Genomic DNA, 576,716 nt, shown 5'->3' on the forward strand with positions numbered 1-576,716 from the left:
GCGCGAGCGGCCGAGTGCCGCGCAGTCACTCTCGCTCTGTCTCTTTCTATTCCCCCTCCCCAGGAGCGTTCAACGTTTAACGCTACCTTTTTCGAAGTCGCATTAGAAGTTCAAGTTCGAAAGTAATAGAAATCTAAGTGAAGCAGATGGTACATAATATAATGGTATAGACGTGTGTGTGTCGCGAGCAGGGCGCGCTGCGGCAGGCCGGCTACAGCGAGGCTGGGGTGAGCGAGATCGGCGCGGCGCTGGGGCTGCTGGTGAAGCACGGCGTGCTGGGGCTGGGCGTGGGGGGCCCGCTGCCCGCGCCGCCCGCGCTCTCCGCCGCCTACTTCCCGCTGCCCGCGCAGGACCCGCCCGCCGTCTTCGGACCCCTCGCGCAGGTCTCGCTAGGTCAGTGACCCTGCCGCACCACGCACACACACACCACACTACACACACACACACACACACACTACACAAATAAATAAGACTTAGTTTGAGTCGCAGCGTCGCATGCGCGGTCGCAAAGTAGTAACAATGATCTCAAACTATAAAATTATATTCAATATTGTCCTTAGCTTAAGGTTGGATCTACTTTTCACGAATAAAAACATCAGTACCCTTCAGAAGTATCCTAGCTCGTTTTGTGGCAAACAAAATCGTATAGTTTTATATATTCGTCTCATATAAGTATATACTACCTTATGCCTGGAATGTTGAAAAATGTTTCAATAAATAAGTATTTAAATGACACAACAATTTCAACACAAAACTAATTTGATAACTTTTTTTATTTATTTATCTTTTTCATTCTCTGTTTGTACCAAATTTATTATTTCTTATTTATCGAAAACATTACAATCTTTATATAGATTAAAAAAGCTTAAGTTTATTTGCAATCAATAATATTAGGAAAACACAAGAACACATAAAATCATTTTAAAATGTCTCTGCTGTATTAAAATTACTTGGAATTTTCGTTGCACAAATTAAAAAATACGTTTCTGTTTTGTTGAGACATTTTGAAGTGAAACTCTCTCGCTTGAGACACGAGTCCCTATACCCATGGCGCCGTGACGTCACTAGGGCCGCCACTAATCGGATTGAATATTGATCCACCCCGTCCACGCGACGACCGCAACACCTTCATGCCTGCTCTCGCCGTATTACCCTTAGCTTACTCTGGAACCTCACGCCTCGATTTTAGAATATTGAGTCATAAATTAATTAGAAATAGGTTCTATATTTGTTTGATTCTAGTACACTAGGGTTGTGCACTAGTGCATTATGATAGTATCGTGGAACGCAGCCGATGAAGTTTTTGCTTATCAAAATTCTAAATTTTCCTTCCATCCGCTTCTCACACTGATCTCGTCTTAATTACACAGTAAAAATAGTTTTATTGATGTTAATTCATAAAAATTGATGTATTATTTCTGTGTATGTTTGTGAAAAAAAGTAAATATAAATATACTTCAAGTTAATATACTTCTTTTATATAAAAATCTTAAAAATCTTTTATATCAATAAATTTCAAATATCGTAAGAGAATTCTAATATAATAATGTATTTGCAAAAATGGATTCTCTATACTTACTTGTCTATGGTCGTTAAATAAAGAGCGTCGATTGTTTGTGACTGTCTTCTATCTTCTGAAGAAATTTATCTCCGAATCGAATTTCGTTACCTATCTATAGAACTTTAATGTTTAAAAAAAAGTGGAAACAAACATCAGAAATGATACACAATTCAAGAAAATATTTTAACAGAACAATTTATAAATTACGCATGCTCGTTTCTTATGTAATGGTTAATTGTGTCTTTCCGATAACGTATTGCTGATTTGTTTAACAATAATTGGCTTTAAAACAACTGAGTACAGTACATACAAAATTACAGTCAATTGTGTTTATTTTTTCTAAATTCTTACGCATCGCTTTGATCACGTACATTGTGTCGGCAATACATTACCCTGCGTGATGTGGACTTTGCAGCCCACCGAGTTTCTCGCCGGATCTTCTCGGTGGGTCGCGACTCCGATCCGGTAGTAGATTCTACAAAGCCCTGCTCTTGCTTATAACACCAGTGTTAGCAAATTCTCTCAGATTGTGCCCATGAGCTCACCTACTCGTTCGCGCGAAGCTAGAATAACCCCTTAGACTACCAGCCAATAGGCAAGGGAAAAAAGTGGACTTTACTCACGATTCAGATTGTATTTGGAAACGAGATATCGCGAAAACTATCGATGTCGATAAATAATAATGTGTATTCCCACACTATTTGACATCGTGTCGCGCATTAAAAACTTTGAAATTTACATAGTGTAAACTTAACTATAGTGTAGTTAATAATGAATTTTCCTACTTTTCAATACACGATATAGGTAGTTTCTTTTAACATTCAGAATACCTACACATATGTATGGGATATTGACAAATAAATTGATGCTTAACAATGACGACGGCTTCTGTCCGGGTTTGTACTTTCAGTTTCAAAGTCCACAGCACAACGTCTCTGTCTAATAAATAGTAAGGAACGACATGTTTTTTAAAGTCCAGTTTCGCTTTTTCAATTTGCACACGACAATCTGATGCGATGCCGTGACGAACAGTAAGCGTCGACTAATCGACGATTGATAAACATACCGCGAATGGTTGAAGTCGTCAGTCGGCCGCTGTCGTGTGCGAATTGAAACGGTTCAAAGTCTAGATTGCGTCAGGTCTTTTAGCGAAATGAAAACTGGTCGTTCCTCCTTCATCTCATCTTTTCTATCCGCATCACAGCGCTGCCGCATCCGAGAACGCTCATGTAGGCCAGCCGCTGCCTCCGCACCGCGGTAGATAAAATCGATACGAATTCAACGCATGTAGCTTACACACTTAGTGATCAATTCAACTAGTGAATTAATTACCTATCGATACAATTAGTTTAACTATTATAATAATAATTTGGAGGGGGTTTTGTTACGTAGACTATAAAGTTATCAGATGATCGCGCTACCGGACTCCAGTTGTGTCGACCGCGGCCAGTGTGCGATATAGACTCCGGCGGTAGGAGTAGGGAGCGGGTAGAGGGGAGTGCGCCAGTGCTGTGTAGGGCGGGGCAGGGCGGGGTAGGGCGGCATAGGGCGGCGCGGTGCGAGTGATGAGTCCCCCCGCAGGCGGCGCGCGCGGCGGCTCGCTCGACCGTTTCGCGGAGGTTGCATTCGAGGCGCTTCGCCCCCCAGCCGTGGCGCCCATCTCGCTGCAAGGCGGCGTGCCGTTCCCGTCGGCCTCGCTGCTGCCGCTGTCCAAGAGCCCCACGCCGGCCGACGCGCAGCCCAAGGACTCTAAGAACGTCGAGATAGCGGAGGTCATCGTCGGCGCCATCCTCGGTCAGTACTACACATCTCGATCCGCGTCATATTGCAATCAATTCTGTTATCCCTAAGTTTTATGTTTATAAGTTCATCTTAGAGTTAGTACAGTAAGGTAAAGTACCGAACTAATCGCACAACCGAGCCCCCCGTGTACCATTATGTCGATCGACAAACCGCTCACGTGCATCTCGCCTCATACCCATCTTCAACTAACTGCGTCCCAGGGCCGGGAGGGCGCAGCCTGGTGGAGATACAGCAGATGTCCGGGGCCAACATCCAGATCTCGAAGAAGGGTACGTTCGCTCCCGGCACTCGGAACCGCATCGTCACCATCTCCGGCTCGCAGACGGCCATCAGCAACGCTCACTACCTCATCGAGCAGAAGATCCAGGAGGAGGAGCTGAAGCGGACCAGGCACAACGCCATCTCGACCCTCATGCAGTAACTACGCTCCCTCGCCCTCGCCCCTCGGCACCGCGCCACGCGCAAGTAGCGCCGCGGGGGGGGGCGCCCGCTTGTCCGGCTGCTCACTCTCAAATGAATATTAACATCCACTTACACCCTAACAACATGACGCATCTAATTCGTAAATCGCAACGCTAAGTAAAAATAGCAGTCAAAAAACGTTTTGTATAAACTTGAACGTGGACTCTGGGATTGCGACGTGATGATTTTCCCAGTGTGCGTTACTGTCGTACTCCATATCGACGGAAGAAAGCGAAAATGTCGTATCTTGAAAAACCCAACTGTATATATATATATATATATACCAAAGCCATAAATTGATGTATTTAAATTAACATAATCAGATACCACTATACACAGACAGGCTTTAGATACCACACCATACTAATTTTCAACTTTCTATCTCTACAGATATAATATGAGTTATGAATTTTTGGAAGAGTTGTATAAATGGCTCTGGTGTAAAGTTGGCTTTTTCAGTTACAACAATTTCGCTTTCTTCAGTCGTTATATAGTTCGCGTCACTCGAATATTCATTTCAAAGTGAGTATTGCACACGTCAGCCGCCTTAGCGTAGTTCTAGTCAATGCAGTCTGGTACCAGACTAGCCGCAGGGCGTCTCAAGCCTAAATAGTAAATAAAATGATTTATTTAAAGTAAACAATAATATGGCGCGTGTTACCTGAACATTTATGATGTGTTACTTTAAAAATAACGAAACGATTAGTTCCGCAGTTCTCGTTATGGGTCGCACGCTGTTTTGCTTAGTAAAAAATAGCACGCGATTTTCGTTAACGTTATTTAAAATGCAATAAAAATATGTAATTTCTCTTAATAGGATATTGATTCAAAGGGGACATTTGATTTTAGAAATGACAATATATAACTCGATAACGTTGACGATGACGCGTGCTATTCAATCGTTTAGCAGTTAATCGACGAAAGTGAACGTTAAAAGCTGGAACTGAATGAAACTGACAGCTTCTGTCGCGCCTAGACAACTCCGTCTAGCAGCGACGAAGGCGGTGGGCCACGCCTGGAGTTCAGCGCGTGTGGTCTGGTTCCGGCCGGTCGGGGACAGTGCAATCTGCATCACAGCCGGCGACCCATAGCGACACATAGTTCTCTATTTACAATAATAAAATGATAATATAAATAATTTTATGTATATTCATTTAAAAACGTGTTTAAAACTTTATAAAAGGGAGGAATAGCGTCGATAATAATGGTTTAACTCGGTCGACGGTCGCTGTCCGCTTAGCGGGCTCGTTGTTACGCGGCCGCGGTGTGCGCGCTACGTTTTGTTGTGCGACATTCTGGCGAGCGATTAGCGTTTCATCTCTATCGTTTTGTTAAAAATAGTTCGTTGACTTAGCGTAGAGAGCGGCGCCACACTAGAGCTCACCTCGGCCGTGACGTCAGCTCTGTGTTCTTAGTGCGAGTTTTTTTAACGTTCTCTGCGCCCCTAGCGGCAAACGTACCAACTCCATGCAAAGTTGAGTTAACTTTTACGCTATCGAGAACGTTGAAAAACTCTCACTAAGCACACTGGTTGTTTTACGAGGTGAAGCCGTTGGATGTTAATGTTGTCGACGAGACGTTCACTGTACAGCTGTTAGAGTTACCGTGTCCTACCTCATTAGTCGGATGTAAGTGTTTGTTGCTTGTTCTCGTTATAAAGAATGTCGCATAAGAAAATGTAACGTTACAATAATAATAAAAACGATCGCGGTCGTATGTTATGTTTTAAGTTTCTACATTATTATTATTATTATTATTATAATTATATTTTTTTTGTAAACGAAACTTATGTGATAATCGTCCTATCACGGAAATTCCTATTCCACACATTTTTGTTGTTCACGACATTATTAATTATTTACAATTTCATTTGTAAATGTTACCATTGAATCTAAGTTATTGTTAGTTTAATTGTTCATTCGTTAGGATTTAAAAAATTTAATACGAAATCGATTTTGTCGGAGAATCGATTCTTGAATCGAGATATCGCACGGCGGAAAGCGCTCAGGGCATCTCAGGAGCCAAATAATGATCCTAACCAAAGTAGATGTTTAATTATATTTTTTATTGCTTAAAAAGTACATATTTTATTTTTAAATTTTGTTTGAAAATTATTTTTTATCCCTTGACCCTATACGTATTTGTGTCTGGTTAGCAGAATGCAGTCATTCCTGATTTCTCTCGGTGAAGATCTTTTATTTTTTATACAATTTTTTTATTAATGTTTGTGATTATAAAAAGTTTGAAAACTATTATTATTATTATTATTTTCTCTTTAATACGATTGCAAAATATATTTTTATTGAATGGTTGAGTTTTGATTGTCGTCGGTCTAAATTTATAATTACGATGTAAGTACAAGTTTATTGTTATATGTCCAGATGTTGAATTTTGAATAGGAAAGTTTGACACTGTCACTGCGTTTGACAGTTTGAAAGTTTGACATCTTGTGACGTGTCCGTACGCAGACCGTCTCTTAATTGTCTCGTCTTGTCTTCAGCACCGGGTGGCCCCGGCAGGGCATCACACACGTACGCGCATACTATCTACTGTGTAGACAACGATAAAAGTAAAATTAGTCGCGTTCAATAATTTCGATGGGCTGATACTTATTTAGAAACTGTATTTAATGTTGGAACTTGGAGTTGGACTGTACGTACAGTTGGAGGCCTGCCCGGGACGCGCGGCGCGGTCCGCCATTACTGTTTGTTGTTTGAAAACGTTTCAACTGCGAATCGATTTTTGTATCGATATCTGTTGTACGTTTTTAAGCGTTTGCGTTCGATAATTGAAAAGGTTTCAACTGCGAATCGATTTTTGTATCGATATTGCTAAATCGATATCTGTTGTACGTTTTTAAGCGTTTGCGTTCGATAATTGAAAATGTTTCAGCTGTGAATCGATGTTTGTATCGATATTGTTAAATCGATTTCTGTTTTACGTTTTTAGCCGTTTGATATAGCTTCAGTGGTAGTTTTAAAAAAAAATATGAATAAAAAACAAAAATACTGTGATTGTTCATTCGATTCTGTCGAGGTACTCCGCGCCGGTCGCGACAATGTTGTAGACGGCGCTGTCGTGCCAGACACATCATTAAAACCAATTCTCACCATCTGCTGGGAATGATGCCCAAGGGCAACATACATTAACGAGCACAAATTCCCAAAAAAACACTGGTTTGTGGACGGCCACGATGCTGTCTACGATATTCCAAAAGATAGATCATCGTCGATGGTTTTTATTTCTAAATTTGTTTAATAATGTATCTTAATGTAAGTATTGCTGATTACCTCGACGAGTGCCATCGCGTGGGCAGAGCGTGGACCGCAAAGGGCAAATTAAACGCCTTCAGATAATCCGCGACGGGAAATGAGTTTTGATAGGTCGCCTTGGTGTGATTTTGTTGGTGTGAATATTAATGATGTCTATAATAATATACCGATTACGTGACGCCGAAGAAAATTAAATTAAATTTAGTTCACTTCAGTACACACGGTCCATTGAAAGTGCATAATAATTCATAATAAATTATTAATTAAATTTCACATAATCTACTTAAACCTTAAGTATATTCAAGCACTTATTATGTCAGATATCATCCAATTGTGTTAATTAGAAAAACGAAATTCATTTCTCGTTCTTATCACAACGTGTCATATGCTCTTTATAGTAAGTAAAACATACGACTTTGTTATAAAAAAAAAGAAAATAATATTTTCAACGTTACTAAAGCCAGACACCATTCGAACTGCGATTTTATTTGAATGTTACATTTGATTTTGTTGTTTAATATAAAACTAGTTAGTGACAAGTCTTTTTCGTAAATGTAGTAATTTAGGGTTAACGTGTGTCCGTATGTCGACGTTACGCGGCGACCGTAGTCGTGGCGACGATACGGTGACGATACGGTCACGACACGGCGACGACGCGGTGACGACACGGCGGTCCGTAATGGAGGCGGACTAAAGAAGTACAAAAAGAAAAACGTCTAACCGATACAAAGAATAAATTTGTATTCGGTTTTATGAAGTGCATGTTTGTCTCCAACGCAAGCTACGTACCGTCCGCCGCGTCGTCAGCCGCAGCTCGCCCGAGCAAGGTCGTCTGTAAAGTGTTTCCTGTCCAACGACACTTGATGCTACGTTGTTTTATTGTTAATTATCTTAATGTAATAATATTATACGAGTGTTATGTAGTTAACGCCGTGTAGAGAAGCATTCTAGTTGATAGTTTAAATGTTTCAATTCTATCTTTAAATAATAAGTAAAAGTTCTTCGTAAAAAATATTCGGGTGTTTTTTCGAAATACCTTCATGTTGTTTAATAAAAATAAAATAAAAACGTTTTTCGGTGGTTTCTTAGGTACATTGTAGTCTACGTCAATTAAATAATTAAGGAGACCAACGCGATCGCGAATTTGAACGCAATGTATCACAAAATCCAAGTCTCAAAACGCAATAATTATCTTAACGTTACATTCGTCTAGCAACACCGCACGCCCGACGTGCTAGCAACACAGGATCGCGGTCGCGCTGTCTCCGCAGGCCGTGTGGCGTGCCAGGATTTTACAAGCTCAATTTTAACGAAAAAATTAAATAAAAATCGAATAGAATACGTTTAAGTGAAAAGTCAATTAATGTCACATGTCAGATAACCGTGCGAAGCGGCTTGGTCCCGCGCCCCCCACCGTGGTCCACTATACTGTCCAAACTACGTCCCTTGCTTTATGTGCCTAGTGACTGGTATCCTATGGATACATTAAAATTTAATAACTGTCCCTCTTAGATGAACGTCGAAGTCGAATTTTGCCGAGGTTAAAGAAAAAGAGTGGAAAATGCCTTTTATTAAATCTTTAGATCTTTTATTGTACCAGTAACCGATTTGTGGCGGAGTAATGGTGTCGTCTTCTTGTAGTATCCACTCTGTTCCGAGATACCTTAACACATTATTCGCGGTCTAACGTTCACGTTTGGGCTGTATCACGGTTTATGTGAACCTGATCAATTCGTTGAATGATTAGAAACTTCAGTCACTGGACCCCGACAGAAGTGACATACCAATTTAAGTATCCTATACTAAGGCAATTGCAAAAGTCCGCGTTACTTAAGGACCTGTGATTTAGGGGGGCGCGGTAGGATAGTTTCCAGTTCTTAGATTACATTTCTCGCTCTTCTCTTCTAAGTCGACTTGCCTCTTATTGTTAAATGCTGGGGAAGTTTGAAGTGTATAATGATGATGAATGAAACAGCCTGTTGAGCACGATCAGAGGGGAGTCGATCGACAGCCACTCCGGCTTAGGTCCCTACCGAGACGCCACCAGTAGTGCCTGGGTCCCCCTCGACTTGTTACGCGCCAGACTGACTATTCATCTGTCATTAGACTTCACACCTTCCTGCACGTCGCGTTGTGTGCGGCGAGCCGCCCACATTCCAGCTAGGTTTTAAGTATCGCTCTGTCTATTCATTTATTTAAAGACGATTTTCAGTTGTTAAGTCACCGCTATCTCTCGTCCTCCTCTAAACCACTGGCTGTCTCGCTCTAACTGACGCGCCGCACAGAACGCAACGCAGGCTAATAGTTATCGAAGGAATTCTAGTTAGTTTAAATTAAATAATTCATAATAAACCAATATAATGGGTACTTATAGTGATAAGTTTTAAAGAAAATAATTACTGGAAATAATATGTTAAACGTTGTTATACTGAAGTTGTTACAATATTTGAGAGTATATTATCGTGGATTTATAATTTAGCCGGGTTACGATTAACGTGGAATGATAATAAATAGTGAAACGTCCCGAGATCCCGACCCCTAGGTGCTTTGGGCCGACGACCGCCGGTACTGACACGCACGACTGGTATTCATTGGAAATTTGCGATCAAAAGAAGAATTTGGCAAGCATCGTATGAAAGAAATCACTAAATTGTATCAAAATATGTTCTGCACGTTTAAATAGCCATTTTTCCGAAAAGGCATGAAGAGTTTAACATTGAACATAGCATACCTTTGATTAATGATTTTGAAATATTAAATTCAACGACCGGACTTGCTATTGCATACATCAAAAGATACCGCCCTGCGTGTTTCTGCAGTGAGGCACCCGGGCGTTCCGGTCCTTGGTTAGCACAGGGGGACAGCGCTGCACAGAGTACCGGTCACGTCCGCGGAGGTCGGTCCCGGCACGCCGTTGTTCTCTCCCGTAGTCGCACTCCGAAGCGCCACTCCACTCCGCTCCACAACTTGTATTTCGTAGTTTAAGGTAGCTAGTTCTCTTCTCCGAACGGGCCCGGGTCCCTGACGAGACTCGGACCTCGATAATATTAGTAGCTAAATGTTGTTGAATTTGTTGATAGAGTGGTTTATCGTATAGCGTTAGTCGGTATAGACGCGAAGGTGGCAGCCGCCGGGTGCGCTAGGTTAGTCTAAGGTTCGATACTGTGTTTAGGACAAATGGCTGTGCGTTCAAGTCGAACGAACATTAAGACATCCCCGCGCCGCTAGGTCGGGCGCGCATCGCACGCGACCGCCGGACGTGCTCACGTTACACATAACATTGTTTCATTTACGTTCTGTAACTTGCTCATTGTCATCAATTTATTAAGACTGAGGAATCAACTCGCGCATCGACATGGTCACGACACGCGCCCCGGGCTGTGGGGATCTTGTAATGTAATTGTTTTATCATAGGATTGTTGGAGGTCGTTAGGACGGTGCCGGCGGCGTGGTGCGAGCGCCTCGCCTCGTCTGATCTTTACACATGTTGAGATTGTATGTTATACTAATTCTATTGAATTGTAACTTGTTGCGTATTGTAAGTGGCTGCGGCCGCGGCTCTACCACTTCAATGATGAAATTATTATTTTACGTGTAATGTTGTAATTGATTTTTTTTTTGTTTTGTTACTTTGTTAACTTTAGACGGGTTCGCAATGTTGGTAGGCGTGAATGTAACAAAAAATTATGTACCTATTTTCATTAAGTTTGATTTTCTAAAAATTTTAATTGATTATTTTCTTTTTAATTTCTGTACATGTTGAAAATGTTGGTCAAAAGTTTATTGTTCGCGCAGTATGTAACACTTTGAAAAAATTAACGTTTTATTTTTCAATGTTGTAAAGTTAAGAGGTAAAATGGAAAGGTTACAATGTCTTAGTGTTAAATGCTCGAAAACCATTTAAAAGGTACCTTGAACATTGTCTATATTATATTAACATTAATAAATGCAAAAACTTTAAAAATAAGTTGTTTAAATAGTTCCTCTTCCAAACTTCCTATTAATCTACGTCCTCTATGGTGATCCCCCATAACAGAGGGTCTTATTCTGCTGAACATGATCTAGAATTTGATATTTTGTTTCATTGCCCAGAACCATAATTTACAAACGTTTTTTTGAAGGCTAGTGTTAGGAGACTCCTCAATTCCACGAAAACCCTGTTTAACCCTGTTTAAGGTATAAAGTGGTTTAGCCGAAACAGGATTCAAGTAAATTAAAATTAATCTACCTATAATTTTAATGTCTAGTATACCTAATTGAATTCAAATGACTGAATCTATGAGATTGCACCTGCCAGGTCTGTCGCGACCAGGATTTGTCTTAAACACCGGTAATCAACTATTTCTTAGTAAGAAGCTTCTCTTCATAAGTATTTGGCCGTCTGCGCAAAAGTGGCCTAATCCACAATTTTTCATATTCGTGCTTAAATATTGCTATTTATTTTAAAAAAATAATGCTTTACCGGTCTATCCCATAGATAAAGGATGGCTGCGTAAACATAATTTTTGCCTATGAAACAGTGTAAAAGTTAAATTCAAACCGCATTATATCCATACTAACCATGGTAAGCTTAGGCGTTCATACCCGGTGGACCGAATGGTAAACAGTCGACGTCACCCTAAACACGTCATTGCGAACCCTGCCGATCCATTAACGGTGATTTTAGGTACCTCAAGCACCGGTCTAGTCCTCGGCGAACCCGTCGCTTGCGACGAAGGGCTCGACGAGTAAATTAACCCTCAGACACAGCCCACTGAGTCTCTCGCCGGATCTTCTCAGTGGGTCACGTTTCTTAGATTCTCCGAAGCACTGCTCTTGCTAGGGCCTGTGTTACCAACACTCCCGGTTTGAGCCCCGTGAGCTCACCTACTAGTTCGGTGAATCTAGCATAACCCCTCGATGTTACTAGAATAGGAAGGAAAAAAAAATTAGGCCGCTTTTGCGCTGACGGCCTCATATATGTGCGGTAGGTATTGAAATTTCTTACAACTCTATCAATTAGATGTAATTTAGGTATATTAAGAAAGGATTACGATTGCAAGTTTTGCCGCAAAACAAACGTTGGAAATCAGAATGTTGAATAAAACTTCAGTTTAGTATGTATTGCATCTATTTATTTTTAAAATACAACACAAAGATTTGAAGAAGATTCATATAAAAATATAAAATGGACGGATACTTTTAAATAAAAAATAAATATAAATAAAAATGATTTAGGTACACTGAGAGATAAATGTAATGATCATTCCGATTTCATACCATTCTAATAAAGATTCCTTGAAACTTGAACCCTTAATTTATTGGCAACGTTTTTATTAAGTATCACAGAATGAACTGGTTATTATATACTCGTAGTAAAACATTAAAATAATACTAAAAATTAACTGCTTTATACAGTTTTTGAAGTCAGAAAATTATATCTACATTATTAATACGAATGGATAGTTACATCTAGATAAGAGCCTAGTAGTGAGTAAATTATAGTCTACTATTACAAAATCAATGTTTAGAAAAGAAAAAAAATTACATAACGAATTTTAATATATATAAGCTTCGATTAACAATAGTAACCATATCAGTCCATTGTTATTTTAGATACACAAAGTATAATACCTAAAAATATATGTTTTCACAAAAAATGTGGTACTTAAATATTGTATTTTATAAGAAATTATATCCTTTCATCAACCATTATTTATGAAGTATTGCTACAAAGCTTAATTTCATATTTAATTTTATTGTTACATGCATGTAGCTCAAAACAGATATTAGCAATAGTCAACGTCTTTTGGAGGCTCTAGAGGGCTATTAATTTATTTTAAACATTTTCTGAAAACGAATCCAATTCAAATATACCTATGTAGTTTAATATAATCTTCTTTGCCTCCACTCTTCGTATTATATAACCTAAAGTTAATTAAAAAAATACATTTATCTTGTACATTTCACACTTTAATGTCTACATAATTAATACTTTTGTATGTTTACGTAATAATCATACCAGAATAGTGAGATAAATGTCTTTTGTCTATTTAAATGCAAAGTGCAAGTCTTTTTCTTATCTATTATATTAAAGCAAACTATATAGAGTTAACACATACTTGCCCTTTCGCTTTATTCTCTCCATCTAAAATCTCAAATATATACAAAAAAAAAAGAATTATGATAACTTGGAATCTATAAATTTTGAGTCATATGAATCACCTAAGTTATAAATGTGAATTGCATAATTAATACAAATGTTTCTTATAAAAAATTGAATGCAAAGCACCTATTGAAATCTTGTAATTCAAAATTAATTTTAATCTGTAAATTATTTTGAAACACATTTTAATGAAATGCAATTTTCTGAGATTCTAACATTAAGACTCTTTGGATAAATATATGACTAATTATTATACTTACAATTCTAATTAATATTTTGGTTAAGAAATAACTTCATACTGGGGAATATGTGGTTCAAACTCAAAACCATTATAATGAGTAAAGCTTAAATTCCTAGTCCCTGGAGCTTCAGAAACAGGTGTCAGTTCAATAACTAGAGATGAGAAGGTGGGTCTCTCATCGGGATCAACCTGCCAGCACTGAAGACACACTTGGAACAACTCATCACCAACATAAGAAGGCTGTGAGGGCCTCATTCCTCTTAATATCCTACTGCCTACATCTTTATTCCCTGAATGAGAATATGGAGTTGCTCCCAGGGTAAGGACTTCCCACATCAAAACTCCAAAAGACCAAACATCTGCCTTTGGATTATATCTAGTTTGTCTTAACATTTCATGAGAAGTCCATCGTGTATAATCAGGATTCTCATGTAAAGATCTTAAGTGTGACAAGCCAAAACCGGCTATTTTGACAGCTCCATTTTCACTTATGATCATGTTTCTACAACAAAGTTTCTTATGGACTATTTTCCTTGTGTGAAGATACTCCATTCCTCGGGCAACTTGCACACAAATCTGTAATACCTTATTCTCTGTTATCGAGCAAAATTTATTATTCTGAATGTCCCTTTGTCTACTTAACAGCAACATCTCTTTCAAAGTTTTCTTAATGTCTTCCAAAACTACAAGCAAAGTGGTGTTAGTCTCACAGATGCCTATTAATGAGATAACATTTTCGTGTTCACTGGTTTTTATCAACAGATCTAATTCTTGTAGCATCTGCTTCTTCTCTGTTTTTTCAAGTTCTCTATCAGCTATGACCTGAACCAAGCCAACAGTCTGCACTCCACCTTGTTGCACTTTTCCTTTAGTGAATTTACCATATGTCCCAACACCAACAACACATGATATGTCTGTTTCAATTAAATTCCGTGGAATATTCCAAAGTTTACGTTTTAAATTTCCGTAGTAGTCTACTCTTTCTTCATCCTCAAGAATAAATCCGGAGTTTTCTATTTCAACACAAGGTTCACTTAAATTTAACGGCATTGATTGAGATTCCCTTTGCATTCGTACAAACTGTATTCTGCGACGTAAAATTATAATAAGTCCTATGCCAATCAGCAGTAGTACTACTCCAATGGCAATACCAGCTCCCAGTGCTACTACCATTGGAGATACTTCCTCAGGTTCATTAATGTTCAAAATAATCTTTTTGGTTGACTCAGCATATCTAACTTTTCTGACATGGTTCTTTTCACTCACTACTCCTAAAGACACATCAATATCATTTGTTAATGGCAATGGAGCATTGTAGAAACCATTGTATGTACTCCTGTCTCCAATGATGAAATCAGTCTTTATATCATCAGGATCCAATTCAGCAGTGATGTAGTAAGGTAGACCTTGTTCAGTTGCATATGTATGGTTACTGAGAGTATCCACTATGAAGCCTTGTTGATACAACTCTATAGAAATGACTATTCTGTACATAGAAACTGGCCCATTCACATTCTTAGCTTTGGGAATATGTACAACCATTCTGTCACCTCGTCTTTGAATTATCTGTACGTCAGGTGGACTAGGGTCTGGTGTTCCAATTACTGTCTCAGTAACCATGGTAATATTTGGACCTTCTTCATCATAATTCAAGGCTGCAACACTGATGTTGTACTTGGACCCAGGATGCAGGTTTAAGAGTTCCATATTTAAAGTTTCATTGGATACTCTCCATTCCAATGGTTTCAGATTGTAATCAGAATAAGTTTCAATAACAGCTGCTCGAATAACATATGAAGTTATGAAGGAGTATGCATCAGGGGCAGACCAACGCAGTCTCACTGTTGTCTCTGTGGCGTTAAATAGGACCAGATTGCTTGGCTGACCTGGAGCGACCACATCCGTATCATATACACTAGTAGCATTGTTACCGCCGCATTTTTGAGTTTCGTTCTTAGGGCATACCGTGTGACAGGAGTCTAAGGGCAGTTTGAACTTTCCCGGTGAATTTCCGCAGAAACAAGTAGATTCATTGCCTATTAAAGCATATTTGTAATGTACCTGTTCACAAGCATTGAGACATGCGTCCACGGATTGACCCGTGTGCGTATTTAATACTTCTTCGGCTTTTAGCACATAGCAGCCAATGTAATCTCCACGTTCACACAAACATGCAGCAAAACACAACAATATGATCACAATTGTTCTCTGAAACCACTTCTCCATTGTTTCCAGGCCACAATTTCTAATCATAACCATTAATCTATTGTAATGTCAAGCCATGGCAGATAGAGCCGTTTTATATTTATTAATATATTTGCAATTAGGAATACGATGACGCACAAAGTGAATACCTACACAACGGTTTTGATCACAGAACACTATTACTTCTAGCGGTTTTGATTTAACTTCAATGTTCTTTGCTTTTTTTAAGAGATTTTATGACCTGGTAACTAAGACCTTTAAGTCATGTCTTATTTTACTTTATATCGACGCTTGAAAGGCAAACGTGACTAAGCGACAATAACTGCTTTATACATAAATGATAGGCAATAACCATATTCGATGCGCAAAAAATATATATTTCTAGGTCTAGTAAAATCATTTCAATCCTACAGCTAGATTCGTTAAAAGAGAATTGTTTTCAGGTATTTCAACTTTAAATTAGTCTACTGTAAAGTTCACGCATTGTCGCTTAGTCACGTTTGCCTTTCAAGCGTCGATATTATTCTTAATTTTATGAAAAATGATATTAGGGAGTGAAATGAAATGAAGATGATTAATTTGAGACATTAATCAACTGGGATGAAATTTAATGAAATGAGATGATATGGGATGAAATATAATCGCAGTAAAATGGTGGTCATTTACTGAGATTTTTTCAGTGGACTTTTTGGAGGAACCCGGGAAGTTACGTCCAGCAGCTTTGTTTCATTTTCCCACATTTGTGCACTTTCACAGATATTAAACAGTTAATAAACCACCATTATTACACATTTAAACCCGAAGAAACACTAAATAGACAAAATAAAACAAATCACACAACTGCATTCCTCGCGTTCCCGCCAAAAAAGGCAATGTTCTTTGCTGTCGGTCGGTGTCACAGATTAATTTTTTTTGAAGGGATTTTATGACCTGGTAACTAAGACCTTTAAGTCATGTCTTATTTTAATTTAATAGTCTTATTTTTATGAAAAATGATAACATGGTGTGAAATGAAATGAAGGTGATTAATTTGAGACATTAATCAACTGGGATGAAATGAATTGAGATGAGATGAAATATAATCTCAGTAAAATAGTGGCCATTTACTAAGATTTTTTCAGTGGACTTTTTGGAGGATCCCGAGAAGCTACGTTCAGCGGCTTTGTTTCACTTTCCCACATTTGTGCACTTTCACAGATATTAAACAGTTAATAAACCACCGTTATTACACAATTAAACCTGAAGAAACATTAAATAGACAAAATAAAAGATATCACAAACTTCACTCCTCGCGTTCCCGCCAAAAAGCCCCACAGATTAATAAATTAGTTATGGTCATAGATTATACACTTAATGTTATAGTCGATGTCGAATTCTAGCCTATAAGAACTCGCAGACACAGCCCACTGAGCTTCTCGCCGGATCTTCTCAGTGGGTCGCGTTTCCGATCCGGTGGTAGATTCTGCGAAGCACGACTCTTGCTAGGGTTCGTGTTAGCAACGTCATCAGGTTTGAGCCCCGTGAGCTCACCTACAAAAGTTAGGGTTACGCTGACATAGCCTCTCAAGGCTCTCAGCTTAGGTAGGAAAAAAAAAAAAAAAAAAAAAAGAGCCTATAAGGTAGGTACCCACATAAACTTCAATACCTATTACCGTAGAATGGGGTAAATAGGGACAAAATCGACCTTCAGATTGAATTTTAAAATAGTTCCAATTAAATAGTCATTGCTCAACCAAAGAAATAAGTTGAGTCTTGAACGTACCTAGGTGATAAAAACCGTTACATTATTTTAATTATTCATTTTAAAGAAATAATCGGTAAAATAATGGCCGTCCCAATTTACCCAGCGTCCGGGGTAAATTGACACGGTTGAGGGTTAAATTGGGATATTTGTAAGGGTTGTCAACTCGCAGTACTGCGATATATAGGTAGGTGCCATATAATAATTTATATGGACCGAAATGATGAATACAATCCATAATTTAAGCACAATACACAACATAGTGTAAATTAAGCTGGTTTCTATTCCGAAGCGATGTGACGTGAATGATAATCAACAATACAATGATCAAAAAAAGTATGTGCATGTTATATTTTAGAAAATTATTATTTAATTTCCTTAAAAATCACAACTCTGAAACAAAATCATAAAATAGAATAAAAAATAGAAAACAAAAGGACTGGAAATGCAATAATACAATTTTATTTAATCAACATTTTCAAAATAATCTTTGAGCAAGAGTAAGATATCAGGTGAATAAGATAAAAAAACAGCTTTATCTGATTACTGCCAATAATAACAAAAATAAAAGAAATTCTTTCTAAGCGAAATAACTAAACTCAATTAATTCACTCACTCATAATTGGATATCTCGGATTTTTAATTAATGTTACATTTAAAATCTGAGGCCTGTTTTTATTTGTGTGTGTTCGTTGTGAATGTTAACAAAATCATGATTCGATGCGTGAATAGATTCTGAAATAATAAAAGTTTTGATTCGTTTGAGTTCTTTTAACTTTTAATTTTTTTTATTGCTATAAAGAACATACGACCGGGCAAATATTACAAGGTAAATGTCGCGAAAAAAAAGTAATTATATATATACTTTTCTTTTACCTTTAATACTTACATAAACTAACTGATAAACACATTAACCTTCTTTACATCACGCAATTAAGTGATAGTATAGGCTAAAAAATCTATTATAAGATATCAGTGACAACCCTAACAAGCCATCCCTATTTTGTCTTTTGGCGTTCCAATTTTGTGTTTTCTCGTCCCTAATTTTTCCAGTCTCGTTCCAAATTACCCTACATACGTCCCAATTTTCCCCAAAAAGAAAGGAAAAAATATAAATTTTTTATTTTGTCGAAATATTGTATTTAAAATAAGAATATTGCAACTTACCGTTTGTTGTGGTATTTCCAGGTGTATTAAAAACTTATATAAACTGTGATCTTATTGAAAAAACAACGATAATATCACTTTTTTTAAAAGTTCTTTAAGCTGTTTTAAAACGCACTTTTCAACCTCTATTTTAAATTTAATTTGACTAATTTTTGGGACCAACTTAACTCATGTTTAGTACTTCCATAGTTAACTTGGTTTTTCTTCCATACATTGATAAATATTACCTTAAAGAAAATTAGGTAGATTCCGTGCTACAAGTACTTTGAGAATCTTCCGCAGGTTTGTCCCAATTTACCCCAGGATCCCAATTTACCCCATGTCATGGTACCTAAATGTGTCATACTCGGCATGTGCCAATAATGCGTAGGCATTAGGTTTCATACTTCAGTGGTAAGCATCTATTATATCTCTAATAAATTAGTGTATATTAGATAAGCATATTTTAGTAGTCTTTTAGTAGGTAGTGAGACACTTAAAGTGAGAGAAGTATCATGTTCTGTAGTGTTTAATGTAATATTTTATTGATATTTAAAAATCAATATTTTTTAAATGTTCTGTGGCCTGGTAACGATGCCCATAAACCAGTCATTTCTTTTTTTTAATTCAATTTTGATATGAAAAATTAGATGAAGTTGATTAATTTGAGACTTTAATCAATTGGGACGAAATAAAATTAAGCGAGATGAGATGGGATGAAATAAAGTCTCAGTAAAATAATGGTTTTCACTTTTCACTGAACATTTTAAAAGAACCCGATATACTATGTCCAGCGGTTTTATTTCAGTGTCGCAGATTTGTGCAGTTTCACAAATTCTAAACAGGTAATCTGGTTAACTATCTATCTTTCAACCCCCAGACGTCCATTGCTTCCGAGCCACGCCACATATACCGATTATGCGCTGCCTGCATTCAATGGATCGTCGTGAACCTTAGTAGGACGTCAATAAACCACCGTTATTTAACACTGAATTCTGAAGAAATATTAAATGTAACAAAATTATACAATTCACACATTTTTGCAAAGGTTGAAATCATGTTTGTTGTACGAAAAATGAAATATTTTAAGGAAGGTAGTGAAATTGATGTGAATATGAATTGAAATTTAATAAAAAAGATATTTAACTATTTAATGTAAGATGAGACAATACTGAAAATACATGTCTACGTAAAAGGAAATTACCTATCAGGCAAGTTGTGGAAATTTAATAAAAGTTTAATGGTCTTTTTGGAAAAATACAACATATTTTGTTTCATTTTACCTGTACAATTTTCTAAACATACTATAGTCAATATTAAAAAACTACAGCGAACCGAAATTCTTAACACTTTTATCAGATTAAAGCAAATGGTTAAAGTAGACATGAGATAGGCCATTAAAAATCGAAATTTATTCTATTATTATTAGTGAACGTTGTATTAAGAAGATTGAAGATTGAATTAGGTTGCGAATTGTACCAAAACGACTCTGCCACGTATTATGTATTAGGCGTGATACGAAGTTTAATTTATGACTTTACAACTTTATTTTATCATTAGTACGGCTTCATTTCCAAAGTAATTACAGACACCACTTTCAAGTTTCAAACAAACTGCTGGTGATAGGGCGGATTCTATGTCACAACCGTTTATTCCTACCACGAAACTTCATGCGTTCTAGTTTGAGGGGTGAGACTGTCGTTAAATAGCTTTCCTTTTAATTATCTTAGGATTTTTGTGTATGCTATCCACAAGGACTAAGGCCAATAATTGTTGCAAAAACTATACTTACTATTAACGTGTTCCATACCATAAAAAAATTATGAGGATAATACGAGCATCAACTACTTCATTGTTTCTTTCACTCACGTGACATTTGTTTTGAATGGTCTGTCAACTAAGTTTGACAGCCGCAACTGAATTAAAACGAATTTGAAATTTAAAATTTCATAATACGTTACATGCATTCAGTGGTTTGAATTATCTAAACAAATGTAAACAATTATAGTGAACGAAGAAAATTGCTCAAAATAAACACTCAACTATTAAACATGGCTACCAGATCTGGAAAGCGTAAGTAATTTACAAATTTATTCTAATAACGTTCGTAATACGTGAACATATTAGTAAAAATTGGTTCTTCTTACTGTTTCCAGGCATACGAAGTATGTCCAACGACTCTACAGTGAAAGATGATTTTGATATTACCGTAAGAAGCGAAAGAAAAGTACGGAATAAACTTTTAAATGGAAACGCGGATGGTTCGTGCATTAATGTAATAAAATGTAAAAAACGTAGTAATTACGTACGTTATCCGACTGACGATGAACAACATTCAGCTGACAACGATCTTGATGGTATTGAAACTAAACAGTCTCGTTCCACTCGTAAAAACACCCTAAAAGACCGCAACACCATCTCAGTAAGCAATGAAAATACAGAGAGTTTTGATGCAAAAAAACTTGTTAGAACTACTCGCAGAACTAAAAAGGCCTCTGAGAGTTCCATAGAAAATGTTCCAGTAACAGAAAACATGTACAAGCGAGAAGAACACAAAACTAAAAACAAGAAATGTAACAAGAAACACAGTTTGAACTATGATAAAACTGTTGATGTGGTTCCTAAAAAAACTAAGTCTCGTAAAAAGAAAGGAAAGAAATCTACTTCTATTGTGGAGTCTGTCGAGAATGAGAATTTTAATAAAGGAAACTTATCAACTGATTCATTCCATAGTGCTTCAGAAAGCCCCACAAAAACATTAACATTAAATACTAACAAAAGTATTAAAGAAGCTATTAATTTGGAAACTAATTTTAAATCACAAAATGAACCCAAAAGTGAAACAATATTAAAAGATAATGAATCTAAGCCAATTGTCAATGAAAATATTAAAAAAAATACACACAAAAAAAAATCTAGCATAAAAGAGAAAATAACCGACACAACTTTTGACTATTGTGAAATTAAATTGTCTCCTTTAAAACAAAACACATCCATTCAAAGCACTACAGAGTCTTCTATATTTGAAAAACACAGGAACCAGTCAATAATTAATACTACATATGATAAAAATGACAGCACGGATAATGTTAATGTTACTTACGAAAAAGCTAATACCTCTATTAAAGACAGTAGGCCAATAATGACCCTGTCAGACGAGATTCAAAACTTGCAAAAATCCAATAACAGTCAAATACTCAATACAAGAGCAACAAATAGAAAATCAGAATTTTTAAATAATACATTTGACGAAGAAAGTTCGATTGACATTGCAAAAAGGAAGTCATCATTAAAAAATTCGACATTTGATAAAAGTTGTATGGGACATGAGACTTCAGATATAACTTTTGAAGTTCTTGATCACAACCTTTGTGAGTCTTCGAAAAGAAAATCTTCTGTGATAAAGAAATATAACAAACTAAGTGAAATTCACACCACAGCAAAAATTAATAATGAATTGACAAATGAAAACTTAGCCCAGCCTAACATTAAACCTGATGAGAAACTCAACACAACCTTTGATAAAACTACAAAAACATCGTTATTAAGTACTGACTCCGAGAATGATGTATCTCGCATCAGCATTACTAGTGATGATTCCAGCATTACTCCACTTCATGAATCCAATATTATTAAGGATTCTACCTTAGTTCTAATAGAAAGTAGTATGGATGAGAGCCTTAATATAGCTAAAGATACTTTGGTCTCACAGGAATCTGTAACTCCTCTGAAACGTGAAGGAACTTTTACTAAAGATGGGCCAGAATTAGATTCTGAAAGCAAGAAGGCAGCATCGGTGACACCTAAACATACTCCCGTCAAACGCATGTCTCTTCCATCACCTGGATCAACACCATTTCCAAATAAGAGCTCACAAAAAGACAGATTATTAAATATCACTCGATCTATTGAGAAGAGTAGGCGGTCTTCTTTAGTTGAAGTTGTCCCGAGAACGACGAAAGTAATGTTTTGTAGTCCAGTTGATAACCCAACTATTTTCAGTCAGCAGAGAAAAAAGGTTATTAAGTCAAACTTGAAGGGATCAAACAAGAGTTTTGTTGTTGAAGAGAACGGTGAGTGAAAATGTTTGCACAATATATTACTTCGCTGATTTCTGTATACGTCATCTCGAATCATAAATACGTCACAACGCCATAAATGCAAAATTATTTTATTTCCCAGAGCTGAAATCACGATCTACCGCCCGCAAGCGTTCGTACACTCAGAGCGACGCTGAAGATGCGAGAGCCAAACGCAAACGCGTCACGGAAACAGCGGCGGAGCCAGCTCGAAAGAGGACCTTCAGTGCTTCTGGTGAGCCCGACCTTTGTTCTGGTATTTAAATACGGAACTTCTTACTCTTGAAAATTGGCGCGTAAATTGCAAATTTGGCCGAATGTTTCATTACGTGCGACGTCATTCGGGATATTGTAATTATTTTTTTCATTGCCCTTGTAGGCAGACGAGTTTACGGCCCACCTGATGGTGAGTGATTACCGTCGCCCATGGACTCCAGCAATGCCAGGGGCAGAGCCAAGCCGCTCTGCCTACCGAAAATATTTAATTATATTTATGTTAAATTATACATGTTATCATTGTGATGATGATACATTTCACATCGACTTCGGCAGATTTGGCTGAGATGGACGGGCCTTTTTACCTTTGGGCCGTGGCTCCTAAATACCAGCTACTTTCATTTGACTCCATACAGAAGAAGAACATTTGATAATTCCATTCTCACAGATCGTTCCATTAAGTGGGTCGTATGCTTGTCTATCTATAAGGACAATAAAAAACAGAAAGAAATGTTTAACATATTCCAGTCTGTTCCGAGATTTCGTGTTCTTGAACGATATCTATATGTGCCTTGCTCGAGCGGTCATTGCTTAACTTCTGTACTCTCGGTGTTTTGTGACCTAAAGCCGTACCGTGTAAAGGACTAAACCCGAACGAAAGCAAACGAATTCCCATTAAAGACACGAGAAATTTCGTAAATATTTTTTTATTTTATTTTTATTGCTTAGATGGGTTGACGAGCTCACAGCCCACCTGGTGTGAAGCGGCTACTGGAGCCATAGACATCCACAACGCAAATGCGCCACCCACCTTGAGATATAAGTTCTAAGGTCTCACGTATAGTTACAACAGCTGCCCCACCCTTCAAACCGAAACGCATTACTGCTTCACGGCAGAAATAGGCAGGGCGGTGGTACCCACCCGCGCGGACTCACAAGAGGTCCTACCACCAGTAGTAGTATAGTAAATCTAGTAGAGGTCATACTCATCACATTGTTGTTGTTTTTTTTTCTAGCTAAACTATCAGAATTGTTCACACCCCAGAGAATGGTTACACCCTCGAAACCCAAGCCAAATTCTCAGTTCAACCGCACGAAACTGCCCAATTTTGCCGCTCTGCATCAGAAGCAGTTCGACAAGATGGAGTCGCTAGACGAGTGCCAGGAGAGGAAGGCGAAGCGAGCGAAACAGCTGCTAACCCCAACAGGGAGTGTAGGAGTTTCGGAAAAAATCAGTCCTAAAGGTAAGCGCCGAGATTTCAATAATATAAACAAGTTAATTGCTATGAAGGCACAGATACCACGTGAACATGCTGCCCAAATCAGAAACAAGCTTAGATTTTGTTGCAATCACCCAACCTAAATAAGTACAAACGAGAAAAGTTGAAATTACTAAAAAAGTATACTTTTTTTTATTTTTTTTATTGACCTTGTAGATACCTTAGAACTTATATCTCAAGATGAGTGGCGCATTTACGTTGTAGATGTCTATGGGCTCCAGTAACCACTTAACACCAGGTGGGCTGTGAGCTCGTCTACACATCTAAGCAATAAAAAAAAAAAAAAAAACATACCCATAATAGACTTACCTATATACTTTACAGCTTCCACCACAGAACAACAGAAAGAACAGCAAAAACAAAAAGTTTCCAGCAAAAAGAATCCGTATGATTTTCAAGTGAATCCAGAATCAAAACCGGGATACACTAGGTTCGGCTTCAAACTGAACATGGACGTTAATCCGTTCTGTGTACCGACCAAAAACATTAACCACACCAAGGCATCAAAGCTATCAAAGCCTAATGGATTAATCAGGCAGGCAACATTACCGTCCCTGACTGGAACCACTTCAACGAGGAAGGAAACAGCTAAACAGTTGGTCATGAGAGAGAAATCCTTCACCGATAAAAGAACAGGAAAGATTCAAGAGACTAGGACAGTTATTAAAGGAGTCAGGACAAATAGACGTTTCGATTTGCAAATGAAATTGAGGAATTTAAATTGAATTCTGTTTTGCTTATCTTAAATTGGTATTGTGTAAATAGTTTGAACTTACTCAATTATTAAACCCACCTAAGGCAGACTTTGTATTAAACTAACCAAGATACAACCACAGGTGACAATAGATTAGTTGTAGTAGGTAGTTTGAGGAATTTGAAGTCATTCATTATCCACTGATACATTACTGGTGGTAGGACCTCTTGTGAGTCCGCGCGGGTAGGTACCACCGCCCTGCTTATTTCTGCCGTGAAGCAGTAATGCGTTTCGGTTAGAAGGGTGGAGCAGCCGTTGTAACTATATTCGAGACCTTAGAACTTATGTCTCAAGGTGGGTTTCGCATTTACGTTATGGATGTCTATGGGCTCCAGTAACCACTTAACACCAGGTGGGCTGTGAGCTCGTCCACCCATCTAAGTAATAAAAAAAAAGAAAACCAGCCAGTTTGGTATGTAGGATCCTGATCAATGTGCTGTGTATTCTATCCCTGTGTAAACGCATAAGTACTTTTAACGAATCACCGTTTTTTTTTAATTTAAATTCGTTATCTACTGAAGGTCTGACGGATGTCAAATTGTACGAAGTGCAGGAAACTCGTCTGTTGATATGCTTTTTTTTAATTTCTATTACACTAACAATTTAGTTTACAAGCTGTCACAAAACGACACAAGCCGGTGTCATATTGTCTTAATTTGATTACTTTATTTATATAATATTAATGCTTAATATATGTAAAATATGGAGGGTAGAGGTAAGGAGAATCGACTGTGTTTATGAAGAGTGTCCGTCGAATTGTTTTAAATTAGTCATGCTATATCAGCATCACGTTAAATTTGAAAGGAAGCGCCAAATACTATTAGAGTAGGTTTGATAGATACGTTTTTATAAAAAGAAATATTAATAAATAAATAATAGTACCATTCACAGTTTACGAAATAAAATCACTCTAGGTGCACGTTTTCTTGTAATAATTCTATAAGGTTATATTTACTGCATTATTTTGTACAACGTAAGTTGATAAAAACTTCAATAATTAACTACTTTAATCAAAATGATATTTATTTTTTTAACTTGGCATACTTCAGTTCATCAACAATTGCTGCATTTATACCATACCTTTTGTCTACACCAGCCTTTCCCAAAGTGGGCGATAACGCCTCCTTGTGGGCGTTGCAGGCTTGGGGGGGGGAGGGGGGGGGGGCTAATAGACCCAGAAAATAATGGGGGCGTTGTGTAGGGGCTTGGAAGGCGATTTGTAATTTCATCTAGGAGGACTCTTAGACACCGACTGAGCTCTCGCTATAGTGGTTTTTGAGCAGGTAGAAAAAATGGGGGCGCTAAAAAAGAATTTATTCTCAAAGTGGGCAGTAGACAAAATAAGTTTGGGAACCACTGGTCTATACCAACGCGATTGTGAGGATTTTGAACTGTTATTCAGTTATAGTGTAGCTGGACACTTTCAACTTTCTACCATATAAGATGATTCTCCTCAATATGGTAGAGGTAATACGCACAATCTTGTATATGGGGCAAGTTAAAATAGTATCCACCTATAAACAGCAAGTTATTGTTGGAAGACTCACCGAAATAGCGCTAGTGTAGGAAGTGGAAATGATATGAATATAGCAGTTTTAAACAGAGTGTAGTGTGCTGGATTGAAGTGAAGTGTGCCAGTTCATGGCCCTGTTTTTAAAATCTTTCCACTTGCTACTATGGCGCCACCTTAATCTGCTGCCTTTCAGCCGATACTTTTTAATACACTGAGATGGTGATCCTTACTTCTTTTACCCTCCATAATCTCAAGTCAAAAAAAACAACACCGACATTGTTGACAAACATTTCGTCTTCTCGCATTAAAACTGTCTATTCTCAAAACTTACTAATTTCACAGGAGAGTGTTTTATATGTTTAACATGTGATATTTTTAATATTAATCATCTTTGCAACATTTATTTTTCATTTTTTACCAGTTACATTAACTGTCTTTTAAAGTAAGATAAAATTATGTAGATATTTTGTTAATAGTAGTCAAAACATAGGTAAACTAAAAAAAACTAAAACTAGATAATCCTCTTTGGACAGTATTTATGAGAAAAATACTGGTGATACCGAATGATTCCGCATATTAACTCAATTTCGAATATTTTTGGAAATTGTACACTTAATGCGAAAAGACGATTTATGAGTGCTGCCATATGAAAGATATATTTATTTGTCATTTGTCATTTATCAATGTCACTTGGCCGAGTAAAGATATCGAGTTGGGAGTAATTCGAATAATAATAATATTTTACACATTCCACCCCTTTTTTTGCCAGATAAATAACAAAACAAACACCAACAATTTTCAGTTTCCGTTCTATATTTCATAGTAATAAGGTTTAAAATTTAATGCATATATATGGCCGAGTGAAATTATGACAAAAAGTATTAATTAATCGTGACAGTTTGTTATACGAGTATTGAATAATTTTGATATTAGATTTACCTACTGAATAATTTTATTCTAGCACTCGATGGCTCGTGCCATCTCGTATCATTATCATGACAATGTACTGTTTTCTATTAATAAAAATAATAATATATCATACTGATTAGTTTTGTTTGTTTTGTGTTCTACTTCGACACGGGGATTGGTATTAAGGAGGTGGGGAAAAGCGTCCATCTATCAAAAAGATTGAGGAAGTCCGTAAATCACATATTTTCCAAATACATCTTCAAATCGCTTCGTGACGCTACGGTTTATTTAACATTCATTGCGTTGTAGATTGAGATGAGATGACACCTGGTGTTAAGTGGTTACTGGAGCCCATAGACATCTACGACGTAAATGCGCCACCCACCTGAGATATAAGTTCTAAGGTTTCAAGTATAGTTTCCTCATGGACTACCTCCGTCTGGGGAAAGGCGGAGGGGCGTGCAGGACTCCTACCGGCTAAAACCACCCCGGTGTCCACCCACACGTGCGCGCAGGGTCGCGGGAATCCAAATTCTTCCGCAGCCCCACACCAGTGCTGGCCTGGTCCAGGCCTCGTCTCCTGCACAGGGTGGTGAGGCGTTCACCTACTCCGTGCATCGCCTCAGAGGCACGCGCCGACACCCGCACGCGCCTCCGTCTCAAGTCCACCGAATAGGGGGCGAAGGCTTTCCCAAGTCCCTCGCCCCTGGACCCATTCATGGGGGGCGGAAAAGGGTGTTGTCCGCCCTTCTCCTGCGCCCGGTGCGCCTTCTGCGGCCGGGGAAGGGAGTCGAGATCTCCCTATCCCGTTCCGCAGTTTCCTTCTGCGACATCACGTCCTCGCAGAAGGACACCACGGCGTCCCACGACTCTGCGCTGCCGACCATCCTCCGCACTACGGCCGGCAGCGACAGATCGTTTCCTACTTTCACAAGAGGTCCTACCACAAGTAATTACGCAATTTACAATTTTTGCGGGTTTGATTTTTATTACACGATGTTATATTCCTTCACCGTGGTAAGTCAATCGTGAACATTTGTTAAGTACCTACGTATTTCATTAGAAAAATTGGTACCCATCTGCGGGATTCGAACACCGTTGCATCGCTAAATACGAATGCACCGGACTTCTTATCCTTTAAGCCACGACGACTTCAAAGGTTAGTTTTGTGGTAGGCAGGTGAATATCTAATAACTTTATCACGAGTGCTTTTAATTTGAATTTAGCTGCAAATATGGGTGAACGGGCTTACGACCGCGACCGGAGCTCATAAACTGATGTCTATGGGCTCAACGTACTACATAATACACTTACTGCATAAAATTATTTATCGAAACAATACAATTGAGACTTCGACCTCATGTCTCAAGCTGAGCGTCGGTATTCACGTTGTGTTCAGTTCACCAAGTTTACCGAGAGGGTTTCATAATTTATCCATAAATAAAATTAAGAAAACGAAAATCGGTGGAAACACAGACGCAGTGCCTTTGTTTATGTAGGTATATTAGTTTCTGATAATAAATACATAAAATGCCACTTATCAATGTTAGTAACAATCGTCGGCTACCAGCTCACAATCGCGCAGTGAGAACGCTCACCGCGTAAATTCATGACTTACACTAATAAGTATTATCTAGTACTGATAGAAAAACAATAAACACGGCTTTCCATTTAACAATGAATTGGGCGCGAATGTTAACTTTGTGAATCAGTGGACATTAGTTTCGTAGGTAACATTTAGGTAATCTTAAAAGTTTGTGAGATAAGCCGTCGATAGTAGTCGTCGTGGCCTAACGGATAAGACGTCCGGTGCATTCGTGTTGAAGCGATGCACCGGTGTTCGAATCCCGCAGGAGGGTACCAATTTTTCTAATGAAATACGTACTCAACGAATGTTCACGATTGACTTCCACGGTGAAGGAATAACATCGTATAATAAAAAGGAAACCCGCAAAATTATCATTTGCGTAATTACTGGTGGTAGGACCTCTTGTGAGTCCGCGCGGGTGGGTACCACCGCCCTGCCTATTTCTGCCGTGAAACAGTAATGCGTTTCGGTTTGAAGGGCGGGGCAGCCGTTGTAGCTATACTTGAGACCTTAGAACTTGTATCTCAAGGTGGGTGGCGCATTTACGTTGTGGATGTCTATGGGCTCCAGTAACCACTTAACACGAGGTGGGCTGTGAGCTCGTCCACCCATCTAAGCAATAAAAAAAAAAGGTAAAGCGAGAATTTATGTTTCAGTCTCGAATTTTTTAAAATTTAATGTTTGATATTTTAATTAATGTTGTGCAACTATTAATTGTGGGTGACGGCATTAATTTTTCGACTTCTCTGTACTCTGGTATCCTCTTATAATCAAGTGATCTGTGAATTCATCTGCCAAAATAGGAAAGTAACGCGCGCACACTTCGTTGTTAAACCTTTTTGTCTTTTCTTACAAACCGTACTTGAAACTTTTATCATTCATAAAACATTGAATTGCGTTGTGCTACATATTTGCAAAAATAAAAAGTGTATAAGGAAATATCAGACTAGATAGTAAAACAAATTTACCTCTTTAGTATAATACTTTATTTTCAATTTTTTTAAATATGCCATCATTAAGCAAATATTTGGTCAACAAATATTCGAGAACTACTTCGCATTTTGTAATTGGACACGAATCATAAAATGTTATACGGCTTCTACTTTTAACAAAAAATGAAGAGACACAATAATAGTTACTTTTTTTTTCCACAGGAGAAAATCGCCGGATCCCCACCCGCACGGCAGGTGGGGTATGTGGGAGTCGAACCTCACTAAAAACTCCTGCCGCTCACAGCCGGCGCCCTACCCCGGACCGGGTGGGAACCCAGTCGGAGCTATTGAGACGGCGGGACAGGGTTTACGCAGTGCACATTACATCCATCCCGCCGTCCCCCAGACGCCGGACCGGCGGCCGCCAGCAACACGACCGCCGGTTCCCTTGGTTGACGGGCCAAGAGCCCGATTGATAGCGCCGCGCTACACCTTCCCCCGGAGCGGTCGGGGGAACGCTACCTACCACGCCGCCCCACGCCTAGGTTGCTCCCCGCACAAAGCGGGTGGAGTCCGAAGCCCTTAGGGGGCCGGGTTACGGACGGGACCCCGGTCCCGACCCCCTGCTCGGCGGCGGCGGGTTTCTGCATAGTGAGGAGAGCTTTGCCTCACTCGCCCCGCCGCCTCCTTCTGCGAGATGGTGCACTAGCAGAAGTCGAGCATCGCCTTCCAAGACTCGTCGCCGCCAAGCATCGACGCCACGACGCCAGGCAGCGACAAGTCTGGTCCTATCTTTGCGACAAGGACGGCGCTGCACCTCCCATGCGGGGCAGACAGCGAGCGTATGCTCCGCCGTGTCCAGGTCGTGTCCACAATGGTGGCACCTCGTCGTCGGCTCAGCTCTTATCCGGTGCAGGTACTTTCCGAAGCATCCGTGCCCAGTCAGCACCTGCACCAGACGGAAGGTGAGGCGTCCTCGGCCACGATTCACCCAGTCATAAAAGACTGGGTAAACCGCCTCGACGGTCCGTAGACCCCACGTGGGGTTGGCCAACCGCCTCGACCACGATTCGAGCACGGACCGCCGAGAATGGGCCAATAATACTTACTTAATAATACTTAGGTACTTACTGGCGGTAGGACTTCTTGTGAGTCCCCGCGGGTAGGTACCACCACCCTACCTATTTCTGCCGTGAAGCAGCAATGCGTTTCGGTTGGAAGGGTAGAGCAGCCGCTGTAACTGTTCTTGACCTTAGAAATTATATCTCAAGGTGGGTGGCGCATTTTCGTCGTAGATGTCTATGGGCACCGGTAACCACTTAACACCAGGTGGGCTGTGAGCTCGTCCACCCATCTAAGCAATAAAAAAAATTAAAAAAAGAAAAGAAAAATTTTTGTGAAAATTGGCGCCATTTTGTACAGAATTTGCAGTAAACATCTCATTCTGAATTTCCAAACGGTATATATTCTAGTTCACAAACACAACTTCATAATAATTTGTAATTAATTCGCTGAATTTCATGTCAATGTTATTATCTATTCTTTCGCGTCTTATATTTTTACACAAAAACAAGATAATAGATAAGCAGGTTAGGCTTTATTTGATTGCGATTGTAAAAAAACGTATTACATTTAGAGAGACGCTATGAATTTTGTAAACGTTAGCTATGAATGCTGCACTATTTCGTTTACATTCTTTCTTTCTACTGATGAATAATTAAAAAAAAGCCTATACTAATAGTATTAATTATAATTATAATAATTATATTATTACAAAACTGTATCATCAAAGGAAGAATAGGTCAGCACTGACACCGTCTTCAAAAAAAACCTGTTTCACTAAAATTAAAACAAATCCGTATACATACAACTTGTTTACCCTAACGTGCCATTCTCGATGTTGCTTCACTATAAATAGATCGATAACACTAGCTGGAGTTTTGAAACTTTTTATTTAGTTATGTATATCTTTACCGATCCTTAGATCCACACATTCAGTCATTTCCGCAAATCACTTACTTTCATACATATTTAATTATACAATTATACAATGAAAACTGGTGCTACGTAAATATTTATTGTATACAAGACAGGTTTTTTTTTGCCCTACCTATTCTAGTAATCTCGAGAGGTTATTCTGATTCACCGAGCTAGTAGGTGAGCTTACGGGGCTCAAACCGGGAGTGTTGCTAACACTGGCCCTAGCAAAAGCAGTGCTTCGCAGAATCTACCACAGGATCGAAAACGCGACCCACTGAGAAGATCCGCCGAGAAACTCAGTAGGCTGTGTCTATGGGTTAATTCGCTCGTGGAGCCCTTCGTCGCAAGCGACGGGCTCGGCGAGAACAGTGACCGGTGCTTGAGGTACCTAAAAACACCGTTAATGGATCGGGAGGATCCGCAATGACGTGCTTAGGGCGACGTCGACTGTTTACCATTCGGTCCACCGTATCGGGGTATGAATAGACAGGACGAGCAACCGCTCTATTTATAGGAACACGACACTACTTGTTTTCAACTCTTAATAAAATCAGTAAAAATAAATAGTGAAATTTCCCGACACAATTAAAAAAATACTATAAGTTTTATCGATATCGATCTCTTTAAAATGTTATGAAATCGGTTATAACAAAATCGGAACTCCTGTCTTTACAGATAAATCTTGAAATAGCCGATTAACATGTAGACTTATTTATATCGATTTATTAAAAGCCACGTCCATAGTATACCTTTTAGTTATGATACACAATGCTAAGCTATTACTTGAGCCCGTAATTACCGTCTTGGAAGTCGTCATGGCTTAAAGTGTACGACGGCCGGTGTATTTGTATGGAGCGACCCGAAAAAAAATCGTGCGATGCGACTGTGCCCGTGTTCAAATCTTTCAAGCATATTTCAACCAATTATTCTAAAGAAATACATACGTGCAGAACACGTGTTCATGAACGTCTTCCGCGATGTAGTAAAAAGCTTAATGTAACGCAATTTACTTTACATTTAATAAAAATAAAACGAAATATTTGTAGGATTTGTAATGGCCGCCATAAGTAGGCAGTATAAATTGGCTAAATAAATAATTATGATACTTTCTCTGCATTGCCTTTCAAGGAATTAAGTTCGGCAATGTAGACAACTTCATAAAGGGAATAAATATTTAAATAAATAATATATAAAGTTGATGATACATAAAGTTGATGAAATTAGGAATAGGCGGGGTGGTGGTACCTATCCGTGCGGACTCACAAGAGGTCCTACCACCAGTAAAATTGATTACCAAAACCAATTGATTACCAAATCCTCTGCTAAATAGCCTAAATCGGTGACACGCGGTAGAATTTGGTAATAAGCTAGTAATACATAATAATTAGTGTCTTTTTGTAGATAATAAAACACTATTTAATCTTTATTATATAAGAGTATTCGTAATATGTAACTCACCGAGACACTATTTTTAGCTTTAAACGTTTTCAATTATTGTCTGTGAACAAATAGTTACGCGCTGACCGATAACGTGGGCTGGCGTTGACAAGCGGACTCCGTGAAATATCTTGTAATTCAATCTGTTTCAGTAATATGTATAGTTTATATCTCATCTATGTTAGCGAAGTTCCACAACCGGTCAGGCCAAATATGAAGACCTTCCAATGTTTTTTTTTATATCCTTCTTTATTCTTTGTCATGTATCTACCAGCTGGATATGGAATGACGGTGACCATTCGTTATCAAGTGGTAAGTAAACTGGTCTCGCTTTCGACGGTAACCGAAATACAGTATTGTAATATAATCTTTAAATTAATGCGTACGGATCAAAAGTGTTATTAGATAGCTCTTTAAGTAAGCAATCTATCATAGCACAGAAGAAAATCGGCGATTCAAACTAATTTAACGAATGAAATTAATCTAATTTTGAGTACAAGCGATGTTTGTGATAATGTGCTATGCACCCACACGGGTAAGTATCACCATCTTGTTTATTTCTGCTTAACTCTCATCCGTTCCGATTTAAGGACTAGGGCAACCAACAATACAATTAAGACGTAGGTAGGCTTACGTTGTAGATGTCTATGGGCTCCGGTAACCACTTCACATCAAGTGGGCCGTAAGCTCTTCCACCCACCTAAGCAATAAATAAATAAAGTCGACCTAGTGTCTCAAGGTTGGTGTCGATATTCACGCCATGTTAGCTTCGATAACAATTTGAACACGTTTTGTATTAGGAGTTCGATCTCCCATCTAGATATACTTTTTTCTGCATTGATGCGTGCACAACCTGAAGGCCCACCTGACATTAAGTGGTTACCGGAGCCCATAGACATCAACGTAAATGCCGCCAACCACCTTGAGATATGAGCTCTATGAGTCTCTAGTCGTTAATAATGTAAAAGAAAATTTGTTGGCTATGAATACGACCCTCCCCTACGCACGTCACTAATTTGTGAATAAATGCTTTCTGAATTCGCAAAAACTACACTTAGGTTTAAAGTATTTAATGTCGTTTGCTTTATCTGAAATATGAACGAAACTCGACGCGATAAAAATATATGACGGCGCCAGAGATGGCTGAGCGACAGTTCCGTTATCATTCGTATTCGGTTGAACTCAGTTTATTGCAGTAAAAGTAAATTAAACCTTTTGAATAATAATTATTGAAACTCTCAACAAATAATTTTCACAATGACGGGGTAAACCGCCAGTTTCGTTTCAACTGACCGACTGACGGATTGACTGACTGAGACTGGTCGACTCTTTTTTCCTACCTATGCTGATATCCTTGAGAGGCTACTTCAGCTTCGCCCTAACATGTAGGTGAGCTCACGGGGCTCAAACCTGACGACGTTGCTAACACGAACCCTAGCAAGAGCCGTGCTTCGCAGAATCTACCACCGGATCAGAAACGCGACCCGCTGAGAAGATCCGGCAAGAAGCTCAGTGGGCTGTGTCTGTGAATTAATTTACTCGTCGAGCCCTTCGTCGCAAGCGACGGGTTTGACGAGAACTATGACCGGTGCTTGAGGTACCTAAAAGCACCGTTAGGGGATCGGGAGGATCCGAAATGACGTGTTTTGGGCGACGTCGACTGCTTTCCCTTCTGTCCACAGGATCGGGTATTACTGGTCAGTTTAAGTCAGTTAAAATATTATATGTAATTCGAGCCCTGGGAAATAATTTACTTTATACCTCAAGCTAGTTATTTTTAACTTTTACTGGTGGTCGGACCTCTTGTATGTCCGCATGGGCCCGCTCAGCAGCTGTAGGTACTTAAGTGTTTTGCAGTAACATCTACAACAATACGTCGTGGATAACGACTTCAGTAATATTAAGACATTGTTTTGATTATTATTTTAAATGATAAAATTTTGTTTTGATAAATATCACAAAAAATGTAGGGTAGATGCCGTAACGCCAGAGTTTATACTCTTTTATAATGGGGCGGTACGGGGACAGAGTCGACCTCATTTCGAGAAAGCGGCACGACACGAGAACCCTCTCTCTCATCGTGGCCGCCGGTAACTACATTCCAGATTCGCCGCTGCCAAAAGCGGTTACCAGAGCCCATAGACATCTACAACGTAAATGTGCCACCCACCTTGAGATATACCTAAGTTCTAAGGTCTCAAGTATAGTTACAACGGCTGCCCCACCCTTCAAGTCGAAACGCATTACTGCTTCACCGCAGAAATAGGCAGGGTAATGGTACCTACCTGTGCAGACTCATAAGAGTCAATCAAGACTCACAATCTTCTGATAAGAAACTAATGATTTCATGAATGAGATTTTACTAAATATTACTTTATGTGCTTTAACTGGGAAGATAGCTCCAGCATTTCCAGCTCTCCGAGACTCCGCCCTGGCATACCGCTGCCCCAAGCGTTCAATTTATGGAAAAAGTCACAAACGAGACTATTCTTTAGGCAGCGGCTTGGCTCTGCCCCTGGCATTTCTGAAGCCCATGGGCGACAGTAACCACTCACAATCAGGTGGCTCGTGTGCCTACAAGTGCAATAAAAAAAATTAAATAATTCTACATAATGTAAATTAATACAATATTATACTTTGTTATTTAGTGTAGAATTGATATCAATTTATGAATGTCAAAAAGTTCAAATTCTCCATTCAAGGCCGTGATTCATTTACAGCATGTAGGTAGGTACATACGTAACAGATTACTGATATTGCAAAGAATAAATTATTTTGTTGAAACTTATTGTTTTGGCTTATATATTATATTGTAATACAGCAAACACCGGAGACTTTGTTCAAACAGCAAATTCGTTTGTAGTTATTTTTCAGTGTCTTCATTTGTGTGAGAATATTTTTGCCTAAATACTTACCTTTTCCATTACGAACATTAAGAAAATTTGTTAAAACTTAACCGAGTCGAATGGAATTTAATTTTACTTAATTAAGTATTTCTTTTTCTGGCCATATTTTTTAAAGAAACCGTAAAGAGTATCATGGCATTTCCTGGTGGTAGGTTCAATGTGAGTCCGCACGGGTAGGCACCCCCATCGCGCGTATACAAACCAGTCATACATTCAGTGTGCTTAGTGCGAGTTTTTTAACGTTCTCGATAGCGTAAAAGTTAATTGTATGCTGTTGGAACGGCGCCCCTAACGGCAAACGATCCCATTCCATACAAATATGAGCTAACTTTTACGCTATCGAGAACGTTAAAAAACTCGCACTAAGCACACACACAGGTTTGATCTTATAGATGCAATTGGTAACGGGAATGCCATTTTCATATTTCGGTAACCGCTCAAGACCAGATGGGCCGTGAGATTGTTCACCAATCAAACTGCATCAAAGAAAAGAAACTGTTCTGAAAAATATTCAGCTTCAAAGCTAAGTTTACGGAGAATTAGAAAAAAGGCCACTCGAGTTGATACAGCTCATTTATAATTCAAACTAAAACATTTCAGAAATTAATTTTGCAAATAATTTAATTAATCGGAAACAAGGTCAAACATAATTATCATTGGTACGTATTTATATTTTAGGCCTGACCGATCGTAGTAACCATAAAGCACTTATGTTCATATAATTTTTTTAATATAATGCATAATATTATGATTCGGTATTCGTTCGCCGACGTTGCAAACGAGTTGTTCAAACGTTTCGTCTATATTTAAAACAAGTATGTACTTTCATTTATGTTGAATATTTTTTTTTTTTATTTGATTTGATTTGGTTATTGGAGTTTTAGTAAGGATCCCTAATTTAAAAAAAAACAATATAGCCTATGTCACTCGGAAATACTGTAGCTCCTAAACAGTGAAAGAATTTTTCAAATCGGTTCTGTAGTTTGGAAGCCTATTCGGAACAAACAAACAAACAAATCTTTCCTCTTTATAATATTAGTATAGAAAATACAATACAAGGTCTCGGAAGACACAGGTAATATCCCAGGCTGGAGGTCAATATAAGATAATACGTACATATATGTAATATATCTACTATATATGATATAATATAAAATAATATAAAAATGAGAGATTACACAATAAAAGTAGTTTTAATTAAGCCACTTAGCAACAGGTGAGTTGTGCGACCATCATACTAATGGAATTAAAATTACAATAGTTGAGATGGCTCCGTGAACTGAGTAATTAATAACAAAATAAATAAACAAAGGTGCACGTTTATTGTATCTTTATCAGTTATCACTCGTCGCGATATTGCAACATTAACTGCCTTATTTTGTATTTAGATAAAATCGTAGATAATAAACATATAAACGATATAATGTAAAAGTAGCTTAAAAGATATTATATCATAATACGGACTTGCGAAATACCAAGTACATGATAGTATGAACTTAGATAACTTTGGCTATTATTTTTTCATTAAAATAAATCGACCATTTGGATTGAAAAATAATTCGTTAAGCGTTGCCTGGAAGCCTCCAGGGAGCCGGCTATACTGCCGAACAGTCTGTGCTTAGTGCGAGTTCTTTAACGTTCTCGATAGCGTAAAAGTTAGCTCATATTTGTATGGAATGGCATCGTTTACCTACGTTTGCCGCTAGGGGCGCTGTTCCAACTGCATACAAAATTGGGCTAATTTTTACGCTATCGAGAACGGTAAAAAACTCGCACTAAGCACACTGTAGTGCGAGGTTTTTTTTCTACTTATGCTGATAACTTGGAGAGTTATGCTAACGTCAGCGGTGCTTGAGGTACCTAAAAGCGCCATTAGTGGATTGGGGAGGACCCAAAATGACCTGTTTATGACGTGGCGACGCCGACTATTTATCATGCAGTTTCCGGCGGCCACGACAAGAGGGTTTTCATGTCGTGCCGCTTTTTCGAAATGGCGCACTGATGCCGACTGAAAATCCTTACTAATATAGTCCATCATCGTGAAGATCCACGTTCCTCACGAACCACGGTGCTCCGACGGCTATTCTGCAAAAAACGGAATGATTTGAAGGGATTCAAATTAGTGCAGGCTACGTGAGCGAACTCTACACTTGCATAGGCCATGACCGGGCGTAAGTATGTAAGTTTTGTACCTTATTACGAAGGGACCGCTTGCAAATCATCGGACAGAGTGAAAGAAGAAAGATGAGCTTGACACCTGGTCGTAATTGTTCAGAGACGTTTTTATTTATTGCTTAGTTGTGTGGACGAGCTCTTTTTTTTTCTTTTTTTTATTGCTTTGATGTGTGGACGAGCTCACAGCCCACCTGGTGTTAAGTGGTTACTGGAGCCCATAGACATCTACGATGTAAATGCGCCACCCACCTTGAGATATAAGTTCTAAGGTCTCAAGTATAGTTACAACGGCTGCCTCACCCTTCAAACCGAAACGCATTACTGCTTCACGGCAGAAATAGGCGGGGTGGTGGTACCTACCCGTGCGGACTCACAAAGGGTCCTACCACCAGTAATTACGCAAATTATAATTTTTGCGAGTTTGATTTTTATTCCATATTCACCTTCATCGTGGAAGTCAATCGAACATTTGTCGAGTACAGTCAACTGCCTTCGTTCACTCTTCAAATTTATAGGTACCAACTTTAATGTAGTTTATTGGCGTAATTAAACACATAAGATCATAAAACGTGATATAGTTGTTATCGATACCTATATGCGATGTTGTGATAACATGGGGATTATCAGGATTATCAGGATTATCACACCCAAATGTCTATTTTTTCGGCGTAGTCGGGACCTGGCCGTTGAGTCTATGGATGTAATTGCCTGTTGGCAGCATAGACACTGCTATGACGGAACGCTACCCACAACGACATGAGAATGAAACCTCAATTTCATTACTTACCCACTAGATACATTATTACTATCTGGAGATTTGAAACGGTTCCCGTCATTTGTTCGGAAGGGTGACGGGACCCATCACGATCCACGCGGATCAAAAAAATTAAAATGAAATAAATATAAAAATGAATATCCTTTTCATAAATTTTCGGATATTTTAAATTGTTATTTGAGACTGTGGGCCTAGTTAAGTACGGTAACGGTAAGTGAACATAAATGGCGAGGGCACAACGAATTTACTTTGAGGACTCTATTCTAATCTCATTTCTATAATTCGAGACTTGACATAAACTATTAATGAACGCAGCGAATAAGGAAATAAGACACTTCGAAGTCCTCCCACCCCCATGGAACAAGACTCTCAGTACACCCAGAGCCTTCAAACTATCAATAAGATTCGGATTATGTACTCGTAAATTCTTTATTTCAACTGCTTCTTCTTCATGCCCTTATTCCACGATGCGGGTTCGGCGCACCATGTTCTCTTTTTCCATTCGTGCCTATCATCAGACGTAGTCACAGAATTCAGCCGCATATCCTCTTTCACACATTCCGTCCAAGTATTTTTAAGGGTTCCCCTCCTCACGTTACTGCCTACATTCATACCCGATTTCATTATTTGAACAACTGTTCGTAATTAAAACAAAATTTAGTGTGACAAAAATTAACGTATAAATTTGTTTTGTTCGAAAATTCTTTATCGAACGAGGACATAACACAAAATCACAACTGGAATTGTTTGAGATGATCCCATCGTCCCGTTTTTACCATCGCACCGTCCGCCATCTGAGTAGAGTTCATCCATACTATCTGGAGCCACTGCGTGCATCCACAGTGCATTTCCAGGGATCTTTTTGACCACGTACCTACCATCCAGCTTTGGAATGAGCTCCTGAAGCTTCAGGAGCTTCAGAAGTTCCTCCCTCATGAAGGAATCACGTTGTATTAATATAATAAAAATCAAACTTGCAAAATTTATAGTTTGCGTAATTATTATAATTCAATTGAGACATAGACCACAAGTCTCAAGGTCGGTGACCGCATTCACATTATGTCTATAAGTCCCTGTGACAACTTAAAGCCAGATGGACGTTAAGCTCGTTCGTCCATCTTAAGAAAAAAATTAAGCATTAATAAAAGCAGTTGTAAGCAAGAAACTTTTAATAGAATTTAAAATTATCCGAAATAAAGACTTATAATAGAATTTTGTTTCTTGTATTATTAAAGGTGTATGAATCTTTTGTTGACTTAATTATATACCTATAATTTAATTGGTTGAATGGTGGAAGAATTTATGAAAATATTATGTAAATTATACCATATTATCTAAGAATATAACATCATTAGACATATCTCTACTAATATATAAATCTACAGTGGTTTTTACGGATGTTCCGTTATAACTAGGTACCTACTGAACCATGCATCCGATTGACTTGAAACTTGGTATCCATGTAGAAAATACATTTACTTAATGGATAGGCTAACATTTATATGAGTGTTAGACTCCCTAATAATAATGACAATAAATAATAATGTTAATTTTAAATGCGCAGCGAAGCGGCTACTACGGCTAGTTAATATATAAAGATACATAGTCAAATTAAAATGCTCAATACAAAAAATTAAGAAAAATAACATATATTAAATTCTCTGACTCTAATGAATGCGTAGGGACTATTTTGGTAAACTGTTTTTGTTCATTAATAGGAATATTTTGCTTTTTCATATTTTCTCCCTACCTATCCGCTCATTGCCTAAGGGGCTATTCCAGCTTCTAGCAGACGGCTAGATGTATAAGAAGTCTATTAAGACAATTGATTTTTGTGTGAACTCAAGGAATCACAATAATAATTGATTAAAACATTTTCACGTCATAACCTAGAGAAGTGATTCACGCACGAGTTGCAATGACGTCACACAGTATGACACAGCGCGACAATGGACGCCACTTAAGCAAATAATTCCGACTTGTACTCTGTGAATCTGTCACTTCACAAGCTCTAGATATTTGATAACGGGCTATCCCCTTCAAACTAAACGGGTACCTACCTAGCTGAGCTCAGGGTCTACGAGTTAATAATTGGTTATCAAAGTCAGCTCATAGACACAGCATCGCGCATTTGCCGCCACCTGATAAAGAGATTTTTTTTTTTTAAATGTATTGTCGTAAAGGACTTAAAACTGGATCTCGCTGTCATCGTGGCATATAAAGGGTAAGAATCGCGATGCGTTTAAAAAAGCCGCTTATATAGATTATGATTGATTCAAATTACAGGAATCGTATTATTAGTTTAGAAGCAACAAATTTAGATAAAGGCATTTTTAGGAAAAACAACCCTATAACATATCCCACGTAACACCTAAAATTATAAAAATGTAGATTCATTATGAATATAACTGAATAATATGTGACCTTTTTGCTAAAGATCTAGACAAGACGCCAGGGTCAACAATATTAATGGAGGTTATAGGGGACGTGAGAGCGTGACTGAAATTTGGATTTCTAAGTTATGTATCCGATGTGAAGATGAAACGTACCGCGCTGTTTGTAGGGATCCTCTTCATAGTATACTTATATGTAATCAGATGGAGGCTGCCTTCAGTGAAATCGCCCATGAGTAACGACAAAGCCGGATAAAATTTGGTGTCATGTTTAGCTTGATGACATGATGTTTCTTGATGCGGTTGGGATAGTTTGCACCGATTATAGTACCGGTTCACTTGTTTAATGAGTTATATTTATATTTCAGGAATACTAAAAACTTGATTAAGGAGAAAGGCGAAGTCGTTTTGGCCTAAAGGATAAGACGTCCAGTGCATCTTATCCATCCAGTGCATCCATTTGCATCTTACGATGCACCGGTGTTCGAGTTCGGATCCCGCCGGCAATTACCAATGTTTCTAATGAAATACCTACTTAGCAAATGTTCACGATTGACTTCCACGGTCAAGGAATATCATCGTGTAATAAAAATCAAACCCGCAAAATTATAATTTGCATAATTACTGATGCCAGGACGTCTTCTGAGTCCGCATGGGTAGGACCAACACCCTGCCTATTTCTGTCGTCTGGCGTTTCGTTTTGAAGGGTGTGGCAGCCGTTGTATTATTATACTGAGACCTTAGAACTCACATCTCAAGGTAGGTGACAGCATTTACGTGGTAGATGTCTATAGGGAAATCGCGCAACTCCGCGTGGAGTGCGTTCGGGCGAGGCGCCAGTGCGCGAGGCATCGCCGCCGTCGCCTGCCGCGGCGCAACGATCCGGTGGCGTTCGCGGTGGTAGAGGCCCAGCTGTACGGCGCATTTCGCGTCGCACAGAGGGCGTTGCAGCTGGCCATCAGAAGAGCCAAGGACCAACACATGGAGAGTCTCCTGGAGACGCTGGATGAGGATCCGTGGGGGCGACCTTATCACATGGTGCGCAATAAAATGTGCCCATGGGCCCCCCCCAATCACGGAGCGTCTCCAGCCTCAGCAGCTGCGGGACATCGTCTCGGCGCTGTTCCCGCAGGAGCAGGGGGGATTTGTCACTCCCGCTATGGGCACGCCGCCGGAGTACGACGGCGACGCCCCTGCTGAAGTGCCCCATATAACAGGGGCGGAGCTCCGTGTGGCAGTACGCAAAATGTGCGCAAAGGACACTGCATCTGGCCCGGACGGCATCCATGGCCGGGTTTGGGCCTTGGCTCTTGGTGCCCTAGGGGACCGACTCTTGAGGCTTTATAACTCCTGCCTCGAGTCGGGACGGTTTCCTTCATCGTGGAGGACGGGCAGACTTGTGCTGTTGAGAAAGGAGGGGCGCCCGGCGGATACTGCCGCCGGGTACCGTCCCATCGTGTTGTTGGATGAGGTGGGCAAACTGCTGGAACGCATTCTGGCAGCCCGCATCATCCAGCATCTGATCGGGGTGGGACCCGATCTGTCGGCGGAGCAGTATGGCTTCCGAGAGGGCCGCTCAACGGTGGACGCGATCCTTCGCGTGCGGGCCCTCTCGGAGGAGGCCGTCTGTGGGGGTGGGGTGGCCTTGGCGGTGTCGCTCGACATCGCCAATGCGTTTAACACCCTGCCCTGGTCCGTGATAGGGGGGGGCGCTGGAAAGACACGGAGTGCCCCTCTACCTTCGCCGGCTGGTCGGCTCCTACTTGGAGGACAGATCGGTCACGTGTACCGGACACGGTGGGGTCGTACATCGGTTCCCGGTCGTGCGCGGTGTTCCACAGGGGTCGGTACTCGGCCCTCTTTTGTGGAATATCGGGTATGACTGGGTGCTGAGGGGTGCTCCTCCCGGGCCTAAGCGTAATATGTTACGCAGACGACACGCTGGTCGTGGCCCGGGGAGGGAGCTTTGCTGAGTCTGCTCGTCTTGCCACCGCTGGGGTAGCGCATGTCGTCGGCAAAATCAGGAGATTGGGCCTCGACGTGGCGCTCAGTAAATCCGAGGCCATGTGGTTCCACAGGCCCCGGAGAGTGCCACCTGTCGATGCCCATATCGTGGTTGGAGGCGTCCGGATCGGGGTCGGGGTGCAGTTAAAGTACCTCGGCCTCATTCTGGACAGTCGTTGGACCTTCCGTGCTCACTTTCAGCACCTGGTCCCTCGTTTGTTGGGTGTGGCCGGCGCGTTAAGCCGGCTTCTTCCCAACATCGGGGGCCTGACCAGGTGACGCGCCGTCTCTATACGGGGTGGTGCGGTCAATGGCCTTATACGGGCACCCGTGTGGGGCCAGTCCCTGGCCGTGGGGGTAGCGAAGTTGCTGCAACGGCCGCAACGCACCATCGCGGTCAGGGTCATCCGTGGTTATCGCACCATCTCTTTTGAGGGGGCGTGTGTACTGGCTGGGACGTCGCCTTGGGTCCTGGAGGCGGAGGCGCTCGCCGCTGATAGTCAGCGGCGAGCGCCTCCGCTTGCTCTCATGCGAGGGTTGGACGTTGGTTGTTAAGCGACAGGAGGTTTTAGTCGGTTCGAGTCCGACATGCCCCACCCTCCACTGGGAATGGAGTCCGGCGATTTCCTCCTGACAAAAAAAAAAAAGATGTCTATGGGCTCCGGGCCGTGAGCTCGTCCACCAACATACGCAACAAAAAAAAGGATATCAATTTAGATTGTGTTTTATGTTTTTTACCTCATAACTCCGTCATTTGTAAAGAAATCGATATGAAAAATTCTTTGTAATTGACAGGATATACTTTTAGAATGATTCCGTAGAATTTTAGAAATAAAACCTCATACAAATTTGTAAATTAATTATTTTTTTTTGTGCTATATTTCCTACCTCCTTGTATATTTTTATTGAGAATATTTTTTAATATAGAGGATTATAATTTGTTTTTTTGTCGGCGTTAATGTGTTTCTCCTAACAATTTAAATGACAATCTATGTTAATACCGAAGTTGTTGAAGTCCATACAGTTGCAAGTCGTTTTTTTTATTATCAAACCAGAACCAGTTCACAGTCCGTCCAGTAGCCGTTAGCTTCGCTGAATCTATCATCAGATCGGAATCGCGACCCACTGAAAAGATCCGGCGGTTGCACGTTGAACTCTTCACCGCTGCTTGGAGTGCCGATAGGACGTGCTTAGCATTAGCATGGCGGTAGCTTTGTCTTGCCCCGTCGCCTGAGTCGGAAATGTAGTTCGAGTCGACCACAATAAAAGGGTTTATTGTTTGTATTGTTGGCTGTCTACAACCCTAAAACAATTTGTACAAAAACAAAACTAAGATTTTAATTAAACCACGCATAAATTTGGCGTTCAAATTAATTCGACATCAATTTTCATGCCTTTATCGCTATTAGATACAAAAATGCACGTAACGAAACACAATAACCAGGTTTCCGTCACAATTCTACTGATAATGGTTCGTTATCGTCCGCAGGTCGCACGGTCGCCTATGACTCAATCGATACGACAATGACTAAACACTTTCACTGGTTTTATTCGCGACAAATCGTGTTATAGTTCGTTTGTGGAGGATTTATGTTCATTAGAACGTAGTATAATGATTTTTTGTGATGCACGAGAAGACGAGCTCCCAGCCCATTTGGTATTAAGTGGTATTAAGTCATTTAATACTCAAAGCTAATAAACACGCTAGATGCCGATACATACACAATACAACATGCATGCGCGCACACGTCCACATATACACACACTCACACACACACACACAAATACACACACATTCACACACACACACACACACACGCACGCATAATGACCTTATATGATAACCTAATGACCTAATGATCTCTCAACACTAGTCCGCAGCATCTGTTCACGACTTAACCTAACCTAATCTATCTTAAGAAGGAGGGAGCCTGGAGATCAGTAATACAGGTCTTTGAACCTAGTACAGACTTCAGCTCTTTCAAAGGCTTACAAAATAAATTATAAGGTTAATTTCCGTTTGTATTTGTACTATACCTTTAAGAGAGAAATAAATAAATAATAATAATAATTATTATTATATAAAGATAGCTGCATTCACATTTCGACGCCCAGAGATGTCATAAACACTTAAGACCTGGTGGACTGTGAGATCGTCCGCCCATCTAGAGCAATACACAAATAAACCATAAATAAAGTCGTTCAATAAACGCCTTGAGGATCGCAAGCTTTGATTTATACCTATGTGTATATAATCAAAGATCGCAAGCTTCCAGCTCGCCCGTCCGCTATTAAAATCGAGTGAGCTATTCTTTTACTACGCCATTTTGTTCAGCATCGTAATCAGCCAACTGTCCACGTAAAAGTTATAAAATGACAAGGACTAACAAACATCTCGACTAATGTTTTGAAGCATCCAGCTGTGAATATACCTACGTGTAGCTAGCAAGGTTAAAATCGCAACAAGACCCGTCCCAATGTCAACGAATTGATAAACAAAAAACAACATCATTGTTACTATAACACGGAAAAATAGTGAATATTGTAACATTTAAGACTTATTTGAGAATAAAAAATGAGAATATTATTTAGAATACGTATCTATGCTAATTGAACTTTTCACTCGGTCGTGACTCTCTTTTTTTGTATTTAGGCGTTAAATTACCAAGTTTAATAACAAAAATTACTCTAGATACAAACCCACTAATAGATCGATCATACTTCAGAAAGACCGGAATTAAACGAGATTGGTATATTTTTTCCACAATATCGAAAAGTCAAATGGATATAGTATTTTACTTTTTGGCTCTCTTATGGATAATACATAACAGTGCTGCTATATTACGTATAATGTATAAATAACAGAATGTAGGTATGCGTGCGGGAGTGCGTTCACCTGTTCTATTCGGAATCCTAAACTGTCCTATTTTAACAATGTGTCATGTCGTCGTCAATTTTTGCTCGTAGATAAGTTTTTACTTACATTTTTTTTTTTTATACTGAGCGAAGACGAACGAGCAGCTTAAAAAGTAATAGCTCTCTTCAATCTTGCTTCGCTACGTGATCCGAACTGCTGAGATTCGATTTGTGTAGAACGATTAGCTTGACCTTGGCAACCCATTTCAGTTTTCATATACTTAGGTATTTAGAACATTGTCACATTCGTTTTTGAATATTTTTTGTAATCTATACATCCATTAGTAGGTACCTACTAGTGTTTTTTTTTTTTTTTTTTTTTTCCTACCTAAGCTGAGAGCCTTGAGAGGCTATATCAGCGTAACCCTACACAACAACAAACAGTTTTTTTTGCCCTTACCCCACTACCTATGTGGGGTCGGTCCCTAAATTCTCCGGGACCCTAAAGGTCCCGTAATTCTCACACTACGAACAGTAAAAACAAACAACCATCATAAAATATTGACAGCTATGTGCCAAAACTCGTGAACAGACTTAAGCTAACATATTAATATTACATGAGTAAACATTACAACAGATTTAAAGTAGTTTCATATAAACTGCACGTAAAATCGTCTTTATTGCTATACTAGTTACTGTGTGCTTGAAAGAAACACCCCCCTAAATTGGTTCCAATGATCTGTACTGCTATTTACTTAAACATAGGTACTTACTTTTATATGTACTTTACTTTACTTACATACTTTTTGCTGTATTTCCGGCTTCCGCCATCGCATCCTAACAAAACCCTATACCTACCCTGTACGTTTATCATGTCGAGGGGTGAAAGCGTATTTGGTTTAAGCGACGTTTTTGCAACTTTACAGGAGAGCCATCTTTTTTACTGGTGGTAGGACCTCTTGTGAATCCGCACGGGTAGGTACCACCACCCTGCCTATTTCTGCCGTGAAGCAGTAATGCGTTTCGGTATGAAGGGTAGGGCAGCCGTTGGAACTATACTGAGATCTTAGAACTTATATCTCAAGGTGGGTGGCGCATTTACGTTGTAGATGTCTATGGATTCCAGTAACCAGTTAACACCAGGTGGGCTGTGAGCTCGTCCACCCAACTAAGCAATAAAAAATAAATAAAAAATAAAGTTAATATTTGGAAAAAATATCAAAAAATCTTCTTCAGCTATTTTAACGGGGATAAACTTAATATTAAAAACTTAAGTTCAATTATAAACATCAAATTGTTGATACTAATACCAAATAAAACGGGCCCTTAATTACAAAGAGATGTGTCGCGTATTTACCGAAATGTCGCTTTCACCCCTCGATGTGTACTTCTAAACTCTGTGTGCTTAGTGCGAGTTTTTTAACGTTCTCGATAGCGTAAAAGTTAGCTCATATTTGTATGGAATGAGATCGTGTGCCGTTAGGAGCGCTGTTCCAACTGCGTACGAAATTGGGTTAACTTTTACGCTATCGAGAACGTTAAAAAACTCGCACTAAGTACACTGAAATAACAAGTTTCGTCAACATTGTTCGGGCGATGGTCAACCAAACGACCAACAAACAATTCAACAGACAACACAATGGCGCTTTTTAATCGTACACAAATAAACACTACACACGACTACAGCCATCTAAATACCCATTTTTTATAGTACATACTCTTAACAATATAAGTATCTATAGATGTAGATGTACAGTAGGTATCTACAAGTGGTAGGGCCTCTTGTGAGTCCGCACGGGTAGGTAATACCGTCCTGCTTATTTCTACCCTGAATAATGCATTTCGGTTTGAAGGGCGGGGCTGCCGTTGTAACTATACTGAGACGTTAGACCTTATCTCAAGGTGGGTGGCGCATTTACGTTGGAGATGTCTATGGGATCCAGTAACCACTTAACTTTAGGAGGGCGTGAGATCGTCCACCCATCTAAGCAATAAAAAATTTTCAAAAAATGGTTATATACCTACCCAACAAAAGCCACAGAGACAAATTTCTACATTAATTTTATAATAGCATTGATAGCACTCGCAATAATGTCAAATGAAAAATTCTTGTACCTACAATATCATAAACTTTAATGTTTGGAATCCCCAAGATCGACATCAAGAGTTTGTCATGAGTATCGCGCGACCCCGGTAACGTTTGACCTCGTAAATAACGTCACATTGTCATAGATATAGATATTATCTTTATGGAAGTGGAGTCAACGAGTGCCAGGTTAATATAAAAATCGTAGACAAACTCTAAGAGCCTTCGCTATAACTTTCCCTCCAAGGTATTAAGTTATTCGAGCGAAGTGACATAAAACGTCCTAAGTGCATCAACAACATTCGTAACTGCGAATGTACTTAACTTAATTTAAAGACCATAATTTAGGAATTGATGATCACCCTCGTTCACGGTTTACCTAATGTATATTGATCGCTTGAGCCCATAGACACAAACAACAGTGTAAGGTGCTGGCCGTTGAAAGCGTTGAGACAATCTACCAGTCTTGCCAGCCCTTCAGACCGGACCCACGATTGTTTCGTGATGGAAATATGCAGGAAGGTACAGCACAAAACTGGCGTAGGATCACAACATACCCTAAAATTTCCGACATCTGTTTGCTATTATTTTCCTTTTTTATGAATGAGAAATTGCTGGTGGTCAAAGCAAATCTCAGCCAGGAGGGGTGGGATTTGCTAACAGCTGCCCGTACACCTACAAAGGAGACCTAACAATTCAAGAGCAGCTGCTTCGCAAATATATATGCTACTGTATCGGATTCGCGACCCACTGAGAGCATCCGGCGAGAAACTCAACGGACTGATGCATGGGTTAGGTTGCACGAGTCCGGTTACCGGGGTCCCTAAGCCTGCGCCTAGAGTTAGAGCTGAAGGCGTCTAATGTAAGAGCTATTGGATCTGATGGATACGTAAGGACGTACCTAGGGCGTCGACGGTGACGTACGTGATTCGGATTCGAGGAATAGTCAGCGGCGACAACGATAAGGCGTCGTCGTTTAAAGTCGTCGTGGCCTAAAGGATAAGATGTCCGGTGCATTCGTATGGAGCGAAGCACCGGTGTTCGAATCCCGCAGGCGGGTACCAATTTTGCTAATGAAATACGTACTGAACAAATGTTCACGATTGACTTCCACAGTGAAGGAATAACATCGTGTAATAAAAATCAAACCCGCAAAATTATAATTTGGGTAATTACTGGTGGTAGGACCTCTTGTGAGTCCGCACGGGTAGGTACCACCGCCCCGCCTATTTCTGCCGTGAAGCAGTAATGCCTTTCGGTTTGAAGGGTGGGGCAGCCGTTGTGACTATACTGAGACCTAAGAACTATATCTCAAGGTGTGTGGCGCATTTGCGTTGTAGATGTCTATGGGCTCCAGTAACCACTTAACACCAGGTGGGCTGTGAGCTCGTCAACACATCTAAGCAATAAAAAAAGGCGATTATCATGACGCATAGCTTTATCAAAGTAACGTTCAGAGGCTGACTTCATGTATTTTCGGATCAATTGCAGGCCCAGGTCTCCAGACCAGACTCTGTTTTTTGGCTCTAATCAAAGGATTACTTGATGCGTATTCGTGAGTTGTGTTTGCATATTCACCATTATTCAGTTGACCCATGAACTTTGTCGCATGGAATTTATTATTTAGGACCGCTTGAACGAACGAATTCTACGAGAAGCTTAAATTGTTCAACACATTTTCGCAAAAAAAGTGAGAAAAAAATTCATATTGTAAACTTTATTCTTTTGAATAGTTACACATCGAACAGATAGAAAGCCGTAGCAGCGAGTCGCACGTTATCATTGTTTAATAGATCTAGGTTTACTTAATTTAGACGAATATACATATACATATAAATGGGTATTAATTAGGTCCTGTAGTCATATTTCACAAAATATGCGGCGAATTATTTACCGATAATATAAATGACGCATTAAAGTTTAAACAAAACTCGAGCCAAAAAAAAAGAGATAAAAAACAGACCTTTGATAAAGAATCAAAATACCTATCTACTGCAGTGGCCTGATAGCTACACCAGAACCTAATTAAATTAGTTGTAAGTATACTTACTGCACTAACTTTGAATTTGGCACAGAAATGCTCTTACGTAGCTGAGGTTTCTCAAGGTCTTCCACTTATTTAGTGTCTATAAATTTTAATAGAATTTATAAATTGAACAAATTATTTCCGTATAACATTTTCTAGATTCCTCGTGTTATTTGAAGTATGTTATTATGACGTGGATTTATATGTGTATATTTCAGATGCGGATTATCTGGTAGCCCATCTAATGTTATGTGATTATCGAACCTCGTAGACAATCCATTATGGATGACGACACCCAACTCGAGGTTGGAGTCTATGTTATAGCGATATAACGGCCGACCCATGTAAACAGTATGGTGGTGCTTATCCGTGGCTCTGTGACAATGATCAATGCAAATTATTTACTTTTTTCCAGTCGCGGGCCACTAATCACCAGATGTATCATAAGTTTTAGGGGGCTTATGATTATAACCCGCCATGCGAATCAAAACGGTTTATATCTCAGACTAATTACCATGGCACGGATTCGGACTTATGCAGAATCTTGATTCTGTCTCATATAATCTGGAAATATAGATCACATCAATTCTACAGTTGTTATTGGTGTTGGTACTGCAGTGAAATATTCCTTCACTCAAATGTCCAATTTTAAAAATGAAATCCAGAAATGTTTTTTTTTTCGTAATAATTTATTTCAACTTTACAGTATTTTTATTGTAATCTTAACATCAACATTTTTTATTACTTACTTTATGGATCTAAAATTTGTTAATGCCATGTTAATGTACCTTTGAGTCGATTAATTCCAATGGCAAGTAGGTGTTCAACATTGTATTGGTAGTACCCAAAATGGGATATTGGTATAAATAATTTAATAACCTTTGAAAGTAGTCGACTCGATAGCAGATGAAGGATTTTATCTTCATTTGACAACAAGCAACTATTTTATTACAAAACTGACAAATAACTAAATGAACTTAAGTTACATATCACATAAATAAATAAATAAACAAATAAAAAGTTCGAAATGCCATAATACCTTATGGTACCTACTCTATCAGGTAATTTCAAACTCGAAAGGAAAGTCAAAAGTCGAGCTCAGTGGTGCTTTGGAGAAGTCTGTAAATGATGATGATGAAAAATGGGAGAATTAAATTTAATTTTGTAGGTCACTACTTTATACAATGCGGTAACTCGAGAGGCGACTCGAATCACTGGTGCAAATTCTGTTGCATTCCATCACAGAGGCCTCGAATGGAAAGAGTTTCATAGTAATCCTAAGATGTAAAAAAGAGCTGCCCCCGTAGGCGGAATATTGATTTCGCTAAAAATACTTGGAAAAATATTAATTTGACAAAACACTATTGATATACTCTGTAAAGCTTTTCGTTTTTGTAATTTCATGTTTCAAAACAATATTCAACCATACTATAAATTAGTTAAAAGCAAACCGCGAGGTCACCGCTCTGAGTATATTCAGTTCGTTTAAAATTTTTTATTCTCAACAGGACGACTCTCATCCGCCATTTTCGTTAACAACTAACAGTTCCTATTCACCTTACCTTCGTACACCCATTCCACATTGCAGCCAGTTAAGTAGGCAAATCCAGCTTCCTCGATCTAATACTACTTCCTCGTCATACGTCAACAAGAGCAGTAGGTAGTGTTGCATAATTTCACTTTAATTTTGTCCTTTAATACTCTCACAAATTCTGATATCGATTGGCGCATCCAAAGCCATAATTCAAAACTACCACTCTGAGAGAGAACTGTAAGTAGGCTTCACTAAACCACAACATGGATGCATGTTGCGCTGACCCTGATGCCGAGAAAGTGAAAATAAACTTAAGTTTTGGAGTTAAATTATATTTTCCTGCTTCTGGGCGGAAATGATAATTTCGTAAACGCTATTGACGTTGTGACTATTTGCAACTGAATTTAGGGCCTTTCTTCTGACTCAGGTCTTTGGTATATTGTAATATCTATCCCAAAATATTAAAAGGCATTACCACATCATGTTCCAGAACATGAAGTCAACATTTGTCTCTACGTATTCTTTTAAACCTAAATGTGTATCACAGGTATAAAACGTAGGGTAGCGCAGTAATAAGGTTACGCACAAGAAATGTCCGGCCCGACTATTTCGACTAAGATTTCCAGGATTGTTGTTAGCAATAAAACCAGCGTAAGTTTTTTATACGAGACGAGCCACCAGAAACAGTACGATTTAAAATTTTAGGGCTTTTTGTGTTCACGTTGGATCGCGCATAGTTCTACCACCAAGAGACGTAAATATTATTGATGTTTAAACTATCATGCCTCGATATTTTTTATTGTCTCGCGTTTGAATGCTTAGTTTCAATTAACAGTTGAAATAACCGGATTAATAAGAATAACCTATTATTTAAATACAAACGCGGTATTCGTGTCTACGTATCGTCGTGCAAGCCATTCTAGGTAGTGCGTCTAAGTTCTAGGACTGTCATTATTAGGGGAGCTAGGAGTGACCGCTAATTGAATATAATAACGTAGACTCAACAGTATTGGTACTGCAAACCAGGTCGGTCGTGACCCTCGGATTTGATGAAGCTACATATTGTATTGGATACACAAGTGAATACAACTATATGCATAGTTGCAGTGATTCTAAATATAATTAACATTTTAGATACATAATATGCATAAATACAGAACAATTGCGAATCTTGTTTTCCGTGTTGGTTCATACAAATTATTTATTCGAATGTAAGCAAACATCCATTCTTAAAATTTATCTGATAATACCTAATTATGTGTATTATTTCCGAAGTGTTTTTGGCTTACATAAATACACGTACATGCTTACATTATGACATCATTAATTTGTAATTAATTGCAAACTGAAAATATTTGAACAATTTTTTATTTATTAAAAAGTTACTTTTTAGTTATTTCTAACTCAGATTACAAAACAAAACAGATGATGAAAGATGGAGAATTTGTAAGCATGCTGGTTTGGGCCTCCATTGATCAGAGCCTCAACGAGGGCCCATATCTGTAACCCAAAGGTCAAGACTACCTTAAGTCAGTACACCAAGGAAGTTAATATGTTTTTTGTTTTATCAGTCTTCTGTAACCACAAAACCATATTCGAAACGTCGAGAAAAATATTTTATTTTTTTCTTGTTTAAAAAAAAGTTAAGATACTCAATACTAATTTATATTATTTGTGTTTGAAAACTTAAATGTTAATACATTTAATGATGATGAGCCACTAAGGTTTTGAAAACAATTACATTTCAGAGGGTATGAAGTCAAACATATCTTTAACATTACAATAAATGCTGAATATCTTTTAGCCGTTAAAGATAGTGACTCCAGTGTGTTATGCGAGCCTATATATTGCAATCAGACACTAACATCTGATGGGGTGTGATGAAAGATATTTGGGTGATGACATTAACCAGACAATGGCTACTTATATACCATTGTTAGCTTTGAGAAATAATATATTTTTCATATACTACTGTCGTATTTCTGGTTTGCTATAGAAAAACTATTCTGTTCAATTTTGCACAGAGGACATGATATTTTTTTACAATCAATAATAGTTTTTAGAAGCTAATCTTATTTATTTTTTTACTCTCTTTTATTCTTTAAAAATTTTCATGGCCACAAAATAATATAGAAGCAAGGTTTAAAATTAATTATTTCTCATCCTATGAAAATGTAAGAGAACGTGCAATACCTACACAATTTTATTTTTAAAAGTATCACTCAAGCCTGCAATAATTTATTTTTGTAAATGTTAGTTATAATCACAACCAGAACCAAAAACATTTTTTACCGGTAACTTCAACACAAAAACAATAAAGACAACACAATAGTCACAAAATTTAACACAATCACATTTTAAAATATAGCTTTTTATTTATCAACTATTAATTACTTACTTTTACACATAATAAAATACTAAATTGGACAGGACATATCATACAGAAGATTGTGTTTTTCTTTACCTTACGATACTAAATTTATATGCTTTGCATATAATTTAAATTATCACACAGTGCACCATATACGACAATGGCATGACAATTTAAATAATGTTCAACCACTGTGGACATACAATACCTTAAATAATGTTTACCAGCTCTGAGCGTTACTCATTTTGACACAAATACTTAAAGTTAATAAATACTTCAGCTTCTAATCATGTGATGCTCAGCTCATAATCATAAATGCTCAAATTTTATGAGTGACTTAAACTATTCACATGTTTTTAAGTTCACTTTCATTTATGTTATTAACTCATATAAAGCTTAGGAAACACGCAACAGACTAAGCTGATCAACTCTCTACTGTAACGTAGGAGCCCTGCAATATGTCGAGGTTGGTAAAGAAACACTCACAGGAGTTCACTCACAGGAGCATCGGCGAGTTACACGCTGGCGGCGCGCCCCGCCTGGACCGCCGGCTAGAGTGCTGCTGATTCAGGCGCCATGAGCGGGGACAGAGGGCCAGCAACACGCCGCCCACGCTCCATCTCGAATCGGAGATCGGCTGGTGCACGTCTTCCATTTGAATCCTCCTCAGGTAAGAAAGCGGTCACCAGCAATGCACATATGACGAGTAATGCACCCAAAACGAATGGTGGCCCAGGAACCAGTAATGCATGCCTCTCTTCAGGAATCCTACCAGTTTTGTTATGACCTTCATTTAAATCTACATGGAAGAGATAGAAGATTACTCCAAACATGGCTGGACCCAGGCCATTACAAAGTCCACGGACTCCAGTCACCATGCCTTGTACAACTCCCTGTCGGTCTGCACGGCTGTTTACTGACACGTAAGCACTGATCGCTGGGTATGTGATGGAACCAAGTGCAGCTAACACACCAGCAGCCCACATCATCCACGTACGACTGCCAAATCCATACCACATCAATTGCAGCATCTCAAACAATAGTCCCACCATTATTGTATGTTTTGCTCCCAGAGACTTCATCAAAAATCCGAGAATAACTTGCACTCCGATGCTCAAAACACCAACAATAGCAATAAATATGGCCACTTGCACTACACCAAAACCCATCACTAGTTTCAAGTAAACAAATATGCATGAGTACTGTCCAGCTTCAGGCAGATAGGAGAGGAATACTGCCACACATAGCATGAGCACAGTGCGCTCAGCACCAACTTTCCTCAGTGCAGCAAAAGGATCTGCTTGTTCCCAGCTGATGACAGGGCCCCAGCCGGTTGGTCTCACTTTCTCTGGGAGGCTCTCAGGCACCGCGACCATGATAAAGAACACGTCCAGTACAGCAACAGCGGTAGCGGCAGCCACGACGAGGGACTCTCCATACAAATCCATAAGGTAGGCACCCAAAGCGGGTGATATGACTAGACTAGCCGCAAATGTAGCGGAGACGAGGCCGTACGCGCGAGACCGCTCCGCTTCTGTCGTCACGTCAGCCACGTACGCGAACACTATCGAAAACGTGACCGCGAACACTCCGCTGATGCTGATCATCGCGAAGAACCACCAGGTATTGATAGTCATGAGCGGGATCGGGGCACATGTGAAGAATACCGTCACCAACAGAAAGAACTTGCGGCCCCACACGTCCGACAGGGCTCCGATGAGTGGCGCGGAGAGGAAAGACAGTATGCCCTTGATTCCCATGATCAATCCGTTCATCAGGAACGTGTGGTCGGGAAAGGTCGCGTTCAGTACCGATATTATCGGCATAGTGAGCAAGCCCCACGCGAAAAACTCCAAAAAAATAACGACCAGAGCGTGAAAAACAGAAGGCTCGCCGATTCCAGACATTGTCATTATCCCGTCTTTCATAACTGTTTTTCTGTTCCGTATCACCATTTCTACTTCGGTTTTAGTGGTCTTCGTGGGCGTCATTTAAGATGTATTCCGTTTAAATAAATAGATGTTACTTAAATTACGGACATTTTGAGAAAACCTTAAGCTCTACATTGGTAAAACTAGATATGAACGAGCAAGTTGTAGCAACGTCAAAATTTTACTGGAAAATTGAAAAACAATTCGATAAATTTGTTGCTAGAGTAAAAAAATTTAAAGAACGGTCGAAAAAATACAATAATAGGCGTAGCCTGGACAGATTAGAGAAGATAAATGAAACATAATTTACTGGTGGTAGGGCGTCTTGTGAGCCCGCACTGACTATTTCTACCGTGAAGCAATAATGAATTTCGGCTTGAAGAGTGGGACAGCCGTTGTATTGTAAAAACTGTGATTTCAAACTCATGTCTTAAGGTGGGTGGCGGCATTTGAGTTGTTGAAGTTTACGGGCTCCGGTAACCGTTTAACACTAGGTGGGCTGTGAACGCAGCTATCCAACGAAGTAATTAAAAAAAAACGAAAAGTTGAAACTCCGAAATATTTCGTGGGTAATGCCTTAATTCATCTTCAAATGTTCTAGGAAAATAATACTTTATCCTCGAAGTAATTTGATCGATCTGAATATTGCATGCAATCCACATTTTAGCGCATGTCTAGTTATTTATGAGGCTTAACTCTATTTTTATACAGTTTATATATGTACAGATTTTTAGTAAATATTGCAATTGTGATTGACTGATATTTTTTTATTTAATACCAATACGTTTCAATTCCTCAAGAACGGGCTTCATTTACCGATTAGTTCATATCTATTAAAGTCTACAAAATAAAAAGTTTTTTTGCCACTAGTTCCAAAAGCTACCAGTAGAAATCGACACTTTTACGTTGGAGAAGTTACATAGACATATTTCTTCTCGTGATGTAATTTTCTTTGAATAAAAGTTTAAAAAACATTGCGCAAATATATCTAAATTAAAATGTAAATGCAACTACCAAATTTTTTACTTATTAGCTTATTCTTTGCTATCAATTGCTTACTGTGATTACGTACCAAGTAGTACTCAAGATAGTCCTCCATAATAGTCAATAAAATAAAAAGTTCGTACAGAACAAAGAGAATATCTCAAAGTAATAAAATACAACTAAATTCAAGATTATCAAGGTTTTCCCTTTCATTTAAATGTAGTAGGTATCTGGTTAGTCTACCTACGATTTCTTGACATTTTTCACACTGCTGCTAGTATGATTATAGATAATACACATAGTATTTGAGAAGTATGATGGTAGCATAGATAATACCGTGCAATGAATGGGAGAAGGTTGAATTTTGTAGCTGTCAAAGTTGAAATCACTGAATTTCAGATAAAGATTTCTGATTACTAGTTTTAAAAAAAGGAGGCGTCAACCCGTCTTTGAAAGTAAAATTTAAAAAAAAAGCCATAACTAAACGTGAAAATGGTATACTTATCTCATAAAAAAATATTATTTAGTTGATTACTTGCGTGTAATAATTAAAAATTATTCTAAATTCCCAGATAAGATTCATTTTGATCCAGAACCGAGCAGGCAAGACTCGACTTGCGAAATGGTATATGAATTTTGATGATGACGAAAAACAGAAGTTGATAGAAGAAGTGCATGCAGTCGTCACCGTCAGAGACGCGAAACACACGAACTTTGTCGAGGTAACTTTATAAAGCCTATTTTATCATCAATGACCGCCTAAAGCTTTCTGTCTGCTATAACTCCTTGAAGATATCCTTGGTCACTTGGTCACATACTAATCAATATAAGACTACATGAAAGAGTATAGTTAAAGTAATATTAAATGTATAATTGCATTGAGTGTGCACAGGAGTCACTAGGGTCAATTACGTTCCTTCCTGAGATGCTTAATAATTCAAAAACAGCTTTTTTACTGCTTGAAGTGGTTAGAACAGTTCCCTTGCATGCTACACATGCTAAAAAGTAGCTAGCTGAGAATCTTTGAGAACTGCTTTTTCATTTGTATTCTGTACAGTAATTGTTGTTTTGTTGAAAATATTTGGAAACTCTAGACTGTAAGTTTGCATCAAAATTGCTGGTATTCCTCAACATTGAGAAGCAATACTTCATGCCTGGATACATAATTTTTCTTTACAACACCTAAGTCTGGTCTGGTGTGGAGTATTGCTCCTATCTTTGAGCGGAGTCTCCCAAATATCAACTATGTCCTTTTGACTACATACAGAAGAAGGCTATTTGGATTGACGATAATCCCAGTCTGACCGCTTGGAAAACAGGCACTGTGGGGGAACTATAGTTGTCCTTGTTTTATACTGTGCATTCCATGGGAGTACAATGAGGACAATCGTTTGAATATTTTCCCAAATATCATCTAACTTTGGAATTAACTTCTCTTCTCAGTGTTGTTTGATTGCTGTAACATCTTTCTCAGTACTCAGCTATAGGCAGTGAATTGGTTGTGATCCTGGCATTGTATCCATGTCAATGAGTAACAGTAACCACTAACCATCAGGTGGGCTGTATCTTTATCAGCCTATAAATAAAAAATGAAAAAAGTACCTATAAGATGCTACAATGTTTGTTTAAAAATAATCTAATGTCTACCACTTACTCTTTCTATTTAATTTTCATATTGCTGTTAAATGTGTTGGTCAATTTATTATTTTCAATACAGCATTTTGAAGCTGCTGTTACACCTGCCAGATATCTATACAAGAGTGCTATTATGTCAGTAACATACAGGATTTAATTATTTCTATACTGTTTTGGGTATAACATAACACCCTTTAATCAACCGAAAACATTTTTTGTTGTTCTAGTGGGTTTATATTTTGTCAAAGATGTGTTACATATATTACATTGCAAAATATTAGTTATCCTGTGAGGAGTTCCTAATACTTCTGTCTGTCTTGGTTTTGAGAATTCTTATATATTTAATATCAATATAATACCTATAGCTTAATAATTTTATTGAATATTAAACTATTCATATGAAATTCATACAATACAACAATATCTCTTTTCTACAGTATAGATATACAAAGATATGTTATTCTGTTTACAGTTCAGAAATTTCAAGATAGTATACAGGAGGTATGCAGGTCTGTACTTCTGTATATGTGTCGATGTAAATGATAACAATTTGTGTTATCTCGAGGCCATACATAACTTTGTCGAGGTCCTAAATGAATATTTCCATAATGTTTGCGAGTTGGACTTGGTCTTCAATTTTTATAAAGTAAGTGGAAATACATAAACTGTTATATGAGTCGTCTATTATCAAAGGTGGCAATCTGTGCATTTGGACAAAAAAATTTTATTGTTATGTCAATACAGATTGATTTGAATATAATCGTCTCCTTCAAAGAATACGGTTCAAAACCTGCATTAAATAAAGGTTAATACTTAACCTGTTATTTATCTAAGATGTCGTTCAGAAGAGTTTTGTGACTGCCAATGGAATACAAAGTCAATAATTCGTTTTTCTGATTTACCAATAATTGTCTAAAAGTCACATTGCCGGCTTTGATAATAGTCGACTCATATTTAATGTGGACATTCTTAAAACTGCTGTCAATTATTTTGTGTTATATTTAATAGATAAAAGAAAGAAATTTAAAAAATCAAGATGAGTTGTTAATACATTTCAAGTGGCTTATGTTATAGGTACCTATTTTTGACAAGGTTGATTGGGGTAAAGTGGTCATCAAAGGGTACATTTTGCATGTATTGATATGTTTAAAGCTAAATTCGATTCTGTTCGTATTTTGTAGTTGTAAAGTTGATAAAAATTTCTTTGAGCAAATTGTAATTGATTAGATCATCCCGCGTGTTTGCCACACTCGCCCTCGGCTCGGGTGGCAACTTTACACGTGGGAGGAAATGTCCTACTTTTCTCCCTTGGTGCACAATGTAATATTTTTCCTACCAGGCCGAAAGTTCGACATTGTAAAAAACTTAGCACCCGTGGAGTACCGAACCGGGGTCCAGGGCCGAAGCCCTGGCGAGGGGTTGGGGGGCGCAGCCCCCTACTCATCAAAAAAACAATTCCTGTTTTTTATTTTTTAAATAAACTACTATTAATTGAATAAGAACTGTCTGATGAACTCATCTTTGCTTAATACTTCACTATTAAATTTTACTGCCTTTTGTTTATTTCACTTTTAAACTAAACACAATATTGCAAATTACCCGAGCACAACAATGGCGGAGAATTTTAGATGCGTGAGAGCAGACGTAGACACTAACGCACATGCGCACTTGTCAGTACCCAGGGATGAAAAGTTACACTTTCTTCCTTGTATAGCGGGAGGAAAACCGAACTTTCGGCATAGGTAGGAGAAAAAAATAGTATGTGCACTGCGCGAAAAAAGTAGGACATCTCATCTCGCGTGTTTGCCATTGCAATGGCATGCCAATTTTACACGCGGGAGGAAATGTCCAACTTTTCTCCCTTGGTGCACAATGTACTATTAAATTCACCAAAACATGGGAGTATGTGATGAGATGTTAACGTTGTCTTCTTTTCGTTTCACTGTAGAAATGGGTGCCATCCCATAGAGTTTTATATATCTCTCTCGTACCTTACTTTATTTCGAACTAGATGACCCGGTGAACTTTGTTTTTTTTTATTTTATTTTTTTTATTTTTTATTTTACTTTATTTCGAATAAAGTTTAACAATAAACTGTAAGTCTTCTTTCAGGTGTATACGGTTGTAGACGAAATGTTTTTGGCTGGTGAGATTAGGGAGACATCCCAAACTAAAGTGCTCAAACAACTCTTGATGCTGAACTCCTTAGAATAAGTATTTGTGTTATTCCTAGTATGTATGTTCTTGTAAGCTTATGTTATTTTGTTTTATAAATTTTAATCAGCCTTTATTTTACATAGGTACCGAATAACTTGTGAGTTAACGTAAAAGTAATGTACATTTTTTGTATCGATAACAAGTTTTATAAGTAAAAAACGATTGAAATCATTTTTCACATGCCTCTTGTGTGAACTTGTTTCAGCAAGTTCAGTGGTGACTACTGTATGTGTCTATACTATGTGAGGCGACATCTGGTCATTCGCCAACGTAGCAAAATTAACAGCACCTTTATTAAATCTGTTACATACAACAATAAACGGTATCCTTCGATTTGTAGATTGATTTGTTTTTAAAATTATTGGCTCTACCAGGATGTGTATAGTAGTCCAGCCTGGCTACGCTGCGAAGCAGTCCTGCATTCCAGTGTGAAAGCAATTGAAATGTCGACCATGTTTCAGAGGCTTGCTAGAGATCATGTGGTTAATATATAAAATCCCAGGTATATTTAATCCAAGATGTTTCAAAAAATGTGTATTCAAAATTAATAATTGTTAAAGAAATCTTTAAAATATACTGTTCATATTAAGATTTCAAATGTTTTAATGTTATTTTGTATATATGTGCGTAAATATCAAATAGCTTTCTGAATTTAAGATCTGATTATTTATCACGACTTTATGCTTAAAAAGCTTCAATGAAATTTTTATTAGAGCAATGTACATAATATAGCAACACTCGTTTTTAACATTATTTTATCAGTGTTGTCATTGTGAATATAATTTATACACTACCTACTTTACTTTGTCATTCCTTAAATTAAATAGAATGGTTTAAATTATTGTTTTATTGGTTTTGTTTTTTATTTTCCTCCGCTCGACAGGTCTCCGGCGTGAAGCCGTTTGGCCATAGGCCAGGAATGGGCTGGTTACGATAAAAATTAGTGGAAATATCAAGTTAGTAGATAATATGAGATATTTGAGTACCCTAACTTTAACGAAATTACAAGCTTGAAATTACTTGAAGTTGTTTTTTTTCCTACCCGTTTACTGGTAGCCTAAGGGGAGAGTCACACCGAAATGGCAGCGGCCAGCAGCGTCGCGGCGAGCACTTTCAGTGTGAAATAATTTTAAACTTTGTCTATATACTTAAAAGACCAGTATCGCTTGAAAAGCTCGCGACACAGCCGTCGCTCGCCCACGGTGAAGCGAACAGCCGCGCGCCACGTGCGTCTTGTCGACGGTTCTGCTCGCGACACCGCGGTCATATACACTGACCAATTCCATCATGTTCACTCCAAACACACGAGTATCATTGCCGAATGAAGAAACTAAACTAGTCAAGAGGAGAATAGGCGCGTGCAGTCTGGAGGACGCGCGAGGCCGCCAGCGGCGCCACCGGTGGCCGCTGACATCGCTGCCGGCCACTAACATTCCGGTGTGACTCGGCCCTAAGGGGCTATACCAGCTACGCCTGGACGGTTAGGTGAGCTCACGGGCTCATCCTGAGATGATTTGCTAACACTAGCCCTAGTAGGAGTTGTGTGCTTAGTGCGAGTTTCTTAACGTTCTCGATAGCGTAAAAGTTAACCCAATTTTGCATGCAGTTGGAACAGCGGCAAACGTAGGCAAACGATCCCATTCCATACAAATATGAGCTAACTTTTACTCTATTGAGAACGTTAAAAAGCTCGCACTAAGCACACAGTACTTCGCAGATTCTACCACCGGATCGGAATCGCGACCCATTGAGATGATTCGGCGAGAAACTCCGTGCGTTGTGTCTGTGGATAAAGTTCTGTGTCAAAATTATTACACAGATTATGAAAAACCGGTCGATGCTCGAGCAGGAATATTTTGTGTTATTGGAATCGCTTGCATCACTTCGAGATCTAATATACGATCATCACTGTCGGTGACCAAATAAAACAATACAGTCAAAATCTATGTTTATTAAATTAAAAAAAATACAAAACATTGATTATTCCTAACGATTTAATAAAATTATAATAGACATACAGTTCTAAAGTGTAATGTTACTGATTTTAAAAATATTAAACATTCATCTTATGCCATATAGATATAGAGTTTAATTTAGAGCGCGCTTTCAATGAAAACATGTACGTATATTCACAATACAAGCAGCTCGTTGCTGTTGACTGTGCGTGAGCCTATCCCCACTCCCAGCGGTGGAGCAGGGGCGAGAACATCCACACATCGGGGTGGCCCACGTGAGATATCTGCGGACCCATGTCGAACTTACTCCAACTGAAATCAACAATTTTGTTAATGATCGAATATGTGCCTCATATTCACAAATTACTTCAACGAAGAAGAAGAAATAAATAATAGTTTAAAAAAACTAACAAAATACGCTTTTATAGAAAATCCAACTAAATAATAGAATATAAATTTGAATAAATTTGAATTAAAAATAGTGTAAAATATGATTTTATTGAAAAAAAAAGGTGGGGTGCTTTTCAGGATATTATCAAAATAACCCTTGTACTCATATCTGTTCATAAAATATTTATAACTATTATTTTTAAATTACTTATTTCTCATTTTTTAGTTGAATTTCAATTTTTTTAATAATTTTTTTTCAATTTTTTTTAAATATTGAATTGTCATCGGTCCTTAATAAGTTTACAAAATTTCGTTTTGAAGGGGGTCAAAAGCATGTTCAAAGATTCCGTTATATACTAACATAATAACATACATACATACATTAAAAAACCCGCAGTTTTTATTTATTTTCGTAATAATTGGAGGTCCGCTATGTTCGAAGGGCGCGCTGGCCGATCTGTGTGCTTAGTGCAAGTTTTTTAACGTTCTCGATAGCGTAAAAGTTAACTTAAATTTGTATGCAATTAGACATGTGTAAGTAATGCGAGTGATATTACTCGGGTAATATTACTCTACGATGTAATGCAACATCACACATTACGCGAAGGAAACAAACATTACACTATCACCCACAGAACACTATTACTTCTAGCGAAGCTATCACCCAACATGTTTCTTTCTTTGTCGTGTAATGTTGCTTGATACACGAACGGAGCCGAGCGAGCGAGACAGACCGATCTACGCAAAATAAATGAGCAAGCGACACGGAATTATTCCTAGTGATTTTGAACCGTATGCCCTGGCCGCTAGGTACATTTTTATACCTATGGTACGTCTGAATTTTAATATAGGTATTTGTGTTTATATTTTTCATGCGGCCAGCCGGTAGTTCCCCGCAAGTAGTTACTTAATTTTTTATTCGCAACTTTTGTAAAATCGCTAATCGCTCGTAATTGTTTAGTAATATTTCATATTAATTTTTGTGTTTGAATTACTTAAGCACTTGTTTGAAGATAGTTTTATTATTTGTTTTAATGCGTGTTTAATAAGTGAAAGAAAGAATGGCGTCTAAATGAAAGTACAGTCCTCTTTGGATGCAATTTGAAGAGACCGCGCCGAAACAATGCGTCTAATGCTCTCGTATATTAACATTATCGTCGAGCTCAATTTGCAGTCTAAGTCGCCATATGAAATCCGTTCATCCCGCAATAAATTATATTAAGTAAAAAATAAAATTATTATATTATTACGTAAGTCAATCTCTGTCAAGTAATATAACAGTGTATTACAATACAAATATGAACACATCACTTAGGTAATGATTCGGGTGTATAGATACAATGTATTCGTCGTCACAGTATCTATTGAACGCACCGAGTAATGTTAAGAGTGATGTGTAATGTTTTCGAGTAATATCACCTGTCTGTAAAAGTGATGTCATATCACATTACATTGGGAAGTGATGTTTTGCGCAAGTCTATATGCAATTTAACCAGCGCCCCTAGCGACAAACATAGGCAAACTTTCCAACTCCAACAAACTTGAGTTAACTTTTACGCTATCGAGAACGTTAAAAAAACTCGCACTAAGCACACTTAACTGTCACACCCGTCTCAAGACGTGAGATCAATGTCAGTGTCTCAATTGCATTACTAAATGGTTGTGCCTTCTTTCAAACCGCAATGATTGATGGTTTCACGGGCCATAGCCGTGCGGGCTGGCAGTGTGTCCTCCCCCAGTAAGGGCAAGGGAAGGGCGGGGGTGAGAGCGTGGTATACTCACACGAAGGGCGGCACCCCCCTGGACAAGTTGTAGGTGGGGCTCGACACGGCTATGAACTGGTAAGTCTTCCTGAGCAGCGAGCTCGTGATCTTCGCGTCGGTGGCTCCGTGACTGCGATGTCCTAAGGCTCTGAACGGGTACGTACCTGGGGGAACATTAGGCACCAACATTACTTATTTCAATCCGTCAACATTTAAAAACCATACCTATCGTTTTTTTCTGTAAATGTTAGCTAGTTATTAAAATTATTATTAAATTTTTTATTGCTTAGATGTGTGGACGAGCTCACAGCCCACCTGGTGTTGAGTGGTTACTGACGCCCAAAGACATATACAACGTAAATGCGTCACCCATCTTGAGATATAAGATCTAAGGTCTCAGTATAGTTACAACGGTTATCCCACCCTTCAAACTCAAACGCATTACTGGCTCACGGCAGAAATAAGCAGGGTGGTGGTACCTACCCGCGCGGACTCAAGACGTCCTACCACCAGTAAAACGTAAAAATAACTAGCCTTAGCATCGCAGGTCTATGCTCTGTCTTGGGGTGAAAAGTACATTATTTCCCAGGTCTTGAATTATAATATTTTAGGTGATTTAAAAAAAGGGAGGAGTTTCTTAATTCCACTGTTTTGTAGGTGAACAGATTTTGATTTTTTTATTTGAAAGCTGGTGTTTCTCATGTGGTTCCATTAAATTTTTATTAAATTTGACTTCTCTTACTCTTATATACTTATCTACTTATATACTAATATTATGAAGCTGAAGAATTTGTTAGCTTGAACGCGCTAATCTCAGGAATTACTAGTCCGATTTGAAAAATTCTTTCAGTGTTAGATAGCCCATTTATCGAGGAAGACTATAGGCTATATAATATCACGCTAAGACCAATACAAGCGGAGCACCAATAAAGAATGTTTCAAAATCGGGGTTATTTTTACCTTTTGAGAACTTTCGCTGCGTGTGCTGAAGAAACGATTAAAGTTTCGCTAAAATAATGTATGACAGAATTGTTCCCCTTTAAAAGATCTAAAAAAGTCCGCAACAGCATATGTCTATATGTTAAGGTTGGCTCACTATAATGTTTTTTATTCTAACCAAATTTGTTGTAAAATAAAGCATTATTTGTGGACTACATATTCCACACGGACGAAGTCGCGGGCAAAAACTAGTTCATTATATAATCATTAGTAAACTGTTGGCGGTTTTTTTTATTCTTAAAATATTGTTTGTTCTTATCGTTTGGGATTTCGTCCGCATCGGTCCAGCGGTGTCGGTGTACGTCTCAAGCCTCAAGGCGTTACCGTTGGCGGGGTTGAGGTCGTTCCTGGCGGCGACTGCGTTGGCGGCGCTATAGGGGGGCGCGCAAGGGGCGCAGCGCGACAGCGGGTCGTGCCGGTAGTCGTTGTACCGCATCGTCCGGTACATGTCGCGCAGATTGTGGATCTCACTCTGAGACATTATTTTGTGTTGTTTAAACGGACTCATATATTTAAGTTGTACGTTAAGTGGTTACTGGAGCCCATAGACATCCACAACGTAAACGCGCCACCCACCTTGAGATATAAGTTCTAAGGTCTCGAGTATAGTCACAACGGCTGCCCCACCCTTCAAACCGAAACGCATTACTGCTTCACGGCAGAAATAGGCGGGGTGGTGGTACCTACCCGCGCGGACTCACAAGAGGACCTACCACCAGTAAAAATTCGATTTTCAATCGATAGGTACATCGCGTTAATTTGTCTCCTAATGTTGCCCCCCCTAAAGGTTTAAGATAATCTGGAAGAGATCGTTTTATGCGATAAGACCGCCCATTGTACTTTTTTGTATTGAATGTTTCGCATTATTTATTTATTTTGTTTACAATAGATAGTCTCTCTCTCTCTCTGTGTCTTTCAAGCAGTGCTGTGTCAAAGAGTTAATATGACCCCCACAGCAGCCCGAACGGGGGAAAAAATAATGTTTTAATCTTTTTTATTGCCCTTGTAGCCAGACTAGCATACCGCCCACCTGGTGGCGAGTGTTAACCGTCGCCCAGGGACTTCAGCAATGCCTATCGATTTCTGTTTTTCTATTAGATTTATTTCTGTTTCAGTTTCAGTAACGATTTTTCTATAAAATTGTCGGACTTCGAAGCGAATGCCGCGTCGCTCTACCGACATACCTGTTTCTGCTTGAATATCTTCGCCCTGGGATTGGTGTGGTAGCCGAACCAGTCGCCGTAAGTGTTCACTCGCTCGTTCCCGCCGCTCAAGTTGAAGACGCTCGGGAAGTACGCGATGTTATACGAAGGGAAATACGATGTTTGCTTGAGCTCTTCAGTTCTGAAAGAGAATATTAAGTGGGTAGTAGAGTCAGTGCGCGGGGTGGCCTGGGGCAGATACCACGGCTCCGTCTAGTTCTGCCGCTAAGCAATCGTGCGTTTCAATATGAACATTAGAACAAACGGATTCGGCATTAATTTTAATTATCAAGCAAGATTATGTTGTTTATGGATGGATAGAACATTAAGGCTGTATGGGCTTAGATCCCCTTGCCTCTACTAATAAGGAAAAATTGTACCAAAAAAAATGTCTATGGATGGTAACTCCAACTGTGCCATCAGCGCATCAGCCCATCTTCTACAGGAATATATTAATAGAAATGATGAGTTTACAAAAACAATAACTTCTTTGATCCTTAATATTGAAGAATGGACTCTTGCATCTTGGAATTCGTTTAGAGAAGAGGCAGCGACGCAGTTCTGTCCCTGGTATTGCTATTGTCTATGGGAGGCAGAGGACAGTGTCCATCGGCTGGCCGCGAACACTATGATTCTAGCTCTAACTAACTACACTGAGACCTTAGAACTCATATCTCAAGGTGGCGGCAATTACGTTGTAGATGTCTATGGGCTCCGGTAACCACTTAACACTAAAATGGGCTGGGAGTGCGTCCATCCATCTAAGCATTAATAAGAGAAAATCTAACAACGTTGGCAATAAAGGTAAATGTGTGTATACATATCGGCCGCTTCTGTGTATCCCGGTAGCTGTTCCACCACCCACAGCAGGCCCGGCCTCACAGACCCCTTCATCTTTCCAAGAGCCGGCGTGAACTTGTTGTAATCTACAACGTACCTTAAAAAAAATACAAAAAATTTACCGCGAGTAACATTACATTTTTTTGTCGTTGGCAACACCGGTGCAATGTTGATAAGTTCTTTGTTATTTTTAATCTTTTAGGCTCTCGTGATTCGAATTTTACATTTTGGGTCACCAGTGTGCTTAGTGAGAGTTTCTTAACGTTCTCGATAGCGTAAAAGTTAACTCAAATTTGTATGCAGCTGGAACTTCTGCCGTCGAGTCATATTGGTAGTCCCGAATGATATCACATGCACCGAAGTTCGCTCGTCCTAAGCGCTTGGAGAGAGCAGCGCTTGTCAGTTTAATAGCAGTCTTAGTCTGAATTCTAATCATTTCAAGATGCACACACACAATCACAAACTTCTCTATTTTGAAAAATTCTATTGTCAGTCTATTGTCAATCCACATTCGTTTGTGTGACATGATGTGGTTTTTCAAATCGAAAACGTTACTACAACATTGATATGATGAATTAATGTGTACAAAACAGGGAGTTTTCGTAAAAACAATTATTGTCTATGTAGGGATGCGAGCATATAGCCCACCTGATGGTAAGTAGTTACCGTCATTCATGAACGTCAGCATTGCCAGCGATACAGCCAAGTTACTGTCTACCATCGAGTACTCCCCGCAAGCCTCGTTTGAAGAAGGACACGTGAATTTAGATACACTTGCAGACGGCACAAAAGCTTCGCCGAAAGCTCGTCTTACCACTGGTTGTTGTAGGTGCCGCTATTGTGGTCCCTGAACAGGCGGACCCAGCTCGCGCCGTCCGTGGCCAGCCGGTTGGCGACCATGGCGCGCACGAACTCCAATATCTGAAACCGAGCGGAAAGGCGCCTTCCGGTCACCGTCCTCGCCGAATCTGTCGCTTGCGACGAAGGACTCGATGAGTAAATTAACCCTCAGACACAGCCCACTGAGTTTCTCGTCGGATCTTCTCAGTGGATCGCGTCTCCGATCCGGTGGTAGATTCTGCGAAGCACTGCTCTTGCTAGGGCTAGTGTTACCAACACTCTGGTTTGAGCCCTGTGAGCTCATCCACAGGTCATTGAAAAGCTCACTATCGGTCAATCGGTCACTTGGGTCGCACACCAGTGGTACGAACCCGGGCGGACTCACAAGAGTTCCTACCACTAGTAAATACAACGGCTGCTCCATCCTTCAAACAAGAAATAAGCGGGGTGATACCTACCCGTACGGACTCACAAGACGGCCTACCATCAGTAAATATGCTACAAGGGTCAATAAAAGTGGACGTCATTAAGTAATAAGGCCCCCAAGCGAGCCATGACGCTGACCTGTCCCTCCGGCCGCACGTGCTCGTACAGCGTCCGGTTGCTGTTGCCGATGGTGGTCTCGGCGGCCACCAGCCCCGACGACATCACGTAGAAGTCGTCCGTCGACTGGACAACCAGGTAGACTCATTACATTCGTCATGCAAAACCAGACTCTGTCATCTTTATAAATAATACCGACATTAGAAATTACCTAATGCTATAAATTATTTATAAGAATCTTTAGAATATGCATGTGACTAGGAGTTGTATGGAAATGGTATTGCAAGGTAGAGAGGGAAGAGGTCGACTGAAGAAGATATGGATGGAGTGTGTGAATGACGATATGAGAGAGAGAGGAGTGAGTGTTGAGGTGACGGCTGATAGAAGAAAATGAAATAGAAAAATTAGCTGTACCGACCCCATCTAGTAGGATAAGGTGAAGAAAAAGAAGATTTAGAAAATATATATCGCACATACGGTGCGATAACGTCACTTATGAAAATTAAGTAATATTTCAAAACATTCAACATCTTATTGTATAATTCTTATATAGTTCTGCTAGGCTATAGAAATAAAATGATCTACAAACTTCATCAGTAAAAGCAAACATCTCTCTCGTCTCACTGATAACTATTAAAAAATGTATTTTCTCACTGAGTGTTCGGTGTTAACAAAAATTGCATAAGTGACTTTATAGCATCGTATGTGCGATATTAGAATATATCTTAGTTATTTACTCCACAGCTCGTGGCCCACTAATTAATGGTAGGAACACGCGCAAGATTAAAAAATTAAAATATACCTAGTCAGGTCATAAATTCTGTCACATGTTTAATGTAAAATAATTGAAACAAGTTTATTCATTATGTAACCATTCATATACCAAAATGAACTTAACAAAACATAGATTCTTATGACACTAAAGTTTATTCAAAATGACCTCCGTGATTTTGAATACAGGCCTTCAATCTGCGCGATCAGTCGTCTATCGCAGCACGAACGAGGTCCATGTCAATATCGGCGGCTGCCTTAATCAAGGATGTCTTGAGTGACTCCAAATTGGGATGAGGCTTTGAGCACGCCTTTTCCTCCAAGTGTTGCCATATCTTGTAATCTAACGGATTCAAATCTGGACTGGAGGAGGGCCAGTCTTCGTGCCGGATGAAGTCGATTTCACGCGCCGCCAGCCAGTCTTATGTGCTCTTCGCTCTATGAGATGGCGCCGAGTCTTGTTGGAATACCCAGTGCCTGTTATTGAACATGGTATGAGAAACAGGTTCCACAAGGTTCGTCAGGACTGTATTTTGATACACAACTGCATTCGTTTTTACACCTTTCTCACAAAAATGTACCTCTGTTAAGCCCCAATAAGAAACTCCCAATCATACCATGAGCGAGGATGGAAAATGACCTCGTTGGACACGCGGAATACGGTTGCTCGCTTCTTCACTACTGTGTGCGTACATCTTATCATTTTGTTTGTTGTAGCTCTCTTCTACGGTAAAAAATTTTTCACCCGAAAAAAGAATTTCCCGATATTTTTTTCCCGCGTACCGCTTCAACAAAGCGCGGCATCTCTTCAATCTCAGGTCCATTACACTCAAACGATGTCCTGTTTTTCTTCGATATGCCCGAAGCCCTAAGTCTTCATTTAACACCCTTTTCACCGTGGTTCTGCTTAACCCCATCTGAAGGGCCAACAGTTTCTGCTTACGTTTGGGATTTCTTTGAATTCGCGCCTTCACAGCTTTTATCACTGCTGGAGTCCTAACAGACCGAGGGCGACCACTTCTTGACCTGTCATCTACACTAGAGGCTTCATTGTATCGTTTGATGGTACGATAAACGAATCTTTTGGTTATATTCAAATTTTTCAGTAAGTATGTTAAAAATTTGAATTGGCGCGTAACCGCAACGATGCAACGCAATAACTGCAACACGGTCTTCTTTAAGCGTCCACTCCATATTTAAAAATGAGTAAAATTCTAAAAGTATACATTTTTATTTTCATGAACAATTCGAAATTCGAATTCAATAAACTTTTTTGTGGCCAGCATTCTAAAAGAAAAGTTTTTACTGTGTGACAATACTTATGACCTGACTAGGTATTATAAGAAACAAACACTACTACGTATTACCTGTACGAAGGCCGGGTAGGAGGAGAGCGACATTTTCCTGCCCGGTATGAGGACCCCGCTGCCCGGTGACGTCATGTAGTTCATCACGTACATCTTCTGGATCCGCAGCATCGACTGGTAGCTGCGAACGAGCCAATACGAACCCTTGTCGCTCTATTCATCTTCAGTGGGTCGCAATTCCGACCCGGTGGTAGATTCTGCGAAGCACTGCTCTTGCTAGGGCTAGTGTTAGCATCACTCTGGTTTGAGCCTCGAGAGCTCACCTACTTGCTCGACGAATTTAGTATAACCCCTCGAGGTTATTAGAATAAGTAATGAAGTATAGATAATATGCAATGTTGCATATTGCAATATGACGTGTATGTACGTGCGATGTCGGGCGACGCTCCTGCGAGGGCAGTAGTTTGCCTACCGCCAGCTAAGCAAGGTGTGCAATAAATGCCTAATATATCATCAGTATTTTATTGAAGAACCCAACCAAATGTTACTAAAGTAGGAAAAAAAACAGAAATAAAAACGTAACGACCAGTTGATAAAATTCGATCACAAATTTCGGTTCATATTCATTTTTGTTTTGTGCATATCTATGTATTTATTTTTATTCGACGCATTTTTCTTGTAAGGGCACCCCTTTCGTATTGCTAACACTAAACCTTGTTTGTTTGGTTTTTTTTCCCCTACCTAATCGTTCTATTCCAACTTCACGCGGACCAGTTGATGAGCTCACGGGCTCAACCTGAGAGAATTACTAACATTAGCCCTAGCAAGAGCAGTGCTTCGCAGAATTTATCACCGGACCGGGATCGCGACTCACTGAGAAGATCCGGCGAGAAACTCAGAGGGTTACTCAAGCTTGTCATCTACTGTCTAAGCAAATAAATCGCTCAAGAAACACAAGAATTTATGGGCTTTTCAGTCTTTACCTGTTTGTAAGTAATGGACATGTAACAATATTTTGTATTATCAGTAACAGTTCAATTAATAATTGATATATAACTTTTTTAAAGTTTAAAACTTCTCATATTGAGCTGTGTTAAAAAAAATTGTTGTCTCTATCTATTTTTTTTATTGCCCTTGTAGGCAGACGAGCGCACGGCCCACCTGATGGTGAGTGGTTACCGTTGCCCATGGACTTCAGCAATGCCAGGGGCAGAGCCAAGCTGCTGCCTACCGTACTATTCTGTTCTATAAGCCTACAGACGTCCACTGCTAGACATGGGCCTTACCAAGTCTCGCTACAAGGATACAGCGCTGCTTGCATCTAGCGGATCACCGCGAACCTCAATAGATTGTCATTCTATCTTGTGGGAGGCCTACCCACGCTACGTCATCCGATACGCGGTCGCAACTCAAAAACTTTTGGGCCTCAACGACAATCCGTTCTACGAGCAATGTACCCCGCACACTGCCACTTCAGCTGTCATCTATTTAAATGTAGATTATAGATTAGCGAGCTTTGTCGGACCTGTTCCACGTGACCTGCGCCGTGTACAGGTCCGAGAGGTCCGGCAGCAGCTTCACCAGCCCCGAGCAGTGCTCTCCGAACATCAGGCCCTCGGGCGTCTCCCTCGGCATGGACAGCGCGAACGCCAGGTCGTCCAAGTCACCCAGCATGTTAATCCAGCTGAGAAACAAATAAAAGTATGTCTCAGCGTTTCAGAATACACCTTTATAAGCATATTACATATGTAAATATATTATGAGCCAGCCATTCGGTTAATCATAAATTTACCATAAGGAATAAATGAAAAGGCAACACTAAAAAGAGTCAAACATATACATAATACGATATACCCCGCGACAGATAACAAGTATTTGTTATTCTAGCAACAGAACGCAGCTGCTTAGCTTGAGACGTAAGGTCTCAGTTTTAGCTTAATAGTTGCTGTCCCACCCTTCACACCAGAACGCATAGCAACCAGACAAGGCGATGGTTCCAACAACATTGAAGACCGAGTGCTGTACTCATATTTTATGATAACCAGACGGATTTCTCATATAATATAAACTGGTCTTCTAACAGTGAATTTCCTATAATAAGCAGATAAACATAACTGCTTAAGTATTTTGTCTATTTAATGCAATTAAATGTATTTCATTCGACTTCTGACCTCTTTTCGTTTTTTAAAGCAAACTTACAGTATATCTCTGACAGTGAGCCATTCGTACATGCTCTTAGTGGCATCATTGTAGCCGGCTGCTAGGCCTTCCAGCTGGATGTAGTATAGCTTTATCTGAAAGCGTTTCAGGGAAATTAGCATCATACTGTATTCTAAAGTTTCCGTAAGTCGTAGACATAATTAAAACTACTTTACGACAGTCGAGTCGTCCATGACCACAAAAACTTTAAAAAGTATTAAAAATGTTGGAAATAATATGATGACAATAAAAAATGCAAGTCTAGGCAGTAAAAGTGATTCAAATTATTGATTAGTATTATATCCTTTGGTATTCGTATCCTGTAGATGGCTGAATGCCCACAGTCCTAGCTGGTCTTGCCGCAGAGCAATGCAATTGTAACTCCAACCTGATGTTTGTTTATTGTATATTAGGAAACAACTTGGTTAACACATGACTTCTAAAATAAAGGAATGACATTGTATAATAACAATCCAATCTGCAAAATTTGAATGATTAGTTTTTTTAGAGCATATGATGCATCCACACGGGCAGGTCTGACCATCTGATACCAGTCGTGAATCAGTCTTATGTTCCAGTTGAAAGAGCTGGAGAGTTGTACAATTGATACTTCCCTCATATCACAAAATACTCGTAGGTAGGGCATTCACATTGTGTTCCCTCCAGGTACCGCTTTCACTAGGTAATAATATTCGTTTGCATAATAGATAATAGTGAAATGAAAAAACTGTTTTCTTTATTTTTATTACCTGGTACCAATAAGGGTCCTCATAGTGTTCTTGCACCATAGATGCTATGTAATCTTCATTTTTATCTAAATAATCTTCAATTAGCGCGCATACATCAGTTTTGTTAAAGCAATATCTGAGAACAGTGACAGATATAATGTGAATTTCTATAATTAAATTGTTAACTCTGACTCTATCCTAGGTGACCATAGTTTGTGCCATCTATTGAAATGTCAGAAAAAATTATATGCTTAAATTATTGATTGGTGTGGATTCGATCAACTTTGTAAACACACTCTCAGATGTGTTTATATTTATAGCAGCGTTAACAATAGCCTGAAGCTATTAATGCTAAATTAATATCAACCTACACTAATATTTTCAAGATCCTAAAAATATAATTTTCAATCTCTAACAGTAATTTTAATTGTTCTTGGATTAAACTTAAAACCAAATCTTTGCTTAAAGCTTTCAAACAAAATATCTACAAAAGGCTGCTTTATTTAGTGAAATAATAAAATTGTTATACATTTATTAATATATAAAAATAATACCCTTTCAGAACATTTTGCCAATGCATCCATATCAGATCTCTTGTGAGGAATCCTTCCAGAAAACCAGCTGAATAAGCTTGTTTCTCGTCTGTTGAGTCTCTTGATGTGTGCAGCTCAAGAAATGCCCAACTGTTTAAATTAATTTTAATCACATTCACATTCAGCATCTATGAATATAGTATTTAAATAATCGGAGTAGGTGTTTAATTATTCTCCTCATATCCAAAATAATAAAGAAGGGAAGGCATTCACTATTGAGTTACAAACCAAGTTGATTGAGAGAATTATAAGTAACAAAGAAAGTTTTTAATAAGGAACAGTTATTGAACTTTAAATCAGAAGATTTAAATAGTGTATCAACTAACAAATTAAATAGAAAATAATTTTAAAATATTCAATTCAGTTCAAGTGGGTTGAATTGCATAAATTGAAAGATAAAAAACTCCATTCTTAAGTAAAAACAGAACATATAATTCACAACAAAAACCAGTTTAAACAATAGGAAAATAGTATTCAACAAACTTTAAGTTAAAGCCATTAAAACACGAAAGGAATCTCTTTGTTTAAAATATACAAACATACCCTGTATTATTTATTTCGTTGCTGTAAGTTGCTTTCGCTACGTATACATCGGGTATATCAGCGTAATAGTCAGTCACGGTTACAGTAGGTTTATTTTCAGACCACAAAACAAACCCATATTCACATTTACAAGCATAAAATAAACTAAAAAATATTAAACTAATCAACATGTTAACTATTTTAGTCATATTGCCGCACCATATTTAATTGCGTAGGTTTGATTAGTTGGAGTCACTATATATGTGATAATTAATCTTTATCGTACTTTATGAGGCCGATATACTAGTGTATAATTATAATATAAAAATGTATGTAGTTTAAAAGGTAAACAAATGCATCAAAACAACTTTTGATAATTGACAACTGATCGCCGATTTGATGTCTTTTTTTTTGTTTGATTTGTCAACTGAAGAGGCAACGGAAATATAGCTCATACTACAATTGACAAAATTATATCAATTGTTTGAAAAATGAAATGGAGCCGATTGTGGAATCGAAATTAGTAAAATAGGGAGAATATATAAATATTTTAAGGGAATTTTTGGATGACGCTATGTCAGTGTAAAGTACGTATGTAAGCTGATGTATGTAATTATAGTTGAGACCGATTTAATTTTTCTCTTAGCCCCTGTTCTATTCCATGAAATCTTAAACTCTTCAAGGTTGAATTTTTTTAAATATAAAAGGCACGAATTTAATTTATTCTTTATTGCGATCTGTTCAATTCATATTGAAAATAATATAATAGGTAAAAAACAAATATAATGACTAGTCATTAAAAACAGTAACGAAAATGATGTCATAAGTAAAAAATGTCAGCTGAAAGGGAGGCAATTCAGGTAGCGCCATAGTAACAGGTGGCGTTTTTAAAAACGGTGCCTTAAACTACCACACTTCACTTTCACTGTTTAAAACTGTTTTATTCATATCATTTCCACTTCCTACACTAGCGGTATTTCGGTGTCTTCCAGCAATTCCTTTCGATTTACCGTTGGACGCTTTTTCAAAATGTCCCCATTACAAGACGGTGCTCCTTACCTCTAACTTCCATAAATAAAAAACTATAAGTCCACGTATGTAGCCATTTAGCGTAAATTGAAATTAAAAATAATAATAATAAAAAAAAACGTAAACATATGTGCTAATGATCCTGAAGAGGGTTTTTTATAAAAAGGCTGTACTAATAATAAATACCAATTTAATTGTCAGTTCCAATTAAAGACATACAAAGAAACAGTTCTCTTTTTAAATCTATTCCACTGGCGAAAATTTTAACAAGAAACACAACAGAACGTGCACTCCACATTTTTCCTCAATCCAAAGTTAAACGAGATCACAGGTCAATGTCAAGTTTATTTTTCCGGCATCACGTAGCCGATAGTTTTATTCCTATTTCCCCGCATTTGTAGCCGATCTCCCTCATCAAGTACGGGGTTCGCTCGTGTCCCGGCGAGTTTAACCACTGCGATACATTAACGCCGACGGTTATGTAGCCTTGTTTCTCCAAAATATCTAAGATGAGTCTAAAGCTGCCTCGGAGACGATTGCTATTCATTGAGTAGCAGCCTTCTTTAAAATTTAGAATGCACACTCTGAAAGAAAAAAAAAATGGTTTTCTGTAAAGTCGGTTTACGGACGATAGGTTTACGTGATAAGGTCAGTAGCAGAACTATTCGATCTGCTAGCTTTGACGTCACACAAGAAGAGAGATAAAGGTGTCACAAGCTAATGTTTAGGCCGATTGTGCCTCTGTCGCTTGTTCCGTGCTCTCGCTTGCAGGCTCAGGCAGAACGTGACACTTTTTCGTGCGTGCAACCGGTGTTTACAAATTAATTGAAGTCGAAGATTATGTTTGTATGAAGTAAACATTTTGTATAGGTACTTACACAAGTGCATCTGACGGAATTTGTAACTGTTCGAAATGAACTTTCGTGTCGGTACAATTTCGGTTTATCGTAACGGGATATCCTCCCTTCAGGCATATTAACAGATCTGTAAACATTATTATCTTATTTAAAATCTTATAAATCTTGTTACCTATACAATAAAGGACAATGCCCATTTTCTATAGGCGTTTGGGCCCCTAAAAAAAGTTGTCCTGTCATGATGGTTTTAACTTAATTTGATAGACAAAGAAATATCGTTTCATATTCAGAAAACGATTTTTATATTCTCACCCAGGCTTAAGAGAAATCTGTTTTTTTCTGCAGCTAAAATTAAGTTGTTAATTGTTTTCTTCGAAATCAATAATCGCTCTCATAATTATTTACAGTATTAAATAAGTTAATTGTGGTTTATGTTGCTAGAAATAAGCCCTTACGTACATTTTATTATTATTATATCCTCATAATAATAATAAAATGAAATGAAAATCCGGAAGCCGGCAACGATATTGTTGTTGTTGTTTTTAAATTCACCAATAAGCAGGCAAAGAGCGTAGCCTATACAGCCTAGTCTGTCATCTCTTTTTATTGCTTTTTGGGAGTTTTGACGTCAACTCGACGAATACCACATTGACTGAGCATGAGCTTACGCAGACCTTTTATACACAACAAACTATTAAAAAAATATTAAAATAAAAATTTAAGTGACGCTTCACTCGGGTTGCTGCCAAAACTCTCTGATCATATTAATAAGAATAGAGTAATGGTAGGCCATTGATATTTTTACTAATGGAATAATTAATATCTAAAAATATTAAATAATTCATGGTTTTAAGTAATAATTATTATTACAATAAATATTGAATTGAACAAAAATAAACTAAGAAGCCTGTGAATTATAAGCATTAGCTATTTTTTTTTAATTTGTTGTTTAAGTCACAAACAACTCTTTCGTTTGACAGCATATAGGTTTGCTATAAGGCTGTATGGGCTAAGCCCTTTGCCTATTGGCGAATTTAAAAACTATGGCATGGATAGTTTTGGGATGTTATCAATTAAGTAATTTATTTTTTTGGAAAACAATGCCAGGTTGAAAGAAATGTTGATACATAAACTAAACAACGTGAAAAAATAAGGCATAGTTTTTCAAGTACAAATAGTTTTGACATAAAGTTGGCCCACTTTTGGGCATTGTCCTTTAACTTTTATTTATTTGATTGTTTTAGTTTTTAAATAGGTATTTAGATGGCTTTCGATAGTTGGACGCAGACATCACTATCTGACAGGAGGTCGAAGTCAATAATTGGTTTAGTAGCTTTACTAGGAGGCAGATACCAATTTTTTTAATGAAATACGCACTTAACACACGTTCAAAAATTACTTTCCTGAAGAACGAATAACATTGTGTTAAAAATCAAGCTTGTAAAATTATAATTTACGTCATTATTCATGTCTCAAAATGAGTGACGGCATTAACGTTTTCGATCTCTATGGGCTCCAGTAATCACTTAACACCACATGGGCCATGAGCTCGTTCACCCATAAGGAATAAAAATTACCACCAGTGATAACACAAAATGAATTTGCAAAATGATTTTTATTGCATGATATTACTAATTGCTTGGATAGATGAATATAGTAGAAGAATTAATGACCGGGTTTTAAGTGGTTCCGGAAACCCACTTTGTACAATCTATGGACTCCTATAACCATGTAACTATACTGAGACCTTACAACTTATATCTCAAGGTGGGTGGCGCATTTACGTTGTAGATGTGTATGGGCTCCAGTAACTTAAACTTAACATCAGGTGGGCTGTGAGCTCGTCCACCCACCTAAGCAATAAAAAAAAAAATAATTTAAAATGTCATCTGTGACATCATTGGCCAATTTACTAATGAATAATTACTCACCACTAATGATTCCACACGGCATTATAACATTTTTGGTGACATATTCAGGAGCCCCCAAACCTCTAGCCAGATATACCTCAACATCATCAGTGAGGGGCGACACGGGATACATGGCTATAGTTTCCTTCATTACATCAGTAGAGAGCTCATATTCCACACCGTGTAAAGTCTTTGTTGCTATATGGAGCATAAACAATTGCATGTAATCTAATATCTTATTGTGATCTCTACTGAAATAGTCATTTAAAAACTCCTCTGAGAACACATGTTTTATGACTTTGTCCTTGTAGATCCCTAGCGAAGCCAGTTCAAGGCACACCTTAGGCCAGGGTAATATGGAGTTGTTACCATCTAGAACAGCATTAGTGGTTATCTGTCTTTGGATTTCTTGCCACTGCAGGGGCGGTGGAATGTAGTTCATGTTGGATAGGCAGTTGATGAAGCCAAAGAGTATGTTGGTGCGAGCTTCTGATAAAGTTGTGGGGCTGGATGCTGCCAGTTCGCAGAGGTACTGGACGAGTCCTAAGTGGGTGTGTGCCTGGAAAGAATTATAACATCCTTTCTATTATAAAAAATAAAAGTGTTAATCACAGAGAAATGCGGATAGTCAAGAAATATTAACTGGTACTGAAAAAAAACTAGAGACTTCGATATATTGGCTTGATCAGTTGCTACAGCATCTACACAATGCAGATAATCAGGGCACATTGATGACAACTAAAAAACAAGCAGTTACCATTGCCCATGGATACTAGGAATGCCAAGGTACAGGCAGGTAGTTGCCTATTTATAGTTATAACAGGTGGAAAACAGCATTGTGACTTATCTCTCGATTCCATTATAAAATATACTTTTCTAGTTTAAAATATTAAAAGATACTTACTATCCTCGAAAATATCCTGGCAATCAGCAATGCCTTCTCAAAACCCACCTTGTGCTTAATTACATAATCACCCATAGCATCCAGCATTTGTTCATGATAAAATTCAGGGTGCTTATCCAATATACGACTCTTTACTCTACTAGCCACCTTCACAACTTCATTGTACTGTAAATCGTCCATATTTTCAGCCAGTACACTAAAGCAACCTTTGAGCAAATTAGCCCTGGTAGGGTAAACCTCTTCAGTACAATTCACATAACTTAAATACATGACAATGGACCTGGCACTCGCAGGATCTTGGTCATGGAGCAACAGGCCAGCTACAACATTATTGATACAACGATCTGGAAGATTGTGGTGGCAACAGTATGCTAACATATCTTTGAGTAACTGCATATCATCGTTATCAATTTCTAAGGGTAGATGTATTTGAAATGCTAATGGCAAAGCCATTTTGAGAGCTTCAACTAAATGATTTTTCTCTTTGAATCGATGCAAAATAAAATCTAAGAATATTATCTGTCGAATGCCAATAGAGTTTATCTCGCATCTTATGATTTGTAATAGGGTTTGGACTATTAGACTATTCACAGAGACTCCAAGGTATGATAGAACTTTCATTGCTTCAATTGTTTCGTTGACGTCAAGCTGTCGAGCATGCTTCTTGAAATGCTGACAGAGTAATCCGAATGCTGGATCCTTGATGACCGCTTCAGAGTTTTCAATATTGCTGAAAATTTTTAAATTCATCAGGTGTGTTTTACTGGTACTTTGTAATTTGATGATACCATTATCTTATGGTAGCCTACATGAGAACGATCCACTAACGAAAGGATAGTAATTAGTGCTCTAGTACAATAGAATTATGGTATTAATCTTCCATCAATATGCGCATTGTTTTAGTTAGCCAAAGGAAGTAACATACCTGTTCTTCTGTAATTGAAAGAGACTTCTTAATGCCTGCAGCATATGCTGATCAGTCATTTGTGGTAAATTTGACTGAACTAAGCCCATAACATCACCAGGAGTTACAGCATTCTTCAAACTCATCATTGTGGGATCTGGTGTCTTTGTATGTTTCACTTCAGTTACTTTAAATAAGTTTTTTGATTTATTAGAACATAGCGGAATACTCATTTGAAAAAAGATCCCATGGGTGATACAGCCATTACAGCATAATCGAACTCAAGGGCATAGCTACAGCTAGAAGTGAGCATAGTCAGTGGGAGACAACTATAGGTTTTTGACATCAGCTAGTTTTACATTACACTATTTTTTTATTATTATTTAGTAGCTTGCAGAAAATCTAGTGTTAAATAGTAGCCCAAACTCATATCACAAAATCAATGCAGCTAACAATCTCAAGTTTTTAACACAAAGTTGAAGTATTTGTATAGAGATTGGCCCACCCTTCAAACCGTTACGACTTTGCTATACCACTAATAATAGATTGTGTTTGAATTTTTATATGGTAGTTATGCATTTGGAAACATATTGCAGGATATACCTACAGGTTTTGAACACTAGCACATTCGCATCACTTTATATGACTCCACTACAGTTCTAATAATCATTGTCATTTAAGTCTCAGACCCTTAAACATTTACTCGTTCCGAAAAAAAGAAAAATAACAATTACAGCTCGATGTTAGACTTCTAGTGTGTCGTCTTGTTTGGCTAATTGGAGTGTTGCGTAGTGCGTTTCTCCAAACGCTCTTCAATAATAATGCCATTACAACTGAAAATATAAACATAACACTATCAAAATGTAAAATTGTGCATCTATTTTTGAAGATGTTAACACCACAATTTTAGTCAATTCTTCAGTCGGGTTGAAAGTCCACAGACCAGCTTGGCCTTGATAATGTCAATTCGCTTTTGAATCGTCTGGGTTCTAGCCATGACGGGCGCAGGGGATGTCCCTAATTGCTAGGAGGGTAGGAGGTCGCCTTGTCACGAAACGACCCAACGGTCTGTAGACTAGCCAACCTGACAATGTTGGGCTGGAAGGATACTCGTCTTGGTTACGCAAGTTATGTCGCCGTCTAAGAGCAGAAGTGAACAACAATGACCTTACGTTATCAAATCAATCCTTTTAGGTTATGTTATTATCAATTTATTACTAGTTTCACTTCATGCTATCGGTGATTACATAACAACAAAATGTAATGATTAGAAAAGTTAATTTATAAGTAACTATTTACTTTAAGTAATACCATAACCATTATTTACCATTAGGCGAAAAATTCTAAGACTATTAATTATTCTGTCTTTATTGTGTTTTTTTTTGTCTAAAGTTGTGGTCAAAGTTACCTTAAAATTTAATATAGGGATTGTTTAGTATTATATATGTACCAAGACTTTAATTTATTTTTATTATTTTTGTAATAAACAGAGATATATGAACAAACGTAATATTTAAAAAAAAACAGGCTCCCAATTACAAATGTCAAGTGTCAGTCACTTAAATTAAATTAAGTGTATAATCTATGGTCAGTCACTTTAATTTTTTTATCATGAGCAGAAGATTGCAATACCCAATTCCAGAGCGGCTTTTTAGCGGGAACGCGAGGAGCGAATTTTTATTTTGACGTTTTTTGTAATTATTTACCATGGAGTTAATAAGTACCTCCAACTTTAACATTAAAATACCACTAAAATACTAACTCTATGCTATTTACAGCTTATGAATAATAAAAAACGAAGGAGTGTCCATGTTGGCCATTATTGTTCCGGCACATTGCTAGCCGTCCCTCAGTGGAGAGGCGCGGGGAGGGAGGTTTCGGCTCGCGGCTGGGAGCGCGGCCGCCGGTCACTTCTCCAAGGACTAGCTAAGCGTACGCGCATAATTGAAAAAAAACAAACACAATTTTGGCCACGGCAATTTGTAATAATCATTATAGTAATTTCATTAAGAGAACCTACAAACAAAACATTGGTGACCCCGACGTGATTAACGATATCGAAACGCTAAGCAAAAGCGCACGGACCTCGGACCCGCTACGACCGTTGCGTGACCTTTACGCACGGAGCGTATGATCGCCGCTCGACGCAATAGAAGGTTCCAGACATCGCGCTATGCAATTTGGAGTGCAGAGGGAAGGATCTCAATAAGGACGGCATATTATCCAGCTTGAAGCCCGCCGGTCAGCGAAGTCTACGCGCCGCAGCCACAGCTTAGCCAGGAAGTGCCCAGTCCCTGCCTGTCTGTATGCTTTAAATCTATTTTAATTATCTTCACGGCTGTTTTATCATCTCGTTTGCCTGAATAGCATTGCCACTTTTATATCCCTGTCTATCGCAATTATTCAGCTATTGCCGTGCAGCCCACTGTGTTTTACCATTATATTTCATAATTAATATATCTCACATTATTAAACAATATATGTACTTTTTTTGAAATTAATTGCAACTTATTTACAATTAAGAATACTTAGCTTCTCTATTATTAAACTTTTTTAAATATATTTTTATTTTGTTTTGGTTCAGTTTTGTTATATAAGTAACTAAATATGTTTAGGGGCGGTGAATCTGATACTAAATACCCTTTAGGGAGTGCGCTTTCATTAAACGCACCACAAATCAGTATAAATAGCGATTTAAAAGATTTAAACAATAAACGTAGCTCAGTTAAGGGTCGTGTCACCAAATATAAGAATTTTTTGAATGCATTTACTGAAGAGACGTCAATCTCGCGAAGCGATTATTATTTAATCGAACAAAGGTTTGAACGCTTCCGAGATATGCTCACAATTTTCGATGACATTCAAGCGCAGATTGAGACCTTAAATTCAGAGGACCTAGATGGTGAATTAGATATTAGAGAAAATACTGAGTCTGACTTTTCTTTACTTATTGCAAAAACGAAGTGTATTTTAGAAAAGAATGCGCCATCTGGATCTCATCATTCTGAATGCAGTTCTCATTCCAATAATTGTAATAATAATCACAATTCCATGGTATTTAAACTACCCGTCATAAAGATTTCAAATTTCGACGGCAGCTACTTTAAATGGTTGGAACTTCGACTCATTTTGTTCTCTCATTGATCAAAACAATAAAATTGAACCAATACATAAGTTTTACTATTTAAATTCTTATCTTGAAGGGGAGGCCTCTCGCGTTATCAGCAACCTGGAAATTAGCTCGGCCAACTATAAGGTGGCATGGGAGCTTCTTTGCGAGAGGTATAATAACATCAAGCATCTCAAAAGCCACCATTTGCATGCGTTATGTAACATGCAACAGCAACGCGATTCAGCAAAGAGCTTAAGCCTCGTCTGCGTCTTCTTCTGTGGCGTGTGTTCTGTGCAACGGCAGCCATCGCCTGTACGACTGTGATTCGTTCCTGGGAAAGCCGGTTGACGAGCGTATCGCCGATGTGGTGCGGTTGAAGCTGTGCTTCAACTGTCTGCGCGAAGGTCACTCTTCTCGTCAATGCAGGTTACGCCCTTGTTCTTCTTGCAAACAGCGACATAATTCTCTGTTGCACAAGGGGGGTTCTCAGGCTGTAAGTACTTCCGACACACACGCGATCATAACTACAACAGAAAATGAGGTTGAGGGGGATCATGATGACAATGTCATGAGTATGTCAGTCTCAGTTAACAACCATGTATTGCTTTCAACAGCGTTAATAGAAGTTTATAATTCAAGCTCAAATAAGCGTCTAACAATTTGAGCGCTGCTAGACAGCGGGAGTCAAACGTCTTTAATAACCAGTAAGGTAAAAAATGAATTAAACTTGACTCCTCAGCCATCCAGGCTCGCTATTGTAGGTGTGGGTAATCAGCCTTTATCTAATACTATGCAACGTTGTTCTTTAAAGTTGAGGTCAAAGCAAACCGATTTTGAAGCAGATATTTCTTGTTTTGTGTTACCTCAAATTTCAAGTAATTTGCCTAACAATACATTCGATGCATCAATATGTAGCTTGCCTAGTAACATTAAGTTAGCCGATCCTAATTTTAATCACTCTGCACCAGTAGATATGCTCATAGGTGCTGACTTATTTTGCCATTTAATTGAATCTGATAGATTAGATTTTGGTCCAAATCAACCCACCGCACTAAAATCAAAATTTGTTGGATATTGTCCGGACCTTTTGTACCAAACAAAACTAGTAATATTAATAGCGTACAATGTAATCATGTGTCATTTAATTCAGACAAGGATACTGTGTCCAACGATTCACTGCACAATGATTTAAAAAAAAATTGGGAATTAGAGAAAATTCCTATAAAGAAAAATATATTAACTGCCGACGAAATTGAGTGTGAAAATCATTTTAAAAAACATACATACCGTGATGAGGATGGACGTTTCCATGTGAAGCTCCCTCTACTGGCAGAACCAGAATGCTTAGGGAATTCATATAATTTTGCTAAAAAACAATTTTTATCCTTAGAGAAAAGGTTAACACGAGATGCTAATCTAACACAAATGTACTCACATTTTATAAAAGAATATAAAGATTTGGGCCATTTATCAGAGTCTAGTAAATTAATTCCTGAGCAATCATTCTTTATTCCTCATCACCCAATTTTTCGCCCTACTAGTGAATCAACGAAATTACGCGTCGTTTTTAATGGAAGTTCTAAAACCACTTCTGGTTATTCGTTAAATGATTTACAAGTTGCAGGTCCACATATTCAAGATTCTTTATTTAATATCTTAATCAGGTTTCGTCAGTATACTTATGTACTGTCAGGCGACGTAGAAAAAATGTATAGAATGATTAAGGTGCAAGAGAGTGATCGGGACCTGCAAATGATTTTATGGCGCGATAACAATATAGAGCCAATAAAATCATTTAGACTTAACACCGTCACGTACGGCTTAACAAGTTCAAGCTTTTTAAGCACTCGTTGTTTGTGGCAGCTTGGCGAGGAATGCAGCGATAATAAGATTAAAAAAATTATTCAAAACGATTTTGTAGTCGATGACTTGCTGACCGGAAGTGATAGCAAACACGAGTTAATGTATATAAAAAAATCAGTTGAAAGTGCTCTCGCTGCCGGGTGTTTTAATTTAAGGAAATACCGTTCAAATTTATCGTCACTTTTGGAAAATAATGAAAATACTCAGAAAAAACTTATTATTAGCTCATCATCTCACACGCTGGGTGTAGGTTGGGATCCTAGAAGCGATATAATACATTTTCCTACAAATTATCGCAGCAATGCCAAAATTACTAAACGTTCTATATTATCTGAATCATGTAAAGTTTTTGATCCTCTTGGAATATTAAGTATTTTTACAATCAAACCTAAAATATTAATACAAAAATTATGGATTGAAAAAGTTGACTGGGACGAACCAGCACCCCAAGAAATCAGGCAGTCATGGCTATTGTTCATTGAAAACATGAAGCATCTTCATTTATTACGCATTCCTAGGCATGTTTTATGTAAGGAACCTAGTCATATTGAATTGCATTGTTTTTGTGATGCTTCACAGGCGGCTTATGCTGCTTGCATCTACTTAAAATCTACAAATGCACAAGGTGACGTCACTGTTAGGCTTTTAAGCGCTAAGGCCAGGGTAGCCAGTGTTAAACCCACGACAATCCCGCGTTTGGAACTGTGTGCTTGTCTGTTGGGCGCGCAGCTCGCAGACGCTGTGGTACACGCCCTGCGCTGTGTAATCGCTCGTAAGGTATACTGGACTGACTCATCTATAGCTTTAGCATGGTTAGGTGCAAGGTACGACAAATTAAAAACCTTTGTTGCTAATATAGTCGCAATGATTTTAGAGCTAACAAACGACTCGGAATGGCGTCATGTTCCCACTCACCTCAACCCTGCTGATCTAGCTTCACGCGGCGTAGATACAATCAAAAATGATACTTTAGATATATGGTGGACGGGCCCTACCTTTTTAAGTCAGAACGAATCTTTGTGGCCGTCCTACGAGTCGAGAAATGCTAACATGAATGAATTGCCAGAAATTAAAGTTCATGTTAGCACAACAAATAAAGGCGTCGATGAAAATAACAAACAACCACTACTTATCGATTTTAGCAAATATTCGAAATTGAAATTCTTGCAACGTACATTCGCCTACATGCAGCGATTTGTTTATAATTGCAGAAACTCACGCAATAAGAAAGTAGGTATTTTACAGCCTGAAGAACTAGCCCGTTCCTTTAGAAAACTCGTTTATTTGGCTCAAGCTGATAGTTTCTCAAAGGAAATAAACCTTCTACGCTCCAAAGGAGTTCTTAACTCAAAAAATTCTTTAATATCACTGAATCCATTTCTGGACAGTGAAGGCATTCTAAGAGTAGGTGGACGTTTAACTTTATCCTCTTATAATTTTGAAAAACGTCACCAAATGCTGCTTCACGCCAAACATTGGCTTACTAAATTACTGTTTCAACAAGAGCACTTGCGTCTTCTACATGCTGGGCCACAGCTATTGCTATATACCCTTAGAGAATCCATTTGGCCCATTGCTGGTCGAGATCTAGCTCGCACCACAACGAGACAATGTGTTAAATGTAGGAGAATTAGTGGTAAGACATTTAATCCTATCATGGGTTCATTACCAGAACAGCGAGTCAAGCCCGGTTTTCCCTTTGTTAGTGCAGCTGTCGATTTTGCTGGACCATATTTAATTACCGACAGAAAAGGAAGAGGATGTAAAATTACAAAATGTCATCTTTGCTTATTCGTATGCCTTAAGTATAAATGCTCACATTTGGAAGCTGTAAGCGAGCTGTCTAAGGACGCATTCATTTTAGCTTTACGCCGTTTTATCTCTCGCAGAGGAAAGCCCCATGAATTATTTTGCGACAAAGGTCGTAATTTTGTCGGAGCCGCAAGAGAGATAGGTGACTTTTTGAATACCGGTGCTGACGAAGTAGAGGCTTTTTCTTCCGGAGAAGGAATAAAATTTAACTTTCAGCCGGTTTACTCCCCACATTTCGGTGGTCTTGTTGAAGCATGCGTTAAATCGGCAAAATATCATCTCAAGCGCATGTTGGGACAGACTCATTTAACTTTCGAAGAGCTGGCTACGCTATTTAGTCAAATTGAGGCGATCTTAAACAGTCGGCCCCTCTGTCCTTTATCCTCAAGTCCAAATGACCTACAGCCTCTTACCCCTGGGCACTTTTTGATAGGCAGACCATTAAATTCATATCCTAATGAAAACTTTGCGGACAGAACCTACAGAACCAGGGACAGATTTCTACGCCTAGAGTTCCTGCGTCGACTGTTTTGGAAGCGGTGGATGCTGGAGTACATAACACAATTGCAAGCCCGACAAAAATGGCGAACTCCTGGCACATCGCTGCAATTAGGGGACTTGGTACTCCTAAAAGAAGAAAACGCTCCTCCCATGCACTGGAAGGTGGGACGAATCACTGCTCTGTTCCCGGGAGAGGACGGAGTTGCTCGGGCGGCGGACGTCCGGACTACTACGGGCACGTACCGGCGTGGCACTCGGTATTTATGTCCATTACTGGATCCAGCAGCGTCTTCATTGGAAGCGACAGCTTCCAACGCCCCGGAGGATGTTCCGGCACATTGCTAGCCGTCCCTCAGTGGAGAGGCGCGGGGAGGGAGGTTTCGGCTCGCGGCTGGGAGCGCGGCCGCCGGTCACTTCTCCAAGGACTAGCTAAGCGTACGCGCATAATTGACAAAACAAACACAATTTTGGCCACGGCAATTTGTAATAATCATTATAGTAATTTCATTAAGAGAACCTACAAACAAAACATTATTAACATCAGTGTTAGTATGAATTAAATTAGCAGCGTGGGGCAGTATAGATAAATTAAGTTGAGAAAGTAGTTTGATTAATGCAGTAGTAATTAACTCTGCAAATGATAATATGAAATGAAATGAAATTAAATTAAATTAAATGATATGTTATGAAATCAAATCTCAATAAAATGGTGGTTATTTACTGAGACTTTCTCAGTCGACTTTTTGGAGGATCATTACTTCATTACACAATTAAAACTGAAGAAACACTAAAAAGACAAAAAGAAACAAATCACTTAACTTCACTCCTCGCGTTCCCGCCAAAAAGTCCACGTACAAAATGTTTTTTTTTTAAAGGGATTTTATGACCTCGTAACTGTCTTATTTTAATTATTATTTTAATTTAAAATTTATTTTAATTTTAATGACAACTTTTTTTAAGTAAAATGATATTATGAAATGAAATGAAGTTGATTAATATGAAAATGACGTGAAATGAAATGAAAACGAAACGAAATGGAATGAGATGAGATGATATGGGATGATCCTCCAAAAAGTCCACTGAAAAAATCTCAGTAAATGACCACCATTTTAATGAGATTATATTTCATCCCATATCATCTCAATTCATTTAATTTCATCCCAGTTCATTAATGTCTCAAATTCTCACTTCATTTCACTCCCTATTCTCATTTTTCATAAAAATAAGAATAACAATTATTAAAAGAAGACATGACTTAAAGGTTTAAGTTACCAGGTCATAAAATCTCTTAAAAAAACTTTGAATGCACTACCGTACGCACTATTGGTACAATTTTGTAATTTGTAAAGTAATGTAAAGCAACGAAACAAATATTTGATACAATTGCACTCTAAACTGATTTGAAATGCTAGAAGAAGTTATAGTAAGTTCGCGTCCTGATCGGGTTATTAGCAAAAAACTAAAAAATCCAGGTGACTACACAATAGTTCCTTACGAGGATTCTCGTTGCAAGATTAAAATAACAAACTTAGCTTGCACCAACCATCTCGGGAAATGTGAAATTGAACCAGAAAGCAAAATTTTCAGCACCAATTTCGACGGTAACGTACTAGTTGGCGATTCAGATTTTTTTATTGACAAAGACTTTGAGTTAATTCTGCAGCAGATGTGCAGCGGAGAAACTTGTGAAGCGAACATGGTGTATAGGGATGGTAGTGGAGAGCTGGTGAAGGAGATCTCGTGTGACGTAGAGCTGAAGGAAGTGACTGAAGAGCAGCTCATTAGTGACTGGAGCTGGGAGAGATTGATGGAAGCTTCTATACACCACAAGGTGAGCTGTAAGTTGATTTTGTATCTTGTTATCTTGAAATTTTACTGGTGGTAGGACCTCTTGTGAGTCCGCACGGGTAGGTACCACCACCCCGCCTATTACTGCCATAAAGCAGTAATGCGATTCGCTTTGAAGTGAGCGGCAGCAGTTGTAACTATACTGAAAACTTAGAACTTATATCTCAAGGTGGGTGGCGCATTTACGTTGTAGATGTCTATGGGCTCCAGTAACCACTTAACATCAGGTGGACTGTGAGCCACTTGTCTACCCATCTAAGCAATAAAAAATTTTAAGCAATATGTACTAATTGATGTTACGATATTGGGACTGCACTGATTGGTATTGGTCTGCTGTTTCTTCAGAAGAGACAATGTCAGTAATGTTCTTATTTTGTTGAAGGGAGAAAATATGCTAGGGCGCTCTTGTGTGGACCCCAGGACCAGAGTGCCACCTGTGTCATTGCCCCTGTATGCACTGGTAATGGTGTGAGAGGTGGATATTGTTTTCTAGTGCTCATAAGACTTCTGTAGTATCAGAGAGTATTATGATTTTACAACATTTAAAAATTTTAACTTAAGTAAAAACACGTCCATAAATTCAAAATCATATTTAATTCCTATCAAAGATGTACTGCATGCTCATGTACAATGATTATTTTAACATCCCATATATCTGAAGTGGCATCTCTAATTGTCTTTTTTTAATATCCATATTTAACATAATTCTGTTGTGTCGTAATTAACAGAAGATGTTCACAGTCCAAATTGCAAATAGACTATAAATAAAAATCATTGTAACATCAAGATAGCACGACAAACTATGCCAGAAAATGATTTTGAATCTGTTTTTGCCATTTAAAGATCTTAGTAAGGACAGATTTTATACTTATAATTCACAGGAGAAAGGTGTAGAATTAGTGAAAGAGAAGCGAATATTAGATGCATTCAGGAGATTCAGTAAGGCTCTCAAGATGGTTGTAGCCATTGAACCTATAGATCCTGAAATCATTGATGAGGAAAAAGCAGTTGCAATTACAGATCTTAAGGTACTTTTAGTTAATTTTTTTATTTCTTTAACTACTATTATAAAATTACTAGTTGACCTGGCAAACATTGTGTTGTCTTGAATAAGAATTCTAGGGAAATTCTAGGGAAAAAAAAAAAACCTTATTCAACCTCATAATACCTCATAACCAAAAAAATATTATACAAAAAATCAAAATAAATAATAAATGTTTGGGGTGGACAACCCTTATCACTTAGGGGTATGAAAAATAGATAGTAGCCGATTCTCAGACCTACTGAACATACTATTAATACACAAATAAAACCAAAAAAACATGGAAAAATGTATAGTATTGTATAGCTCTCAAATATATTAAGTGTATAATCTATGATGTATAGTGAGTAAGTAAGACAGGAGACTGGCTTCGTCCTCATCCCTACTACGTGATATTTGCCGGATGAGTGGTGACGCCTGGCGGGGATAACTGATCGATTGATAGTTGATCAGTAGTTGACTGGGGAAGGCGGGAGATCAAATTGAATTTAAAAAAAATCCTAATTAAAGGAACTTGAAATTATAAACTCTGAATAAGAATTTATCGTACTACAATTATAATATTTGATTGCCATCTTGCAACCATTATAATATTTGATTGCCATTGCGGATCTGTGCATAGAATAAAAAAAAAAAACGGGATGGGAAAATAGGGGTTGATTGTATAAGAGTGAAAATTGAAAATAATATAATTTTTTTTAATATTAAGTCATGACAAAATAAACAAAAAACTTGCCAACAAAATTAAAGTTTATAATTAACAAATAAAAAATAGAGGTTGATCGTAGAGGGGTGAAAATTTCAGAGTAATATGAAATTTTTTATTCTAAGTCATGACAAAATAAAAACAAAATTCTTGCAAAAAAATTTAAAGATTTTAATTAGCAAATAAAAAATAAGGGTTGATCGTAGAGGGGTGAAAATTTAGGATTGTATGTATTTTTGTATGCTGTATCATAAAAAAATTAAAACAAAAAATTTTGTCTAAAAGATAAATAAAAAAATTTAAGACCACCCTTAACATTTAGGGGGATGAAAAATAGATGTTGTTTGTTCCTTAACCCTGACCGATATGCACGCTAAGATTCACGAAAATCGGTCGAGCCGTTTCGGAGGACTTTAATCACGCACCCCGTGACACGAGAATTTTATATATTAGATAATTATGCTGAACAATGAGCATGCACAGTGTGCTCTTTCTTGATAACTTTATCTGTTATTTAAGTTGAATGTTTTGCACCTTACATTCTATGTGACGTCTCAGGAATCATTTGAAATGACTCCTTCATCTTCTATGATATGATGCGATATGATGGCATAGAGTTAGCTTTACAATCTATATTTGTATTTGTATATGTGTGTATATATTTTATGTATGTCACATGCCATCCTTATCATTATTATTATTATATATGTTCTTTTTTTTAATTGCTTTTTTTGTGGCTTTTCTGCGCCCATTGCTTATGTCCTTAAACAACATAATCACATTCGGTTCTACAATCTATGTAACAAGAAAAAGTAATGCTCAAGATTGATAACCTCTCATTAATACTATTGAAAGGGATTAAAGACTGCAATTCTGATAGTCATTAAGTTTTTGTTGCAGGTCAAATTATACAATAATTTAGCGCATTGTCAACTTCAACACAATGAATACGAAGCAGCATTAGACCTGTGTAATAGAGCCATTAAATATGACCCAGAAAATGTGAAGGCTCTATATAGAAGATCGCTGGCGTACACCGGCCTGGAGATGTATGTGGAGGCCTGGGCAGACATACAGCGCGTATTACAGACCACGCCGGGCGAGAAAGCAGCTGTACAACAATCAAGGCATTTGAAACCGATAATTGATAGGATTAATGAAGATTACAGTAGTGTTGTTAAGAAAATGTTTTCATGAGAATAAATATTATTTATTGTTTTATGAAATTTTATTTGGTACATAACTGTGAATACAGCAATCCCACGGCTTACCACACTGGCTTGGATCCGCATTGTATGTATATTCCTGTAACAAAAAAAATATCTAATATTTAAAAAAAAAAGACATGCTTGCTGAGTTTCTTGCCAGTTCTTCTCAGGGCGGAGGCCAGTGTTTGTGAATTGGCGGTAGTTCTTTTTGACGTTCAACAAGTATGTACTTTCATTTATGTTGAATAATTTTTTTTTATTTCATTTGATTTGATTGAACAGGCGCCCGTATGACCCTTATAACGCATAATGAACAAAGCACGGACATTGTTTCGTTAAAGGAAATTTAAATGAAATATTAAGGAAAATTATATCATAGACGGAATGTATGTGTTATAATAAAATTAAATTAAGGATATTTTAAATATATACCACGCGTTAAGGATATCCATTAGTTAATCCGACTTCTGCGAGTCCAGCATTTCGCAGATGTAGGCGACGGAGCGGGGGAGCTCATCCCGCACCGAGCTGGGGGCCGAAGATAGGTTTTTGCTCTGTTCCGATCCCTTAGGAGTCCACCCCTCCCACCTGAACATATCGGGGTGACCTGATGGGGCCATCAGTACTAGCGCGCTTTTTACTTATTGATTAGTAGCTAATTAGTTTACCGATTAGTCAGGCTACCGACTCACCATTATGGTGTAAATAAGTTATTTTAAACAAAAACAAAAAAAACATCCTACCTATGCTGATAGCCTTGAGAGGCTATTTCAGCTTCACCCTAACGTGTAAGAGAGCTCACGGGGCTCAAACCGGAAGTGTTGCTAACAATGGCCCAAGCAAGAGCAGTGCTTCACAGAATCTACCACTGGATCGAAAACGCGACCCACTGAGAAAGTCCGGCGAGAAACTCAAGTGGGCTGTGTCTATTGGGTTTAAACAATGATTATTGTTTTTCTCGAAATTAAATTTCTCTGTATACTCTACTCCGATTCTTCCAGCTAGACCACCCTCTTTTCCTGAAGGAACCACGACTGTAAATACATACAATGACGCGTAAGTAACAATAAATCACTAATCAAACAGGTCATCACATGGCCTTGTGAAGGTTGCAGGCCGCTTCAAACTGGCCACTTAAAATTGAAACTCTCACTCTGTAAATAAAGCTTGTCTTTGTTAATAAAGGACTTGCATCTATTATGATAGAATATTATTTTCTCATTAGTTAAGTGTAGATGCGGTATTGGGTCACCGGGGCTCACTATGTTATACCTATACTATTATTACGGCTGCCTCATGGCGAAGGATGGATCGATATGCCATATTAAAGAAACCGGTCGGGTAAACTAAACTATGAAACTGAGTTTGTTCCTTCATTTTACGTAGTTAACGCTACTTCTAGAAACTACGAAGCGTCTTGCCTTTGAGTGATAAATGTAAAAATATAACATTAATGAATAAATGCCCAAAACGTTACTCATATTTTTCTAAGTTCACGTGTGATTCATAATTAAACAAGTCCGGCAAGATTCGAACAGCCTCCACGTACATTGGTGCCTAGATTATGACATCGTAAAATAAATGGAAGTAGTGTCTGACATCATTCATGACCTTAAACGCCACACGCCAGTGAGTACGCGAACCAAGCGCGCATATTTTTATAAATAATCGGTTTTTAAACTGTTTTCTTCATCGAAAACTTGTGTTATAAACAGCAAAAAATGTCTAGTGAGTTTTGTTTTGTGTGATTTAATTGAGCTATCATCAAAAATGCTTTGTTATGTAGATTAAAATGTGCATTCGGAGGTGAATAAAGCCAGCTGTGGATCAGATGTTAGCGAAACGCGAATAGTCGTTGATTAAAAACATCAACGCAACTATTATTAGATTTTGTTTTGTTATCAAATATGGCGGTTTCAATATTTTTATTTCAAAACTTGTTTCGTAATTTTGGCTTTGTACGTGCTCACGGTGTACTTGGTGTAAAGTAGTTATCGGAACTCACGGACACAATTGCGCTTATAGCTCAGCGGCATCATGTGTGCCCTTCGTACAAGAGGCCGTGAGTCACTGAAACTAAGCACTGGTCATGTTACCAGTTATTCTGACTGGTACACAGTGTATTGACAGCCTGTCAATAATATATTACATTGACTCTGTTAATACATTGGTTAACGTTGCGTGTAACTCGCTTCCTCGTTAATAAAAATTACCATATTACAGTATCTACGTTCTGTGAATATTTAATTGTTGTTTTGTGAGTAGCTACTACGGTACAAAACGTATGAAATTATCATAAATTATTTTCGAATTAGCTGCTAATGACCTTTAGATACGGAGAGCACATTCTTAGCGTAGGTACGAATAGTTCAGTGGTATCGAGACATGATTATGGGGTTCCAGGTTCAAGACGGGTCACATAAATCCAATTAGCGTAGTGAATTGATGAGTTTGCGACTCCCTTGGTTTTAAGTGATTAACAGTTCTCGTAGACAATGCGAAAACCGTTGCCACTGGAACAGTCATGGTACATAGAGGTCTCATTGTACAAAGGGTGACATGTGACTGCTCGGCTGTGGGATGCTCATACCCTTATGCGCCACAAGACGCTTATATAATTAGTTCGGTTTAATTGTTATTTCCACCCGATGTAATTCTTTCATCACGGAAGTTAGCCTGCGTCTTTATTCAGAAAAATTAGGACCTGCACTGGATCTGAATCTCCTGAATGCTCCAATCAAGCTATATGGGTACGCCGGCCGTTATAACTGTCAAACCCTAGTGGCTTTAAATCCTACAGACTGGTACCTAGCAACCCGGTAAAAAATTATACTTTACCACATAACACAAAATATCCGACGGTCAAAGTTCTAGACAACTGTGTGCCCAGGCCTTTAAGATAAGCGTAACAATACCTACAGTGTCTGCAAGATCAATTGTGTCGAAATGTGGTTTAATAAAGTGAAATACTCAGTAGACTCATGTTCGTGTAGGACTAGGTTGCGGTATGATTTTGAAGCAGATACCAAATAAATAAATAAAAAGCAAAGTTTCTTTTAAAACCGATCGTATTGTTGTTCTAGGTAAAACGGAAACATTGAAATCCGGATGGGGAATTCAAGTGGTGGTTCCAGGTCCAGAGCACACTTTTACCCTGGATGAGGAGGCTCTCACTGCACTCCTGCTCCGCGAGGATATAAAGGACCGAGCTGTGGTTATCATATCGGTTGCTGGAGCCTTTCGGAAAGGAAAGTCCTTTTTGTTGGACTTCTTTCTTAGATATTTACAGCACAAGGTTCGTATTAGTCATAAAAATGGCGTAATTACTTTAATCTTGTCTGTTGCATCGTGAACCATGTATTTGTGAGCGTTCGATCTCCACTCTCCCGTTTCTCTGGCACAAATGATCTCAAGTGTTAGTAGTTAGTAGTTGGTGATCAGTGCCTTAAAGAGCCAGTCCCTGCTATTTGTAAATTACACGTTACTCTTCGATTTAGAGGATTCTGTGTCAATCAGACGTTATCCAAATGGTTGAAACAAATTAGGTCTCTTCAACGCACAGTCAACTCTCTTATTTTCGAGAAGACCTAACCAGTTAGATCATGTAGCTTTTGCAATTTAGATTATGTTCCGCTTTTTCATCTGTACTTCTTTTGTCTCGAACTACAAATTGCGTAAATAAATGTGTAATGCCAAAACATGTAGATGATAGAAACTTTAAAGAAACTTTAAGGGGCATCAGGCCGTGTAGAATTAATTTGAATCGGCTTAATCTTGCGTTTTTATTCGCATTATATGTCCGAAATTTCGAATACTGTACAATTTTGTGTGGGTAAATTTTGTAAGTGCTTCACCTCTAACACCTAAGACTCAGTGGCCTGTATTGGGAACGAGCCATGTCCAGAAGCGGTCAAATAAGGGCTGACGATGGTGATGTCGATGATAATAGCTTTAACCATTTACCATTCAGACTGAAGGATATTGAAAATTGGAACTCCCAGTAGTTTTGCAGCTGCTCAGCTCAGCTGTCAAGATTTTGATACCAAGCTTGTGGGTCGATAACATCTTTCCCACCACATATACTGGATGTCTGTACTACACGATTCTTAAATATTTCAGTACGTCCTTGGTGAAAGCGGTGGAGAATGGATTGGTGTTGAAGATGAACCTTTAGAAGGTTTCAAATGGCGAGGAGGATCTGAGAGAGAAACCACAGGCTTGCTGCTATGGTCGCAGCCTTTTAAAGAAACTTTAGCGAATGGCGAAAAGGTGAAAATAAAAGTTATAAATAGATAAATACAGATTTCGGATTATAGAATGGGTTTTAGAAATCACTTTCTCAATCTCAGGTGGTGATATTTCTGATGGATACGCAAGGAACGTTCGACAGTCAGTCCACTGTGCGAGACAACGCCACAGTGTTCGCTCTCTCCACGCTCATATCTTCCGTTCAAATTTACAACTTGTCGCAGAACATTGAAGAAGACGACTTACAGCATTTGCAGGTTGGCTTGTAAAATTTTAGAATATATATAGGTAATCGGTAATAAACGATTTAACAGAATAAGAATAATTAACGATAGAAGAACGACGAAGAATAAGAAACGAATACATTTATGTTAATCAAAACATTGAATTACGTAATCGACTAAATTTATTTACTGGTGGTGGGGAGTCTCCTAGGTTCGCAACTTTACCGCAAAACAGCAATGCGTTGCGGTTCGAAGAGTGGGACAGCAGTGTCTATACAATCGAGACTTGGATCTTGTGTCTTAAGATGGAGGCGGCATAAATTTACTAATATCTGTCGGCTCCGTTAATCACTTAACATCAGAAGGGCTTTCTTTGAGCTCGTTCGTCAATCTACAAGAGAACCCAGAGGTTCTACGAGATCCATGACATCAGTATGACATCAGTAAAATGCCTATGTGGCCTCCTCGACTGTGGCCTGTCATGGAATCCCTTTTGAAAAGGCATTCATTTTTATTTCCAGTTATTCACGGACTACGGCCAGCTAGCACAAGAGAGCAGTTCCGGAAGGCCCTTCCAGAGACTGCAGTTTCTGGTTCGAGACTGGAGCTTCCCGTATGACCATCCGTATGGTGCTCTGGGCGGTCAACAGCTTCTGAAGAAACGACTCCAGGTAATTTGGGATTTTTTTGAAGTTGCCTTATATTTAGCCACATTGAATCGATAGTCCTGAACGCTGATAGAACGACATAATTTGATATTCTTTAAATCGTTTGTGTTAAGGCATACATATATTTACCTTCCGTAAAAAGAAGACCTATTGCCAAGCGGGTATTTTGATCGATTATCCGTTGGTATTCGCGATTTGTAAATCGCAAGATTTTTTAAAAATCTTCTTAACGCGATTCAGATTTCGCCGCCAATCACTTTGTGGTTTCCGGCCCAACACCTTAAATAATAAAAACTGTATAGATTCACGAAGGACAACATCCAGAGCTTCAGAACCTCAGAGAGTACGTAACAAGGATATTTGATGAGATCGCTTGCTTCCTGATGCCTCATCCGGGCCTCAAGGTCGCTACGAACCCTGACTTCAATGGGAAACTAGCTGGTGTGTATTTAATCATCTTATTCCTTTCATCCTATTTAAAAACATATACCTACTCTAATCCTTACATCAAATATCCGGCAGCCAGATGGATTTGTACATTGTTCTGATTAAGTCTTATGCTATTTCTCAAGCAAGTTGATATCCTTCTAGTTCTGCTTGTATCATTCACCTGGTAATGACTTATCGCTAGACGAACTTATATGCTTATTAACGCCCATTTGTGTCCGTGTTCTTGTACCGATTGTCACTGAAACTTCCATTTAACCATTTCTCGATTTTCAGATATTAGTCCAGAATTCAAAGATAGTTTGAAGCAGTTGTTACCGATGCTGCTCGCTCCTGAGAATCTAGTCCCGAAGCTGATCGAAGGCCAGAAGGTCAAAGCTAAGGATCTGCTGCTCTATTTCAAGACCTACATGAAGGTGTTCAATGGGACGGAACTGCCGGAGCCACGGACCATTCTAGCGGTTAGTTTTGGAACAAACATTCAAAGGATAAAGTTAATATTCTGTTATTTACGCGACCGAATCAGAAACACTTCTTCGAGTGGTTTGATGAAAAATATGCATTTACTGTCCTATTGTTCCTTAACGTAGAAAATTAAATTGAACCAAACAGCGATAGGAGTTAATTCAGAAAACGCAGCACGAAATTGAAATCACTTGTTCAATGCAACCGTATCGGAGTCAACAACAGAGAGATAAAATTTTGCAAACATAGACCCAAAAATATTTTTTATTTAAGTAGGCCTAGCAATCAATTCAAAATAAACTGCATTTAAAAAAGAATACACTACTGGGAGGAATCTGCTAGAAACACAGAGCATGTTCTCTTGCAAATATGTGTACAACATACATAAAACTTACAATACAATATATTAATACATATTTTTATAACAAAGATATTTTTTACTAGAAGAAACCGTTTTGTGTTAAAACTGAGACTATGTCCGGTATGAATGTGGTCGTGCAATTCGTTGTGACATCGTAATGATTAGCTGAGGGCGACCTATTTATTTATACACCTTTGAATGGAAATATACGTTGCTAAGTATTGGTGCTTTTACATTAAAATCTTATTAATTTTAATGAAATATTGGTTAGCGGTATCAAATAACTCAGTCAAAACTTTCGCCAGGCGACGTCAGAAGCCAACAATCTCTCAGCAGTGGCCGAAGCGCGCGAGGTGTACGAAACTCTGATGGAGGAGATCTGCGGAGGCACCAGACCTTACGTGCAGCCCAGACAACTAGAGGAGGAACATCACAGGGTCATGAACAAGGCAATACACGCGTTTGACAGCAAAAAGAAGATGGGCGGTAAGGAGCTGGCTGATGGATACAAGGCTGAGCTGGAGAAGGTATGAATCTTATTCGTTGTGTTCGCAACTAGTACCCGTACTAGTGATTTACACTTACGTACGACAGTAGATGCATCTGATGATTACTTATCATATAAAGTGGTCGCTCAAAAAAAGCAATACTCCGAACTAAACGCCCAGTTAACGATGAGCACTGAGAAGCTGCGTGGGAATAACGCTCTCATTGAACACATTGTGGATGAACGCAGCGGTCCCAGGTTGTAGGGTGGTGTAGCTATAGCAATGTTTAAGCAAGTCTGGCATGTCTATTAAGACATGGATGATAGGATCATTTCAGACATTCCCTCAGATGCCCGGGATATACTCGTGGTGCCGAGTGAAAGAAAGACGTTATCGAAGTCGTCGTGGCCTAAAGGATAAGACGTCCGGTGCATTCATATGTAACGATGCAACGGTGTTCGAATCCCGCAGGCGGGTACCAATTTCTCTAATGAAATACATACTTAACAAATGTTCACGATTGACTCCCACGGTGAAGGACTAACATCGTGTAATAAAAATCAAACCCGTAAAATTACAATTTGCGTGATTACTGGTAGTAGGTACCCTGCCTATTTCTGCCGTAAAGCAGTAATGCGTTTCGGTTTGAAGGGCGTGGCAGCCGTTGTACTATTAAAAGTGAGACCTTAGAACTCATATCTCAAGGTGGCATTTACGTTGTAAATGTCTATGGGCTCCGGTAACCACTTAACCGTGGACCGTGAGCTCGTCTATTCATCTAAGCAATAAAAAAAACAAGTCTCATTGGCATCTCGATGACAAAGACCAGCGCTGACGGCGGATACGTTTTCAGGAGTTAGAAGAGTTGTTCGATCAGCTGAGATCGCACAACGAAGCGAAGAACATTTACCGCATGATCGGGACGCCCGTCGTATTCGCGACGGTGGCCGTGCTCGCGTACATGCTGGTCGTGCTCGGCAACATGCTCGGCGTGCAGACGGTGGTGGCGGCGGGGCAGGCCGCCGTGGTAGGGGCACTCGTCATGATCGCCGTGTGGATCTATTCAAGGTACATCACATACACGCGTGTAGGATTGGTAAGAACGGAACGTATGAAAACAGCGTGGAACGGAGCGTTAAGATGTGATTGAGTGAAGTGAGAAAGGGAAAAGAGAATGACAGACAGAATGACAGAAAAGATAAAGATGGCGAAGCCGGTTGAACTAAGCATAAAAGGTGTCAGTTGATTTTTTATTATTATAATAAAGATTCTAGAAAAGAAGAATAAAACTGTAGTTAACAGTGGAATAATTTTCTTTTATGTGTCAAGATCCCAATTCTACACACACATATATAGTGTATAGGGTATGCTATAATAAATACCAAATCGGAACGAGGTTAAGCAATGTAGATCACGTTCAAAATATCGTAAAAAAACTTAGTCGAAATTCGTAAGTGGTGTTATAGAGATACCTACTAATTTATTGATTGTTTCAACTGTTGGCTGACAGCCCTGAAAATATACAACAAAAGTACCGCTAGGTCGTTCATTCCGTTATACGCGTTAGAACGAGATAGACTAGATGCAAGAGGGGACTAGTCATGTGCAAGAGGGGACTAGCCGCGTGCTTGAGCAGTACCCATCTGCGGAGGTGGTGGTTCTTGGAGATTTTAACGCTCACCACCAAGAGTGGTTGGGGTCCAGAACCACTGACCTCCCGGGTCGGGCTGCCTACGATTTCGCCCTGGCCTACGGCCTCTCCCAGCTGGTGACACAGCCCACCCGTGTCCCAGATATTGAGGGGCACGAGCCTTCTCTGTTGGACCTTCTGCTGACCACCGATCCAGCCGGATACAGTGTGGTGGTCGACGCTCCGCTTGGATCGTCTGATCACTGCCTTATCCGTGCTGCCACACCACTCTCTCGTCCTAGTCGTCGAACGACGACCAGGTATCGAAGAGTTTGGCAGTATTTGTCAGCAGATTGGGATGGATTGCGTGAATTTTACGCATCCTACCCATGGGGGCGGTTCTGCTTTTCCTCTGCTGATCCTGACGTCTGTGCGGACCGTCTTAAAGACGTGGTGCTCCAGGGGATGGAATTGTTTATTCCCTCCTCTGAAGTGCCCGTTGGGGGTCGCAGCAGACCCTGGTATAACAATGCCAGCAGGGATGCTGCACACCTCAAGCGGTCCGCATACGTGGCATGGGATAATGCCAGGAGACGTCAGGACCCTAACATCTCAGAGGAAAGGCGGAAATATAACGCCGCTTCCAGGTCCTACAAGAAGGTTATTGCCAAGGCGAAGTCGGAGCACGTTGCTAGAGTTGGCGAGCGACTAAAGAGCTATCCCTCTGGGAGCCGTGCTTTTTGGTCGCTCGCCAAAGCCGCAGAAGGAAACTTTTGCAGGTCTAGTCTCCCACCACTGCGAAAGTCCGACGACAGTCTGGCCCATAGTGCGAAAGAGAAGGCTGACCTTCTGGTCAAACTCTTCGCCTCGAACTCGACCGTGGACGACGGGGGTGCCACACCACCGAACATCCCCCGGTGTGATAGTTCCCTGCCGGAGATCTGCTTTACACAGTGTGCAGTCAGGCGGGAACTCCGACTCCTGGACGTCCATAAGTCGAGTGGGCCAGACGGCATCCCCGCAGTGGTTCTGAAAACGTGCGCCCCTGAGCTGACGCCTGCGCTAACGCGTCTGTATCGCCTCTCTTATTGCGCTTACAGGGTTCCGTCTTCATGGAAGACCGCCCACGTCCACCCTATCCCCAAGAAGGGTGACCGGTCGGACCCATCGAGCTATAGGCCTATCGCGATAACTTCCTTGCTTTCCAAGGTGATGGAGCGAATAATAAATATACAACTCCTGAAGTATCTTGAAGATCGCCAGCTGATCAGTGACCGACAGTACGGTTTCCGTCACGGTCGCTCAGCTGGCGATCTTCTCGTATACCTTACTCACAGGTGGGCTGAAGCCTTGGAGAGCAAGGGCGAGGCTCTTGCTGTGAGCCTTGATATCGCGAAGGCCTTCGACAGGGTCTGGCATAGGGCACTTCTGTCGAAGCTACCATCTTACGGAATCCCCGAGGGTCTCTGCAAGTGGATCGCTAGCTTTTTGGATGGGCGGAGCATCACGGTCGTTGTAGACGGTGACTGCTCTGATACCATGACCATTAACGCTGGCGTTCCACAAGGTTCGGTGCTCTCCCCCACGCTTTTCATCCTGTATATCAATGACATGCTGTCTATTGATGGCATGCATTGCTATGCGGATGACAGCACGGGGGATGCGCGATATATCGGCCATCAGAGTCTCTCTCGGAGCGCGGTGCAAGAGAGACGATCTAAACTTGTGTCTGAAGTGGAGAACTCTCTGGGGCGAGTCTCCGAATGGGGTGAATTGAACTTGGTTCAATTCAACCCGATAAAGACACAAGTTTGCGCGTTCACTGCGAAGAAGGACCCCTTTGTCATGGCGCCGCAATTCCAAGGAGTATCCCTGCAACCTTCCGAGAGTATTGGGATACTTGGGGTCGAGATTTCGAGCGATGTCCAGTTTCGGAGTCATCTGGAAGGCAAAGCCAAGTTGGCGTCCAAAATGCTGGGAGTCCTCAACAGAGCGAAGCGGTACTTCACGCCTGGACAAAGGCTTTTGCTTTATAAAGCACAAGTCCGGCCTCGCGTGGAGTACTGCTCCCATCTCTGGGCCGGGGCTCCCAAATACCAGCTTCTTCCATTTGACTCCATACAGAGGAGGGCCGTTCGGATTGTCGATAATCCCATTCTCACGGATCGTTTGGAGCCTCTGGGTCTGCGGAGGGACTTCGGTTCCCTCTGCATTTTGTACCGTATGTTCCATGGGGAGTGCTCTGAGGAATTGTTCGAGATGATACCGGCATCTCGTTTTTACCATCGCACCGCCCGCCACCGGAGTAGAGTTCATCCATACTACCTGGAGCCACTGCGGTCATCCACAGTGCGTTTCCAGAGGTCTTTTTTGCCACGTACCATCCGGCTATGGAATGAGCTCCCCTCCACGGTGTTTCCCGAGCGCTATGACATGTCCTTCTTCAAACGAGGCTTGTGGAGAGTATTAAACGGTAGGCAGCGGCTTGGCTCTGCCCCTCGCATTGCTGAAGTCCATGGGCGACGGTAACCACTCACCATCAGGTGGGCCGTATGCTCGTCTGCCTACATGGGCAATAAAAAAAAAAAAAAAAAAAAAAAAAAAAAGACTATGAGGAATTCATTCAACACATTTCAAACAACGAATGCTACCTTATACTTAATATAGCATACAACTAGGTATACACCTTGACTGCTCTACATTTCAAACCAAAATTACTTCACGCCAGAAATAGGTGGTAGATACCAAATCACCGGTACACCAGTATTTACGCAAATCATAATTTTTGCTGTTTCAATATTTATTACAAAATTTCTTCCTTCACTGCAGAAGTCATTCGTGAACATTTGTTAAAAATCGTTACGAAATACTGTAGACGAAAGATCGTTCTACACATAGCGTGCCAGAAAGTAATAGTTCTAGGTGGAATTCACAAACCAATTTAGAGTTCTATGGTACTAATTGTACGGTGTTATCTACAACACCTTATCTCGTTTCTGGGAAAGCTCCCAGGTAACAGCCGAAATTGTACCGTATACTCACCGATTGATTCAGTGACTTCTGTGTGCTTAGTGCGAGTTTTTTAACGTTCTCGATAGCGTAAAAGTTAGCTCATATTTGTATGGAATGGGATCGTTTGCCTACGTTTGCCGCTAGAAAACTCGCACTAAGCAAACAGTATTATTAAGAAATGTTTGCTAATTGAAAAAATATGTGTTTACAGAACTACCGGACAAATGAGGGACGTAGGAGCGCAATTAGACGAAATAGCTGATTCAATTCGTAGTTACGTAAGTAAACTATATTTAATGTTATTTAATAAATTGTATTCTAGTGAAGATCGCCTTTGACCAAGTCTAATTCAGTAGAAATTGTTAGTGGAGTCAATTTTCTTTAAATAAAAAAAGAAGTAGATGTCTTTTTTTGCGATGCAGAAAACCATTGCATTTAAATCAATAGACTTCTACCTCAAGTGCCAAGGTGGGTCGCGGCGTTCGAGTGTTGATCACTTAATACCAGGTGAGCCGTGAGCTCGTTAAACTACAGCAGTAAAGAAGCCCCAAATTAAAATTACCTTTTTTTATTGCCCTTGTAGGCAGATGAGCATACGGCCCACCTGATGGTGAGTGGTTACCGTCGCCCATGGACTTCAGCAATGCCAGGGGCAGAGCCAAGCCGCTGCGTACCTGTCTTATGCGTACTAGAGACTAGCATACATACTTATAGGCGTTTAAATATACCTATACATATTGTTGCTTAATACATATTGTTTCATAAAGTTGCATAAATGTAGCTTAAATCAAATAGCCTCTCGATATAGATAATAAACAACCCGTTTCATCACACGAATGTTTGCCTAAGGTGGGAATCGAAGGGCGTTAGCTACTGCACCACCAGGTCAGAAGTTACAAAGCATGATTCACCTTACAGATTCTCAACCAAGCGTTCGACTCGATGCGAAGTCGCGCGACTGCCGCGGCTGTCGGCTACGGCGCGGACAAAAAACGCACTTAGTGTCAACTGGAACAGACACTCGCCTTGCGTTTCACTCTGTGTAAAGGACCGATGTACATACATACATTTGAAGGGTGGGGCAGCCGTTGTAACTATACTGAGACCTTAAAACTTATATTTCAAGGTGGGGGCGCATTTACGTTGTAGATGTCTATAGGCCCCAGTAACCACTTTACACCAGATGGGCTGTGAGCTCGTCCACCCATCTAAGCAATAAAAAAAAATACATACGACTGTGTGATATTTTATAGTAGATTTTTGAAAACGCGTTCACAACTTGCGATGTAAATAAAGTAACTGTGATATTTTGAGAAATCAATGAAAAACGAAAAATAATGAATTAAATTAAGTATGTTTTAAGTGCTTATAAAATATTTTTTGTTTTGAGTCCAACAATGACTCCACGAAATAAAATTTATTTTGTATTTTTTTCATTACTTCGTATTCCAAAACTTTACGAAGCTTGTAACATTACTAGTAATTTATGGAAGAGCACAGATCACAGACTCTATAAAATTCTAAATAAATTAATTTCCTTTGTTTGCTTTCCATTTGATATTGAGATAAGTTTTTAATAATTGAGGTCCTAATGGTATTTGTTTACTTATCAATTAATATTTCGGATAGATCATGTCACAATTAATAGAATTATAGGAATTCTACCACCGACTGATTACTTACTGGTTAGTAGTTAGTAAGCTGTGCGGTAGTGTGATACTGTAAACTATCATTTTTTTAAATCATTCCTTCGGAATTTAAAACAGTTCACCACCTTTTTGGCCTTGTCTTGTTTTTGTACCATACATTTTGTTGTTTTCACCTACCAATATCCATATGTAATAAACATTAACGTGATATCTTTACAAATAATAAATATTATTTTTATATAAATGATTCATTTGGTTTTTTTGAACATATTTAAGTAAAGTAAGTCTGTTTACAATTTACTTGACAATGTACATACATACGTGTAGCATAAAATATCAGCCTCCATTCCTTCCCATGGGTATCGTAGAGGCGTTTTTCTTGCGTAGATAGTGATAAAGCTCACGTGTCACGTGGGGCTAAGCGGCTACTGAACTCCTTAGATATAATCGTGAAAGTTACTCCTGAACACGTGATAAATACATATTTCTTAAAGAATACGAGTAAGTTAGTTGTCGGAGTATGGACAGCAGCCGTTTCAGGTTTGTATGCCAAAACCCAAGATCACATCAGCAAAACAACTTTGTCGTACTTTTTTTAATAGCTTAGACGAGCCCGCCTCGAGTTAAGTGGTTACCGGAGCCCATTGACATCTACAACGTAAATTCCGCCACCCATCTTCAGAAACGATTTGTAAGGTTTCAGTTTTAAGAGTACACCGGCTACCCCGTTCTTCAAACCGAAACGCATTACTGCTTCACAGCAGAAAAAACCTACCGGTGCGGACTCACAAGAGGTCCTACCACCAGTAATTGCGCATATTATAATTTTAAGGTTTGATTTTTATTACACGATGTTATTCCTTAACCGTGGAAGTCTACCGTGAATATTTGTCAAGTACGTATTTCATTAGAAAAAATTGTCTCCGGGATTCGAGCACCGTTGCATCGCTCGACACGAATGCACCGGACGTCTTATCAGACCACGACGACTTAGGTACTTACCAACTGATAAAAATAATTGTTTACCGACTTTACGCTCTAATCTCAAGTCAACAAGGCCTTACGGTTACAGATGCGTAATGGATGTTAATAAAATAAAAGCCATACAATAAAACCAAATTTTTATTTCGCACATAATACACAACAAAATAAACTATGTATAAGTTTACAACAAATCGTCATTACGAATCTAAAATGTCTAGCTATTTAATAAAATGAGCGGTTTCGCAGAGCGCGTTCGTTTACCTTTCTTTTGCAGAGCTGTGCTTAGTGCGAGTTTTTTAACGTTCTCGATAGCGTAAAAGTTAACTCATATTTGTATGGAATAGGATCATTTGCCTACGTTTGTAGCTAGGGGCGCTGTTCCAACTGCATATAAAATTGGGTTAACTCTTACGATATCGAGAACGTTCAAAAACTCGCATTAAGTACACTGAGCGCGACCCCCAGCGGCTTCTTTACAGTCGGACGGGATGCCCGCCTACATATTTCAAATGAAGCTGGGTGCATAAAATATTTGAACATAACAGTTTTCACGAAGTCTCCCGTGAAATTATTAACTATACCCAGGATTTATCGCTCAAATACGCAACTAGAACTATCACAAACCCCACTTGTAGCCCGGGAGTGTCATTGTCAGGTTCATTGGAAACTTCCATTTGACACCAGTTTTAAAATAACGAGATGGTATAGCAACTTAATGACGTTCAGATAGATTAGGAAAAAAACAAAAAAATTGACGACGCGTACTTTGTTAAAGGCAGTGTGCTTAGTGCGAGCTTTTTAACGTTCTCGATAGCGTTAAAGTTAACTAAAATTTTCATCGAGTTGGAACGTTTACCTACGTTTGCCGCTAGGGGCGCTGTTCCAACTGCATACAAATTGGAGGTTACTTTTACGCTATCGAGAAAGTAAAAATACTCGGACTAAGCATACAGATTAAAAGTATTATTTCACTTTAAGCATTGGGAAAGGTCTCGCATTGTCCGTCCCTACAAAGGACGAGGACTGCTTCCCTCCTTAAAGTAGGCACTTGTATGCGGACGCCGGCTAAAACAAAAGTTATTTGACGACGTATTAAAAAGACCACCATCTATGTTACTCAGTTAATTCCAATATACAGGGTGTAGCCCCGTCTCATAAAGGTCACCCTATCGAATGAATATGATTCTACTGAATCCTTTTAATTAAAGGTTAAAAAATAATCTAACAGATGCATCAAACCGTAAAAACATACCCACACTTAGCTCTACTGAACACCGAAAGACCAAAGGGTAAAATATTAGAGAAGAAAATTGGCACATTCTTGAGAAAATATAGATATCTTTAATAACGATATGTTTTTTAAAATACACATTTTTTTTTAAATAATTTTATAGAAAGCTTTATTTTAATTACAGTGGAAATATTGCTTAAGTAGATATGATAGTGTAACATTTCCTTCATTTTTTTTTCATAAAACAGACAGTACGCGTAACTCATTAAAAATATTTATCAACCTCTTTCGGACGCGACAGTACATCTTTTATTTTTAAATTAAAACATAGATTACATAAAATGAAATGAAAGCAAGAGTATCATTAAGTAATAACATTACAATAAAATCTAAAACATTATTCATGACAATTAAATGTTTTACACAATTTTTTTACATTAATCAAGGGTGTTGTATGGATTATATTCTTCTAAAGTTTACTGTCACTTGAAGTGAACAGGCCGAAGGGGACTTATCGAAATTACTTGAAATTTTTCCGATGAAGACTTCGATCAATAATTGATCGAAGGATGAAGACAAAAAACTAAAATTTTGGACTAAATTAGTAAAACATGTGTATGGAAGGCCTTTGTTTGCCCTTTTTATTCTTTTTCTAGCCAATTATATTGATAGTGGCAGTAAATTTAAAACATATGTTATTTATTAATTTATTAATTTCTCCCAGAAAAATTAACACGAATTCCATAACGAGTCATTATCATTGAAAACGTGCCGTAATTGAAAAGAAAAACATAAAGATTGAGAAATTAACAACTTGTATATAATTAAGTACGGTCAGAAAGTGCAGTTCAACAAGTGTAAATTTAGAAAGAAAAAATATGTAAATAACTGCATTTGTTTTGTGCACACCCTACTTTTCATATTATCGTTGACTTAATTAAAATAGATAACAATATAGTTTTTTATTGCGCAAATGTACGATGTACGAGCTCACGGCACATCCGATATAAAGAGGTTGCCGAAGCATAGAGACATCACAACATGCACGCTGCCGCCACCATAAGACACACATATATATACACACTCTTTATCTATACTAGGTACATACTATCTATTCTTTCCTTTACCTATGTAGTACGGGTAATGTAAACAATTTCAGGGCTCGCACATTACCCTAACTCGTAAACGACGACTCATTATCGTTACCGGATTTTTTCAATTTGATACGTAAAACTTTAACGTTCGATTTTTATGTAAATTGACAGCTGTCAATTTTGACATATGTCACTATTAAATTCAGTCAACGATTAAAACGCTATACAGAATTTATCACTAAATTTATATACACTACACCAAAATTGTTGATACGAAATTATTTGAATTACTCTTAATAACAAAATATTTATGATATTTAAGTATTTGCTTAAATATTTGTATACTAAGCCTACTGATAACCAATTTTAGCTTCGCCACGGTCCGTGAATATGTCATAGCGAGACAAATTTGGGTATTGCCAATACAAGTTATATAAAATATAAAAATAAGATTTTTCGGCATCCCTCTTGGCATAGGTTTAAGAATATAACACAAGTCCCATAGAAATAGAATACATCTGATTAACCAAAAATATTTAAAATTTTAGTGGATTATATAGTTCTTTGAGCTTATTTTGTTGCTTTTTCATTTTCAAAAGCAGTCATCGCTAATTCGTATTGTACATCACGTAGAAAAGATTCCAAATGTTCCACAACCCAATTGGCGTTTCTTGGAAATCTTCGGACAAACAGAAACCAGCCAAACTATTATAATAATATGGTGAAGGGCACAGGAGATCTGGCGGAATCATTGACATTTTAAGATCTTAAGAACACATCAAAACATGTGTTGAGAAACTAAGCGACACATGAGTGACAACTTCAAGTAGTTTAGGGTGAGGTGATGAAGCAGAGCTCATGCTACCTCGTTGTAACGAGCACCCGGCCCCGGAGGGTCCACGCAGCAGGAGACGAGTCGACCGTAGACTGTCCTTCGTCATCAAGGTCGTTGGAGTTAATTGGAGGAATTCAAACACACAAACGTGTAACCGTCCTTCAAAAAATTTGTTGACACATGCGGTGGTTCATTTTAGTTTCAATTCCAATTTTGTAATCGAATGTCATTGTTTAGTTTTGGCTTGTTATTCCCCTGAGCCCTTCAGATACAATCGATATGTTATAAAAAATATTTATTTAAAGGATTTTATGACCTGGTAACTAAGACTATATGTCAATATGTTATAAAGCCGGATAAGTCCTCTGATAGGGTTGTTCCTTTTTTCAATGAAAGCGTCGCATTTCCCTCGAATCTTGTGGAGTCAGTTTGAGTGCAGCAATGCATAGCGATATGCAGCAATATATAGCTTCTTTTGAGAACTAATGAAACGTCAGGTTGACGTTTAAGCGCAGTTGTCAAAATGACAAATTTAAACATCATATCCTGGCTTCAATATTTTCGTTATTTAAGTTACAGTACATATAGTTGTTATAAAGGTAGACAACGCACAACTGGAGGCGAGAATTCTGGAACACTTTTGATATTACAAGCGTACAATCGTCAGTAAACAGAAATGAAAATCAAGAAAAGAATAATTATAATAATCATTCATACAAGTTTTAGTTATCTCTTAATGAAATTTACATTTTTATTACAGTTAGCTTCGATTCCTTTTACGAGATGAGCAAGCAAGTGAGCTTTCGTGAAAGCCGCGGTAGTCCAGTCCCAGGCAGCCGCTGGGTAATCGCTGTCACTGGAACTGTTTGCTTTAAATATGGTTTTTTTTTCACTTTCACACCCAAAGTCTATATTTATTTACACGAGTCCACACTAAGGTTCATATGAACGTACGTACCTTCGACACCTCAATAGAAGAACGTACCTTACTGACAACGTTTTAGAGTTTGATTTTGTAAATCACTGTCATTAAAAATTTCAGTGCAGTGCGCTACGACGCAGTAATATCGCCAGTACAAAACGGTGACTCGACACATTTTTTTTTTATTTCCATAGTTTTTTCTCAGACTTAATTATATGCGACAAGATCGAGAATATTTTCAAGCAATTATGATTTTTTTCAAATTACCTAAATGTTTAAATATAGTTTTGGCATTCTCAGTACGAGGAATAATGGTTTGAAATTTAAGTTTCCTAAAGATATAGGTACTCAGAGCTAATCGCGAAAACGGTGCGAGGCGGTCTTGCTATCGACTGCGACAAGTGACATGACAATATATTGAATTGAATTGACAATATATATAGAGATAACCACAAATATTCGTGTTTTGTTTAACAAATTTCAACAAGTTTAGCTTTATGTACTCACTTTAATAAGTCTTTGAAACTTCTAATCCATAACGGTACTGATGCTGTGTAGGTTGATTAACTAGCGTATCTGGCGCGGGAGTGTGATTGGCTCAAGGTCGCCCGCGCTGAACACTCATGTAGAGGTTTCAGGATCATTTTCGGTTATGAAGGTTCAGTATCGGACCTGCGACCGTTGTCTAATATGATTCTACTGAGCCAACAGTGCAACGGACTACATCGGATAGTGATCACTTAGCTGAAGACGAGAGACAGTGCCGGACCGCTGTCGCCTCAAAGAGCTCGCCTACCCGGCGGGGACAGTTTTAGAAACCGTTTTAATAAAACATTTATTTTCGTTAATAATTCGGTATTTAATCTACAACCATTTTTTCAATAAAAAAAACTTAACCATTAATTAAGTAAATCTTTGTATTCCATTGATTTAGCAAATTAAAAAAAAAAAAAGAAACTATCCGTACCTTTGAAAACTTTAAAACGATTTAATCGTAAAATTCTCATTGAACAGTAAACAATAACATTATCTAGAACTATTATTATCAATTAACAAACCGTTCTCGGATTATTAAACCTATTATCCTTTTGTATAAAAACACACCCTATATTTAACTAACGACTTAAGATGGCGTTCGATGACGTCACTTGACACATGGCGAGTACTGTCACTTGGCGCTACGTCACTTGGCGGGCACGCCTCCCACTGAGGTGTCGGAGCGAGCGTGCGCGGCTCACAGGGCGGCCAGGCGGAGCGCTGGCGGCGCGGGGCGTCATCACAAGTGCTTGTGCTTCCCGTTGTGCGCGAAGGCGGGGGGCGCGGCGCCGGGGGCGGGGGAGGGGGGCGCCACGGCCGCCGCCGCCGCGTGCTCCATGCCCTTCTCGAGGCACGTCTGGTACATCGGCTTCAGGACCTGTAACACGGTTTCGATACTTAGAAAGCCATTAAATATTGACGGTGGGTTTTATCTAATAAAAATGAATTGCTGTTCGTTAGTCTCGCTAAAACTCGAGAACGGCTGGACCGATTTAGTTAATTTTGGTCTTGAATTATTTGTGGAAGTCCAGAGAAGGTTTAAAATGTAGATAAATATGAAAATGCTAGAAATTAAAGAAAAGTAACAGTGTTTTGCCTTTTATGTGTACCCCGTCGGACGGATTCCTTTTGTTTGTTTTAAGTTTATTTTATACAAAAGTTTACACACTAGCAAGCACTACAAAGTCTGCCTGGTCAGCTAGTTTTTATTAATAAAAATGTAATCGTGTTTAATTTATTAGATTTAGTTACGGATATCCATTGAAGTATCTCTCGAGTTCGCATAAGATCTAAATTGTCAGTGCTGTTAGATCGTTAAAGCGGGACGTGACACTAGGCGTTGAACACTTGAGTCAATGATTGCAGGTTCACGAATGAAATAACAAGAAATGAATATTTTGACTTATCTTGTGTGCAAAGTGGCTCTCCCTCTACATTGTATCACCAGAGGCTTTAAATTTATCGCATAATAACAATAATACTCACATTATCCCACATGACCGTCGCAGTGTCGTCTATGGTTACGCCGAACTCTCTCATCTCGCCGCTGTACCTGAGAATGTTAAGAGTAAAGTAGATGAGTATCGGTGTTGGGCGTGTCGCGGGCCAGCCCGGGCGAGAGTCGCGGTTCTGACACTTCCTGCCGCGATACATTCTCGCATTCTACTTTCGCAAATATAAATCAGTTTTCTTGCGTTAAGACTGTGACCCTGAGTCTGCAGGTGGGTGGCAGAATTTAACTCGCGGTACTTTCGGGTCCCTCTACTAGCGAGCGGCCGGGAGCTCCGACAACATAACCAAAAAGCCACAAAGCTTAGTTATCGGCTCAACGATACTATTTACTTAACTAAAAATTGTCAAAGCTAACTGTTTCCTAAATCTCACGTAAAGAGGGTATTCAAGAGAACTCATGACTAAACTACCCCCACTTTCAAATATATATTTTTTATTGCTTAGATGTGAATGAACGAGCTCACAGCCCACCTGGTGTTAAGTGGTTACTGGAGCCAATATACATCCACAACGTAAATGCGCCACCCACCTTGAGATATAAGTTCTAAGGTCTCAAGTATAGTTACAATACAAGTGTGACTATTGTGTGTTAGCAACGTCATCAGGTTTGAGCCCCGTGAGCTCACCTACATGTTAGCGAGAAGCTGAAATAGCCCCTCTAGGCTATCAGCATGGGTAGAAAAAGAAAAAGAGGCGCTCAAAACAGTCCGGCTCGAGCTGCCGAACCGATCGGACTTCACTGATGGCACCGGCCCACTCCGTCATACTTGTGATAACCATTTAACGCACAAAACTAAATCATTTCCTCTGCGTATTTCATTATGGGGGGTCGACTCGGGCACGTTTGTCCTTGGGTAGCGTGCCGGGTTTGGTAGGTCATCTCAACTGCGACGAAGAGCTGGAGACTATTAGGTGTCAGGACCCCACCTATTGAACTACGAACGGTCCGCACTGCTTGTCGCATAATAGATATTGTTTAAAAACGTGTGCAACACTGCACCAGCTCCAAACGAACTAATAAAACACTGGTCTGAACTTACAATATGATGATACATCGGCAGTTTGTATACGACGTGAATCATAGATCATCACGATAGTGAAGTTTCAAAGCTGACATCGATATTATCGACTTTGTGAATACAATATATCGATGTATACATCATTTAAATAACTAGTTAACATCCACGAATATCAAAGACGCGTATATGGGATAGGTTTAAGACAGCCGATCGACCAGGTTCAGATGTTCATTTTAAAATATGATTGAACAGTTGGTACGTTCGTTTGTCGTCTATTTCGTGCATGTCTTTTAAGAAGGCTTTTTTTTAATCGCCCTTGTAGGCAGAGTATACGGCCCGGCCCACATGATGGTGAGTACTTAGCGTCGCCCATAGACTTTACTGGTGGTAAGACCTCTTGTGAGTCCGCGTGGGTAGGTACCACCACCCTGCCTATTTCTGCCGTGAAGCAGTAATGCGTTTCGGTTTGAAGGGTGGGGCAGCCGTTGTAACTATACTTGAGACTTTAGAATTTATATCACAAGTTGGGTGGCGCATTTACGTCGTAGATGTCTATGGGCTCCAGAAACTACTTAACACCAGGTGAGCTGTAAGCTCGTGTACCCATCTAAGCAATAAAAAAAAAACTTCAGTAATGCCAGGGATAGAGCCAAGCCACTGGCTACCGCTGGCATTGAAAAGAATGACCACTGCCAGGCACGTTCGTCCTTATTCCATTTCTTTTCGAATCACCTGTCAAGTCTCTGTGTTGTAGGACTGTAGGTCCAGTCGGAGAGGTTCAATATAGTTACCTGATGTATGCCCAGAGCACGAGCGTGAGGAGGGCCAGGCCCATGGCGAAGTTGGCGACGTTGGCGAGCGGGTAGAGGCCCAGCAGCCCGAACACTCCGCTGAGCACGTAGAAGAACAGCGCCACCGCGAAGAACACGGAGGGCGTCCGGGCCGCCTTGAAGATGTTCTTGCTCTCGTTGTGCGCCTTGAACTGCAGGAACTGCTCCTCCAAGTCCTGAGAATTACTATCGTTATCCTCTACTGACTACCGTGGCTGCAGAGTTAAAATCAAATCAAATGAAATAAAAAAAAAATATTCAACATAAATGAAAATACATACTTGTTGAACGTCAAAAATAACTACCGCCAATTCACAAAAACTAGCCTCCGTCCTGAGAAGAACTGGCAAGAAACTCAGCGGGCATGTCTTTTTTTTTTAAATATAATATATATATTTTTAAATATTATATTATTATTTTTTAAATATTCTTTTTACAACGAGTTGTTTCCTCAAAGTTCGAATCATGAAGACTTTGTATTTATACATGTACTGGAACGTACAGTTGGCGTGTGTTCTGCGCACGCACGACCCCCTCCCTCCCCCTTCGCCGAATAAAACATTAGACTTATCAAGCTCTGACCTCGTCTTTCAATATAATTTAGTTGATTACGCCGTGAAGGTTTTGAGAGCACAGTGAAGTGGTGGTTAAGTAAAAAATAATTGTATTTATGCGCCCCTCACCCACTTACGCGTGTGGCAAACACGGCCATCGACGCCATCTAGTTCATATTCATTAACTTGGGTTCGAGAGGTCACAGGAGTATAGCAGCTAAGGTTTTTAAATACAGTTCTTTTTATCTATTGCTTAGATGTGTGAACAAGCTCACAACCCACCTGGTGTTAAATAGTTACTGGAGCCCATAGACATCTACAACGAAAATGCGCCACCCACCTTGAGATATAAGTTCTAAGGTCTCAGTATAGTTACAACGGCTGCCCCACCCTTCAAACCGAAACGCATTACTGCTTCACGGCAGAAATAGGCAGGGCGATGGTACCTACCCGCGCGGACTCACAAGAGGTCCTACTACCAGTAAATACTGTTCTGTTACTGATTGTGCGCACGCTGTCGTTAGACGTGGGTCATTTGAACTAAATAAATGTCTAGACCTGCGCCAGTTGGTCGAAGTAGGCCTGGCTGAAGTCCCGGCCGCCCATCTTCCGCTTGGCGTTGAAGGCGTACATGGCCTTGTCCCGCACGCGCTGGTGCTCCGTCAGCAGCAGGTCGGCGTGCAAGTAGGGCCGCCCACCCCCGCACACCTCCTCCATGAGCCGCGTGTACACCTCCTTGGCCTCGGCCACAGCTGTCAAGTTGTTGGCTTCCGCTGTCGCCTGTGGAGAGATCACCATTAACTTATCACAAGGGACTTTTTGGCGGGAAAGCGAGGAGTGAAGTTGTGTCATTTGTTTTATTTTGTCTATTTAGTGTTTCTTCAGGTTTAAATGTGTAATAACTAACGGTGATTTATTAACTGTTTAATATCTGTGAAAGTGCACAAATGTGTGAAAATGAAACAAAGCTGCTCGACATAACTTCTCGGGATCCTCCAAAAAGTCCACTGAAAAAATCTCAGTAAATGACCACCATTTTACTGAGATTATATTTCATCCCATATCATCTCATGTCATTTAATTTTATCCTAGTTGATTACGGTCTCAAATTAATCATATTCATTTCATTTCACTCCATTTTATCATTTTTCATAAAATTAAGAATATAAATTATAATAAGACATGACTTAGTTACCAGGTCATAAAATCCCTTTAAAAAAACCTATCACAAGAATCCTGGTCTATTTTGTACGTCTAGATGTTAAAACGAGATAGTGACAGTATTTAGACAAAAGCACATCTGAGTAACTGACCACAAGCATGCTCTTGGGCTCGGGCAGCTCGTTGCCCTTGTAGATGTTCATGTACGACTTGAAGTACTGGACCAGGTCCTTGGCCTTGACCTTCTGACCGTTGATGAGCTTCGGCACCAGGTTCTCGGGAGCCAGCAGCATCGGCACGAACTGCTGGAGGGAGCGTTTGAACTCCGATTCGATATCTGTAATTATTAATATTATATATCATCATGTCAATGATGCGAATTTTGCGATGGATGTGTGGAGTAACAAGAATGGATAGAATACGGAATGAATATGTTAGAGGAAGTCTGAAAGTGGCACCTGTGACAGAGAGGCTGAGAAGTGCGTGTTTGAGATGGTATGGACATGTGATGAGACGAAATGACAATTGGGTTGTGTTGCGTTTATTTCTTATAGATATCTTAAAGTGGCCAGGAAGATGAATAAATGCGCTAACTATTTAATTATTTAATATAGAATTGACATGCGCGTCCATCTTTTTTCTTCGTGTAATATTTTTTTTTAATTTTGACAATTGGTGCCACCATTACGTTTCCTGATTTGTTATTGGTCCGTGCGATATGACGTCATCGTTGGCCAATCACAGCCATCAATATATGACGCGACGTTGTATCGTTAACAGGTTGATAAGAGAGTTTTAACTAGGAATATAGAAGGCTTTAGAGAAATACCTAAGAAACAATGGATGGATTGCGTGAAAGACGTTATGTATAAAAAGGGAGTGAGCGAAGAAACGGTATATGATAGAGGAGTATGGAAGAAGAAAACATGTTGCATTGACCCCCAGGTGACTGGGAGAAGGGCAGGGGAATGACGATGACTCTGTAGCTCACCTGCAAGTCTGCCGTCAAACTGTGGGTTGGTGGCCACCTTGAGTCCCGGGTGCGGCATGAGGAAGCAGGCCAGCTCCGAGAAGCACGCCGTTATGTGCTTGCGGAGGGACTGCAGCTCCGGATGCTGTTTGTCTGATACCTGGATACTCAAAGAGACACGTTGAGCCTTGGGTTACAATATTTAAGCACAAATATTTTTTAAGTATGAAACATAACACATAATAGTTGTGTTGTGTTGTATATTACAAGTTTAGATTTACAGTTGAAAAAAATAGTCTACCTGTAGACAGAAATAATTAGGTTTTTCTTAAAATCATATGATCAATTGTTCTTTACTAAGACAAAAATAATCGCCGAAAAAAATGGACATATTTTGAGAGGACTTTTATTGACCCATAATTTCTACAAGTATATTTTATGATATGATAAGTTTTTTTAATCGTAATAATTAGATTTCCTAAAAAAATATAGAAAAAATAAAATTCAGTAGCGGTTGTATTTTAGACACTAATTTTCACGGACGCCTCAATATTTATTTGATGTATCACATTTCCTCTTTTTTCTTATTGAGAAAATGGCACTAAACTGTTTTGTTTGACTATTCGTATGGTTCGATATGGTTTGAGTTAAATTTTTTGAATTTAAAACAAGTAGAATATTTTTGTTTTTAACTATACTCTCTATTTCTCTAATCATCTTCCGCAGTTAACGTCTAATTTTTCTATTGGTTAATTAAAATAGTGCTATATACGTGTGTTTAAGAAATACCTTTAATCTTCTTGACAGTATCTGCATGCCGCCGTCCGCTCCGTAGGGCGCTTCGTAGGGGAAGCTCCAGTCGCGCACGAGGAACTGCAGCCGCTGGAAGGGAGTCCGGCCCCCGTCCTCGAGCGCCAGCCGACCGTACTCTGTGAACAACTGTACAGGAATATCGTTCTTGTTACGTGTACACAAAGTTCATATTCTAATGGCCTAAGAGTCTAATGTTCATTTTAAGATGGATACATTCTGGATGATTGCCTACAGCGGCACCGAATTTTATTGCACTTGTAGGCAGACGAGCGTTCGGCCCACCTGATGGTGAGTGGTTACCGTCACCCGTGGATTTCAGCCATGCCAGGGAAGAGCCAAGCCGCTGCCTACCGTTAGTACTTTTTTTATTGTTTTTTATTGCTTATATGGGTGAACGAGCTCACAGCTCACCTGGTGTTAAGTGGTTACTGGAGCCCATAGACATCTACAACGTAAATTGCGCCACCCACCTTGAGATATAAGTTCTAAGGTCTCAGTATAGTTATAATTTACAACGGCTGCTCCGCCCTTCAAGCCGAAACGCATTACTGCTTCACGTCAGAAATAGGCAGGGTGGTGGTACCTACCCACCCGCGCGGACTCACAAGAAGTCCTACCATCAGTACTAGTAGGAAACCATCGAAAATTAATATTTGTTTGTTCTTTCACCTGAATAAGCTAGTACAGGTAGACTTTACATTCCTGGAATTATATCATCCCAGAGCAGTAGATGACGCGAAAATCGATTAAGATAGTATTCTGACTGTAAAATGAAGGGGATGAACATGCATGAGGAATGTGTTGCATACATCACGATACGTAAACTTGAAGACATTATGTTTCCTTACTAATTGGGTAAGTTCCGAGCATAAAGGATCCTATAACACAATTAAAACGCAAGCAGTGACGGGCATAGACAGGGGACGACGGGGCATAGACAAGGGATGACGTCACAAGATGGCGTCGCAACTACAGGTGACGCTACGTACTTGCAGGTGCTGGAGGTCGTCCTCCTGGATGTTTTGCGAGAGGTTGTATATCTGAACGGACGACAGCATCGTGGACAGAGCGAACACGGTCGCGCAGTCTCGCACCGTGGATTCACTGTCGAAGGCGCCTTGCGTGTCTAACAATATTATCGCTACCTGAAAATCAAATTATTTTTATTTATTTATAGTACAGAGTAATAGGAAAATTATGCACAAAGGCACTGCTTATTTCTTTAAGAAATCTCTTCCAGCAGACCTGCGAGAGGATTCTGAGAATAATAATTAAAAGTGATGAGTGTGTGTAGAACAGTTAAAATAACAAATACAACATGAGAATCATAGTAATAGCACATAGACATAGCAAATATTGTATTATTATTTTTCGGAATGTATGAATGAGGATATCAGAGGAAGTGTGAAAGAAGCCCCGGTAATTAACAAATTAAAGAGCGGACGGTTAGCGTGGTATGGACATGTGATGCGTAGAGAGAAGATGCATGTGACTAGGAGATGTATGGAAATGGTAGTGCAAGGTAGAGGGGGAAGAGGTCGACCGAAGAAGACATGGTGGAGTGTGTGAATGACTATATAGAGAGATACGAGAGAGACGAGTCAGTGTTGAGATGACTGCTGATAGAAGAGAATGGAATAGAAAAAATCGCTGTGCTGACCCCATTTAGTGTGATAAGGTGGAGAAAAACAACATTTTTCGTTAATGTATTGAATATCAGACTCGTGGTCTGTGCCTTCCTGACACGTATGTGCCTTTCACTCAATAGATCCTAATTATGAGACTAAGCGCGGGCCATACATAACATACAGTTGTTCTAAAAATATATAATATTATTATAATATCTAATATTAAATAAGCTTTTATTCCGCTAAAGGGGTATAGACATTTATATTGTTACGCCCGTAGAGTAACGCCATCTATCGCCGAATAGTCGAACGAATATCGAAGGAACTAGAAGCACCTAGTACGCTCGAGAAGCATAACGCCATCTATTGACAGATAGCGGAAACTACGACTAGAGAAGTGTGGAATATTCTCGATAATTCTAGGGATGAGGTATCGGCTATAAAAGCGTTGTAGGGATGGCACGCAGTCAATCAGTAATCGGAAGTACTCGATGCGAAACAGCGAACGGATCACCTGAAGCGAAGCGGAACAAGTGAATTGAGAGTTTTAAGTGTTTGTTGAGTGTTTTAAAGTGTTTGTGAAGTGTTTAAGCGTTCTAAGTGTTGAATACAGTTTTAAGTTTTACTTTGGTATAATTTTATTTATCCGCAACCCCAGCGCGTAACAATATTACTGACGGTGATCCTCGATAAGCATTATCCTAATTCTAAGATGTAATGTATAGTTACCTTTTCACCATCATCGAGCGTCGCTTTGAATATCTCGGACCACATGAGTATGCCGGTCGTGTCCCTCTCGGAGCCCCCTCGCCAGCTGAAGCCTTGGAGGGGGTCCTCTTCGCTACCGAGCCACTCGCTCCCGCCGCCGCCTGCGCCGTACTGAAGAAAGTAGTCTTTAATGACGGGGACACACTCGAAAAAACCTCAAACTGCCCCCTATCGAAATTAACGGACCCACGAAGATTTATTGATCGATCTTTTATTATTGGCCTATTACAAGCCCTGAAGCAAATCTAATATGGTCCGAAACGTTGAACTCATCAGTATTTTATCTTTTTGGTATACACAGAACGTATTAATTAATGACTTATGACGTCACGCTTTGACTTTTAATTAACGTGGAGGTTCCATAACCGCTGTTAAAAGGTAAAAACGTTTGATCACCTCATCTCGTGGTGTTCACTTGCAGAATTAAGGAGACTAATACTGGTGGTAGAACCTCTTGAGAGTCCGCACGGGTAGGTACCACCACCCTGCCTACTTCTGCCGTGAAGCAGTAATGCGTTTCGGTTTGAAGGGTGGGGCAGCCGTTGTAACTATACTGAGACCATAGAACTGATATCTCAAGGTGGGTGGCGCATTTACGTTGTGGATGTCTGTGGGCTACAGTAACCACTTAACACCAGGTGGGCTATGAGTTCGTCCATACATCTAAGCAATAAAAAAAAAAGACATATCTAGATATTACTGAGCGCAATACGTAGTATGTGAGACCACTTATTGTGTATCGTATCCCGCAAGGTAGGTCTTCCTAAGCTTCGACATCGATGGATTAAAGGTATACCTAATCTTTTTTTTTTATTGCTTAGATGGGTGAACGAGCTCACAGCTCACCTGGTTTTAAGTGTTTGTCCTTGTGTTTGTCAAGTCTCAAGTAGTTACAAGGGCTGCCCCACCCTTCAAACCGAAACGCATTACTGCTTCACGGCAGAAATAGGCAGGGCGGTGGTGCCTACCCGCGCGGACTCATAAGAGGTCCTATCACCAGTAAACCGCTCCTCTCTGCTGCATCATCATATTTAGATGATAAAAACAAACAAACCTTATAGTGCATATATCTCAGGAAGAAGTCCAATAAGAAGGACTTTCCTTTCCTGAAGGCTCCGGCAACTGATATAACGACCACGGCTCTGTCTCTGATATCTTCTTTCAGGAGCAGAGACTTGAGGGCCTCCTCGTCCAGGGTGAACGTATGGTCAGGGCCGGTGTCGACGACCTGGACACCGTGCGGCCCACGCGGTGCCGGCGCCGGCTTCTCTGTCACTGTTGGAGCGGAAACATCAAAGTGAGTTTAAAAATATGATCTCGAGTTACAACTTCAGCGTCTTGGGTCCAAATTTAAACAAGCCTTGAAGCCGAAGAGCAATTAGTTACTCTCTTAATTGAATACGCAATTTTGAAAAGGGCACATCTCTGAAAATATAAAATGTTCAGGATATGAAATAAACTGATTATTTTCTAAAAAATTGCTAATTAACACTAAAATTTAAATATTTTAAATTTTAGTGTTAATTAGCAATTGAAAATTACTGGAATTATTATAAAATGGGTGTAAGTAAGCGTCAAAACTACATGTGTATGAAAAAACATATTTGACAAAATATGCGACATGTGCCCTTTTCGAAATTGCATATTCAATGAATGCGGCTTTGTTTATTGCTTAGATGGGTAGACGAGCTCACGTAAATGCGCCACCCACCTTGAGATACAAGTTCTAAGGTCTCAGTATAGTTACAACGGCTGCCCCACCCTTCAAACCGACACCCATTACTGCTTCACGGCAGAAATAGACAGGGTGGTGGTACCTATCCGTGCGGACTCACAAGAGGTCCTACCACCAATAATTACTAAAATTATAATTTTGCGGGTTTGATTTTTATTACACGATGTCATTCCTTCACCGTGGAAGTCAATCGTGAACATTTGTTAAGTACGAAATTTGTTAAGTACATTACAAAAATTGGTACCCGCCTGCGGGATTCGAACACCGTTGCATCGCTTGATACGAATGCACCGGACGTCTTATCCTTTAGGCCAAGACGACTTTAAAATATTAATTTAATATTTATACGAAATGTTATATTAATATTAATTTGTAGTCAGCGGCTTAGATGTGCCCCTGGCATTATGAGACCATAAGCATTCACCACCAGGTGACCCGCATGCATATTTAAAAAAAGCAATTCCATTGAAAAAAATTTAATTTAGAAAGTTCATAATTTTTACGCATCACAAATACTTGTCAATTTACTTAGTTCGTATTTCGTGGATCCGCAAATATACCTCCGCGATTCTTGAGGTCACTGAACCCTTGCATAAACTAATTTTTAACCTGTTTACATGACCGGCGGTGAAAATTGCATGAAGGAAATAGAAATTGCGTCCGAACATAAGGACACTCAACTACCCTACTGTGTCTAAAATGGCATGCATTTAGAATTTTCAATTAAGGCACATCCGTTGTTGTTCTTTATTATCACTTGGGCAGATCACCAGATGGGGCCTTTTGGTTTTAAAACTTTACAAAAGTTCAGAGAGGGATCACCTTGATTACTTGTGGTCAATTCTAAAGTCCTATGAGACAAGGCAACTTTTCCGAACGGAACGCTGAGCTTTACGACTATTGTAGAGTTAAATTTACCATGTGCCATCATCTGATTAAGTCATCATATTTCGACAATTTCGTTGCGTATTTTTTAACTTATTCATTAATGTTTAAAATCGGGATTTCGATATCCCATTTTAAAATACGAGTGTCACTTCATTTTATTTTAATTGTCACAGATAATGTTTGAAGAGTAATTCAGTGGGTCGTGCTTTTTGAAACAATAGGAGGCTTTGTGTGCGCCTTCGCAGCAAGATCAAGGAAGATTTAAGGTACCATTACGGAATAAACCATAATGTTTCAGATAATGTTAATAATAACAGATTCGAGAATAAGGTGTTTGGTCCAAATCTGTTTCATTTAATTATTGCTACATATTTGTAAAACTATTTGCTATTTGTTTTTTTAATTTGCATTAAAAATATCACATAATAGGTAATAAATAACCACGACTAGGCTGTGAGGTTCGTATCCCCCGTCCTCTTTAGTAATGTGGCATTATTTGAAACTGGTGGTAGAAATAACACGTTCTGAGATACAACAAGGACTGTGTCTGACGATTAATCGATCCAGACACTGTAATGTAAACCTGAGCTTTTTATTACTTCTCCACTCTTATTTTCTTACTAAATTCAACTTCTACAACACTTCAACTTTCGAGTATTGGCGGTCAGGTGCTTAGAACCAATACGTCAGCACCTTGGCCACGTTTGCTGCAGAGTCCTATTCCAATCCGAAAACTAGGACCCTAGTTGTAGCATTCGTTAAAGCATTGATTGTCTTCAAACAATGTACTTTCGGTGGCAATACGAATTATAAACAATGAATGGTAACAATGTATAATAATTCATGAGATCAACGAACTGACCTCATCATTTGTGGACATCGACATATGGAACGTGTCGCGCGTTATCTGTTTGAAGAACGATAATATTGTTTAAAATAAGGGTCTCCTAGATTAATAGTTAAAATTTATTTGAACTCATATTCTAGTTTTTGTGTGCCATTTTTTTAATAAATTTGAATTTGAATCACAATGACACGTGCAAATAATCGACCGATAGGTTCAGAAGACAGAACGTAAGTAGATCAGCCTCAGCAGCACGTGTAGGCAAGTACATTATAATTAAAGTAGCTGTAAGGAACCTATTGCCGTGAACTGATGATAGGTGGTAAAATTAGCTATTGTAGAAGGCAAGTTAACTAAAAAAAATTGGCGGAAAAGTATGTTTATGTATATGCACTGCAATGTAATACAATATCGGGTACGCGGGGTCAATGATCTCCTTTGACGAGGGGCGTTCATCGGCTGACTTTGCTTTAGATTGCTGTTTATTGAAATAAAAACCCGCCGATGCAAAATGTTATGTAATGTTAATATTTTTAATACGCAAACGAGCATACGGCCCACCTGTTGGTGAGTGGTTACATCGCCCATGGACTTCAGCAATGCCAGAGGCAGAGTCAAGCCGCTGCCCATCATTAAGTACTCTCCACAAGTCTCAATATTGTGTTGTTATCGTTGAAGTATCATTTATTTTGCTAGCGTTTTGGCTTGGGTTATTTTTAGTGCGTTTCCCAAATAAATAAATACCGTAAGAGTGTTTTATTTTACTATTGTGAATTCTACAGCCATTGTTCGCGCATTTCACGTATGACCGTGGAGGGCAGTGAAAGCGTGGCGTGTGACACGGCCCGATCGGCCTTCACACGTCATCCGATAAACCGGCTTCAAACAATCGACAGTAAGATAAAAAAAAAATCAAGAATATCTGAAATAAGATAAAATAGATATTCGAAGTGTTCTTTTTTTAACCGACTTCAAAAACTGAGAATGTTCTCAATTCGACTATATGGTTTTTTTTTTATGTTTGTTACCTCATAACTGCATGAATCGATTTTGAGGATTCTTTTTTATTAGAAAGCTGACGCTTCCCGTGTGGCCCTATTTTAATTTAGTTCAGTTCTGATAATGGTATCCATTAGAACCATATAAGTCTTAAATTTGCATTAAGTACGTGCGCGACAAATAGATGAATAACTCAATAACTCAATATCAAGCCAACCGATTTCGATGATTATTGTTTTTAGTGTAGGTATATTAATTTGTTTTGGAATCTAACTGCCCGTGGTGCCGAAGCCGGAGCCCAAAGTAAAACCTGCCATCCGCTTCGGATAATAAGGTTTGGTTTCGTAGTCGATTTAAAATATTGTTTATTCTATCCATCACAATGAAACGCACGATTGCTAAGGTAATAAACTGTCTCACCCATGAAGCCGGAATGCATGACAGTATTTCCTGGATAGGTATGTGGGAAATACGCCTTATCTAGTAAGCAAGACTGCCAGAGACTGAAGCAGATGGAGAAAGATCGTGCGGGAGAAAGTGATACAGGAGACTGGTTATGACCCTCAACATTGAAGAATACGACGCAATGAGGAGTAACTAAGAAATCTCTTTGAAATAGATTAAATAATTATAAGTTTACTTAGATATTCTTTCAATTATTTCGATTTAAAAATCAAACTACGGAAATTTTAGAATTTATTGACAACATTTCAAAGTACATAATTTGTACATAATTTTCCTGTTACTCTGTACTGTCTTCTTTTCTGTGTGTACATAAATAAATAAATAAAAGTACATTTCTTTAAATAATAAAAACAATTTTCCAAATCAGTTTATAAATGACGGAAGTCTGAAGTATAATAAACATTAAAAAATAAAAAATCGATTAGAGAGCATTCTCCTTTTTTGAAGTCGGTTGAACTGCCAGACTTTTCGTAGTAGGAATAGCCTTGAAATGTTTTCAGACATGCGATACCAACAGTTGAATTATATCTTGACCCAGAAATGAAAAACAATTGAATTAAAATCAAACAATTCTTAATATTTATGATTGGTTATTTTTGGCTTGAATCGTCAGTAAAAAACCTTTTATCAAAGAGAAGCACTGAGTTCAATTAAATTTGTTTACCACTGGGTTTATTTATTATTTTAGTATTACATATTTCCATCGTAGGACTAATTCAAATTGCTTTTTATTCTTTAAGCTCGCGTTTATTATTTTCCTTGTATTATTTAGGATATTTGTATATTTTGTCAACTACTGTCTAATACATTTCATCATATAACAATTGGACACCGTAGTCGTCCGCAACTGTAAACTGTAAAATATTCGAATCTACTGGTGGTAGGTTGTCTTTAATCCGCATGGGTAAGTACCACCACCACGCTTATTTCTGTCGTGAAGCAGTAATGCATTTCGGTTTGAGGGGTAGGACAGCCGTTGTATTGTAAAAACGAAGACCTAAGACCTTATATCTCAACGTGGGTGGCGGTATTTACGTTGTAGATGTCTATGGGTTCCGGTAACCACTTAACACTGGTTGAGGCGTGAGCTTATCGTAAATAATAGAATGAAAATACAAACGCCATATTAGTCCGTAAGATTAGTTTTAATTATATTTATTGTCAATTGGCCCGTCTACTAGATAAACTGGCATTCCTTCAGCTAGCGTAATATTATATCGGTACCTGAGTGAAACAGCGCCCCTAGCGGCAAACGTAGGTAAACATGCCAACTCCATACAAATTTGCGTTAACTTTTACGCTATCGAGAACGTTAAAGAACTCGCACTAAGCACACTGGAATATATCCTCGATATACGAACGAGCAGTCTCCGACCAGCGAATACAATGCAAGGTCGAGCTCATCGTGTCCGTACACGGTTGCGTTTTAAACTTTTTACTTCGCCTTAAACGTGTTTTTGCAAAGGATTTTTTGTCCGTTTTGGATCTGTTGGAAATTCGAGGACCCGGTTCTGTTTTTTTTTAGGATGCCAGAGACACTAGAGGCTCTATCGAGGTTATGAATATTGTTTCGTTGTACGCATATATGTTCCATTTCTTTACTATTTGTTTCTTTAAACTATTATTTTTTATAGCATGGACGTGTGAAGGACCTCACGACCAAGTGATGATCGGAGCCTAAGAGACTATTCCAGCTACGCCCGGACGCATAGGTGAGCTCAGACTCATCCTGAGAGACATCCGCAGAATCTACAACCGGATCGGAATCGCGACCCACTGAAAAGATCCGACGAGAAACTCACTAGGCTGGGTTGTTTGGTCTCACAATACACCTTTTTTTTTAACGCTGGGGAATCCATTTACGGATACCCAGTTGAGGTAACAGACCGGGTTATGTCCGGCGCCTAAGATGAAGAAGGGGAGAAGAGAAGGACCGAGGTCCTCGACCTCTCCCAATTTCTCACAGGAGACTACGCCTTGAAAAATGCGCGCGAGGCACTTGCCCCGCAGAACCGACTACCGACTAAACCCCATCGAGCTTCACCACACCGACTACATGAAACTTACGGTACCGTAGTGCGCACCGAAACTCACAATACGCCCTAACATTAGTAAATAAACAAACTGTGTTTTCTTTTTTTTTAGCTTCGTTTTTTATTAAACCATAAATAAATATGTATTAGCAAAAAACAAACGTGTGGCACTCGGGAACTGCCGCGGTAAAGCTATTGCATAGCATTTTTTATCAACTTATGCAATTATAATTAGACAACAATAATTTAATATTAAAACAATAATAAAACAAGACCACGCTATATTAAACATTAATAAAAGCAAAACATTAACTGTCCCCTTCACACTCATAAGCTAGACCGCGCGAGAGAGAGATGGGCAGACTTTTCATGATACGCATGCAGTGTGACGTCACGCCACGCGCTTATTCACAAACACTACACAAGCGCAACGTGTGAATGTGTTGAACGCGAGCTACATGGCAGGCGGATTGAGGGGTGTTAGGTTTTTTTCGTTACAGAATTTCATGATTCGGTCGCCGCGCTCAAGGCCCTCGATAAAAGGTATGCAATAGCTTAAAAATTCATTAGGGAAATTCAAAGTGTTAAAACTAGATACGAAAACGACGAACTTACTGTCGTTACGATTCAGACGCAAGCATAGCTTTCCGACCACCTCGTGGCCTGCAAACACAAAAATTCAACATATTACTTTTTCAGCGGGCATTCCGAAACCAACGTTCACATCTCTGTGAAGTTTTATGAGACAACTTTCAATCGCGGAGGGCCGTCTTTAACACACGATCGACATCAGTGTGACGGAATCTTTCAGCATTACTTTCATCAAGACCTTTTCACGCAATGGGCAGACGAGCATACGGCCCACCTGTTAGCGAGTCACTGATGCTTGTGAACCTGGTCACCGATGCTCGTGGACCTCAGAAACGTGTGGAACACAGCTGAGCCGTTGCACACCGGTCAAAAGGCATATCCATGCAACTAGATATCAAATACCGATGTCAACATTGTATTTGTTTTTTTTTAAGGGATTTTATGACCTGGTAACTAAGACGTTTAAGTCATGTCTCATTTTAATTTATATTCTTATTGAAATGAAATGAGATGATATGGGATGTAATATAATCTCAGTAAAATGGTGGTTTTATTATTTACTAAGATTTTTTCAGTGGACTTTTTGGAGGATCCCGAGAAGTTACGTCCAGCGGCTTTGTTTCATTTTCCCACACTTGTGCACTTTCACAGATATTAAACAGTTAATAAACCACCATAACTACACATTTAAACCTGAAGAAACACTAAATAGACAAAATTAAAGAAATCATACAACTTCACTCCTCGCGTTCCCGCCAAAAAGTCCCATTGTATTTGTGAGAACTTAATATGTACATATGAGATCACTGACCACATGACATTAGACGACCCTTACAGTGCGCCTTAGCGTAATCTATATATTAATACGAGAAGCAAAAACTTTGTACCCCTTTTTACGAATATCGCGCGGACGGAGATTTCACAAACAAACCAAAATACACAAATTTCCTGTTTTCATATAGGTACAACATCTCCCAAATCAACTTTGAATTCGGAAGACTGCTTAATAATATTTCCATGAATTGTACAGACCGGTCTTTAAGTAGACATTAGAAAACGTATGTCAGTGACAAGATTTTACAAACAACAAAAAAACAGCTTTTCATTCGAATTACAGCCTCCCTCCAGGACGATACGTTCAGACTGATAGCAGAATTATACACAATTATTTTATTTACTGGTGTTAGGACCTCTTGTGAGTTCGCACGGGTAGGTACCACCACCTATTTAGCCGTGAAGCAGTAATGCGTTTCGGTTCGAAGGTTGGGGCAGCCGTTTAACTATACTGAGACTTTAGAACTTATCTCAAGGCGGGTGGCGCATTTACCATGTAGATGTCTATGAGCCCCAGTAACCACTTAACACCAGGTGGGCCGTGAGCTCGACCACCCATCTGAGCAAAAAAAAAAAGGTGCAATAATAAGAAGGCTTACTGGTGGTATGGCGTCTCGTGAGCCCGCAAGGGTAGGCACCACCACCTCGCTTATTTCTGCCGTGAAGCAGTAATCCGTTTCCTTTTGAAGTGTAGGGCAATCATTGTAATATAAAAACTGAGACTTAGAACTCATGTTTCAAGGTGAGTTGGCGATGTAAACGTTGTTAATGTCTATGGGCTCCGGTGACCACTTAACACTAGGTGGTTCTCGAGCTCGTCCAGCTATATTAGCAATTAAAAAAAAGACCAACAAAAAAATCCTTGTTAGTTTTACAGTTTCCTATCACCCTATTATGCCCTTAGTTTCCAAAGTGGTCCAGGTGAACTCGCAGGAGTCCGCGGGAGACACGAGCGGGTCTACGTTGGCGTGAAAGAAAAAAATGGAAGTTCACAATTCGTAAGCGGCCGTCCACGAAAGTCGATCCATCAAGTACATCCCTCCCATTAAAATTATCACTATTTTTATTAATAAATCAAATAGTTTCTTTTTTTCATTGGTATTAAAAATCTAAATAGAATTTCATTAGAAATATTATAGATCATTGAACTAGTCGAGGCCTAAAGGACATTCGTAAAATACTTTGATTTTTTTTCTTTGTGTTGAAATATTACACCTAAAATGTGGTACAATTTTTAGGCAATACGTCATCGCTGGTGTTTAAGCTAATTTAAAGTGGGACAATTCAAAGGGAACAAAGCTATACCGGCCTAGACTTTCTATGCTGTTATCACCATTCTATTTTTTGGACAGCAGCGTCCTCTAAGCGGATAGCGTGCTGCGATCGCCAATCTTCATCTACTACTGCAAGAGTGTACTGTAAGCCTGCACTGATAGGTATCACCATTCTGTCTATTTTTGCCAAAAAGCAATAGTGCGTTGCGGTATGATCGACGGGACAGTCGTGACGCAACAAAAGTGAAACTTGGACCTCATGTCTATGGACTCGGTGACCGTTTTACTCCAGCTGAACTCGATCAACTATCTTTTTTTTTTAGTTTATTGCCCTTGTAGGCAGACGAGCATATGGACCACCTGATGGTGAGTGGTTACTGTCGCCCATGGACAGGACGCAATGCCAGGGGCAGAGCCAAGCCGCTGCCTACCGCTTAATACTAATACTGTACTATCTACGTATTAAAAAAAAAGAGACAACACTAACACGAACTAAAGACAGTTAGAAGGGCGTCAGTGCCGCGTGCATTTTTAAATTGATATTCCAAACCATTTTTTTAGACGTTCCCAAATATAGCTGCTTAAAATAAATTTGAAAACAAAATATCTTTCAAACACTGTGTCTGTCTAAAACACAAATATGAACAAATATGATTCATTCGAGACTTGGTTCAAAACTGCTAGTTACGGCCATAGACAAAGATTCAATTACAAATGTGACTAATGAGTTTACTGATAACGGAAACTTGCACGTTCAATTTTTTAAGTTTAAAGTTCCGTCCATTAATTGTTTCTAAATCAATACACAAGAAACGGCAAAAGTAATGTGATAATTAACCTAATTCAATTACGTAAACCCGAATAAGTACGTGAAGAACTTTCACCGGTGGCAGAGTCGGCAGAATACATTAAAAACGAAGCGTATAGTACGGAATAATGTCACATACATTAAAAATTGTTTTGCCTTTATCCCATCAATTTCTAAATTTTTTGGTTTACGAAAAACTATTAGTAGTCAATGTCTTGGGGGCGTGCAATCTTACGAGTTACAATCAAGCAAAAGTCTACTTAAGAGTTCTTCGTTTACAGTAGCCCACGGTATAATGCTTCGACCCACTGAGTTTCTCATCGGATCTTCTCAGTAGGTCGCGATTTTGCATAGCCCTTGTTTTTTTAATTTTTTGTTTATTGCTTATATGGGCGGACGAGCTCACAGCCCACCTGGTGTTAAGCGGTTACTGGAGCCCACAGACATCTACAACGTAAAAGCGCCCACCGACCTTGAGATATAAGTTCTAAGATCTCAGTAATCAGTATAGTTACAACGGCTGTCCTACCCTTCAAACCGAAACGCATTACTGCTTCACGGCAGAAATAGGCGGGGTGGTGGTACCTAACCGAGCGGACTCACAAGAGGTCGTACCACCAGTAAAACAAGATTGTTAGGGATATTGTTAGCAAATTCTCTCAGGTTTAGTCCGTGAGCTCACCTACCCGGGCGTAGCTGGAATAGCTCTTTATCTCCCAGCGAATAGGTAGGTGTTGGAATTTATATCCAACGTGTTATGTATTAAAATTTAATAATTTTTAAGTTGGTAACACAATTGTTCCCCGTCCCTCTCTTCCCCCTGAACCGTCATAAAATATACACGCGTATCAGTGCTCCGAGGCTTCATTAAAATATGAGACCTAAATATAGTCCACCGTTCTTAATTTCCTTCAGTAGGAAAAATCGGATATCAGGTTGATGGGTCGTATTGTGTGCGTGTACGGGTAGATACAAGTATTCTACCTATATCTGCCGCATAGCAGTCGAAGTTTGAAGGATGGGACCGGCCATTTACTCAATTGGAACTCATATACTAACAAATGAAAAAAAAAAAAAAGAATTGATTCGACTATTAGCAGTATAAGGAGACGTAGAAATGAGCTCTGGAGCCACATGCCCGATTACTGGTGGTCCAATGGTAAAAGGTCACTCTACTATATTTAATAGGATCCCGGACAGATATAGTATGAATTTTTTCAGCGGATTACTTCGTATATTTTATATTCAAAGGTTCCAGATCGATTTTCTCCTAAAATATTAGTGTGGTTTCAGCGAACAGGACATCCACACAAGCTGATCGAAAATAAGCTCGGGTAGACATAAGTTAGACAAGTAAAACAAGAGTTAGTAAGACAGGAAAGGTAGGCAAACGTCCCAGAGGACGCAGTCCCACGAGGTGGTCGGACCAAGTACGATCTTCTCTAAACATCCACTTCCACAATGCCCTTCATCAAGCTAAGGATCGCAGCAGATGGAGGGAAATCGTACGGGAGAAACTAATGTAGCAGGGGAGTCACGACCCTCAATAATGAGGAAAACGACGCACGGAGGAGGAGACATAAGTTACAAATACAAAATCTTCAGTTGCCGACCGGTCGTGACGTCGTCAGATCCAACGTCAGCCGCCGTGCCTACGTAGGTACATACGTGTGCGATGCAAAAACACCTTTCTATAAACAAGTTTTATGTTTATTGATGGCACGATGTGTGGTTACATTAGCGCGTGTGGTCGGATTGAATTCTTGTTGAAACCACAAGTATTAATGGTCGTTATTATCGTTTGGCAATTCGAAAAGTAATCTGTTGGAATATACGGCTAGTCTTTGATTAAATTAATAGGCAGTTCAATGTAGACATTTTACTTATGGGTAATGTTTAGACCAGTCCTACTACTGTATGCTGGCAAATATTCACTGTAATTAATATATTAGGGGTTTAAGTATGAAATTGCCGATTTGTACTGAAAAGTTGCAATTCGTTTTTTTTTTCATTTAACATATTTATTTAATCAAAATATCTACCATTATTATCTATCATTATTATTATTATCTTTGCGATAGAACCCTGGTGATCTAGATTCTATAAACTGTGTGAAAGCATTTTGTACTGCCTCCTGGGAAGAAAACTTTATCACGTAGAAAATTCTTCAAATCAGGAAAAAAATGGTAGTCCGTTGGAGCAAGGTCTGGCGAATACGGAGGGTGGCGAATGGTTTCTAACTGTAGTTCCTGTAGAGTTAAAACGGTTTCTCGTGCTGTATGAGGTATCGTGTTATCATGGAGCAACAATGGTGAAGATCGATTCATGAGTCGGGTCTGTTTCGCTGCAAGTTTTGCTATTATTGTTCGGAGTTCGGCACAGTAAACATCTCTCGTTATTGCTTGATCATATCCGAGAAAGCTATAGTAAATAGCACCATGCTGAGACCAACAAACAGTTACCATTACCTTTTTATTGGTAAGATTTGCTTTAGGACATTGTTGTGGCGTTTGACCTGGAGTCAGCCATTGCAGTTTTCGCTTACGGTTACCGTAAAGAATCCCCTTTTCATCACATGTCACAATTCGATCCAATATTCCTTCATTTTTGTATCGATTCAACAAGGCAACACAAGTTTCAACACGCGTTTCTTTCTGCAGATCAGTCAAATCATGAGGCACCCATTTTCATTTTTTGTTTTATTTTATTGATTTGACGCAAATTAGTCTATATTGTTGGTAAGGTAACGTTAAACCATGCCGCTATGTCCTGGGTGGTTTGGCTCGGATCGGCTTTCACCATCTCTTTCAATTCATTGTTATTTACATTTGTGGGCAGTCTTCCACGTGGTTCGTTCGTTAAATCAAAATTTCCATCACGAAAGCGTTTAAACCAAAAACGCCCGGTGCGTTCATTAGAAGTCCCCTCTCCAAACGCAACATTGATATTGCGAGCTGTTTCTGCAGCTTTAGTTCCGCGTCGGAACCAGTATTTAAAAATTACTCGAATTTTCGAAGTACCCATCTTTCTTGTCTCAGCTGAATAAAAATAAAATAACAACTGAAAGTCGATAATCGAATGTTGCACATTTTTTAAGAGAAGAGCCACATAGGTACCACCATTTCAAAAAAGTTTCACTCAATAAATCTCAAGCCATGAAGGTTCTATGTCAATTCAAAGTACCTCTTACAATAAAACGGCAATTTCATACTTTAACCCCTATTATAATGTTTGCTGTTGCGTAAGCGACGTACGTACGTACTTAATTATTATAGAAATTGTAAATTATAAAAGTAGATGCACTTACATAAGTTAACATTATGAAATTACCCAAATTTAGTCTTGCGTTTTTTAAATACATACTATCGTGTATTCTAAGCACGAACTTTTAACAAAATAGACGATAGATTAAAACAATTTCTATATTGATATGATATCTATACTAATTTAAAAATCTACAGTGGTTTTTACGGACGTTCCATTATAACTACTGAACCATACATCTGATTGACTTGAAACTTGGTATTCATGTAGAAAATACATGTACTTAATGGATAGGCTAATATTTATATGAGTGTTGGACTCCCTACACCAGTTGCGGGGGCGTTAATGATGAGAATCTTTGTGGGGGTGAGAAATAATAATGTTAATTTTAAATGCCTAGCGAAGCGGACGGGTACAGCTAGTATCGAAATAAAAATGAATGTTTGTCCTTTGCACATTCGTACAAGGTGGTTTTTGGTGCTTCTTTTTGATTGTATGTATTGTTTTTCCTCAAACTAATCGCTGGTAGCCTAGGAGGCTATTGTAACTACGCCCGGACGGGTAAATAAGCTCACGGGCTCAACCTGAGAGAATTTGCTAACACTAGCCCTAGAAAGAAGTGCTTCGCAGAACCTATCACCGGATCGGAATCGCGACCCATTGCGAAGATCCGGCGAGAAAATCAGTGGGCTGTATTTATGGAATTGTTTTACACGAATGGCTGTGAGAATGTCACGAATTAACAAAGACATCATTAAACTCAATGAAGTGACGATTAACCGAACCAAGATGTCTACGAGGTTTTGTTGTCGTGTCAGCAGCGTCAAACTCACAAGGGCGCGATTACGAGATATTTCAACTCACAACAACGCAACGCATGTCTTGTTTTTTTTTTATTGCCCTTGTAGGCGGACGAGTCGAGTTACCGTCGTCCATGGACTTCAGCAATGCCAGAGGCAGAACCAAGCCGCTGCCTACCGATAAGTACTCTCCATAAGCCTCGCTTGAAGAAAGACATGTCATAGTGTTTGAGAAACACCGTGGAGGGGAACTCATTCTAAAGCCAGATGGTAGGTGGCAAAAAATATCTCTGGAAACGCACAGTGGATGAACGCAGTGGCTCCCGGTAATATGGACGATCTCTACTCCGGTGGCGGGCGGAGATTATGGAATCATCTCAAACAATTCCTCAGAGCACTCCCTACTGAACTGAACTACAACATCACTGTATTTATTCGAAAACGATAAGCTAATGGCATCTCTTTCAGTGCCTATCTAAGAATTTTTAGATTGGTTCAGTATACAGATATTATCGTTTGTATACCGACAACCCAACCTATATCGCAAAACCTAGATTATTCTGCAAATCCTGTATTTATGTTAGGCGCGATTCAGCTGTTTATTTTTGTGCCGAACATACAGATGTCTCTATGATCTTTAATACAGCTCGGACAATGGGCCGGCGCCGGTTTAGTCCGTTAACACTGATCTTTGACCCTTCGTTCTTAAGTGGGTTTAACAGTATAATCTACTTTAAGTGGTTTGGCTTTTAGACTGACCAAGAGGGAAGTAAAATTACGAGGACTAAATGGCCCACACTAAGACATTAGGTTTTTTTTTATTGCTTAGATAAGTGGACGAGCTCACAGCCTGCCTGGTGTTAAGTGGTTACTGGAGCCCATAGACATCTACAACGCAAATGCGCTACCCACCTTCAGATATAAGTTCTAAGTCTGAAGTATAGTTACAACGGCTGCCCCACCCATCAAACCGAAACACATTACTGCTTCACGGCAAAATAGGCGGGTGGTGGTACCTACCCGTGCGGATTCACAAGAGGTCCTACCACCAGTAAAGTTGGCATCTATTATTTTACATTTCTGTATAGTCTGACAGGATTTCATCGCATTATTGCCAGTTATATTAACAATATTATATTCCTAAGACCGTCAATATGGGCATTCGTAAGGATTTGCGAGTTACTTTGCGCGGAATCTTTGTCTGACCAGATTAGACGACGAAATAGTGTTAGATCCCAGGGCGACCTTACATGACGTTGACGGATTACTGTTGACTTTCTCACAATATTTCACTTAGACAAGCGATCGAGCGTTGCATATCCCACGGACCCTGGCCACCTCCCAAATATGAGCTGTTCATGTCAATAACCTGAATACTTGGAAGCTCACCAAATTTTCGTGCAATGTTCTAATAAATATTTCTCGTATTACCAATGTTTGATGACTAAATTCGTTGTGTATAAAACAAAACGATCGATTTTGCAAGTTCTAGTACACGATAGAAGATTGGTGTCTTATTATACTAGTTAAAATCAATATCTGTCTAAGATATAATTGAAAACGACTTCTTCTTCTGAGATAGGTAACCACTCTCAAGTTTTTTTTTTATTGCTTAGATGGGTGGACGAGCTCATAGCCCACCTGGTGTTAAGTGGTTACTGGAGCCCATGGTCATCTAAAACGTAAATGCGCCACCCACGTTGAGATATAAGTTCTAAGATCTCAGTATAGTTACAATGGCTGCCCTACCCTTCAGACCGAAACGCATTACTGCTTCACGGCAGAAATAGGCAGGGCGGTGGTACCCACCCGCGCGGACTCACTAAAGGTCCTGCCACCAGTAAGATAAGTGAATGCTTTTTCCCTATCAAATAAAACGATTGTTATAGAATTTGTATGGCGCACGTGAGCAGTGACGTCAATATTCACCATAGCGCGCTCTCTGTCTAACACGAAACAACTTCCTTATTTATTTATATTTAGTTTTCATTGATCTGTTCTACTAATGGAAATTTTTTTTCGACGTATCAATAAAGCATCAGTTTTTCGCAGCGCATTGTTTTCTGTTCACTATTTCATTGCTAAGACACACCTGACGCAATAATGGCATGTAGCTTCAAATATCTTTCGCAAGATTGACTTTATAGAAAAAGCGTTATTAATTAAATATTTACTTGGATACCACAACGTACAGGCGGCTACAAAAGTACATGGACACCTTACGTTCTATATTCGTTTGAACACGACGGCGACGGTGACGGTATTGTAAGATGTTCGCAAAAAAATGACCTAGATAGCGATATTAAGCAGTTTTACGAATTAATTATAAATTTATTGAAATACTATTTCTACAGTACTATTAATGACCTACTCACGTAAGACACGAGAGTTCGAAATTTTAGGTATCTTATAATAACCTATCTTGGTATCAGGTAGTAAACAGTCGGTTTTGCGGCAGAAACAGGCAATAGATTCTAGTACCGACTCATGCGATTTCGTAACACGCCCTGCTCAAATAGGAATCGAAGGTATCAGATCGAAACATAAGCGCTCAATGGGAAACGTGTCTGGGTTCAAATAACCATGTGAATGTGGGTGAAGCATGAGATCTGTGTGCTTAGGGCGAGTTTTTTAACGTTCTCGATCGCGTAAAAGTTAACAGAAATTTGTATGGAGTTGGAACGTTTGTCTATGTTTGCCGCTAGGGGCACTGTTCCAACTGCATAAAAATTTGAGTTAACGTTTACGCTATCGAGAACGTTAAAGTACTCGCACTAAAAACACTTGCAGCTTTAACACCGTGATCTCAAAGTACCAACGCATCTTTGACAATTGGATTGAAATTACGCAGTCTTTACGTATATTTTTTTTGTAACAAAACGTGCGTATCTATTTATTCTCAAAGCACGTACATTTCTAACTATTTTTACAGCACATCGAATAACATTTCACGTTACAGTACGTGATACATGTGGCATTTAACAAAAATGCCTAGTCTTGCTGTAAGCCCGCAAGAGTTGAAACAAAGAGAACGAGAAAGAAGAGAAGACCTAAAAGAAACAAATATAAATACGTCTATACGAATTAGCACGAGAGAGAATGAGATTTCTTAAAAAAAAACTTTCACATATTTTTATTTCAATAGAATTGAGATCAATCCCGATTCTGCAGGATAGCCGTCGGAGCACCATGGTTCCAGAGGAACGTGGACCTCCACGATGACCTGGAGCTCGACCCTGTCAGTAAGTATCTGCATTCGGCATCGCTGCGCCACTTCGAGAAGACGGCACGACATGAGAACCCTCTTGTCGTGGCCGCCGGAAACTACATATCCGATCCTGTAGACCGATTGGTAAACCGTCGACTTCGCCCAAAGCACGTCATCACGGATCCTCCTGATCCATTAACGGTGCTTTTAGGCAATACAAGCATCGATCACCGTCCTCGTCGAACCCGTCGCTTGCGACGAAGGGCTCGACGAGCAAATTAACCCACAGACACAGCCCACTGAGTTTCTCGCCGGATCTTCTCAGTGGGTCGCGCTTCCGATCCGGTGGTAGATTCTGCGAAGCACTGCTCTTGCTAGGGCGGTGTTAGCAATTCTCCGGTTTGAGCCCCGCGAGCTCACCTACACAAGCTAGGGTACGCTGAAATAGCCTCTCAAGGCTATCAGCATAGGTAGGAAAAAAAAAAAAAAAAAAAACAATTGAGATCCCGGCCTGGTATTCTTATTCTTAGCCAAGGAGCGAGAGTATCTTCCAGTTACAATCAAAGAAGACGTTTAATCGTCGAGTGACGAACCCCGACTTAATATCAAGAATCGAGAAAGATGATTATGAGAAATAAATTTGTAATATTTAATTTGATACCGAAAACATAAAATGCTTAGGTACAAATACGACAATTAAATTTATTAATATAATATACTTAGCTATATGATAAATTAGTTCAACGCGGGCAAATGCATCAATAAATTATTACCGATAATTATTTGTGCCCGATAAATAATAAAAGCTACAGAACACCTGCTTTGTTCTGGTTATTGAACGATAACGTAATGTACTGAAACAATATGAATGTAAATCAATCTAAACGGCAGAACGCGTGGCGTCTGTACCTAATGATATAAATATTAATTATTTTAGAAATATATTTAATACTAGCTGACCCGGCAGACTTCGTAGTGCCTCAATCGATAAATAAAAGACCTAAACTTTTGTATAAAATAAATTAAACACACAAAAGAATCCGTCCGACGGGGTACATACACATCAACGGAAAAACAAAATTGTTATTTTTATTTAATTCCGAGCATTTTCATATTTATTTACCTTTTAAACCTTCTCTGGACTTCCACAAATAATTCAAGACCAAAATTAACCAAATCGGTCCAGCCGTTCTTGAGTTTTAGCGAGACTAACGAACAGCAATTCATTTTTATCTATGTATATAGAAGAGAAGATAGAAGATATGGATATTAGAAATATATTTAACATTATAAATAAATAAAATATGGAAAATATCGACAGGCACGTACCTACTTGTTTCTTACAGAGCGACAGTTCATGGAAGAACAGTGCTGTTCGCTTTGTACAAATTGTATCGGTTTTTTAATGTCTTTTTTTTATTTATTTAGTACAAGTTACATCTTCAGTACTCTGAGATTATACAACAAACAAAAAAATGTTTACGTCTACGTCTACAACGCGTTACACATTTTTCTATATGTATATAAATGAGAGGCCGGGCCGCGCCGCTGTGGTTGGTGTCTTTGGACTAATTACCGTAGTAAATACATACATACTTTCCCCCTTTGCCTTTTTATGAGTTCTGTCTCATGCGAGGTTTGGATGCTGGTTGTTGAGCAACAGGGGGTTTTAGTCGGTTCAACTCAGAGACCAAAAAAAAAAAGTAAATACAAATATTAAAGCGCATAGGCTGTAAGCTTCTTCTACTCATTTATAGGAATAAAAATATATTTATTTATGATTTATTATTTCAAAATTAGAGATGAATTAGTTAAGCTATACCTACACAATATTTTAAAAATAGTTAAAGTACGTTCATTTTTCTAGTTTTAATATTCGGACATCACAATTCTTGTTACGCATCAACATTTCCGGGTATTAGCGGCATTACGAGAACAGTGGATCATAGTGGAATCAGTAGCATTTTCGTTAACAAAGGCGCACATTGTATAGCACCATCACAACCGCTCTATACCGATAAGTGTCTAAACAGAATTTTATTTTTTTTAGTTCCTAGTTGGGTGGACGATTCACAGCCCACCTGGTGTTGAGTGGTTACTGGAGCCCATAGACATTTACAACGTAAATGCGCCACCCACCTTGAGATGTAAGTTCTAAGGTCTCAGTATAGTTACAACGGCTGCCCCACCCTTCAAGCCGAAACGCATTTACTGCTTCACGGCAGAAATAGGCAGGGTGGTGGTACCTACCCGTGCGGACTCACAAGGGGTCCTACCACCAGTAAATAAAGAGCTAGCTTTTCTAGGGCTTTAAATATTTTGGCCCGTGTCAACTATTAAAACCTCAATCATCCGAATAAACAGAATTTGTTAACTGTCGGACCAAAACTCAATAACCGATGGATCATCGAACACAGAGTGATTCTAAAGCCGATACTGTATTTCTTTTCAATCGACTCGAGTTCGTAATTTTATGAGCAACGCCTACGCAGCCCAGTTGGCGTTGTGCCGAAATCTTGCTAATTTCAGAGTTTCGAATCGAAATATCTTACGCGTGCTTATTATTGCAGATTTCGCAACACTAACCCTTATTTAGATTCGGTTTATCTAGGATTCAAAGTGCTAATCAATTTTCACCAATGGTTTCCTGGTATTACTAATTTTTAACTATTATTGTCATACATAAATTAGAGGATAAAAATACTTAAACGAACAATCTCTAAAGCCTTGTTCGGACTAGGTGAGTATTTTAGTCGAGTACCGAGTAATTTAGTGGCTAAACTACTCGCTACTCGCCCGAAAAAATAGAACAAAATGGATTGACTTGACTAAATTATTTACTAACCTACTCGACTAAATTTTTGGTGCTCAGACACATTTAGCTACTAAATTACTCGGTACTCGACTAAAATACTCGCCTAGTCCGAACAAGGCTTAAGTAGCACTTTCGTTTTTTATTAACGTATATCGTATTTACATTCGACCTCACATTTAAAATTACTAAGAAACAATGAGGCGATACATGTACGTAACAACAAAATTGTTAGCTTGTAGGTTGTCATTATTGCGCGCGTAAAAAAACATAGGTACCTACATTAGAACCGCCATTCCAAAAAGCGCGGCAAACCAATTGCCATAACCTGACATACCACTTTCGAGCATCCGGTGTTGACGGAAATACCAAACACGTTGGACAGAGAGATTTTTAAAAGACTTGATCGCGTCATTTTATGTTCTATAGCAAAAATATAAAAATAATAATGGGCTCTAATGGATCTCATTTTGAACGTGTTTTCTATTAAAAAATTGTAACAGAAGTGTACATTGTAGACGTTTACAAAAACAGATTACAAGATGACATTTAGGTGGTGTCTATTGGGTCAATTATGCCATGGTAATGGTTTGCTGCACTGATATTGAAAAATGCAACAAGCTTGTTCCTATCTGACACACCAATAAGCAGCATTATTTCCTCATTTTCTAGTTGATTTTTTTCTTTGTGTTGCTACCTTACACAGTGGCAGTAGTTTTTTTTTAATAATACAGAATCAGAATTACAATTGCTAATTCTTACATACCTATATTATAATAATGAACATTGTAAGCTTCATTTACATTGGTTTAGTTTTTGTGAATATTAGTGTGCACTTAGATTACAGACTATAAGCAGCTATTGCATCAGCTTATATAGTCATAAGTTGATGCAACAGCCTGACAGTCTCTAGATTGAATCACAGTTACAATATTTGGTCTAGTTTTGGTATGGACGGTAGGCAATGGTTTGGCTCTGCCCCTGGCATTGCTGAAGTCAATGGGCGACGGTAACCACTTACCATCAGGTGGGCCGTATGCTCGTCTGCCTACAAGAGCAATAAAAAAAGTCATGTGGCAGTTCATTTGGACAATTGTTCAATCACCTTTTGTTTTCATTTTATTTCTAACTGTAAGTATGCACAGGACTTGGACTTTAACTTCATTATTTGTGATAGGCTGTGGAATTTAGCTGACATGGCTTTTAATATTGCATTTCTTAATATTGCTTTGTATCTGAAAAATGTCAATGTGGAATCAAGTGCAACCCCAAAGTTGAATATTGTAAACCCAGATTCGCATTATATTGTTTTATTAAACAGACACTTATTTACTGAGAATATTGATTTCTTGTCTAGAAAGCAGTCAAGATCTCAATCTCTAATTAAGTTCATCATTTTTGTTTTAATGTGCACAGAGATATAAAGTTGATCACAATTTTATTATACTAGATAGAAATGTAATAATGAATTTGTAAGAATTATAAAATATTAAAAATAGGGCAAGAAATATGAAAGATAAGTGAATAATAATGCAATAGCTGATAATTATGATAGACAACAGATTATCACTACCGCTTCTGAAACAGGTTTTAGAGTAAAAATGTATGGAAAAATCTGAAAACAAGGGACATAAAACAACTTATGATATCAGCATTTTAGATAAACCTAACAAGCATATGAGTGATTGCATTCTTGTAAAACATTTCCTCCTTATAATCAATAGGAATAATTCAGATGAAAGTTCATAAATTGGTAATAATGTAATGTTTTGTTAGTTTTAAGAATTCAAGCCTACCTGTTTTTTAAAATACAAGAAAGAATGATGACTAGATTATAGTATTGTTTGCCTAATTATTGGTTGTTATTTACTTAGTCAATCGATAATATGTATGTAAAAAACAGTCTAAAAAAACATTAAACTTTATATTAAGATCAAATAATAAACATATGTTTCAGCTTGCAATAATAAAACAATCAAGTTCCTTCCCACTTAATAACCTTGTGGTGTTTTATTTCTTTGTTTTACAAAACAAGATCTTATTACAATGCATTATCAGTTTATGCATGACATTCCAGCTAATGTATGTTTTACACATTATTTTTAAGGGAGCATTTAAGTTAATGTATATGATTGGTCTGGTAATGATACGAGTGACTCGTATTAAATAGTGACGAGTAATACCGAAAAAAGTGTTTGATGCAATACTCGACGAAAGACCAAAGTTCAAGTAATTATGAAAGGTTAAATCTAGTACATAACAACAGTCATGTATCACGCGGCTAAACGTTAAGTCCGGAGTAACGAAATAACTACATTAACAAACAAACAACACTCAAATACCTGAGTCGAACGTCTTCTCGGATCCCCCGGTCATTCTCACGAAGTTTGATGCCTAATGAACCAGTCAAAGCTCGAGGTTGACCGTGCGCTCCGTTCCTGGCAGCCCAGGACCACGATCCACGCAGCAATTATAAAAAGAACCCAATTTCAATGTCACAAATGCAACACGAGGGTACTGAAGACGTCTCAAGCTCGCGCGGACGTCGAACACACTAACCGCGGACTATACGCAGAAAAATCGTAACATAATTTACCTTCTCCCTCATGGTCATAGCGTTCCCGATGTTTATGTCCTTCGTTTTCAGCCATATTCAATTTATTTATTACGGACACTAACTTCACTGAACATAGCGACGTAAAATTTTTCCAACACGACGCAGGTTGGTTGACAATATTGACAAGTTGACATTTACGTAAATTGATAGACGTGTCATTTGTCAATTCTGGAGTAAAAACAAAAAACCGGTTAAAGCTATGGGTTAAAGCCGAGATTCCATTTGAAACTGTCATTTTTGTGATATTCTTTATGATTTTATGGCCTGGACCTTTAAATCAATCATCTTTAGGAAGTAATTATACATAGAGATAGAAATTGAGAGAGTATTAAATGATTACTTTTGTGGAGTCAAATAATTTATTTAGGTAATTTATACAAATTACTTAATCTTGCTAAACGATAAAAGTGTCAAATAAAACCGCTAAAATCAAAGCTTTGTTTATAGAGGGCGTAGCCAGCTTTTTCATTTAAACTTATGGTAGTGATTTTATTGGTCCTTTTTCAGAATCATATTCCTTGGACAGACGAGGTGATGAAATGATGGTTACTGAATCTCATAGACATTTCAGTTCTCTTAATATCTAAATGACAGCGATCTAGCCCTTGCATGCTAAGTTTTTCACATTATTTTCAAATGGTATTGGGACATTTGGCGTTAGTGGTAACTAGTAATTAAAAATGTGTTCAATGTTTGGCTTTTTTTGATCAGTTTGAAATCGTAGAGTATTTGTAGGCTAACCATTTATTCTTTGTGTGTATGTGGAAAAACGAAATTCACTGAAAATGGCTTCTAAAACTCTTTCTAAATTTTAATGACAGGTTCAGTAGGTACCTATTGTTCTACATATTTCACCACATATTTCATGACAAAGTTTCCTTTGCCTGTCTCAATGTTAAGTCTATGGAAAAAATATCTGGTGTCAAATTTCCTGAAGAGCTTGAGCAAGTTTATGTGTCTCAACTACTAGAATTTTAATTGTTAATTTAATAAAATGCAGGTATATTAAATGGAACTTATCAGTAAAATGATGTGCAGTACATTAAAGTGAAAAGTTTAATTTTATTTTGTTGTTTATTTTTAGAACCCCAATGAAGATACCGAATGGAACGATACCCTTCGAAAGATGGGTATTATACCGCAGAAAGAAGCGGAGTTTTCGGAGGCCGATATTGTGAACATGATAGAGGACACAATACAGCAAAAGGAAGCTGAAAGTAGGTCAACAAATACGAATTTTTGAGGTTAAGTTCTACGATGTAAATGTAATAAGTATTGGCTCATCAATAATCAACAGTGAATCATTACCCGGAAAGACTGAACGTAATGAACTTCGAAACTTTTTGGTTTAAGTACCCATAATTTCATTATTCATTATACTTTCCTTTAGACTAGTCTAGTTTGTAATTGATATACATCAGTACACTCAATTAATCCTGGAATTAAACAGTTACCAAATTAATAGTCTTCTTTCTGCAATTCATTCATTTTGTTAAGAAAATTCTTTGCATCCAACACCTTATGAAATGTTCAGCCAAGCGAGACTCATCACCTAAATTAGCTCTAGTAAGTACAGTTAGGTTGGACGCATTCATTTTTGTACTAGCATAGATACTGAATATTCACCAATTATAAATTTTTTGGTGATTATTTGTTACATCAAAATACATTTGCTTGAATTTATATATAAACTAAATTGAAAATATTCAGGAATAACAAGACATGTTGAGACACTACTAATGTTTAAAGAAATATTTTTCTTAAAGATCTGACAAAATGTTAGTCACACTCTGTATTATTATAATTATAAATGTTCAGCTATGAATTTACAATGAACTTTGTGTTTTGTTTTCCATTCTGACATACTGAACAATTAACCCTACAAATTTAAGAAGTGACTCCCTCAAAAATGTAGTTATCATCACCTATTGGGTGCAGAGGATTGATAGGATAGTTAATGAGTTCATTTCATTGGTAGAACCCCAGTTCAGTTGATAGGGACACTTTTTAACATCAGCCAAAAGACCATCATAGATAGTTGTATGCTGAGGACGAGAGTACAAGCCACCCTTGGCAAGTGTTTTGAACACTATAAACTACATCATTAACTGGACTGACTGTGACGGTCTCCAATAATAACAATTTTTACTTATTCACAGAACAAAAACAATTATCTGAGTTAGACCTTGATGGATTGGACGAACTTGAAGATTCAGAAGATGAGGCTGTTATAGAAGAGTACCGCAGGAAACGATTAGCAGAAATTAAGAAGCTGTCTGAGAAGCCTAGGTTCGGAGAAGTGCGAGAAGTCTCTGGTCAAGATTATGTGCAGGAGGTTAATAAGGCTGGTCAAGACATTTGGGTGGTCATTCATTTGTACAAACAGGGGTGAGTGGAATGATGAATAAGATATAAAAACGTTAGAACTAATATCAATGTATATAGTTTTTTTTCTTTAGATAACCTAGCAACGACTTTTTATATCATTGGGTCATTATGACCCTTTATCTGCAGACTACTCCAATTATTATTATCACTCACATAAATCAAAAATTTTCAGAATACAACAATGTGCACTAATAAATCAACATCTACGAGAATTAGCAGTCAAGTTTCCCTACACAAAATTCTTGAAAGCCATTGCTCAGACTTGCATCCCAAACTTCCCAGAGAGGAATCTGCCTAGTTTATTTGTTTACTTTGAGGGTGAAATGAAGCAGCAGTTTGTGGGGTCACATGAACTAAGGGGCACCAGTTTGACTTGTGATGGTAAGCAATGAGAATTGATTTTTATAGTTTTTTTTATTTAATTATTTTAATTGTATACCTTTTTAGTAAGGATTGCTATTAGTGATTGTTATCATATAACAATACACAAATAGCACCACAAGGCTTGCATCTCACCAATAGCAAATTTAATACAGTAGTAGTCATTTAGTATATAACATGTGAGTCTCCATTGAGAAGCATCCGTTTTGCCACCAAGAGTGAACTTCAATACAGTGTATTGTAGTTTACATTTCACTACACCAATTTGTATACCTGAATGATGGTAATTGATAGCTTGATACCGTATATAGCATGGCCAATAGTTCTATGTGAACTTTGTGAATCAATTCACTTTTGTAGTGGTCGTTATAGAGTTATGTATGAATTAAATTATATTGACATTGAAAAATAGATGACATTGAATGAAAATATAATGAATAAAATGAGTCTAAACCGCGAGATATTAGTGATTATAGTCAAATTGAGATGATCCAGTGGAAAGTAATAAAATAAATGTATTTGAATTTCCAGAACTCGAATACATACTCGGTAAGGTCGGAGCTGTCGAAACGAGCATAACAGAAGATCCCCGACCAAAGATCAAAGACAAGTTGTTTACTGACCTTGGAAGTAATGACTGGTGATTTTAGAATATTAATTTATGTTAAAGTTAATTTATATTTTATGTTACATCTAACAGTATGTTTTTTTTTAAACTGTATTCTGTCGCTTTACTTATTAAAAGCTTCTTATGTGAACTGTATTAAATTAATATATTAAGGTTTGTGCTAAATGAGCATCATTATCAAGTGAACTTGTGTTGTTATATAGGACCCCGTTGTAAACAATTTTCTATAGTAATGGCGTATATACAGAGACCGGTTAACCTATGTCCGATGGCAGTCTTTTTGTAGTAATTGATTCAAATAAATATTAAAATTCCTTTAGTCGCAAACAATTGATATAACTAGATTTAATTTTTTTTTTTTTTTTTTTTTTTTTTCCGGGCCGAGGGCCGAACCTCCTACGAGGTCCCCGCGCCTAGGGGGCGCGCGGGGTATGTGAGACTCTACGATCTGCAGGTGTTGAGAGCAGACCGCGGGCCCAAGGAATTTAGGGCCCACCCACTAAACGACTCCCCTGCACTCTTACACCCGGCGTCCGATCTCCGTCCGGGGTCAAAACCCGGTCAGAGTAGGGGGGTTCCCGCGGTCAACACTACAACCAGACACGCGGCGCCACCCCGAGGACGCCCGACCGACGGGTCGTCGAGGCGATAGTCGACGACCAACGACGTCAGTCTCCGCGGTACGGCGGCCCTTCAGGCCGCCCGGGCGATGCCGCTGGTGTTCCGGGATACCCCGCTGGGCCAGAACCAGCCTGCCGGGTCGGAACGCGATACACCGCCGACCGGGTTGCTCTTCCACAGTATGTTCGGCGACGACAGCGACGACGAAAATGCGGACCGCATCGCAGTCCGCAGCCGCCGACGCGTCGTCCCGTCCTCCTGGTGCCAGCGCGCTAGAGTGACGGTAGCGTGCGGCGCAGTCTCAGCCCCCTTAGGTCGCCCCGTGACCATCACCGGGAGGAGACTGCCTCCTCATAGGGGCCGGAGCTGGACAAACGCCCTCCTCCGACCCCCGGCTCGACGGCGGCGGCACGGCGCCGAGAGGGAGGAAGAGTTCTCCCTCTCCCGTTCCGCCGCCTCCTTCTGCGAGATGGTGGACTCGCAGAAGTCGAGCATCGCCTGCCAGGACTCATCGTTGCCGAGCATCGCAGCCACGACGGTCGGAAGCGACAAGTCCGGTCCTATTTTTGCAACGAGGACGCGGCGCTGCTCCGCGAAAGCGGGGCAGCACGCGAGCGTGTGCTCCGCCGTGTCCTCGTTGCAGCCACTGCAATGGTGGCACTTCGGCGTCGGCTCCCTCCGGGCGACGAGGTGCAGGTGGCGACCGAAACAGCCGTGTCCCGTGAGCACCTGCGTCGCTCGGAAGGTGAGACGTCCGCGGTCGCGATTCACCCAGTCCGAGAGGACCGGGCGGATCGCCTCGACGGTCCGTCGCCCGTAGGCGGGGTCCGCCAGGCGGCGAGACCACGCCTCGAGCACGGCACGCCGAGATTGAAGCTTCCGCGCTCGAACTTCCGCCGCGCCGGGACGCGGCTCCCCCCTGGAGCGGAGATCACATCGCCACGCGTAATCCGCAGCAAGCGCCTCCGCTTCCAGGTCCCAACTAGATTTAATTGTTACAACAAAACTTGCGAAAGTATGTGACTGTATGAAATTCAAGTCATATATTTTGATTTAAACGGTCATCAGTGTAACATTTGTTTATTTAATCCTTTGAAAAAAATTATTTGCTCACTGACCTCATATAAATGAGGACCAATAAGCCTCGCGTCGCAGCGCAGCTGGTCACTCACACAGGACTACAGGTTTTAGTTCAATAATATAGTAACAAATATATTTTTATACTAATGTATTGTAGATAGACTAAAAGAAATGAATTTGTAATTTTTTTCATTCAAACATACACTAGGGCCTATCCAAAACTTTATAACGAAGGCGGGAATCATCTCTGTCTTAATAGAAGTAAATTATTTATGAAAATATGAATATATTTTTGCCTTATTGTATTTATAAAAGTTATATTGAAAATTTTTGCCTTTTGGGATGTAGTATTACTAGTTTCTTATTTTTAATGCACAATGTTAATTTATTTGTTTATTTACTCGATTGTCTATAAATACAATTAGTAACCGGATGCTAATAACAAAATAGTCTGATTAGTATTTCATCAAGCACATAGAGTTTGTATCCCCATTTATGGGTCTTTTTGGGGTTTTAATGCTTCATTGTATTTCTAGCTTTCGTGGAGTAAATGCTTTTCTATAGGTATATGTACCTGTATATGTTTATGTATAGGTATATGTTTCTATAGGTGTATTCCCTGATAACTAAGACTTTGATCCAATTTGTGCACATCAAATCATAGTTTGAGTAGAATACTCCAGCACCTTATGCTTTACGTTGTCAATTACCGACTATACGACATTATATGTGGTTAATCATTGTGTATTGTTAACTGCTGTTAACAATTCACTAAGCAGACACCAATGGAGAAGGAGATCCTTACGCGGAAGTGGCATTGGATTGGTCAGACTTTGAGAAAGCCAGATACCCACCTATCAAAGAGAGCACCGATCTGGAAAGTGTCTGGTAAAACGAAGAGGGCCGCCCCACAACAACTTGGCGTCGCTCGGTGCAGCAGGAGCTAGGGGTCTTGGGCATGACGTGGGAGGAGCTAGAACAGACTGCCCAAGACCGATATAAATGGAAAAATTTGATTCGAGCCCTACACCCCAGCAGAGGGTAATAGGAAAGAATGATGATGATGAATCATTGTGTATTTATATACAATCAATGTCAGATCGTAGTATGTATAGATCTAAACCGATAAGTGTAACGAGGAACAGCACTCACACAAGAGCAGTTCGGTTACCTGTTGTAGCATAATTGTTTAAAACCTTTGTTTTAAGAAATTATGAAGAAATGAAAAAAATGTTTAAATTTTTTTGTTCCATGCAACTGTTTAATGTCAATTACATGTCATTTAATTTAAATACACATATACCAATATATAATTACTAAAATAAAACGAAGACTTAGTGTAAATATGATAAGAAACTACATTATGTATTCGATTATTTACAATTAAATATGTTTTGCTGTTCATTGTTTTTGTTTTCAATGGCATACACACACACAGTACTTACTACGCAACGCAATAGATTATAGCTGTATTTTATTCTTAAATTACTTTTTGACGAATTTACAGTACATATAATCTATGTAAAAATGACGTTTATTGGCTAGATTTATCTTGGCTATTTATGGCTTTAAATGTTTCCTAACGGTCTTAATGGGGTCTCCTATGGGGAAAATGGAAGATTTAATGTTGAGTAATTGAGTTGTATGTTGTTTTACGTGTGAGAGGGAACGTCATGTGCCGGATTGTGCAGGACTGAGCTTACAAGGGTTCGACTGGATCCCTGGATACTGGATTTACGGTTATTTTAACTGACTTACTTTATTACAATTTTAAATATTGAAACCATGAATATTCACCTTGTGCCTTTACTGTCTGTCTATATGTGAGCATATATGAACATAGCAGCCAAATAAAATTGTAGTCATGGCTATGATCTGCTGTAGAGAATTTCCTTTAATCAAGGTCACATTGTGTTTAAGTGTGTGAAGTACTTTTGTGAAAAAATCTTTCGAATGTTCTTGACACATAATTTCGGTTTTTGCTCCGTTCGAACTTCCTTGAATCCTGAGAACTATTCTGTCTTAAGGCCCGTAATATTAATCGTGGTTTAAACCAAAGATTAACAAAACTTAGGTCAAGTTTGATCCATAGATTCAACTTCTTTCGTAATATCAATACGAAAACAAACTTAATTTAGCTAAACTGAGATTATGTTTTGACGTATTGCAATATTTTGTGTTCAATTGATTCTTTTCAATCTTTTATCAGGTCTCAAGTTGAAAGTACTTTACTGTATTTGACGTTATTAAAAAAAAATGGCTGAAAAACCGATTTGATAGAAAATTTTGAAGCAATATGAGAAAATTTAATAAAAATTAACGTTGTGAATAATCACATGAAGGAGCTAACTTGGTCCAAACTAGCCAAATAATTCAACAGTTTGTTTGGTTGTGTTTACTTGAGCCTTATACGATCCAGTTTCGGACATAAGTTTATAGATATCATTATTTACTAAGTTCGACACAAAACAACAGCTCTGTTGATTTCAAGCGGCCATTTTGTAAAGAACACTTTAAACCCAACTCGAACTTCGAAATTGTTGAAACTCCGAAGGAGAGGTTAACTATGATTGAGATTAGTCGATCGTCATTGAGCGCTAAAACTTTCGATTTTTGTTTAAATTACGATTGATATTACGGGCCTTAATCTAAGCTATCCTGGTGGTTTTATTAAAACGTTTATAGAAAGTTTCTATGTTACAAGAATAAAGTTGAGATATACCTGGAATCTATGGAAGCGAGGAGTGTCTCATTGTCCCGAAATCTATGTATCTATAGAATCAAGTTTGCACGTAAGTAGCCCTTAATTTGTCTAGAACGATACTATAATTCTTATAAATATCTCCATGCTAAACGGGTCTTAATAAGGTAATAGGAACAACTAGTCACGCGTCAGGGAGTCAGTAATATCGACTCTTAATGAAGGCAATTGTTCTGGTGTCCAACCGCCATGCTAAGTCGCACAGAGCATCCAAATTGCTTTAATTCAGATTGAGAACTTCAGAATAAAACGTATTAGCATATAATATATTAGCAAGCACGGTGAAGGTTCAACGTCTGAATGGTCTTGGCGAGGTGCGTCTCCACGTTAAGTCGCCCGCGGACGCCCAGGTCGAAGACGGCAGCCAGCAGCGCGGCGGCGTACTCCTGCATGCCCACCACCAGCTCCGGGAGCTTCTCCAGGGCAGACTGCGCTATTTCCGCTTGGTCACATTCCAGACACTCCATTATTGCTTCGAAGGCTGGAATCAAAATGAACTTTTGATGTCAACTCTTTGGCGGACATGACACCTTTTCTGAAGCACAAGACAGTATCGTCTGGTACGGCGACGCTACGCACCCGGGGCGGGGTCGGGCGCGGCCGGCAGCAGCCTGGCGAGCAGCGACAGCGCGGCCAGCCGCAGCGGCGCGTGCGCGTGCGCGGCTAGCGGCGCCACGGCGCGCAGCACGCCCCCCGCGCTCTCCGCGCCGCCCCAGCCCCCGCCGCGCCGCGCGCCCCACGCCTCCACCTCCTGCACAACAACATTCTACAGACATTTGTTGCTTGCTTCTTGACATATCAATTTTGACTTCTCGAATTAGTTTATGAGTAAAGGTAGGCAGCGACTTGGCTGTACTCCTGGCATTGCTGATGTCCATGAGCGATGGTAACCATTTACCACCCGGTGGGCCGTTTGCTTACAAAGGCAATAAAAAGTATGATTAGATCTATTTTAGACTCAAATTAGTTGGGTAGTCTAGTTTGAAGCACCGCAATATTGGCAGTAGGGTGTGACCTGTGTAACATATAGTGCGACTGTTACCTGCACCAGCCAGTGCAGCGTGTCGGGCGGGTCGGAGCGGCGCTGCAGCGCGCGCACGGCGTGCGGGGGGGGGCTCCAGCTGCCGCTCCCTCCCTCGCCCTCCGACACGCCGCTCAGGGCGGGGGACGAGCTGTCACAACAAGTACGTTTCATTAATTGAAGTGAAACTTCTTTAGAACCGTTGTGATTTCAAACTCGATGAAACGAAAAAGTAAGTCCATAGAGACACAAACACATAAATGTATAGGATTCAGCCGGCGAGAGAATGAGACAGAACACACGTTCTCAGTGTAGTGTTTTTTAATACAGCGCCATCTATGAGGTTTATATATAGGTATATTTTTGAGGTTATACTTCTTTAGGCGCGTTATGAAAAATTTATGAGTGAAATTTACCGATGCGCGCGCACCGTGACACAAAATGAACAGAATGAAGTTGCTCACTAAATCGCTCATTACAATACGACCGACGTAACTTAGCGAGTTTGAATATAGCCGCAGGTGAACTTTCCGAACCGTACCGAGAATTACCGAATTTATACGATGTCAAGAAAAGGGATGTCCAATATGCGTGTTTGAGGATGTTGTTTAATCGATTTTTTTTCAAATTGATTAAAATTTAAATAAAAAAAAAATCATAAAAATAAAGTATAACTTCTTACGCGCGTAAGTACACGCACCCTTTTTTAATACTAACGTGTTTATGAAACCTCTTGTAGTGAATTTAAATTTAGGATTATACGTGAAGTTAAAATATCAATTCACAGAGGGCGCTACCTCATACTATATAACAGATAATTTACAATTATACCTCATACTATATAACAGATGATTTACAATTTAATAAACAATAACAAAATTTTACATATACTTAGACATTTAGGATAATTGTATTTTAATTTTTGAAGGTTTCACTTCTACCACGTGTGAATGGCACACATGTATTTTTGAATGGGCGGCTGTATGCGGTATGTAGGTGACGTGTGTGTGGGCGGCGACTCACGCGATGGCGTCGCGGTGCTGGTGCAGCAGCAGGGCGGCGCGCGGCGGGCGGCAGGCCAGGTAGCGGCGCAGCAGGGCGGCCACGCGGTGGCTCAGCGCGCTCGACCCGCCCTCCGTCTGACGGACCATCTGCACGAAGCACTCCAGGATGCTGTGGATCTCCTCGCTGTAAATTATACGTTACTGCAATCACACTGTTCAAAAAATATGTAGTATATAATTAATATGGGCCCTATATTAACACTGGAGTATCACACAACATGACCTAAGTAATAATAACGTACGAGAAATTGTGCCTTTATTTATTACCCACAATTAAAATAAATAAAACTATTTATCTGTTTCTTTTCCTAGCTGTTCCTTCCACAGAGAAGTAGGGGGTCAGGTTCCCTTATTTTTCTCCTTCACTGCGCTCTGTCTTCGGCAACATCGTCAGTATTTGCGGTATTGTATTTAAAAAAAAAAATATATATATTCCGTTTCACAGTATGATAAATGTGAAAGAAAAAGTTTACAAATAAATTCTGTTTGTCTTTGTTTGAAATTTAATTATAGCTTGGAGTAGAACATCAACTTTTTATTTTTAATTGACTTTATATCTAACAAGGCTGGTATTTAACTAGAGGGGTGTTTGTTAAATAAAAATATTTGTTTTAAAAATAGCAACCCTAATTACGCAGATCATATACCTCACAGCGGGTGCAAATATCTCCGAGTCTGGCAACACTTCGAGTGCGGAGAGTAGGTACTGATGTTGCTTTGCGTGCAGGGCGCCGGCCCCGCGCAGTAGGGCTCCGGCCAGGGGCAAAGCTCTAGCTCCCGCGCCCTCCACGCGCGCCCACATCGAGCGGATGTCGGCCTCCATGCGCCATAGCCTGGGAACCAACGCAAGCTAGTTTACTGGTGGTAGGACCTCTTGTGAGTCCGCGCGGGTGGGTACCACCACCCTGCCTATTTCTGCCGTGAAGCAGTAATGCGTTTCGGTTTGAAGGGTGGGGCAGCCGTCGTTACTATACTTGAGACCTTAGAACTTGTATCTCAAGGTGGGTGGCGCATTTACGTTGTGGATGTCTATGGGCTCCAGTAACCACTTAACATCAGGTGGGCTGTGAGCTCGTCCACCCATCTAAGCAATAAAAAAAAAAAAAAAAAAATTAACTTCTGTAAGTCCGCATGTCTCTCAGAGACACGAGATAACATCAGTAATACTTCTGCGTGTGTTCCTTGGTGTGCGCGTGGTGCGGCGCGGTGATGGCGGTGAGCAGCGTGTGCGTGGGCTGGTCCGTGGCGCTGGGCGTGCAGCGCGCCGCGCCCGCGCCCGCCCCGCCCCCCAACCCGCCGCCCGGCCCCCGCCCGCCGCGAGACTCCGCGCGACGCAGCAGTTCGGCTGTCTTCGGAACCTACACTCAATGATTATTAAACATTTCAATGACGTCATAAAAGCATGATTTTCTATCGACAAATACTTATTTGTAATGGTAAGCCAGTTATTTGATTTTATATTATGTTGTTGAAGGTTGAAACTTGTTTGTTCTTTGTTAAGCCTAACTTTATCATTTGTTTCCCAAATTAATTATAGAATAAATGAGTAACAGAAAATAATGGACGCACGACGAACCCGCCCTGCCTATTTCTGCCGCGAAGCGGTAATACGTTTCCTTCACCGTGGAAGTCAATCGTGAACATTTATTAAGTAAGTATTTGATTAGAAAAATTGGTACCCGCCTGAGATTCGAACACGTCTTATCCTTAAGGCCACGATGACTTCACGACTTTGAAAAAATCCGTTACATAGGTACAGGTTGAGCACCTTGAGATAGAGCATGAGCAGCAGCACTGGGTGGTGGTGCGCGGCGGCGCGGGCGGCGGCCAGCAGCGCGGGGGGCGTGGCGCAGCAGCGCAGCAGCAGCGGCAGGCGCGCCTCCACGCGCCGGCGCAGCGCCGCCTCCCCGCCGCCCCGCTCGGCGCGCACCCCCTCGCTGACGATGTAGCCCACCAGCACGCCGACCTGGCGGTGCGTGAGGCGCAGCGCGTCGGGCGGCTGGTGGTGCTTGGGCGCGGCCTTGTCCCGGCCCTGGCACAGCCGCGGCGAGCTGCACAGCGTCTCCAGCAGGTTCAGCACGGAGCCCGGCGCCCAGTCCCTGCACACACACAGTACCACAAACATATACATATCTGAACCTACTCACAACTAAACTATATACTGCACATGATTGTTAATATCGTCTTCTCGCATTAAAACTTGCTAAATTTTACAGGAGAGTATTTTATAGGTTTAACATATTATATTTTTAATATTAATCATCTTTGCAATTTTTAGTTTAGCATTTATTTTTTAGTTTTTACCAGTTACACTATCTGTCTTTTAAAGTAAGATAAAATTATGTATTAATTTTGTTAATAGTCAAAATATAGGTAAACTAAAAAAAATAAAACTAAAACTAAACTACGCTCTTTTGACAGTATTTATGAGAAAAATACTGGTGATACCAAATGATTCCGCATATTAACTCAATTTCGAATATTTTTGGAAATTGTACACTTTTAGATTTGACTTGTAGCTATTGTTGATATTTTATATACCGAACACCAGCATCTTTTTTGTCTGCAATTCTTCCTCTACATAAAGGGAAGAGTTTGCCTTAGCAATAAGGTCTTTAATTATTGTTTTGGTGTTTGAATAGTTAGCGAGGGTCGCAGCGAGTGCAGCCGCATACCCTGGGTGGTCGAGCAGCAAGGTGAGGCAGGTGTGCAGGGTGCGCCAGGAGGCCCGGTGCGCCAACAGCGTCACCAACAGGGGGCGCCAGCTGCCGCCGACACTGCCCCCCGCGGCCCCCCCTCCCGCGCGGAACATCAGCTGCATCTGAGTTAAACAATTTACATATATATTTACATAGAAGTCTTTTAATTTGAATTTATCACATGTATAATAATTTTCAATAATTTTATCCAAGCCTCATTGAATGGTTTAATGCCGACGGAGGACGCAGCGGCACGCACGTCAGCCGCTATACCAATATGTGTAGGTTTACCTGCTTATGTGGATCGGGCCCGAGGGTCTCTTGCTGAAGCTCCGAGAGCCAGTCCAGCAGCAGGCCGCAGCCTCGACCGGAGTTCGAGAACAACGGAGCATCACATTCTATACCGTCTTCGGGTTTCACCTGAAATTTAATTCTGTTATTAAAACTTTGAGGTTAAAATTGGAGTAAATATTTTTGTTTTTCAATAATTGATGAAGTCACAAAAAATAAAAAAAGAAGTTCAACTTCTGACACGTGTAGAGTTGAAAGAAGTTCAACTTCTGACATGTATACTAAGTTATACGAGGCTTTTTTGTTAAATTCTACCTTATTTTCGTAATAGCCTTCCTGGTTTCTCTCCAGTATGAGCGAGATGACGTCGACGACGACTGCGGTGTCCTGGCTCTCGATGATCTTGTTCCCGATCGCTTCCAGTGTACTCGGAGTAGCGGATTCCAATACTGAATCAAACATTCAATTTGTATATTCTCTAAGCATCGTCATTAATAATATCACGACAATAACTGGCGGTAGTTTCAATTATTACGCACTGTTCATTTCGGATTGTTTGAATTAAACAATTTACATTTGCGTTTAGTTCTTGATTAGAAGTGTATTTTAATTTGAAATTTTACTTAATTACTTAATTTAATTTTAATCAGTTTACTGGTGGTAGGACCTCTTGTAAGTCTGAACGGGTAGGTACCACCACCCTGTCTATTTCTACGGTGAAGCAGTAACGCGTTTCGGTTTGAAGGATGGTTAAAAAAAAAAACAAAAAAATAATTGTTTATATGTTTTCGTTGACGGGCGGGACAGCTGTTGTGCGATACAATTGAGACTTCGACCTCGCATCTCAAGAGTTTGGTTACGTTCATGTCGCCGTGTTCTGGTCTTCGGAAACCTTTGAACCAGTCGAACCGTGGGCTCGTTATATATCGAAGTGAAGAAGTACATTACGCGCAACAAGATGTTCCCTGTCTGCCCTGGGCGGCAGGTCGGGCAGCACGGCAGGGTCGGCGCGCACCAGTCCCCGCAGGATGGTCACCACGGGACCGGAGAGGCACTTGCAGTGCGACAGGAGGGACGACGCCAGCTGGAAGACGATCACAATTGTACTCTCCGCACCTTTACACATAGTTCACACCCCAGACTGTCCGTGGAATGACTAGCGCGACAAAAGCGCGGGCGGGGACCGTGACCAGTTCATTTTCAGCTTCTAGCCCCTCAATCAGTATGGTAACAGAATGGTCAGGCAGTATAATGATTTGGCTAAATGTCACGGTGACCTTGATGTCTTTGAACCTAGACTCAGGGGATTTGTCAGATGTGTGAAGGATATATCCTATTGAACAACGGTTAGTTATCAATATTTGTAATTTCAATTGTGTTTTCAATAGCCAATTAGTATGGATTTGCTGAGTGCACATACTATTTAGATTGCGATCCAGATTAGATCTAGGTACTACTTGTACGATTTAGCTAATATGTACTGTAATTATTGTAATTTTTTTTTGTGCATCAATAAGGTTCACTCACTAAGGTTTATGAATCCTATAGTCCAGTCGCGGACTAGGAAGAATTTCGTACAATGACCTCTTTACCTACTGACAGTGGTCACAAACAGTTTTGTATTAAGTGCGGTTTACATAAAATGTTTGAAATAAATATGTACTTTTATCGGATCTGGTATTTAAAGTACCTAATTAAACTTTGTCTTTTAAACTAACTACAACATTTGGATAAATGACTATAAACAATTGAGTGCGCGTTTTAATGAAATATGAAGAGAGATAATTCAATAAGATCAAATCAAATTGCGGTAGGCAGCGGGTTGGCTCTGCCCTTGGCATTGCTGAAGACCATGGGCGACGGTAACCACTCGTCATCGGGTGGGCCATATGGTCGTCTGCCTCCAAGCGCAAAAAAACAGTTTTACAGCGAAGTGAGGGCAGGTCGCTAGTCTATATTTATACTAATACTAGCGACCCGCCCTCGCTTCGCTTCGGAAACATTAAAACACACATGAAACCAAAAAAATTAAATTTGTTTTTTTTTAAAAGTAGCCTATGTTCATCAGGGACAATGTCGGCTTCTAATGGAAAAAGAATTTTTCAAATCGGTCCAGTAGTTTCGGAGCCTATTCGAAACAAACAAACAAACAAATCTTTCCTCTTTATAATATTAGTATAGATATAAATCTACAGTGGTATTTACGGATGTTCCGTTATAACTACTGAACCATGCATCCGATTGACTTGAAACTTGGTATCCGTGTAGAAAATACATGTACTTACTGGATAGGCTAATATTTATATGAGCGTTGGACTCCCTACACCAGTTGCGGGGGCGTTAATGATGAGTCTTTGTGGGGGTGAGAAATAATAATGTTAATTTTAGATGCCCAGCGAAGCGGACCGGTATTGCTAGTATATAATAATACTGTTTGGTCTATTTCTGTTGAGATAGGATTTTACGAATTCTAATATGGTTGATGTGTTCAGAAGGCTGACAGTGTGGTTGGGGGAGTATGGGCGGTACCGACGTGGGGTCCGGGGCGCAGCGCGCGCAGCAGCGGCGCGGCGAGGTCGGGGCGGCGCGCCAGCGACAGCACGCCCGTCGCCGAGCAGCACTGCAGCAGGAATGACGTCACGCACGACGAGTACAGCTTCGGCACGCGGCTGTACTTGCTGTTCGACGTCTCGTTCGTCACCTCCTGTTCAGATCGTGTTGCCTCGATGGAGTTATTTGTAGTGCCAGGGTCTGCGAGGGGACAGGCCAACCGGTCCCTCGCTGAGGGTAGCCGGAGTACTGCAGGTAATTGCACACTCAGGATACAATCAATACGTTATTTAGAAAAAAAATTACAACTGAGACTAAGAAATTATATTTCAAGACGGTTGGCATGAGCATACACTTTGTTGAAGTCTATGACCTTTCGTAACCACTTAACACCAGGTGGACCGTCAGTCCGGCCACCTATACTTATGGTAATATTAACACATTACTAGCGTCTCTACTGCATTGGAAATTTATTGTTTCAAAAATCATTTTTACATCTTATAAAGAGCGGACACATCGAACTACTCACGGCGATGAGCTTGGTGAATGAGGTGTCTACATCTCCCGGGAATACGACCGTCCCGGAGAACACGGCGGCCAGAAGTGTGGGCACCAGCTCCAGCTGTAGCCGGGGGGGCGGGGCGGCGCTGCCCCACTCCCCCTCCGCCTCCTCGGGCAGTGGCTCCGAGGCGAACAGATTGAAGTCTGAGTGAGGAATTGAATAGTTAGTAGGGCGGGTTCACAGGCGTGCCGACATGACGTGTAGGTGCGCACGTGCCTGGCGGGTAGTGCGGCGGCTGCAGACGGAGCGCGGCGGCGAAGGCGGCCCCCCCGCACGCCCCGCGCGCCCGCTGCACGCGCAGCAGCTGCGTCATGTAGGCGCGCTCCACGCCCAGCCGCACCACGGCGCCCGCGGGGCACGCGTCCAGCGCACCCAGCAGCGCGCTGCGCACACACCCGCCTTACAGTCTTACATTCATTCTAACTAAACGTACATACAGCAATTCATGGTTTTAATTTCAAGAACGAGATTGTCGTTTCTTCTTTGCAAAAGAAAGGTAATTATTATGTGGCTGTTTTTATGTTGGGATAAAGGGCAGTATACGGCCCACGAGAACAGTGACCGCCCACAGTCCAGTTGCCGTGGCCGCTGCCGATCGCTAAATAATTTAGTCGAATCTTAGTTGTTTAGCGGTTACCAAAGAGGTATTATACGTATAGATGATGTGTAATAATACACAAAGTGGGTAACCTCATGGCGGAGACTGGCATGCCGAAGGTCTGTATGAAGAGCGCGAGCTTGTGTGCGGGCAGCGAGCGCAGGCCGGCGTCCAGCAGCGCGGGGCGGGCGGAGCGCACCAGGTGCAGCCGCAGCCAGTCCGGCAGCAGCCCCCCCGCCGCGCCCGCGCCCCCCGCGCCCGCCACCGCCTCCAGCCACGCGCCCGCCAGCCCGCTGTACATGGCCTGCTCCGTGTCCACTGCCACCGAATCAAACACGCGCATTGTGCTGTCATGCCTTTATATATCTGATCAAATCAATCATAATCAATTTATGAATCATTGATGTAGCTCGCAGGTCTTTTCACACCGGGATAGTAGACCGTCCACCTAAGTTATATTTGAATAATATATGTACAATTTATAAAACCGCGAAATGTTTTCGAAGAAAAAAAATGATTACTTTTTAACACCATTGTAATTTGAAACTCTATGACCTGAAAAGCGACAAACGTACATCGTCAATGTACAACACGCGGTGTCAGGTGGAGATAATGCAAATATTTTGGTATATTTTTTTATGGCATGCAATATGCAACGCCTACGTGACTCGCTGATAACATTTGGTTCTTCAACATTTATATAAATTTTTATAACATAAATAACATTTCTAATTTCGATTTGATTAGTGGATAACATTAATGGTCACATGCATTTTATTGTCATCTATTTAATACACTAAATTAATGTTAATTTATACCTTGCCCGGCGCTATATTACAGTGTTGAAGGTACTGTTACCACCAAGACACTAGTTGCGCGCTAGGCGTCTCAACATATGAGTGGATTGTTTGTGCCCCTTTTTTTCCGGGCAGTTTTAGAGGACGCGCGTGGTATTTAGTAGGACTTGACGGTCCGCTTTGTACCCCTGGCATTGCTAACGACCATAAGCGACAGTAACCACTGATCATCAGGCGCGCCGGTTGCTCATCTGCCTACAGAGAGGAGTGACCGTGTCTTACATTATAAACCAAACGTGAGGGCACAGAGCTGGGGTGCAATAGTTGTTTACTAATGATAACTTCGGATTTTACTAAGGCACTTTAATACACACAATCACGTACAAATGTTCTATGATAAAAATGTTTTTGTTATATGTTATATATGAGGGTTCTAGTAGCTTTAATGGCGACCGACCTCCGACAGAAGACGGCACTTCAAGATAAAGGGTGTTTGTAATACTAATGTGATGCAGTTATAGCGCTCAACAATTTGTGAAACTTATTTTTGAGGAAGTTAAACTTCTTTAAGCGCGTTGAGAGTAAAATTTAACTCGCGACAGATTTGTTACGACTAGAGAGAAAAGATACAATTTTACGAAGAGCGAAAGTGAGAAAATTGCGTCTCGCGGACAACTCGACCGTGGACCGTGGAAAGCACAAAGCGAGTTGGGTCGTTTCTCTTATACACAGCATTTAATCTCAGAAATTTGATTTAAGAATGAAAAATGAAGAAAAACACAATACTGTATACCACGAAAGAAGTTTCACTTCTTTCACATACCGCAAAAGAAGTTTTACTTCTTTCACATATCGCAAAAGAAGTTTCATTTCTTTCACGTGCACCAAGTTCCACGCGTACCATTTTTTATTGTTATTAATGGCTTTGAAAAGAGATCAAAAACTAAACTATAATCGTGTTCTGACGTAGCAGATATTATCGAGATACCACAACATCACTCACTAGCAGAGGGTCCGTAGCACAAGAGCTTGAGGTGCGCATGCGCTATGACGAGCGGCAAGTCCGTGCGGCGCCCCGGGGAGAACTGCAGCGAGATCCTGTCGCCCCCCGGCCACCCGCCCTCGCCCTCCTCCTCCTCCTCGGGAAAGGTATTGTTGCGGACCTGAGTTAACAGATGATTGCCACGTAATTCAATACATATTTTCCTCCTTGCGTCGGTTTCCTCATGACTGAGGGTCGTGGTCATGGCCTTGAAACAGTTTGTTTTTTATAATGCACCGCCATCTGTTCCTATCTGCAGCTGAGTGCAGAGCATCGTGCACTGTGGTATCAAGTGCTGCACGAATCTGGTCCGTCCAACAGGTCGGGTTCCGGCCTTTTGGTCGCTTGCCCTCGACCTTTCCAGTGACCACCAATTTCTCCAAGTTCCAATCCAATACATATTTAATACATATAAAAAATGCATCTAAGTGAGTTTTGAAATGATTACTGCACATATAGATATGTAAAGAGAAAACAGTTAACTACCATTTTCTCCTCTGTTTGTCGAACGATTTCATTTGTGTATTTAATTTTGTTTTGTAATCTAAACCCTAAGGTTTCAGTAATTATGGTCGAACTTCGATCATTATAAGAATGCACAGATAATTGAAGTACAAGTGGATACGTTTAAGGTCAGCTTTACAATGAGCTTGTCACCTTTTGAAGATGATCGTAAAACAGCGAAGTGAGCGCCAGCAGCGTCCGATGCTGCTCCGGATGCGAGGGGCCCGACGCTCCGCCGAGGACGCTGTTCATCACTGTCGACCGCTCCATCAGCACTTGGCAGAGGTCCTGTAGGTGTGAGGACGTTTGTACTGGTGTAAACTTACAGACGACTCAATGGTCCAGCTGACGTAACAAGGGTCTATAGCAGTGGTCGGGGAACCGGGGTAAATTACACCAAATGGGGTAAAATGAAATATTAGGGTGTAAAAATGAAACTTTTATGAGTAAAAAGTATATATTGAAGTGAAACTTCTTTAGAATCGTTGTGATTTCAAACTCGATGAAACGAAATGAAAATAAACGGAAAAAAAAAATTTTTTTTTCAAAATTATCACGGAGGCTATAATATGAAAGATGCTAAAAAGAAGCGATTTCGTTTTTTTTTTATCTTCGCCATGTAATATCAACTTACACAAAAATATTTTGGGGTAATAATTAAAAAAGTTCCCCTACCGCTGGTTTATAGACATCACGGCGCGAATGCCGCCACCCACCTTGGGACACGAAGTCTCAACTGTATAGTAGGCTGTTCCACTCTATGAACTAAAATGCGTGATTGCAGCTTGTAGCGTGCCCTACACCAGTGAACACTATCATCGCGTCTGCAGCGACACGTACCAGCACGATCTCGGTGTGCAGCTTGTGGGGGGTCTTGGCTGCGTAGCTGGCCAGGAAGTCGATGTAGGCGGCCACGTGCCTCGGGATGCATTCCACCAGGCACGCCGCCCGAATCCTCGCTACCACCTCCTCGCGGACAGACTCCCAGTGCCGGAGCTCCCACAGCAGCTCCAGCCACTCTCTGTTCCGGACAGATCCACGGTACAGTTAGCTTCTTTTCTACTGACATTGTATTACAGAGGTGTAAGGAATAGATCAAACTCACTCGGGATTAACTTCGGCGCTAAAATCCATTTCGTTCGTGTCTTCTGAGGATTGACTCAGCACCAACTTCAGGCCCTAGTGCAAAATGAATGAATGAAGGAATGATTTATTTATTTTTTGAATGATATTGAACTTAATTGTTTGTGACATAGTTTTTATAAATGAAAATTAACAATATTTTATTTCCTTCAAAATTATGAAATAATATTTTATAATCATGATCTTCTCTCTTCCGATGGCATGCCCTTGTCTAACACACAACGGGAACTAAGGCAGTTGTTTCGGCCTCAATGTTAACGGAGCTTGCAGTTACCCGCGAGGCCCGCGCGCGCGTGTGCTTGTGCGCGTGCGCGAGGCGCTGCACGTAGTACAGCAGCACGGCGCGCGCCCCGGCGGGCGAGGCCGCCAGCGTGCGGCGCACGTGCGCGCACAGCTCGCCCGCCCGCCCCTCCGCGCCCCCCGCCTCGCCCGCCTCCCCCGCGCCGCCGCCCGACGACAGGAACTCGCACAGGCACTGCACCGGCAACACGCTGCAACACCGAGGTACGGTCATTGCCACCGGGGACTTGCAGGTACAATAACTTACAATTATAAATTTTTTTTTTTTGAACAAACTGTACAATACAAACATATAATATTTTAAAAAATATAGCTAAAACAATAACCAAATATGTTTCCACAATCAAAATCACATATAAGTAGAAAGTGAACAAAGAAGAGAAATTTAGAAATTTAAATTACAAATTTCTCTTCTCTTGTTTTTCAAAAGCAACACAATACGCACATATTATTTATATATTATATAACATAATAACTATGTATAGTACATTAACGAATTTTTACGACGATTTTTTGTTCATGAATTGTTCATTGAATGTTTTAATATTATTACAAGCGCCATGTTCACGGGTAGACCGTCCACCTAAGTTACATTTGAATAATGTAAGTACAAATTTTAAAATCACGAAATGTTTTCAAAGAAAAAAAAATCCTTTCTAACACCATTGTAATTTGAAACTCTATGGCCTGAAAAGCGACAAACGTACATCGTCTAGTAGATAAGTAGTTACGGCTCACCTCAGCTCGAGCTGGTCGTGCCTCAGCAGCTGCAGCAGCCAGGGCATGGCGCGCCGGGTGCCGTGCCGCTCCACCAGCTCCAGCAGCAGCGCGGGCTGGCGGCACAGCAGCTTGCCCAGGCGCAGCTGGGCGTTCAGCGCTTGCAGTGACTCGATGATGGCTTGGGGCGGCTTGCGAGGGGCACCCAGGGGCTCCAGGGTGGTCAGCTGACGGATACAAGTTTCACAATAATCGACGCAAACAAACACGTATTTGTGTTATGGAGTCTCAAGTTTTGTGCGATTTACATTACTGGCTGAGTAAATAAATAAAAACATGGATTTCTTTTTTAATACGCTTTTATTAGCTTCAGACGTATGTTGGTATGTACCGGAATCTTTAAACACGATTTTGACCCCCCTTCGAAACGTTGGATTAACTCGAAATTTGGTATATTTATTAAGGGCAGATGATAATTCAATATTTAAAAAAATTTGAAAAAAAAATTGAAAATTTGAATTTCAACTAAAAAATTAAAAATAAATAATAGTTTAAAAAAACTAAAAATGTACGGACTATTTTTAATTCAAAGGACAATGCCCAAATGTGGGCCAACTTTATGTCAAAACTATTTGTACTTGAAAAACTATGCCTTATTTTTTCACGTTGTTTAGTTTATGTATCAACATTTCTTTCACCCTGGCATTGTTTTACAAAAAAATAAATTATTTATTTGATAACATCCCAAAACTAAGTGCAGTAGTTTTTAAATTCGCCAATAGGCAAAGGGCTTAGCCCATACAGCCTTATAGTAAACCTATATACTGCCAAACGAAAGAGTTGTCTGAGACTTGAACAAAAAATAAAAAAAATAATAGCTAATGGTTATAATTCACAGACTTTTCAGTTTATTTTTGTTGAATTCAATATTTATATATTGTAATAATAATTATTACTTAAAACCATGAATTATTTAATATTTTTAGATATTAATGATTCCATTAGTAAAAATCTCAATGGCCTACCATTACTCTATTCTTATTATATAAGATCCATGGAGTTAATGAGTAATATGATCAGAGAGTTTTGGCCCGAGTGAAGCGTCACTCGAAGTTTTATTTTAATGTTTTTTTAATACTTTATTGTGATGTATAATACATAAATTGGGTGTTGTTTTGTGTATTAAACGCCAATAATCGTTGTTCACGATTATTGAGGCATTGTAATAAAACTGTGGCTAATATAGCAGTGACTGTTTTTTTTTCAAGATAGAAGGTCTGCGGAAATTCACGCTCACTCAATGTGCTATTCATCGAGTTGACGTCAAAACTCCCAAAAAGCAATAAAAAGAGATACACCGGCTTTTGACATAAAAAAAATATAACTACAACGGACTAGGCTGTATAGGCTTCGCTCTTTGCCTGCTTATTAGCGAATTTAAAAACAACAACAAGAATATCGTTGCCGGCTCCCGGATTTCATTTCATTTTATTATTATTATGAGGATATAATAATAATAAAATGTACGTAAGGGCTCATTTCTAGCAACATTAACCACAATTAACTTATTTAATACTGTAAATAATGATGAGAGCGATTATTGATTTTGAAGAAAACAATTAACAACTTAATTTTAGCTGCAGAAAAAAAGAAACCTGGGTGAGAATATAAAAATCGTTTTCTGAATATGAAACGATATTTCTTTGTCGATCAAATTACGTTAAAACCACCATCACACGACAACTTTTTGTAGGGGCTCAAACGCCCATACAAAATGGGTATTGTCCTTTATTAAAATTTATTTTCTATTTTTTAGTTGGATTTTCTATAAAAGCATATTTTTTTTGTTTTTTTTTTAAACTATTATTTATTTGTATACTGTATATTATCTGATATGCTCAACTTGGTAAATAAATACCAGTTCAGTTATATGTTAAAAAATTAAATACTTATTATCTATATATTAATACGTGAAGCAAAAACTTTGTATCCCTTTTTACGAAAATTGCGCGGACGGAGGAGTATGAAATTTTCCACACTTATAGAGAATATAGAGAAGAAGTGCACAATGCTAATTTTTTTTTAAATAATGCATAAAAGATACATTAAATCAATAAAGAGAACATTACACACACTACCATGTATTTGACGCACACACGCATGCATACTATTTATTGTCAAACTTTTGTTCTTGGCGTCTGTTGTCAAATTGAGAATAGATTAAATATTGTGTGTCTTTGTTAATCTTTTTTATAGTGTAGTCTTGGCGAAATTTGTGATTATAGAAGTATAAAATACAATCATAATAGTGTACAAACATACAATTCCAATTAATTATAGTCGAATTTCGACTACTGCGGGACCACTAGTTGCAGTTGATATCCGATTTCGATTGTTTATTTAAGACATTAAACGTGACATTTAAGACATACGTACGAGTCATCGTATGATTGAATTCTTATAGCCCAAGAGCCCGCGACAGCCAGACCTTCGTTATTTATTTATTACTTGGGCAGGTAACAGGCAGTAAAGGTATATAAAATAGTACCTTAAATTCGTTAAAGTATAAAGGTATTTTTTTTTAATATTTACTCCAGAATATCTTTAGAAATCATGATATCCGTTGCCGGACACTTTTTCCAGTTGCTACCCCCTGCCAGACACCCCTAAACTTTAATAAATTTTAATTATACTTTCGTTATACTATAAAAGCTAAATTTTATATATGTTACTTAGGGACTTATAAAAATATGTTACCCCAATAGCCGGACAGTTTTAATGGTTCTTACATCTTGCCAGACACATTGAGAGCCCGCTGTAGGTGCGAGCGCGAGGTAGCAACTGTTCAAGCGGGTGTGAGCGAGATAGAGTGCTTAGTCTATTGTGATCTTTTAAGATATCCAATAAAAAATTTATTTTATTACGTTCATAGCAATATTATAGAAAATAAAAAATGTTATTTTAATATTATAAAGTACAAACAAAATATTACATGTAAAAGAAAAATATTTAATCGTTCTTATAATTTTCCTCATTGTCGTCGATATTGAACTGATGAATAAGGCGATATCAATATCGCCTTATTCATCAGTTTCTGTAAAAAATTAAGAAAAATTATACAATTTGAATAATAAAAAAAATATGTACAATAATTTGTCATAATAATTACATACCTGATTGAGTTTTGAGCGAATCTCTAACATAACTCGGTAGTAGATCTTGGTGTTTGTCATCTTTCAATACCCTGTCATCATTATCCGGTTCCATATGAGGTTGGATTTTTTAGATGAGCATTATTCCAAATGGTATATACAGAATTTGATCGCAAAAATTGCTGCAATAGCTCGCTTTTACAAGGTGGTAGATTGCTAACGTCAAAATTTCGCAATTTCTTTCGGTCAAAAGCTTCGTTTACATTAGAGACTGTATAGGAGTCGATGAATAATTGAAGTCGAGCAGCATCAATATCAATTACATTACGGACATTGTAAGCATTGCATATAGACCTCTATTATAGATGTTTTGTTGTTGATCTAAATTTTCAATTGATTCGCTGTTACGGAAATTTTTGAAAGCTTCCTGGTACTCTGGATATTTTTTAAATGTTTTGTATGGTTTTAATTTTCCTTTCCTGAAGAACGCAGGATAAATCCTTTTTTTTTATGATTGAAAGATTACTGGTGGCCCGGAGGCCTTTCCAGCTTCACCAGGACAGTTGTTGAGTGAGTTCCACCTGATGTGTTTACAATTTAGGTCGCCCGCCAGAATGACAGAGCTTCCCATGCCGAGTAGCGCCTCGATATCACTGCTTAGAACGGATAAATCCTATAAACGACAGCTGATGTGCAGTAAAAGATCACAATAGACTAAGCACTCTATCTCGCTCACACCCGCTTGAACAGTTGCTACCTCGCGCTCGCACAGCGGGCTCTCAATGTGTCTGGCAAGCTGTAAGAACCATTAAAACTGTCCGGCTATTGGGGTAACATATTTTTATAAGTCCCTAAGTAACATATATAAAATTTAGCTTTTATAGTATAACGAAAGTATAATTAAAATTTATTAAAGTTTAGGGGTGTCTGGCAGGGGGTAGCAACTGGAAAAAGTGTCCGGCAACGGATATCGTGATTTCTAAAGATATTCTGGAGTAAATATTATAAAAAAAAACCTTTATACTTTAACGAATTTAAGGTACTATTTTATATACCTTTACTGCCTGTTACCTGCCCAAGTAACCACAGTCGAAACTCTATAATCGCGGGTCGTTCTTACCTGTGTTGGAGACATACACAGAGAAACTTTCAGCTTTTATAAAATAACGAAGGTCTGGCTGTCGCGGGCTCTTGCTCTATTATGAGAATGTGGCAGTACGTCGGGTGTGTCACCTGACTGAGCAGCCTGGAGTTGTGCTCGGTGACGGGCAGCTTGGCGTTGCTGGCGGCGGCCAGGTGCGTCTCCAGCTGCAGGATGGCCGCCCGCTCGGCCTCCGCGTCCACGCCCGTGCTGCTGCCCCACTCGATGCTCGGCTTGCTGCTCACGAGAAGGTCCCGGGGTTAGTCTGACGTTTGACCCGGCGGTTTAGTCAATTTTTTTTTATTGCGTAGATATATGGAAGAGCTCACAGCCCACCTGATGTTAAGTGGTTACTGGAGCCCATAGACATCTACAACGTAAATGTGCCACCCACCTTATAATATATAATATAACATATATAAGTTCAAGGTCTCAGTATAGTTACAACGGCTGCCCCACCCTTCAAACCGAAACGCATTACTGCTTCACGGCAGAAATAGGCAGGGTGGTGGTACCTACCCGTGCGGACTGACAAGAGGTCCTACCACCAGTAATACGCAAATTATAATTTTGCGGGTTTGATTTTTATTACACGATGTTATTCCTTCACCGTGGAAGTCAATCGTGAACATTTGTTGAGTACGTATTTCATTAGAAAAATTGGTACCCGCCTGCGGGATTCGAACACCGGTGCATCGCTCAACACGAATGCACCGGACGTCTTATCCTTTAGGCCACGACGACTTCATAACTCGACTTTTGTAGCCACTTAACACCAGGTCGCGAAATTGCTGATAAGAATACGAGTAAATAGATAAAATCCAAATGAAGCCTCACTTGGTGATGCACATCTCGATGAGCGCCCGCAGGGTGGGGTAGGTGGTGGCGGCGCGCTCCGCGAACTGCTGGGGGTTGTGCGCCGCGATCATGGTCAACAGTAACCATCCGCGCCAGTACAGCGACGTTATCGCGAGCGGAGGGGGGCTGTACCTGCCGACAAACAAACAAGGATCAAGTTAGTCATCGGTCTCCATTCTGCCGCATTGAACAGGTGACGGTCAAGGTTGTACTGCGATCTGATAGCAAGAGTGAGTTTCTCACCGGATCTTCTCAGTGGGTCGCGTTCCCGATCCGGTGGTAGATTCTGCGAAGCACTGCTCTTGCTAGGGCCAGTGTTAGCAACACTCCGGTTTGAGCCCCGTGAGCTCACCTACTAGTTAAGGTTACGCTGAAATAGCCTCTCAAGGCTCTCAGCTTAGGTAGGAAAAAAAAGGGTGCGTGTACTTATGTACGTGCGTAAGAAGTTATACTTTATTTTTATTAAATTTATTTCTTTTTGTAATATTAAATAATTAATAATAAATATTTAACGTTAAAAAATGAATGCTAATAACACTTTTTATTACGAGTGTACATGCGCGAAAGTTCACCTGCGGCTATATTCAGACTCGCCAAGTTACGTCGGTCGTATTGTAATGAGCGATTTAGTGGGCAACTTCATTCTGTTCATTTTGGTCACGCTGCGCGCGCATCGTAAAATTTCACTCTCATCAAGTTTTCATAACGCGCCTAAAGAAGTATAACTTCAAAAAATGAAAGTGTCTGGATCTATCTCACCCCTGCGGCAAAGTGATGTTGTCTGGAGGATTGAACTGGCACAGCTGGAAAATTAAGTCAGCTATCTCCAGCTTGTCGACTTGTAGAGGATTGTCTTCCGGAGGCAGGGCACAAGCTCTCCGTACCAACTGTTCCACCAGCTCGAACACTTCAGCTGGAGCCACCGGCACTTCCTGGAGGACGGTCATGGAGAATTAACTAATTTCATAAATTACAATTTCTATTATCTATACTACTAATATTATAAAGCTGAAGAGTTTGTTTGTTTGAATGCGCTAATCTTAGAAACTACTGGTCCGATTTGAAAAATTATCAGTGTTAGATAGCTCATTTATCGAGGAAGGCTATAGGCTATATAACATAACGGTAAGACCAATACAAGTGAAGCACCAATAAATAATGTTTCAAAATAAGGGTTTAAATAGCTCTTCATTCTACAATTCAAAAATATTTTCACTTTTTACGTAAATGAAGTGCGGAGTAAAATTTAGCGTTATGCCGAAGTAACAGCCTGGCCACGGGACATTCGCCGATACGAATATTCGCGCGGTGCGAACGGCGAAGCGTCTAGCGACTAAAATAAGCGCATAGAAATGTACCTAACAAGCCACGCGCACCGGCGACCGGCGAAGCGACCGGCGAAATGTACCGAGCGAATCGCGCGATGCGGCGGGCGAGCAAAACAAATGCATGAATAAGGACGGCGCGAGCCACGGAGTCGAGCGGTAGTCGCGGCGAATAGTGCAGTGATTAAATGAGTTTAGTTGTTTTCGCCGCGAAAAATTAACGCCGAAATTTTTATATTTTTTATTAATTTTTTATTTTATATTTTTAAGGTCGTCGTGGCCTAACGGATAAGACCTCCGGTACAATCGTGTTGAGCGATGCACCGGTGTTCGAATATCAGGCGGGTACCAATTTTTGTAATGAAATACGTACTCAACAAATGTTCACGATTGATTTCCACGGTGAAGGAATAACATCGTGTAATAAAAATGAAATTCTCAAAATTATAATTTACGTAATTATTGGTGGTAGGACCTCTTGTGAGTCCGCACGGGTGGGTACTACCACCCTGCCTATTTCTGCCGTGAAGTAGTAATGCGTTTCGGTTTGAAGGGTGAGGCAGCCATTATAACTATACTTGAGACCTTAGAACTTATATCTCAAGGTGGGTGGCGCATTTACGTTGTGGATGTCTATGGGCTCCAGTAACCACTTAACACAAGGTGGGCTGTGAGCTCGTCCACCCATCTAAGCATTAAAAAAAAATATAGCTGAAATACTAGCTAGACCAGCTATTTGGAAGTCTAGCCACCCAAAGTATTTCTCGTACTTCTTGTGGAATTCTCCATCTATAGGTATACTCCGATTCTTATTCAAATCATGTACTTCACAATATTTTCCAAATAATAGATCCTGAACCAAAAAACTATTAATTTGTAAGCAATATCGAGATAATTTCGATATAGACATTTCGCTGTCGGACTTCCTTGCTAGTCGCGGCGGCGAACGTAAGTACCCGTGGCCTGCAAACGGTGCTGCGCGAATGGTCGCCTCGTCCACCGCTTCGTCGTTCGCACCGCCGATCCCCGTGGCCAGGCCGTAACTATTCCACGCGGACGGAGTCGCGGGCAAAAGCTAGTTGTTATTATAAAATAATGGCTTTTGTGACGTATACATTGCGAACCCGTAAATAAATCAAGTTCCTAACAGTCTTGTTGAGGGTGAGCTATCAGGATTGTGCGGATACCTTGGCGAGGCCGATGAAGATGAGTCGGAGCAGCGTGGTCTGCGGCAGCGGCGCCTCGCAGCACAGGCGGTGCAGCGCGCCCCGCTCGGGCTCCGGCGGCCAGTTGTCCGCCTTGCTGTACGCGTCCGCGCTCTCCACGAACATTATCTGCACAGACACGTCCATACCCCTACAGTTCCACTCCCCTACTCCTCCCCTCATGAGGTGATGCCACAAACGCCAACAGTAACCAAGAAAGGCTTACATTAAATCTAACGCGAACTACACTTGAGACCTTAGAACTTGTATCTCAAGATGGGTGGCGCATTTACGTTGTGAATGTCTATGGGCTCCAGTAACCACTTAACACCAAGTGGGCTGTGAGCTCGTGCACCTATCTAAGCAAAAAAAAAGAAGAACATATAACAGACTCTAATTAAGGCATATAGTCAACCTGCACGGGCCTGCCATTTTTTGTCAGCGTAGCCACGTTCCACAAGACCTTTGAACAGTAGAACTGAAACTTCCACTTCATGTCTCCAGGTGGAAGTCCCCATCCAAGCCGAGACGACCATGGGCCCGGCCACCACTTCACATATAAGTCGTGCAAACATGCACCCAATGAAGAGAAAACACCAAAGTTCTTACTAATCATTCCAGGCACATGCATCACGAATGAACAATTTATTTCTGTGACTAAAATCAATGTTTAAGAAGTCACAGAGTGCAAATACGAATTCACGTTTTCTCAAAAGTAATAAGGTTATTACATATTGAACTGTTAACAAATAAATAATTAATTACTATTGTTAATAATTATAATATTATAGTCACCGCAACATTACCGACAAAAACGGAAACGGAAACATGGTAAGGATTCATAGAGAAATTAATCAACTACGTTTTTTTTTAACATTGCTTAGATAGGTGGACGCGCTCACAGCCCACCTGGAATCAAATGGTTACTGGAGCCTATAGACATGTACAACGTAAATGCGCCACCCACCTTCAGATATAAGTTCTAAGGTCCCAATATAATTACAACGGCTGCTCCACCCTTCGAACCAAAACGCATTATTGCTTTACTGCAGAAATAGGCGGGATGGTGGTATCTATCCGTGCGAACTCACAAGAGGTCCTACCACCAGTTAAAATAGTAATATTCTCGTCGGTTTACGGTCACGTTGGACAGCGTGGAATACAGAGTGGAGGACAGTTCGGCGGCGTACCTTGTTGAGCGCGAGCTGGCAGTCGTGCCTGGAGGGTCGGTACACGGGCACGGCGGTGTCCTGCAGCCAGCCCAGCGCCGCCGCCTGGATCCCGCACAGCTGCTGGCGGTACTCCGGCTGGTGCTTGCTGTGGGAAGCCGTCACCAGGCAACAGCAGCAGAACAGGTCCGCCAGGGAGGCGAACGCTCGTTCCCTAACCTGTATAGTTTTATTTTTATTTCGATGATATTACAGGACACGTGTGTATATCATAATTCGTATTTTATAGAGTTTGCATTTCTCCCGCATCATCAGTTTGTAGCAAGTCTCTCTAGCCTCTTTGTCGTTAGTATGTACAAATAGCAATGTGCAGGATTATGCCGCTCCAAATTCAAAACGAGTTAATGGTTACTCTTATCCTACTAGGGTTAGGCCTGGAGAGGACAGTGGCGGACCTCGGCGGGCGGGTCGTGCGGGGGCGGCGCGGCGAGCGCGCGCGCCAGCGGCAGCAGGGCGTGCGAGTCGGCCCGCGCCGCGCGCACGCACTCGCGGGTGAGCGCACGCAGCGGCCGCAGGTAGTCCTCCGAGCGGACCAGCAGCTCCTGATGATACAAACAAGAATACATTAGAATAAAATCCAATGTTAATACTTTACTCTAAATTGTACAAAAAAAAACTGTTTGTTCCAAAGCCTCATGAATATTTCGAATCTGTTGAAAGTATTTGGTCCTAATAACTGATACGTTCGAGTTATCTACACACTTTTAGATAATTTCATGTTTCTTAAAACTAGTGAAACTCCCGTGTCAAGCACACAGGGTATGTATATTTCAACATTATTTTATCCCTAGTTACATGTATGGAAAGATTTCTTTTTCACGGAATGCGGATATCAAATCACTGTTTTTATACAGAACTAATAATAATTGGTTGAATTGCTATGCCTAAAGAGGGCACCGGTAACTCATTAAGGTTCCAAGAGTAAGGATGACATGTGTGCGTGCGTGTGCGTGCGTGCGTGCGCACCTGGAAGGTGTCGGCGAGCGCTGCGGGCGCCAGCTGCGGCTGCGCGTGCACGAGCGCGGCGAGCACGGCGAGGTTGTTGGGCGAGCGCACGTTGGAGAGCTCGTTGTAGACGGTGTGCGTCACCACGCTCCGGAGCAGCGCCGGGCTCTCGGACACCATCTCCCTGGTGACGTCACGCGATGTAATGTAGCGGGATGGATCAGGAAGTACTTAATTAGTGACTCTGCGTATATTGTAGTTTATTTCATATTTTGGAATTGAACAGCGACCAAATGAAATACGCAAAAAAAAAAAACGTAAAGGATTTCTTCGAGAAAGGGGCGCGGCACGATAAGATCCTGTGACTGCTTCGAATTACTTTTCCGATCCAAGTAACTGGTAACGGCCAATCTCAGTTGCCCTAAGCATGTCATGTCGGACCCTCCCGTTCCACTTTCGGTGCTATTCGGCATACCAAGCACCAGTCACAGTTCTCAAAGAGGAGTTCAAGGTGCAGCCTATACATACAGCCCACCTAGTTCACCTTACTGGATCTCTTCAACGTCGCGATTTTGATTCAAGGATAGAGCCTTAGAAAGAGCAAGCACTACTCTTGCTAGGACTAGTGTTCTCCCAGATTGTGCAAGTAAGCTCGCCTACCAACCTAGATTCAGCTAAAATAGCCCCTCGAGACTATGTGCAAAGAGGTAGAAAAAAAATAAGAAGTGACCGGACATGTCACAATCGTCAAACTATCAAACATATAACCAGTTAGTGGTACCTGGCGTTGGGGTTGGTTGTTGATGGGCTCCTCTAGTCAACTGGACGATAAAGAGACCCTCACCTGAGACAAGCCTGATAAGCCAATTGGAGTTGCTTCGTCTTCAGCCGCATCCGCACCAGCTGGGCCAGCACCTCGTGGTCTCTTGGCGCAGTCGGCTCGCAGTTGCAGCACACGTAGGCCAGTAGCTCCTGAGCCACCTTCCACAGTTTGCCGGAGTGCAGCCAAGCTTCGAGACGCGACGCTGCCACCATGCGGATCTGATAACAAGCATTTAAAATATGATTCCGAGCTCGACGCTAAGAGTTTACAGCGTGAGCAGTCGCAGGGGCGGGTCGCCGAATTCTGAATGGTACTTTAACGTTAACCGACAAACAACGACTTGGCTATTCCTTGTTAAGTCAGTGACATTATTAATCCCTATCTTATCTTCTGTCTCTTTCAATGAAGTTTGAAGCTGGACGTGACTGAAAGAGACTTTACGCGGAACTGATCTCCACATCTATGATAAGTGCGCAAGGCCTATGGTTGGATCAACTTTCGTCGCTTTTACGAATGAGGCTAAAGATAATCTCACACTCTTTCTCGAATTATTCAATGAAATCACAGCCTAATAATGATAACTTTTTTTTTCCTACCTATGCTGATAGCCTTGGGAGGCTATATAAGCTTCTCCTTGACGTGTAGGTGAGCTCACGGGGCTCAAACTGGGTGTGTTGCTAACACTGGCCCTAGTAAGAGCAGTGCTACGCAGAATCTACCACCGGATCGGAAACGTGACCACTGAGAGGATCGGGTGAGAAAATCAGTGGGCGAAATGATATCAGTGACGACTTTAATATAGAAGACGAGTGATTACCACTCTGTAGTACACGAGCGCCTGCGGGTACTCAAGGATTATTTATTGACAAGCACTCACTTCGGGAAAGCCACAAGTAGCAGAGAGCAGTTTGAGGAATCCCTTCCCTATTGCGTCAGGAGCGGCCGAGCGTCGCTGTATCTGATCCTTGATTGCTTCCATGACCAGGCCCTCGACTGCTTCATAACTACTTGAATACCTGATGCAAAACAACTTTTATTATCATAAAATAGGGGTAACAGGGTCTTTGTATTGTGCTATTTGTTAAAATTTTACCTATAATCCATATTCTAAATATGAAATTGGGTGTTTTTGTCGTTATTTTATTTATTGCTTTGACGAGTGGACGACCCCACGGCCCACCTAATGTTAAATGGTTACCAGAGCCCATACACATTTTATAACTACTACAGCAAGTCCTATTACCAGTATGTTTACGTGTTACTTTATTTTTTTTTCTATCCAAACCGTTGCTACGAACTGATATGTTTTTTTTTAAAGTGACAAACGCTTTCATTTATCCTTGACCATGGGTAACAGCTAGTGATTCATAATTCTTTATTATGAATGATCAATCACTACATATACATAGATATATTTTTAATGCTTACATGAGAAAGTTCAAATATTCCTCACCTTGGGAATACTGTGTACTCCAATTCAGTGTTGTCTACATCATCTTCGGTACTGCCCATCAAAGGTGAACCGGATCCTGAGGGTGACATTGTACCTGTTTGATATTTTATTATTCATTACTAAATAGACTCTTACAATATACTAGGTGTTAGGAGACCGTTTCCGAAAACGCAAATTTTGTACCTACAAATTTGTAAATTGGGGAGCGCGGTATCAGCGCCGCGCCTGGGTGTTCGTTGATCCGAGCATCAGCTGTTTTTGACTTTGTGTTTCATTTCTGGGTTTTTTTTATAGTAAAGCAATGTATTATTATTTTTGAAATTATGGTTTCATTTAGCTGTACTAACATGATGGAGCGTAAATAATGCTAATATAACTCTGTTTTAAAAATATGTTTTTTTTTTTTTAAATCAGGCTCGATTTTTTTTCGTTCCTGTCCTGTCCTAATGTACTCCTGTCTAAAAAGCTCGTGAAGGTTACTAATTTGGCTATTTACGTGCTACTGAGTTTTTTTATTGCCCTTGTAGACGAGCATACGACCCGGCCCACCTGATGGTGAGTGGTTAGAGTCGTCCATGACCTTTGGCAATGCCAGGACCAGAGCCAACGAGCCAGAGATGCCAAGAGCTGCTACCGTTCGTATCTTTAAAAACAGACTGCAATATAATATTATTACGATGCGAAAATTGAAGATTGTTATTCAATTTACCTAAAGTACTTTCAGTAGGTTTCAGACTGGCAGGCGGATGTTTTGTCCCGAAAGCAGTCAAAATGTTCTCAACGAGGCACTTGCACCAAGAGCACTCCACCCACCAACGTTCATTTAGGGCATCTTCTATATAAACCTTTGAAAGAATTGTAGATAATTAAAGTTTTTATATGTACGTCTATCTACTATCTGTATGCAGGGTCTCCTCGAGTACTTCGGACACGTGGCCCAACGAAATCCTGACAACTTGGAAAAACTAATAGTTGTAGGTAACGTGGAAGGAAAGAGAAGTCGAGGAAGATTGCCAAGCAGATGGACGTACATTGTCAAGGAGGCCACAAACACCAGCGTCCCGGGCGCCATTAAGCACGCCGAATACAGGCAACATTGGAGGAAGCTAGTGCAAAAACTAGACCAAGGTGGTCACGACCCTCAGCAATAAGGAAGCGACGAAGAAGAAGAAGAATTAATATGGAGAATTTTAAATAAAACTAACCTTTATAAATATATCTGGCCAATTCGTACTATCTCTGTGACCAGCATACAACATATTACAAGCCAGTACAAACACAAGAGGGTTGCCTTTGTTCTTGAATGCAGCTCCTTGCTCCCTTTTCAGCAGTGTACAGAGGCTCTGAGTAACAGTGTCATGAGCAAACATATTGGGTCTTATTTTTGTCAGGTATAGGAGACTCATTGCCAGTATTGGATCTGGTTTTGAACGCTGAGATTTCAAAAGACGTATGGAGCCTGTTAATAAACCCAGCTGAAAAAAATTGTTTTTTTTACTAGAAACCTTTATCTAAAATTTAAAAGAGTACAGTTTTTTTAGTATTGTAGGCACATGAGCATACAATCAATTTTAACCAAAACGTAAATGTTCACTGGTGCTCATGGACATGAGCACTTACTATTGGTGTTCTTAGAAATTTAGTATTTCTGTCCCCAGAGTGTCAAGTGTTCTTAAGTGAGAGGGCACAGTTCTGACTGTTAAAACTTTTGATACTCAAAATCCAAAGTACTCGTGTTTAATAGAGTATAGGGCATGTCTTAACATGAATGACTTGCATACACCAATAAAATGTGTTGAATATATATTCTTTAATAGTGAAAGAAGTATTTTAATACAAAACATTATTGTGTGAATTAAACTGCTTCTTCTATAGTCTTGGTGGATTTTTAGTATTATAATATTAATTAAGTTATGGTAAATATTTATTAACTAGGAAATAGTCTATTGTCCAATTATTTAGGTACTCTTAGCAAGACTTTCACTTTGTGAAACTCTTTTTATTCTATACCAAACTATGATCACTAAATATTCTTAGTTAAATAAGCTTTAACATTAAATGCAGTGGAATAAATGTGATCTAAATTACCAGTTTATCAGAATTGTGAGTGTCCAGAGCTTGTAGCACGTTAGGTACAAGGTCAACAGGGTCTACTTCCAAAGACGTTCCCCCAGTAGTCTCAGCAGGAGATCCAATCCTTGAACGCTTACTTGGAGGTTGACTACCATAACTTGATGCATCTCTTTTACGATCTGCTGCTGTATATTTAAAATATTATTTAATAGATACATAAATTAATGTCATTTATTATTAAAGTAGAACTAGTAAATTTATCTGCACTCATTTAATGTTCTAATTATTCGAGTTAATTATTCGAGTTCGAGTCTAATTATTCGAGTTCGAGTCTAATTATTCGAGTATTCTAATATATTTATAAGAATTTAATGTGCTTACAAAATATTGACACATTTCCTAGGATTTTTTATTTGTATCTTACTAAGAAACAATACTAGGAAAAAACATAGGTTTTCTTTACATAAATAAAATAAGTTATCTCTTTTTTAATTAAGGACCTTTGTGTATTCCTTTATGAATTCTTAAGTAAGACACACAGTCCATTGTTACAAATATATAGGTTTTAGAAAATCATCGATATCGATATCTCTATGAATATCTAAAAATATTTGTGCGGTAAAAATATTATCTAGTTTTTTTAGATTACTTCAAAGCCTTACTAAGTCATAGGAATATTAAACAAGCGAAGCCTGCTGACTTTTGATTCACTGGTTCTTCTCAAAATTGTTTTTTTAACCATCAGTAGAAATAATATATTTCAATGATATTTAAGTTCATCTAAAGTTTGTAAGCAACCTGGTAAAATCTAATAAAAGACAAAAATGCCATAAAAGTAATTTTGATTTTGATCTTAAATTGAAATAAAAATAACAAACTAAATCTGATCTATCTTATCTTAAATTAGATTGAACAAAAATAACAAAATAAGAATTTAACATACAATACGAATATTCATACTAAACTTTAGCCTCATCCAAGTGTCCACCTTTTTCTTTTATTGTCTACTTGTTTTCTACGCATTCCAATTATAAATTTCTTTAAATATTGTTTATTCAACTTTTTCCAAGCTTTTAGACAGTACTGTGTGTGTAAAATAAAAAAGGCTGTGTAGTGTGGCCTAGAATATCACCGTCAATATTTTTCGATGGGTGTTGAAAATATGAGAAAAGACATTCAATGAAGTTGTAAGTCAGTGGCCTAAAGGATAAGACGTCCTGTGTAATCGTGTTGAGTGATGCACCGGTGTTCAAATTCCAGGTGGGTACCAATTTTTCTAATGAAACATGTATTTGCGTAATTAATGGCCGTAGGACCTCTTGTGAGTCCACACGGGTTGGTACCACCACCCTGCTTATTTCTGCTGTGAAGCAGCAATGCGTTTCAGTTTGAAGGGCGAGGCAGCTGTTGTAACTATACTGAGACCTTAGAGCTCATATCTCAAGGTGAGTGGCGGCATTTACGTTGTGGATGTCTATGGGCTCTGGTAACAACTTAAAACCGGGTGGGCTGTGAGCTCGTCCACTCATCTATGCAATTTAAATGTAGGTCTTTACTTGTAGCACAGTGGGCACTTGGATCTAATGTCTCACTTGGCTAAGAATACATGAAAATTCTCACACTTAAGAGCTTGGGTGAATTAAGCACTTTCAAATAAGGAGTATGAAGTATTAACTGATTTCTGAAAAAAAAAAGGATATATTAACCACTAGTGGAAGGCTTATGAATATTCCTCTTTTCGGCATCTCTAGAAACCACGACGGTGGACTTAGTTCCCAATGCAAAGATATCTTGAGGGTGCTGTGGAGCCTTGCTCTTTGCTCCGCGCCCTGTAGACGGCATTTTACCACGATCCATTGCTTTCTTTAAATAAAATTAAAACAAACGGAGGAAATATAAGTTTTATACTATTTAACATAACTTTTAAGCAACATTTACTGAATTCTGCGCGTTTATTTCAAATCTAAACAAAACTAAACATAACACCGCTTCGTCCTGTCTACTGTCAGACAGACACATGCATGACACATGTATTATCATTATCTATGGACAGATACATAGAATAAGCACTTTGAGAGACGCATCAGTAATTACTTAAGGTAGGTAATAAAAAGCGAAGGTTTCGTACCATACAGCCTAAACTTTTACCTATTTTGCTATCTGAAAAATAGTACAATGAAATGACATAAAGTTAACATATTTGAAACTGTAATCTGAAATTGGAATGAAATTAAATGAAACGAGATAAGATGAAATAAGATTGTGAACTTTCACGGATGTTAAGCCATTTAAACCTGCAGAAACACAAAATTAACAAAATAAAATAATTCAGACTACTTTGCTCCTCGAGTTCACATCAAAAAGTCCATATAACGTCTATTTATTTAAATGTTCAGCAAATACATGCAAATAGTAAAATTACTTAGTGATGTGCTATTGACAATGTTCGATGACTTGGAATTTAAATTTTTTTACTAAAGGGTCTTTATATTTTGACCTGAGAAAATATTTTAGTAACATTACAAGATTTACGTATCCGTACAAAACATAGATAATACATAAATTAGTTAATGTTTTACTAGCGCTGACGTGCGGCAAAATACAAACAACACAAAGAAACAGGGGCGGTTTCCTAGGGGCACCTTTCAAAATGTTACTCGAGTCGCCCTTGAGTGATCGAGTGTAATTAATTGAGATAAAATTCAGTAGCAGTAGCAGTAGTCAGTTAGCAGTAAATAGGCAAAAAGTTCGTAATTGCAATGTCCCCCAATTTCATTGTACAAATTAGCACGGAACGCGGAATTTTTAATTTGTTTTCATTGGCGAGCTTACAGCACGAGCACGTTGGTGTGAACGCTGATTTAAAAGGTTGTTTTTGTGGAATTCACTAATGTGATGCCGATAATTGAAAAGATTACATTGTGTTTAGAGAGTTCAGAATTAAAAAGCAACAAAATATCAGGAATCTTCCTCCTCGCGTCGTTTTCCTCATTACTGAAGGTCGTGACTCCCACACTACATCAGTTTCTCCGGCACGATTTCTCTTTATCTGCTGCGATCTTTAGCTTCATATCAGGAATAAGATTCTTCTGTGGGTTGTTATGGTTGAGCTGCTTATTTTAACGATCATTAGATCCATCGACTATACACTACAGATTAGTACAATAGTTCATTCGCTTGTCACAGCTCTAACTGTCAACTTTTTTGACTTTGTCCACTCTTTGTTGCTTGTCAATTTCACTGTCAAAACTGAAAATTCTTGGAGAAATTCCCTGATCGATAGGAATTAGAAATGTAAGTTAATCTTTTAAGTTTTAAGGTATTATTATCTAAAAACAACAATTTATTTTAAATATGCTTATTTTAACTATCCTATAAACGATACAACTATTAACAGAGTACTTTTACGCAGTTATGTAACTTGTATTTGAGGTTAGATCGATCATTTTCAGATGCTCGTATCAAAACTGGTTGGTTTGAGGGCAGCGACCACTTCCATGATGGTCACTAGAAATTTAGCGGCAGCTCAGAAAGCTACCGATCCCATCCAACAGCTGTTTTTAGATAAAATCAGGGAATACAAACAGAAGAGCGCGTAAGTTGAAAACTAAAATTTTAAACCCTAATTGCGGTATTCATTTCGTCTTTGTTATTCAAAGGAGTAACAAACGACCCACTCGATAAAAAATGTGCTAAATAAATTATTTTCTAAACTTCTTATTTAACCTGACATTCAATAATATCCTTTCAAATAGAATTATAAGACTACCGAAAAAAAATTGGTAGGTACTAAGTAATTCGTTGAATATTAAGTGAGAGTCCTGAAGACTGCATGCAGTCGGTACCTGTAATTGTGTTAGCATTTAGTGTGAAATCAATGTATATGATACGTGTAATATTCTGTGCTGATGTATAACATGTTGGAACCCAATAAATAAAATAAAAACCAAATAAAATAAGACTATATCATTATAGTATTTTCTTTGGGTTTCGTCGTAAACACAATCACATAGTCAAAGTTGTAGTCGTAAACACAACAATATGTACTACCTTTATTGTTTACCCTTGCCTTTTTTACAGTTATAATATTATTTTAGATGAAAATATTTGCACAATAAAAAACATAAAACTAAATTGTAAAAGTAGTTCTAATTATATGAAAAATACTGTATTCTGAATATTTTGTACAATATGGTGACTAGTTTAGTCGTGTAGTTTTAAGATTACCAGTTTAATAATACATAAGTACAATAATAGGGAGTGTTGTCACTCAGAGTGATTTCTTCAATCACTCAATGAACAAAAAAAATGTGTGTCAAAAGAATAGGCAGCATATGTTAAGTACGAAATATATTTATAAAAATAACAATTGCTTATTTAAAGATATCAAATAGATTTGCAAAATGAACATTTATCTATATCTAGTTAAATTGATATTATATAATAAATAATAATAAATATATAATAAATTTATACATCTGGAAAAATTGGCTAAAATAAATATTATTAAATTAAAATATATACCTACATACAACTGAGTTCAACCACTCCTTAATGTCTCTTCTTGATTATTTTGTATATCCATTTACACCAACAATTAATTCAATTCCAGAGGTGGCAAAGTCCCAGATGCCAGCCCTGCTGTTGAGAAAGAGCTGAAAACTGAATTAGAAAAGCTTGAGAAGCAGTATGGAGGGGGTCCCGGAATTGACATGACAGCATTCCCATCTCTGAAATTTGAAGAACCTAAGCTGGACCCCATTGATGAACAGGCCGCCCCCAAGAAGTGAATGTAGTGTCTAAACTGAAGGACGTTTAAAGTTATAAGCGGTTACAATAAATTATTGTATTAGTTTTATTTTAGTTTTAATCTGTTATTTTCCAAAAATAATAATTATTATTATACTAGCTTTCCACCTGCACCATTGCTTCCTAGGACTACACTTTGTATCATGTGAGCGAGGATCTATGCTGAGCAGTGGCATGAAATTGTTATCTTCCTCTATGTGTCTATTCAATACCAGGACTCAAGCTTTGAACAAATTTCGTCAGAATAAGACTATTGGCTTTACAAACTACAAGATGGTCTGTTTTTCAGGTTTGATACCTTCTACATTGGTTTACATATATGAATACACTTATGAAACCAAACCTTAACTAAATATAAAAATTGATCCAGATCATTGTGACCGTTTTATTATAGATGCCAGTTATATGTATGGAGGGTTGATCTAATCGGTGACCTGGAGGTCTTTCCAGGTTCACCAAAATGGGATGAGAACCAGCTTATCTAGGAGAGCAGGGACTGTGCCAGTTATTTTCAAAATATACAGATAGATTAGACTACTTTTTCATCCAAATTTTCATACATAAGACTATCTGATCCAATGATCCATGTAATTTAGTTTTAAATACCATATCTCTCATTCTCCTACTTATTTACTCTGATGTTTATTTCTAATATTTTGTAACTAAATAATAAAGTAGAAAATGGCTATACGAAATAACAACTTGGTACATTGAGCATCATAGCGGATTATGGAATACGCTTGGAAAGGGTTTTTTAAGTCCGGTTGTTTTAATAATAGGTAAGAAACAACCCTTTTTTTTTTTTTTTTTTTTCCGGGCCGAGGGCCGAACCTCCTACGAGGTCCCCGCGCCTAGGGGGCGCGCGGGGTATGTGAGACTCTACGATCTGCAGGTGTTGAGAGCAGACCGCGGGCCCAAGGAATTTAGGGCCCACCCACTAAACGACTCCCCTGCACTCTTACACCCGGCGTCCGATCTCCGTCCGGGGTCAAAACCCGGTCAGAGTAGGGGGGTTCCCGCGGTCAACACTACAACCAGACACGCGGCGCCACCCCGAGGACGCCCGACCGACGGGTCGTCGAGGCGATAGTCGACGACCAACGACGTCAGTCTCCGCGGTACGGCGGCCCTTCAGGCCGCCCGGGCGATGCCGCTGGTGTTCCGGGATACCCCGCTGGGCCAGAACCAGCCTGCCGGGTCGGAACGCGATACACCGCCGACCGGGTTGCTCTTCCACAGTATGTTCGGCGACGACAGCGACGACGAGAATGCGGACCGCATCGCAGTCCGCAGCCGCCGACGCGTCGTCCCGTCCTCCTGGTGCCAGCGCGCTAGAGTGACGGTAGCGTGCGGCGCAGTCTCAGCCCCCTTAGGTCGCCCCGTGACCATCACCGGGAGGAGACTGCCTCCTCATAGGGGCCGGAGCTGGACAAACGCCCTCCTCCGACCCCCGGCTCGACGGCGGCGGCACGGCGCCGAGAGGGAGGAAGAGTTCTCCCTCTCCCGTTCCGCCGCCTCCTTCTGCGAGATGGTGGACTCGCAGAAGTCGAGCATCGCCTGCCAGGACTCATCGTTGCCGAGCATCGCAGCCACGACGGTCGGAAGCGACAAGTCCGGTCCTATTTTTGCAACGAGGACGCGGCGCTGCTCCGCGAAAGCGGGGCAGCACGCGAGCGTGTGCTCCGCCGTGTCCTCATTGCAGCCACTGCAATGGTGGCACTTCGGCGTCGGCTCCCTCCGGGCGACGAGGTGCAGGTAGCGACCGAAACAGCCGTGTCCCGTGAGCACCTGCGTCGCTCGGAAGGTGAGACGTCCGCGGTCGCGATTCACCCAGTCCGAGAGGACCGGGCGGATCGCCTCGACGGTCCGTCGCCCGTAGGCGGGGTCCGCCAGGCGGCGAGACCACGCCTCGAGCACGGCACGCCGAGATTGAAGCTTCCGCGCTCGAACTTCCGCCGCGCCGGGACGCGGCTCCCCCCTGGAGCGGAGATCACATCGCCACGCGTAATCCGCAGCAAGCGCCTCCGCTTCCAGGTCCCAGGGAGGCGTCCCGGCGAGCACGCACGCCGCCTCGAACGAGACGGTGCGGTACCCACGAACCGCCCTGACCGCAATCGCGCGCTGCGGACGTCGCAACGCTGCGACGTTGTCACGGGTCAGGGCGTGGCACCATACGGGCGCCCCGTACAGTGCCATTGACCGCACCACCCCCGTGTAGAGGCGGCGCACCACCATGTCGGGACCCCCGACGTTCGGCAACAGCCGACTCAGCGAGCCGGCGGCTGCCATCAGTCGGGGACCCAATCTTTCGAAGTGAGCACGGAAGCTCCAACGACCGTCCAGTACGAGGCCGAGGTACCGCAACCCGGTCGCCTCGATCTCGACGCGAACGCCTCCGATCACGAGGTGGGCCCCCTGAGGCGGCGCTCTCCGGGCCCCGTGGAACAACAGGGCCTGGGATTTATCGAACGCCACCTCCAGACCCAGCCTTCGGATCCTGCCGACGACGAAGGCCACCCCCGCGCAGGAAAGACGGGCAGACTCGCGCAAGTCCCTACCCCGGGCCACGACCAAGGTGTCGTCCGCGTAACAAACTACACTTAGACCCGGGAGAGGAGCGCTAAGGGCACCCCGCAGGACCCAGTCGTAGCCGATGTTCCACAAGAGAGGGCCAAGGACCGACCCCTGTGGGACACCGCGCTCGACGGGGAAGCGGAGCACCGCCCCACCGTGCTCGGTGCACATGACCGACCTGTCCTCGAGGTAGGACCCGACCAGCCGACGGAGATACGCAGGGACGCCGTGATACTCCAGCGCCCCTGCGATCACCGACCAGGGCAGGGTGTTGAACGCATTGGCGATGTCCAGGGACACCGCCAGTGCAACCCCGCCCCGGCCGACAGCCTCATCAGAGAGGGCGCGCACGCGCATCACCGCGTCGATGGTCGAGCGGCCCTCTCTGAATCCGAACTGCTCCGTTGACAGATCGGGACCCACCCCCGTCAAGTGCTGGACGATGCGGGCGGCCACCACTCGCTCGAGCAGTTTTCCCGCCTCGTCCAGCAACACGATTGGACGGTACCCCGCAGGTGAGTCTGCAGGGCGTCCCTCCTTCCTCAGCAAAACAAGTCTGCCCGTCTTCCACTGTTTCGGAAACCGTCCCGACTCGAGGCAGGCTTCAAAGAGCCGCACGAGCCGGTCCCCAAGGGCACCGAAGGCCAAATCCCAGACCCGACCATGAACACCGTCAGGGCCGGGGGCCGCGTCCTTCCTCCGCATCCTCGACACGGCCGCACGAATCTCCTCCTCCGAGATGCTCGGAGGGACCACCTCAGCAGGGGCATCACCGCTCACATCACCCCGTGGCGGCGCGCCCATGGAGGGGGGCTCGAAGTCCCTCTCCATCCGCGGGAACAGCCCGGAGACAATCTCCCGCAGCTGCTGAGGCTGGAGACGCTCTGTCACCGGGAGCGCCCACGGCCGCAATTTCTTGCGGACCGTTTGGTACGGGCGCCCCCAGGGATCCTGGTCGAGCGTCTCTAGGAGCGTCTTCATGCTCTGAGACTTGGCCTCGCCGATGACCCGCCGCAGTGCCTCCTGCTTCTGACGGCAGTCGGCATGCAGGCGGGCCGCTACCTCCGCGAAGTCCGCATCGCGAAGGCGGCGACGGCGGTGGCGGGCGCTTCGGCGGCGAGCCCGCACGCACTCCTCTCGGAGGAGCGCGATCTCGGGCGTCCACCAATACGCACCACCACGTGGAGCGCGACCGCTGATCCGGGGCATCGAAGCATCGCAGACGCGACGCATTGTACCCCGGAACCAGTCGGCCTCCGACTCCACGTCCACTAGACGCGCGGGCATCGGCGCCCACGCGGCCACTGTGGCCGCCTCCACCGCGAGCACCTTGTTCAGGCGCTTCAGTGCCCATCGTGGGAATGATCGGGGAGCGCTACGCGGGAGCTCCTCCTCGCCGCGGGCGTCTTCAGCCGGCGCGTTCAACGAGCTGGAAGCAGAGAGCTCGAATCGGACAAACCGATGGTCCGAGAGCGTCTCCGCCCCCTCGAGGACACGCCAGCCAAGGACACGGCGCGCGGCGGATGAGGACGCAAACGAGACGTCCACGTGTGATTCCCCATTCCACCGCACGCAGGTCGCGACCGAACCTCTGTTCAAAAGACAGAGGCCGGTCGCGAAGGCCCACTCCGACAGGAACTCGCCGCGTGAGTCCGTGCGAGGGGAACCCCACGCCGTACATTTGGCGTTGAGGTCCCCCGCCAGTATCAACGGGCGAGACTCGAAGCGATGGATCAACGCCTCGAGCCCACCCAGAAACTGCTCGAACTCGGCGAGACTCCTGTTCGGAGAGAAGTACACCCCGATCACGACGGTTTCGTCGACCCTAACTACGACGTACCCGGGTCCCTTGGCCACCATTCCAAGGGGGGGTAACGCCGCCGACTGTCGCATCACGATCGCCACAGAGCCATCGGCATCTCCGGCCCAGGAATCCTCGGTCGGGAGGTACAAAGTATGGCTCCGCGACGATCGCGATGTCGATGAACCACTCCGCCATGGTGTGGACGAGGAGATCCTGCGCCCTGGCGGAGTGGTTCACATTCGCTTGGAGGAAGCGATGGACGTGACCCATTATTGAGGTGTCACATCCATCGCTCCCTCGTCTTCCGTCCCGCCTTGCGGCTCGACGGCCGCGGCGGGAACTGACGGGCCGGCTGCTTCACGTGCAGCCGGCTCTCTCTCTGCCTTTTTCTTCTCTTTTTTCCCGCCACGCCGCCTCTTTGTGGAAGAGGGGGCGGAACAGCAGGCCGGGCCTCCAGCTCGATGATCGGCCCGCCGCTTCGCCGCGTCGCACAACACGCAGTGTGGCGTGGCGGCGCTGCAAGAGGCTGCCTTGTGCCCAGCCTGACCGCAACGGAAGCAAAGTCCGCTGCGATCCACAGCCGATGAGCACTTGGCGAGGCCGTGACCGGTGCCAAAACACCGGAGGCATCGCCATGGACGTGCCTCCTGCAACTGCACGTGGGCTATCACCCAGCCCACGCGCAGCCTCCCCGGCGAGTCGGCGGGCCGACCTTGTGGAGGCGTGGCCAAAAGAGTGGCCACCTGCACAGGGCAACGCGCCCACACAGTGAAAGATCCAGAGTAACAACTCCGAGGCTCCCCCACCTTCACTTGTGCGAGGGCGCAGTTGCCCTGCGACGCAATAGCGGCGGCCACTTCCTCCTTAGTGGCACATTCATCCAGGCCCGTCACTTTGACTTCCGCCATCTTGACAGGCCTATCTATGCGCACCACTTCCGGGTCCGGCAGAATTTCGCGAAGCCGGGCTGCCAGTCTGTCTGCGGCCGCGCCGGAGTCAGCACTAGGACATACCAACAGCCGAGCCCCGCTGGCCGTCTGCCGGACTCGGAGTCCCCCTTCCACACCTATGGCGTCAACGTCGACGCTACCGCGCGCCCGAGCCATCACCTCCCCATAGGTGAGGCCCTTTTCCTTGCCAGCCGGCAGCAGTTCTAATACGACCGCTGCCGACCGTGGGGCGCGCGGTTTCTTCACCTTGCGCCCTTTTCTCCCTCCCCCAGTCGTCGCTCGACCCATTGCTTGAGGGGAGGCGACCGCAGGGGTGGTTCGGGTGCTTGGCGCTGCAGCCTTCCTTCGCCCCCGCCTCACCACCGTGTTCCAGGCTTCATCCATGTTGGACGGAGCAGGAGGTAATGGGCGGGGCTGGGGGATCGGCGCCGTCTCAACGGCATTCACGCCCCTCTCTCGCTTTTTGCGGCTTCTGCCAGGCCCCACCTTGGCAGGCTGGGGCGGGGCAGAAGCAGCGGCCTGGGGCGGGGCAGAAGCAGCGGCCTGGGGCGGGGCAGAAGCAGCGGCTTGGGGCCTCGTGGGCTGGGCGGGCGTTCGTCGTCCAGCGGGCTTGGCCGGTGCACGAGAGCTGCGCACCGTTCGTGTGGCGGGTGCCATACGCACCTTGGCTGCAGCCCCCGTGGGCGCTGGTACAACTGCGGTCGCTGTCGCATTTGTGGGCACAGGCCGCTCGTGCGCCAGTGGAGGCCTTGCGCGTTCCACCGTAGACGTGCGGGCCTCCATTATCGCGAGACACCTCTTTAGTTCCTCTATCTCGCGGTCTTTATCCGTTGCTTCCTGCTGTGAGGGCACGGGTGGCGGAGAGGCCGAGCTGCCTTGGCATCCCACGACATCGTCAAGGACCACACGCATCCTGGCCATCTCCTCCCGCACCCGAGCACTCTCCGCACGAAGCTCCGCGTTTTCTACTTGGACGGAAGTGTATAGTGCCTGCAGTTGCTCCATTTGCAACCGCAGGCTAATCACTTCGTCCGTGCTTGTCCGTTTTAGGAGATCGTCCAGTCGTGTCTCCACGGCGGTGGCCACGCGGTTCAGGGCTTGCACATATGTGCCCTTCAACGAGCCCGATTTGGTCGCCACCGCGGAGACAATCTCCTTCGAGACTACGAATGTCCCCCGTGGATCCGTAGCCTCCATTTCTTTGACAAGGGAGCGGGATAGTCGCTCAACCTCACCTTCCCTCACATGAGCTGCATCTCTACGGCGGGAGGCACTGGTCCGCACCGGGGTGGTGACAACCGGTTCGCCGTAGGTCACCGTCAAATTTCGTGCAGGTCCGCATCCTATGGGGGGTAACGCCGTAGCATTCACCAGCCCTTCCTCGACTGCCAGGAACTTGGCAGGTGCGGGTTCCACCTCCGAGGACTCGGAGGGAGCGGGAGCCGCCGGTCGTTTGACCGACTTCCGCTTCCTTCGAGCTCTCGGGTCAGCCTGGTTCCGACTGACGAAAAGTCCGGCGCTGTCGTGGACGAAAAGTGGCGACTCCCGACCGCTCGACACGCAGCCCCTTGCGGAGCTTTGGGTCGAGCGCAGTGAGAGCGCACTGTCACAGCGCTCGGGGTGCACGAGTGGGATCCTCTCCCTTTCGCGGCTCGTGCTGCCGCCGCCTTCCTCTTGGCAATTGTTGCCCCCCCCAGAATACGAGGGGCAGCGTGCCTCCGATTGCTCAGAGGCACGGAGGGATTCTCCTCCCGCTGAGCGAGAGGTACCCTCCTGGGGTAATATCTGTTTGCAATTGGCCATTTTCATTTTTTTTTTCCTTTGTTATTTAACCAGGGGTTTGGTCCCCTGGGATCGAGTGATGCCCTTGGGACTGAACTCCCTCCAGCCATTCATCCCTTCGCTAGGCATCGGAGCTTGGGATTGGGGTATTTTTTATAGAGGTTTACGTCCTCGCGACCCCGTGCCTTGCGGCAGCGGTCACCGCCCCCCACTCAGTGGGGATTACGGGTTGGCCGGTCGCCCACCGAATGCCCAGGGCAACTCGGTAGACCACCGCCCGACGCTCGAAACGAGCAACCACGGAGCCACGCCGGCGAACCGGTACCCCCCATATCTGAGGGGCGCTCCCCTGTAGCCGAAGCCGGGGACATGGCAACCAGCGGCCAGCAGTCACAGACATGCAACGCCGGCTCACTTCCACGACAACGGGGCACAGGGTGTCACCGCTCACGGCATGCCGGCAAACCGGTGCCATCGGAAGCTGCACTCTCCAGAAGGAGCACTCTTCACTTAGTGAAGAGTGTGGAGGGCGCCGACCTTCCGCTCCTCCTAGTGCTGATTTGGTCCGCGTCATCCGATCTCTTTCGTTGCAAAGCCTAGCTAAAATATCCTAATCCTAAACCTAAACCTTAACCTAATCCTAAACCTAGGACCTTAACCTATATCTAAACCTAATCCTAAACCTAGGACCTAAACCTAAGAATCCTTGCAACGAAAAAGATCGGACGATACCTCTGGGAATGTCGCCCAGAGGATCCCGTGATCCGCCACCTACGGACGCGCCCGGTGGAAGTCCAGCATCTCCCTCGCAGGCGAGACCCGCAGCACGCAATCATTGCGTGCTGCAGGTCCCGTCCAGATCCCGGGGTAAGAAACAACCCAAGACAACCTAAGTTTGAGGGAGTTCGGTCGAGCATAACCTTTTTTCTTTGCCTCCGAAAGTAAATGAGGTTGCGGACGCAGCTGATGGAAAGTTACTACCGCCCATAGACATCGACCATCCAGAAGAAGAATCGTCCCAAATAAACTGCTTAATCAGGTCCGTACCATAATCCTGACATTCTGCTGCAAAACAATCGTGCGTTTCGGTTTGAAGTGTAGGGCAGCCTGTATAAAAATTCTTATCAATTTTATGGTGCAAAGCGATTCACTGTCTATGGGCTCAATGACCTTAATGTGAGTTTTTTTTTTCTGCCTATGCTGATAGCCTTGAGAGGCTATTTCAGCTTCGCCCTAACATGTAGGTGAGCTCACAGGGCTCAAACCGGACTGTTGCTAACACTGGCCCTACTAACAGCAGTGCTTCGTAGAATCTACCACCGGATCGGCAACGCGACCCACTGAGAAGATCCGGCGAGAAACTCAGTGGACTGTGTCCATGGGTTAATTCGCTCGTCGAGCTCTTCGTACTTCGTCGCAAGCGACGGGTTCGACGAGGACGGTGACCGGAATATGAGGTGGCCCACCAGTCCGCTATTATAGTTACGTAAAAAGAACCCTTTAAAATGTTATTTATTTATTCAACTTTATGCACAAGCGTACAGTGGTGGCCTTAATGCCTAAGGCATTCGTTACGAGTCAATCAAGGGTGTTGTAGAGAGTGCTGTGGTATGTGTGAGTATTCCTTATTGAGAAATAAAAAAATTATAGAATACATAGTATCTATTTGTGTAACATAAAACGCATACTATTAAAGCATCAAAAATAATTTTATTCCTTAATTTATCTGCAGTGTTCCAGTAATCCTATGACCATAATTTCCTCAGCTGATCTTTATCTCTAGGAGATGTATGGAAATGGTAGTGCAAGGTAGAGGGGGAAGAGGTTGACCAAAGAAGACATGGATGTAGTGTGTGAATGAGAAAGAGGAGTGAGTTTTTAGGTGACGGCTGATAGAGGAGAATGTAATAGAAATATCCGCGGGATAAGGTCGAGGCAAAGAAGAAGAAGATCTTCATCTCTTAATGACGTTAGTATGGCATAAGTATAGTGAGGTTTCAAAGCTATAAATTCTATCCTAATCCTCAATTTTCGCAAGACTATCACTGGGTAAACTCCATCAATAAATTATTGTGTTTATCGGTGTTCATGGGATGGAAACTATTGCGTTTCATTCGTTTGTTCATATGACAGTGTAAGTACTGTGTAGGATTCCTACAATTTCTATAGAAGGGTCCTTGACCTATGTGTGTGATAAGACGCCCCGTGTGCTCGTATCGAGTAATATGACAATGCCAGGATTCATATTTTATATAGTTTTTTTTCCAATAAGAATAAAAATAAAATAAGAATTGAAACACGAACCTGTAGTATTTTTTTTATTGCTTATAAGTTCTAAGGTCTCAACTATAGTTACAACGGCTGCCCCACCTTTCAAACCGAAAAGTATTACTGCTTCACGGCAGAAATAGGCAAGGTGGTGGTACCTACCCGTGCGGACTCACAAGAGGTCCTACCACCAGTAAATGTAATGTAGGTATATGTCCCTTCATTGGAAGATTCACATTGGCACATTTCGACTTAGAAAATATTTTATGTAAAATGCTATTACCAGCCAGTGCATGAACACGTCTACTCATCTAGGGCAATAAAAAGTAAGTACCTACATAAAATATATTCAAGTGAGTAGTCCGAAAATGCAGAATAAATGAAACTTCAGTTGAACAAAAAAATCACTATTATTATGTATTGTTACAAGTTATCAAAACATTGATTTCTGATAATTAAATTATTGTACTAATATTGATTATCTAGTACTAATATTGATTTATTCGTTGTATTTAATTGAAGTGCCTATGGGGTGCTGACTGGCCAGTTTTCGTGTGGTGTTGTCGCGTATTAGAAATCTATTTTCCAGGAATGCGTAAAACTATACTCACTGATAAATTGATTTAACGTTAGACAGTCTAAAATAATAAGTATAAGAGGTGCTAATGATTAAGGTACTCCTATACTAATATTATAAAGAGGAAAGATTTGTTTGTTTGTTTGTTTCGAATAGGCTCCGAAACTACTGGACCGATTTGAAAAATTCTTTTTCCATTAGAAGCCGACATTGTCCCTGATGAACATAGGCTACTTTTTAAAAAAAAAAAAAATATTTTATTTTTTTGGTTTCATGTGTGTTTTAATGTTTCCGAAGCGAAGCGAGGGCGTGTCGCTAGTTGTTAAATAAAATAAAAAATATAAGTATTTTATTAGGTACAGATTCTGATTTATCAATAAAAAGTAAAAATTCAGAGGTAATGTGGCGTAGGCTTGTGTCTAGGTAGATCATAAGCGGGCCAAGAAGAATAATACGATCTAATAAAATACTTACTTTGAGCTAAATCTAGAAATATAGGCATCCGATCAGACGGACATAACTTAGAGCCACAATGTCTATTGGTTTACAGCTATGATTAAAATCTCTTCTTATCAATAACAGGATATTTTTTATTCGTTGAGCACACAATTCCGCGCCGCATTCATTTATTATCACGGAATTTATTTCGTAGCAACTCTCCAGTCCGCGTCCTTGCAGTTATTGTAGACAAAGCGCGTCGCGAGCACGTGTCTCGCGTTAGACACTGCTAAAAAACTCATGTAATCGCCATGGCCGCAGGATTCGTTGGTTCAACGAAGAATTTTCCATTCTCATTCGATGTTGATGTGGAAGATGAAGAGCCGGGCAGGACAACGCCACTATTGAATAAACGAGTCGGTGAGTACTCAGTTTGCGAGTAACACAGCGTGGTTTGTTAATTTGTTTGTCGTTTGTCAGTTTGTTGACAAAATATTATTAATTGTTAGATCAATGGTCCCATAAATGTGACGAATCAAAGATGAAATTTTAATGGAAAATAATTAAGTTTTTATAATTATATTTAAAAAAATTAAAAATATGATCAGATGAAGTAATAAAACGGAAAAACTAAAACGCGTATAATATGTGGCGTACCATATGACTAATTAAGAGTCATTTCGATAAATAAAAATCAGCTGTTTTAATTTTTTCCAGCTATTTCATTTCAGCTACATATAAAAATCCCAAGAGACTAACATGATTTTCATGCTTTGTTTTTAGTTATTTCATTAGAATTAATGCGTAAATTTATTCTTGTAATAAGCCATAAAAAGCTACCAGTGCGACTTGACACTGAAATGCTGTGACACTGGCTGCCATACGAAAATATACTTTCAGAACTTCGTATCTACGTTGAAATGCTAACTATTTTATTCCGCCGCATTGCCGGATCAATATCTATGCACAGCTGACCGGCTCATGTGTCTAAAATATGTATTTACAGCTCCTATTTTATAATAATCTAATTATAAGAAAATATCTGTGCGATATTCTACCGCGAACGTGACCTAATTTAGGCACATTACTATTTATTAGATATAATATTTAATTGATTGATTATAACTTACTCAAATTTATAAGACAGAGTTTTCTTGATCTTGGCGTTCTATTATACATAATATGAGTTTTTTTGTCATTAATTAGCTGAGATAGGCAAACGAGCTCATGCTTACGGCCCACGCGGTACCTTCCGTTGATCTCCGGAGCCAGTAGAAATAATGAATATCCAACCATTCCGGAAGGCGTTCCGAAATCCCAATACCAAGAGAATTGCGACCTACAAAATCTCCATAATTGGCATAAACAGGCCCGTGTTTAACATATGTTAGGCTCTGGATACTAGAAAAACAGGGCCACTGCGACTATAATCTGACTAGAGTAGTAAAAGAGCTACCCTATTAAAACCAGATCTATTTCCCATATAACAATCGAAAATAATTGGTTATTTGTTGATGACGTGTTAGGAGGTCCTGTGAGATCACAGGCCGTGAGTGAGGCTACAGTTGCACTAAATAACATAACGGTACTCCGGTTTAGATTCAATTACCTACATAAAAAATGACTCCTTTAAAATTCTTTATGTCAACAAATTACTAGACGTAATCAATTTTAATTTTATACTTTTGAGAAGTGGCTTGATTTGACCCCGACATTAACACGTGTATTTAGTGACGGTGACCGTTCACGATCAGATGAATTGTATGGTCATTTTACTATGAAGACAATAAACAAAACTCTTTAAAGTGAGTTAACGTCAAAACTGTGTTTCAGAACCTATTTAGTGCTGAAATCGAAGTTTATATTTATTTCGACTAATTTCTCAATCTCTGTCATCTGTATAAATACAAAAAGCTTATTTCTGGCCATTATAATCCAGAAAATACACCGAGATTCTTAATTTAGATCAATCGGTAGTTAGTATCAATAAATCTTTTCATAACGAATTTATACGCCCACTGAATTACGAGCAAAGAGAACATATTATGATTATTTAACCACTTCACACGTCTGAGTGTTGTCCTAGAGCTTTTGTTGGCTATGAATGAATTGAATAATGTGACTGTGATGTTGAATGATATGAATGACAATATAATGACCGTCTCCATGAGTATATCACTAAGGGGGCTTGAAGGATATAGATTAGGTAAGGGTTGTTATCAGGTGTTAGGCAAGTTACAAAGATGATATAACTACAATGGCACAGCAGCCCTGGTCAAGGTTTCTGAAATACAAATCGAAGATTGACCTTTACGTTGAATACTGTTCCTATCTGTTCTCTGATCCGCGGGCCCAAGTGTGGGACAATCACGCTTATTATTATTATACACTATAAATAAACACTCCCCCTTCCTCCCTTACATCGTGTTCCTCAGTGTTAAGGGTCGTGACCTTTACGGAGAACTTTTCTTAGGTCTATCTTCCATCATTCTTTCCTTTCCTCTGCGTAGTAGATAGTGACATTGATGCTGGAATCCAATGTCGTCTTAATTTGATTGTACTAGCGCATGGGACTACGCCTCCTAGCCCTCTTTCCTTCCACTTTGCCGATGTTGAGTAGTTACTAATATACACTTAAAGATTAAAAGTGATGATAGAGGATTACCTCGAAAAATACCCTACGCTTACTTCTATTTGACTCAATACAGAAAAGAACCGTTCAGCTCATTGGCAGTCTTGTTCCACGGATAGTTAGTTCTACATTCCTATCTACGGGCTGATTTGGTCATTCTGTATTTTGGTTTTCTATTTACCGTATGTTCCATGGGGAAACGCTTTGGGAATTTGTTCGAAATTATCTCTTATTGTTCTTTAGTCATTACACTAAATCCTAACTGAGCAAAGTTCATTGTATCTACTTAGAAATACTGTATTTTTTCATATTTTTCGAGAATTCATTTTTAGAGCGTCGTTACGTTTCTTGCTGCAAAGGAGGTTTGAAAAGAGTCTTGCGATTTTAGGTGTGTCCTTGGCATTTTCAATATTTGTAAGGAATGGTCACCACACGTAAAATACCAACTTAGAACCCCTTTAGCTATAATATCAATTGTTTATCTAAGACCTCATCAAGTATCACGTGCACTCAAAATTGGTTTCAAATGGAATGCTGCCTTTATCGAACAAATAAAATGGTATGCTTTCACACGCTTGTTTAAGACATGTGAATATAGTGTATAGTATGCATTGTTCGGTGTAATGAGCAGTAAACAAGCTACTGATAGTGAAATTAGGCCTCATTGCTTCATTGCTTACTTCATCAATAAAATAGAACGACCTTGTTTGTGGATACGCATTTTATGTTTCGCTTACTTATTTATAAGTATGTTATAGTGATCGAACCACTGAGTTTCTCCCCGGATCTTCTCACTGGGTCGCGATTCCGACCCGGTGGAAGATTCTGCGAAGCACTGCTCTTGCTAGGGCTGGTGTTAGCAACGTCCCCAGGTTAGAGCCCCGAGAGCTCACCTACTCGTTAGGTTACGCTGGCATAGCCTCTCAAGGTTAGCAGGTTAGGTTAGAAAAAAAAGAAGGAAAAAGTAATCGAAAAGCAATCAACTGTCAATATCGAAGGTATTGGCGGGTGCATAAAATTTAATTTACTCCCCTGAGCCACGAGGTCAAACCTACTTTTTTTTATTACCCATTGTAGGCAGACGAGCATACAGCTCACCTGATGGGGAGTGGTTACCGTCGCCCATGGACTTCAGAAATGCCAGGGGCAGAGCCAAGCCGCTGCCTACTGTTGAGTACTCTCCACGAGCCTCATTTGAAGAAAGACAAGTCGTAGCGCTCGGGAAACACCGTGGAGGGGAGCTCATTCCAAAGACGGATGGTACTTGGCAAAAAAGATCTCTGGAAACGCACTGTGGATGAACGCAGTGGCTCCAGGTAGTATAGATATACTTTACTCCGGTGGCGGGTGGTGCGATAGCAAAAACGAGATAATGGAATCATCTCAAATAATTCCTCGGAGCACTCTCCATGGAACATACGGTACATAGAGAAGCGAAGTCCCTCCGCAGACACAGATGTTCCAAACGATCTGTCCTACTGCTAGTGTACGACGTGCCTTAAATCCACTAAATGGGTGACATCCTGTTTGAATAGCAGTTCATAGGAGAGCACTTTCAAAGGTTCATTAACATGCTTCCTTTGCTAGACTGTCTGAACGAAATTACAAAGAGTAGGTTTGATGGCTTGTAGCTTACTTGTCAAGTTTTCATACTCTTCGAGTACGTGTTCTGCGTATGTTTGCTTTAGTTGAAAGCTGCTGTACTGACTGCTGTATCCAATATATATTTTTTATTTATTGCGTAGATGGATGTACAAGCTCACAGCCTACCTAGTGTTAAGTGGTTATCGGAGCCCATAGACATCTACAACGTAAATGCCGCCACCCACCTTGAGATATGAGTTCTAAGGTCTCAGTATAGTTACAACAGCTGCCTCACCCTTCAAACCGAAACGCATTACTGCTTCACGGCAGAAATAGGCAGGGTGATGGTGCCTAGCCGTGCGGACTTACAAGAGGTCCTACTGCCGTCATTATACATCATTATACACGCTAAGCAACAATCAGCCTCGCATAGATTAAAACTATTAAATTGATAAGTCTGACAAAAAGATTAAATGAGCCATCCTGTTATACGTGCTTTTTGACTTATCTGTACGTTGCTGAGAACAATTTTATTATCATTTAAATACATTATTTTTGATAAAGAAGTGTACCACGCTTGTGCCAGGGTGTGCGACAGAATCCCATCAACGCACCGTTGTTTAGGAATATAACCAATAGCCGAGTCTAATACAAGTTGTAATATAGTTATACAGTAGTCTGAACACCTATTGTCTGGTGATTTCAGTGTAGAGCTGTACCAATAACGCATATGTATTTTCAGGAACAATTTCCGAGATCTACTTCATTGACACTTGTACCATAAAAGTGCTTTTTTTTTCCTTTCTAAGCTGATAGCCTTGAGAGGCTATTTCAGCGGAACCTTAACTAGTAGGTGAGCTCACGGGGCTCAAACCTGACGACGTTGCTAACACGAACCCTAGCAAGAGCCGTGTTTCGCAATCGGAAACACGACCCACTGAGAAGATCCGGCGAGAAACTCAGTGGGCTATAAAAGTGCCCGAAATAAGTACTTCACTGGTTTTTTTTTTGGAAAAGTTAATGCAAAAAAGAGTAATGTAAAAAATCTATTCAACATCCTGGTCGAAAGATAATCATACAAACGATCTTCAAGCTTTTATGATATCCGCTACACTCAATGGGATAAGATACGAACTGTATGGGATGATAAGATAAAACATTTAACATGTTACTATGCCATTTTATTTTTTACTGGTGATAGAGTATATTTTGCGGTGTAGCACCTAGGAACTATAGCGTGTTGATTTGAATAGAATTGGACGACTAATGACACGTAATCGACCGGACACTTGAGCTTGAGGCCGTGCAGCAGGCTCGTGGCGACTCCTTGTCTGACAACTTGTAGGTGTCGCGGGTGCAGACGGGCGATTTTTTCCTATCTATTGCTGGTAACTTCGAGAGGCTATGCTATCTTCACCGGTCGGGTAGACGAGCTCACGGGGCTTAGCCTATGCGCTGTCTGTTGGTTTGGTACTTTTTCCCCCTACCTAAGGTCTTGAGAGACCGGCCTATCCGGCAAGTAGGTGAGCTCACAGGGCTCAAACCTGATGTTGTTGCTAACATGAACCCTAGCAAAAGCCGTGCTTCGCAGAATCTACCACCGGAGCGGAAACGCGACCCACTGAGAAGATCCGGCGAGAAACTCAGTGGGCTGCGTCTGTGGACTAATTAACTCGCCGAACCCTTCGTCGCAAGCGACGGGCTCGACGAGAACGATGACCGGTGTTTAGGGTACCTAGAAGCACCGTTATTGGATTGGGAAGATCCGAAATGACGTGTTTTGGGCGACATCGACTGTTTACCATTCGGTCCACAGAATCGGCAGTGTAGTTACCGGCGGCCACGATAAGAGGGTTCCCGTGTCGTGCCGCTTTCTCGAAATGGCGCACCGATACTGCCTGTAGATACTTACTGATGGACTCTAGGTCCAGGTCGTCGTGGGTGTCAATGTTCCTGACGAACCACGGGGCTCCTGAGCGAACACACTTGTATGACGGGGCCGTATGCAAGTTTTGTAAAGTATCACCTTATTTCTAAGGGACAATGTTTTGGCACCTCTATGGAACATTAAATGATTATGATCTTTTAAATACGGAACCTAATATAAACATTTTCACGTTTTAATTAAAATGCTTGATTAATTGATAAGCATTATTCAATATGAACACGCACTTATTCGAACATTATTAGGGAAACAAGAGAGAAGTCTAGTAAAGAGCGAGATAGCTATATTTGAGAACGACATAATTATGTCGTATGCGTTTAGAAATTAGTTTCATATCTCATGTACATAATAGTAATATCTAATGTCCTTCCGTGGGGGTCGTAAGCGACTAAGGTATTTCTTGAAGAATGAACAGCAAAGTTCTCAGAGTATTGTACCAGCGTACTGCTAATTGCTATCATTTACCGTCATTTACTGTTGGTGAAGCGTACGCCTACGTTGTGCCTATTTCTCCTGCGAATCAACATTGTGTTTTGGCGTCATAGGTGAGGGGCAGTATTTATTCAATATGATTGAGTTTGACCCCGTGTCTGATAATCGGGGTTAGCAATCGCGTTTTACAATTTCAATACGAACTTTACTTCAATTGACAACAACCTTAACCAGCATTCGTTAGTAATTTAATCATTATCTTATTTATGTAAATAAGTATATATAGATCTCCAAAGTTTTTAATGCAATGTGAATTAAGTGTGTACAATTGACGTATGCAGTGTGCTTAGTGCGAGTTTTTAACGTTCTCGATAGCGTAAAAGTTAACTTAAATTTGTATGGAATTGGAACGTTTACCTGCGTTTGCCGATAGGGGCGCTGTTCCAACTGCATACAAATTTGAGTTAACTTTTACGCTATCGAGAACGTTAAAAAACTCGCACTAAGCACATAGATATTAGCAGATGTATAGCCCCTAAGGCTACTAACGATTAAATTGGGGAGTTAAAAAAAGCCACTGTTAAAAACATTGTCAATTGACTTGTTCGTTTGCATGCGTACTTCATATAGCGTATATTCCCAAGCGATATCAGTGACATCATACATCTAAAATATATCTTTGAAACGAGTGGTAACCTAGCTATCTTATCTCTGAGATAATTATAGTACCTAGTATAATATCTAGGGTAACAAAAATATAATATTAACGTAAGTTTAAAACGATATTAATTTGTAAATCAGTACTTGCCGTTCTTTTTGTTGTCTTCAGAGGCAAAGTATATGACCCAAGGTTGGCCATCGATGCTCGTGATCATCACCGAAGAGCACAGTCGCTGTCCACAACATGATCACCGTATTCTTCATTTTAGTGTTTGCCGATTTTGTAAATCGTCACACGGGACGCCGACTGACACCTGATTTTGAATACAATGTAGTACATTGCGGATGGCATCGTGAACTGAAGCGTTGAGAGTACAGCGTATCTGGTCCGAACAACGCATTAGACTTCTGCCTCTGGGTCTTCTTACGCATACCCTTCTACCAGCAGCTTTTCTAAATAGTCACCGCTTTTTCATCCTCACATCCGAAATAGAGTTCATCCATACCACCTGGAGCCACTGCGGTCATCCACAGTGCGTTTCCAGAGATCTTTTTTGCCACGTACCATCCGTCTATGGAATGAGCTCCCCTCCACGGTGTTTCCGGAGCGCTATGACATGTCCTTCTTCAAACGAGGCTTGTGGAGAGTACTAAGCGGTAGTTAGCGGCTTGACTCTGCCCCTGGCATTGCTGAAGTCCATGGGCGACGGTAACCGCTCAGCATCAGGTGGGCCGTGTGCTCGTCTGCCTACAAGGGCAATAAAAAATAAAAAGAATAGGGCTGGCGCAGGATAATCCAGGAGAAAGCTATTAAGTTGCTTTCTGTGTCAGGTATGGTTGGACTGGATACTCTAAACCACAGGCGAACATTTACTCGTACATACAGTTCTTTATTACAGAATACAGTCAATAATCCCTTGGCACTACGGCAAATGACACTTCGCAACAGTATGCGCGGGCGGGAGTGCGCCGCCACCACCACTTATTCGCGGCGTTAACGGGGCTAAGGACCCGTAGAGCTAGGAACTGTCCAACGTCACGGCAATTGCGCCTTTAAACGAATTTCTGTCCGAAATCCAGGATGCTGAGGTGTTTGCCAATAGTTGGGAAATACTTTTGTCTAAAATAATTATTTTTAACATAATAATAATACTTAATAATGTGTAAATAATCTTTTTTGTGTTAACGAGTTAAGCGTTTTGGTGCAAACTGTAAGCCTGACTTTGTATTGAATTGAATAAATAAATATATAAATAAAGTAGGCCACGACTTTCAGCATTGAGGATTATCGAAGCCAGGAAAAGAAGTATTTTGCAGTCGCCCAGTCGCCAGTAAAATGGTCAAAATTCAATCGATACGATATTTACTCGTTGATTGAAGTAAATTAACTTAATAAAATATTAATTAATTTTTTACATTTTATAAATGCGGCTTTGGCCTTTGTTTTCAGTTTGCGATAATATTCTTATCATAGAGTTTTCCGAGATCTATTTTGGTGCGTTTGGCGGTCGATATGAACGTGGACCGTTAAAAACGCGGGTTCAACGACTGCGCCCTTGAATCATGACTTTGGGGATTAATATAAATATACAGAAGAAACGTTTTAAGTCATTCCTAGCCAACGTGCTGCTAACGATTTGAAAGAGCGCTTAGTCCAGCTACATTTATTTTTTTCCTAACTTTTTTTTAATTTATATAATATGTGTGGACGAGTTTACAGCCCACCTGGTGTTAAGTGGTTACCGTAGCCCATAGACATCTACAACGTAAATGCGCCACCCACCTTGAGATATGAGTTCTAAGGTCTCAGTATAGTTACACGGCTGCCCCACCCTTCAAACCGAAACGCATTTCTGCTTCACGGCAGAAATAGGCAGGGGCTATTCCAGCTTCTCGCGGACGGGTAGTTGAGCTCACCGGCTCAACCTGAGAGAGTTTGCTAACACTAGCCCTATAGAGAGCAGTGCTTCGCAGAATTTACCACCGGACCGAAATCGCGACCCACTGAGAAGAGCAGGCGAGAAACTCAGTGGGTTGTGTCTATGGATTGGTTCGCTCGTCGAACACGATCAATCGATAATAGACGCGTTCGACGAGGACGGTGACCGGTGCTTGAAGAGTCTAAATGCACCGAGAGTGGATCCCGGGATTCGACAAGACATGGGCGATGGCGGCTTTGCATAGCCCCTTCGCCTGTACCGGACATGGGTTCGCATTGAAAGGCATGCTCGCTCCAGATCTCAAAACTACAACTCTGTAAGGAAATATTATGATTTGATTATTTTTATCCCTAATTCGAAATCTGTTCGCAAGTCTTCAGGGCTGGCAACGTCTTATAATGATTAGGAAATTACGATATTAGCAATTACCTATGTTTTTTTTTTAATTATTTTTTTATTGCCTTTGTAGGCAGATGAGCATACGGCCCACCTGATGGTGAGTGGTTACCGTCGCCCATGGACTTCAGCAATGCCAGGGGCAGAGCCAAGCCGCTGCCTACCGCTTTTCGATTATGCAATTATGATATCATTAATCGCTTCTGCTTGTTCAAGTTACTAAAAAACGTGATTATTGTTTATCTACATGCTATTTAAGACAGGGACCCACGAAAAATTTATATATGTTAATGTAATTAAATGGGCAATTGAATTCAAAATATAATAGATTTTTGAACCAACCGAAGTCACTGAGGAAGCCTAAAGTATTGTATTTATTATTACTCGTATTTAGCTGTGGGGACGAACCCACGGTGCACCTTATTTAAATAGTTACCTGAGCCCATAGATATGGACAACGTAAAACCGCCCCCCATTTTGAGACACGAGTACCTACTCTAAGTTTGATAGTACAACAGCTATCCTAATCTTCGAACTCAAACGCTCTACTGCTTCACGGCAGTAATTAACAGGGTCATGATAACTACCCGTGAGGGCGCACAAGAGTCCCTCTCACCTGTAAGATACGAATTGGCAGTAGGCAATGCACTTTGCCGTGATTTTTTCAAACACGTGCTGTGGAAAGCATACCTAGTTAGAACGCCGCTTTTTTTCCTGTCAGAAAGGGAAAGAAGAGATCGCGAATGGAATTTTCAGCAGATACAAAAGAAAAGTTTCCTACATGACACAGGATTGAATCCGAACGGCATTCGATGTAAGATTAAAGTCTCAAATGCAATGTAATAGCTATCAATATTGAACTCTTGACCATGTATGCAAGTGAAGCCACGTTGCCACCTCGATAATATCAAAATACATTTAAAAGTACATTGACTTGACTAAATGTATCCGCAAATAGTTCGAGCGTGACGATTGACATGTTGACGTTGTGAAAAACGTGTCCAATGTAGACGACGAACAAAAGCGTTTCGTAACACCGTGCCAGCCAGTAGCCACCGAGCAGAGCAGTCCCTCTCTGATCATTCACACAATAACATATACTCTAACTGAACAATGTGAGAACAATATAAGTGCAGTGAATTCTAACTATAATATTTAAAATATTGTGAATTTACGCGCGAAATGCTAACGCGTGGTCGCCATTTTTAATTTTGCAACAGTAAAGAACAGGTTAATATTTCATTCATTAAGTTTATTGGACGGGATTAATGTTGTTGTATGTGCAGCGAGATTTGCAGGATATCATACAGTACTTGGAAAACGATTATTACATTATCAATGAGTTGATTTGTATGGAAATTGAAGTCACGGTTGATTAGTGTCCGATTAAGAATGAACGTGGAAAAAATAGGTACACATTATACCTACGTGTACGTAAGATATCTGTGCATTTAGATATACCTACTTAGGTACTGTTTAGCTCGCGTGCGTACATATTTACATCAGAAGCCATTACAGGTCACCTTTTACAGTAAACCACAAGCTGCCGCATTATTGTACCTAAAGATTACATAGTAAAATTGGACATTCGTATCGTTCGCGTTAGAAAACCGTAACAATTGTCATTTTCGTTTGACCTTCAATAATAATGATATTCATTCAAATATATATTTGTTATGATAGTATCAAGGCGAATTTCACGAAGTGCTTACAGGATAATTTTGACAAGTCTCTTTTTAATTTAAAATACTTTGCTTGTGGTATCGTTGCGATGAAAATCTAATAACAAATATGCATTTGTTGTCGAGTCACAGATAGACAGTTGGCGGATGCGTACGGTAGGTACAGAAATCTACTAAACACATGAATATCACTACAACAACTTCAATAAATCTGGCAACTTCTTGTTTAAAAGGCTCAAACAAAACTGAAAAATTTATTTTACACCGTAGTCACTCGCTTCATGGAAACATACAAAAGTTCACTACAACAAAGAACTAGACAAAGAAAGTACCTACGGCATTTGCAATACTGAACTTTCATTAACAAAATTTTGATGATGACACATAGTGACAACATTATTTTAGCTATACGAAATTTGAAACTGTTTTATTCTTCAAACAATCATGTCTCTAAAGACATTTTATATTAAATAAGTATTCCTGTTATACGTGTAATGTTTCAGGAGTTTAGGTACTGAATTCTGTAACGAATCAAGTAAGCTAAATCAATAAAGAATGTTCTAGACGCATGAAGGTCATTGAGCATTACCTGTGGATTAGTACCGTGTAGCTTTTAACTATACACACAATATACTTAAAATATTACCTAGTCTTAGTGATATTGCGTATACATACGTCTAAAACAGACAGACGATTTCGCTTGCAAAGCATTCTCGTTATACTTCCTGACCTTCCTTTTTCAACGTGATGGCGCTTAATACGCAAGTATTATGAAGCGGCAAATAATTTTTCGTCCAATTTGAATTTATTTGCCGATGCCGTATGCACTCATCATAAATTTGACGGTATTTATAACACAGCTTGTTTACTTTCTCCGAGTCATGTTCTTGAGAGTTAGTTCTTTGACTTTGATACTTACGACGCAAATAGCTTACACGAGCCGTACACGCGTTACTAATTCGTGTGAACTAAATATAAACTGTAACCTACATTCGAGATTTGTTATTTATCATAAAATTAATAAATTCGTAAATGACTATTCTTGTTACAAAGCGCAGCGTAAAAGCGTACTTATGTATTATGTCCTAACTTTTTACGTATTGTAGTAGATACATACGATTAACAAAACATATTTACGGTTTTTTTTTATTTGTATTTAGTTAGTTTATTTTATAAGAATCCCTTTTTTTGCTGTTTTTTTTTTATTGCTTAGATGGATGGACGAGCTCACAGCCCACCTGATGTTAAGTGGTTACTGGAGCCCATAGACATCTACAACGTAAATGCGCCACCCACCTTGAGATATAAGTTGTAAGGTCTCAGTATAGTTACAACGGCTGCCTCACCCTTCAAACTGAAACGCATTACTGCTTCACGGCAGAAATAGGCGGGGCGGTGGTACCTACCCGCGCGGACTCACAACAGGTCCTACCACCAGTAATTACGCAAATTATAATTTTGCGGGTTTCACTTTTATTACACGATGTTATTCCTTCACCGTGTAAGTCAATCGTGAACATTTGTTGAGTACGAATTTCATTAGAAAAATTGGTACCCGCCTGCGGGATTCGAACACCGGTGCATCGCTTCAACACGAATGCACCGAACGTCTTATCTTTTAGGCCACGACGACTTCATAAACGAAAAACGAAGCTGATCACGAAAACTTCGAAGTGTTTGAAATGTCTAAAAGAAAATCAAAACAATTAGATTGAGGTGCTCAGACGCATGTCGTAGTTTGTGTTAATATCCGGAGATTAAATGAAGCCCGTTGCCAGAAGCTATCGCATACAAGAACACGTGCCACTAGTCAGGGACAACTAAATCCTTAAACCATCAGATACTTGTGACGATTCGTAAATAAATCGATAATAACATACGTAAATTTTTTTTTTTTTTTTTTTTTTTTTTATTGCTTAGATGTGTGGACGAGCTCACAGCCCACCTGGTGTTAAGTGGTTACTGGAGCCCATAGACATCTACAACGTAAATGCGCCACACACCTTGAGATATAGTTCTATGGTCTCAGTATAGTCACAACGGCTGCCCCACCCTTCAAACCGAAACGCATTACTGCTTCACGGCAGAAATAGGCGGGGCGGTGGTACCTACCCGTGCGGACTCACAAGAGGTCCTACCACCAGTAATTACGCAAATTATAATTTTGCGGGTTTGATTTTTATTGCACGGTGTTATTCCTTCATCGTGGAAGTCAATCGTGAACATTTGTTGAGTACGTATTTCATTAGAAAAATTGGTACCCGCCTGCGGGATTCGAACACCGGTGCATCGCTACATACGAATGCACCGGACGTCTTATCCTTTAGGCCACGACGACTTCAAACACAATAAAACACATATTATACACGCGAACAACACATTCCAAAATGATAGTTATTGATCGATCGTAGTGATATCTGTGATATCTATTGCACAGACTAGCAGCCGGTTGCGGTCGTCGGTCATATAAATATACAAAAATTAATTACACTTGAATAATGTAATAGAAACGGGTCAGAAATTGAACTATAAAAATATTTATTCTGTTGATAATTTTTAACGAGCTTCTTGGACGGAGAAACAACAAATATTGCCTACGTTACTGGTAGTAGGACCTCTTGTGAGTCCGCACGGGTAGGTACCACCGCCCTGCCTATTTCTGCCGTGAAGCAGTAATGCGTTTCGGTTTGAAGGGTGGGGTAGCCGTTGTAACTATACTGAGACCTTAGAACTTATATCTCAGGGTGGATGGCGCATTTACGTTGTAGATGTCTATGGGCTTCAGTAACCACTTAACACCAGCTGAGCTGTGAGCTCGTCCACCAATATAAGCAATTAAAAAAATAAAACGTTAAAAACATCCTACGACCAAAGACTGCATTTTTATTTTTTGTAAATATCTTCAATGTTCAGACACGCTTCCGTCACTTTCATAATTATATAGATTGATATCGTTATAAAAGCTATCGGCTTACTGGCTGCAAATCTCGTCACATAACAACATGATTACTATCGCGGGTTAAGTGTTTGCATGAAGGTGGATATTTGACAACCACGAACGTGAATGGTGCAGTGAAAGGTGATTAAAAACTTTTTGGTGAAAGAATGTCCATCAGGGGTGTCCAGGACGGCTCCAGATCACCGTTGATCATCACCGATTCGTTCTTCGATGATGGCGGTAAGTCTATTGAAGACGAGTCTTCGGAAAAAAGAGTAATTTAACTTTAATTACATGCATTATGTTTACATGCAGTCTTCGTGTCGAGAGGTGAAAGTCTAAGAGCCTAAGGACTTTGGACATTACGGTAATTGTAATCAAAAGTCCGTTTTATTTGGTATTAGTATCAATAATCCCACAGACACAGCCCATTGAGTTTCTCGCCGGATCTTCTCAGTGGGTTGCGTTTCCGATCCGGTGGTAGATTCTGCGAAGTACTGCTCTTGCTAGGGCTAGTGTTAGCCACCACGCCAGGTTTGAGCCCCGTGAGCTCACCTACTTGTTAAGGTTACGCTGAAATGGTCTCTCAAGACCGTCAGTTTAAATAGGTTAAAAAAATATCAACAATTCGATGTTTTTAATTGAACTTCAATTATGTTTACCACATTTAAATGGCTGAAGAAGATTTTTTGTCATTATATGTTTTCCAAACTTTAAACTTCAGTTGGCTCTCCGGTAAAGTTGCAATTTTTTTTTTGCTTAGATGGGTGGACGAGCTCACAGCCCACCTAGTGTTAAGTGCTGTATACGAAAAGAAAAATTAAATATCTTAGACTGTGTTCCCGTTCTCCTTATGCACTTTTAAACATCATTCATGTAATTATTTGTTGGTATTACCTTGATCTGTTTATTTGTAGTTTCTTTCTTGCAATTTGTAAGTTGACGCACGTGACAACCTGATGATGAAGGGTCACCGCTGCTCATGGTCATCGGCGATGAGAACCGAGGTCTCTTTAAAACCTCGTTTAAAGAAAGGAAATGTCCTAGCGTCTACATCGTGAAGGGAAGTTCATTTAAGTTTTTCAAAGCACCCCCCATGGGAATACGTATTTACAACACAAATGTTGATGACCTGATGACGGTCACCGTCGCTCACGGTCATCGGCGATGAAAACCGAGCATTCTTTAAAACCTCGTTTGAAGAAAGGAAATGTCCTAGCGTCTACAGCGTGAAGGGAAGTTCATTCAAGTTTTTCACATGGGAATACGTAATTACAATACACAGAAAGAAGAACACTGAAGTATCTCTGTAATTCCTGAGGTTCCAAACGATACATGAAACTGTATGAGCGTATTTTAACTTTTCTGTTCACACCCATTTTCGGGATTCTAACTGATTGTTATCGTTGGGGACTAGGAACATCAGATAACAGAATAAATGCAAGCAGCTAAACGTACTGGATTTTTTTTTCTATCTCGAAGCAACGGTTTGAAGGGTGGGGCAGCCGTCGTAACTATACTTGAGACTTTAGAACTTACATCTCAAGGTGGTTAACGCATTTATATTGTAGATGTCTATGGGCTACAGCAACCACTTAACACCAGGTGGGCTGTGAGATCGTCCACCCGTCCAAGCAATAAGAAAAAAAAAGCTTCTACTTGTATTACAATATTTGCACAATATTACTATTTCTGTTACATTTCGTATTGCTGCCGCAGTCACATTTGTGGAAAATACAAAAACCATTAAAATTATCGAAGTCTATTGAAGAAAAAAATCCAAAAAGACTCCTTCGAGCCGGATTTGAACCAGCGACCTATGGATGTCAGCAATCTGGTTATACCTCTACAGTCCACCGCTCTACCAACTGAGCTATCGAAGGCACATATGAGATGGTGAAATTTAAGAGCACATTCGTTTTGAAGCGAAGAACAAATAATAATTAAGATTTATTGAATTTTCATAAATTTCACAATCACTACATATTTCGAGAGCGGTGGTAATCTTCAACACTATTTCTCTAATACCCACATTCGCACTGCGTATTATTAAGACGTTCTGGATTCAAACTTGAAACTGACGTGACGACCCAAGTACATGTCATCGTTGTCAAATAGCACTGAATATGATTCTAGAATAATCGTCCCGACACGTGGGGCTTTTGAACTTTGGTAGAGATAATAATATGTTTTTTTAAACTTAAAATACTTGTAAATATTAATACGTGAAGCAAAAAGTTTGTACCCCTTTTTACGAAAATTGCACGGGCGGAGAAGTGTGAAATTTCCCACACTTATAGAGAATACAGAGAAGGAGTGCAGAATGTTAATTTGTTTTTTAAATTATGCATAAATAATACACACACTACCATGTATTTGACACACACACGCATGCATACTATTTGTTTATTGTCAAACTTTTCTTATTGCTTATAATCTGTGGTCTAATTGAGAATAGATTGAATATTGTTTGTCTTTATTAATATTAACATTTTTCTAAAGTGTAGTCTTGGCGAAATCTGTTGTTGTAGAAGCATAATAGTCTTTGACAATAGAATAATAACAGTGTAAAAACTTTTAATTTCAATTAATTTTAGTCGAATTTCGACTACTGCGGGACCACTAGTACTTGTAAATACAATACAATAATAACGTATAAATGTGTACGAGTAAGTAGACATACTTACAAATTGCACACGGTATTGTTAATAAACAGTACTTACAGTACTGACCCTTTGAGCGCGAACCGTCGATATATCGACTCTCAATTAATGCGTGTAAAGTGCGGAGCGTCGGAATACCGACTATATCCGCAGTTTGATTATAGGTCTTACGTGGTTATAGGTTACGGGTCGACGTGTCTTAGCGCGCGCATGTACAACGTTTTTAATAAGTTATTAAAATTCATAAATAACCATCTAAAATTATTTTGATTTAGCATTACATTTTTTTTAAGTTACAGTGTTTTATACGGTAATTTTTTCAAAAATCTTTTGGCAATTTTTGCAAAATATGTGAAAATAAGCTCAGCACTAAAAGGGTTAAGATGTTAAAGGCTACCCACACACGTGCAGCAAGCCGTGTAGTGTACGGTCAGAATATTATGGATAAGCACGGCTTATAGTGCTTATTTACGGTAGGCAGCGGCTTGGCTCTGCCCCTGGTATTGCTGAAGTCCATGGACGACGGTAACCACTCACCATCAGGTGGGCCGTGTGCTCGTCTGCCTACAAGGGCAATATAAAAAAAGCGCGATATTTGTATCAAAATAAATACAAAAATAATAGGTATTGGTTAGACTTGTGAACGAGTTAAAGGTTCGCCTGGTGCTCCGTGGTCACCGGAGCCAATATACATCATTACGAGAATATCTCACATAACCTTGAGTCTCAACTGCATAGCTTAACGCGGCTTAACGAGTTCCATAGTTCGAAACATCATGCATTACTGCTTTGTGGCAGAATGGGGCTGGGTGCAACTTCCAGTGCGTGTCTCACAAGAAGACCTACAAACCCATTAGTAATTATTTACGTATGTTGTAAATATGTTGTATTTTGTCCTATTACTACGATTGTCATCAATAGTGCTTCTCTGCGGGCGGCCTTAGTTAATACAACCGTTCCATGACACGGATTAGGTAAATTGATAATAATAAATCAATACGCTAATTATTATTATGTTTCGACTTGAAACACGTTTATAGTCACATTGTTTACACTTGAGCTTCTAGCGATTCGATGCGGAGAACGAACGAGGGGCGCTGGAAAACACAAAAACAATATGGGGTCAGTCAGTGTACGGCCGTGAGTGCGACCGACGCCACGCGCATTTTTCGCATCGGCAGCCATCGGTACAAGTTCGCGACGCCATTAAAAAATGGCGTAATTAAATTACGAATTGGCATTACTTAAAATATTAGTTACGTGTACTTATGGATCGTTTGTAAGGATATATAAAATTACAGTGCATATTAAAATGACGGTTTGTCTAGATTCGTTTTTACATTCGAAGTGACGCGTTACTATTAAGTTTAACTGCACAGCTGTTTCGGAATGTTTTCATGGAAAGAATTAATTCGCATTCAGATTAATTTTTTGAATATGTTAAAAATCGTACTCCAATGAATTTTGTAACTAAATAGGATTTTCTTTTTAAGTTAGGTTTTAAATCTCTTTTGAAACGGTTTTCTGAAATAATTAGTTATTTGTGAAAGTGAGTACCTTGAGAACATTAAATTAACTGAAGGAACATAATAATATTATTATCTCGTATTAGTGTAAAGCTGGCTTCTAATTAATGTACACGTTATTTTATTTTTGATATTTTCCTCTAACCTAAATATTATACTGAGGTTAAAGTCAAGATTATTCTTAAACTTAGTATTCAAATGTAAAAAATGAGCAACAGAAAACTCTAGGCCCAAAATTAGAAATTTATTCCCATTTTAAAGCCTGCTGGCACCATGAGATCAAAATTCCTTCCAAGAGGATTATAATAATAATATGAATAATTGAATTGTTTTTTACCGGTCTTGTTTTGGAATCTCTGTTCAATACCTATAAACTTTTCTCACTATAGGTATCTTAACTCTCTGAGAGTTCCTCCTGCGAGAAAATTAAACTATCCCACTTGCAAAATGCACTGCGTGACATACGATAGGTACACTGTTAATGTCGACAACTTGATTTTACAGCAAAAACGATGATCTCCATAAAAAAAGTCGTCGAATCCGTTGTCTGTCCGAACCGAGTGAAACTGTTCCCCTACTCAAGGTAAAACCGGAAACTAATTATAGTCAAAACGTGGACCTCGAGATGGAAATGAGCTTAGACGAGTTTGTGTTGAACCAGAATTGATCCAGTTTTGCTCGTTCAAAATCAGCAATGAAAGCGTGACCACCGAAAACAAATAAACGAAAAATTATATGGGACGTCGCACAGTGGGTCGATACTGTGATTTTAGTGACTTAGGGACCAACTTTGTTTTTTTATAATTTTTTTAATGTAGATAGATAGAGCTCGTTAATCTCAATAATAATTGTTTTGGGCAAAAATTACAAAAACTTTATAGTTTGGTCAGAAAAATGTGTTTTGTGATTTTTTTGTATGGAGCGGGTCACATTAAATTAAATTCCTGCTAAGTACCGCGAGGTCCCGCTTTGAAACTTTATTTTCCTTATACCTTGTCTAGTCTACTATCATTTGATGCTATGAACATGTGCATAAAGTTGCAACTCTGCTAAATAAATGGATCGAAAAAAATTAATAAATACATAGAAAAAAACCTTTATATTTTTTTTCGTAAGTGCTTTTAAGTTAAATTTGATATGGATTAGTAAGTAAAAGCACGTAATGATACCCATAATTAAATAATACCTAACAACAATACATTTAGTAGGTCTCTAATTAAGCAATCTCTCTAATTATTAAGATAGTTAACATTATTTAATGAGGATAATTAGTTAAGTAGCCATTACTGGGTAGTAGAAAATATAGTAAACATTTGTTTGTCTCTGGAAGTATAAAGTGACCATGTTTATTATATACTAACTAGTGTTCGTTTATTCGTACTACTACTAACATCTCGTGATTGTCGTTGTGATCTTGCTGTTTCCGTTATAATTGGTAATTTTGTTAACAATTTAGGATTATTTATGATTTTAAAAGAGCAACTACAGTCGCTGTCTGATAATAAAAAACTCTTTCAATTCCTACAAAATCAAATAAACGTGACCGAAGAGAAAAATGTTGAGCTCCAAAAATTCTGTACGCAATTTTGTTCAAATATAAGTGCAATATGGAAACGAAGTAGTCGCATGTTAGCACAGTTTATAAGAAAAAAATGTGATTGGTTAGAATGTGCAATAAACTGGCCCGAAGGAATGATACCTGAAGCTATCAACACTGCACATGAAAGGCTCGAGATTTCTAATACTCAAGATTTTGAAAATGTACCACCCTCAAATGTACTACAGAAGCCTCGACATCTATTTTTGCACCTCGAAAACCTTTTTAAGAATTGGGATCCAGGCAAAAACGAAGACGCATTGAACAAATTTACCAATCGCTTTCGTTATCCCCGGATGAAATGAAAGCTACTACAATTGCTAGTTTGAGAAACACTAGAAATGAAGATGTAGGAGAAATAATGAACCACTTGTCAAAATCACCCCGAAGATCTAGAAAAAGTTAATAAGTATTTAATTACAAGTAAAGTGAAAAGTAGTACATATTCTCCCGATAAGGCAATATTAGTTTCACTTAAATTAAGTGGCAGTATATAAACCTAAGAGAAGCAGCAAGTGAAAATGGGTCTGATTTATACCCTTCTTAATATAAAATTAAGCAAGAAAAGACCAAATGTTATCCAGGGTAAGACGAGGCAATTATTACTGAAGAAGGAGCTGCTATTAAAATGCAAGCATTACTAAACTTGGCACTATATAGGCTTTTAGATGTGATTACTTCGGATTTGGACTCTGCAAGAGAGCTACTGCTTATAAGCAAATAGGCTTTGATAGAGCCCCAGGTCAAAGTCTAGTTCCTATAAGGCTTCAGAAATTTGATGGAACAATTGTTTGGGAAAACGACCTACCCTCATCAACTTTTTATTGCCGTCCAATAATGTTTAAATTTACAAAAGAAACGCAGCCAACAGTGACAATTATAAAAGCTAGCATAACAGAAGAAATAGAAAGACTTCAGCCATCAAAAATCAAACAAGTTGAAGTTAAGCATCAATTGCACATGATGATGATAGACGGCAAAATAACCTCATATTTTTCAGAAACATTTTCTGCTGTCTGTGATATTTGCAAAGCAAAACCGTCAGAGTTTTTTGGAGTGACTTGCTTATCAAAGAGAAAATAATGAAGAAATATTCCAGTATGGAATGCCATCTTTACATGCCTGGATAAAATGCATGGAGTGCTTACTTCATATCGGTAAATATAATTTTATTATTTCACAATTTTTTCATCGTATGTAGTTTCCTGTGAGATAATTTTTTAAATGACACTTTTTTTGTTTACGTCTTATCGTTTGGACTTCAAGAAATGGAGTTGCAAGGGGCGATGACAAAGAAAAAATAACAACCAGAAAAAGTGCTATACAGCAAGCGTTTAAAAAGGAATGCGGTTTACTTATAGATGTTGTCAAGCAAGGAGTAGGAACAACCAATGATGGCAATACTGCCAGAAGATTTTTCAGGGATGCAGAAGAAACAGCCCGCATAACAGGAATACGTAAAGGTTTCACGTGATTCTTCACTCTGTTCCATCTGGAGAGCGCGTTTCCAATTTTTCGGAATTTTTTAGATATACTGCAGAATTGTATGTTAATTTATATCCCTGGTATTATATATGCCTTCCAGTATCCATAAATTATTGGCACATGGCAGTGATATATAATAATGAAGAACTTTGGTGCCATTCGTATAGGTAAACTCTCGGAAGAAGCAGCGGAAGCTCGCAATAAAGATTTTCGGAAATATACAGAGAGATGTTATTCAAGAATGAGAAGTAGAACGTCGACTAATGAGGATATTTTACACAATCTTCTTTCGTCTTCTGACCCAAAGATCGAAAGGTGAAACAAAATATATAATATTTAGAGAGATTGCATAATTAGAGACCTACTAAATGTATTGTTGTTAGGTATTATTTAATTATGGGTATCATTACGTGCTTTTACTTACTAATCCATATCAAATTTAACTTAAAAGCACTTACGAAAAAAAAATATAAAGGTTTTTATTCTATGTATTTATTAAATTTTTTCGATCCATTTATTTGGCAGAGTTGCAACTTTATGCACATGTTCATAGCATCAAATGATAGTAGACTAGACAAGGTATAAGGAAAATAAAGTTTCAAAGCGGGACCTCGCGGTACTTAGCAGAAATTTAATTTAATGTGACCCGCTCCATACAAAAAAATCACAAAACACATTTTTCTGACCAAACTATAAAGTTTTTGTAATTTTTGCCCAAAACAATTATTATTGAGATTAACGAGCTCTATCTATCTACATAAAAAAAATTATAAAAAAACAAAGTTGGTCCCTAAGTCACTAAAATCATAGAATCGACCCACTGTGCGTCGTAATGTATCGATCAAAAAAATTTGAGAGCCTCTGGCGTAGCTCTCAGTTCTTGATAACGCTATTTGTTTTAGAGAATTCGATGTATCATCACATTGTATTGAAAATTCCTAAGCACTCGCCGCGCCGCCGCCGGTCAGCCGTATTGTGCGAATCTCCCGTACAAGTTTAGGCTTTAATCAGATCGTGTTTTTATCTATTTCTTAATTGACTAATTATTTTAAAAAAATGTAAATTCTACACGAACAAGTATACTGGAACTGATGCTGGACTTGACCAACGAGTAGTTTGCTATTGACATGAATGATGATTTTATTTCAATCAGTTAATATTTTTCTTGTCTGCACTAGATTCTTAATTTTTTTGCTAACAATCTATGAAGACAGAAGAGTCCCTGTCATCATATTATTATTAGCAACGTGAAAGCCCTGCAATTTTCAAACAACCTTTCGATATCAAATAATGCTGTAATATTATCTTACAAAATACTCTTCCATTATCAGAAACAATCAATTGAATTAAGTAAAATCAAAAATAAGGTTCACCAATCACATTAAAACTTTGAATAGTTTCTCTCTAAAGTGAAATTTGCGACATTCAACTAATCTTTGATTAACTAACAATAAAATACGATATACGTTTGGCTTTTCGGAAGGTTTAATTTACCACAAAACTCAAAACACAGTGCTCTATGACAAAACAATCTAAGCACCGTTTACATTAACCAAAATGACCAATCAAAAACATGCTTTATGTCATTGAAGCAAAAGACGAAATACCCTTACCATTTAAATGTCACATAAGTTTCATTAGATACGTTCAGCGCCAACGATGTCTAGACGTTATCGATCAGGTATCATTGGAATTCACCAAAGTTAGGTTAACGTTACATCGCACCATTTTCGCTAAATCATGCTAAATGCGCTGGTATGGACATGGCAACCGGGCCTCCATATCCCTTTACGCACAGATAACCCCCTGTGATCTGTGCCTTGACGTTACGTCAAAGGGTCATTTTGACAACTACCTTATTCTATAAAGAAATGCATAAGTGCCTCACAGAAGTGAACGCTAAATTTCGGTTACCAAAACACAAGCTACTAACATTCTAACCAAATATAAATTATACTATTTATTTTTGATAATTGACCCGGTTTTTTAATATGTATAACCGGCATCCGTTTTATAGCACATAAATACGGTCTGTATCTGATCTAGCTATCTCACATGCTGTGGATAGAATTAACTGAGTGTGCGAATAGTGTAGCTGTATGATTTTTAACTTCAAGTTACGAAACTATGCGATTGTCTGAAATACAGAAGACATAGATGTTCATGGGTCGATTTACAGGGGCTTTTGCGTTAGCTTTGTATATATAGCTAGTATATACAAATTTGAGTTAACTTTTACGCTATCGAGAACGTTAAAAAACTTGAAGCACACAGACCATTCAAACGAGATATACTTTCTCTCTTGGTTCTTACATATATTACATACTTCGTCCACACGAGAATGCTCCAGCAGTCGAATCTGTGACGTACACCGCACATACACCGGTAATCTAAATGGTATATGTGAGTCGACTATTATCAAAGGCGGCAATGTGACTTTTGGACAATTATTGGTAAATCAGAAAAACGAATTATTGACTTTGTATTCCATTGGCAGTCACAAAACTCTTCGGAACGACATCTTAGATAAATAACAGGTTAACTATTAACCTTTATTTAATGCAGGTTTTGAACCGTATTCTTTGAAGGAGACGATTATATTCAAATCGATCTGTATTGACATATCAATAACATTTTTTTGTCCAAATGCACAGATTGCCACCTTTGATAATAGACGACTCATGTATAAAAAAAATAACTAATTGGAAAATCACACACGGTCATCCGACCCCAAATTAGGATTCCCTGTATCACGAGTACCAGAGACTGATATACATACTTAAATACGTTTAAACATATATATAACTAGCTGTACCGGTCCGCTTCGCTGGGCATTTAAAATTAACATTATTATTTCTCACCCCCACAAGGATTCTCATCATTAACGCCCCCGCAACTGGTGTATTGAGTCCAACGCTCATATAAATATTAGCCTATCCATTAATTACATGTAGTTTCTACATGGATACCAAGTTTCAAGTCAATCGGATGCATGGTTCAGTAGTTATACCGGAACATCCGTAAAAACCGCTGTAGATTTATATATTAGTATAGAAGTATAGATAAATAATTTTTACTGGTGGTAGGACCTCTTGTGAGTTCGCACGGGTGGGTACCACCGCCCCGCCTGTTGCCGTGATGCAGTGATGCGTTTCGGTTTGAAGGGTGGGGCAGCCTTTGTGACTATACTGAGACCTTAGAACTATATATAGGCAGCGGCTTGGCTCTGCTTAGGCAGCGGCTTGGCTCTGCTCCTGGCATTGCTGAAGTCCATGGGCGACGGTAACCACTTACCATCAGGTGGGCCGTACGCTCGTCTGCCTACAAAGGCAATAAAAAAAAAAAATATCTCAAGGTGTGTGGCGCATTTACGTTTTAGATGTCTATGGGCTCCAGTAACCACTTAACACCAGGTGGGCTGTGAGCTCGTCAACACATCTAAGCAATAAATAAATAAACAGTCGGCAAAAAACAAACAAATTTTTTTACACGAATTTTTGTCCGATGTGGGAATCGAATACACGACTCTCGGCGCAACAGTCAGGGTCGCTGACTACCGCACAACCGAGTCAGTCGAGATCATATTCGTTGAAGACACATTCTTCGTCTGCCAACTCAAGGTTTGTTTGTTTGAAGACATTTCATTGGCACTAGCAGACTAGCTCACGGTGCGCTGTCGCTAACCCATTACCGGTGTCCTTAGACATAACCAGTCTGATAATTACGATGACGTCACTTGCTTAGTCGTTCCTTTGTGGCCATTGTTTGCCATCCAAATAAGCGGCTGTGAGGTCGAACGCTCACCATGTTTACTGTTGCTAACTACATAGTTTCTACTTCAAGCATCGTTAATTTTCTAACATACGATGCTCGCTTCAATCAATATCCTATATTGTTTTTTATTCGAATGGTTTTGTATTTGAGGTCAGCTTTCACAATTATGAGATTCCGTGTTTTGAGGTTCGCTTGTCACCGCCAATACCATGAGTAAATTTCAAGGTTTGATCTTCTGGTAATTAAATAACTAAAAATATAGTTTTACAGTTTAATTTTGCGTTATTTTTATTGTCATTTTGTTATTTAGGTTTCAAATCTTATCACGAAAACATTTTTTTTTTTTACCTATGCTGATAACCTCGAGTTATGCCACCTTCACCGAGCGTGTAGGTAGGCTCACGGGGCTCTAACCTGATGAAGCTGCTAACAAAAGCTCTAGCAAGAGCAGTGCTTCGCAGAATCTACCACCGGATCTGAAATGCGACCACTAATAAGATCCGGCGAGAAACTCAGTAGTCTGTGTCTGAGGTTTGACGAGAACTGTAAAGTATTTCAGGGGTAATGGCAATAAAAAACGCGAAATTAAATCGTAAAAGCGCTTTTAGTTATCTTTACGATTCGCGAATACCATAGAAAATACGATGATAACTTTCAAATTTGTTGTTTACAATGAAAATTAGATTACTTTATTTACTTACTTACTGCTTCGGTTGATATGATATGAAATAATAGAAATATAGCTAAAAAAAACGACAGAAAATTACGAAGTTGATGATATTTTAAGCCAATTCTATTACAATATAAGCTACAGTTCCCAACGCAACTAATGAATTATTACATCAGCAATATTCGCTCTATGATAACCCCCAGGAGAGACCGATACACTGTGCTCGATACAATCAAACAACAGTTTTGCTTGAAACAATAAACACGCGTGAATATATTTAAGTACCGTTGTCTCAGTGAAAGTGGCGAGAAGAATAATAAAATGTACAGTTTTGATAAAGATCTGTGGCACGTGAGGACCCCGGAGGCGCCGCAGGACAATACGGAAACGAGACGTAATTTGCTTGTGCTTTTTTTCTTATTATATTCTTTTGTTTTGGATATTTTATTGAGTTTTTAATCGTCAAATCTCAGTAATCAGTTTATAATCTTTATAAATTTCTGTAAATTTAGTGCATATAAAATATGATTTCATTGATAAAATCGTAAATTCTAATGTATCTCTGTTGTATTTCATCATATTATAAATATTTTTTATCTGACAATTGAAAAATAAGGTCTCACATAGTCAAATCTTTTCTTTAATAGCGATCGCTGGATTTGAAGGTCAACAAACACAAATTGATTAGCAATATCTGTACTATCTTACCACCATACAAGAAACGATTTCGAAGTCTGAATACTATGGTAATGCCCCACACTACTACTTCTGGTAGTAAGGCATCTTGTGAGCCCGCACGGGTCGGTACCACTGTCCTACTTCTACTGCGATGCAGCTATGGGTTTCGACTTGAAGAATCGGATAGGTCGTAATACTATGTAATTGAGACTTGAAATCCCGTGTCTCAAAATGGGTGGCGGTATTCAAGTTTTGATGGCTATGGGCTCCGCTAATCACCTGTCGTCAGATGGGTCGATTCTTCAACAGTCTAAGCCGTAAAAAAACGAAAGATAAATCGAATCCTAAATCCACATTACAATATGTACGTCATTTCGAACCTGCAAACGCACATCAATTTTCACTAGAGATCTCGCAGTAGTCGAAATTCGACTATAATTAATTGGAATTGTAAGTTTGTAAACTATTATGATTGTGTTTTATACTTTTATAATCACAAATTTCGCCAAAACTACACTATAAAAAATATTAACAAAGTCAAACAATATTGAATCTGTTCTCAATTTGACAACAAACGTCAAGAACAAAAGTTTGACAATAAATTATTGTATGCATGCGTGTGTGCGTCAAATACATGGTATGTAGTGTGTGTAATGTTTTCTTTATTGATTTAATGTATCTTTTATGTATTACTTTAAAAAAAATATTAGCATTGTGCACTTCTTCTCTATATTCTCTATAAGTGTGGAAAATTTCATACTCCTCCGTCCGCGCAATTTTCGTAAAAAGGGATACAAAGTTTTTGCTTCACGTATTAATATATAGATACTGATTTTGAAACAAAGAGTGGATATTTTACAAAAGATTAGGCGAATTATTACGACTTGGTATCAGTTTCGAATTGTTTATATGTAAGTGCTTGTGAATCATAACACGTCTCGTTTGAATCTAATCATTCGAATTGCGTTGCTCATGTTTAATTTTCTATACTAATATTATAAAGAGGAAAGATTTGTTTGTTTGTTTGTTTCGAATAGGCTCCGAAACTACTGGACCGATTTAAAAAATTCTTTTTCCATTAGAAGCCGACATTGTCCCTGATGAACATAGGCTACTTTTTTAATTTATTTTTTATTTATTTTTTTTGGTTTCATGTGTGTTTTAATGTTTCCGAAGCGAAGCGAGGGCGGGTCGCTAGTGTATTAATAAAGCCGTGTCCAGTTTCTGTTGTAACTACCTCTACACAACGTTGCAAATAGATTTGCTTTTCTATTATCTATACTAATATAATAAAGCTGAAGAGTTTGTTTATTTGAACGCGCTAATCTCAGGAACTACTGGTTCGTATTTTATTATTTCAGTGTTAGATAAGTCATTTATTGAGGAAGGCTATAGACTATATAACATCACGGTAAGGCAAATACAAATGGAGCACCAATAAATGTTTCAAAATAGGGGTTTTAATAGTTCCTTAACATTCTATAATTCAAAAATATTTTCACTTTCTACGTAAATGAAGAGGCGGGTAAAATTTTGCGTTATGCCAAAGTAACTTTTCCACGCGGACGGAGTCGCGGGCAAAAGCTAGTAGTAAATTATAAAAATGCAATCTCTACTTTACGAACGAGAATCAAAGAGTGAATTCTTTGACAGCCATGTAGGTCACCAGTACGTGACGCAATGATGTAATTAAGTAAGATTACTGTTACTAAGCGCATGGATTGCCTAACTTTGCCTTCTTTTGTTTTTAATGTATGTTTTAGTTTGGGATATATTAGTTTGGGATGGTTTGAACATGTGATGACACGAAATGACAATGAGGTTATTAAGAGAGTTTTAACTATTAATGTGGAAGGCTTTAGAGGAAGAGGTAAACCTAAGAAGAAATGGATGGTTTGCGTGAAAGACGATTTGTGTAAGAGGGGAGTGAGCGAAGAAATACTATATGATAGAGGAGTATGGAAGGAGAAAAAAAGTTGCGTCGACTCTAGGTGACTGGGAGAAGGGCAGGAGAATGATGATGATGATGTTTTAGTACTTCAGGTCTTTTGGAAATAGACTAATTCTCAGTATCTTCGGATCCGTCTTTCCCAGATTCTACTAGATATTCCGGCGCCTCAGTAACAGAAATGGGCATAATTGCTTTAATGCGCCACGTAGGGTCCGGACTCAGAAGTGTCTTACTGACAGTCGGTACTGTACCGTTACGCATTTTTTTTATTATTTTTTTTGCTTTGTTGGGTGGACTAGCTCACGGCCCACCTGGTGTTAAGTGGTTTTCTGAGCCCATAGACATCTACAACGTAAATGCCGCCAACAACCTTGAGCTATAAGTTCTAAGGTCTCAGTATAGTTACAACGGCTGTCCCAAATCGAAACGCGTTACTGCTTCACGACAGAAATAGGCAGGGTACCTACCCGTGCGTACTCACAACACGCCCTACCACCAGTAAAATAAATATAATAATGTATTCAATGGTAGTAAGCCATTAGTGGACTTACTCAATATGTTTCTTGCTAATTTATCTTCGTAGGAGCAGTCTTCACGGATGTTATCAACTAGAGAAGGTCAAGGGCAGGGGTTGACTCAATCGCTTTGTCTATTATAGTTCAGTTGGAAACAGAAAATTCGTGGTTGCTATGCAAAATAATTTAAATTCGTGTGTCGAATCGTAGCTGGCAACATCCGCGCCGTGAAACGCTTACAAATTTTGCTAGAGCTCATTTGTATAATCGATACCTTTTCCATCATTATAGTCGTTTACTCTTGGCAGAGCAGTCGTTGTCATGTGGAGCCCTTGTTTATTAAAGCTTTGACAGCTATTCTCCATAGTTTGCGAACTGAAGCTTGGCGCACACACTCGTTACCTTTACCAATACCTTTTTTATATGATGCCAAGTTTTTCTTATTTGTTCACCCGATTCTGATCTACATAGCTGCTCTCTAGACACAGATAGAGACACACATAGATCTCTAGGTTAACAATTAATATGTTTAAAATCTATTACCTATATTCACCAGAGCACTAGTGGTAGGACCTCTTGTGAGTCCACGCGGGTGGGTAACTATACTTGAGACCTTAGAACTTAAAACTCAAGGTGGGTGGCGCATTTACCTTGTGGATGTCTATGGGCTCCAGTAACCACTTAACACCAGGTGGGCTGTCAGCTCTGCAACCCATCTAAGCAATAAAAAAAAAGAGCATATACAAGACTAAGAATTGATGCAATCGTTGTATCGTGTTTTATTTATAAATATGTGTTTAATTGCAGGCAGTGAAAGTCCGACGAGCGCCGTGGGGGCGGAGGCGCCGCGGGAGCTCCCTAATGAACTCTCCGCGCCTTATGAAGTCCCGCAGTTTCCAATCGAACAAATCGAGAAGAAACTACTCATACAGAGGCAGCTGAATGTTAAGTGAGTTTTCTTTGTTGTTTTTAACTGATCAATCATGAAGGCATTATGAATATTATCGCCTTGTTGGCTTGGCCCTGTTTGTAACTTCGACTTCCAGTACCGGACTTATCTAGAGTGCAGTAAAAGGTTACCGTGAAAAATAGCGTCTTTTTACTTATAATAAATACACGTTAAGTACAGTTCCGAAGTATAAATATTCAATTGTAGTTGAAAATTATTTGTATTTTTGTCATTGAACATTTTTTGTAATGTGGAATCGAGCAAAAACTTTTTGAGTTAAGTATACTAACTATATGAGCGCTTAAAATAAACATAATTGTACAATATCTCTCCTTATTTAGTAATTATATTCAATGCGATCACAATTCGGAAAAGCTTTTAAGATACCTGAAATATCGAAATATCCTTAATGTAAATCCAACACCGTCCACCTGTTTTGGTGAAACTGAAAAGGCCTCCGGGCCACTAGTAATCCCTCATTCATAAAAAAAATATTCAACACTGGGGTCTTAGTCAAACACCGTGGTGAGTCAATTCTGTTACCGCATGGTATGTGCCAAAAAGTTCTCAGACAACTTCTTTTTTCCTACCTATAGTGATAGCCTTGAGAGGCTATTTCAGCTTCTCCTTGACCTAGGTGAGCTCACGGGGTTCAAACCGAAGTGGGCATAGCCCTAACAAGTAGGTGAGCTCACGGGGCTCAAACCTGACGTCGTTGCTAACACTAACCCTAGCAAGAGCAGTGCTTCGCAGAATCTACCACCGAATTGGAAACGCGACCCACTGAGAAGATCCGGCGAGAAACTCAGTGGGCTCTGTCTATGGGTTAATTTACTCGTCAAGCCCTTTGTCGCAAGCGACGGATTTGACGAGAACGATGGCCGGTGCTTGAGACCTAAAAGCACCGTTAGTGGACTGGGAGAATACGAAATGTCGTGCTCTGACAACATGAATGAGCGCACTGATTCTTGGTAGTAGGGATGAATTTCTACTCCGGCGTCATGTGGTGCGATTGGGAAAAGATGATGATTCATAGAATTAGATTAGTGAAATTTAAAAAAAAACGTAGTCAGTTTTATTTGGATTTACGGAACAGAATTATTGTTTGTACATAAATAAAATAAATACAATCGTTACACGCGCCATGTTACGACATAAACCACTAAACAGCTAACGTCCATCAATTGGATTAACCTTGGCGTGACGGTAACCCTTGACGCGGGGGATGCCTGACGTCGCGTCTCAGTAGTATGATTGCATTTCCCAGAGTATGGTTGTACCTACTGAGCGGAACCTTTTGCATTTGCTTTTTAATAATACTTTGAAACACTCGCTTTGGAATTCGAATTTGAGACTTTAGACGGGGTTATAAAATTGTTAGTTTAATATTTTATTTAAATACTGAAATAAATATAGTTTGCGATGATAAAATTTCATTACTTATTTATGATCTAAATAATCGGGAACTTCAAATGTAGAATTAAAGTAAGGGTGTGTTTAGTGTGCGAATTTAAAAAAAATAAACAGAATACTGCTTATGTTTATAGTGCCTTGTGTAAATATTGATTGTGAAGTTATTGTGTCAGCATAATTGCAAGTTTCATGGACCACGGTGTCTAGGCAGAACGGTTGAAACGTAACTATTTAACACGACCCGGGCAGTGACCGTATGCATGTCAATAGGCACTTAATTATGTCAAAATTACATTGAGATCTAAATGTTCGGGACTAAAGTTGAATTTAAGAGATGGACGCATTCACGGAATTTATGGTATGTTATTATAATCTTACTTACATCTCACATACGTTGTTCAAAAGTTAAATAAAAAAAATGTAATCGGTTTAAACATTTTTTTTGCGTTTTATCTATTTTATATTGGTGATCAAAACTCGATGCAATTACATATGAAGAAATAATTGGTAGGGTACATTCTGAGTGGCAGTAATGGTATTTATTGATTGTTATCTATGCATCTATACAAATAAATAAATTTGAAGTGTCTGTTTGTAAAATTAAAATAATCGATTTTTAATAGATGAATGTATATACGACACATATACCAAAATGACATTTTCTATAATTTTTGTCTGTCTGTCTGTCTGTTTGTTCCGGCTAATCTCTGGAACGGCTGGACCGATTTCGACGGAACTTTCACTGGCAGATAGCCGGTATAACAAGGAGTAACTTGGGCTATTTCTATTTTGTTAAATTCCACGTGGATGAAGTCGCGGGCACATCTAGTTAATTAATAAAATAAATACGACAGTGCGTTAGTTGGGTCATGATCGATTTGGTGTTTATGGACCAGAGAGTGACAAGTGATAAGCAACACTCTATCCCGGGAAAATGCTTTCTGGATCACAAATTTAACGTGGATCATACTGGGAGGCGCCTCTGCTGATAAATAAGATCTTACAATCTAATTCATTGGAGCGTTGACATTGTTTTATTAATTCATGAAAAAATTGCGGCAGAGATATCTTAAGTCATATTCATGAGGCGATGCAATTGTGCATTCCGGTTTTATGATTCCGACACATTTACATCTTAGGCCTCATGTCTCAAGACCGGTTTACTAGTGTGATGCGGAGATGAGCGCGAAATTTTATTACGCATAATGAAGAGGCATCGTTTTTGCGGACCACACGCTGATTCCTAATAAGATCTAAGTACAATAAACAGAGCATACTCCATGCGAGGAGACGCACTAAAAATGCTGAGCGTATTAAATGCGCATGAGTCAAATTACACTGAATCGAGCCCATTACATAGCGTTTTTAGCGCGGGATCATACGAGTTTTGAATGTGGGAGGTCCAGACTCGACTGTATTTATGAGAAGACGTCCTGTCTTAAAAGACAAGACGCCTGGTGAGTTCGTATTGAGTGTTGCGATGAAGGAATGCCATTATGTAAAAAAATCAAATCCGCAAAGAATATAGTTGTTTTTTTTATTGCTTAGATGGGTGGACGAGCTGACAGCCCACCTGGTGTTGAGTGGTTACTGGAGCCCATAGAGATCTACAACGTAAATGCGCCACCCACCTTGAGATATAAGTTCTGAGGTCTCAAGTATAGTTACCACGGCTGCCCCACCCTTCAAATCGAAACGCATTACTGCTTCACGGCAGAAATAGGCAGGGTGGTGGTACCTACCCGCGTGGACTCACAAGAGGTCCTACCACCAGTAATTACGCAAATTATAATTGTGCGGGTTTGATTTTTATTAAACGATGTTATTCCTTCACCATGGAAGTCAATCGTGAACATTTGTTGAGTACGTATTTCATTAGAAAAATTCTACTTAATCTCTACTTATTTGACATTTGAGAAAAACTCTACTTATTTGACATCTCTGTCACACCTTGTTCCTTATTGCGGTGTTGTCGTCATAGAAATTGCGATAATCATCCGATATATATCTGAATACATATACAAGTTCCGAATCTGTACATAAGTATATCAGAGCTGTATCGTCGGTTCGAACAAAGACACTCGTTCAATGGAAGAACAATAATTACAAAAGTAATTAATTTTACAAGCACACAACACTTATTGAATCAATTAGCCGAATTACGATTCTTAATCTGATGATCCTAATAACACGGAGTACCCGTTTGTTTATCATCAGTAATTAAATTGTAATTACTCATTGTAAGTCAAATATTGTGACAGTTTTGTAAACTCAAGGTCATTACGTTTATTGAGGGAGCATGCTCGATCGCTGTTTGTTGATATCAGGACTTTTATTAGCTTACGTTGCGCATTTATTGCGAAAAAGAACCTCTTGTCGCGCGTTCATTGCAAAGAATCACTCTTCTATCTTAACGCCGCAATTCCAAGTCGTATACCTGCAACCTTCCACGAGTAATGGGATACTTGGGGTCGACGGATATTGGAGTAATTTAAGGAGGAAAGCCAGTTTGGCGTCGAAAATGCTGGAAATCCTCAACAGAAGCGGTATTTCACGCCCGGAGAAAGACTTTTGCTTTACAAAGCACTAGTCAGGCCTCGCGTAGAGTACTGCTCCCACCTCTGGGCTCCGAAATTCCAGCTACTTGCATTTGACTCTATATAGAAGAGAATTGTTTGGATTGTCTATAACCCCATTCTCACGGATCGTTTGGAACCTATGGGTCTACGGAGGACATCGGTCCTCTTTGTGTTTTGTAAAGTATTTTTCATGAAGAGTGCTCTGAGGAATTCATTGAAATGATCTCATTATTTCGTTTTTACCATCGCACCGCCAGCCACCGGATCACTGCGTTCATCCGCAGTGCATTTCTTTGCATATTGTCTGATACGTACGGTCCGATTTTGGAAAGAAATCCAAGTTAACGGTGTTTCCCGAGCGCATGTCGTTTTTCAAAGGAACATTCCAACACTCCCAATATGCAATATACTCCCAATAATGCAATATGTCCCACCGCTTATCTTCGTTTCAAAAATGGTTAAATATATAATAAAGCAAAGTTGAATAAATGGCTTGTTCAGGAGTTACTAGAGCCGGCTTGACATCCTTCGTCGTTTACTGGTGGTAGGACCTCTTGTGAGTCCGCGCGGGTAGGTACCAGCGCTCTGCCTATTTCTGCCGTGAAGCAGTATTTCGTTTAGGTTTGAAAGGTATAGGGCAGCCGTTGTAACTACACTGAGATCTTAGAACTTATATCTCAGGGTGGGTGGCGCATTTACGTTGTAGATGTCTATGGGCTCCATGAACCAATTAACACCAAGTGGGCTGTGAGCTCGTCCACTCATCTTAGCAATAAAAAAAATACAGTACGTGCATGAGGTGGCTTGGTTCCAGAGAGCTCTTAATACCCAAATTTCTTTATTCACACTCTTCTTCTATATCGTTCCCTCACTACTGAGGATCGCTACCACATGCGACGTACTTCCAATGTGCTCGATCATGGGTGGCATGGACTGCATGGTACAGACTACCACCAAGTGCTTCTCTTGCTAGATCTGACCATCTGGCTGGTGTTCAGCATGTTATGTTCTGTGTTTATTCACACAGGGCGGCGGAATGCGCTCAGTCGGTGCGGTCATTCGCGGGCAGCGAAGCAGGCGCGGCAGCCGTGTTTGAAGAGGCGGCTCGGCTCAGGGTCCCCGATGATGACGATGACGAGATCATATTGCCGCACTTCCAGCGTGTCGCTATCAGCGGCGAGGATACTTCCGGGGTAAGTTGATAGCTCAGTGGCCGTGAGTGAAAATGTATGAAACGTTATCAATGCATTATCTTGCGATTAAGATTCATTTTGTTATGTTTGTTTACTTTCATTTCGGAAGTATGGAATATAAATGTCTTTATATTCCATACTTCCGAAATGTACACCTTAAGTGCTATCCAGGAAGGTATCAATATGAACACATGACTCCAAGTTAATAAAAATAGCCGAGAGAGTTCATGGCATGCGTAATATAGGTAACGACCCGACATAGGTTATCATCTAACTACGGTTTCTAGTAAAGGGTGATTAATAATAAATAATATAAAAACAACAGCTAATGTAATAAATGATATAGAACCACCCGGCTTTCAATTAAATTATAGTACCGCTAATTAGCAATAGCCTATTAATTTCCAACGGCCTTAATTAAAAGTTTGTGAAAAAATACTCTTCATACATTTTTGCATTGTACAAACACAATGATGCATAGCTAGATAATAAAAAAGCATGTACTGACCTTACTTAATAGTTTATCGAGTGTTAACCTATTAATCGGCTTTTAGTTATCGACACTTTTCGTTCAGTGGGATATACTTACATACTGTTTTGTTAGTAGCTGCATGCTAACCTCTTCATTCCGCGCGTCTAAGCCTATCTTGAAGAGTGGCAGCCACGACCGGTGGATAATATGTCCTCACAACGGGCATTCTGTTTCAATAGGACACCTCAGATAGATAAATCATTATTCATATCTTCGTAGAAACCTTAGGAGAGAAATTAAACCATGGAAGTATTGTTTGTAAATGTCTCGCCTCGAAAGCGATCAATATTCATATTCAATATTTATATTCAATATTCATATCCATATTCATATTCATATTCATATTCATATTCATATTCATATTCATATTCATATTCATATTCATATTCATATTCATATTCATATTCATATTCATATTCATATTCATATTCATATTCATATTCATATTCATATTCATATTCATATTCATATTCATATTCATATTCATATTCATATTCATATTCATATTCATATTCATATTCATATTCATATTCATATTCAATATTCAATATTCATATTCAATATTCATATTCATATTCAATGTTCATATTCAATATTCATATTCATATTCATATTCATATTCATATTCATATTCATATTCATATTCATATTCATATTCAATATTCAATATTCATATTCAATATTCATATTCAATATTCATATTCATATTCAATATACTTTTCAACTATACTGTTTACATAATCTTTCTCGTTCAGGTACCTCTGGAAGATCTTCAACAAGCGTCCTCGTACCTGGTGCAGGCTCTGGAAATGCGCAAGCGTTACATGGAGATGTCCCAACAGAGCTTCTCGCCCATTACGGCGCGCTTCATCAGGAGCATGGACGCGGACGCTGTAGCCAACCACGTACCCGCCATTAAAGTACCCAACAAACATATTGCGGGTGAGGAAACTTGTCTCAAAATTGTGTTAGAGCTTGACATAGGAAACGTTTATGTTGAAGATTTTCATGTTCATGCGAGAATTCCTGGTAAGCTCAGAAGATTATTTCTCTGTAAAGTAGAAGGAGTAATAATAATGGCCACGAGAACCCGAAAAAGGTGTACATAATATTATATGTAACTAACATTTGACATCAAGATACGTACCCCTATCAAACTACAAGTATATTATGTACATATGTGAAGATAGCTATTGTTACGGGCTGGGGTTCAGGATAAATAAAAATTCTACCGGAGTACAACATAAAAACTGTATTAGCACTTAGAACACTTAAAACACTTCACTAACACTTTAAAATTCTCCCTTCTTTCGCTTCGCTTCAGGTGATCCGTTCGCTGTTTCGCTCCGAGTAGTTCCGATTACTAATTGCGTGCCATGCCTGCTTTTATAGCCGATACCACATTTCTAGAATTATCGAGAATATTCCACACATTTCGAGTATTGTGTTTCCGCAATCTGACTATAGATGGCGTTGTACTTCTCAAGCGTTTTGGATGCTACTAGATCCTTCGATATTCGTTCGACTATTCAGCGATAGATAGCATTACTCTTACCGGTGTAACACTATTATAGAGTAGAAGATATTTGACAGATGCCTAAATCGCGCTAACGATATTTTCAAGATAAGCTTGCATACAAGTTTCGAGCGTTCGGAGCGTCGGTTTATAGAGCAATATCACTTGCTTGATGGAAAATCTTCCTTTTGTCGATACCTTCATTTTTACATATAAGAATTACTCATGAAGATGATCCTTTAATTTTCAGACCATATAGTCCACCCTCCATTCAGAGACAAGGATCCGTGGGAATGTCCTATGCCGGAGCCCAAGGGCTACAGCATACGACTAAACAGGGGCGTGTTCAACATGTACCGCCAAGGGGCGAACGGAGAGGAACGACTGCCCTACGAATACATCACACTGGCGCAATACATCCAGGACATGAATACAATGTGCAACATGATCGCCGATGGTCCTCTGTGAGTTGATTATCATCATCAACATCATCATTACCGCTGAAGATGTTAAACTTTTGCTCTTATTGCACTAGGTCCCCCCCCCCCAATTGTATTTGAAACCACATTGGTTTATGCTTAAGTCAACAGTCAGAGGCATAACGTTTTTTCGTTACGCGACGATTTCTGTAAATTCAATTCTATCGAAACCTGCAATAAGGTTTTTGTTAACGAATCAAGGTCACGTCATACATTGACGGCTGTGATTGGCCAACGATGACGTGATATCACACGAACCAATAACAAATCAGGGAACGCAATAGTGGCACCAATTGTCATAATAAAAAAATAAAAAACACGGAGAAAAAAGATGGACGCGCATGTAAAATAATTAAAACCAATATAATTAGTATTTGAAGAAGTAAACGCATTTATTCATTTTCCTGGCCACCTCAAGATACCAATAAGAAATAGACGCAAAAGTTTTAAATATATTAAAGGGAGAATAATGGAACTACTGGAACTACTAGGACTGTTTGTGGAAACGTGACCCACAAGTAGCCAAAGCAACTCCCTTCAGGGTCTTGTGTTTCTCTGAGAACAAATAGAAATAAGCCGTTTTGCCTTTATACAGAAAGTCGTTCTGCTACCGTCGCCTCAGCTACCTCTCGTCCAAGTTCCAGCTCCACGTTCTGCTGAACGAGCTCAGGGAACTAGCTTCCCAGAAGGCAGTTCCTCATAGAGACTTCTACAACATCAGGTTTGAGATCATACTTACCATTCTATTTACGTGACCAATCTATTTATTTATTTTTATTTATTTATTAGGCTCAAAATACACATCACAAGCTAAAAAGATACATAAAAAACGCAAGTAAAAAGAAACAAAATTTGGCTTGCAACATAAGTTATGTGCGCACGACAAAACAATACATATAGTGCTGAATTTGTATAACAACTTTCCTTACAATTATACGACATAACAACACGACTACGAAAACTAATCTAACTTATAATGTAAGGAAATAATTTCATTCACAATATACGTATAATGATATTGGGTACTCCAGAATAAATAAACAATAAAAGACTTAATTGCGTTTTCTGTTATGTGTATAATGAGAAAACAACATTTAAAGCCCTTAATTTAATAAAATTATTATTTTTGACAAACTGAACTTTATTTTTACTGAATGTCAAACTTCACTGAATGACATATAAGAAAAATCCTTTTTAAAAAATAACCTCTTTAAAAAAAGAGTTTTAGACTATGAAGGTTTTTCTTTACATACAATTAAACAATTACACTACTAACCTATTACTAACGTGGAATTTTTATAAACTTAACTAACCTACAAGTAAAAATATCCAACCACAGCTATATAGTACTTATATTAGTTATACTCAGTTATTATGTCTCTTGACAAGCATATTAAGTTAGTATTGATTTGTAATATCATCATCATCATAGTCGGTTACTCTTGGCAAAGCAGTCGTGGTCATGTGGAATCCTTAGTTATTAAAGCCTTGACAGATGTTCTCCATAGTTCGCAAACTAAGGCTTGGCGCACGCACTCCCTAAGTAGGGTTTTGGTAAGGTCTTTCACTTGATCAGCTCAGCGCATGAGGCTTTGTCCACGAGATCTTTTGCCATTGACCCTATCCTGAACAACAAGTTTCTCGATAGACCCTGCTGGCATTGTAGATTTGCAGATTTGTAGTAATGCCTATTTCTGCCGTGAAGCAGTAATGCGTTTCGGTTTAAAGGGTGGAGCAGCCGTTGTAACTATACATGAGACCTTAGAACTCATATCTCAAGGTGGGAGGCGCATTTACATCGTAGATGTCTATGGGCTCCAGTAACCACTTAACACCAGGTGGGCTGTGAGCTCGTCCAACCACCGAAGCAAAAAAAAAAAAGTTGTCTCTCGTAACAGGAAGGTGGATACGCACATCCACGCGGCGTCTTGCATGAACCAGAAACACTTACTGCGGTTCATTAAGAAGACATTGAAGACGCACGCGGACGAGGTAAATACATTAACACTAATCATACCAACACTTACTGGTTCTACCATACCGGGTTGATAACGGTATACGACAAGTATTACTCAAAATAAAAGAAAAACAAAAAAAAAATTAAAAAAAAAAAAAATTGAAATTCAGCTATAAATGAAAAATAAATAATAGTTTAAAAAAACAAACAAAATACGCTTTTATAGAAAATCCAACGAAAAAATAGAAAATAAATTTTAATAAATTTGAATTAAAAATAGTATAAGAAAAAATTATTTTATTGTAAAAAAAGTGAGGTCATCCTCTAGTATTATATTACATTGGAAGTTATTAAGCAGTATCTGTATAGTCCGTATACTCACCTACCAGTGGGAATTTAAAAAAAATCGGTTCTCAGGTGGTGACCCTCCACAAAGGCACACCTATGACCCTGAGGTCTGTGTTCCAATCCATGAACCTGAGCACCTACGACCTCACCGTGGATATGCTGGACGTGCACGCGGTGAGTTTGATTTACTGACCCATTTACGAGGGCTCACCCGCAATACTACAAGACTTCTTCGTCAAGTCGGACGAGTCAAGTCGACGAAGACGAAATCAAGAGTCAAGACGGATCTTCATCGTCACACTTACCATAGACAAGGGAATGACAAGAAGAACACAATCTAATAAGTACACTGATACATCTAGGCTTGCTGCCGCCCTAAGGCCTGTTGTAGATGTCTATGGGCTCCGATAACCGCTTAACACCAGGTGGGTCGCGCGTTCGTCGTTACGTATCGTCTTTTTGCATTAAAAGTGTACAATTTCTAAAAATATTCGAAATTGAGTTAATATGCGGAATCGTTTGGTATCACCAGTATTTTTTTCATAAATACTGTCAAAAGAGCGTAGTTTAGTTTTAGTTTTTTTTTTTTAGTTTACCTGTATTTTGACTACTATTAACAAAATTAATACATAATTTTATATTACTTTAAAAGACAGATAATGTAACTGGTAAAAAATAAAAAATGAATGTTGCAAAGATGATTAAAATTAAAAATATGTTAAACCTTTAAAACACTCGCCTGTAAAATTTAGTAAGTTTTGAGATTATACAGTTTTAATGCGAGAAGACGATATAAGCAATAAAAAAGGTCTTGTGTTCTTGTTCCTTGAATCACTGGGCTAATTAACAATCCTGTCTCCACATTGTGGCAATATCACTGGGTGCTGCCTATCGGTGGTTTCGTTAACACCGAGTGGAAGAAACCGAGTTTTAAGCGCGCAATGTACTTCATCAGGACCGGAACACGTTCCATCGCTTCGACAAGTTCAACGCGAAGTACAACCCAATCGGGGAGAGCAGACTCCGCGAGGTGTTCCTCAAGACCGACAACTACATGAACGGGAAGTACTTCGCCAGGATAATTAAGGTATGCGGCAGTCTGCGCTGTGAGGGACACGTACATCAGCTGCCTTGTCGATCACTTTAGACATGGGGATGTTGGAAAATGATGTACTGGTGGGGCAGCTCTGCTTAATTCTGCGCTGTTTGATCGCCATTGCGTGAGCGGATACTTCACTTTTAACCCCTTCATTGCGGAACAGGCCCATCTTGGCCTGCCGCGGTACTTTCTATTTCAGGTGTTTGTTAGAGTTCGACACCGACAACTATATACTACAAATTGTATACAGTATGCTTACACCTTCGATCAACAATAGTAACTAGATAAAGGGATACGTACAAAATTAAAGCAAAAACTGTCCGCGTGAATATACACCTATAGCTACATTCGTTTACTAACAAACGGAGAAAAAAGTTTTGAAACACTTTTACTTTCAAACTAATAACAACTATGGCACCTAGTAATAAAGTCACAAATCTCCAAAACATTATCTAATACTTACGATCATTCGTCACATAAAACGAGCAAAGCAATAAATTACTCCTGTCACTTACCAATAAAAAGACATATTTTAAACAACTTTTAATGTTAAATCAATCTTAAGGTGCAATAAATAAAGTAACTTTTCCCTTAATTGCTCTGAGAACTAACATCGTTTTGCTTTATTTATTTTTGCTTCTTGAAATGCCGATTTCTATTTACTACAGGAGGTAAGGGAGTCGCGCTTAACACTAAAATAATTTATTAATGAATTAAAGTAAAAGTTTAGTTGTTTACTTTTTGGTGACGCAGGTGAGCGTCACCTTAAACGTGAGCTGATGAGCTGAAAGGGAGCATATGAACTCTGCGGAGAATGAGCGGACACGAAAGGGGAGGTAGGAAAACGGGACTTACTTGGAGGCTGATGCTGGCACTATCACGGTCGTAGTGGTGGTCCTCTGCGATGGGTGGCACATACACCTTTTCACCGGTTCACACTCAACCTTTTACTTAGTATATAACGAAAGGCGCGCGCGCACAAATTTACTCAATATCGAACGAGCGTATCTCCGCGTGCCGTCATGTACCGCACTGTTATAAGAGGTGCGGGGTGCGTACGGGCGACGGCACCCGAGTTGAGCCGAACATTTACGAACGTCGCGCTGTCGCGCGAACACTTTTTATGTTTTGGAAATGTATGTTTGTTAGTATCTATACATTACTTATTATTTTATTAGCGTTACGTTTTTGTGTAATATATATTTTTAAGTTTTCGCGACCAGTGCACATAATAAAACAACGTTTAAACGGTTTCAAGCGTGGTATTTTTATTACAATGTTTCGGCCACATTTCAGTAGCCGTGAGCACGGAGCACGTCATCTCTTGTTTCTCTGGCGACAATCGAGATCCATTCTGCACACGTGATTGCTAGGAAAGCTAAAATAAAGATGGAAAGCTAAGTATCTAATGAGAGTCCAACAAACAGACACAAAAGCAGCATTAACCAATTTTAACCAACTAATTTTGAAGTGCTGCTAACAAATTTAAAAAAATTATTACAACACAAATCTACTCCATGCATTTACTGTTCTGTTAAGCAAAAGTTTGTCCATGTGTTGGCTGAGCCTTGGCCAACATTTGTAGCGGTGGTTAAAAATCGGTAATTTTGTTCAAAATTTAATATTATTTATAAGTTTAAAGCTTACAATATAGTTTATACTTCATGTACTTACCGAAAGTAAGATACTCCGGCCGTTAAATTGCTTTTTCGGGCCTTATTTTTGCAACTTTTGAATACACACTGCGGTATTGTGAGACGGGTTGACATTGGCTGTGTTTGAAGTGAACTAAACAAAATAAGAGCTCACATTTCAAGTGCGCTGTTATTTGACGAGACGGATTTTATGCACCGACCCGAAATCTAGTTACTATTGTTGATCGAAGGCTTACACAAAGCTATAGCATTTTAATCTACCCTAGTGCTGGTGGGTCGAGAAACACCTACCATTCACTGGTGGAAATATCGTTGGGGGCGCATCGACCCGCCACCCACTAGATGAAGCATTATGATTTTACTGACCGCAACCAACGTGTTAATCTCATGGGACTGCATGTTATGGTCTGTGAGCTCGTTTGCCAGTCTTTAATAAAAATACTGTTCGTCGTGGATATGTAACGTGGATATGTAACGTGAATGCCATTTGTGATAAGACGAGGGACACAGGAGGGGATTATGCTATATCTTAGATGAGAATAAGGTATCACAGACCGTCTACCGAAGCCTTTAGAAATTATAAAGCAGACGCCGCTGTTCATTTTAACAATAGATATTTCACTACTGTGCGCCTAATGTTAATTTTTTAACTACTCGATCGCGTAAACGTTAACTCAATTAGTATAGAGTTACTTATGCGTTTCGGTTTGAAGCGCGGGGCAGCCGTTGTACTGTTCAAAGTGAGACTTTACAACTAATTTCTCAAGGTGGGTGGCAGTATTTACGTTGTAGATGTCTATGGGCTCCTGTAACCACTTGTGGGCCGTGAGCTGGTCCACACATCTAAGCACTAAAAAAAATTTGGAACAGCGCCCCTAGCGGCAAACGTAGGGAAGCTGTTCTACGCACACCGATAACGTAATACTGCGTGTGATGCCAACGACACGGTAACACAGCCGCGTCAGATTATATCACGAGGTCGTCCCTGTCCAGGAGGTGGCATCGGACCTGGAGGAGAGCAAGTACCAGAACGCGGAGCTGCGGCTGTCGGTGTACGGCAAGAGCCCCGGCGAGTGGGCCAAGCTCGCCAAGTGGGCCATCCAGTACGACGTGCACTCCAACAACGTGCGCTGGCTCATACAGATACCCCGCCTCTAGTGAGTATGCGACGCGCTGCCCACTCATCCTTCACTAGCTGTTGGTAGCATATCGACGCTTGAAAGGCAAACGTGACTAAGCGACAATAACTGCTTGGTACATAAATGATAGGCAATAACCATATTCGATGCGCAAAAAATATATATTTCTAGGTCTATTAAAATCATTTCAATCCTACAGCTAGATTCGTTAAAATAGATTTTTTTTCAGGTATTTCAACTTTAAATTAGTCTACTGTAAAGTTCACGCATTGTCGCTTAGTCACGTTTGCCATTCAAGCGTCGATATTGTTACGCGCTAGGGTTCGGGATAAATAACATTTCACCAAACTACAACTTAAAACTGTATTAACACTTAGAACACTTAAACACTTCACAAACACTTTAAAACTCTCAATTCATTTCTTCCGCTTCGCTTCAGGTGATCAGTTCGCTGTTTCGCTTCGAGTAGTTCCGATTACTGACTGACTGCGTGCCATCCCTGCAACGCTTTTATAGTCGATACCTCGATACCTAACCGAAACGCATTACTGCTTCACTGCAGAAATAGGCGGGGTGGTGGTACCCACCCGCGCGGACTCACAAGAGGTCCTACCACCACTAGCTTATAAAACGCCTATAACTAAATAATAGGGGGCCTTAATTTTTTAGAGGTATGTCTAAGATAAAACAGGGTTCTGTTCTTCAAACCATAACACTTAACCGCATGCATAGTCACAGAAATAGACAGAACTCTAGCTCACAGTGCGTCTCATCATTACTGTTCTACAGTAAGCTATGGGCAGCAGCTTGCCTGTCTTCTAGCATTGCTGCGGTCCATGGGCGATCACTTCACAGGGAGCCGTCTACAGTTAGACAGTAAACACAGAGAAGCAAGTCCCGCAGCGCGCCTGATACCATTGCACATGTTTGTTTGTTACAGCGACATCTTCAAGTCCAACAAAATAATGAACGACTTCCACGAGTTTTTGAACAACATCTTCCAGCCTCTCTTCGAAGTCACAAACGACCCCAACAGCAACATCGAACTGCACAAGTTCCTCACAGTAAGTTTATTTTTTATTGCTTAGATTGGTGAACGAGCTCACAGCCCACCTAGTGGTTACTGGAGCCCATAGACATCTATAACGTAAATGCGCCACCCACCTTGAGATATAAGTTCTAAGGCCTCAAGTATAGTTTGAACATATATTCGATATTGGACACTCGTGGAAGCGATTGTGTGAGCGACAAAACGAATCCATTAACACCGCATTAATCGAAGTCGGCTGAGACTTTAAACCGTATGAAGCACAAGTAAATACCATAGACTTTAAAACAACGCTCTTATTTGGGCTCTTCTTATATATATTTTTGAATAAAAATGGCACTATGTATATCGAAGGGTGAAAGGCTATTTGGTTCGTTTTATTTGGTATCAGCATCAACAGTTCGATGTTTTTAATTGAACTTCAATTAAGTTTACCACATTCAAATAGCTGAACAAGTTTTTTTGTTATGAAATTTTAAACTTTAAATGGCTCTGCTGTTGAGAAGCAAGCATGTCGCTTATGGGTCCGTTCACACAGACCGGATCGTTTGGAATTGGCCGGACCAAGCCGCCAACTATTTCACATTGACTGGGTGGAAGAGATGTGCACGCAATCGGCTCCAGCCAGTCAGCTCCTCTTACTATTTCACACGCAGCGTGTTCAAGCATTCTTAATGACAAAAAAAGTGCACATTCAAAAATAAACTTTACTTCAATGTTTCAAACGTGATAAGAATCTGCTCTCCTCTCCGAGGCGATCTGTGTTAATGGACACTAAGCCATACAGTCATTCACCCCTCGGTACGTTAGTACAGTGAAAGTCCCACGTAAGAATCCTTGTGGCGGATAGATGGCGCTAGTTGAACATGTTTCCGTCTACCCGCGTTCCAGCACGTGATCGGGTTCGACAGCGTGGACGACGAGTCCAAGCCCGAGAACCCGATGCTGGACACCGAAGTCAAAAGCCCCGAAGAGTGGGACGACGAGGAGAATCCTCCGTACGCGTACTACCTCTACTACATGTACGCCAACATGACTGTACTGAACCATTTTCGCAAGTAAGTTCTTTTTAATACGCTTTTTTTATTAACTTCAGACCTGAACATGATTTTGACCCCCTTCATAACGTCGTATTAACTCGAAATTTGATATACTTATTAAGGACAAATGACAGTTGAATTTTTAAAAAATATATTGAAAAAATTGAAATTCAACTAAAAACTGAAAAATAAATAATAATGATTTTATTGTAAAAAAAGCGTGGGGTGCATGTTATCAGTAGTTTTAAATATTTTATGAACAGATATATAGAAGAGTTATTTTGATAATATCCTGAAAAGCACCCCACGCTTTTTTACAATAAAATCATTTTTTCTTACACTATTTTTAATTCAAATTTATTAAAGTTCATTTTCTATTTTTTAGTTGGATTTTCTATAAAAGCTTATTTTGTTAGTTGTTTTTAAACTATTATTTATTTTAAATACTATTTCATTGATTTTTAAAAGCTCTCATCCACTGCAGCCACGTATCACCGGCACTCTCGGGTCTGAGGTTTTGTTGCGTAAAACTCAGTGCGTTTTTAGAGAATCAAACTCATCAGATTCTAAAGTGAACATGTATCCCTTTAAGCTGTCTCTCCTACATCTGCCTTTATCTATCTTCTTGTTACGCCGGTAAGAGTAACGCCATCTAACGCCGAATAGTCGAACGAATATCGAAGGACCTAGTAGCACCTGGAACGCTCGAGAAGTACAACGCCATCTATTGTCAGATAGCGGAAACACAATACTAGATATGTGTGGAATATTCTCGATAATTCTAGGGATGTGGTATCGGCTATAAAAGCGTTGCAAAGGATGGCACGCAGTTAGTAATCCAAATTACTCGAAGCGAAACAGTGAACGGATCACCTGAAGCGAAGCGGAAAAAGCGAATCGAGAGTTTTAAAGTGTTTGTTGAGTGTTTTAAGTGTTGAATATAGTGTTAACTTGTGATTCGGTAGAATTTTTATTTATCCCGAATCCCAGTGCGTAACATTCTTATTACCTTTACTGAGTCTTTAGCGACAGGAATCTGTTTGACATAGCTAATGACAGTGACCACTTAAGTTAAGATTTTGACTGTCAGAGGCCCTAAATTGAAAATATTCTATGACACCCCTAGGGAGCAAGGTCTGAACACGTTCGTCCTGCGTCCTCACTGCGGAGAGGCGGGTCCTGTACAGCATCTCGTCTGCGGCCTCCTGCTCGCCGAGAACATCTCCCACGGCCTCCTACTCAGGAAGGTAACTAACAGCTGCGGAATAAAATAGAGGATAGTCTAATAATAAGAATAGTGTTGAGTGACTTCAGCCCCCCCACAAACTCTCGGAACTAGCTAACAGCTAAACGGGTTTTGAGTAATGGTGATAGTCTGTATTTAAAGTCATAGTAAAGGTAGGCGGTACATACTTCTCCAAGAATTTTTTTTGTATTACTTAAATGGGTGGACGAGCTCAGCCCACCTGGTGTTAAGTGGTTACTGGAGCCCATAGACAATTACAACGTAAATGCGCTACCCACCTTGAGATGTAAGTTCTAAGGTCTCAGGTATAGTTACAACTGCTGCCCCACCCTTCAAACCGAAACGGATTAATGATTCTCGGCAGTAATAGGCAGGGTGGTGGTTCCTACCCGCGCGGACTCACAAGAGGTCCTACCACCAGTAATAACGCACGTTATAATTTTGCGGATCTCATTTTTATTACACGATGTGTTATTCCTTCACCATGGAAATCAATCGTGAACATTTGTTAAGTACGTATTTCATTAGAAAAATTGATACCCGCCTGCGGGATTCGAACATGAGTGCATAGCTCAACACGAATGCACCGGACGTCTTATCCTTTAGGCCACGTCTGGTTATATTTACACGGCGCCTACTTCCTATCGCCAGGTACCAGTCCTGCAGTACCTGTACTACCTCGCCCAGATCTACATCGCGATGTCTCCGCTCAGCAACAACTCGCTGTTCCTCAACTACCACAGGAACCCGCTGCCGGAGTTCTTAGCTCGAGGGCTCTGCATCACTCTCAGTACTGACGACCCCCTGCAGTTTCACTTCACCAAGGTATCAGATGTAGTTCTGTAAAAACCACGCTATGTTAGTTGGCTCAAAATTTTTTTTGAAGTGATAACTTCTTTAGAATCGTTGTGATTTCAAACCGGATGCAACGGAAAAAACGACAGGTAAGAGACACAAATACAAAAATGTGTAGGATGAAGCCAGCAAAGAATGAGACAGAAATATACATACTATTTAATACAGCGCCATCTGTGAGATTTTTTAATACTAACGTGTGTATGAAAGCTCTTGTAGTGAATTTTAATTTAGGATTATACGTGAAATTAAAATATCAATTCACAGAGCTACCTTACAATTATTTACTAATGACAAAATTTTACATATACTTAAGACGTTTAGGATAATTGTATTTTAATTTTGGAAGGTTTCACTTCTACCACGTGTGAATTGCACACATGTTTTTTTTTTATCTTGCATGACACATGGTAAACACATGGGCATCCAACAATATTCTTACTTAAAAAAAACAAATATGGTATTTTTTTTTATTATCCACCTGGCAACTCTAAGCTTCGTAAACCTCGACAAAACACTATCCTATGAAAAATGCTAAAATTAAAGGAGTGACCATTGCAAAGCACAGGTCCGGCCTCGCGTGGAGTACTACTCTCACCTCGCTACCTACGCTAGTATTTGGGATACACCAGCTGCTTCCATTTGATCCATACAGAAGAGGGCCGTTCGGAGGGACTTCGGTTTCCTCTGTATTCTGAACCGTATGTTCCATGGGGAGTGCTCTGAGGAATTGTTTGAAATGATACCGTCTTCTCGTTTTTACCATCGCACTGCCCGCCATCGGAGTAGAGTTCATCTATACTACCTGGAGCCACTGCGGTCATCCACAGTGCGTTTCCAGAGATCTTTTTTGCCACGCACCATCCGGCTATGGAATGAGCTCCCCTCCACGAGCTTTCCGAGCACTATGACATGTCCTTCTTCAAACGAGGCTTACGGAGAGTACTTAACTGTAGACAGCGGCTTGGCTGTTCCCCTGTCATTGCTGATGTCCATGAGCGACGGTAACCACTCACCATCAGGTGGGCCGTATACTCGTCTGCCTGTACGGCAATAAAAAAAGACCATTATTGGAGGTGACGAGACATACTTAATTTAAGCTATATGTACACGCTATTTTGCGCACGTGCAGGAGCCGCTGATGGAAGAGTACAGTATCGCAGCGCAAGTGTGGAAGCTCAGTTCATGCGACATGTGCGAACTGGCAAGGAATTCGGTGCTCATGTCTGGATTCCCGCACGAGGTACAAATTTTTATTATATATTTATATTTTTGTACGTTTTTAACTATATCTCATTACAAAATATATTGGGAGTACTCATGGCCGATCACAATGGGACACAATAAACATTAGACCTGGTTACATATTTTCCTTATTAAATTCCATTTGGTTCAAGGAGTAAAATACAATACAATATGTCCAAGTGTCATTGAGTATTTTTATGTTTTTGTCATTTTTTTATTGCTTAGATGGGGGGACGAGCTCACGATCTACCCGGTGTTAAGTGGTTACCGGAGCCCAGACACATCCACAATGTAAATGCCGCCTCCCACCTTGAGAAATGAGTTCTAAGGTCTCAGTATATTTACAACGACTTCCTTTCTTCCTTCAAACCGAAACGCATTACTGCTTCATGGCAGAAACAGGTAGGGTGGTGGAACTTACCCGTGCGGACTCACAAGAGGTCCTACCACCAGTTACGTAGGGTATCCGAGTTTCGGTTATCGTCTTTAAGGTCGAAGCTACTCAATACTTTCATATACTTTTATGACCCATCTAAGACAGGCGACTATACAGGGTAACAGATATTGGAATGCTCATATATGGCTAAATCTTTGCTCTTATGAACTCGGTTAGAAAAACATGTTAAAATTTTATTTTTTCCAATCGGTTGGTGGCAACCCTATGTGGCTACAAAGGCAGCTAGTTTTTATAATCATTACAATTACAGATGAAGCAGTACTGGTTAGGGCCCAACTATACCAAGGAAGGTGTGGCCGGTAATGACATAACTCGAACCAACGTACCCGATATCCGCATTTCGTTCCGTCACGAGACCATCCTCGATGAGCTGACCAACATATTCAAGGTACAGTTGCAGTACCCTTCTATAAGGAAAGCTCAACCTACCACTTAGATGACTAGATCACTCTCACTCTCTCTCTTTCTCTTCTTTCTTGTTCCTTTTTAAATTGTGTTTGTTTCGCCAGTCGTAGACGTGAAATACGGTTTTAAGGTTTAGCAGGGAAAAACTGTAAATTATCCAACTGATTAAATTATTAAACATGTGACATTATAGTGACTAAATGCCAAGCTAAACCTTGAAACTGTTTAGAGCCAATAAATTTAGTAAAATTCGTCAAAGGCATTTCCTTCCTTCCAGCGTTTCCTTTCTGATATGTTCAGTTAAAACTTACTCAGACTTGCAAAAAAGTTGGCTTCTAACGTTAAAATGTTGACAAAATTAATCATAGCAATTCTAGAAGATAAATAGATTAGTAATTTTGTTTTCTGAACACCTTTATGGAATGCCAAGTTTAAGCAAAACTGCCATAATATTACCTCTGAGGCTTCCGTGTATTATAGAAAACGAAGTATTTAACTTAACGATATATTAGTAACAAATGTCCCGTAACAGAATATTCAAACAAAATATCTGTTGCTCTCACTATCTTACACTTGACACAGACACGGGTTTCCATCAATCACTGAGAAACTGATGTATGTGAAGATTTTTGTTTCGACTGAACTGTGATTGTTTGTTGTTAAATTGAATGTGTCATGTTTTGTGTTTGTCTATAACATTAGCATAAGATGTGGAAAATTTAGCGATATAATTTGATAATTATCAAATAACGCATCTCTATAAATTTGTTTATTTTGACGATATACTAGTTTGTGAGTTTTACTTCTTTTTTTGTTGTTTATAAAATGAACTTAAAAATTATTGAATAAAAATACCGTAGATGCTTTTCGAAAATGTGATAAAAGCGAGCTTAAAGCTCAAATTGGCTTGTGTTATCTGTAGAGAGCTAAGTGTTCAGTGACGTCTTTGCTATATAACATTTTAGCTTTTATTTAGGCTGTGCTAAAAAGTTTGATTAACCTTAGTAAATAGTTAATGTATTTACACCTCTATGGAATGTAATAATACGTGCTATTTCAGGATGGTATGTCTACTCAGAGATAAACTACACCCACGTTCAAGACAGTGGTTGCTACTAAATATATATATTATACTATATTAACAAATAAATGGATTGTAACTTAAAATTTAGCCCCAATACCGTGTATTTAGGTTAAGATCCATTGTGATAAATGAAAAACGAAAGATTGAAAGTGCCATTTCGTTGTTAATGCTGAGTCTCTTTGATATAATGAACTTGTAGATTCACATACCCATAACGTTTATTGAACGGTTCAGTGAAAGCTTTTATACTTTTACATATTGATGATTGAATCTAATTATTAACAGTTTCAACGCATTCCCTTGTTGTTGTGGAGACGAGCGCTTTACAAGTAACAACCTGATGAACTTACCATTTCAATCATGAACTAATTTATACAAACGTGAATCATGCGATAAAATTATAATGTAATATATTTAATAAAAAAGGGAATATTAAAAATGTAATCATGATTTATCTAAATACATATATTTATTTGAAATCCTTAAGTTATTTGATGGCATAAAATTGGCACTATCAACCTACATTTTTATACGTCTATTGGCTTCAGAATAATATAAGATTCCTAAATATTATCAAGATTAATTTCCATATACACGAATTAAGGTAAATTGATTTTATATTGCTTTAGCTGTGTTGAGAGTTTTTTTTAAATGGAATAAATACATACGTATGTATTTGTGTCGTGTATGAACGAAAAACAATACTAGGCTCGCTACATGGATGTTATTCTTGTACTCGCACAGAAGATATTTCATTATGAAACTTTCAGTTCAAGATAAGGCACCCATGACAGTTCTCAGTTTTCGTGAAATTGATACGTACGTGACGTGCAGTGTGTTCACGAATGATTCCGATTGAGAATTTGTCAGTAATAAATTTGCCTTTAAATGGCAGGAACGGCGATTTGCCCGTGTAACCTAATTAATAGATAAATAATTACAATAAGTAATCCTCATATTATACATACGTAAAGAAGTATAACATCTATCGCGTTGCTTAGTGTATTTGATTGATTAATAAATTAACGCTGTTTTTAATTTTACTCATCCTCACATTTTGATATTAGAATCAGACCTATTGAAATTTGTAGGCGGTACATACCAATCATATTCCCTCATACTCCCCATAAATTTGTGCGAAATTGAACCACGTGCAACTTGATTGAATTGTTAGGAAAGATTTAAGTGTATATGCTGTCTATTTCTGTTATTACGATACAAACTATGAAAACTAGAGACCAATGGACAGCCAGGGTTGCAAATGAAAATGCCACGGACTGGTAAAAAGATATTGCAGTCCCCTAATATTTGCCTAGCGCCAATAGACTTTTTGAAGATTTCTTAATTGAAGAGGAAATAGTATCGTAGGATGCCGTTTTCTAATTATTGTTTTTCTTGCTTTACCAATTTCTCATTTTTCAATAGAAAAATCTTGACATCTTCCTGATAGCCTTAGATAGCAGTAAATTATCTCGTTTCGATTTCCACCCTGTAAAATATGAACTAATATGTTTTACCCTCATCCCTTTGTGTCTACCCTCTAAATTTTGAGAGATGTAGCCTCCTAACTATAAGCTAGTTTGTATCGACTTTATCGATCGTGGGCTCCTTCTAACACAGTCGTAGTGTAAATATTCACATCTATTAGTAAATCTGCATTCTGCCCTTGCGCATTTTTGTCTCTTTCGCTCATGTCTGAAGTGAAACTTTGGCGAAAGAGACAAAATGCGGTCTAATAGTTCCGGGGCTCCACGTTCGATAAGGTCGTATGTGTCTACTATTATTGTGTATTGCTTGATTGTGATTTTGTTAACGTGTACGTCAGTTTGGCGGGTGTAATGTGTGTGATCGGGAGTTGCTTACTGTTATTTTGTTTTGTAATAAAACTGTATGCAAAATGAAAGGGCCTTAAAGTCGGTTATTATCGGTGTATCTAAGTCGGTTAATTTGAAATATTTTTTTAGAAAAAATGTACACGATGGTATGTATATGTGGGATTATAGGGCTAAAAGTAGTGGATTTTAACTTTGACACCAAAATCTACTAATTTAAAAAAAAAAAACTTATCACATTGACAACCGATGACTGACATTGACATTCATATTCTTTTAAAACAAACCTAGTGTGCCAGTGTGGACTGACTAAAAACTCTTTAAATAAGATGTAAAGACCGATCCTCCCACATGTATAATATTGATTGTAGTATCAAAACATTTGCGAGATTGAAGTGGCTACAGTCTTTATCAGTTACCTAAGAACATTCCCCGTGAAACTCTTAACGTTCGGACCTAAGCTTCGCATCACTAAAGGACCAGTTAACAATAATCATTTGCATTACGCGTCATTACAAATGATCCACAGATTACACTCGTCATTCCGACTAAACATAACTGCTCTGTCGTCCTTAATATTGAAAATTTTCAAATATTAAAGGTAAAAAAAGCAAAATTTTGCTTTGTATTCGTATAACTCGTGTTCAATATAGAAGCAAGTACCTACCATGCTCTGCGCATATGATTTTAATTCATATAAAATAAAATAACAGAACCAATATAACGACACTTAATAATCTGGGTGCCGATTTGCCTTTGGGTTTCAAGCTCATCCCTCAGATAGTTGAATCGGAGTAAAGAGTACATCCATTGTAAATTATTTAACCTTCAATATTTGGATAATTTCAATTATTTAGTACTTAAGTTGTCATTGTTGACGCTACACTACATACATAATAAAACTGTCGCAAAACAGTTTGTTTGTTTATGATAATTTTTTAATCTTTATTAATCAATGTTTATCTTATTGTTGGGAATAAAATTCGTATAATCGATTTGTTTTCATTCTTTATTAAAATTCTATGCATCTTGTTTAAATTCGAGTATAATTTGTTCGGTATGAAATTTGTCTTAATTATACTTGCAAGTCTGGAGCAAGACCACATTTAGCCTTTTTTCTGAAACAGTCAACCTAAAATTCGTTTCCAATATTATTTTGCTTAGTTAGATCGAGACTATAAAAATAAATTAGGGAAGTTAAGCCAGTATTAATTACAGAGAGTTGACCACACATACTACAGGCTATTGACCACATTACTACACAATCTAATAACTATTCTTTATTTTCCTTAAATTTTCTGAGTAAAACTTAGGAATCTATATATTTTTATTATTGCCCATGTGGGGAGACGAGCATACAGCCTATCTGATTGTGGGTGGTTACCGTCACCCATAGATCTCAGCAATGCCCGGGCAGAGCCAAGCCGCTGCCTACCGTTGTCTATATATCAAATGTCAGTCTCTCGACTATATTACAATCTTAGAATATATTAGGTAGACAATTTGATGAATTTGAGATTTATATTTTATAAAAACAAATTCGTCTATTTGACATTCTCCATCTTATAAAACTCGTCTAAAAATAGTATTAAAAGTGTAAATCGTAAATTATTAAATTAAGTAATTCTTTTACATATTTTGTATTCACGACGTGTTTTGTTGACTCAGCTACATCGATGTGACGCATCGTTCTTCTTCTAAGGTACCGTGTGCTCTGTGGTCATATAAAGTTAATGTTTCGCTAACATTTTATTTAATTACCCTATACATTTCATTATGACGAGATGTCGAATGTTTTTTGTGCTAATATTTTAACGAGATATATTGTTCTAATATTTAAAAGAAATGTCATTCCAAAGATTAATAGAACGGAGGATTATCATGTGGCTGCGAATTCAATCTCTTTTCTCAACATGGTCAGTTTACGTTGTAAGGACTCGATAGAAGAATTAACTGCGTAGACTAGGGTGGTACCGATTTCTTTGTCGCTTTTTTCCATTGTACTACCTACTTGGGGTTGACAAAAAACTAAATTAAAGATATATAAGCATGCTGAAAATAGCATTTAGTTAATTTGACCCAATTGTAATTGTAATTGTAATTAACTCTTCCTGGTCTGATAGAAAAAAGACTTTGAACGTCATGTCTAAAATGTTTTGTTTTTGTCTTAGTAAATGTGGTCAGGAGATATTAAATTAAAAAATTCGTACTCCCGGGATACCCAGCTGGGTCAGAACCAGCGTTCGCTTCTGTTACTTGCTAAAAACCACGTATGCTCCCCCAACGCCTTCTCTAATTATGTTTCGATACGCTAGAGAGATAAGTTGGAATTGTTGCCAACGATAGAAACAGGGGTAGAACGTGATTCTCGACACGATAAGATAAGAATCATAATCTAAAAATTAAGATCACTAAGTATTTCGCATATGTATTTTACGCGTATCGAGAGGTGAAAGCCTTTTTTTTAAATTGTTTAGTTGGGTGGACGAGCTCACAGCCCACCAGGTGTTAAGTGGTTACTGGAGCCCATAGACATCTGAAACGTAAACACCGCCACCCATCTTGAAATATAAGTTCTGAGATCTCAGTTCAGTGAGATATGAGTATATCATAGTTACAACAGCTGCGCCGCCCTTCAAACCGAAACGCTTTACTGCTTCACGGCAGAAATAGGCAGGGTGTTGGTACCTACCCGTGCGGACTCACAAGAGGTCCTGCCACCAGTAATTTGGTTTAAGCACCGTTTTTTCAACTTAACAGAGCCATTTGAACTTGAAATTTGGAAAAAATATTATTATCTTGAATTACAAGGACATGTTGTGTATTAAGTGAAATATCGCCTAAACCAAATTGCCTTTTATCCCTCATTATGATGTACGGGGTCATACCATACAGTATTTAGTGAACATCAAGCTTAGATTAATAATAATAATAATAATAATAATATTTATTCAAGCCTCTCAAAATGCAAACACGTACAAGAATTCTTAACACTAGTATAATAATATACATGGCTTTTTTGATGATATACAATAACAAAATTCCCTGACTTTTATGCTAGGAAAACCTGTGTTACAAAAGTCAGATTGGAAGACCCGTATTAAGAACTAATTATAAAACAAGCCAACGGTATATTACTTACTACCGACCAAGTAATTTGTTTCTGGGCGAGGGTATCAAGGTAAGTATTAAAACTTGATAACTTATACTATTATGTAGGTACTTCGAAAAAAAATACTTGTGGGAGTTTTGCTTTTGTCTGTTGGTGTGTTTAAATGTGGGAGTGATAAAACTTATGCAGAATATTACATTCGTATAGTTTAGCGTGGTATTAATTTTATTCTTTTAACGAATTATTTAATTTCACTTTTAAATTTATTTTGATTTATTGCAAACAAACTAAAAACATTACAAAAATATTAAATACATTATTGGTAACTAATTTGAAGCCAGTTTTTGATTATCGATAGATTGTTGGCCTATAAATTACAATTTCTCTACACTTTTTTAATTTTCAATTAGTCTTAAATTTGAACGCGAATTTGATACTCTCTTGCATTGTAATAAGACTAATAATCTTGAGTATTTTGCACCTGTTTTATTGTTTTGTTTTTATAACCTGTCTCTGATTACTATACTATATATACTACAATATAATAAAAGTTTTTTTTTTTTCATCACAAAATGTCAAAAGAAATGAAAGCAATTAATTCAATTTTACGTTACGTAATAAGAAAAATGATAGACAACTCTAAAGAACCGTTGTCCAGTACCCACTTACTAGTTCATATAATCATGTTTGCATTTATTTATCAGGCACACAACACACATCAAAAGCTAGTACACCTGTTTTAGCACACAGCTAAAAGATACCAAAAAAAAACAGTAAAAAAAATATGGCCTTTAAAAAAATATTAAACATTAATAAATAGAACAAAAGACCTTTTGGCTTCATAAAGCATAGATAACATAAAATGCTCCGTAAATTTTGACATATTCTTTAATTAACACTGAATGCAGACAATAACGTTAAAGAATGAACAGATACTAAATAAGGTTTTGACTAATTATCAGCATGGTTCGCGTTTACAGTCTCGGCAGCCGCCCAGCAATTCTTTCAACTTCGGTTCGCCTGTGATTCCACCTCCAGCTAACTTCTCTGCGCCCACCGTTACTTTGAAGAGACCCTCGCTTGTGTAATCTGTTACAAAATGTAGCTAGAAGATTGCGGGTCACTGACCTCGCCTACAATTATTAATGTCCGTAATTTATGACCTATTTAGCTCATTTACGGTTTTGATTTTATCCTGTATTATAGTATATTATATTAAATTTAAAAAAAATATATTTAGTATTGAATTTAGGAATTGATAAATTATTTTGTTTAGAAGTGTTAAAATCTCCTATCAAAAATTTGATTTTTCATGAAAACAAATTAATGTCACCGTTGATTTGAAAATAATAATTACCCTTCTTTCTGACTTTTTATTAATAATTTTAGGAATTATTAATTTAATCTTGCTTCCTAGTAATTATACAAATAAATAACTATAGTTGACAGCGTATTGACTTTTATTTACCTAACGCACCAAACTGTTGTATTTCGACGATGAACTGCCGCCATCAAGGAAATATTTGCCTTTGTACTTGTGGAGAGCTTATTCTGAATAATGTTCTCTTAGAATATAGGCGTTATTGCTCACTACACAACTGAGGATTCGACCTCATGTGTCAAGGTGGGTGTCATGGCATTTGGGTTGTGATTTCACAATGGGTTCCTTTACACCAGGTTTGTTGTACATACATCAAGTATAAATTAAACAATATAACAACGACTAAATTCGAATAAAAAGTCAGGTAATCAATGTCCGCAAAGATATGATTAAACAGTGATAAATAAAACAGCGCTTGCTTTGAAAAAACAGAAGATTTAAGCTAAACCCGATTTAAGATACATTTGATTATTATGATATAATTTAAGATGAAATTGCTGTTTGTAAACAAATATAAAATTTAAGATTTACTTAAATCAGATTTAGTTGAGGCCGTTAGCGCAAAAGTGGCCTAAGCTTACCATAGTTATTATGGAGCAATGAGGTTTAAATTTCCATGAATTTGAATTTGAGTAGACAAAAAAAAACAATAATGATTACAGAGCCATCTGTTTTCTATGAGTAAAACTATGTATGGCTTTGCATCAAAATTTATTATATTTTAAATAAATTTCAATAATATACATATACCAAAGCATGATATTAAAAATTGTGGGTTAGGCCACTTTTACGCTGACGGTCTCAATTGTGACTAGAGTCACGGTTGCTCTGGCTGTTCCTACAATAAAGAATTGTTATGTAATAGTGCACATGAAAAACTTTTAATAATGAATCCACAGAAATAATATCAAGATAGAAGAACGGCGAAGTGAGCGTGACCCCGTGCCATGCACTATATTGGAATCTTTTCTTAACGCACTCTCATTACAAAGACTATATAATCTTATTACGCAACGCGAGTCCCGCGACAAATCGATACAAATATGCCTGATTTATTTCTGTGAATGAATCTCTTATAAACTTCTTTGTATTAAATGACGAACAAAGATGTCAAAAAATGGTACAAAACATATTATGGAGCATGACGATCAGTAGTTATTGCTTGACACAAATCAGTGTCGTCACTTTCAAAATTTTAACCATACCTTCAATTTTCATCTTTTCCAAGTAAAATGGGATAAAGTGCTAGTGCTATTTTTATATATTTTAAAAATAAATAAGAGAATTAATTTCAACCAAATTTATATATCGTAAAAGCAAAAATTATAACGTATCATCTAATACATTCAGGATGTTCGGAACCCATAAGGAATATAAAAAATGGACGAGATCTCGCTCGTAAGGAAATTCATTTAAAAAATAATATAAAATATTACAATTATTTTACGAGTTTTTACAAATTTAATGATGAAGTGTGATTTCCGTGAAATCATGATAGTACCAGTATACAAATAAACATGCTCATGAACCTGTGAGGGCGAAGCGCTCGGATCTAATGTTACGGAAAATGCTGTCCATAGACATCGGGAGCCATTTCAAAAAGTCATATCGGAAAGGGGTTGATTCCAGACCTAAGTGCAATGTGGGAAAAGATTGTAGTAAGAAGTAGGTGATTCCAGATAATATTGATGAACTAATATATCGAGTGGTGAAAGGATATTTGGTTTAAGTGACATTTCACATAATTCGCGATATTTATCTCTGTAACTAAATGTGCTTTTTATTTGGTATTAGTATCAACAATTTGATGTTTATAATTCCATTGAAATAGCTGAAGAAGTTTTTTTGTTATGGTATTTTTTCCAAATTTTGAAATTAAAGTAGCTCTCCTGTAATTTTTTTTCCTACCCATGCTGATAGCCTTGAGAGGCTATTTCAGCTTCGGCTTGACGTGTAGGTGAGCTCACAACCTCAAACCGAGAATGTTGCTAACACTGGACCTAACAAGAGCAGTGCTTCGCAGAATTTACCACCGAACCGGAAACGCGACCCACTGAGAAGATCCAGCAAGAAACACAGTGGGCTGTGTCTATGGGTTGGTTCACACGTCGAGCCCTTCGTCGTAAGCGACGGGTTCGACGAGGACGGTGACCGATCCTGTAAAGCTGAAAAAATATCGCCTAAACCAAATAGATTTTCACCCTTCGATATTATAACTGCAGTGTCTACAAGTTCAGTTCACAAAGTATCACGAGATCGTTAATTTCTTAAATAAGGTTATAACTTACTATCTATAAAAAAAATATAACAGCGAAGCGAACGATAATGGGATCGAAGCGACGCGCACACGTGTGCGAGGTCCCGGCGACAGCACGCGGCGCCGTGCCGACAACCAGGTCCCGTTCCAGAGAGTCTCCGTCGCCGGTATACACATCACTGGGGTAAGACAAGCGTCTAGTTTTAGAACTGACGGTAGGACGTGTTGTTGACCCGCATGACACGGTACCAACGTCCCGGCTGTTAGTGCCACGTGCCCTAAACACGTGATTACGGATCGCTCCGATCCATTAACAGTGCTTTTAGGTACTTCAAGCACCGGTAACCGTCCTCGCCGAACCCGTCGCGAAGGGCTCGACGAGTAAATTAACCCACAGACACAGCCCACTGAGTTTCCCGCCGGATCTTCTCAGCGGATCGAGTTTCCGGCGTTAGATTCTGCGAAGCACTGCTCTTGCTAGGGCCAGTGTTAGCAACACTCCGGGTTTGAGCCCCGTGAGCTCACTTACACGTCAAGGAGAAACTGATATAGTCTCTCAAGGCTATCAGGAAAGATTAAAAAAAGTTGCTACCACGAGGCAGGTTGTGTTTTGGGACTATAATCGCATGTCTGTTTTAAAAAAAGCTTGAGCTTGAGGTTTAAGGAAAGTAACTTTACGGTGGGTGGTGAACCTGGTCTGTGTTTGGACGTATTCACGGCCGTCTATTTGATACAGGAATAATAATTTAATTCTGTAACAATCTTGTTATAGTATAGTTATTATTAATAGATATTAATAATAAAATCGGAGGAGGTGTAGACTTGTAGACATAATTGTGTCACACGTACCTCTCATTTAAGACAATTGATCTAATTAGGTTACCCCTACTCTATACAATTATATGTAGACTTTGTTTTATACATATTTTTGGGATTTGATTATAGTATGAAAATGTCAAAGGTTGACAACTTTTATTTTTATTGCCCTTATTCCACATTAAGTAAGGTCCTCGTAGCATCTCCTCTTATGATGCTGCATAGGGATTTGGCATGAGTTTTACCGCTGGCGATCTGTCTAACGTCAACCCTCCTTGAATTATATCTTCTGTACCTACTATATCCATTGCAGCATGCTAACTACGGGGAATTTTTCCAATTGTTCTTTTGGTATTTCTTTTACTTCATTGATCTGTTTTGATTTGCATTTTATTATGAAGATTTACACTCACGTTTAAATGTTTAAATATCATTGTAGGATCACTAGGATCCTTGTAGACACTCGAATTTGTGTTCCACTTCGAATTGTTTGAAATGGTACTCTCTCGAGTAAATCAGTATTCTCTGGCACGTGATCCTCACGGATCGCTTGGAACCTCTGGGTCTGCGGAAGGACTACGGTTTCCTCTGTATTTTGTACCGTATGTTTCATGGGGAGTGCTCTGAGGAATTGCTTGAGATGATCCCCTCATCTCTTTTTTATCATCGCACCTCCAACCATCGGAGCAGAGTTCATCCATATTATCTGGAACCGCTGCGTTCATCGACAGTGCGTTTCCAGAGGTATTTTTGCCACGTACCATCCGGCTATGGAATGAGCTCTTCTCCACGGTGTTTCCCGAGCGCTATGACATGTCCTTCTTCAAACGAGGCTTGTGTAGACTATTAAGCGGTAGGCAGCGGCTTGGCCCCTGGTATTGCTGAAGTCCATGGGCGACGATAACCACTCACCATCAGGTGGGCCGTATGCTCGTCTGCCTACAAGGGTAATAAAAAAAGTAAAAAAAACGTGCTACCGCTGGCGTACTTAATGAGAGTATTTCATCAGGTGCCCATAGAGGAGCTGATACGTTCAGCCACTCTGCTGGTCGAAGCGTTGGGCTTGCGTCGCTACTACATGGAGGCCGCCCAGCAGTCCTTCCCGGAGACGCTGGTGGAGTTCTTCTCCGGGCACGGCTCCCCGCGGCGAATGCTCGACAAGCACAAGGAATCTATGGACTTTACCCGCGCTTTACTTAATTTGGACAGTTAGTTATAGACAGAATATTCCACAGGTTTGTTTTTTTGTCCTTGTCGGCAGACGAGCATACGGCCCACCTGATGGTGAGTGGTTACTTCAGCAATGCCAGAGATGGGCAAAGCCAAGCCGCTGCCTACCGCTAATAATACGAAATACGACCATAATCGACCGACCTCTCAAAATTTAGATACATTTTATGTATTACGTTTTCTCTTGGGTGTTATATGTAAAAGTACAATTACGAGCTACAACTCGTCAATGCTAAAAGAAAAAATAATTCACAGTTGACAAACAGAAAAGAATGATGTACTGAAGTGCTTCGTCTCTGCCTATTTTATAAATATACTGACATGTGACGTAGGATAATAAGATGTTATCATTGCAAAAATCTTAGGGAGATTGCCCTATTTTGATTGCCTGAATGGTAAGTACCTTAATTTACACTATTGAATTTTAAAACAATATCACCGATGTACTTACTTTATTTGGAAATTTACAATTCATCATGAATCGACAGAGTCAAGCTTGGTACATTTCATAAATATCATCAGTTTTTTTTATTACTTAGATGGTTGGACGAGTTCACAGCCCACCTGGTGTTAAGTGGTTACTGGAGCCCATAGACATCTATAATGTAAATGCGCCAACCACCTTGAGATATAAGTTCTAAGGTATCAGTATAGTGACAACGGCTACCCCACCCTTCACACCGAAACGAATTACTGCTTCACAGCAGAAATAGGCGGGGTGGTGGTACCTACCCGTGCGGACTCACAAGAGGTCCTATCACCAGTAGGTTGGTTGAATTCTTCAAGGTATGGCAGCCGAACAGTATCTACAGTTGACAACGTGCTCCTCTGAAGAGTTCCAGCAACGACACAACAATGTAACCCTTAGTCCGCACCATTCCGTTACTAGATGTTGGTAAAGTTTTATTTATTAGTCTTCTATTGTCTATATTCGCCTGTTATATCAACCATGCTACCTATTTATTTATTTATTAAGTTGCACCAACAAAGTTCATGGCAGATGTCAAAGGTGCAATCGACAGTGCATTAACCATGAGGAGTATGAAATTTTCCATACTTATAGAGATTATAGAGAAGAAGTGCACAATGCTAATTTTTTTTTAAAATAATGCATAAAAGATACATTAAATCAATAAAGAAAACATTACACATACTACATACCATGTATTTGACGCACACACGCATGCATACAATAATTTATTGTCAAACTTTTGTTCTTGACGTCTGTTGTCAAATTGAGAATAGATTAAATATTATTTGTCTTTGTTAATATTTTTTATAGTGTAGTCTTGGCGAAATTTGTGATTATAGAAGTATAAAATACAAACATAATAGTGTACAAACTTACAATTCCAATTAATTATAGTCGAATTTCGACTACTACGGGACCACTAGTTTATATTTAATTGGGAAATGATTCGCGACAGATTTTTCTGGTAAGCTGTGAGACAATTAGGATAAACATCTATTTCACTTAAAATTAATGCAGCGCAATTGAACAACTCGAGCGAACATTGACGGAGACCTCGCTACCGTGGACATTATTGTAGTCCCAAAGGATTCTGTTTACGGGAGAATAAGCACCTAAATTCGAACGAACGGTTTTCTTATTAATGACTAATACCTATTAATGGCTATTGTTCGTAGGCATCGTTAAACACACAGCTAAGCCATAGTGCCCTTCGATTGGGACCTTTTTTAAACCCCTTTTAAAGAAGGTGGTAGGACCTCTTGGGAGTCTGCACGGGTAGGTACTACCACCCCGCCTATTTCCGCCGTGAAGCAGTAATGCGTTTCGGTTCGAAGGGTGGGGCAGCCGTTGTAACTATACTGAGACCTTAGAACTTATATCTCGAGGTGGGTGGCGCATTTACGTTGTAGATGTCTATGGGCTCCAGTAACCACTTAACACCAGGTGGGCTGTGAGCTCGTCCACCCATCTAAGCAATAAAAAAAAAATAGCGCTAAGAAAACTCAAGGCTCGCTCATTCGAAAGACGTTAGTTCAAAAACGTGGTTCCATTATTCTCTCCTCATTTTAAATACAAAGCGAGCAAGAAACAAGATGTTAGCTACTGAATCAAACTACAAGCAATGCTCAAACAAGAACTGACTTTTTTTTTTAATTGCCGTATAGGCAGACGAGCATACGGCCCACCTGATGGTGAGTGGTTACCGTCGCTCATGGACGTCAGCAATGCCAGGGGCAGAGCCAAGCCGCTGCCTACCGTTTAATTATTTGACTTGTTTATTGACTTGTTATTAACTAAATATTCGAGACACCCACTTCAGCTTGAAAATGAGGTGACGTAATTAGTGTACACAATTGTATATATACTTTTTTAAGCTTCAGTTTTCTTCAGCCATGTCAACTGACATCGTAACAGTATGTTTGTCTTCAAGTTCCATTGATGAGCAGAATATCCATGACAAAGCCGGCTGACACAATGAGAACTTCCTTGGAGAGCCACGAAGATGTGGAGCCAATGATGGGTATTCTGAATTTTATGACAATTCGCATATTTTTATAATTGGTTCAGTAACTTTGATAGTTCTTTTCCTAGAAATAATGATAATATTCGTAATGTTGAGTATTCCTTCAGGACTCGTGGACCCGTGGGCTTGTCCAAGCCCCCCGGATCGGCGGTACTCGTTCCGATGGGTGGACGGTGTGGTCGCGGTCTACCGCAGCGAGGGTGATGCGGCTTCGGGCAGGCCCTTACCTTACCGCACCGTCAAATTCAAGCAGTACGTCGACGATATGGGGAAGCTGAGTGACATGGTCGCTGATGGACCGCTGTTAGTACATTTGTTCCACCTTCACCAGTGTGCGTTGGATGAATTTGAAAATTTCACAAGCGAAATTCAGAGTACAGTACATATATTAGCTACGATTCTATTTAGGAAATACTATAATCGAAACAAAATACGCTACAAAAATTGTGTATTTGGTCTGTAGTTCGAGCTCTAGTTTGCCGAGATTGCCAATATATTTTTAAAAACCCGACGCTAACCACAAAAAACAATTTTATCGACTTTAAGGCGCCGACGTGTCGAGTCAATGGTTATTAAAGTCTTTACAAACTGAAATGGTGGACAGGAAATGGTGCAAACAGGAGGTGACTTCGCGTCAATAGCAGTAGGAAGTTGATCCGTGCCAGTGTGGGCTCACTATACCAGTAAAAAAACGCCCTCGGCAAAATTAAGTTATTTGTGGATTTTTGGCACACAGCAAATCGTTTTGTTTTCGTCGTCTGAGCTACCTGAAGTCTAAGTTCAAGATGCACGTACTGCTGAATGAGCTTCACGAGCTGGCTTTACAGAAAGCTGTTCCGCATCGAGACTTCTACAACATCAGGTAAAGAGCGTACGCTACATAGCAACGTGTGATTGCCACAGCTCTAATATAAGGCTATCTCTAATTATTGTGTGCGCTTGTAACGGAATGGGATATCTGCCACCACTGAATTGTCTAGATAAAAAATGGTGAACGTGACATGTATTTTGTTAGCTTAAGTACTTAAGAAAAATCTCCTAAATAAATTGACCTTGGGTAAATTAAATCTGTTTCCATAGCTAACACTCTCCTTTCTCTTGTGTAATTTTTGTAAAAGGGCTGTTAAGATTGAGCTACGCCCCATTTTATTAATAAGTACTGTAGAAGAGTCTGGTTATGGCTTCAAGACGAACAAATTTCACTTAGACAGCGCATACATTGCAGCATTAAAGCCATGAATTTTGCACTCTTTAATTAGGCTGATACCTCAGGCTTGTAGATCTCGGCGTCGAAAATATGGATCGAGTATTTACGCGATAAATTTCTGTCCAAATTTAAATGTAACGGATTATTATTCTACTTTTACCAGGGTACATAGACATCGCTAACCCATACATCAGCCCGCTGGATTCTTGCAGGATCTTCTCAACGATTCCGATCCGGTACTAGATTAATTCGCGAAGCAGCTGCTCTCGAGTTGTTAGGTCTCCTTGGAGACGCTCGGACAGCTGTTAGCAAATCCCACCCCTCCTGTTAGTTTAACTCGCCCACAGGTCCTAGTGAAACTGGAAAGCCTTTGGACCACTAGTAATTCTTTCTTCAAAATAAAACAAAAAACCTAGACATCGCTTTGAGTGTGGTCGACTTCTTCGCGAAAGACAGCGCTTCTTGAAGAAACAACGGGCCTCTAACCCTATTTTTTTTAAATCATGATCAAGTAAACATAACAAATTTTCAGAAAAGTGGATACGCACATTCACGCTGCGTCGTGTATGAACCAGAAACATTTGTTACGGTTCATCAAGCGTACCCTGCGGCAGAACGCCCACGAGGTGGTGGCCTTGCAACGCGGGGTCCCGATGACCCTCAAATCCGTGTTTGAGGAGATGCAGCTCGACGCCTACGACCTCAACGTTGACATACTGGACGTTCACGCGGTACGGCACACAGATTATGAGTTAACAGAATTTTAGTGATGACTCTTTTTAATTAAATAAGAAAGAGTTACCGCAAGATGTAGGTTTATTTGCCTTTCATATATTATTTGTCGTTCGCTCAATATTACTATCATGTTAATCATCCAGTATTCACTCCGGAGTTTGGCGTGTTTTGAGCAAGGGAAATAAATGTACAACTATAAGACCAGAACGAATTCACCCAGAGTCGGAATACCGAAAACAATATCAACAGGTATCGAATCCGAACCCTGTGGTACACTGGTCGTAGATCAATAGTGTATGCACTAGTAACAAAAAAGCGGGTTAGAATTGATAAACACACTTTTTTAAATAATTAGAAACAAATCACGTACGATCATCCGGTCCCATTTCAGGATTCCCTGCGCTACGGGTACCAGAGATTGACAAACATACTTATATATCTTTAAATACATACCTATATAAATAATAAGCACCCACACACAAAGAAAACACACCTGTTCATCACACAAATGTTTGTCCGATGCGAGAATCGAACCCACGACCCTCAGCTCTGACTACTGCACAACCGAAACAGTCAGATTTAATGGAATATATTTTTCAAAACGACATGACCCCACCTTTGGATTATTTATAAGTGATTAGCGACTCGCCCTCGCTTCGCTTCGGAAACTGTAATTTATTATTGATTTTTCCACTATTTAATGGATGTTATTATACATATAAACCTTCCTCTTCAATCACTCTATCTATTAAAAAAACGCATCAAAATCCGTTGCGTAGTTTTAAAGATTTAAGCATACATAGGGATATAGGGACAGAGAAAGCGACTTTGTTTTATACTATGTAGTGATGATGAAATGTCCAGGACCGCAACACTTTCCATCGTTTTGATAAGTTCAACGCCAAATACAATCCGGTCGGAGAGAGCCGACTGAGGGAAGTGTTCTTGAAGACTGACAACTACATGAACGGAACGTATTTTGCCAACATCATTAAGGTATTCCTGTAGACCGGTGTTTCCCAACATAGGGCCTAGGCCCCACAAGGGGGTAATTAGATATTTAAGGGGGCAATCGCACTAAATTAATACAGAAAATCTGTATCAAATTATCAATCTGTTCAAATTATTTTGAATTTAAATTTCAGTTTTTTATTTTATTTATATATATTGAAATATTATTTACTGTGTTCTCATCTGAATTTCATAGTGACTTCTTCCTAAAACCTATCATTAATGTTTGTTAAATGAACAAGTCAATTTGTAAATGTTAAAAATTACGTATGTGGACATAAACATTTTAGAAATGTTACAGTGGGGCCATGGCACAAAAAAGGTTGGGAAACACTGCTGTAGACTGTGTCACGTATTCGAAGTAGAAAAGGCACGACAAGATCATGGCGATATTCATCATGTGGCCTATATGGTCTGGTAACCGCTTAACACCAAACAGATCATGGGACTCATATTATATGCAATGAAGTTAAGTAAAAAATGAAAAAAAACTTTTTTATGCTTAGATGGAGGGTCGAGATCGCGGCCCACCTAATGTTAAGTGGTTATCGAACCATTTACGTAGTAGATGTCTATGGAGATATCTACAACATAAATGAACTTCCGCCTTCCGAATGCTCAATTAGTACAACATGCTGCGTTTGCAGGAAGTGATGTCGGATTTCGCAGAGAATAAGTACACGTACTCCGAGCCCCGCATCTCGGTGTACTGCAAGAGTAGCAGCGAGTGGAGTCGGTTGGCGTCGTGGGCGGTCCGGAACGACGTGCACTCGCCCCACGTGAGGTGGCTCGTGCAGGTCCCCAGGCTCTAGTAAGTCTGTCAAAACTGTTTTAGGTTCCTGTCATAATGAAAGTGATGCAGGGGTGGATTCGCCGCAAATACAATTCCCGCCGTCATGATAATCGCCTTATCGTTGCCGCCGCTGACTACTCCCCTAATCCTGATCACGCAGGAGCCAGTCACCGTCGAAGCCCTAGACACGTCCTTACGGATCCATTAGATCCAATTACCGTTGCATTAGACGCCTTCAGCTCTAATACTAGGAGCAGGCTTAAGGACCCCGGTAAACGTACGCGTCGAACTCGACAAAGAGGTCGACGTGCAACCTAACTCATGCATCAGCTCGCTGAGTTTCTCGCCGGATCTTCTGAGCGGGTCGCGATTCCGATCCGGCAGTAGATTCATTCGCGAAGCAGTTGCTCTTGAGTTGTTAGGTCTCCTTCGGAGGCGCTCGGGCAGCTGTTAGCAAATCCCACCCCTCAGGGCTGAGCCCGTGCTCGCCCACCTGTCCTGGTGAAACTGGAAAGGTCTCCGGGCCACCAGTAATCTTTCAATCATAAAAAAACCCCGAATAGGTTTTTATTATAATAAAACTTGATCTAGTTTTGTTTCGTTGTAGTGATATCTACCGCATCAACAAGTTGCTGAAGAATTTCCAGCAGTTTCTGAGCAACCTTTTTGATCCGTTGTTTGAAGTTTCCATCGACCCCAGTTCCAATCCGGAGCTGCACAAATTCTTGGCGGTTTGATATTCTATTTAAAAAACAGTAGGAACGATTCGTTTGATATATCTTTCGAAAACGCAGTGGCAGTTTGAAGATTTAATCAGCAAACCATGCTCAGCTCACATAACACATGACATCGGTCATGTGATATGTGAGTACCCCTCACATAAATTATATTATCTTTTTCTCCCAAATGCAGCCAAACAGACATGAAAATTAATAGAACGGATTAATAGGACAGACGTAGCGAACAAATTCGCAATCCAACAGTTAAGTTACCGTGGTTATAATCTTTAATAGCACGAAGAGATAGCGTCGCGTGTGTGCTAAGACTTACTGAATAATGTATAGGTATATAAAGTTACGAACGTCGCATTCTGAAACTGCAGATATCATTACAGTGAAATTAGCTGGGTTTTTTTTTCTTTTAAGTATTTCTGCATTTTAAAATACCCCATTGCTTCTGTCGGCTTTCTAATACTCGTAGTATCAAGTATGTTTTGTCCAGCACGTGATCGGGTTCGATAGCGTGGACGACGAGTCCAAGCCGGAGATTCCGAACCTCAGCGAACATATGAGAACTCCCGAGGAATGGAACGACGAGGAGAACCCTCCGTACGCGTACTACCTGTACTACATGTACGCTAACATGGTCACCCTCAATGAGCTGCGCAAGTAAGCATTTGTCGTCACCCTTGTAGACACTAACCAAGACGTTTCCCGTTCCTCATCATCATCATTCTCCTGTCCTTCTCCCAGTCACCTGGGGTCGGCGCGTTTTCTCCTTCCATACTCCTCTATCATATACCGTTTCTTTGTTCACTCCCCTCTTACACATATTCCGCTTCACCGTCCCCTACGTGGTGCTTATATATTGTAATGCTCACCAGTGTAGACTCTACTAAAGCACTAGAATTCGAAGCTTCTAAGAAATTGTATATATTTAGATGACATATTGTTAGTGGCATGTTGTTAGCGGATATCATCGCGGTCCTTGGTCTACTGAAGTAGCTACTGTCCTAGCTTTGAAACCGCACACAAAACTGAAAGTTTTTAATATTTTTTTGGTTGTTTAAAAAGGGAGCAGGGGCTGAACACGTTCGTGCTGCGCCCCCACTGCGGGGAGGCCGGGCCCGCCGCGCACCTGAGCGCCGGATTCCTGCTCGCCGAGAACATATCTCACGGACTCATCCTGAGAAAGGTTTCTATTCATCCACGATATATCAGCTTCAGCTGTGGCTGGATACACAAAGCTTGAGTCCATTATCACTTTTACTGGTGGTAGGAGGATCTCTTGTGAATCCGCGAGGGTAGGTACCACCGCCCTTTTTTTTCGGGTAGGAGGCCGAACCTCCTACGAGGTCCCCGCGCCTAGGGGGCGCTCCGAGGTCAGAACCCGGATAGAGTAGGGGGGTTACTGCGGTCAACACTGCAACCAGACAGCGCAGCTCACCTCAAGGACGCCCGGTCGACGGAGCCTTCGAGGCGAATCGAAGGCTCTGCAACGTCAGCCGTCTCGGTACGGCAGCCCGTCGGCCCCCCAAACGGTAGGTACCACCACCGCCCTGCCTATTTCTGCCGTGAAGCAGTAGTGCGTTTCGGTTTGAAAGGGGGGGCAGCCGTTGTAAATACACTGAAACCTTAGAATTTATATCTCAAGGTGGGAGCCGCATTTACATCGTAGATGTCTATGGGCTCTAGTAACCACTTAACACTAAGTGGGCTGTGCGCTCGTCCACCCATCTAAGCAATAAAAAAAATAAAAATAAAACCTTACTCTGTTCTTAGGTGCCCGTGCTCCAGTACGCGTACTACTTGGCCCAGATCTACATCGCGATGTCTCCACTCAGCAACAACTCGCTGTTCCTCAACTACCACAGGAACCCGCTGCCGGAGTACTTCGCGAGAGGACTCCGGGTCACTCTGAGCACAGATGATCCTCTGCAGTTCCATTTTACTAGGGTAGCTTATTCGCTGTTGTGGCGTTGATATTATGATTAACAATACGTTGATAACAGAATGCCGACCGTGAGCACTCGTGATTACAATAAACGGAACGGTTTTGGACCTTAGCTAGGTATCCTCGAAGACGATGGGTATTTTTGAGATGATAATGGATGAAGCTAAGTCAGTTTGAATTTAGTGTCATTTTATCTAGTGGTTAAGTTTCCTTCCACTACAGGACACGGTTTTGGACCCTAGCAGGGCCTATTCGATCTAGGATAATGGGTACTTTTGAGATGTCTGATATGGATGGAGTGAAGTCAGTTTGAATTTAGTGTCATTTTATCTGGTGGTAAGTTACCTTTCACTACAGCGGTTCACAAAGACCTGGTTATCAATATATTACTACACACTTCAATTATAAAGAAACACTAATGACAACAATGTCAGAGTCACATGCTGAGTAGCTACCATATATTATTAAAATCTATAATAATAATATTATAAAACTGAAGAGTTTGTTTGTTTGAACGCGCTAATCTCAGGAAATAGTGGTCCGAGTGGTCCGAAAATTCTCTCAGTATTAGATAGCCCATTTATTGAGGAAGGCTATATGCTATATAACATCACGCTAAGACCGATACAAGTGGAGCACCAATAAATAATGTTTCAAAATAGGGGTTTAAATAGCTTAACATTCTATAATTCAAAAATATATCGTCGGCTTATTGCAAGAAGTCATTATGTGACATATTCAATATTTTGGGAAAACGGCATTTTAGTTGGAATTAGTTAGTGGTTATGTTGATTAGCCCATATTATCCTTCATACATAATTACTGTGAGAAAAATTGAATGTTTTGGATTGCTTAATATGTATATTAATTAAAACAAGTGAGAGTCGATAGTTATATAACATTATATATTATTTATAAACTAAAACTAAAAGTTAATGACTTCTTGCTACTGTAAGTCAGTTTTATATGTGAATTAATTATTTCTTAAATTAAAATAAAACAACAAAATACTTATCAAACCTTATTGAAATAAACAAAAACGAATAATAACATAATAATCAAAAACATTTTTTTCATAACAGTTGACGTAAGAACTTGCAATAGCTAATATTGCGAAGTACTCACGACAACTTCGCAGTCTCAAAAGTTTTACATAATATTATTTTTATTTTATTGCTCAGATGGGTGTACGAGTTCACAGCCCACCTGGTGTTAAGTGGTCACTGGAGCCCATAGACATCTACAACGTAAATGCGCCACCCACCTTGAGATATAAGTTCTAAGGTATCAGTATGGTCACAACGGCTGCCCCACCCTTGAAGCCGAAACGTATTACTGCTTCTCGGCCGAAATAGGCGGGGTTGTGGTACCCACCCGTACGGACTCACTAGAGGTGTTACCACCAGTAATTACGCAAATTATAATTATGCGAGTTTGATTTTTATTACACGATATTATTCCTTCACCGTGGAAGTAGATCGTAAACATATTTTGTTAAGTACGTATTTCATCAGAAAAATTGGTACCCGCCTGCTGGATTCGAACACCGATGCATCGCTAGATACGAATGCATCGGACGTCTTATCTTTTAGGCCAGGACGACTTCAATAATAAACTAAAAATTATTTTCTTCTCCCTGTTAGTCAATCACTCATGTATTCATTCAATCATGTATTTTTTTATGAAAATTAGGAACTGAGCTTAAACACCATACAAAAACATAAAACAAATAAAAAAAGAGCTAGGTTAAAAAAACTGTATCAGAGGTTTGTTCTTCATTAAGATAATTTGGACCTTCTTTATCAGGTATATTATTATACCAATGCTGTAGCTCTGCAGGCTAGGTCCTTAAAATTGGAAACGTAGTCATACCTATATTGAACAATGTTAGGCCGGTTTGATTTATTATACATTAATTTGTTTCTCAACTCTTTTAGGTTCATACGGCTTCTTTGCTGTTTTTTTCTTGTTTAGCTTTCTGTTCGATCTAGTCAATCTTAAAACATTACAGAGGTCTATCATAGAAAAAATTGGCATAAGACGCATTTGATTCTCGATAAAACTATGCATATTATCGACCTCCATATTATTATTCTGTGTATGGCCCAATTCTAAATACTTATGTTCAATCACCTCAAGGTGGGTAACTTGAACTAAGTATAGCATTAAGCATAACAGAAACTGATTACGTTTTTGCATCAGCTCGCTGAGTTTCTCGCTGGATCTTCTCAGCGGGTCGCGATTCCGATCCGGTAGTAGATTCATTCGCGAAGCAGCTGTTCTTGAGTTGTTAGGTCTTTTTCGGAGGCGCACGGACAGTTGTTAGCAAATCCCACCCCTCTTGGCTGGGCCTTTGATAGCCCACATGTCCTGGTGAATCTGGAAAGGCCTCCGGGCCACCAGTAATCCTTCAATCCTAAAAAAATATAAAAAAGCCTGTCTGGTGTTACAGTGATGACTGCAGCTCATAGAGATCTCAACGTGAATGCCACCACCCATATTGAGACCCGAAATCTAAATCTAAATTGTTCCGTATGCTGTTTCGCTTCGATGGTGGTACCAACTTGTACGGGCTTTCCATACGCCATACCAACCATCCTATCAGTAAATACAAGTTGGCAATCGTAGTCCACTGGTATGATTCTCAGATAACGATGTTGCCCGTTCTCCAGTGTATCATTTAACGTCTTCTACACTCGTGGAAAGAATGATGCTATTGTAGGTCAGGTGTTTGCTTGCTAGGTTTTTTATTTATTGCTTAGATGTGTGGATGGCCTTGCAGCCCACCTGGTGTGAAGTGGTTACTGGAGCCCATAGACATCTACAACATAAATGCGCCACACACCTTGAGATACAAGTTCTAAGGTCTCAGTATAGTCACAACGGCTGCCCCACCCTTCAAACCGAAACGCATTACTGCTTCACGGCAGAAATAGGCGGGGCGGTGGTACCTACCCGTGCGGACTCACAAGAGGTCCTACCACCAGCAATAGGTTGTTCGGAACTTCAATTGCTCCAACATCTTGCTTCCTCGTCCTTGTTTGAAACATTTATTTCGTTGCATTTTGTCAGAAATCATTAACTTCTATAACAGGTGTGGTAATCAACGTATCTCGCCGCAAACTGAGCGAGCGAAGCAGTACTCTTTCGTCCCGCGCAAACCCACCCTCACCCGCGTTCGTCGGGTTCGTCTTATGCCCCGTGTTCCCTAGACAAGCTGTTTTGTCGCATTTCACCAAACCCTAAATTATAACTCACTAAACTACAACCGAGGCACCACGTAGCCTGCAAGAAGTTACTATGTTCTTTTAATCGATGTTAACTTATTAAAATCATGCCATCAACAAAATGGAAAAAATAATGAAAAAGAATAAATGATTTTATGGAAATCTTAATATTATGATTTATGTTATATTAATATCGATAAAAATCATTAAGATTACTTATTGTGCATTTCTGATGAAATGATTCATTACAGAAATTAACTAAATGTAAATAATGAATTTTATCGAAATACAATTTTAAGTTATATTATACTACATTGTTTTGATAAAATTAATTAGATGCTGAAAATGAGTTCTGTAATGTAATGTATGCTGTTTTCAAATAATTATCCATTTAATAAAAATAACTAGTGCTGCTTAGTAAATCTTTGTAAATGCCTGACTTCCAAAGTTGCAATTATCAATTTTCTACCAAAGACGTAACGGCTAAAATTGGCCAGCTAGAAATGAGCGTGTTTTTGCATTTTGTAGAATATGCAAAAATGAGCCCATTATAGATAAAAACGCATTTAGTGATTTTTTGCAGTTAATGAGTTCTTGCAATAAGCCGACGATATTCACTTTCTACGTAAATGAAGTGGGTTTTTTTATTGATTAGATGCGTGGACGAGCTCACAGCCCACCTGGTGTTAAATGGTTACTGGAGCCCATGGACATCTACGACGTAAATGCGCCACCCACCTTGAGATATAAGTTCTAAGATCTCAGTATAGTTAGGTACAACGGCTGCCCCACCCTTCAAACCGAAATGCATTACTGCTTCACGGAAGAAATAGGCAGGGCGGTGGGGTACCTACCCGCGCGGACTCACAAAAGGTCCTACCACCAGTAATTACGCAAATTAAAATTTTGCGTCGGTTTCACTTTTTATTACACGATGTTATTCCTTCACCGTGGAAGTCAATCGTGAACATTTGTAGAGTACGTAATTCATTAGAAAAATTTGTACCCGCCTGGGATTCGAACACCGGTGCATCGCTCAACACGAATGCACCGGGCGTCTTATCTCTTAGGCCACGACGACTTCAAAATTTAGCGTTATGCCAAAGTAACTATCCCACGTGGACGGAGTCGCGGGCAAAAGCTAGTTATTTATGAGATTGTTGTTACATTTTATCGCAACTCCACTGGACACGTTTAACCGCCAGGAGCCGCTGATGGAGGAGTACAGTATAGCCGCGCAGGCGTGGAAGCTCAGCTCGTGCGACATGTGCGAGCTGGCCAGAAACTCTGTGCTCATGTCCGGGTTCCCGCACGAGGTGAGTGCCAGAGCTTGCTCTATGCCTAACGTGACCATACGTCCCGCTTTCAGGCTGTCCGTCCCGCTGTCCCCAACCAGAAAAAAAATGTCCCGCTTTCATTTATCTGTTTATTAGAAACTTACCGAATACTTATTTAACCCAAATCCTTAAAGTATTACAAAATACATACTAAAGTAACTCTAATTTTGCTGTAGAATAGTAGTTTTTTGTTGCGAAAATATTTATTAATATTATTTTAAGGGTAAGTTGGTGTAAGAATTAAGATGTCAATGAGGGTAAGATACCATAATAAATTATTTCAAGTAATTTTTTTAACAATATTTTTTATTTTTCACTTAAATATTGCATCGTACCTCGACATACCCTATATATTATGTTTTTATTTATATACGAAATTCTGTAGCGTCTGTCAAAGGACACGAAAAAAAAGGTCACGTTATCTATGCCGTTTCCTTGGCAAATGGTACAGACACCGACACCATTTGTGAGGTACATAATATAGAAGTGGTTAAACAATCAAGAACTTACGGGCATCTTACTGGTGGTAGGACCTCTTATGAGTCCGCACGATTAGGTACCACCGCCCCACCTATTTCTGCCGTGAAGCAGTAGTGCGTTCCGGTTTGAAGGGTGAGGAAGCCGTTGTAACTATACTGAGACCTTAGAACTTATATCTCGAGGTGGGTGGCGCATTTACATTGTAGATATTTATAGGCTCCAGTAACCACTAACACCAGGTGGGCTGTGAGCTCGTCCACACATCTAGGCAATAAAAAAAATATAAAAAAAGTGTATGAACTGTCGTGTCTGCGCGTGGTCCAGATGAAGCAGTACTGGCTGGGCGCGCAGTACGTGCACGAGGGTCCGGCCGGGAACGACATCACCAAGACCAACGTCCCCGACGTCAGGATCTCGTTCCGCCACGAGACCTTACTCGACGAGCTGGACAATTTGTTTAGCGTACGTATTGTTTGAGGTTGTTTACTGTTGCCGATCATCTGGAGGCGGGTGCTGATAGATTTTATGTAGTTTATTTAAAAGTTGATACAATTTCGGATGTTGCGAATACTTTTTGGTTTTTGTGGTTATCGAAGGTTTTATTTTTTACTGTTTGACACATTAACGGCCGTCTGGTGTAGTGGTAAGTGACATGGTCACTACACAAGGGGGTCGCGGGTTCGAATCCCGCCAAGGGGAGATATTTGTATGATAAATATAAATGTCTTTTCCAGGGTTATGGATGTATATTAAATATATGTATGTGTATAATAAAAATCTTACATTTATTTCCGTTATCTGGTACCTGTAACACAAGCTCTTTACGAACTTATCACGGGACCAGTTAACGTGGCGTGGTTGTTAGTAAATATTTATTTATTATTATTAGTGACAGGGCATTAACATGTCAATGTCACTTTAATATGTATTCATTCCTTGCCAACCACTAAGCGACAGAGCAGAGCTGAGAGCCGAGTGAAATCGCTTGTGAAACTATAAAATAATTCGCAATTAGACAACATATCGACACACTTGAATTTCAAGCTTTGCGTTTAGTGCGAGTTTTTTAACGTTCTCGATAGCGTAAAAGTTAACTCAAATTTGTATGCAGTTGGAACAGCGCCCCTAGCGGCAAACATATGCAAACTGAACTAGAATTAAACAAGTTTGTTTGACAATGTTCTGGCGACCCTGGTTCGGTTATTATGTCAAAGTAACAAAGTATGGTCGTCGATCACACTCGAGCAGATCAAGTTCTCATTTAAGTTGATCGGACGCCTTCAAGTTGCCGAAGATTACGCTGTACTAGTTCGTGAGAAAAATCGCTACAGGTCCGGCTAATGAAGGCGAGTTTGTAACGGCATTTACCCCAGAGCAGATTTGTAGCGCAAATCTTTCTCTTTCTCTCTCTCTCTTTTTTATTACAGTTTAAAACGAAACGTAATTTATAGGAAGTAATATGATGTCAAATTTTGTTGCAGGCAGCCGAAAAATAAACCAGAAAAGGGGACCGGTAGCTGGAAACAAATGACTTTGATTTTAATAAAAAAAAAAATCACAATGTTCTCGTGTTCTTTTTATTTACACATCATTTAACAATCTACGGCATTTAACGTTGCTAAGGTCGATGTCTCGGAGTGGCGCGGCGGGGGTGCGGGGCGCGGGAGGGGGCGGGCCGCCCGCGCCGCACGTGTCTGCGCCCGCAGTGTGTTTAGTGCGAGTTTTTAACGTTCCCGATAGCGTGAACGTTTTTAACGCTTTTTTAGCTCCCCTGTCTAATCGTGTATACCCTTAGGGACTACACAACTGCCATTATCTGTGTGCTTAGTGCGAGTTTTTAACGTTCTCGATAACGTAAAACCATGGAGGGGTAGAGGTAAGGAGAACTGTCTGTGTGTGAAAATGCCCGTTAAAATCTGCTAAGTACGGGTAGCGCTACAATAGCAACTGGGTAAATTTAAAAAAGGCGCTAAAAGTTATTAAAATAATATAGAGAAATAAAAAAGGACGAAAGAACTGTAAGCACTACAAAATCACAAAAAGTATTTTATTGAAAGCTGATAAGAAAATGCAATCGATGTCTCCACGTTTTACCACAGCAGTAATTTTAGGATATATTGACGAAATTAGTTTGGACTATGTAAACATGTGAGGTCTTGTATATTACACTGTCACTAACTACTCTAGTCAATAAATATATTAAATTTCCTAACTCAGCATACTTCAATTAGTTATCAACTGCTCAATTCATATATATGCTAGCGCCATTCAGGAGGATTTTTGGGCTGCTATTTAGTACTGAAAGTGGGACACTTTTTTAAGTGTCTCTCATATGAGATGGTTCTTCTTACCCAGGGGTGGGCAAAAGCCGGCCCGCGGGCCGGATCCGGCCCTTTTGCTAATTTTATCCGGCCCGTTGAAAAATTCCGCACATAAATTCCACGAAAAATAAATATCGATCACAAATTACTGACGAAAATCTACACTCGGTATTAAGGATTGCTGCAAGTGATTTGGAACCCAATTTTGAAGAAATAATGTCAGATGAACATTCGAGATTTCACGTTTCGCATTAACTTTAAATATTTATTTTACCGTTTGATGTTTTTCTTTTCTTTTTTGAATTCTATTTACTATTATATTTACGAAATGCAATATAAATGTTAAATTGTAATAACTATGTGTCAATATAAAATAATTTGTATCATTAAGACATAAATAAGTAACAAAATAAAATGTTTCATTGACTGGTTTATCTAATAGGCATTTATTTATAAAAATATTTCTTTAAAAATTACGTGACATATTTTATTCAAATTGAAATGATACTTAGTGTTTTTGTCAAAAAAAAATTGGCAGGGAAAAAACTCCATCCAAAACATCCGCTTGTGCAAAGCATATGCGGTATAGTCCTCCGGCCCGGGAGACATTTTGAAAATTTCATTTTGGCCCGCGCTTTAAAGTATTTGCCCACCCCTAAGTAAGTGCCCTTATGTATGGAAGGTAGAGGTAAGAATCTTACCTCTACCTTCCATACATAAAAGTTAACTCAAATTTGTATGGAGTTGGAACAGCGCCCCTAGTGACAGTCGTAGGCAAACGTTCAAACTCCATAGAAACTTGAGTTAACTTTTACGCTATCGAGAACGTTAAAAAGCTCGCACTAAGCACACTGGACAGCAGCACGAGGTCTAGAACCCGGTGACGTTCTTGACGGCGAGCTGCTCGTGTTGCGGCGCCATCTGGCGGTGCGAGTGGAACTGCATGGAGAAGGTGGCCAGCCCCGAGCTCAGCGAGCGCAGCGTGGACGAGTAGCCCACCACCTCCGACAGCGGAGCTATGCACTCTATCACCTGGGAATAAGGTTTATTTTATTTAATGAGTTTTGTGTGTATTTTTTTTTATTGCTTAGATGGGTGGACGAGCTCACAGCCCACCTGGTTGTTAAATGATTACTGGAGCCCATAGACATCTACAACGTAAATGCGCCACCCACCTTGAGATATCAGTTCTAAGGTCTCAGTATAGTTACAACGGCTGCCCCACCCTTCAAACCGAAACACATTACCGCTTCACGGCAGAAATAGGCGGGTGGTGGTACCCACCCGCGCGGACTCACAAGAGGTCCTACCACCAGTAATTACGCAAACTAAAATTTGCGGGTTTGATTTTTATTACACGATGTTATTCCTTCACCGCGAAAGATTTCATTAGAAAAATTGGTACGCGCCTGCGGGATTCGAACACCGGTGCATCGCTACACGCGAATGCACCAGACGTCTTATCCTTTAGGCCACGACGACTTCAATATTCAATATTGTGTACATTTTTATCTCTTGTATTATTAGCAGCTCTCTTTTTTACTAAGCGATGGGAGGGGGGTTTACGGCCGTTGTGGTGCTAAGCCGTCGCTGGATACGACAACGAGCGTGCTACGTTAGTGCGTCCTGGGGCCACAGTACCGAGTGGACTCGACACAGGCACGAGGCCGCGACTCACCTTGTTGTGTTGTCGCAGCTGGATGTGCTGCACCTCGACCCTCCGCCGCGAGAGGTCGGCCAGCACCCTCTGGGAGTGCGTCTCGGGACACACCACCTCCAGCGACATCACCGGCTCCAGAAGGATCGAGTCCGCCTCTTCGAACACCTAAAGAATTGAGGTTATACAGTGATGGAAATTCGACCTTATTTACAACGGCCACAAGATTTTGATTAATTTAGTGCACTAAATTCGTTAGTTTGTTTTATTTATTTATTTATTTATTTATTACACTTCATGTAAAATTTACATTGGCGGACTTAATGCCTAAGGCATTCTCTACCAGTTAACCAAAGGTAGTACAGAGTAAATAGTGGTAGGTGCAATGAAATTTATATTAGGTAACGAATACATACAAAAAAAGTATATCTACATATATACAAAATCACTGGTGGTAAGTCGTGTGAGATCCCCAGGGTAAGAGACAGCACATTGCCGTGGAGAGTATTAAGCTTTAGGCAGCGGCTTGACTCTGCCCCTGACAATGCTGAAGTCCACGAGCGATGCTAACCACTCACTATGAGGTGGGTCGTATGCTCGTCTGCCTATAAGGGCAATAAAAAATAAAATAAAAATATCTGTCGCAGAATAGACCGATATTTTCACTATTTTATGATATAATGCGCGCACGGTGGGTAATCGTGCAAAGAGATTGCGCAGCACGAAACGATGACAGTTCTGAGACGTCTTCACTCTTCGCGAGTCTGGCAACGAATGTGCTTCGATCCCACTCGCGCGACAACATCTCGACTCTGCCGAAGCCCACCACTCGAACTGAGACGACGCTTGACGAGCAGTTGCGGCTGGCACACACTAGATGGCGCTTTCGTTTCGTTTATCGTATCCGGATGCGACATATCTATAAGTTAATATGTAATACGACAAGGTAATAGAGGTACTCGCCTTCCTCAAGCACTGGGCAACGGACGCCGTCACTACGGAGTCGGAGGTGCCGCGCCCGGACTCGAACCAGTGCAGCGTCACCTGCACGTCCACCACCTGCACGTGATAAAGCAGTTGCCCTCGTGAGATGACCTCACGTGAGGTCGCCGCGCCGTGTATTCATGTTTACATTTCGCTTTACATACATATTTTTGAAGTGAAACTTCTTTAGAATCGTTATGATTTCAAACTCGATGAAACGAAAAAATAAGTCCACAGAGACACAAACACATAAATGTATAGGATTCAGCCGGCGAGAGAACGAGATAGAACACATTAGACGTTGTCGGTCTCCTCTTTGTGCGACTCTTCGTAGCATCCCCACTATCGTCTACTAAACATTGTCCATATGTATGCTCCTGTGTAGTGAGATAGTTATGCAAACTATAATTTTTGCGGTTTTGATTTTTATTACACAATATTATTCCTTCACCGTGCAAGTCAATCGTGAACATTTGTTAAGTACGTATGTATGTACGTGTCCGTATGTTACTGGTGCTTTGAGGTGTGTGGGTGACTCACATGTATTTATTTATTTTATAATATTTTATTATAATTACACTACACAACAACACATACATACTTTATTTTATATCAACACATTCATTTATCACACAATCATACAAAACATTATTTACACTAAACAAAATAAAATTCACAAGCAAAGTCAGGCGATAACTGCAGTATAGCGGCGGCGATATATTTCGCTAGTACATCGGTCGCATTTTTACCGATCCACCGCCACCAGTCGAAATCTGACTTGCGAGCGCGCATCCCGTATTATCTTTTCTGTTCTACGCCTTTTATAATTTTTGCTTTTTGTTTCGTGTACTGCTTGTGTTGCTTGAACTATTTATTTCTTGCTACTTTCTCCTTCTTTCTTTATATTTGTGTTCGTCTTAAATAAAAACTTTCTTTGTGTACTTTTGTGTTTGCAAAGACTTTATAATTCAACCCAAGACGACTAAAAGGTGGATGTCTCAATGGCGCGACGTACCGGACAGCCGAGCTTGGGCCCGTGCAGCAGCGCGGCGGCGACCCCCTGCCGCACGGCCTGCAGCTGCCGCGGGTGTAGATGCGCGAGGTTCGACGCGCTCTCGGCCGTCTTATCTAATCTGTGGAGTAATTCTTTTTTTTATTGCTTAGATGTGTGGACGAGCTCACACCCCACCTGGTGTTAAGTGGTTACCGGAGCCCATAGAAATCTATAACGTAAATGCGCCACCCACCTCGAGATATAAGTTCTAAGGTCTCAGTATAGTTACAACGGCTACCCACCCTTCAAACCGAAACGCATTACTGCTTCACGGGAAAAATAGGCGGGGGTGGTGGTACCTACCCGTGCGGACTCACAAGATGTCCTCCTACCAGTAATAAGAGGTCCTACCACCAGTAAAAAGTAAAGTATTTTCAAACGCGACTTTTTGGCGGGAACGCGAGGAGTGAAGTTGTGTGATTTGTTTTATTTTGTCTATTTAGTGTTTCTTCAGGTTTAAATGTGTAATAACGGTGCTTTATTAACTGCTTAATATCTGTGAAAGTGCACAAATGTGTGAAAATGAAACAAAGCCGCTGAACTTCTCGGGATGCTCTAAAAAGTCCACTGAAAAAATCTCAGTAAATGATCACCATTTTACTAACATTATATTTCACCCCATATCATCTCATCTCATTTCGTTTTATTTCATCCCGGTTGATTAATGTCTCAAATTAATCATCTTCATTTAATTTCACTCCATATTATCATTTTCATAAAAATATGAATATAAATTAAAATAAGACATGACTTAAAGATCTTTGTTACCAGGTCATAAAATCCCTTTAAAAAAAAAACATATTTTCAAACGATTCTGATCTTAAATGCAGCCTATTCTACAGGTAGGTGAGTTCACAGGACTCGATCTGGGAGAATTTGTAAACACTGGCCCTAGTAGAGCCGCGCTTCGCAGAATCTACCACCGGATCTGAAACGCGACCCACTGAGATCCGGCTCAGTGGACTGTGACTATGCGTTAGTTCGCTTTATCGAAGTCTTCGTCGTAATTGACGAGTTCTGTAACGACGAAAACTGTAAAGTATTGCAAACGTCAGAAATAAAACCGTAAAATTAAATAGTAAATATTTTCATCGATTATTGTGAATTTTGCGTCAATTAATCTGGTGTGCTCTGGAGGTGGCCCAACGAGGGTTCCAGTAACACTGATCTATCAGCATACAAAGCAATACGGGGATCTAGCGGCCCTCACCTGAGGATCTTATCCTGAGCGACTCCCTTGACGGTCCTGGCGGACATGGTGACCTTCAGCTGCTGCCTGGTGCCGCCGATCTTCCTGTCCACAGTGAGCGTGTTCTTGCCGGAAGAGACCAGCGCCTCCCGGTACGCTATCTGCAGCGGGCCCAGCTCCACGTCTATCTTGTACTCTCTGATGATGCGCTCCTTTATGATCTCCAGGTGGAGCTCGCCCATACCTGGCGTGGAGACGACCAAGTGAGAGTCTTTTTTCAGCGGTCTTCCCCAACAACTGCGACATTGGGTTATTCAAGAAAAGAGCATATTCTTACCTGAAGGGTAGGCAACGCACTGGCGTAAACGCTGGTGACCGTGGGCGGCGGTGAATCACTTACCATCAGGTGACCCGTCTTGCTCGTTTGCCTCTCGTTGTTATAATAATAATAAAAAAAGCTATTGCCTGGCGGTTAGGCATGCTCTGAGTTACTATTCGAGTAAGGTTTTTTTATGATTAAAAGATTACTGGTAGCCCGGAGGCCTTTCCAGTTCACCAGGACAGGTGGGCAAAGCTCGGCCAGGAGTGGGATTTGCTAACAGCTACCCGAGCGCCTCCGAATGAGACGTAACAGCTCAAGAGCAGCTGCTTCGCGAATGAATCAATGAGACTCAGCGAGCTGATTCATGGGTTGGGTTGCACGTCGAACTCATTGTCGAGTTCGACGAGTACGGTTACCGGGGCCCCTAAGCTTGCTCTTAGTGTTAGAGCTGAAGGTGTCATCGAGTAAGGTATTTGACCGCTGGATTCTAGAACCATAATGTGATTGCTTCCTCCGCCGAGACACGAGGTTTTCAATCTTGATTGCAAAGGCTATTCGACCCTTCAGTCCTTCGTCCTAAAAATAGAGACTTCGAAAAGAGCATCTCCCTCACAAGAGTTAGTTAAGAGAAAGGCTTACTGTCCATTTGTTGCCATAGGCACGCGCGGGCTCTGTGTGGAGGCGTGCGTCATGAGCTACAAATAACAAAATCGGAGGATAGAAGATAAGTTAGAGGAGACACAAACAACAGTCCACTGACCCGCCAATACGATCTGTCCGCTTTCGTCGTCCGCGTTGACCCTGAGGCTCGGGTCCTCCCGCTGCAGCTGCTCCAGCGCCGTCTCCAGCGCCGCCTGATGCATGGCGCTGGGGGGCTCGATGGAGCACAGGAACACGGGCTCGGGGACGGTCGTGCCTGAACGGACAAACCGGCTGGTTCTCATGTTACAACACCACTTTATGCCTCATTGTGGAAGAATCGACGGAACAACACTGTCCTGGTGTGAACTATTAGGTGGTCACCGTCGCTCATGGACGTCAGCAATGTCATGGGCAAAGCCAAGCCACTGCCTACCATTAAGTACTCTCCGCAAGCCTCGTTTGAAGAAGGACATGCCATAGTGCTCGGAAAACACCGTGGAGGGGTGCTCATTCCAAAGCCGGATAGTACGTGGCAAAAAAGATCTTTGGAAACGCACTGTCGATGAACACAGCGGTTCCAAATAATATGGAACTCTGCTCTAATGGCGGGGGGTGCGAGGAGGTAACGTGAACGCGGCCACCCATCACGAGACATGACTTCGTATATATGGACTAAGTATTCCCGATAGAACCTACCGATGCCGAGCAGAATTTCTGCAAGTTCTTCAGGCTCTGGTTCAGAGTCGAGAGCCTGTAGCCTCTGCTTGGCGCTGGGCAGCATCAGCTCCTCCGCCCGCCCGGGGAGGCGGAGCAGCGCCGCCAGCCGACCCCGGGCCCTGTTGGCCGCCGCTTGTGTGGACGTGACCAGGTCCCCCGTCATGGTCGCCTGCAAGACGCTGTTTCATCGTATTGATTGATGTTTTGCACTTAGAGAGTACATGGTACGTAGTGCGACTGTAGTGCTATGTTAATAAACCACGGACGGACATCGTATCTTCGCCTGGTTTGTTAACACAGCCCTTTGGAGACAATTTAGTTTTAGTTAGAGAGAGTTAGATAGTTTTTGTACAATGTAGTAACAATTTAAAAATCAGCCTATAGCGTCGGCAGAAAATCAAAGCAGAATGCCAGCTTTTAGATTACATTCCCTTATAGAGCCATTTTTAATATTTTACCAGCGGGACGGTGAATTACGAAGCGGCATACCATCGACCTGCCTACTTTTGGCTAGAAATAATCGATCATTATTATCTTCTTTTTCCCCCCATTATCCGCTGGTAGCCTATGAGGCTAATCCAGCTACGCCTTGGCGAGTAGATGAACTCACGGACCCAACCTGAGAGAATTTGCTAACACTAGCCCTAGTAAGAGCAGTACTTCGCAGAATCTACCACCGGATCGGAATCGCGACCTACTGAGAGGACCCGGTGAGAAACTCAGTGGGCTGTCTGTGTCTATGGATTAGTTAGTTAGGTTAGACGAGTTCGACGTGGATGGTGCCCTATGCTTAAGAAGCCTAAAAGCACCGAGAATGACTCCGGAGGATCCGACAAGACGTACCTCGAGCGATGGCGGCTTTGCTTTGCGCCGTCGCGGTTGTATAAGCAACTAGCTGTAACCGTCCGCTTCGCTGGGAATTTAAAACTAACATTATTATTTCTCACCCTCACAAAGATTCTCATCATTAACGCTCCCGCAACTGGTGTAGGAAGTCTAACACTCATATAAATATTAGCCTATCCATTAAGTACATGTATTTTCTACACGGATACCAAATTTCAAGTCAATCGGATGCATGGTTCAGTAGTTATAACGGAACATCCGTAAAAACCACTGTAGATTTATATATTAGTATAGATTAGTGGTGGTCACGATAAGAGGGTTATTATTGCCGTCTCATGACCGCACTTGACACGTCTGCGGGCCCAGCTGCCCAGGGACATCATCAAAGTACATCGCTGCGTGTCTCGTCGCTAATAATCGCTCGCCCCCCTCGTGAAGCACGTCCCGGACAGCAGGTGAGTGAGTACTCACCTTGAGCGAGCCCACGACGGCGATGTTGCCCGCGGCCACCGACTCCACCGGTCGGTACTCGTCAGCCAACGCCACGTACAGCGCGCCCGTCTGGTTAGAACAATTATATTCACAAACATTTCTAATTGTATAAAATCTCGAACCGTCTAGAATGTCGCGTGACATCCTCCCAACTTCAACACGAAATCACATCGCCCTTTTGTGAAAATAAATACGATATCACACAGCATACATCACAAACATAATATATAACATATATCACTCCACACTGCACTTATTACATGTCGTAATGACATCTCATCAGCAATGGGCTAGTGGCAACGTCGGCACAGGTACCGACCACCACTTTTTATTTATTTATTGCTTAGATGGGTGGACGAGCTCATGGCCTACCTAGCTAAGTGGTTACCAGAGCCCATAGACATCTACAACGTAACTACCACGCGCAACGTAAACCCACCTTGAGATATAAGTTCTAAAGTCTCAAGTATAGTTACAACGGCTGCCCTACTCTTCAAACCGAAACGCATTACTGCTTCACGGCAGAAATACACAGGGCGGCGGTATCTACCCGTGCGGACTCACAAGACGTCCTACCACCAATAATCTTGCCAGTTGGAGGGGTTAGACCGCCGCCATTATAGCACGAGTGAGGATTACCTCGTGCCTTGAGGTGGGTGGCGGTATTCAGGTTATGCTGCCTATACTACAGTGGTCATTTAACACAAGATAAGTAGTGAACTGGTCCACTCATGTATATAAATAATTAATAGGACGGTGGTATCTTTAGTTATTCACGACTAAAGAGCTCCGGTAAGTCACCTGCTCGCTTCTGTCCTGTCCAAGGTTGTAGATCTTCTGGGCCTTCTTCATCTCGCCACTGTACAGCCTCACGAAGGTCAGCACTCCCCTCTGGTCGTCGTGGATCACTTTGAAAGCCCTGCCCGCTAGCTCCTCACCGAAGCATTTATACAGCTCGTGTCCTTCCAGGGGACTTGGAAGATATGACATGACACCGTCCATCAAGGTTTGAACCCCTATAGAAATAAAAAAGTGTTGGAGTTTTAAGAAATATTCCACACGGTAGTAGTTTTTTTTCTTCTGTCTCATTAATTTAGTACGGCAACACTGCACCACGGGAGCTAATGGAAAGTACAACACTACACGGGTGAGGATTGATATCGAGAAGGCCTTTGACCGGTTGTGGCATAGGGGACTCTTATAGAAGTTGTCATCCTAAGAAATCCTAGGAAAGGACTATGCGAGTGTATCGCCGGTTTTTTGGATGCACTTCTGATGTTCCAGTCGTCGTTGATGGCTGCTGCTGTGGCTGATGCCATAACTGTAATATGATTATTTCGTGCTATCCCACATGACAGTGGGCACCGCTATGTGGGTCCAATACACCAGCCATCAGAGAAATCTGAGTCTATCTCGGAGCACGGTTCAGGAGAAGCGATAAAAACTTGTAACTGAAGTGAAGTACTCTGGAGCGGGTATCCGAATGAGGTGAATAGAATTTAATTTAAATCCTCATTTCCTTAGAATCTCTCCCTAATTTCCCTATCTGAAAGAGGTCAAACTCCGCACCCTTCACACTTACCTATATTTTTATAAGAACTTCCACACAAAATAGGAAAAGCTTTCATTTTAATAGTAGATCTTCTGACCGCATTGTCTATGTCGCGTGCGCTCAACTCCAAAGACTCGTTGTTTATGATTGTCTCTGCTATCTCATCGTCTATAGAAGAAAGAGTGTCCACGAGTTGTCTATGGTCAGTAACGGCCGCCTCCCATTTGTGACCGTCGTCTTTCTCCGTCAGTTTTCTTCGAGTGAACTTCTGTCCTCGTCCTTGAGTCCATATTATCTCTTCTAGGTTAATTAAATCTATTAGTCCTGCGAGAAAATTGTTCATTATTAGTTCATGTAATATTTTAGATAAATATTTTAGACCTAAGTATTCATCCAGAGTCTAAGGATGGAACCGGAAGTTATCCACGAAAACTAGAGATCTGTCGATCGGTCCTTTTGACCCGAAATAATTGTAATTGCAATGCAATTTGATTATAATGTTAAAAAAAAGACACTAAATGTAAATAGTTCAAATAAGTTGCAAATCATCATCTTTCTCGTCTTCGAGACAAAAGAGTTCACGACACATTCGTTGAAAAATCAAAAGTTATAGAATCTTTACTAGATAAGTCACTGAAGCATACGCGGGCGACGTGTGATCGAATCAAATGTTGCGATGAGCACAGGTCCGATACGAACCAAACAAAATGGCTCCTACATATTCGACAATACACAAAAATCACACAATATGTTTGTTAGTTTCAGAATACAAATGAGGATACAGCCTCTCATGGTGCGTTGCAGACCGCGGCAAGGTCAGCCCATTCACAATGAAATAATACAATAGCGGTATCGATAAGCGCGCGTCACAGCCATTAAGGACAAAACTCGACATCAGACAAGTGCGGCGAGGCGGGCGAAGGCGGGGCGGGCTGCCCCCCGCGCGTCGCCTCACGCCCCGATGGACATGAACTGGCGCGCCTACAGTATAGTATTTTAAAAAGTTTTTTATGTACCTAAATTACTCACTTAGTAAGTAAATTCCAGAGGGCACCGACTTGGATGTGCCCCTGTCATTGCTAACGTCCATAAGCGACGGTAACCACCCACCATCAGGTAGGCCGTATGCTCGTCTGCCTACCAAGACAATAACAAAACAGGTCTAAAGGCAATAACTTGAGAAGTCGTACCAATGAGTCGTCCTTCGTGCCTAACGGTGTGGTGGAGTAGCAAAGGCGTGGCTTGCAGTTTCTCTGTGACCGAGTTCACGCAAGCCTCCACGAATGCGTCATTCCTGTCCATCTTGTTTAAGTAGAGTATCCGAGGTACTCTGTACCCGCTGGCCTGTCTCCACACTGTTAATGTTTGTGCTTCGACACCTGTAAAGGAAAATATTCGTAGTGGTATGAGTTATTGGAAAACTGTGAGTGTAATAGCTAAAGCCTCTCCGAGTGGATAACTAAGATGTTTGAGTTGTTAACAGGTCAGCAACACATTTCATGTTCCATACCTAATTTTTTATAAAACACAACATAGTGGGACTACCCGATCTCAGACCTGGGAACTTCTAACATAATATACTTTTAATATGCTGCATAGAACCATTTACCGTGTAACTTTCTTTGTAGTATTACTTGAACTTTTTGGAACAACATTTATAATCATCGAAACCTTCTCAGACAATCAACAGTTCAATGTGCACTACTTAAAACAATTACAACTACAGAGATTTGATTTTACATGGAAATTGTATTTTACCCAGAGTTCGATTTATTCTTTGTTATATACTTTTTGAGTTTAGTTCACCTCTTAAGATGAGAAGTTTTTGGTCTAGTAATAGAATTATTGTATTTGTATTGTATAACTTCTTATTTTAACATTAAAAGTACTTTTTTATAAACAAAATATGCTCAGGACAACTAAATGTACTTGTGTTTCAACAAGCCTTAAAGATCAATCAATCAAAATACCAGTGTTGCTTACCGGCAGATCCATCTAGAACTATAACTGCACCATCGAGAACAGCCAAACTCTGTTCGACCTCCATTGTGAAGTCTATGTGTCCTGGTGTATCTATTAGATTGATCTGCCCTCCTCTCCAAGGGATTGTTACTGCTGCAGCTGAGATGGTACATAAAAACAGTACATAAATAATACAATTATAAAAATTAAGGCCTTTTCAATTTCAAAACTGCTACTTAATGTGATTAATTTTTGGAGTCTTATTTTTTCATTTATATATATTATTGCCCTTGTAGGCAGACAAGCATACGGCCCACCTGATGGTAAGTGGTTACCGTCCCCCATGGACTTCAGCAATGCCAGAGGCAGAGCCAAGCTGCTGCCTACCGCTTAATACTCTAATATGTGTAATAAGTATTACTTGAACCCTATTATTAGTACTGTACTTGTATCACATTTTATTTAGTGCCTCTACATTAAATATACCTGTGATAATAATTAGAATAAAGTAACCGAAATAAAATAAAGAATTTTTAGAATAAAGTGCTGTTGATCCAGAACAATATTATTTAAATCATATCTTCTAACCATCCAAGAATTCTAACTAAAGCTTCTACTTACAAGTGATTGTGATTCCTCTTTGCCTCTCTTGTTCCATGTAATCTGTGACGGTATTCCCATGATGCACCTCTCCCATAGATCTGATGGTGCCTGAGTAAAACAGCATTCTTTCTGTTGTTGTTGTTTTACCTGTAAAATGGTACACCATTAAAGTAATCATCCACTCATAGAGGACATTTCATTCTAGTGTGATTTCTCTTTCCTATCACATGACCTACAACTATTAATTTTTCCAAGTTGTCAGGATTTCGTCGGGCCACGTGTGTCGGTGGAAGGAAAGAGAAGTCGAGGAAGATTGCCAACCAGGTAGATGGACATAGTCAAGGAGGCCACAAACATCAGCGTCCCGAGCGCCATTAAGCAAGCCGAGTGCAGGCAGCATTGGAGGAAGCTGGTGCAAAAACTGGACCAAGGTGGTTATGACCCTCAGTAATGAGGAACCGACGAAGAAGAAAGTGTGATTTCAACACATCTTATGGGGTCGAAGTTGCAGTTGGATTGTAATACTTATTGATTTCACATTTAACTTGCTAGGAAAGTTTGCCACTGGTACGCTGAAGTACAATTATAAGTACTACTACGGTATTTTCTAGTATGAGATTGCATACATTCGTTAGATCATATTTTAGAATCTACCTTTGTTTATATGATACAGACTTCGAACATGCTATTGTTTAGGCACCTGAATTTTAAATCTATAGACTGCAGTGTACTTAAAGTACACTCCGGTCCATTTGAGAAAACATAAGTTAAGATTTTTTCCGTGCTATGTGCAAATACATTCACAGTAAAATAGATGAAATGAAATCAAAACCTAACCTGCATCAATGTGCGCTAAAATACCAATATTACGAATATTTTCCATTTCATTGACATTATTTTTAGTAGAATTACTGTAACATCTTGTTGCCCAAGCATTTTTGAAGAAATTTCTGTAATTACTTAAGAAATATAGCTTTTTCATTTTCAAGTAGGTTCAAATAAATAGAAAATAAAACTACACTTGATTTCAGCTGATTTTGACAAATCAAATGTAGTTCTTTTAGGCAAAGGGGACATTCCACTTATAGCCAAAAGCCAAAGCCATGGCAGTTCAAAGAATAAATGAAAACTTGGGAATTTATTGAAAGTGGGGTCGATCACTTAGTTGCGATATAAAAATTGACCAGTTTCCTGTTTTTCTGTGTTTCGTAAAAGGCGAGGAAGAGAAAATAAGCAGCAGGGCTTGTAACGTAACGTTACAACTGAAATCGTCTGAAAAATAAAAAAAGATAAAAAAAAAACCTTAAAACAAAAGTATTTATGTTCAAAGCAGTTATTTTATCGACTGTACCGCTGAGGTGAGAACAATAGTTCCCACCTCCCCCCGAGACGTAGGTTCGGCTGGCGCAGACACTGCGCAGCCGCCGCGCCGGAGTCGTCACTAGACTTCCATATTAGTCTTACGTTTGTATTCGAGTTCAGTTAAAGTTCGTTTTCAAACCTAGACGACTTACCTACAAATAATTTATTTAAAAAATATATTTAGTACAGCAATATCGTGTGCTGTTTAATATTAACACGATTAAAATAAACGGATTCGACCCCGCTTTTAGGGGTTCATGCCTAGCTGTTTTTTTCACGCTTCTTGCTTATTGCTTCACCCGATAACTGCGTCTGTGCTGAAAAGGTCATCTCCGCCCAGTAACCCGTACCCTGGTGATCTAGCCAGCCCAGGAAACCTCCAGGAGTCCAGACGTGGTGCTTCAGCGGGTCAACCCACGTCAGTTGGCTGCCGGAATTCAGGAGGGTAACCTACAGAGGGAGAGTCAGATCGGCCGTACAACCACGCCCTACAAATTCGTGTGCTCAACTGCCTGTGTTTTTTTTTATATGTAATATATATATTTTTTACTTGAGACACTATTGTTTTTGTTTTTTTTCTTTTTTTTAAAGGAAAGACTAAGCAGTTGTCGCACTGGCGCCCTTTACGTGGTTATATCTGACTTTGCCTCTCGAGTCAAGTGGTTGCAGATTATACGTGTGTGTGTGTGTCCTTTTGTTAAGCATTATTGTGTTGTGACTGTCCTAAGTGTTGTAAAAATCGTCGTACTGTACATGTCCTATATTGTGTTATTTTTGTGTACCTACATTTTTAGTTTATGATACTCTTACAAACCTAACGTTTTTATTTAAGATTTGTTTCAAGCAAAAATAGGTACAATCCTAAACAAAAGTGCAATAAGATTTAAATTTTTTTCTTTTTTCTTTTTTCTTCTTTGTTAATTTAAAATTTAATCAAACAAAAAGCTTGTTTTTTTTTGTATTAATACAATCCAGACGTTTTTTTTTTTTTAATTTAAAAAGTACATATATATTTTTACTTTATTTTCATCTTCTGGATTTTTTTTATTTAGTCCTAGACGTTTTATTGGTACGAACCTTGTAACAGAACGGAGTTTTTTTTTCTCTTAACTATATTCCTTTATTTATTCGTATGCCATTTCAAGCTAACTCTGAGGTATCACTATGGTTTTTACGATAAAATTTTTATCCCTACAAAAAACTGAACTGGAATACGAAGTTGCGATAAGAGGTGAGACCCCCGGTGCTACGGTGGCTGATCTTAGGAAACAGATTAGCAAATTAAGTCAATCTTTTCCTTCAGAAGATGTATTATGTTCTCATCTCGAACCCCTAGATGATCTTCAATCTGTTTTGGACTTGCTGAATAAAGTCAATGCAAGTCTCGAGTCAAGCCCTACTGATAAAAGTACATTATCGCGCATAGAGAATATTTTTCATCACCTTTATCATAGGATCAACAGAATAGTGGTTGATGAAGTAGAGAAGCCGCACTCTGCTTGTTGTAAACTTTTTAAAGAATCCTATGAAAAATTCCAGAAATTAAGCAAAAAGGCAGTTGATCCTCTATTAGTTGGTGTATCTAGTTCAGCATCTGCTTCTGTACCTGGCATTCAGGCACCAATTAATGTCGCTGTTACTTGTGATAGAGGTGTTACTTCAGAACTGAGTAGGCTGAAGTTCGATGGTAAGTCATGTGTTCGATCTTTTATTCAACGTGTTTACGAATTTAGCGAGGCGCGTAGCATCCCCGACTCAAAACTTCTCTCATCTGCTACAGAAATATTTACAAATGATGCGCTGCATTGGTTCAGGAGTATTAAGGACCAGGTTTCATCTTGGGATGATCTTGTTGTTCTTTTAAAAAAAGATTTTGATAAAGCAGACTATGATTACCGTTTACTTGCTGAGATTCGTGCTAGGACTCAAGGGGAAACGGAAAATATTACGATATACTTAGCTATTCTCTCGGGTATGTTTGCCCGCCTCTTAAAATCACTTTCGGAAGAGGACAAGCTTGAAATAGTATTACATAATATCCGCCCTTGCTATGCAAGCACTCTAGCCTCTGCTACTGAAATATGTAACATTGATCAATTGAGATCCTTGTGCAGGAATTATGAAATTGTTCAGTCTAGGCTCGTCCACTTTCGAGAACCATCTGCAGCGACTTCCGATACCTTGGCACCAGAATTTGCGTACAAATATGCGACCAAGGTGAAATCGACCTACGACTATAAATCTAGCTATAGTTACAACAAACAGTCGTATCAACCATTAAAAATAAACAGGAACACTAATATTAATCAAAAATATCTACACAGTATTGAAGAAAGTCATCACGATGCAAGGGAAAAATTACCCTATTGTCCTAGGTGCCGCAACAATACGCATAGTTTTAGGGACTGCACTAATACGGAAGTTTTGTGTTTTAAGTGTGGTCGCAAGGGAGTTAAGAAACCTGAGTGTTCAAATTGTACTGGCAAACAGGCTCCAAAAAACTAAATTTGCAGAATTGTAGCAAACCATTGTCCCTGGAACATGTAAAGATACAACGTACCAGCCAGGATGAATGGAAGAATTGGTTAAAAATAATTAGTTTATTTTTTAATGGCTACAAGGTTGCTTCAATTCTGCATACAAAACCAATTAACGATAAAAGACCCTATGTTAATATTAAGATACACGATTTGACAGTTTCCGGCCTTTTGGATTCAGGCTCAGCGGTTACTATTTTAGGCAACAATGCTCATAGTGCATTAGTTAGTCGTGGGTTGGAGTTGTGTACTGATGATAAATTGACTATTGTTGCGGCTGGTGGACAAAATCTTAAAAGTATAGGCTATATTAATATGCCCGTGCATTTCGAAAACCAGTTCCACATTATTCAGAGTCACGTAGTTCCAGAAGTTCAATCATCGCTTATTTTAGGGATTGACTTTTGGCACACATTTAAAATTTGCCCGAAGTACTTGAGTTCTATTCATTGCCCCGGCCCTCCATTGGCTAATTTAGATGTTGGTAGCCCAACCAATTTTTTGCGCTCGTATGATTATTTGGACGAATCACAAAAGGCCGTCGTTGACAATATTACCAAGCAGTTTGAAGAAATATCTTTTGAGCGCAAAGGACTTGGACGCACAAACTTAATTACTCACCACATCGACACGGGGAATTCTCCTCCTGTGAGACAGCGCTACTATAGGCTTTCACCAGAAAAACAGAGAATCCTAGTCGAGCAAGTAGACGAAATGCTCCAGCTTGATGTAGTTGAGCCTTGTGAGAGTGCCTGGCAATCCCCGGTATTGTTAGTCACTAAAAAAGATGGTCAGCCACGGTTTTGCTTAGCTAGTAGGAAGCTAAACTCTGTTACGAAACGTGACGCTTATAACTTACCTTACATATCGGAGATATTGGACAACTTGCGAGACGCGCGCTATCTTAGCAGTATTGACTTATCAAAGGCTTTCTGGCAATTACCAATAGCACTCGAAGATAGGGACAAGACGGCATTTTACGTTCCGGGACGAGGGACGTTACGGTTTAAGACTACACCGTTTGGTTTGACCAATGCGCCTTCTACGCAACAGCGGTTAGTCGATTTATTGTTTGGCAACATGGATCACAAGGCGTTCGCATATTTAGATGATGTGATAATAGTAAGTAGCACGTTTGATGAGCATGTTAGTCTTCTTCTTCGCGTGTTAGACAAACTGCGCCATGCTAATCTAACAATTAATTTAGAAAAGTGTGAATTTTTTCGAAGTAAACTTAAATATTTAGGCTATGTGGTCGACGCGAATGGTTTGCGGACTGATCCGGATAAAGTTACAGCCATTCTAAATTACCCAACTCCTACATGTCGTAAGGACTTGAAACGGTTCCTAGGCACGGCAACATGGTACCGGAGATTTGTCCCAAACTTTAGCACTATCGCAGGGCCGCTTAATAGGTTGACATCGAACAAAAAATCAACACCTCCCTTCCAGTGGACAGATGAGGCCGACACTGCGTTCAAAAAACTTAAGGAATCTTTGGTCTCTGCACCTGTTCTCTCCTGCCCAAATTACGATCTGCCTTTCGAAGTCCATACAGATGCTAGTAACTATGGGATAGGTGGTATGCTCACACAAACTATTGACGGGAAAGAGCACCCTATAGCGTATATGAGCAAGTCCTTATCGGGGGCCGAAAAGAATTATAGCATTACCGAACGTGAGACCTTAGCTGTTCTCGTGGCTCTCGAGCACTGGCGTTGCTATCTGGAGAACGGAAAGACATTTACGGTTTACACAGACCACAGCGCACTTAAGTGGTTCCTTTCCTTGAACAATCCTACGGGTAGGCTTGCACGTTGGGGAGTTCGATTATCGTCGTTTGATTTTGAAATCAAACACCGCCGCGGTGTAGACAATGTGATTCCCGACGCTTTGTCTAGAGCTGTCCCGGTCACTACTATCACTACTGCTAGATCACTCACGACTTCTAGTGATGATTGGTATAAGACCCTTTATAATAATTGTTTGACCCAGCCTGTACATTATCCAAATTATCATATCAAAAATGACGCTCTTTTCCGTTGTAGTAAGAATAAGTGTTATCTCACAAATGAATTTTCGTGGAAAGAGGTAGTTCCTTCAGAACTTAGAAACACTGTCATTGCTGAGAATCATAGTGAACCAACTGCTGGTCATTTGGGTATTTTTAAGACCTACAGACGTATCGCCCTTAGATACTATTGGCCAGGCATGTATCGAGACGTAGCAAATTTCGTAGGTTCATGTTCCACTTGTCTCAAATACAAAATTCAAAACCATGCTACCCTTGGAGAAATGGGTCGCCCCAAGCAGTGCTCTCGACCGTATCAGATGTTATCGATTGATTTAATGGGTCCTTTGCCTGTGACTCGAAAACAAAATTGCCATATTCTAGTGATAACTTGCTGTTTTTCGAAATTTTGTCACATTTATCCAATTAAAAAGGCAACTTCAGACATTATAGTCCGAATTTTAGAAGAGCAAATTTTCCTCGTTCATGGTGTGCCTCAAACAATTTTTCTCGATAATGGCTCTCAGTTCATTAGTAGTCATACAAATGCACTATTCAAAAAGTATAACATACCAAACGTATTTTTCACGCCAAAATATACCCCCCAGGTGAATACCGTAGAGCGGTATAATAAAACAATTATTACTTGTATTTCTACGTTTGTTGATAGCGATCATCGGTCATGGGATACTTTTATTCCTAGTGTCCAGTTTGCCATTAATAATTCGGTTAACGAGGCTACTGGTTTCACTCCGTCATTTCTTGTCTTTGGCAGAGAACTAGTAGTATGTGGCTCTCATTATACTGATATTGATTTGGGTGATCAAGTTTTGTTTCTACCTCGAGATGTGTATGCCGAAAACCTAGGGTGTTTGAGCTCCATCTTCGATCAAGTTCAGAAATCTTTATATCACGCACACGTAAAAAACACTGCTAACTATAATTTACGCAGAAAGCCTTTTGAATTTAATGTAGGAGATACTGTTTATAAACGCGCTTACGTCCTGAGTGACAAAGATAAGTATTTTAGTAAGAAGTTAGCACCGAAATATATCAAGTGCAAAGTTGTCGAAAAACTCTCGCCACTTGTCTACGTTCTAGAAGACATGTCGGGTAAAAACATAGGCACTTGGCATATTAAAGACTTGAAAATATTAGGTCAACACTCATAGTTGTTACGTTTCGTTTTTGTTGCCCATGTCCATTAAAATCTTTTTTTTACATTTCTTGCAAAAAGTCGTAAGCCGATTCATATGACTTATGACTTTCGTTATGCTATAGAGTCTTATAATTTTACATATTATTTGATTTATTTTGACTGTTGGTGAAGTATGAAAGGTTGTGTGAAAGGTGATTGTAAGAAATTGATACACGATTGAAAATTGCGGATTTTAATTTTAAAATTAAAATCCTTATGCGCGACGGGGGGTAATGTAACGTAACGTTACAACTGAAATCGTCTGAAAAATAAAAAAAGATAAAAAAAAAACCTTAAAACAAAAGTATTTATGTTCAAAGCAGTTATTTTATCGACTGTACCGCTGAGGTGAGAACAATAGTTCCCACCTCCCCCCGAGACGTAGGTTCGGCTGGCGCAGACACTGCGCAGCCGCCGCGCCGGAGTCGTCACTAGACTTCCATATTAGTCTTACGTTTGTATTCGAGTTCAGTTAAAGTTCGTTTTCAAACCTAGACGACTTACCTACAAATAATTTATTTAAAAAATATATTTAGTACAGCAATATCGTGTGCTGTTTAATATTAACACGATTAAAATAAACGGATTCGACCCCGCTTTTAGGGGTTCATGCCTAGCTGTTTTTTTCACGCTTCTTGCTTATTGCTTCACCCGATAACTGCGTCTGTGCTGAAAAGGTCATCTCCGCCCAGTAACCCGTACCCTGGTGATCTAGCCAGCCCAGGAAACCTCCAGGAGTCCAGACGTGGTGCTTCAGCGGGTCAACCCACGTCAGTTGGCTGCCGGAATTCAGGAGGGTAACCTACAGAGGGAGAGTCAGATCAGCCGTACAACCACGCCCTACAAATTCGTGTGCTCAACTGCCTGTGTTTTTTTTTATATGTAATATATATATTTTTTACTTGAGACACTATTGTTTTTGTTTTTTTTCTTTTTTTTAAAGGAAAGACTAAGCAGTTGTCGCAGGCTCTCTCAACTTCATAGCCAGCGTACTGTGATTGCCATGTAGCGCTTACTGGTAGTACAGTGAATTGTAATTTTGCATGTGTAAATACTATTATCCTGACTACCCCGAAACAGTCTTATATTCCAGTTTGAAGGAAAAATACTTTCGAGTTTTCGTCGTGTGTCAAGATGGAGCTAATATCACTGATGTACTTTAAAGGTCTATGGCTAATATGCAAGTTGTGATGTCTCTGGACTCCTGTGACCATTATAGATAAATAAAAAGTTCAATGAATATTTTAAAAGAATCTGAAAACCCAAGTATACTAGCATGGTTTAAATTTTCTGTATTTATACACTTTAGTAGACGCTACACGGCCAGTAATGTTACTCGTTCAATCCTAGATAAACGTTTAATTAGCAAAATAAAGCAATTTAAATATCTTTGCTCCTCGCATTACCACCAAAAAGTTTTAACCCGCGCTGTGAATGTAAAACATATTTAAAAAGGTCTTAAAAAGGAAAAATGTTTTCTTAGACCATTTTGAATCTGTATTGTGTATTCGTATTTAAAGTGATCAGTAATATTTAACAAGTATTTTCCTAATGATTACGCCTTTTGAGCTTCATTAGAAATTACCTACATAGGAACTTTCAAAATTTTGTGAAGCAAAAAAAAATATTTTGAATACACACAGATTCGGTAGATAAAACTAAAACTCTGTTTTGGACAATTAGTATTAGTTGATAGGGACTAGCGGCTATAGCAATTAATTAACACGTAAATTAAATACTTGAAAACATTGTGTTGACTTGTATAAGAGAAAATATAATTCAGAATGACACCGCACATCAAAAGTAAAAGGAACTTAATACAAATTCAAATATAGTGCATCATAGACAATTATACGTGGACAGCATCACGACCTTCCAACATTAGTATGCCTTAACATCGGTGGAAAGAATGAACAAAATTCTCTTTTTATTAAGAAGTGCTCTATCAAGGTTTAATCTTGTTTCCGAACGAAATAGTGTGTTCTTAGTGCTATCCTGCTTTGTTTGTCAGCTTTCTCTCTCTACTTAAAATGGCACCTGCGTCGATTTGCTTGTGTTGAATACGTGACAAATAAAACACAAAAAACATTTAATCACCATCAATAAAAATTAAGACGAGTGTTACATAATGGGAGTTCCAGCGTTCTTCCGCTGGCTCAGCCGAAAATATCCAAGTGTAATAGTGGAATGTGTTGAACAAAAGGTAAATAAAAAATAACCTAAAATTCGTTATTTACAGTTATTTTGAGGGTCTAGCAAAACAAATATACGTGGTGCCTGTATCGAAAATCACTATAAAATAAGTATTTTAACAAGAAAAACAATAATTACGCAATGTTGTCGGGCTGTTCTTCGCAAGTCGACCTCTAAAACTGCGCCTTTTTTTGTTTAGTTAAAATGCTCACCTTGTATTACAGTAATGGTATTGGTAACTTCCATATTGTGATTAAGCTCTAAAGAACCAAATGACGCGCATGACTAAAGTTCTGAAGATGGTTTCACAAGATTGTCAACATTTCCATTCCTATTATTCATTTCTCCAGTCTAAGAAAATTTCATCATTCAGAGTTTTAATTATTCACTCACCACCAATTGGATGCTATTTTACTTAAGACCTTAATCATTCAATGTAATTACAGATGTCTAGTACACATAAACATCTGTCTCGACCCCGCTGGTCACATGTTACAGCCAAGACTCAAAATGTTGTCCAGCTGTTGCCATTATTTGTTTCGTCTACTTGTCACGTATAAAGTGGTAGAAAATATATAATAAAATTGACGTTTCAGCCAACCGACGTAGATGGCCAGTTAGTATATGTAGATTCCTCCCTCCCTAATCCAAATGGAGTGGAGTTTGACAATTTATACCTGGACATGAATGGTATCATCCATCCATGCACCCATCCTGAGGATAAACCAGCACCAAAAGATGAGGATGAGATGATGGTTGCCATCTTTGAATGCATTGACAGACTTTTTCGTATTGTGAGGCCTAGGAAACTGTTGTATATGGCTATAGATGGAGTGGTATGTATTAATTTATAAAGTTACTAGCTGACCCGGCAAACGTTGTTTTGCCATATATGCGCCATCTATTGATTACTTACTCAACCCAGTCGAAAGGCATCGACATCTGTTAGAATCATTTGGAGTTAACAGATAATTGTGACTGTCAAATAATAACAGACAAATAATTAGCAATAAATTAAAATTGCGACTATAATTTGAGATTTAAACTATCCTATCTCTCAAGTTGGATCGAACTGCACATGGTGTGCGAATTTTATTATAATCGGTTAAGTGGTTTAGGAGTCCATTGAGGACAAACATTGTGACACGAGATTTATATATATTAAGATTATTAAATTATTAAATGTACATAAGCTGGTTAGAATGCATTACAAAATTATAGCATTTATAGTTGTTTATATAATTATGTATTTAAAAGGATGACTAATGAATCAAATCCCAGTCATTAATGCCTATTTGTGTTTCATTAGTAAAATAATTAGCTTTATTGGAACTTTGACTATATCTATAGATATTATGACCTAAATTCTAAGGATGAGTAAATAGAAATAAAATAAAAATTTGCAATCAAAATAATTTGAACCTTAATTCAAGGCTCCAAGAGCTAAAATGAACCAGCAACGTTCTCGACGTTTCCGTGCGTCCAAAGAAACCCAAGAGAAGATTGAGGAAGTAGCTCGCATCCGTAATGAGCTTCAGGCTAAAGGAGCATACTTACCACCAGAGAGGCCTAAGGAAGCTCACTTTGATTCTAATTGTATCACACCGGGGACACCGTTCATGGACAGACTGAGCAAGTGTCTGCATTATTACATACATGACAAGTAGGCATTCTTTACTTATGAAAGTTGCTGACTTCCGTCAAAGTTGCTGTCTTCCGTCAGCATATTTGCGTTTTTTATTTATTGCTTCAGGATAACAAGCTAGATCACTATATTGCCACACCACCTTTAAAATATGAGGTCTAAGACTAATTTTTATAATAATGAAAGTCCAAAGTTTGATCCCGAGGGACAGTCATGAAGGTGAAACACTTCACCATGCTGTCGGTGCACCTTGGGTGATTTTTGGCTCATTCAAGGTCAAATTAATGTTGTCGAACAAAATTTTTATTAATTTTAACATAGACATGCTCTGTCTACCGCCTAAAACACTAGAACTTTAGCCTATTTCAGACATACGCATTGATGAAAAGTACCGTTTAGACAAAAAATCTGCATTGTGATAGGAAGGCTCACAAAATGCTCTGCCACCTATGATGTTGGACAAAATGTGCTTGTGGAGAACTTGTCGTGTATAATTTCAAAATATTGTTAATTTTTTAGATTAAATAATGACCCCGGATGGAAGGGCATTAAGGTTATATTATCTGATGCAAATGTTCCTGGGGAAGGAGAACATAAGATTATGGACTACATTAGGAGACAAAGAGGTTAGTTATCGTTTATTAGTGGAGGTTTCTTTTGTATACAGGATTGAACAAGCTGTTCATTGGTTACTGGAGCCCAGACTAGCACACATTATTGCTTTGCAGCAGAAATGCGGTTATTGTACCTAATCATCAGGGCGCACAAGACAATTTAACCATCTGATTTTGAGTAAACTGTAATGTAATAAAGCTCAATTTTACAATACTATTGACATTATTACATAGTTAAATTGATATAACTTTATTTTTGAAACGGACTTCACAGCCCATTTGATATTGAGTGTGTTTGTTGAGTTATCTCACTGTAGATATCTGAACCTTAATGTTCTCACCAACTGTGAGACCCACTCGAAACCTCTATGGTATTGTGTAAAAGCTGTACCACTGATTGACCCAGAATAATTGTGAGTTATGTAGCAGAAATAAACCGAACATAAACACAAACCTGTAGGTGATTTAACTCATAACTATTTTGTTTGTTACAATGAAATGTGCATAGTGTATTTTGATGTTTCTATGCTGAAAATTTTCCTTGAATAAATCCAATGACATACTATCGATCAGACTAACTTTACAACCTAAGAAAAATCTATAATCCCTTCAACAGCGCAACCAGACCACGACCCAAACACTCAGCATGTTTTATGCGGTGCTGATGCCGATCTGATTATGCTGGGTCTGGCCACTCACGAGCCAAACTTCACTATCATCCGTGAGGAATTCAAGCCGAATAAACCGAGACCCTGTGATGTTTGTGGGCAACTTGGTTAGTAGAAAATCTTCTTTCTAGATCAATAATATATGTATGTAATATATAATATGTAATATACAGGGTGCTCCTAAAGAATATAATATCAATAGGTAATGTAAATCAATTTCCATTATTAAGCAAAGAAAGAATATAAGATTTTGGTAGATTTCATTACTCATTTATATTATATTAATGTGTACCTAACATTTGGATATGTTTGAAAATTGAGAAAGGTTTTGTTTGCTTCCTTTGCTTAACATTGGCATGAACTTAAGTGATTTTTTTTGGTTCAATATCAATTTTGTCTTCTTTACAAAAAGTGTCAAAAGAGTAATGTGATATTTTTATATAATATCATTAACTAGTAGTGAAAATATTAATGTTAACTTTAAATATCTCATTAAAACAGGTCACGAAATGAAGGAATGCACGGGAACGAACCCGGACGCGTCAGTCGTTCGTTCCGATCCGGCGTTCGGGAACCAGGACAACTTTATATTCGTCCGGCTCAGCGTGCTCCGGGAGTATTTGGAGAGAGAGCTGCAGGTGGGACACATGGGCCTAAGGAGATGTAGACTGTAGATATATTCCAGATTTCTTTTTTACCACATAGGGAGTATGGAGGCTCTGAAATACAGTGTTTCCTGAGAGCTATGGCATGATGCACTTGTACTTGTTGTATACCACACAGGTGATGTACCACATTTATTAATGGGTAATACAAAATAAAAGCTATTTTCATATATACTAAATTGCCTCTGAAGTCAGATGAGCATACTGCTCACCCAATGGTGGTTGCGTCAATGCTCATGAATATGAGCAAGGGCACAGCTGGTACCAAATGCTCATGGTTATTTTATAACTTTGTTAGAAGTACAACATGTCATAACTCTCATAATATTTTCTCAACTGAAACAACAAAAGTGGTATCAAATTTTAATGTAATGTAGTACTTTTGTGTGAGTCCAGATTTCTTAATGCAACCCTTGAGAATGATTTCTGTATGATAAATATCTGCGAAGATGCCGAACCTTCCGTTTCCGTACGACTTCGAGCGCGCCCTGGACGACTGGGTGTTCATGTGCTTCTTCGTGGGGAACGACTTCCTGCCGCACCTGCCCAGCCTCGAGATCCGCGAGGGGGCCGTGGACAGGCTGGTCAACTTGTACAAGAAATGCGTTTACAAGACCAAGGTTCGTGCGTTCTGCGTCACCAACTTATATCAGTACAGTGTAGATCATGCGGGGAGATGGCAGTGGGAGCCGTAGTACAGTAGATACAACTGATGACATACATCCGTCCCTAAACCGCATACTGGGACAGACAAGGTTCTGGCCCACTTGGACACATGTCATAACACATGAACACATGATTGTCAAACTTTAGTTATTTAAGATAAGGTTCAAATTGCATTAACTTTGCAAATTGCATTGCATTAATCTTGGCTTCCTCTGAATCAGAACTTCTGTCTCCCTTTGTTCGTTGACAGTTTTTTTTCCTACCTATGCTGATAGTCTTGAGAGGCTATTAGCTTCACCATAACGTGTGTAGGTGAGCTCACGGGGCACGGTTTGGAATTGCTAGGGCAAGAGCAGTGCTTCGTAGAATCTACCACCGGATCGGAAACGCGACCCACTGAGAAGATCCGGCGAGAAACTCAGTGGGCTGTGTCTATGGGTTAATTCGCTCGGCGAGCCCTTCGTCGCAAGCGGCGGGTTGACGAGGACGGTGATTGAGGTTGACAGAAATAAGCAAGACTTGTATAGGCTATGACCTCATCCAATCAGTACTAATAACTCATAAACTTTGTTACTGCTCAGGGCTGGATAACCGATTCAGGAGATGTGGAGCTGGACCGCGTGCAAGTCATAATGACGGAGCTGGGTCACGTGGAGGACGAGATCTTCAAGCGAAGGCATCAGAACGAGCTGAGTTTCAGAGCGAGAGACAAGGCCAAGAAGAAACAACAGCGGGTCAACTTCGAGCTGCTGGAGAACACGCAGTTTGCGCCGGAGGTAGGGGATGGTAACGTTAGGAATGGCGGTCACGTGTGACGCCACTGCTATGGCCGCTCCATTGTCTTTCTGTGATCATAGAATCTTCACTGTCAAGTAGTTATTATCTTAGAGCTCCCGTGATCAGTATTACCATCATTGCTATCTCTGCCTCGGATCACATGGTCTAAAATGACCCTAATGTTTTGATCTTGCCAAAGGACACGCCTTTCATGCGCCGGAGCAGAGTTCTTTCATAAAGTGCACAAGGGTGGAAAAATTAAACAAAGCCACTAGATGTGGCTTTTTGGGTCCATCTGAAAAGTCAATTGGAAATCTCAGTAAATAACCACTGTTTTACTGTTAATTTTCTTCCAATTGATTAAAATGTTATAGTTATCAACTCTATTTTGCTTTAAATATGATAATTACATGTAACAGAATATCTATTTTAATACCTGAACCTTTTTATAAATTTGAGACTGATAACAATGGCATTGGAAAAAGCTAATTAATTACCATATGTAAACAATGGGATATAATTATAATATCATAGTAAATATAATTTAGTAAATGCAAATATACTGGTACTCTTGCACTGCATGCAAATGTAATACTTCAGTGTGTTGAACAAATGAACCTAATGTCAATAAACATAAAGTTGATTTAGCTTCGAGTTCACATGACGGTGTCTGCTGGCAGGCGGTGGGGCGGGGCGCGGCGCCGCTGCGGGACGCGCGCCGGGCCGCCGCCGACCTGCGCGTCGCCGGGATGCACGCCGCCGCACAGGTACCCACCCCCCCAACCCCACCACGCATCGAATACCCATTCTATTTTTATTACAAAGAGTGTTCAAACCCTGCTCATCTGCACAGTCACAAATCAAATCAAATAAAAAAAAACCTATTCAACATAAATACATACATACAAAGTACATACTTGTTGAACGTCAAAAATAACTACCGCCAATTCACAGAAACTAGCCTCCGTCCTGAGAAGAACTGGCAAGAGACTCAGCGGGCATGTCTTTTTTTAAATACTAGATAAAAAAATATATATATTCATTTTTACAATGAGTATTATAACATAAACACAAGTGTTAAAGATTCCCCGTACGGAGATACAGACTGGATGAAAGACCGGAGCATTCGCGTCAAGCGATGCGGCTGTGCCGGGGCTCGAACCCGGCATGCAGACACTAATTTTTCTAATGAAATACGTACTTTACAAATGTTCACGAAACATGTTAGTACTGGTGGTAGGATCTCTTGTGAGTCCGCATGGGTAGATACCAATGCGTTTCGGATTGAAGGGTGGGGCAGTCATTGTAACTATACTGAGACCTTAGAACTTACTCAAGGTGTGTGACGCATTTACGTTGTAGATGTCTATGGGTTCCAGTAACCACTTAACACCAGGTGGGCTGTGAACTCGTCCACCCATCTAAGCAAAAAAAAAACACCGATATGTCTAGGGGCTCCTGTGTTTGTCTCATCAAATAGCCGACAATTACGTCCTGACCCAAATATAAATTAATAAATTAAAACTTAATATCAAACGAATGGGGAGCTCGTCTGCCCTGGCTACTCCAAAAAATAAGGATTGCTTTGCTACTGTAGGGACCACAAATGTCCCCCTAGCAATTAATAATTATATGTATGTGTTAGCGATAATTATATTGCAGTGATGCTACGTCAGTTTCAGGATTGTTGGTGAGGTTGTAATCCCAATATACGTTAGTCACTTAACTGAACACGTGTCTTATTAATCCTTGCCCGATATAGAGACTCAACACTACCATGTGCGGAACTTTGAAATAACCTCAATGTTCGTAGTTCACTTAAAGTTGTTATTGAACAGAAGGAGGGCGAAAGTCGCGGCAGGAAGCGGTCGGCGGCGGCGGCGGGGCTGGACGAGGAGGAGGAGGAGGACGAGGACAAGCACGACGAGGTCCGGCTCTGGGAGGAGGGCTTCAAGGAGAGATACTATGAGAGCAAGTTTGAAGTCACCCGGAACAACCTGGAGTTCAGGTTGTTCATAATGTTCTAGCGTTTCAGTTTGGTTTTTAATTCTGGCAGTGACCTATTGGGAACCTTAATTGACAAACGTGTGTCAGTCTCACAGAATTAAAGTTCTTTTCTGTTTTGTATATTCAGATGTTTCAAAACTAAATTATATATGAATTTCGCCACAAAGGCCTTTTTTATTGATTAGATGGGTGGACGAGCTCACAGCCCACCTGGTATTAAGTGGTTACTGGGGCCTATAGACATCCACAATGTAAATGCGCCGCCCACCTTAAGATATAAGTTCTAAGGTCTCAAGTATAGTTACAACGGCTGCCCCACCCTTCAAGCCGAAACGCATTACTGCTTCACGGCAGAAATAGGCGGGGTGGTGGTACCTACCCGCGCGGACTCACAAGAGGTCCTACCACCAATAATAAAAGGCTGTGATAAGACAAATCAGAGGAACAGTCCAGTGCCGGGTCCGCCAGGGCCGCACTGCCCCCGGCCCCCCACTGTCCCCCCAACAAGGCAGTCGTCCCCAGTATTATGTGTGGCAGCAAGTGTGACTTTGAGATCGACCTCTTCCCTGGGCAGGTACCGCGTGGCGCTGCAGTACGTGCGGGGCCTGTGCTGGGTGCTCCGGTACTACTACCAGGGCTGCGCGAGCTGGAAGTGGTACTTCCCGTACCACTACGCGCCCTTCGCGTCCGACTTCGTCAACATATGCGGCCTGTCCACACAGTTCGAGAAGGGAACTCAACCGGTATCCAATTGCTTATTTATCGCGTCGAAGGGTGTACTAGCTCACGGCCCACCCGCTGTTAAGTCAAGAGACCGTAACCCACTGTCATCAACAACCTGAATACCGCCACCCACCTTGAGACATTTGTAATGTAACGGCCTTCGATCAATAATACTACTAGATTCGCGATTAGCGCTTCAAAAACGGCCCGAAAAATAAGACCACAAATAAATTTGTGGTCTTATTTCAAATTAGTATGGTCCAATCATAGCCAACACTAAGACGTCAAAACGCTGCAATGCGCGTTCAAAAACTGAGTAAAAAACCACCGTAACACCAAGGTTTTGGAAGGAATATCTTTTTTTGGTAAATTTATATTATTAAGTGTTTTTCATAAAATAATAAACACAATTATATTGTAAATAAAACAGAATTTACGAATATTGTAATTGTTTGGCCAATGTTTGCAACAAGGCACCAACTATTGTAACAAACATCACCTATTCTTGGACAGGGAATGCATAGAGTAGTTTTGTTATTATATAATGTTATTTTTGTTTGTAGATTTCCTAGTAGCCCCTTGTCGCTGTGCACAATGGATATATATTGTCGCGAAAGAAAGAGAAGAAATATAGAACCCTTATAAAAATTCTAGAATTGTTCAATGGTGGTGGCAAATCAATGCAAAAAAGTATTAAAAAAACTTTATATGTATGTGTAAATATTTTAAGCGTATATGCTGAAAAGGATTTGTTTTCTGGGGGAAACGAACACAGCCATAAAATAAGCCTAAATTAAACTGATTATAGAAAAATTCATTGATATAAGATTACATTATATTTGTAAAAAAGAAACCGCTCATATAAAAATGACTTCTAAAAGACAGCTTTATAACAAACTGAATCTGTTTAAAGGTAATTAAACCTACATTATTGTTTTAATTACTTCTGTATAAAGAATACGTGGAAAACATGTTTCGTGTTTCCTTTCATATTTTTTTTACTTTATTCAATTTTATTTTTTATCACCTATTTGTTGTAATAGCGGCAATGTAAAATATTATCTACTACTTTTTTCAATCGGTCAAAAATAGTTGCGACCATACAAAACAAACCTAAAACAAATATGTATATTCTGCAACTCTATGTCTTTCAATACTTACTGTGTTCTGAGCATTGAAATGTAATACCAAGAACTACATCTAGTTCCACAATACAATAAGCACGAAATTTTAAACAAATATTTTTAACCTTTTATATTAGGCTTTAAGTATCATTTTAGAATAAATATTTTTGTACTGATGACTTTTTATGTTCAAGTGACATTTTAAATTTATTCCATAATATTCTTTTTCTGACGAAAGGACCTAAATACATATATTTTGCAATGGTAATTAAACTTTATGTTTAAGTTTTAAGGTTTATAATAAACTGAAGTCGTTAACATTATTAAACTTTTTTCTAAGAAATGAAGATGTTTTCGTGTCTGCAAACGTGGCCACTGGAGCGTCTTATTTTTGTTCCTGATCCTTAATCTAGTACTATTATTGATCGAAGGTAACGGCTGTCATAATCGTGTGATGTGTACCTGCGAGCCTAGGTTACGCTCTATCCGTTAATTATAACCACAAATCATTTTTTCTACACGATGTTTTTTTTTCTTTGTGGAAGTCATTCGTGAACATATGTTAAGTACATATTTCAATGGAGAAAACGTTATATGTATAGTATCAACGAGTTGTAGACATCATTCAAACAACTTTTGCAGTTTAATCTAGTATTTTTTGTTTGTTTAAATATTTAAAAAAACGAGTTCTAATTGTAGAAGTAGTTTTATTTGTAATGTGTATATTATAATAATTATGTAAGAAAGGTGATGGCGAAGTTCTTCACTTGGTTCCCCTTTTGTGCAGTTCCGTCCGCTGGAGCAGCTGATGGGAGTGTTCCCGGCCGCCAGCGCGCAGCACGTGCCGCGACCCTGGGCGCGCCTCATGAGTGACCCGGTCAGTACCCGCACGTGCCGCCCACACACACACACACACACACCGAGTGCAACCACTGACCAACGCTGTCTGTTCCTCAGTTCTCTCCCATCATCGACTTCTATCCGACGGACTTCAAGATCGACCTGAACGGCAAGAAGTTCGCGTGGCAGGGCGTCGCCCTCCTGCCCTTCGTCGACGAAAACAGACTCTTCAAAGCCCTGGAGCCCTACTATAAAGAGCTGACGCAAGCTGAAAGTGAGTGATCTGTGACCCTCTATCGCGAGCCAGTTCAATGTTAATTAAACACACATCTATGTTTAATGGTGTCTCTATACCGGACCCGACAAATATCCATAGGCTTGAGAACCTATTTTCAATACGCTTTTATTAACTTCAGACGTATGTATGTTTGTAACGGAATCTTTGAACATGATTTTGACCCCCTTCAAAACGTCGGATTAACTAAAAATTTGGTATACTTATTAAGGACCGATGACAATTCAATATTAAAAAATATTGAAAAAAATTGAAATTAAAAAAAATTATAATTAAAATAAATAATAATATAAAAAAACTAATAAAATGAGCTTTTATAGAAAATCTAACTAAAAAATAGAAAATAAATTTTAGTAAATTTGAATTAAAAATAATGTAAGAAAGAAAAAATGATTTTATTGTAAAAAAGCGTAAAAATAACCCTTCTACTCATATCTGTTCATAAAATATAACTACTGATCCCATGCACGCCACGCTTTTTTACAATAAAATCACCTTTTCTTACACTATTTTTAATTCAAATTTATTAAAATTTATTTTCAATTTTTTAGTTGGATTTTCTATAAAAGTGTATTTTGTTAGTTTTTTTAAACTATTATTTATTATCATTTCTCAAATTTATAAAACTAAATGACAATTGTGATCTTTAACTCTATAGTAATAAGTATAACTATTCCCAGTACAACGGAACATACGAGGCCACGACCGACTCTACGTGTCGACCGGGAATCAAAGCTACGAATACATCCTGGGGCTGTACGAGGAAGCTCAGCAGGACCTCCGGAAGCTCATCGAGGACAAACAGAAGTACCCCTACCAGTCGGAGGGGGTGAGGGGGAACGTGATGCTGAGCGCTGACAACGTGCTCATCGGGGGGTCAGTGTCATTCATTTGCGATTGATGGTGTCCAATACTGAGATAAAAAGATTTTTTTTATATCTTATATGGTTGGACGAGCTCACAGCCCATCTGGTGTTAAGTGGTTACTAGAGGCCATAGACATTTACAACGTAAATGTGCCACACATCTTGAGATACACTTTCAGTATAGTTACAACAGCCCGTCCTCCAAACCGAAATGCATTACTGCTTCTCGGCAGAAATAGGCGGGGCGGTGGTACCCACCCGCGCGGACTCACAAGAGGTCCTACCACCAGTAACAGTTATGTACTAACATTACTGTCAATTGTTTCTAATTGGAGTGGACCGGCGTGCGAGTGCAATGAGACCTCCCGAAGCTGCCTTGAGTCGTGAAGTAGAAGTATAAACTAAAGCTCTCATCCGTGGGAGGCTACAATCTGTTTGGATAATATTTACGAACAAAGAGTTAAAGAGAGAAAACAAGACATCGTGCGAGCGAGACAGCGCGATGTTCCCAGCTCACACGAACTGTTCCTTGTCCAAATTAAATTGCGTACGTGACGTCCCCGCAGACAGCTGCCGTCCCCGGTGGTGGGGCTGGCGCCGGTGCTGGGTAACCGCGTGGTGGTGGTGCGGTTCGAGGACCCGCAGTACCCGGACGAGTTCGTGTTCCCGGCGCGGCGGCTGCAGCGCGCCACGGCGCCGCCCCGGGTGCTCAAGCCCGGAGCCCTCGACCAGAGGGAGCACCGGAACTGGAGACCGCAGATAGGTAATCTTAATTGAACTTCACTCCTTATGAGTCGAGCAAGCGTTGTGCTCATTCAAATAAAGTAGGTAATGCTTTTTATCACCAGACACATAAACTTTAAATATATTTTATCATCATCAATTGTCACGCGCCATCTAGTGTCTAATTCAGTAAAATAATCTATTTGACGTTTATCAATTTTTAAACTACTGTACTAACTCAATTGTATCAAAATTTGTCACAGATGACAGTAACTTAATACATTACATGAACAATAATTTTAGTTATTTTTTAACTAGTTTAGGGATATTAGGGATTAAGCAGCATATTTCAAAATTTAAATACTTTTTTACATATTGATATTATATACCTGTCACAGCACATTTTCTATTCATGATTTACGTAATATATACGAAAATTTGTACATGTTTTCATTATTATTAGGAACTAGCTTTTGCCCACGACTTCGTCCGCGTGGAATAGTTCACAAATAAATATGCAAAATTAAATGTATATTTTTCAATATTTCTGAGAGATTTTCTTAATATTTGTTTCCGTAAGAACCTTGTACTTACAGAGTATTAGAAAACTACAAAAAAAATAATAAGCCAAATCGGTCAAGCCGTTTTCATGTTATGTCGTGACAACGGAAAACGGGTTTCATTTTTATATATATAGATTTGTATCTATACCCCTATGAAAATTGTATAATCAATGACAATCTCACTTAGACAGATACCTACTGTACATTGACATTTCAATTATTGCCCAAAGTTTTATTGACGCTTGTAGCACTGTGACGGATACAGCTCGCGTGACGTCATTTGTTATTAGAATTTAGCGAATTGAAATAATCATCCCAAGTGCGGTCGACAGGGATGGTGCGCTCCAACACCGTGGCCAGTCTGGAGTCGGCCGGGCGCAGGATGCTGGGACACCATCTGCCGAGGGAGAGGGCGTACGCCTCGGTGCCGCCCCCGCACAACCCGCAGCGAGGTAAGCCGCTCAGAGTACACAACTCTTAGTGCGAGTGCTTGGAAAGACGTCCGGTGCATTCGAATCCCGCAGGCGGGTACCAATTTTTCTACAGAAATACGTACTTAACAAATGTTCACGATTGACTTCCACGGTGAATGAATAACATCGTGTAATAAAAATAAAAACCGCAAAATTATAATTTGCGTTACTGGTGGTAAGACCTCTTGCGAGTCCGCGCGGGTAGGTACCACCGCCCTGCCTATTTCTGCCGTGAAGCAGTAATGCGTTTCGGTTTGAAGGGTGGGGCAGCCGTTGTAACTATACTAAGACTTTAGAACTTATATCTCAAGGTGGGTGGCGACATTTATGTTGTAAATGTCTATGGGCTCCGGTGACCATTTAACAACCAGGTGGGCTGTGAGGTCGTCCACCCAACTAAGCAATAAAAAAAAGCTGTTCCGCCAGGAGAGGATTCTGTAATAGTACCTCCGAGGTACGACCGGTGGATGTGTTATACAACTAACACATTGGAGCGTGTCCCGGTGTGGCGTGGTCAGGACCATTGTTCAAGATCGCCCAGCTGCATTTGTCTAATAAAACGTGTACTAAATTCATGTTTACGAATATCTTACTCGATGATGGAATAACCTCGTCGTATAAAGATCCAACCCGTAATAATCATAAAACATAATTACTGGCAGTAGGGGGCGTTAGCTGTCACGCGTTACGGATTGAACGGCGGGACAACCAATATGCAATGTAATTGAGTCATCGGCCTCATGTCTCAAGGTGGGTGACAACCTCTACTGCGTGATATCTATGAGCTCTAGTAACCATTTCACAACTAGGATCGATCACGCAACAATTGATAACAAAATATAGTCCTCCAATTCTTCCACTCCATGAAAAAACACTCCATAACACTCGACACGAATACATTAAAAGCTATTTTTGGTACAAAATTAGATCTCACGTCACGGTTCTGAAGTCGTCATATATTCGAATCCCTGAAGCTAAAAAGCCAACAATAATCAAGCAATCAAGCTTACAAAAGCTGTAATATCGCGCTCGGGAAGCACGAACGTCGCCCGTTGCATTGTTTCGTAACTAGGGCTGGCATTAATTGGAGTTGTGCTCGAGTGGCTCAATTAACTCGACCGTGCTGGGGGACAGCCCTAAGTCACGTCACGATTGTTATTTAATTGGGTTTTTTTGTTGTTTTTGTCTATATTTAATTTTGACATACAGCCTACGACTGAAACGTGATGGTTAGCAGGAATTTTATAGACATTCCCGCCAACCATCCCGAGAGGTGAAAAGCTAAGTACGGCCTATCCTGTCTCTTTGATCTAAACATATCATTACTTTGCGATATCTTAATGCTATATACACAAAGAAAAGCAGCATCTCTTTTCTACGCATAAATTTTATTTTTCTGCCCTACCCAAAAAGTTTGGGAATCTGTGTGCTTCATAATTATAATATTAAAAAAAAATGGCGTATAAACATCAACAATGTGACAATATCCGCCAAAAAGAGATGTCATTACGGAAAAAAGGAGATCACATGCAACGGTCGTTCCGAATGCCTTCCATTATTTGAAATTCAAAAATCGAAATTGGCCCATCCGTTTGTCTCGACCATTGACGTGTAATAGCGCGCGAATATAAACAGGAAGCGATTGAATAGGGACGAACTTGTTGGCGGAAACGCGATTGGCAAATGAATCAATAGGAAAGAAAGACGTTTTAGTTTAGTTAATTCAGTGTTTCTTTAGATGTGTTCTTTAGATCTGGAACTAAATCATGACGTAGAAAGCGCTAAGTGCGGGGAAATTTTACAAAACCGTTAATAAAACGCTTCTCTGGTCTTTAAAAAATGTATTTTTATCAAAGTTGAAGTCTTGGTAAATTTGAGCGATTTTACTGAGAATAATTCATAAAATTTGTTACAACTTGGGGTGGGTAAAAGGTCTAGTAACCTATGGTATTAAACGTATTATAAAGAAAATTATCGAACAATGTCGTTGTAAAGTAATACAGGTTTTCATTAAAACTATTTTTTAATTGCTCGTTTAGAGTTCGTTCGAAGGTTCGAGACTGAACCCGAACACGATATATTTCAATTATTTGGTCATGCAGCTAACGTGTACTGTGTTCGCGAATGCTCACGATTGACAGCCTGTTACTAACTGTCGTAAAGTAAAATGTATTCATCATCATCATTCATCATTATCCTGCCCTTCTCCCAGTCACCTGGGGTCGGCGCAACATATTTTCTCCTTCCATACCCTTCTATCATATACCATATCTTCGCACACTCCCCTCTTACCCATATCGTCTTTCACGCAATCCATCCATTTCTTCTTAGGTTTACCTCTTCCTCTATATCCTTCCACATTCATAGTTAACATTTTCTTACCAACCTCATTTTCATTTCGTCTCATCACATGTCCATACCATCCCAAACGTGCACTTCTCAGCTTCTCTGTCACAGATGCCACTTTCAGACTTCCTCTAACATATTCATTCCGTATTCTATCCATTCTCGTTACTCCACACATCCATCGCAACATCTCTGCTGTATGCAATCGCCTTTCATCCGCCACTTTAGTGGTCCAACAAGCTGATCCATACAAGACGGCAGTCCTTATTAAGGTCTTATATATATTCCCTTTTAGGGTAAAGTAAAATGTATTAATGTCGTTAAAAAATGTATGTAAATTTAAAAAAAATTGTAAGCCCATTACGGACATTTTTACCCACCGATAACTATAAACGTATAAGTTGGTATAGGTCGCTATACATATCGGTTTCCCGATATGTATAGGTGATCTCTAAAAATCGCCGACTATCGATGGAGCTGTTGTGATTCGAAAGAAAATGAACGAGTAAAAACACAGGATGTTAAATTTATTGATCTTTATTTAACAACAATTCAAATGAGCCCACAAAATAACTACACAAAAACATTAACCCCGGCAGCAACCCTACCGACGTCATTGTTCAACGCAGTGTCGCCAACTACGAAAATAATAATTATCGAGGGCTGCCAACACAATGGAGGGCGATATTTTTTTAAACCGGTCGACGGGCTCAAGTGCTTCCTATTCAGTCGGTAAAGATTACCCGCTACATTGTCGGAAGTTTTTTTTGTTTTTTTTTTTTTGTAATCGAACCAGGTGGCTCTGGAGGCGTGCTAATGCGTATTTTAAGGCTTTTAACATCTTTTCTAATCCGATCGAAATAGGCGGTATCCATCGAAATGCGGAAGTTACTTCTTTTTTTTTCTAATTTTGAAATAACATTTCTGCAGTGCCTATTGAGAATTGTTTGGGAGATTATGGTTTAATTATCTGTTGCGTTTTTATGTGAGTTCTTCCAAAGAGATGAAGTGCTTAAGGTGATGTTTGCTCACAATGCAGCTCAATTAAGACGCCTGTTATCAAAATATAATTATTGGTTTTAATTATTTCGCTATAATTGTTACACGTCGTCACGCCATCATTACGCCGCGTTAGTGACGTGAAAGTTATTTAGTCCATATCTATGTTCCGTAACCACAACTTATTGGTAAGCGTCGTGGCGTGCAACCTCTTTGATAGAACTTACGACCTGCAATGACTAGACATAGACTAAGATAGAGACTTGACAAGTGTGATTTGGGAGACTGGAAAAAACAAATGAACGAGGACAACCGCTCACACTGGCAGTGGGCATTTTTCAATGCCCTTTTTATCATGTTCGAATATTGCCCAATATCACTACATAGTATAAAACAAAGTCGCTTTCTCTGTCCCTATATCTGTCTGTCCCTATGTATGCTTAAATCTTTAAAACTACGCAACGGTTTTTGATGCGGTTTTTTTTAATATATAGTGATTGAAGAGGAAGGCTTATATGTATAATAACATCCATTAAATATTGGAGAAATACTGTTATTTTTGAGGTTTCTAATGTGTTTTCGAAGCGAAGCGAGGGCGAGTCGCTAGTATAAGTATAAAGTGAGTAAGTACCTATAGGATCCTTTCAGTGGGTCGCTTTTCCGATCCGGTGGTAGATTCTGCGAAGTGCTGCTCTTGCTAGGGTTACTGTTAGGAACGTTGTCAGGCGCCCCGTAAGCTCACCTACTTGGTAGAGTTAACATTGTTATTTATATTTTGACATTCAAGAAGTGTGTTATACTGACATCTAAGTTAAAATAAATGATTTTGAATTTGTTAGGGTTACGCTGAATTGGCCTCTCATGGCCGTCAGCTTAGGTAGGAGCTTTTTTTTTCCTATTACCCTCAGCTGGGGTGTAGCTTGGGCTTCCATTTACATCGGTCTTAGGCAGTCTGTTCTAGCTCCTCCCATGTCATTCCAAAGACTCCTAGCTCCTGCTCCACCGAACGACGCCAAGTTGTTCTCTCAGCTTAGGTAGGATAAAAAAAGTCACAGACGCTTCCGACTTCTCATTAATGTATCCTAAACCTTCATTCGTAATCTGCGACGCTGTGTCATCAGCATAATTCAAAAGTTCGCTTTCCTATAAAACAATTTTTAGTTACAAACTTTAACAACGTTCCGAGGACTACAAATGGAAAAAGAGCGTCATCTTCAAGCAGGTTAAGTAGCAAGATGAATACAGTTTGAGAATGTTCCAGATTTATAAACTTGGCCCGTATTTATGAAATAGGTTAGCCATAAATAGTGTGAGACCAAAAATAACTACAGTGAAATAAAATGGAGGAGTAAAAGGCTATTTGGTTTAAACGACTCTTTTGCAAGCTTACAGTTAGCCAGAGAACCATTTAAAGTTTAAAATTTGGAAAAAATATCATGAAGAAAAAAACTTGTTCAGCTGTTTGAACGTGGTAAACTTAATTGAAGTTCAAGTTAATAAAGACATCGAATTGTTGATGCTAATACCAATTAAAACGAACCTTAGTTACAAAGATTGTTAGTAAATATTTATATTTATATTAAATGTAAATGTAAAGATAAATTTTAATGTCTTGTGCTAAGCGTAATGTCGCTTAAACCAAATAACCTTACAGTCCTCGATATAATTATATCAAATACTCCGGACACAGAAATACTTAATTGTGTTATTTGTAATACAAATACTAAAATATTGAGAATATAAAATTAAAACTATAATAAATTCATGTGACAATATATTCAGTCACCTGTAAGCGGCTTGGCTCTACCCCTGGCATTGCTGAAGTCCATGGACGACGGTAACCACTCGCCATCAGGTGGGCCGTATACTCGTCTGCCTACAAGGGCAATTTAATATCTCTATTTAAATTAATAATTCAAACAATATTATGAAATTATGTCAGACTAAAGTATTCTCTTCGTTGAATGATAGGTGAGTGAACTTACCTAAGAAAAATCTTTTTAAAATTAAATATTTTTTTCTTTACGTTTATAATATCATCTATGCTGATCTAAGTTACCTTCTTTACCATTTTATTACAAAGTCGTGATTCTACCATTGCAGTACAACGAGCGACGGGATAGGAGACTCTGTCTACTCCTTGTCTCTACTCAACCCTTATTTTTGAGTGTCCTTCGTCCTTAAAGCTTTTCCTTGTAATTCCAGTCGATACGAAAATCTCATCAGAATATGAAACAAATGAATATGCAATTTCTCAAAAGGGCACATCTCTGAAAATATAAAATGTTCAGGAAATGAAAAAAAACTGATTATTTTTACTAAAGCAGTGTAAAATTTAAAATATTAACTTTCGAGATATATTTTAGTGTTAATTAGCAATTGAAAATTACTGGAATTATTATAAAATGGGTGTAGGTAAGCCTCAAAACTACATGCATATGAAAAAACGTATTTGGCAAAATATGCGATATGTGCCCTTTTCGAAATTGCATATTCAAAATTGCCTCCAATGAACACTAACTCAAAATTTTGAAATTTTCGTTTTTCACGCAAATCGCTTCACTATTTTAAAAGTACATATTACAAGTCATTATTGATGGGATTCGAAGCAAGAGTAAATCAGCTAGTTACACAAGAAAAAACATAAATATATCTGCAAAAATAAAAGATTTTATCAACTTTTTTCGTTTAAACGCTCCTCCTGTAAACCTACGAATTTGGAGTTAGCGTAGTGTTCATTGGAGGCATCGAAATATTAAAACGGTTTTCGGCGATGTCGTTCAAGCTCTCCGACATTGTAGCGGGCGTCTGCACCTAGCAATAATTAGAAGCCGAGCGGCGCACGTGCTCAAGTGCTCGAACCGTACAAGTCGCGAGGGGAGGGCTGTTCATCGTTTTTATTTAGGAGCCTCCCCTCCCGCGCCCCCGCCCCCCGTTTCCCGGTTCACCTGAAAATTCACGTTTAATCCTCTGTGGTGAATATTCACTTATTGGATTCCGCCACACCACAAAACCGTATCCGTAAATAAATGCCTCAACCTTAAGACATGAGTTCTAAGTATCAATTTCACCCTTTAAAGCGATACGCATTACTGCTTCACGGCTGTAAATAGGTAGGATGACGGTATTTACCTGTGCGAGCTCTTAACCCCTACCAACATTAGGAAGCTCCCTACCAACATTAGGAAACACCGGCATTTGGGCTTGAATGTTGAGCGTTTGACCTTATGCCTCAAGGTACTTCATAAATCCGTTAATCACTTAACACTAGGCGAGCTGGTGAGATTGTCCAAAGTTCTAATTTTCAAGATAATTCGACGTTTTATGATTGGGTGAAAACAACGTAAATTCCGTTATATACATCTTATATATATACATACATATTACATACATACTAGAGACCCGCCCTCGCTTCGCTTCGGAAACTGTAATTTATTATTGATTTCTCTACTGTTTAATGGATGTTATTATACTTATAAACCTTCCTCTTCAATCACTCTATCTATTAAAAAAAACCGCATCAATATCCGTTGCGTAGTTTTAAAGATTTAAGAATACATAGGGATAGTCGTCATTTGTAGTCGTCGTGGCCTAACGGATAAGACGTCCGGTGCATTCGTGTTGAAGCGATGCACCGGTGTTCGAATCCCGCAGGCGGGTACCAATTTTTCTAATGAAATACGTACTCAACAAATGTTCACGATTGACTTCCACGGTGAAGGAATAACATCGTGTAATAAAAATGAAACCCGCAAAATTATAATTTGCGTAATTACTGGTGGTAGGACCTCTTGTGAGTCCGCGCGGGTAGGTACCACCGCCCCGCCTATTTCTGCCGTGAAGCAGTAATGCGTTTCGGTTTGAAGGGTGGGGCAGCCGTTGACTATACTGATACCTTAGAACTATATCTCAAGGTGTGTGGCGCATTTACGTTGTAGATGTCTATGGGCTCCAGTAACCACTTAACATCAGGTGGGCTGTGAGCTCGTCCACACAGCTATGCAATAAAAAAAAAAAAAAATATATATAGGGACAGAGAAAGCGACTTTGTTTTATACTATGTAGTGATACAGAACAAATTATAGTGTTTTATTAAGTTAGGCCCAAATTATTTAAATAAATAAATAAATATTTACTAACAATCACGCCACGTTAACTGGTCCCGTGATAAGTTCGTAAAGAACTTGTGTTACAGGTACCAGATAACGGAAATAAATGTAAGATTTTTATTATACACATACATATATTTAATATACAACCATAACCCTTTAAAAGACATTTATATTTATCATACAAATATCTTCCCTTGGCGGGATTCGAACCCGCGACTCGCTTATGTAGTGACCATGTCACTTACCACTACACCAGACGGCCGTTTGATTGATTTGATTGATTAGTCGTCAAAACTTACGTTAATAATAAAAATAAAGTGCTCTAACCCTAGAAATCGGAACCATAACGTCGGATTTGAATTTTTGTAGCTTATACGAATACGATCATAGTTTTGGATTTTCTTGGGGTCCTTAAACCTAATATTTTTAATAAAGGAAATGTTGGCCCCTAAACTGTCGCCGCTCTTATTACACATTAGCTGACCCGGCAGACTTCGTATTGCCTCAATCGATAAATAAAAGACCTAAACTTTTGTATAAAATAAACTTAAAATAAACAAAAGGAATCCGTCCGACGGGGGACACATCAAAAGAAAAACAAAATTGTTTTTTTTATTTAATTCCGAGCATTTCCATATTTATCTACCTTTTAAACCTTCTCTGGACTTCCACAAATAATTCAAGACCAAAATTAGCCAAATCAGTCCAGCCATTCTCGAGTTTTAACGAGCCTAACGAACAGCAATTCATTTTTATATATTTAGATAGAGGATTAGAAAAAAAAAGGAACTTAAAATACTTTAATGTCTTTAATGTCAACGAGTATCCTTATGGATTGAAGAGCGCTGAAGAACGAAGTAAATAAAAATATATAGGTTAGTTGCACGCCGCTATGCATATAAATCCTTTAGACGTCATCTCTTTGGACAATAAGCGGCGTGCATACTAACCTGAGCGTTGAGTGTCGCGTCGCACAATTTTGGCGCCCAACGTGGGGCCACCTATTGCTCTTATTTGACAGTCTTTCATGACGTGAATGTCGCTCCCACCTCCACCATTGAACGCCTATTAAGGCAGCCTAGCTCGGGTTATAATTTTCGGTCTTTCAGTTCAAATGTTCTGGAGGTGTTCTCGGCGGTTATATTTTCGTTTTCGGCAGAATTTTTTTTGATTTAAACAGACGATTTTGGATTTTAAGAAAAAAATATGTTAATTTACTTGAAATTGGTTAGTTTTCTTTTCGTAAAGTACCCTGGTATCTTATTAAGAAGGTAAATACGTCATTAACAAGTCGCTAACTGTGAGCTCTCGTGAGTTTTTCAGTCGTCCCGCCGCAATGAAAATAATGTGAGGCGTGCATGATATTTTTGTATTAAAATCATGCTCATTGTTAATTGACAGCTGTGTTCCTGACATTCCTGTGTTCTATTAATTGATGAATGAAATAGCAATAGCATTTCTAAATATAAAGCACATATAATATGCATCTTGAAATATTGCGTAATATCTACGCTTTCTTCAATTTATAAAATTTATTTACCTTTATTTCGCTAATACTTCCATTAAAGAAATCAAAACATTGTAAGAAACTATAAAAATAATTCACATAACTCACATAATGTGCACAGTGTATTTTCGACACGCACCACCACCCTACCTATTTCTGCCGTGAAGCAGTAATGCGTTTCGGTTTGAAGGGTGGGGCAGCTCTCGTAACTAGAACGCTCTAGTAACCTTAGAAGTTATAGGTGGCGCATTTACGTTGTAGATGTCTATGGGCTCCAGTAGCCACTTAACACTCGAGGTGAGATGTGAGCTCGTCCACCCATCTAAGTAATAAAAAAAAATACGTAGACAGAGATATGCGCGATGCCACGAAGCCACATATAACTCATAAATAAACTGTATTTAATGATAGTACTTGGCGCTGCTGGTGTGCGCGAACAATGTCGGCTAATGGGCGCGAATCGTTTTGTACTCGACGAGAGTAATTACCGCGTAATCGTTCTCCCTCCGGCCACTTTGCGTTACATTGCGGCCTCATCGTTCGTAAGCAGCATTGGAATATAAAGATAATCGCATCCAAGGATTGCCCTAGCTAGGGTATTCTGCACTGTTAGCGCAGTAAGACCTCAAATGTCAAATATATTATTGCTTAGGTTAAGTGGTTATAGGAGTCCATAGACGTCTACAACGTAAATGCTGCTACCTACCTTGAGATATGAGTTCTAAGGTTTCAATTTTTACACTACAACGGCTGCCCCCACCCTTTAAATCGAAACGCATTACTGCTTCACGGCAGAAATAGGCAGGCTGGTGGTACCTATCCACGCGGACTCACAAGACCTACCACCAGTAATTACGCAAATTATAATTTCGCGGGTTTGATTTTTATTATGCGATATTATTCCTTCACCGTGGAAGTCAATCGTGAACACTTGTTAAGTACGTATTTCATTAGAAGAATTGGTACCCGCCTGCGGGATTCCAACACCGTTACATCGCTAGATACGAATGGATCGAACGTCTTATCCTTTAGGCCACGACGACTTTACAAAGTCAGTGCAGCCGAGAATTGAAAGGCATCTACATACATAAGGGTCACTAACAGCAACAATAATGCGTGAGGCATTGGCATGACGCATAATTTTTCACTGGTGGTAAGACCTCTTGAGAGTCCGCGCGGGTAGGTACCACCACCCTGCTTATTTCTGCCGTGAAGCAGTAATGCGTTTCGGTTCAAAGGGTGGGGCAGCCGTTGTAACTGTACCTGAGACCTTAGAACTTATGTCTCAAGGTGGGTGGCGCATTTACGTCGTAGATGTCTATGGGCTCCAGTAACCACTTAACACCAGGTGGGCTGTGAGCTCGTCTACCCATCTAAGCAATAAAAAAAAAGGCGACAAAAATAGGATTTGGTGGAAACTTATAACCCAGTTTCGCATTACTAAACCGATAAACGAACTAGAGCTTATAATTGAAGAGCACTAAGATGACACCTTCACAGTGGCAGTCATTTTTTTTTTATTGCCTTTGTAGGCAGACGATCATTCAGCCCACCTGATGGTGAGTGGTTACCGTCGCCAATGGACTTCAGCAATGCCAAGGGCAGAACCAAGCCGCTGGCTCCTGCTTTTTTAACTTACATTAACTAACTTAATTAGCTTTGCGTTGAAATATTTGGTTACATAGATACAGGCCGAGCTAGTAATGACGAGTTAAATATTTGTTGTTTGAGGTCTCGCTCTACTTTGTACACGCGACAAACTCGTAGCTTTGAGGTCGTTGAATATTAAACTTTTATCACCTTCAAAAACAAAAGAGAATCAAAGCTATTTTCTGTGTTATCAATTCGCATTGTTTTCTGCTAAACAAGTGGTAAGTCTACTACGAAGCCACAACGTTTCGAACGAAACCCGAGCATGATGCCGCAAAGCCTTTGAAACAAAACAGAACATTATATGTAATTTTACGATTTAACTTGATCGTGAAAATCGTAAAGCACCGTAATACTACTTACAAAGATTTTGATGACAATTGTACATAGTAGGATTATAAAATACAAGGACTTAACTTAAAGACTGCTGGATGCGCCCGGTAATTTTACACCGAATTATTCTTTGTGACTTATCGAATGGAATTCAAATCCGGCAGGTTTGTAATATTATTTGTGAGTAAATTAAATGTTTTTAACAACGACTTCAAGAAAAAAGAAAAAAAACGCAAAATATTATTTACATAATTAGCGTTTCCACGGTTCAATCCTTCTTGCCTATTGTCGCAAAGAATTCTTGTGTGGCTCTTTTAAGTCTATATTAGTTCTGTTGGCATTAACATGATGCCTGACGCACAGGAGTCTGTAAGCTATATTATCCTATAGCTATAGTACCCTATATGGTGTTAGTATTATATACGGAGTGCAAATTTTGCATTTATCCATTTAATTGAGTTAACTGAATTATTCTTTTACTTAATCGTTTCTTGACAGAGTGGTCATGATTGTTATGTAGCTTTAGAGGGAGTAGATTTGGCCAGTCTCCGGATGCCCCGCCGTCCTTTCCTTCCCAATACCATTTGCTGCACCAATTGAGTGAATATAAAAGAGAAAAAAAATCATTATTATTTTTTTGTCGTATTAATATTATGCTGTCAATATTTTCTATCTGATTATAGGATTTTTTTTAAATTATTAAAGAGTTACTTTTGACATATTTACGTCTGTGTTACATTTGATCGTTACAAAGCGAACGATTAAGAACTTGTTCCCTTTCGGCTCCCGGCTCGAGTGTTACCAGCGCGACTAAAGCCGTGTCAAAAAAATCCTGCGCCATTGCCGCTTAGGATTTAACATTTTATTGTATACAATTGACTAGGTCATTTTTTTCATACTGCAGCAACTTTAAAATTGATTGAATTTTAAGTATGATTGAAATAATAAAACTTGACATTGAAAGATGATATAACATTCTCAAAAACGATTATTTTATAATTATCTAATATTAATTATCTAACGCATGAAAGGTACGAAATATAAAATTAATACAAAATTTACAACATTTACGGACAGAAACAGGTCTGACCTAGCGTTTGTTAAGAAGGAGATCATCACCATTTCTAATATTTCAGATAATAATATATAACTGTCTGTCTTAATCAAAAACTGCGGACGACAGATCTCTAAAAAGACACGCTTGCTTAATTCTCTATTCTAAAAACACTAACAGTTTAAATTTGCCTTTCGACTTCCATCATCGTAACCTACATATTTGCTTTAAAGCTTGATGAATCTGATAGAGATTAAAGATTAGTTGAAAGTTGCCACGGCAAGTTTGTGAACATGTACGCACCACTGTTTCCACTGTTCCACCACTGTTTCGTGCTCTAAACTATGTCCATGGTTAAACCCTCTTTATAAATAGTCTTGATAAATAACATTGCTTTATCTTTGACACAGAACGCTCGCAGTCATTCGGACCGGCACGAGGCGGCTATGTACCACACAATCCTAACCAGGCATACCAGAACTACAATCGGTCCGGTAATTCAAGTCAACCGTACGGAAGCCAGAACCACTCCTACGGGAATCAGAACCAGTCTTACGGAAACCAGAACCATCCGAAGCAAGGCTACCACCAAAACAGAGGTCAAAATCAGGGCTACAACAGCTCCAACCAGGACTACGGTAACCAATATAGCAACAACCCTGGCTACAGTACAGATTATAACAATCAGGGCCAAGGCTACAACAGCTACAGAGGAGGTAGTAATTATAGCAGCCATCAGCAGAATAAGCAGGGGCAGGGAAGATGGCAGCAGAGAGGCGGTGGAGGGGCAGGAGGGAGTTGGCGGTAAAACTGCAAATTTGCACTCGTGACCAAACACAATCAAAGCCCGCCGCGTATCCAAAGGTTCGGTAGTGGGCGCGTGCCAAACTCTTCAATTTTCTTGAGAGACTTTTGTACGCAATATGACGTGCTCACGAGTGCTCATCAGCTGGGCGTTAACATTACATTGATAATGTTAACAACCGGAGTGGTCACACGTTAAAGTAAGCAAAAACTATTCAGGTTCAACGCGCCGTCTCTAATATAGAGTGATATAGATTCAGATGGGCAATCTGCTCATTGTAAAATATAAATAGTCGGATTGAGGGCTGAAGTTAAATACAGTAGAAACAAAAGCTAAAGGCACTGTATGTAATTTTTTTATCTAGAACGAGTCGAATGTGCTATGAAACAAGTCAATTCCATTTTTATTGATTTTGAAACAATTCACGAACTGTGTTTCACGGTTTTTTAGTATTATAAAGACCAATAATAATTATGTTATAAAAATTTAATATTTACATATTTTTTTTGTTTATTATGCATTGCTGTTAGAATGTGACAAACGAATTGAATTGTGACAGTGAGTTGTTTCCTGGTGTCTAAGATTCGATCGACCGAAATAGTGTTTCTGTTTAACGCAAGCGATGACTTTTGATTCTGGAAGCTTGCGGAAGGTTTTACACGTCCGGAATGAACACGTGTCCCAAGTATAGTGGACTTCTGGTTTTCTAGAAAGTGGTGTGGGTATGAGCCAGGAAGCAACACTTGGGAGCTGGGCCGTGGTTACTCATGATACCTTATTAGCAATAACTCAGACCTATCTTAGCTTACCAACCAGGTCAGAGCTAGTTCACAGGATGTGAGTTGTTCATTATTGAAAACACAGACTGATCGTTTTTCCAAAATATATATTTTCGTCATCACACCTAACTTAAGTCTTTAAGTTGGAAATGGCAATAATATAAACGTGATATATTTTGTCTGTGTGTTGATTATCAACTGGCACACTGATCGCTGATCTTAGTTAAAAAAAAAGAATGAAGATAAAAAAATTATAAAGATAAATATTTTTTTGGAATAATTTTAATTAATAATGGATATTGCTCAACTATCAATTATTAATAAACAAATATATATTTATTTATTTAATAAATATATATTTATTTGTTACATTTTAGATAATTGAGTCCGTTAAATGTATTATTGACTTAGCTATTTTTGATTGTGTTAATATCGAAAGGCAAACTGCAATATAAAGTGCTATGCATTGATAGCAAAATGACTATAAATGATTTTTAAATAATTAGTAAGACATGTCCGAAACAATAATAATAAAACAATAATAAACCCTGAACTGTGTTTTTATTAGAGATAATCTCCTATACTAGCGGACCGGACAGATTTTTCCTGCATCAACAAAATGAATGAAATGAATGAATGAATGCATACACAAAAATCATTCAAGTCGATTCAGCCGTTTCGTTACAGTATACATATCGACTGCAGCGCCATCTGCCGGGCTGATTTGTGACTCTAAACCATCCAGGGCGCCACCCAAAAGCAAAAAAAAAAACATTCAAATCGGTCCAGCCGTTAAGGAGAAGTTCAGTCACATACACACATACTGTAGAATTATTTATCTATACTAATATCTACAGTGGTTTTTACGGATGTTCCGTTATAACTACTGAACTATGCATTCGATTGACTTGAAACTTGGTATCCATGTAGAAAATACATGTAAGTACTTAATGGATGGGCTAATATTTATATGAGTGTTGGACACTACACCAGTTGCGGGAGCTTTAATGTGTGTGGGGGTGAGAAATAATAATATAAATTTTAAATGCCCATCGAAGCGGACGGGCAAAGCTAGTATATATATAAAGATATACTCATGGCCTTATATGTTTTGAAATAGCATATTGAAGATACATTTCCCAAGTGGAACTCTTTTCTCCAAATTAGGTGTCCTTAATGGCAGACAGCCGCTTGGCTTTGCCCCTAGTATTGCCAAGGTCCATGAGCGATAGTGACTCACCATGGTATGAGATTGTAAGTCTTATATTTTAAATAACGCTGTCCTACCATTCAGACCGGTAAATCTTCGTGGCAGAAACACGTGTCTATGGGACCCTTGGTGCTACTGACACAGCCATCAGCCAGACCACTGATCGTTGACTGTGTGGCTTAGAACAGACATCCTCCATCTTCACGAGAGTGTTGTAAAAGATAACAACGGAATTAAGTGAAGAATGAGTAGTGGCGTCTTTGGGGCGTACCACCGCACAGCGTTTGCCAATCGGTTTTGATTGATGGTTTTTTATTTATTTATTGCTTAGATTGGTGGAAGAGCTCACGGCCCAGGTGGTGCTAAGTGGTTACCGGAGTCCATAGACATTTACAACGTAAATTCTGCCACCTACCTTGAGCTATGAGTTCTAAGGTCTCAATATAGTTATCAGTTTTTACAGTACAACGGCTGCCCCACCCTTCAAACCGAAACGCATTACTGCTTCACGGCAGAAAAAGGCAGGGCGGTGGAACCTACCCTACTCGTGTAGGAAGAAGGCGTTGCTTCATCGACGACTTCAGACCGCAGCTACCACCATGGGACAGTGGTTCCGGAAGTGGCGCATCGACATCAACCCCACGAAAAGCACAGCGGTGCTCTTCAAAAGGGGTCGCCCTCCGAACACCACGCTGAGCATCCCCCTCCCGACTAGGCGCGTCAACACCTCCGCCCCCGCCATTCGCCCAATCACGATGTTCGACCAGCCCATACCGTGGGCCCCGAAGGTCAAATATTTAGGCGTCACCCTCGACAGTAGGATGACATTCCGCCCTCACATCAAGACGGTACGCGACCGTGCCGCCTTCATTCTAGGACGTCTCTACCCGATGATATGTAGGCGAAGTAAAATGTCCCTCAGAAATAAGGTGATACTCTACAAAACTTGCATACGCCCCGTCATGACCTATGCAAGTGTAGTGTTCGCTTACGCGGCCCGCACTCACTTAAAATCATTCCAAATTATTCAATCCCGTTTTTGCAGGATAGCCGTCGGAGCCCCGTGGTTCGTCAGGAACGTCGACCTCCATGACGACCTGGACTTGAGTCCACCAGTAAGTATATGCAGTCGGCGTCGATGCGCCACTTCGATAAAGCGGCACGACACGAGAACCCTCTCATCGTGGCCGCCGGTAACTACATTCCCGATCCTGCGGACAGAATGGAAAGCAGTGATGTCGCCCAAAACACGTCATCTCGGATCCTCCCGATCCACTAACGGTGCTTCTAGGTACTTCAAGCACCGGTCACCGTTCTCGTCGAACCCGTCGCTTGCGACGAAGGGCTCGACGAGTAAATTAACTCTCAGACACAGCCCACTGAGTTTCTCGCCGGATCTTCTCAGTGGGTCGCGTTTCCGATCCGGTGGTAGATTCTGCGAAGCACGGCTCTTGCTGGGGTTCGTGTTAGCAACGTCATCAGGTTTGAGCCCCGTGAGCTCACCTACAAAAGTTAGGGTTACGCTGATATAGCCTCTCAAGGCTCTCAGCTTAGGTAGGAAAAAAAAAAAAAAAAAGAACCTACCCGTGCGGACTCACAAAACGGCCTCCTACCAGCTGTAAATACACATTATAATTTTAATTTTAAAATATAATTATTAATAAATTTAATTAAATTAGATAAATTTAATTTATTAGTTTGATTTTTACTACACTATGTTATTCCTTCACCGTGGAAGTTAATCGTGGACATTTGTATGTATTTTCTTAGAAAAATTGGTACCCACCTGCGGGATTCGAACACTGGTGCATCGCTTCATTTGACTGCACCGGACACGTCTTACGACGACTTCAATCGACGGAGCGCATTGAACCTTACTGGTGGTAGGACCTTTACTGGTGGTAGGAACTCTTGTGAGTCCGCGCGGGTAGGTCCACCCAACTTATTTCTGCCGTGAAGCAGTAAAGCGTTTCGGTTTGAGGGGTGGGGCAGCCGTTGTAACTATAGGTACTTGAGACCTTAGAACCTATATCTCAAGGTGGGTGGCTCATTTACGTTGTAGATGTCTATGGGCTCCAGTAACCACTTAACACCAGGTGGGCTGTGAGCTCATCCACTCATCTAAGCAATAAAAAAAAACCTTAGTTCGTACGGATAGGTGCCAATAACCTGCATATTTCCGCCACTAGGCTTCCATGCGTTCTTATTTGAAGAGTTGGAAAATTATGACGTCTCATAATGGTGACAGTTAAAATGGAAATTACGAAATTATGAGACTTCTAATAACCGCCATCAGGTAATGGGCCCTAAAAACAGAAACTTTACCGTTATTTTTTAACCTTATTCATGATGTTTAATAATGAATTTTTAAAAATTAATTATAAAATATAAGTTGGAATCAAAGATGGCGGCACAATGGAGAGAAGTGGGCGCCATTTGTTCGCGATCAATAGTTTATTTCCGTTTTTTGTTCCACAATCGAAAACTTCAGAATGAACTGTTGAACATAAAAAGAATTAGGGCCCAGCGGCTGGAAGCCACTCGAGATCTCAATGAAAACTTAACGGAGAATATTACGGACCGGTTTTTTTTTGCACCGTACCTAAGTTACTCAAATGGCGCGGCAGTAATGGATTACGTCGGTCGTTGGTACGAAGGTGTCTTCACTGTCAAATCCTTTACCCTGAAGTCTTCATACGCGGCAGTAATGCACTGAGAAAATGATAATATTTAAATGCTTTCTGAGTTTTTATTTATTGCATATTGTCTTTGCGAACTGTTTAGTCGAATTTCGTTGTTGCACTACGCGTTTATTGTTTGTTTAATCTACACAAAGCAAATAATCGACTAACTGTAGTTAACCTACCTGAATATTCGTTAGTAGAGCTTCTGGTAACTCTCTTTTCACTTTTCAAGGTAGATTTCGCTTCCTCACTATTTGTGTCACAAGTTTTATGACCTTGTAACACTTTTTATGTTATTCTATTTTTAATCCGTAGGTGTCTTTATCCAACATGGCTAAAGGACGAACCATGGTGGGAGAACTATTAGAAGTTTCGTTTAAAATCTAAACAAGTGGGTATTCGGCATTTGAAGTTACATACCTACATAAATATTAGTGGCCGATCTACATTATCACACATTAGGTATATGGAAAAATGTACAGGCGAACGTTGGCTCCTCTGGTGCGATGGGACTAAGGATATTCACTTAAATTAATCCTTTAGAGCACTTTCATGGATGAAGTCCTGAGTAGGACTTGTAGGACTTGTGCTTTATTTTCACAACCCAATCGTTGGTAGCCTAAAGGGCTATTCCAAGTACGCCCTGTATGGTAGGTGAGCTCACAGGGCTCAACCTGAGAGGAGTTGCTAGCACTAGCCCTAAGCAAAAGCAGTGCTTTGCTGAATCTACCACTGGATTAAAATCATGACCAACTGAGAACAACCGCCGAGAAACTCAGTAGGTCGTGTCTATGGGTTAGGTTGCAAGTCGAACACTTCGTCTTCGGCGTGAAGGACTTACACTACACTTCACAGCAAGGGTATATACAGGACACCTGTATGTACGCAGGCACTTGAACTTATAGGTTACTTGAACTCATACACATTACAACGCTGATACCACTCACCTCGAGACATTCGTCGAATTCTTGATTGTATTAATTATTATGATTGTGATGCCATTGTGCGCAGACCAGCCCATGGTACCGACCCGTGCGGGCTCACAAGAGGTCCTGACACGAGTAATTACGCAAATTATATGTTATTTATATACACGATGTTATTCTTGCATTGTGGAAATCATTCGTGAGCATGTGTAAAATACGTATTTCATCTATACTAATATATAAATCTACAGTGGTTTTTACGGATGTTCCGTTATAACTACTGAACCATGGATTCGATTGACTTGAAACTTGGTATCCATGTAGAAAATACATGTACTTAATGGATAGGCTAATATTTGTATGAGTGTTGGACTCCCTACACCAGTTGCGGGGGCGTTAATGACGAGAATGTTTGTGGGGGTGAGAAATACGAATGTGTAGGGCGTCCTATCCTTTAAGTCACGACGACTGTAAATGAAAACACGCGCACGTACTCTAAGCGAGACCGAACCTGTGCTTTGTAAAGCATATTATTATGTCCAGGTGTGAAATACCGATTCGCTCTGTTGAGGGCTCCCTACATTTTACAAGTCGTCTACGATTTAACACACCTCCTTCCCGGCAGCGATTATAGCTCGAAGCGCCGACTCCAAGAATCTCAATATCCTCGGAAGGCAGCAGGGATCCTTGGGTTTGCAACGCCATGACAAAAGGGTCCTTCCAGTGAACGCGAATTCCAACTATTACAAATAATGCATGCGGAGTGTTGTTTAATCCAGATCAGATTCAAGAAATCTCTGTGATTTGAAATATCTGTTGGAGATAATTACTTTAAATAACAAATATTTCAAATTAGTGGATGCAGAGTGAATAATACATTAGGTTCGGGGTGATAATGCCGTGTTTTCATTGCTTCGCATTCACGTGATCTGAACTATAAAATAATTAAACACTTAAAATGTCGCAAATCACCTTAAATTCTCACACATAAGTTGCAGAGACATTTCATGCGTGAAAATACGAAGTATCGCGAACCGAACGCCTGCTCACTTCCCATAAACCAGTCTCAAGATCTAGAATGTTCACTTTACCGTGTGCTAATGTGTCAATTGTGTGCCTTTTGTTATTTCCACGCGTTTCTACTAATGATTTTATATTTGGCGGCGGGACTCTGCGTGGGGCAGCCGCCACGCTGGGCTACGCGTGATGCACAATGACGTCACACAGCGCGAGCGCTACGTCACGTCCTACTCAAAATTCAAAATACAATTTGACAGATGATTTTGACTTCTCAATAGTCCGGTAATAAATGTATGGTCTTATGGCTGTTCTTGAGAACAGTGGTGACTCCAGTGAGTGGACTCGACGGAGTGTGAATGCACAATTCGTGATTTTTATGGGAATGCGCGCGAAAAATTTGACGTTCGTGAGAAGTGAGGACTGTCAGATGTGGTCGATTGAGAAATTCAAGGTGTGTTAGAGCTATTAAGTAGATAGATTTTATTTATATTTGTTAAGCTAGGTAGACAGAATAAAAGAGTTATGGGCGGCCATACGAATATACACATACACATAAACATTAACTTACCTTGCGTTTACCCTTGCCCGCCAAGAAAGTAAAAATAAAGGACTTGTGGCGGATTGTGGGTGTACCTACAACCGCGGGCGGCGTACACAGTTTTATTGTCTGTAGTAAAGAAATAAAAAGCCCGCCAAACTGAATAATAATATTTTCATTGCAAAGTATTGTGCATAAGGCGCGTTGCATTGCGTTATTTCATTAAAAATCGCAATGCGCATTGGAAGTCGTCACCCCAAAGCCTTAGTAGTCCCAGAAGAACCGCTATCTGGCTTTATATACAAATTCGCTCCTGTTTTGAACGATTGTATGTCGAATTTTTTTATTTCTACATACATTTAATACTTAATATCTATATATTAATACGTGAAGCAAAAACTTTGTATCCCTTTTTACGCAAATTGCGCGGACGGAGGAATATGAAATTTCCCAGACTTATAGAGAATACCTATAGAGGAGTGCAGAATGCTAATATTTTTTAAAAATTATGCATTAATAATACATTAGATAATTCAATAAAAAAAAAACATTACACACACTACCATGTACCTATTTGACACACACACACACATATATAAATACCCTTTAAGGTTTAAATCTAAAGAAATTTCTCTAAAGAAAAATCAGAATTTTGATTACATTTATTTTTAATTTGTCGTAAATAACGTAGTTCATCATCTACGACTGAAATAGAATCAAGACACCGGCGGTTAGGGCTCCAGAGTAAGAAACCCGCAATAGTACTCATTAAGGGCCTAACTTTTTATATTTTTTGTCTTTTTTTTTATTGCAACATTAATGAACTAGCTCACGGCTCGTGTTGTTGTCAGTTTGTCAGTGGTAATCATACTTGGCACATGAGGTCGAAGTCTGATTTGTACCATGTTTTTTTATGAATGAGGTATTACTGGTGGCCCAGAGGCCTTTCCACTTTCGCCAGGACAGGTGGGCTCCGGGTGATGGAAGGCCGGCTATCCTCGACCCACGCTGGTTCTGACCCAGCAGGGTATTCCGTAGGATAACCCATTCTAACCATATAGCTCCGAATAGCCTGCCGACTGAGAGGGCTGGTGGTCGTGGTGCCGACGACCGCCAGTCGAGCGTCCCGAGGGGGAGGGTGATAGGGGAGAGATATGCTCCGCACTAAGCGCTTCACTTTCCCCCTTTGCCTTTTCATGAGTTCTGTCTGATGCGAGATATGGATGTTGGATGTTGAGCGACAGGAGGTTTTAGTCAGTTCGACTCCGACATGCCCCACCCTCCATCCCCAGGGGAGGGCGGAAGTCCGGCGTTTTCCACCTGACCAAAAAAAAAGGACAGCTGGGCGAGCAAAGGCTCAGCCAGGAGGGGTGGGATTAGCTAGCAGCTGCCCGAGCGCTTCCAAAGGATACCTAACAACTCAAGAGCAACTATTTCGTTATGTTGCGTATTCGTGGCGCATTTAGGGAAAATTCGAAGTCGTCGTGGCCTAACGGATAAGACGTCCGGTGCATTCGTGTTGAGCGATGCACCGGTGTTCGAATCTCAGGCGGGTACCAATTTTTCTAATGAAATACGTACTCAACAAATGTTCACGATTGACTTCCACGGTGAAGAAACAACATCGTGTAATAAACATCAAACCCTCAAAAATTATAATTTGCGTAATTACTAGCGGTAGGACCTCTTGTGAGTCCACGCGGGTAAGTACCACCGCCCTGCTTATTTCTGCCGTGAAGCAGTAATGTGTTTCGATTTGCAGCGATAGGGCAGCCGTTGTAACTATACTGAGATCTTAGAACTTATATCTCAAGGTGGGTGGCGCATTTAAGTTGTAAATATCTATGGGCTCCAGTAACCACTTATCACCAGGTGGGCTGTGAGCTCGTCCACCCATCTAAGCAATAAAAAAAACCAAAAATTAAAAACCAAGATTAATTTGTTTTAAACCTTCACCACCACCAGCTTCACCTTAACGTGTGTAGGTGAGCTCAAGGGGCTGAAACCGGAAGTATTGCTAGCACTGGCCCTAGCAAGAGCAGTGCTTCGCAGGATCTACCACCGGATCGGGAACGCGACCCACTGAGAAGATCCGGCGAGAAACTCACAGCTCTATGAGTTAATTTACTCGTAGAGCCCTTCGTCGCAAGCGACGGGTTCGGCGAGGACGGTGACTGGTGCTTGTGGTACCTAAAAGCACCGTTAATGGATCGGGATGATCCGTAATGACGTGTTTAGGGCGACGTCGACTGTTTACCACTTGGTCCACAGGATCGGGTATGTTGTTCTTAATAAGAAAGTCACACTGTTTGGCGAAAACTAATTATTAAAATAATAGAACAGAAAAAAAAAAGTTTCATCAATGAAATTAGTTACCATTGTTATCATTATGTAATACAGTCTTCGTTAAAAAATGTCTTCCAAAAAACACAGAGTAACAAATTTGTAAATTGTTCTATTTTGCCCCCAAATTTTACATTCCAAGCACGCAGCGATCTGATCTCCCATTGGCCCACCGCCGCTCACAATGATTGGCTGACAATTTGACATAAATGGCGTTAACTCGATTCTGTTCATCACAAAAGGGCTTAAGCGTTAAAAAGCTGTTTCGGAACTGAGCTTCTACTTTTAGGAGTTAAGACTAAAATGCGCTGTGTGCGTGAACGTGGTTATGGTAACGGAAGTATCACCGATTCCCCCATAGACAGATGTTGCCACATTTTATAATAGTAACAATTTCTCTTGCAACTCGCTTGCAAGCTATTATTAGTTTTCTTTTTTTGTATCATCACGACTAATTCTGTTGCATGGTTGGTTAGATCCTGCCGTAGGGAGAGTTTTGATTCACATAACGCGTTTTTTGTTTAAATTTAATGTGTTAGAATGGCGTTTTGTTAGGATAGCATTTACATGAATATTTTTATATTGGCTTCAGAGTGAGCGACTAGAATTGAATAAATCCTTGATAACGTATTTAAACTTTAGAATTTGTGATAATATTTTCAGAGAATACGTTTTTTTTTCGAATATCCTGTTCATCACACCACGGATATCTTTGAAAATTATAACTAGATTTAAAGTTTGAAAATAAGTTAGAAAATAAGTTTGATAGAGAATAAATAATAGTTTGAACAAGGAAACAAAGGAATTTAAATAGCTTAACGTTTTATGAAGGCTATTTTAATTTCCGCAGTGTCATATCTATATCCCTGGTATTACTGATGTTCCAAATCGACGGTAACTTCTAAACATCAGGCGGCCCGTACGCTCGTCTGCCTTCGAACTGTAAAAACCTCGGCAAACCAACAAACTAAGATAAATTTGTAAAAACATTGTGGCAATGTAATGTGTTAAAGATTGTGCGTAATAAAAAGAAATCCTATTTTTTTCCCTCATCATTGCATAAACACAAATTGCAATTTTTATTTGTGATTATTTTCTACTACATTGTTAGTTTTGAAGCTGCCATGTTATAGTTACGCTCGGGCTAACCGTGAAGTGTAACATTAATTTTTTATTTTTTAATAATTCGCGCGGCTGCCGTCTGCGGTCGAGCTTCGAGCACTCCACTTGAGCACGGACCCCAAAAAAAGCTCAAAAATCCGGCCATGTGTCGCGGTAACAATACGTACATTTATTCACGGTATTCCGTATAAAATACTATTTTATAATTGACAAATATTGATTTCGGCAACTAAAATAAAATGGATACCGGTCCTATCTACATTATTTGGCAAAGTCCATTTTTTATTTCGTTAATTTTCCTATCTCTGACCCTATGTTGAAATAGTTATCATTTCACTTCCACAACTGAGACGGATCCAATGACGGACAATAGAGAAGCTGTATGAATTGTTTTATTATTGAATTGTTTTGTCCATTTAGTATTTCTTCAGGCTTAAATGTGTAACAACGGTGGTTTATTAAATATTTAGTATCTTTTTAAATTTTTATTTAGATCTTCCGAAAAGTCCACTGAAAAGTCTCAGTAAATAGCCACCATTTTATTGAGATTATATTTCATCCCATATCATCTCGTCTCATTTTATTTAATGTCATCTTAATTGATAATATAAATATCTCAAAATAATCAACTTCATTTCATTTCGTTTCATATCATTTTTCATGAAAGAGAATAGAATATACATACAAAATATTCGGCTGTATGGTGCTACTTTCGCCTTTTCACTTGGAAATATGGAACTACTACTATTACGGATCCAATAACGCCTCACATGTTGAGATGTGTCAAACTGTTTTGGTTATATGGCGGGCAATATAACCCACACACATAAGTACATATGCACGTAAGTAGCATTATTTAGATGTTTTTTTTTCAGTAAAATGCAATCATTTTAAAAATTAAAACCAATGTTTTAGTTGCACTAATTCTATTAAGTTCTACTAATTATAAAATTAACTACTATTCGCTCATTGGTCGAAAATTAGGACTTAAATTCATTTTTTGTATTACATTTTCTCTTTGTTTTTTTTTCGTATTGGCCAAATATATTTAATGATAACACCAAATAAATCGCGTCAATAAGGCTCTTCGTTACGCAGTCAACTTACTTAACTACGTCTACTTAAATTATTTGTTATAATGACGCCACATAATCCTGTAATAATGACTCGCACATTAATATCAACCCGTGGTTTTGTTTCAATCGATCATCGATCGTCTATCCCTAAGCCCCCCATAAAAACCTCGTCATTTGACGTGACGTATTATTATGTATTTTGGAAGAAATTCATTGTTTTGTAATCTCCCTAGGTCCTCGACTGGAGTGCCTCTATTGAACCGAGCCCCGCGTGGCTCCGCGAGCCGCGACTACAGCATGCCCAAGTGCGCGAAAGGTGCTAATGCTATGTGCTTATTGAATCAAAGCTTCAGCTTAGCTTTATGTGAGAGTCTCGCTTCAGGGATAACGGTACCGAGCGCTCGGAGCCACGGACTCGAAAGTCGTAGAGAGGTTCACCAGTGCTCACATGTGTAAGACAGCGGTGTACTTACTAGTGGTAGGGCATCTTGTGAGCCCGCATAAGTATGTACCACCACCCTGTCTATTTATGCCGCGAAGTTGTATTACGTTTCTGTCTGAAGGGTGAGGCAGCCGTTGTACTGTAAAAATTATGGCACAGAACTCATGTCTCAAGGTGGGTGACGGCATTTACTTTGTTGATGTGCTGCTCATTGGTCCGTAAGCTCATTCACCCGTTATAGCAATAAGATTATAAAAATGCACTTTAGTGAGCTTGATTGTCATGCTTATTATCACCTAATGTTTTATTTTCCCCAAAAAAAATGAAAGATGTCAACTTCTGAACATAAGCCATCATCATCGCATCGATCGATCGAGGCATCGATCCACCTTGTCCTGGGGGGCTAACTACCTGATACCATCTCTTCTACGAGCATGTATCGTACCAGCTTAGCAATTCTTCGAGCAATATACCTAGTATTGATTCTTCGGTCAATTCCCTCATTTTTTATCGCACTACGTAATTGAACTTCCAGTTTTGTTGAGATTGGAAAGGCTGCTGCCGCATGTGATCTTAAGTCTGAAGATAGAGCTTGTCACGATCGACCACGACTTTAAGGCACAAATCATCATTGGCTAAGACTCTCATAAATATTGACATAAAATACACATAAATTCCTGACAGAACCTTTGAGCTTGTCCACATGTTCTGGTGAAACTGTGAAAGACATTGATTGAGCTAAAAGTAATTCCTCTAACTAAACAAACAAACCCATCATGTGTAGCTGATGTATTGAGGATAAGAAGATTATTGTCGGTCCGAGTTTAGAGAATTGACGACTTTCTCGTAGTTTTGGAGTTTTTTTTTAATTGATCCAATTGTGTATTTAGTTCTCGGGCCTCGTAGTATAATATGAGTAACGAAATCAATCGCGTAATCTATCAACGAATCAATCATTGTTTAATTAAAATATATCTATAGGTAGTGTAAGTTTTGAATACTATTATTTTCTAATTACTATTTCTCATTTGCCTATAAAAAAATCATTTATACAGTATTTAGGCATTCTCTTTATCCCATTGTAGAGCCAATAGGTACCTAAATTATTCGTAACGCAAAAAGTCGTACAAGCCCTTGAACATCACAAAGCGTTCCATTACACATTCCTATTTATTGTTACGAAACCTTTCATCCACTAAAGTCGATATTATAAATCACAGAGCTACATACATCAAACGGGCGCTCGCTTTGTGCTCAGCTCGCGATTCTTGGATATCCCTATTGTTTCGCAGCGCGCCATTACCGGGCAACACTCGTGCAAATGAAAGCGCGCCAAAGCGCTCAGCTGTCTGATCGTGCGCCATTTTCCACTCAAAACGAATGCTAGCTGTATCGTGTCATTTGCCTTTTTATTTTTAGTTTCGGAACAATTTACAGATTTGCGACAAAGCGAATAGGTCTATACTCTTATTATTGCGACATTTGCTGTATACCTAGATAAACTTCCACTACATTTTGGGTTCTGCCAAACAAACAAAGCCCAGATCTCGTCATGTTTAATCTATTATTAGACAATTCAAAAGATATAAAATATAGTTGAGCAATACGAGTTAGGTATCACGGTGGGTTGCGTTGCGTGTTCTATGAGCTCCGGCGAAAACGATGTATATTGTTTTTTTTTATCACTGTGGTTCTGTAGTATTAATGGCAATAGGTAAGTAGTTATTTTTCTTGTTTTTGATTGTCTTGTTTTCTATTGTTTATTAGCATTGTTATTGTTATTGTTTTCCTGTAATTAAACACGATCTTTTATTGCACAGGCGGTTGATCGGGCTTATGGTCTATATGGTATTAAATGATTACCCTAAACGCACAAACGTCACCGAATGTCGCCACCCACTTTGGGATCGAGGTCGATCTCAAGTTTTGGTACAGCGACTGTCACAATCTTCAGATCGAAATGCATGATTACTCCCCGGCAGAAATGTGCAGGATGACAAAAAAGAACTAGCCACATAACAACGTAGTTACAAAATTAGATAAATTAAATAAACATTTACAACTTTAATATGAACAACAAAAATGCCCCACTTTGTATCGATAATGTGATTTAAGTAGAAACGTTTGACAGTTGACAGCTCGACGCGTATGTCAAAATATACCTACGGTGAAATAATAACGGACTTAAAATAAAGAGCGTTCATTGAAGATTTACGAATTGACGAGTCATTGCGCGTTTAGGGTTCCGTTGGCTATCAAAGATGGTTTTATAGATGGTTTCTCGCCGAATCTTCCCAGTGGGTCACGACTCCCATCCAATGGTAAATTCTGCGAAGTCCTACGAGCTAGCAGAAACCCTAAGAGCTAGGGCCAGTGTTAGCAAATTCTCTTAGGTTGAGCCCGTGAGCTCATCTACCCGTCTGGGCGTAGCTCCTCAGGCTTCTAGCGAATAGATGGGTGGAAAAAAATGGTGACTGCATAATAATATAATAGATGTGTGTAATGTGTATTAAATAATTGCATATATCGTTTAACTAGTAGGAATGAACCATACTTTAACTACTTAGTCGGTCGCGCTAGAAACATCTAATTAACTAAGCGTTTAATCATCATCATTAATCATCTAATTAACAAAGTAAAAGAGTTAGAGAGAAGTGAAATCTACAACTTAGCGACCGGTGTTTCCAGTTCGGGATAGTTTCTGAACGACAGAACCCATCAATAATAAGTTCACGGTGGTCCATCATTGTGGCCGACCATCACGCACGTCTTCGCTAACGAGGAGTCACACACGTGATTATCACAGTTATTTCTATACACGTCATAACGCTCACAGAAAGGTATCTATATATTAATACATGAAGCAAAAACTTTGTATCCCTTTTTACGCAAATTGCGCGGACGGAGGAGTATGAAATTTCCCAGACTTATAGAGAATATAGAGAAGAAGTGCTCAACGCTAATATTTTTTTAAAATAATGCATAAAAGGTACATTAAATCCATAAAGAAAACATTACACACACTGCATACCATGTATTTGACGCACACACGCATGCATACTATTTATTGTCAAACTTTTGTTCTGGACGTCTGTCGTCAAATTGAGAATAGATTAAATATATTGTTTGTCTTTATTAATATTTTTTTATAGTGTAGCCTTGGCGAAATTACAATTCCAATTAGTTTTAGTCGAATTTCTTCGAAAATTCGAAGTTCGAACAGCGGGACCTCTAGTTTTTATATAAATGGCCTTCTTGTGATAGTTATTAGGGTACAAGATGCGATTAATCTGCTGTTTCTATGTTCTCATCAAAGGACTTGTGTCTGACAATTGTGTGATAATTACCTTATTTAAATTTCCGTCAAATCTAATATACTTTTGGCTTGCGTGGTAATGGACGCTTAAAAAAAAGTGGCATTCGAGAAAATTTAAATATCATAATAATAAATTAACATCTGAAAATTTTATCGTGTGTAACGTAAATAAGTTTTATTCTTACTTACTGTCTTTGATTGTGATATGTTTTTTTTTTAAATAAATCCCTATCATATTATTATATCTATAACATTTTAAATAAATTATATGTTTTGCGGTTTTATAACATGATTGTATTCCTTCATAGTGAAAGTAACCAGTGAATATATGATTATAAATTTTGAATACATTTTGTTATATGATACGTAATATATGGTACGTTGAATAGAAATTTTTTTACCTGCCTCCGGGATTCGAACACTGGTACAGCCGTATCGCTCGATGTACCGAGCGTTTTATCATTTAGGCCAAAACCCCTAGTTTCCAATATTGCTTGACTAAAATAAAATCATTACGAGTTACTACAAATATTAAATTGCTACAATCCTTCTTTGATAGTTACACCCTTACACGACAACGTTCTAAACAGATCGGTATGTAAGTGGGAAGATCGGTACTTTTTGGTTAATTCACATTGGCACACTAATTTTATTTTAAAATAAGAAAATATAAATGACAGTCATCAAATTGACATAACGATGTTACGAGTACGGTAGTATTTTAAAAAAAAATAAAAGGTTCTGTTTTTTAACCCAATATCCATTAGATTTCGCAATACCATCCCACATGTATATTCAATTAATTAACGAGACCAATTATTTCTAACAATTAGTAGCGTGCGTTGTTCTATGAGAGTATTATGAGAGAGCACTAACTATCCTGTAATAAATTCATTACAACGCGCGCTCGTGCTCTATCGATTGTGGCCTCGGCGCGGACGTGACGCAGACAATCAACGCTTCTCTACGCAATTGTACTAGTGAACGAAACAACATAAATACGTAACAGCATTTATTTGACTTTCAATCTTAAAACTTAAACGATAAGGTCGATGTTAAGCGTAAACGAAACTTAGAAATTGCGTTTCGTATTTGAATGTGTGATCTTAAATGTTCAGCGGCATGTAGTTCGGCTTTCGAAAAATTTTCAATTCTGTATTCAGACGATTTAAGTTTGAGTTTTGATTAAACAAAATGGCCGCGTTACAACGTTTCCCGATTGGTTGGTTGTGCTCTTTGTCTCTGGTCTCGCTGTCAAGCGTACTTGTGTGTTTTCCCGCGTTTTTTGTTCTAATTAGTCAGCCCCTCGGCTCCGCTTTCACGGACGACGATTCTGTCGCCAATGTTGCAGGGAAATTATTGAAGTGCCCACTCCTGGAGTCATCTTTCGAGCTTTAAGCCCGAACAGACAAACGTACAGAAAAGTTTTTATTGCAGCTAGAGTTAGATACGCCAACACGAATTGCGTAATGAGATATTTGAAGTGTGCATAAAAAGCCGCTATATATATATTTAGGTATGTAATTCGGTGATAAAAAAGATACTGGACTAGTATGCAGTAATGTTATTGTACTACGAATCTCAATTCAACTCAGTGAAAAGATATAGGTATTAAATATAAATATGATTAAGCGTTTCATAAAATTTGTTTTTAATACATTATTTCAATTAGGTAGAAGCGAAAGCTCGCTGAGTTTCTCGCCGGATCTTCTCAGTGGGTCGCGTTGCCCATCCGGTGGTAGATTCTACGAAGCACTGCTCTTGCTAGGGCCAGTGTTAGCAACACCGCCGGTTTGAGCCCCGCGAGCTCACCTACACGCTAGGTTAACGCTGATATAGCCTCTCAAGGCTATCAGTATAGGTAAGAAACAAAAGAAAAGAATAAAAAAAATATAGAAGCGTAACATTGAGAGATATTCTATATTCTACCGCACTCTTTTAGTGTTGTTTTCCGTTTTAAATCATAGCTTTTTAGATTCTTTGATCGAGAACAACCAATACGAGACTAGTTAGAGGAGAATAATTAATAAAATCGGCACGTCTCGATCGATTTAGCCCCCACGACTAAGCAGTTGCAAAAGGCAGTGGGTCGTAAAAAGCCGTTTAGTTGTGGCAAAATCACAACATATTTACCTTTTGATAAAACAGTTTGGTGTATGTAAGAATAAGGTATATGTGCGTCTGGCACAAGTGACACTCAACCATTAGACATGTATAATTTACATAAATACCTACGTAGAACTTGCAGGAGTAATGATTTTATTTACCCCGTTAAAGTACATAACAATCAAGCAAATTCAGACCCCATGCATTGAAAGCCATCTTAACCCCATGAATGGTAAATCTTAAGGTTAGGCATAATGCTTCGCCCCCGTCGCAGGGCTGTATTCATGGCTTCAACCCCTTAAACGGGGAAATATTCACAAATTTTGTTTACAGATCATAAGGAAAATCGGATGGGGGACGTTGGGAGAGTGAAAAAAAAACGGAAAATGTAAAGAATTCTGATATTTATTTTTTTTTTTTTTTTTATTGCCTAGATGGGTGGACGAGCTCACAGCCCACCTGGTGTTAAGTGGTTACTGGAGCCCATAGACATCTACAACGTAGACGCGCCACCCACCTTGAGATACAAGTTCTAAAGTCTCAGTATAGTTACAACGGCTACCCCACCCTTCAAACCGAAACGCATTACTGCTTCACGGCAGAAATAAGCAGGGCGGTGGTACCTATCCGCGCGGACTCACAAGAGGTCCTACCACCAGTAATTACGCAAATTATAATTTTGCGGGTTTGATTTTTATTACACGATGTTATTCCTTCACCGTGGAAGTCAATCGTGAACATTTGTTGAGTACATATTTCATTAGAAAAATTGGTACCCGCCTGCGGGATTCGAACACCGGTGCATCGCTTCAACACGAATGCACCGGACGTCTTATCCTTTAGGCCACGACGACTTGTAAATGATAAAAGAGAGAACTAGATTTAGAGAAACACGGTAAGGATTGGGCCCATAGAATTTATGCGTAATGTTCTTTAGTGTTTAAGGCAGGTTTGTAAATTATTTTCCTAATATATATCAGTTTTATATAAATTTATTTACGAAGTCGTTGTGGTCTAAAAGGATAAGACAGCCGGTACATTCGTATCGGTCGATGCGACTGTCGGTGTTCGAGTCAGGTACTAATTTTTCTGATTTACCAATGTGGCAGTAGCCATTATAGAACATAAAATATTTGACAGATGCCTGAATCTCTCTTACGGCGTTTTCAAGACACGCTTGCATATATACAAGCTCCAAACAACAACATTCGGGCCGTCGGTTTACCGAGCAATATCACCTGCTCGGTGGCAGATTCTTCTCTTTGTCAAATATCTCCACACCAACAAAATACGTATCCAACACATGTTCAATAATGACTTCCACGATGAAGGAATAACAAAATTTTATACAAATTAAACCCGCATTTTTATTTGCGTAGGTAATTACTGTTGGTAGGGCATCTTGTGAATTCGGACGGGTAGGTACCACCACCCTACCAATTTTTGCCGTGAAGCAGTAATTGGTTTCGGTTTGAAGGGCGGGGCAGCCGTTGTAACTATACTGAGACCTTAGAACTTATATCTCAAGGTGGGTGGCGCATTTACATTGATGTAGGTATTTTATATTCGCTATAAAACCAAAGTGCGCTTGGTGCGGGCACTGGTTTTGCCCATATTCCTCTACGGAGCGGAGACATGGTGCATGAAAAGCCGCGAAAGCAAAAAGATCGATGCCTTTGAAATGTGGGTGTGGCGGAGGATGCTACGAATACCATGGACTGCCATGAGAACTGACGAATCCATGCTAAGGCAGCTAAACACCCGAAAAAGGCTCTCTTCCATCTGCCGGGAACGTGTTATGAGCTTCTTCGGACACATCATGCGGCTTCCCACACGTGAATTAGAGAAGCTCATAGTTTCGGGTCGCTTCGAAGGCAAGCGCGCCGTGGGCAGAACACCAGCCAGATGGTCAGATCTAGTAAAGGAAGCACTTGGTGGTCCATGCCACTCATGATCGAACGATCATGGAGGAACGTCACATATGGTCGCGATCCTCAGCAGTGAGGGAACGTTATAGAAGGACCTATGGGCTCGGCAATCACTTAACACCACGTTTGCCGTGAACTCATCGGCCCATCTAAGCAATAAAAAAGGCACGTCACTTCACTTGATCCTTGTTCAATTCGTAACAGACTAACTAACCCATATTGGTTGGCTTCTAACCCATATTTTTGGGGTTTTGGTTTTTATTTCCCGTATAGGCAGACGAGCATACGGCCCACCTGATGGTGAGTGGTTACCGTCGCTGATAGACCTCAGCAATGCCAGGGACAGAGTCAAGCCGCTGCCTACCATGGCCCGACTCTCGCCAGTCGAGTATCTAAAGAGTCGCTAACTGTTTCCACCCTGTTACATCCAGCGTCATTTTCCCGGCGCTTAGAAATAGTCTTATATATTTTATTACTATTATCCGTGTTTAGTAGGCACATTTTGCCTTATCAGCCGCTTAAATTTCGATTCTAAGTGGCCCTACGTTGCCTGATCCGCTATTTAAACGTAAGGATATTACAGCCTCTGTAGTGCTATGAGACTGTAATGTCTGTCTGGCTTAATATCTATTTATTACAGTATCCATGTAAAATAAAGTCTAGTTTGTCAAAGCTAGTGCATTGAAACTAGTACTATTTCTCACTATAGAATCCGGTCTGATGATTTAGTAAAATATTTCATACTAGCTGACCCAACAGACTTCGTAGTGCCTCAATCGATAATTAAAAGACCTAAACTTTTGTATAAAACAAACTTAAAGCAAACAAAAGGAATCCGTCCGACGGGGGACACATCAAAGGAAAACCAAAATTGTTATTTTTATTTAATTCCGAGCATTTTCATATTTATCTATCTTTTAAACCTTGTCTGGACTTCCACAAATAATTCAGGACAAAATTAGTCAAATCGGTCCAGCCGTTATCGAATTTTAGCGAGTTAAGAACCTAAATGTTCACTATTTGAATTTTTTCTATACCTACTACTAAATGTTCTTTCTACAAATGTTACATATCTCCTTATATCCTTATAACCTTACGTTTCTAAAGAAATTGATAAAAGCTAGTGTGTGCCAATAATTCGCCATTAAAGTTAATATAACTAAAGCCGAAACTGAGGAGGCCAATAGTTTTCAATTTGCACGCCCTCACCTGTCCGTCTTGGCTAATCCTCTATTTTATTAACCCTCGTAATACCAAGCACGTGCACTCTTCCTAGCCTTTGTTCTATCAAATACAATTCCATTCTCGAAACGCAACATCGTCTAAATATCAATATGGGACGTAAGTCATAAGACATATGTATTAAGGTTGATATTTCTAAATCAATTCTGTACACTTGAGCCACTACGGATCGAAATCCGCGATATTGTTTCGTTTTGGCGGGCCATGAGTGAGTGACGTTCGACAATTCGGTGTTGTCATGCGTAATAAACGTTGCCCGTTATGAGAGATTAGTGCCTAATCTGGGAATATTGAAAACAATTAAATAAGCTTAAAACGAAACAGGGAGCTGAGGTTCGTGACTCTCGTTTGTTTTAGAATGCATTTTTATTTGACTTTTAATGACCTTCTATAATAGAAATGTGAACATGAGGGGTTGTTTTTGTAAATATATGTTATATGTATATCATTTTGAGGTGATTTTATTGCAGTAATAGTGGGTTACAGTACGACAATTCTGTCTGATTCTAAAAGTACAGTGCAACTAATACCTACCTACATATATTATAATCCAAGACGGAAGGGACATTCGTGTTCTGGTGTCTATAAAGTGTAGCTTTTTATCTTTTATTTGTCCTCTTTTTCTTTTCATAGTAAGACATGGACATCTTACCGTCATTTATTATCATACTCTATGCATTTTTGGTAGGTTTGAATTAGAAACTCAATCAAATTTTAATGATACCTACGTTTCATCTGACATTTGATATTTTATTCCCGCCACAAAGTCCCAGCTCCGGGTTGAGGCAAGCGCTTCATTTGCCATTCGGCGCGTATGACAAAAATAATGGCTATGGATTGCAAATAAAAAAAAACTTTATACAAAATTACGTCACCAAATATAAACAAGGAAAAATATCAAACGCTTTTTCATCATTTGAATTAAATTTATTTTGGTATTTTATCTGTGTTGCGAGGCAAGATTGTTATGCAACACGAAATAGATTGAAAGCATTTCCTTTTTGATGTCAAAGTTCCCTATTACCTTAGAGCCACTTGATACAAATCAAGGAGAATTTGGGAAAGGGACAAAGGGAACAAAAGGCAAGTTATAAAACTCATTAATTTTTATTTAATTTTATAAATTGAAATTCATTACACCTCACATCACGTTATTCTTACAAATTCCTTCGTCTTGTTAATCTATTTATTTGTAATAATCTATAGCTACTTAATTACATCGATCTAATTTAGTTATTTTTCAACATATAAATTTTAAATTAGTTACAAACCATTTTCCAAATATTTCTAATTTTAATATTTCCGAATCTTATTGCTATGTTTCATTGTACGCGAGGCGCCATTTTGTTTTGTCGCCATTAATAATAAAAATCGTCCATTCGATAAATTGATTTGTTTTATTATATACACGTTATTGTTAATATTTATGACGATTCATTTACGATTCAAATAATTTATCAAAAGTATAAAACAAAAATTAAGTACGTAGATGCAGATAGCGCGCGAATAGTGAGTTTGTGGTGACTCGAAAAATGATTACAAAAGTGAATACTTTCTCGTTGAACAAAAACAAACATTTAATAATAATACATTAAATCCATTAGATATTCGTACTAAGTTTTATTTTGTAAACATTAAACTCATTGATTTACAATACAAACTTTTAATTTGTCTACGTGATTTATTTGTAATATAATGTTAAAATGAAACGAAGCCATTTACAAACACATCCTTAAAACAAATGAATACAGTTTTGTTGTTTCCACTTAAGACACGCGTTGACTTAGAATGTCAAAACGAAGTGAAAAACGTAAGGGGAATTGCACAAAAATATCGTATTCTTTATATCATTACCTAATTGATATCGTTCGCTAAGGAAACACGTTATTTACATTCTGTCTCGTATTCTGATTGCACATTTGATGTATTCGCTACCTTGCCTCTCCTTACCGAGCGCTGTAGATTAATATCAGCCATTTAATCTCACGTTTTTAACTCTCATTCGAACTTATCACATTGGAAACTTTTGAACTTGCATGAGATATTTCATAGTAGTAAAATTTTAATTGGTAAAACAATTTCGGTTTATTAATAAGTCGTATTAGAATTAAGGGGAAATCGTATCCTATTGACATACCTAATGCCTTTTCACAGCCCACCTGGTTGTTAAGTGGTTACTGGAGCCCATAGACATCTACAGCGTAAATGCGCCACCCACCTTGAGATATAAGTTCTAAGGTCTCAGTATAGTTACAGCGGCTGCCCCACCCTTCAAACCGAAACGCATTACTGCTTGACGGCAGAAATAGGCAGGGTGGTGGTACCTACCCATGCGGGCTCACAAGAGGTCCTACCACCAGTAAAACTTAGTAAGTAAAACCTTAAGTAAAACCAGTAGTCGAATTTACTACGCCTAAAAGTATCTATGGTAGAATTACGATTATCCGAGTGGCTTGCCGGTAGGAAAAGGTCGAAAAACAACAAAACCTTTTTCGTTAGAAGCGTTTATTTTTATTTTTTATTTTTAAACGAACCCAACAGAGCTGCCAGTACGTGCGCAAGCTGTGCAATTCAGAATCGATCCAACTCTCTACTCACTCGAACACTGATAATATTTCATAAATTACTAACTATACACACAACAATTCACTACTTTTCAATATATACACCAACTAAATCGCCTCTTTGATTGTGTAAAATGTTTCTACAACAATCCGAATTGTACAATTCCTGTTGTGAAAAAAACTTGTAAAAAAAAAGATCAGATGTTTACATACATAATATATATCTGTCAGAAAACTTTCTTATCTCTCGCTCTCTTTCTCTCAAAGGCGAGTGTTACAAGAGGTCGAACGGTAATTTCATCGCATTTTGGGGACTAGTAGATAATATACTTACATAAATAACGTGGAAATTACCTTTCAGCACACACTAGAGAGCTTTCCAACAGACTTCTTACAATTTGCGGTCGGAGTTAAGTTCACGAGCGAGTAACATGTTCTCAAACGTTGCAATCATTGTTTACGCCATTAAGAATGTGGAGTAGATTATTAGCAGACAGCCATGAGCACTCATGAAACTAAAACTTAAAAACGGATCTTTTTACTTTTGATTTGAGTCGTGAGTTTGAGCGTAATCCGCATTGTCTCAAAACGTGAGCCTCTCAATACCCAAAACGACATCTAGAAAACTGTTAATTAATGTCTCTAATTTGCACCCAATATTTTGCAACATTAGAGAAGATATACCGCTAATTCTGTTAAAGTTTATAAACGGTGCTCGTAGCTGTGACTGCTCCATTCATGAGTCAACGTTGGATGCATTTTAATAAAGTATCATACTGCCGCCCAAGGATCGAAAACCATCGCCTTTACTGTTGACGATAAAAAAAAAAAAGATTCGCCAATCGCGACCTCAAAAATTTAGCGATGGCAACATTTTTAGGAATTGATAGACTAGAGTTTTCTTTTTTAAATAATACGATTGTTCGCGCTTTATTTTTTTTTTTAAATTCCCGTTTCAACTTCTGTTCCTTTAGATCCTGTTCAATGTGATTTAGATTAATTTGTGATTTAAATGGAACCAGTTATAATATTTTAAAAAAAACGCCACGTTTTTATACACGGCAGTGTGATTCTTTACTTTATTAACCGTAATCCATTTCAGAAAGAATGTTACAAGAATCCTGTGAAATTTTTAAGTGATATAATACAATCTTAAACGTAAAAAAATTGAGTCACAAAAATATTTAAACAATCAAATCCCCGTCAGTGCCTAAGTATCTATTTTAAATAACAACTATATACACTTTACCCTCGTCCCGTTGACACGTTCGTTTCATTTGTAACACTTACTGTCACTTGTTCGGTTCACTAGATAATAGTCCATTGTATCAGCCGCCCGCAGCGTAGCTTCACCTGAAACAATGTTCTTGGAGGAGTCTGTTTAAGGCTTAATTTGGTGTTTAAAGTTTGTTAAAATACAGACAATAGAATGTTTAGATTTTGTGCGTTGAAATAAATCTAACAATCATTACCGTTCAAAGTAAAAATGAAGAGTAATGTGAGAATGAAGAATGAAGAATAAATTAACGCGAAAACCCTTTACCTAGCTTTTTTAACAATAAACAACATTGATAACAATTTTTATTAAATGTTTGTAGTAAATTTAGTGACACTTTTGTTACTTTTAGTCTATTCAACGATATCAAAGAGAATACAAGACAGTTGGTGCTGCCAAGAATAATATATAGGTATAAGAATAAAGAGTAAAAAAAACGAGTACATAATATTCCTTTTATTTAATGATAGTACCAACGTTATGGTTTTAATAGCTGGTTATTGTTTCTGGAAATCATCAATCGACATTGTCTAAGAAATAAAGAAAGGTTAAAAGAAGGTTAAAAGATTATACTAGAAATTGAGTGAAATTGTGTCTAATGTCGTATGAAAACAAACTATAATCACCAAATTAAAATATTAATGAAATCAATCAAAATACATCTCCTCCTTGAACATTGTTTCGTGGTAAAGCTGTGGGAATTTCTACCAGGCTCGACCCTGTAGCGGCAGGTATCCCGAGCATTGCTGCTGGTATGCGGCGGGCTGCCGGTACGAGGAGACCAGCGGGTTGCTGCAGGCGGCCTGCGAGCCCTGAGGGGCCGAGTACCCGGAGGTGGGCGTGGCGCAGTGGCTGTGCGCCGGCGAGGACGACTCGCCCGCCCCGCACGGCTTGCCGTCCTTCACCAGCACGGGAACTGCGACCCGTCGCGGCGACGATGACGACTGCGGGCAATACGTTACCTGACATTTTTAACATACCCATGTATTACATTATTTTTTTTGTTGCTTAGATGGGTGGACGAGCTCACAGCCCACCTGGTTAAGTGGTTACTGGAGCCCATAGACATCTACAACGTAAATGCGCCACCCACCTCGAGTTAAGTTCTAAGGTCTCAAGTATAGCTACAATGGCTGCTAATCGAAACGCATTACTGCTTCACGGCTGAAATAGGCAGAGTGGTGGTACCTACCCGTGCGGACTCACAAGAGGTCCTACCACCAGTAAAAAAATTAGATACATTTCGTTTTATTGACGCAACGCTGATGAGTTCACGCACGACATACTTTGTGTTGAACGGTAACTGGCTTCCACAGATGCCTCCCACAATTTCGAGACGTTACCTCGAATTTTCTGTTATATACTTGAGTAATGGCTATCGTAATACCCGAAACAGCTGAAGGTAGGTTAGCGGGCTTTGATTATGATTTATCGTTATGAAGAGTACGCAGTTTCATAGGACACACGTCTGTCGTGTAAAGCCAGTGTCAGATCCGGTGATAGAGCATGATGGTAGAGTGCATTGTTAGACCACGCGGTAGGTACGTACTACCTTCATATTTTTGCTGCGGAGCAGTCATGCGGTCCGGTTTGAAGGGTATAGTAGCGGCCCTAGTTAAGATTTCAACCCCACGTTACATTATACGATGTTATTCCTTGTTTATGAATCTGTATTGAGTATGTATGAGTTTTAGCATTTAGACAACGATAGCATGGTAATAATAATCGGCGATAAACATAATTAAGAATTGAAATTTCAATTCCGAAACATAATTGTTATGTGCTAAGGCATGTTTTGAATTTAAACAAGTAAATCGTGTTTACGGTAACCCTCCCTGTCAGCACGTAGTCAGCTATGAAAAGTCAAGGGCCCACCCCGACGCTTTCAACGCAAATTGAGGCAATTCCGTGAGGCTGGCAACACGCGTGCGCTCCGAGGGCGAACTGTCATTGTTTGACGTTACTTTAACGATGTGATTAGTTTTTGATTTGATTTTATTATACCCTGCCTTTTTTTTTAATTGCGACCATGGGTACGTCCGCCAACGCATAACTAGGCTACGTCGTGTTAAACGAATTTCGAAGTCCATTATCAGCATAATAATTATGTAGGTATGTGTATTATATTTATATGATCATGAGTATGGTATGGCGAAAAGCGGCTACCATTGATCCTGGAAGCCGACTAGCCCTTGAGCATAATATTAAACTTATAAAAACAAGGTCTAGTTTACTCCTAAGATTCGATTTATTATGTCGCTGACATACACAGAATTATGTTTTAGAATTGCCATATTAAAAATCAATCAAAATGTTAAATTATGGCTTATGGCATTATGGCTTACAATTTTAATATTATATGCAGGCTTGACAAATTCAAAATTTTGAATCAAAATGAAATACCTGCATAAAATCCATAATTAATAAACAAACAGAAATATAATCAACGATTTTGTCAATTGCGAGTAGTTGGCAACATGGCACACATTGTACAACACCATATTGCTAGAGAACCATAAACCTGGAGAGACTCATAGTGACGGGTAAAATGGACGGAAGATCCAGGGCTGCCTGAAATTAGGGAGTGATCAAGTCCCCGAGCACCTGGGCGAGTTTGAGCAACGCACTTCACTGTGCTACTGACCGACATAAGTGGCTCACGAGTGTGTACAGATCACGAGTGTCAGGCGGGCGCATCAAGATGCTCAGCATTGAGCCAACGATAAGACGAGGAGGAATAGTTGCTAATAGTAGTTGGTAACGCCTGTCACACAATAAGGATATAAACATATTGCGAGTATACTTTGCCTAACACGTAAAAGAGAAATTTTAATATTCTTTGACAATCCTCGTTATCAAATTCATTCCGAAATGAATATTATGCAAATTAAAATTATTTCAATAAACAATCAGATTGCATTCAATTTGTATTACAACAATGAGACCTAACTTTCTCTGGCCCTAAAAAATTGGCGGGAAACAAATTGCAATCAGGGTTGCCAGCCTCACGTGCGGGTCCCGTATTCACCGAGATTTTATCGTCGGCTCGCATTCTTCGCTGTAAGCAGGGGCCGGTATGCCGAGTCAGCTTCCGATCTCAACGATTACATTTTAATATTCATTATTCATTAGCGTTGGGATTTAAATTCGCGCTTTAAGCAGAAAGAGGGCTGTTCAAGGTAACTGACGGTGACTTTTTATTTTTTAATAGTCTTAGGGAAGCCTGAATAGGTCAATAAAGGTCGAAAATATATGCAGTTTTTAAGACAAATTGTTTTTGCGTATCAACCGGCAAATGGATTTCGTTTTTTGTGTGCCAGACTTGATTTCGAACTCACCTGATTATGTTGGTTCTGTTCCGCCATTGCTTTCTCTTTAGCTTGTCTCTTACATTTGTAACGATGGTTTTGAAACCATATTTTGACCTGTAACAATGGATATTGGTTAAAATCGATACTTAATCGTGTCTCCATTCGGATAGTTCGGAATAGAAATAATAAAACAAAATTGCGGTAAATATACTGTGACATGAATATACTGCAAAAAAACTCTTTGATATAATCAGGCGACAATTTGTAACGCGCGACATCCAGACTAATCTGAGGCAATATAAGTCTTGGTAGGAATGTAGTGACAAAAGTCAACAGCCTGCCTGCAGCGTGACCTCCCTGAAATTAGCGTCGAAGCAGGCAGCTCTCCAGTCAACACTCCACCTTAATGACGAAAGAATAAACACATCCCGCGCAATGTTTGCCCGCGCTCCGCCGACCCGCCGGCCATTGTCTAACCACGCTCCGCACGCACTAAATATACTCCTTATTTATTATTTATACATCGAGAGCTTTTCCACGATGTTTATTCTTTGAAATGGATGTGAGCCCCTCGTCGGTGGCGAGTTTCTCGCGCCTCGGAAGGCCGCCATTTTGTTCGCATACGAAATTCGGCGCGAACCGTTATGAAAACAAAATGGAATCGCAGCGTAACCTCTATTCTGTAGCTGCTGGTCGGCGCGTCGTAGTTATTCGTTGTTTTTTATCGTCCGGTTGATGTCGCCGAGTCAGACGCTCGCCTTTGTCCGCTGCTCTAGTACGAGCCGCTACGTTATTTATGAAGTAGGCGAGAGTTAATGAACGGTTCCCGACGGCGCGGCGGCGGGCGTCGCTTATTGCTCTCGTCGAGTCTCGGACGCTCTCGTGTCGAGTACTTTCTTTTCAATCTCCTTGTGCATAATGCTCCATGTTACCTTGCACGCACTCACGACGAGCGCCATTCAATTATTTGTTTTACGAATGTTGTCGTCACGAGACATTTCGGGTGTGTCCGAGTGTCTTAGCCCTACGTGCTTGAGAAGTTCACACCCACTCGCCGACCGAGCGTAATGTTTTTCTAATGCATGCTAACTTACCACTTAACTACCGGAATTGTTCACGGCTATTACTTCAATGTGTGCACAATTAAAACGTTTACTTTCGATGGGAATGGTTTTTTTGCGTTCATCCGAGACGCTCATTAAAAGAAAAATGGCCACCTGGTTAGCTGTCAACTTGAGAATACATGTCAATTTTGGCGCCAAGAATGCTTGTTTATTACAATACAAATTCAATTGATCCTAATTGTTTTAGATTAAGGTTCGAAATGGCCCGTGCGAGAATGAACAGATCCTAATGCGTAGGTGTTCCGTTCCTACGAACGATGACTCGTAACATTTGGGCGCAATTATTTCAAATAAATACGGTCTCTTGTTTGTTTAGCTCTTCATTTATTGAAGCTGAGATTTTTTACGAACGATGAGTTTACGTTTTGATTCAGAACGTAAGGAGTGGACGTCAATGAAATAATATTTCTATTTTTTTTTATATATTTTTTTATATTAAATAACGCAATCGTGTGTTGCCAGACGAGTAACAGTATAGAATTAGCGGGTTATAACTACACTACTTGTTTAATTCATTGAATTATTTTGTCTATGGAATTTTTTCTCGAATAATCGTGACTGTTATTGAATTTTATAGTTTTCCTCCACACGTTTCTTTTTATCTTCTACAGAGTGTAGGAATGTATTATATTGTAAGGCTGAATAGCTGTTTGTATGGCAGTGTTATAACGTTGATTTTTTGTGTATTGGACCTCTGAGGCGGATATTTCTGGTATTAATTGGCAACTACCTTGGAAAGCAGATAAGTTACTGGGATAAGCTTGTACCTAGAGTGGTCAAATCGAGCACCTTCCGTGGATATATAAAGAAATATACCGACATTCCACAAATACAGAACCACAAAGAGATTGATGAACTTTTGCTATTTCTTTTAATTAGTGATAGGGGGCCGTATAACCAGCTTGCCCAGGTTGGTACCACTGTACCGTGCGTTTGTATCATATGACCCGGTTGGAAAGACGAGACTTCGAACTATGCCTCAAAGGAAGTGGTATCAAACACGCAATTGTGTCAATGAGCTTCCGAAACTGCTTTAGTAGGCGTCGAGTCCAGCATACCTACTACAATAAGGTAATAATACTATTAAAAATCATATGACGCGTGGGTTCCAAGGTTTCAAGGGTTTGTGGGTGCTGGATTGTCCGCCAGATGTCTCCACAAACACCTGAGCTTTAGCTTATGAGTTAACGAAAACATATAAGTAAGTATTTTGACATAAAACTCCTTAAATGAACCTTATTTTTCGTTTACTTTATTGTACTTTATTACAGTTAGCTTCGAGAATATTATTGTCATATACTATTGCCTTAGGATCTCTTGTTCTTGTTTAAAACAACAATTTGCATAGCCGCCATAATTTAACGTAAAAAAAAAACAAAAAAAACGAATACCTTGTTTAAAATTTCAAATTAAGAAACCGTTCAGATTAAACATTCCCGATCGTAGACTTCGTGTATTCTATTCCATATTTTGACTGTCACAATTTTTATAATAAGTGTACGTGTGAAGCGAGCACTAAGTAAACACACGCACGACTCTGACAGCCGATCAATGCGCTTCATTTATTTGTTAACTTATCAAAATAACGACCTCAAAATGAAAACGCATGCAACCATAATGTTCCTTGCTGTGCGATTGTAGACTCTATACCCTCAGTTTTATGACGAGAAGCAACAGTAACGCGAGATTGACAGATGTAAATGGAATGTTGCCAAGTTCGGAGGCTACGTGACAAATCAATGTCGAAAAATTGGTGAAATTCCTTATTTTGTTATTGCAGGTGATGGCTCGTAGCGGTAGAAGCGGTGAAGGTATATTTTTACAAACGAAATTACAAATTCAATTCGGTTTTATGTTTAAGTGAAGTCCAATCATAAAGTTAAATTTAAACAATACAACTATGTATGTCCAGTATTCTGTTATACTTGCGCATAAGGAAGATTCCCAACGCGATTTCCTAAATAGAAAAATAAAATATTATAATTAAACTTAGAAAAATTGTCATTTTACGAAATTAGTTCTCCCAAAATAATTGTGTTTCTGTCAAAACAAGAACCTACGTACCTACGACATAACTAGAAAAGGAATATTATGGCATTTATCGAAATATAATTTGATTGATGAGTTGTAGGAACAATTATTTAGGTACCTTTTTACAATTTCATCTAAGTCATGGCTTTAGACACACAAAATTCGTTAAAATGCAACATAATAAAATAAAACTAGTCCCCGCGAACAAATCTTCTGAAATTATTTTATGTATCACACGTCCTGTGTTAAGAGGTAAACTTGAATACGTATTATGTAAGATTAATGAGTGGATTCATAATTCTCAACTGTCTTCGTTACACATTTACTAGCTTACGCACTCTATGCCATGCAAAATGATGTCCTGTTTATTAACTTCAAATCAATCTCAAATTCTGTGTTTCTCTTTTGTCATAATTGTCAGGCGACTGGGTTTTTAGCTTTTCAGCTTTTAGTTAGTTAGTTAGTTTTTAGTTTTTAACTTTGTTTTTAGCTTAGTAAAATATACCGTGGGCAAAGAGGTGCTGTGATACTCAAACGTGCGACCTCACAATATGATCCTCTAATTTTCTTATTCCCTATCTATTTGCTGGTAGCCTAAGCGGCTATTGTACCTATGCGGAGCGGTAGGTGAGCTCACGGGCTCATCCTGAGAGAATTTCTTAACACTTCTTAGCAAGAGCACAGAATTTACCACCAAATCCTAACTACCCAGTGAGAAAATCAGGCGAGAAACTCAGTAGGCCACTTCTACTAATAATGTACGTTCGACCGTCTCAGCAATAAAAAAAAAACCCACCTGCACAGTTACCACCAGTGATTTATGGTAATCACCAACCCAAGGTGGGTTGTAACCCAAATAAATCATTTGATCTAACAAACATACCAGAACTCAGAATCAGTTCAATAATTAATAATAATTCATTAATCAGTTTTTAACGAACACTCCTACTCCTCTTCACTACATCTCTACGAGTGACGTCATTTGGGGCCAAAACAAACCGCGTGCGATACATCGAATAGCCAAATGCGACATATGTAGTCCTTGGTGTTTATTTTAGAATTTTAAGATATCATTTAGTAGTAGAAGTAGTAGATATATTAATTAATAATAATTAATTTAATAAATTAATAAAATTAATTAATAGTAATTGGATCGCCGTTAACATCCCATCTAACTAGTTTTTGGATTGCTAATGAGAGTCATTGCCTTTTGCTTTGAGAAAAAATTAAGATAAAATCCACGCACCCAATCCCACAACAATGAAAGTTTTAAACAAATAAAACAGAATTTATGTCGCAATTGATAAACGCATTTTATTACATCAATACAACAATATTCCCGCAATAAAGTTGCATACATACATAAGAGATTAAATTTTGTTTGCGTTGAGAAGCTGCGTGGTGCGCGACCCCAGTCTGTGGACCGTGAAACATCCTTCGCAAATACATTTAAACTCCAATTCACTATATTAACGTAATGTTTGTTGATTTTATGAGCTGCATTTTCGTTAATCTGACTTTAGCATGCTCATTACTTTATTTTACGTTACGCAAACATCAGCCATTGATTGTTTGGGATTAAGTAAGGAAAGTGAATGATATGAAAATTTTATTATGATATATATATTATGTAATATCGCCTTTGTTTTGCTCACATTACAATGCAGAATCACGAGAGTATTTTCAACAATTTTTTTTTTATTGCTTAGATGGGTGGACCAGCCCACCTGGTGTAAAGTGGTTACTGGAGCCCATAGACATCCACAACGTGAATGCGCCACCCACCTTGAGATATAAGTTCTAAGGTCTCAAGTATAGTTACAACGGCTGCCCCACCCTTCAAACCGAAACGCATTACTGCTTCACGGCAGGAATAGGCAGGGTGGTGGTACCCACCCGCGCGGACTCACAAGAGGTCCTACCTACCATCAATTTTATTTAAATGTCTCGTTCAATACTACAAAATAGTTTCTACTTTTATTTTATTATTGAATAATTAAATTATCAAAATTAATTATTGTAAAAGTTTGTCCAACAAAGTTTGTAAGCTTCCTTTTTTTCCCTACCTATGATGATAGCCTTGAGAGGCTATATCAGCTTCGCCCTAACGTGTAGGTGAGCTCACGGGGCTCAAACCGGGAGTGTTGCTGACACTAGCCCTAGCAAGAGCAGTGCTTCGCAGAATCTACCGCCGGATCGGAAACGCGACCCACTGAGAAGATCCGGAGAGAAACTCAGTGGGCTGTGTCTGTGGGCCTCCTTATATTGTTATAGATACCGTAAGTACTGTGACTACTATTTACATAGTTATGACAATAACGCCTTGACTCGAGATGAAAAACGTGACTATGCAGACATTGAATTATGCTTCCTTTAACCATATTCATTAGTGGGATGAAAGTTACTGACTATATTTTCTTCTTCAAGGTTCCCATTATTATTCCCATACCTACCGAATTTCGTCAAACCCAATTAGTTCAAATTCATGTTTGACCGTGAAAACGTAACGAACATACAGATAATTGTTAGTATTAATAATATTTTCAAATATATTTATACTTAATTAAACATTTTTTATAATTTTTATCGCTTTTAACTCTTAACAATAGTACATTATTTTAAAAAAAGACGCAATCTTTTTTTCTTGCTTTTTTTATACACAAAGAGTTTAGCGGCCATTAGACATTTAATCGTAGTTTTGACAAAAACAATTTTATAGGCGGTGTATTGCTCAATCTACAGTGGATCTAATAGATCTTGAGGCATTATTTGCTTTTAAAGAAACAACCTTTAAGTAATCTATATTCTAGTCGTCCTAGGAATGGTATTCTGGAAATATCGAAAATTGTCCAGTTAAAAAAATGCGAAACTGAACTGTAACAGTCTGCAGAATGTTTCCATTCTCGTTACCCGTAAACACTCTTGAACAAATTCGGTAATGACTACCTGCCGCACAAAGCGCTTGCGTCAGGTGCATTATCCTCTTAATAGCTAATCCACCCTCGACAAAAACTCCATTGAAAACATACAATGAGTATCGCTCACCCATTATCGTAAAATACGAACGAAACTAGCCAATAATTTCGCGGTTATTACATCAAATTTGGTATTTTTTTTCGGCAAATTTATTTTGACGTACCGACAACTCTGAATAGCCGCGTTCTTAATTCGAACAATGATACCATAAACATTTTGTTTTTTTTTAACTACATCGATTACAGGAAATGTATTGAAAATCCCACGGAGATTTGAAATAAAAAAAAGTGAAGTGGAATTAATGGAAGATTATAGGGATGGCGGGGGATGAGCTTTGCGGTACGAGCTTTCAAATATTGGGTTAGCTCAAATAATGATGATAGCTTTATAATAAAATATTACTTTTTTTTACCTCTCGCGGTTTCCTGAGTAATATTGGATTGTATTGCGGGCTACCGCAATCAGCAAATACTTTTTAGTAAAATAATATTTGTAACTTCGTAATATCATTGAGATGTGAATTAAGTAAAACCATATTTTTATAAAATTAGCCATACAAGAGGAACACAGCTTTGTATTATTGAGAAATACCTCAAAATCGACGACATTATACCACATTGTCGTGACGGGGTTTCACCCAAAATTAAATGTCTTCAATGATATCAAGCTCCAACGTTTGTTATTAATTACCTTCGCATCCGCGCGAAGCTGAAATAGTGTCTCAGGCTACCAGCGAATAGGAAGAAAGAAAAACACCGAAGGTCGAGACGTTATAAGCTCTAACATCCACGAACGCCAAAGAATTATTAAATAAAACCTAAATATAATGCACTTTGTACCTATTTGATATTCTTATTACTACTGATCTGGAATTTTTCATTTTTTTAAAAAGAAACAAAATGTTCGTAAATGCCAACAGTAAATTCTAAAAACCAATAAAATGTTAATAAATACCACCAAATATTGTTTTTCACTGTGGATAATTTAATTGTGTTAAACTGATATTTCGTTTTTATGTTATCAAACTTGTTTATTGATTTAAATTATTATGTGATCTTTAAACTTGTTCTGGAAAAAGACTTTGTTACCAAATAAGAAAAAAAAACTTATTTTGACATCAAAACATACGTCAGCTGTCATCGCTGTCATTCAACATTATTATCAATTTGCACGTTGACTCGTTTCTACCCGACGTTCGTACCCGCTCAAGGAACATTGTTTCAGTTTATAAACGACTATTATCTTATTGTTACCATTAATATCGCGGTGCCCGCATGCTTGATATCCGGAGGGGCCGGGTACGTGACCATAGACAATGATCGGGTTGCACTCCTAGAGGGTTATTGTTAATTTTTTTTTCGGCGGGCCACACCGTGCTTAGTACGTTGACCTTGTTTTTTTGTTTGTAATATCGAAGGGTGGAATTTCATTGTTTTTTCATACGCTATGGCAGTGTTTAATGGTGTTTGTGATGGTTAATTTTGGTATTAGCTCGTAATCTTTTATTGAAATAAAGTTAACGAGCGAATAGGAACACAAATAAGTCATTTGGAAAACTCGATCACTTTACAGATGTGGTCCCGTAGTGGAAGGGACCAACCCAGCCTCAAAGGCAGGTGATGAAAACTGCCGTGAGAAAGACCAGCAGACGGAATACTGTGTAAATTATATCATCATCATCATCATCAACAGCCCACAGTCGTCCACTGCTGGACATAGGCCTCTCCCAATCTACACCACTATAATTATATATGTATCTTCAAAACAATAATTAAACGCACTATTCACGTTAAGTGGTAACCATATACATATACATAGACATCACGATCATCATGCATGACCCCACCCTAACTTTTTAGTGATTGGTGGAAGAGCTGAAAGTCCAACTGGTGTTAAGTGGTACCGGATTCCATAGACACCAATAATATAAATACCGCCACCCACCTGGGACAAGAGTTCGAAATCTCAGCTTACAGTACAACGGCTGCCCCGCTCTGCGAATCGTAACGCATTACTGCTTCGCAACAGAACTAGGCAGAGTGGTGGTACCTACCCGTGCGGGCTGACAAGATGCGCTACCACTAGTATTAAGTTGAAGCCTCAAGTGTTTTGTATAACAGTTACCTCACTATTCTCTATTGCGAAACTTCTTCACAAAAATGATAAGGTAGGTGGTGGTAAGGAACTGGTACATAGTTAAATAACGTTTTACTGTTTTTCTTGAAAACAAAAAAAGAAAACCAGGCTCTCAACAAAAAAAAAGAATTGTACCCTAAGTCTTACGACTTGATATAAGTAGACCAGACTTCTCACTTTGTTTCGTGCCTCAAAAATGACTAATAGTTAGTTGTGCAACAAGAGAGCAAAGTTGTCCTTTGTTTCGAGTGCTGATTTTGAGTCTCGAGCAAGCGAATTGATTCAAAGTTATAATCCTGAGCGTAGTCACTCAACTGTCTCAACTGACTCAACAGCACGAGATGCAAAAAACTTTGCTCTCGTGTAGCACACATAACTTTTCACCTCAGCAGTGAGAACACATATTACTTAGGAGAGATAGAAATGAACAGGAATAGATTAAAATAACTATTAAAAAAAACGTAATTTATTTATTACAAATATCTTTAATTTACGCGTTTCCGAACGTGTTTTCTTTGAGGTCGAATGCCAAAATCGAATTTCGAAGGGGTTTGTTTTTTTTCTTTTTTATATCCATGTGAAAGAGACAGAGCACAGTAAAATTCGAATGTTTCAAATTTATGGTTTTTTTTTTTTCCCTACCTAAGCTGATAGCCCTAGTGGCTATTTCAGCGTAACCCTAACTTTAGTAGGTGAGCTCACGGGGCTCAAACCTGATGACGTTGCTAACACGAACCCTAGCAAGAGCCGTGCTTCGCAGAATCTACCACCGGATCGGAAACGCGACCCACTGAGAAGATCCGGCGAGAAACTCAGTGGGCTGTGTCTCAGAGTTAATTTACTCGTCGAGCCCTTCGTCGCAAGCGACGAGTTCGAAGAGAACGGTGACCGGTGCTTGAAGTACCTAAAAGCACCGTTAGTGGATCGGGAGGATCTGAGATGACGAATTTATGGCTGAACAATGTCGATCGCGGCACTGTGAAGGTTGAAAAATTAAAAAGCTACTTTGACTCACACTCGAATCAAAATCATGTTTTGTTCACTGTCGTCTCGCAGCAAAAGTGGCATGTTTGAGCTGCTGAGGTGAAAATAATTAAATCTCGTCAATCGAGCGTTCAAACATCGAGCTTGGCAGCCCGCTTGAACATACTTTCCAAAATAATAACCCAGCTGACTCAGTATCGATACCTTACTGAGAAAAAATAATGAAATCAAAACACCAAAAAAAAATTATACATTCTGAAAATCGCTCTGGGAGTAGCGACAGTCGCCGGAGCGCCGATAGAGGGCAGCCGCATCGCTAACATAGAAATTTACTTAAGTTAAATAACGAAGCGAGGACCCTCTGTTTGCAGTGAACGCCAAATACTGCGGAGCGTTCTGGGCTGCGGCCGGGGAGCCTTTATTGCTTGTTAGGTTGAAAGTACAACGGTATTCCTTAATTTTTGTAAGGTTAACTGGCGAATCAGAATTAATACGTCTTTAGCGTCTGATAAATTACACTAAGTCCGCAAAAAATCGAAAGTCTGTAGCTAAATTTAAATTCAACTTTTTTTTATCTTCAGAGAAGAGTGGCCGTGTGTTGTGAAGTATGCCACCAACACCTGAAGCGATTGATGACCATTCGGTCAAGAGCTATACCGACAAAGCATTGGGCGCATATCATCGGTGACTCTCATCACGTGTCCTATCAGTCACGTGTTCCCGTTTGTAGAGCGGGACAACCGTCAAACTACACCAATAAAAATAAACCTTTAATGCTAAGTGGACTATGAGCTCGACCGTTCAACAAAGACGGCAACAAATATCCTCATGATCACTAGAGCTAAGCACAATTTTCAGTTTTCTTTTCTAATAAATTTGTTTATGGTTTCGTGCGTGGATATCGATTTTGAGGATCCGATAACCATCGGATAAGTTTATCTTCGGATTTCACGACCCGTAGGCACAATCAAAATTATTAATACAGTATAATCTAGCGTTTTCTATTATCATTATACTATTTCCGACGTTTCTAATCTATACTATAATATAATATCTATATCTATACTTCTATACTAATATTATAAAGAGGAAAGATTTGTTTGTTTGTTTGTTTCGAATAGGCTCCGAAACTACTGGACCGATTTGAAAAATTCTTTTTCCATTAGAAGCCGACATTTTCCCTGATGAACATAGGCTACTTTTTAAAAAAAAAAAATATTTTATTTTTTTGGTTTCATGTGTGTTTTAATGTTTCCGAAGCGAAGCGAGGGCGGGTCGCTAGTACTTTATAATTGCTGTGGTCGACTGTTAACGAATTGATTAGGTTACCCATAGTTATTCAAATTCAATTAAAACTTCGTCTTGAATTGTCTATTTCTGAAGTTGCTCTATAAAGCTTACGTAGCATTGGATCAGAGGATCTAATGCTACTTAAAGAAGGATTAGAGAACCATCTTTGATCAATCTAAGTCAATGATTTAAAGATTTACTGGTAGTAGGACCTCTTGTGAGTCCGCGCGGGTGGGTACCACCACCCTGCCTATTTCTGCCGTGAAGCAGTGATGCGTTTCGTTTTGAAGGGTGGGGCAGCTGTTGTAACTATACTTGAGACCTCAGAACTTATATCTCACGGTGGGTGGCGCATTTACGTTGTGGATGTCTATGGGCTCCAGTAACCACTTAACACCAAGTGGGCTGTGAGCTCGTCCACCCATCTAAGCCACAAAAAAAAGATCAAAATAAAAAATAAAAATAGATATTACAGTCATTAGTTTGAGAAATACCGTGTAATAAATAATGTTTGCGATTTAAATACGTTAAAATTATTATAGTACATGCCAAGCCTTACCCAGCGCTCGCCAGGGAACGTTATGAATATGCACAGAGCTTCCCGTACCACGATTTGCTTTAAACGCGAAACGACTCTACAAATATATATCTAGGTACTTATATCGAGTACTGTATTTATTCATGATCTTTGTATTTGGGCTACTTTGAATTTGTCAACTTGCATCATTCTACTGCCGTTATTAATTATATTACCTTCAACGTTTTTTTTTGTGTTAGTAACACTAGTGACTTGACATTGACGTGGTGGCTTACTGACATTCCAAGTTGACGAGCTTGGAAGACATCTGATCCTAAATGGTTAAATGCCAATATAGGTAATAGCAATGCCCTGCTAAACGCAAGGCACTCTTTTCTAATACCTCATTTGAAGTTAATTCTAAAGTTTGATGTTTTGTGAAAAAATTCTGACAATTCACCGCGGTCTACTACTGCATTCGTTCCTTTTAGTAAGATCGAACTTTATTCCGAAGGCGGATGGTGGATGATTCTAATGAACAGTTTCGACTAATTACTTAAAATTAAAATTTAAGCAGTTCATAGAGCAGTCAACGTTGAAGTGTTTCAGACAAAAAATTGCATTTTATACGAATATTCTAAAAGATTCAACGTGTTTTGTTGTGTTGTGTTTATGTTTCATATGTCTTAAATGACATTAAGCAAACCAATTAGCCTATCAACCCACCAACGAACAATGCCTGACCAACACAACATGAACCAATTAATATAGCGACAATGCACCGCATTATAATCATCGAATTAGCTCGCGCCTCGCTGACAGCCGCCTCCATTGTTCCCGCCAACTCAGATTGACGTTTGTTTTGGCGCGAATTCAAACGCCGTCGCCGTAAATGGTGTTGACACCCTCAAAATGGAGATTATTCATGGATGTTTGCGGCCCTTTGTCGGGGTTACACGGTGAGTTTATGAAATTTATATTGACACGGCGGAGATTATCGACGGGCCCGTTGTGAAACTGGATTTGAATCAAACGCGAATGTGGGAAAACGGGTCGCGTGCCGCTGACAGAAATATTAATAGCGCCCACTCGTGTACCCGCGTACATCATACATGTGCACTATATTGTACGTACACAGCTTTTATAACCAGTCCCATTTTGGTATTATACTTATTTTTTATATATTTCAGAAACTCAATTTTTTTTCTGTTATTGCTTTCTTTAAAATTATCGAAACACCACAAAAAGCACTTGTGCCTACACCGAAACGTCTACACTCACCTAATTTGAAGATTCACTCGAGAAAAAAAAACTTCAAACAAGGAAGCCACACTCGACAATCAAAGGCGAGGGCTCGATCCACTGGTGTTGCCATCAGCGCGTGAAACAAGATGCCAACTTTAACGAGCCAACCGTCTTGTGTTGCCAGAGATATAACAAGCGGTCGCCCGGGGCGTATCGTGGTAATGGGGCGGCGTGCCCCGGGCGATGCAGTGATTTATGTCCGGGTGTCGGTAGCAGCCAGGAAACGCCCTAATGTTGTTACACTTGTTATTCGATGACAATAAACAATAACGCCCGGAGATACGTTTGCGAGTTTTATTCTTGTTATGTTGGTACAGCATTGTTTTCTCACGGTTTCGTGTGATTTCAATTGTAGCTAAAATTGGTCTTACATAATTCGTTTTTATTTCATTTACTATTGACACTAGTCAAATGAGTAAGCTCACGATCTTATTTCTGTCAAGCGGGTACCGAAGCCCGTAGACGACACAAGGTATATTTATTATGGCTATCCTACCCTCCAAAACTAAACAACTGCTCCGCGGCAGATAGAGACGAGAAGGTGGTAACTAAGGTTACAGTCTCACAAGGCTACAGTAAAAAGTCTGTTGTAATAAAAACCTTTTATTTTCAGGAGTACAAAACATTGAATTTTGACGTTATCCAAATATTATCGATCAATGTATTTAAATATTTCTACGATTTCACTCTTTTGTTCCTACCTAAGCTGATGGCCTTGAGAGGCCATTTCAGCGTAACCCTAACAAGTAGGTGAACGGTGAACCCTAACAATTAAACGGCCGGCTGGTGTAGTGGTAAGTGACATGGTCACTACACAAGGTGGTCGCGGGTTCGAATACCGCCAAGGGAAGATATTTGTATGATAAATTAAAAATGTACATATTTTCCAGGATTATGGATGTATATTAAATATATGCATGCGTATAATAAAAATCTTACATTTATTTCCCTTATCTGGTACAATCTGGTACCTGTAATACAAGTTCTTTACGAACTTATCACGGGACCAGTTAACGGCAAGAAACTCAGTGGGCCGTGTCTGTGGGTTAATTTACTCGCCGAGCCCCTCGTCGCAGATGACGGGTTAGACGAGAACGATGACCGGTGCTTGGAGTACCTAAAAGCACCGTTAGTAGATCGGGAGGATCCGATATGACGTGTTTTGGGCGACGTCGACTGTTTACCGATTTCACTCAGAGATCGTACACCTAATCGAAACTTACTTGGGTCGGCGTTAGGTGAATGAGCGAGGCGAGGTGCTCCCTCTCCGGCGCCGACAGATACTTTTGCTGCTTAAATCTCCGCTCCAGCTCGTAAACCTGTGAACCCAAACATTTCATTATACCCAACACGTTCCCTTGGTCATTCAGTCTTTTATTTATTTATTTTTTATTGTTTAGATAGGTAGACGAGCTCACAGCCCACGTGGTGTTAAATGGTTACTGGAGCCCATATACATCGACAACGCAAATGCACCACCCACCTTTAGATATAAGTTCTAAGGTCTGAGTATAGTTACAACGGCTACCCCACTCTTCAAACCGAAACGCATTACTGCTTCACGGCAGAAATAGGCGGGGTGGTGGTACCTGTGCGGACTCACAAGAGGTCTTACCACCAGTGAAACGAGTTTTTTAACGTTCTCGATAGCGTAAAAGTTAACTCAAATTTGTATGCAGTTAGAACAGCGTCTCTGTCTTTGCCGAGAATTTAAAAAAATCGCACTAAGCACACAGGAGTCGCGATGCGTGGACTTGATGCGAAGTACGTAGATACATGGTCGTAGATAATTTATTTTGGTTAATCCGTACCTCGTGTTATGTATAGGTATCGTTATGTATAGATAAAAACGGAGACTTATAACTCATGTCTTCGGGTGGGTGGCGGCATTTACGTTGTAGATGTCCATGGGCTCCGGTAACCACTTAACACCAGGTGGGCCGTGAGCTCGTCCACCCATCGAAGCAATAAATAAATAAAAATCGAGTCGCATTATAAAAATAGCGGGTAGATGAAAAAATTAATCAGTCTGCTTTAGAATTCTGGATTTCGTGCGTAGACAAGACATCGGTAATTACAAATTAAACAAACGGAATTTTTATATTATTTACGTGTTTTTTTTTATCAACTTCAATCGTAATACAAACATACGCCAATTTTATATCGATTCATTAATGACGGATTGAGAATCGCTTTTTTAAGTATCGCTTTGAATTTTCATCTTGAGAATAGAAATTTTGTATGAAGATATATTAACTCTCATTTCCACCTGGATTCATTAATCCTATTATGCATATTTATTATATACTATTTGTATTTTAAATGCATTATAAATGTGGGGCACTTGATTTAACATATAAAACATGCATACAATTTGCTCATAAAAAATTGCAATTTTCTTATTTACTTGAATTTTATTGTTGAATCAGCTTGTTTAATATCAGGGTATTTTGTAGACCTCAAAAAGAAAGTGCGCTGTTGCTTATAAGCCTAACAAAAGCGCTAAATAGAAATATCATCTTTGTATGGTCTAGTGATGTTGAGTACCTACTGGACGTGTATACTCCATGTAAGTCAATTTATTTATAATTATTTCATGATTCGGATTTCGATATATGATTTCTTTCCTCATTTGTAAACGAAGTAAGGATTCATTACTTGAGAGCAGAAAATGTGGAATGTTTATTTATTATTAATTAATTAATATTATTCTATATATTATTATGTAAAAATGAATTACTGTTCGTTAGTCTCGCTAAAACTCGAGAACGGCTGGACTGATTTGACTAATTTTGGTCTTGAATTATCTGTGGAAGTCCAGAGAAGGTTTAAAAGGTAGATAAATATGAAAATCCTTGGAATTAAATAAAAATAACAATTTTGTTTTTCCTTTGTTTGTTTTAAGTTTATTTTATACAAAAGTTTAGGTCTTTTATTTATCGATTGAGGCACTACGAAGTCTGCCGGGTCAGCTAGTTCCTAACAAAAAAAGGAAACGCAAACATACCTACAGTTTTGCAAATTAGAACACACTGTTGTCATGCCCTATGCCCCATTGCCCTATTTATTGAAACGTAGTATGTACATAAATATGAAAAACAAATACGAGCTAGGTATTTACTTTTTGTCCATCTCTGCGAGAAAAAGCAGGTCTACGTAACAAAACAAAAGAAAAAAAGATTAAAGTAATCTATATATTGAGGTGTCAGTGATTATGGTTGAGTTTCGATCAAAATCAAAAAGCAAAATTTTTTTTTTTATTCAACATAAATAACATACTTGTTGAACGTCAAAAAGAACTACCGCCAATTCACAAAAACTAGCCTCCGTCCTGAGAAGAACTGGCAAGAAACTCAGCGGGCATGTCTTTTTTTTTTAATATTAGTTTTTTTTTTTTATTCATTTTTACAAGAGGTATTATAACGTAACAATTATTGCAATATTGAAATGCCCGGAGCGAGCAACTCATTCCCACTTTGTGCAATCTTCTAGATAATCATTGACTTTATAGTACCTAAGCTTTATTGCACAGATGTTCTTTAATAGTTTTCTTAAACCTGTGTATATGTAGGTTCTGAACATCTTGTGGGATTTTGTTGTACAGGCGCACAGCGACTGAACCCAAGTATAATTGAACCCGTGTAGCTTAGAGCCAAGCTCGCTCTACATTCGCGGTCACAGGTCCCGAACAATATATCTTTTAACGCCACCGACAGCCCCGAACGAAAAGCGAAAAACTTTACCGACCGCGAGCTTTAACATCAACAACAAAAAAAGCCACGAAAGCACAGCGAAAGCTCGTTTTGACTCACACGTACACTTCATAAAACAGGCATCGGGGAATTTCCGAGGAATAGAATTAATTACACGCTCGATGTAACAGAGGCGTGGTGCTGCGCCCCCGGGGCGGGGTCGAGGGCGGAGCGCCACGGCCCGGCGCCTCGCCAATTAAATACCCTACTTTTAACGTAATTTACAGTTTTATGCGTATACCTTTAGAGTAAGGCTCCTACTAGATTGTAGGGTACGAATTCAATGTAAATTGCGTATTAAGTCATTCCATAGGAAGCATCCGAGACCTGCTAAGTGACCTGTCCGAAGCGATCAGATCCTCAGAATGTTACATGTTTTATTTATTGGAACGAAGTTCCTTACGGCAGGCTTGGAGAAGATAGGGATTTTGCTGCGCGACCGAACTGAAAAAAATGTGATAGTAAAAACCGTAAGAAAAAGTCCGTGGAATAAGGCCTTGTTTTCCGCACAGTGATATTTCACCGCGCGATTTTTTTCTCGTAATTCTTCTTTTTTTCTTTTATATGGAACTTCGTTCCTATCCGGTGTCCCACGACACCACACATCTTTTTTTTATTCCTTCAATGGGTGGACGAGCCCAAAGCCCACCTGGTGTTAAGTGGTTACTGGAGCCCATAGACATCTACAACGTAAATGGCGCCACCCGCCTTGAGATATGAGTTCTAAGGTCTCAGTATAGTTACAACGGCTGTCCCGCCCTTCAAACGGAAGCGCATTACTAACTAACGAACTATTAACGCCCTTCTTCATCGCAACGTGACCAAAAAACTTGAAAACCCTACGCAAGCAAGTGGTGGAAAATCTTGTAGAATAGGTAATTTTCGAGATCGATTTTCGAGAATTTTCGAGAAAACCTTTATGAATGAGTTTCGTAACCCAACGACCAACATACTATTTTAATTTACCTACACAGATTCACCTCCATAAAACGATTGTCCGAAAGATATTATATATTAGGCATCTGCTTTTAAGCTAGCCTTCTTTTTTAAATTCATACAACATATTTGAAGTTCTGCGATCTCTCAAAACCCAAATTTTTTGTTTTGTAACAATTTTGACAATAAAATATGATCTATGAAGTTTAATATCTCAGTAGCCATGGTAGCGCCCCTACTGTACCCCGAACTCCCTCGTAAAGCGGTCTATCAACGCACGACTCGCAAAACTGCGACTAATTGCCATTATTTCAGTATTATATTGAATATATAGTTTAATTGTCGCATTACGGTTTCTCATCTATTTCGGGGCGTTTAAATAATCTGAATTACTTGCAGAGATATTAATAATTGATTTAATAATAGGTGTTTGGTTCACAGTATACAATTTAGACTCTTGGAGCGAAACCTCCTGTGTAGTTTTTAAGACTTATTCACTAGTTGTTTTTAATTATACTGGTGGTAGGACCTCTTGTAAGTCCGAACGGGTAGGTACCACCACCCTGCCTATTTCTGCCGTGAAGCAGTAATGCGTTTCGGTTTGAAGGGTGGGGCAGCCGTTGTAACTATACTGAGACCTTAGAACTTATATCTCAAGGTGGGTGGCGCATTTACGTTGTAGATGTCTATGGGCTCCAGGAACCACTTAACACCAGGTGGGCTGTGAGATCGTCCACCTATCTAAGCAATAAAAAAAAATCCACAATTAAAGAAGATACCTACATACAAAGTATTTTTAGGTCGATACAAGGAGAGTCATTAAAAATAATCGTGTAATGAACTGCCAGGATTATTTGAATTAAAACAGGTAACATCCCCGAGGTAGTATTTATTTGTAAAATGATCGACAAATAACGCACCCCTGGGGCGAGGGTTGCGAATACGATCGTAGGGGTGAATCGAGCTGGATCGCGCATGTAGATAACAAATGTATAGCACCATCCATACGAATAGTAATGTGTATGTTTTAGAAGAAAATGAGATTTATTAGCGCGGCACATGATACAGCTCATCCAGGCGTAGGCAGCGGCTTGGCTCTGCACCTGGCATTGCTGAAGTCCATGGGCGACGGTAACCACTTACCATCAGGTGGGCCGTATGCTTGTCTGCCTGCTCGGGCAATAAAAAAAGAAAAAGGCATATGTTACTGTCGCTCCAAGTCATAATTAACCCAATACCATCTTTAGATGAATTGGAATTTTTCGTTAAAACTAGGCCGCTTAGAAAACAAATTAGAACAGAATTCATTCTCATACCAGAATTAAAGGTAAAAAAAGCCTAATGGAAGTTCAAATAAATGTTATTTGCGCACTACTCTATGCGACAACGCGCTACTCTGTACCAATGTTGGCGCTATAGTAAAATGATTTTTTTTTATTGCTTAGCTGGGTGGACGAGCTTACAGCCCACCTGATGTTAAGTTGTTACTGGAGCCCATATACAATGTTAATGTGCCACCCACCTTGAGATATAAGTTCTGAGGTCTCAGTATAGTTACAACGGCTGCTCCACCCTTCAAACCGAAACGCATCACTGCTTCACGGCAGAAATAGGCAGGGTGGTGGTACCTACCCGTGCGGACTCACAAGAGGTCCTAACGCCGGTAAAAATTAATGTTAAAAGGTCTTTAAGAAGGCTCAGGTATTTTACTTTTGAAAATATGGAACAAAATCCTGTGTGGTTAGTGTGAGCGCGGTACAATCATAGAAACAGAATAATCAGGTACATTGCAGGTCGCCAAATAAGCTGGCTTGATTCTTATAAAACAATGAAATCATTTATTTCGCTTGCGAAAATAATCAGGTCGTCTAAATAAACAATAAATGTTGTAACTAAAATTGTATTTTATTTTATTCGTAGGTGATTTGTTTTTATGCAACGTATGCATGCTTTCCTCGTCCATTTCAAACGTAAATAAATGTTTACAAACGTGTTAAATAATTAAATATGACATAAATACCACCAATCGCTTACTAATAAATGATCATTTTACATAGATCTATAATTTCGTGCGATAATATTTTACTACGAATTTCTAATGACGTTGCATTTTCTAATCTTTGTAACCAATCATAAGTTGTAGCAACTAAAAATGAAAACTATTTGCGTAAAGGTTAAAAATACTATCTTGTTTGTAAACAAATCGTATCAAAAGACAACCTTTAGTGTATGTAGTACTTCTGATAAAGAGATCACTGACCTAGTAAAAAATACCTACAGCGTGTGTAACAACCGTGAAATTATTTCTCCCGGGAAACGTTCATGCGTTTCGGCTTATTGAGTAAGATAGTCGCTATGTAAGTGTTCCCCAAGCGCTATGACATGTCCTTCTTCAAACGAGGCTTGTAGAAAGTATCAAACGGCAGGCAGTGGCTTGGCTGTGCCCCTGGCATTGCTGAAGTCCATGGACGACGGTAACCACTCACCATCAGGTGGGCTGTATGCTCGTCTACCTATCTCTCTCTCTTCCATCGGTCCCTCACTGCTGAGGATCGTGATTCCGTCCGATTCCGTCAACTAGCTGGTCTCCATCGATCCCGTTCTGTAGCTTGGTGGAGTGCGTCGCTGACAGATATTTTCAGTTCCTCTATTTGGTCCGACCATCGTTATATCGTCTGCCTTTAAGGCAATAAAAAAAAGAATTCAAATTGAGACTATAACCTCACATCTCAAGTTTCATACATAAAATCACGTAAGCATTTCTAGCTTATAGCGCAAAAAGTATTATAAATGCTGTGGATACTCCTAAGTATATAATGTATTTAGCTTCGCCCTCTAAAACAAGATACCAACAAGATATTTACCATGATAAGAAATCTCCACTCTATATCTATCGTAATCTTTACGTCTATCGTAATGGTTCCTCTGTAGAATAAGTGTAGAGATGCAATTTAAAACAGTTTTGTTTTCCTTACCTAAGCTGATAGCCTTGAGAGACTATGTCAACGTAGCCTAAAAACTAGGTTAGTTCACGGGGCTAAAACCGAACGACTTTGCTAACACTAACCCTAGCAAGAGCAGTGCTTTGCAGAATCTACCACCGGATCGGAAACGCGACTCACTGAGAAGGTCCGGCAAGAAACTCTGTGGGCTTAAATAGTGTAAATCAGGGGTGGTTGGCCACCGGTAGATCGCGATCGACCGGTCAATCGTGGCTATTATTTCAGTCGATCGTGTTATGAGAAAAAATATAAATACATAGAACAGACTGCGCAACGTAATCACGAATTGCTGCGCGCATCATCTTCATCTTTTATCATTTGTTAATGACCATTACCTCACATTATTGATCTATTTAGTTATAATTTTAGGTTTATTTAAATATATCTATATACTTATACTTATACTTATACTTATAATATTATAAAACGGAAGAGTGTGTGTTGTTTGAACTCACTAATCTCAGGAACTATTGGTCCGATTTGAAAAATTCTTTCAGTGTTAGATAGTCCATTTATTGAGGAAGGCTTATAGGCTATATAACATGACGGTAAGACCAATACAAGTGGGGCACCAATAAAGAATGTTTCAAAATAGGGATTTAAATAGCTTCCTTAACATTCTATAATTCAAAGATATTTTCACTTTATACGTAAATGAAGTGGGGGGGGGGGGGTAAAATTTAGCGTTATGCCAAAGTAACTATTCCACGCGGTCGGAGTCGCGGGCAAAAGCTTGTTTATAATAAAAGAAAATATGCTACTTGTATACTGAACTGCATTGTTTCATTAAATTTCAAGAAAGGTCATTCATTGGTAGATCGCACAGTCTTTCGTCAGTAGACAGTAAGATCTTTTGCCAACCCTGGTATAAATGGATCTGATGAACAGGACTCGGCGCTTACATTAAACTTACTTTATTTTAATGTCGAAGTTGCTCAAATGAAAAGCATTTCGGGCTTATTGCGTCGGGAGCTTACAGTCCGGTATACAACGTGTTCAAAAGTTGGACTATAGAATGCTTCAAAGTGAACTGACCTGGGCTTGTGTAAAGAGCACTCTCCTCTTCCGCCGCTGCGCCAACGGGAATTGCATGGGCTTGGCGTCAGGACCCGCACACGCCGCCAGCCCGCCCATGTTATTGACATGACCCATTCCCCCTGACGTTGAAGTCATCAGCCTGGAAACTGAAGTACTGCATTAGTTTTTTATATAACTCAAGTTTTTTTTTTTTTTTATAGATGGGTGAACGAGCTCGCAGCCCACCTGGTGTCAAATGTTTACTAAAGCCCGTAGACATCTACAACGTAAATACACTACCCACCTTGAGATATAAGTTCTAAGGTCTCAAGTATAGTTACAACGGCTGCCCCATCCTTCAAGCCGAAATGCATTACTGCTTCACGGCAGAAATAGGCAGTGTAGTAGTACCTATTATTAAGGCTGGTACCTGGTATTAAGTTTGACATATTTTCGATCTAAAAACGGTAATTTAATTCTCTTAGTTGTAGCACAGTCGTTGTAAAATGACATTGGTACTTCGATTATATTTCGAAGGTAAGCCGTATGCTCGCTCGATCAAACATTGTAACCTCAAAAAGTCATAACAAAGAAAAAAACTTAATTTAAATTACTTTGAACTTTTAGAAAGGAGTACTACGTATGGGTATTGCACTTTTTATTTTAATTTCAATCAATTTTATATCTTCTTGTCCTTAAATTAGGGGTTATTGTCAAATGCGGTATGATGTTTATTAAGTGCCTACAAAGGTAGACTACTAACGCCCGGTTCCAATATCCAAAAAACGAATCGTTTTATATTACGATCCGTTACAATATCTACGAATCGTAGGACAAAATAGTTCCTATAAAAACGACTCGTTTTTAAAATTACTGATGACTTGCTACTAACGGATGGGAGGGCTAACATAACGGTTCGTACTGCGTTTTGTATGGAGACTGTTGTCTGTAGTGTTCCTATATTATTTTAGAAATGTCAGTGAGCTGTCAGAACTACCACGCGTAGAGCATTTTTTAACCTACCGATTTTGTTCGGTTGTGCTTTGGAATTTTTGTGTTTGTGTTTTTTCTTTTAAAATGTCGAGTTCAGAAAGTGATAACGAAGTTTTAATGTTACTGAATTCAAGCGACGATTCAAGTGATGATACGCGAAGTAATAGAGTGTATAAAACAAGAATCAATTATTATTCAGAGCTCGATAATCAGGAGTTTCAACTAAGATTTCGGCTCGACAAGCAGTCTGTGCAATTACTGTTAGGTGAAATTTATCCTTTTTTAAAGGTAAAAGGAACCAGGTTCGTATTTTTAATGCCAGCTGTTAATTGGTATTTTATGAAGTAGTTAACTATTTAACACATGAAAATAGTATTTACTAGTTTATTTTAATTCTAGGAATCATGGAATATCTCCCTTACATTACAATTTATCAGTTTGTAATGAAATAAACGAACAACAAAGTACGACGCTAACACAAATTTTTTGGTATTTTGGCGCGGTCCGGCCGACATCTGGCGTTTCCTTTGTCTCTTCATGGCGTTTTGTTCACTTTACAGTTAAAACTAAAGTAACTGTTTTTAAATTGTGAATGTTCAAATAAAATTACATATGTGATGAATTATAATTAATTTATATTATTTTAAAATATTTATGTAAAAATACTAATAAAAACTTATGTATTTTGAAAAGAGTTTTATTTCTAAAGGATCTTTGTGACACAATCATTTGCATTAACGAAACGCAGAGGGATTCGTTAGTAAGCAGCGCGCCGACGGATGCTCGTAGGTAACGCGGCAAGTTAAATAGTTGTGGAACGCTAATATACGCCTACGTATTGGTAGCATGATTACGATTAGTTGTTATAATACAATGACGATTCGTTATTTTTTGGAACCGGGCATAAGTGTACTGAAATTTCATAACAAATGATTGCCTTATAGTTATGGTTCACCATTAACTCAACTTGGATTATGTCACAAATCATGATTTAAAATTATTTTAATTGAATTCCTAGCAACATTAACAAAATTACTTGCTCTAGCCACATTTCATCCCCCGAGTAGCGACACTCGCGATTATTTTTTTGTTTCACTACGTCAGTTGCGGCAAAGCAATTAAATTTAAACAGCCACTACGTAGCATTCAGCGTGTCAGTAAATTATTAAGCTTTATTGTCTTATTATTTGTCTTAATTTTGATAATCGACGTTATGAATCGAAATCTATATATTATTATTCGAGTTATCGAACTGTTTTAATGCAAAGCCGGACGGTATACAGTCTGTACTGTCTCTCCGCCTGTCCCGGCAATATTTCCTACCTAACTATGGCCCCTAGTTCAGTGACCACTCAAGGATATCTTTAAATAGGTAATCGTTGTAGTAAAATCGTAGTACGAGTTATTGCTCGTTGAGACATGATGGATAAATTGTATTCATACGTAACAAGTTCATTGCACTAATGGTAGGGTGGTAGGGATATCTGCCGCGATGCCGCCTGATAAAACACAGACTTAAAACTTAGGAGGCGGCAGTTACGCTGTTCATCCCTATTGGCTCCGGTAACCACTTAACACGGGGCTTAATGTCGGATCTTTCACTTGTCTAGGCAATAAAAAAAGAAACAGTATGGATAGTTTTTAATACGGCACCAATGATCTGATGGTGTATCTTTGCCGTGGTCTATAAACTTAATGTATTCCACCCATCTTGATGCATGACAGTGAAATCTCGAGCTTGCGAACAAAGCGATATCACAAGGCCATGAGCAAATACGATATCAATTAAAAGCGAACCTAAATGATCCGAATTTCCGATAACATGGCGGCTTTTATCCCGACCGAACAAAGTAAATGGAGCTCGTATTCTTTGTGAGGCATTACGTACGTTAAGTCTGAATCAATTGTCGAATGTAAGCTTGCGAGTGGGTTCGATGCTGGCGATACGCGGTTCCGTAGCTGAATTTAAACGAAGCTGTGTCTGGTATTTCCTTTTACTGTTTTAACTAATGAATTCCAGCCATGATTCACTAAAACTGTCGCTATATTTGTAAAAACGCACGTTTTGAGGTTCTTTTTTCTCGTACCTATTCGCTGTTAATCTAAGGGGTTATTCCAACTACGCTGTGACTGGTAGGCGAACTCACTGTTTTAACTTAAGAGAATTTGCTAACACTAGCCCTAGCAAGAGCAATTTTCGGGGAATGTATCACCGGTTTTGAATCGCGACCCATTGAAAAGATCCGGCGTGAAACGCAGCGGGCTGTGTCTATGGGTTGGCGTTTCAAGAAATGATATCGGAATTTTCGCTGATAAATAAATAAATAAGATAAAAATAAAAAGCCTTTTATTTCCTGCTAAAATACAAAGTAAATAGCTATTTAATAAATTTTATTTTTCTTCACTTATGTTTGGCCCATTAATGTTAATGAAACCTATTAAACATGGTGAAGGCCTCCTCCAAGTCCTTCTATTTGGTTCTATTTTGAGCTACCTGTATCCATCGAGGGCCAGCAATAGCTTTTATATCGTTCTCCCATTTTGATATCGGGCGACCCTTTTTTCTTTTGCCTTGTGGCCCTTCCCATGCAGTTATTCTTGCAGTCCATCTCTGGTCCTTAAGTCTGGCTACATGATCAGCCCATTTCCACTTCAAGTTTCTGGCATATTCGAGAGCATCTATAGATTTTGTTTTTTCTCTAATATTTGTGTTTCTGATTTTATGAATCTTTCTTATATTCAGCAGACTTCGCTCCATTCCTCGTTGGCAGCTTACTATTAGATTATTGGCCTTCGCTGATATTTAAACAAAATCCCATAAAAATGTTGTCGTAAAAAAACCTTATTCATAATTCTCGAAATGATATATTTACGAATTGGATTACTTTAAAAGTTAACGGGTTCACCGTTTAATGCACGACAAGGAAGTTAGTAAATGATTTCATTTATTAGCATTGAGTTTTAAGTAGCTTCAATTGGCAAAAATGTTCAGAGAACAACCAAACCTCTTCGTACCGCTAAAAACTATTTCCATACCTACCTCGTTTGAACAAGGACATAACGTAGCGGTCAGGGAACAAACTCGGGGGGCACTTAGTGAGAGAGGGATGGGGTGCTTTCCCACCCGATTTTGGATATAAAATTTCTACACGTGAATTTTGAAATAATTATTCACCATGGTATCTCTATCTCTGTCTGTCATCTTTGTTCGCCTATATTTTCGGTCATGTTTCATAAGGCAATAGGAAATGTTTGATTAACTATCCTAAATATACTAAATGTTTCCACCGACAATATTAAATCACTGTTAAAATACCAAGTGGTTTCTTTCTTCAGTTTAAACGTCTCTAAGTTTACGATAAACAGCCTCAATGCACAATAGGAGCTCGAGGAAGACAGAATGGGGAGTAATATTTTATTGAAAGACCCTTTCCGAGTTCGAGTGTTTTGTAAATAGAGAGTTGAATTCGGAACGAGTGATGTGTGGAATATTGCCCGTATATCGGGAAGAATTTCGTATACTGGTAACACATTATTATTTATAAATCTATGCTGTTTAGAAATTTTGCAGTAATTGTCGTTGAAAGCATTGTTGAAAGCAAGGTTTAATTTTGTTCTTTTTGTTTGTTATATCCATTTTATGTGCGCATCGATATGATTTGACATATTATAACAAGTATTTAGCTGTTAGCTGTATCCCAAAAGTATATGGCGTTCTATTAAGGGACATTTATCCCAAGTGTGTCCCACGTACATTACTCAAAAAACCAATGCCAGACATTGGTCTAAATGTAGAACTTTATTAGTGAAGTTGGCTCAGCTACTAGATCGATTCGGAGCACCCACACAACTAAAAAGTTGAATTCGTGAAGCGCACACATGTAAACCTTTTCTTTCATACCTATTCGCTGGTAGCCTAAGAGGGTATTCTAGCTACGCCCTAACGATTAGGTGAGCTCATGGACTTAACCTGAGAGAATTTGCTAATTAAATGAAATGAAGTCGTTGTGGCCTAACAGATAAGACGTCCGTTCGTGCATTCAAGTTGAGCGATGCGCCGGTGTTCGAATCCCGCAGGCGGGTACCAATTTTTCTAATGAGATACGTACTCAACAAAGGTTCACACGATGAAGGAATAACATCGTGTAATAAAAATCAAACCCGCAAAATTATAATTTGCGTAATTACTGGTGGTAGGACCTTTTGAGAGTCCCCGCGGATGGGTATCACCACCCTGCGTATTTCTGCCGTGAAGCAGTAATGCGTTTCAGTTTGAAGGGCGGGGCAACCGTTGTAACTATACTTGAGACCTTAGAACTTATATCTCAAAGTGGGTGGCGCATTTACGTTGTGGATGTCTATGGGCTCCAGTAACCTATGAGCTCGTCCACTCATATAAGCAATAATAATAAAAAAAAACGTTACCCAAGGCAGTTTTGAATATCTAAGAGTATTCGTATTGAGTTACATACGATATAAAAGGATTATATGTCTCTGATCGGACCTAGGTTTGTGTTTGATACAGCGATTATTGCACAATTAGAATTACTATTAATAATAATAATGATAGCTGGAAACAAATCACGCACGGTCATCCGACCTCAATTTAAGATTCCCTGTGATATGGGTACTAAAGACTGACTTACATACTTATATACGTTTAAATATATACCTACATAAATAGATAATAGACATCCAGACAAAGAGCAAACAAAACTATTCATCACGCGAAAGTTTGCCTGATGCGGCGTTTATTACTACATCACCGAGCTAATCAGATTAGACCTCATGTCTCAAGGGTGCCATTAACACTGTATTGTTTCCGATACGGATTATCACCAGCGGTCTCATTAGAAAAACTCTATTCAAATCTGTGCTAGTTAATCTTTTATAACGATTGTTTAGTCTAAGAATAGTTACAATATGACTACTGTCCTTAACATTTCAAGCATGGACCAAAATGACTACGCATTCGTATCAAGTAATCGAACAGATAATTCGATGAATTATGTGTCTATTTTGCACTAACATGACCCGTGTGTAATTGTAGACTAATTTCTTTATTAAGATTGTGTTCGATCGTCATGACTTATGCCGGGCTTAAAGAGATTTTTTTTCGATATTATTATTTGTTTTCTTAGTACTCAACTAACATCTAAAATCTAACTGGTGGCACGATAACAGTCCTACCTTTTTTGCTATCTAAGCTAATAGCCTTGAGAGGCTATTTCAGCGTAACTTTAAGTAGTAGGTGAGCTCACGGGGCTCAAACCTGACGACGTTACTAACACGAACTCTAGCAAGAGCCGTGCTTCGCAGAATCTACCACCGGATCGGAAATGCGACCCACTGAGAAGATCCGGCGAGAAACTCAGTGGGCTGTGTCTGTGGGTTAATTTACTCGTCGAGCCCTTCGTCGCAAGCGACGGGTGCGACGAGAACGATGACCGGTGCTTGAGGTACCTAAAAGCACCGTTAGTGGATCGGGAAGGATCCTATCAACATACTAACAACTCCTAGATGCTTTGAACAAAGCAAAAAAAAATCATTGTTAGAGCGAGAAGTTAACGGAAAACATTACTATCAGGTTACGGTAGGCATCGTCTTGGCTCTGCCCCTGGCATTGCTGACGTCCATGAGCGACGGTAACCACTCACCATCAGGTACGCTGTATGCGCGTCTGCCTAAACGTGCAATAAAAACAATATTAATGACTTTTTGATTACCGCTTGGCGCCGTCTACGCGGAAATCGTAAATCGCTTACGTAACTATATTTTCCTCTTGTTGACTGAACTTTACGGTATCTTGAATACGTCTAAATGACCCTGTCACCCCTACGTCACATTATATATGCGACATCCGCAGCTCTCAGTCGACCCCCACTCCTATAACTACATTATTATTAGCATTTATAAATTTATTGTGAACATTAAACAGAAACTTTATGTTACGTCACGAAAATTAAATAATACGCCTACAGATTTTTTTGGTAGTCCGTTTTTTGTTTGTTTAAAATAAGTAAGCGAATACTAGAGAATATGTTTATTAGAAATAATATTTTTTTAAGTTTAAGTAAGGTCGCGAAACGACCCCTAGCGTGAAAAATAGAAAAATGCGTGCTTAAACCGTAAAAATAGTTTTCCATTTATTACAAGAATGTCGGTTTAAATGTGAATTCTTATTTTTACTTCATTTAAATTCGATACTAGTTTGTTGTAATAAAATATCGATCACCGATTGATAATGCCAACTCCAAATGCTCAAAAATGTTTAAACAACCTTATAAATACAAAAACGATAAGTAATTTTTGTGTGAGCTAAACGAAAATTGAAAATTTACGAAACGATTCTATTAAAAACGCTATTAAGCCTCTATTCATCACGATAAATTACTAAACAATAACTAAGTCGGTTAACTAAAACAAACCCCAAAAAATAATTGCCCAATAAGTTCACTCGACCCTCCGCTAGGAGTGCGTTTGATGACCACGCGATTGGCGTGAAATTACCCAAAAAGGGGGCCAGCGAGGGGACAGCGGGGGCTGGGTCAGAGGGACCAGACCACGCCGTGCAGTTGACAGCCTCGCTGACCAAAACTTGTATAATTGAAATTTTAGAATAATTGAACTCTAACAAGTTCTTGTTTCCACAGATTATCCTACAGCTCTGGTTAATATTCACAGACTACTGTGCGGACTACGACTACGATTTACTGTGAATTGCAGATTAAAAATGTAAAATAAAGTTTGTCAGATATCATTTACGCACATTGTTATTATCATATAATTTTTAGGAGTAGATAATATATCGTCGATAGGTAATAATATATCGTCGTTGTCAAACCAAAATTTGCTACGTGCACTTTTTTTTTTGAGATTTTTACTTTTCGCCTTTTCGTATAGTTCACAGGCCTATCTACCATATAAAAAAATACTGTTATGTGTCTATAGCTTTAATATTTATCTATAGCTTTCATTTGTTAGAGTTCTTAAAAATTCACTTTCATATAAAATTTTATTCGAAAATATTTTTACTCGTTAATTCAAAATAGAGTTTTTGCACATAGCAGATTTTGGTTTGACAACGACAGCGACGATATTTTAAAACGGCATTTGGAAATAAAATAATTTAATACAATACCGAGCCACAAATAAACGATGGCGATAGTCTGCGCGTGTTGATTGATTATTCATTTATTTATTTATTTGCACTTCATATTTACATTGAAATTTATTTACATTGGCGGACTTACTGCCTAAGGCATCCTATTAATGAACCAAAGGTAGTGCAGAGTAAATAATAGTAGGTACTTTGAAATACAACAAACATACACAAAAATACATTTATGTGTCGCTGATCACAATGTTATTTATGGAGTTAGCGTAACTTCAATTTAGTAAGTTATTAATATCAGAAACCGATTCAGATCTTATCAAACTCATATATATATAATTTTTTTATATAGCTAGTGTGGTCACAGAGCTTATTTTGTTACTTTATTAATATTTAATTTCATTTATGTATTCTGAAGAAAATCATAAAAATTTCCACCATGTAAATTTTTTATATTACTTACAAAAGTTATCTACATCATGAATTTTCGATAATAAAACTACGGTCATTTTTTTCGGAAATTGCCAAAGTTCCTGCTTGAATCTTTGTTTGAATCTTGATTTCCACTTTTTCTAACCATATTAAATTCAAGTTAGTACAGATAACCTATAAAAAATGTTGTCACAACTAAAAAATAGACGTTATATCGAAACTTGAACATTCTAAGTATATTTTAGATCGTACTTTGTAACATCAACACAATATATGTAGATTGATAGAGCCGGCAGTAAAAAATACAAAACGTATAGCAGTTGACAGTGGACAACGGCAACCATATTGAGGTGTATGGGCTCCGCCGCTCGACGGGCGTACCGCTAGCCCAACTAAATAACAACTAACAACCACTTAACCCTAAAAAAAGTTTTGCATTAAACCTACAACAAAAGATTAAATTTCATTGCATTTTAATTTCCCGGAATTATAACGTATGATAATCACATTAAAATCGTTATCAATACCCATCGCCCCAACTGCGAGTGTTGCCAATACAAAATAAACTGGCGCGCAAATTGTGCGTGAATAAACACAGGGGCATAATAGAGGTATTGTGCGTCTCCCCTTGGATGGCCTGTGAAAACATTGTACCGAATGTATCTGGCGCAGTTGATCGGAAAACGACGTGCTTCGATTGCAGTTAGACGGGACAGCTGGAGCTGTTTTTGTTAAATAAAACAACCTAAATACGATTTAAAGCAAAGTTACATTCAGGTTTTGTAAAAATATTAACATGTATTCATGGTTTCACGTTTTGTCTTGGAGTGACGACCTTTAGATTAGAATTTTATGCCAATTATTTAAAAAAAAATACTAAAAATTGTGGCATACATATTTTTTTGGAGAAGGAAGGCTTATTGAACGGCCGCCTGGTGTAGTGGTAAGTGACATGGTCACTACACAAGGGGGTCGCGGGTTCGAATCCCGCCAAGGGAAGATATTTGTATGATAAATATAAATGTCTTTTCCAGGGTTATGGATGTATATTAAATATATGTATGTGTATAATAGAAATCTTACATTTATATCCGTTATCTGGTACCTGTAACACAAGTTCTTTACGAACTTATCACGGGACCAGTTAACGTGGCGTGATTGTTAGTAAATATTTATTTATTTATTTATTTATTATTTATTTACTGGTGGCACAGAGGCCTTTCCAGTTTCACCAGGACAGCTACCCGAGCGCCTCCGCAGGAGCCCTAACAACTCATGAGCAATCGTTTCGCGAATGAATCTACTATCGGATGGGTATCGCGTCCCACTGAGAAGATCCGGCCAGAAACTCAGCGGGCTGATCCGTACATTACGTTGTATGTCAAACTCTTTGTCGAGTGCGACGAGTACGATTACTAGAGTCCCTAAGCCTGCTCCTAGTTTGGAGCTAAAGGCGACTAATGAAGGATCCAATAGGATCTGATATATCCTTAGGGAAGTTATGAATTTCTTTACTGAGAGTGGCATATCATTCTATTGATTCCGGTTAGTTTTTTATCGTATTAACGCAATAGTTTAACGTATTAAGATAGACATGAGATATGTGCTTCTAGAGTCGCACAAAATCGTACAAAGCGCGCGAAAACAAACTAGATAACCAAACGTGATTCCCGCCCTGACTATGCGACTCGACGCTCGGTCCAAATGAAACAGCAAACACTAGTTTCGTCGTGTGCCGTCACACCAAAGGAAGATAAACTGCGAGCGCGTCTGCGGCTGACGTGTCCACTCGGCGCATTAGCCCGCGCCCCCGCCAAGTGTCGCACACTTATTTTTTCCCGGTGGCAATTTTAATTCTGCCATGCTGACCGTGTGGCAAATTCCTTTTGATGTATAGCAACACTGCTTTAGCCTTAAATTGAAAATCTATGGCGGCACTTATCTTTAAATTGAAATTGAGCCGAACCTTCTTGGATTCGTTGTAATTAACTTCAGTTCCATTTAAGAATTGATTGTATCATTATAATAAAATGATAGCTTTACTATACGATATATATACGATACGAAATTCGACAAATCATCTCTTTAATGACGTAACAACTTCAAATCTTGCTTTGCAATCAAAAACCAGCATTCTAAATAAACAAGTTTCACGTTTGTTCCATTCTCTAAACATTGCGGTTGCATTCAATATAGCAATACTATAAATGTATACAAGCTCTATACTTCGTTTGTAAAATGTAAGCTATCTAATATTTTATTTACATGTTATTTTAGCATACTTTAAAACCTTTCACAAGCACATCTTTAGTTACATCATCTGTACTGTACTTCCGATTTAAAAGAAAAACATATTTATTGTGTTGTCTTCTCTCTTCTTCTATCTTTCAGCCTACAGAAATCCACTGCTGGACCTAGGTCTCCCGGAAGCTATGTTATTATTGTATGTATTGAATAACCCCGTATTACCATAATCGCGATGCATGACGAGTGAATTAACCCATAGACACAGCCCACTGAGTTTCTCGCCGGATCTTCACAGTGGGTCGCGTTTCCGTTCCAGTGGCAGATTATCCGAAGCACTGCTCTTGCTAGGGCCAGCGTTAGCAGCACACCGGGTTTGAAACCCGTGAGCTCACCTACATGTCAATGAGAAGCTGATGTAGCCTCTCAAAGCTATCAGCATAGGTAGAAAAAAAAAGCTTGGCATGCGGGTTAACGATCTCAGTGTGCTGTTAGGATACTGGAAGAACGCTACTGCCCATTCTTTGGATAATTTCTCAGTCGCCTCTTACAACACCCTAGGGAGAAGTGGATGGGATAGGATATTACTCTTTTTCGATACCGACACGACACAACTCTAGCTGTAGTGTCGACCCAAAACGACAGAGCCCCACCTCTATTAGTAGATGACGTCCTCCCTATTATGACCGCGGAGCAATCCCGTGCTTCAGTCAAAAGATTTACTCTATGCAACTGACTTCTGAAGTTTCAAAATGGATCGGTATGACAATCACGTTGTGTCAACGAGATCCAATTAACACTAAATAAGTCTTTACTAAATGTTATCCTGACTGACGTAGACAATATCAATGTTAAGCGCGTTTTATCTCATAAGACAAAATTGGTTATTATAACACATCAGCGGAACTCGTGATGTCGATTTATTGAAAACAGGAGATATTAAACGACCCAAATGGCGTATACTAGCTTAGACTGCTAAGAAACTGTTTAGTACTTATACAGTTTTAATAATGAGGATCTATCGCTTTCTTAACGAACAATCAACCTCCAGCAAGGATAACACAAAAACCACGAATAATGTTTTTCTCAACAATAAAAAAACAAGCAGCGATATATTTACAAAGCACTCGAACGAATAATTACCAAAGTAACAAGACGCGTAGTAAATACTTCAAATTTATCCACATTAACGCGTTCCGAATTACCATAGACAATTTTAGATGGCCGTAAAAATATGAGTGTATAATCTGTGGAGGTATGGACTTCACCGATCGGGCGGTATTTGCTGACGTGAGGCCTAATGTTTACCCAGCCAAGTCTCTAGTGGTGGACAAACAAGGGACCCATCGAATGGAATTGCTTATTTTGTCTCTGCGAACACGACTCCTACAGGTACCGGGCCGGCGTGCCTCAGGGCTGCGTACTTTACTTATAATATTTTTTTGTTTGTTTGTACAAATTCGGTGGACGGTACCAGATACGTGTTGTTTATACTCCGACAGCACTCGGCTTGAGTTTACCGTTTTAATCCCGTATTTAGTGATGCTTAACTTCGCGGAAGCGTGCCTTCCGATGGCTCTATCATTTGTTGGTTAATTTCTTTGCCAACTATTATTCTGTTAAGCATTTGGTTTGCTTTAATGACAATTGTGTTTACGTAATTATGTAAGAAATTGGCAATGTCAAGTTGTTCACAATACTGTAGGGTGTATGCAAAGAATGTGGTTTACTAATAAGGCAGGCGATACCAAATATTTAGGTTAAATAATGCAGTGACTGTTTCACTAAGATTTGAGACGAAAAATGCTTGCGATCAGTAAGGCATTACCTGCACTTAACTGCAGAATTGCTTTACTTTGCGTACAATAAATAAAATATTAACAAAATACAATTTTCGATTTGTAATAAACTGTAGGTACTTTGAATTTAACCCTGCCCTTACGCTCATTTTCCTCATTTTATTTTCCTACCTAGCATTGATAGCCTTGAGAAGCTATTTCAGCTTCTCCTTGACGTGTAGGTGAGCTCATGGAACTCAAACCGGAGTGTTGCTAACACTGGCCCTAGCAGGAGCAGTGCTTCGCAGAATCTCATCGGATCGGAATCGTGACCCACTGAGGAGATCCGGCAGGAAACTCAGTGGGCTGTGTCTATGGGTTAATTTACTCGTCGAGCCCTTCATCGCAAGCGACGGGTAACTACGCTCATTTGGAAATTTCAGCAGAGTCAAACTGGGAGGAGTCAAAGTCAAAATAACGGGGAGCGAACATTCAACTTAGGAGTGAGACAAGGTGATCCTTGGTCACCTGAACTTTTTATAGCAATACTACAGCTTATTTTGAAAATCTACCACTATCCAACAACTATGCCTTTGTTGCATTTTTTACAAACGAAATGTTCCTACCTTATCCTATCACGATTCCGGATATTTACCGTTTTTCAATGTTGTCTGTTAACGTAATAAAACCTATAAATATTTTAATGTTTATTAAAAATACGTAACTGTTTGTTATTATTATTGTTTCAGCGGCTCTCTACACGGGCAAACGATTACGTCACGCGCAATTTACCGCTCAATTGGCGGCCATCTTTCTATTTAATTAACCTCTGTACTAGTATTTGGACTTTCGCTTTCAAACGCTACCTTCTCTCAACTAATCACGCAATCAAACATAAAATAATTGGTTTGCTTGTGCAAATGATTTCTGAAGGTAACGATACAAAAATAAAACAAATCTAGATAATTATATAATATAAACTTTTACTTTATTTGAGTAATATAAATGTTTTATTTTAGTTTATGTGTTTTTTTAAATACGCTATTATGAATCGACGAGTTATCTTTATAACCTAACTAGAAATCGTGTAGTCGATGGTATAAGTAACCCAGATCGAAATAACAATGTAATAAAACAATTTGATGCACTAAGTGTGTGTCATATAGAGCTCCACCTGCATTTACAATTAAATCACTTTTAAGATCATGTTACTGTCATAGAACAAAGAAGGTAGACGCGCAATTACACATTACAGTCCAATTGCATCCGATGCCACTGCAACTTTCACCTGATACTCTATTTAAAAAAAAAACCCTTGTAGGCAAACGAGTATACGGCCCACCTGATGGTGAGTGGTTACCGTCGCCCATGGACTTCAGCAATGCCAGAGGCAGAACCAAGTCGCTGCTTACCGCCTACCTATAGTCTCAAGGTGGGCATATTACACGCTCATACCTATGGGCTCCGGTGACCCGCATCAAATAAGCAGTAAGCCGCCTGCCCAACAAAAAAAAATACACTTCTTTATTACCCTATTCGAATTATACTATACGTAATTTGAATTTGGTAGTGTTTTAGTAAAAAAACTTTTACTTGGCGATTTGTAAGCGTAAGCATACATCAATAAGCAACTTATTTCGGTCCGGAAGAAGGATTTAAAGGCACTCTTGAGGATATTCTTGCAGTCGAAAATTACTGCGATGCTTAATTCTATTTTGTATTCCATTGACGGGTCAACGAATTCCTGGTTATCTGGTGTGAGCTATGAAATAGTTACAGAAGCCCATACATCTTGAGATATAATAACGCAGTCTCAATTGTTTTGAATAGCTGCTGCCTCGTCCTTCAAACTGGAACATATGACTGTTTCGTGACAGAAACACCGGTACCTACCCTCGTAGGCTTTCTATACCACAGAAAGTTCAATGATCAGTAATTACGGGTATTAATAAATTTAACGGTTTTGATTTTACGCACACAATTTACAATTTCGCTAGTATCAGACAAAAGGAAACGTCACGTCTTTTTAATAATTCGTTCTTTGAAACGGAGGGCGGAGGAGTCTCGCTGGCAGCGTGTTCGATGTTTTTTTCATACGACGGCTAATGGTGTTTACTTTGAAGCTGGTTGCAATTCGAGACAGTTTTATTGTGAGGCGCGCGCAAACAGACTTAGCGTCACTTTGTCTTGCCGCCCGCTAGCATTCACGACGATCGGACTCGATTCGTAATCCTTTACATTTTATAAAGACCGATAAGCATCTTCACCGTCGAGACATAAATTAGAATAGTAATTAATTGTAAAAGATTGTCCCAAGTCCCAAGCAGCACAATTTCGAAGGAGAATACGACGCGACACTGATATGGGAGTTCACATATACGATATAATATTCTTCTTAATTGAAGGAGCAGAAATAGTGAAAATTACTTTTATTTAAACGTCAGAGTACTTAGTGCGAGTTTTTTAACGTTCTCGTTAATTAAGTAGAAAAGTTATGAGAAATTTGTATGCAGTTGGAACAGCGACCCGGGCGGCAAACATAGGCAAAAATTCCGAAATCTAATATTAAGTAAGTTTACAGAATATCATGCGTAACTACACAGAGTGTGCTATGAGTGCTCACGGGTGGCAGCAGTTAGCCCATATGTGAGCATACACATAAATGCATAATACAATATAGGTACTTAGGCTACTAAGCTTAGATCCGGCCCACGAAATGGGAATAATTGGCAATACCTACTTTGGACACGTCCATAAACTCTTTTAGACATTTCCAGCAAAGGGATATCCTTAGAATCTGCCATGGCCATAGAGTATAACGCCACAAATACACCTAATTTTTATTTTCATTAAATTAAGTAATCTTTAAATAATAATTTAATTTATAAATAGAGCTACCTTAAGCTAATATGCTGCGAAGTTCCCAAACCAGCAGAGATTTCTATACGATAGAAACTGAATTAAAATGACAATTTGATAAAAACAACTTATAAAAAATAAGGAGATCTAAATATGAAATTAATCTATTTTTCTTAACCTTGTAGAGAATATAAGTTGTAGAGATCACGCAAAATGCACAAAAGACTTGTAGATGCATGATATTTACAAAGACCTCCCACGTCACACGGCTTACTAAGGATGTCAACTATCTTTGTTTAAAGTAGATGAAGTATGTAAATACGTAACTATAATAGTATTAATATTAGCTTGGTATTTTATGACTAGAACCCTGCGAATCGCGTCTTAAATGTGATTTAAGGTTTCGAGAGACTATGGATTTTTATTTCAATATCCTTAGTCTTCTGTAAGTATTCACGATTTCGGATACATCTAATTTTTTAGCAATAAGCCAATCTTATGAAATAAAAAAAGCTATTTTTTTTGCTATGAAAATCATATCAATTAGGTTATTTGCGTTAATGAGTAATAAATTTTGGTAGTTATACCTTTTTTTTTATTGCCCTTGTAGACAGACGAGCATACGGCCCATCTGATGGTGAGTGGTTACCGTCGCCCATGGACTTCAGCAATGCCAGGGGCAGAGCCAAGCCGCTGCCTACCGCAGTCAAGCCGCTGCCTACCGCAACCAAGCCGCTGCCTACCGCAGTCAAGCCGCTGCCTACCGCAACCAAGCCGCTGCCTATCGCAGTCAAGCCGCTGCCTACCGCAATGCGATAATACCTATCATTGTCCTATCGAGAATCGGAACTAAATTGATGTTGTTACGTATAAATGGCAGTGTTCAGTACGGCTTCATTATTCCAATAGTAACAATGAATAATAAAAAAAATATTGACGGTTTATAATTTTTTTGAAATCCAAAAAAAGTTGCCTATTTTTAAGGTTGCATAAAAATATAAATACTGTGTTATTAAATGAAGAAACGTCGACAGAATTTTTTTATGGTCATTGTTTCTTTCCTTGTATAAAATTTACTAGATACCTATTCAATTTCACAAAGGTATTTTAGATTTACATTCAAAAATAGTAGTTCGTATATTAAATATACCTACACGCTATAAAACAAAAAGTAAAACAACGCAAATATACTTCCGCAATGTAGTTAAAGTATAAAAATTAAAAAGTAACAATTAATGCAGTCATGTTTTGGAGCAGTACCCACTTTCGTGCTACTTTAATAAACAAATACGGTAATTAGGTGTAACAATTCTCCCCTCTAAAATATCGGGTAACAGTATATTAGCTCAGTAACCGGACCGCGCACTTGTGAGCTGATATTGCCAAATATCAGGTTTCGCGCCAACGCTTCCAGATCCGCCATCTTGTTGACGCAAAAAAAAAACGAAATGGATACCGTGACGTTTTGTAGTTGGATTTTAAAGTTTACTGACTCGGTGGTGCAGTAGTTAGCGACTCTGACTGTTACGCTGAGGGTCGTGGGTTCGATTCCCACATCAGGCAAACAATCGTGTAAGATGAACAAGTTTGTTTGCTCTTTATCTGGTTTTGTATTATCTATATATGTATGTATATATTTAAACGTATTTAAGTATGTATGTCATCTCTGCTTCGTATAATATAGGGAATCTTAATTGAGGGTTGGATGACCGTGCGTGATTTTTTCCCGTTTATTATTCCTGTTTGTACTTTTGTACTAATAATTTAATGTAAACATCTGTAACCACATTTAAATCGTAAAAATAGTTTTGATTACGTTTTCAGCTCGTGAATAATGAAGAAAATTATGATTTTGTTTGTTGACTAATAAAAATATTATGCTGGAATCTAACAATTTTAATGCTATCTATATTGTTATGCTGTATAATTTTAATGCTATGTATATTGTTATGCTATCTATATTGCTATAATGTTGTATTGGGTTTAAATCTTGTACCTACTCATTCCAAAGCTGATACGTTTTATAACATTACACTTTATTATCGAAAACGCAAAACATGCAACAGCCGCATTTTTACTTAGGTAGGACCTCTTGTCAGTCCGCACGGGTAGGTACCACCACCATGCCTATTTCTGCCGTGAAGCAGTAATGCGTTTCGGTTTGAAGGGTGGGGCAGCCGTTGTAACTATATTGAGACCTTAGAACTTATATCTCAAGGTGGGTGGCGCATTTACATTGTAGATGTCTATGGGCTCCAGTAACCCCTTTACTTACACCAGGTGGGCTGTGAGCTCGTCCACCCATGTAAGCAATAAAAAAAAATTGTCCTAAAGCGATATTTATGCCCGAAGCTGGCATTCATTCCGTTCTTGTCTATGGACTCTGATAAATACATAGCAATATAATGTAATTGATGTTTAGATCTTGTTTCTCAAGATGGACAGCAACATAGGCGCTACGGTACACATTGACTCCAGTAGCCTCTCAATACTAGATAGATCTTGGGCTTGTTTGCAAAGTTTATGAGATAGTGTATTTGTGCATTTCATCCTTACAGTTCACAAGTGCTTTGTGACTCAAAGAAAATACACTGAAAAGCATATTAGAAAAATACGAATTCGCCGACTCACTGGCAAACCTGGGGTCGTTGGAAGCTGGATACCAGCCAGCCCCTCGCATGTCTCCGTAGTGGGGCAGGTCCGTGGGCGCACACCCGTAGCCCTGGACCGGGGCGCCCCCATACAGGGGCACCGCGTAAGGGTTCGCCGTCATCCCGCAGGATGCGGCGGGACCGAGGGGAGAATTAATACTGCTGCCTGAAGAATTCGACCTGGAAACAAAACACTCTATTAGATACAAGATAATGTTAACCACAGAACATAACTAAGCTTACAATTTTCTTTATGCTTGGTCTACTTCAGGCAAGTAAATATATTCAAAATATTATACATGGAAATAACTAATAATCTATAGACTAATCTATAGAATAATACCTATTGAATACTCTATATAAAGGTGACTAAGGGCTTTCCTCTGCCTACCGCCTTATGCCTACGATAGTATTCCCGAGGGTTGATATGAGGTCGTCAAACTCATGCCAAATCCCTATGCAGCATTATAAGAGAACATGCTGCGCCAACTCCACGTAACGTGAGATAAGGACAAGAGAAGAAGAAAGCAAAGCAATTGCAATTTAATCTCTATATATAAAAATGAATTGCTGTTCGTTAGTCTCGCTAAAACTCGAGGACGGTTGAGCCGATTTAGCTAATTTTGGTCTTGAATTATTTGTGGAAGTCCAAAGAAGGTTTAAGAGGTAGATAAATATGAAAATGCTAGAATTAAATAAAAATAACAATTTTGTTTTTCCATTGATGTGTCTCCCGTCGGACCGATTCCTCTGTTTGTTTTATGTTTATTTTATACAAAAGTTTAGGTCTTTTATTTATCGATTGAGGCACTACGAAGTCTGCCGGGTCAGCTAGTTTAAAATAAAATAATAAACATAATCAGTTACAAAAAATAGAAGAATAATGATTTAAGCTGATTGAATATCCGATATCACATCGAAAAATCAAAAATTCAAAAGGTAATTAATAACTTTTTTCAGTTAAGGACACCGGTAGATAAGTTAATGGTACCGATACAAACAATAGACAAGACCATTCCATTGCCTCGCCACCGAAAAAATTATTTAGGAAGAGTGAATCCGGTGTATAAAAATATTTGCATCAAGAATTAAAATAATCACAGCAATAGTGTACCCGGCTTATCTTCGAACTACTAGTAGGTAATCAGATTATAAATACAATACCACAGATAATTTTCTCACAAAACTGTTTTTGACCCAAATCTACCACACGCAGTACTGCAATGTCATTCGGCAGGCGCCAAACCATTCAAACAATACTTGGCTTAGCTACCTAATCCCTATTTACACAATTTAATCTCCTGCCCTTCATCAAAAGCTTCGTAAATACAAAATTCAACCTTATAAACTGTGGTTTAAAGCTTAAATTTGTAATTTTAACGAAAGTATGTACATCCCTAACGCCGACATTACTGTGTTTGGTTTGACAAATTGAGTTTTGACAGAGCGGGAGAATTTAGCGCGAAAACGCTTTGGCTTTTAGTTCAGTAATTATTATTCTTTAAATTCAATTAACCAATTAACTACCAACTAACTAACATTAAAATTGCTACACAATTTTAATTAAGCTAAATATTTATAACATGTTTTTTATAAAATGCACAGATTTTAAAGTACAACTAATCGATATTAATTTCTCGATATCAATCGATAAATTTAAAGAACAAAGTTGTCTGCCCTAATAAGAAAATAAATATCTATAGAAGAGCAATACGTTTTATTCACAGACAGAGAATTCTTTTTTTTTTTCATTACAAAAAGAGCTCAGTCAGGGCTCCACAATAAACATTCTACCCGAGCTTCGTAATTAAATTATTACGAGGGAATTTTAATTTGATCATAGCTTGTTAGCTTTACGTTAAAATTGAATTGTTTTTGTTGTTAATTTTATATTTGCCTACCTGTCTACTGATAGCTGGGCATAATCTATGAAATCATCGGTCGCCTTCACGTCATAGGCTGTCCGATGTGCCCTGCGAACGAAACATTCAGTTTTTAAAAATTCTAAAATTCTTTTTGTGTATGTATCTAACAAATTCGCGCCAAAACATTGTTTTTTTTTATTATTGTTACACAACTTTACTGACGATAACCATCTTGTTTTTCGTATAACTTTATCAGATAAAACTTTCTGAAGATTCGATTAGTTTTTTGCTTTAATCATATCATTTTGGAGTTTCATTTGGAAGGTACGTCGTGAAATTAGATTTAAAACACAAATACCTAGCTAGCTTTTACCTAAAATAGCTGTTCATTTTGGGCCTGAAAATTTACGCTGCATCAACAGTAATACTTTGTATAGTAGATACATAATGTAAGAAGAGACTGAGAGCTTTATAAATTTATTAGAATATCCTATTTGAGATATTAGTTAATTATCTAGGCAAATATTTTTTATTTATTGCTTAGATGTCTGGACGAGCTTACGGCCCACCTGATATTAAGTGGTTACCTGAGCCTAAAATGCCGCCACCCACCTTGAGATATGAGTTCAAAGATCTCAGTTTAAAACAGTTACAACGGCTGCCCCACCTTTCAGACCGCAACGCGTTACTGCTTCACGGCAGAAATAGGCAGGGTGGTGGAACCTACCCGTGCGGACTCACAAGACGTCCTACCAGTAAAAATTACCTACTAAAATTTCGTTTGTATAGTAATAGGTTAGGTGAGTACTATGATTAGTAGCGATGAGCTATAGGACCGTTGAAAGCTCGTAGACCCATCCCTTGATATTTTGAGAAATCAATAGCATTCCAATCGATACAAAATTACTATGGTGTTCGTTTTAGAAATATAAAATAAAATTTTTAGTGTTTTTCTCATACGTGCAATAGATTTTTAAACATTTATTAAGTATTAGTGGGCGAATAAAAACACAATCGCTGAATGTGGCTTTTTGGGCTATTCCCAAAATTCCTTTGAACTCTTAACAAATTCCCAACCTTCACCAAAAGGTTATTTATAATGCCATTTTATTGAAATAAAAAAAAAATAGAAGGATTACTGGTGGCCTGGAGGCCTTTCTAGTTTCACCAAGGCAGGTGGGTGAACACAGGCTCAGCCAGGAGGATCATTTCATTTCATTCCTCTGTTCATTTATATGAAACATTGATGAGAATTTGGCTCAAAAGACCAGATCATTAAAAAAAAACCAAAATAAAACCGAGTCGAATTAAATGCACGTCTGCGTTAAATGCGCGAAAAACTCGATGAGATTAATAATGGTTCGTGACTGATTCTAACTCAAATCAAGTCAACTATTATAGAAACTAATCAAGAATCGAAATGTTTTTACAATCAGAAGAATGAGTTTGATTCAGAATGAGTATATCAGAGGAAGTGTGAAAATAGCGCCCCGGTAATCTACAAATTAAAGAGCGGACACGGTTAGCGTAGTATGGACATGTGATGCGTAGAGAGAAGATGCATGTGACTAGGAGATGTATGGAAATTGTAGTGCAAGGTAGAGGGGGAAGATGTTGGCTGAAGAAGACATGGATGGAGTGTGCGAATGAAGATACGAGAGAGAGAGGAGTGAGCGTTGAGACGACGGCTGTTAGAAGAGAATGGAAGAGAAAAATTAGCTGTGCCGACCTCACCTACTGGGATAAGATGAAGAAAAAGAAGAAGAATCGGAAGAATCAATTTGTATAGATCGGACTTATCCATCCACAGATCATAAAAACCTATGATCTGTGTATCCATCCCTATCAACTATCAAAAGCTAGCGATCTAGCCTATGGCATAAATACTGGAGAAAGGCATCATGAATAATGTTTGTATCATCCACTTGCCAGATTCCTCGTAAGAATATCACGTCATTTCGGATCCTCCTGATCCACTAACGATGCTTTTAGGTACCTCAAGTACCGTTCATCATTTTCGTAGAGCCCATCACTTTCGACGAAGGGCTCGGCAAGTGAATTAACCCACAGACACAGCCCACTGAGGTTCTCGCCGGATCTTCTCAGTGCGACGCGTTTCCGATCGGGTGGTAGATTCTGCGAAGCACTGCCCTTGGTAGGGTTAGTGTTAGCAACGTCGTCAGGTTTGAGCCCCGTAAGCTCACCTACTTATTAAGTTAGAGAAAATTGAGTCCTTATGTGACGATGTTTACTCAGACTTATATAAAAAAAAAAAAAACGTTTACCGCAAATAGCAAGAAGATACAACCATCAACAACCTAACACAGACGTGAATTAATTGGAAATTGCTCAATACCTACTCAGTCTCTCTCGGCTCGTGCGATAATTTAAGAATTATGTCGGCTATTTTTAGAGTATTGAATTCATTTCACAATTTTATTGCTATTCGTTTACCTAGTTCTTACGTACTTACTGGTGGTAGGACCTCTAATGAGTCCGCGCGAGTAGGTACCACGGCCCTGCCTATTTCTGCCGTGAAGCAGTAATGCGTTAACACAAGGTGGGCTGTGAGCTGGTCCACCCATCTAAGCAATAAAATAAAAAAACCAAAAAAAATCGGATTGTTGATGCTAATAGCAAATAAAACGGAACTTTAATCTCTATATATAAAAATGAATTGCTGTTCGTTAGTCTCGCTAAAACTCGAGAACGGCTGGACCGATTTGGCTAATTTTGGTCTTGAATTATTTGTGGAAGTCCAGAGAAGGTTTAAAAGGTAGATAAATATGAAAATGCTCGGAATGAAATAAAAATAACAATTTTGTTTTCCCTTTGATGTGTCCCCCGTTGGACGGATTCCTTTTGTTTGTCGTGTATTTATCTATTGAAGCACTACGAAGTTTGACGGGTCAGCTAGTTATAAAGATAAATATCGCGCATTATGCAAAATGTCGCGCTTAAATTAAATAGTCTTTCACCCCTCGATATATTAATGATATCTATTAGAAAACTTTTATAAATACCTACAAGTAAATATCCAAGAACGATAAGAATTAAATTTACGGAACGTCGGTCGACAGAGCGAACAAACCAAATAGTTGAAAAATTATCCCTTTGCTTTAAAAATAATTAAAATCTCGAGTCCCATAGATTATATAATTCCAATTTAAAATGTGTAGAGACTTTTTGGCGGGAACGCGAGGTGTCAAGTTGTGCGATTTGTTTTATTTTGTCTATTTAGTGTTTCTTCAGGTTTAAATGTGTAATAACGGTGCTTTATTAACTATTTAGTATCTGTGAAAGTGCACAAATGTGGGAAAATGAAACAAAGCCGTTGAGATCCTCTAAAAATTCCACTGAAAAAATCTCAGTAAACGACCACCATTTTACTGATTATATTTCATCCCATATCATCTCATCTCATTTCATTTAATTTCATTCCAGTTGATTAATATCTCAAATTCTTCATTTCATTTCATTGCCTTTACATTTGGAAAAATAAAACTACTACTACTACTTAAAATGTGTATAAAATGGCCGGCCTTACTCGTAACGTATTCACGTATTTTTAATAGTGAAGGCAAGTAGTGTAGTTTATTTACACGTATGCTAATTTTTTTTATATTTATCAAGCGAAACTGGTAAATTTAAGTTGAAGGTGTCTCTTGTACAGCCACTTGAGGTTACTCAAACACTTAGCTTGTGTTTTTAGGAGAAAAAAAAAAAGAACAAATCACTTATTACAAAACTACGTCATCTTAGTTGGCGTTGCCGTTGATTTCCATCTGAATCTGAAAGGGTAGCAGGTTCGAGAGTGAACACTGACCTCTATGTTTTAAACGTAATTTTTCGTGTTTAAAAAGTTTTATTATACGAAAACTTTTAACTTTGCCAAGAATCACACATATCGGATCTCAATCCACATTTGCCTGTTATTCCTGGCGCCTTTTTATTACATTTTTATATATATTTTTTTTCGTAGTAGGCAGACGTCACCAATGCCGGCCGCACAATCAAGTTGCCACAGATTAACAAATTAGTTACTACCGCTTAGTACTCCCTCTGCGAGCCTCGTTTGAAGAAAAATAATAATTTTGATAATAGTGACTGACTCCACCAAAACCGATAGTCTCACGAAATTCTAAAACAATTTGCGTTCGAAAATTAACAAAAACCTAATCTCATCAATATAAGCCAGATTTGTGTAATTGTTAAGGTAAGTTGATTTACATAATTAATCATTGAGATCATTGAGATTTTTCGATCAGCCTGGACGAAACAAGCACCTCACAAGGCTGCTTTCAACGGGATTACTAGTATACAAAATATCAATTTTATTTTAATGAAAATTATTAAAAAAATACTATGAAAGCTAGAACCCTAAAAATCTACTTTAATTGAATGATTATTAGTAATACTCCCTATGTTATAATACGAAGTACCTAATAATGTGTTTTTTTACTTATTCAAAATTTCAAGCAACGTAGTTTTAGGATGTTTCTTTCCTTAAAACTTTAGTCGGACAAATATGAACATTTAAAAAAAAACAAAGCGTCTATGTCAAACTTTTTTACTGGACAGCAATATTTTTTATTAAGATCTAATTTAATATTAATATCTAGACGCAAAAATACACCTATGACGTCTGTTTGCATTTCAATACAGTTATTTAGTTAGGCGAGCCGATCAATAAACTTACATCCGTGAATGACAAGTTATTTTCGTTAAGCCCGTGTGATTAAGAAAAACACGTAGAACAAAAAAAGCATACTGACCTATTTGTTCCTTTTATTTTTTACTAGTGACCCGCCCTCGCTTCGCTTCGGAAACTGTAATTTATTATTGATTTCTCCACTATTTACCTAATGGATGTTATTATACATATAAACATTCCTCTTCACTCTATCTATTAAAAAAAGCGCATCAAAAGCCGTTGCGTAGTTTTAAAAATTTAAGCATACATAGGTGTATAGGGACAGAGAAAGCGACTTTGTTTTATACTATGTAGTAAGTACCGCCGGGTTTCTCAGGAAAAGATAATTGAAATGTACACTAGAAGCATAGTGAAAGGAACGATCTAGAAAAAATGTGCTTAAATTCGGACAAAACGTCTGTCTGGTAAATTTCCAAAAATCCCATAGACGCAATCCACTGAGTTTCTCGACGGATCTTCTCAGTGGGTCGCGAATTCGATTCGGCGGTAGATTCTGCGAGGCACTGCTCTTGCTATGGCTAGTGTTAGCAAATTCTATCAGGTTAAGCCCGTGAGCTCACCTACCCGTCTGGGCGTAGTTGGAATAGTCTCTTAGGTTACCAGCGAATACGTAAGAAAAAATAATAATCGAAAAATCTTGTTTATATTATGACATCTGAATATTTACCATTACCATGTATCTTCTGAACGTTATTTCAAAATCAAAGGACTGCTAGTAAATAGTCTTTGCGGTAAGCGTTTGTAGAGTCAGTTTTAATGTGTAATGTTTTAAGTTACTAACTAAGTAATACTAACAAAATGTATGGTTTTTACTTAAATAAAAATTTATAATTATTTCTTTTTTACGCGAATCGTACACACAATCAAAACTGCTTTGACGGCGTAATCTCACATTTCTCGGTCTCGGTCACGGACGACCACGAAAACTGTAAACAGTAATACTGTATTCAAAACGTCCCAACTGATATAATGACAATTAAAAAAAACTCGGCATTAAATCGTAAGCTTTTTTTTATGATTGAAGGATTACTTGTGGCCCGAAGGCTTTTCCAGTTTCACCAGGACAGGTGGGCGAGCAAGGGCTCAGCCAGGAGGGGTGGGATTTGTTAACAGCCACCGAAGCGCCACCAAAGGAGACTTAATAACACAGGAGTAGCTGCTTTGCGAATGAATCTACTACCGGATCGGAATCGCGACCCGCTGAGAAGATCCGGCGAGAAACTCAGCGGGCTGATGTTTAGGTTAGGTTGCACGTCGAACTCTTTGCCGAGTTCAACGAGTACGGTTACCGGGGTCCCTAAGCCTGCTCCTAGTGTTAGAGCTAATGGATCCGTAAGGACGTACGTGTCTAGGGCGACGACGGTGACTGGCTCCTGCGTAACGACGGCAACGATAAGGCGATTATCATGACGATCGTAAAAATCACTTCAATACATTATTATTGGTATAAATATAAAAATGAACTGCTGTTCGTTAGTCTCGCTAAAACTCGAGAACGGCTGGATCGATTTGGCTAATTTTGGTCTTGAATTATTTGTGGAAGTCCAGAGAAGGTTTAAAAGGTAGATAAATATGAAAATGCTCGGAATGAAATAAAAATAATAATTTTGTTTTTCCTTTGATGTGTTCCCGTCGGACGGATTCCTTTTGTATGTTTTAAGTTTATTTTATACAAAAGTTTAAGTCTTTTGTTTATCGATTGAGGCACTTCGAAGTCTGCCGGGTCAGCTAGTAATTGATAAATAAGAAAACTCCGAGATATAATCGTATGATTTGTCCTGTACGAGTGATAGAAAAATGTATTTTCGTTTTGAGAACTCAGTAAGGCCACGCAGACACCTCATATCGGATGTTTAAAATTAAATTGGCTTAATTCAAAAATTCTTGTTATTTAGTAAGCACCAAAAATGTTATTGAAGAATCGATTTTAATACTTTAAGGTATGCGGTTGATTTTAAAGAAACGGAATGAGTACTTTGTGCTTTTCTAGTCTAAAAGAGGCTGTTTCATTTGATAAACTGATAGAATAGATTTTATACCTACATGTTTATCAGTCGTACAAAGTATAAAACACGTATTCTTAAAAAAATTAGATAAGCTTCAGCACTTCAATTCTGAAGGTGCAATACAACAGAGATTGGACCTTGTCCTTTATACTCTACCAAGGAATCGTTCAAAACGGAAAACAATTTTATAAATATCTATGTATAAATAAAATATGTATACTGAACCAATAATATAGAATGAAAATTATTATTATCATTTTTAACCAACTTCAAAAAAGGTGGAGGTTCTCAATTCTACTGTATGTTTTTTTTAATGTTTGTTACCTCATAACTTTTGACTGGGTGAATCGATTTTGATGATTCTTTTTTTATTAGAAAGCTAACGCTTCCCGTGTGGTCCCATTTCAATTTGGTCTAGTTGGTATCCATGAGAAAACCATATAAGTCTTAAATTTGCATTAAGTACGTGCGCGACAAATAGATGAATAACTCAATACCACGCCAACCGATTTCGATGATTATTGTTTTTAGTGTATATTAATTTGTTTTGGAATATCTTTTTTTTTCTATTTGAAATCGGTTTTTGTTAAAGCATGTCTATTTACAATTATTATATAAACATCGAATTATTATTTTGAATCAAGTAAAACGACGTACACAATTTACAATCTGTTTGCAACGTTTTTATTTACCATCGATTGATTTATTTTCCCGTTATCATAAATTTAAAAAAAAAAACAAAGTCTGGATACGGTACTAAATTGTTCGATTGACGTTTAGCCACTGCTGTCAAAGTAGACATTAATTTCGGAACTGGGTAAATACTCCTTTAAATTTTCGAGCGTTTCCTAACTGTCGTAATTAAAATGAGACTATACCATTACCTATTTTAGGTTGAAAGTGATTTTTAAATAAAACATTCATTGAGTAACAATAGGACGTCACTAACAAAATACTATCTCACGGTATATGTAATAGTTTTTTTTTTATTATTATTATGGACAGCGGTTTCTTAATTAATCATCTGAATTAGCGTTCCTAATTGTTTGTCGCCTTGGCTGAGTTTCGCACTTTGCGTCTTGAAACAATGTTGCCACGTAATTTTAATGAAAACTTCCAACAAATTATTTTACGAAAATGCTTATTGAAAATGCAACGCATTTTGATAGTTCGATAGAGCCCTATGTATACAGGACAGTAAAAAAAATTAATACCTCCTGACTTGATTATATCTGGGTGAGCATCGATGATCACTCGCTATGAAGACCATATTACCATCTGACTTTAAAATTAGTTTAAAATGGTTATATTCCAAACAAAAAATCATTCAATATGAATACTGTACTAAATTAAAATATCTTAAAAAATTTAATGATTTTTTTTTTTAAAAGTCGTACGTTTTTGATTTGAAACCAATACGGTAGCTAAATTTATTTGATTATCAAAAAGCGTTTATTAATCATCGATATTATGAATATAAACTTGTTCGATTTCGTGAAATGTTTGTTCACTTTAAAAATATATTGACCATGAACGAATTAAAGTTATTTGTACTTTTTAAGTATGTTTGCACTGGTGTAGGTAGTTAAGTACCTACGCTTACGTAACTACGAGGAAAGCCACTCAGGATTTCTTCAAGGTTAATAAAAATATAGTTGTCTTCGATATTATTGTTTTTAAATTTTAATCGGTTGAATATTATTTATACGTTATCGATTTACGGAATAAGCATTATCGATTTTCGAGAAACGTAGACATAATCGGCCTTAGTCGTCCGTGACTACGAAAACTGTAAAGTATTCTAAATGTCAAACATGGCTTAATCAAAAATGAAAAAAAAAAGGCGGGATTAAACCGGAATAGTTATTTAAATTACGAATATCGTTTTGTTTCGTTATACGTAAATAATTTTCTATTTTAGTTATTTCTTAAGCCGTTCTGTGATACGATGTTTTAATTTGGTAAACACTTGCCCGATTTAGGTATTTTAAAATCATTACTTTTATAAACTTACTAGTAGTAGCTTTTAGTTGTGTGAATTTAATATAGACATATTCGACAACGTAATTTGACAAGTCGAAATTAATTTAAAAACCGATCTCGAAACTCCGGTGTCGAGTACCGCACATGAGCGACCGCATATCCACATGGCATCATCACTTGACCGGCAATCACAACATACCTGCACAAACAAACGTCACCGAACTATATCCTTCGACTAGGAGCCGGACTCAAGCACTCTCGTCGGGACCTTCGGCACTCGAAAAATCAGCGGGTGGAGGGCCGCCCCCCCCTATCGATCGACGCACCTGTACGGCGACGGCGGGTTGTTCGCCAGCTCCAGCTTGCGGTACTCCTCTATCGGCGACAGGATATCGGTCACGGAGAACGGAGTCGAGTGCTGGAGCTGCAGCTGGGAGAGGTTCTGCTGCAGCAAGGCCGACTTCGGCGACAGGCTCATCGCCAGCTCCGCAGCGCTCAGTTCCGGCAGCGCCTCCGCCGGACACGGCGAGTAGCCGCCGCCCTCCGCGGACATCCGACCGACCGACACTCGATGCCACTCGACGGCTCAGCCTCTAGTGGCTCTCGGGGCGAGAGTGGCGACGGCGGCCGGGTCGCAGCCACTCGACGCCCCAGGCCCCGCCCTACCCCCCGGGGCGGAGTCCTGTCTGCCATTGGTCGACGTCGGAGCCGGAGGGCGGCGGGTGCGCCTCCACGCGTGGAGGGGCGCCGGGAGCGCGCTGCGGCCGGGGCCCACCTCGACAGTCGCTTCGGAATTTGTATTGCGAAACTGTGAACATGTGGACTACTCGTCAACATCGCCGCATCGCCTCCGGAGACAGCCGTAAGGTCGTTTCAATAATAATACAGTGGACTCGAGTTAATTGTTGATCGGTAAATATTGCACGCTAGCCACGTCACACATGCGACGCATAACATATTTACATATATAAAATATAAGTGTTATGAAGGCCTATATCTATTGTGTAGGTACAAACGGACCTTGTATTCTCAGGTACTCATACATAATTACGCTCTGTTTCGATATTCAAGTAGAATCGATTTTAAATACTAATATCAAATCAAATAATAAATATCAAATAATAAATCAAGCCCTATCATATAGGTATTTTTCGTAATAAAAAACATACAACTTTTTTGTAATACTATTTATTATCATCATCAAATTTTGAAGATATTTATGTGTCTCTAAACTCGAATGTTTTAAACTTACCTAAATATAAAAGGCTTGTATTCAATAAGAATCTACACCGACTTTGCCAGATTGTGCATCTTGAATGTAATGCGATACTACGCAGCTAATATTAGGACCCTAGTAACTTTGACGTGATTAAGAAAAAATTTTTCATCGTCGTTCTCAGAGCTTAGAGTTTTGAAGATATTTCGCATAAAAATTTGACTACAAACAATTTTGGATTGTGTTTTAACTAGCATACTGTTGTTTTTTCCTATTTATTGTTACCTATTATCATTTTTCATAAGCTTTTTTTTTCTTTAATATGTATTTATTAACTAGGGCTGACACGCAGTTTTAGCAACATCAAAATACAATAGGAAGTATGTCTCATTAAATCTATAATTAAAAATACCTAGCTATTAAATTGCAACTTGTAAAATATAAAATACAGTTCTGGTATGATCTTTTGAACGCACCCTGTATCTACCAAAAGGCATTCCTCGCATTGCAACTATTCATTGTTTTTTTTTAAATTTAATTTTGTTAATCGACCTACTAAATGCCTCAGGCAATTTCTATCATCAATCAAGAATGATGCAGAGGAAACCATTATAGATATATTCGGTAGATATAACATAGGTACATTCATAAAAAAACAAAAGTATATAGGTATATCGATAAATATATTCCTTAAGCTTGTACATATTTACATATGTTTATATGTCAATATGTAAAATTAATACATAACAACACCAGCGGACCTAGCTGTTTAGCTAGGTCCGCTGGTGTTGTTATGTATTAATTTGGAGTTATATTTTCATAGTTTATTTCTCGTATCACATGTCTCATTGTTGGGAACACCCGAACCCGCGCGGTTGGTACCACCACGCTACGCAGTCAAATGTTGCGGCTTCAAGGTTATAAAACACAAGTGAGTCTTCAACAGCGTGTCGTATGGTGACGAACTGGTGCTGATACTCATTTCTCGCATGCTCTTTCGTCTGTCGCAATTAAAAAAATATGGACATACGTGTCGCAGAACCGATGGCCGATGGAGCAGACGTGTTCTGGACTGGAGACCACGTACAGGTAAGCGCAGCGTTGGGCGTCTCCCTGCCCGTTGGACCGATGACTCGCGACGATATGCTGGGAAAGATTGGATGCGGAAGGCGGAGGATCGTTCATTGTGGCGGAATATGGGAGAAAGTAGGCCAGCAGTGGAGAGATACAGGCTGATGATGATGAATTAAAAAAAAAACACAAAAATAATTAAAAACGATAAATAGCTTGTTCACGTGTTACTTATACGAAAAGGCGGAGATACCTACGTCCAGGAGCCACTACATCTTCATTGTATGGATGTAGAGAAGAGACAAAGTGAAGTTCTGCCAGCGAGCGGGGATTGTGCTCGGCAGACCGACGCTGCGAGTTGATTAGAAGTTGCGAAAGATATCTTGGCAATGGCAAAGTTTTCTTTAAAATATCGTTACCACAATTCAGATTTTGTTTTTGTTTTTGAATAGACTGGTGAACGAGCTCACACTTGGCATTGAGTGGTCACCGGACCTCATATACTGGTGGTAGGACCTCTTGTGAGTCCGTACGGGTAGGTACCACCACCCTGCCTATTTCTGCCGTGAAGCAGTATTGCGTTTCGGTCTGAAGGGAGGAGCCGTTGTAACTATACTGAGACCTTAGAACTCATAGGTATCTCAAGGTGGGTGGCAGCATTTAAGTTGTAGATTTCTATGGGCTCCGGTAACCACTTAACATCAGGTGGGCTGTGAGCTCGTTCACCCGCCTATGCAATAAAAATATATGTATATAAATGGAAACACCAATTCCACCACCCACATTGAGGCATAAAGTCGAAGATTCAATTGTGTTGCCGGCCCACTCTTCAAGCTGTTTGGCTATTGCTACCGGTAAAATGAGTCCAACGAACAAACAATAGAATTTAATATTCTTCATTACAGGCACACAGAGATGAAAATTTAAGCATCTAGCTTAACGTGGAATAACGCATACTATAACAGGATACTTTTTGTTAAGGTATAACATGAGTCGCGAGGAGCCTTCTATAACTTTTTCTTCTAGCTTTAATGAGTACGACATTGCGTTCGCTGGTTCCAATTTAAGTGGAAGCCTCTTCTGCATCTTCAAATCGACTGGCAGTTCTTCGACGGAAAATGCAATTACATTCTTCCTCAAATCCTTAAGCAAATGTAACCCAAAGGCACGTCTAATTGTAGGTATATACTTAGGTAATCATAATCGTTCCACAGTGAATTACACAGTGAACGTCGTAAATGGGCTATGGGCTATGGGCTCCAGTAACCACTTAACACCAAGGCGCCGTGAGTTCGTCCAACCATCTAAGAAAAAAAACCCTGAACTGGTGGCGCCCTCTGGTGTCGCAAATTTCTCATTTAATTTATCAGCCCAGCCGTCTTTATCATTTAATCATCTACCTGGATATCTAACGATGTCTCCAGCCCAACTTTCATAGAGTCGGCCTCTTTGTCTTTTTCCTTTTGATCCAACCTGTTGTTGATTCAACAATACCTACTATTAGCTCTAAAGGTCCAGCACACCCACATTTTTGTTTGAAGTCACAAATAGAGTATAAATCATCTGCATAAATATGTCAGTATACCAGTTTCGTATCTCTATACTCATTAAAATCAAGACTATAAAGTTAAAATGAGCTAAATGAAAAGAGTTTCCGACTCGGGCGGGACAGGACGGGCTTGATATTGGTTTGACTTTAGTTAAAGCCGAAACTATAGTCGAGCTTTCTTAATTAAAGCAAAATTTATACCCAATGTAGATGAATAGCAGGTTCGCGAGCGAAGAACGTAAATTAGTTTCGTCACAAAACATCAACTTAGGGTACTTATTTGGAAAATTAAATATGTGCAAGCCGAGAAGTATAAATACATTATTCATAAATAAACGACTACACATATAAAATAATCTGCTACATCCATCCAATAATGTTCAAAATAAATTATAATTAATATTACTTTGATCGCATTTTGTAGTTTCATTTATATTTTTAGAATGTTTTATTACTAAATTAATAAAGCATTTAAAGTATTACATGGTTTTATTTTAGACAGTTGGTACTAGGTAATCGTAGTAGAAATTGTCCTAATGGATAATTTCAGGAATGTGAAACTTAATGGATCGAGAATGTACGGGAATCGAAGGAAGGTAATGAAGGCTGGTTGCAATATGTACAGACGATAGAGATTCTTAGACGATAGCATTTTTTTTTCCTACCTAAGCTGGTAGCCTAGAGAGGCTATTCCAGCGGAACCTTAACTAGTAGGTGAGCTCACGGGGCTCACAACCTGACGACGATGCTAACACGAACCCTAGCAAGAGTCGTGCTTCGCAGAATCTACCACCGGATCGGAAACGCGACCCACTGAGAAGATCCGGCGAGAAACTCAGTGGGCTGTGTCTGAGAGTTAATTTACTCGTCGAGCCCTTCGTCGCAAGCGACGGGTTCGACGAGAACGGTGACCTGTGCTTGAAGTACCTAGAAGCACCGTCAGTGGATCGGGAGGATCCGAGATGACGTGTTTTGGGCGACGTCGACTTATTTCCATTCTTTCCGCAGGATCGGGAATGAGATAGCATTGATAAAATAATTATCGATGGGTACCAGGAGCGTGGGGCGTCCTCCAACCAGGTGGACCGACGACTTAGTGCGCACGACGGGAAGTCGTTGGATGCGGAAGGCGGAGCACCGCATTATGTGGAAGGCATTGGGGAAGGCCTATGTCCAGCAGTGAGCAGATAAGGGCTGATGATGATGATGATGTAATAACACAACTGAAGTGGACACATTATTTAACGGATTCATAAAAATAAGGACAAACTAAAACAACCAACTTTTTTTCTAGATTTTTATTATTATAATTTAATTAGGTATATTTACATTCATCGAATGATTTGGTGGTGCAGTTGCTAGCGCCCTGACTAAAGTGGCCCACTGAGTTTCTCGCGGGATCTTCTCAGTGGGTCGCGTTTCCGATCTGGCGGTAGATTCTGCGAAGCACTGCTCTAGCTAAAGCAGTGTTAGCATCACTCCAGCTTGAGTCCCGTGAACTCACCTACTAGTTAAGGTTACGCTGAAATAGCCTCTCAAGGCTATCAGATTAGTTGGAAAAAAATAAAAAGACTAAAGTGATACCTAAGCATGCTCGTTTGCTCTCTTTAAGGTTGTTTAACATCTATACTGGGTTTTAGGAGACCGTTTCTGAAAACAAAGATAGACGATAGTACTAATGAATGACACCTTTGATGATGGAGTTATTTAGACAAATGTTGCAGATAAGTATTTGTGCGATCGCGCGAGTCTGCGCCGCGCCACGCTCATGCGTTCGTTGATCCGAGCATCAGCTGTTTTTGATTTTGTGTTTCATTGCTGGTTTTGTTTTAGTAAATTAATGTATGATCTATGAAACTATGGTTTCATTTATCTGTACTAACATAATCGAGCGTAAATAATGCTATTAAAACGTTTTAAATTACATGACTTTTTTTATGTCAGGATCAATTTTTTTTTTTCCGTCCCATCACCAAAGGTGTCATTAGCACTATCGTCTGTCTTCGTTTTCGGAAGCGGTCTCCTAACACCCAGTATATTTATTTATTTAAATGCATATATTATGTGTGTATATTAGTCTCTGATTCCTATAGTACAGAGAATCCTAGTTTGCGACCAGTTGACCGTGTGTGACTTGTGCCCGATTGCTGTGACTGTTATCAAAGTTGGTATCTACCCATACGAGCTCAAACTGACAATAGCTCCCATAGATTATACACTTAATATATTTGATAGCTCCTGTTTAAGTGTATAATCTATGGCTCCTGTCACTAAATATTACATTACGTAAACTTACAAATATTGACTTATATTAACACCCAGGATATTTCGAATCAGTGCGGGCTTATGTGCTGTCATCTATTGATAAATAGCACCGTCGCTTGATTTTCTCCTTGCACATTGAAAGGCATTAAAATTTTTCGAAAGGTGGCGCTCTTTTAAACAATTGGTATTTCTACGTTAAGGTAGTCTAATTTTTTTAAGGGATTTTATGATCTGGTAACAAAGACTTTTAGGTCAAGTCTTATTTTAATTTATATTCTTATTTTTATGAATAATGATACTATGGAGTGAAATTAAATTAAATGAGATGAGGTGATATGAGATGAAATATAATCTCAATAAAATGGTGGTAACTTACTGAGACTTTTTCAGTGGACTTTTTGTAAGATCCCGAGAAGTTACGTCCAGCGGATTTGTTTTATTTTCCCACATATATGCACTTTCACTGATACTAAATAGTTGATAAACCAGCGATGTAGTTATACATTTAAGCCCGAAGAAATCCTAAATAGACAAAATAAAATCACACAACTTCATTCCTCGCCTTCCCGCCAAAAAGTCCAAGTCAGTCTTATTCATCCTCTCTCGCACGGATAATACACATAATATTTAAGACTCTCGCCTTAAAACAGTGTAGGTATTATCAATGCATATTACTTTACTCATAACTCCTGTGTATTATATATTTTTTTTATTTAGCTTAGGGTTTACGTTTTGCAGAATAGTTTCACTAATAGTATATTTTTTATTTCTTCGGTCAAATTCCTAATATTACTCAATTTTTTCAGTCAAATGCATAATAATTACCATACACAAATCTATAACTAAGTAACAGGCCATTCTACCCTACGCACTTTACGATACGATCATGAGATGAGATTCCTGTAGATTTTGTGGAAATGAATAAATTATGGAAAGTCATTTTCTCACATACATAAAAATTAAACATCTTTTTAGCTTATTTTAATGTTAGAGAATCATCTAATTTTGGTTAATTAAAAAAAAAATGCTTTTGGCTTAGGGAAACGAACTTTTTACATCAAAACATTAGCAAAGTTCAGAGGCTGCCAAATGTGCAGGAAAGACTGTGGCAATTTAGGCAAATAACAAAATAATTTTAATTTTAACAAAACATATCACCTGTATCATTGTACCTGTATCTGTGTAGTTCTAATATATTTTAAATATAATACAATTTTCTTAGCCCGTACGTAAAAAAAATCGGTTAACATACTAGTTCCAATTAGTTCAAAATCAGATAGATAATACACTGTGACTTTATTTGACTTTATTTCGAGGCTCCCTTCGTATATCTGAAAAATCTAATAGAAATGAAAAAACAACTTAAAGATTGAAAAAAACCCTGATTTTTATTTACATAAATCAGAATATAAATAAAATATTTTGACATTTTGTGACAGAAAAGTATTTCACTTAATTTATTCTATGAAAAGTTCTCCAGCAGCTGGCCACACTCGCTGTCTCCGATTCAGCAAGTATGTAAATGTCATTTTATTTATAAATTTAAATTGTTATTTTTCGTTACAAACAACGTGAGCTAATTTTTCTCACGTTCGGCTTCGAGATTTAAGTAAATTAGATTTAGAACCCAAACGGTATGCGTTCCCCGGAGTTTTATAACCTCAGCGGGAGAGCTGTGTGTATCACGTAACATCGCGGGCGTGTAGTGTGATGGTGAGGCGAACCGCGATGGTTCTAAGTACCGAATGGGCACAAGTTGAAGTTGTCGAGCTCACTAATGATGGCAACGGCTTGGGTTTCAACCTAGTCGGCGGCAGGAGTACCGGCGTCGTGATAAAATACGTACTGCCAGGAGGTGTGGCTGACAAGGACAGGCGACTGCAAAGCGGTGATCACGTGCTGCAGGTGGGCTCCGTGAACCTGCGCGGCTTCACATCAGAGCAGGTGGCTGCTGTATTGAGGCAGGCGGGACCAGTAGTCCGTTTGTTAGTCGCGCGCCCAGCGGATCCTGCGACCGCTCTCCGTGCCCCGCAACCCGGCACAGCGCTCGTGCCGACCAAAATCCTTGCTGATCCGGAGCTTCTCGACCGTCATCTCATCGAAACTGGTTACGGTGCAGTGTATGACTTATCTCAATGTTACAGTGACTATAATATCAATGGGCAGAATGGCGAAACGGAAACTAGTATAGTGGCAGCAGCGGTTAGTGTTATTGGTGACAATCCACAGAAAATACCTGATCATCCCATTGTATGTGATTCTGTGTCACCAACCATCACTATCACTGTTCCAGTAGAGTTACCTGAAATTGAGATTATTCATGTGGATTTAAATAAGAATGTATATGGACTAGGTATCACGGTAGCGGGATATGTATGTGAAAAAGAGGAGCTCTCTGGAATATTTGTTAAAAGTATAATCGAGGGCAGCAGTGCTGAACAAAGTGGTAAAATTAAAATTAATGATAGAATTATTGAAGTGGATGGTATATCATTAGCCGATAAGAGTAATCCCCAGTCTGTGGAGATATTGAGGAACACAGGTATTTCTGTTCACCTAGTTTTAGAGAGATATCTTCGAGGTCCAAAATTTGAACATCTACAACTAGCTATATTTAATGAGGAGCGGCCAACTTCACCATCACCCTCCACCACAACACTTTCTTGGTTCCCAGTGCCTTCTCAACTCGAAAATAGTACAACAGAAATAGAACCCGAACCAGAATCAAATACTACAATTGATTCCAGCGTCTTAGAAGTGGGAGATCTTCAGGAGCCCACACAAGAAGAGCTAGACCAAAGATTTGATGAAATACTTGCTGTTGACAAAGAGGTCATTGTAAAGAAGTGGAAAGAAGAAATTGGATCTGACAAAGAAATATTAGTGGCTGAAATAAAGAAATTAGAAGGTCTGGGGATCAGCCTTGAAGGAACTGTGGATGTGGAAGGAGGGCAAGAGTTGAGACCTCATCACTACATTAGGTCTGTGCTTCCAGATGGGCCTGTTGGACTGCAGGGTGTACTAAATGCTGGTGATGAACTGCTCGAAGTCAATGAATATAGATTACATGGCTTAACACATTCGGAAGTTGTAAACATTCTAAAACAACTACCAGACAGAGTAAGATTGGTATGTGCCCGTAACAGCATCGACAGTGGACCACGCCCTGTTGTAAACTTAGCATCAGATCGAGAAGGGTTTGAAGCGAGGAAAATTATATCCGGAAGCCTAAACAACCTCACAACATTAGTAAAAGCACAGTCAGATACGTCTATAAACACATCAAGTACAGCAACTCTTACTAATCACTCAGAGCAGTCTAAGAAATCCCGATCTCTTGAGTGTGTGTCTGGTTTAGCCATGTGGCAGAGCAAAGAGGATATTGTGATGCTTGTCAAAGCTGATCAGGGACTCGGCTTTTCAATATTAGATTACCAAGATCCAGTAGATCCAAACGGAACAGTCATTGTTGTTAGGAGTTTAGTACCCGGTGGAGTTGCAGAGAAGAATGGTGAAATATCACCAGGAGACAGGGTAATGTCGGTGAATGGTGTCAGCATAAAAAATGCGACATTAGACCAAGCTGTTCAGGCCCTCAAAGGTGCTCCGAGGGGGACAGTCAAAGTAGGAATTGCGAGACCCTTGCCACCTCAAGACTCCTCAAAGTCCAAGGGTACAATTAATGTTAACAAAGCAAGCTGAATCTGAGAGTAACAATATAAAAACTATGCTAGTCAAATATTGAGTCATATCTGTACAATTAAGATAAACAGTCCATAATATTCGGAACAGCAAGAAAAAAATTCTTTGAACTGAGAAAACTATATTAAAAATAATTTAATTTAGCTAAAACATTACTTAGAAGTTATTGTTCCTTCACATTCTAATAATTATATAACTTGCAGAAATACAACAAACATGCATGTAGCAGGTACCATGTATTCTTCTATTATGAATTATGTTTTCTTTTCATTTGTTTCTGTTAGAAGTTAAAAGTCATTTTAACAAAGTAAAAAAAGATTATTGACCGGATTCATGCAGGTTTGTATTACAGGTATTTTATCCAGTAGAGGGTTGGCAAGTGTAGCTTTAAAAATTTTGGGAGATATTGTCTGTTCTAAGGATCAATGTTCTCAATTTCATAATCAAAACGTTAAGTAATATATAACTAATTAAATATGAACATTCACATTCTGTAGTGACTATTGTTGTGAATGTGATCACATTTCCTGAAACTACTCTTGCACCTTGTACTGTATGTAGAGGGAACTATAGTAGAAACCTTCCTTCGACTATCAACTACACTAAGTTTCATCACAATCAAATGAATGCCCTAAGAATGTACATAGAACAAACACATAAAATTTTTACTATGTATCAATAGCTTGCCTCTCGTAAAACAAATTAGATTGGATCCAGAGTAAGTTAACAAATTATTTGAGTGAAAAGAACGAATAATGGAAATGTTTTAGCTAAATTTTTAAGAAAAATTAAGGCACATTAGTTTTAGTATAGTACACTCACAGTGCGGAATGAGCTCAAAGTATTTTATAAACAATAAAAACTACGCTTTACTAGTTAAATATATTTATATATAAGGAACAAACAACACATCACTTTTTACTGCACAGTTTAAAAGAATAAGAAAATAAAAATAATTTTTGTACAAATTTTTCAATTTACATTTTTTTTTGGTCTTGTTTTATGTATAAATCAAAATGATTAATTGTAAGACTTGATGGAACAGAGAGAAATTGTATATTGTTGCAGTAAGTAATAATAAGAAGTATAAAGTGCCGACAGTAACAACAAGACTCATGTAATAGGTACAATAAAATTTTAAATCGCACAGTTGGTGATCTCTGATTCTTTAGTCAGGAGGAATTCGCCGGTCTTCCGCGTAGGGATTGAGGACAATAGGCGAGGCATGATTCAATCAACTAAAACCCTTTTCATCATTCAGCTTATTGATCGATCTGCGCTCGAGCATCCGAGAAGCCATAGCAAGGTAGAGGCGTCCCTGTTAAAGAGAACGGTTTTTGGTAGACATTTCAGTTACTATCCTTCTTCAAGATATCTATGAGGAACCATTTGGCTTGTAGGCAGATTTAGGCAGTATTTAGGCAGTAGGCAGATTTCACTCCAAGGACGACAAAACCGTTATGAAAACGTCTAAAGTCTATCTCCGTTGTTGATCGTAACGATAACGTCGAATGAAGAATTTTATGTTGCATGTCAATAATGGTACTTGGAAAAATCAAAATCGTCTATCTATTTAATGAGTTCGAACGAAGCACGTTGCTCTTGTATAGATGTCCATCATAAGCCGTGCTCGAAGAACCTTCAATCCGGACTGGGCAGGAAATTGGAAGGTCGCAAAAAACATTGGCCAAGGGTTGTTTCAAATTGCAAAATTTAATAAACTCTAATGGGACCTAACCAAATGTAATAATTACGACCACGAATGTAATAATTACGGCCCTAACCAAATGTAATAATTACGACGCTTGACATGAATTTGCTGAGTTATTTATTCCAGTGGAAAGGCGCTGCAGCGACTAGCTATCGTTGAAATTACGTCAAATTTCTCTTTTTATTTATTTAGAGATGGGTGGACAAGATCACCACCTGGTGTTAAGTGGTTATCGGAGTCCATAGACATCTACAACGTAAATGCCGCTTCCACCTTGAATTCTAAGGTCTCAGTATAGTTAGAATTCGAATGACAATTCTATTTTTTTTTTTTAAATCAGTGTTGGACAAGAAACGAAGTTTCACTGTTGGCACTTTATTCTTTGCTTCATTGCCGTTCCGTGTTCATTATATACCTACCAGATAAACTCAAATTTACCTAGGTAACTTGTTCAGCCTCACGGGATTAGTTTTTTTGCCGTGCGTGCGCGCGCCCAGCAAGAAGCTCTCTCCGTATAATGTTTTGACGACAGAGAAAGCTTTAACAGTTTTAAGTTGGAGGAAGCTTCGCGAAAATGCTGCCCCGTTATCGCACGACAACTGGACAAACAAATAAATACTAAGAAAAACAGCATTTTTAGTTTTGTTATATCTAAAACGTTGCTTCCCCATTAAGTTATAGAGAAAACCGAAGGGAACAAATTATACAAAAAAGAAAAAACAATTTGGGATTTGATCGTAATATGAATTGAGTTTGCATTCGTTTACCTGGAAGTGAATCGTCTGTGTTGTGTTTCATATAAACTGGTGCTATAATTTTGTAATATATCTTGTGTTTTTTATATACGTACTTATTGTAAAAATAATTTCATTGACATAAAACGGTCTTTCCACATCGATCACGAAAGCTTAAAAAGAGCTTTTTAGCAACTTCCAAAAGGTTTAATTATGTTGAATAACCTCCTGTAAACTTTCCGCGGATTGTACCAGAAATATCCAATGAACATTCTGTATTGTGATAATTTTCCATAATTCAAATAGGCATTGTTGAATCTCGATTTGTATTTTTTTTTAATTCATCGAATGATCTGTCAATTTGTATTGTACAATTTTATTATAAATTATCTAGTATTAGTAAAACTAAACTAGGTCTATGATGAAAGCAGAAATGTGTCGATGAGTCTATAGATGCTATTTAGAGTCCGATGATTTATTCTCCAATGCGTAAGTGTAAATCGAGAGAAATACCATCTTTAGTCTAAAATATCAAAATTCATTTATCAAAACTGGCTGTGGCGTTATAAAAATAAATGTACATAAAATATAAATTAATATAGATACGTAGAACATTCTTGATGACCAAAAAACTTAGTAGTTCACGAATCACGACCTTATCTCCATCGACACAAGGTCGTCGATGCACCCTAATGTACCTTATGGCCTTTTAGAATTAAAGTTATTGTAAAAATATTGGCTTATTTTTTACATAAACTAAGCGATCTTTTAGTATCTTTTACATTAGAAAAAAAGATGAAAAATATACACAAACGAATGTTCAAATATCGGGCGCCTTTTTTTCAATTCGGAAACAAAATATGTTTCGTTGGTCATTTAATCCAATCCGCCATTTTGCATGAAAGGTTCTCAACAAGGGGGCGGGAAAACGAAAACGTCAAAATTTTAACTCGTTTAGGTATTCCCGAAAGATAAAACTTTCAGCAAAAGTTGAATATATTTAAGTCGGTTTTGTTCGTCCCCGTGTATGTACATTTATTATAAATGACATTCTCGCTTTATTCAACACTTGCGTTTTTCATACCATTAATATACAGAACATATTAATGGCGCAAAATCGAGCAAAAAGTATCTTGTTGAGAATATTTCAAGTATTCATAAAATCTTCCTTTCTCCATAGACTGAAATGTAACTAAATTAATAATCAATCGGAAATGTGTGCTGCAAGATTTTCTTTATATGTTGTATTTTTTATTTATTTATTTATTGATTTAGTTGCACCAACAAACATGACAGATGTCACCTCAATTATAGGTCCAATCGACAATGCAATAGTTGACAACATCTTGAAATTAGAAAAGTAAAAATACAATGAGTAATTTTAAGAAATATGAAATTCAGAATAATACTTTGTCACTAAATAACAAAATATTTAATATCTAAACTTATTAAAAAAAATGTTTTTAACGAAAATTCAATCTTATTTAGCTCTATTAAAAAAAATCAAGCTTCAGGACTTGTTATCAGTAATCTATTTGAAATTACAAGTTTCTTTGATTCATAGTCGCGATCACGTACATTATAATTGGGCAATAATAACCCTATACTCTGATGAAACAAAACAAAATCTAAGTTGGAAATTCTTAAAAATACTTCACACATTTCCGATGATAAAAAACCGTTTAAAAAAAAACTGTACTAAATTAAATTGTTGTTAAGTTTTACGCACTGTAACATAATATAACTGACACCACTAATTAGCCTTACACTTTACTTGAACTGTAATAAAAAATAAGGAATTTTATGATTGTTTCATTCAAATGCAGTAAGAGCTATAAATATCTGTTTTTAAAAACTGAAAATAGATTTAGCCATTAAGTATCATATCATATATGACGGAGGGTAAAGGCAAAACGCATCATCTTGTATTGTTGGAGGACTCAATGAAATAGTGCGAAATCTATAGATCTCTGTGTGAATGTCACTAACGAGTTTTTTATTAAGTGTCTCTTACAGACTCTTAATACCACGGAATAGATAAATAAGGTTGGAAAGGCCTTTGCTCTAATTTTTTATTAGAACCAGTGTCGCCGCTTCATCCCCACTATTTTATTTCTACACATACACACACTGTGATTACAAGTATTTCGCACACAAAAACACCCACACATAAATCTCAGGACAGATATTCGTTCGCAAACTAGCACAAAACACCCGTAGGCATACACACTCACACACGCAAAAAGGCAATAAAAATGTTCATACACGCTAGTGCTTGATAAAATCGATATTCTTTATCGATAAATTATCTGATGAATGAATGGAGAAAATGAAACATGAAATAAATATTGAAAAAAAAAACATTACATACATAACATCAAATAAACATTGAAAAGAAAAAAAAGTTTTCAAAACTAAGTGTATTCTGATTTTTTTTATGGTAAAATCATTTTCAGTAAAATGTTTAGAGCAAATAGTACTCGTCTTTGTCTCCAGTTTTCTCTACCTGTCACGTCAATCCATTGTTCCCTGGCGTTAGGTTCTTTAGGAAACCTAAAATTTTTAATTTACTGCATAAGTCAAATAGCATTTTACTTAGATTTTAATACGTCTTAGACAATATAGTAAATACCCGTAAATGAGAGGTCTACATGTCCCTTTATATTATACCTTCACTTTAATTCAATGATAATAATTCAATAATAATAATACATATTCATTTTACTCAAAATACGTCTCACTAAGAATATACTAGGTATCATTAATTAAATATAAAATAATGCAAAAATTATCCATGTCAAATGTAAATATAGTCGAGAATTCTGTCGATGATTTTATTTCACCACATGGTCACCTCACTATCAACAAACTGCACCACGGCCAATCAGGGCAAAGGCCGAAATTTCAAAGATTGAAGTGTAGAGAACGCAATGCATGTAGTACATTGGAAGCTGACTTGGTCATTGCGTTCATTGGGCGAGTACACATCGCGCAATGTATGCTATTTATAACTTGCTGCAATAATATTGTTAATGTTTGGAATTTCATAATGCTCAGTATATTTTTATGTTTTAGACAAATAATATTGTAATTAAATGGTAATTTCGACTTACCGATCGAAAGATATACCTCCTCGCTCTATACTTGAGGTCTGATTTTTTGTTTTACAAGTTATAATTGCACAACACGGCACTATAAAGCGGAGATCTGTTCGCCAAAGTAGTCCGAAGCGCACTAAACGCGGTGAATGAAAGAATCGGTCGAGTTATGTTTGTACAATCATAACTGTGGCACGCTTGCCCCGCCTACATTACCATTCCAACCTTATTTATCTATTCCGTGCTTAATACTTATTCGCGTTTGGGTTCACACGGCATTGTCCTGCACGTTTTCTTTGTATTTGTTATTTTAACGTACAATCGTCCTGATGTTCATACGGTAGGTTTTCATTCGTGTAAAAACGAATTGCCCCAGTCAGATTATACACTTAATATTTGAGAGTCGCGGTCTTCACTTCTTCACATATTTGTCACAGTGAGTAGATCCATCCACGCTTGGTTGTATTTTTTTAATGGTATAATCGAAGGCGCCAACAGATTCGCCGCCTACAGAGCAGAAGGTTTTGGGTACAGCCTATAAATGAATAATCTGGGTGTATTAAACTATTTGAGAAGTTATAAGATAGACTTAGAAACGATGAAAAGAAGTTTTTAATTGCTTTCGGATATCTGTTGATGAAAATTTATTCTTATTAATATTATTATTAATCGACTGGAAAATTCAAGCCCATCAAAAAACTAATAGGTACGAATATGCGGAAGTGCATCACTTACTAAAATGAAAATAGCAATCTGTTTAAGGTTAGTACACAAATAAAACACAGGTACAGGTTGAAATTATTAAAGTTATATTAATGTAGCTGGTTATTAAAATGAATTTCTATTTAAGTTAAAAGTAATTCAAAGTCATTAAAATAAATTTCTGTGTAGTTAGAATCGGAGGATTCGACAGAGGCCGGACTTACAAGAGAATCTTGATAGGGATGGAATTTGTAGTTTGTGGTATCATTTTGGTATTCCTGAGTAAAATGTCCTCTATGAATTCATGGGAGGCCTATAGACGACGACGATTTCCGACGGCGACTCCCGACGGCGACTGCTTTTAATATTTTTCAATAATTGTAGCACTCCCATTTGGAATTCGAGGACTTCATCATCATCAAACTTATCCAATGTTGGTATTATCCCATTAAAAAATAAAAGATGCCGATTCATTGTTTTAGATTCATTATATGAATAAGAATCCATAAATTTCATCATCTTCGCATCTAGAGGATTAACTGCATTCTTCATAGGTCTTTTATGAATACTTTTAGGTATTGGGCTCATTTTTACCATATTATCTGATGTCTGTACAAAGTTTGCTTCCAATGTTTCGTTTCCTTCAGAATTATTTTTCTGTTTTTCGGTTTCTGTGTTGTGATTTTCGGTAGTGTCATTGCTTATTGTCTCTTTAGGTTGTACTATTTTCTGCAGAAAGGATAACTGTTTACTATAAACATAAGGTTTTGCTGTTTTGGCGCCACTTCCCGACCTCTTCTGATCTTGTATCTTTTTATATGATCGATTGTAATTATCTCTTATATGAGTCCACCTCTGAATAATCAGTTTCGCTGTAAAAGAAAGCATAGTAAATTATACCGAATACTCTTAATACTGCAGGACGAGCACGAAGAGTCAAGACGTTTGTTGACGTCAAAAATGACGGTTCGCCATATATACTGGTGGTAGGACCTCTTGTGAGTCCGTACGGGTAAGTACCACCACCCCGACTATTTCTGCCGTGAAGCAGTAATGCGTTTCGGTTTGAAGGGTGGGGCAGCCGTTGTAACTATACTGAGACCTTAGAACTTATATCTCAAGTTGGGTTTACGTTGTAGATATCTATGGGCACCAGTAACTACTTAATACCAGGTGGGCTTAGAGCTCGTCCACCCATCTAAGCAATAAAAAAAAATTACCCAAACAAAGACCATTATTAGAAGGTGGAGACAATTAGCCTAATGTATTTATTGGTGATGAGGGATTTGCTCTACATAATAATTTACTACGTCCTTTTGGAGGACCATATTTAGATTTTCGTAAAAAAATCTATAATTACCGCCTGAGCAGGGTAAGGAGATACGTGGAGTGCGCTTTTGGTATCTTAACAGGAAAATGGAGGGTCCTACATAAGGCTATTATTGATGTTTCACCAAGGCTAATGATAGAAATCGTAAAAGCATGCATCGTACCAATTACGTGCGTGAACATGAGGGACACAATTTTGAAGATGTGGGAAATCCTCTATTATTTGTAAATCTTCAAAGTACGTCAATTCGAAAAGTTCAAGCAAATAGTGTAAGATATACTTTTAGTCACTAGGTTTTATCAAACGACGGATCTGTCCTATGGCAAAACGAATATATTATTTATTAGAACTAAGTAAAAAATAAAAAATAAATAGATTTAAGTCTCGGAATACAGAACAAACCAGAAGCCGCATTTAATATGCAATGTGCCCAAAAAAAAAATGTACGTCTCTATTGCGAGATAGAGCGAGACAGAACGATATACTTCCCGCTCGCGTAATGTTGACTCGGAGTAGTTTTTGTTGTCACTTTTAAGCGCGCTTGCGATTCCTGGTTTGTTCTGTATTCTGAGGACAATGCCGTGTGAACCTAACCTAAGTTGTACAACAAACAATAACTGTAAAAAAATTATTATTAAGAATAAAATGTACATACCGAAAGCTTGTCTTGTTTTGACTTCCTTTTTTTCGAAATCTGGATCAATTACTATGATGATTTCCTTCCAAGCCGCTCGAGTTGCGACGCGATTTTTATAATGTTCCATTGTTTTGTCCCACAAAATGGGCTTTTGTTCCACTAGAGAAATTAATAATTCGTTATCTATACAAGATTCATCAACCATTTTGAAATAACAAACACATGCGACCTCTCCAAAAGACGCTCAGGTACTAAGCGCTTCTCTTGTTCGGTTGCTATTCGATTAAAAACGTATGAACATCATGCCGTGCGAACGAGACAGAGCTATATTAAGCGCCACTACAAGCCGAACACGTTAAAGCTCATTGCCGCGTGAACTCAGGGCTAGGTTGCTTTCACACGGAATTGTCCTGCACGTTTTCTTTGTATTCGTTTTTTTAACGTACAGTCACCCGGGTGCTCACACGGTAGATTTTCATTCGTGTAAAAACGAACGTATGAACGAGACAAAGCTATACTATGTACCAGTGCAACGTTAAAGTTCATTATATTTGCTTGACAAGTCCGTTGAGTATTCGTTTAAACACATAAGCGGTGTACGATTTTTTTCCGTACAAACGAATTGTGAAAGGCTCTATGTACAATGTATACAATGTGCCAATATTCAATCGTTAATACGTATACTGCAAATAAACGTGCAGGCAATGCCGTGTGAACCTATTAGTGGGCACATACATTGTAAATTGTAAAATGAAACCCGCAAAATTATAATTTGCGTAATTACTGGTGGTAGGACCTCTTGTGAGTCCGCGCGGGTGGGTACCACCACCCAGCCTATTTCTGCCATAAAGCAGTAATGCGTTTCGGTTTGAAGGATGGGGCAGCCGTTGTAACTATACGTGAGACCTTAGAAATTATATCTCAAGGTGGGTGGCGCATTTACTGTATTTGTGGAGCTCGACCACCCATCTAAGCAATAAAAAAAAAAGCATAGAACCATTCAAAATTCGTTTGTACTTTTAATTGCACGACGTCATTGTGTTGTTCGCAAATGAGTGTTACCGGCACCTGCGTCCATGAACCACGGCACAGTCGCATTATTCCTTCACAAAGATCTCTCTTAGCGGTACACAGATGCGAAGACTATGATGCTGCGATGTCATCTCACAGTGCCAATGTACGGATGGAGAGATAATCGGGTGATCATCATCATCATTCTCTTGCCCTTCTCCCAGTCACCTGGGGTCGGCACATGTTTTCTCCTTCTATACTCCTCTATCATATACTTCGCTCACTCCTTACATGTATTATCTTCCACGCAATCCCCCTATTATTTCTTAGGTCTACCACTTCTCTAAAGCCTCCCACGGTGATACCAGAGCCAAATTTAAGTTAATTAGCATATTTAAAATAACTAGTGGTCACCCAATAGTGGAAATTCGACCAATTAAATTAACATTCTGCCCTCCTTCTCTATATTCTCTATAAGTGTGGGAAATTTTATACTCCTCCGTCCGCGCAATTTTCGTATAAAAGGGAACAAACTTTTTGCTTCACGTATTAATGTACAAATGTATCGCCGTTGCGATTTTGGTCTGCGGTCTGAGTCAAAGGCTATGAATTATTTTCAGAACAGAAAATGTGGGTTCCCAGCACGCCGGTAACTTTGGTGACTGCAGTAGCGGCCGTGGCTGGTGGGGTGTGCATATTCAAGTAAGTTCAAGCAGAAGTTTCTCCGAGTCAGTAAGAAGTAAACTCCGGTCAAAATTACCGGCTCTTAAGGCAGATGACGTGTAAGAATTGATCTAGTTTTGAGTATCGCTCAAAACGATCAGTTTTTATTTATGTACTGCTCGTAAGCAAGGGCTTGGCATTGCTGACATCTATTAGCGACGGTAGCCTCTCATCATCAGGTGGGTAAAAAATACGCTTTTATAGAAAATCCAACTAAAAAATAGAAAATAAATTTTAATAAATTTGAATTAAAAATAGTGTAAGAAAAAAATATTTTATTGTAAAAAAAAGCGTGGGGTGCTTTTCAGGATATAATCAAAATATTTATAACTATTGATACCATGTATTATTTATTTTTCATTTTTTAGTTGAATCTCAATTTTTTCAATATGTTTTTTTAATTTTTCAGTAATTTCATTTGAATCATTCTGTAACTTATCCGAGAAATAGGTGATCGGCGCGCCTGGTAGTTTCCCTTGGTCTTGACGCAGACACTCCGGGTCTCAGGAAAACAAAAAATCGCGAATGCTGATCATCCTAGTAAGGATAACGGATCAAACTCTTTCAAATGTTGAATTGCCATCGGTCGATGATAAGTATGCTAAATTTCGAGTCAATCCGACGTTTTGAAGGGGGTCAAAATCATGTTCAAAGATTCCGTTACGTACTAATATACGTATGAAGCTAATAAAAGCGTATTAAAAAGTGCGGGCTTGCGACATGCCTTAATACACGCTTTCTGATTCTTGTTCGTGATTTTAATTTAGTGTTTCGTCTTATATTGAATTCCAAAAAAAAAAACAATAATTACTATTGAGATTTATTTAAAAATTATAAATCTAATATCGTAACCGAATCTAAAAATATATATTTTAAAACTATTTTGAGAGTTTAATCTCGCGTTTATTATTTTTATTACAATAATTCTGACTTTATTCGACAAATAATCCCTTAGTGGTCCGTTGCTACAAAAACTGTGCAGTACTTGAAATGACGCTAATAATAAAAGCAAGATTAAATCTTAGATGTTATTTTTATTATGTCTTTTGCAAATTGTAGATTTTGTATATTTGTTGTATATTTTTTTGTCAAAAGTTTTAGTTAATAGTTATTAGTGTCTACGTAGTTTACGCATACAATTGAAGTGGAACTCAACTTATGACCAATATACAATGACCTTATTGACCTTGTAACTTCTTTAGTTTAACGATTTAAATTAGTTAAAATATATATGGTAAGAGAGTAGCAGATCTGAAATGGAGTTGTGCTGAACAATTAGCAAGCCATGACAAGATTAGCAAGGCGAAATGACAAGGCAAACAATGACAAGGACAAATGGTGTAGGACAATGGCTGACATTAAGTCGTAGAGGTGCTGGAAGATCTATAGCTCGTTAGACCGATGACATAGGTCGGCGGGACTGAAATGGATGAGAATGAAGATGATGAGAACATTACGGCATAAAAAGCGGGAGTGCTATGCTTAGCAGTGAGCATCAAAGGGTTGAAGATGAAGTATATATAATTTAAATCCTTGAGATCAGGAATACGTACAGAGGTGAGGGTTCCAAATCTTTCGTCGAGCAAAGGAAGAGTCGCAAACCTATATCTTATAATATACAAGACTGGCTGACTATTCAGATCCTCGAACCCTCAAAAATTTATTAAAAATTCAACAGGAAAATAGGACTCACGACATTCTTACCCACCGTAATTGTAAAGCATAGATACAAGTTAAACTAAAGTTTTCCATCAATCATAGTTAAAGCGTAATTAGGTACCATTCAGAAGATCCGCTCGCTAAATCACTTTTAATTCAAACTATTTTACGCCGGTCTCAATTAACTCGCTCGTGTTCTTGTTCGGGTGAAAGTTGGTAATTGATTTTAAACCGACCGTTAAGATGGGAACTTGAAAAGGAGAAACCCCATTTTGGGCCTAAGCGTTACACGAATGGGATATGTACCAAAAAATTCGTCTATTTTGCTTGATTAACCTATTGAAATCTTAGCTTCATTGACAATGGCCAAGTGTAGAAAATAAGTTATATTCAATTTTTTGTTTTAAACAATCTTTGTAAACATCTACAATACTTATTTCAATATACGTAACTAGCTCCACAAACGCGCGGATTAGAATTAGAGCATCCATAAAATATGATCGATTTAGTGGAAATCGGGTGTAAAAAATAATTAATACTCTTTTGCTTTAGGATAAATGACTGTTTTTATAGGTATTTTAATCAATGTAAATAGAGTATGGCCATCGAATCGTGACACAACTACTTACAATGGCGGCAATTCAAAATATCTACAACTGACAACATCAAATATAGCATGAAAGGGTAGTTTTGCATTTTTATATTAATGTGACTATGCCATAGAAAAACACAAATGTATCAAATCGTGTTATGTTATCTTTAATGTTGCCAACTGAAGATATTTTGGATTGCCGCTATTTAGTTGTGCCATGATTCGCTGGCCAGACTATAAACTTAATCTCATTGAATAACGTAACGTAAAGCACCAAAATCTACTAACAAAAATAATTAAAAGAAATAAATAACTGTGCCATTTAGTTATGACACGAAATCATGTCGGCAACTGCGGCAATTCAAAATATTTTCAACTGGCAATCTTAAATATAACATGAAAAGGTCGATTTGGTACTTTGAGTTTTTCTATGGTGTAGTTATATTAATAATTTTACTGGTGGTAGGATCTCTTGTGAGTCCGCGCCTCCCACCCGCCTATTTTTGCCGTAAAGCAGTAATGCGTTTCAGTTTGAAGGGCGGGGCAGCCGTTGTAACTATACTGAGACCTTAGAACTTATATCTCAAGGTGGGTGGCGCATTTACGTCGTAGATGTCTATGAGCTCCAGTAACCACTTAACATCAGGTGGGCTGTGAGCTCGTCGAAGGGTATCTAAGCAATAAAAAATTAAAATAAAAAAGGCATGAAATAAAATGAAATGAAATGTGATGAGATAATATGGGAGCACGTAATGATTTATATTTTATATAAAAAAGTTATCATATAAATATAGTTTTTCATATAAAAAAGTTTTCATTAAAATTAAAATAAGACTGACCTAAAGGTCTTAGTTACCAGGTTATAAAATCCCTTAAAAAAATCATTTCGTGCGCAGCGCGTTTCGCATTACGTTGTTTTTAATTTTTGGCTTTCGTTCGTTTTCGTAAACAACCTAACGCGCGATTTCTCGTAACAGGTTCCATTTTTATTTTAAAGCAACCTGTTGCTGCAACAGGTTTCGTAAAAAATTACTTATCTTTAGTAGGAAATAGCCTCAAAAATATCGTTTTTATTAAAATATCTCGAACAATAAACATAACCTAAAATGTAAACATTGTCTGATTTTACCAATTTGGCCATTGCTGGGAGACCTGAAAATTGGGCTCATGAAACCTTCTTAGGTATTGTAACTTATGCCCAAATTCTAGCACTGTAACGCCAGGCCCAAGTTTGTATGGATTTCGGGTTTGTCCTTTCTAACTTAGCTCAGAATTGACTGTCAACATCAAACAACGTGGAGAAAGAAGACATTTTATAGTTTTTAATTGAGTTAACGCAGTAAATGGCCTACCGTTTTTATTTATTTGTCGAACAACTAAAGCGCTCTACCTTTCTTTAGTTTCTGGCTCGCATATTTACATACAGAAAAACAATTTGAAGGTAGCACAAAGCAACTTGCACAGTTCTCGCTCGGATAAGTAAGTAAAGCTGTCCAATTTGAAAAATCTAGAACAACAATCTAGACAACAAAAGTTGTCGGGTCATGATGGTTTTAACTTAATTTGATAGAAAAAGAAATATCGTTTCATATTCAGAAAACGATTTTTATATTCTCACCCAGGTTTAAGAGAAACCTGTTTTTTTCTGCAGCTAAAATTAAGTTGTTAATTGTTTTCTTCGAAATCAACAATCGCTCTCTCATTATTTACAGTATTAAATAAGTTAATTGTGGTTAATGTTGCTAGAAATAAGCCCTTACGTACATTTTATTATTATTATATCCTCATAATAATAATAAAATGAAATGAAAATCCGGAAGCCGGCAACGATATTGTTGTTGTTGTTTTTAAATTCGCCAATAAGCAGGCAAAGAGCGTAGCTTATACAGCCTAGTCTGTCGTAGTTATATATATTTTTTTTCAATAAAAAGCTGGTGTATCTCTTTTTGTTGCTTTTTGGGAGTTTTGACATCAACTCGATGAATAGTACATTGAGTGAGCGTGAATTTCCGCAGACCTTTTATCTTGAAAGAAAAAACAGTCACTGCTATGCTAGCCACAGTTTTATTCCAATGCCTCAATAATCGTGAACAACGATTATTGACGTTCAATACACAAAAAAACACCCAATATATATATATATATATATATATGTCGCATCCGGGTCAATAGTTCGGAATATCAACGATACACAAACGTCAAAGTGACAGAATGGCCGTGTCGTGGTTGACGACTTTTAGTAATATTAAGACGGTGGTTTTGATTATTATTTTAAATGATGAAATGTTGTTTTGATAAATATCACAAAATGAAGGGTAGACTCCGTAACGCCACAGTTATAAAATGGCGGTACGTGGACAGAGTCGTGGCATTCGTGTCAGACAGTGATTCCGACCGTCTCAGCAGTGAGTCTCTGACGGTCAGTCAGTCAGTCAGTCGGTCTGTCGGTATGTGCAACGAAACTGTCGGTTTATCCTGTCATTGTGAAAGTTGTGTGTGGGTTTAATAATTGTTATTGAAAAGTTTTATTGACTAAACTGAGTTCAATCGAATACGAGTGATGAGGAAACTACCGCTCAGCCATCCATGGCGCCGCCTCCGACATCAGAAGTGAGATCAGGACTCTACTCTCACTGGCGTGACGTGTTTGAACATGTTCGAAGTACAGCAAAAAAAAGCATGATGCAGATCAGAATACTAGTAGTGGTACGCCACAAGAGCGTGAATGCAGCATACGTAAGTCGTGTAATAACGTCGTAATTACCTCGAAGGAAGATCTGAGCCACGAAGAAATCGTCACATCTTACGTTCTGGCTCATGTTGCCCAGTTGACTCTCGATTTATCACATCGCATTTACTAGCGGAAATACGACACGTAACAAGCTATTACAAGAAATTAAGGCAAGTGCAAGTCTCAAGTGAAACTTCGATCGCAATAATGGATCTGTCATGACGAGTGGGTAGTTCCGACACGAATCGTTTTTAAGCCAATGACTACTGCTAGAGTTACATGGCACTAGTGCAGTAAACCACGACATGAGACTGTGAATTGTCGCTGAAACTTTAGAATCTACTAAATTCAATACCAATAACACTACACGTTCGATGACTTCGGGCTCCAGCAAGCAAGCAAACAAGAAAGCAAGCAAGTTTCCGTGGGGAAAAAAAATTGACACATCTGAAGTCGTCGTGACCTGTAAGATAAGACGTCCGGTGCGTTCGTGTCTGGCGATGCGGCGGTGTTCGGGTCCCGCTGGCGGATGCAAGTTTTTTCTGGTGAAGTACGTGCTTGTGCGTGCTTGACAAGTGTTTGCGGTTGGCTTCCGCAGTGTGGGAGTAACATCGTGTAGGAGAGGTGGAACCCGCCAAATTGTAGTTTGCGTGGTGGCTGGTAAGATTTGCTGTGGTAAAAAGTTTGCGTGGTGGTAAAATGTCTTGTGAGTCTGCACAGGTAACCGGAGGTGAGTCTTCCGCGGTCGCGGCCTACCCAGTCCGCGAGAACCGGGCAGATCGCCTCGACGGTACAAAGGCCGGCCGACGGATCCGCCAAACGACGAGACCACGCCTCCAGCACGGACTGCCGAGATTGGAGCCCCCGCGCTCCGGCTACACTTGCGCTAGGGCGCGCCGCCTCGTAGGAGACTGTGAGGTATCCTTGAATGACTCTGACTGCGATCGCGCGCTGCCGGCGTCGCAGCGTGGCGACGTTCTCGTGGGTAAGGACGTGGCACCAGACGGGTGCTCCGTATAGTGCCATCGACCGCACGGGTACCATCACCCTGCCTATTTCTGCCGTGAAGCAGTGGTGTATTTCGGTTTGAAGGGTGGGGCAGCGGTTGTAACTATACTGAGACCTTAGAACTTCTATCTCAAGGTGTGTGGTCCGTTTACGCTGTGGATGTCTATGGGTTCCAATAACCACTTAACACAAGGTGGGCTGTGAGCTCGTCCACACATTAAAACGAAGAGCGTAATCAAACGAAATTAGATACGAAGTTTAAAGGGCCGTTTAAAGTAGTTGAAGTATTGGATGGTGACCGTTACACATTGAAAGCTTTAAATTCAAAACGTACTTACAAATACCCACATGATAGGCTAAGAAAAATGCCAGCATGACACATACCAGTCGAGGTTGATGTAAATGATGATGATGAAGAGCAAGCTTAAATTGTGGTGTAAACTCGAGTAAGGATAGTCTATCGGCCGTATTGTGTTCGACCGTACCAGTAGCTATTACGTAGTCGTAGCCCGGTAGAAATCGGTGTCTCTTGAGGCAACTCAAGTAGTCCGTGGGTGCGCGGTGCGCGTTTGGCTCTGGCGGAGGTCGGGGTCTTTAAAGACCATCGTGTGTGGTCAGCGGGTGATGCACACGGGCGATCCACGCTGTGGATGCGCGTCATGAGGGCAATTGCGATTGCTGGTCGGCTGGAGAGCCGTGGCGTTAGATATTTTTATTCGGAAGTTTTCTTTGATCTGAGTTCCTGTAAGCTATGCCTGATTTGTACAGAGTAAATTTGAAGTTTGATGAACGACTGTGGTACGTGCTCTGGCTGCTGAATAGTGAACTTTGTATACCCTATTGTTTTATTTGGTTAAAATGGTATTAAAACAGTTTAAAGCTTTGATGACTTTAAATTTTCCGATAAGTCTTAAAGTGTAGTCAGGAGTGATCGAGCGGAACAAGTGTTCTCGTGGATGTTTTTGATTGTAGGTTAACCATCACACGAGAACGTGTACAATCAGGAAGGCCGTGTCGCAATCGACACGTGATTGCTGCAGCCAATACGAGATATGGGACGCAAACGCCGTCTGTTGGCGCTCGATGGGTCAACTATTCACCGGCCGAGCGGAGCGACGTGCCGGTAGCTGTGTAATATCGAGTATTTTTGGTAAATGAGAACAATCTGGTGAGTCGTATTATTTTTATTTGGATTTTGGTGCCGAATGTTCTCTTGTCGAGAAATCTATATGCGATGGTTCTCATAAAATGACTGTTGATTAAAGTCACAGGGATGACTGTTGATTAGAGTCACAGGGATGACTGTTGATTAGAGTCACAGGGATGACTGTTGATTAGAGTCACAGGGATGACTGTTGATTAGAGTCACAGGGATGACTGTTGATTAGAGTCACAGGTATGACTGTTGATTAGAGTCACAGGGATGACTGTTGATTAGAGTCACAGGGATGACTGTTGAGTAGAGTCACAGGGATGACTGTTGAGTAGAGTCACAGGGATGACTGTTGAGTAGAGTCACAGGGATGACTGTTGATTAGAGTCACAGGGATGACTGTTGATTAGAGTCACAGGGATGACTGTTGATTAGAGTCACAGGGATGACTGTTGATTAGAGTCACAGGGATGACTGTTGATTAGAGTCACAGGGATGACTGTTGATTAGAGTCACAGGGGTGACTGTTGAGTAGAGTCACAGGGATGACTGTTGAGTAGAGTCACAGGGATGACTGTTGAGTAGAGTCACAGGGATGACTGTTGAGTAGAGTCACAGGGATGACTGTTGAGTAGAGTCACAGGGATGACTGTTGAGTAGAGTCACAGGGATGACTGTTGAGTAGAGTCACAGGGATGACTGTTGAGTAGAGTCACAGGGATGACTGTTGAGTAGAGTCACAGGGATGACTGTTGAGTAGAGTCACAGGGATGACTGTTGAGTAGAGTCACAGGGATGACTGTTGAGTAGAGTCACAGGGATGACTGTTGAGTAGAGTCACAGGGATGACTATCATTGAACACTTGTAGTCACAGGGATGACTATCATTGAACACTTGTAGTCACAGGGATGACTGTTGAGTAGAGTCACAGGGATGACTATCATTGAACACTTGTAGTCACAGGGATGACTATCATTGAACACTTGTAGTCACAGGGATGACTATCATTGAACACTTGTAGTCACAGCGATGACTATCATTGAACACTTGTAGTCACAGGGATGACTATCATTGAACACTTGTAGTTACAGGGATGACTATCATTGAACACTTGTAGTCACAGGGATGACTTAGTTACTGTGTACATGAATTGTACGGGGAGAACTTGCAGCAGTAGTAAATCACTTATTTTCGTTTGTGTAATATTTCAATGTCGTTATAGAATTTGTGATGACACAAGACTTTTATGTTAGTAGAGTGGTCAGATATGGCCGAGCGTGAATGATACTGTGCGGTATTGGCTTTTGTTTCAGATTAACACACGAGGACGTGTGTAACACAGGATGGCCGTGTCGCATCCGGGTCAATAGTTCGGAATATCAACGATACACAAACGTCAAAGTGACAGAATGGCCGTGTCGTGGTTGACGACTTTTAGTAATATTAAGACGGTGGTTTTGATTATTATTTTAAATGATGAAATGTTGTTTTGATAAATATCACAAAATGAAGGGTAGACTCCGTAACGCCACAGTTATAAAATGGCGGTACGTGGACAGAGTCGTGGCATTCGTGTCAGACAGTGATTCCGACCGTCTCAGCAGTGAGTCTCTGACGGTCAGTCAGTCAGTCGGTCTGTCGGTATGTGCAACGAAACTGTCGGTTTATCCTGTCATTGTGAAAGTTGTGTGTGGGTTTAATAATTGTTATTGAAAAGTTTTATTGACTAAACTGAGTTCAATCGAATACGAGTGATGAGGAAACTACCGCTTAGCCATCCCTGGCGCCGCCTCCGACATATATATATTATACATCACAATAAGCTATTAAAAAAACATTAAAATAAAACTTCAAGTGACGCTTCACTCGGGTTGCTGCCAAAACTCTCTGATCATAAAATATATAATAAGAATAGAGTAGGCCATTGAGATTTTTACTAATGTAATCAATAATATCTAAAAATATTAAATAATTCATGGTTTTAAGTTCCGAAGTCGTCATGGTCTAAAGGATAAAACGTCCGGTGCATTCGTATGTAGGGATGCACTGGTGTTCGAATCCCGTAGGCGGGTACCAATTTTTCTAATGAAATACGTACTCAACAAATGTTCACGATTGACTTCCACGGTGAAGGAATAACATCGTGTAATAAAAATCAAACCCGCAAAGTTATAATTTGCGTAATTACTGGTGGTAGGACCTCTTGGGAGTCCGCATGGGTAGGTACCACCACCCCGCCTATTTCCGCCGTGAAGCAGTAATGCGTTTCGGTTCGAAGGGCGGGGCAGCCGTTGTAACTATACTGAGACTGTAGAACTTATATCTCGAGGTGGGTGGCGCCTTTACGTTGTAGATGTCTATGGGCTCCAGTAACCACTTAACATCAGGTGGGCTGTGAGCTCATCCATCCATCTAAACAATAAAAAAAAACAGTAATAATTATTATTACAATATATAAATATTGAATTGAACAAAAATAAACTAAACAGTCTGAATGATAAACATTAGTATTTTTTTTTAAATTTGTTGTGTGTACTAACGTGTGTATGAAAGCTCTTGTAGTGAATTTTAATTTAGGATTATACGTGAAATTAAAATATCAATTCACAGAGGGCAGACAATTCACCTTACAATTATTTACTAATGACAAAATTTTGCATATACTTAAGACGTTTAGGATAATTGTATTTTAATTTTGGAAGGTTTCACTTCTACCACATGTGAATTGCACACATTTTGCTTTTTTTTTTGTAAAACAATGCCAGGTTGAAAGAAATGTTGATACATAAACTAAACAACGTGAAAAAATAAGGCATAGTTCTTCAAGTACAAATAGTTTTGACATAAAGTTGGCCCACTTTTGGGCATTGTCCTTTACCGTAAAAAATGTAAGATTAAATCGTAAAAGTAGTTTTAATTCTGTCTACACAATTCTGGAAACCGAAAATAAAACTTGCTACACTTATACAAACCGAAAATAATACTACACTTACACGCAGACGCGTCCCCGGCCTCGAAGAGTTATATAAAAAAAATAATTAAATTCTTAGATGTTTGGGCTTCTCCGGTCCTAAGTGGTTACCGGAGCCCATAGACATCAACAACATAAATGACACCATCGAGCGTAACACAGGAACTCTAAATCTCAGTAACCTGTTCATAAAGATTAACCTTAGAGATCTCCCCTCGCCGACGCTTGCGACGAAGAGCTCGGCGAGTAAATTAACCCATAGTACAGCCCACTGAGTTTCTCGCCGGATTTTCTTAGTCGGTCGCGTTTCCGATCCGGTGGTAGATTCTGCGAAGCGCTGCTTCTGCTAAGGCCAGTCTTAGAAACACTTCCGGTTTGAGCCCCGAGAGCTCATCTACACGCTAGGGTAACGCTGAAATAGCCTCTCAAGGCTATCAGCATAAGTAAAACAAAAAGCTATCTCTATTTATGTATGTTTCTTTTCTATTTAACAGAGATTACTACAGCGGTCCTCCGTACGACCGGTCCGTCCGTGCCGACAACAGAACAATTATAATTACTGGTGCTAACAGCGGTATCGGGAAAGCTGCAGCAAAAGACTTCGCCAAAAGGGGTGCTAAGGTAAATATTAGTACTATTGACAGCAAAAACAAGGATGTGGAGAGGCTTTTTGGCGAGCCAAATATTCTGGGGGAGATGAAGGCACGGAGGCTCGGATGGCTCGGGCATGTAGTGCGTATGGAGCAGGGTCAGGCTGTGAAACGGGTGTACGCGGGAGTACTGGAGGGACGCGGCCCCGTAGGGAGGCCCAAGTACCGCTGGTCTGACGCTGTGGAAGGAAATTTACGTAAGCTCCAAGTGTCGGACTGGCAAGGTGTTGCGCAGCGCCGGGATGAATGGCAGAGCTTATTATCGGAGGCCAAGACCCACTTCAGGGTCATAGTGCCAGCTCAGTAGTAGCAGTAGTATTGACGGCAATTGTGGATGGAAGTGGGCGCCTTCAGGGTACACGCCTCGGGCTTCGCTCTCTCTCGGCGTGATCAGATCTCCGACCCGATTGGGCTGAAATTAAAGCGGTACTTGAACATGTGCGCTGACAACAATTGGTACAACGGCACGTGTCTACTCGTGCGGTACTCTAGGAATTAAGTCTCCCTGTATTTGAAAACTAATTATTTTGATTTGATTTGATGATAGAGCACATTGTGAACCCGCATCGGTGGGTACCATCACCCTGTCGTTCTTAAGTCGTCTTACCCAACAAGATAAGACGTCCGGTGAGTTCGCATTGACCGATGCAACTGTGCCAGTAAGCCAGATAATAACAGTATTGCTTTAGAAGTTGAAGTTCGTTCCGTCTTAGGTGTTTATGGCGTGCCGTGACGTCAAGAAGTGCGAGGAGCAACGACGCGACATCGTGCTTGAGACGAACAACAAATACGTGTACTGCAGACCCTGCGACCTGGCCAGCACGGCCTCCATCAGAGAGTTCGTTGCCAGGTACGTCTAGCTGTTGACAAACTGGGCCTTGACAATCAATCATCCAAATAAATGTAAAAGACATTCAGAGTTCACTTACGGAACCACAGGATCTAAGACTTCGAATATTGGTATTCGTTGGTAGCGTAAGAGGCTATTGCAGCTACGCCCGGACGGTTAAGTGAACTCACGGACTCAAATTGAGAGAATTTGCTAACACTAGCCTTAGCAAGAGCAGTAGTTCAAAGAGCCTACCACTGGATCGCCATCGCGACCCACTGAGGAGATCCGGCTAGAAACTCAGTGGGCTGTGTTTCTTACTTACTCTGTTGCCGTATGTACCATAGGGAGCACTTTAAGGAATTCCTTGCGATGATCCGATCATTTCGTTTTTACCTTCGCGCCCCCCATCATCGAAGAAGAGTTCATCCATACTACCTAGAACCACTACGATCATCCACAGTGCATTTTCAGAGTTGTCCCGTTTCATTCGAATTTAGAATGAATCTCACCCTATGGGGCTTACTGAGCGATAGGATATACCCTTCAAATGAGATCTGTGAAGTCCTCTGCAACAGTAGCTTGACTGTGCCCCTAACGTTCATTCTTATTGCTGACTGTGAACGCTCACCTTCAGGTTGGCCGTGTGCATGTCTTGTCTATGGTGGCAATAATCATCATTCTCCTGCCCTTCTCCCAGTCATTATACTCCTCCATCATATACCATTATTACGACGGCGATAAAAAAAGTCATAAAATTATTTAGCTCAAAAATAGTGTCGTTCTAATCTTGGACCAGATTCAAAGGAGAGGAGCCACACCTTCACGTGCTGGTCAATAACGCCGGGGTGATGGAACCACCCAAGGGAGTCACTAAGGACGGCTTCGAGACCCAACTCGGGGTCAATCACCTCGGACATTTCTTGCTGACAAACTTGCTCCTGGATACGCTCAAGGTATGTTTTTTTTTATTGCTTAGATAGGTGGACGAGCTCACAGCCCACCTGGTGTCAAGTGGTTACTGGAGCCCATCTACGTTGTAAATGTCTACATTTGATGGGCCACCCACCTTGAGATGTAAGTTCTAAGGTCCCAAATATAGTTACAACGGCTGCTCCTCCCTTCAAACCGAAACGCATTACTGCTTCACGGCAGAAATAGGCAGGGTAGTGGTACCTACCGGTGCGGACTCACAAGAGGTCCTACCACCAGTAATTACGCAAATTATAATTTTGCGGGTTCGATTTTTATTACACAATGTTATTCCTTCACCGTGGAAGTCAATCGTGAACATTTGTTGAGTACGTATTTCATTAGAAAAATTGGTACCCCCCTGCGGGATTCGAACACCGTTGCATCGCTCAAAACGAATGCACCGGACATCTTATCCTTTAGGCCACGACGACTTCGATTTACTACCCGACTAAAGTTTCAAATGCAACGCCAATTGTTTCACGGAAGGATTATGGTTCGAAGGTATATCTCTCTACTTAAACCTGTAATGTGGAAATGGAGGAGCCACTTGTAATATAGAATTTAGGAGGGAAGGAAGTTAGTTATGACAGTCGATTACGGTGCTGTAGCTATATCTCGAGGAACCTGGAATCACAGAACTGTATCTTATAATGAGATCGAAAAAGAAATTATTGTTGCAATTCTCTAACTCACCTACATCTCGGATGATACAATTATTGGAAAGCTCTAAAATTGTAAGCATTAAGTATTATCGTCAATATGCCTGACCTGCACGGGTCAGCTAAGACTAGGCGGCTACTGGAACTCAGAAAGCGTACTCACGAATCCGTTAAGATAACGACCATTCTACCCTGAAGTGAAGGTCGTGGGTTCGGTTTCATGTAACCGAACCAACCTTCAACGACTTCCATCTTACTGTTCTGCAAAGGCCCTGATAAAACCAAACCTTTCTACTGTCTTCACTAAAAAGTATTCAGTTTGGTATTTCATTGGCGCTAAGAATATAAAATCAAAATATAACTAATTTCGTTATTTTAATTGAATGTTTGTAATAGATGATGAATATGTTGATATCTTGTACGTGAAGTCCACAAAGTTTTGCTTTTAATTTCAGTAAACAAAAAATAGCCAAAATAAAGATTTCCTCAGTCCGTTTTTTAAAATATTATAACACGTATTGTAAATACAGAAACATTTATAACGCGACTTAAAAGACGAGTCTACGCGTCTCGAATACTCGCTTATTTTTTTTAAATAATTCATCGAAACTGCAGTCCGCTCATTTGTGTTACCGGCGTCGAGCAGGCCTCAGCCCCGAGCCGCGTGGTGGTGGTGTCGAGCAGCGCGCACCAACGCGGGCGGATCCACAAGCACGACCTCAACATGAGCGAGAACTATGACGCGTCCGCCGCCTACAGCCAGAGCAAGCTCGCCAACCTACTGTTCGCGCGGGAGCTCGGCAGGAGGTTACTCGGTGAGTCTCACATACAGGGTGTGTTTAAAACACAAATTTTACAGCTGGTGATACGGTGTGATTAGTGCGAGTTTCTTAACGTTCTCGATAGCGTAAAAGTTAACCCAATTTTGTATGCAGTTGGAACAGCGCCCCTAGCGTCAAACGTACGCAAACGATCCCATTCGATACAGATATGAGCTAACTTTTACGCTATCGAGAACGTTAAAAAACTCGCACTAAGCATACTGAACTAAAAAAATTGTATTTGCGGACGACGAAGAACGAACTATACCATATATACCAAAGATACAATCCACTGAGTTTCTGGCCGGATCTTCTCAGTGGGTCGCGTTTCCGATCCGGTAGTAGATTCTGCGAAGCACTGCCCTCGCTAGGGCCAATGCTAGTATATTCTCTCATGTCGAGCCCCTGAGCTCACATATCCTTCCGCGCGGATTTGGAAAAGCCTCATAAGCTACCAACGATTACGTGAGCGGTGAAAATGATCGGGCCTGATCAGACACGTTTAGGCCTGACCAGACATGGAAATGGGAAAGACGAGTGAACGAAGACACGCCGTTAAGTCGGTACTGAATCCCATAGATATTGTGGCGGGTAGCCATCACAGAACACAAGATATTTGACAGATGCCTAAACCTCACTTACGACATTTTCAAGATGAGCTTGCATATAGGTATACAAGTTCCGAACAACATTCAGACCGTCGGTCCACCGAGCAATTACACACGCTCGGTGGAAGATCTTTCCCTTCGTCATTATTTCCACAATATCATAACGTAAATGCCATCACTTTAAGGTCTATGTCTCAAATGTATAATATAACGGCTATCCCACCTTCATACCGGACCGGAAACAGGTGCTAAGTGGTACCTACCCGGGCGCAAATGCACCGTGCCCTAGTATTAGGAAGTGAACTTTTTTTTCTATTGTCCACAAGGAACTGGAGTGGCGACAATCGCAGTAGACCCTGGCCTCGTAGACACGGACATCACCCGCCACATGTCAATGATGAAAAGCGTTACTCGGTTCTTCATATACCCACTGTTCTGGCCCTTCATGAAGAAACCCGAAATCGGAGGGCAGACAATAGTGCACGCTGCCCTAGACCCTAAGCTGAAAGACTGCGCCGGAGACTATTACGTGTAAGCAATCACAACTTTTTTATTTATTATTTGCATAAATGAGTGGACGAGCTCACAGCCCACCTGGTGTTAAGTAGATACCGGGCCCATAGATATCTACAACGTAAATGCCGCCATCCACCCTAAGATATAAGTTCTAAGGTCTCAGTATAGTCACAATGGCTACCACACTCTTCAAACCGAAACGCATTACTGCTTCACGGCAGAAATAGGCAGGGCGGTGGTACCTACCCGCGCGGACTCACAATAAGTCCTATCACCAGTAAAGTTTAAAGTAGGTAGTGTGTAATAGGTAATATCAAATTAAACTTGTTGCAGTATTTTTTCATTTTTGTATAAATTCTCTTCCGTATTGTTGACAAGCTAATTTGAGTACGCAAATCAAAATCGAGTTAACTAAGTAAATCCGTGATTCATTTAAAAAAGGTCTTTTAGTTAATTTAGAAACAATGTACTTCAGTTGTTTCTCGTATATTATTGCAATGACTGTGCCCTTTGTTCTTTCTTCACGATCTGAGCGTTTGAAGATACATATTAAATTTTTCTTACCATTTTTTTTATTAATGCTTCAAAACCCAAGACGTTTTAATATTTTTAAATTAATTGGCTCTAGTGTTTTCGACTAAAAATAACCGTTTATTGAGATCTTTGTAGCATCGGCTTTGAACGCTAACTAATGACGTCATAAGTTGTTGAAGCACCTTGAGACATGAGGTCGATGTTGCTTGAAGTGACAAGATTTATAAAAATTGCAATTCAATAAGTAAAACCGTGTGCGGACCCATCCGATAGGAACAAACATTCATTTATTTTTATTACTTTGAGAGCGTATGATTTAGTGATATGAAGAAAGCTGAACCATCACAAGAAGCTCAAGACTTCGAGCTGGCGCAGTGGCTGTGGAGGGTCAGCGAGGCGTGGACCAAGCTGGACGAGCATAAACAAGCCATCTCCAAAGACACACGGAATTAGGAGACAGATTTAAATATATTGATTGATTGAGGGTAGTTGTGTAAAAAGGCATTTTTTGAACAAGACACCGAAGTCATTCGACTGTTACTTTTAATTTCAATGATCTAAGTGAATATGTGCGATTCATTTGATTAATTGTTACATTTACGCATTTAAAATAGGTGTAGTCATTAAAATAAATAATTTAAATATTTATATATCTTTTATTTGAAGGCCACGAAGATCTTCTAAACACAATCTTGTCTTCTCTCATCACTCCTAGAGGACTATTAAAGCCCGTTCGCTGAAGGACATTATTTGGTGCATTGAGAATATCAAGACTGTTGTGTGACCTAGCCTTGATTAAAAATTTGGTAGTAATTTACCATCAAATCATGTCTATGAAGTACTGTGCACACATTGCACTGTCACCAACGTGCCGGGGTCGCAACCAGGACATAGTCATATTATCCTTAAGCTCCAGTTCAAGGAAGAAGTGTGGTGGCGTCCCGGGAACACTCCACGAAGCTCATTTTAAAGTTTCGCTGAAAACGTTTGGAAGTAGGGCGTTTCAGGTTATTTTTTTATTGCTTAGTTGTGTAGACGAGCTCACAGTCCACCTGGTGTTAAGTGGTTACTGCAGCTCATAGACATCTACAACGTAAATGCGCCACCCACCTTGAGATATGTTCTTTTTTTATGATTGAAGGATTATTGGTGGCCCTGAGGCTTTTCAGCTGGTGACAGCACAGATGTGCGAGCAAAGGTTTAGCCAGAAGGGGTGGAATTTGCTAACAGCTGCTCGAGCGCCTCCGAAAGAGACCTAACAACTCAAGAGCAGCTACTTCGCGAATGAATCTACTACCGGATTGGAATCGCGACCCGCTGAGAGGATCCGACCAGAAACTTAGCGAGCTGATTCATGGGTTAGGTTGCACGTCGAACTCTTTGTCGAGTTCGACGAGTACGGTTACCGTGGTCCCTAAGCCTGCTCCTAGTGTTAGAGCTGAAGGCGTCTAATGCAAAGGTTATTGGATCTGATGGATCCGTAAGGAGGTGTTTAGGGCGTCGACGGTGACTGGCTCCTGCGTGATCAGGTTTCGGGGAGTAGTCAGCGGCGGCAACGATAAGGCGATTATCGTGGCGCATAGCCTTATCGAAGTAACGTTCCGACGCTGACTTCATGTATTTCCGGATCGATTCAAGGCCCAGGTCGTCGTGTAGGTCAACGTTCCTCACAAACCATGGAGCTCCGACGGCTAACCCGCAAAAGCGGGATTATAGAGATTGGTGGTTGTCTGTATGTTTGGGCCGCGTCAGCGAACACCACACTCGCGTAAGTCATGACGGGCCTTATGCAAGTTTTGTAAAGTGTCACCTTGTTCCGAAGGGACATTTTACTCCGCTTACAGATCATAGGATAAAGACGGCCGAGAATAAAGGCGGCGCGGTCGCGGAATAATTTAATGTGCGGTCAGAATGTCATCGATGCATCCAGGGTGACACCAGGTACTTGACCTTCCTGGCCCAGGGTATGAGTTGGCCGAAGAGGATGATCGGGGGAGTGAGATTCCTCCTCCTAATCCGGGAGGAAATCCGTGTGGAGTTTCCTCTTTAAAATAGCATCGCAGTACTTTTCGCTGGGTTGATGTCTGTATAAGTTCTAAGGTCTCTCAAGTATAGTTACAACGGCTGCCCCGCCCTTCAAACCGAAACGCATTACTGCTTCACGGCAGAAATAGACAGGGTGGTGGTACCTACCCGAGCGGAGGTTTTTCCACGAACAAGTCGCAACAAAAGAACACACGTTTACGAAAATATATTTATTGTCAGTCCCATATGGACTGGTGGTACTCCGGTCTGTCGAACAGCAACTCCTGCTGCGTGGCGGTGTCCGCGGGGTCGGGGTGCTTGTGCAGCAGCTGCAGCACGCCGGTGCCCAGCGCGGCGGGGGTGCCCACGATGATGGACTCGGACACGCCCTCGATCCGGTCGCACTGCCCGTAGAACGCCGCGTCGAACAGATGATCAGCTGTCTTCTCGAACTGATGACAAGAATATATTTTCCAAAGTCACTTCTGTGTATTACTATGTCGGCACAAAATGTGGAATTTAGATTGTTTAAAATTGATGGGTCCCAGTCACAAAGAGGCATTTTAAGGGTTCCTAATTTTCACATATCTGAACAAATTTAGATATTTATTTATATTTAAAAAAAATCATTGAAAGTATTAAGAACTGCCACCGCGCTTACACTGGCCAAATTCAAAACGGATTCCTTCATCCTGGCGAGTCCGTATCTGGTGATGCCCAGCACCTCCCCCCGCGCCGTCATCTGCCCCGCCAGCAGCTCCACGTGCCTCCTGTCCACGCTCATTCCGTGACCTTCCATCACGGCCTGGATCTCACTGATGATGGTAGATTTCGCGGCTTCTATCCCCAACGTGTGGTACACCTGGAGATGGACTTTTCTTTAAGTACGAAATGTTGGTAGTTCGTAAGATTAATTTAAATGAAGATATTTTTTTGCGACCAGATTGTAATAATAATAATAATAAGCGGGGACAAATACCAAACTAGGATCCCTATACACAGATCGGTGTTCAATAGCATCCTCGAGTCGACGATATATGAGTCCCTGAATCCCACAGTACCTTTAACCGTTTGAAACCAGGTGACCGGCTGTGACTTGTCTCCGGATATATAATAATATATAAAAGGATGTATGCATGTACGCATGTACACTTAAAACTCAAAAACTGTTAGTCCATTTCATATGAATTCACCTTAGAACTTATATCTCAATGTGGGTGACGCATTTACGTTGTAGATGTCTATGGGCTCCAGTAACCACTTAACACCAGGTGGGCTGTGAGCTCGTCCAGTCATCAAAGCAATAAAAAATAAAACAAAAAACAAAATGAAACTGCACACAAACGTAGAGGGCGATATGAAGACTTCGACGAACATAGTTACGTTAGTGCCGGATAGATGGCGCTAGTGGCAGTGATTTTTATCTTTTTTATGGCTTCGGACGAGCTGATGGTCCACTTGGTGTTAAGTGCTTATCAGAGCCCATAGACATCTACAACGTAAACGCCACCACCCAGAGTTCTAATTCACTGTTAACAGTCCAACGGCTGCCCCACCCTTCAAGCCGGAACGCATTACCGCTTCACGGCAGAAATATGCAGGGTGTTGGTACCTACGCGTACTAATTTACAAGAGGTCCTACCACCAGTAATTATGTAAATTGTAATTTTGCAGGTTTGATTTTTATTACACGATATGTGGAAGTCAATCGTGAACAATTGTCAAGTACGTATTTCTCATTCTTATCCTTTAGGCCACGACGACTTTCAAAACTGGCTCCGGACTCACTTCTAGAATGTTATTGGATGTGGTCTTCGTGCCGTTGACTCCGAAGGTGGCGATGACGTCCCTCAAGCCGTCCCCCTCCACGCACAGCTTGTACCTACCAAAGAAGTAGTACCTTAGCGACCACGACACATCGACCCGCAGCTATCACCGGAGTCCGTGGACATCACGACAACGTGACGCCTAAATCTCAAGACTGTTTAATGGATTTCCCACTCATCTTAACCAATCCTGGATGCTTTAACCACTTATAACAAGTTATAATTCTGCACATTTAAAGATCATTACAGTTTTCGTGATCACAAACGACTAGGGCATACATCTATATCTAAACTAATATATAAACCTACAGTGGTTTTTACGGATGCTCCGTTATAACTACTGAACCATACACCTGATTGACTTGAAACTTGGTATCCATGTAGAAAATACATGTACTTACTAGATAGGCTAATATTTATATGAGTGTTGGACTCCCTACACCAGTTGCGGGGGCGTTAATGATGAGAATCTTTGTGGGGGTGAGAAGTTATAATGTTAATTTTAAAAGCCCGGCGAAGCGGACGGGTACGGCTAGTATAGTATAAAGCGGTTGGTTCACGCGAGCGCTCACTTGGTGCCGGGCAGGTCCGGCTTCTCCGAGGAGTCGTCGCAGGCGATGACGGCGCGAGACACCTGCGGCAGGCCCTTGACCACCACGGCGGGCAGCTGCCGGCCCAGCTGCTGCAGCGACATGTTCAGCCAGCCGCAGCTCTTGGACGGCTCGCCCGTCACCTTGATGGCCCAGGCCGACACCGCCGTCACCTCCGCCGGCTTCACCTTCAGCTTCGACGTGCAGATCCTGCGAACCAGCACGCGACCGTCACGCGGACCGTCTCCCAGCGACTCTTGTGAGTCCGCACGGGTAGGTACCAACCACCCCGCCTATTTCTGCCATGAAGCAGTAATGCGTTTCGGTTTGAAGGGTGGGGCAGCCGTTGTAAATATACTGAGAGACCTTAGAACTTATATCTCATGGTGGGTGGCGCATTTACGTTGTAGATATCCATGAGTTCCAGTAACCACTTAACACCAGGTAGGCTATGAGCTCGCCCACCCATCAAAGCAATAAAAAAAAATTAAAAAAACTCTAGCACTAAGGCCTGCACACTTACGAGTACACAATGGAATGGACGTCGACCTCCAGACAGAGCAGCCGTATCCTCTCCGCGTCCAGCTTGATGAGCAGGAAACATTCGTAGGGCAGGTACACTTCCTCTATGTACGTCGTTATCTGGAACCGAGAACAAAGCGTGAGCACCTGCCCAGCAGCAGTCGCGCTGGACGAGACAACAGACAAAACTCGGCTCCACGGTGTTTCCCGAGCGCTGCGACATGTCCTTCTTCAAACGAGGCTTGTGGAGAGCATTAAGCGGTAGGCAGCGGCTTGGCTCTGCCCCTAACATTGCTGAAGTCCATGGGCGACGGTAATCACTCACCATCGGGTGGGCCGTATGCTCGTCTGCCTACAAGGGCAACAAAATAAAAAGTTCTGACCTCGCCAAGGGTGGTCTTCTCCAGCCTCCCCTTGACCCTCCTGGCGAACTCTTGGTCGTAGGGCTGCATGAGCTCGGCGGTGATGATCGGAGTGGAGATATTCCGGGAAGCGTTGATGATCTCCTTGACGCGGGGAACCCCCTGGGTGATGTTCATGGACGCGACGCCGGCGAAATGGAACGTCTTCAGGGTCATCTGGGTGCCGGGCTCGCCGATACTCTGCGGTCAGTACATATGGGATATTTCAACAATTTACGTTTGTGAGTACAATCCAAACTTAGATCTCATGTCTTGAGGTGGGTGATGCCTACTAATTCCTTTGCCCGATGATAAGCGTCCCGAGTGACAGTTTTGAAGGACCTACACCCAGTCCACAGTAATAATAATAATAATTATTATTTATTTATTTCTCTCTTAAAGGTATAGTACAAATACATAATAGAAATTAACTTTATAATTTATTTTGTAAGCCTTTGAAAAAGTTGAAGGCTGTACTAGGTTCAAAGACCTGTATTAATGATCTCCAGGCTCCCTCCTTCTTAAGATAGATTAGGTTAGGTTAAATCGTGATCAGATGCTGTGGACTAGTGTTGAAAGATCATTAGGTGTTATTATTTAAGAAGGTTATGCGTGCGCGCGTGCGTGAGCGTGTGTGTGTATATGTGAAGGTGCGCGCATGCATGTTGTATTGTGTACGTGTGAATATCTGCATCACAGTGCGATGTGCATCCGCGGGGGTCGAGGGGTACAGACCTGCGCGGCGAGGGCGCCCACCGCCGTGCCGGGCTCGATGACCCCGCGCTGGTACTTGTGGTGGCACACGCGCAGGAAGCGCACCAGCTGCGTCAGCGTGAGGCGCTCCAGCTGCAGCGCCGCGCGCCCGCAGCCCGCGTACCGAGCCCGCAGCGCGCGGACCCGCCCCGCCCTCGCCTTCAGGAACGAGCTGGAGGAACACCACCAGTTATAGGGCCACCTAAGTACTGAGCGCTTGAAGCTTACTAGTGGTAGGACCTCTTGTGAGTCCGCGCGGATAGGTACCACCACCCTACCTATTTCAACCGTGAAGCAGTAATGCGTTTCGGTTTGATGGGTGGGGCAGCCGTTGTAACTATACTTGAGACCTTAGAACTTATATCTCAAGGTCGGGTGGCGCATTTACGTTGTAGTTCTCTATGAGTTCCAGTAACCACTTAACACCAGGTGGGCTGTGACTTCGCCCGCCCATCTAAGCAATAAAAAAAAAAGCTCGTCTCTGACACGTGGACGTTAACAATGCCACGTCATTGGCTGCAAGCGATATCACAAAGAGCAATGATGCTTCTATTGTATGTCGAATGGTAGGAGGTGGAATAATTTAATATTTTTCGTAGAGTGTGACTGATGTTTCGTTGCTTTGGTTCCAGTAAGCATTTCCTCATTCATTTTAAAGATACCCACCCTGTTTGACCCCGACACTCTTATTCCTTTTTTTTCCTACCTATTCTAGTTACCTCGAGGGGTTATTCTAGATTCACTGAGCTAGTAGATGAGCTCTCAGAGCTCAAACCGGAGTGTTGCAAACACTGGCCCTAGCGAGAGCAGAATCTATGACCGGATCAAAAACGCGACCCACTCAGAAGATCCGGCGAGAAACTCAGTGGGCTGTCTATGGGTTAATTATTCCTGTGCACGAATGGACGTATTCTCGGCCCCCACGCGTCGCCACAGACGAGGGGTCCAGTATTCCCGGAGACTCCAGGGTCGCTATGCCCTCACCCCGAGGCCGCCACTAGTGCAACAGTCGACTCACAGTAGTTCGTTCTTGAACTCGTCCGTGGAGGTTTTGAAGTCGTCCAGTGCCAGGGTTTCTTCGGCGGCCAGCACGATTCCGTCACCGTCTAATGGTTCTGCATTTCTGGAACACGATTTTTTTAGGTTACCTTCGAATTCGTGACCAGCCTAATGGTAAACGTTCACCAGAACTCGAAGACATCACAACGTGAATGAGACTGGTGGTGGGACCTCTTGCAAGTCCGCACGGGTAGGTACCACCGCCCTGCCTATTTCTGCCATGAAGCAGTAATGTGTTTCGGTTTGAAGGGTGGGGCAGCCGTTGTAACCATACTGAGACCTTAGAACTTATATCTCAAGGCCCATTTACGTTGTAGATGTCCATGGGCTCCCGTAACCGCTTAACACCAGGTGGGCTGTGAGCTCGTCCACCCGTATAAGAAATAAAAACAAAAAACAAAAAAAGATATCAGATCGAAGTCTCCATTGTATTGAACAGCGGCTCAGAAGCGGGGTCTTTTAAAACTGGAACTCGTGACTGCTTTGTAGTAGAAATAGGATGACCACACCTACCCGTCCGGGCGGAACATACAATGTCGATTGGCAATCGCAGTACGTTAGTATAATACTTAACGACCGCTGCTGCCCAGTTTCAGATAGGCAGCGGCTTGGCTTTGCCCCTGGCATTGCTGAAGTCCATGGGCGACGGTAACCACTCACCATCAGTCACCGTCTACCTAAGGCAATAAAAAAATCCTGTGAGTGTCACAATCGCTTTTAAAGACACCTGAGCACAAGAAGAGGTGGGTGGTGCTAATTATAGGCCACCACACCGCCAATGGTCCCACCATTCGAAAGCTATAAGGAACCAGTTCCTACATAGATCAGGCCGTCTGTTGACTTACTTATCCTGGCACTTGGCTCTGACGTCCGCCAGCACCCTGGCCAGGTCCACGGGGCGGTCCTTGCCCTCCATGTAGGTGGGGTCGAGGCCGTCGCTGCCGTACCGGAACTGCACCACCTCGCCGGTCGCGTTCCGGACCGTCATGTCATACTGCAGCACCAGGTCCTCCAGCGACTGGACCGAACGCTCAGATTACTTATCACACTTTCAAAATTAAGGGGGCCTCCATTAATTACGTGAGGCATTTTTGAGAATTTTTGACCCCCTCTCCCCCCTTGGTGAGATAACGTAAGCTTTTTCACAACTCCCTCCCCCCTCTTCTAATCTCAAGCGAGATTCTTCAAAACTTCAAAACAAAGCAGGCTAGAACGTGTCCGCGCGTCGCTGTTCTTCGGCCCTTTACGTTGCGATGTTTGTCGACTCGCACGTGTCGATAGAGCTAAACAATCGAGCGCTACTTCGCTGCTCTGCGAAGTTCGGACGATTACGAAAAATACTATTTTCTCAGATTTGGCTATATTTTTTCTAGAAAAAAATTTTCACGCAATCTTACACCGTTTTCTGCGAGAAATATAATTACGTGATATTTGCCAAGAACCCTAAGTGAGATTTGGAATGATTTAGCTTGATCCCCTCCCCCCCTACAACACCTCACGTAATTAATGGACGCCCCCTACGCTTCTTGACTGTGCAATTTTTGGAGGAAACCTTATTATGTGCCGACTTACGAAAAGTTCAAGGGTCTAATTAAACAGCAAATTAAAATTTAGATTTGTTATGATTGTTGTAAAGTGAGACGTGAGGTCGATCATGACCATACCAGAAACTCGGTCATGGTCAGTGGCCAGCGACCAGGTAGCACGTATTACCTCTGCTGGTTTGGTGACGCGCTGGTAGAAGGAGGTAATACGTATCGATACTCCCTGACTTGAGAGCTAATTGTTACACTGCGTGACGTGTGACTAGATATGTAAGGCGTGTTATGTAGGTCCAAAAAATACGTATGAATAATTATCGTTTGGTGGGTCGTGACAAATCGACGAGTGGGACAGCAATTTGCAGCACTGCCTTTGATATCCCCAACCAGATACCATATTCTAAGACCTTAGTACCTAGTGATTTTCACTAGGCACACATATCACAGAAATAGCGTCCTCGTCGCGACGGTGAACAATCACCATGAGGACCACATGCTCCTTAATCTACCAAGAAAAAATATCATTAGATTCATCTTCTATTCCATCTTTGAGAGAATATCAGCGAGCCGTGTACCTTAACAAGTCGCCTCTGCAGGTAGCCGGTCTCTGCGGTCTTCACGGCGGTGTCCACGAGCCCCTCGCGCCCTCCCATGGTGTGGAAGAAGAACTCGGTCGGCGTCAGGCCGGTGTAGAAACTGTTCTCCACGAAGCCGCGAGCAGCCGGGATCTTTGCTGTCATAACAGGACCATACTATCACTCCGAGTTAGGGCCTTAACGATCACAAAGCGTTTCGGCATTCCCTTGACAGCGATCAGCGCTGATACATCGGAGTATCACAACCATCTTCCATTTCATTATGGGACAGGGTGTGCCGAGCTGCAAATCTACGACTCTACCGTAAACAGGTATCAATTTATTGAGCCCAACATAAATGCTCCTTGCTTGATTACAGTAGATTGAGGGGAAACGGGACGCTTTCAAATTTCAAATACAAATTTTTCAGCGGTTTTTCTTAGGGTACCTTACCAATAAAATTGAGATTAAAACGGTTACGGGGGTTAAAATTTCCAAATACGACGCATTATTATACATAGTTCATTGCTAAATATACACAAAAACTCATATAAAAAACTAGCTTGACCTGATCCACCTTGGCTTTCGGGGTGAATGGGAATAATAGAGTTTTTCGATGATGTGGCACTGTTTAGTTGTTAGGTAGGTGCTTACCTTTAGCAAATTATCTTTTCTATATCTTTAATCAGTTACAAAACTCTGATGACTAAATTAAATTATTTAATAGTCATAAACACACAAAACAAATTTAAATCTCACAAAAGCATTGTAACAATCCAGACTTGTCCCTATTCTACCCCTAGTCTTTTTTCCCCCAATCTACGGTACATGCTTTGTGAGAAATAAAATATTTTAATAACTTGTTCTATAAACTTTTAGTCTATTTGAGTTTCCCTTAGGTAAGTTAAGCACACGCGCTGACGACCAACCTGATTGTAACATAATCGACGAGTACATCAGCAATGTCAGAGCCCCAAGCTACCATCTGACGGAGGACGTATAATAAAAGCTCCAGAGGAACTTACTTTCAGTGCCGCGTTGGGGGATACAAATGGCCTCAGACCCCTACAAGCAGAGCAGAACCTGTATTGAGACAGAAGACAACAGAAGAGCGTGGGTAACTCACAGTGTCTCTCGAAGTGCGGCAGGGACCGGTCTTCGAATCCGTTCGGTACGCGTTTCCCGTTAAGCGCCTGCTGGCCCACGCACGCGATCATCTGCGATATGTTGATGTTGGAACCTGGACACATGCACTTCGGTATGGAAGCCAAGTCTAAGAATATTTGCTGTGTTTGCACGAGATGGTTTAGATTCGGTATACCCCACCATGGAAGCCAAGTCTAAGGATATTTGCTGTGTATGCATGAGTGAGATGGTTTAGGCTTAGCGGTAGGTGACACTGCTGTGGGATTCTAGAAAGTTTTCTTTCAGGTATACAGTAAACAACATTTTCAAGTTTTGCTGTGATTATGGTTGTTCATGTAAAAAACATGGATTTCTTGAAAGTATTCAAGCACCATGTATTAGTTGTTGATCTTTCCCTGCAGCGTCAATCACAACTGTACCAAGTTTCATTATAGTCTGATCAAGGATCCAAAAACGCATACTTATATGTATTTTTACTAATTAAAATTTCAATCTAATTACTTATATATATGTAACCTTTATATATATGTAACCTTTATATTTATGTAACCTCTATATGCTTTATGAAATAAATCTTAAAAAGAGGTTAATATATATGTATACAGGTGACATAAATGTTAATTTGAATATTGAAACATTAGAAGAAGAAACATTAGAAATATTAAATTTTTTTTGAATTGTATTGTGAATTATAAATAACAATAAAACTGGTGAAGCAATAGCTTTAAATGTTGTTTCTCTTTATACAGCAAGTCAGTTTGTGCTATAATTTTACTGGGCTGATCTTTATTTTTACGTGAATAAAATAATACATTATATATAGTTAACTTTCAGACTTAGTTTTGTACGAATCCAAGTAAAAATTACAAACGAATTCACACTAAAATGATTTTAATACGGATCCACTTTTAATTAATTACATTCCTTCATTCATTCATTCATTCTTCGACTCGTACTTTTATAAAGAAAGACTCGCCGTACCTTTGGAGCCACTCTGCGCCATGATGAGGGGCGCGTTGGTAGGATGAAGCTCCCGGAAGCAAGCCTTCGCTGCCAGCTCTCTGAGGGAACAGTAGGATCATCAGCCGGCTAAAAGGCTAAGGGTTCACGGCTGACCATTTTTTGTTGCTCAAATGGATTAACGGGCTCACGGACCACTTAATGTAAAGTGATCATCGGAGCTCATAGACATCACAACGTGCATGCAATGTTTGCGGATTTGATTGTCATTACACGATGTCATTCCTACGGAGTGGAAGACATTCGTGAACATTTGTGAAGTACATATTATTTTTTTTAAAAGCTGGTAGTCGCTACGTGTACACCGGGCGTCTTGCCCGTTAGGCCACGGCCGCTAGAGGAAGGTCCTCTCGTCAATCCGTACCTCCAGGTTACTCTGGAGTGAAGTTCCCCCCGCGGTGTTCCCTTAGCGCTATGACACTCTTCAAACAAGGCCTGCGGAAACTTGACCTTGCCCCTGGTATTGCTGACGTCCATAAGCGACGGTAACCACTCCTCACCATCAGCTGGGCCGTGTGCTTGTCTAATTACAAAGGCAATAAAAAGAATAAGTAGGATATTATTCCTCCTTACAAGAGGGAAAACCGCGCAAGATTCAACCACTGATATTGTGTTCAAGTTGGGTCCTGACCTTATGCTGCTGAGCTCGCTGAGCATGACGGCCTCCAGGGTCTCCTCCATGGTGCATCCCGGCTGGCACTGCAGCGTGCCCTTCTCCATCTCCAGGATGTAGCCGTCGCATTTAGAGTACCTTTCAGATAACATATTGAATTAGCTGGACTGACAAGTCTGCCTGGTATTTTATTGGATCTCTGAAGTGGAAGCCTCAAGAGCATTACAGCGTTGTTCACTCTGGAGGCCACGAAAGTTTTGTGACGTGAACGAATCGGATGCTGGGCCTCCACCGTCAATGGAAAGTTGAAGACCTGACTTGTTAACATTTTGGTCAGCGAGTCAATAATACATTTAAATCCGTACAGTAAAATATATACTGTATATATGCTTCGCAGAATCTACCACCGGATCAGAATCGCGACCCACTTAGATGATCCGGCGAGAAGCTCAGTGGGTGTTCTCTAAGAGCTTCAGCGGCAAACAGTGAACCGTACACTTTAGGCCAAACGAATGGTAACGGAAACTGTCGTCACTTGGCGGCGCCATCTCGCGACAACTGAAGCAGCCCTGAGGCAGGGCGCCGGCTGCAAACCAGATCATTCAGTGAAATTGCCACAGAAACACTCACCCGGACTCCAGAAGTTTGTTTTTAGCTTCTATGAGTTTCTTGCCCGGCGTCACGTCTATTATACCGAAACTGAAGCCACGGTTCATCATGTAGTAAGACGCCATTCTAGCCAACCTGGAAAGTTATTTCCCAAGTGGAACTTTACACAAGTGCCACTGGTCACAGAACATAAGATTCTAAGCCTTGGGGTTCTTTTGTATCCATAGAAGCGTAGACAGCGGCCCGGCTCTGCACCTGGTATTGCCGACCTCCATGAGCGATGGTAACTATTTACCATCAGATGGACAATAAAAAACCCTAGGATTTTTTTTTTTTTTTATTGCGTAGATGGTTGGACGAGCTCACAGCCCACCTGATTTTAAGTGGTTACTGGAGCCCATAGACATCTACAACGTAGACGCGCCACCCACCTTGAGATACAAGTTCTAAAATCTCAGTATAGTTACAACGGCTACCCCACCCTTCAAACCGAAACGCATTACTGCTTCACGGCAGAAATAAGCAGGGCGGTGGTACCCACCCGCGCGGACTCACAAGAGGTCCTACCACCAGTAATTACGCAAATTATAATTTTGCGGGTTTGATTTTTATTACACGATGTTATTCCTTCACCGTGGAAGTCAATCGTGAACATTTGTTGAGTACGTATTTCATTAGAAAAATTGGTACCCGCCTGCGGGATTCGAACACCGGTGCATCGCTTCAACACGAATGCACCGGACATCTTATCCTTTAGGCCACGACGACTTCAAGGTCGACTTCTAGGTCGCCAGGCAAGTTCATTTTTCCAGGATGCTCTGCCGCGCTCAAGTATCCTGGACCCCAAGCAAATACGTGAATCTACTGCCCTAAAGCCTAATAACGTTATATATACCGGTTTCACTTCCAACAGCACGTGTAGGTGCTGATGAGGCTTCGATTGACACGGACTGCACGTGCTACGTACACTGAGGTTCCTCTGGCTCGCACGTGTCCATAGGCCATATCCATCCAAAGGAACAAAACATTGTGCAATAAACATCAACCTGCAATTCTGGTTGGTATTGTTATATTAGACTTACCTCCACATTCCTCGGACTGCATACTCCTCGCCCCAGTCCCTAAGCAGAATGTAGAAGATGCTGCTCTTGGTGCCAGAGCCAAGGGTGCTCTTGTCCATGGACCCGCAGACCAGCTCAGAGTTCCTAATTATCACGTCTGTAGGACGGTTATAAAGCGCGTTAATCAAATGTACTCTGAGAACTCAATGTCGTTATCACAGTTATTAAGAAGCAAAATAAATTATTTATCAGAATCGAGAAGAACTGAAGCTCAGTCGTAGCTCAGTGCTACCCGTTACTGAGGTTACAGGTTGGAAATCGGACAAATGTGTGTGTTTGCCAGATAATCTATATTTCAACATTTATAACTACCGTCTTTTTCCGTAAAAAAAATATCCTGACATTTACGTGTAAAAAAAAACATTAAATTAGTTTTATTTGTAGATTTGAAATCGTCGTGGCCTAAAGGATAAGAGGTTTGGTGCAGCCGTACCGAGCGATGCAACCACACCGGCGTTCGAATCCCACAGGCAGGTACTCATTTTAGTACTGTCATACGTACTTAGAAAATGTTCACGATTTACTTCCACGGTGAAGGAATAGCATCGTGTAATAAAAATCAAACTGACATAAATTATAATTTTCGTAATTACTGTTGGTAAGATATTTCGTCTTAGTTGATGCTAGGCAGCAGCAGCAATTTGGCTGTGCCCCTGGCATTGCTGACGTCCGTAGGTGGTATTCACTAACCATGACGTTAGCCACAATGGCAACAACAAAAATTGTGAGCCCGCAAGGGTAGGTACCACTGCCCCACCTATTTCATCCGTCCACTAGTTATATTGTATTTGGATTTGAAGGGTGGAGCAGCCGTTGTACTGGATAATTGAGACTCAGAGCCCGTGTCTCCCGTGAACTCCGATAACCGCGTAACACCAGGAGCTGATCTCATCCACTCACGAAAGCAATAAAATAAAATAGTTAATCCAAGTTAAAATAAGAAGAAGACATGGATGGTGTGTGTGAATGACGATATGAGAGAGAGAGAGAGGAATGAGTGTTGAGATGCCGGCTGATAGAAGAGAATGGATTAGAAAAATTCGCTGTGCCCACCCCACCTAGTGGGGTAAGGTGGAGACCAACAAGAAAAATTACTCTAAGTTCCTACAATCGCTACAGTGTACACTTACAAGAGTCTTGCACGCACATATCCTTGTTCCCCGTGTAGTTCTTCCCTTTAGTTTCCAGATTGGCTTTGACTTCGCAGCGTCGGTTGGGCCTCATAATCAAACTGCAACAGCGCGTTACGTCTCCGGTCATCATCAATCATCACACATCATCGATCATCACATTACTGGTGGTAGAACGTCTTGTGAGTCCGCGCGGGTAGGTACCACCACCCTGCCTATTTCTGCCGTGAAGCAGTAATGCGTGTCGGTTTGAAGGGTGGGGCAGCCGTTGTAACTATACTGAGAACTTAGAACTTATATCTCAAGGCGAGTGGCGCATTTACGTTGTAGATGTCTATGGGCTCCAGTATCCACTTAACACCAGGTGGGCTGTGAGCTCGTCCACCCATCTAAGCAATAAAAAAAAACATGATCTAATGAAACGACGGCCCAACTTAGGAAGTTTACCTGAAGATCTGCTTCCCGGTCCAGAGCTTCCGCGGTTTGATGATGGCGGGGGGTGGCATGTCTATCCTCATGCCGGAGTCGGGGCCGGCCAGGAGACAGGCCGCCAGCTGCTGAGCCTCGCTCTTCGTGAAGAACGTGTCCCTCTGGGTGATGAGGTACCCGCCAGTGATGAAGTCTTGCGTGGCCGCTATCAGGAGCTCCCCGTTCCGAGGGGTCACCAGGTTCGATTTGTTCTGTTCCAGAGAAGCACGTATAATAACAATGACAGCAGTTGTAACCGTTATGTGACTGGAAGAAACAGGCTTGTCGAGTATTAATATCATAAACCCTCGCTACTGATGGCACGGTTTGTTTCCACCATCCCAATCAGATCTCCAGCTTGGAGCGTGACTGTTACACAATTAAGATTAGGACCTCGTGGCCTAACACCGGTGAGGTAATTCCAGTCGTGAGGTCTACAAACTCCAGCTACTATCTGACACACATATACCTAAATGATACATATCATCAATTACGTTCCACATTATTGATCCCCTCATCTATACTATACTAATATATAAATCTACAGTGGTTTTTACGGATGTTCCGTTATAACTACTGAACCATGCATCCGATTGACTTGAAACTTGGTATCCATGTAGAAAAAACGTGTACTTAATGGATAGGCTAATATTTATATGAGCGTTGGACTCCCTACACTCGTTGCGGGGGCGCTAATGATGAGAATCTTTGTGGGGTGAGAAATAATAGTGTTAATTTTAAATGCCCAGCGAAGCGGACGGGTACAGCTAGTCTCTTACAAAGCCAGCCTGTCGTTACAATGCGAGTATAGTTTTACCCCCATAAGTATGAGAGCTTCGGCCCTCGCCTCCTCAGTTTGCGGCAGGTGCATGTTCATCTCGTCGCCGTCGAAGTCAGCGTTGTAAGGCGTGCACACACATTCGTTAAACCTGCCAAGAGAAAGAAAAAAAACCCATCAAAAGTCTTAGTCTTAGTCTAGAACTCGGTCATCGTTCTCGTGGAGTCCGTCGCTTGTGTTTATGGGCTAGGTCGCAAGTCGAGCTCATCGTCATACGAAGGTATTATTATTTGAATTGCCGTATCATCAGCTGTGAAATTTGTGATTTTTCACATTTCGGATCCTCCCTATCAACTAACTAACGGTTTAGGTACCTCAAGCACCGATCATCGTTCTCGTCGAGCTCGTCGCTTGTGACAAAGGGTTCGGCAAGTAAACTAACCCATAGACACAGCCCACTGAGTTTCTCGCCGGATCTTCTCAGTGGGTCGCGTTTCCGATCCGGAGGTAGAGTCGGCGAAGTACGGCTCTTGCTAGGGCTCGTGTTAGCAATAACGTGAGGTCTGAGCCCCGTGAGCTCACTTACTCGCCTGGTAACGCTGATATGGTCTCTGAAGACTATCAGATTAGGTAGGAAAAGAAAAGTCTAGAATTTTGTCAACGGAAGCTGGTAGTGGAACAGGCTACTAAGACTAAAAAAAAACACAATTATTTTTTTAAGAGGTTTTATGACCTGGTAACTGAGACCTTTAAGTCATGTCTTATTTTAATTTATATTATTCATATTTTATGAAAAATGATATTATGGAGTGAAATGAAATGAAGATGATTAATTTGAGACACTAATCCACTGGGATGATATTAATTGAGATGATAAATGAATTGAGATGATATGGGATGAAATATAATCTCAGTAAAATGGTGGTCATTTACTAAGATTTTTTCAGTGGACTTTTGGAGGATACCGAGAAATTACGTCCAGCGGCTTTGTTTCATTTCCCCACATTTGTGCACTTTCACAGATATTAAACATTTAATAAACCACCATTATTACAGATTTAAACCCGAAGAAACAGTAAATAGACAAAATAAAACAAATCACACAACTTCACTCATCGCGTTCCCGCCAAAAAGTAGGAAATATTATTATGTAGATTACATACAGCTCACACGCGCAATAAGCGGTCTCGTGCGACAAGGGAGTTCACTAAAGGATACAGGGCGTTATCGGAAGTGAGATAATTATAATAATTAAATAACACAACTGGTTAGTCCTAGTGTTTATTCGCGATTGAAAGTTAAAAGCAACGGATATACCCGTTTCCCCTGGTCCTGCAAAGCTGTAAGCTTGCTCCCGGAGGAGCCGAGCACTCGTACCTGAAGGTCCTCTGCGGCTGCACCTTGGCTCGGTGGCACATGATGGACAGCTTGTGCAGGGAGGGCTGCCTGTTGAACAGCACCACATCTCCGTCCACCAGGTGCCGCTCCACCACGTCGCCGCACTTCACGGAAACCATTTATAATTAGCACTAAGCATTCCATAACGGGTCAAATGACCCATTTTGAACTTTTGCATTGCAAACGCACGTATCATCTTAATGCTTTTGCACATTGACGTCATGACTTTTCTTATTAATTAATCTACAGTTATTATATCTACTATTTTTGTTTTCTTTTGTTTATTTTGAGTAATTCTTGTTGTATACCGTTATCTACCCGCTATGGTAGAAACAGGTACCAGTGAGTGTTGGTATGATTAGTGTTAAGGATGTGGTCTGAATATTGAGTGACCTTTAACTTAGAGACTATTGGAGATTATAATGAATAAGAATAATTAAATTACGATTGCGAATAAGAAGTAATAGTAAAGTTATAAGGGTTTTGCTGAATGAACCTTAGTGCCATATAAATAAGGGTTATAACAGTTCGTCACGCGAAACGAAACGCGAGATTGAATCGTCCCTCAGAATCTCTACACTCTTACACTCCAATCTTTAATGTCTCACGTGCAGAGCGAGGAGCAGGGGGAATCGATCTGAAGCCCAACCTCCTCTGCCTCTGATAGGATGAATTAGTGGCGGTATGACGTCTTGCGAGTCCGCACGGGTAGGTACCACCACCCTACCTATTTCTGCCGTGAAGCAGTAATGCGTTTCGGTTTGAAGGGTGGGGCAGTCGTTGTAACTATACTGAGACCTTAGAACGCATATCTCAACGTACGTGGCGGCATTTACGTTTTAGATGTCTATAGGCTCCGGTAACCACTTAACATCAAACACCAGGTGGGCCTATATCTAAAAAAAGGGTGCGTGTACTTATGTACGCGCGTAAGAAGTTATACTGTATTTTTATTAAATTTATTTCTTTTTTTTTAATTTAAATTTTAATCAATTTGAAAAAAATCAATTAAACAACATCCTCAAACACGCATATTGGACATCCCTTTTCTTGACATCGTATAAACTCGGTAATTCTCGGTACGGTTCGGAAAGTTCACCTGCGGCTATATTCAGACTCGCCAAGTTACGTCGGTCGCATTGTGATGAGCGATTTAGTGGGCAACTTCATTCTGTTAATTTTGTGTCACGCTGCGCGCGCATCGTAATATTTCACTCTCATCAATTTTTCATAACGCGCCTAAAGAAGTATAACTTCAAAAACAGTTTAACCTACCTTAAGTTCTTGCGCGATCTTCTCCCTGTTTCCGTATTTGAGGTACTTTTTGGTCTTCAGGCCTCGCTGCTGGACGTAGTTGGCTCCGGGATGGACATCGGGACCATTGCAGACGAGCCGCCGCAGCCACTGCAGGTTCGCGGGGAAAACGCGCTCGGGGTACGTCAGGATCTTGGCCACGTGCACCGGGACCCCCACCTGGGAGGGGGGCACAGACTCACACTTTGGAGATCAAAACCGAAACCTCAAGATCTGTGAGGGCATCGTGAGGGGACCTCCGATACAGTAGAGCTGTATCCTCCTCCGTGCGTCGTGTTCCTCGGTACTGAGGGTCGTGACCTTTACGGAATACATAAGTAAAGGTTTTCTTGGGAAAATTGCTAGTGGTGGGTTCCCGCGTCCTTCCACAGCAGAATTTCAGAGGCGATTTAGTTCCTCTGGGCTACTGAAGCCCTTGTTCGGGTTAGTTGACTGCCGCCCGTTGCTAGGCGTTATATTTTTACGTATACACACACACATTTATCAGACAAACAGAAATAATTATACAGTACTAGTGGGGGGACCACTAGGAGTCAAAATTCGACTATAATTAATTGAAATTGTAAGTTTGAACATTATTATAGTTCTATTGTCAAAGACCTTTAAAATTATATTTATAGATTTCGCCAAAACTACACTACAAACAAAATAATATTAAATACAAACAATATTAAACTAAGCTGAATTTAGTTTTAAATTATAGTCGAACTTCGACTACAGCGGGACCACTGGTTTCAATTAATACACATTTACCTATTGGTTTAACAGTTTCTCGCCGCATCTTCTCAGTGGGTCGCGTTTCCGTTCCGTGGTAGATTCTACGAAGCACTGCTCTTGCTAGGGCCAGTGTTAGCAACACTCCCGGTTTGAGCCCCGTGAGCTCACTTACACGTCAAGGAGAAGCTGGTGGTAGGACCTCTTGTGAGTCCGCACGGGTAGGTACCACCACCCCGCCTATTTCTGCCGTGAAGCAGTAATGCGTTTCGGTTTGAAGGGCGGGGCAGCAGTTGTAACTATACTGAGACCTTAGAACTTATATCTCAAGGTGGGTGGCGCATTTACGTTATAGATGTCTATGGGCACCAGTAACCACTTAGCAACAGGATGGTTGTGAGCTCGTCCATCCATCTAAGCAATAAAAAAAGCTGGAATAGGAAAAAAGGCTATCAGCATAAGTAGGAAAAAAAAAGTGATGTGACCAGCACGAACCCACCTCTTGTATCTGAAGGTTCGGGTCCGGCGAGATGACAGTTCTGCTCGAGAAATCCACTCGTTTCCCGGACAAGTTGCCCCTGAACCGGCCCTGTTTGCCCTTGAGCCGCTGCACTAAGCCCCGCCCCGGTTTTTTGGGCTGTCGAAGGAATTCGCTACATTATCAGGCTGCCTGAACTTAAAGAATATAGCTGCTTTCAGACTACGCTATACTATAGTGCCATATAGTATAGCAGCGTATACTTAACCAATAATATATAGTACAGTACAGTGGGAACGTGGCCATAACAATGTATGGTGCGCGATATTGATGGAGGTTATATACTATATGCTATTATATTATAGCGTAGTCTGAAAGCGGCTTATTTGTTCCCGTCTGCGTGGTGCGACTTCTGGATTATCACTCAGAAGCCCAAGGTATATATTAATACGCTTTTATTAGCTTCAGACGTACATACGTACGTAACGTAATCTTTGAACATGACTTTGACCCCCTTCAGAAGTCGGATTAACTCGAAATTTGGCATATTTATTAAGGACCGATGACAATTCAATATTAAAAAAATATTGAAAAAATTGAAATTCAACTAAAAAATAAATAATAGTTTAAAAAAACAAAAAAAATACGCTTTTATAGAATGTCCGACTAAAACATAGAAAATAAACATTAATAAATTTGAATAAAAAATAGTGTACGAAAAAAAAAATTCGAACGAAAAACGAAAAAAGATTTTATTGTAAAAAAAAGCGTGGGGTGGATGGTATCAGTAGTTATTAATATTTTATGAACAGATATGAGTAGAAGGGTTATTTTGGTAATATCCTGAAAAGCTCCCTGAAAGTAGGGGATCTGATTTTAAAAGCCTGCTGGTATGTAAAGCCCAAGACAACCTTGATGATTTTGGGTATATTTATTCGAGAGCCGATTTACCTGCATCGCGAGCGGTATCCCGGACATCTCGCTGTTGATGTAGAGGGCCGCGTGCAGCTGCAAGTAGTCCCAGTCCTCCTGTATGAGCTCGCACTTGCCGGCGCTGGCCAAATGCCGGGCTATCACGTCGTTGATCAGCAGTATCTCAGACTGCTTCATTGTCAGGTCGTCTTCGTTGCTGGTGATAAGCGTGTCCGGTATAAGAGTGTATTTCTGATACAGCGACAGTAGAACTCAGTCTATATACCTAGTCAGGTCATAAGTATTGTCACACAGTAAAAACTTTTCTTTTAGAATGCTGGCCACAAAAAAATTTATTGAATTCGAATTTCGAATTGTTCATGAAAATAAAAATGTATACTTTTAGAATTTTACTCATTTTTACATATGGAGTGGACGCTTAAAGAAGACCGTGTTGCAGTTATTGCGTTGCATCGTTGCGGTTACGCGCCAATTCAATTTTTTAAAATACTGAAAAATTTGAATATAACCAAAAGATTCGTTTATCGTACCATCAAACGATACAATGAAGACTCTAGTGTAGATGACAGGTCAAGAAGTGGTCGCCCTCGGTCTGTTAGGACTCCAGCAGTGATAAAAGCTGTGAAGGCGCGAATTCAAAGAAATCCCAAACGTAAGCAGAAACTGTTGGCCCTTCAGATGGGGTTAAGCAGAACCACGGTGACAAGGGTGTTAAATGAAGACTTAGGGCTTCGGGCATATCGAAGAAAAACAGGACATCGTTTGAATGCTCGTCTAATGGACCTGAGACTGAAGAGATGCCGCGCTTTGTTGAAGCGGTACGCGGGAAAAAAATATCGGGAAATTCTTCTTTCGAATGAAAAAATTTTTACCGTAGAAGAGAGCTACAACAAAGAAAATGATAAGGTGTACGCACACAGTAGTGAAGAAGCGAGCAACTGTATTCCGCGTGTCCAAAGAGGTCATTTTCCATCCTCGCTCATGGTATGGTTGGGAGTTTCTTATTGCGGCTTAACAGAGGTACATTTTTGTGAGAAAGGTGTAAAAACAAATGCAGATGTGTATTAAAATACAGTCTTGACGAACCTTGTGGAACCTGTTTCTCATACAATGTTCAATAACAGGCACTGGGTATTCCAACAAGATTCGGCGCCACCTCATAGAGCGAAGAGCACACAAGACTGGCTGGCGGCGCGTGAAATCGACTTCATCCGGCACGAAGACTGGCCCTCCTCCAGTCCAGATTTGAATCCGTTAGATTACAAGATATGGCAACACTTGGAGGAAAAAGCGTGCTCAAAGCCTCATCCCAATTTGGAGTCACTCAAGACATCCTTGATTAAGGCAGCCGCCGATATTGACATGGACCTCGTTCGTGCTGCGATAGACGACTGGCCGCGCAGATTGAGGGCCTGTATTCAAAATCACGGAGGTAATTTTGAATAAACTTTAGTGTCATAAGAATCTATGTTTTGTTGAGTTCATTTTGGTATATGAATGGTTACATAATGAATAAACTTGTTTCAATTATTTTACATTAAACATGTGACAGAATTTATGACCTGACTAGGTATATATCAGCGCAACATTACTATTTTTGAAGGGTGGGGCAGCCGTTGTAATTATACTGAGACCTTAAAACTTATATCTCAAGGTGGGTGGCGCATTTACGTTGTAGATGTCTATGGGCTCCAGTAACCACTTAACACCAGGTGGGCTGTGAGCTCGTCCACCCTTCTAAACAATAACTAAGATTAGAAAGGCAGTGACTAAGATTAGACATTAACTATCTCCTTAATATTGAAATAGTTTGCTGACTATTTTAAGTCCAACGCGTGTAAATAATTGTTTAAGACGGTGTTCATAACGATTCATGACTAAGCTAGCCCTATTTTCTACTATAAACACGAATGACTATTGTCGCACAAATACCGTCTCGAGCAACCGAACAAAAATAATATGCATAAATTAGTTATAGATAAGCAACACAAGAGCACTCAACAAAAATGTTTACGGGTGTCGGCCACTAGATGGCTTCGCTTCGATTAGTTTCTCATTGCTCTTGTAGATGGCAGTAAAATATTACCTATCCTATATTTTACTTTTAATGAAGGATTTTGTAAAAATTAAGAATCCACTAATTGATAAAATTTAATCAATTTGTCTATAAGAAATGAAGACTTGTATGATTTTTTTTCTGTGTTTAGTTATACAATAATTAAATGCTAACTTTAACAACATATATGTTTAGGGGCACCCGCTACAAGATGTCGCTAGTTTCCATACAAACAAAATATTTATTTTATGCAGTTTCAGAGCCCTGCAGCCGAATGAGGCAGAGCTCTCTCTGTTATTATCCCTCTATACTTGAAATGTAATAAATGGAACTCATTGTAAAAGTGAGTCTTATTTACTGTCACTATGGAAGGCAATGACAAAAACTAACAGAATGACGTCATCGTTTGTAATAACAATGTGGCGGTAGTCACTAACGCCATCAGTCTCTGACGTCATATATGATTCTTTCATTTTTGCGGTTACCGTACTTAAGATAGTGAGAACTCAACATGCGGGAGCCACAACGATCTTCTAAATTGGATGTATGTATCATTTGTAATCGGGCAAACCACATGAAGCTTTCGCGTGGCGCAAGCTTTGCACTTACGTTCCAGCCTTGATGTCGGAGACGACGCTAGGTCGGATGCAGAGCGGTGGCACCGGCAGTCGGGTCAGGATCAGGTCCTCAGGACGAGAGAGCTTCACGTTCATCCCGAGGAGGGGAATGTCCTCGTCCGGGATACGTCGAAATAAATTCAGTACCTGGAAGAGGAGTCAATGCTTTAATTGCTCAGGTGGCCACAGAGAAACAATAACATAATCTTGATCCATTTTCATCCATTTTACTTGGCTCAGGCATTTATGACAAATTATCTGACCTCATTACAACATTAGGAAAACAAAATGAATAATTAGTAATTTGTGTCGATTTGAGTAAACATCATTTTATTTTTATTTTAGGTGTACGTGAAATGTGTGGAACATCTTTAGTATATCGTGTCCCAGAAAGGGGTGGTCTGAACTTAAGCAAAGCCAATTCGATCGAGATCCTCATTATACAGTACTCTTTTATATATATATGTTTCTTACCTCTAAAGGACTCATTTCCTTAACGAGTCCGCTGTTGATCATGGCCGCAACCTCCTTATTGGACTCCTTCGCTTCATGAAAATCCATTAAAACCTTCTTTACAATTGGATCTGTTGGTTTCTTAGCTCTGTACTTTTCATGCACTATTTTTAATATGCCAATTGCACTTTTTTTAACCATGCCGTTAATGGCCTCACACGACGGACACTTGCTGAAGGTCTTCGCTTTCTTGTGGACTACTGCCTTGAGGTTTTTCTTGAGCAGGTACGACATTTCGGGGTTGATGAACTTCCTGCGGTATGATTTCTTCAGTGATTCAGGTAACATCACTTTAGCACATTCCTGATTCAAAAAGAAAATTTATTCTGTGTTAAATTGTAACTAGCTCCTCAACCTCGTTTGCTTGTTTGCGTTAGTAAACCAAGTTTCTAGATCACATTTTTTTCGACTGCCCAATATTGTATCCCCTCTTTATGATATCCTTCCAAATGACATTCCCTGGCCTATTAATATTAATTGTTTATTAACTTTAGTCTATTACTAAACATGTAAATATCTTGTGTAAATTTTTATCTGCTAATAATATTTATCGTTAAAGTAGTTAGTCTAACATATATTTGTTTATGCTGCTCTTAAAATCACAGATTTGCGTATGGAAAACTGACCAAATTCATTTGCATTTAGATTTAGTATTTTTTTCCTCTCTAAGCACCTGTCATTTTTGTAAATACTTTGACATTGGCAAAATCAATGCCAAAGGTGTTGAAGCCAAATTCTTTATAAAAAAAAAAACAGGTTTGGTCTACCATCAAACTTTAATTAACGTCACAGCGTATGCCCCATCCAGTTGGAGATAGTAGTCTCAATTGCATTCCACAACATCATCTGTGCACTACAGAAATAGGCAAGATGGCGGTACTGCCCAGTGTGAGCTTGCACCAACTGCTTTAAGGCAGAAGTTTGATTTTACTAAACAATATTGCTCGCACATTTTGTAAGCTAGTTTTTTTGGATACGTGAGTAATTGAGGTTACAGCCTGATGTTAAGTTATAATGTGAATGTCTCCATCCAACTTCAGATATATCATACAAAATCTCAAATCTACATGTATTGTATAATGGCTGCTATACCCTTCAAATTAGACCATAGAACTTAAGTGAGCGTCAATTCCGGAATAGCCAATAGCCCAGATATTAATTACACAAATTTATGAAATATTTATAGAATAATTATTTAAGAAAAAAGAACTGAGTTGAAGTTGAAAATTTGAGAATTATTGTTGTGCCTTACCTTGCATATGGTCTGTAGAATCGTTATGATAGCTCGGAAATATCCAACATGGAACACAGGCAATGTGAGTTGTATGTACCCAAAGTGCCCGACACATTCGGCCAAACCCAATCCGCAAGTTTCGCAGTTGGCATCTTTCTGATTAGTGCCCTGAAAACCAGAATAAAAGACATTGATTCGCAATATTCATTCTAAATACAATCTAAAAACTAAATTATAAAAAATGAAAATTATTGTTTTGCATAGTACCACTTCTTTCAAAAATAATGAGTGTCTGAGATTGACTAACTACTGCCTAGAGTGAACTAGAAGAATAAATGAAATCAAAAGAATGGTCAAATTTGTTGAGCCATTCTGCGTCAGTCTGTCAGTGGTGCTCTGTCTTACATGTGGTAATTGATTTTTATACCTACATACATGAATATTACACTTCACCATATTTCCAATCGGTTTCTTATTGATCTATAATTCCACTTAGCATTGCCTTGATTTTACTATGCAATTTTGTTAGTCAAAACATACACTTTAACTATGTTTTTGTTGAAAGCCCTGAAATTTTACTTTAAATCATAGTTGACTTAATAATTTAAAAAATATACAGCTCTGATATCATATAATATTATTTACATTATTTAGATTTGATACTTTATTTTCAGCCTCTTCAGAACAACTTTAGGTTTTTTTCTATTTTCCAATAACAGTTTGATCAATATAGCAAACCCTCGAGTCAATATCCCTCTCTCCCCTTATTTAGTACTATTTACCATTCGCCTGTCAAGGACTCCATGAGGTGCCGGCACACGTTGGCCATCTTGGAGAAATAAGTTCTTGGTGATGACCTCAATGTGAGCAGATTGCTGGATGAGCGATGGACTGTCTACATTGAATGTTACATGCGAACTAGAACAAATTATGTATCAGAAATATGTTTTGCCAAAAATTTTTCATTATAAATAAAAACGGCTTAAAAAAATCCATATCAGTTTTAATTTAACATTTAACACTGGTACATTAAAAGATAACAATTAAAGAATTTATTTTAAATAAAAGAATATTTGTATTAGTACATTTAAGTAAAATAAAAGCTTTTAAAATTATATTTGCCTATCAAAAAATGAGAGTAACCATAACAGAGTAAGGTTGTACGTACATTGTTAATATTGAAGTCACATTTTTATGATTTTCTAATATCTGTAACTAGTTACGTTTGTCTCACCAAGCTTTTATTGATTTAAGCTAAACTTTTAATTGCATACTTTGTATTTGAGTAGTTATTGATTTTTTTTAGTTCGTTGTTCGTTATTTGTATTTTAGTTATTATTCATACTTAAATTTTAGTTAGCTAAGCTAATGCATTTTATAAATTATTAGAGAATGCAAACCAAAGTAATTTTCTAAATTTTCTTGTTTTATAATCTGTTTGTTGGTCAAGAAGGTCTTAAACTAGTTATTTAAGTAGTAAAAGAGTACAATAAAAGTTTATTGAATTGCAAAAGATCTAAGTACCTAAAATATACAAATTAAACTTTTGTCAACTTATCCAAAACACATAGTAAACATAACCTTACTTACATTTTTCGACCGACATAGGTTTCTCTATATTGTTCCTTAGGCATTGCACTTGAGTAGAATTAAACTGTTTAGTAATAATAAACAATAATCGTATTCACTATTTAAACTAAATGCACGCATTAAAAAATAAAATTACATTTTACTCATCCTGTACCTTCCCTTTGGAATAAATTTTGACACTTACTGCCATAGATTATACACTTAACTTACTGCCAAAACCAAAACGCTAGTTGTCATCATTGTATTGACGATTTCGAACACAAAATAATGTTACCAAGTATTGGTTATAAATAATAACTATAGGAAAAAATTGTATTTCTAAGCCAGTTAAATGTATGTAGTAGTATATAGTTAACCGTTTTTCCAACTAGTCGTTTTTGTAATTTAAATATGTAATTAAAACTTCCAACATATATTTTTTAATTTAATTCAGTAATATTTATGTAGTAAAAATTACATTGACGTAACTGAAAAGTGGCCATCGCAAAAATGTTATAATGTTATAACCAGAAGATCTAAATAAAAAAATTAGCTAGTTTGAACAAATTGTAAAAAAGAATCGCATCCATCTTCTATACGTTTTCTGTCCGACGACTTCAAATTCTCTTTATGACTTTCTTTCCTATCTGACTTTACCACCAGTAATAGAGCACTTTGCTGTTTAAAACGGGCTTTTAAGCATCTGAATGGATCTGAACGTAAATACTAAAACCCGGTTTGAAGTGCGATTCTTTTTTAAATAAAAGCTGCCATAAATAAAAAAAACTTAAAACTTTAAAAACTAAAAAATCTACTAACTACATTGTACTTAGTTTCTACTGTAACCCCGTTCATATGTTTCTTCTGGCGTAAAAAGAAGCGCCGCAGCGCGCCGTTTTTTGGCTTGTCAACCGAAACCACGCAACATTTTTCTCTCGGATTTAATATTGAAAACAGTTACCTTTTTCTTCAGTGCTAATTAATATTAGATCGGTATAGATGTGCCGCATAAAGTTTAGCTATAAAGAGGATAAGTGCTACTGTAAAACAGTGTGAGAATCGTGTTTCCTCAGTGGTGACCCGCGAACTCACAACATGCCTCTGTTGAAAAGAAAAGCCTTCGAGAAATCGACGGCCTCAGAGTACCTCCGAGACGACGATGAGGTTTTCCACTGCGAGATCACCGACGAAATATTCAAAGACTATGAGTGAGTATCGAACTGCTTATATGAATTCGCCGATTTTTTTGCATATTTTGCGTGTTTAACCAAAGTTATCTATCTTAATAGACCGTTGGCATTGTCAGCGCACACGACTCGCGGAACTAAGCGAGCGTGACACAATATTTTTGCTATTTCTGTCATTCGCGTCATATTTTTACGGTATTTTTTTTAATAATCTTTTCAGGGAGTACTGCGAGCGTATTATACTCGTTAACTCGATGGTTTGGACATGTGAGATGACTGGCAAGAACAACTTGACTTATTCGGAAGCTTTGGCCTCTGAGAAAGCTGCCAGGAACCAATTGAAAGATTTCCCAATGGAGCTCCGTATACCAATATTGTACCTGGCAGCCAGGACTAATAGGTGCTCCTTTGCGGAAATGTCTGAGGATGTTTTCAATTTTGTGAGGGACAGATATTTTGTGGGAGAGACTATAGAGGCTTGCCTGGAGGGAGATCACTGGACAGAGGCTCACATCCTGTCAGTGACCGCACAAAAGCAGCATCCCGACAGGTGAGTGCTATAATACCTTTAATCATTACCAATAGAATATTATTATAATTTTTTTTTATTCCTTAGATGGGTGGACGAGCTCAGCTTCCCCTAAGAGCCCATAGACATCTACAGCGTAAATGCGCCACCCACCTTGAGATATAAGTTCTAAGGTATGGTTACAACGGCTGCCCCACCCTTCAAACCGAAATGCATTATTGCTTCACAGCAGAAATAGGCAGGACGGTGGTACCTTCCCATGCGGACATCCTACCACCACTAAAAAATATCATTCTTATAATTAACAATAATAATAAATAATAATTAACAATATTCTGCTAGGACTACAAATTAAAGAGGACAGTGAAAACATGTCTCCAAAACAATTGGCATCAAGCAATAAATGTTTCTAATCATATTATCCTCTACCAGAAAATAAATTTCAAAACTGATTACTGATATTGAGTTATAATATTGTTTGAATTCATCTGCTTAATAAGCAATTAAATTTAATATTACATTATGTAATTAATTCTTAATATTCTTTTATGTTAATTGTTGTTCTTATGTACTTTATTTTGAAATTAAAAATAAGATACATAAACAAAATGAGGAAATTAAAGAGGGTTGTAGGAGGTTCTTAAAATATTAAAAGCCATGTAAAATCAGCAAAATGATGAAGAAAGAATGTGGTACATATTTTATGTAAAAATAAATGAGCCTATTTAGTTTCAAAATGATGATGTCCATGGACATCACCGAAAGCAGTAGCTATGAACACAAACATATACTTATTCACTAATGTAAATAAATTACTAAATGCTGTTGTGAAACTGGAAAACTGAAATCATTGCAGAACTTCTTTTTGGCATTGGTGGTAACAACTTACCATTAGATAGGGCTTATGATGTCTGCCTTCAAATAGCAATAGAACACAGCTTGTCACATTTCTAAAATACAAGCTCATGATTACCTATAATTTAAATTATAAAATCTCAAGGATTAAATAATTTGAAAAGATGGAATAATTAACCTTATAATAAAATTCAATGTCATAGATAATTCATAATACAGATTTCAATTAAAAATTGAAAAAAAGTGGCTGATGAATGTATGAGCAAACAAGTACATGTGCTAGATACAAATCTCTTTTTGTAAAAAATTTAATTGTAATTGTCGACAGCAAAGCAATCCTTTCCGCTGCATCATATGTCTATGAAGTGGAACAATATACTGATGCTACCCCTTCAACAATGGGCCAGATTGGCACAGCACCGTTCGACCGTGTCCGGCGTCGTAAAGGCATCTACTCCAGAGATAAGAACAGGCTCTTCCTCAAACAATTTGTAGAGCACGGCCCTGGAGGTGTTATATGTATAAAAGTAAGTTGACTAATTAATGAGGCATCCTTAATATGAATTAGTATAATAATAATAAGAACTGGGAACAAATCACGCACAGTCATCCGGCTCCAGTTTAGAATACCTTGTGTTATGGGTACCAGAGGCTGATAAACATTCTTACATATGTTTAAATATATACATATGTATACATTCAGACAAAGAGCAAACAAACCTGTTGATCCCACAATGATTTCCCTATGTGGGAATCAAACCCACGGCCCTATACACAACAGTCAGGACTACTAACTGCTACACCAACAACTCAGTCAGTATGTTATTTGTGAATTGATTCCAAATTGTTTAATAAACAATTCTTATAAATTCGGGCTGTGAAACGGGTGTACACGGGTGTACCGGAGGGACGCCGCCCCGTAGGGAGGCCCAAGTACCGCTGGTGTGACGCTGTGGAAGGAAATTTACGGGAGCTCCAAGTGTCGGACTGGCAAGGTGTTGCGCAGCGCCGGGATGAATGGCAAAGTTTATTGTCGGAGGCCAAGACCCACTTCGGGGTCATAGCGCCAGCTCAGTAGTAGTATAACAATTTTCAAGTAAATATTTTTGCTTTAATAGTAATGATAAAAGTGCTATACTTTTATAGGAGACCGAATTAACAATAACATTTAATAGTATTTACATTACATAGCTTATGCTATGTGTGTGTGCTTATGTACACTATATATGTTATCATAATACATATAGGGAGCTGACAGTGTAAATAAAAAATCCAATTCTAAAATTCTATTGCATAATGATCATCTACACCTTTAAACTGAAATACATGGTAGCTTTATGACAGAAATTGCCAGAATTATAGTACTTAATTGTACAAAATATGCCCTACTACCCAATCCTACTCTGTTAATGTAACCGCAATTATTATATCTTTTTTTTAAATATAACTGGTATGCTGTTTCAGAAATCAGCCCTGAATGAGTACAACATCAGCAAAGTTAGTTTCAGTCAGATATTTACTGGGAATCCGCCTGAGTTTGAATCCTCAAAAAAACTCCTCAAATCTCCAGCAGCAACTAAAGTTCAGCACAAGCCTGCATCTGCTACGAAACTGAATAAATCACTCAAAAAACCAAGCCCTGATAAAAAAGGAAGACAAGAATCTATGGATAAATTTTTGAAAAAGACTGATAAAACTGAAGGTACTTTGTACAATTGTGTCTATTGTTTGTCTGATGACCGAAATTCCATCAAAATACCTTATTTATATTTTCTTATTGTCTTTGTTTACAAATATAGATATTTGAGTGAAATAAGTGAATGCTTAACATCAATTAATGTACTCTTTAACTACCTCATTATGACAATCAAAAGAGTTCTAATCTGAAATATTTAATAGGGAATATGGTTACCAATTTAATTTCACTATATATTCTCCAGCAGCAAAACCCAAAATGCCAGTTGATCCTGCTGCAAAGAAAAGTGCTCAAGAGCTTGCAGAGAAAATGCGCAGAGCTGAAGATCAGATGCGACAGCGTAAAGAAGAAGAAAAAGCCAAGAAGAAGGAGAAGAATGCAAGGCTTCAAGCATATCTTAAAGAATGGCAGAAAGTGAAAGATGATTTGGACCTTGAGGACCATAAGGTAATGAAAGTTGTTATGTGAATTGAGTCAATTATAATGGAAAGAATCAAATTGAAGGTACATCTATTGAAAATATGCAAACATCTCTCGTTTCAATACATCTTTGGTCATTGCTCATTTGTTTTTCGAATTTCCTGCCCCCTTCTTAATCACAACACAACAAAGCCTCATCCCAATTCCTACTGGGATAATTATTAAATAATAACACTATTATTTCAGATGATACCAAAAGGCACTCCAATAGATATTGAAGGAATATCTCAAAGTCATATAGGAGACTTCCTCTCAGTTCTTGAGTTTGTGCACTTATACTCTAATATCTTAAAATCGAAAGACTTCTTACATGGAGCACTTGATATAGAAACATTACGGAAGGCCTTAACAATGAAAGAGCACTCTGGAGTCTTCTGTGATATAATCCAGATGTTTTTGACTACAATATTTGGACTTCAAGAAGATGAGGCTGAAGATTATAATGAGAATGGTGGAATACACCTTTCCAATGGTGAGATTTTTAAATAATATATTCCACTTGTAGAATTGTAGTTTTCTACATAAGTTGTATCTACTTTTAGCACTTGAGTATATATTGATTGCAGAAAGTAGAGTATATGTAAAAAAATATGGGTACTTGGGAAAAATAAATAAAACATACTACATGTCACAAAATCTCCAATAGTAATAAAATGTCGCTCCATAAACAAGACGCTGGCGTAAGTAGAAACATTACACGTGTATAAAAAAATTGTAATCTACAGAAAAAAGTATTACTAATAAAGAGCATATTTTATTCTATCATTTTACAATTTATCTGTTCATACTAGAAGTTTTTACTGATAGTTTTTTTATTGTTTTTATTTACATATTTATTTATTAGGCACACAATACACATCACAAGCTAAAAAGATACATAAAAAACACAAGTAAAAAGAAACAAAATCTGGCTTGCAACATAATTGCACATGTGCATATGACTAAGCAAGACAAAAAGTATAAAAAAGTTGTACTTGAACCATTTAGGATTAATTGATTAATTTGTTTGAATTGCAGAGGATAAGGAAGCGTTCCCGGATGTGGGCGTCGCAAAAGCCGTAGAGCTCGCCACTAAAGCAAGCAAATGGTCTCAAACTTACCTCGGGACTCCGCTCAGCAAACTTCCCATGGATGCGTTGACTGTCAGTGAGATACTGAGGTATGAAAGCTTTAAGAATACTTAAAATAAGGTGCTCAACAATATATCTAGCTTTTTACCATCCTGCATGCAGGCAAATTTCAATCTAATACGAGTTACTGTATGCGCGTGAGTTCATGTCCATCGAGGCCAGAGGCGACACGCGGGGGACAGCTCACCCCACCTTCGCCCGCCTCTCCGCATTTGTCTGACGTCGAGTGTTGTCCTTGACGGTTGTGACGTGCGCTTATCGATATCGAAAATTTACGCTAACGTTATTGTGTTATTTAACCATGATTACTCCGCTTTCAACAAGTTCAGATAGAAAAAAAACAAAAAAATATCTTTCTCTATTAGAAATAAACAAGTAATTACTTATCACATTTATTTTATTTTATAAATTGCAAAATTACCTTAAGTTACGTTAAACCAAACTGACAGCTGTTGGCTAAATCGGTAGTTATTATCGACATTATCATAACTAACTAGGTCACAGCACTACCGCATTCCTCATGATGGACATGAACTCGCGCGCCTACTGTACATTTTCACTTCATTTGTTCATAATGAAAGAGAATCGATCGAATTTTTATTTATAAAATTGACATAAATGATGAAACAAGGACACTTGAAGCTGCATTGTTGAGCTCGTGTGACGATGTGTCAGGCTGCACCTGCTGTCGTCGGGCGCGGCGGGCACGGCGCGGGGCGCGGCGTGGCGCGCGTCGCAGCGCGGCGGCTACTCCTCGCTCGACGACCCCGGCCTGCGACTGCGCCGGCGCGCGCCACAGCTGCTCGTGCGCCTCGCCAAGTACCACGTGGCTGAGCTCGGACTAGGTAACTATATGTAGCTTTCACTGCACCGATTTTGTGCGTGGCAGTTGTGAAACCAGTATACTGGTGTTTTTTTTTCTACCTAGTTGAGAGCCTTGAGAGGCTATTTCAGCGTAACCCTAATTAGTTGGTGAGCTCACGGGGCTCAAACCTGACGACGTCGCTAACTCGAACCTTAGCACGAGCCGTGCTTCGCAGAATCTACCACCGGATCGAAAACGCGACCCACTGAGAAGATCCGGCGAGAAACTCAGTGGGCTGTGTCTGAGTGTTAATTTACTCGTCGAACCCTTCGTCGCAGACGACGGGTTCGACGAGAACGATGACCGGGGTGATGTAGTGGTGGAAGAGCGTATTGTAAGCCCGCCCTGAAAGCTACTATCACCCTCCCTATTACAGCCACAAAGTAATAATGCGTTCCGATTTGAATGGTACTATGGTGTACTGTCTACATGACTATAGTAGAACTAGGTGGGGGCGGTATTCACATTGCGATAAAAAAAAACGATAATAAAAAAACATGGATTGATCTTGTTTTCAGATGACAAATTCGAAATACTCCAGTGCTTGATGAACCAAATACTGACTTACGCGACCGTCCGTGATGTCATTGAGGAAAAACTCGAGGAACACAAGAATTCTAAGCAAGCTTTGAGACTTTTACAGGTATAATGAAACATTTTTTTTCTGTAAATCTAAATAAAAACATGCCCATACTAGTACTAAATTGAACATTTTCATTTTATCTTTTCCACGGCCATATCTATTTTCCAAACCGGTATAAGTCTAACGATAACAAATGTTGGTTATAATTGTTCATAAGTTGTTATAGAGTTGGGCCACTGAATGCATCATCCTTCTCCCTCAGATAAACGAAAGGAAACGCGAAGCGCAACTGCTCGCGTCGAAACAAGATCTTAAGAAAGAAGCTGCAGCTAAAAAAGAGGAGAACAAGCTCTCTGGCGAAAAAGCTCGAGCTATAGACGAACAGCTTAAAGTCGACACAGAGAAGTTGAACAAAGAAAACGACGAGAAAAAGAAAGAGTACGAAAAGAAATTAAAAGAACTGCAAATCGGATTGTTCGACTATTCTTCTTATCTTGGTTAGTTGAGTCAATTACAGAACTTATGATCTAAATTGAGATTCAAAATAAACGAAATAATTGTAAATCATCTTTTATAGTATGAGGTAGCGCCCTCTGTGAATTGATATTTTAACTTCACGTATAATATGATCTATCTCATTCTCTCGCCGGCTGAATCCTATACATGTCTCTATGGACTTATTTTTTCGTTTCATCGAGTTTGAAATCACAACGATTCTAAAGAAGTTTCACTTCAAAAACTCCACTTGAACATGCTGAAAAGAAAATTTATTTGAGAACTTAACTATTTTCCGCAGGCATGGATCGCGCTTACCGTCGCTACTGGCTCAACCAGGCCGTGGCCGGGCTGTTCGTGGAGGCGGGCACCGAGCCGCGCGGGCCGTGCCGCGACAAGCCGCTGCCTTCCGCTCCTGAGCACGGAGAGGACACCCTCACCTATGTCACTAGATTGTTTGAAACCGAAAAGGAAAAAGGTATGAAATCCACGCAGTGAGTGTCATTACTGTTTCATAGAAAGCTATGTATCATACACAGCCACGGGAATTCCTAGTCATAAGTAAGGAATAAAACTTTTAATATTTATTATGTTGGGCATATACATAAATGTCTAAAAATAATGAAGTAGACACATTTACATAACTAAAATTAAAATACTACAACCGTGACTAATAATTGGAAATTTAATATCAGAGACCTCAACTTAAGCTTAGCTTAATTTGTATCAATAATTTTTTTAATGCATTTAACATTAAACTAAATTCGTTGCAACCTGTTTGCATAAGAATAATGTTATTTAAACAATTAAATGTTTTCTATTTCTGACATGAGTTTAAGTTATTGTTGATGTCTCTTACAGTTGTAAAAATATTCTTTTCAGCGAGTAGTGATAAAGAAAATGATTCGGCAGCAAATTCACGGGGAAATTCCCCAAAGAAACCGCTCACGAACATTAACGGCTTAACACACAGGAACGGGTTCGATGATATCACACAACAGCTATTGATCTGCAGCGGAGATCTTTCTAATTGCAAGGTGCATGGAAAGGTGAGTCTTACAGCACTTATACTAGAAACGACAACACAAATTTCGCAGAAGTTATTTGTAAATTCAGGTTTACAAATTTATAATATAGTCTACATAATAGTTAATATACCGTTTTACATAAAGGGAACATAATATGGAAAATCATAAAAAGTGTTAGAAATGGCTACAAAAACTAGATTCCTATGTAATCTGAAAAAGGAATAGGGTTCTATAATAGACATTTGTTTCAGTAGACTTAAATTTAAAATTACAATCCATTACTTAATAAACAAGATTTGAACTTATCATTACAAGTAACCGATATGAACAAATCACTAAATAGTATATATAACACAATTAATTATCAGGTCGACCGGCCCCAATGGTGGGTCTACCACACAGAGGAACAGATAGAAGCATTGATCCAGTCTCTAAACAAGCGCGGTATTAGGGAAAGTGAGCTCCGACAGAGCCTGGAGTTGGACAAGGACAACATCATTCAGTACCTGAGGAAATGTCCTGTTAAGTACCTCAACGGATCTGCTGCTAGTGTGAGTTGTTATACTTACTATCGATATATGAACGAGCCAGGTGTAACTCAACTAAAGAACACTACAGGGCATTATATGCTATTAGAACCTATGAATCAAATGTTGATGATTAGTTACGTGATAAAGATAGTAGATCCTGTGAATTCTCATCACCACTGTAAGGTTTACCGAGTGAAAAGAAAAAAAAAACAAAGACATAGAAACAGAAGGGCTGGTATTATTATATTTAGAATATAACAGCTAACAAATGTGCGTTCCCGCAGTCTCCCCCTCCCCCCGCGCCGCACTACACGCGCCGCCGCCCCCCGCCCCCCTCGCTCACCGTGCCGCGCGACTCCTCGCTGGCCGAGGCCGTGGAGCTGGTACTTCGCGACTATATCCTCGATCTGGAGGAGAAGATTCACTACGGATGCCTTGGAGCCCTTAAAGTTAAGGTGGGTGTTGTCTTTAATATTTACCTGGCCAGTCCTGATTACGGTCCCCAATTCCAAGGAATTAGGAAGGGAAACTAATGTGAAGAAAGGTATTTCATATTGTTGACTCTTACTGCATATTAAATGAACTTGAATATGGTCGAATTTTGACCACTTCTCCTCTTTGCTTATTAGTGTTTTTTTTTTATTGCTTAGATAGGTGGACGAGCTCACAGCCCATCTGGTGCTAAGCGGTTACTGGAGCCCATAGACATCTACAATGTAAATGCGCCACCCACCCTGAGATACAAGTTCTAAGGTCTTAAGCATAGTCACAACGGCTGCCCCACCCTTCAAACCGAAACGCATTACTGCTTCACGACAGAAATAGGCAGGGTGGTGGTAACTGCCCGCACGGACTCACAAGATGTCCTACCACCAGTAATAAATAAGATTATTTTATTCAAATTCAAATTCAATTCAAAATCATTTATTTCAACTTGGATGTCATCAAAAACACACTTGTTGAATGTCAAAATGTAAAAGAAAATGTTAACTCTACCACCGGTTCCAAAAAAAGCCACAGTCCTGAGAAGAACCGGCGAAACAAACTCAGCGGGCTTTTTTTTTTTTTTTTGTATTTTCTCAACTATTTTCTTTTTTTTTTAAACAAGAAAACATATTTACAGTATACAAAAAAACAAGTCAAAAAAATACAATTCAAATAAATAATAATAATAATGAAAAATGAAAAGGCCAGGAGCGAACGCCTCATTCCCACGTAGTGCCATCTAGTAAAAAATCCTTAACTTTATAATATGCCTTGTTGCACAAACGTTCCTTGACAGTTTTCTTAAATCTATGAACAGGTAGTAGTTGAACGTTTTGTGGGATCTTGTTGAAAAGCTGTACACCCAGCCCCCTGAAAGAGTTGCTTATTTTCTTAATTCGAGCCGCCGGCAACGCAAGCCTATGTTTGTTCCTAGTGTTCACATTATGCAAATCGCAGACTCTGGGGAATTCTACAATGTTTTTACGCACGTACAATAAATTTTCAAAAATGTATTGGGACGCTAAAGTTAGAATTTTGATTTCCTTAAACTTGTCCCTCAAGGATTCCCTCGGGTGCATATTATAAATAGCACGAATAGCCCTCTTCTGCAGGATGAAAATCGTTTCGACATCGGCAGCATTGCCCCATAGCAAAATGCCATAGGACATAACACTATGAAAATAACTGAAATAAACTAGACGTGCCGTATCTTCATCAGTATACGTTCGTATTTTTTTTACCGCAAACGCTGCAGAACTAAGTCTATTCGCTAACTTGCATATGTGAGGACCCCACTGCAGCCTGGAATCAACTGTTATACCAAGAAAAACTGTCGAATCAACAAGCTCCAGTGTCTCTCCACTTACAATGATATTAGTGTCTACTTGTCTAACATTAGGTGTGGTAAATTTTATACATTTTGTTTTTTTGTTATTTAATAACAGATTATTAACACTAAACCAATGTACCACGCGCGAGATAGCATCATTCACATCGTCATAATCTTCCAATTGTCGTTTAATTTTAAACAATAAGGATGTATCATCAGCGAATAATACGACCTCGTGACGGGTGTCAATAAACTTTGGTAAATCATTGATATACACAAGAAATAAGAAGGGACCCAATATGGAACCCTGAGGAACACCCATATTAAGTAAGACACCGGAAGATCTCTTTCCTTTAACGTCTACCTTTTGGATTCTTCCGGTTCTTATGATCCTTGAACCCTAATTGTATTAATCGGTGTTAACTAATCACTTGCTAATACAAACAGGACCGCGAGGCGTGGCGCGGGACGATAATGCTGCGCGGGTACGACAAACAAGCCGACTACCTGACCTGGGGCCCCAACCAAATGTACAGAGATGACTATCACCAGCCCAACGGCGTTCTGAATATTCCTCAAGGTATATACTTGTGTTATCTTTGGGTCTCTAACTCAAAAGGTAAAATTATCGGAACAATAATTAAAAAATTAATCCTACACAAGGTTGCATTGCTAAATACATTCTATATTAAGCCAATATTTTAAATAGACAAAAGAAAATAATTTACGTGACATCACTTTACTGCCAGCAAGCCTGGTCAGTCAAAGAAAATCCGTCATTTTGGAATAGTTTTATTATATTCTTAATAATACACATTTTAATTTCGTATTCATTTTAATTTCAATAGATCTTGACGAAACAGAGCTAGAGTCGATACCGGTGAACAAATACCGCGACCCCGGCTACTACCTCGAGGCCGCCAGGGTGAACGGAGTCAAGGTAGAGGGCGACGAGCTGAAGGCGAGGCGTGACGTCATCCGAGGGCTCGCCTGCGCCCTGCTGCAGGTCTCCCAGGCCATACACGCCAAATACTTGAAACGGCCTCTGGGTTAGTGCGGGCTATCATTATAATAATATGTGTTGTGGACTGACGAAAATAGTCGGATCAATTATAATAGATAAGAACAACAACACCAATTTTCACTATTACCGATTTTTTTATTGGTGGTAGGACCTTTTGTGAGTCCGCACGGTTACGTACCACCACTCTGCCTATTTCTGCCGTGAAGCAGTAATGTGTTTCGGTTTGAAGGTTGGGGCAGCCGTTGTAACTTGTACTATACTAACTTGTACTGTAATACTTGAGACCTTAGAATTTATATCTCAAGGTGGGTGGCGCATTTCAGTTATAGATGTTTATGGGTTCCAGTAACCACCTAACAGCAGGTGGGCTGTGACCTCGTCCACCCATCTAAGCAATAAAAAAAATATACCTATTTGGTACATTGCCTCGTTTTCTATAGGGAAGTGATCTTAGGAGTAATTTAGGTGATTCCTTCGTCTCGTGTCTGCGCCGCGTCTGTATCGTTCTGGTTGGTTGTGCAGGGTGGGACGAGAAGGGGCGGGCGCGCAGCACGGAGGCGGGCGCGCTGGCCCGCTGGCAGGTGTCGCTGCTGGAGTGCGGCAGCGCGGCGGGCGCGCGGCTGCACGCGGCGGCGCTGCACGCGTCCGTGTGCTGGCGCGCGTCCGTGCTGCGCGCCGCCTGCCGCCTGTGCCGCCGCCGCGCCGACCCGCACGCCATGCTGCTGTGCGACGCCTGCAACGCGGGCCACCACCTCTACTGCCTCACGCCGCCGCTGCAGGTACAAGCGATTGAGAGGTGTCAAGGGACACCCGGATGGAACGAAGTTCCTTTCAATTAATTAGTGAAGGAGTTGTAATAAAAAAATAGTTTTTTTAAGTTATAATAATATGTTGCATGTAAAAAAAAAACTGTATACACTCAACAAAAATAATCGTCTAGACGCCACACTGCTGGACCACATAATGCAACAGACGAAGCGAAAAATAAAATAACTAGCTTGCTTTCTATGAGAGAGAGAGACAGACAGAGAAACACGCGCACGCCGCACGGCTTACAACTGTAGCAAAAAGTGTAATTACAACTTTTGGGCTTAATTTTTTTCCCCCCTTTCGCAACGCGCGATAAGGAACTTCGTTCTAATAAAAAAGAACATTTCGAAACAATTCGAAAATCAACATGTAACATTATGAAATAGTGATAATAATCTCATAGAGGCAATTTTCAAAGTGATTTATTAAATCAGCATATCCATTTCTTTCATGCAAACAAAAGCCTGGCGAACTTAAGGTAAAATCGCACGTCTGCACGAGCGGATACTAAATATCTAATAATTACACTATTCATTTATTAATGATGAGCTAACAATCTCGTATGTCCACAATTTTAAATACGTCTTCTGAATATTTTAACTTGTAACTTTGTCAACATTAAAATCCACCATTATATAAAAATAAGTACCGTTTACATAATTTTCAATATGATTTAAAAATGCAGAAAGTACCGGAAGGCGATTGGTTCTGCGATCAGTGCAAGCCGAAAGAACATAAACGGTCACCCAGGAAGAAGAGGAAACTGTACTCCGATGAGGACGTCGAAGAACCACCGAACAGGCAAGTCATTGAACTTGTTTATAATAGTTGGTTACCACAGCGCATAGCATTACTTTGCCAGCTTCAAATCAGAATGCACCACTGCCGTGTAAGCTTGCAATACACCTTACCAACAGTAAAAGTCGGTTGACGATCGCAGTGCGTTTGTATAACGCGCCGCCGATTCTCTGGCTCTCTCCCTTTGAACTAAGGACTGCCAAGACACGCAAAGCAAGACACAGGGATACTATTCTAGGCCGACACCACACCGCCAAAGTTCGTTTATATCCATGTAAACGGGCACACCTTTTTATCTCTCTACTTTGTATTTGTTGTATAAACAAGATTTGTTGAAATTAATTTGAATACCAGAAAACTAAGCCGAGTACAGGAAGGGGAAGGTGCTCACTAAAAGCTTGTTATCTTGATATTGTGGTCTTCTGTCCCCGGGGCACTGTTCTGGATTGCTGGAGTTTAAGGTACATACATGGACACAACAACGCACAAGTTGAATAGTAAAGTTCTTGCGAAAACAATATTTTTGAATTAAATAGTTTTTTTACTATTGCGCGCGTGGTGCGTAGCGTCGAATCTTCACAAAGCCGATAGATGGCGTGGATCAGGAAAAGGGGGTTTTTAGTCGATTCCCTAACAGTATTTATCTTCTGTACTCTCATAACACAGGAGAAAATTATATAAAGGGGTAACCAGCTAACTTTAAAATAGTGTAAAGTTGCAAGTGATTGATTGGCAATGTTATGACAGCGAAGCGGAGGCGGAGGAGTGTGAGGATGAGGAGGGCGGCATCGACGCGGGCGTGTGCGCGGCGTGCGGCAGCGGCGGGCGCCTGCGGGCCACGTGCCGCGCCTGCGCCGCCGCCTTCCACGCCGAGTGCGCCGAGCCGCGCCCCCCGCCCGGCGCCGCGCGCTGGCTCTGCGCCGCCTGCCTCGCGCCCACCAGAGGTCTCTAACCTAACCTTTATGTGTACATACACGAATTCGAGGGTAGCTAACTACGTGTCAACTACTAAACTCTATCTATATTTTGAGTTCAATTCTTAAAAGAATCTTCATATACATGTGGTTGAATAGATAGAACCAAACGAAATCTGAAATAGGCACTATGAAATATTAAAAATATATATTCTTTTGTCAAGAAATGTTTTCACTATAATTTCCAGACGCCCCAGACTAGACAATAGGTAGGTCTTGAGGTACCAACTATTAGGGTTACCAACGTCTATATAAAAAAATTGACAACACAGATGCATACATATATATACTAAATAACAAAAATTATCGATCTAGGGGCTGTAAAACAGTAGAATTTGGTATCGACGTATGATTATTATGAAAAAAATCTTTTGACAATCCAAATAAAGATTACAATAACGTTTTAACCCTTGTATTCTATAAATTACATTCGAATTCGCTGTAGAAAATGGTTGTTAAAATTATGGTTAGGATAATTGATATTTAAGTTTAGACGTGTATATTGAAACGCCACAGTTAGCGACATGTAGAGTCAGCGAAACAAAAACATAATTGTAAAATGATAATTTCGATGTTGAAGCGATGTCGAGCGTCCGGCGCTGCGCTGCCACCGCGTTGTCCAACATCCACCAGTACACGAGGGCGCTGCACGCGAGCCCCTCCTCCGGTGCGTTACTGCCCCCCTCCCACCACCCCCTGGCACACACTGTCCCTCCTCCCAACGTCCCCCGGCACACCCTGTCCCCCCTCCCAACGCCCCCGGCACACACTGTCCCCCGGCACACTGTCCCCCCTCCCAACGCCCTCCGGCACACATTGTCCCCCCTCCCAACGCCCCCGGCATACATCATCTTAGTGATTATGGGAGTGCTCTGTGTACTGCGCACTAGTAAACGTGCTTCTAGAATAGAATGGCTAGTGATATGGGACCATTTAATTACTAAGCAATGGCGGGAGGACCACAATTTTTGTTTCGTTTCTGTCCGTGATCTGATAATGATAATACAATGTGATTGTACGGGAATCATTGCGAGTCCTTCATCAGTGTAAACACAATTATCAATAAATTAATATTTACACTTGAATTCGAACGCCGCTGGCCTTCTGTCCGCTACCGTATGACGTCACAATAATGAAACTGATAGTTTTCTGTCATACAGCCAAGCGGTTAATTAATTTTATGAAAAATGCACGTTCCGTTGAAGCTATATAGCTAGTACGCAGATTTGTACATGGATGCACCCGGAATGTTGACGCTCTATCCTGATGCACTAAGATGATGCAGCACGGGGTCATGCGAGGTTCCCCCAGCCCCCCGCCCGTGGCATGTCCCCTATTCGCCGTCATTGGTGCATTGTTCTTTCATTCATAAATCCTGTTCATATTCTATTGCTTTTCTTTGGTTTGCAACGTTCTTCGCAAAATGTTTACTTTATGCTTGGCAACCCTGTCGCGCAGGCTTTCATTGCGACATGTATCTTTTCTATAAATTTCCCGTTAAACTATAGGAACTGTACGCTCGACGCTGACAGTAGTGGCAGTGCAAGATGCCGACTGCCATCTTGAAATACAGTAAAAGATCCTTATTCGCGCTTCCTTCGGTAGCGTTTTCACTATTCGCGGATTAAAAAAATGCGACCAAATTCCTATATTCGCGACTAAAGATTTCCTTATTCGCGGATCTAATTGTTACATCGGTACGTATGCATTGATAGACATGATTCCAATATAATAATATACTGACTACCTATCTTTTGGAAACGCATCGTCAAATGGATTAATAAAAAAGTAAAATTGACCTTATTACAACTATGCCTAAAGTATATTTTTAAATGCGGACACGTGAGACGGAACGTTTTGTATAAGAGCCGCTTTGCGTGTTTTATTGTTTGATATTTCCATTCGTTACAAAAATTGTGATAGACCATTACCATTCCATATTTACGGTTTATGTATTAGCGGTATATTTACGGAACATGTAGCCCGCGATTAAAGAGCTTTTACTGTAAAAAAAGGTCAAATAATATCTTGTCATTACCCATATCTTCTTTCGTAACCTCGCCTTGTTCATTCCCTGTTTTGTGACTTGAATGTTACTTTGATTCATGGCGAACAACCGTTAATCAGATTGCTTTTAAATTTGAAACTAAACTATTGACATGAAAGCGACACCATTTTATTTTAATTAGTACACAATAACAACTCACATTGTACTGTTAATTTTCGTATAAGAGACATAAAACCTCCTCGAGAAAATTCGGACTGTCTCATCAGTCTACTGTACGACATGAGACTATTATTGAGACATCGACCTCATATCACAAATTGGTATTGTTGTTGTGACTTCTATGCGCTTCTGTAAGCACTGTCCACTTCGTAACTACCTGTAAGTAGGTAATAGAAAATTTTCATTTCCACCCCGAATAAAAATGCTTTAAAGTAATAACAATGTCAGTAGCATGACTGCATGTGATAACGATAGATGTAGAAATCAAACTTCGTACACGCAAATGGATTATTAATTCATTTCCTTAATCACGATTTCCGAACTGATTCTTCTGTTTGTAACCATCAAACCATTGCTCATCTAAATAATTAGATTGCTTGTTAGAAATATGACTTACCTTTCCTCTTTGTCAATTTGTCGAAATTGAGTTTGCTTTTTCCTAATATTGTTCCGTGATCTCATATTAATTACTTATGCCACCTAGTGAGTAGATACCTGACGTACAAACTAATATTTGAGAACAATAAATAGAAAGTTTATAAGGAAGATACAATTCGATCAAAAGCAATCAAGACTAGAAAGCTATTTAATTTGTATTCTGCTTTATAATGATTATATACTACTCACATATAACGAATAACATTATTTTACTACAAAATTGGGACAAAAAAGAGTGGAAGTATAATTTTAAATGTTTTTAAATTTTTGTTTAACAAAGATAATGAATTGTAGGCAATATCCATAAACTAAATATCGTTTAAAAAACAGTATATTGTGTGCCATCTATAAATTTGTTATATAATTGAGAATTTGAGGATAATAAAGTAAAAAAGATACTCAACAAGCAAGGTAGCTGTTTAAAAATTTATAAATATTTATTAAATAAATAAATATATGAACATATATTAAAGTTTGAATTGCTTTTGTCATGTGTAGAGTCAGAAGACAGCGATTACAACACGGCTCTGGTTAAACTGAAGAAGAGGAAACAGCGCCACAGCAACGATGCGGCGCCCCTGCAGAACGGGACCACCCCACCTTCGGGGAAGAAACGCGGCAGGAAGTGAGTATTCATCAGGCCCAGACCCTCGGGCGCTCGGTTTGAAGGTCGGCAGCGAGCTTTGACAAAACTCCTCATTCAGGGGCCCTTAGATGTGCCAAGCCCCCTTGCGTCCGTGAGATTGTCTGTCTTATTGATTAACTTGGATATTTTCTCACTCATGAAAGACCGATGATAATACTATGGTTGGATAATTTTGTTTTTAATTACAAATTATCTTTTTTTATGTTTATGGACAAGTAAATTAATTACCCTCTTTTTGGTTTTGGTCTAGATAGCAGTGCACCCCCCATAGTGCCTCTGTGTAAACAATATTAATCTGCTAAATCAATCTTACCACACGTATCAATTATCACACGTATATTTATTATAAATGAGACTTATTGTGTAAGCGAATTGACATTTCGATGGCTCTCACTGGTCATTGGTAACAGAGCTCTGACGAACTGTATTTGTTCACTTACAGACCAAAACACGAGAAACTGAACATGAGCAACGGGAAAGATAGGAGATCGAAAAATTCCCTCACAAACGGAGTTCATGGTGAGTGCGGGGTGCGGCGCGGGGGTGGTGGAGCCCCCGACACGACTGGACTGTTCTAAGCCGGTGGTTCACCGTTTGCTAAGTTGAATCAGGATACTAGAGTAAACACGTATCATTAATATGTTTCCTTAAAATTTATTTAAAAAACTTTTCTTTAACATCCCACATAAACTTTGAACCTTCTAATTTGGCATAACAAGAGTCGAGTTGTGTAGTAACGTTTATCGGATCAGAACCAGGTTTATGCAACATCATCTTTCGTACTTGAACATGGTGGTGGAGCCGTTCGCGTCTTTTTGACCCCTTACGAGAGTCTCCTTCTGTCCGCAGAGGAGCGTGCGGCGCGCGGGCCTGACGCCGTGCAGCAGCTGCTGCGTGACGTCATCAAGCACAAGGACAGCTGGCCCTTCTACGAGCCCGTCTCCATTGAGGATGTGAGTCAAGCGCCAAGGCACCTTACTCTCTTTTCTGGCCGGAGTTTTAACCTTAAGGTTCCCGCGCACGGGGGGCGCGCCACGTGTAGGACTCGGTGACCGAGGAAGCTAACTCCCCTGCGCTCGCCCGGTCTCCGTCCGAGACAGATTCGGTCGTGCTAGAGGGGACAAATAAAATAAAAAATATATTATTATCTTCTATTTATCGCAAATAATTTAATTTCAAATTGGGGAATGGATAAGTCTTTCACAGCGTCATAGTATAGTGACTTCGCTGGATACGCGCGTCTTATCCTTTAGGCCACGGTGAAATTGTATTGTGCGGTTATAGTTACTTAGATTATTTATTACTTAGATTAGATTTACTTATTATTACTTAGATTAGATTATTTCTAAACTGTTTCGAAGTAACCATTAGCTTAGCATGTATCATACACAGTTCATGACCTACTAATATGAAGTACTCAAAGTTTATTTATAAATCATGAAAACGCTCTGTAACTTTGTTAATTTTATTTCAGGTACCTGATTATCTTGACGTAATCGATCAGCCCATGGACCTCACCACGATCAAAGAGAAGCTGGAGAAGTCCCAATACAGCGCGGACGAGGAGCTGATAGCTGATATAGCGCTAATATTCCATAATTGCTACACTTACAATACCGATACACATCCCGTTGCCAAGTAAGTTGACTCCAACTGCACTCCCACTTAGAATATAGATTATTTAAAATGTTTCTTTGTGATTTGGAGAAGCGAGCAAACTGTATCGCTGTGAAACCCTCAGTGGGGGACCGACTTGGTAATATTGCCATGTTCAGCAACAAAGCTTCATGCTGTTCAAAGCTCATAAGAGAAGGTCACCATACTCAGGAGACACTGTACTCCGTTATGGTACTCTTTAGCTCTTGTGAGTCCGCACAGGTAGGTACCACCACCCTGCCTATTTCTGACGTGAAGCAGTAATGCGTTTCGGTTTGAAGGGTGAGGTGGTCGTTGTAATTATACTGAGACCTTAGAACTCATATCTCAGGTTGGTGGCGGCATTTACGTTTTAGATGTTTATGGGCTCCAGCTTCAAGCGATTTGCATCATCATCATCATCATCAACAGCCCACAGTCGTCCACTGCTGGACATAGGCCTCTCCCAATTCATACCACTGAGCCCGGTCTGCAGCTCTCCTCATCCACTTCTTGCCGACCACCGTTCGGAGGTCATCGCACCACCTAGCCAGGGGGCGTCACACGTTACGTCTTCCGCTGCGCGGTCTCCACTCGAGTACGCGTCTGCTCCAGCGATCGTCAGTCCTACGGCATATATGGCCAGCGATTTGCATATTGATAGTTAATAAAAAAATATAATTTAATTTTTAAAGGGCCGGTGGTCGCCTCGAGAAATTCGTGAACAAGCGGTGCGCCGAGCTCGACCTGCCCTCGCTGCCCGAACTCAGCTTCAGCAAGAGGAAGGAAGCCGAGTCCCAGGAACACTCTGCGGGCCCCTCCTCCGATGACGAGGACGACCTGCCCATAGCCAAGAGAAAGAAGCACAAGTAACACGAACACAAGAGCTATATAAGTGTGTGTGACGTAATCGTGTAAAGTTGTAATAGTGCATTGTGATTAAAGACAAACTGAAATCTGCTCGACGCGTCGGAAGTGTAGTGCTGAATTGCGGACGCGTTGCGACGGCGACGCGATAGCGACCGGAGCGACGGGTCGCGTCTCTATTGCGTCGCTAGACTTCATTCGCTATTTTTTTAGTTCGACTTGTATAATGCGGCTGGTGATTTTATTGTATGTCATTGTAAATACGGTATTAAATTAACGTTTGTGGGAGGGTCCGTAAATGCTTACGTACGACTAGCTTACTGCTCGCTGCAAGTTCAATAATTTTGTTCCTGTCAAGCTCGAAGCAGCTTGTGATTGTCCGTTTCAGTTTCACAATTTTGATCAACATTCGTTTGGTAATATAATATAATTGCATTTATGACTAAAAAACAGTAAGTCAAGCTATTTTACCTATTTTTATGGGTTTTATGATCAAACTACAATCAGTTTAATTCCCATTATTAATAGTTCCTGACCCGTCATTCCTTTAACCAAAGTTTTGGGCTCACCGGTTTGTTGTGACATGCCAGTGCCAGTGTCCCGGACAGTTCCTGATCTGTGCAAACACAGCACCAGTCAACGGTGTTCATAAATAATAGAATCTTGTATATTTGTTTGTCAAGGAGCTTGCACGCTTCGCAGATTTCATACACGTATTTTTATTGAGTCTTAATTATCTTATTTATCCATACTAGATTAGAACGAAAATATAAACATTTGTAACTTATTGACGATATTTTTGATGTGAATGTTTTAAATTTTGTTCTGTTCTCGTGTAAGTTTGGAAAGTATACATAATATTATTAGTCACTCGTAGTAATAATATAAGTTATGTTATGTAAAATTCTTGTGAGAAAGTGTAGGGACGTCAGAAGTTCAACCATTAATAAGTTCATCATTCGAGGCAAGCCATCTCAAAATACTCAGTATTGTGGCTTTCTTATTGCAGCTGTAGACAGATAGTAGGCGAACCACGCGACTGTAAGTGGGCACGCGGTCGGCCCGCCCGGCTGGGCCTCGGGTGCCGTGTCACTTCTGGAAGCTTCACGTATTTCAGAATAACGGCTAAATTCGAGAACTTGATTACATAAGTCACATTAGAACATGTAGATATTACAATACTTATAATAAAATTGAAAATAATATCTTAAGTAAATTAGATTTTTTTGCTCTGTAAAAATTAAATCAATCGTTTTTTTTAATAGACGAATCAGTCTAAAGAGAAGAAAATCTAATTTGAAATAAATTGAAACGCTCTTTCTGTCGGCGGGACAGTAACTGTCTTAACGGCAACCCGAGCTGTCGTCGCCCTCTGCCTGGGGCCCGACTTGCATCACGACTTGCGCAAGCTTTTTTGCTAAAATTGTGACTAGATTCAAGTTGGCAGCAACTTGCGCGTGTTTCTCACACAGCGCGTCCGGTTTTATGTAGTCCGTGTATTATTGTGATAACGAGGGGCCCGCGAGTCCGGTCGTGTGATTGTTAACGAAACCTTGTATTAAATATAAATATATAAATTATGAAACAAAACGATCAAGTGTATTTTTATCGAGTTATTTGATGTTATAATATTGATGTATAATATCGATTAATAAAATTTGTAACGTTTTATAGATTATATGGAACTGTGGTGATTCTGTGCAGTGTATTCAACGTAATAATAATACGAATTCTATATAATATATCGGTACAATAAACTCGATGTACAGAGTACTTGATCGAACGAATACCACCGTCAGTAGTTTGTTAGGCGACGTGTCTGCATTTAGTTTAAAGACACGTTATATTATAGGATATATTGTGAAGTAGTTTAGTAATGACCCAATTTGTTCAAGATACATAGTCCTGACTAAATCTTATTGTATTCTAACACTGATTTTCAAGTAACGGGCAATCAAACAGTCGCAATACGATTTTTTTTTTTATTTGTACAATAGGTTATTTCGTTGTCTCCCAAATTATAAATTAACGTGTAGTCTAACAATCAAAATCAACGGTGTCAATATTAGACAGTGACGTTTGCATCACAACACGACTGTTTGTTTACTGAACTGGAATGTCACAAGGCAGTGATCGGCGTGCTTAGTGCGAGTTTTATAACGTTCTCGATAGCGTAAAAGGTAACCTAGAATTTGTATGCAGTTGGAACAGCGCCCCTAGCGGCAAACTTACGTAAACGTTCCAACTCCATGCAAATTTGAATTAACGTTTACGCTATCGAGAACGTTAAAAAACTCGCACTAAGTACACTGAACCTATATTATTTGTGGTCGCGTGACGAATTCCAAACACCGCCTAAAAATGTAAATAAGTAGTAAATTGAATAATTCATGCAAAAAAACGCGCAAAACAAAAATTCTGAACTTGACAAAACCCAAAGTGAAGAACATCACCACTCTTATTAAAAATGATTCTTAAAAGTGATCCTTTTAGTGACATCATAATTTTATAAAATAATAATCTATCATTGAAATTTATGTCACACATTTTTCATTTCATAATATTATATAAAACTTGAACAAGTCTCTGTGTGTAGCTTTATTTTGCGTATAGCGATCAACTTTCTAGTGATACTGTCCTAATATTAAGTTTGGTTTAGTTGACACGTGACTCGAAGCTCCAAATTGTGTGTAGACCTTACGACCAGCTAGCTCATCGGTTATGTTTTGTTTAACAAATTTTATATTTCTATGCGTTTTTTATTTTATTTTTATTTAAGCTTTTCTAACTCTGTATTTTATTTATTTTGTGTTTTGATCAGGGCAAAGCCGTATTCGCGAAGCTTTTTTTTTTAATAATTTAATCAGTTAAAATACTGCATTTGAAAATTGTCATCACAAATTATTAGTGAGATTTTTAAAAAAATAGTATTTTTTTATGTAACAAAGCATACTAAAGGGTACATTCTTGTGATCGTTTCTGAAGACAGCACGTTCTACGTTGCAATCAGCTCTGCAAGTTTAATTAACAATACTAATACTATACCAGCTACTATATACTATAAATAATATAACAGCATTTTTGGTATTGCGAATTTTATTAAAGCATAATTCTGATATCAGAGCCATAAACTTGTTGCACAAATTATAATCGTGTGTTGTTTTTTATTTTGTTAATTAACATTATGTTTCTTAAAAATAATGACAATTTTTTTCATGCTAGAATTCAATAGGCTGGAACATCATGGATACTTTCAGCATTGGATTTGTAGTGATGGCAACCTTGTCGATATGCCGTTTTTTTTGTAATAAAAAAGATAATATGGAAGAAATTTAAAAATAAGTAGATGCTGAAATAAAAGACGAAATTTTATTGAACTATTTTTTTAACTAATCTATATAAATAAGGTATAGACAATACCTTATTCAGTGTTTACTTTTCATAGTGAAAAAACAACGTGCAACCTTAAGAAATAATCTATTTCATTCTTTTGCAGGTTAAATTCTATAGATCTATGTTCGCTTTCTGTAACTTTTATCAATATTTTAAATAATGGTGCTAACGAAACGTAACTTACAAAAATGCTGTAAAATATGGTTGACAAAAAATTATTTTGACAGTGAATGATGTGTGCCTGTGTTAAGGCGCCCTTTAAATTCTATTAGCTATAGAAATTGTGGTACCCCACAAACACTGTAGCTAGGCCCCAGACACCACGGGCCTAAACATAAATCGTCACTATGATGTCTTTATTAGTATGAAAATTTTGCTACTAAATTTCTTGATCTACACATTGCAATAACTTAAACTCCTAATGCAGAACGCGATATGAACGTATTATTTCAGATAGAATGTGCTTATTTTTAAAATTACGATTTCTATGATTATATTATTCTTAAGTAAAATTTGTTAAAAGTAAATGATAAGTATTGTTTAAAATATCGCATAGACATGCTTTTTGTAAGATTACTAAAAAAATACTCATGAAAAATCTTTTAGTGTGTTTCAATAATTATTAATTGCATTCCGATTTGTGATGGAGCTTTGTAAGTTCTAATTTTTTGTTTATTAGTTTGTGGAATTTGTTTGTCATTGATTATAATATTAATGTAATTAATTTATGTGTTTAGTAAATAAAGCACCCCCAAAACCAAATTTGTTTTATTTGAATAGACAATTGGGAATGTTTAATTTTATTGGAATATTTTCGATCATAATGACAATCTTCAGTAAGAACAAATTCTTCTAAACAATCAGAGTCAAATAATTATAATCTGATTACTTGTAATTTCCGCTTAATTAAGTAAACTTAAGTTTTTTGCATAATTATCTACTTATGCTTGTGATCGACCCAACCTATTGTCCATGTCCCAGTACATGGTAAAGGACATGAACAAAACAACTTCAACCTAACATCTGTCACCCTCAAAGTGAAATACAGTATTTCCCACATTTATTCTTGCAGATATTGAATTCAGGTCCTTTCTTTAGATGGTACTTTCTTTCCTGAGCTCAATCATTTTAGTCACTAAATACATAAAAACCATTAAAAATGAATTCCAGTCAAAGTTTCTTCAAAAAAACAACGTAAACTAGCCCATGATTTTATTATTGCTTACAACATAAATAAATCAAACAATTTATTACAAGCTGTGATTGGAACTACTACATTTAGTGGTGTTCGGCAGCTTCTTTCCTTCTGATTTCAGCCCACTTGCTTACATTTTCAGGAGAGTTTGCTGAAAAATAACAAAATAAACATAGACAAACTCTTAAAATGCTACATAATATTCACCATGACTGCTCACACCTGCCAGTGAATTGCTTTATTGTGTTGTCCTGTTGTCAAGAATTGGTTATTGGATAATGATCTTTTTAAATTGACTCAAGATGAAGGCGTTTTTAAAGAAAATCTGTGCGAAGATTTAGGAGTGCTCCATATGTGGCAAAGACATAAATCACAGGCACTAAATATAAACAGTTAACAACTATAAGACAGTTACACGAAAATGTTCAATCCAAACCTTCGGGACATAATTAGTGAATAGATCAAATAAATATTCTGCTTAAGGCAATTACTTTGGAGTATTTATTTTTGCAAACAAAAATGATACAGGCTGATAGAATACTTGTGCATCAATTTGGGCAGAAGATGAAATTAATTATCCTTTTGTTTTCTTTATAGATTATCAATAGGGTTAAATATAATGCTTAATCATAGAGATAATTGGGTGTGTATAATAAAAAGAGTGTTGGTAAGTAAGATTAATCACAAAATAATAATTAAAACAGAACTAGAAATGTATGGTTGATTTTAGTATTAGTTTCCTCCAAAAAAATTAAAAACAAAGTTTTTGTCTCTTTTAGTCTGTTTCTACACTTACATCTTATCAAGCAACCGATTTTCTATAGGTTCATTAGTGAAGTTAAAAATAATTATAAACAAAAGTATGGTTATAATGGTTATATGTTGAAATTTGGAAATATTGTGGAGAACACAGCTGGATTATAATGATGTCCAGTTATGCCAAAAAAACAATTTTTACATGTTTACATGGCTACCATTAATCAAATCTTAGGACAGTGTAGTCTATAACAAAGGGAAAGCAAGACATTTACAAAACAGGACCGCCAAATTAATTTTCTGTAATAATACGAATTTGGAACAATGTTAGGTTTTTTTTTTATTTATGAGTATCACATTCTTGTAATTTTTGCTTTTGTAACTGGAATTGATCCTATTTGGTCATATTTAATAAAAATTGCATAAAATATTCAGGTGCTTACACATTTTGTGAATTTTGTAGAAGAGTGGTGAGGAAATTACGATGGCGGCAGCCCAGTAACGCCAAAGCCACAGATTCTGGAGGTAAAATTTATATGGGAACTGAGCGATCTTCGCTGAGAACGTGTAAGGGAACTTCATGGGGCGACCAGGGGCGTCCGACATCGTGAGGGCTGCAAAAATCAACAATATTATGTAATGTGTTTCAATGATCAGGATCAGTTTAAATTTTATACGATTAGTTACAGATCACTTGTTTGCCTTTTTAAAGTTAAAATCATTTGTTTATGAAGAGAATAGATAATGAAACTGTTACTATACCGTAAGTAAATGAAGAAAAGATTGAAAACACTTAATAATTTGAGATAACCTTTTCAGTTTTCTCAATGAAGTCTGATCGTAATCGAAACTTGTAATGTTGCCAAAACATTTTATATTTTCCCAGTTTCATAAATGTGGGCAAAATATTTATTGTTAAACCAATCGTAGTTAAGCTTCAATATATAGCACTGTTGGAAACTCGCCACTTGAATAAATTTAGAAAAAAAGATGTTATATGGTGTTTCATGGTATGCGAGTTATTTTTGTTTTAGAAATATCTAACCGTACCCTAAAAACGTGTTGTTGTCGCTAAATAGTAGATCTGTGAAAAATAGATATGTTGGAGATAGCAATATACACAATTCATTAACTAAGAATCCGAAAAAGTTTTTATACTAACACATTTTTTTAAGCAGTACATAGACTTTAAAAATTAGTAAAATACATTTTTAAGTGATTGTTGAAATGTTGAGTGGCAAAAGAACTCACTGCAGCCCTTAATTGGCCTCTGGAATACAAAAGTGCTTTGCGACAGAAATTGGCAAGATAATAATAGGTACATACACGTGTGGGCTCTGTTTGTACCATTTACACATAAATAGCAATAAAGAAAAAAAAAAACAAAAAAAAAACCTGTTTAGTTATTTAGGCCCTGTGGCTTTAGCATAGACCTAGGTTTCATGTTTCAGTGGGCTTTAGCCTTTCACTGACGTGCAAGTAGCTGTCAACTGTACTCTCTGATTCTCTGTCATTGTTGACGGTTTGTCAATCACGTTTGTTCAAATTACTTCAAATGTCAAAGAACGGAGTTTCGATTCTAGCAGTCACAAAACGTAAACTCATATTAATGTGTCGTATTTTGTGTTATTAAATGTGAACTACTATTTGTTTAAGTTACAATAATATAATGTATGACAATGGCCTCGGTAAAAGTTGCTGTAAGGGTTCGCCCGTTCAATCAAAGGTAAATATAAAATTTATAAAGGAATCAGCTGTTGCACTATTGTTTTTGCACAGTTTTGTATTGTCTTCGTTTAAATCGCGAATACAAACTCTAATTACAGTCTATTTGTATTATTATGAGTTAGATTAAATTTTATGTTTGATAAAATGGTATTGACGAAGGCTCCGATGTAACGAAAAAGGGTTGTTTGTTAGAATCTGTTTGTTACATTTTGAAAGTACAAAAACTAATGATGTCACGTTGAAATGACAATGACTTTCACGGTTGAGTTGCATTTGGAGCAAACTGTACCTCGGACTCGGGTCGTAGATGAAAGTTGCCGAAAAAATGCAAAATAAAATAATAAAATCAGTGACCTGGTTCATGTTTAATCATTAAATTAATTCACAAGGAATGAATTTACAAGTCAAGAATCTTAGGAACGTACGCTTGTGAGTTTGATTACTAACATGCATGTAAACAAATCAATTCCACCAATCAATAGACAGTATGTTTTTGAAAATAAAAAAAAACATATTTAGAATACACTGAATCAAATACCAATAAGAAAAATGGTTGTTCAATCATATGTTGTTATTTTCAAAACGCTATTACTTCTTATTTTATACTATATATTCAAAAAAGAGACATTTCATTTAATCCTGTTATAATAAATTAACATAATCTATCAGCATGCATTGCATTGGCAGTGCAAGGCTGATATAGGGAAAAAATAATTATCTACATGTTCAGGTCAACATTTTTGTGGCAAACAGGTGTGCTATGTGTCTAGATATTTAACATCTATAAAACTAAAAATGTATAATTTTTAGAAATATATAAAAAAAGTTTCTAGTTCCTATTGTACAGGGAATCGTAGTAGAGATGACAGATTGTAATAAAAACCATTGTCACATGTATGATAGAGCATCACTAGAGAATGACTCCATTGAGTTGGCTGATTTTGTTTAGTTTTGTTTCCAATTGTTCAGACAAGGTTTGCAATTTTTTTTTATTGCAAGATGGCTCAACGAGCTTACAATTAAACAGTGAAGGGCTTACTGAAGTTAAGTCTAAATTTGTACAGTATCTCACGGCTGTTCCAAACTCAAACATTTAATTGTATCATAGCAGAAATAGGCAGAGTAATCTCCAGGGTTATTAATAGCCTTCCACTAAAAATGCATAATTAATTAATAAGCAAATAAATAAAGTGTTAAGCTGATTGGGTGTGATCATAGAGACATGCCATCAATTTTTTTTGTACACGTCACAAATAAATCTCTTGATGACTTATGGAGCAGTGATTTATGCTTGTATTGCACCTTAATCATTCACAGCCACGAAAACTACGGCATTCGAAACGCCGTAATGAAAAAAATGAAATGCTAGACTATGTAATAAACGATTACTTAGATGGGTAGACGAGCTCACAGCCCACCTGGTGTTAAGTGGTTACTGGAGCCCATAGACATCTACAACGTAAACACGCCACCCACCTTCAGATATAAGTTCTAAGGTCTCAGTATAGTTACAACGGCTGCCCCACCCTTCAAACCGAAACGCATTATTGCTTCTCGGCAGAAATAGGCAGGGTGGTGGTACCCACCCGCGAGGACTTACAAGAAGTCCTACCACCAGTAATGTAGATATCAATTAAAGTAGCTTAAGTGAAAAAAAACCCAGTTAAAATGAAAATGCATTACATATTATTCGTCGTGTCGCGAGTGGCGCCCTGTGAGCTTGTGCGGATGAGTACCGACACATAGCTTTGAAGCAGTCATGCGTTCTAGTTTGAAGGGTAGGGCAGCATACAATACGATTGATAGCTCGACCATATATGCCATGATAAAGGCATTTACATTGCGTTTTCTATGACTCCGGTAATGACATACGGCACGTCGAACACGAGCTTAACAAATTTGAGAAAAAAAGTTTACTCTTCAATGTTAGTTTTGATTGACAACCAAATGACTAAAAATAGACTCAGAAGAAGAGTGCCTCAAGATCTACTAGATCTACTGTAGATTAATTGATAGACATTGTACATGCACCGCCTAAGAAATTGTTTTTTCTCAAAACTACGGTTGAATGTCTTAATGTTGACAGCTTACTGTAAAAAATTAAATTAACAAAAATATTAAAAAAATGTTAGTTTTTCGTTTGGGGTAATCGTGCGAGACTGAATTGAAAGCTTCGCCATCTATTGGCCAATAATGCAATATCTAATGAAGTAGGTGCGGCGTCGTGGAGGGTAAATTTGGTTCTCGTCGAAGGGTGCAAGGTGCAACTTAACCCACAGACACAGCCCGCTGAGTTTCTCGCCGGATCTTCTCAGTTGGTTATGACTCCGATCCGGTAGTAGATACATTGACGAAGCAGCTGCCCTTGAGCTGTTAGGTCTCCTTCGAAGGCGCTCGGGCCTCTGATAGCAAATCCCACCCCTCCTGGCTGAGCCTTTGTTCGCCCGCCTCTCCTTGTGAGACTGAAAAGGCCTTCGGGCCCCCAGTAATACTTTCTTCATAAATAAATAAAAGTAGCTTGGCTGTACTGTTGCCCTTCGAAGGCAATAAAATTTTTATTATAATTCTATGTTCTAATTGTTGCAGAGAAAAGGACATGGCCGCCAAACTCATAGTTCAGATGGAGGGAAAGAAAACGCGGCTCCTTACCGTCAAAGTGAGTATTTCCATTTGGCCTAATAATAAAATAATTTAAGCTCTGCTGTACCTAGCACCTGTGCTAGGACAAAAGGCATCTCCCATTTCATTCGCCCACACAAAACACAGACAACGTAGGAGTCTAAGAAGTAATCATTCGTTATGATTGGGGAATAGATATGTCTATATGTCGTAATTTATATGCGCACGTGACGTAACACGCTCCATGTTCTCCATTGTATTCGTAGCGTGTAATGCCATTATGAAGTTTGAATCCTGCAACTCGTTTGCCAATTTAGCCAACTATACAGATGCTCGAATTTAGCAGAGAACACTTTTTTCCCTACCTATGCTGATAGCCTTGTGAGGCTATATCAGCGTTACCCTAGCGTATAGGTGAGCTCACGCGGCTCAAACGCGGAGGCGTTGATAAAACTGGCCCTAGCAAGAGCAGTGCTTCGCAGAATTTACCACAGGCTTGAAAACGCGACCCACTGAGAAGATCCGGCGAGAAATTCAGTGGGCTGTGTCTATGGGTTAGTTTACTCGCTGAACCATTTGTCTTTGTATCACTACTAAACGTCAGTAATGCCAATGTATGATTGTTCAGCGAGAGTTCAGGCGTTTTGTTCTTAACCCATCGTTGAGACCAGAACGCTCAAGTACTTTACAGCAGAGATACGACGGATGGTGGATGGTTTATAGGATCCGTCGACCCGATTACGTTTGGTATGCCTACAATTTGCCAAGGGGTTACATAATATACAAAAATAATCAAATAAAAGCAGCGATATCTTTAGATCAGTATCTGGCCTCATGTGAACAGACAGCTGCTTCTTAATTATCGGTCTATCGACTGGGGGAGGGGCGAAGTTTTGCAAGCGTACAGTCTGCAGTACAGCTATCCACATAAGTAACACGTTGCACAGACAGGTACTAATGAAATCATCTGTGTTATTAACGCATTATCAAGGTCACATACTATACGCGAATGCTATTTACGAGTTATGCGTCACGGTTGAATAATTTTTTTTTTTATTTGCCTTAGAATTGTTACCGTAGCGTATTGAGGTATATGTAACAGAGCCAGGCTGTGTTGTCAATGTGTCATTCGATTTATTGGACTATAATGAAACTTATTCTGATCACTCACCGAAAAAATCGGCCCAGGAGTCTGCTGAATTTGGTACAAATAATCGAAACGTACGGAATACGTAAGTCTATGAATATCAAAGGGGATAAAAGAGATAGGAAATCAGGAATAGCAGTTCCAATAATTAATAAATTCGGGATAGAAAGGGACAGCTTTTGACCTCATGACTCAAGATGGGTAGCGGTACCCACGGTTTGTGGTCTAGTAACCATTTATAACATATCGACGAGAGAAAGGCTATTTGGTTTAAGCAACATTTTTGCAACTTCACAGGAGATCTATATAATGTTTAAAATTTGAAAAAATATCATAACAAAAATAACTTCTTTAGCTATTTCGATAGATTAAACGTAATTGAAGTTCAATTAAAAACATCGAACTGTTGATGCTGATACCAAAGAAAACGGAAATTTAATTAGAAAAATATTAATGTCGAGTGTTAAAGCGAAATGTCGCTTAAACGCTTAAATATAAATTAATTTGCGTAATTTATTAATAGATCTAGGGTAATAAATAAAAAAAACAAACGTGTGGCACTCGGGAACTGCCGCGGTAAAGCTATTGCATAGCATTTTTTATCAACTTATGCAATTATAATTAGACAATGATAATTTAATATTAAAACAATAATAAAACCAGACCACGCCATATTAAACATTAATAAAAGCAAAACCTTAACTGTCCCCTTCACACTCATAAGCTAGACCGCGCGAGAGAGAGATGGGCAGACTTTTCATGATGCGCATAGTGTGACGTCACGCCACGCGCTTATTCACAAACACTACACAAGCGCAACGTGTGAATGTGTTGAACGCGAGCTACATGGTAGGCGGAGTGAGGGGTGTGAGGTTTTTTTCGTTACCGAATTTCATGATTCGGTCGCCGCGCTCAAGTCCCGCGATAAAAGCTATGCAATAGCTTAAAAAACACATTTTGTATAACATTAAAAAAAAAACAAAATTCAAATTTTAAATAACCAATAAGCTATTGGACTTTATAATACACGATGATATCCTAAAGTGTATTAGAATAGCAGGAACTCTAATAACGATCCCATACTGATTACGGCTACTCAGAGGAAATGGCCGGTTAGACGAATTTGGATATTGTGTGGGCACATGAATTTACGTGTCTCGACATTAGGAGCATTAAATCCGATATTCTACGATTTAATACGAATTCTTGTTTGTGGGCGGCGTCTTGGCTGCCTCCACTGCTGGTTGGCATGGCATTGCAGATGTCCACGAGCGACGGTGGCTACTTTGATGGACCGTTATGTTCTTTAACCCACATTGACAATAAAAAACTTGCTATATAAATTTAACTACTACTAGCATGGTACTAAATCAGTATGAGAATCCGAAAAGTCTAGACATTAAGGAAAAGAGAAACAAAACTATATAGTTTTAAACTAAAAAAAAGAAAAAACGCTAAAGTAGCTAGTCGAACAAAAAATTAAAATAATCTGCCTTGGGGAGGACGTTAGATCAAATAAATAAAAATTTAATGCCATAGATCCTTAATACGTGTGAGTTTTAATTTAGATCAAATATATTTTGTATTTAACTAAAATTATATCGAATATTTCGTTATATACAATGACAGCCCACCGAGTTTCTCGGCGGATCCGCTACATAGCGGATTGCGACCCACTTGGGTCGCAATTCCGATCCGATAGTAGATTCAGCGCAGCACCGCCCTTGATAGGGTTAGTGTTAGTAAATTCGTCAGGCCGAGCCGCGTAAGCTCGCCTACATTTTCGATGAAGCTTGTAAAACCTCTCTAAGTTACTAGCAAACTAATCAAAGCGAGTTAAAAAACCAACATATAGTAATACGTAAGCGAATTTTGAAAAAGAAAATAGATATGGCGTCATATTCCTAATGCTCAAGCTACTTATTTCGGATATATGTCGTCATCTCAGAATCTAGACAAGTATACGAAATCGTTCGATGGTCTCCGATACGACAAAAAACAAAATAAACTAAAAATAACTAAACCAGTTACCGTTTGCTTCGACGATAAATTCACCTGTGTCGATAAATTAGGTAAGGCAGACTTCGGTAATTTGTTAAAACAATAGTTGCTTTTAAAGCTCTTTAGCAATAATATGAATTTATATAATACTTCATAATTTATTTAGTACTAGCAAACCCACCAGGATCTGCCGACCGATCTCTCATTTGACTTTAATCCTATCTATACTAATCTACAGTGGTTTTTACGGATATTCCGTTATAACTACTGAACCATGCATCTGATTGTCTTGGTATCCGTGTAGAAAATACATGTACTTAATGGACAGGCTAATATTTATATGAGTGTTGGACTCCCTAATAATAATGACAATAAATAATAATGTTAATTTTAACTGCCCAGCGAAGCGTAGCGTACGACTAGTATTAATATAATAATAGTATGAGGTCATACTAACATAGGATCTCTTGCTTTTTTTATGATTGAAAGATTATTGGTGGCCCGGAGGCCTTTCCAGCTTCACCAGGACAGGTGGGCGAGCAAAGGCTCAGCCAGGAGGGGTGGGATTTGCTAACAACTGCCCGAGCGCCTCCGAAGGAGACCTAACAATTGAAGAGCAATTGCTTCGCGAATGAATCTACTACCGGATCGGAATCGCGACCCACTGAGAAGATCCGGCGAGAAACTCAGCGGGCTGATGCATGGGTTAGGTTGCACGTCGACATCTTTGTCGAGTTCGACGAGTACGGTTACCGGGGTTCCTAAGTCTGCTCCTAGTGTTAGAGCTGAAGGTATGTAATGCAAGAGTTATTGGATCTGATGGATCCGTAAGGACGTGGGATCTCCCGCTGTGCCAATCTGAATTTTTCCTGAATATTTCACGGCAATCGGTCCCGCCGTTTCGGAATCTATAGAGAATAGTTTTTTTTTCTATATCTTAGATCGGTGGACAAGCTGACGGTGTCAAGTGGTTACTGGCGCCCGTGGACATCCACAACGTAATTGTAACAATCTTGAGACATGACTTTATCAACCCACAGACACAGCTCACTCACTGAGTTTCTCGCCGGATCTTCTAAGTGCGTCGCGTTTCCGATTCGGTGGTAGATTCTGCGAAGCGCTGCTCTTGCTAGGGCCAGCGTGAGCAACTCTCCGGTTTGAGCCCCGTGAGCTCACCTACATAGCTGAAATAGCTTCTCAAGGCTATCAGCATAGGTGGGGGAAAAAACATGACTTTTAAAAGTCAGTTTTACAATATATATGTATATTTATTTACACATGATTTTTTCATTATTTACACATGAGACATGACTTTATCAACCCACAGACACAGCTCACTCACTGAGTTTCTCGCCGGATCTTCTAAGTGCGTCGCGTTTCCGATTCGGTGGTAGATTCTGCGAAGCGCTGCTCTTGCTAGGGCCAGCGTGAGCAACTCTCCGGTTTGAGCCCCGTGAGCTCACCTACATAGCTGAAATAGCTTCTCAAGGCTATCAGCATAGGTGGGGAAAAAAACATGACTTTTAAAAGTCAGTTTTACAATATATATGTATATTTATTTACACATGGACTTTGATACATATAAATAGGTTGATTTTTATCTTATAGAAGTTCCATGAAACAGCATTATTATTATTACACTATCGGTTATACCTGTTCGCGGCCCACCTGCTGTGAAATGGTTACCGGAGCTAATAAATATCAACGCAAATGCTTCCATCCACCTTCAGACATTTTGCGGTAGGCAGTGCTCCTCCCATTGATCACGTCTACCGAATATAATACCATAACTACCGAACTCGATAAACGTTCTGCATGCATAAAATGAATGAAATGAATCAATTGAATGAAATGAACGAAATGAATGAAACGAATTAAATGAATGCATACACAACAAATCATTCAAGTCGATCCAGCCGTTTAGTTGCAAGACTGCAACGCCACCTATCGGGCTGACTTGTGAATCTAAACCACCCAGGGTGCCACCCAAACGCATATAAAAAAAACATTCAAATCGGTCCAGCCGTTTAGGACGATTTGTGTCATACACACGTACAGTAGAATTAAATTACATATATAAAATGCGTTCCGGTCTGAATGGCTGGAAATCCGTTATTCCAATGCACCCGAGATTTAACTCTCAAGGGACGCCTTCGCACTGTGGTGTACGAACTACGGCTTAGTTTTAATCAGTAGCACCATGAACTTTTTTTTATTGCTTAGATGGGTAGACGAGCTCACAGCCCACCTGGTTACTGGAGGCCATAGACATCTACAAAGTAAATGCGCCACCCACCTTAAGATATAAGTTCTAAGGTCTCAGTATAGTTACAACGGCTGCCGCACCCTTCAAACCGAAACGCATTACTGCTTCACGACAGAAATACCCGTGCGGACTCACAAGAGGTCCTACCACCAGTAACCTCCGCCGACTAAACAAACAAAAACCCCGAAACGCATACAAGGCGATTACATAAAACAGTTTTATTATCATTCGTTATTTGCTAATGGTATAGGTGAACCAGTCCGTTAATTCGATGCCAAAATATCGCATGCAAAACACCGGAATTTAAATAAATTAATAATTGAAAAAAAAATGCAACTCGTATTGTAAAAATACGGCAGGTGATGTCACAATTCACTATACGATTAATGTAAAGGCTGGGCTACACTACAAGAGTGGTTCGAATTATTAGAAAAATTGGTACCCGCTTGCGGGATTCGAACACCAGTGCATGGCTCAGCACGAACGCACCGGACGCTACGTCTACCTATAGCAGATATATTGTTATTAGTAATATTGTTATTAGTAATATTGTTATTACTACTACGGACGGATCATTTGTATCTTTAAGTTCTGACCTAACAATGGCTTGTTCGGTTATTGATCAGATTTCCATAACTACAGATTAGCTAAGAAAATAAAATTGTATTAGTCTAATCTCATCTGTAGTAGTATAGTTTGAATTTCCATTCCCTTTCCCTTTCCAACGGCCGTCTGGTGTAGTGGTAAGTGACATGGTCACTACACAAGGGGGTCGCGGGTTCGAATCCCGCCAAGGGAAGATATTTGTATGATAAATATAAATGTCTTTTCCAGGGTTATGGATGTATATTAAATATATGTATGTGTATAATAAAAATCTTACATTTATATCCGTTATCTGGTACCTGTAACACAAGTTCTTTACGAACTTATCACGGGACCGGTTAACGTGGTGTGGTTGTTAGTAAATATTTATTATTTATTTATTTATTTCCAGATTATTTCTGCTTTCCGCCCTTAATTACCATCAGAACTTACTGTTATAAAATGAAAACCAACACGGATCGTCCCGAGATCTTCAAATTAACCTAAAAATAAATTATCAAAAAAACGAAATAAAAAACACGCACTTCACGTGTGAATCAGCCCTAAAAATACTCTGATAATATGCAAACTTCACATAGTTAATGTTTAATCAGTTGCTCGTAATATTGTTGCTGATCGACTATTATTTAGAGCCGTAAAGATAAGAACGAGATAAATCTGAAACAAAATAAGTTGTGACAATTGCCGGAATCAAGTGATAACCACTAATGACCTCCCCATCCTCTGATATCTTAATAATTTCAAAGCCTATTGCGCCAGAAGTAGGAAGGCCCGCTAATTTTAGACTCAAGTACAATATTATTTTTATGATAGACTAGCGGCCCGCTCCGGCTCCGCTCGGGTCTTTAACAAAAATTTCAACGATATTTGACGTTGTTTTATTTTTTTAAGTAAAAGGAGTTATTGTTGCATAACTATAATAGTGAGACATATGCTGTCGCAACACTTTTTATAAATAATAATGTGTTCTACAAAGTCGTAGTAAATTATTGGAGTAAATTGTCGTAGTAAATTGTTACATTATTGGGGTTTTAGTAAGGATCCATATTTTTTTTTTCAAAAAAGATGCCTATGTCACTCGGGAATAGTGTAGCTTCCAAACAGGGAAAGAATTTTTCAAATCGGCTCAGTAGTTTCCAAGCTTATTCAATACAAACAACAAATCTTTCCTCTTTATAATATTAGTATAGATAACATTAAGCACTATTTTAATATTCGATGTATACTTGAATTCGTTACTTATCTTTACAGAGTAGCAAGGAACAAAATGAGGGTAGCCGTGAAAAGTACAAGGATTTCACGTTCGATCATTCTTACTGGTCATTCGACGGCGGCGACAAGCATTACGCTTCACAAGAACAGGTAAACTTCATCTTATACCTTTAAACGAGCAACTCTTGGTTTTTTTTTTGCTTGGGTTGGTGGACGAGCTCACAGCCCACCTGGTGTTAAGTGATTACTGGAGCCCATAGACATCCACAACGTAAATGCGCCAACCACCTTGAGATATAAGTTCTAGGGTCTCAAGTATAGTTACAACGGCTGCCCCGCCCTTCAAACCGAAACGCATTACTGCTTCACGGCAGAAATAGGCAAGGTGGTGGTACCCACCCGCGCGGACTCACAAGAGGTCCTACCACCAGTAACATTATATATTGCATATGAATATATATGTATATATGTAATCTGAATCTCGGAAACGGCTCCAACGATTTTCATAAAATTTAGTATACAGGGGATTTCGGGGGCGATAAATCGATCTAGCTACGATTTATTTTCAGAAAATGTTGTTTTATTCGTGTTTTCAATAATCAACTCTTCCCGACGTCTATTGGCGAATAGCGTCTAGTAATAATTATATACGAAATACTAATTGTTTTATTTCGATATCGATCAGACATTATGTAGATTTAAGTGATGACGTGTGAGCTAGGTTTTATCTCTATACAAGATTTATCGTGACCAATATACATACTTGAATATTACAATTTATTTGGTTGATGTTCCTTGTTCTTTTAATTTGTCACGTGCAAAAAGACAAGGAGGAGACTTGACGTAGTAGACGTACAGACGAGCTGGTGGCCCGGTGGGTAGTGAGGGGTTTCCGGAGCCCGTAGACATGAGGTCGAATTAACTATACGGGCACACATTACTCCGTATCATTTATAACGTAAATTAATACATTAGTTTCGTGTCAGATCCTAATCTATATATTAATAAGTAAAGCAAAAACTTTGTACCCCTTTTTTACGAAAATTGCGTGAAATTTCCTACACTTATTGAGAATATAGAGAAGGAGTACAGAATGTTAATTTTTTTTAAAATTATGCATAGAAAATACATTATATCAAAAAAAAAACTTTACACACACTACCATGTGTTCGACACACACACTCATGCATACTATTTGTTTTGTAAAACTTTTCTTAATGCTTATAGTCTGTAGTCAAATTGAGAATATTGTTTGTCATTAATATTATTTATCTACATTGTAGTCTTGGCGAAATCTGTGATTATAGAACTTTAATAGTCTTCGACAATAGAATCATAATAGTGTGCAAACTTATAGTTTCAATTAATTATGTTGAATTTCGACTATCGGGGGACCACTAGTATGATAGAAAATTGTAATTATCAATGAATAAATCACGTTTGTTTTGCTTTCAATTGAAATTACGAGCGTGTTTAATTAAAGAAAAGACAACCACAATTTTGTATCTTGTTTTTCGTAATAATTTCCTAACCATGGAATTGATTTCACATTATTTCTTGAGCAACGAACTAATCTTTGTTCGAGACCGTCAGAGCAACTTTCAATTAACGACACGATTACGTTATATCGTAGCGAATGCGGAACCGCCGATATCGTTGCACTGAAATATGTTAAGTCACCGAACGATACGATATCGGCTTGCGGTCGGACTCACCGATATCGCAGTGCTGCAACGTGGTGATGGTACGACCTCTTGTGAGTCCGCGCGGGTAGGTACCACCACCTTGCCTATATCTGCGGTGAAGCAGTAATCCGTTTCGGTTTGACCGGGCAGCCGATGTAACTATACTGAGACTTTAGAGCTTATATCTCAAGATGGGTGGCGCAGTTAGCAGGTGGGCTGTGAGCTCGTCCACCAATCTAAGCAATAAAAAAAAACGTAACGCATGAGCTAAAACGCTTTTAATATTATTTTAGTAAATTACGTATACTTAAATTTGCAATCTGAGAATGTCATCTCAATCTAAATGTTTTTGGTTTGTTAATTTTGAATTATTTGTTTACTGTTTAGTCAATAATCTTCAAAATAGATCCGACTTGAAGCAGTGTACGGAAGTTAAAAAATGGCGACGATTTTATTACTTGTATTGCTTAAGTCAATTTTACAAAGCACACCGTATGAAAATAATCACAATACGCACTTACATTACCCATGCGGACTCACAAGACGTCCACAAGACATCCAGTAATTACGCTAATTATAATTTTCATCTCAATCTAAATGTTTTTGGTTTGTTAATTTTGAATTATTTGCTTACCGTTTAGTCAATAATGTTCAAAATAGATCTGACCTGAAGCAGTGTACGGAAGTTAAAAAATGGCGACGATTTTATTACTTGTATTGCTTAAGTCAATTTTTCAAAGCACACCGAATGAAAATAATCACAATACGCACTTACATTACCCATGCGGACTCACAAGACGTCCACAAGACAACCAGTAATTACGCTAATTATAATTTTGCGGATTTGATTTTTATTACACGATGTTATTCCTTCACCGTGAAAGTCAATCGTGAACATTTGTTAAGTACGTAATTCATTAGAAAAATTAGTATCCGTCTGCGGGATTCGAACACCGGTGCATCGCTACATACGAATGCACCGGACGTCTTATCTTTTAGGCCACGATGACTTCCATTTCATTTCATGTCTCAACGCGGATAACTGTATTCACGTTGCTCTCGTTCACTGATCTAAGTAATCAAAAAAAATTACAGTTTAGCATAATTCCTTTTTCATTTGAAATACGTCCGTTCAAATTTCCGCGCACCGTGGCCGCGAAAGCACTGGCTTCGATGCGCGCTTTTAGGGCTTGCACACAATACTGCGATTCGACGTCGCATCGTAAAAATTTACGAGCTACCACGACGCATCGCAAGAACTTGCGAATTGATTCGCATAGCGCATTCCAGCGATGTTAAAGGATGGGGAATTGAACGCCAATTGTGGAAGGGAAACGCCTTGTCAGTTGTCGCACGAAATCGCATTGCAGCAATTCGTGTCGTCGTTATGTGTGTTGCCAATTCACATCGCGCTGATTTGCAATGTTGTGTATAAACCTTTACAGATCTAGAGAAATTGCACGTCAGTCTAACTCATAGACACAGCCCACTGAGTTTCTCGCCGAATTTTCTCAGTGGGTCGCGTTTCCGATCCGGCGGTAGATTCTGCGAAGCACTGCTCTTGCTAGGGCTAGTGTTAGCACCACTCCGGTTTGAGCCCCGAGCTCACGGCTCCTACAAGTTAGGGTGAAGCTGAAATAGCCTCTCAAGGCTATCAGCATAGGTAGGAAAAAAAAGCAGGTCAGGTGTGCTAGCAACGTATCGCAGCGCAACATACACTATAATTCGGTGATTCAATGTCTAAATTTATCAAAACACTTAACTTTTCAAACGTCTAGCCGTATGTAATAGGTATACCTAATGTGATTATAAGAAGAACATGAATAATACATTAACACCCAAACATTTTTCATGAACTCTCTATGAACTTTTTGTTTGACATGAATTATTTATTAAATTCAATTAAAAACAGGTTTCCTTGTTTTGGCGTCTTATATTCTATACATGATTTTTTGGGTATTATTAGCGCGATAAGGCTGTGACTATAGGGGCACGTGCCGGGAGAGGCAGTTCAGCATTTTAATGAGCAAACCTCATATGGTGCTGCATAATATGATACACCATACTTAAGTTTTTGTAAAGTGTGATATATGTATTTGTTACCCCATTTAGAAGGGATTTACGTACACGATGATGACCAGCATTCAAGGTTTTGTCGTTGAATTGATCTAGAAAACATCTTGGCCGGCTATTTTCATGTTTCGTCTGATTTCCAGGTATTTTCCGACCTAGGTCTGGATGTGATAGACAGCGCTTTCGAAGGATACAATGCCTGTGTTTTCGCTTACGGTCAAACCGGAAGCGGGAAGACTTTCACCATGATGGGATCGCCGGTATGTAGTTTTTTTTCCATACCTAACCGTTGGTAGTTTAAGGGGCGATTCCAACTTCATGTGGACCGGTAGGTGAGCTCACGGGCTCAACCTGAGAGAATTGCTAACACTAGCCCTAGCAAGAGCAGAGCTTCGCTGAATCTGCTACCGGATCGGACTCACTTAGAACATCCGGCGAGAAACTCATTGAGTTCTGTCTATGGACTAATTCACACGTCGGGTATCGAATGGACATTTCACGGTAGGCAGCGGCTTGTCTCTGCTCCTGGCATTGCTGAAGTCCATGGGTGACGGTAACCACTTACCATCAGGTGGGCGGTACGCTCGTTTGCCTACAAAGGCAATAAAAAAAAGGTCATATTAGTTGTAGTAGTTTTCTTAGGTTCTGGTGGTACCAATATGTGGGTTTCAGGTTGAAATTGAACAGTAATTTCGACCGTGTACCTCACGGTGTATCGTTCCCGTTCGTGTAAGAAACAAAGGACATAACACGTAACTTCTGCCTAGAAACAGAAGGTCCTTTAGTCATCCTGTCTGCCCAACCGACACCATTAATTTTACTATAGTTGGCTACCAGAAAATGTAAATGCCAAATTTTGGACTTGTGTGCGTGAAGTGAAAGGCATGCATGGTACCGCTTAACGATTTGCTATCTGCTGTAATGCATCTTTAGGGCAGGAGTTTCGACTGATGAATGCGTCATCAACCAACGTTCGCCGATAACGTGCACCGTATCAAATGACACAAGTAGGCGAGCTTCGTATCAATGGCGATAATCAAACAACCTTTCGTCAAACAGCTATAATTTCGTGATAAGAGCGTCATGAAGTATCTCAAAACGCATTTTACACATAATATTAATGGGTTTTTACAATCTGCTTATGCTGCTAGTCGAATAAAGATTAATGCAAATATGGTGCTAATGTACCTGCTAATAACGCACCGTTCATGCACATATTAAACACCCGTAGCTGTCCGTTTGTTTTTTATTTGGTTTTGTCACTTCTACGTTCATACCGGATTCGTTGGCAGTGGATGTCTTTCGATATACAGACCCTATAAGTGTGGTATCACGTGTGTCTTTAAAAAAGAGGTCACTTTGTTGACTTTGGGAAATAGATAAAAATATTGATTTTGTTATATCGAAAATTTGCACGAGTCAAAATGTGTCATTAGCGTTTTGGCAACCTTTCGATCTTTTGATAATTTTAATTAATCTAGGCAATGAATGATGCTGAATATGAATATATATATGTTTGATAATGCATATTCGTTTTTCTTGGTGGAATCAATTACAGCGTTTCATTAATGTAATGGTCGCATTCTCGGGCTAATGACATATGACCTTCGGAAACAGCTTGATTCAATTTATAATGATAATGAGGGTCATGCTCTTTTACAGGAATGCCAAGGTCTAATACCACGTATATGCCGGCAACTGTTCTCCCGCGTGGCAGCTGGCAAGGAGTCAGGGGCTTCCTACCGCACCGAGGTCAGCTACTTAGAGATCTACAACGAAAGAGTGAAAGATCTGCTGTCAACGGATGCGGGACACTCCCTCAGGGTCAGGGAGCATCCGAAGCTGGGACCGTACGTTCAGGATTTGTCCAAGCACTTGGTCTCCGATTATGATGACATACAGGTGAGCAATTCAATCTATGTAAACGGTACAGGAATAAAGTGATGGTGGTGATTTATAGTTGTTCATTTTTTTGGCTACGATCTTGGTTTCCTCATCAACTTCTGGTCTTTACATCTGCCCGTATTAGAAAAAGCTTATGTCCAACAGGAAGCAAATCAACATACCCGATCCTTTAGACCTAATGGTAAAGAGTTGACGTCGCCCTAAACACGTTATTACGGATCCTCCCGATCCATTAACGGTGTTTTTGGGTAACTCAAGCACCGGTCCCCGTCCTCGTCGAATCCGTTGCTTGCGACGAAGGGCTCGACGAGTGAATTAACCCATAGACACCGCCTACTGAGTTTCTCGCCGGATCTTCTCAGTGGGTCGCGTTTCCGATCCGGTGGTAGATTCTGCGAAGCACTGCTTTTGCGTGAGCCAGTGTTAGCAACACTCCCGGTTTGAGTCCCGTGAGCTCACCTACATGTTAAGGAGAAGCTGAAATAGCCTCTGCAAACGATCCCATTCCGTACGAATATGAGTTAACTTTTACGCTATCGAGAAAGTTAAAAAACTCGCACTGAGCACACAGAGCGCGTGGTTGCAGGAGTGCATGCACCGCGGGAACCTGCACCGCACCACCGCCTCGACCCAGATGAACGACGTGTCGTCCAGGTCGCACGCCATCTTCACGATCACGTTCGTGCAGGCCAGCTACCTGCGCCACAACAACATGCCCAGCGAGACCGTCTCCAAGGTCCACCTCGTCGACTTGGCTGGCAGGTGTGTCGCCAGCGATAGTCAAATCAACGACATTGATTGTAGTGTCCCTCCACTGTCATTGATACCGCAGAGTGCATTAAGTAAACTTATTACTGGTGGCAGGACCTCTTGTGAGTCCGCGCGGGTAGGTTCCACCGCCCTGCCTATTTCTGCCGTGAAGCAGTAATGCGTTTGAGTTTGAAGGGTGGGGCAACCGTTGTAACTATACTTGAGACCTTAGAACTTATATCTCAAGGTGGGTGGCGCATTTAAGTTGTAGATGCCTATGGGCTCCAGTAACCACTTAACACTAGGTGTGCTGTGAGCTCGTCCACCCATCTAAGAAATTGTATTGGAGTGATGTAGGCAAAATAAAAGAGAACTGTTCAAGTCGACAATTCGTGTAATACTGTCATAATTTAGTGTGTGCAGTTACAAATATAAGGTTAGGCGAGCTGCACACTACAAAATAAAAAAAACAATTTTGTCAAACCAAAACCTTTATATAACGTTCCCACCAATATGACCCTTAATCTCATAATATGTGAATCAGTCTCGACAGGCTCGAGAAAAATTGTTACCTAACCAATGGTGGACCAACCTAACCTTAATATAACGAACCTCAGTTTACCGAATTACCTAATACAACGAATATTTACTTGTTCTCTTCCGATTTGTTATATTGAGGTTGCACTGTACTACACAACCTAGTCTCTGACTTCATGTCTTAAGTTTTCATATTATGATGTACATATAAACTCACCACTTCATACCGGCTGGACCGTCAGCTCGTCCGCCCATAAGTGACCAGTTGGTGCATCTTTGTTGCCCACAGCGAACGTGCTGACGCCACAGGAGCCACGGGGCAGCGGCTGGTAGAAGGCGCTCACATCAATAAGTCGCTGGTCACACTGGGATCCGTCATATCGGCTTTGGCAGAATCCAGTCAGACGGTGGAAAGTAAGTTGTTCTGGCTATATTATAGAAAACAATTTTTAATTCATCGTTAAATTAATGTAAATTGTAAAAAATAATAATTTTAGTGAGATAAAGTTATTTTGAATAAAGCAATCCCAACCTAATAATGTATTTGCAATATATAAAACAATATATATGTAACGTTATATTTGTAACGTTTTTACGAAGGCTCCCGAAATAAAGGAATTTACACGCCAAATTGTAAATATTATTTAGCATACGCGCACTACAAAAATATCCTTCCAATAAAATTTTTACACGCTTTATATTAGCTTCACTTGTTGTATGTATGTGATTTTGACCCACTTTAAACGGCCAGATTTCATTCAAACTTTGTAGATTTATCGAGGACCGATGACAATACAGTATTAAAAAAATAATTGAAAAAATATATTGAAAAAACTGAAAAAAATATATTTAATAAATTGAAATTCAACTAAAAAATGAAAAATAAATAATAGTTTAAAAAAACTAAAAAACACGCTTTATATAAAATTCAACCAAAAAAATAGAAAATAAATTTTAATAAATTTAAATAGAAAATAGTGTAAAAAAATATATATATATATTTTATTTTTATAAAGAAATTATAATATTGACTTGTATGTAATTTGTTTTTTGTCTTTCTTTCAGTTAAACTACAGAAAGGCTCGAAGAAGAACGTTTTCATTCCGTACCGGGACTCCGTGCTCACGTGGCTCCTGAAGGACTCGCTCGGCGGAAACTCTAAAACTATCATGATAGCCGCGGTACGTGGGGGGCGCGGTGGGGGGACCGAGGGGTTACAGCCGGCATCTTCGATACTTGTGACGTCATTTGAGGCCAAACTAAACTTTGGAGTCGAGGCTTAAATGATAAGTGGCACGTTGTATTCGTGTTGGTATCCATACTCACAGATACCGATCTTGCCAATAAAATTAAAGTAGTTTTTTTTTATTTGAGTCACTGAAAGCACTGAAGAAAATTTTAGCGCTTGTGAAAACAATTTACGCTACGAAGTTCGAGTTATTTACAATGTTTATTACAAACACTGTTCTAATGTTAAACCTCAGCTGTTTGAAACCGCAGTGCTCATTCACATTGCATTTCCAGAGTTACTTTTGCCACGAACCGACTTTGGTATAACTCCCCTCCACAGTGTCTGTCGAGCGCTATGGTACATCCTTCATGAAACAAGGCTTGTGGAGTAGTTAGCGGTAGGAAACAACTTGTGCCCCTGGCATTGCTGATGTCCATGAGCGACGATAACAATAGTAACCGCCGGATGGGCTGTATACTGGTTTGCGTATAAAGGCAATATTTGTTTAGGTTCTAATTTACAAGTGTTTAAAATCAGATATCACCGGCGGACTGCAACTACGGCGAGACCCTGTCGACCCTGCGGTACGCGAACCGCGCCAAGAACATCATCAACAAGCCGACCATCAACGAGGATCCCAACGTCAAGCTCATCCGCGAGCTGCGCGAGGAGATCGACAAGCTGCGGGCGCAGCTCACGCACAATTCGGTTTGTTATCGATAAAACTATCGATACTTTTGGTGTCTACACTAATTGTACTAGGGACGTGAACTGGCGGGGTGTCATTGGCTCGCAGTTTTGACAACGTGCGTGATTTTAATCCGTCTCGGGAAATTTGGGGGTTTGATTGAACTGCTCTATCGATATATCATGTCTCGATGTAAGCCTTACTTAGCTTTGATCAGACCGACGTGTATTCTGGGACAAAATCAATATACTTAAAACCTTTTGATTCGAAGTTTGAAATTGCATGAATCTGTAGTTTTGCAAACCGATTTCGCTAATATTATGTTGCTTATTAAAACATTGCAAATTCGTTTTTATAGCTCAGGTAATAAAGTCCTAAAAACTTCGTGATTGACCTGAAGAGAGTTTTCGATAGTATCTATATTAACTTACTTGTATTGTTGGACAGTGCTCTGTTGAGAACGAGCCGGGAGTGCTGGCGACGTTGCAGCGCAAAGAAGCCCAAGAGAAGGTCCTGACAGAGAAGTGGACGGAGAAGTGGCGCGAAACGCAACAAATCCTGCAGGAACAGAAAGCTCTCGGACTCAGGAAGAGCGGACTCGGCGTGGTGCTGGACTCGGACATGCCGCACCTCGTGGGGATCGACGACAACCTGCTGTCCACCGGCGTCACGCTCTACCACCTCAAGGTGAGTCTGTCTCCGCAGATTATATAAGATCAAACTATTATACCATGTCAAAGTGTGAAGATCGTTTTCACCAAGAGGAGGACAGCCAAAGGGCTTGGACGTAAGGTGTCGTCAATGACCGTGGAGGCTTGAATGTTGACAAATAGTTGGCTTCGTAATTTGCTCGTGATGATTCTTTTTAGTTACCTAATAAAGTCATCAGCATATAGTGCAGACCAACGAAAACAAAATTAAAATCCATTGAGAAATATTTGAGGATTATAGTTTCCTATTATACCGGTCACTCACATTCGCACGAATACGCAAACCCACAAGTGTAGGACGACATTTGCAAATGATTATGCAAAGTTTTAGTTGTATTCGCCTTTTTTTCAAGCTATGTCGGTTTTTTAACGGACATCAAAGCGCGCGAACTACGAACCTTCGCGCAGTCTCCCACACATTCGTGTGACCAGTTGCGCCCACGATTGCGAGGGTAACGGAGGTTTCGCCATTTTCATAGTTCGTGACGTCTACTGTGTAGCGTACCTTCATCATGGAATGAAACAACACTAAGGTGATGGAGTTCATTGAACTCCTGCAAAAGGAATCGACCATATGGGACCCTCAAAAGAAATCCTATAACAACAGAATGGCCGTTAATGACGCCTGGGAAAGAATTAGAAACTAGTTTTCTCTTCAATGTTCTATTGAAGAATTTATGAACGAAGAGAAATTCGGGAGACATTCGCAAACAAGTGTAGGAGGAAGCGCAAACGGGTTCGCAAATTGAGTACCGAACCCATTTGCACAACCGCTAAGTTTGCGAATGAATGTCTGACGGCCCTTCACATGCGCGCGAACATTCGTACAATGTACAAATGTTTGCGCGCATGTGAGTGGCCGGCATTAGACCCTGTCGAATAATGACGTCACTATTCACTTTCAACATCCTACTGGTTGAAAAATGATTTACTGACTTATGGTAAAAAAATCTTGTAAATTTGCAGGAAGGCGAGACGCTGATAGGCACGGAAGAGCACTCGCCGATACCGGACATAGTGCTGTCGGGACCCGGCGTGCTGCCGCTGCACTGCCGCGTGACGCTGTGCGCCGGCACCGCCACGCTGCACCCCTGTGCCGGCGCGCACTGCTGGCTCAACACCGTGCTGCTCGACAAGCCGGCCAAACTCAGCCAAGGTACGTGTGCTCGTGCCGCGCTGCACTGCCGCGTGACGCTGTGCGCCGGCACCGCCACGCTGCACCCCTGTGCCGGCGCGCACTGCTGGCTCAACACCGTGCTGCTCGACAAGCCGGCCAAACTCAGCCAAGGTACGTGTGCTCGTGCCGCGCTGCACTGCCGCGTGACGCTGTGCGCCGGCACCGCCACGCTGCACCCCTGTGCCGGCGCGCACTGCTGGCTCAACACCGTGCTGCTCGACAAGCCGGCCAAACTCAGCCAAGGTACGTGTGCTCGTGCCGCGCTGCACTGCCGCGTGACGCTGTGCGCCGGCACCGCCACGCTGCACCCCTGTGCCGGCGCGCACTGCTGGCTCAACACCGTGCTGCTCGACAAGCCGGCCAAACTCAGCCAAGGTACGTGTGCTCGTGCCGCGCTGCACTGCCGCGTGACGCTGTGCGCCGGCACCGCCACGCTGCACCCCTGTGCCGGCGCGCACTGCTGGCTCAACACCGTGCTGCTCGACAAGCCGGCCAAACTCAGCCAAGGTACGTGTGCTCGTGCCGCGCTGCACTGCCGCGTGACGCTGTGCGCCGGCACCGCCACGCTGCACCCCTGTGCCGGCGCGCACTGCTGGCTCAACACCGTGCTGCTCGACAAGCCGGCCAAACTCAGCCAAGGTACGTGTGCTCGTGCCGCGCTGCACTGCCGCGTGACGCTGTGCGCCGGCACCGCCACGCTGCACCCCTGTGCCGGCGCGCACTGCTGGCTCAACACCGTGCTGCTCGACAAGCCGGCCAAACTCAGCCAAGGTACGTGTGCTCGTGCCGCGCTGCACTGCCGCGTGACGCTGTGCGCCGGCACCGCCACGCTGCACCCCTGTGCCGGCGCGCACTGCTGGCTCAACACCGTGCTGCTCGACAAGCCGGCCAAACTCAGCCAAGGTACGTGTGCTCGTGCCGCGCTGCACTGCCGCGTGACGCTGTGCGCCGGCACCGCCACGCTGCACCCCTGTGCCGGCGCGCACTGCTGGCTCAACACCGTGCTGCTCGACAAGCCGGCCAAACTCAGCCAAGGTACGTGTGCTCGTGCCGCGCTGCACTGCCGCGTGACGCTGTGCGCCGGCACCGCCACGCTGCACCCCTGTGCCGGCGCGCACTGCTGGCTCAACACCGTGCTGCTCGACAAGCCGGCCAAACTCAGCCAAGGTACGTGTGCTCGTGCCGCGCTGCACTGCCGCGTGACGCTGTGCGCCGGCACCGCCACGCTGCACCCCTGTGCCGGCGCGCACTGCTGGCTCAACACCGTGCTGCTCGACAAGCCGGCCAAACTCAGCCAAGGTACGTGTGCTCGTGCCGCGCTGCACTGCCGCGTGACGCTGTGCGCCGGCACCGCCACGCTGCACCCCTGTGCCGGCGCGCACTGCTGGCTCAACACCGTGCTGCTCGACAAGCCGGCCAAACTCAGCCAAGGTACGTGTGCTCGTGCCGCGCTGCACTGCCGCGTGACGCTGTGCGCCGGCACCGCCACGCTGCACCCCTGTGCCGGCGCGCACTGCTGGCTCAACACCGTGCTGCTCGACAAGCCGGCCAAACTCAGCCAAGGTACGTGTGCTCGTGCCGCGCTGCACTGCCGCGTGACGCTGTGCGCCGGCACCGCCACGCTGCACCCCTGTGCCGGCGCGCACTGCTGGCTCAACACCGTGCTGCTCGACAAGCCGGCCAAACTCAGCCAAGGTACGTGTGCTCGTGCCGCGCTGCACTGCCGCGTGACGCTGTGCGCCGGCACCGCCACGCTGCACCCCTGTGCCGGCGCGCACTGCTGGCTCAACACCGTGCTGCTCGACAAGCCGGCCAAACTCAGCCAAGGTACGTGTGCTCGTGCCGCGCTGCACTGAGATAGCTAAAACCATCTCATAGTGTTTGTTAGTACACAGCGAAATATTCGGGGAATCCCTAACACGAGAGTATTTAAAATTGCCTAAATTAATATTTAATGTTATTGCCTAAATTAATATTAAATAATAAATAAACTGCCGTTTGAATTTTAAGCTTTTGCATAACTTTTATCGCGGGCTTTGAGCGCGGCGACCGAATCAAGAAATTCCATAACGAAAATAAAACCTAACACCCCCACTCCGCCTACCGTGTAGCTCGCGTTCAATATTCACACGTTGCGTTTGTGTAGTGTTTGTGAATAAGCGCGCGGCGTGACCTCGCACTGCATGAGCATCATGAAAAGTCTGCCCATCTCTCTCTCGCGCGGTCTAGCTTATGAATTTGTTAATGTTTATAAATATAGCTTGGTCTTATTTTATTATTGTTTTAATATTAAATTATTATTGTCTAATTATAATTGCATAAGTTGATAAAAAATGCTATGCAATAGCTTTACCGCGGCAGTCCACGAGTGCCACACGAGTTTTTTTTTTAATTTAAAAAGCCGACGTAGCCCTATCGATTACCGCTCGGTCTCTATAAATGAGGTTCTTCTCAATTTCAAGTTCATCTAAATAATGGATGCTCCTAACATAAGCTTAATATATCCATATTTACAATGGCTTCCGGAGTGTGTATTCCTATAGAAATGTAAATAAATTGCCAATCGTCTACTTTATTATTCATTCTATTTGTGGAAAATAATTATAGGTTGCATTCTTCTCCTGGGCCGAACCAACATGTTCCGGTACAATGACCCCGCGGAGGCGGCCAAGCTGCGCCAGGAGGGCAGCGCCAACATGAACCTGTCTCGGCTCTCCTTGCTGTCCTGGTCCACCACCGACCTCGCGGCCAGCACCGAGAACCTCAACTCCAGCGCCCTCTCGTACGTCATCGCATTGCACTGTCTAACCTGCAACGTTATTTTTTTCTTTTTTTCTACCTATGCTGATAGCCTTGAGAGGCTATTTCAGCTTCGCCCTAACGTGTGTAGGTGAGCTGACGGGGCTCAAACCGGAGTGTTGCTAACACTGACCCTAGCAAGAGCAGTGCTTCGCAGAATCCACCACCGGATCGGAAACGCGACCCACTGAGAAGATCCGGCGAGAAACTCAGTGGGCTGTGTCTATGGGTTAACTAGGACGGTGACCGAGATCCTGCAACGAGAACAAATAAACAATATCGGCGTGGCAGAAGTGAATTTTGACAATAGACAAGGTGTGTGGCGCATTTACGTTGTAGATGTCTATGGGCTCCAGTAACCACTTAACAACAGGTGGGCTGTGAGCTCGTCCACACAGCTAAGCAATAAAAAAAAAAAAAAAAGGTCGAATATACATTGTTTCGTCTTGTCAAACCTATTTTTTTTTATTGTCTTTGTAGCAAACAGAATATCTATTTGATGTTACAGTAACTGTCGCTCATGGACATCAGCAATGTAAAGAGCGCGGCCTGCCAACAACATAAACAGACATATAGATATCTGTTTATGTTGTAACTTTGTATAGGCAAAGTTGGGTAGATAACATTCCTTTTAACATAAGTTTTTTTTTAATCATTGCTTAAAATTCTAGACTAGAGCAAGTAAAATTATAAAAAAAAAACTAGTAAACGGATCCTTAAATAGGTACATTGTTCGGGACAAAGTTTTGCAATTGCACAGTTTAATTAAACTGCTGTGCTGCGAGGACGATGCTTATTGGGGTCTTACTTTTTTGTGGTAGCCGTGTATAAGTTGGTCCTTTGAGCCACATTATTGCGAACTTTATTTAGTACTTATAATGTGAACGAACTCGCTGTCTGGTCGTCGCGACAGAAATAGTGACACCCGTGGTGTCTACCCGAGCGAACATACCATACCATACATGCTTACTGATGATTTATCATACCCGATCCTGTGGACTGAATGGTAAACACCGCTCTAAACACGTCATTACGGATCCTCCCGATCTATTAACCGTGCTTTTAGTTACCTCAAGCGTCGGTCACCGTCCTCGCCGAACCCGTCCCTTGCGACGAAGGGCTCGACGAGTAAATTAACATAGACTACAGCCCACTGAGTTTCTCGCCGGATCTTCTCAGTGGGTCGCGTTTCCGATCCGGTGGTAGATTCTGCGAAGCACTGCTCTTGCGAGGGCCAGTGTTAGCAACACTCCCGGTTTGAGCCCCGTGAGCTCACCTACGCGCCCAGTTAGGTTTTTTTTTCGGGTCGGGGCCAAACCTCCTACGGTGTCGGTGCGGGGTATGTGGGACTTGAAGATTTGCAAGGTGTTGAGAGCAGACCGCGGGCCAAAAGAATTTTACGGCCCCACCGCCCTAAACGACACCTCTGCTCTCTTACACCCGACGTCCGATCTCCGTCCGGGGTCAGAACCCCGCCAGAGTAGGGGACACGCCCGGCTACGCTGACATAGCCTCTTAAGGCTTCATCAGCTTAGGTAGGGAAACAAAAAAAGATGATTTAATAGAAGTATTTTAATATAGGGATCTAGAAAGCGAGATCCGTTGCGAGCGTATAGAGGCACAGCGCGCCGAGCTGGAGCGAGAGAGACAACAGTTCCTGATGCAGCAGGAGGAGCGCCAGCGCAGGTGGAACGCGGAGAGGGAGGAGCTCCTGCAGGCGCAAAAGAAACTTGACGAGGTGTTTACATGTATTGGTATCGATCGACAGACGAGCTCACGGATCACCTAATATGAAGCGGTTACTGTAGTCCTTCACGGGTCGCTCAGATTTTTGGTTACATTGAAAGAAATGCCATTCGACGGCGTCTGTGAAGTCTTAGGACAAATAGTGTTAATAACGTTGAAATAGCACGGGGGGGGGGGGTTTCAACCGCACTACACTATTTTAATATCGTCAAATTCAGTGTCATACATTTTGACGTACGTATTAATGTCGAGGAACAGGGAACAAAACAGATTAACTAAAATAAATTATAAATAGGTAAATCTCTGTAACGCATATACCTAGTCAGGTCATAAATTCTGTCACATGTTTAATGTAAAATAATTGAAACAAGTTTATTCATTATGTAACCATTCATATACCAAAATGAACTTAACAAAACATAGATTCTTATGACACTAAAGTTTATTCAAAATGACCTCCGTGATTTTGAAAACAGGTCTTCAATCTGCGCGGCCAGTCGTCTATCGCAGCACGAACGAGGTCCATGTCAATATCGGCGGCTGCCTTAATCAAGGATGTCTTGAGTGACTCCAAATTGGGATGAGGCTTTGAGCACGCTTTTTCCTCCAAGTGTTGCCATATCTTGTAATCTAACGGATTCAATTCTGGACTGGAGGAGGGCCAGTCTTCGTGCCGGATGAAGTCGATTTCACGCGCCGCCAGCCAGTCTTGTGTGCTCTTCGTTCTATGAGCTGGCGCCGAATCTTGTTGGAATACCCAGCGCCTGTTATTGAACATGGTATGAGAAACAGGTTCCACAAGGTTCGTCAGGACTGTATTTTGATACACAACTGCATTCGTTTTTACACCTTTCTCACAAAAATGTACCTCTGTTAAGCCCCAATAAGAAACTCCCAACCATACCATGAGCGAGGATGGAAAATGACCTCGTTGGACACGCGGAATACGGTTGCTCGCTTCTTCACTACTGTGTGCGTACACCTTATCATTTTGTTTGTTGTAGCTCTCTTCTACGGTAAAATTTTTTCCATCCGAAAAAAGAATTTCCCGATATTTTTATCCCGGGTACCGCTTCAACAAAGCGCGGCATCTCTTCAGTCTCAGGTCCATTAGACGAGCATTCAAACGATGTCCTGTTTTTCTTCGATATGCCCGAAGCCCTAAGTCTTCATTTAACACCCTTTTCACCGTGGTTCTGCTTAACCCCATCTGAAGGGCCAACAGTTTCTGCTTACGTTTGGGATTTCTTTGAATTCGCGCCTTCACAGCTTTTATCGCTGCTGGAGTCCTAACAGACTGAGGGCGACCACTTCTTGACCTGTCATCTACACTAGAGTCTTCATTGTATCGTTTGATGGTACGATAAACGAATCTTTTGTTTATATTCAAAATTTTCAGTATGTTAAAAATTTGAATTGGCGCGTAACCGCAACGATGCAACGCAATAACTGCAACACGGTCTTCTTTAAGCGTCCACTCCATATTTAAAAATGAGTAAAATTCTAAAAGTATACATTTTTATTTTCATGAACAATTCGAAATTCGAATTCAATAAACTTTTTTGTGGCCAGCATTCTAAAAGAAAAGTTTTTACTGTGTGACAATACTTATGACCTGACTAGTTATTTATCAACAAAATCAGTAATGTTTTTTTTTTGTGTGATTGACTTAGAATTGAACTTTTTTCTTTGTTAATCTATAAAAAAGTAAAACAAATACTTATGTTTTACTTTTTTATAGATTAACATTCGATCTTCAAGTTCTTTTAATCATCTGGCTACAATGTAGGTCACCGGTGCCCTACGCGGCGCACTGAAGCAATTATATCGATTTCTCTCTTCGATCTTCTTACTAAGGCGCCGGAATATCTAGTAGACTCTGGGAAAGGCGAATCCGAAGATACTGAGAATGAAGACCTAAATAACTAAAACATAGATTAACATAGACAAACAAAAGACGGCAAAGTTAAGCAATTTAGGCGCTTAAAACAGCAATCGATATAATTATTTCAGTGCGCCGCGTAGGGCACCGGTGACCTACATGGATCGAAGGGTTAATTTTTACTCACCATTTTTCTAAAATTTCGACCGTCCGGTAGGAACGCGAGGCGATGGAGAAGGAGTACGCGGCAGCCTGCAGGAGACTGTCCGGGGACTGGAGGGCGCTGGAGCGGGGCTGGACCAACCGCAGGAGGGCGCTGCGCTGCAGGCAGAGGGAGCTGGCGGCCAGGACGCAGAGACTCAGGGGGCTCAGCGACACTCATCAGGGATGTGTGAGTATCACTTCTTAAACTATTAATTCACATGTACATTTGTATCTGTGTTTTCTTAAGCTATTGATCCCGAGCAACTCCTGGGAAGGTTTCCGTCATTGTACCATCAAGGTACGACAGGGGGAGCGCAAGTAGTAGAGTCAACAAATTAATGTGTTACACACAATCCAAAACGGTCACTGCACATCGGGTTTTAATACTAATCTATATATATAAAAATGAAACCCGTTTTCCGTTGTCACGACATAACATGAAAACGGCTTGACCGATTTGGCTAATTTTGGTCTTGAATTATTTGTTGAAGTCCAGAGAAGGTTTAAAAGGTTAGATAAATATAAAAATATTCGGAATTAAATAAAAATAACAATTTTGTTTTTCCTTTGATGTGTCCCCCGTCGGACGGATTCCTTTTGTTTGTTTTAAGTTTATCTTAAACAAAAGTTTAGGTCTTTTATTTATCGAATTGAGGCACTACGAAGTCTGCCGGGTCAGCTAGTTAATAATAAATAAAATAAATTAATTCGTATGTCTTAATTTAGGTTACAGTTTTATGATCTTACCCTCGCTTCGGAGTGTAGAGTTAAAGTAATAATAAAGGTCGTGAAGAATCGTAAAAAACTCGGATCAATGAACTCACGGTCGCCGATCCACATACGCTAATTTAATAGGCGGTGTTTCAGTTATCATACTGCAGTAGTAACTAACTGTAATCATACAAGAGAGAGAGAGAGAGAGAGAGAGACGGACAGGGAGAGAGAGAGAGAGACGGAGAAAGAGAGAGAGAGAGAGAGAGAGATGGAGGGAGAGAGGGAAAGAGAGAGAAAATATACTTTATTGCAACATTCAAACATTCTTCATTTAGTCTCAGGCTAGCCGATGATCTCAGACAAGATGATTGAGACAAGTCTCGATATGGGGTAAAAGAGAGCACAGTATATAGTAAAGAAAAGACATAAGTATTACGGCATAGGCGAATTGGTAATCACTTCAGCTTAGCCCGGAATTTAGATACACGATCGTATTTCCGTAAACCAAATATGAATTTTATGAAGTAATTTATGTAGCCGCTTAAGTTTATCAAATTAAGAAAGCGTAGAGATATGGAGATAAAAGGAAATTTAAAAAAATATCAATCTTCCCTAGTGACGTTGAAAATAAATTCTTCAAATAACATTAAAACTTTTTCTGCTAACTGTACCGTTGTCAGTTTTTCATACTTTTTTGCAATGATTAATGTTAACCAAAGTTAATTTCGCTTCATACACAAGTGTAAATTAATTATAATTATACTTCATGTTGCTTTATTATCTCAAAAGTACCCCAACTAATATGTCTCGATTACTTCTCATATTAAATCGATTTTTATTTTTAATCACAATTAAATTATACTGGCAAGTTAGCAAGTCGGAAAGTAAGGTTTTAAATAAAGGTCACCAACATAAGTTGCCATATAGGCTTCATGTCTTTGAGCTTTGGTGTGATCTTTAGTATCATTATCTGAGCATTCTAATATTTACTGATGGTAGGACCTCTTGAGAGTCCGCGCGGGTAGGTACCACCACCCTGCCTATTTCTGCCGTGAAGCAGTAATGCGTTTCGGTTTGAATGGTGGGGCAGCCTTTGTAACTATACTGAGACATTAGAACTCACATCTCAAGGTGGGTGGCGCATTTACGTAGAATATGTCTATGGGCTCCAGTAACTACTTTACACCAGGTGGGCTATGGGCTCGTCCACCCATCTAAGCAATAAAAAAAAAGACGTTGGCAAACTTTCCAATTCCGTACAAATTTGAGTTAACGTTTACGTTATCGAGAACGTCAAAAAACTCGCACTAAGCACACAGGGGGGTGTGCTTGTGAGTCCGCGTGAGCCGGCCCTGCCTGCTGTACAATATATGTGAGATTTCGACCTCGTTGTGTTGCACTCTCGTGAATTCGCGAATTCGAGAACCATTAGTTCTTGTATACATTTGCGACACACACTGTTCGACTGTTTTTATTGTTGTCTCGTTTCACACGCACTCGCGACACTTTCATTTTCGTTCGCGTTACGATCGCACGTACATGTAGTAATGCTACTTATAATAAGCTGGTTAGAGTTCATAATTACATTAATGAGTGAGTAGTGTTGAGTTAGAAGTGAGTTGCGAAATTTAGCAAAAATATTGGATTATTAAATGGTTTAATTGAATGCTTCATAAGTGTGATTCAGGTTAGTTCTGTTTGATATTTGGGTGTTTTGAGTAAACAATGCGTCTGTTACATTGATGTCGTTTAACCTACTCTTCAAAGTGGGATCTTGCAGTGCGTCTAAAGCAAGCAAGACGCAGGCCCCGACCCGTGCGCACTGAGGGCCTTGTGTGCTTAGTGCGAGCTTTTTAACGTTCTCGATAGCGTAAAAGTTAACTCAAATTTGTATGGAGTTGGAAAGTTTGCCAACGCGTCTTTTTTTATTGCTTAGATGGGTGGACGAGCTCACAGCCCACCTGGTGTTGAGTGGTTACCGGAGCCCATAGACATCTATAACGTAAATGCCGCCAGCCACCTTGAGATATGAATTCCAAGGTCTCAGTACAACGGCTGCCCTCACCCTTCAAACCGAAACGCATTACTGCTTCACGGCCGAAATAGGCGGGGTGGTGGTACCTACGCGGGCAGACTCACAAGAGGTCTTCCCACCAATAATTACGCAAATAATTTATGGAATAACATCGTCTAATAAAAATCTAAACGCGTGATGTATAAATTTGCGTTTTTTGTGGTGGTAGGACGTATTTAAGCTGGCACCGGTAGACACAGTCATTCTGCCATTTTCTACCGCGAAGCATTCACGTGCTCCTGTTTGACCCCGGTAACCGTACTCGTTGAACTCGGCAAAAAGTTCGACGTGCAACCTAACCTAAACATCAGTCCGTTGAGTTTCTCGCCGGATCTTCTCAGCGGGTCGCGATTCCTATACGGTAATAGATTCATTCGTAAAGCGGCTACTCTTGAGCTGTTAGATTTCCTTTGAAAGCGCTCGGGTAGCTGTTAGCAAATCCCACCCCTCCTAGCTGAGCCCTTGCTCGCACACCTGTCCTGGTAAAACTGGAAAGGCCCCGGGCCACCAGTAATCACTCAAACATAAAAAAGTGTTCCTGTTTGAAGGTTCGGACAGCACTTAATAAATGTAAATTTTCGTATTTCAATTTTCTCGGTGCTATCATTTTATCTTTTTCGTAATGTGTTACCGGAGCTTTGTGAGTCAGTTATAAGGCTCTTAGAATACACCGTGTTTTGGTTTTAAGATATACATTTAAAAAAAAAAACACTTGGGTTAGTAAGCCTATCGATTTATGTTTGGAAGCTCGTAGTATTTGTCGATCTATTCTCGTGAATACCTAGGTTATCTATTCTAATATAACTAGTCAGGTCATAAGTATTGTCACACAGTAAAAACTTTTCTTTTAGAATGCTGGCCACAAAAAAGTTTATTGAATTCGAATTTCGAATTGTTCATGAAAATAAAAATGTATACTTTTAGAATTTTACTCATTTTTAAATATGGAGTGGACGCTTAAAGAAGACCGTGTTGCAGTTATTGCGTTGCATCGTTGCGGTTACGCGCCAATTCAAATTTTTAACATACTGAAAAATTTGAATATAACCAAAAGATTCGTTTATCGTACCATCAAACGATACAATGAAGACTCTAGTGTAGATGACAGGTCAAGAAGTGGTTTCCCTCGGTCTGTTAGGACTCCAGCAGTGATAAAAGCTGTGAAGGCGCGAATTCTAAGAAATCCCAAACGTAAGCAGAAACTGTTGGCCCTTCAGATGGGGTTAAGCAGAACCACGGTGACAAGGGTGTTAAATGAAGACTTAGGGCTTCGGGCATATCGAAGAAAAACAGGACATCGTTTGAATGCTCGTCTAATGGACCTGAGACTGAAGAGATGCCGCGCTTTGTTGAAGCGGTACGCGGGAAAAAAATATCGGGAAATTCTTTTTTCGGATGAAAAATTTTTTACCGTAGAAGAGAGCTACAACAAACAAAATGATAAGGTGTACGCACACAGTAGTGAAGAAGCGAGCAACCGTATTCCGCGTGTCCAACGAGGTCATTTTCCATCCTCGCTCATGGTATGGTTGGGAATTTCTTATTGGGGCTTAACTGAGGTACATTTTTGTGAGAAAGGTGTAAAAACGTATGCAGTTGTGTATCAAAATACAGTCCTGACGAACCTTGTGGTACCTGTTTCTCATACCATGTTCAATAACAGGCACTGGGTATTCCAACAAGATTCGGCGCCAGCTCATAGAGCGAAGAGCACACAAGACTGGCTGGCGGCGCGTGAAATCGACTTCATCCGGCACGAAGACTGGCCCTCCTCCAGTCCAGAATTGAATCCGTTAGATTACAAGATATGGCAACACTTGGAGGAAAAAGCGTGCTCAAAGCCTCATCCCAATTTGGAGTCACTCAAGACATCCTTGATTAAGGCAGCCGCCGATATTGACATGGACCTCGTTCGTGCTGCGATAGACGACTGGCCGCGCAGATTGAAGACCTGTTTTCAAAATCACGGAGGTCATTTTGAATAAACTTTAGTGTCATAAGAATCTATGTTTTGTTAAGTTCATTTTGGTATATGAATGGTTACATAATGAATAAACTTGTTTCAATTATTTTACATTAAACATGTGACAGAATTTATGACCTGACTAGGTATAAACCTACAGTGGTTTTTACGGATGTTCCGTTATGACTACTGAACCATGCATCCGAATGACTTGAAACTTGGTATCCATGTAGAAAATAAGTGTACTTGATGGATAGGCTAATATTTATATGAGTGTTGGACTCCCTAATAATAATTACAATAAATAATAATGTTAATTTTAAATGCCCAGCGAAGCGGGCGAGTACGGCTAGTATTTTATAATTTTACGTAATGTAATAAATTTCATTAGTTTGCAATACGCTTTTGAAAAGTATTTAATAACTCGTTGGCCTTATAAAACGCATTACGTAAGAAATTCAGAACTCCTTCCGCCATTTTGTTTTTTTTGCGTATCCCATTTCCCGCCATATTTTATTTTTCGTTGCAATTCCACCGCGCTTAGGTGGAGACCGAGGAATCGCGCATGCTGGAACTCAGATCGAGGATCGACAACAAGAGGATAGAGTTGGAGGACTACGCCAAGAATATCATCAGGGAATTAGTGGAGAGCGGCAAAATCGAGGTAGGCTTTCGGTTCTATGCTTTCTGGTGGAGGAGCAGGCTAATAATGTTTCCTATATTAATTGTGTGACTTTTCAAGGTACGATTGGAATTGATTTTGTTTTACGAAGAGCAGAAAGAATCGTTGTTTATATAACTCGTAATTATTTTAATGGGGTACAGATTTGGCGTGCGTACACACCGCCATCTGTCGCAAAATGCCCTTATATTTCACGGTTTGATGAAGGCTTTAGCTTTTTTTTCGCTTGCTTGCTTGCTTTTATTTTTAGTTATCAACAAACAAAGCTATGTCCTTATATCCGTAAAGTATGTTAGTATTTTTGAACTTTTAAATTTTAAATTTCGAAATTTTAAACATAGAACCAATGAGATGCTCATAAAGTTCATTTTTGTACGTTTTTTTTTTCAGTACGGTTTCAGTCAGTAGAATGTGATGTGTGTTTAGTCAAAGAAAAATAGTTCTAAAATCTAAAGTTAATCTAAAGTTCTATCTAAAATATTATAAAGATGAAATAAATAATAATTTAATGACGAGCTTTGATCGAGAGGTCAAAGTCACTGTAGTAAAAGAGCAAGGGTATAATATATGTAAAATAAATAAGATTCAATGTAAAAAAACATATTTTTTTGTGTTAATGAAAAAAAATATAGATCTGTTTAAATCTTCAATAAGCATATTTGAATAAATTGCATCTGTGCATCTGATGTTAAGTGGTTCTCGTTCACCCATTCAAGCTATAAAAAAAACCGTACAGGTCGTCAATACCTAATACCTATAGCCAAACGGCGCAAATAGTCGGTATTCCGACGTTCCGCATTTAATACGCATTAATAGAGAGTCGATCTATCGATGGTACGCGCTCACGGGGTAAAAAATATCCGATGTTGCGAATACTCTAAGAGTCGTTCGTTTGTTTTGTTCAGAGTTCAACGCCAAGTCCGGACAGTCCCGCGTCGGAGACCAGCACGGAGAGCCTGATGCACCTGCTGCGTCAGTGCGAGCCCGACACCGCGACCAGCATCAAGGACACCGTCGATCGGCATGTGAGTCGTTTCGTTTACATACGAGTTTACATACACTTACAGCAGTGATTATCAAACTTATTTCTTTTACCGCCCCCTTTGAAAATCAATTATTTTTCAGCGCCCCCCCATTTTTTATACACCTCTAAAACTTTAAAACCACAATTTCATTCATTTAATTAACAAATGTTGTATTAATTTTAGTAAATGTAGTACCACGTAGTACATATATATTTGTAGATGCTATTATTGTTTCTTCATATTATTATATGTCCGTACATTGCTACAGAGCCTGTATTAACAAATTTGCAAAGTAAAAATGAATTCTTCTCATCAATATGTTTGTTTAAATTCAGAGTTACCAAAATAAATTGCTAGTTCACTGTACTATTACTATGCTAATTTATTAGAACGAAACTATTTTTGTTGAATATCTTTCTCATTAATATAAGATTCTCATCATATGATAATTAAAAATTTATATTTCGACTAGTAAATAACACTGCTAACAATAATAACTTATTAAACTACGAATAAGCTAAACCTGGAAGACGTAGAGGATTTCATTCATCTGAGCTCCGTCATAGCTAGTAATGGATCCTCCGAAAAGGACCTCAGAAGGCGAATCAGTATGGCAAAGAGAGCTATGTCCCAAATAGACCGTGTCTCTACGGCGCCGAGACTTGGACCCTCAAGAAAGCCGACCGCCAACGCATCGACGCATTTGAGATGTGGTGCTGGAGGAAAATGCTCGGGATTCGTTGGACAGAACACAGAACCAACGAATCCATTTTTACCGAGCTCAAGATTCCAATGCACCTCCGCACTACATGCGCGCGGAGGAGTTTCGAGATCTTTGGACATATCGCCAGAAAGAGAGGTGACAATATGGAAAAGCTGCTGGTAACAGGCAAGGTATGCGGGAGAAGGCACAGAGGCAGAAATCCAATGCGCTGGTCGAACCAAATACGCTCCACTCTCAATACCTCAGTCCACGTTGCTATCCACACAGCCGACGACAGGCAGGAATGGCGCAAGATGATGCAGGAGAAAGTTATTAGAGGAGGCCACGACCCTCAGCACTGAGGATTATCGACGCAAGAAGGAAGGAAACTACGAAAAATAAATTAATATCATTTCGTATTATAGATAAATGTGGGTAATTTTTCATAGAATTTTAGTTTATAATTTAGAACTGGTTCAAATAAAAACCGCCGCTTAAGTCAGCGTTTGTAATAAATAATATCTATACTAATATTATAAAGAGGAAAGATTTGTTTGTTTGTATTCAATAGGCTCCGAAACTACTAAACCGATTTGAAAAATTCTTTCACTATTTGGAAGCTTCACTACCTAGGCTGCACTAAAAGTATCGGGAATGGTATATTTCCACTGTTCCTGTCATATTAAAATCTTTTTAATTGAAAACTCCTTGGTTTTAAAAATCGAATATCATTTATTTATTTAAAAAAAGATTCTCGGTCTTGTCACGAGGTTTTGTCAAACTTGTTTAGTCGTTGAGAAAATGGAATTTACTCGAGAAAATTCAAGAGCGATGATTTATTATGACTTTCGAAGTGGTTTAACACAAAAACAGTGTGTTGACCGGATGATTTCTGCATTTGGTGATGAATCCCCATCCAAAATCACAATTTATGGCTGGTTTGCTGAGTTTCAATGTGGACGTGTCAAGCTCAGTGATGATCCCCGTCAAGGTCGTCCAAAAACTGCAGTCACCCAAGAAAACGCTGATGCTGTGCGTAAGCTGATTGAGGAAGATCGACGTGTGACATACCGCGAAATTCAGGCAACTTTAGACATTGGTATGAGTCAAATACAAATAATCTTGCATGAACAATTAGATGTAAAAAAGTTGTTTTCCCGATGGATACCGCATTCGCTTTGTGAAGAGCAAAAAGCGGCTCGCATTACTTGGTGCGTCAGAACTCTCGAAAGATTCCACGCAGGATCCTCAAATGCTGTATACAACATTGTATCAGGTGACGAATCCTGGATATACGCGTACGAACCCGAAACAAAAAACCAGTCACGAGTTTGGGTGTTGGAAAATGAGTTAAAGCCAACAAAAATTGTTCGTTCACGGAGTGTTGCAAAAAAAATGGTGTCCACGTTTGTCTCCAAAACCGGCCATGTTACGACTATTCCTCTTGAGGGACAAAGAACGGTTAATGCAGAATGGTATGCTAGCATTTGTTTGCCACAGGTCGTTTTTGAACTCCGTAAAGAGAACTGCAACCGCCGCATCATCCTCCATCACGACAATGCGAGTTCTCACACCACGCACAGAACAAAAGAGTTTTTAGAGCAATAAAACATAGAATTATTAGACCATCCGCCGTACATCCCCGACCTAAGCCTTAATGATTTCTATACTTTCCCTAAAATAAAGAATAAATTGCGTGGACAGAGATTTTCATCACCTGAAGAAGCTGTGGACGCCTACAAAACGGCCATTTTGGAGACCCCAACTTCCGAATGGAATGGTTGCTTCAATAATTGGTTCCATCGTATGGAAAAATGTGGTCAAATTTCGCGGAGAATACTTCGAAAAGCAATAAATACATTTTTAAATAGTAATGTTGTGTCACTTCGTTAATTCCCGAAATTTTCAGTGCCGCCCTCGAATTCCCGAGTGACATAGGCCATATTCTTTTTTGAAAAAAATTAGGCATCCTTACTAAAACTCCAATAACCCAAGGTGTAAAAAATTTTTACCTTAAATATTATTTACGTCGCGTGCCCTACGAAAACGATTGATGATAGATTAAAATAATGTACAACGACTTTGTAAAAAACATTATTATTTACAAAAAGTGTCGCGACAGAATATGTCTAACTATTATAGTTATGCCGCAATAAGTGTTCTTTTATTTAAAAAAATGCCCCTGGTAAGACACGGAGTGCCCCCTCCCTACCTTCGCCGACTAGTGGCTTCCTACTTGGAGGACAGATCGGTCACGTGTACTGAGCACGGTGGGATCGTGCACAGGTTCCCGGTCGTGCGCGGTGTTCCACAGGGCTCGGTGCTCGGCCCCCTTTTGTGGAATATCGGGTATGACTGGGTACTGAGAGGTGCCCTCCTCTCGGACCTAAGCGTAATCTGTTACGCAGACGACACGCTGGTCATGTCCCGGGGGGAGTTTTGCTGAGTTTGCTCGTCTTGCCACCGCTGGAGTGGCGCATGTCATCGGCAAAATCAGGAGATTAGGCCTCGACGTGACACTCAGTAAAACCGAGGCCATGTGGTTCCACAGGCCGCGGAGAGTGCCACCTGTAGATGCCCATATCATGGTTGGAGGCGTCCGTATCGGGTCGGGGTGCAGTTGAAGTACCTCGGCCTCATTCTGGACAGTCGTTGGACCTTCCGTGTTCACTTTCAGAACCTGGTCCCTCGTTTGTTGGGGGTGGCCGGCATGTTAAGCCGGCTTCTTCCCAACATCGGGGGCCTGACCAGGTGACGCGCCTTATACGAGGCGCCCGCGTGGGGCCAGTCACTGGCCGTGGGGGTAGCGAAGTTGCTGCAACGGCCGCAACGCACCATCGCGGTCAGGATCATCCGTGGTTTCGCACCATCTCTTTCGAGGCGGCGTGTGTACTGGCTGGGACGCCGCCTTGGGTCCTGGAGGCAAAGGCGCCCGCCGCTGACTATCAGTGGCGGGCTAACCTTCGTGCCCGGGGCGTGGCGCGTCCCAGGCTCGGTGTGGTCAGAGCGCGGAGGGCCTAATCTCGGCGGTCCGTGCTGGAGTCATGGTCCAGGCGGCTGGTCGATCCTTCGGCTGGTCGTAGGACCGTCGAGGCGATTCGCCCGGTTCTTCTGAATTGGGTAAATCGTGACAGAGGACGCCTCACTTTCCGGCTCACGCAGGTACTCACTGGGCATGGTTGCTTCGGTGAGTTCCTGCACCGGATCGGAGCCGAGCCGACGGCAGAGTGCCACCATTGTGGTTGCGACTTGGACACGGCAGAGCATACGCTCGTCGCCTGCCCCACATGGGAGGGGTGGCGGCGTGTCCTCGTCGCAAAAATAGGAAACGACTTGTCGTTGCCGAGTGCTCTGGCATCGATGCTCGGTGACGACGAGTCGTGAAAGGCGATGCTCGACTTCTGCGAGTGCACCATCTCGCTAAAGGAGGTGGCGGGGCGCGTGAGAGATGCACAGGCCCGTCGCCATCGAGCGGGGTCCAGGGAGGCGAATCTCGCCCAAGCCCTGGCCCTCTAAGTGTTTCGGATCTCCCTCACATGTCGGCCTGGGGACCGGCGAAGGGGGCCTAAGAAGACGACGCGCAAGCTGATCTGCATACGTTTTACGCATGAGCATCCAGGTGATGGAAGGCCGGCTATTCTCAACCCACGCTGGTTCTGACCCAGCGGGGTATTCCGTAGGATAGACCATTCTAACGGGCGCCATCTAGGCGGGCTTCGGGCAGCCCGCTGACCGAGAGGACTGGTGGTCGTGGCGCCGACGACCACCAGTCCGGCGTCCCGAGGGGGAGGGTGATGGGAGAGATGTGCTCCGCACTAAACGCTTCACTTTCCCTCCTTTGCCTTTTGATGAGCTCTGTCTCATGCAAGGTTTGGATGCTGGTTGTTGAGCGACAAGAGGTTTTAGTCGGTTCGACTCCGACATGCCCCGCCCTCCAACCCCAGTGAAGGGCGGAAGTCCGGCGATTTCCTCTTGCCAAAAAAAAAACGTGTGGCACTCGGGAACTGCGGCGGTAAAGCTATTGGATAGCATTTTTTATCAACTTATGACATTATAATTAGACAATGATAATTTAATATTAAAACAATAATAAAAGAAGACCACGCTATATTAAACCTTAATAAAGGCAAAACCTTAACTGTCCCCTTCATACTCATAAGCTAAACCGCGCGAGAGAGAGATGGGCAGACTTTTCATGATGCGCATGCAGTGTGACGTCACGCCACGCGCTTATTCACAAACACTACACAAGCGCAACGTGTGAATGTGTTGAATGCGAGCTACATGGTAGGCGGAGTGAGGGATGTTAGGTTTTTTTCGTTACGGAATTTCATGATTCGGTCGCCACGCTCAAGGCCCGCGATAAAAGCTATGCAATAGCTTAAAAATGTATGAACTTGTAATAAAATCTCCTTGGCTATACTATTTGTATCTGGCTGGTTTTGGTATCATTAAAAGTTTAAGTTCGAAAGAAGATAATTCCAAATTAAAATTAGGCAGATGTGTGATTTTATTTATTTTCCGTACTGTCAAGACGAGTGAATCTAATGAAGACATTCGATACATTTTAAAATTTTACTACAAAAAAGGTGAAAAAGCAACGCCAGCCGTGAAAAAATATTGCGATGTTTATGGACCTAGTGCAGTGTCTGTGAGAGTAGCACAAATTTGGTTTAAGCGTTTTCAATCCGAAATTTTTGATGTCAAAAATGCACGTCGCTCTGGTCGCCCTATTACGGATAAAATCGATGTCATTTTTGAAAAAGTAGGGCAAGATCGGCATATCAGTAGTTACGACGTAACTGAAGAACTGGGAATTGTCCACAAAATAGTTATGGCGCACTTGAAAAAAACTGGGTACACAAAAAAGCTCACTGAAAGAAACCTAATGAACCGTGTACTCATTGGTGATTCTTTATTACGACGTAATGAAACCGAACCATTTTTGAAGAAGCTGATAACTAGTGATGAAAAGTGGATCACGTACGACAAGAACGTACGAGAAAGGTTGTGGTCGAAGGCCGGTTAGGCTTCACAGACTCTGGCAAAACCCGGGTTAACTCGCAACAAGGTGATGCTGTGTGTGTAGTGGGGTTGGAAGGGCATTATACATTATGAGCTGTTACCACCAGGCAGGACCATCGATTCTGAACTCTACTGCGAACAACTGATAAGAATAAAGCAAGAAGTTGAGAGAAAGCGGCCGGAATTAATCAACCGGAATAAATCAAGGTGTGTGGTTTTTCATCACGATAACGCTAGACCTCACACATCTTTAGCCACTCAGCAAAAATTAAGAGAGCTTGGCTGGGAGGTGTTACCTTGCACCTTCAGATTTCTACCTGTTTCGGTCTCTTCAGAATTTTTTAGGCAGTGTCAGGTTAACATCACGAGAGGACTGCCAAAACCAATTGTCGCGGTATTTTGATCAAAAGCCCCAAATTTTCTATAGCAATGGGATCATGTCCCTACCTACAAGATGGCAAAAAGCTATCGAACAAAATGGTACCGACATACTTTACTTTAATGCGAATAAACTATATCAAAAAATGTTGTGAATGTTCTTAAAAAATGCGAAGAAACTTTTTCCCCAACGTATTATAATATAGAAATAAAATAGTAAGCAATTTTTACAATAAGTGAGCTGTTTAGGCTTACTGTACTATTTGACATTGGACGGTATTGGGTAAATTAAGTAAATGAAATTACAAATTTTACAGCGCCCCCCTAACCCACATCAACGCCCCCCATTTTTTCCTGGGCCCCTTAACGCCCCCCTCTAGGTTTCAAACGCCCCCCAGGGGGCGTTATCGCCCACTTTGAGAAAGACTGACTTACAGTTTTGTAAGTCGCCGTGGCCTTAAGGATAAAACGTTCGGTGAATTCGTGTTGAGCGATGCACCGATGTTCGAATCTCAGGCGGGTACCAATTTTTCTAATAAAATACGTACTCAACAAATGTTCACGATTGACTTCCACGGTGAAGGAATAACATCGTGTAATAAAAATGAAACCCGAAAAATTATAATTTGCGTAATTACTGGTGGTAGGACCTCTTGTGAGTTCGCGCGAGTAGGTACTACCACCCCGCCATTTCTGCCGTGAAGCACTAATGCTTTTCGGTTTGAAAGGTGGGGCAGCCGTTGTAACTTGGGTAGTTCGTGCCTTGTGACCAGGTGCAGAGTCCTGCTGGAAAGTCCACTTACCTCTAATTCTGGACTGGCCTCTAATTCCGGACACCAGTACTGGTAACCAGTACTGGCCTCTAATACTCGACACCAGTACTAGTAACCAGTACTGGCCTCTAATACTCGACACCAGTACTAGACACCCATACTGGAAACTAGTACTGGCCTCTAATACTGGACACCAGTACTGGCCTCTAATTCTGGACACCAGTACTAGACACCAGTACTGGAAACCAGTACTGGCCTCTAATACTCGACACCAGTACTAGACACCCATACTAGAAACCAGTACTGGCCTCTAATACTGGACACCAGTACTGGACACCCATACTGGAAACCAGTACTGGCCTCTAATACTGGACACCAATACTGGACACCAGTACTGGCCTCTAATTCTGGACACCCATACTGGACACCAGTACTGGCCTCTAATTCTGGACACCAGTACTGGCCTCTAATACTAGACACCAGTACTGGCCTCTAATACTGGAAACCAGTACTGGCCTCTAATACTGGACACCAGTACTGGCCTCTAATTCTGGACACCAGTACTGGACACCAATTACTAGACACCAGTACAAAACACCAATATTAAACACCAGTACTGGATTTATGGCATATGGCACAAGTATTTGAGACCTTAGAACTTATATCTCAAGGTGGGTGGCGCATTTACGTTGTATATATGTATTTGGGCCCCAGTAACCACTTAGCACCAAGTGGGCTATGAGCTCGTCCACCCATCTAAGCAATAAAAAAAAACCACAAATGATATGTTGGTGTGCAGAAGAGAGAGCTGGTAGAGCTGGAGGAGGAGCTGCAGAGCCGGGTGCGGTCGGTGTCGAACCAGCGCGTGAAGGTGGAACGGCTGCAGGCCGAGCTGGCGCTGCTGGCCGTGCAGGAGCTGGGCCTGCGCCGCGCGCTCGCCGCCGACCTCACGCCCGCCGCGCCCACAGGTGCGCAACACTCGACACGTCGGATGTCACCTACGAATCTATTCGGAATTACATGAAGTCAGCGTTGGAACGGTACTTCGATAAGGCTATGCGTCATGATAATCGCCTTATCGTTCCCGCCGCTGACTACTCCCCCAATCCTGATCATGCAGGAACCAGTCACCGTCGACGCCCTAGACACGTCCTTACGGATCCATAAGATCCAATAACCTTTGCATTAGACGCCTTCAGCTCTAACACTAGGAGCAGGCTTAGGCACCCCGGTAACCGTACTCGTCGAACTCGACAAAGAGGTCGACGTGCAACCTAACCCATGCATCAGCCCGCTGAGTTTCTCGCCGGATCTTCTCAGCGGGTCGCGATTCCGATCCGGTAGTAGATTCATTCGCGAAGCAATTGCTCTTGAGTTGTTAGGTCTCCTTCGGAGGCGCTCGGGCAGTTGTTAGCAAATCCCACCCCTCCTGGCTGAGCCTTTGCTCGCCCACCTGCACTGGTGAAACTGGAAAGGCCTTCGGGCCACCAGTAATCTTTCAATCATAATTGCGGCCCACAAACGACCCTAAAATCAGTTGCGATATCGGGACACTGGTGGACTAAATCGTACCCTAAATCACCTCGTGTACAGGCAAATAGTAACCCGATTTTTATTGTTTACCCTAAACTCTAAAATCGCTTAGAGCAAGCTCACGATTTAGGGACGATTATTGTCGTCTATATCGCCACTGATTTTAGGGTCGCGTGTAGGCCGCATAAGTTTGCGGTCGCGAAACCCGAAGGAATCACAATAGCCGTGTGCTTAGGGCGAGTTTTTTAACGTTCTCGAAAGCGTTTTTTTTTTAAATCTAAGCTGATGGTCTTGAGCGACCATTTCAGAGTAGCCTTAACTAGTAGGTGAGCTCATGGGGCTCAAACCTGACGACTTTGCTAACACGAACCCTAGCAAGAGCAGTTCTTCGCAGAATCTACCACCGGACGGAAAAGCGACCCACTGAAGGATTCGGCGAGAAACTCAGTGGGCTGTGTATGTGGGTTAGTTTACTCGTCAAGCTCTTAGTTGCAAGCGACGTGTTCGACAAGGACGGTGACCGGTGCTTGGGGTACCTAAAAGCTCCATTAGTGGATCGGGGGAAACGAAATGACGTGTTGAGAGCGACGTCGACTGTTTACCATTCGGTCCGCAGGATCGGGAATGTAGTTACCGGCGGCTAGCGTAAAGACTAACTCAAATTTGTATGCAGTTGGAACAGCACCCCTAGCGGCTAACGTAGGCAAACTCTCTAACTCCATACAAATTTGAGTTAACTTTTACGTTATCGAGAACGTTAAAAAACTCGTACTAAGCACACGGGAGATGTGCTTGTTGTGAGTTCGAGGGGGCCGGTCCTGACTGTCGCGCCTGGGACATGGGGGACATCCGCTGTACAATATAAATGAGATTTAAACCTCTTTGTGTTGAGCTCTCGTCTGATCTTCATATGCTTTGTTTTCGTGCAGAAGGTGACAGTCAAGCGTCGCCCACGGTAGGAGTGAAGCGCAGCAAGTCCGAGCTGGTGCTGCGCAGGACTCCCCGCGAGGAGGTGCTGGACCCACTCTCCGCTGATGAACGGGATGAGTTCCGGGACAAAAGAATCAAGTAAGCACGAAAATCCGGATGAGTTTTTATTGTAATTTTTTTTTATGGCAGGCATGGCACTAAGAATGGCAATTGAACTTACAGCTCATCTGATGTCAACAAGTTACCGGAGGCTATAGATAATTTTTTTGATAATTGTATAGGGCCTAACACCAATGTTCAAAAAAAATGATGATAAAACTACTTTGGATGCTAATCAAAAAGTCTTCCGTGCAGCCTCAGTCTGAGTCTAGATCCTCTGGCGTGTCCCGACTCGCTGAACGCGGAGGAGTACCAGACCGCGAGCTCCACCACCCCGAAGTCATTCCCCCCGGAGAGCTCGCCCCCCCGCAGCTCCCCGCAGAGCTCGCCCCCCCGCGGCCCCCCGCAGCCGAACTTCCGGCTGGGCCCCGTGCCCGACGACAGCGACGATATGTCCAGCACTGAAGACTATCACAAGGTAAACTAATCTATATATTAATACGTGAAGCAAAAACTTTGTACCCCTTTTTACGAAAATTGCGCGAATGGAGGAGTATAAAATTTTCCATACTTATAGAGAATATAAAGAAGTGCACAATGCTAATATTTTTTAAAAATAATGCATAAAAGATACATTAAATCAATAAAGAAAACATTATACACACTACCATATATTACACACACTACCATGTATTTGACACACACATATGTATATACATATATGTATACTCATTGTTTATTTTCAAACTTTTCTTATTGTTATAGTCTGTTGTCAAATTGAGAATAGATTAAATATCGTTTTGTCTTTATTATTATTTGTCTAAAGTGTAGTCTTGGTGAAATCTGTGATTAAAGAAGTATAATAATCTTTGACAACAGAATCATAATAGTGTATAAACTTATAATTTCAATTAATAGTCGAATTTCGACTACTGCGGGACCACTAGTAATCCTAAATGCGTCTAGAATGTGTGCTCAAAAATATTTACAACTTTTACCAGAGGGTCGGTTTAATAACCGGTTGTGGTGTCGTTTCCGCAGCCCAGGATAGTGGAGGGCCAGTCGTCCAGCTCCATGGACAGGTCGCCGGAAGAGAGACACCAGAGAGCAAAATACAGAAGAAAGATAACTGGTAAGAAACTGTGTTCGCATAGTCATTGAAACCAAGTAATTGTTGTTTTTATTAGTATGCGCTGGCTGAGGCAAGTTTTAATATCAATTTTCGCAAGTATCATTGACTAAACTTTGAGAATCAATGAATGGCTGACCTCGTAATGAGGTTATAAGTATCGGTGAACAAATTATGGTGCGTTTTTTTTATTAATTTATTATCCTTGTAGGCAGACGAGTAACTGATGGTGAGTGGCTACCGTCGCCCATGGACTTCAGCAAGGCCAGGGGTGAGCCAAGCCGCTGCCTACCATTTAACTTAGTACGGCACTTTTGACAGTTAATGTCCTAGAGCTCAGAGTGGCTCTTTTCACAACGAAAATAACCCAAGTACCAGTTTAGCAAAAATCATTCAAGAAGGTGACTACATCATGTCAAACAATAACATTCCTCATGGAATGGAGTGTTGCACAAAAGACAGAACCAAAGACGATTCTCGCTGGATTTTCTCAGTAGGTCGCGTTTCCGATCCGCTGGTAGATTCTGCGAAGCGTTGCTCTTGCTAGGGTTGGCAAATCCTCCCAGGCTGAGCCCTCTGAGCTCGCGTTAGTTGAAGCTGGCATAACCTCTTGAAGCTTTTTTAAGGGATGTTATGACATGGTAACTAAAGACCTTTAAGTCATGTCTTATTTTAATTTATAATCTTATTTTTATGAAAAATGATAATATGGCGTGAAATTAAATAAAATGAAAATGATTAAGGTGAGACATTAATCAACTGGGATTTGGGATGAAATGAAATGAAATGGGATGAGATGATATGGGATGAAATATAATCACAGTAAAATGGTCATTTAATGTGATTTTTTCAGTGGACTTTTTGGAGGATCCCGAGAAGTTACGTCTAGCGGCTTTGTTTAATTTTCCCATATTTGTGCACTTTCACAAATATTAAACAGTTAATAAACCATCGTTTTTACACATTTAAACCTGAAGAAACACTAAATAGACAAAATAAAATAAAGCACACAACTTCACTCCTCGCGTTCCCGCTAAAAAGTCTCGAAGCTACTACTAGGACAGGTAGAAAAAAAAAATGAAGTGGTCCGGTCTTTGAATGTTTTTAATAGGAAATTAAATATATATTTTTTTATCTTGCAACACAGCATCACACATATATTTTAGTTTTATATGGTACCGTCACAGGCGACAGTAAGTCGGGGCGGCGACAAGTGACCGAAGCAGAGGCACTGCGCGCGATGCAGAGGCTGTGCTCTCGGATAGCTTCACAGAAGATGCTCGTCATCTCTTCACTGGAGAACGACTGCTCGAAGGAGGAACTAAACAGGCAGATTGCGGTAAGGGACTCGAGGGGGGGGGACCACTGGTTCTACAAATCAATCCATTAAAAATTCGAGGCTTGTGTTGAGTACTTAACGGCACCGGCTTGGCTCTGCCCCTGGCATTGCTGAAGTACTGGCCTCTAAATTATGATGGATGATGGTAACCACTCACCATCAGGTGGGCCGTATGCTCGTCTGCAAAAGCAACAAAAAAAGTAAAAAAAAATTTTTGACGTCCGATGACAGTACAGTGACATTATTACTTTGGCTTAATACCCTGGACCCAGGTCATCAGAATAGAAAAAAAATTGTTTCGATTTAAAACTACATTAATAATCTTAAACTTTTTAATATTTTAAACGATAACTGCTCTTTTATAAATAAATTGTAGATAAGTATGATAAGTTATATTTATACGACCTAAGAAGGTGCTCTTCAAGTAATTAATCTAAAAATAAATTTAAAGCTCGAGTGTCTGTAAATACAAAAGCACATGAACCTTATCCTTAATGCTTTTTTCAAAAAGGGCTTATACAGGGCGTTCTTCAATAAATTTTATTTATTGCTTAGATTGATGGACGAGCTCACAGCCCACCTGATGTTAAGTGGTTACTGGAGCCCATAGACATCTACAACGTAAATGCGCCACCCACCTTGAGATATAAGTTCTAAGGTTTCAGTATAGTTACAACGGCTGCCCCGCCCTTCAAACCGAAACGCATTACTGCTTGACGGCAGAAATAGGCGGGGTGGTGGTACCTACCCGTGCGGACTCCCAAGAGGTCCTACCACCAGTGATTACGCAAATTATAATTTGCGGGTTTGATTTTTATTACACGATATTATTCCTTCACCGCGGAAGTCAGTCGTGAAAATTTGTTGAGTACGTATTTCATTAGAAAAATTGCTACCCGCGTGCGGGATTCGAACACCGGTGCATCGCTATATACGAATGCACCGGACGTTTTATCCTTTAGGCCACGACGACTTCCAATATAAAAATGTAATAGCTTAATTTCTATTTGAACTAAGGTTCTCCAAGAGCTTCAAAAGAAATACGTCAGATTGGAGATGGCGCTGCAGTATTCGTTCTTCGACAGCCCGCAGAACAGGAGGTCGATGATGGTCACTCCGATACAGGAAACTCCCTCCCTCACCCTCTCCGAGAGCGACATGCAGGTCGCCACGGACGACCCCGGCGCCGAGAACGGAAACGGAGTCCTCACCGACCCTCTGCTCAACAGGTCTCTGCTGTGTGTCCGTTTGAAACTTACACAGTCACTGTAGGAAAATAATCTATGACTTTTTTTTTAAATATAACAATAGATGCGGATTGCCAACGAAAATAAATTGAAAACCCCCCCAAACTGGAGGTTATAAGAGTTTGAATTTCATACATTTTATTTGTTTGGTTATAGAGCACAGTATTGAATTGTGACGTCAAACTTCACTAATATTTTCATAATAAAGATACGGCAGCGATGCTAGTATTATGTATTCTGTTACAGTAGTTCAAAGTAATTCCATCGATCGTTACTTATTCTGAGTTCTTAAAACTCGCTTATATAGGCTCATTCAGTATCCTTAACCTTAAAAAAATGACCTTTGCAAACGGTATAAGTAGAGTGTTAATTAGATTGTGTTTTGTTAATGATCGCAAATGGCGTCGAAATAATTCCATCCATTATTGGGATTGAGCGCTTTTAGCTATATACAAGTTTAACCCAAAAGCTTAGTCGCTATAAGCAGATATATAGGCATATCTTGACCTGGAGTTCATTATCATTATCCAACACCGCGTCACCATTAGGCTGAAGGAGCAAGAGCTGGAGGCGTCGGACAACGTGTCGACGTCCAACGACGAGCTGCCCGCGGAGCAGCCGGACGCGTGGGACGACCCGCTGCGCCGCGCGCTGGAGCCCGACGCGCCCGCACGCAACGGAGCCGTCGCGCCCACGCTCGTGCATCTACCGCTCGAGGTCAGTTGCCAAAAGACTAACCGCATCTCAGAAGTTAAACTTCTTTGAAGGTTTCTCATTAGAAATGCTATAGAAAAAGAAACGGATAATAACTACCTCTCTGTACCGTCAGAGAAGTTGCACTTCTGCTATTAGCGACCTTTTTTATTTCTTAGATAGATGGACGAGCTCGCAGCCCATCTGGTGTTAAGTGGTTCATGGAACCCATAGACATCTACAGCGCAAATGCGCCACCCACCTTAGATATAAATTGTAAGGTCTCAAGTATAGTTACAACGGCTGCCCTACCCTTCAAACCGAAACGCATTACTGCTTCACGGCAGAAATAGGCAGGGTGGTGGTACCTACAAGTGCGGACTTACAAGAGGTCCTACCACCAGTAAAATAAGTAATATTCGAAGTTAAACTTCTTTGAAGGTTTCTCATTAGAAATGTTATAGAAAAAGAAACAGATAATAACAACCTCTCTTTACCGTCAGAGAAGTTGCACTTCTTAGCAAGCTAGCGATGTTACACATTATTGTTTATGGTATTGTTGACATGTGGTCATGACACCGCGACTAAAACAAACAGGAGGATGAAACCATGAAGTACTGTATAATTACACAACTTGATCTGAACGTTCCACATATATTCTTATCTCAAACTCTGATGCGTTGTTGCAGGAATCAACGGACAACGGAGGTCTAACTCACCCCATAGATTTTAGTAAGTTTTAGAATTAAAATTTCATTTCTCAGGCAGCAATGGAACCGTAACAAATGTTAGGGCAACGCTTCTAATACTGATAAGATAACTTCGTCATATATGTGAACATTAATGTTATCGTAGCAACGTTAAGTCAGACGACGCGGTGACAGCCGTGTGCTTAGCGCTAGTTTTTTAACGAGATAGCTATCGAGATAGCGTAAAAGTTAACTCAAATTTTAATGCAGTTGGAACAGCGCCCCTAGCGGCAAACGTAGGCAACGTAGGCACTATATGTGTGTGTGTGTGTGCATTTGTATGTATATGTATATATATTATTTTGTATCTTGTAATATGTATATATTATTGTAGGTAATGTTTACTGTATGCACTAGGTATGTATTCCTAATTCTTCTTTCCTTCTGCGGGCCTACTGGAAGAGATTTCAACATGAAATAAGTAGTGCCCTTGTACTCTGTATCCTTATTGTCGTGTTTCTTCTAACAGCTGTGTGTACAAAATATCTCTATATATAAAAATGAATTGCTGCTCGTTAGTCTCGCTAAAACTCGAGAACGGTTGGACCAATTTGGCTAATTTTGGTCTTGAATTATTTGTGGAAGTCCAGAGAAGGTTTAAAAGGTAGATAAATATGAAAATGCTGGGAATTAAATAAAAATAACAATTTTATTTTTCCTTTGATGCGTCGGACGGATTACTCTTCTTTGTTTTAAGTTTATTATTTTATACAAAAGTTTAGGTCTTTTATTTATCGATTGAGGCACTACGAAGTGTGCCAGGTCAACTAGTATTAAATAAAACTACAGGTGCCGCAGTAGTCGAAATTCGACTATAATTAATTGGAATTGTAAGTTTGTACACTATTATGATTGTATTTTCTACTTCTATAATCACAAATTTCGCCAAGAATACACTATAAAAAATATTAACAAAGACAAACAATATTTAATCTATTCTCAATTTGACAACAAAAAGAACAAAAGTTTGACAGTAATAGTATGCATGCGTGTGTGCGTCAAATATATGGTATGTAGTGTGTGTAATGTTTTCTTTATTGATTTAATGTATCTTTTATGCATAATTTAAAAAAAATATTAACATTGTGCACTTCTTCTCTATATTCTTTATAAGTGTGGGAAATTTTATGCTCCTCCGTCCGCGCAATTTTCGGCAAAAGGGATACAAAGTTTTTGCTTCACGTGTTAATATATAGATAAGTGAATAAAGCGTGTTGTGTAGACGCGGTGGTGAGCGTGCCGGGGTGGGTGACGCGCGGGGCGGGGGCGCGCACGCACCACGAGTACGAGGTGCGCGTGTGGCTGGGCGCGCGCTGCCGGTACTCGCTGCTGCGGCGCTACCGGCGCTTCCGGGACCTCTACCTCGAGATGCGGGCGCGCTACCCGGCGCAGGTGCGTGCTACTCACACAGCCAATGAAACAACGTTCTAATCTGATTTCCCTCTATGTTTAGCAGCTTACACATACCATCACTTTTAAGTGTTTATACCACTTTTCATTAATCGATTCTTATAAGTATTAAGAACCGTCCAAATTTAGGGAAGTTGATCCATTTCTTATGCCAACTGTATAGTTTTTTTTTTATTGCTTGGATTGGACGAGCTCACAGCTCACCTGGTGTTAAGTGGTTACTGGAGCTCATAGACATCTACAACGTAAATGCCGCCACTCAACTTGAGATATAAGTTCTAAGGTCTCAGTATAGTTACAACGGCTGCCCCACCCTTCAAACCGAAACACATTACAGCTTCACGGCAGAAATAGGCTGGGTGGTGATACCTGGCCGTGCGGACTCACAAGAGGTTCTACCACCAGATTATATATTAACAACAAGTCTTTGGAAGAAGTCAAATAAAAGAAGTTGGAGCTTTGCAGATTCGGCCCAGTTATAGCAGTAGATCATTTCGTACTGACGTGTCGTGTGCATGTGTGACGAGGTGTGGTCGGTGGCAGGTGGGCGGCATCCCGTTCCCGCCGCGCACGCTGTGGGCGGGCGAGGGGGTGGCGCGCGCGCGGCGGGGGGCGCTGGAGCAGTTCCTGCGGCGCCTGCTGCGCGTGGCCGCCGCCGACCCGCGCTCCCCGCTGCACGCCGCGCCCCTCACGCGGGACAAGCTCGTCGCCTTCTCGCCCTTCTTCCGAAAGGTACGTCAGCTCCCAGCAGCCGCCGACAATACATCTAATCTAATCATCGCTTATTTCCGATCCCTCATATTTATTTATTTATTTACTACAAGGAGAACCAATAGCCAACTAAGATAGTATAATAATATAACAAATAATAGAAACAAAAAGCCAATTAAAGGTACAATACAATAAACAAATGAAAACACTAGAGAAACAAAAAAATAGCAACAAAGAAAGTAAAAACAATCAGCAAGCAAGAAACAACATAAACAAAGGAGGAATACACCAGACTAATTTAAATGTACACTTATATATATGTATGTCTTAGACGACGAAAGGAAAGATCTTCCACCGAGCGGGTGATATATTACTCGGTAGACCGACGGTCCAAATGTTATTTTTTTTCCTACCTAAGCTGATAGCCTTGAGAGGCTGAAATAGCTGAAATAGCGTAATCTTAACTAGTAGGTGAGCTCACGGGGCTCATACCGGACGACGTTGCTAACACGAACCCCAGCAAGAGCCGTGCTTCGCAGAATCTACCACCGGATCGGAAACGCGACCCATTGAGAAGATCCGACGAGAAACTCAATGGACTGTATCTGTGGGTTAATTTACTCGTCAAGCCCTTCGTCGCAAGCGACAGGTTCGGCGAGAATGGTGGCCGGTGCTTGAGGTACCGTTAGTGGATCGGGAAGATCCGAAATGACGTACGTGTTTTTGGCGACGTCGACTGCTTTCCAGCCTGTCCGCAGGATCGGGAATGTAGTTACCAGCGGCCAAGATGAGAGGGTTCTCGTGTCGTGTCGCTTTATCGAAGTGGCGCATTGATGCCGACTGTAGATACTTACTGATGGACTCTAGGTCCAGGTCGTCGTGCAGGTCGACGTTCCTGACGAACCACGGGGCTCCGACGGTTATCCTGCAAAAATGGAATTGAATAACTTGTAGTGGTTTTAAGTGAGTGCGGGCCGCGTGAGCGAACACTACACTTGCATAGGTCATGACGGGGCGTATGCAAGTTTTGTAGAGTGTCACCTTATTTCTAAGGGACAATTTACTTCGCTTGCAAATCTTCGGATAGAGGCGTTCTAATATGAAGTCGGCGCGGTCGCGTACCGTCTTTAAGTGGGGGCAGAATGTCATTCCTCTGTCGAGGGTGACGCCTAAGTATTTGACCTTTGATTTCCGGTTCCAGGGAGTGTTCGAGAGCGGCAAGTGCGGGACGGGATGATGCAGCGCGGAGGTCGGCGCGGCGAGGGCGCTGGGGGCCGCAGCCGCCGCCCTGCTGCGCGCGCTGCTGCTGGCCGTCCTGCTGGCCGCACGCTGCCTGCTGCTGCTGCTGCTGCTGCTCGCGCTCTACGCCCTCAGGAGGCGACGATAGCCCACACCTCGCAACCACTACGCAACTTGACGACGAATAACTACAGATACTAAACTAGCTCATTTTTTTTCCTACCTAAGCTGATAGCCTTGAGAGGCTATTTCAGCGTAACCTTAACTAGTAGGTGAGCGCACGGGGCTCAAACCGGAGTGATGCTAACACTGACCCTAGTAAGAGCAGTGCTTCGCAGAATCTACCACCGGATCGGAAACGCGACCCACTGAGAAGATCCGGCGAGAAACTCGAATGGGCTATAACTCATAATACGTTTGTTATAAAGTACAAAATCGGTGCAAGTTTGTGTTCTACACTAGCCTACTTTAATTTAAGGACACTAAATCATATATGTATGCGAGTATCCTGATTGTTAATATCGAATCCATAGCAAAGGCAGTCACGGTGACTTAATTATCGGCTTGCCTGTACCAATAGTAATCCTTTGGTATTGTGATATAGATAAAGGATTTAGAAAAACAACGGTGATTAAATAATTAAAGTAATGTTTATTTAAGAAGTTGTCGTCGCCTCGATGTTGTGAGGGGACGAGGTACTATTTCTATTTTCCACGTTATTAGGTCCTCGTCTATTAATTTCCTACAAAGACATTAGTGATTATTGCATACTGTGAACCGAATTAAAGTAGACATCGGCTCAAAGTCCAGCGTGAGGGAGCAGCAGGGTAAGTAGCGGGGGAGGGGCGGGTTGGGGGGCGGCGCACAGCCTCAACACGGGTGCCTTTACTCTTTATACTTGTATGCTTAACGTTATCACAAAAACATTAGGTTTGTCCTTAATTATTATTACTTTCAACCGTGTTATTATTTTTTATTGTTGTGCTCTTTATCTGATTTCTTTAGTGAGCTAGTGTTGAAGTTTTTAAGGTGATTTCAAAGCAATCCACTGAGTATTTTTTGACACAACTTACTCAGTAGGTTTAACTGCCTTTTGTGAAACAGAATATTCTGTCACAATAGAAGTATCCCTATTTAATTTATGCTTGTATGATTTGTGATTGACTATTATTAAGTGATATTTTTTTATTGTGGTTTTGTTATTTATGTATACCATATATTATAAACTTACTCATAAATGCAACATGGATTATTTTATGAGGGGTTAAATTTGGAATAGATGAAATTTTATTAATTGATTCAGCAATTATTAATATTAATTACACTTATATTTTCTAGAACATTAATTTTAGTTTCCGTTCAAGAATTAAGGAGTATGATGATGATGATCATTTTAACCAATATGCTTTTTTTGTGTCTATTTCATCATTCTTGCATAAAAAATCTGATCTCTCCACAAATTTCATACAAGCATAACTTATTGCGTTATCTTTATAAGCTCGCTTAGTAAATTAGGTTACTGAGTATTGTTTATTTTGGTTTTTTTCTTCATATTTTTATATATTTTGTGAAAGTAGTTGTTATAATTGTAATTGGTAATGAGGGCTTCCTTTGATTAGCGTTTTGTTTAAGACATCCCGGTCGTGTTTTGATGTTAGGAATTTCTTTAAACTGAATAATGTCGTGTGAACGTGTGTCACGGGAGTGGAGACAGTCCCTGGACAACACTTGACGGTTGTTGTATTCGATGACAAAGTCGATTACAATTTTTTTCCCTACCTTTGCTGATAGCCTAGAGAGATTATTTCAGCTTCTCCTTGACGTGTAGGTGATCTGACGGGTCTCAAACCGGAGGTGTTGCTAACACTGGCCCTAGCAAGAGCAGTGCTTCGTAGAAACTAAGTGGGCTGTGGTGTCTATGGGTGATTGCACTTGCTCGTGTAATTACGAATATATGCTTCAATTGTTATTTTCGTGAGCCATTCGTTTGATATTATTCACAAACAACGGTTCAAATAGATTTGTTTAAATTGATTTCTAACATAAAATCACCCTGTATATGGAGCACCCAGAGAGAGTGTGTTGTCTGCACGTGCCGATCTCTGGAAATCAATAAAAATTTAGGTTGATAAGGATAAATGAAATTAATTATATTATTTAGTATTTATGAGAGCAGTAACAACACCAATGTGGTTGCTCTTCCACTTTTGTTTAGTCGTTTTTTGATCTTAAACCGACATAAAGATTTTTTTGTATTATTTTACGAAAAGTTTATGTTTCAAACTTCATTAACAGTAATATATTGTTATATTACTTGTGCTGTGTATAGAAAAAGCCTAAAAGAAAAGGAAAAAAATATTTCTGATGAACTTAATTCTTAAAAAATGCAATTCACTAACTTATTGAAGGTGTGATGAATAAATAATTATTGAATTTATTAGACTAATTATAGGAAGTGAATATAATTACATCAATTAATGCTTAAGGAGTATTAAAAATGTTATGATAATTCTAAAATTCTATAATCTAGTATTTGTTAAAAAAAAATATTGACGAATATGCTTCTATTATTTGTTAACCTAAAAATGTGGTTTCCATATATATATATATATATATATTTTTCGATAGCAAATTTTTATTGTTACCATCAATGACTTTGAACTAAAATTGAAGTTAGTAAAATTCCACTAAACGCACTAAAACTGCCCGCGTTAAGGACATAGCTAGTAGTTTATTTCTGTAGCAAAGAAAACCCTAACAATGTTTCTGTAAACTAAGCAAGAAATTTCCGATTTTGTTCTCTGACTAGAACGATTTGCAGAGGAAACAGTTTGTAAGGAGACGTAATCCAGCTAAAATACAAAATAAAAATTAATTAGTTAAGTATAATGAGGAAACAAAAGACATTTTTGCTGTGAATAGAGAATTACAATTGTGATTTTCGTTTGTTTTACAGTTTTTTATTATCTGACAAATAATTTTGATTACTAAATAATAAGACGAATGATTTTTTAAAGAAGCGCATATAGTTTGACTGTAGTTTCCCGAATGAAACTATCTTGTGTAACTCAAGAACGACGTGTTGTGTTTTAATATTTTGAAAATAAAGCCTTGATTTAAGAAAATTTAACGGAATAGTAATGTTATTAATTTAACGATAAAAGTAATGGCGCTTGATTTGAATCTTAATAAATTATTTGTAGCTTGACAATCTAAATTCTATAATAGTTTTGTTTTTTTTTGTTTATAGCCTGGTATCTAGGACCTTTAGGCCAAAAGCAATTTTGATTGATTAAATGTTAATGTTGCAATACTAAAAAAAAAACAGTGTTGATACAACAAAAAAGCAAATGTTATTTGGCGAAGGCATAGCTTCAGTGCGCTTTCCGTTTATTCGAAAGCCATTTTGTATGCTAGCTTTCTCGTTATTTACTCGCGAAATATATAACACAATTCACTTTAATTTATATAGAAGCAATCATAAATATTTATTGTAGACGTAAAACTTGGTATTTGTATAAAATGTTAAGTATATAATGCAACCGTGCGTGTTCATTTGAAAATGAGTTGAATAACAACAATTTATGTTTCAATAGGTCTGCATGTCGAATAATATCGCTGGTTTTGTTTTCGTTTTTATATTGATGTGCCTAACCCGAGGGTACAGCGGGCTTCCAAGTAGAAAGATCTTCTTGACACTCTTGCAGATTTCATCAATGTGTATCATAAACGAATTTCAATAATGGCAACCCCAAATATTTACGCACGGCCTTTTGACAGTAAAACTAATATGAAGGTTAGAAAAAAAAAGTTTTTATAAGTTACCACGCGTAGAGATATAAGCGTTTTTTTTTCATGCCGTGAATCCCATGCCTTCCTCTAACTCGTGTATCTGTCGAGTCATGATGCGGAGTGTTGCACGTCGCCGACGATAGGGGACGGAGCCCCGACGTGAGGCGGAGACTCCTAGGTGTTGGTGCCCTCGGGTATGAGGAATGCAACTTGAGCAAATGTAACGTTGTGCAAATGCAACGTCACTCGTTGCAGGAGTCGAAATCGAATAGATATATTACTGTTATTTGACCGTGATTATATATTATATTATATTACATTTCCAGTACAAAAATGTAGCTACGACAATATTATGACCAATATGTTAGACCTAATGTTAGATTCAATTAAATTTAGCATGTGTGCGTTGCATGTAAATCTGTATGTGTATTAATAATGTATAATTGTTACGATTTAAATAATAACGAGAATATGTATTTTTGTATGTTATAATATAATTGATAAGTTTCAGAGGTTTAAAGTATAAATTTATGTTTCATTTTTCTGAATGATATCGTATTATTTAAAATGGCAACACCAATCTATACAATGGATACGATGATAACGGTTAATTTCTATGAATGAATTACTAAAAACTTTTCATGTTCTTGTACTTGCAATTCATGTAAATAATGATATGTAATATGGCATCACAATAGGCCTAATCTATTTATTTAGCAAGAATACTATTTTACTAATGATCCATCTATTTAGCATAATATAGAATAATATAATAATATATTGTTAATCAATTCAAAGAACTGAAATTAAATAAACATATATTTCCACAAGATATTTATAAATAAGAAAAATATACCTATAGTAAATATGTTTTATGATTAAACACTAACATATATAAGATATAAAATGTTTATTAATTAATTAATGTACAATAATACGCATTTGTATTGTGATAAGATTTTCAATTAAATTCTTGACGAAGTAAGTTCTCATTGTTAAAGGACCTAATTTAAATACAAATATTTGTTATAGATTTGTCGAGTCACATGACCGATCATTTTGTTTCATTTTCGGATAATGTATTTCATACAATAAGTATAATACAATAGATTAATCTATTTAAACCTTAATGCATTTGAAATAAGTATTTTGTTAAGTGTAAGCACGTGCCGATGGATCTACTGGTGTAGACAATTTATATTATTATTTACTATTTTTAATTCAGTCGGCTTCAGTATCGAAATAAATAAATAACAATAATTTTTTTTTAGAACATAGCTCTGCTATTGATACGGTTTAATGCTCCAAAAATATAAGCTGGTTGTGTTTTTACATTTAAACAGTCAAACACAACATGAAAACGTGCATGACATGACAACAAAAATCGAAAATTGACAAAAAAAAAAACATAATTAAAAAAAAAGCTCTACAAACAAAATGTGTATATTATATTTTAATTAGTTAATGTTGGTCAATAATAAACATGTTGACATGTACGTTTTGTTAAGAATAAATGAAATGGAACGTTTCAGTTTGTGTTTTAGTATCTTCAACTAACTATAATCCAACATAAATGAGACTGCAATATTTCAAGTTGAAAGTGCTCACCCGTCTACTTTGAAAACTATCTTTTTTTTATTATTGCTTAGATGTGTGGACGAGCTCACAGCCCACCTGGTGTTAAGTGGTTACTGGAGCCCATAGACATCTACAACGGAAATGCGCCACCCACCTTGAGATATAAGTTCTAAGGGTCTTGGTATAGTTACAACGGCTGCCCACACTTCAAACCGAAACGCATTACTGCTTCACGGCAGAAATAGGCAGGGTGGTGGTACCTACCCGTGCGGACTCACAAAAGGTACCACCAGTAAATCTTTCATCCCAATAGACAAAACTGAGGACTATAGAGTGTTTTATTTTAAAACCATTTCAAGACATGATTGTTGTTTAAACACACACAATCTAACTGAAAATAATCTCCAGAATATTATTAACTCATAAATAATACATTACAGTGAAAATAATAATAAAAATTTACTCATACAACTTCTACAAAACATCAACTCAAGACACTGTCCAAATCAAAGTTAGCATAACACGAGAACTCATTAGCTAAATTATTTCGGTGTTTAGGTTGGAATTCACATAATTTTAAATCTAGCAATTCCTTTACTATATCCTTCATTATGGTACCGGTGCATAAAATTATTTTATTTTTTGAAAGCAATTTGATTGTCTCCGATGTTTTTGTTATGCATTCCTCAGAAAGAAATGGTGGGTCGGCCACTACTAAGTCATATGAGTGATGTACGTCAGGTGGTACCTCCTTAGGATTGTTATAATCGTAGAATATGTAGTCAGGACCGTGAACTTCAAATCGTCTGTCGTATTCTAGTAGGGTGACTGAAATTAAAATAATTACATTTGGTAGTTTTTTAAATTAAAGCATCAGGTCAGTGTAAATTTATCTTTTTTATGTTGTTCTGTCTGAAAATGTTATGAGGATATTATTATACCTTGGCTAGTGAATGTGGAAAACTTTTGTTTATTTTTTAAAGTAACCTACCTATAAATTCTAGCAGAAAATAGATGACTTTACTAATTCATTTTAGACTTTGTTTTGTGCAATACACATTTTTTTAATTGGCTTTGACTTTTTCCACCTTTTTTACCTAATTTTGTTATCACCGAATGCCTTATTATGGTTTTGTGGTACACACTTCTTTTACTACTTAATTAACTGAATCTCTTAGGTATTCATTTTATATTTACTGACCTTTTAAATAAAAATTAACTACTTATATTTAGTGATATTTTCAGTTTTTTAAGTTTCAGTGTTTTTGTTCAACTAGGTTTTTTTTTTTTTTTACCACAGGAGAAAATCGCCGGATCCCCACCCGCACGGCAGGTGCGGTATGTGGGAGTCGAACCTCACTAAAACCCAGTCGGAGCTATTGAGACGGCGGGACAGGGTTTATGCAGAGCACATTACATCCATCCCACCGTCCCCCAGACGCCGGACCGATTGATAGTGCCGCGCTACACCTTCCCCCGGAGCGGTCGGGGGAACGCGACCTATCACGCCGCCCCACGCCTAGGTTCCTCCCCGCACAAAGCGGGTGGAGCCCGAAGCTCATAGGGGGCCGGGTTACGGACGGGACCCCGGTCCCGACCCGCTAATGTCATTTGATGGTTCAAAATGATAGTGACAACTAGTGAGAACTGAAGAAAATACTTTAAACTTAGCAATGTTAAATACATACCAGTCCCTCTGTCTCCAATCTGTCTTTTCAAGGGCACAAAGAGTGTGGGGCACGAAATCAGTGCCACTTTACCTCTGTCATCTAATACTTTATCAATTACTTTGACTAGAGAGTGTACCGTTTTCTCATCATACCAAAACTGACTCAGTTGCTGAAAAAATAAGGTTTTATTTATTTATTTATTATTTAAGTATGTATTTGTATTACAACAAACACTAGTATGAATTCTGTTCTGTGTTTTATATCAATTCTGTTGGATTGCTAATCTTATTTGTGGATCTGGGCAAAATCCTTCAGGATCTGTTCTGTCGGACAAGTTGATTTTATAGAAATGTGTTTTAAAGTTCCCAGTGAGCAGCCCAACCAAGTATCCAAGCTGATTTTTACAAAGCTTAGTTTAACTTAAGAACTCTATTTTATGTCTGGGACCTTTTTTTTTTTTTTTTTTTTTTTCCTACCTAAGCTGAGAGCCTTGAGAGGCTATATCAGCGTAACCCTAACTTTAGTAGGTGAGCTCACGGGGCTCAAACCTGACGATGTTGCTAACACGAACCCTAGCAAGAGTCGTGCTTCGCAGAATCTACCACCGGATCGGAAACGCGACCCACTGAGAAGATCCGGCGAGAAACTCAGTGGGCTGTGTCTGAGAGTTAATTTACTCGTCGAGCCCTTCGTCGCAAGCGACGGGTTCGACGAGAACGGTGACCGGTGCTTGAATTACCTAAAAGCACCGTTAGTGGATCGGGTGGATCCGAGATGACGTGTTTTGGGCGACGTCGACTGCTTTCCATTCTGTCCGCAGGATCGGGAATGTAGTTACCGGCGGCCACGATGAGAGGGTTCTCGTGTCGTGCCGCTTTATCGAAGTGGCGCATGGACGCCGACTGCAGATACTTACTGATGGACTCTAAGTCCAGGTCGTCATGGAGGTCGACGTTCCTGACGAACCACGGGGCTCCGACGGCTATCCTGCAAAAACGGGATTGAATAATTTGGAATGATTTCAAGTGTATGCGGGCCGCGTGAGCGAACACTACACTTGCATAGGTCATGACGGGGCGTATGCAAGTTTTGTAGAGTGTCACCTTATTTCTAAGGGACATTTTACTTCGCCTACATATCATCGGGTAGAGACGTCCTAGAATGAAGGCGGCACGATCGCGTACCGTCTTGATGTGGGGGCGGAATGTCATCCTACTGTCGAGGGTGACGCCTAAATATTTGACCTTCGGGGCCCACGGTATGGGCTGGTCGAACATCGTGATCGGGCGAACGGCGGGGGCGGGGGTATTGACGTGCCTAGTCGGGAGGGGGATGCTCAGCGTGGTGTTCGGAGGGCGACCCCTTTTGAAGAGCACCGCTGTGCTTTTCGTGGGGTTAATGTCGATGCGCCACTTCCGGAACCACTGTCCCATGGTGGTAGCTGCGGTCTGAAGTCGTCGATGAAGCAACGCCTTCTTCCTACACGAGTAGTAGATGGCGGTGTCATCGGCGAAGAGCGCCAGATGGGTCTCCGGAGACCGGGGTATATCGTTGATATACAAACTGAATAGTAACGGGGAGAGGGCGGAGCCTTGCGGGACTCCGGCTGTGACGTGACGGGGCCGGGAACGCGTTCCCTCGACTCGATATCGGAACGAACGGTTCGACAAGTAGTCTCGTATGATGAGCACGAGTCTGTCTGGCACTCCCATGTTATACAGTTTGAATATCAAACCGTTGTGCCAGACTTTGTCGAACGCCTTCGCTATATCGAAGAAGAGGGCTCCTGTCGGAATGGGTTTCCGCCTGTTCAGCCCTAGTAAGATGTGCTCCGTGAGGCGGTGCACTTGATGGACGCACGAGTGTCTGGCGCGGAATCCAAACTGCTCGTCTATAAGAATTTTATTCGCGGATACGAAATCCCAGAGGCGTTTACGAAGGAGCCGTTCGTATAATTTGCCTATCGCCGGGAGGAGACTGATGGGGCGGTAACTCGCGGTTTCGTTATTCGGTTTGCCCGGCTTGTGTATGCCGATAACGTCCGCTTCTTTCCACGCCGCGGGAAAGATGCAGTTCGTCATAGCAGCATTTAATATCGTGGCCAACATCGTTATCAGTTGGGCTGGTAACAGTTTTAGCGCGCGGTTGCGGATGCCGTCGGAGCCGGGAGCTTTCCGTGGTTGTAGGCTATCGATCGCCTCCTTAACCTCGGAAGTGGTAATGGGGGGTAACGCGTCCGAGGGCGGCAGGGAAGCTCTGCGCTCGACCTCCCTGTCGACGAACTCGGTGTGTTCGGGGTCCGCGTGTTGAGTGCTGGTGGTGCACTGTTCTTGCAGTGCATCGGCCAGCAACTCTGCCTTGTCATCGTCATCGTAAGCCGGTGGTTGGCCTGAGGGGCGTACGAGAGGCGGCATAGTGACGATAGTTTCGGACTTGAGGGTCCTAGCTAGTCGCCAGTATGCTTGGTGAGTGGGCGCGAGTTCTTCTAAATAACTATCCCAGTTTTCGTTTCGGGCGTCGCTTAAGCGGGATTTGACCTCCCGCTGTAAGCGACGCATCCGAGTCCGGTTTGAATCCGTGGGATATCGATCGTAGGCCCGGATTGCCGCGTTTCTGATTCTAACGAGGTCCCTAAGATCGGGGGAAAGTCTGATGCGGTGGAAGCAGTCCTCCACATCGACTTGTTTCGAGGATCTTATGATCGCCGTCGAGACGTGATCAGTGAAGATGTTTATGGATTCGACGGTATCCTCGGGGGATGGAGTTGAATCCGGGCCGCAAGGGAGGATTGGTGGAGCGGTGTCAGCTAAGCACGTGCCCAGCTTCTTCCAATCCACCATGGTCCTCGTATCTGGTTCGCGGTTGAGTGGGCGACCGAGCTGCATGACGACAGGTCGGTGGTCTGAGTCGAGTTCTGACATTGCCTCGATGGAGCGCAAGCGCAGAGTTACGTTCCTCAGCAGTGCCAGATCTATTGTGCTCGGACGACGCGCGGCGTTGTACGGATAGCACGTGGGGGTCGGGGGGTTGAATACTTCGAATGTGAGGTCGTCTATGAACGCGTCGAGACGCCTACCGTTCACATTCGTGCGATGGCAGTTCCACCTAGTGTGGTGGCAATTTAAATCGCCTGCCAGGATGACCGCGTCCCCCATACCGAACAGTGTCTCGAGGTCACTGCTCAGGAGGGGTTTGTCAGGGGGGAGATAAACGGATGCGATGACGATCGGCTGGTGTCCCGTCAGCGCGATGCGGCACACTGACGCCTCGATATGTAAGAGCGAGGGAGTATCGAGAGGGACGCAGTGCAGGGCCCTCCTATAGTAAATGACAGTCCCGCCCTTGCGGGCGGAGAGTCTGTCATTCCTAACCATGACGTAATTCGCGACTTTGGGGTCGCGACGCGAGGGCTTTAGGAAGGTCTCCTGCACCAGAAGGATGTCGATGAGATTGTCACGTAGAAACTCATAAACCTGGTCGCGCTGACGCGCGAGTCCGTTAGCATTGTAGAATGCTAACTTCAAAGAATGGGGTTTTAATCTCGCGTTGCACGCCATTGATTACCGGTAATCAAACCAGCGTGCGCTGGACGGACTCGATGACGTCGATGTACTCGAACGTCGCGTTTAGGCGGTCTTCGGCCGTGACCGCTCTGCGCATGGCGTCGGCGTCTGGGACCCTTGGTATACCTCCATATTGGATTGCTTATTTTAATCTGAATTCTGAAAATTAGTTGTCATAAGCATATTATTGCAATACTGCATCTAAGCAATAAAAAAAAAAAAAAATTGCATACCCAATTTTCATCAAACAAAATATTCTCAGTTAATTTTTTATCCGCTTCTAGCTTTACAAGGATTTCTTGTCTTTTACTTTGTTCAGCATAGAATTCCTGTAAAGCAGCAAATGTCTCTGCTGACAATGTGGGCACGTCTTCATCTGCTTCCATTGCACAAGAAGATGTAGCTGGAAGATTATTTCACATACTTCACATATTTATAGATCCACTATATAAATACTTACAAAAATACTAATACAAGATGGAAATATATTGTTACAGTATTATTATTATTACTGTATATTTTAAATAATTCACAGTTTTTCACTTTAAAAAATATAGAGAGCAAGCAGTCTGTAATGTGTGCTTTAACACTATCTCAAAGTTATGATATGTTCCAATATGTTTTCAAAAAAGTTCCCAATTGATTCTTAGATTAAATATCTTGTTTTGGTGCACCGAAAGTCTTTTTCACTCCTCTAAACCCATATGTTGTACTTTAGACCAAATTACAATTATAAATTGTATACACATAGACGAGCTTTGACAGCTAGAATTTTAAATAGGTTAGTTTGTAAACGTCTGTATGGGACACAGGTTCTACGCGAAAATGAGGTGGTAGAAGAAGAAACTATCTTGAGAATTACAAAATGCAACAATTATTTGTTTGGTAAGAACACACAAATTATTTATTCTCAACCTTTTCATTAACTTTATTGTTTTAGAACTTTAAATACGGTTTTAATAAATCTATTTTAATTTTTTATTGCTGTTTGAGTAGGTAGGTACCTACCTATTGATCATTTTGACAATCGGCTGTTGACATTTGACATTAAATAATCAGCATAGAGAATGTGAAGAGGATTCAAACCAAAGATTAAAGAATATTCACTTCAGAAATTGGTCAACATTATGCGCCAGATAACACTTCATTTGAAAAGAGCGAGCGATATGATTTTTTCTTGGAAGTCCTCCGTTCAATGTCCAATTTAATTAACTGTTGCACAATACCATCCCCGATACAGATTAAATAGAAATGTCGCGGTTTTTTTATTATGAAATGTGGATCGTGTTCTTAATCTAGATCGAGCAATGAGCTTTTAGCTTTAAATAATTATTTTAACCTGCATAATAAATTTAACTAACTACTATTCCGACTAAGCTATATAGATCGTGTTGAGATATTCTCATGCGTTAATTCTAGTCTAGTATAGCTTATTCCTATAAACTATGTTTTCTTTTTTCTTTTAGACCTTTAAAAATGGAACCCGAAGGCCTTAAAGTATTACCATTGCACAAACATCCTGAGTATTTGAGAGCATGCTGTGAAATGATAAACGAAGAGTGGCCCCGTAGTGAAACCGCAAGAATGATGTCCTTACAAGCGTCCTGCAATGAACTACCTACTAGTTTAATTTTAGTTGCGAACACAAAGTCTCTGTTGGGTCATTGTAAATTAACAGCTATACCTAGCATACCGGAGAGCTGTTTTGTAGAGACCGTTGTGATAAGCAGAGCGATGCGCGGGAAAAAATTAGGAACGTATTTAATGAGACGCGTGGAGGAATATTGTAAAAGCGTTTTAAATTTGAAAATGATTCATTTGTCGACGAAAGGACAAGAAAACTTCTACGTGAAGTTGGGATACAAAGTTTGTGCACCTATTTCTATATACGGTGTACGATTGCCGAGCCATAGTTACAGTTCTGCTGTCAGTATTAAATTAGATAATCCAGTTGCCATCAATCCTATTACTCAGACAGTACCAGGAGCTTTCCCTCCCCCGCCCCCGCCGATGCCTAAGATTCTTAAAAATACGGACAACACAATAAAATCCAACAAAACATACATGTTCAAGTACTTATAATTGATTTTATTAATTTATAAATTAATAGTACAATAAAATTTATTGATTAGAACTTTGCTTTTTCTACATATTCTATGGCGCGCTGTCGGATTATCTCCGCTTTCCCTTCATCACCGATCTTCTCTTCGACTTCAATCCATTTTTTATAGAGCACTTTCATTTTTCTAGCTGGCAACTGATGGGACGTGATGCGTTCCATAACTTGTCTGTGTAAAAAAAAACAATTTTGAAAGGTTCATTTTGACATATACATATATATTTTTTTAATTTTATGGCCTGGTTACTAAAGCCAACATTTTGACATGTGCTCTGTGCAGTGTTGCAAATGTGTTCTGCAAATAATGCTTTAAATCTAAAGATACAAACCTTAAATATCACTAAAGAAAAGAATGATGTTTGTGTACTGACCTAACGCGTTCGATATCGTTTTCCTTAACGAGCATATCGACGTACACGGCACACACGTCGACGCGTTGCGGGTAAACAGCGAGTACTTGTTCGAGTAAGGCTTCAGCGCGCTCTCGCTCGCCGCGGTCTCGCTCTAGCAGGGCGAACTGCACCAACACTTGTACATCTGCAGACAACACACAACAGAGAGCTTAGTGCGAGTTTTTTAACGTTCTCGAGAGCGAACAAGTTAAATCATATTTGTATGGAGTTGGAACGTTTGCCTACGTTTGCCGCTAGGAGCGCTGTTCCAACTACATACAAAGTTGAGTTAACTTTTACGCTATCGAGAACGTTAAAAAACTCGCAGTAAGCATACAGAACATTTTTATTACTCACTACAGCCATGTGTGTTCCTGTTTGAAATATAGGAAGGGTAGTTTCATTCCAGCGTGGGCTTCTGGACTTACTGGTGGCAGGACCTCTTGTGAGTCCGCACGTGTAGGTACCCGCCTATTACAGCCGTGAAGCAGTAATGCGTTTCGGTTTGAAGGGTGGGGCAGCCGTTGTAACTATACTGAGACCTTAGAACTTATATCTCAAGGTGTGTGGCGCATTTACGTTGTAGATGTCTATGGGCTCCAGTAACCACTTAACACCAGGTGGGCTGTGAGTTCTTCCACCCATCTAAGCAATAAAAAAAACTGCTACTAAAGCAGCTGTTTATTTTGGAGTGGTTTATGATGCCTTTTTATTGCTTAATTGTTTATTACAACTGGTGTTAAGTGGTTATTGGAGCCCGTAGACATCAGCGTAAATACCGCCACCGATTTCTAAGTCTAAGTTTTACGGTACAAAGGTTGCCCCACTTGAAATAGGCAGGGCGGTGGTACCTATCTAATAGATGCCTGCTTCAATTGATCAAGAGTACTTACGTTCTTTCTTCTCCAAAACGTTCAAGGCCTTCTGCATAACGTATCTCGCTTTCTCTTTGAGATTCAGTTTGTAGCAGGCTGTCCCACACAGCGTATAGGTTTTTGGATCCCTTTTGTATTTCCTTAGCATGAGGTCGACGAGCGCGGAGAGTTCCTGTTGCTTGCCAGTGTCCACATATATGTCCAGCAGCTTGGAGTGGACTTTGAAAGTGTCGTTCATCTGCAAGGCTTCCTCTAAAGTCTTCTGTTGAGACTCCTGTTGGGATAGTGAGGTCACTTAATGATCGAGTTATCTATATTTTAATATGTGAAGCAAAAACTTTGTACCCCTTTTTACGCAAATTGCGCGGACGGAGGAGTATGATATTTCTCACACTTATAGAGAATATAGAGAAGGAGTGCAGAATGTTAATATTTTTTTAAATTATGCCTAAAAAATACATTAAATCAATAAATCTGTGGTCATAGATTAAATAGATTAAATATTGTTTGTCTTTATTAATTAATATTTTTCTATAGTGTAGTCTTGGCGAAATTTGTTATTATAGAAGTATAATAGTCTTTGAAAATACAATCATAATAGTGTACAAACTTACAATTTCAATTAATTATAGTCGAATTTCGACTACTGCGGGACCACTAGTTTCAATAATTACACTATAAAAGATTCCTGACCTTAGTACCGAATCTGTTCTCGAGGTTGATGAGTGCCAGCCACACGTTCAGCTTCTCATCTTCTTCACGGAAACAGATTGTACTGAGCGCCTTCCTGGCCACGGCACGGGCCTTCTCTATCTCAGTAGCCTGTTGAAGGGAATACAGTATGAATGAAAATCAATAAATAAAATAATAGCTGGGGATTAGCAGGAGACAAAGCAATACCTAGCTTGGAGAATGGCAAAGCTGAAGCGGGCTGTGCATGTTATAGCTAACGTGACCATTTTTTTTTCGTGTCATAGCGGGACGCCTACAGAATTTCATATATAAATAAATACATTTAAAGGGTATGTCGGGGTAAGATGTAATATTTAAGTGCAAAATAAAAAAAATACTTGAAATAATTTATTATGGTATGTTACCCTCACTGACATCTTAATTCTTACACCAACTTACCCTTAAAATAATATTAATAAATAATTTCGCAACAAAAAACTACGTTTCTACAGCAAAATTAGAGTTACTTTAGTATGTATTGTGTAATAAAATATGGAGCTGGGATAAGTAAGTATTCAGTAAGCGTCTCATAAACACATGCACAACAGATAAATGAAAGCGGGACAATCCCACCCAAAGCGGGACGTATCGTCACGTTAGTTATAGCGAACAATGACGTCAATGTTCATATGAGAAACTTTTTTTCTACCTATGCTGATAGCCTTGAGATGCTATATCAGCTTCTCCTTCACGTGTAGGTGAGCTCACGGGGCTCAAACCGGAGTGTTGCTAATACTGGCCCTAGCAAGAGCAGTGCTTCGCAGAATCTACCACCGGATCGGAAACGCGACTCACTGAGAAGATCCGGCGAGAAACTCAGTGGGCTGTGTCTATGGGCATGTTTGTGGTGCCGTGTCCTGACCTGCAAGTGGAACGCCATGTAAGCTATCCACAGTTGGCTGGCGGAGGGGTTGGCGAGGAGTGCTCGTTGGAAGTGGTCGGCGGAGCGCGGCTGGGCGTCACTCTCTATTGCTCTTTTCTCCATTTCCCGGAGACGTTCCTCTTCCTCCCGCGCCTTGGCTAGCTTCTCCGCAACTGACAGCTTCTTTCGTTTCTTCTTCGGTTGTTCCTTTTCCTAGAAATGGGTTAGTTCTTAATATTCGGCGAGTTGATGACACTTTTTTTTTTCTACCTATGCTGATAGCCTTGAGAGGCTATTTCAGCTTCAACCTAACGTATGTAGGTAAACTCGCGGGGCTCAAGCCGGAGTGTTGCTAATACGGGCCCTAGCAAGAGCATTGCTTCGCAGAATCCACCACCGGATCGGAAACGCGACCCACTGAGAAAAATCCGGCGAGAAACTCAGTGGACTGTGTCTATGGGTTAGTTCGCTCGTCGAGCTCTTGATGACGCATTCTGTTGAAAAGACAATGCGACTTTTTGCGTTGGTTTTATTAAGACAAACGCGATATTATGTGGTTTTGAAGACTCGATTTTAATTGTTTTTTGTTACACTACAAAATCTTGTTACAAATCTTATGTTGGAAGTGCTCTGAAATCATGGTTCGTAGTTTTTGTGTAACGGCAAAATTATTTCTTGAGTATTCTTTAGAACGACTTGTGTTTAATGAAGGAAGTAATATAATAAAACGAACAGATTTTAATGAATACTAGCGGTCCCCTTGTAGTCGAAATTCGACTATATAATTAATCAAAATTATAAGATTGTACACTATTATGAATCTATTATCAAAGACTATTTATTACACTTCTATAACCACAGATTTCGCTAAGACTACACTTGAGACAAAATATATTAATAAAGACAAACAATATAATTTATTCTCAATTTAACTGCAGACAATAAGTAATAAGAAAATTTTGACAATAAACAAATAGTGTTTATGCATGCGTGTGTGTCAAATACATGGTAGTGTGTGTGATGTTTTTATTTGTTGATATAATGTATTTTTTATGCATAATAAAAAATAAAGTACGTTCTGCACTCCTTCACTATATTCTCTATAAGTTTGGGAAATTTCATACTCCTCCGTCCGCGCAACTCGCTTAAAAAGGGGTACAAAGTTTTTGCTTCACGTATTAATTTAATGAGTATGTTCAGACGCGGTGTACCTCATCATCGCTGCTGCTGGACTGCTGGCCCTGCAGGGTCTTCCCACTGTCAAGTGTCCCACTCCAGAAGTCCTTGGCGCTGGGCGCTTGCAGGACGGGCCGCAGCTCCTCAGTGACATTTACGGTTCGTCTTTTCTCCGCCGGCTCCCCTCGTCCCTTCCTCCCCTGATCTCTCTTGCTATCTTCTGTTTTCCGGACATCATCTATTCCTTTTCTCTTCTTATCGCGTATTTCAGTTTCGTCTTTAGCGTTTTTTCTTTCTTTATTTGCCTTACGTTTCTTATCGATTTTCTTTTGTATGTTTTCATTTTCAATGTTCTCTTTCACTTCAGGCTGTTGTACGTCACCGGTTTGCTCGGTGCAGTTGTTGTGAGGTTCGGCGCGCAGGTCGGCGAGCGCGCGTCGAGCCGTCTCGAGACCTTCGTCAAGTTTCTTGGCGCGTTCCTCGTTGATCAGTTTCTCGGAGTGCAGCGCGGTGTGCAACATTTTATTTTTCGTCGTCAAACCTGTAAATTAGAAACATTTGTAGTTTTTCAGTGTCACAAAAATAGTTTTTTTGTGTTGTTTATACGCAGCGACTTGGCTCTACCTCTGGTATTGCTGAAGTTCATGGGCGACGGTAACTCACACTCACCATTAGATGGAGCGTATGCTCGTCTGCTTACCAGGGTAATAAATAAAAAATTAAAAAATTACCAATAATAAATATACACCTTACACTATACATAACTAAGGGGGGACCATAAAAATAACATCTTAAGGTTAAGTATCTATTGGACCCTATTGAGGTCGACCCTTGTCCAGGCCGGTGGAAACCCTGCTGCTATTATTTATTACTGGCCGATGCTCCGGACGGGTTTGTATAAATGTATCTGTGTGTGTGCCCTCGCTGTCTCCTACCAAGTATGTTCAACGCAGTGTCCATACACTAAGGACAATACCGAAGAGGGATGTGAACTATGAGTACATTTTTTTAATTGCCTTTGTAAGCAGACGAGTATACAGCTCACCTGATGGTGTGTGGTTACCATCGTTCATGGATATCGTCAATCCGTTGCCTGCAAATAAAAAATTAATTACACAATAGGATAATCTCACCTTTGGCTTCTATTTTTGCGATTTTCTCCTCAAGTAATGGAATGCCGCTGTGTATTTCGCTAACCGCATTTAATATAGCATCGATCCTCTTCTTGTACTGCCTCTTGGTGCGGCACTGGCTGAGGTCGAGCAGCGCCAGGTCCTCCGGAGTCAACACCTGCTCGCACTCCTCAGATAAATCAGTGTCTATGGCGTCACTCTCTTCGGATGTCTTTCCTTCTGTTCTCCCATTCATCTCTCCGTCTACTCTATTATCTTTCTTCTTTTTCTTCTTTTTGTCAGGAGCGTCTCCGCTCGCTAAGGTCTGTTTATTTTTTGGTTTATCTTCTTCCTCATTAATTTTTGTTGCTCCCTCGTCTTCGGTTTCCCTCTCTTCTCCGATTGAATCATGCTTCTCTTTGGCTTTACGTTTTCTCTGTCAAATAAATAAATCTATGCATATAAAAAATGAATTGCTGTTCGTTAGTCTCGCTAAAACTCCAGAACGGCTGGACCGATTTGGCTAATTTTGGTCTTGAATTATTTGTGAAAGTCCAGAGAAGGTTTAAAAAGTAGATAAATATGAAAATGCACGGAATTAAATAAAAATAATAATTTGCATTGTATGTCGGCATACGTATTCGGTTAATATCGTTAGCGCGATTTAGGATTATGTTCGGTTTCTTGTATTCTGATGACGGCTAGGGCTCCCCGTCGGTCGAGGGCGCAGCCCCCCGCGTGTGTACTCACGTTGATCCGAAAGGTCTGCGTCGGTATGAGGCTGCCCAGCAGTTTCTTGTTCTCGACATCCACATTCAGTATCGTGCAGCTCACCTGCGAGCAGAGAAATAACGGGCTAGAGCGGTGTTTCCCAAAATAACAAGGGGGCAATTTGATAGTCAAGGGGGGCAATCGCACTAAATTAATATATATAGAAAATCTGTATTAAAATTATTTTTGGAATATCACTTTACTGTGATTTGATAACTATTTCATAGTGATTTCTTCCTAAAACCTATCATTTATGTTTCTTAAGTGAACTTAAGTAAATCAAAATGTATGGGGGGCATAAAAATTTTAGAAATGTTACAGTGGAGCATGGCATAAAAAGGTTGGGAAGCACTGGGTTAGATGGAGTACCCCTCCCCACCCCCACCGGGTTGCCATGAGCAGCCGATTCCAAGCACTTACAATCTGTCCGACATGGAAGGCCTCGGTCAGGTTCTCTATCGGCTCGATCGAGACCATCGTCTTCGGTACGTACGCCATCAGGTTGTTGAAGAACGACACCAGTATATAGTCCCGGATCGCCTGGAAAAATCGATATTGAATCCTGGATTAATCGATATTGAAACCTGTGTAATTTGTTGATCACGAGGCGATTGGTTCTGACTTTTATAGATCCTCAAGCGATCATCATCATGGCATTTTGCATATTATTATACATCGTCAGGGGTGTGATAAGAGAAACGGAATGCAATGTGTGGGGCTCTCACATCCAGAAACAAAGTATATTTGTCGAAGAACCGAAAAACAACTTACGAAAGATTGTCAGGTACATAATAATATATCAACTCTACTTATTCGCATACGGGTCATCATTCACCGAATGCCTAATGCAAGGAATAATGATAAGAGGGTTTCGGAAAAGCGCGTCCGGTCCCAATAATCTCCGTCCAGTTTAGTTACTGGTGGTAGGACCTCTTGTGAGTCCGCGCGGGTAGGTACCAACCACCACCCCGCCTATTTCTGCCGTGAAGCAGTAATGCGTTTCGGTTTGAAGGGTGGGGCAGCCGTTGTAACTATACTGAGATACCTTAGAACTTATATCTCAAGGTGGGTGGCACATTTAGGTTGTAGATATCTATGGGCTCCGCTAATCACTTAGAGCAATAAAAAAAAAGTTTAAAGAACTTTAGTAACCCACTAATGGCGTCACTCGTCAAGTTTTCCTAACAATGTCAAAGTTAAGAGGTGTATTCGCTTCTTGATGTAATGATGAACTCACGTATATGACCCCGGTGTACACCTTCCCGATGACGGCCTGGTCGTGGCGCTGCAGCGCGTCGAGGTCGGCTGCGAGGAGGGACGGCTTCAGGGTCAACACGAGGGTCGGCTTGGCGGGGTCCACGGACAGCACCCTCGCGCGGACCTGCTGTCCCACCTGTTCGCAATAAATCTATATATTAATACGTGAAGCAAAATGTTGCACCCCTTTTTACAAAAATTGCGTAGACGGAGGCGTATGAAATTTCCCACATTTATCGAGAATATGGAGGAGTGCAGAATGTTAATATTTTTTTAAATTATGCATAAGAAATACATTAAATCAATAAAAAAAAAACATTACAATGACATGACATGTATTTGACACACACACACGCATAAATACTATTTTCTTTATTGTCAAACTTATCTTATTGTCTGTGGTTAAATTGAGAATAGATTAAATATTGTTTGTCTCTATTAATATTTGTCTAAAATGTAGTCTTGGCGAAATCTGTGATTACAGAAGTAGTCTTTGACAATAGAATCGTAATAGTGTACATTATTATAATTTCAATTAATTATAGTCGACTTTCGACTACCGAGGGACCACTAGTATTATGTTAATACACGAACACACAAAACTGAACAAACTTCTTGTTAACAAAACTTTAACCGTAACAATGCGCCACGAGAATATTGCTATCTCTCTCTATGCTCTTTCTCTCTCTCTCACACACCAGAAACACATACCAAATGTCTTTAACAAGGATACTTTCCCCATTCAGGAATCAAACCTAGATAATTGGATTTAACGCACATATCATTAGCGCCTGATCTAATAATTCTACTAATATAATTAGATAATGGGTAACCCAATAAATAGTTTGTATGAATGAAAAACATGTTGAGTTACAAAGAGGCGTAGTGCTGTGGTTGACATTACCTTAAACTTTTTGGTGAGCTTCGGATTGGAGCCCTGGCGAGGGTCCAGCAGCACGCCGGCGTCCGTCAGGTGGTTGAGGCCGACGTAGCCTGGAAGCAATTTAAAGTACATTGCTGGTTTTTCTTGTGTTCTTGTCCGGGGCTCGTTAATCTAAAGCAGACTAGAATATCAATCCTGGAACTATTACAACTACAGAATACAATACATTACTGGTGGTAGAGCCTCTTGAGAGCCCGCGCGGGTAGGTACCACTACCCCGCCTATTTCTGCCGTGAAGCAGTAATGCGTTTCGGTTTGAAGGGCGGGGCAACCGTTGTAACTATACTGAGACCTTGGAACTCATATCTCAAGGTGGGTGGCGCATTTACGTCGTAGTTGTCTATGGGCTCCAGTAACCACTTAACACCAGGTGGGCTGTTAGCTCGTCCACCCATCTAAGCAATGAAAAAAAAAGAATATTCTCATTAATTTCGTTCTGTCAGTGTCGAGCTACAGCTCACTCAATAAGGTAATCCTTACCACTGAGCAGTCCCTAGGTTACTAAAAATAAACCGGTCTAATTAGAACTTTGGTACTGACCGTGTATCCTCCCCAGGGAGACCAGGATGTATGAGTCGGTGACTGTCTTCACGTGACCATCGACTATCTCGCCGACGGACAGCTGCTCCATGGTGAAGTACTTCTCGTTGACAACACTGGGATCATCCGTCACGGAATAGAAGTAGTCAGATAGATTGTAGTTGAGGACCCTCACTCTGTGGGTGCTGCCTGGGGACAGAGAAGTGGGTAATATTGAAAATTAACCATGTTTCAATTATGTTGAGGTGAAATTGACAAACTTCATTGTCATCTTCTATATATAAATGAATTGCTGTTCGTTAGTCTCGCTAAAACACGAGAACGGCTGGACCGATTTGGTATATGGATAATTTTGGTCTTGAATTATTTGTGGAAGTCCAAAGAAGGTTTAAAAGGTAGATAAAAATATAAAATGCTCGGAATTAAATATAATAAAAATAACAATTTTGTTTTCCCTTTGATGTGTCCCCCGTCGGACGGATCCCTTTTGTTTGTTTTAAGTTTATTTTATACAAAAGTTCAGGTCTTTTATTTATCGATTGAGGCACTAGAAGTCTGCGGGGTCAGTTAGTTTTTAATATTAATGATTCTGTTTTCATACAATAGTTAGTTGGTTTGTGTGTAAACTTTATTACATTTAGGTTAACATTATTTTCCACGGGCATAGCTTTATACTACTTAGGTACTTGTTTAAACAGCAATGGAGAGGGAAAGGAAAGAAATATATTGTAGTTTAATGTATGTTCAGTCAGTTACATTATCTGCTTATTCAAGTTATTGGATCTTGGTTAATAATCAAATGGTGGGGATAAATGATTCACAGAGAGAAAACAACTAGATAGTGATAAAGTGAGTGGGGCAGAAGTGTTACAATGCCAATGTTAATGTTGCCAGCGATACTTTCTTTTTTTTTAATGATTGAAGCATTACTAGTGGCCCAGGGGTCTTTCCAGTTTCACTAGGACAGGTGGGCGAGCAAAGACTCAGCCAGGAGGGGTGGGATTTGCTAACAGCTGTCCGAGCTCCTCCAGAGGATGCCCAACAGCTCAAGGGCAGCTGCTTCGCAAATCTACCACCGGATCGGAATCGCGATATATTTTATAAAACGGTTCAACTCACCAACAGGATATGATTTGGCAATGACTTCTTCGTCCGTCATTTCCTCTTCAATATCAATTCTCTTGATGCTCATCACAGCGGTACATCCGTGGTCCAACTTCATATGTACCGATCTTCCTGTTATCTTTAATACCTGTAGAATATATTCAATTTGAACTACTTTTCTGTGCGTTGCTTATCAATCAAACACCTTGCCACCTTGCTTGGTGACTCCTTCTCTATGAGGTGGAGTTCAGTAGGTGGTCCGCTTGAACACTTCCCCATACCATGACTGATCCTTCACCATGTGCCTGTTTCTCAACGTTGTCATAGTGTCTCACTGAGCGTACTACTCCCAGACAACTCAACACATGAATGCTTCCATCCCCTAACTTCATACAAACCTGACTAAACTCTGAACATTTAAAAAAAAAAAGTTATTGCTACATGGGTGACGACCTCGTAGCCCACCTGATGTTAAGTGGTTACTGGAGCCTATAGACATCTACAGCGTAAATACACCACCCACTTTGAGATATAAGTTTTAAGATCTAAGTATAGTTACAACGGCTCCTCGCCCTTCAAACCGAAACGCATTACTGCTTCACGGCAGAAATAGGCAGGGGCGGTGGTACCTACCCGTGCGGACTCACAAGAGGTCCTACCATGAATCCTGATAAGCAATATGAGCTATCGACTATCGCAAAAATAACTCTGTCTCCCTCGTGTGCCTATTGACACTTACCTGCGCCTCTTCAATGATGTCCCCATCCTTGTATTTCCTCTCCTGCTCGAGGTCAGGGTACGTGGTCTCGAAAATGTTCTTCAGCGTCAGATAGGGCATGTTCCTCGGCGGCATCACAAACAGCACACGGGCGGTTACCTGCGGTAGGAACACTGGAACGCTAATTAATGTCGCTAAAGACATTTCTGACGAAGGGTGTTGCGGATAATAATATGTTTAAATCAAATCAAATCAAATCAAAAAAGTTTTATTCAACATAAATGAAAGTACATACTTGTTGAACGTCAAAAGAATTAGCCTCCGTCCTGAGAAGAATTGGCAAGAAACTCGCGGGCAGGTCTTTTTTTTTTTTTTGAAATATTAGATTTTTTAAAAAGGTGTTATTTCATTATTGGGAAAAATAAAGAGATTACTGGTGGTAGGACCTCTTGTGAGTCCGCGCGGTTAGGTAGCACCGCCCTGCCTATTTCTGCCGTGAAGCAGTAATGCGTTTCGGTTTGAGGGGTGGGGCAGCCGTTGTAACTATACTTGAGACCTTAGAACTTAAATCTCAAGGTGGGTGGCGCATTTACATTGTAGATGTCTATGGGCTCCAGTAACTACTTAACACTGTGGGCTGTGAGCTCGTCCACCCATCTAAGCAATAAATAAAAAAAATGATTAAAAGTATTTACTAAATAAATTTTACACACAGTCGGCCCTTCGGAACAGAGGACACGATTTGGCGACACGAAGGAGTCACTGGCGACAGTTTGTGCCACCCTGCTGACGAAGCTGACAATTTTCAAAAGCTTTTTAAACGGCAAATGGTTATCTCGTCGGCCATCTTTACTTATGAAAGTGAGTATTGTAAAGAGCCGTCACCATTAAACAATTATTTTGTTAGGAGTCCACAGTGACACTACTTGAGTGATAGATATATTTATTATATATTTATTTGGTAAAATTGGTACTTCATAATTTAACCTGCGTGTAGTCGTCAATGCACAGAAGTACACCAAGCGTATTACTTATTGGACAGAGAAAACTTTGTTAAGTTTTTTATTGCACAGATGGGTTGACGAGCTCACAGTTCACCTCATGTCACCTCACCAGTAACCACTCATTGCTATCAGTGGTTACTGGAGCCCATAGACATCTACAACGTAAATGCGCCACCCACCTTGAGATATGGAGTTCTAAGGTCTCAGTATAGTAACAATGACTGCCCCGCCCTCCAAACCGAAACGCATTACTGCTTCACGGCAGAAATAGGCAGGGCGGTGGTACCTACCCGTGCGGACTCACAAGAGGTCCTACCACCAGTGTTGTTATATACCGTCGACAAAAAATCTGCAGTAAAATAGTGTATTGTTTTTCCAAGCAGACAAACTTCTCAAGTTGCTCACCTTCTGCCCGACCGCGGGTCTCTTCGCTTTGCCCTTATCTAAGTGTTGCCGCAACACGCACGCCTGCACATCGTCGAACACGAAACCTTTGACCCCGTTGTCTACGGCCTGCAGAAAAAAAAACAATCTTATCTATGTAGTCTATACATTGTATTAGTCTTTGGTATTTACTGTAGAAATAGGTAAATTTTTAAGATTTTTGAGTTTTTACATTGAATGAAGGTGTTATGTGCCTGTAAACTATATTAGACCTTAAAACATCGGGTTTAAAGGCTACTTTTAGAAATTGCATGTTATTTAGGTAGGCAGCGGCTTGGCTCTGCCCCTGGCATTGCTGACGTCCATGAGCGACGGTGACCACTTACCATCAGATGGGCCGTATGCTCGTCTGCCTAAAAGGCAATAAAAAAAAAATATTCAACTTCATGCACAAAGGTACAATGGCGGACTTAATGCCTGAGGCATTCTCTACTAGTCAACCAACGTTATGAAGAAAAACAAAAGCTTGTTGAACGTTTTCTCAAAATTAACAAATTGTATCATATCCCCTTCTTCATCCCCGTCTTCATTTAGTATTAAATGTGGTTACGCTGTCGACGGTGAAGTGGAGGGCGTTGCCGGGCAGCAGTTGCGAGTCGGGCTTGTGCTGTAGCCGCGCCGCCTGCAGACAGTCCGGCGCCGCGCCCAGCGCCACCACGCTGCTGTCCGCGGTCTGCTTCACCGACTTCACGGCGCACCAGCACACCATGCCCGTGTCTGCTCAGAATATTACAGTATTTTTATTGTTTAGATGGGTGGACGAGCTCATAGCCTGGTATTAAGTGGTTACCGTGGCCCATGGGCATCTACAACGTAAGGGCCTGGCCACAGCTACTGGCGGTGCGTTGGGAGGCGCGGCGGGCGGCGTGGTTTGCGACAGTTTGCCACAGCTAGACTAGTTGCGACCCCGGCGGCGTCAGCGGTGCACGTATTTAGAGAGCCCTATCAAATGTCCCTCTCAAAAGTGGCACGATATTGCCTTGAAATAAGTGCGTTCTTAGCTGAAGATACTATTCAATCAAGAATAGGAGCGCACCTAGTTAGAAAAGGAGAGAACTTAGTGAATTTCAACACACAGTGCATTGACAACAAAAATAAAAATACATATAACTAAACTTGATTACATTTGATTAATTATGATTAATTTATATTTAATTAGGAAATGATCCACGACAAATTTTTCTTGTAAGTTGTGAGACAATTAGAAAAAACATCAGCTATTTCATCAATTAAAATTAGTTTAGCGCAATCAGACAACTCCGAATGAACATTGACGGAGACCGCGCTACCGTGGAGATTATTGTAGTCCCAAAGGATTCTGTTTAAGGGAAAGTAAGCTATAGATAGGCTTTGGTGTTCTCATTGGAGCATTTTTAATGGATGATTAAGATTTACAGACTTACCAAGGTCTATTTCGGGATTGGCATCTTTCTTCGGGAGGAACGCTGTTGTGTTAGGTATGCCGAGGTCCATTACATACCCGTGATCTTCAACTGATGACACTGCTGCTTGGAAGATGGCACCTAAGGAAATAGAGATGCCAAATATAAATAGTCGAGGAATTAATACACATATAAGCGCTATGACATGTCCTTGTTCAAACGAAGCTTGTGGAGAGTATTAAACGGTAGGCAGCGGCTTGGCTCTGCCCCTGGTACTGCTGACGTCCATGACCGACGGTAACCACTCACCATCAGGTGGGCTGTACGCTCGTCGTCTGCCTATACAGCAATAAAAAAAAAATATCTATAGTTTATAGAACCCATGTCCATGTGATGACCAGGTTGGTGTTCCCTGCTAATCTTCTAATTTATATAGAACAATATCAAATCTGTTTTCATGTTTTATATGTTCCTAAATCCAATTATTGTTTGGTCTCAACCTGAATTAGGACCACCTCAATGGGTATCATAAAAGGCGACTAGGAAATTCAAAGGAGTACTTAGTGAAAACAATCTTAGAATATTAAACTAACATGTACAAACACAAGTACAATTTCCGAATGGAATATACTGGTGGTAGGGTGTATTGTGAACTGTCATGGGTGAACAGAGACTCATGTTCAATATAGGTAAGATTCTGATTAAAACTGTCACGGTGAGTGGTGGTATTCAAGTTGTAATATCCACCAGTTTCATTAATCACTTAGCACAAGGTGAGTTCCGAATTTTTATTTTCTTTTCTTTTTTTATTTATTTCTTAGATGGGTGCAAGAGCTCACAGCCCACCTGGTGTTAAGTGGTTACTGGAGCCCATAGACATTTACAACTTAAATGCTCCACCCACCTTGAGATGTAAGTTCTAAGGTCTCATATAGTTACAACGGCTGCCCCACCCTTCAAGCCAAAACGCATTACTGCTTCACGGCAGAAATCGGCGGGATGGTGGTACCTACCCGTGCGGACTCACAAGAGGTCCTACCACCAGTTATTGTTAGTAGTTCAGGCAAAAGCTTCTTTACACTATATTAATAACATACATACATGTGAGGCTATATGTATTGTGATTTATTTATTGTGATCTTCTGTTTTAACAATTTCGTCAGTGTTGTGTAGTTTTAGACAGTTGATTAAACAATATGTATACCCACAGACAAGATTTAACTTTAATATCTATAAAGGAGGCCTAGGTTCAGAAACATAATGACAGTTCATGTAATAAGGAATGGAGAACAAACCTTTCTTAATATCGGTATGTCGTTTCCCACTGTTTACGTGTTGAGGCATAGTCGTCAGCATGGTGTTGCCAGGAGCCAGTTCCACTACACTCACAGCTATGTACTGACCCGGTTTGAACATTTGTGACAATTCACGAACTTTTTCAGTCTATATGTATAGGAAAAAAAAAACTAATTAATAGACTTCATATTGGCATAACTAACTAAGGTTATTTCATGTCTGATTGTCTATGTCCATTATTTAATATTGTTGCAGCTCTTAAAACTAATTGTCTTTGATGTTCAAAGTATTATTGCGATTTTATTGTATTCATGTATATTTGAAATGGATTTTAAACTGACATCGAATATTTTAAAAGTAGAGTACAGTTATGCAAATATTTAATTAAGAGGATCAAAATAGATTATATTAAAGCAGTAAAAAGAGCACTAAAATGGCTTTTTAGTGGTGCAGTTATATGAGATTATATCGAGGGGATGGGGGGATTTCAGAAAGACATTTATCTTTGTAATTAAAGGTCAGTTTTATTTGGTACTAGCGACCCGCCCTCGCTTCGCTTCGGAAACACTAAAACACACATGAAACCAAAAAAATAAAATAAAAAAAAATAAAAAAAAAGTAGCCTATGTTCATCAGAGACAATGTCGGCTTCTAATGGAAAAAGAATTTTTCAAATCGGTCCAGTAGTTTCGGAGCCTATTCGAAACAAACAAACAAACAAATCTTTCCTCTTTATAATATTAGTATAGATTAGCATCAACAGTTCGACGTTTTTAATTGAACTTCAATTAAGTTTACCCGATTCAAATAATTGCAGAAGTTTTTTTGTTATGATATTTTTTCCAAATTTTAAATTTTAAATCCTGCTCTCCTGTAAAGTTGAAAAAATGTCCCTTAACCAAATTGCCTTTCACCCCTCGACAAGTTTTTTTTTTCTTTTCCATACCAATGCTGATAGCCTTGAGAGGCTATTTCAACTTCTCCTTGATGTGTAGGTAGCTCAAGGGGCTCAAACCGGAGTGTTGCTAACACTGACCCTAGCTAGAGCAGTGCTTTGCAGAATCTACCACCGAATCGGAAACGCAAGCCATGGGTTAAATTATTCGTGGAGCCCTTCCTCACAAGCGATGGGTTCAGAGAGGATGGTGATATGTTCTGTTTGCAGTGTCAGTTTAATAAAACATTAATCTGCCTAAATCTTAAGCACCAAAATATGACAAGAATAGTCTGATTTCAAATTACAGCTTGATCATGAGACTGTGGCAAAACCTACGGTTCCGTCATGCGCATGCGCTGTTAAAAAACCCAAGAGGCCACAATCCCCGTCATAAGAAGGTTGGACATTTTTACATAAAATAAACATTTTATTTTTTTATTTAGAACCACTTTTATTTAAGTGTCCTAAAAGACTGTATGCTAGGAAGTGATTCATTAAGGTAAGTATAATGTGTAATTCAGTCAGTAATATGTTACTCCCAAATCACATGTTCACATTCATTTTTATATGTAGAGTCAATGCTCACCCTTAAATATAATAATAAAAATTACCTTATCTTCAACATAAGCTTCGAGTAGCTTATTATAAGACTCGCTGATGTGACATGCCATGACATTGCCCAATAGTTTGCAAGGCATCGATACTTTTATTTTGACATCGGATACATGAATCACCCTGCCAAGTAAATTTATTCCAGGCCTTAAGCTCTGCAAAACAAAAATTTCATCAAAGAAATACAAATTTTCATGCAAAATGTATAAGGGTATGTAGAAAACATTCCAGAAAACAAATAGAGGTTGTAGACATTGTGATTCCGGAGACAACATCTTAAAAACAAAGTTTCATAACTTCTGTTATTTTACTGAACTCAAGTGTTTTATATGTGTTATGTTCAAAAAATAAAAAGGTGCATTATATATATGTAGAAGACAGGGTCACAATAATTATTTGGATTCATATTTATGCTTATGTAAAGTAAATTATATTTTATTCTCAGTTTTCAGTATTTTTGCATTGGTGGATAAACAAGCTCATAGCCTGGTGTGGAGGAGGAGCCCTTAGATACACAGCATGAATTCCATCATGCAACTTGAGATGTGAGGTTGAAGTATCAACCAATTTATTAAATAAGTTATACCACCATTAAAATCAAATTGTGTTCTTCTTCATTGTAAAATGAGCAGAATGGCAGTATCTACCTATATGGGCTTAATATGCAGCCTAATACCAGTAAAGTAGTTGTAGGTTATTCTCATTGACATGTTAATAAGAGTTTTAACATTATTTCACTGTACAGATGAATGGTAGGTAGTTTTTTTCTTACCTTAGAACTTAGGAAAATTAAATTATTATTTAACTTGTGTGTTTTCAAATAATCTTGGGCTTCGTCAGACAGATATCCGTCATCACCCTCAGACTTTTTCTTAGGTTTTTTCTTCTTTTTTTCTGCTTTTTCTGCAACACCTAAAAACTAAATCAAAACAAATATTACTAAGCTCTAATTATTCTTGTACTGCTATTTTTCTCAATTTTTTTAAATTAGTTAAAGGTATTATATAGTACTTACATAATTAAACTATTAGTTTCATATACTTTTTTTAGAAGTTTTTTTTTTATTTTAACAATTTTTTTTGTGGTATTTTGATTTTGGAATTTTTTTGTAGTTATGTTTAGTTTCAAGTTGATAAGTTAGTTAGTCAACAGATAGTCTAGGGTAATTTTGGTTAATTAAATCAGGTTAGAAATAAATAAGCTATTCATTTATAATATAATAGTGGACATCCACTGTACTCACGTTGCCACTCTGTTTAAAATGTGCACCGGTAGGCTTCTTTCCACCTCGCGGAAAGTATTCTTCCGCGTCTGCCATCTTCTTTTACGCTTAATTCCCGTGTGATTCTTTAGAACACGCTGTTCTGCTTATTTAATTGATGTTTTCGCTTAATTCAGTTTTTGCCTAATATTAAACACGTTCGAATGCAAAGCACAGATTAACTTTTTTTTAAGGGATTTTATGACCTGGTAACTGAGACCTTTAAGTCATGTCTTATTTTAATTTATATTATTCATATTTTTATGAAAAATTATATTATGGAGTGAAATGAAATGAAGATGATTAATTTGAGGCACTAATCAACTGGGATGAAATTAAATGAAATGAATTGAGATGATATGGGATGAAATATAATCTTAGTAAAATGGTGGTCATTTATTAAGATTTTTTCAGTGGACTTTGGAGGATCCCGAGAAGTTACGTCCAGCGGCTTTGTTTCATTTTCCCACATTTGTACACTTTCACAAATATTAAACAGTTAATAAACCACCATTATTACACATTTTGTTGGAGTTTGTATATAAATGTAATGGCAGGCAACACTTGACACTTGATTAGATTTCGAATATTAGAATTATTTTAAATGTTTAAAAAACAGATCATTGTATTCTCGTAAGAAAATGTCAAAACTTCTCATCTAGACACGGCAAGAGAAACATGAAATAGTTTTATAAAAAATATAAAGATAATAATTGTATAATGGTGTAAAAGTGTTCAAGCAATCTGCAATATAATTATAATGAAGCAGTTGTGTTTTTAAATAGCCCCTCATCACCTAAAGAACCCAATCCCTTCAAATTTAACCGTCCAACACATTTAAACCCGGAGAAACAAGAAACACTAAATAGACAAAATAAAACAAATCACACAACTTCACTGCTCGCGTTCCCGCCAAAAAGTCGCACAGATTAACTTTATTTAGAAATGCTATAGATTATACACTTTATTGTACCTACCTATTGATCATTGGCTTACTGAATTTGGCCCCCTTTTTTTATTTTCATTTTTTTTTTCGTCGTTTGTTCGCTAATGTTCGAATGTAAAAATTGATTGTTCGTCTTTAATTTATTTATAATTAATTAAACAAATGATCACCCTTAACTTCGACCTCCTTACTAGATATCTTTATTTTTATCCCTCAGATTAATTAATTTTGATCAATTATCGTTTGTTCGATGACTATTGGTGATTGTTCGATCATAAAAACAATTAAATTCTCAATTATCAATTTTTTTATATCAAATTCGAACATTAACGAACAAACGACGAACAAGTAAATAAAAATAAAAAAAATCCGAAAATCAAAAAAAGGGGGTCCAAATTCAGTGAGCCTTGATCATTTTGACAATCGGCTGTGTAACTGCCATATAGATTAGGTAGGTACAATGAATTCCATTATAATACATATGTATATAATACATACAGTTAATATTTAAATTCCCTTATTCTTCGGCAGTTTTTTTTGCCTACCTATCCTTGTAATCTCGAAGGGCTATGCCAGGTTCACCAAGTGGATAGGTGAGCTAAGGAGGGTCAGCCTGGCGAAGCAAAGATTACTATTCTTATTCTTAAATATTAATGAATATTATCTAATTTTTAACTATTAGGTGTATAATATATATGTAATTATTTTTTTGTGTTTTTATAATGGCTAGTTCCGCACGAACTTTTTGATTTGTTCATCAGTTAAGCAATGGAACTTAGTCCATAGATGTCATATTTTTTCATGGAAGGGAGAATTCATGTCTGTGCTATGAATAGTAAAATCAAAGAAACGAAATTATTACTGATCTTGGAATTAGGAATCCTTGTAGAGAATGCGAAGTGGGAAACTGTGGATTATTTTATTTCTTCAGTTTTGAGCGTGTATTAAAACGTGGTGGTCTTTTTAACTGTTTAAAATCAGAAAGAGTTCACAAAAATAGAAAAATGAAAGACTATAATCTCGATAGGATTTTTCGGGCTCTTCTAAAAAGTTCACTATCAGTAAATTTCCAATTTTTTACTCAGAGGCAATTTCAGCTATTGTCTCCCAACTTTAGGTGATAACTTATCCCACGTGTTTTTCTATTTCAGTCGAAAAACACATATATTTAATTCCGTTTCATTTCATTTTTCATAGAACAGAGATGGCTTAGAAAATTGTGAGTAAAGATTTGGTTTTATTAGATATAGTCCCATAGTGCTTATTAAATATAGTTGTAGGGATGAATACAATCAAAAAGTGAAATTAAATAAAATAAGAGTAAAAAAAAACAGTATAAAATATACACAATTAAATTAAAATGAATCTCATCTAATCTCGTCTCGTCTCGTCTCATCTCATTTCATTTCGTAATATCATTTTTTATATAAAATATATTATAAATAAAAGATTAGGTAGTATGGTATGATGACTTTTGCCTTTCCAATTGGAAAATAAAACTATTACTAAGACAGAGGGAGGGGGCTACTGGCACAAGGTGACAATTCAGTTTTGAGCCGGTGCTCATAGATTATACACTTAATATATTAGAGACCGGTGCTTGTTGAGAAATATTAAACAGTTAAACTTAGTAAGTTTTTAAAGAATAAAGATACATTATTCGGATATTCGGCATTAGAACTTCTAAAGGGAATCAAATGCGATAATAACGAAATTCATTAATAAAACACTGTAATAAATAATTTCAGCGTTGCAGTCTTAAATAAAAATTAATTAAGCTAAAATTTACTTCATATGAACAAGGGAACGAGTAGTGAAATAAATTATCAATTTGATACCTATTGCTGGGTCGTCTCGTTTCATCATCTCTGTTATCTTACGTTCAGATCAAGATAAGTTTTCTTGATACCTAAAGATACTATTACCAAGTACCTATCAGATTTATGGTAAGTGTTTTAAATCAGCAACTTGTTGTTAACTACTAATATTTCTTGTTCATAGAAATGAAGAAAGTCGTGATTTTTGGTTCGACTGGCGTGATCGGCTTGAACGCTGTTGAGGCGGCACTTAAAAAAGGTACTTAACTATTTAAAAAACGAATAAAAACAGTTGAAGCTCCTAGTTATTTTGTAATTCAATATCCATTGGCCTTAGTACATTTACTAAGTAACTTACACTATAATTCGTTTATTATATACAAGGTTGAATGTTTTACTCCAAATTGCATTAAAAAAAACAGTTAATTGTTTTACAAAACTGTTGTTATTAATGGCCTGTTGCTGGTTGACCTTGAAACTACTGGTCCAGCAAGTTACTTGTATAACTTTAATTTAAAACTAAAATTATACCACTTAATTATATAAACAACATAGCACAGCCACATAATAATCTGCTCACCTATTTAGAACTCATCTCAAGGTGAGTGGTGGCATTTACGCTTTAGATGTCTATGGGCTCCGGTAACCATTCAGGTTAGCCAGGTTAGTACTTATATTCCTCTGTTTGAAGGAGAGTCTCAGACTTTAGTATTAGATGTAGGCTGTGTTATGAATCCACATAATAAATGTAGTGTACTTTGGCTACAAAATATTTATGCATTCCTGTTTCAAGGGTGGGCAGCAGATACAATGGTGATACCAAATCATATATTTTTAATGGCAATGGTGGCAGCCTTACAGCCCACATTATGGTGAGCGGTCACCTTTGCTCGTGAATGTCTGTAATGTCAGGTGCGTAGCTAAGTTTCTGCCTACTTTTATATCTCAGAAGCTTGCTGCCAGTCTGACCCAATAAAACAAAAGTACATTCGACTTTGCCTTTCTAGTATCAGCTTGTTTTTATTTTAATTAATTCATTAATTTAGGTTTTTTTTTATTGCCTAGGTGTGTGGACGAGCTCACCCACCTGGTGTTAAGTGGTTACCGGAACCCATAGACATCTACAACGTAAATGCGCCACACATCTTGAGATATAAGTTCTAAGGTCTCAGTATAGTTACAACAGCTGCCCCACCCTTCAAGCCGAAATGCACTACTGCTTCACGGCAGAAATAGGCGGGGCGGTGGTACCTACCCGTGTGGACTCACAAGAGGTCCTACCACCAGTAAACTGCTGTTCACTTTGTGATTTGTAGCCAAATTACACCTGAACCAAATTACAATTGGAATGTTAATTTAATGTAAATAATTATTTTCGAAACTTCACTTCATAATGTAGTATTATAAATATGTAAATTTTTCGGGCATTATCCAGTATTTTAATACACATTCACTCGGACGCTAAAATAAAATTTGTAAAAAATTACAACGCCTGACGTCAAAGCGTCCTAACGCCGCAACAGAGCGTTGCGTACTTATAGCGCTGGGGCTCTGTTTGACGGTATGTTATAATCTCGGCGTCATAGCGCGGCGTTAGTTTAGCGTTCTGTTTGACGAAGGCGTAAAAGGATTCCAATATGTACGTATCCAACCGAATATCCTTTGTGAACGCGTTGTCAAATAGAGTACTAATAAAGTAAAATGGACCTTATTACAACTACGCTTAAAGTATGTTTTTATTTTGTCACTTACTGAATGTATAACCTATAATCCCATATATTATTATGTAAATGACCATACTATATTCATGTGTTTCTGTATTTGCGGCGTTTTTACAGAACATATACCGGGCTTTTACTTTGTATAATTTATTAATAAGATAGCGTAAGGTTAGTTGACTGTAAGTCATGAACGTAATACAATCATGATCTCTAGATCATGTCTGGAAGATAAATGGCTCGACCCATGTTATTCTTTTTTTTTTATTGCCCTTGTAAGCAGACAAGCTCATGGCCCACCTGATGGTGAGTTCAGCAATGCCAGGGTCAGAACCAAGCCGCTGCCTACCGCTAATGGTGCCTATTCCCTGGTAGTAAATCAATATCTATAATAAACTCATTGCATTGGCAGGCCTAGAAGTACGAGCGTTCGTACGTGACCCAGCAAAACTCCCAGAACATCTTAAAGACAAGGTCGAGATAGTCCAAGGAAATGTTCTCGAACCAGACTCGGTACATGAGGCCGTCGAAGGAACAGACGCTGTCGTCATCACCCTCGGGACTAGGAACGACTTGGCGCCAACTTCGGATTTATCTGAAGGAACCAAAAACATAATAGACGCGATGAGAGCGAAGAACGTTAAGACGGTGTCGGCTTGTTTATCGGCGTTCTTATTTTATGAACAAGAAAAGGTGCCGCCGATCTTCGTCAATTTGAACGAAGACCACAAGAGAATGTTCCAGGCTCTGAAAGACAGCGGCTTAAATTGGATCGCCGCGTTTCCGCCACACTTCACAGGTAATTAAAAATATTTGTTGTTACCTACTGTTTGGTATAAAAACATCTCGAAAATTCATGCCTTTGGCAAACAGTGAATATCGCTCTGTTCAGGATTCTATATCAAAATTAAATTCCTATGAAGAGTGATGAATATTATAGAGCCATACATAAGGTATGATAATTTAAAAAAAAATATATGTATGGTTCATAACAATATACGAGTATACATAGGGTTAGATAAGTGAAAAGTAGCTAAAGTCATGAATCCCTTAAGGCTACAATTACGTTCGTGATATCGCAGCGATAGCCTCACTCATTCTTTCCAAGTCCCACCGGCAAGTGAGGTGCTAGAGAGTATATAGACCAGCTGAAAAGCCTGGAAATGTTTAAAAAGCCCACTGAGTTTCTCGCCGGATCTTCTCAGTGGGTCGCGTTTCCGATCCGGTGGTAGATTCTGCGAAGCACTACCTACTATTGCTAGGGCTAGTGTTAGCAATCTCGCCTACTCGCTCGGTGAATCTGGTATGACCCCTCGAGGCCACTAGAATAGGCAGGAAAAAGAAATTATGGAAATGTTGACCACTACTGGTCAGCTGGCCATCTTTGAGGCAATTCGCCTGTGAGTTCTGGTACATTCAGTTGATGATGGTATTTTTTGATTCTAGACGATCCAAGCCGAGAAATGATTATTGAAGTGAACCCTGAGAAGACACCGGGCAGGACCATTGCCAAGTGCGACCTCGGCACATTCCTAGTGGACGCGCTTTCCGAACCCAAGTACTACAAGGCAGTCATTGGCATCTGCAATGTGCCCAAAGAATGAAAGACCCTATAGTCGTTATTAGCTTAATATATCCAATATGTCGTAAGGTTAAAAGGATATTTTTTCATTTTTTTCCTTGTAATTTTTTCTATATTCGATCAAATATTTAAATGTTATCCTAAGTGCTCACTTATTGCCACTTGCTTAGATGCAAGATTTATTATAATATACTATAGGGATAATGGAAAATGCAATGTTTCAAATAAAGTTATTTTACTGTTTTTTTTGAGGTTTTTTTCCCGTCACGACACACAAATCCCTTTGTTCTTCACTAACATCCAATCTAGAACAGTGTCTTCGTGCGGTGTACACAAATAATTCATGGGAAATAGCTCTCTCTTGCTGAGAGTATTCATTGCAGCCCTGCTACCTTTTCTAGATTCGCACGTGTCTACACTACTAGGGTATACATCAGTTCCGCTCATATCAGTGCAAGGGCTCCAGGGATACTCGACTTTTAGAATACCAGAGTCTATGAGACCCGTGCTGGTGAAACTTTCAAGAGTCCACGAACTTAAAGTTCCCGAAGACATCGACTGAGTCGCTCGAATGGTCGGCTTCATCACGTGACTTTCATTGAGCGAAACAGCTGATTCTAATAACGTCAAAGTGTTTTTGCTGGTGGCGCTGAAGAACGGTGTCGTCGCTCCATAGGACGTGGAAGATTTCGGTGTTAACGTTTTCTCTGAATTTGCACTGTTTAATACGGCAGAGTCCCACGTTTCACTGCTCCAAGGAGTACTGATCATGCTCAAGGTGTCTTCCGTTGTTATAGTCGTCGTTTCTGATTCGCCGGAGTACGTCGTGTAAGATGAAGTCTCGCTTTCAAAT

The 576,716-nt window shown here is 39.8% G+C and overlaps 31 protein-coding genes, 1 long non-coding RNA gene and 1 other non-coding gene across 89 annotated transcripts in view; 18 read left to right on the plus strand and 15 right to left on the minus strand.

Annotated features, from left to right (window-relative positions):
- The window catches only part of pasilla (RNA-binding protein Nova-1-like protein passilla), a 90,222-nt gene extending 79,157 nt beyond the window's left edge, over positions 1-11,065 (plus strand). For 6 of the 8 annotated variants that reach the window (XM_089738413.1, XM_028186336.2, XM_028186333.2 and 3 more), the window contains 3 exons: positions 192-393; positions 3,143-3,355; positions 3,565-11,065. In XM_089738413.1, the coding sequence (XP_089594539.1) occupies positions 192-393; positions 3,143-3,355; positions 3,565-3,785 (636 nt within the window). In that variant the 3' untranslated portion in view covers positions 3,786-11,065. The remainder of the gene's footprint in view (positions 1-191; positions 394-3,142; positions 3,356-3,564) is intronic. The other 2 variants (XR_016325382.1, XM_028186337.2) reach the window with 2 other exon arrangements.
- Positions 11,066-12,190: 1,125 nt separating this feature from the next.
- Positions 12,191-15,886, minus strand: LOC114251905 (uncharacterized). The gene has a single exon (XM_089738408.1). It carries the CDS (start codon positions 15,741-15,743, stop codon positions 13,524-13,526), a length of 2,220 nt encoding a protein of 739 aa, XP_089594534.1. The 5' UTR covers positions 15,744-15,886; the 3' UTR covers positions 12,191-13,523.
- A 3,016-nt stretch (positions 15,887-18,902) lies between these two features.
- Positions 18,903-27,459, plus strand: Mink (Mitotic spindle and nuclear protein). Its single transcript, XM_089738651.1, has 6 exons — positions 18,903-18,990; positions 19,457-20,649; positions 20,733-22,649; positions 22,759-22,890; positions 23,888-24,115; positions 24,476-27,459. Exons 2-6 carry the CDS (start codon positions 20,628-20,630, stop codon positions 24,874-24,876), a joined length of 2,700 nt encoding a protein of 899 aa, XP_089594777.1. The 5' UTR covers positions 18,903-18,990; positions 19,457-20,627; the 3' UTR covers positions 24,877-27,459.
- A 23,696-nt stretch (positions 27,460-51,155) lies between these two features.
- LOC114248403 (solute carrier family 71 member 1) lies at positions 51,156-56,557 on the minus strand. Its single transcript, XM_028181629.2, has one exon. It carries the CDS (start codon positions 56,379-56,381, stop codon positions 54,942-54,944), a length of 1,440 nt encoding a protein of 479 aa, XP_028037430.1. The 5' UTR covers positions 56,382-56,557; the 3' UTR covers positions 51,156-54,941.
- Positions 56,558-57,617: 1,060 nt separating this feature from the next.
- AP-2sigma (adaptor protein complex 2, sigma subunit) lies at positions 57,618-61,995 on the plus strand. Its single transcript, XM_028181650.2, has 4 exons — positions 57,618-57,800; positions 57,878-58,027; positions 59,413-59,586; positions 61,053-61,995. Exons 1-4 carry the CDS (start codon positions 57,798-57,800, stop codon positions 61,152-61,154), a joined length of 429 nt encoding a protein of 142 aa, XP_028037451.1. The 5' UTR covers positions 57,618-57,797; the 3' UTR covers positions 61,155-61,995.
- Positions 61,996-63,093: 1,098 nt separating this feature from the next.
- Positions 63,094-76,197, minus strand: LOC114248433 (putative aminopeptidase PLBD2). The gene is made up of 13 exons (XM_089738429.1): positions 75,831-76,197; positions 75,249-75,377; positions 74,716-74,830; positions 73,967-74,061; positions 73,293-73,451; positions 71,828-71,948; positions 69,711-69,815; positions 69,121-69,227; positions 68,287-68,403; positions 67,449-67,608; positions 66,589-66,736; positions 65,285-65,429; positions 63,094-63,424 (listed from the first exon to the last, which is right to left on the minus strand). Exons 1-13 carry the CDS (start codon positions 76,016-76,018, stop codon positions 63,328-63,330), a joined length of 1,686 nt encoding a protein of 561 aa, XP_089594555.1. The 5' UTR covers positions 76,019-76,197; the 3' UTR covers positions 63,094-63,327.
- An 814-nt stretch (positions 76,198-77,011) lies between these two features.
- On the minus strand, positions 77,012-83,026 carry LOC114248420 (uncharacterized). Of its 7 annotated transcripts, none has more exons than XM_028181655.2 (7): positions 82,822-82,992; positions 82,148-82,246; positions 81,435-81,600; positions 80,510-81,239; positions 79,627-80,164; positions 77,717-77,822; positions 77,012-77,422 (listed from the first exon to the last, which is right to left on the minus strand). In XM_028181655.2, the coding sequence occupies exons 2-7, from the start codon at positions 82,239-82,241 to the stop codon at positions 77,197-77,199; spliced, it is 1,860 nt and encodes a 619-aa protein (XP_028037456.2). In that variant the 5' UTR covers positions 82,242-82,246; positions 82,822-82,992; the 3' UTR covers positions 77,012-77,196. The 7 variants fall into 7 exon arrangements, with proteins under 7 accessions (XP_028037456.2, XP_089594551.1, XP_028037455.2 ...); XM_089738425.1 differs by having other exon boundaries at positions 82,021-82,246; positions 82,741-82,990; XM_028181654.2 differs by having other exon boundaries at positions 82,741-82,971.
- Positions 82,576-89,662, plus strand: LOC114252621 (uncharacterized). The gene is made up of 5 exons (XM_089738550.1): positions 82,576-82,607; positions 83,648-83,717; positions 84,617-84,695; positions 84,783-84,951; positions 88,677-89,662. The coding sequence occupies exons 1-5, from the start codon at positions 82,576-82,578 to the stop codon at positions 89,044-89,046; spliced, it is 720 nt and encodes a 239-aa protein (XP_089594676.1). The 3' UTR covers positions 89,047-89,662.
- Positions 89,663-90,016: 354 nt separating this feature from the next.
- On the plus strand, positions 90,017-93,515 carry LOC114248418 (peptidyl-prolyl cis-trans isomerase D). Its single transcript, XM_028181652.2, has 3 exons — positions 90,017-90,532; positions 91,431-91,577; positions 93,198-93,515. The coding sequence occupies exons 1-3, from the start codon at positions 90,107-90,109 to the stop codon at positions 93,492-93,494; spliced, it is 870 nt and encodes a 289-aa protein (XP_028037453.2). The 5' UTR covers positions 90,017-90,106; the 3' UTR covers positions 93,495-93,515.
- A 1,576-nt stretch (positions 93,516-95,091) lies between these two features.
- Positions 95,092-109,458, plus strand: LOC114248435 (atlastin). The gene is made up of 11 exons (XM_028181677.2): positions 95,092-95,233; positions 96,589-96,800; positions 97,625-97,774; positions 97,855-98,010; positions 98,499-98,648; positions 98,948-99,086; positions 99,369-99,553; positions 100,224-100,445; positions 101,260-101,474; positions 105,260-105,326; positions 105,967-109,458. Exons 1-11 carry the CDS (start codon positions 95,227-95,229, stop codon positions 106,048-106,050), a joined length of 1,587 nt encoding a protein of 528 aa, XP_028037478.2. The 5' UTR covers positions 95,092-95,226; the 3' UTR covers positions 106,051-109,458.
- A 3,139-nt stretch (positions 109,459-112,597) lies between these two features.
- Positions 112,598-144,892, minus strand: atl (atlastin GTPase). Of its 5 annotated transcripts, XM_028181665.2 has the most exons (13): positions 144,707-144,816; positions 144,453-144,548; positions 129,135-129,182; positions 122,610-122,830; positions 121,517-121,666; positions 120,149-120,304; positions 119,136-119,285; positions 118,368-118,506; positions 117,529-117,713; positions 116,774-116,995; positions 115,623-115,837; positions 113,786-113,852; positions 112,598-113,177 (listed from the first exon to the last, which is right to left on the minus strand). In XM_028181665.2, the coding sequence occupies exons 2-13, from the start codon at positions 144,484-144,486 to the stop codon at positions 113,040-113,042; spliced, it is 1,725 nt and encodes a 574-aa protein (XP_028037466.1). In that variant the 5' UTR covers positions 144,487-144,548; positions 144,707-144,816; the 3' UTR covers positions 112,598-113,039. The 5 variants fall into 5 exon arrangements, with proteins under 5 accessions (XP_028037466.1, XP_028037465.1, XP_089594549.1 ...); XM_028181664.2 differs by lacking the exon at positions 144,453-144,548 and having other exon boundaries at positions 144,707-144,892; XM_089738423.1 differs by lacking the exon at positions 129,135-129,182 and having other exon boundaries at positions 144,707-144,820.
- Positions 144,893-145,586: 694 nt separating this feature from the next.
- Positions 145,587-151,229, plus strand: viaf (viral IAP-associated factor). The gene is made up of 5 exons (XM_028181674.2): positions 145,587-145,727; positions 145,812-145,944; positions 146,887-147,115; positions 147,288-147,496; positions 148,028-151,229. The coding sequence occupies exons 1-5, from the start codon at positions 145,722-145,724 to the stop codon at positions 148,138-148,140; spliced, it is 690 nt and encodes a 229-aa protein (XP_028037475.2). The 5' UTR covers positions 145,587-145,721; the 3' UTR covers positions 148,141-151,229.
- Positions 151,059-182,100, minus strand: IntS1 (integrator complex subunit 1). 2 transcript variants are annotated; one of them, XM_089738422.1, is made up of 35 exons: positions 181,785-182,100; positions 180,094-180,260; positions 179,211-179,480; positions 178,715-178,850; positions 178,006-178,099; positions 177,430-177,568; positions 176,574-176,770; positions 175,751-175,913; positions 175,180-175,326; positions 174,746-174,943; positions 173,538-173,684; positions 171,785-171,957; positions 171,005-171,157; positions 170,260-170,404; positions 165,896-166,101; positions 165,132-165,348; positions 164,820-164,893; positions 164,555-164,735; positions 163,868-164,002; positions 163,172-163,331; positions 161,464-161,689; positions 160,990-161,156; positions 160,741-160,916; positions 160,195-160,365; positions 158,610-158,745; positions 157,977-158,110; positions 157,662-157,790; positions 157,347-157,492; positions 156,440-156,770; positions 155,839-156,029; positions 155,319-155,504; positions 154,631-154,795; positions 153,629-153,758; positions 153,166-153,337; positions 151,059-153,067 (listed from the first exon to the last, which is right to left on the minus strand). In XM_089738422.1, the coding sequence occupies exons 1-35, from the start codon at positions 181,933-181,935 to the stop codon at positions 152,856-152,858; spliced, it is 5,925 nt and encodes a 1,974-aa protein (XP_089594548.1). In that variant the 5' UTR covers positions 181,936-182,100; the 3' UTR covers positions 151,059-152,855. The 2 variants fall into 2 exon arrangements, with proteins under 2 accessions (XP_089594548.1, XP_028037447.2); XM_028181646.2 differs by having other exon boundaries at positions 180,094-180,263.
- A 1,141-nt stretch (positions 182,101-183,241) lies between these two features.
- On the plus strand, positions 183,242-184,934 carry ATPsynCF6 (ATP synthase, coupling factor 6). Its single transcript, XM_028181660.2, has 3 exons — positions 183,242-183,372; positions 183,531-183,673; positions 184,691-184,934. The coding sequence occupies exons 2-3, from the start codon at positions 183,531-183,533 to the stop codon at positions 184,866-184,868; spliced, it is 321 nt and encodes a 106-aa protein (XP_028037461.1). The 5' UTR covers positions 183,242-183,372; the 3' UTR covers positions 184,869-184,934.
- A 10,578-nt stretch (positions 184,935-195,512) lies between these two features.
- Positions 195,513-252,979, plus strand: LOC114248401 (AMP deaminase 2). Of its 27 annotated transcripts, XM_089738442.1 has the most exons (19): positions 213,276-213,470; positions 221,381-221,598; positions 225,156-225,297; positions 230,317-230,482; positions 231,770-231,956; positions 232,781-232,994; positions 233,605-233,730; positions 234,908-235,001; positions 235,384-235,488; positions 236,270-236,401; positions 239,062-239,225; positions 240,148-240,271; positions 241,147-241,313; positions 242,422-242,542; positions 243,193-243,366; positions 244,529-244,639; positions 245,349-245,486; positions 250,088-250,121; positions 252,512-252,979. In XM_089738442.1, the coding sequence occupies exons 2-18, from the start codon at positions 221,526-221,528 to the stop codon at positions 250,118-250,120; spliced, it is 2,271 nt and encodes a 756-aa protein (XP_089594568.1). In that variant the 5' UTR covers positions 213,276-213,470; positions 221,381-221,525; the 3' UTR covers position 250,121; positions 252,512-252,979. The 27 variants fall into 27 exon arrangements, with proteins under 27 accessions (XP_028037428.2, XP_089594567.1, XP_089594566.1 ...); XM_028181627.2 differs by lacking the exons at positions 213,276-213,470; positions 221,381-221,598 and adding an exon at positions 195,513-195,700; XM_089738441.1 differs by lacking the exons at positions 213,276-213,470; positions 221,381-221,598 and adding an exon at positions 195,513-195,700 and having other exon boundaries at positions 252,494-252,670.
- Positions 211,279-211,372, minus strand: TRNAY-GUA (transfer RNA tyrosine (anticodon GUA)). The gene is made up of 2 exons: positions 211,336-211,372; positions 211,279-211,314 (listed from the first exon to the last, which is right to left on the minus strand). It is a non-coding gene; the product is annotated as a tRNA-Tyr (tRNA).
- On the plus strand, positions 213,515-220,806 carry LOC149499811 (uncharacterized). Its single transcript, XR_016325384.1, has 2 exons — positions 213,515-216,432; positions 216,542-220,806. It is a non-coding gene; the product is annotated as an uncharacterized LOC149499811 (long non-coding RNA).
- Positions 252,980-255,215: 2,236 nt separating the features above from the next.
- On the plus strand, positions 255,216-272,734 carry LOC114248430 (AMP deaminase 2; the record flags this gene model as incomplete). The annotated part of the gene is made up of 16 exons (XM_089738551.1): positions 255,216-255,353; positions 256,995-257,193; positions 258,002-258,106; positions 259,618-259,707; positions 259,818-260,013; positions 260,447-260,572; positions 261,450-261,648; positions 262,517-262,648; positions 263,311-263,474; positions 264,064-264,187; positions 264,678-264,844; positions 265,250-265,370; positions 265,958-266,131; positions 270,562-270,672; positions 271,498-271,635; positions 272,655-272,734. Coding segments are annotated over 16 exons (2,199 nt in total), but the record flags the coding sequence as incomplete, so codon positions are not given.
- A 1,177-nt stretch (positions 272,735-273,911) lies between these two features.
- On the minus strand, positions 273,912-286,811 carry mRRF2 (mitochondrial ribosome recycling factor 2). The gene is made up of 14 exons (XM_028181676.2): positions 286,352-286,811; positions 285,533-285,661; positions 284,933-285,070; positions 284,140-284,328; positions 282,980-283,273; positions 282,199-282,413; positions 281,377-281,466; positions 280,039-280,228; positions 279,461-279,616; positions 278,400-278,622; positions 277,151-277,268; positions 276,115-276,210; positions 275,173-275,319; positions 273,912-274,526 (listed from the first exon to the last, which is right to left on the minus strand). The coding sequence occupies exons 1-14, from the start codon at positions 286,494-286,496 to the stop codon at positions 274,365-274,367; spliced, it is 2,292 nt and encodes a 763-aa protein (XP_028037477.2). The 5' UTR covers positions 286,497-286,811; the 3' UTR covers positions 273,912-274,364.
- A 7,740-nt stretch (positions 286,812-294,551) lies between these two features.
- On the plus strand, positions 294,552-320,768 carry Rat1 (5'-3' exoribonuclease 2 Rat1). Its single transcript, XM_028181645.2, has 17 exons — positions 294,552-294,825; positions 295,412-295,651; positions 296,249-296,478; positions 296,980-297,086; positions 297,691-297,849; positions 298,244-298,380; positions 298,857-299,027; positions 299,655-299,849; positions 300,531-300,617; positions 301,689-301,858; positions 302,432-302,600; positions 304,492-304,581; positions 304,662-304,818; positions 305,520-305,715; positions 306,272-306,468; positions 307,324-307,443; positions 319,876-320,768. Exons 1-17 carry the CDS (start codon positions 294,751-294,753, stop codon positions 320,271-320,273), a joined length of 2,898 nt encoding a protein of 965 aa, XP_028037446.2. The 5' UTR covers positions 294,552-294,750; the 3' UTR covers positions 320,274-320,768.
- A 24,631-nt stretch (positions 320,769-345,399) lies between these two features.
- On the minus strand, positions 345,400-398,568 carry LOC114248439 (thyroid transcription factor 1). Of its 4 annotated transcripts, none has more exons than XM_089738454.1 (7): positions 398,189-398,568; positions 389,196-389,267; positions 387,275-387,474; positions 369,242-369,390; positions 361,740-361,835; positions 348,181-348,267; positions 345,400-345,786 (listed from the first exon to the last, which is right to left on the minus strand). In XM_089738454.1, exons 1-7 carry the CDS (start codon positions 398,413-398,415, stop codon positions 345,547-345,549), a joined length of 1,071 nt encoding a protein of 356 aa, XP_089594580.1. In that variant the 5' UTR covers positions 398,416-398,568; the 3' UTR covers positions 345,400-345,546. The 4 variants fall into 4 exon arrangements, with proteins under 4 accessions (XP_089594580.1, XP_089594579.1, XP_089594582.1 ...); XM_089738453.1 differs by having other exon boundaries at positions 345,400-345,804; XM_089738456.1 differs by lacking the exon at positions 389,196-389,267.
- Positions 398,569-405,345: 6,777 nt separating this feature from the next.
- On the plus strand, positions 405,346-433,964 carry LOC114248411 (retinol dehydrogenase 12). The gene is made up of 8 exons (XM_028181644.2): positions 405,346-405,477; positions 417,509-417,590; positions 428,221-428,347; positions 429,090-429,226; positions 430,005-430,161; positions 431,486-431,654; positions 432,595-432,799; positions 433,639-433,964. The coding sequence occupies exons 2-8, from the start codon at positions 417,517-417,519 to the stop codon at positions 433,769-433,771; spliced, it is 1,002 nt and encodes a 333-aa protein (XP_028037445.2). The 5' UTR covers positions 405,346-405,477; positions 417,509-417,516; the 3' UTR covers positions 433,772-433,964.
- LOC114248410 (patj homolog) lies at positions 405,502-408,936 on the plus strand. The gene has a single exon (XM_028181643.2). It carries the CDS (start codon positions 405,674-405,676, stop codon positions 407,663-407,665), a length of 1,992 nt encoding a protein of 663 aa, XP_028037444.2. The 5' UTR covers positions 405,502-405,673; the 3' UTR covers positions 407,666-408,936.
- Positions 413,997-416,176, minus strand: LOC114252306 (uncharacterized). Its single transcript, XM_089738540.1, has 2 exons — positions 415,896-416,176; positions 413,997-414,782 (listed from the first exon to the last, which is right to left on the minus strand). Exons 1-2 carry the CDS (start codon positions 416,080-416,082, stop codon positions 414,205-414,207), a joined length of 765 nt encoding a protein of 254 aa, XP_089594666.1. The 5' UTR covers positions 416,083-416,176; the 3' UTR covers positions 413,997-414,204.
- Positions 433,965-435,558: 1,594 nt separating the features above from the next.
- Polr3A (RNA polymerase III subunit A) lies at positions 435,559-460,531 on the minus strand. 2 transcript variants are annotated; one of them, XM_028181647.2, is made up of 28 exons: positions 460,479-460,522; positions 460,343-460,390; positions 459,535-459,670; positions 458,771-458,920; positions 457,480-457,821; positions 456,998-457,152; positions 454,351-454,528; positions 453,421-453,558; positions 452,169-452,366; positions 450,873-450,997; positions 449,535-449,646; positions 448,697-448,929; positions 448,250-448,350; positions 447,081-447,216; positions 446,020-446,133; positions 445,408-445,527; positions 444,738-444,817; positions 443,737-443,850; positions 442,611-442,768; positions 441,340-441,512; positions 440,454-440,558; positions 439,418-439,607; positions 438,665-438,883; positions 438,283-438,401; positions 437,742-437,969; positions 437,132-437,225; positions 436,005-436,205; positions 435,559-435,795 (listed from the first exon to the last, which is right to left on the minus strand). In XM_028181647.2, the coding sequence occupies exons 1-28, from the start codon at positions 460,487-460,489 to the stop codon at positions 435,580-435,582; spliced, it is 4,194 nt and encodes a 1,397-aa protein (XP_028037448.2). In that variant the 5' UTR covers positions 460,490-460,522; the 3' UTR covers positions 435,559-435,579. The 2 variants fall into 2 exon arrangements, with proteins under 2 accessions (XP_028037448.2, XP_028037449.2); XM_028181648.2 differs by lacking the exon at positions 460,343-460,390 and having other exon boundaries at positions 460,479-460,531.
- A 628-nt stretch (positions 460,532-461,159) lies between these two features.
- On the plus strand, positions 461,160-485,089 carry Acf (ATP-dependent chromatin assembly factor large subunit). 5 transcript variants are annotated; one of them, XM_089738305.1, is made up of 26 exons: positions 461,160-461,529; positions 461,729-462,058; positions 463,221-463,419; positions 464,357-464,594; positions 464,833-465,035; positions 465,255-465,540; positions 466,086-466,227; positions 466,874-467,043; positions 467,582-467,706; positions 467,909-468,143; positions 468,443-468,619; positions 469,024-469,190; positions 469,538-469,720; positions 469,984-470,154; positions 471,963-472,095; positions 472,364-472,564; positions 473,062-473,318; positions 473,813-473,827; positions 474,035-474,150; positions 474,895-475,091; positions 475,702-475,788; positions 478,285-478,411; positions 478,875-478,951; positions 479,282-479,385; positions 479,907-480,070; positions 480,763-485,089. In XM_089738305.1, exons 1-26 carry the CDS (start codon positions 461,417-461,419, stop codon positions 480,938-480,940), a joined length of 4,395 nt encoding a protein of 1,464 aa, XP_089594431.1. In that variant the 5' UTR covers positions 461,160-461,416; the 3' UTR covers positions 480,941-485,089. The 5 variants fall into 5 exon arrangements, with proteins under 5 accessions (XP_089594431.1, XP_089594432.1, XP_089594434.1 ...); XM_089738306.1 differs by having other exon boundaries at positions 464,836-465,035; XM_089738308.1 differs by lacking the exon at positions 475,702-475,788.
- Positions 485,090-485,524: 435 nt separating this feature from the next.
- On the minus strand, positions 485,525-487,220 carry LOC114248405 (uncharacterized). Of its 2 annotated transcripts, none has more exons than XM_028181635.2 (3): positions 487,090-487,220; positions 486,722-486,892; positions 485,525-485,673 (listed from the first exon to the last, which is right to left on the minus strand). In XM_028181635.2, exons 2-3 carry the CDS (start codon positions 486,882-486,884, stop codon positions 485,606-485,608), a joined length of 231 nt encoding a protein of 76 aa, XP_028037436.2. In that variant the 5' UTR covers positions 486,885-486,892; positions 487,090-487,220; the 3' UTR covers positions 485,525-485,605. The 2 variants fall into 2 exon arrangements, with proteins under 2 accessions (XP_028037436.2, XP_028037435.2); XM_028181634.2 differs by having other exon boundaries at positions 487,041-487,199.
- Positions 487,221-487,813: 593 nt separating this feature from the next.
- On the plus strand, positions 487,814-539,866 carry Klp98A (kinesin-like protein 98A). 2 transcript variants are annotated; one of them, XM_028181636.2, is made up of 27 exons: positions 487,814-488,004; positions 490,593-490,662; positions 497,897-498,007; positions 501,759-501,875; positions 503,278-503,517; positions 504,107-504,282; positions 505,097-505,221; positions 505,873-505,988; positions 506,576-506,746; positions 507,174-507,413; positions 508,403-510,440; positions 511,221-511,395; positions 512,994-513,150; positions 515,258-515,431; positions 520,540-520,659; positions 521,583-521,702; positions 529,381-529,549; positions 531,044-531,182; positions 531,399-531,621; positions 532,185-532,275; positions 533,460-533,611; positions 534,629-534,840; positions 535,407-535,575; positions 536,241-536,283; positions 537,523-537,692; positions 538,254-538,442; positions 539,623-539,866. In XM_028181636.2, the coding sequence occupies exons 1-27, from the start codon at positions 487,952-487,954 to the stop codon at positions 539,656-539,658; spliced, it is 5,796 nt and encodes a 1,931-aa protein (XP_028037437.2). In that variant the 5' UTR covers positions 487,814-487,951; the 3' UTR covers positions 539,659-539,866. The 2 variants fall into 2 exon arrangements, with proteins under 2 accessions (XP_028037437.2, XP_089594436.1); XM_089738310.1 differs by lacking the exon at positions 520,540-520,659 and having other exon boundaries at positions 487,820-488,004.
- Positions 539,867-544,255: 4,389 nt separating this feature from the next.
- LOC114248407 (EEF1A lysine methyltransferase 1) lies at positions 544,256-551,320 on the minus strand. 2 transcript variants are annotated; one of them, XM_028181637.2, is made up of 4 exons: positions 551,272-551,320; positions 550,497-550,666; positions 546,719-546,869; positions 544,256-545,858 (listed from the first exon to the last, which is right to left on the minus strand). In XM_028181637.2, the coding sequence occupies exons 2-4, from the start codon at positions 550,647-550,649 to the stop codon at positions 545,515-545,517; spliced, it is 648 nt and encodes a 215-aa protein (XP_028037438.2). In that variant the 5' UTR covers positions 550,650-550,666; positions 551,272-551,320; the 3' UTR covers positions 544,256-545,514. The 2 variants fall into 2 exon arrangements, with proteins under 2 accessions (XP_028037438.2, XP_028037440.2); XM_028181639.2 differs by having other exon boundaries at positions 551,179-551,292.
- Positions 551,045-552,397, plus strand: Naa80 (N-alpha-acetyltransferase 80). The gene is made up of 2 exons (XM_028181641.2): positions 551,045-551,148; positions 551,730-552,397. Exon 2 carries the CDS (start codon positions 551,740-551,742, stop codon positions 552,343-552,345), a length of 606 nt encoding a protein of 201 aa, XP_028037442.2. The 5' UTR covers positions 551,045-551,148; positions 551,730-551,739; the 3' UTR covers positions 552,346-552,397.
- On the minus strand, positions 552,331-569,997 carry Rrp5 (Ribosomal RNA Processing 5). Its single transcript, XM_089738311.1, has 21 exons — positions 569,783-569,997; positions 569,312-569,458; positions 568,539-568,694; positions 566,990-567,137; positions 565,716-565,835; positions 564,863-565,029; positions 564,274-564,381; positions 562,886-563,023; positions 562,162-562,294; positions 561,043-561,231; positions 560,464-560,552; positions 559,540-559,695; positions 558,723-558,842; positions 558,282-558,365; positions 557,553-557,967; positions 556,455-556,960; positions 555,244-555,456; positions 554,343-554,471; positions 553,668-553,923; positions 552,754-552,919; positions 552,331-552,551 (listed from the first exon to the last, which is right to left on the minus strand). Exons 1-21 carry the CDS (start codon positions 569,855-569,857, stop codon positions 552,392-552,394), a joined length of 3,675 nt encoding a protein of 1,224 aa, XP_089594437.1. The 5' UTR covers positions 569,858-569,997; the 3' UTR covers positions 552,331-552,391.
- Positions 569,998-572,259: 2,262 nt separating this feature from the next.
- Positions 572,260-576,106, plus strand: LOC114248437 (flavin reductase (NADPH)). Of its 2 annotated transcripts, none has more exons than XM_028181679.2 (4): positions 572,260-572,376; positions 572,748-572,822; positions 574,694-575,080; positions 575,728-576,106. In XM_028181679.2, exons 2-4 carry the CDS (start codon positions 572,750-572,752, stop codon positions 575,883-575,885), a joined length of 618 nt encoding a protein of 205 aa, XP_028037480.2. In that variant the 5' UTR covers positions 572,260-572,376; positions 572,748-572,749; the 3' UTR covers positions 575,886-576,106. The 2 variants fall into 2 exon arrangements, with proteins under 2 accessions (XP_028037480.2, XP_089594445.1); XM_089738319.1 differs by lacking the exon at positions 572,260-572,376 and adding an exon at positions 572,495-572,674.
- The window catches only part of LOC114248436 (uncharacterized), an 891-nt gene continuing 256 nt past the window's right edge, over positions 576,082-576,716 (minus strand). Inside the window, exon 1 of the mRNA XM_028181678.2 lies at positions 576,082-576,716. This exon is cut by the window's right edge and continues 256 nt beyond it. Within this exon, the coding sequence (XP_028037479.2) occupies positions 576,128-576,716 (589 nt within the window). The 3' untranslated portion in view covers positions 576,082-576,127.

Source organism: Bombyx mandarina, chromosome 25 (genome assembly GCF_030267445.1).
Source record: "Bombyx mandarina strain Sakado chromosome 25, ASM3026744v2".
Classification (NCBI taxonomy): Eukaryota; Metazoa; Arthropoda; class Insecta; order Lepidoptera; family Bombycidae; genus Bombyx; species Bombyx mandarina.

Bases quoted from the DNA above. Each gene is read 5' to 3' on its own strand.
- LOC114251905 (XM_089738408.1), bottom strand. From the start codon at position 15,743: ATGGTTATGATTAGAAATTGTGGCCTGGAAACAATGGAGAAGTGGTTT.
- Mink (XM_089738651.1), top strand. From the start codon at position 20,628: ATGGCTACCAGATCTGGAAAGC. The intron at 22,891-23,887 runs GTGAGCCCGACC...TTTTTTTTCTAG, and splicing joins GAGGACCTTCAGTGCTTCTG to CTAAACTATCAGAATTGTTC. The intron at 24,116-24,475 runs GTAAGCGCCGAG...TATACTTTACAG, and splicing joins GGAAAAAATCAGTCCTAAAG to CTTCCACCACAGAACAACAG.
- LOC114248403 (XM_028181629.2), bottom strand. From the start codon at position 56,381: ATGACGCCCACGAAGACCACTAAAACCGAAGTAGAAATGGTGATACGG.
- AP-2sigma (XM_028181650.2), top strand. The intron at 58,028-59,412 runs GTAACTTTATAA...TTCTGTTTACAG, and splicing joins AACACACGAACTTTGTCGAG to TTCAGAAATTTCAAGATAGT. The intron at 59,587-61,052 runs GTAAGTGGAAAT...GTCTTCTTTCAG, and splicing joins TGGTCTTCAATTTTTATAAA to GTGTATACGGTTGTAGACGA.
- LOC114248433 (XM_089738429.1), bottom strand. From the start codon at position 76,018: ATGACTAAAATAGTTAACATGTTGATTAGTTTAATATTTTTTAGTTTA. The intron at 75,378-75,830 runs GTATGTTTGTAT...TAATTTAAACAG, and splicing joins AACGAAATAAATAATACAGG to TTGGGCATTTCTTGAGCTGC. The intron at 66,737-67,448 runs GTATGTCGGTAG...ATAATGTCTCAG, and splicing joins AGATATTCAAGCAGAAACAG to AGTGAGATCCACAATCTGCG.
- LOC114248420 (XM_028181655.2), bottom strand. From the start codon at position 82,241: ATGGCATTATTATTGAAGAGCGTTTGGAGAAACGCACTACGCAACACT. The intron at 77,823-79,626 runs GTGAGTAATTAT...TAATGTTTACAG, and splicing joins GCCGTGTGGAATCATTAGTG to ATCTGTTAATATGCCTGAAG. The intron at 77,423-77,716 runs GTAAGTACCTAT...TTTTTCTTTCAG, and splicing joins ATTCCGTCAGATGCACTTGT to AGTGTGCATTCTAAATTTTA.
- LOC114252621 (XM_089738550.1), top strand. From the start codon at position 82,576: ATGACCTTACGTTATCAAATCAATCCTTTTAG. The intron at 83,718-84,616 runs GTATGCTTTAAA...CTTATCTTGAAG, and splicing joins TGCCCAGTCCCTGCCTGTCT to GGGAGGCCTCTCGCGTTATC. The intron at 84,952-88,676 runs GTTACGCCCTTG...CTTTGCGGACAG, and splicing joins CACTCTTCTCGTCAATGCAG to AACCTACAGAACCAGGGACA.
- LOC114248418 (XM_028181652.2), top strand. From the start codon at position 90,107: ATGCTAGAAGAAGTTATAGTAAGTTCGCGTCCTGATCGGGTTATTAGC. The intron at 90,533-91,430 runs GTGAGCTGTAAG...TATAATTCACAG, and splicing joins AAGCTTCTATACACCACAAG to GAGAAAGGTGTAGAATTAGT. The intron at 91,578-93,197 runs GTACTTTTAGTT...TTTTTGTTGCAG, and splicing joins TTGCAATTACAGATCTTAAG to GTCAAATTATACAATAATTT.
- LOC114248435 (XM_028181677.2), top strand. The intron at 100,446-101,259 runs GTATGAATCTTA...ATACGTTTTCAG, and splicing joins ACAAGGCTGAGCTGGAGAAG to GAGTTAGAAGAGTTGTTCGA. The intron at 101,475-105,259 runs GTACATCACATA...ATGTGTTTACAG, and splicing joins GCCGTGTGGATCTATTCAAG to AACTACCGGACAAATGAGGG.
- atl (XM_028181664.2), bottom strand. From the start codon at position 144,761: ATGGCTGAAAACGAAGGACATAAACATCGGGAACGCTATGACCATGAG. The intron at 129,183-144,706 runs GTAAATTATGTT...TTGTGTTTGCAG, and splicing joins CTATGACCATGAGGGAGAAG to GCCACGAGGTGGTCGGAAAG. The intron at 119,286-120,148 runs GTACGTAGCGTC...ATTCCTGTACAG, and splicing joins ACGACCTCCAGCACCTGCAA to TTGTTCACAGAGTACGGTCG.
- viaf (XM_028181674.2), top strand. The intron at 145,945-146,886 runs GTAGGTCAACAA...ACTTATTCACAG, and splicing joins ACAGCAAAAGGAAGCTGAAA to AACAAAAACAATTATCTGAG. The intron at 147,116-147,287 runs GTGAGTGGAATG...AAAAATTTTCAG, and splicing joins ATTCATTTGTACAAACAGGG to AATACAACAATGTGCACTAA.
- IntS1 (XM_028181646.2), bottom strand. From the start codon at position 181,935: ATGGATCGTGGTAAAATGCCGTCTACAGGGCGCGGAGCAAAGAGCAAG. The intron at 160,366-160,740 runs GTGAGTAGTTCG...CGATCTGAACAG, and splicing joins CATTCACCAAGCTCATCGCC to GAGGTGACGAACGAGACGTC. The intron at 153,338-153,628 runs GTAACAGTCGCA...GTTGTTGTGCAG, and splicing joins CGCTGCACTGGCTGGTGCAG to GAGGTGGAGGCGTGGGGCGC.
- ATPsynCF6 (XM_028181660.2), top strand. From the start codon at position 183,531: ATGCTCGTATCAAAACTGGTTGGTTTGAGGGCAGCGACCACTTCCATG. The intron at 183,674-184,690 runs GTAAGTTGAAAA...ATTCAATTCCAG, and splicing joins GAATACAAACAGAAGAGCGC to AGGTGGCAAAGTCCCAGATG.
- LOC114248401 (XM_089738430.1), top strand. From the start codon at position 195,592: ATGGCCGCAGGATTCGTTGGTTCAACGAAGAATTTTCCATTCTCATTC. The intron at 235,002-235,383 runs GTAAATACATTA...ATCGGTTCTCAG, and splicing joins TGAAGACGCACGCGGACGAG to GTGGTGACCCTCCACAAAGG. The intron at 236,402-239,061 runs GTATGCGGCAGT...GTCCCTGTCCAG, and splicing joins ACTTCGCCAGGATAATTAAG to GAGGTGGCATCGGACCTGGA.
- mRRF2 (XM_028181676.2), bottom strand. From the start codon at position 286,496: ATGAAAAAGCTATATTTCTTAAGTAATTACAGAAATTTCTTCAAAAAT. The intron at 285,662-286,351 runs GTTAGGTTTTGA...ACCATTTTACAG, and splicing joins TTTAGCGCACATTGATGCAG to GTAAAACAACAACAACAGAA. The intron at 283,274-284,139 runs GTACGACTTCTC...ATTTTCTCGCAG, and splicing joins GCACGAAGGACGACTCATTG to GACTAATAGATTTAATTAAC.
- Rat1 (XM_028181645.2), top strand. From the start codon at position 294,751: ATGGGAGTTCCAGCGTTCTTCCGCTGGCTCAGCCGAAAATATCCAAGT. The intron at 294,826-295,411 runs GTAAATAAAAAA...TTGACGTTTCAG, and splicing joins TGGAATGTGTTGAACAAAAG to CCAACCGACGTAGATGGCCA. The intron at 304,582-304,661 runs GTCAGTACCCGC...TCTGTTCCTCAG, and splicing joins CGCGCCTCATGAGTGACCCG to TTCTCTCCCATCATCGACTT.
- LOC114248439 (XM_089738453.1), bottom strand. From the start codon at position 398,415: ATGTCCGCGGAGGGCGGCGGCTACTCGCCGTGTCCGGCGGAGGCGCTG. The intron at 389,268-398,188 runs GTGCGTCGATCG...TTTCGTTCGCAG, and splicing joins AACCCGCCGTCGCCGTACAG to GGCACATCGGACAGCCTATG. The intron at 387,475-389,195 runs GTAGGCAAATAT...TTTTGTTTCCAG, and splicing joins GCCCAGCTATCAGTAGACAG to GTCGAATTCTTCAGGCAGCA.
- LOC114248410 (XM_028181643.2), top strand. From the start codon at position 405,674: ATGGTGAGGCGAACCGCGATGGTTCTAAGTACCGAATGGGCACAAGTT.
- LOC114252306 (XM_089738540.1), bottom strand. From the start codon at position 416,082: ATGGTTGATGAATCTTGTATAGATAACGAATTATTAATTTCTCTAGTG. The intron at 414,783-415,895 runs GTATGTACATTT...TTTCTTTTACAG, and splicing joins CAAAACAAGACAAGCTTTCG to CGAAACTGATTATTCAGAGG.
- LOC114248411 (XM_028181644.2), top strand. From the start codon at position 417,517: ATGTGGGTTCCCAGCACGCCGGTAACTTTGGTGACTGCAGTAGCGGCC. The intron at 429,227-430,004 runs GTACGTCTAGCT...ATCTTGGACCAG, and splicing joins ATCAGAGAGTTCGTTGCCAG to ATTCAAAGGAGAGGAGCCAC. The intron at 430,162-431,485 runs GTATGTTTTTTT...GGCGTCGAGCAG, and splicing joins TGCTCCTGGATACGCTCAAG to GCCTCAGCCCCGAGCCGCGT.
- Polr3A (XM_028181647.2), bottom strand. The intron at 457,153-457,479 runs GTAAGAAACATA...CTCCTCTTCCAG, and splicing joins AGGAAATGAGTCCTTTAGAG to GTACTGAATTTATTTCGACG. The intron at 438,402-438,664 runs GTCAGAACTTTT...TCTCGGTTCCAG, and splicing joins AGAAGACCACCCTTGGCGAG to ATAACGACGTACATAGAGGA.
- Acf (XM_089738305.1), top strand. From the start codon at position 461,417: ATGCCTCTGTTGAAAAGAAAAGCCTTCGAGAAATCGACGGCCTCAGAG. The intron at 469,721-469,983 runs GTGAGTTGTTAT...GCGTTCCCGCAG, and splicing joins TCAACGGATCTGCTGCTAGT to TCTCCCCCTCCCCCCGCGCC. The intron at 475,789-478,284 runs GTGCGTTACTGC...TGTCATGTGTAG, and splicing joins GCACGCGAGCCCCTCCTCCG to AGTCAGAAGACAGCGATTAC.
- LOC114248405 (XM_028181635.2), bottom strand. From the start codon at position 486,884: ATGTCGGACGCCCCTGGTCGCCCCATGAAGTTCCCTTACACGTTCTCA. The intron at 485,674-486,721 runs GTAAGCACCTGA...GTTATTTTTCAG, and splicing joins CTACAAAATTCACAAAATGT to CAAACTCTCCTGAAAATGTA.
- Klp98A (XM_028181636.2), top strand. From the start codon at position 487,952: ATGACAATGGCCTCGGTAAAAGTTGCTGTAAGGGTTCGCCCGTTCAAT. The intron at 498,008-501,758 runs GTAAACTTCATC...TCTGATTTCCAG, and splicing joins ATTACGCTTCACAAGAACAG to GTATTTTCCGACCTAGGTCT. The intron at 506,747-507,173 runs GTTTGTTATCGA...ATTGTTGGACAG, and splicing joins CGCAGCTCACGCACAATTCG to TGCTCTGTTGAGAACGAGCC.
- LOC114248407 (XM_028181637.2), bottom strand. From the start codon at position 550,649: ATGGAAGCAGATGAAGACGTGCCCACATTGTCAGCAGAGACATTTGCT. The intron at 546,870-550,496 runs GTATGCAATTTT...TTATTTTTTCAG, and splicing joins TTTTGTTTGATGAAAATTGG to CAACTGAGTCAGTTTTGGTA. The intron at 545,859-546,718 runs GTATGTATTTAA...TTTTAATTTCAG, and splicing joins GATTGGAGACAGAGGGACTG to TCACCCTACTAGAATACGAC.
- Naa80 (XM_028181641.2), top strand. From the start codon at position 551,740: ATGGAACCCGAAGGCCTTAAAGTATTACCATTGCACAAACATCCTGAG.
- Rrp5 (XM_089738311.1), bottom strand. From the start codon at position 569,857: ATGGCAGACGCGGAAGAATACTTTCCGCGAGGTGGAAAGAAGCCTACC. The intron at 565,030-565,715 runs GTAAGTCTGTAA...TATTCTGAGCAG, and splicing joins CAATCCCGAAATAGACCTTG to ACACGGGCATGGTGTGCTGG. The intron at 554,472-555,243 runs GTCAGGACACGG...TCCCTTCAACAG, and splicing joins ACATGGCGTTCCACTTGCAG to GCTACTGAGATAGAGAAGGC.
- LOC114248437 (XM_028181679.2), top strand. From the start codon at position 572,750: ATGAAGAAAGTCGTGATTTTTGGTTCGACTGGCGTGATCGGCTTGAAC. The intron at 572,823-574,693 runs GTACTTAACTAT...TTGCATTGGCAG, and splicing joins TGAGGCGGCACTTAAAAAAG to GCCTAGAAGTACGAGCGTTC. The intron at 575,081-575,727 runs GTAATTAAAAAT...TTTTGATTCTAG, and splicing joins GTTTCCGCCACACTTCACAG to ACGATCCAAGCCGAGAAATG.